The sequence below is a fragment of the Ambystoma mexicanum genome, chromosome 4p, assembly GCF_040938575.1.
Source record: "Ambystoma mexicanum isolate Mex_15411 chromosome 4p, UKY_AmexF1_1, whole genome shotgun sequence".
Classification (NCBI taxonomy): domain Eukaryota; kingdom Metazoa; phylum Chordata; class Amphibia; order Caudata; family Ambystomatidae; genus Ambystoma; species Ambystoma mexicanum.
In genome coordinates this window covers 720,646,877-721,223,592 of record NC_090927.1, presented here as the reverse complement: position 1 = coordinate 721,223,592, position 576,716 = coordinate 720,646,877, and positions in this window count along the sequence as shown.

The window sequence follows — 576,716 nt, the reverse complement described above, 5'->3', positions numbered from 1 at the left end:
CAGCTAATTCTTGATATTGCTGCAAAGAAAATAGCTGTGTTTCCTGTGTAAAATGAAAACACATTGATTTTTCAAGGATACATTTGACAGGAGCTGTCATTCAAATGAGACCTGGTTCCTCTGAGACACGAAGAATGGTCCTGGGCATCACAGGGCCTTTTTAATCACAGCGGTTCATGAGAAATAGATGGATGTAGCGCCAAACAGCACTTTTACAGGTTGAAAAGATGTCATTTTAAAGAGGCATTTTGGGTTTACAGCAAACTAATGCTGCCTCTTTCACTTCACTCCATGTAAGATGTTGCAGAGCACACTGGCAATTCCTGCAGTGAGTACTCTGTTTCACCCCACCTGAAATGTGTGTGGCAGGGTGGTGCATCCATTTTCTGGTTTTTACAAACGTGCAATTTCTAGATCTTGGCACGCACAGGAGTCAGCACCGCCATTTTGTGCTGTTCTTGCACCAATGCAGTAAAGTGATGTAGTGAAGCACATCTGAGTGGGTCAAAATATCCCACAACCCCAGCATGACCAGTATTGAAATTACTGTATGTCTCTACTGGTTCTGAAAGATTGCCTTTCTTTCTGTGAGGAGCTATGCTGAGTGGCCGAAAGCGCACCTGCTTTGTAGGAAGGATCCCCATCTGTCACGAGGCTCCTAGCTTGGATCTCGCCGTCACAGCATTGTCACCACAGCTTCCACGGGAACCTGCATTCTAATCGCACAACACCTCTATATTAACGCTGGATGTTTCTCAGTGACATCAGTTCACCAAAATGCCAGGGGTAGCGGAAGTGACACTGCACAACCCTTGACCCCCTGATGACATCACAGGAAGTTATGCAATTTGACCTTGCCCCCAAGTGACATCACAGGAAGTGATGGCAAACTATCTTCAGATTTTTCAGATGCGTCTAGCACTCCTGTTTCCAAGTGCTCTCATTTCAGCCAGAAATAAGAACGGAAGCACAGAGGGAGGCATGATTTGTCCACAATTACACATTTGGACAATATCATTTTCCAGATTCGACGTGGGGTCTATATGTAAAACAAACATAATTCAGTAGTTGTAATAGGGTAACCGAAATCTGTAACTCAGGCTACAGCTATTGTATGAAACATCTATAGATAAATAGACACAGAAGTACGTACTATCTGTGGCATTGTGTCAAAGCCAACAAAGCACTGACTTGTGGAGGTGTGTGCTGCTGCTTACCCAGGAGAAAAATGCTGCACGAGCAAGGTTGGAAAATGAAATCAATGACCAGGATTTAGTATCAACAAAATTCCCTGGTTATAAAAGTATCTATGAGTCAGCTACCACTACAATAGAAGAAGCCTATTAGACTGGTCTGCGTGCGCACAGGAGAGTGCTGGAGTATAATGCCTGGGAAAGTGTCTTTCAATATACACAAGTCCCCCCTATAGTTTATATTATCTAAGCATAATACTGGATGCCAGTGGATTTTTTTTTAAAGAACACCATTTAATGTAATATCATTGCTGCACACATAAATCCATGGCACCACACAGTTATTTTGAATTGAAAGTACCAACGAGTTGCTTCTCAACTGGGGACTCACCGTGGTACTTCAAGTCACGCACTGCACACTACCCCGTTGTCAGACCCAGTGGTGCCCAATGGTGTGGGGCCCCCCAAGCTCCTTAACAAAGCACCGGGCATACCACACCCCGGGCAGGTACGGACCACCACGTGTGTCAATGATGTTTATGCCTCTGCAGGTTCATGCACTACTACAAGTGAACGAAGTAAATATGTATTTCAATCAAAGCTTAAATGTTTCATGTAACATAGAAAGAAGGTTGTCGAGCCTGGTGATTGCAACCGAGCGCAGCGAAGGAGCCCATACTTATGAAAATGGGTTTGGGGGAGGAGGTCTGGGCATTCTTCTCCCTCCGCAGTGAAAATGTTTTGAATAATGGGTTAAAATGGTGCATTACACAGCACACTTTCTGGGAAAATGTGGTTAAAAGGCCAACAATTTGGGTAAAAGGCCAACAATCGGTTTTGTAGGGTGTAGGTTAAATCATGAAAATAAGTACAATAGATGCAAGTCACCAAAAGTGGACAGGCATTTCCCAATGGATTATCATGCTGACCCCCGCAATATACGCCAGTATAAAAAAATATTTTGTATGCTTGCTGTGCCCATACATTTCCATGCTGGCTCCACCAACATATGCTAGTATTCCCATGTAAGACCATACTCATGCTCGCGTTAAGATTTTTGTTATAGTATAATTACTAACACTGGGCACAAAACTGGATCATCCAATATATGTTAGTATTCCTATGTACAAACATACTCCTGTTGGTTTGGCCATTAAAAGTTACATGTCACAATATGAAAACCTGTCCAAACTGTTTCCTATGTAAGCCACTCTAGACCCATAAGAACACGTATCATGCTTGATTCATCATAGATGCTCAGTTATAAAAAGGTCGTGCTACAGTAAAAAATGTACAGACCGGTACACAAAAACTTCAGTTTAGCGAGGTAACAATACTTTTCATGCTTGCTTTTTAAAAGAGGTTCAATAATAAATGTCATGCCAAAGTAAGCAATGGCTAGACGACTGAACAAAAATGCCGGTCTAGCCAGGGAATGACACACATGAACTTGGCTCTCCCCAGTAAAACATGCAAAGTCAATAAAGGATGTGGCAAAAATGCTCCAATGATCCCCACTCTCTCAGGGCCTTACACACACATGCACACCCACCCTGAACATTCAAACATACCCATCACATCACATCACTTCTCATTCACCCACCAGTCACTCACACCTTCTCCTACATCCACTCATTACATTCTCTACACAGGCACACACCCACCCATCCAGTGCATTCAAAAACACACATTGCATCACTTTTCATTCACTCACCAGTCACTCACACATTTGCTTACATCCACTCATTGCATTCTCTGCACAGGCTCACACCCATCCACCCAGAACATTCAAAAACACACATCACATCACATCTCATTTGCCCACTAGCCATTCACACCTTCTATTACATCCACTCATTGCAATCTCTACACAGGCACACACACACCCAGAACATTCAAAAATACCATCACATCACATCACTTCTCATTCACCCACCAGTCACTCATCCCTTCTCTTACATCCACTCATTTTATTCTTTACACAGGCATACACACACCCACCCACCCACCCAGAACATTCAAAAACACATATCACATCACTTCTCATTCACCCACCAGTCACACACACCTTTTCTGACCTGCACTCAATGCATTCTGTACACAGGCACACACCTACCAACACAGAACATTCAAAAACACACCATCACATGAATACCCATTCAGCCATCAGTCACTCACCACACACCTTTATACACCCTTTCGTACCTCCACCCATTGCATTCTCTACACAGGCACATAAAAGAACCAACCAACCCACCCAGAACATTGAAAAACACACCATCACATTCACACTCATTCACCTACCAGTCACTAACTAAGACCTCTTACATCCACTTATTGCATTATCTACACAGGCACACACCCACCCACTAATTGCATTCTCTGCACAGGCAAACACCCATCCACCCGGAACATTTAAAAACAAACATCACATTTGCCCACAGTCACTCACACATTCTATTACATCCATTCATTGTATTCTCAACACTAGCACACCCACCCACCCAGAACATTCAAAAATACCCATCATATCACTTCTCATTCATCCACAGTCACTCAAACCTTCTCTTACATCCACTCATTACATTCTCTACACAGGCACACACACACCCAGACCATTAAAAAACACACATCACATCACTTCTCATTCACCCATCAGTCACTCACACCGTTGCTTCCATGCATTCATTGCATTCTCTACGCTGTTGCACATCCACACACCCAGAACATTCAAAAACACACCATCACATTTATACCCAGTCACTCACTCAGACCTCTTACATGCACTCACTGCATTCTCTACACAGGCAAAGAAAAAACAGAACATTAAAAAACACACATCACATCAATTCCCATTCACCCATCATTCACATACATACATCTGGCATGCACTTCACACCTGCAAAATACACATCATATTACCAAAAAAAGCTTTCTTACCCTTTTCTTGCAGCATTGGGCCGTCCTTTGGGCCCCCTCAGCTCCTCCGTGTTGCTCACAAACAGGAACCAGGATGCTGCAGGAACTTCCAGGGTCCTGTATGTGAGCTGCAAGGTAGCTAAGGGAGAAGGGGTCGGAGCTGAACATGGCATGTGACATGTGCCACATGTCATGGTCAGCTCCAACCCCTACTGTGTTCCTCGCCGGCCCAGCATTTACCCTGATGGTTGAGGACTGGGCTGGGACCCATCAAACCTGATGTGGCAGGGCCTCCCGCACCGTGGGGGCACCCGCCACACAAGGAGCTCCCGATTTGTTTTTGTGGAAAAAATCAGTTTTGTGTGTGCACATTTTTCTTCTTTTTTGTTTTAAAGTTGGGGTCGCTTTGGAGTCCCAAGGGGTTGCAACTGTGGCCCCACGGGTCACATTTGTGAACTTTGGAGACCCCCAAATGATGTCCTTGCTGTTTCTCTGTTTAACAATCGCATTTGCAGTAAATGGATCTGGTATCATTAATAATTAAGACTCCTCGCGACAGCAATGCCCTCATGACCTCAAAGGTTCATTCAGTTGCTCAGTCCATGTCCAAGACACTTTTTGAAGTTCCCCACTTGGAACGTGTGTTTTACAGAAGTTATTTAATTAGAATTAAAATTAAAAAGCAACCGCCTTTAATAAAGTATTACCTTAGCTTGAGATATGACCATTCTTTGGGCCCATTCCCCATTGGGCCCATTCGGGAATTCCTCATTCCCCATTGGGCCCAATGGGGAAAATGTGCGCTATTACCGCCGGCGGATTTCCCGCCGGCAGTAATCGCGCTGAAAATCGGCAATTTTGCTGCGGATTTCCCCCCAGCTCTGAGCTGGGGGGAAATTCGCCAAAGCCATGATCTGGCGGACCCTTAAATGCGGCGGTAATAGCGCTACCGCAGTATTTAAGGGTTACCGCCAAACTCGTGATGAGGCCCTTAGTCTTGAAAACTGTGAGAAAGAACTCATAGTTTGTACACATTTCACAGTGCCTGTGAGAGGCAGTCACTGATACCCCTGGCTATTTTCTTCATGGAGGTCCATAAGTTAATGTCAGATTAGCCGTCATCAATAAGAAGAGCTCCTTCTTTGGTCTGGCTAGATAGAGTTTGCCCTCTACTAGAGCTCTTCCAAGAACATATTAAGTGGTCTCTGAACTTTTTTATACCAAGTCCTCCTTGAGCAAAAGTTTGTCTGACGGCACAGCTGGGGGTGGGGAGTGAGGGTAGGAGAATAATTGATTTGAGGTTTGACCAGAGCTCCGCAGGTTCTGTTCATGGGAGGTAACAATAGCCCCCCACCCTAATGTACACCTCTCCATATGGGGAGGTCAAGTCAGGCTGGGTGACCAAAATGGAGTCAATATGTGTTTTTTTGCATTGTTGGGAACGTTAAACTGTGTTCCAAATAGTGTGACACAATCCAAATGAGGAGACTTTGAGAGGAATGCTCAGTGCTGGAAATTAATTTTTTCATTTTTATTTTTTGGACATTTATACGACACCTATACACAAGTGTTTCCAGGGGCCACAAGACAAGATCAGGTCGGGGGTAGATGGGAGTCAAGGTAGAACAACAAAGGTAGAACAACAAAACAGTTATATTGGCCTTGTGACAATTCGACCTGCAAGTTAATGAGGAGGTGGTAAGTGCAGGGGGGATAGGGATACGTTCAGGAGTAGGGAGGGGGTGGGCAAGTGATGGGGGGACCAAGGCAGCAAGTACCAGGAGAAAGAGGGGGAGAGAGGATGAGTGCAGTGGGCAGGAAGAAACGGGTTGGGCTAGTCCGGGAAATATAGCCTGAGGGCAAGTGCTGGTAAGGGATGCTGGAGGAACTGTTAGGGGGCGGTCTGGCCACTGTATGACTCTGAAGGGACCAGGCCCCAGTCGCAGTTACATGGGGAAACATTATCACGGGAGCGGGAGAGGGAAGGAAGAGGATAAAAGGAAGGTCTACAGAAGTTTCCAGAATTTACAAATATCCTGCTCAGGTCTGAGGGGGTCAGGGAGGCCATTCCAGATGAAAGAAACACCGGGGGAGAGGGATCTACCTCTCATTCTCTGCTTGGAGAAACGTTTGATCTGCAGAGTGTTGGAGCCAGAGGACCGAAGGACTCTGGCTGGTAGGTATTTAGGTTAGAGAAAGTTGGATGTAGAGAGGTGTTAGGCTCCATACAGCCTTGTGGATGATGCAAAGGGTCTTGAATTTGATCCTTGTGGTCACCGGGAATCAGTGGAGAGATGTTAGGGCTGGAGAGATGCGGTCCTTGGGCTTGAGGCCAAGGATAAGTCTCACAGTCCTATTTTGGATTAGTTGAAGGGCGCAAAGGGAGGAAAGAGGCAGATTGAGGAAGAGGCAGTTGCAGTAGTCCAGCCTAGAGAAAACTAGGGCTCTGGAGATGTTGAGCTTCTTTCTAGGAGAAGGTGGGGAAAGGTAGAATGTCCCTCAGGAGGTGGAGCTGAAAGTTGAACTTCTTGGCAAGTTCTGTGATGTGTGGAAAGAAAGAGAGAGATAGTAGTCAAAGATAATCCCAAGGTTTACTGCCTCATAGGTGGGTGAGGGGAGGGGACCCAAGGAGGCTGGCCAGAGAGTGGGTGGAAGCAAGGAGCAGACGCCCAAAGAGAAGGATCTCCATCTTATTAGCATTAAGGCAGAGATCACTGGCAGAGAACCATGCCTGAATAGCATTCAGGCAGTCATATATGAGGGAGGAGGTGGAGGAGGTAGAGGATGGCAGCTTGAAGGAGAGCTTTGTGCCATCTACATAATACAGGAATTGACGGAAGAAGGTGGATATCAAGTAGGCAAGAGGGGCCAGATGGATATTGAAGAGCCATGGGGGGGACGCCACAGGTAGAGAGTGAGTTGGAGGAGAGAAAAGGACCCATTTTCACCTGGGGTGTCCTGTTTGAAAGGAAGGAGGTCAGCCAGACCAGTGTCCTGTCTGTGATGCCAAGGGTATCATGGAGACGGTTTATGAGGATGGAATGGTTGACTGTGTCAAAGGCAGAAGAAAGATCAAGGAGGATCCAAACGGAGGGAGTGTTTGAGTCCAGATTAGAGAGTAGGTCTTCCCGGGTGTTAAGGAGAGTGGTTTACATGCCTCTGGATGCCCTGAAAATGGACTTGTGGTCATGGAGGCAGCCAGCCATATCGATGTAGAGGGTCAGATGGGGGTTGACCGTCTTCTCCATGAGTTTTCCAAAAGAGGGGTGATAGAAATACGGCTATAGTTAGCCAGGGATGAAGGGCCAGCAGACAGCTTTTTTAGGAGAGGGTTCATGAGTGGTTGCAGAGGTCAACCAAGGATGGGGCGAGAGAGGCAATGTTGTCCCTGATGGTTCTGGAGAAGCAGGGAAGAACTTTCTTAGAGGAGACTTTCATAGAGCAAACAACTCCAGAGATCTTGTCTGGTGCAATGAGAGAGAAGGAGGAGAGTATTAAAGGGAGAGGGGGACCACGGGAGGATAGGTAGGGGGTGGGGAGGGTGCAGATGACAGAGAGCACAGGGTGTCCAGAGTTTTGGAGGAGAAGTGAGCATCCAGTGCAGTGCAGAGAGCCTGGGAGGGTGGAGCAGAGGAGGAGACTGCAGTAGGATTAGCAAGTTCCTTGCAGATTTTAACAAGTTCAGCTGTGTTTTTGGTGGCTCCAGAGATGCAGGCTTGGACATGAGCCCTCTTCTTGTAGCAGATGGCGAGGCAACATAGCCTTTGGATTAGGCAGCAGGCCAGTTTGTCAGAGGATGAGCTAGATGCCTGCCACTTTCCGCTCTGAAGCTTTGCACTTGTGTTTCAAAGCTGCCAAGTCTGATTCATACCAAGAGTTGCATTTGGAGGCAGGCTCCATGAGGATCCTGATGACAGGGGCAAGGATGTCCAGGGTGTTAGAGGTAGAGAGATGGAGGTTAGCTAGAACAGATTTAGCAGGAGAGTCGAGTGAAGGAGGTGAAGGAGGGATGAAAGAAGAGGCAACTTTTGCAACTGGCACATGCTTCATCAGTTGAATGACGCAGAAGGAGACTGGCAGTGCTGATAGAGGCATCTTCAGGGGGCAGGGGAGGTCAAGGTTAGGAGAGAGATTAGAGTGATCAGACCAGGAGAGAGAGGGTAGTAAGAGGGTCAGAGAGTGGGATGTCTGTTGAGATGAGAGCATCCATGGTGTGTCCGGCAGAGTGGATTGGGCCAGAGGTGAGGATAGTGAGGGCAAGAGAGTCGTAGAGATCGCAAAAGAGTATAATAGCCACACCTGGAGAGTCAAGATGGATGTTAAAGTCCCTAAGGAAGACACGTTTTGGGAATTATTATAATTGGTTATTTATAATGCACTTAATACCCAGAGATTTCTAAGCCCGGACCCAGGGATCGAACCTGTGTTGCGGTGCATTGTCTTGCTTCCAAGGAAAGCTGCTTGCCCCTAAGCTATCCTCCCGAGACTAGAATGGAAGGAGGCAAGAAGAGAGGAGGACAGGTCTGCCCATTCTGAGAGGAAGAGGTTGGTCAGTCCGAGGGGCCTGGAAATGGTAGGGAGAGTAAGAGAGAAGGTAGGCGAGACAGATATCCTGCAGACTAGACTTTCAAAGGATGAATAGGTTTGAGTGGGGATAATGGAGGCAGGAACCCACTCAGGGAAGATCAGAGCCACTTTGCTACCAGGCCGGGAGGGCTAGTGATTGGAGTGGATCTTGTAGCCCTCAGGGGGGAGAGTGTCAAAAGCAGTGACGGAGCTGGCCTTGAACCACATCTCAGTGAGAGCAAGGACGTCAAGGTCTTCAAGAAGGTGACAGCTGTCAGAGGAGTGTTCGATAGCAGAGCGGGCATTGAGGGTAGCTAAGTGAAGCTGGTTGCCCCCTTTAAAAGATTTGAGAGGTGGGCACAGGGGTGGGGTGCCGCCACAGGGGGAGAGCAGGGATGAGGGTTGGAGGGTTGGCAGGAGAGGGGGGAAGTTGAAGAGAGATGGAAGATGCCCTTAAAGAAGGAGGAGGTTGGGCTGAGAACCATGGGCCATGATAGTGCAATTGTGATAGACATTAATAGTGAATTTGTTAGATGCAAAGTGAGTCAAAAGCACTTCCCATCTGGTGCCACCAGTAACGGGTGAGGAGGAGAAAGGGGTGAGGACAGAGACCATATGGGGAGTCCATAAGTCAGAAGAAGGAACAGCAAAGAAAATGTCAGTGATAGTCTGTCTGGAGGAAGCATTGATGTAGCTGTCTGCGATGTGTAGTCCAGGGTTGGAACTTAGGAATGCCTTTTTATGTTTCTTATGTTTCTTCCTTCCTGACTTTGTGAGAGAGGGAGGATAGGTGATGGAGAAGCAATTAGGATAGGAGAGACTGGGAGCACCATGGAGCAGAGACAAAAAGGGGAGTTAGAGGATAGCAGGGAGAGTGTTAGGAGCACTATGCAAAAATAGAATCTCAATTGGCGGCCAAGCACACAGAATGATCACACTAGAGATGCGTAGATTCCCAGATCATTGACACATTGTACTAAAAATCAGCACAAATTGGTGGATGCGCAGTTGGAAGCAGACCTAGATTGGAATTTTGCCAGAAAGCACCAAAAAGCAGTACACAAAATGGTGGATGCACAGTTGGAAGCACACCTCAGAATAAACATTTAGTTTTTCTTTTTTTTAAGCAGGCCTTTAAGAAAGCAATAGAGAGCATTCAGTTGGAGGCACAACACATTTCATATTTCATATGGTGCATAGGTTAGATATTATAGTTAGGAAGGTAGGGAAAGGAGCAGGATCCAACCAGAGCAGTCAGAGTGTCCAAGGGAATTGGGGACTCCCCTCCCGCTTTGCACACAGGATAGGGGGTAGTAGGTGAGGATGTGTGCGCAGATTGTCAGTGGCGTGGGCAAGACTGAGGGGCAGAGCTAGGTGTTGAATAATGTGGGTGCCCTGAATGTAGGATGCTGAATGCTTTGCATAAATACCATATTGCATTTTGAGAACATACGGATGAGAACTAATTTATCAAACATGTGATAGTAATTGAAATGTGCATTCCTTCTGAGCATGCAATGCACACTGGGTATGGTGCTCATTCATCTGTCAGAATAGTCACCATGACAGTAAAATGTGTTCCAAGCTAGAGACATATATACATCTTTGGAGCACTTCAGCACTTTGGGCTATCCAGGTGAGCAAAGTATCAATTTGTGAGGCAATAATGTACAACCACAAGGAGATCTGCGCAGTCACTTGCAGAGAGCATCCTCAATTTGGCGAGGGGTGTGGTCCTCGAGTGTACGTGGAATGGCGCTCCAACAAGACATTTTTGCCAGAGCACAGATCCATTTTCTTCTGCCCCAATTACTTCCCTGGGTATGTTCATGTGGTGAGAGGTTGGAAGCAGGAAGCTGGGTCAGGAGCATCAAACCACAGACCATTTTTTGGTAGGAAGAATGAAGGCAGCACAGATTCCCAAACTGACCACCTCAAAATGATGGGGCCCAAATATGGAGCATTCACAGTGCAGCATAACCAAAGCTCCACGCAACACTATCTTGTTTTTTTATGGCTTGGCTGTGTTGCTGTTAGTTTCCTTGTCTATCCCTCCTATCTTTAATCTCTCTACCGTGCCCTTTCTCTTTGTCTCTCTCAACGATTCCTCCATTTTCACTATCCATTCAATGTTTTTACATTCTGTTCTTCGCCCCCACACCTTACTCTCTGTGATCTGTTGTCTCTCCTCAGACTAAATCCTTTGTCATTCCTGTCTGTGATCTCTCAACTACCCTCTTGCATTGCCCACTACTTCCCATTCCAATCTTTCACTCTTATCCTGTGGTTTCTCTCAGGCCCTACCATCTTTCATCAGCTTCTGGTTTGTTTTCTCCTTCTTGTTTTGTCTCTCCTCTCTAAAACTCTCAATATCTCTGTCAGTCCTCCCTCAAGTAAAGTCTAGTCTCTTTCTCTAATGCCTGTTATGTCATTTTCGCTCCTAACTCCTTGTCTTCTTTCCCTCACTAACATCCTCTTTTCTAACTGTGTTTTTCTCCTTCACTCGCTATTGTCTTGCATTGTGCTGCTCTCCTTTTTTTCCTTTCTCTTTTTAAGTTCCATCTCTCTTGTTCTTTCTTCTCGCTCTCTCTCTCTCTCTCTCTCTCTCTTTTGCCTTTTCTGTACTCTGTTTGTTTGTACCTTTCCTATCAGTCCTATGCTGCTTCTTTTTCCATTCCCTTTTGGTTTCTCTTGTCTCTCCCTCTCTCTCTCTCTCTCTCTCTCTTTTCCCCCTAGTTGAGTGTATTTTCTTGCTCTCTCTACTGTTCCGGCACTTCCTCTCCCTTACATGGTCTCCTTTGCTCATTATCTCCAACCTCTCACCCCACCCGACCCTCTCTACCTTGATAAACCTAATCCCAACCCACTTTATCCTCACGTAACCTACCCCCACTCCCTCTACCCCCCTCCACTTTACCCCCACTCTCACTACCAAAACACACCCACCCTACCACCCCTCTCTGTACCACCCCCCACTCAAGCTACACCCACCCTACCCCACTCCAACCTACAACTCTCTCTACCTCCACCCACCCCACCCCCATTCCTTGTGTTGGGTGGGTTTTGTTTGGGCTATTTTGGGCTACTTTCAACAAGTCCTCCCAAGGCTGCTTTGTTCATGTTTTTTACCCCCAATCAACTACCCTCACCAACCCACTCCACCCACTTGCTCTACCCCTAACCACTCACCCTGTCCCAGCCCTCTCTACCCTCACCCACCGACCCAACCCCCACTTTCTATACCCCCACCGAGCTTACCCCACTATCTCTTCTTCCACCCACTCTATCTATCAACACCCATCCACGATACTCCCATTCTCTCTATCCCCACCCACCCTACCCCCACTATCTGTATCCCTACCCAGCCACCCTACTCTTATCCTCTGTACCCCCACCCACCTTACCCCAAACTCCCCTACCAACACCCACCCACACTACACCCCTCTATCTACCCTCTCTACTCTCTCTATCCCATCCACTCTATCAACGCTCTCTCCAATACTCTCACTCTTTCTAGCCCCACCCACCAACACTATTCCCACTCTCTCTTCCCCCACCCTCTCTACACCTAATCTTTTTATCCCCTGCCATACAACTCTCTCTACAAATCGCCAGCCACCCCACCCGAACTATCTACCCCTCTCCTCCTTCCTCTCACACCACTGTTCTTTCTCTTTCCCTCCCACTCACTCACTTTCTCACTCATACCTCCTCTTGCTCATTATCGATGGCACCCTCTCTCAAGAGGGTCATCCCTTTCTCTATTCCCCTTCTCATTTTCTTGCACACCTGCATCCCTTCTCACATCCTCCCTTGAAACTTTGTGCTCTCCGCTTTGCGCCCTGGTGCCTATGAATGCAAAACGAAATGAACAGAAGTAAACGGCAAAGCTATTAGCTTTGTCAGTGCTGGTTTCATTTTGTTTCTTCTGATGTGCTGATTTCACAGTGATGGACCTTCGAAGCACCTACCCGCTGTTCTCTATTTGCCACTCCTGGGTTCAGACAGAGGCAGCTGCCAGGCAGGAGGACTCAGAGGCAAGGCGGGTCCTGGACCCAGAGACACCTTATGATATATTAAGGCTATCTGTGTTTCCTTCCTGCCTTTATTCCGACTCTCACAAGCGCCATGAAACAAAATCCTGAACTGCACCTAGCACTACACACAATCAAGGCAGGAAAGTATCCTGAATGGCAGGTATGTGTGGTCATGGGGGAGAATTATGGAAAAGTCCAGTTGTTGCTTTTGGTGTTTTTTGGTAAACGTCGGGGCAGGTTGAGTCCCCTTGCACTGATTTAATCTTGGCAGTGGCGACGGTTTGTTTGACGTCACTGCAATTTTTCCTTTTTTTATTCGTTTATTACAAACTTTATGTTACATTTCCTTATCAAATCACTCTCTCATATCCTCATATGCAGAACAATCATAAAGAAGAAAACACAGAAGAAAAAGAAAAAAAAACATCTAGAACCTCACTCAGATGATAACACTGAACCGAAATTGGTTATATTATTGACAACTGTCACCCACAAGGACATATCATATCACGCAGTTTTCCTTCTGGGGCGTGAACTTCCACTGTGTGAGCGACATGACTGTGGATTTATTTGTGGGGGGGAGGGCGAGGGGGGGCTCGATTGACTTCCCAGAGCTGATTAAAACAAAGGGCTGTGTGTAAGACTTCTCTCTGCACAGATTTACATTGGGGATCAGGGGCTGGGCACACCTTACTCTGGATGGGAAGCCGCACTTCGCTTATTTATGTTTGATCTCACTCTGCGTTGATTTGCTTCATCTAACGGTCACGTTGTTTGGCCCTTTGAAACTTGTTTCGATTCACAAGCGTGGCATTTTATCTGCAGTCTTAGTGCACGTTCTTCAGAGGGGCGGATATGGTTCCTGCATCTACCCGAAATGCGCTTGAATTTTACTAGTTGCCAATTTCTGAATCTGAGGAGCTCATGCATGTGCCACCATTACAAACGTTCTGCCATTCAGAAATGCCATGGCGCAGTTTTGCAAGATGAATTATTGTATTTGCCAATGTGTATGTTTTGGAGTGACTAAGTTAATAAACCTGACAAATAAAGTGAGTCCCTCTAGTGAATAGTGTGATGTCGTGCATGCTGCAAGACACAATGGGCCTCATTACACGGACGGCGGTAAGGGTTAACGGTCACCGTTAATGGCAACGGTGACCGTTAACCCTTACCGCCGTACTACGAGGTCCCTTTGTGGGTTGGTGCTTTAACGCCTGCTTTTTGCAGGCGTTAAAAACCAACCCGCTAAGGGACCTCAGAGCTAATTACGGCACCGCAAAATTGCGGTGCCGTAATTAGCGCCTTCCCCATTCCCATAGAGCCCTATGGGGCAGAAATGGGAATGGGGAAGGGCAATGGCGGAAGGGGGATTTACCGCCCCACCAACCTTGGAATGGGGCGGTAAATCCCCTTTCCGCCAAGGCGGTGCCGGTATTTTACCGGCATGAGCCATGGCGCTAATAGCGCCTTGGCTCTCCGCCTTCCGTGTAATGAGGCCCAATGAACCCCCCTCTTTACATCCACACTTTTCGTTAAACATTGCACCCCCAGTAGTGCCCCTGTTTTGGATTCTTGCAGTTCATAATTTAGGTTTGGCGGAACCTCTGCAGCCCAGCGCCTGGTTTCTGCAGTCTCAGATTCCCCACACATCTCCATGTGTGTCTGCACTACTTCTCCCAGAGTCTGCAGCCAGTCAGCTGCTGGGCACGTTGCAGCTCAGGCCACTGTGCATGGTTCTGCTTATTCCATCTTCTCCAACTCTCACCTTTGCTCTCAGCCCTTACTTTTTCTATCATCCTTCCTCGGACACTCACTTTTTCTCTTTGTCTCTCGCACTATTTCCTCTTGCTCATCATTGGTACCCTCTATCAATGGCTTCCTCCGTTGCTCTGTTCCCTTTTCCATTCCGTAGCACACCTGCACCCCTTAACACATCCTCCTTTCAAACTTTGTACTCTCCTCCTTGCACCCTGGTGCCTATAAATGCCTATAAATGCAAAATGTAAAATGCAAAATGCAAAAAACAACAGTAAACACCAAAAGTATTGGCATTGCCAATGCTTGTTTAAACTTGGGATTCAGTCGCAGGTAAAATGGGGAAGGTAAGTGAAAGGACTGGGGGAGCTGCAAGCACCCAGATTGGCCACAGATGTTTTGACAGCCATCAGAATTATTGCCACGAGGCCTGTGATCCTAACTGGATGTCAGGAGCGCAAGGTTACAATGGGCCTCATTACGACCCTGGCGCTAATGGGTTAACGGCGCCATAAAAGGCTGCGGCGCCGTTAACCCATTAGCGCCTAATTACGAGGTCCCTTTGCGGGACCCGACCTTAACAGCTGGTTTTACCAGCCGTTAAAGTAGGGACCCGCAAAGGGACTTTGGTGCTAAGTACGGTGCCGCAATTTGCGGCACCGTACTTACCGCCTTCCCCATTCCCATTGACCCCTATAGGGCAAAAATGGGAATGGGGAAGGGCCATGGAGGAAGGGGGAATTACCACCCGCCAACCTTGTAATGGGGTGGTAATTCCCCCTTTCTCCATGGCGGAGTCGGTAACTTACCGGCATGGACCATGGTGCTAATAGCACCATGGTCTTCCGCCAGGGTCGTAATGAGGCCCAATGTTTGTTATATCATGCTATGCTATGCTATGTTATGTCAGGGTTTACCCAAAAAGACCACAAACAATAGTTTGAATGCGTGGTTTGGCCGAATTATGGCCATTCGAAAATTTGGAAAGACAGAAAAACACCCATTCGGTGTTGCGGGTTCTGGGGGTGTCCCCTGCACTCTTGATCACTATATTGCGAGCGGGTTGCAGGGGTGTCCCCAGCAGTCATACCCAAAAACAAAAAAAGTGAGGCGGGGGAGTCCCCGGCAGCTGTCCCAAACAAAATAAAATAAAAGGAAAGGTCCCTGCGGCACCTGTTCCCCATCATGGAAGCGAAAGAGAACGGCCGTTGCAGGGACCAGCAAATCAGAGGCAAGGTAAGTAGGGAGTTGGGGATGGGGGTTTGTTGGGGGTGTGAGCAGGGGTTTGGCCAAGTCAGAAATGTTCAGTGGAGGAAAGACCAAAGGTTATTTTATCCCTCGAACATTTCTAACTCAGTCTTTCAACCCCAAACCGTTATGTCATGTTATGCTATGTTAATATGCTTACATACTGTGCAGAAATCACCAACATAGTAGTTTCAGAGTGCCCAATTACTTGTGGCAACTGTTGATACTGTTCAGTTAAAGGTTTAATAGCCCTGCTTAAAAACATTGTACTGTCCAATTTTAAAGTGTGTGGGCCTTGTAAAAATGTTATTGCTGATCCATTAAAGTTACAGCAGCAATAATGAGACATGCTAGTACTATTCCAATTAAAGGACACTGATCTTGATGATTTGTGCTGGTATTGTGCCACTGAAAGATTGCCAAAAGCTCAATACTATTTGCCAGTTCCATCTCAAAATACTAGATAAATTTGGCACCACCCAGCTCCAAGCCCTTTAGAGTCTGTTAATATCCTCCATAACCGACAATCGGGTTTCCGACCATTTTACCACACCGAAACAACTCTGTTAGACCTCCAGTCCTTCATGTTAAAAATCATGGATGAGGGGAAAGTTGGGATGTTGATTTTGTTGGATCTCTCCACAGCTTTTGATTTGGTAGACCAGGACGTCTTTTGCTTTCCCTGAGTGATCCTGCCCAATGCTCTAAAGAGTCTGTTGACTGGTTCCACGCTTTCCTCTCAAACTGAGAGTCTAGAATAAAGTGGGAACCAGCTTTTTCTCCTTCAGCTCATAACAAATGCAGAGAGCCCCAAAGCACATCCATCTTGCCCGTGCTTTTCAATCTTTATATTGGATCGCTCTGTACTCGCCTAGACAATTTGGGCACATTTTTCACAACTGTGCAGACAACACCCAAGCGGTCAAACATTTACTGTCAAATCCAAAGATGGATATCAGAGATCTGGTTATGTCTGAAAGGCAGCAAAACTGAACTTCTGATATTTGGCTCCCAAAAGCCCCGGGACAAATTAAGCTCAGACTTACTCTCTTAACACGGATGCCCACGTAAAATACGCAAATCAAACCTGTAACTACTATCTACGTCTACTCAGGAATATCCACCCCTACATTACAGAAAAGAATTGCACCACCATTGCCCGAGCAACCATCCTGACCATACTTGATTACTGTAACTTACTATTAAGTGGAGTCTCAACTTCCAATCTCAAGAAGTGTCAGGTCATACAAAACAATGCTGTGCGTATTGTGAAAAATATCCCCAGAAGAATCCACATGTCAGACAAAGAAGAAACTCCACTGGCTACCTATACAGGAACGCATTCGTTTTAAAATAGGCATCTTGGTTCACCAGTGCATCTTTGGTAGAGCCCTTTAATACCTTAAACCATTGGTTCCCCTGTATCTCCCCACCAAAACCCTCAGATCCTCCAACTAAGGTCAAATACAGGGCCCAAGGGCCAAACACACAAAATGTCTAGGAAGATCGTTCCCCGCCAAAGCGGCCTCTTTTTGGAACACACTGTCACTCACACTCAGACTAGAACCTGATGTAAAATCATTCAGGAAATCACTGAAAACCTTTCTCTTCAAGTGAATGAAACTTATAACACAGTCAGCCACTTAGGGCCAACTGTTCTGTCTCTTTGCATTTTGTCCCATTGTGTTATTTTTTGCAAACCGATGCCTGCGGGCTGCCGGCGCGGTACAATAAGATAAATACAAACATTAAAGATACAAAGCAAAACAGCCAAATTGTGCCTTACTCTTAACACTTGGAACCATGCAACACCAATCCTGAAAGGCACACGCTGGCTTTGTGCTGAAAACAACGTGCATACCTTCTCAAACTTGCATCGCATTATGTTTCAGGCAGGTTCATCATAACATCTTCATCCATCCAAAGAAGGCAAGTTGATGCAGACTCCCACACTTGCCAAAGAAAAATGACTTGACCCTTAGGAGCCAGCCATAGCCTTGATGGCAAGTAAGCCAAACTCCTTGGTCCACTATATCAGCAAGCTAAATCCAACCAAGAACACCTTTCCCCTAAAGCCTGTACACCACCATCTAACAGCAGCCAATGGAAACAACTGCCTAAATGATTCATCAGATACCGAAGTTGCTCTGATGTCATTCATGGATACATCAATTTTGAGGCATGGTTTTTGTCTCATTTATTAAGTGAAAGAAATGATATATTTGTTAAGTAGGTGCATGATGGTGACGTGGGGTTAAAGTTCAAAAGAAAATCATTCTGTGTAGGAGCCACAAAAGGATGTGATTGTGACTGACATACATCTTGCAACCATTGTGTGTCCCTCACACATGTCAAAGGTCACACACTGGACCATGTCTCCACTTCCTCCCACTTCTCATGTGCTCAAACCTCCTCCACTTCGAGTGGACTGACCTTGCCGTAATCCTACTTTTTATATGACACACAAAGCTGTCCTACAAAGGCCAGGCTAAACCCTTCAAAAATTTGGCAGTTGGACATAGTTGGGGCAACCTTCACATCATTTCACAACACAGGGAAATCCTGGGCCCTTCCGATTGCATTTAACTACTTTGCCAAAAAATACACGGATCCCCAATCACCCTTAAAGTCTAGTCATGCAAAAGTCAAATTGTCTGCACCCTGGTAAACACACATACTCTCCACCAACACACATTCAATCAGATCCCAATCAATGACCACAGCCCAGGGGATCTCTCATCCCTCAAATTTCTGTGTACCCAACACCCAAAACAGACACATTATCCCTGAGGCTAAACTGGCTTTCTACATCTCTAATGAGCAAAGCCTTATTTGATGTAGTAAAGCACTGCACCAAGCCCACACCTTTTGCAACTAGTGCCAATTTCATAAGAGGAATGAAACAAAATCAAGACCTTTTTCATTGACAAAATTGATATGATCAGAGGCCTCATCTATGCCTCAAAACAGGCAGACCACTGCAATCCACCCCTCCTCCTCCGGGGACTGCCCTCGGGGACAGACTTAAAACACCTTCCTCATACATATCTCTCAGACACACTTGCTTCGCTTTAATCATATTGCTTGCACAGATTACTTCCTCCAGGACATAGGGCCTCATTCCGAGTACGGCGCTAACCAATGGCGCTATTACCGCCCCATTCCAAGGTTGGCGGGGCGGTAATTCCCCATTCACCAAGGCTCTTCCCCATTCCCAAATGAGCCCCCATAGGGCTCAATGGGAATGGGGAAGATGCAAATAACGGTGACCGTTCATTACTGTCACCGTTATTGGCTTGGAGGCCCCTTTGCGCCCTCGGCTTTAACACCTGCTCAAAGCAGGTGTTAAGGGCGAGGGCGCAAAGGGAACTCGGAGTATGGCGGTAAGGGATCACCGCCCCTGGTCTCGTTACCGGTGGCCGCTATCCCTTAACGCCATACTCGGAATGAGGCCCATACTCTTCAAGCAAATCACTGGCCAAATGCTTAATGTACACCTCAGTATTTAAAATGCCTCCCTCAGCATAAGTGCATTTCTAGACATGTAGAAGAAAGGTCACATATGACCCCTTCTAAAAAGAATTTGTTTTACCCAGAAGACCTACCAAATTACAGATCTATCACAAGACTCCTGTTCACCAGGAAAGTAGTTGTGACCCAACTGCTTGCCAGAATTGCCCAGCTTGGCCTCCTTCATGATTACCAGTCTAGCTTCTAGCCCAAATGCAGCATTAAGACTGCATCCATCTAAGTAGTGGATAACGCACTGCAAATCATAGAGCCATATGACTGGCACCTCCTAGTCTTTTTACATCCTTTGGCTTTCCTTTGACAATGGTGACAATGTTGACCACATCACACACCTCTCCTTCATTGAGGGCAGGATGGTGTTGGGATGGAAATTAGTATTCCCCACTCCCCTAAGTGCTTTCAGGTGAGGCGAATGCCCTATGAGGTATTGTAGTGTATAAGGGGGGAGAGAATCACACTATGAAACGCGCTGTGAAAGCAATATAGCACAAACAGCAGATGCATGGCATTAGGAGACACATAGAAAGAAATGCCATTTTGTAGTTATGGCAAAAATACAGACTTGCATGACTGTGCTGCACCAGCCGAGCTCCATGGAAAGATTTCACTAGGCCCAACATCATTAGGGCAGAATAAAGTACCCTGCAGTTCCCACGGAACTCCACTTCCCCCATGTCCCTTCACTGTAGCAAACATTTGGTATCTTTCAGAGGAATGCATTCTGCAAGAGCGTGAGACAACACCAGGCTCCCCGCAGCGTCCATTCGTCACCACCAAGCTGCCAGCAGGATTCTAACTCCCACCCAGCCAGCCTAAAGCAAACGCCACACCAATGACCTGACCCCCACATCCCTGAATTCCATGATGAGCAAGCAACTCCCCCCTGTTTTAGCACAAATCAAGTGTCCATAAAAGATCTAAGCATGCGCGGCTGTTTCACCTCCTAGCATAAAATACATCCTTTGTAACACAAGGTACAGGGAGGGATACATTAATGATCAAACCCAGGGTGGAGACCTTGAATGCGAGAAGTGCAGTATCAACGAAGCTCAGATTGTGAGGGTCAGTGCAACTGTATTTCATCCTCCCTTCCCCCTGGCACCAATTCCTGAGTCGCCCAGGTTCATGCCACAGTAATATAGTAAGTAGGATTAGAATGTTAGATTAGACGCAACATTGTATTTTATGAGAGTCCGACTGAACCACACCAAAACAGAATGTGTCACTATCAGTCCGCCACCAAACAACAACTTGTGTAGCAATAGCTGGACAACATGCACTTGGAAGAATTCAACCTTCAGCTGTCAAAATCAACCAAATCCTTGGGCTTCATTGTTGACAGTAGCCTTTCCTTACTAAAGCACACAGCCTAAAAGGTGCAATACAGGTGTCTACAGATCTCCAAACTCCACAAAATCAAACTCTTCATCCCCCTGCATAACGTTTGCACAGCAGCCCAAGCTCTCATGATATAACACATCAACAGAGGAACCACCATACTTACTGGGCTTTCAGCTGCACACCTTGCCCCCTTTAAGGCAGCATACGACACTATAGCCCACTTCATTCCATACTGCTGCAAATTCAACTGTATCTCTCCAACACTGCACGTGCTTCACTGCCTCTTCTTCCCAGCCAGGGTCATATTCAAAACTGCATGAATCCCCTAAAAATGCAACACCAACAAGCGTGGCAGCTAAACTCCACACCTCTGGAGGCTCTTGCACTTCATGTAACAAAACTATGAAAAGCTTTGAGTTTGAGCCAGCCCAGCAGTCCTTTCAAAAACACTAAAAATGTGTCTCTTTCAATAATACCTCAGGTAAATAAAAAATCCCTCCGACCCTCCTCTAATAGTACTGTGCTACTGTATAAAATTCAAGCACAATGCTGGCGCTCTCCTGTTGTGAAGTGTAACAATGCTCTCAAACTAAGTTAATGCTATTAGCAATAAAATAAAATAAAATAAACCTGGTGCATTATAATGAAATATCTGAAGGTGGAGCAGTCATGGTTAAATACAGCTATTGTTGCATTTTAAAGTACATAAAAATGTGCCACTTTCTCCCTTTCGGCGGGTACACCACATAGCTTATTGAAAAAAAAATCAGAACCACCCCCCATATTATTCCCTATTCTGCACACACTATTTATATCTTGCCCTATGACACTTCTAACCTATGCCTCTCTCCATTTATGTGCATCATAAAGCATGTCACTTCAACCCTATGTTCTCTCAGTCATGCTTGCAGCCTGCCACCTTCACCCAATGCCACCCTAACCCTATGACTCATTCACCTCAGGCTTCTTCCACTGTATGCCTCTCTCAATGTACATCTTTCTCACACACTAAGTTGCTCAAAACAATGTACTGCCCACCTCCTCGAAAGAGATAAGCTTAAGAGTAACAAATACGGTGGATAATAGTGGAAAGACAAAGAACATTGAGATATGTGAAAGAGAGTGACTAAAGGAAGTGAACTGGTGAGTTATGTTATGTTATGTTATGTTATGGTATGTTATTTGGCATTCATATAGCACTCTATATATCATTGGTATGACCTCAAAGTGCTGGTAGGTTGAATGGTCTCGGGAGCCGTAGTTCTGGTCAGTAGAGAGAAATAGTGTTGTAGGGTGCGTGGGTGCATCAGATACGTGTGCAGCTGATGTAATTGCTGGGTGATAGCTGCATCCTAGCGTTAGGTTTGGTGCTGGAGTTATCAGTTGGATGTGTGCAGTCTGGTGGGTGAAAACCTAGACAGGGTTCTGGCTGCGTTAGGCCTGAAGGATGCGTATGTGAGCAGCTAGGCCAGAATGTGCTCGGCTAGCTGCGTTTTATTAGGGTGATGAGGTGTTCATGGGGTAGTGATGGTATTTGTACGTGAACAGCTAGGCCGAATTAAGCAGGGGATAGCTGTGTTCTAGTTGAATGATGGTGTATAGTAGAGAGTAAGCGTAGTGATGTGATGTGATTGTTATCTTTAAAGAGCTGGAGACCAGGCACATGAACAGGAAGGCCATAGCGACATACGGACACATAGAGACAGTGGGCAGGGCTTACAGCGACAGGGGGGATACGGATATATAGCAACAGCATGGGGGACAGGAAGGCAGGATACACAGTGATACATGTGTTCACAGTTCTTGACTGAGTGCTCCATTAATTCCGTCCATTTCATCCACTCAGTCCTTTTCTTCCATTCCATCCAGTCTACCAACCTCACCCATTCCATCTATTGCATCGATTCCATCCACTCCATCCATTCCATCCACTCGGTTCATTCCATCCCTTTACACAATCTATCGATTCCATCATCCATTCCATCCACCCACTCCATCCATTCCCATCAATTTCTATCAGTTTCATCCATTCTATCCATTTTATCCATTCTATCCAACCCATCCGCACCATCCACTCCATCCACTCCATTCACCCCATCCACCCATCGAATTGCATCTATTCCATCTGCCCCATTCATTCTGTCTACTCCATCCATTCCATCTACTTCATCCACTCTATCTATTCCATCCACTCTACCAATATTATCCATTCTATCCATTATAACCATTACATCAAATCCATCCATTCCAACTATCTCATCCATTCCATCCATTCCGTCCATCCATCCACCTTATCCATTCTACCTATTTCATCCACTCTATCAATTTCATCCATTCCACCTATTCCATCCATTACATCTATTCCATCCATTTCATCCATTACTCCAATTCCATCCATATCATCCATTACACCAATTCCATCCATTTGAACCACTCCATCCATTTGATTCCATCAACTCCATCCATTTGATCTACTCCATCTCTTTCATACACTCTATCCACTCCATCCATTCCATCTGTTCATTCTGTCCACTTCAACCACTCTATCCACTCCATCCACTCCATCCACTCCACCCACTCCATGCACTCCATCCGTACTATGCACCCTATCCACTTCATTCATTCTGTGCACTCTATCCATCTCATCCATTCCACCCACTCCACACAGTTCATCCAATCCATCGATTCCATCTACTCCATCCACTTAATTTATTCCATCCATTCCATCCATGTCACCCATCCCATCCATTCCATGCATTCCATCCACTCTACTCCACCTATTCCATCCACTCCGCCCACTACATCCACCTCATACACTCTACCTATTCCATCCATCCATTCTATCCAGCATCCATTTCATCGATTCCATCCATCCACTCCATCCACTCCATCCACTCATTCACCTCCATCCATTTCATCTATCTATTCATCCACTTTTCAACTTGTCCACTTGTCCGACCCATCCATCCATCCCATCCACCCCATCTATTGGTTCTATTAGTTCCGTCTATTCTCTCTAGTTCATCCATTCTATCCACTCTATATACATACCCTCCATTCATTCCACTTGCATCTGTGCCGTACATTCAATCCCTCCGTTTCACATGCGTCTATCTGTTCCATTCATTCTTTCCTCTCCATCCACTCCATTTGTTCGCTCCATCTGTCACTCCATTTCACATGCATCCACACCATCCATTCCATCCACCCATTGTGTCAGTCCATTCCCTTCATCCATTCCATCTATCCATCCTAACCTGTGGTTAGTATCAGAGATCATTGAACACCTGGTAGAGAGTCTCATTGTGTATTTAGTCATTGGGTTATTGGGGGTTCAGACATATCTTTAAGGTTGTCGTTGGTGTTATGGAAAGAGCCATGTTTTTAGTAATTTGCGGAATGTCATATAGTTTTGGGTGTGTCGGATGTGAGGTGGAAGCGAGTTCCACAGAGTCGTAGCCAATACTGAGAAAGAGGATCCTCCGATCCAGACGGAGTTGGGATCACTAAAAGGAGGGCAGAGCTTGACCTTAGGATGCCGGGTAAGAGCTAAGGGGTGAGAAGGGTTAAATCGTAGCTCCCTTCCAATCTGTGATGTTCTCACCCAGAGCCATTCTCTCACCCTATGCATCTCTGACCACATGCCATTCTTATGTTTCTTCATTGTCTTGTTCATATATGTATTTAAGTTGGGTAATGGCATCATTTATATGCGATAAAGAACCTCTCTCTCTCTCTGTCTCTCTCTGTCTCTCTCTGTCTCTCTCTGTCTCTGTCTCTCTCTCTCTCTCTCTCTCTCTCTCTATCTATCTTTCTCTCTCTCCCTCTCTCTCTCTCTCATCATTTCTTTCCCATCTGGGTTTCTCTTTCAATGGCAAACACCCTCTCACCTCTTTTCAAATACCCACACATGACCCGCTTTCTCTCTCACCCCGTATACTCTGTACCACTCATTCTCTCAAGGTTTCAGGGAATTGTCTCTTTCCAGGGTCATACTGGGGCATACAATCGTCTCGGGTCCCAATGAAAAAGTGTCCTATATTTGCAAATGGCAAATCGTTTCTTTTGTAGCAGATTGTTTAAGTAGTACCGAAGAGGGTGTTTTTTGATAGAATGTGATGCAAATTGTGCATTTTAAAGTCATATTGTGAAGTAACTCATCAAAATGGTCCACATTGGCTGACAAAATGGACCACTTTGACCCAAAAAACTGGTCCACACTAGCATTTTGCATTTTGGTTGCGGGCATTGCCCTGTTGTCATATAGGCCAATCCAAGCCTGCCTCTTTCTCCTTCCTATTATCCTTTGGGGCTCTGGGGTGCGCGCTTTTCTTTCAGCTTTTGCCGTGGAATGTGCTGTAAGGAGCTTGCCGTCATCAGACTGGAGCAGAGGGTAGAGACAGAAATGCCCATTTGCCGGTCACACATTACTTCCTATTGAACATGAAGCTGGATCCTCCTTCTTATCCACGTGACTGCAAACAGGCAAATACCCAGCACGTTAACAGCAAACAAGATAAAGAATACAATTTAAAAAATGCCATGTACATGGCCCATAAAAATTGGTACATGGGAGGTATTGTCAGTGGCGTCAATGCCATGACAATACCTTCTTGCTGCACTGGGAAACCGATACACTTTCTGCTTTCTGTGTGGTGGAATATCATTGTGTGTGCTTTCGTGGACAATGGCTTAAACTACAACACCCCTTACCTTCCCTTGCTGTGCATGTTTTTCAAATAAAACAGAACACTGCTCCACGTTTCATATGGAGTTTAATGCTAGCAAAGGTGTCCAGTAGGAGCACATTCAAAACGTTGTTCATGCTGAAGACGGCATGTTTGCAATATATTAATGATGCTTTATAAATGGAATGCATATTTTGGATGAGTGGTGATGTGTAGTATTACAATGAATATTATGCACATCTGCAATAATTCAGATTACCAACACCTTGCTTTTTAAATAAAATGGTGCATATGTAATCACTTTGCTTAAATACCCTGTTACCTTTTCCATTCTTATAAGTATCTTTGTGAAAGTTCAGAATTCCGAATCATTGCCATGTCTTTAAAGTACATCATATTGGACTAATTGGACCAGAGAAGATATTTTAAAATGTAACATATTTTCTTTGTCTAAAATCTAATTTGGGGGACCACCACCCCAAAGAATACCTGTAATGATTCATGTTAGCCTTGACTGGAGGTTGTTTTCTTTGTTATGGTGTATTGTTGTCACACACTGCGGGCTGAGGCATGTCTTGGAACCTAAGCGTTTCCACTAGCAACACCGGACACTTCACCATTCATGAAACTGCATTCAGAGAATTAGTGCACCAACCGTTTTAACTGTACACGGGGAACATCGGGATGGACATCATTGGACCCCACAAAACCTCTAAACTGTGCAATAGATTTGTCTTAGTGATTGTTGACTATGCAACCAGGTATCCCGAGGCCTTCCCCATGAGAAATAGTACGACCCAGCACATATTAAAACATCTGCTACCATTTATTTCCTAGGTCGGTTCCCAAAAGAAATTCTAACAGATCAAGGAATTAATTTTATGAGTAAGCTAATGGGAGAATTTAAAGAGTTTCTTCATATCACTATGTTAAGAACCTCAGTTTATCATCAAAATGATGGATTGGTAGAACAATTTAATAAGACCCTGAGAACCATTCTAAGAAAACTAGTTGATGAAGGTGGGAAACATTGGGATCGCATGATTCCATGGGCCTTATTTGCTGTGAGAAAAACCCCTCAAGCTTCTACCGGATTTTCACCTTTTGAGCTATTTTATGGCAAAGATCCAAGGGATGTCTTGGACATGCTCAGGGAAACCTGGGAAGAGAGGGAGGAGGCCCCAATACCACTGTCTCAAACCACAAATAATCTACGAGAACACATGAACCTAGTCAGGTCTTTAGTTAATACCCAAAAAGAGAAAGCTCAATACCAACAGAAGCTTTCATATGATAAAACATTTATTTAGGAACGTTTTAAGTGGGTCAAAAAGGTCTGGTTCTCTTGCCATCTTTGGAGAATAAATTAATCTAGAAGTGGTACGGGCCTTATGAGGTATTGGAACAGGTGGGAACATGCAACTACAAAGTAGTCCAACGAGACAGATGTCAAAAGACTCATATCTACCACGTCAACCTTCTAAAGTTCTCCCACACTCCTATATTTTCTTGTTTGGCACCCCAGGAAATTGATAACATAGAACTAATACCTCAAAAACTCCCCAATGATAAGAAAGAAAGTTTGAACGATCTGGTGTACACATTTCCTGATGTATTTTGTGAGACACCAGGGACGGTACACAGAACTTACCACTATATCCCAATACCACCAGGGGAAAGTAGTACACTTAAAATCTTATAGAGTTGCAGAGGCAAGGAGAAAGATAATTATTGATGAAGTGGAACGTATGTTCAGGGTAATGTCATCAAGCCTTCTTCAAGTCCTTGGTCATCTCCCATTGTAATGCTGACCAAACCAGACCAAACCTGGAAATTTTGCATACATTTTTGGCAAGTTAACGCTATTTCACCCTTTGATGCATATCCCATGCCTTATATAGATGACCTGATAGATAAATTGGGGAATGGCGTTTTCTTGTCAGCATTAGAATTAACTAAGGGATACTGGCAGGTTCCCTTACATGACCCAGGCAAAGAAAAAACAGCCTTTTCAACACTAAAAGGACTTTTCCAATTCAAGGTCCAACCCTTTGATTTACATAGTGTATCAGCGACTTTCGAAAGACCAATGAATGGATTTTACAGCCCTATTCTGATTTCTGCGGGACATATATTGATGATATCATTATTTTTAGCGAAACATGCAAAGTCCATCTTTTTCATCTCTACACCATTATGCGAGCCCTACGAGAAGCCAGGCTGGCAGATAATTCTAGAAAATGTAAGCTGGCTCAATTAGCTGTAAAATATCTAGGCTTTTGTGTAGGAAATGGTAGTATACAGCCTCAGCAAGAGAAAGTAAAAGCTGTTATAAATGCACCAACACCCTAGATAAAGTTAGACCTTAAAGCATTTTTGGGTCTAATTGTATACTATCGTAGGTTTGTTCCTAATTTCTCAGAAAAACTTCCCGACTGACTGACAAGCTCAAAAATGCTGAACCAATAAAGATCGGTTGGACTGATGAGGATGAAGTCGGTTATAATAGTTTAAAACAAACCTTTTGTCAAAATCCCATATTGAAAGTGGCAGACTTCTCAAAAGAGTTTTTTATACTTCAGTCTGACACCTCTCTGACTGGACTGGGGGCTGTATTGTCCCAAATGCACAGTCGCTTAGACTATCCTATATTATTTGCCAGTCGCAGGTTATTTCCCATAGAGAAGAACTATTCGGTGTTAGAATTAAAAACATTAGCTATCAAATGGGCCATCCTTTACATCAAATATTACCTCTTGGGAAGAACATTTGTCCTAGTTACTGAACATTCTCCACTTGTCTGGGTAAGTCAGCAAAAGAAATCCAACCCATGTGTCATGCAATGGTTTTTGGACTGACAACTATACTGTGTCACAGTAGAACATCGGAAAGGTAAAGATCAGAGCAAGGTGTATTTCCTTTCACGGTTCCCTTGTGAAGCAGATTCGTCCACATTGCATAGGGAAAGTGTATGTCAAAAACCAGGGGGTGTTTCACAACCTATTCTTACGGGATCCCGTACTCAGGTGGCCAGGGAATGGCCATCACTTTTGGATCCCAACCCTGGGGGTGGACAAGTGAGGGAGGATCACCTGGGTAGGTGGTCCTCAGGGGTAGGGGAGAAGCACTTGATGATGAGACATGGTATCCCTTTTTTCTACCACCCATCTAACCCCTATCCCTGCTTATTTTATGGGAAACTGCAGCACCCATAATTCCTCCCCACTTTACATTGACAACACTATTGAGCCGTGGAAGATGAGGAATGAGGCCAGAAAGATTACCTTAACTGACTTGCAATAGCTTTGTCCCTGTAATGAGGCCAGGCAGAGTCAGGCACGTAATCCTAAACCTACACACCTGTCACTTGTTAACAGTCCCTGTCAGGATAAAAGGTGGTGCACACAGGCACACTCTGAGCGAGACGGGGTACAAGAATAAACAGCTCCTTCAGGGCTGATGCGAGACAGGCTATGAGAGTTGGATGGCCAAGAGTCTGATCAGCAGTTGTGAAGATGGAGAGAGAGCCATGTGAGAATTCCACACTTTCAGGAAGCCATAAGCATTCCAAGACTGAAACCGAGTGAGCGGAAGAAAGAAATCTTCTTGAAAGCGGCCCGCGACCATCCCAGGTGAACAACAGAGTTGGAGAGGGGCAGAGGAGGTGTTGGTAACAGCCTTGACTACTGTATGAAGAGCAATGATGAAAGAAGAACACTTAACACAACCAGTGAGTTATTGAACCTAACAAAAGCCTGGTTTGTGTTAAAAGCAAGAGTAACTGTAACCCTAAAGTTGAAGTTTGTGTGTGTGCCAATAAAATATGCAATGGAAAGTACAACTTCTGAATTGTAAAAGGAATTGATACAAAGTAACAGAGTGTTCCTGCGAAGCAAAATCACACATTAGAAAGTCTCTGTGAAAGTGTATTGCAACGGGAACCAAAGGCAAAAAAGTAACTGTGATATGAAAGAAAGATGAATAAGTGAAAAGCAAAGTATGTGAACTCAGAATATGCCAAGAGGGCAAAGTATATGAACTTTGAAAGAGGCCAAGAGGGCAAATGTAAAAGAATAAGAAACTACAAAGAGGCATTGGTGTTGCAAGATGAGGAAGAATGTTGATTGTAGAATTATTTAAAGAGAGGTTGAAGCGGTCATGCAGAGGTCTATGTAAAATCCTTGCAGTTTCAAAAGTCTTTTTTAGTGAAAAGACACCTAAGATAAAACGTGGGGAAGGGAACCCCACGAAGAGAAAAACAGGTTTGAGCCCGGCAGAGGGAAGCCTGTGCAGAACTATGAGAAATTGAGAAAGTGAACGTGAAAAGAGAAGCAGGCTCGAGCCCGGCAGAAGGAAGCCTGTGTTGAAATGTTTGAAAGTAAAGGTCAAAAGTAGAAATGTGTATTTATGACAAGGCAGACGAAGCCTAAGGAAGTGATTGAACTACTAGAAGCTTGAATCCCAAGCCAGAACTGTTGAATTGTACCAGTAAGCCAAAGTGTGCAAGACTGAGAGAACTGTGACATCCACCTATCCTTTTAAGAAACTCTCTAGACCCTGTGGTGCTGAACATGGGTAAGGGAGTTGTTACTTAAGCCATTCTGACATTTCTTTTTTAGACACTATTTTCCTTTTATATTCCCTTAACACATTTGCCATTTTGAGAAGGGGGGGCATGGTTAGATGTATTTTAGTATAGGCCTTTTTATTGTGATCAGACTGACTTGGACTTTTTTATTTTATTTGTATAATGGTCAAGACTACTCCCATTCTAGAATTAGGGCCAGTTCGTACTTCTCACAACCCATTTAAAATACCAAATAAAGGTTTTCGAAACTTGCATCCATTGTGTCTGTGTCTACTACTTGATACCATGCCTTTCTTACTGTATGCACCCTCATGCTCACAGAAATAAAGTAAAACAGGACAGCATTGATGAATAACTCTTTGGACAAATGCCATGACAGAACAAAAGCATGTCCTTGTTACTGTGATTCCGCCTCACACTCTTGCTAGTGCCCATGGTCTACTCAATCAGATAACCCAGCTGTCAGTACAAAATATTGCAAGTGCAGAAGTTTATGGGGCACAAGTTCTTCGAAGAATGAACAGCATCATGCTAACAACCCAAAATAACTGCAGCTACTTGAGAACTAGCAAGGCTGAATTCTAAATTACTCTAGATTCATAAACAATGCTGATACCCAAAGGACAGTAATGGATTTTGCATCAATTTCTGCAGATACTTTTATTAATGTTGCTACAGATGTCATGTTTATGTGTATTGTGAGAACTTGACAATGAGCATATTAAAGCATGGGTAAATGTCCCAGAAATATGGTATAAGATGTGCTGCACTTGTGATTATCTTGCAGAATGAATTGAAGTCTGAGCTTGTTTAGTGTGTTTTTCTGAATGTCTCTGTAACGCTTTTACTTGCATTCATTCAATTGTAAGGGACGTATTGCAAAAAGGTGATGGGCATGCATTGTCAAGTCTATGATGGAAACGCGCTCTGGAAGATTCTGAAGGAGAAGAACAAGAAGGAGAAGAAAAAGAAGAAGAAGAAGAAGAAGAAGAAGAAGAAGAAGAAGAAGAAGAAGAAGAAGAAGAAGACGAAGAAGAAGTTGCCCTACTTCCATCATCCAATACATTTCACCATCACTGTAATTCTGTGTCATTCTTTGAGTGTTTGTAGGGCTAGTGCTACAATAACACAACAACTAGCCATTGGAACCCAATGACATTAACATCAGAATCAGCAAAAACAATTGGTGATGGCAGGAAGCTTTAGACAAGGCTCCGACCCTGTTGGGCCTTCAGACCCAAGCTTCACCACACTGATGACACCTTTGTAGGCAAACAATGTTGGGGGTTCCTTGTGGCCTCATGCAGAAGGGATGTGATAAGCCGTTTGGGCTGGACTGCCCCTTTTACTGTGGACCCTAGCCTGATCAGTGGAAAGGGGAAAAGCATCCTATCATTTCAAGTTGTATCAGAAAAGCTGTATTGCTTCAGGGAGTGAGTTGTCATGTGGAGCAGGATGAACATTCATCAAACCTCTGTTCTGAGAGGTTGACGAGGAATGCCTCTGATGCTCTGTACATGCATGGCTGCAATGTGGAGAGGCCGATGCTTGAGGCACCTCTTGATAACCTTGACAAGCACCAAGAAATGGAGAGTGATAATAGGAACCAGGAACATTTTCTAAAGTCTGGCAATTGTTCTGAGAAGCCTGATACATCATCCAGTACATGACAGGGTGCTAATAAATCTGAAAGCTGAAAAAACCCTGAGAAGGATGTGGAAGTTTTAGAAATGCCTATAATGTGAGAGTGGCTCTAAAAAGCATGCCTGACACTTAGAACTTGGAAGGGGCATTCATCAATGTATAAAGAGCCCAAATACTGAGAGGCTTAATGACAAACCAGAAATGTGTGAACCTCAGTAGGACTGAACACTGTCAAAAACTCTAAAAACATTGAGGAACCAAACAGAGATGGCTAATATTTAAAATGAGTAAAGAGGTAGAAGATCAGACTTGGAGAGGCAACGTAATCTAGGCAGATTGAGGATTATAACTAATTATGTGTTTTTAAAAAGTAAATAACATTTTGAGAAAAAGTCACATGGTTCTTCTTTCAGGAATTTCACTTTGGCACAATGGCGTTCATTGCCACATTTGGTTAGTGACGATAGGCTCACAACTCTCTTTTTGCTTTGAGTAGTTGTAGTTTACTCCTGTCGATTTGGTATGACTTCTTGCTGTGTCACTGGTCACATTGAGGTATGTAACCTAATTTTGAGAGACGTTGGTTAATTTTTGTATCCCTTGACGTATTTTCAAGATGGTTCTGGTGAGCCCCCAAACGTTTTTTATCAGGTCTTTTCTTAATGCTGCTGGCTCAATGGCCACTTTGGCCATGCAGCATCATGTTAGCAGCAGTAGGTTTTCGAAACATTTACGTAATTATTTTGATCAATTTTAAATTAATTTGAATAACTAACAATTCCATTTGTATGCCCATATGTAAATATAAAATGCAAATGATTGATATTGAACATGATGATGTACTGTGTAAGCTCTCTCTTATGGACCCATCTACTGTGAAATACATTATCTATGAATCTTAACTAGATGGTCACATTTGAGTGCTAACCAGAAATGTTGACTCCACACCTCCTAGTACCTCAACAGGAGATTGGCATAAGAGGGTAGGCTATAGCTACCATTTCTGTTTCACTGGTTTGTTAGAAAATATACCCTCAGGAAAACAATCATTGGTCAAGGAACATGTGGTCGTGGAGGTGAACATTTCTGAATCAGCATGTATCCTAACTGATCTACCATGAAGAAAACACTTTAGTGCCATTCTATTATCTTACTGGGATTCACACTGAACAGCACTGTCATTAGGATGGGCACTAAGCAGCCGTGTAGTTCTGAATCAGATGTGGAGGGGGATCGATCAGAAAGAGGAGAAGAAACTGCAAAATATCTTTGCTGCTCTATTGATGCATGTACAATGGAAGAGGCATGAGATCTGCATGGTGGTCAAAGTCTATGGGCCTCATTACACGGATGGCGGTAGGGATTTACCGGTACCGGTAAAATACCGGTACCGGTAAATCCCTCCCGCCTTACTACGAGGTCCCTTAGCGGGTTGGTGCTTTAACGCCTGCTTTTTGCAGGCGTTAAAAACCAACCCGCTAAGGGACCTTGGTGCTAATTACGGCACCGCAAAATTGCGGTGCCGTAATTAGCGCCTTCCCCATTCCCATAGAGCCCTATGGGGCAGAAATGGGAATGGGGAAGGGCAATGGAGGAAAGGGGATTTACCGCCCCTCCAACCTTGGAATGGGGCGGTAAATCCCCTTTCCGCCAAGGCGGTGCCGGTATTTTACCGGCATGAGCCATGGCGCTAATAGCGCCATGGCTCACCGCCTTACGTGTAATGAGGCCCTATGTGCTATTTGTTTGGGGCATAGAGGCAGTTGTTTCCACAGGGCATCCTTGTGTGCCCATTGTGCTAGAATGTATTTACCCATGTGGGCGGGGGTTGGAAGGGAAGTTTTTCATACAGTTGTATTGTTTGACGTGTGATGGGAGGGATAGTTGGTATTCCATGTGCAGCAAATAAATTGGTATCCATGCAATGCATTAGTGCAGAGGTCTTCTGATGTTTGGAATACAAATCCCATGATCCTTCACTATTAACTATGCTGGCTCAGGCTAAGGGGAGTTGTAGTTCAACACATCTAGAGAGATAAAAGTTGCAGACCCCTGCATTGGGGGATACACAATTACAATTGTTAGTGTGGCATAAGCAAAGGGCCCAATAAATGGTTTGGAGCGTATGTCAGATGCTTTGGTGACAAATTGCTGGGATAGACTAGCTGGGAGTGATATACGGCTAGGTCTATAAGGTTTTCCTAAATGTCAAGTGATCCTCGATTGTGCAGATCCCCTTTAGGAAAGAGTCCCAAAGTTCCACCATAATATTACAGAAGGCAAATAGCTGGTATTTCTTTTGTATGTGTTGTTGCTGGATCATAGTGTTCTTCTTGGTTGGTAAGGGATAATATTTGCTGATATGAACTTAACAGCTCCATGACCCTAGAGGACTCTTTGGGTGATGCTCAGTGTTATGAAATTAATCCTTTTGTTGACCGATAGTCAGTTGAGTGTAGGGCTGTACCGAATAGACTATTTAGTATTCAGCCGAATACCAAATAGTTTGTCAACTATTCGGCCAAAGCCGAATATTAAGCCGAATGGTTGCTTTATTTAATAAATCATGTTCCAAACTTCAAAAAATACACTTATTGAAAACACAAATAAAACACCATTTTAAATCCATTCTATACTTTTATTTCTCTTCATTGTAATTAATGTAGCGTCTTTATTTAAAGTATAAAAGCCAGAAATAAAGCAGATTTTACCAAAATGAAGGGACAAAATGTACAAATGATTGTTGCATATTCAGTGCCAGTTAAAGTAGGAGGCTTCACAAATGCAAAAGGACTGCCTTTGTGAATCAGATGCATTGCATTCTCTATCCAGTTGCAAAGTCGATGTGGTCGAGTTTCGAAACTTCTTTGCAGCTCAAACAGAAATGTATAAAATGGTTCATGTCGGCTCATGCAAGACACAACTCAAGAGGAAATCTGAAATGCGTGAACTCCATCTCACAACTATTCACCCCACCCAAACAAATGCTGCTCACTTTTCACTTATCCTAGCCATCTCTTTCTCGCCAATACACAAACATATGCAACTTATAATTTCCTAATAAAATATCAGATAATGTTAAACTCGGGACTCAAGTCCTTAAAAAAAGAAAAGCGGGACTATGACATACGCAATGGGAAGTGACATAACAACAACTGAAAGTATCTATGCACATTTCTTTCAGTTTGTTTTTTCCAACTGAAAAAAGTGCACATTGCATTTCAACATTCGCCAAAAGAAAAGATGTTCCTGTATTGTTGCAGGCTAAGTATAAAAGATGAGCACCTTTTTTGTCTAAGAATCTGTAACAGAACATGCCCTAAAGAGCAGATTATAATATAAAATATTTTGCAGCTGTGTGATAGCAATTTGTCTGGTCTAATTCTATTCAGTTTTGGAAACTGAAGTCTATATTTGCCTTTCTGAGGTTGTGTTGCATTGTATTCAAATGAAATGAGAATGTAAAAGTATTCAGCAAGAGCCGAATAGCAAGAAACTATTCGGCTGAAGCCCAATAGCTTTTTTTCAGCCAGAATTCGGCCGAATACTTACTCGAAGCCGAAGTTCGATACACCCCTAGTTGAGTGATCTTAGAGGCTGAGAAGTCTTGCTCCTGTGTTCTAGGTGGATTGCAGTTTATTTGTGAGGCAGTCTGTCATGCAAACATGTATAATTTTCACATAATGGGGTTCTATACAGTACAAAGTATATGATGGGGAGTGTCCTGTGTCGGAAGGTTAGGAATGACATTGTGTAACGCTCACCTGATTCTCGCAGTGGCGCCGGTCTTGACTGGGCGACTACCGTATCTTCAAAGGTGATGTGTAGCACCCGGTTGGCTCTTTGGGCTGGACCTCTGTGCACTGTATGCCTGACGTGTAGAGTAAGATGTCTGCAGATAGAAAATATGGGGTTAATGAACTGGGGTTATTGGGGTGTCCCTATCTCTTTCCTCTTCTCCTCTCCTGTAGACCCCCAAAGGTTAACGCTCTCACCTTAGGTAAGTGAATGCCGAGCTCTCCATCTGCCTCGGGGCAGGGTGCTGTAACCAGTTTCTTCACTGGATAGGTAGCGCAGGCCTCTTGACTTCAGAGGACTGCTGTCCGTCGTTTACTGCACGAACGGTAAGTTTCGAGTCATTTAAATGTCTTTAAAGTCTTTAGTAATGATGTCTCTTGTTTTGCAGGGTTCCGGCGATGGCGGATGACGGGCTGAAGTGAGTTGAAGATGGAGCCCGTGTGATGAATAGAAGCGCCTGGAAGCACGTAAGTAAGCGCTTGTTGCCTGCTTCACTATGCGCTCTAACTGTCTTTTTATTTTGCAGGTACGAGTTCGGAGCGGCTGCAGGTTGCCGGAATACCCACTGGATTAGATGTGGAAAGGAGTAATGGCACGTGAGTATTAAAGTTCCCCAATGTCTTTAAACGCACCTTGTTTTGTCTTTCAGATGCGGGATGCAGCGCCGAAGGCCTCCGGAGCGTGCGAAGAGTTGGTAAACTTTTGTCTTTCAGATGCCGGAATGCTAACCTGTTCTTTCTTGTCTTTATAGGTGTTGCTGAAGACTGGATTCAGGATGGTAAGCCTTTGCCTTTCAGATGCCAGAATGCTAACCTGTTCTTTCTTGTCTTTATAGGTGTTGCTGAAGACTGGATTCAGGATGGTAAGCCTTTTTCCTTAGGCCCAGGATCAGATGCAGAAGACACGATGAGCGTTCTGCTGCAGAGGATGCAGAATAACGCAAAGCAAGATTCATCCACCGGGTGTGGTTTAAATAGCCTCCTGTAGTGCTTAGATGTCTCCTTCCACAGCCACGCCTAAGTAAGAAAAGAGTTCCTGGTAAGAAAAGAGTTCCTGCCTTCCAGAAGAGTTCCAGTGTTCTGAATCTAGGGAGTGGCTCCAGCCCCACCCAACAGGAAAAGTAGTTCCAAACAGAAGAGGATCAGAGGCTCAACTGGCAGGCAAGTAAGCAGCATGGTCTGCTGAAGGTAAGTCCACCCAAGCATTATGAGCCCGGCGCTTCCAGCGCTGGGACTGGGCATATTTATGAGCCTGGTGCCACTGGCGCCAGGACTGGGTCCAAAAGGTCCCAATTGGGACTGGTTGGCACTCGGAACCTGGGTTATGGATCTGCTTCCAAGGGAGTTGGGAAAACCCTGACCTTTTGGAAGCAGAGATCATGACACATTGTTTCTCTGATTGACAGTAAGTGGTGGACACCTTTATTAAACAATGTATTGATTTGTGGTTCCAACGTAAATCCATAATAATCTTAAAGCACTTGATCACCATTGCAGTTTCACGGAAGGCATATGGGAAGCATGGTACTATTGCTTTTGGTGATGAAAAATCCTGATTTCTGTCTTTTTCTGGAATGAGTTAAGATTGTTATTGGTCATCAAAGTGTTCACTTGAGTCCATGTCTATTGATGAGTTTCATGAGTGGAGCAATGTACATCATCGTACAGCGGTGATATACTTGATCTTTACAGCACACCACTGGTTATGCTGCAAAGGCTTGACATGAAATGGGGTCACCAGGTGGTTTCTGGTCTGTCTGTGAAGAAAGATCACATCCATTGCTGTACCTTTTTGCAAAGTCCAGTTTTTCCAGCCTTTCTTCCAGCATACTGAATGGTAGTACACAGAGAATGTACAAGGAAAGCAACCAGGACGTACTCCACTTGTCATAGAATGTCTTTTGGCCAGTTACATTATACAACAGGGAGTTCTCGACATCCAAGTAAGTCGCATACTAAAACATTTTTCCTGCTATAGCCATTCGTATATAAAGCATTTATTCAAAAGACACAGAATCCATAAAATGTATGAGCTATTTCTAATATACATTTCAAAGAAACATCATACACTCAGAGAACAAGACACAGCCCTAAAATCATTAGTACCTAAAGTACTAGTGCATACTACATCCCAATCAAATATCTAAGCACCTAACACACAACAGATCATCATTTCAATAACTATCAGAAAAAGTAGTCACAAAGATAAAGTGCATACATGTGCAAAAATACATAAAGCAGCAATTGCATGAAATAGTAACGTTAGCAATCCTATGACTATCTTATAATTCTCTGAAACAGAACAAATCAGTCATCCTCAGAGCCAACACTGGCCCATAGGACAATCAGCGTAGTCTTCTTTGCAGACGCATTCTTCAGTATCTAACACATTCCCGAGTCATGGGAACCATACGTTGACAAACAATCTCATGTGGCTGTGTCAAAATGAGACTTGGCCTTTTGATAATAGTCTTCATGGATGAATCAATCTAGGAAGCCCAGTGGAGTACGAATGTTTCAGATGATGGAAATGACCATCCAGAGCAACTATGATAAAGTTATCATTGAATTCCTTCCTTCCTTCATGCTAAATTAAAATACCTTCTGTCTTTGAAGCTTCTGCATATGTTTAACAGACCAATTGGTTTACAATGCATAGGACCTTCAAATAAATCAGAGGAGCGCAGTTGCTTACACTCCACTAACAAGTTATCATTTTCTACCGCCTGTACAAACATTCACAGGACCTGCCTCTGGGATGCACCTTTGGGCAGTTAAATGGGCCAGGAGGTGAACAAGTAAAGCAGAAAGTGGTTCCATCAGTGTTCCCATAGACAAGACATTGGATCTATACATAGAATTCACTGGGAGCTTATGGTCTTAGAAAGATGGAATTTTGGGATGTTTTGAGGGTGAAATACTGTGTCCCTTTCAGCACCAAATTTCTGTACTACACCAGATATCCAACACTCTTTTAAATTCCTCTGATATTGTAACTGTTACATCACTATATGATCTCATGTAAGAATTCATATCTTTCAACACTCTATAGACTGCATGCTCATTTTCACACACCACATCTTACAATGTTTCCTCTCTTTCCAGAATGTCTAATCAAAGTACTGCAATCACTCTGTAGGGATGTCTAAGCTGTTTTCTGTAATGGTTAATGTTAGGTCTCAGGTTCTGGGAATTGGATGCCATCATTTCACTTTCACATGTAACAATCTGCTGAAATAGCTGAATATTGTTATGATAGACAAATTCGATTTTAGTTTTGAACTGGATGTGGTGTAACACAGTGGACCAATGTATAGTCTTAGCATTGCATACAATGTTACCCCTTTAGTATTAATTCTTATTTGCAGTCCTATATGAACACTAGGGTAAAGATTTCATCAGGCACTTTTTTGTTCGACTAATATAGCTTAGATCCACACTATCTGAGTGGCATTGTGTGTTGTTGATATTTCACAAGCCATAGATTGCGACTGATTCTAAATACATCTGTTTTCACATCTATCAAGTCACAATGAGACATAGGAACAAAAGCCAAAGACACATTCAAAACGGCTGTCATATTTTCATTCATAATATGGTCTGATAATTTGATAATAGCGCCCTGGTGAGGATCAGGCAGTCTACTTTGCACAATGTTAGTTTGCATTATAACGTTTCATTTATTTTCACTTCCACGGTTTTGTGTATCTCCACGTCCTCCTAGCAACACGATGTTGTGAGCGAGTTCTTGTAAGTCTGGTATGGCTCCATTTGACTAGCTTACTGAAATAAAGTTTGCCTGCCGAAATATATGATTTTCTGTGTGAAATCCGGAGGGATCTCTGTGTGTTTGTTTTGTGGTCTACTTTTGATGCAATTGCATATATAGAAAACACCTTCAATTTAAGAATGTATTCCACTACTATATTGTTTTCATTGCTAAGCAAGTGCGGGGCACCCTGTTTTAGACCATATACGAGTACAGTCAATTTCCAACTGTACATTCAATATTTTGCCTCGGGCGCAATACAGCTTTACTCTGGTCCCACACTTGGAGAACTTGTGAAATTTCAGCGAAGTTATTTATATGGGCTTAAGTCACTCCGAAGTGGAGATTAGAGACATAGGATTTAATAATGAGTTTGAGGTGTGGGGTAAAAATGGCAGTAAAATGTCTGTAACGGAAATACCACAACTTTACCCCCGGTTTACGGCACCCCTCAATTCTGACTGTGAAGGCAAAGTGGAGGGAATGCCTCCAGCTCGTAGTTGGAGGTAAATCCTCCACTTTGGCTCAAAGGATTGCCAGATTTACCACCGTTGTATTGTTGCTTGCAGTAAATCCAACACAATCTCCATGGAGTCCAATGACTCCAAAAATATCCGACTAACACCGCTGTTACCGCACTTGTAATTCTGTAGTAAATTTGCGCAGCCAAGTGGCAGTAGCAGAAAATTAGTTTGGTGGTAATTCGTCTGCACTGTGATGTGGTCATTTTCCATTAATATGACATTTTAATAAATCAGGGAATATTGTGTTTTCTGTTCAGTTCATGGGCAGGGGCAAAGGTCGAAGCTAGAAATAGATCTTTTTTACTAAACATGTGTGGATTGCTCTTTGACAATGCGCCTGTTCAAGGACTCCCCTCTGAAAAGCAATTGCCACCAGAATACTATATGCTGTTTTCCATTATTTCACATTGGTTTGAAAAAATAAAGTATTCAGAGCAGCAAAGATAAGGAATATTTCTCATTCCATTATTTACCTTTTCCTGTACACGGCTTGTGTTAGACTGTGTTTAAGGACGGAGCGAGAAGGAAAAACGGTCGCACAGAAAACATTCCGGCTGCAGCTCACACAAAAGCGAAATGTAATGACGCACATGATGTTCAATATTGGACACGAGGATTACTTTTCCAGTGTTCCTTAATGCTCGCTTCTGTTCTTCCCTGCCGACACCTCTTATGTAAGAGCCGCGTTCTATTCAGCTGCTCCCGCACTCCCGCCGCCGCACACTGTTATCAGCGCTTTCATTGTGCGCTTGTTATCACATCTGAAATGCACCGCTTGGCTCTTCGCTCTTAAGATACCACATTGGTAAATGTCGGTATATTTCTGTGCCAAGGTCTGGTCAATAACATGACTAAGTGGACTGCCAGAGCATGATGTGCTTTGACACAGCCCATCTCTTTCGTCTCATTTGTCTTCCCAGGGTCTAGTGTGCACTTGCCATTAACACCTGCTAACCTAAAAACTAAAATGGCCTCCCCTGATCTAGCCTTTGCATTTTTCCTACCAAGCTGTAGCTTTCTAATTATTTTGTTATCCATTGGGATAATAGATATACATACACACACACACCCACACGCCCCCCCCCCCATATATCTCTGTCGACCTTTCCCAAAACTCTATTGCTGATAACCTTTGACGCGCTAGACAGACTTCAATGACATTTTCCACAAAAATGCCTGGTGCATGGTCCCTCCAAACCGGAGATTCTGAGAGAAATTCGTTGAAGAGTTGAAAGGTTATTAGTTTAACAAAATCAGGTATTTTGATCCTACTCCCATTCATTTTCCCATAGAGAAAATGTGCTTCCATTGGACGCCCGCAGCACAATAACTGCCGGATGTATTTGCACCAAATAAGAAAGACGTTGTGCAAAATGAGTTGCAGATGTGCCTTTGTTCGGTTTGGTCCAGCCATTTTCAAAACATTCGACGGAGAAAGGGGGACCCCCAATCTAGTTCTATTTTTATATCTCCTATGGCGCATTGCCGCATTTGAGGCTTTTTGCAGAAATGAAAACGTACCATCATATTTTTGCATTGATGCGAGACACTTTTGCAGAAAGTCTGCAGTAAAATCATGGTCATTTTGCGGTCAATTTACCAGAGGAGAAATGGAAGCTTTCCAAGGAACTCTTTTAAAAATATAATCTAAAACACCATGTTGGTAATTTTGCAAACATTTTTTATTGCAGGCAAGGAACCACAGCATTAATATTTAGCATGTTGCTGTATCACATGCCTGCAATTGCAAACTAAGTAAACCAGATAAATTGCATTGATGCTTCATTGTTAGGGTCCATAAAAAAACAAAAAAAAGGTGAAATTCCACCTGCAAATGATGCATTGCAGACAACATTTAAAATAGATTCCTACCGTTAAGGTAGTGCTGCGTACGTAGACCTTTCCTAGAATTATATTGCTAGTAACTTTTCACTCACTGGACGGATATGAAGTATTTAACAAAGAAAGTTGGTCCCGGGCCACCCTAAACTGCACATTTTGGGAAGCATGTGTCAGTCAAACAGGTTTATTTTGGAAACAAAAAATACCATAAAAACAAATACAATACACAATCATTACAAATGCCAATTAATAATACAGAGAATAAAATATAAATAGATACATTTACAATTGGAAAAATAATATGCAATAACAGAACATATAAAATTATGAAACATTTGATCATTCAGTAATCCATTGAGTTCATCACTGAAATCTAAAAACTTCTAAAAGAAATTATCCTATACTATCTGAAAATGAAACAATCATTTATTTTTATAGTAGCAAACGGATTTGCAAGGACCAGGAAACTAAAGGTGATTCTGCCATCCAAATAAAATACATAGCACGACAACATTCCCTCACATTAAAATGACACAACAAAGGAACACATGCATGTCTATGGATGGTATCATATGCTGAGCAGTACATAATGCAAAAGATACTCTGCCCCCATTAAATATTCCATCATTTACATATTTCAATCTAGGCGCATTCCAACTTGCGGTTGATGCCTTCAGTTTGTTGAACCGGCCTTCAGTTATGAGATAGCATTCATCAAGGTTTTTAGATAAACCTAGATCTTTTTTTAGATAAGTAGAATGAATAATGACGTGGGATCGTTTGACAGATTTTGCAAGTCCCATATGTTCTCTTTGTATATTCATGCCCTCCTGCAACCTCTTCCCATACACACTTGCATCACTACTGTTAATAAATGCTGGGTTTGGGAATAAGGACTCAGCATTTATCATAATGGACAGTTATTTTTTAATATTATTTAGCCAAGGAATAGCAGTAAAATCAGTTTCAGGCAGCAAAAGACAATTTACAATCTGTTGTGTTGAGATCATTTCACCACTAGACCAAATACAGAACCAAAGGTACATCATCTCAAGTGCAAACTCATCCTCCAAGAAAGGTAAGCCCAACTCTTAGTGAACTGCAAAGTTTGCAGGGGACATTGGTAACCCCAGCGGCTGCTTGTAGAACTTCATCTCAAATTACTGTGGCTGAGTTAACGGCTCAAAAACCCCAGAGAGCCATACCATATTTTGCCATGGTAATGAATTTAGTTGTATACATTTTTAACACCAGTTTGAGGTAAGAACATTTATAAATATTAGTAAAACGAAAAACTCCTCTAACCACCTGGGCCATAATATTAGTTTGCTTAATACAGTGACAGGTACCCAGGAGCGAGCGAGGAAGTACAATTCATGCCTAGATAACTGTACAAAAAATGAGCGGCAGGGTCCTGGCCGCCCCCTTTGGAGAATTTGCATGGCAAATCATAACTGCAGATTTGAGAACATTTATCTCCAAATCCAGTTTACTCACGAAATCTGTATCACAATCAGTAAGGGATTGGAGAGCATGCAGGTTTCTGGCAATGGAAATGGTATCATCTAAATATGCTACTCGCTTTACCGAAAGCCTGTTTACATACAGTGAAAAGAACAACAGGTCCATAGCACAGCCTTGCCTCGGTTGGGATAGTCGATAGTGGTTTCAATGGGAAAGAGGGGTTTGATTTGCGCGTGCCATGTTGGTGACTGGAGTAGAAGCCATGTTAGCAAGATGTTGCAATCTTGTATGTATCTAGTATAGTTAATGAGAATGGCATGAGTGTTACTAATAGTGTTATTTTGTGTATAGTTGATGCATTTTAGATTTCCACACAAGTACCAACATATTGACAAGTATGCGGATACAGTGTGAACACGATGTAGTTGTGTGACCTGCAATGGAGTGCCTAAAGATGGGAAGCGAGGAGATTTATATGTGCACGTGAGAGAAGAGATTCACGGATGGGGAAGCCACTGTGAAGCAATGTGGTAGCCTTGAACACAAGTGCACAGATGTATATACCTAGGGGTTTTCAGGGAAATGTGTTTGCAACAGTTGGGGTCGGGGTACATGGTGAATACATGGGAAGGTTGAATGTCACAGGTCCCTCATAGCTGGGATTTGTGTAGGCTGCAGAAAACTGGGTTGGCGAGATACATTTTGTGTGACCTGGAGAGTCAGAGAGCTTCAATAATATCAAATGGCCATTTGCAGCCAAGACGAAATGAACTGCTAGTGCTTCATAGATTTACGACTTGGTGCTAATGTGGATAAGAGATGTAATCTTCCTGAGAACATGAGAGTTTGTTATTCAGTGACCAGCGACACCTGGCCACATGGCAGGGTTGACTAGGGGCCAGGTAATAAACCTTGTGCAAGAGGTGCTTAAGGGTGGAAGTGGCTAATCGTTGATGGGTTTCAATTAGTTACTCAGGGAAATGGCTCTGGCCACATTAGCTGAAATGGTAGTTGTAATAGATTAGCATGAAATGAGAAATACCAGGTACTCCAGAAGGTCTGGGTGGATACAATGTTTATCACTGGTTCAAAGGAACCTTGTTTATTTCTCTCCCTCATCACATTGATGAAATGTTCGTGTAGAAGCCATGTGCATCACGCCAGTGGTTAAGAAGTCTCCGACCAAATGGAACTTGTCATAAATTAGGATTGTTGTAGGTGAACATGTCATTGTGTGATGATGTCATGACTGACTATGGAAAGACCCCAAAAAGGGGATGTACTGTAAATATGAGCTAATGCAAATGTGTGTTGAAGGGGATGGTGGTTAGGTGATTGTATCCAATGCGAGCGTGGGAACATAGGAGTATTAGATTCCTTGTACAGAGTTAGCCAATCATCTTTGGGGGATGACTTTGTAACAGAATGTGTGGGAGTGTGTTAAATGTTGCAACAATGCATATACAGTCTTACTTTTGTGTGGTTCAGGGAGAATCAGGTTAGTTCTGCCTCTAAGGAGTCATCTAGCCCTTCCTGGCCATTTGTATACAATGAACTTGCTTTACAGACAAACGTGCACTCAGTGTCATGGCTACTGGGCAAGGGCCCATTACTGCACTTCTTGCAGAGACCAAAGGACCCAGTCTTGGCACCTATGGCACCAAGCTTATTACAAAGTGTGTTTAGCACACAGAACACAGAAGGCACATGCAACAAGGCCGGGGGGGCCTATTAGTACCAGGCAAGGCACGTGCAGAAGACAGGAAGAGGCGCAAGGTGGGGCCACAAGGCGGGGGTCTAAGGGGAGTGGCTGGGGCCAGTCTATATAAGCCGGCCCCACCCACATACTGGCACTTCGCGTTAGTCTGCTAAGAGCAGTGTAATGCTTACCGCCATCCAGAAGACACTTACCTGGTTCAGAACGTGCATCTTCAGTCTCCGGATCCCTCCAGCATCTTACCTGGTCCAGCACGTGCATCTCTAGTCTTCGGAAACCTCCAGTACCTTACCTGGATGCAGCCACACCATCGCAGAAAGCACCGCCATCAGCTTTCCACTCTGCAGCCATTCTCAAAATTCTCATAAATGGCTGATTTCTCTTACCTAAAGAGCCCCCCAGCAGCCTTGCTGGATTTCTAGGATTGAGCCTTTTTTCCGACTCTTACATGTGTTCTGCTGTGTGTATTTTTACTGTTTGTGTGATCTTGGGCACTGGAGCCTCATCTACTCCATGTGCACCGACCGCTTATTGTGTGTGTTACATAGCACCTTCAGTGCAGTGACACAGGGTTGTCTTTGGGACTTCCCACTGACTCCATTTTTCTGGGGCTGACTCCTGTCCCCCAGAAACATGTAAAGTTGCCATTAACTTTATATAGTCACTTTAAACTGCAGACCCCATCTTACATGGAGTTTTGGAAAGGGTTAATTCTTATCACTTTTTGTCTGTGCTTCTTGGAGCCTTGTTTATTTTTATTTATTTGAATTTTTAAAATGCTCACACAGCCTGCGGGCATCGAGGCGCTGCTACAGGAATTGTTTGTTTTTTAGTTGCATAATTGTTTTTTTTTCTTAGTTGTGTATTTATAACGCACCTAAACACCCAGAGGTTTCTAAGCGCGGACCCGGGGATTGAACCTGTGTTGTTTCGTGTCGTCTTGCTTCCAAGGCAAACACGTTGCTGCTGAGCTATCCTCCCGGGACAATCGCTCCCTTAACATTAAGACTTGGCTGGTGGCAGTGGTAAATACCCTAACTTTCCTACCGTGATTATCTTATATAAACGTGGTATTGTTCCAGGCTATTATAGTAGCCTCGAACATAAACCCGCTTGACCAAATACATTTTATTTTGGTTCTGGCTGGGTTTATTCGCCATTTCATTTTGTTAAAGTCTTTCTCGTGTTGTTCTCTGCGCGCCTACCAGGGATGATTCCTTTGTTTGCTGTCTTTTCGCGGGGTTCTGCACAGAAGCTCTCCTTAAGGCGCCTGATACTCTAGAGGGGCAGGGTGTGAGGGAGAGATCTTCAGATCCATGCCATGGGTTGCCTTAGTAACCCAAGTTGCACTCTTGTCTGATTGGCTAAGGGGAATGGCCTTGCCAGGCCAGCCACCCTGCTGTGTGATTGACAGCCAGGCTGTATGAATGGGGGAAAACTGCATAAAAAGCAGGTCTCTGGGACTGGAAGAGCAGAGTCGCCACTGGAACGAAATAACCAATGAGGAACTGGAAGAAGAGGACCCCTACCATGACTGAACTGCCCGGTGAAGCCCTGCTGCAGGTCCGAATTTCCAATTCCGACGACAGAGAAGATCCTCCAGGAAACTTCTTCCCTTGAGCTGGTGGGACCAACCAGTTTGCCCAAACTACAAGCCAGGACCCCTCCTCTGGTCAAATACGCTGTGCAGAGCTACAGTGTGCCGGATAGCCAGGAAGTTGTACCCTGCTTGGGTTTTAAGGAACGCACCTTTTATTTGTTGATTTGCTCTGCTGCTGGTTTCTTCCCTGGGTAGCACAGGACCCTCCAGTCTTCCTACTTTGTGTTAGTCCGACAGTTGCTTCAGGAACCGTGAGCCTGTAGGAACCACCAGGAACGTCCGCCTCAGCTACAGCTCCCTCTCCGTTTTAAGGTACTGTGCAAATCCAGTTGTCCGTTTCGGTCAGCTGCGGGTCAAAGTGTTTGAAATCTTTCTCCAATCCGAGGGCTTGTCCTTCTCTTCGAACTAACATTTCTATCAACTAACCTTTTCCGGAATCTTTGCCACAAACTTTACCGCAAACTACCCTGAACTGTGTGATCTTGAGCAAAAGACTTTTGTCTCACTGACTTTGGCCCTAAGCCTTTTCTATCTGATCTCATCACTGTAGTTTCTCTTGTTCTATTGCCCTGATTACTTACCTGTTGGTTTTGCCTAGTTTCTAATAACTTTGTCTTTCCCTCCCTTTTAAATTGCTGGAGTGCCATTTTGCTCCCACTTCATTTTTTGAGCTTAACTTGTCTGGAATTTAAGGGAAGTGGTGTGGTGTATTCATGATTGTGATTTCTGTCTTGCTTAGAAAGGTGAACTGTTATACAACTGATAATTAAATAAATATATATTATTTTACTTAGAAATCTTGAGTCAGTGTTTGCCTGAACCATAGTAACTGCTGTCCTTTGTGTAACTCTTGTACTGCCCACTTACTCTTGAGATAAGTCTGGCTGCTCCGATCTGCTACCACTATAACTGTGTAGTACAGGTTTTTACCAAAGGTGAAATTATACTGTCACTTACAGTCTTAATTGTGTGTAGTGTTCCCAAAAGGTACTGCATATAATTCTGCCTAACAGTCCAGCACATGCATCTCCAGTCTTCGGAAACCTCCAGTACCTTACCTGGTTGCAGTCGCACCATTATAGGAAGCACCGCCATCAGCTTCCCACTCTGCAGTCGCCGCGCGCATCTTACCTGGATTCAGCCACGCCACTGCCCGAAGAAGCACCACTATCGCTTCCGACTCTGCAGCAGCCGCCTTCATCTTACCTGTCTTCTCGAATCCTCTGTGGGTGCCGCTCAACATCCTTACCTGTCCTGAAATCCCAGCAACACAGGCCCATCTTCGAGCGTAGCACCCACATGGATCTTCATCTCCGGCAGCCTGCAGGAGTTCGGAAACCGCTCACCAGCTAACACTGATCAGCTGCACCTGCAAAGGGAATAAGAAACACAAGGTGAGCAATCACATAGACTTTAACACGTTAAAGCACCGCCACTCACGAACTTGGCACAACTTCTAGAACTGTCCACATACCATCTGTAACTAACTAACTAAATATTTTTTTATATAGCGCAACTCTCACCCAAGGGTCTCAGGGCAATCACATGGACAAAAACAACAGAAACCAAGACATAAAAGCAGTTTAGGGGAATTGAAAAGTAATTCTTACTTCAAATGACAAGCAATGTCATAGGGAGAGGCAGGTAATATTTAAGGAAAGCGGACATTATTTGTTATTAGCCTTCAAACAGAAACGTTTTCAGCCATTTCCTAAACTGTTGCAGCATTGCACATTGTTTCAAATGGATTGGGACCATATTCCATTCTTGGGCCCCAGGCTGCAAAACGTGCTCCGCCTAGTTTTTTTGTAATCATGCGTGGTTGGGTTAGTAGCATCTGATTGTTGGAGCGTAAGATACGTTCAGATGTTACCATTTTTATTCTTGCTTTAATATATTCTGGAGCACTGCCAAGTAGACATTTAAAGACTATGACTAGCCCCTTAAAGGTCAACCGTTGCTCGATGGAGAGCCAGTGTAGTCTTTTTCGGTGTTCTTTAATGTGGGATTGACGATTCAATCCACAAACCGCATGGACTGCTCCATTTTGAATTGTTTGAAGACTCTTTATATTAGATCTGGTGGTGGCAATAAAGAGACTATTACAATAGTACAGTTTGGTATTTACAATCGCAGCTGCGATTGATGCCCTATTAGCTTCAGATAGATAAGGACGTATCTGCCAAGGGAGATGTGTAAGAAAGGCGCAAGATGATTTAAGATAAGCCACATGTTTTTGAAAAGTCAAATGGGCATCAAAAAACACTCCGAGGGTTTTAACGTATTCAGATACAACTATATTATTGTCATCTTTCTCAAAGGACTTATAGGAGTCATCTAGATTTTTTAGCCTGTGAGGTGTACTGATGATCAATAGCTCTGTTTTTTATAATTAAGAGCAAGAGAATTCAAGGCCATCCACTTTTGGATTGCCTCGTAAATTCTATGAATAGTTAGGAGATCATCTTTATAAACCCCATATAGTTTAAACCCCATATAGTTTAAACCCCTTTATAAACCCTATGACTATCTGGGTGTCATTGGCGTAGTTTGAAAATAGTATGCCCATGGATTTTAGCATGTCACAAAGACATTTAATATATATGTGGCCAACGGCATGATGAGGAGGACGTAGGTCTTTGTCGCTCCTGCTACTGCCGCAGAAAATCCTGGAAAACCGCCTGTCGCTAACATCTGCTGGGGGTAAAAATAACCCCTACAGGCTACGGAACTCATAGTGTCCACCTAGTCCGAGGAACGGGAGAAATCGGCCACCAGGAACGGAGCACTGTCAGGGCGAAATTCAGCGTGGGACTGTCTGGCCGACTACCAAGACGGCCGCCTGGGCGTAGCGACCCAGCGCTTGGCGCCTACTGGGTGGAGCGGCGCCATTTCAGCCATCGCTGGGCTCCCTCTGAGACCCGTGGGAGGAGACGTCTCTGCGACGGTGTGAATGAGTGGACCCGCCTCCTCCCCTATGGATCTGGTGCGACTGCCGCCTGACAAATGGGACTCTGTCGGAGGCGGATCGGGCTGAACTGGGGTTGAGCCGCTCTGGCCCCGCAAACCCCACGAGAAGATCTCGCCCACATGGAGGAAGCGGAGGGGCTGCTCCGAGGGTGGGTGCCCTTGACGATCCATGTGCCCCCCCCTTGTGACACAAACTGCCTGTGGCCGGTGGCCTACTAACCTCACTACTGCCAGGTGGGGCTCCCGAGAGGTGCTGGGGGCGAGCGTCAAGCAGAGACACAACGCAAGTGGCTTTCCCCTTCGGCCTCCGCTGACCCGGTTTGAAGTGACACCCGACGTGGAGGGACCAGAGCGCCACTGCTGTGCAAAAGGACTTGGAGATCAGCAGTGCCTCGGAGTATGCAAACAGCAGCGGAGACCCACTTCAACGCTCCTCCGTAGCCCCACTCTCGTGGGAGACCCGCTTTTGTTCCGTGAACCACCTAACCTGAGGCGCTACACACACCGGGCTTTTAGCCAATAATAACTGTACCACCTTCGCTAGTGGCCTGACAGTCCGCTAGTGGCCTGACAATCGGTGCCGGGGCAACGGCAAACACGGAAGTGTTTTAACAGAGGGAGGCAGCACAACCCTACAAAGTACAGCGCTCAGGTTGTGGGGTGGTGAATCACCGGGTGGGCCCCTGAGGTGCCGTGGGGAGGATGACAGAAAAGCCCAGGCTCCAGCGCGTTCACTGCTTCTTGGGCACAACACACTATATAACCTGCTGGCTCAGAACACTGAGATGCCCCCACAGACCACCAGGGCTTGAAGTGCAGTAGTGCAATCAATGGACCTTGCCCTCCGATTGCGCCACCTTTCTCCCTGCTGCAGCACATGTATACGCTGGAGCCGTAACCACACGAGCTGGGCCGGGTAGCTAACCGTGATCCAGGCCGAGTAATGCCCAAGTGCCCAGACACAGTGGACACACTCCATGGACAGCGCGCTGACTCACTGAGAAAACGTCTAGCGCCTCTACGATCGGAGGAGGCGAGAAGCAGGTCCAGCATGGCTGCAATGAGAGGTCAACCTCACTGGTCTCCTAATGCACGGCTGCGAGGCGGCTGGTCCACCTAACACGCACCGGGACCCCTGACGGGTGTATAGCCATAGGACCACGACTGCCGGGCCAAGTGGCGACCATGGGTAAAGAAAAGACGAGGAAGCCCACTATACAGAATAGGATTGAACAATATACGGTGCCCTCGTCACAGCAGGCGGATCTCTCACCGCAGCACTCCGGGGATACAGATGCCACGCAGACGCTTTCCCTCAAAGATGTCATGGCCGCCATTGCGGACTCCCGCTCATCCATGGAGCAGAAGATAGACCGTATTAGCCTAGATGTCTCCCTCCTCAGACATGACCTGCAGAAACTGTCAGCACGCACTGGGGAGGCAGAACAGCGTATCCCGATTGCGGAAGACGGCCTACACAATGTGCAACAACAACTCAGCAGAGTCACGCCCACACTCAAGACTCTGGAGGCTAGGATGGAGGAGGGCAAGGGAATGTCCAGGCGGTACAATGTCCGCATACTGGGCATCCCTGAAAAAGAGGATGGGCCCTGGATGGAGCTTTTTCTGGAACAACTAATAACAGTTCTGTTTGACCTGCAATCCTTCTCAAAATGTTTTTCTATCGAGAGGGCCCACCGTATGCCTGCAGGTGCTCCTCCACGCACTGTCATAGCGAGGTTCCTAAACTACCGGGATCGGGACGCACTCCTACAACTTGCAAGGGCACGGTTACCTTCAATGGGTCCAGAGTGGCCTTTTTTCCCGATGACATGAAGGAAGTACAGAAGGCGAGGCAATCCTTCGGGAAATTTAAGAAGCAACTGCAGACTCTGGGAGTCAAATATGGCCTACTCTTTCCGGCACAATTGAAAATCTATCATAAAGGCACAACAGTCCACTTTGACGATCCCAGTGAGGCGTGGCGATGGGCAGAGCACCACATTGAAGGGGACTGGTCCACACCCCGAGGCAGCAGGAATAGAAATCCTAGGCCACCACCGGACCAGCGTCACAGACCAGACCAACCACCGCTGGCGGATCCACCAATCAATGGAGGGGAAGACGAACTCCCGCCTTGACTTCTGTCAAGGGCTTAATCTCCTGGAGGACATACAACCACCTTATGGACAATACTGCAGTTGGCCTTGGAGGCCACCAGAGGCGACTCACATACCTATAATGCGGTAAGCAGAGGATTGCCACCCTCCCCTCTTGGGTGTTTAAAGGGGAGAAACAACCCCCCTAACTTTTGTTCAGCTGACGCTCTACCTTTTTTGATCGTCAGCAATGTTTGGGCGACAGGTACTTCGTGTTGGGGAGGAGTATAGGGTGGGAGTGGGAAGGGTTTATTGGGAAGATTTTGTTTGTCACCCCAGGATCAGCCTTCCCCGGTACTTATGAAGGGAGGGTATGGTTCCTGGCCAGTTGGGACCGCACCACGCACAAGCAGCACTTCAGCTGTCAATCTTTGTCTATCTTGCACCAGGCCAGCGTGCTCCACGCGCGCTGTCTGCCCGCCCCTCCGTCAATCCTGCTAGATGCCATCCTACCAATCTCAATCGTCCATGACCACGCGCCCCAAATCCCTTAGAGTCCTCACCTGGAATGTGAACGGGTTGGGCTCCACGATTAAAAGGCGCCTGGTTAAGCAACTACTCTCCAGACACTCCCCCGATGTGGCCCTGCTTACTGAAACGCACCTTGCCGGGACACAGTGCAAATTCTTTCTTCGAACTAACAATAGGACCGCGTGCCATGCAGGATACTCCATGGGGTCCAGAGGCACTCTCATCCTTATACACAAACGTCTCCCTTTTGCCTTGCAGGAACTAGAACAGGACCCTCGGGGACACTATGTGATGGCGCTGGGGACACTTTGGGGGGGGGGGAAACATATGGGTTAGTCTCAATCTACTCCCCACCTGGACTGGGGCAAGAACTTCTCGATGATCTGACCACCCTTATGGGCAAACGCCAGCTTGATAAGTGGTTCCTGGGTGGCGATTTTAACAATGTCATGTGTAGCACCCTGGACCGCTCCCACCTTAGACAACGTAACCCGCACCTTCCCACAAAGCTATCCAACTTTGTGTCTGCCCTGGGTCTCTGTGATGTATGGCGGGAACTGCACCTGGGGACCAGGGGCTAATCATTTCACTCCGGAGCACACACCTCCCTCTCCAGCTTGATTACCTATTCGTATCCCACACTGATCTCTTCAGAATACTCTCAGCGGATCTGCTCCCCCAGGGAATCTCGGACCACTCACCTCTGCTGGTGGAGTCACGATTGCAGGGAATAAACCCCCTAGAACGTGGTGGCTGAATACCTGGGCCTCCCGGAACTAGTTGGCCGCCTCACAGAGGTCTCGACTGAATACTTCTAGACTAACGACACTGGCGATAATGACCCGATAGTGTTATGGGAGGCCAATAAGACTGCGCTGCGGGGAGAGATAATCTCCTGGACGGCGAATAGGAGGAGGGAGAGGCTCTGGAAGATAACTGAGGCGGAAACAGAGGTAACTCACCGAGAGAATGAACACACCCTTATTCCTACCCCACAGACCCACACGTCCCTTAAACGAGCCACTGAATACCTCCGAAACCTTATGCTAGACAACGCCAATCAGGCCCATTGGGAAACAAAAGCTAGAGTATATGAGCTGGGGGATAAAGCAGGGAAGATGCTGGCATGGCTGAAGAAGAGAGTTGAGGGACAGCGCTGTGTTCGGGAGATCATTACCCCGCAGGGTGAGGTATGCCGGTCAGACGCTGAGATAGCGGATGACTTTGCCCAATTCTACGCAACATTATACCAAGCCCCAACTCTATCTCTGGACCTGACCCTACTAGACGGCGTGGTCATTCCCACTCTGTCGGCTCAACAAAGGGAGATGCTGGACTCAGAGCTCTCAGAGGCCGAAATAATAGAAGCCCTTGGACAACTGCAGCCGGGGAAAACCCCGGGCCAGAATGAATTCCTGGTTGAAACCTGGCAGAAACTAGGGGGTAGTAACACAGCACGTCCCCTGCATCATATTTTGTTGGCTACCCGGGAGAGGGGTTCCCTTCCAGATGATCTGTGTAAGGCAACTCTAGTGGTTATCCCCAAGCCTGATAAACCCCAGGAGCAATGTGCCTCCTATAGGCCGATTTCGCTGATTAACGGCGAAGCCAAGGTCCTGGCCAAACTCTTAACCAACCGGCTCCAACTGGTGGCGGACACGCTGATACACCCGGATCAGTGTGGTTTTATGCCCCACAAATTGACCCGAATGAATTTGCGTCGGCTCCACCTGGCGCTTGAACAGGCCCCTATCCTCGATGCCCCGCTCGCCCTGTTGGCAATAGACTTTGAAAAGGCATTTGATTCGATCCGGTGGTACAGCCTCTGGGAAATCATGACCCGCATGGGGTTTGGGTAGAGCTTTCTAGGCTGGGTAAAACTGTTATATACAAATATCCAAGCAGAAGTTAAGGTGAATGGGTGGACCTCCCGATCCTTTCCCCTAGGCAGAGGCACGCGACAAGGGTGCCCCCTTCCCCCCTCCTCTTCACACTTGCGATTGAACCGCTAGCACTGTGGCTTTGCCAGAGCGGGGCATGGACGGGATTGAGATAGCCCGAGGGGCACGAGGACCGTGTCTCTATGCTGATGACCTTTTACTATACCTGGGCAAACGAGCCCGCAATTGCCCCATAGTAACCCAGATGCTCGTCACCTACGGGGAATTTAGCGGATTAAGAATTAACTGGAGGAAGTCAGTACTTTTCCTGGTGAAGGGGGGAAAGCGAGTCGACTCCACGAGATGTCCATACCAGTTTGATAGACAGGGCTTTAAATACCTGGGGATCTGGATAACATCTGACTTAACCAAATATGCAACGCATAACCTCCAACCGATTGTAGACAGGTTCGCTAGGGACGTTCATCACTGGAAGCTTCTCCCTTTGACCCTCATGGAGCGTGCCACACTCTTCAAGATGATGTCACTTCCAAGATTTTTATATGTCCTGCAGAACTCCCCACTCATGATCTCCACCTCTGAATTCACCCGCATTGAAACCCTCCTTAGGGAACTCATATGGGGGGGAGGCCAGTCACGCATAGCATTACGCACTCTGCAGAGGTCGTTTTCGGAGGGAGGGATTGGTGTGCCCCGCCTCCAGACCTACTACTGGGCGTCAAAACTGGCGGTGGTCAATGATCTGCTTCATGGGGACTGGGCTCTACCTCACATCCGGGCTGACGTGGAACCCACGCAGGGCATAGACCAGTTGCAGATACTATACCAGTCGCCACAGAGACCTCCCATTCCAACAATCGAGGCCCACATCACTACCATCTGGAGACAGGCACACGCATTCATTGGGTGGGGTAATGAAACAACTGCAGCGCAACCTCTACGGCGAAATAGTAATCTTCAGGAAATTGGGAAACTTGAACCATGGCCGCGATGGGTGAGGGTGGGAATCCTGAAGGTTGAAGATGTCCTCAGAGACGGGAAAGTGACCTTGTTTGAGGACATGCAGTACAAATTCCAATTGCCCACAACTGAACGATATCACTTTATGCAGCTGACCCACGCCCTGCGGACCCATATACTTCTAGAAGGCACAATCCCTGACTATACACCAATAGAAGGCAATATGATCCCTGCACTTATCCCCAGTAAATGCACATCTATTCTCTACAACGCCATCACATCCTTCGCCACCCCCGAGTTATCGAGATTAAAGAACAGGTGGGAGGCAGATGTGGGTGAGATAGACCCAGAGGACTGGGTCCAGGTCCTAATGCATCCGCGAGAGGTGGCCATCTCCTCTAGGCTCAGACTGGTGCAACTCAAAATCCTCCATAGAGTATACTACCCCCGAACCGTTTTACACGGTTGGAAGAGGGCAACAAATCTGAACTGCCTCCGCTGTGGGGAAGAGGAAGGCACCTTCTATCATATTCTGTGGTCATGCCCCCGGATCCGCACCTACTGGAATGCCTGCTGCACGGAACTGTCCAGGGCACTCACCTGCCCTATTGAGCTTGATCTGAGAGTTTTAATTCTGGCCGTTCCTGACACATCTGACTCTAACAAATGGGAAAAACTGTTATTGAACACTGCAGCGGCCCTGATGAAGTGCAATATTGTGCAAAAGTGGGGAGTGCCCAACCCCCCGACGCTTGAACAATGGATACTTGACATGGACTAATGTGCCATGATGGAGCACCGGGTTTATAGCGCACGAGAATGCCCGGCCAAGGCATCCAAGATATGGGGGAAATGGGAAGAGACTGGACCCTGATAACCAGAGACTATGGGGATTACAACGGGAGTGAATGGTTGGGGGGAGGAGGGTGGAGTGGGTTATGGTGGCCTGTGTTAATCAAAACACTATATAAACTTGCGATTGAAGGTGCTGTCCTGGAGTGCCTCTAAATGTTTAGGTTTTCAATTTATTTTGTGGGTGCTTTGTTATCACCCCCTACTTTGGGGCTTACCTTGTTTATGTCATAAAACACAATAAAATGTTTTATCAAAAAAACAATAGTACTGACAGGCATGATCCTAGGGGATACCACATTCAACGGGGACATTCTTTGATTTCGAAGAGCCCTTGGTTACACAAGCACTTCTACGACCAAGAAATTATTGTAGCCATAATACAGCTTCAGGAGAGCAGTGACCTATGTTCAAAAGTCTATCTGCCAGGAGATTGTGATCAACTAAATCAAATGCAGAGGGTAAGTCCAGCAAGAACAAAAGGGCAGGTCTTTCTTCCTCTACAATTTCAATAATACTGGCCTTCAGATCTAGGAGAGCTGTTTCTGTTCCATGATTAATCCTGAAGCCAGACTGCTCATTTGCCAAGATCTTGTTAGTTTCAACAAATTTCTGGAACTGAGTGTATGCAATTTTATCCAGAATCTTGAGAACAAATGGAACGTTGGTAATGGGATGATAATTTTCCGGGAGTAAGGAATCCAAGTTGTCCTTCTTCAAAAGTGGAGTGATCCAGGCCTCTTTAATAACATTTGGAACCACTGCCTCTTCAAAAGAGCGATTTACAAGTTCCATAACCCATGGTATGAGGAAGGAAGCAAATTCTTTAAAAAGTGTCGAGGGAAATATATCCCCCTTACACGATGTTGGTTTGAGCCCTTCTATGATTGGCAAGACCTCCTGTTCAGACATCTTAGAAAAGGAGAAGGGTTCACTCCTGATCCTGTCCTCTCAAGATTGAAGTTGTGGTGTCTTCAACTAGGGATTGTGATATCATTTTTTCCTTTATGTTGGTTTGGTGGAGCTGCATTTTTTGCAGAAGCTATCCAATATATCTTGACACCAGTCATTGTTAAAATGTATTCTAGGTTCTATGGCAGGGCCTTTAAGTTCCTTTAGAACCAGAAAAAGTTCTTTAGATTTAATGGAAGCATTTTTATTCTTTCATTAAGAAATAGTTGTTTAGCTTCCATCGTAGAGTCCTTATATTCCTTAGCGGCTATTTTATAGGCTACTAAAGTAATAGGCAAGGGATGATTCCACCACTGGCGTTCACATTTTCTTTAGTTTTTCTTCGCAGAGATTAGCTTAAGTGAAAAATTATGTTTATATCCTTTATGTTTCTTTTTATTTCTGACCGGGCGAGAGGGAGCGAGAATGTCAAAAGCATTATTCATAGCATTTCTAAAAGCAGCAGTAAATTCATCCAGTGACAATTTACCACCCAATGGTGGTAAAAGAGGTTGGATAGTTGATTGAAAGGCATTAGCTGTAATATTTTTAATATTACGCCTTTCACTGGGAACATTTATTTCAGGGTGGGTCTTATCAAGTTCTAACGATATATCAAAATGTATCAGAGAATGATCTGACCATGGACAAGGTTCTACAATCTTTAGAGAGGAGTTAATATCCTTAGTAAGTACCCAGTCAAGCGTGTTGCCTGCTGTATGGGTTGGTTTATCCACTATTTGAGAGAAGCCTAGAGACGATAATGCTTGTAAAAGAGATTGTACCTCAGTATCTTGCTGTTTATTAGCCCAAAGGTTAAAATCACCTAACATAACGGTAGCCCTATTATTTTTACATGAACCTCCAATAAGTGCATTAACTGTTCCTCAAAGAGAGGTGTGTCACGTGGTGGCCTGTATATAATTATTATACTCAGTGAGTGTGTTGTGTCAATATGGAATTTCAATTGGATTGTTTCGCATAAATCCAGTTGAGGAGGTGTTGATACATAGAAATCCAGCGAAGTTTTAAAAATCATTGCAACTCCTCCACCCCGCCCTGATTTACGGTCAGAGTGTAGGCATTTGTAACCTTCGGGGGTAGCGAGTGCTATGGCATGTAGTGCTATGTCATGAAGCCAAGTCTCAGTTAATATAAGGAGATCAAAATTATTTTCCACAATACTATCATTAATCTCCACCGCATGCATTAACATAGAGCGTGTATTCAAAAGACCACATTTGATGGTAGTTTCAATGTTGGCTGATATAGATATATGTTGTATTGGTAAGCTCTTTTTTCCACAATTCGGTAATGGTTTACTAATATTAGCTTTAGAGGGTGCAGCATTTACATTATCTTTCTCCTGTACAGTAGTTAATGTGGGAGAGTTAGGTATAGCCTGAATTGCAGCCACGACTGGATCACAGTCGTCATCATCAGTGGGTCATCCGGAATAGACTTTTTCACCATTACGTGCTCCTGAGCCATCTACATCACTAAGGGGAAGAGAGAACAATACATGGTTACGAACAATAATCATTGGGGAAGAATTAACATAAAGAATACGGACAATAAACATAGTTATAAACACCTTCAAAATGGAAAGGTCGCAGCCGGCGTGGACCTCCTCGATCTGGAACAGTGACACAACTAGGTCCATCCACAGCGCCCCTGCTGAAGAAAGCAGGATGGAGAGCTCATCCTTACATAAAAACAGGTGAGCTTGCATGGGCAAACTCCTGCGTACTACATTTTGGCACAAAAGGGTCAAGGGGAACCGCAACACCATCACGCTATCCCACCATCACTCTATCCTGACTGCCTGTCATCTTCTCTCAGGAAAAGTTCCAGCATTCCGGGTCCACGAAAACACAGCAGTTGGGGGAGAGAAGCGATCCGAGGGAGTCAACTCCTGGGAGGGCTCCAATCGTGCCCAACACCCCCGCAGAGACCAGGTGAGCATAACATTCAGTTCTTGAGAAATGGGCCTATTTTGAGTAAGGAGATCCACCCCTACACCTCTCACCAGATTCAACTAGAAACCATGTTGTGCATTGAAGATTATTGCCACTGCGTGAGCATTCCCTGAACCTGATATGAATCAAGGTAAGTAGTTGAACCATATCCTTAGGACGATTGCCAAAAGGTATCTCTATTAACTTTGGTGAATGCTGTTTTAAGGTGTATAAATTCAAGAAACACCCTATCCCTCTTTAACCACATGGAATTAGCAATAACTAGATGTAGAGCCAAGACCCTCTCTAAAACCAAGGTGAAAATCAGATAAGATATTCTCTCTGGAAACCCAGGCTTGTAATTTGGCTAACATTACTGTGCCAAATATTTTGAACTGTGAGCCAAGGAGAGAAATGGGACTATAAGAAGTAGGTAGATCTCTGGGGCCCTTTTTCTAAATAGGAAATGTGATGGCAGACCACCAAGATTCTGGGAAACTGTTACACTCAAGGAAGGTGTTGAAGCAAATAGTTAGGAGAGGTTCCCAGAAAGCTTGCCGGTTTTCAAAAAGGTCCACAGGGATAGCGTCTGGCCCTGGATTCTTCCCCTTTGATTGAGTAATCAGTGCAGAAGGAACTGCAAAGTTACGCTGAGGTTAGAAGATTATACACATACAGAAGAAGGGGGAGCTTTACTGATCTGTAATGTTCTTGCCTTATGCAAGCCACTAAAATGGTTCCCCCAGCCAAATTTGTCAAAAGATTACAGAAATGATTTATTCATTTATTTGTATCGTTCAATTTATTTTCCCATAGGGAAAATGTGCATTGATTGAACACCCACACCCCTACTGGATAGATCTGTACTGAATAAAGAAGAACTTGGGTGCTAAATGCAGCAGATATTTCTTACAATGGTTTGGGGTAAATCCATCCAGTAGTTCTTCTCACAAGAAACATATACATATCTCCCATGGTGCTTTGCAATGGGGAGGCTGAGATAATTTTCAGAAATGAAAAACGAACATATTTGTTGTGTGCTCGATGCAAGAGATTTCTGTAGGAATATCGAAGGGAGCCAAAAATGATAGGTGCTCAAAATACTGTTTGGAGGAGTAAAAGGGATCCAATCACATCTGGCTAGAGGTGGGGAAGGGAAAAGGGACAAAATGTGAAGTAGGGAGCTGAGGGTGGACTGGGGAGCCAGTTACGGTAGAACATTTGAGGAATGCCAAGAGAATGTCACTAGATTACCGCAGTGAGACAACAAGACATGCTGCAATGGGAGTGGGTCATTGAGCGAAAAGGCAATTATGGGAAGTGGCAGTCCAAGAAAAGTGTAGGGGGCACGTGATGGACAGGGAAGACAATTTATTTGTTAGAATTCTTTCCATCATCACGGATTTGGCACACTGCTATGCTACTATCGAAATCAGCATAATCACAAATCGTACTGGGAAAACATATTTTACACCTGCAGGGTCACATCTAAAAGGCAAGGGCAATGATTCTCTAGGAACAATGGGTGCAACATGTACAGTGGACACAACCAAGGTGAATGGACACAGAGACAAGCGGCTAAGTGTTTAATACTTGGAGAGACATGGAAAGCAGATACTGCTGGAGGCCATGACCTGTGAACCCTGAGAACTCCAGCTAATGCATTCTGTGTTCTAACACAAATTTGGGACGAACTGGACAGTGGTCACTGTGAAAGACATCGCTAGTGGGCCACTGGAACTGGCAGCGTACCCTAAACTACTAGTTTCTTTTTAAGCTCCAGCCGGTAGCTATGGGACACACTGGTGCAATATGCACAGTGTAATGTATTGGTGCACATTGTACGAAGGGTATGGATAATGGGCTCAGAAAAAAAACCTTGAAATCCACTGGGTAAAATCTTAAGGTAAGCAACAGTTAAGGGGGACTGATTTATCGCAACACAATCTTTGATATTCAGGTATCCCTACAAAATATCCCCACCAAAAATATTGCTGTACATATGGCCGTTTGTCTCGCCATAGGCAATATTTTTGGGAGGGATAATTTGTGGGAGCGGCGGTGTCCCATGCACATTTTAAAATAATTCAGGGGTTGCGAGGGTGTCCCCCGCAGGGTCCTTCGGTCAATATTGCTGCAAAAATATGCCGATATTTTTGTATCGCTAAATTGTGCAGGGATATTAACACATGGAACCGATATTCAGTGGGTGTGGGAAGATATGACAACCTTAACCCAGGGTGCAGCAACAGGTGCACAAGGGACTGCACCCATAAGAGAGATGAAGATTATGGGTCTTGGCTGTGGGCCTGGTCAACTGACCATGGTCATATCTGTGGTCTTTTAGAGAATTTAGTGCAAAGGGCACACTGAGCATGGCTGAAGCCAGGGCCATTAGATCTGGTTAGTTGCTAGGCTTTTAGATATGGGCCACGGCCAACAGCCATGGACAATTTGGTTCTGCCTTTTTTGGTAAATCTTCAGTTTATGGATAGTTAAGATGATGCGTATCTCTGCAACACATTCCAGGATATTCAGCGATTGTGGAAAATGACGGCCATCTTAACTTGGTCCAAAAGAACGATTATATAAGAGAGATTGGAGGGGTGTTAGGCAGAATCCTGTGCAGTTCCCTTGGGGAACACTGCAAAAAGATTAAGACTACAGGAGTAAGCAGTAAACCAAATTGGTAGCAGTCTGCACCACCCAGATTTACCTGGTAGCTGTGGCTGAGCAGTCAGACTTTTCTCAAGAAGAGTAGGGCAGTATGCAGAGTATACACAATAGGACCAAAACACAGTAGAGCAAACAAACACTGACCAGAGCTTTGTATAAAAAGTATATAATTATTTATTTAAAACACACTTTATGGCATATACTAGCACTCTCAATCAAAAGCAAGTTAAAACACAGTCAGGTAAAGTATGCACACCTCCCTTAATAGTTATCAGACAAGTCAGGGTTAAAACACTACTATTTGTTAGAACAGATGTGAGCGCTTAACCAAGATGGCACTCTGATAATGTAGTTAAAGGGAGAGAAAAAGGCAGAGCATAAGAATAAAACAGTTCCCAACACTTTTAAGAGTTCAGAGCAAGGTGAGAAAGGCATGTTGTACTGTAGAGCCAAAGTTCATAGGCCAGGCCCACTTTAAATGGAGCAAAGAGAAATGTGCCCAGGATCACACGGTTTAAAGTGCACTGAAAGTCTTTGCAGAGTGTTCAAAAGAGGTTGGGGCGATTCAAAAGATATATTTAGAAGGCCTGGAGCCAACCCAGTTTAGAAGCCAAGGATTTAAGGGTCACCTTTAGCAATCTGTAGGGAGGCCAGGCAGGACACAGTACCTTAAAGAGAAAGGAAGCTCCAGCGGGGGCAGTTGTTCCTGGCAGTGGTTGAAGTTTGTGGTTCCGACCAGGGGAAGAGAAGATCTTGTCGAGGAGGGGACATGGAGTCGTTGCACTGTACAGGGATAAAACCAGCCGCAGAGTTCCCGATTAAAAGGTGCGGTCTTTTTATTCGCGGTCAAAAGTGGTGAGCTTGGTTATCCGGCCGCCGGGGTGCTTGGCACGGGTGATTCGACCAAGAGACATCTTTGGAAGGTGAAAAGGGCAAACTGGTTGATCCCACCAGCTGAGCGGAAGAAGACTCGTCCAGCAGAAGATCTTCTCTTGTCATCGGGAAAGTGGTGAGGTAGTTGCAGTAGAGCTTCACCGGTGGTGTCGTCGTTGCAGATGGCTCAGCTTCTTCCCTCTTCGGATTCTTAGGTCCTGTGGCGACTTCTGAAGTTCCAGTCCCAAAGGCCCTGCTTTTATGCAGAAAAACCCCCATTCATCAGCCTAGCTGTCAATCACACATGCTAAGTGGGGAGCCGGGCGGCTCACCACTGGGCCAATCAGAGTAGTGTGCGACTTGGGTTGCTAAGGCAATGCAGTCCAGGGTGCCAATTCCCCCCTCCACCCTTCCTGTGGAACCCAGACAGAGTGGCACCATTTGGAGGGTTTCTGTGGAGAAGCCAGCCAAAATAGTGGATCAAAGGGCTCGACCTTGGTCAGAGTTACAGAGATGGACACGAATGCCATTTTAGAATTGAGTTATGGCAAAAAGACCCAACCAGTGATTTACTATTAAATAAATAAACCGGTGGTATCTTTAACATTGCACAAAAAAGTGTTGCGTTTAAAATCAATGGGAAAATCCCATAGAGAATATTCCGGTGGAATATTTTGCGTGGTAACCACTGCCACCAGCCAGACACTCGACGAGGGGGGACGGGACAGTGCCCCCTCGAAAACAGACCCAGGGGCAATCGAATTACCCCTTACCAGTACTTCCACAATAGGATGGTTTGTACTGGTTCTGTTCACAATTTTGGACTAGTAAAGCCAATGGTGACTTTACATGCCCTGGGAGACAGTAGTCAGTCCCAGGGTATGGAGTCTATGTTTGGGGGTCACTGTGACACCTCTGTGGTACTGCACTGAGGGTGCTGTGTACCACACATACAGAAAAACAGATGATACCCTATGGAGTAAAAAGAAACCCCATAGCCCTTAAGCACATAACAAGTCAAAGACATACCTCAAATCATGTCTAAGAGTGGGAGTAAAAGAGTCTCACTCTTAGCAGGAGAAAAAAACAAACCCCAAAAATCCAGCAAAGCTGCTGTGGGACTCACTAGGTTTGGGAAAATAGCCTTATAAGAGAATTCTCCCTAACAAGGGGTGAGCATCAGAGAAAAAGTTAGAGACATGCATGAGTGCAGTCTTGGTGGAGTATTTACTACGGATCTAGAATTAATTGGACCTCCACAGTAATTATCCACAAGATACATTTTGATCCAGTCGAAGACCATGTGCTCAGGACCTTTGAATTTTGTAGAAGAAAGGAAAGTAGGCGATAGTTGGCTCAGTAGTTCGGGTCATCAACATTTCTTTAATAAGGGTAAGACTGTTGCAGAGGCGGGGAATAGTCCAGTTGAGAGAGAGAGGCTAAGGTGCTCATAGAGATAATAGCAGGTTATTGAGATTTAGTCTGACTATTTGGAGAACGAAAAAGGGACAACAGGAGTGCAAGATGGGTTGGCGTTGGTTGCTAATTCAATAGGATAGTTAGGGTAGGTTTAGGAGAGTAGAAGAGGAGCGAATGAGAGGAGAGCTGTGAAAGTGAGAGTCAGGAATGCTGATTTTCAAAATAAACGTAGCGAGAAAAGTCATTAGCAAAAAGGGAGGAGAGAATACATATTGACTTGGTAGGTGTGAGCAAATTTGAAAGGTAGAGGAATAGAGGAATGTTTGTGGGGGTGATTGCAAAGGGGGGGATTAGCTTTGTGAAGTAGTCCTGTGCATGGGTGAGGGCAGCAAGAGGGTCTCTGTATGTTAGGAGTGGGTAGGAGTCACTTGTTTGTTTTGAGGTTCTGAATTTCAGAAGTGATCCAGGTCTGAAGATGTGATGGGAGGGTGTGAATGTGCAAGCAGGATAGTGATGGTCAAATGAAGTAATGCATACACAGTAGAATTCAGAAAAGCATGGTCAATAAAAGAGACATAAATAGTGGAGAGAGAAAGGAGAAGGGTCCACACATCATCAAGGTAAGGGGCAAGAGAATTCTGCCTGAATTTCCTCTTGGTCATTGAAAAGGGGAGAGAAGGCCTAGATGATTGAGGGATTGAGATGTTAAAGTGAACAATGGAGTCATCTGAGGGGGATGGGTCAATGGAGAGGTCAGGGGAGGAGAGTGAATTAAAGAGAAAGGGCCTCATTACGAGTTTGGAGGCAGCCATGGAGCTATTAGCTCCATGGCTGCCTCCAAACTGGGCTCCTTTACCGGGTTCCTGCAATGGGGACTTACCGGGTGATTCCGACATAGCAGGACCCGGTAAGTCCTCCTTGCAGGAACCATTCCCCGTTCCCATTTGAGCCCCCATATGGCTCAATGGGAATGGTGATGGAGGTAACAATGGGCACATTATAAGTGTCCCATGTTACCTCCCTCTTTCCCTCACGGGACCCGGAAAAAACGTCTGGTTTTACCAGACGTCTGATCCGGGTCCCGCGAAAGGAACTTCGTAATACGCACCCCCGGAATGAAGGGGGCCATTCCGTACCAGCCCCCTTCATCCCAGGAGCGCAAGGGTCATAATGAGGCCCAAAGACAAGGTCAAGAGACTTCCCACCAGAGTGGGCATGCTGTTTGTAGAGGGAGTAGAGGGAATGATCAGATAGGAGAGAATTAAGTTAAAGGCAGACGGCTGCAAGAGGGCATTGGAAGTGGTAAAGCTCCACGGGATGACTACAGGGATTTCAGTACGAAGGTTCCCAAGGAGGAGGTTTAGATCCAGGAAGAAGAATTTAAGAGGATAAGGGGATCAGAACAGTGATGAGTTCAAAAGAGGAAGAGGTGATGTCAGACAGGAGGGCAGCATTGAAGTGGAAAGCTTATTGATTAGCAACCCCACACCACCACCCTTTCCAACAGGTCAAGGAGAGTAGAAAAAAGTAGCAGAGTCAGTGAGGAGAGCTACTAGAGCAGCAACGTCATGAGGGGTTATCTTTGTTTATGCAATAGTTCTAAGTTAAAGTATAGGGTGACAAGCGTGGAAGCCGTCAGCGATATAGGAAGACTTGCTGCAGATGGATTGTGCTTTCCAGAGGCCAAGAAAAAGGGATAGGAGCTGGGGTAGATGAGCAGGCTTTGTGTGTTAGAGAAATGGGAAAGACGAGGTTGGTGATCCTGGGAGAATAGGAGTGTCTTGTTTGAGAGTTGCAGGTGCAGGTGGGAATAAGAGAGTTAGGGTGGCTGGAGAGTGATGCAGAGGTGAGACCGAGTTGAGGTGGAAAGCTATGAGGGGGAAGGGAAGGCAGAGAGTGAGTAGAAGGAACCAAGCGAAGTCAAGATACATGATGGAGGGTCAATGAAATAACCAAGTGAAGACAATAAAGAAAGTGTGCAGCCCAAGATAGAAAGGGAGAGGGTGGATGGTGGGCTGAGAAGAAGCAGGTAGACATTCTGAGTTTGGCTAGAAAGAGGCTTTTGGATAACAGGCAGAAAACGGTCATGTTCCTTGGTCATATGAGGTGCTGAAGCTCTGTGGCACATGTATCGTCAATAGGTGGAAGGATCTCCATGTATGGAAGCAGAAGTCATGTATGGAAGCAGAGCAAGGACTCTGGCTGTATTGCCTTTCCAACCCTAAAAGGCCCAAACTAGGAGTTGACGTTTGTTGCTTTTGGCCCTTGGATGCAGGCACCCAGGGAAGACTAAATAAGGGAGACAGGGTATTACATGACCTGCTGGGAGCCAGTCACAGATTGTGCATATGATCCTCTTTGAATGATGTATCCAAGAGATCAAAATGAAAATTACCATTGTGTCTGTCACATGACCCTTTGCATTGCAATCACAGTGTCCCATGTGGCTTCCAGATTTGCAGGCAGCCTCCTGGTTGTTGTAATCTCAGGGAATTTCATTTTGCAGGCAGAAACCTCAGATGTATGCATGGGTCACAAGCTTTCCATGCTGCTCCGCCATATCAATTTTGGAGTCCGGGAGTATGCCATGCTAACACACACATAGAGTTTGTAGGCATGGAGTATGTCAAATCAGTCCTCGATGCATGTGAAATTTGAAAGCATGACAGTGCCTTAGAGCATTCTTTGGAAAACACAAATATTGTAGCTGTGGGATTATGCCAAAGCATTCTTAGGCAGATGCAAACTTTGTAGGCAGCAGAGTATGCAACAACTGTCTTAGGCAGACATGAATTGTGTAGGCAGAGGAGTATACGAGCACCGTTTTAGGGAGAAGTGAATATTGTAGGCCAAGGGGTCTGCTGAAGCAACCTTATTCACAGATGATGTTTTAGGCAGGTGAGTATATCAGAGATGTCTTAGGCACATGTGAAAAATATGTAGGCAGGAGAGTATGCCACAACAGACTAAGGCACATGTGAATGTTGTAGACTCTAAAGTACATCAAATCAGTTAAAGGCAGATATAACGTTTTTAGGCAGAGCAGTATGTCATAGCTATTTTTACACAGGTGAATTATCTAGGCAGGTTTAAAAAGTGAGTGGAAGAGTACGCCAGCACAGTTTTAAGCAGGTGTGCATTTTGAAGGCAGAGGGTGTTGCTTAAGCAGTCTTACACACAGATACATTGTACAGACAGGGGAGTCTGTCAAATCAGTCTTAAGCAATTGTGAATGGTGTAGATGGGATATAAGGTCATAAAAGCCTTAGCAGACCTGTAATTTATAGGTGAAGGAGTGCAGCACAGCTGTTAGACGGACATGAATTTTTTAGACAGAGGAGCATGCCACAGCAGCCGTTGACACAACTGAGCTTTGTAGGTGTAGGGGTACGACAAAGCATTATTAAGCAGCATATATTTTTTAGGCAGTGCTATACAGTGATTGAGCCTACGGCACACATGTATGTTATAGGCAGCGTGGTATGACAAAGCAATTTTAGGCACTGGGGAATTTTATCAGCAGAGCTGCATGTCTACATTTTCTCAGACACATGTGAATTAATAGGCCAGAGACTATGCCATAACAAACGTAGACACGTGAATGTTGTAGGCTGTGAAGTACATTAAATCAGTCTAAGGCAGACCTACATTTTGTAGGCAGAGAATTGCATCATGTACGTTTTGTCACATGTGAATTTTGGGTATATGAGATTAAGTTGAAGCAGTCTTCAACACTCATGATTGTTGTAGGTGGAGGGACATGCTGAAGTAGCCTTAGATACAGAGCAATGTTTTAGACAAGAGCATGTCAAATCAGTCTTTCACAAATGTGAATGGTGTAGGTGGGAGAGTACGTTAAAGCAGTCGTAGGCAGACCTGTAGTTTGTAGGTGGAGGAGTACAACACAGTTGTCCTAGCCAGACATGAATTTAGTAGGCAGAGGAGCATGCCACACACCCTTATTTATTTATTCATATTTTACACTGTTAATATATTGATTTTTAACTTATCCATTGTTAATATTTCTATAAGAATTTATGTTTTCCCTATTGGGTACACATGTTTCCCACTTCCTATGTTTAATGTAGTTACATGAGAAACATGGTTCTACATGGCCTCAAAGCTTATTTATTCATATTGTGCATTGTTATTATGTTGGTGTTTAACTTATCCTCAATTATTCGTGTTCAATAATCCCAAAAGTTGTGGCAGACAAACAAAAACAGAGAAGTATTAAAATATAAGCCTAGAATCACAAGTTAAATAAAATAATTATGTGATTATAGAGTATACTGTATAAAATATATTTTTGGTGAGTATACTGTGTTAATATTTCTGCTAAATAATTGTATTTCCTGTATTATGTTCCAAAGTGCTTTTTTTGCTTCTTTATTTGTGTAGTTGTTATCTATTTTTTATAATTGTAATTTCTACAAAATCACAAGAAAATAGGAAAGCAATTATTTCCTCATGTTATCAGATAATACGAAGTTCACCCTTCTAAAGGTATCAGGTAATAATGGCCCCATACATAATGTCGACGTGAAAAGCCATTGGCGACATAATATATATGGTGACATTATGTATGGGGCGGGGTTGTGGGCATGTCCCTTGCTCCCATTTAAAAAACAAAAAAAAAACGGGTTTGCAGGGGTGTCCCCCGCATGTTCAATGTAATAATGTCTCCACCAAAACCGGCAACTTTTTTGGCAGGGGACTTTTTGCAGGCACTTTACTACATTGAACCCTTCTAAATGTGTTAATAGCTTTTGCAGTTCCTACATCCAATTGTTCTTAAATGTAGTTGTATTTTTTGTTAGAGTCAATGCAAATTCTAAAAGTAAGCATCAATAAATATATTGATGTTATTAAATGTGCCGTCTATATTGCATACATTAACGTCTTACTTATTATATGTTTAAGTTCTTTTTCTACAGTTTATACATAATAGGTGTCTTAAAGTTACATCTCTCACCTATGTGTTGATATTTGTGTTGTCAAACATATACAAACATGTATTCCTCATACAAGCCTGTAGGCTGCTTGATAATGGCATTCCAGAGCAACGGGTGGAATCCTGTATTTATACACAAAGATCCCTAATAATTCATCAAAATAAAGAAAGGACTACGTGTGCTTTGTGTAGATCAAAAACATAGGGCCTTTCATGGGAATGCGGAATGGCTTTTTCAATGGGGACTTACTGGTCCCGCCAAGGTCGGACTGAACCAGTAAGTCCCCATTGAACGGGACCGGACACGGTCCCGTTATTGGTGGTAGTCATGGCGCTAAGAGCGCCATGACTACCACCAACCTTGGAATGAGGGCCATAGTGTTCGTGTGACTCTGTAAATAGCAGTTGGTTACGTTTTTGAAAGATGAAACATGTAATATGCTGTGAGTACTAAATCATCAGCATTTGTATACATCAAAAACAAACTATGTTTGTAAACTCATGCCATTGTTGTGCAAGCTCTAAAAGAGAATCCCTTTGATCTAATCAGCACAACAGAAAGGTGTTAATAACGGTCGGAGAAGGACCACGTTGATACAAATTATACATAAAAAAGCATCATATTGCAAGATATTTATGTAGGTTCATACTAAAATATGTTTTATAAATTGCCATTGTTATTTCTCTATTAATATCAAGTTCAACATGTAACACCATGTGACAACATAATAATTAAATGCGCAAAAGTTCTCAAGTTTTTATTTTTTAATTTGTAAAATTTTATTAAGTGCAGACCTAGCTCGAGAGTAGCAGAGCTCTGTATGGGTTGTGGGAAGTGAGTTCATGCCCCTACCGGCAAAGAATTGCCCCTATTACCGGCACCGTTACTAGCGGTGCTGGTGAAAGGGACAAGCCGCTTCCATGGAGACCTATTGGACTCCATGTATTGGAAACCTAATGCCGTTGACTTGATCTATGCAATCAGTGCTGTTTCGTGTGCAATATTGATTACATAAATACTTTTAATTCATGTCTCTGGTTCTATTTTCCACATACAACGTTCTATTGATCTCAAAGAGAATACTGCTTTCATTTCCTGTTTTAGGAGCTGTTTCTCAACACCACCTCTTCATTCTCAAACATTACATTTTTGATACCTGCAAACTTGAAATTCTAATATCATATTTTCCATGTTCAGCATACCAGTAGAATGACACGATTTTTGTAATCTTTTACAGTAACAAATCTTATGTGTTCAAAAGTCCTGCTTCTCTCGCATCTCTTGGTGCTTCCCATGTACAGTTGCTTACATTTGCAAAGTATTACCTGAATTATAAAAGTACTTTTGCTGATAATGATTTTTTTCATCTTCAATTTTTCCACAATAAACATGTTATTTCTATAACATTGTTCAATGACTGCTCCTGCATAATGGGTGAGGGGGAAACGACCCACGAGAACCCTTGCCCATTATGGAGGAGCCTATCCAGACAAGAGTAACTATTGCGCACTTCCTTACCTGCTTTCTGCAGCTGCAGGAGCACTCCGGTCTAGCTTAAACTGTCAAAGGGAAACATGATTTCCCTTTGACAGTTTAATTCCCCAGCACTTATGTTCAAGGAGCCATGCAAGGCCAAGGCATTTCGCTTCCCCAGCCTTGCAAGGCCATTGTGAATGCAGGCTGGGGAACAGCACCTTTGAATGGACGTGGGGGCTCTTGTGTGCCTTACATTCAAACCGTCTGGGGCAGCGTAAAGGCGGTACTCAGACTCCTGTGCGTGCATGCACAGGAATTAAAGATTGCACTTTGTGGTTCCTGCTTGCGTGCAGCGAGACCCCAGGGCTTCCTGGTTGCTTTAGATACATGTATTTTATGTATGTGTGTGTGTGTATGAAGCATGGGTGGGTGCTGTTTTCACATTTGAATGAGCACAAGTATGGTGCATTTGTTCATGGGTAATGTGGTATGAATGAGTGAGTGAGTGATGCATGAATGTGTGAGGTGGTGTGTGAATGATGCCGCTGGGCCAATGATTTTGATGGGATAGTTGGGTGGGGACGCCTGCAGATTCAAATATGCCCCATAACAAATGAGGCCATATTTATACCATTTTTTACTGGGTACTTTTGATAAAGTAAACATAATAAGTGTTGTTACCTGGATCGACTGCCATTTTTGTTCAGTCAGTCGAGCCATTTTTTACTGTGGCATACCATTTTTGTTACTGGACATCTTTGCTAAAGCTGGCATGATAAATGTTATTACCTGGATTGACCGACATTTTTCTGCAGCAAGTCTAGCCATTTTTTACTGTAGCATGACATTTTTTGTTGGACTTCTTTGATAAATTAAGTATCAAGTATTCGTATTTGGCATTTCGGTTCAGCCAGTCTGGCCATTTCTTACTGGGCTTCTCTGGGAAAGCAAACATGATAAGTGTTATTATCTCGCTAGGATGGCATTTTGGTGCGGCCAGTCCAGCTATTTTTTGGCATGGTATTTTTTAACTGAGCATCCATGAGAAAGCAATCATGATGTGTTATTACGTGGCTAGACTGGCAGTTTGGTGTAGCCCGCTTGGACATGTTTTCATATTGTGATATAGCATTTTTAATGGCAATGCCAACTGGAGTATATTCTTATGTGGAGGTACTACCATATATTGACAGAACCAGCGTGAGCATGTTTTCTTATAGTATCAGTACTGGCATTATGCGCACCGTAATCATAGGTATATTTTTATATGGGGCTACTGCATATGTAGGTACAGCCAGCATGGACTTGTATGGGCAAAGCAAGCATGAATATATTTCTATACTGGAATGTTTCACGGGCAAATGCATCATGAAAATGTGATTGGAAATGCAATATTTTTGTAAATGCATTCATCTGTCTTTGGGATGTGTAAAGTTATGTGCATTGTGTGGTGTTTTGAACTAAATATTTATGATAAAGGGTTCCTGACAAATGCTTAGATGTCATCACTTCTCCCAATGGGTAGCCCCTTCCCATGAGGCCAGGCAGGTGAGGCTGCTACCCGATAGTCCCCCTGGGGGTGGGACACAATGGGAGGATGTGGTGAGACATTCCTCTCTGGGGACAAGACGATAATCTAGGGAAAGACGGTACAACAACCCTCACCCATCAACAAACACACCTCCCTACTCTGTAGAACCCCTACCCTTTTCCCAACACTTTCAATGTGTCTCTGTAAATCTGAAGACTTAACAACTACTGCGACGAGGAAGAGTAGGGATGACCTAAGGGAGGACTATTACACAGGTACTGAGATGAGGAGGAGGTGAGGAATAAAAACAAGCACCAAAAGGAACTTAAATGAGCAGTCTAGTCATCAGTGTTCATTCACAACAAAAAGGAATGAAGGACTTATATTATTGTCAAGCCCTCCCAGAAGGAACCAGAAGTTCAGCTGTCCCAAGAGAAGCTGAGAGCAGCGTGACAAGATGGTGCGGGAACAGAAAGCGACTTTAGACCAGGATGCTGTCAGGAGGACAAAGGCATTGTTAGAAGGTCCAACGCTAAAGGACATAGCCAAAGGCAGGCGAAGCAGTGGAAAGACTAGTGACAAAGTAGAAAAGGCATGGTGAGAGGCAGACGCAAGAAAGGAACAGCCTCTGAAGCCACATAGCCACTGAAGATAGAGAACCAGACACAGAAGCGAACAAATCGAACAAGTAAAACTGAAACCCCAGAGCAGACTGGATCCCGCCAACAAAATCTGAAAGATACAGGGGTATATGGGTTGGCCGGTGGGAATGGAAGAGGGTCTTGGGACTCAGGAGGCAGTAACAGAATACCATATATAAGTAACAGAGGCAGGACAAAACCCTCTGAGTGAAGATGAGAAAGAGGGGACCACCAAGGGGAATGTTTCCCAAACTTGGATGATAACATATAACCCAATCTTAATGAGGGACTACAAGAAAGAGTTTTCACTTACCTTACTCATGGCTGTACTTGTCAGGCGAGGACACCAAGTCTGCCTGATGAGCCAAATAGAGAAATACGGATCTGGTACCCCACCAACAAAAATATAATAATACAAGCCATCTTTTCTGTGGCATTACTGGGCAGGAGAGTGAACTGGGTCTGCCAGATTCCAACAGTAAAGGCAGACTGGTCTGGGCCCATACCCACATGAAAAGAGTAATACATGTCATCTACCTTGTGGCAGTATTTGTTTATGTATTTATTATGCGCGTCTAAGGCATTTATACAGGAAGTAAATACTGTTTCAAAGCACCCACAGGGCAACAGGGAGAGGACAGGGGATGAGAAACAATTAAATACATACAAATATTAAATACAGTGGGGGGAGGACAAACCTACTATGCCTTGTGAGTGTTCAGAATGTACAACTGCCACTTGATAGGAGACTGAATCAAGTCTGCCCAAGCCTAGAGATAGGGAAGCCTGGGTCAGGGACTCTTAAAGTGAAAGAATTAAAGTGTTAAATTGTGAACGAAAGTCTGAGAAAGGCCAGCGGAAGGGAGACATTCACCCTGATGTTATGAACTGTGAAACAACCTCATAGAAAGGCCAGGGGAACTGAGATATTCCCCTAGTTTTGAGAACTGTAAGAGCAAAATCAAGGAATGCCGGGGAGAAGGGAGTCATTCTAACTGGTGGTTGAGTTTGAAGGAGGATCAAACCAGCAATCTAGCAGGAAGGGAGTCATTCCCCCTGGGGAAAAGAAATATTGAACTTTCTGATGCAAAGTATTAGAGGAACAGGAATCCCATTTTTGTTTGTGCAGTACTAAAACCAGGGGAAGGGAGTCATTCCCCCTGGTGAGTAACTTGCAATCAGAAATGTACTACCCAGCCCAGGAAAAGGGAGTCATTCTCCTGGACCAAGAACACTGATGCAACCTTCTAGATTAGTTGTAAGTGTAAGGGACATAATTAGAGTTTTGACACATGAAGGTGGTCTTTTTAGTTTTCAAGGACATCTTGACAGACCCATTAGAACTTTAGTTGAGTCGGGGAAACCCCTCTTAGAGATAGGGAAAGTTATGTTTTCTCTTTATTTTCTTGATTAATAAAAGCATATAACAATCACCAAGCCACCTATATGTCAGTCCCCTGCTTCTGCACCCTCATATATGTGTCAGAGGTGGGACTGGACCTAGTTGACTAAACATCACAAAATTGAGTGGTTAAGCCTCTAACCATCTATTGCCACTACAGAGTCTATAGGGTTTGACCTCTCCAGCAGTCGTGATATAAATATAGAACCTGGAGGGTGACAACTCATACCCACTAATCTTGTCTTGGCAGACCCCATGGTTACATACATCTGATTGGTCTCCAAGTTGGGGATCACTTGGAGGCATGGGCTAGATGTAATGGGCGGGGTGGTGGACCCAGACTATAGAGGAGATATTAAGATTTTACTCCAGAATAACATTAAACATGCTTATCATGTAAGAACTAAGGATAATATTACTCAGGTAATTCTAAAAAGTGCAAAATTCCCTATACTTCTAGTAGTACTGGTGATATATTCCTATCTTCTCTCTCTCTTCCTCACCACCTCATGCACCAACATCTTTTGTACCGCCCTTGGCCACCCCACCTCTCCCCTTCTTCTCTATTTTCTCTCCCCTGTCACACCTGAGCATGTCACTAGACAAGTCCGGTCTATGAAAGTCTCCTCCAAACAGGTGGACCCCTGTCTCTCCAAAACCAACACCTTCAAAGACAACACTGACTATCTTGCCCCAGCCTTGGTTGACCTCTGCAACCTCTCCTTCGCCCCTGGAGTTTTCCCCACTGTTCTTAAGAGCTCCCTTGTGTACCCTCTCCTCTACAAACCTTCTGCTGACCCCTCCATTCCAGCAAACTGTCACCCGATCTCTATCACTCCTTCCAGGGAAAACACCTGCAGAAGTTGACTATTTCTCCACTTACCCTCCACACTGAATCTGTTTGTTGCTTCCATGACTACCAAAGCATCAAGAGGCATGGAAACTGCTCTTCTGAACACCTATGAATATCTGCTCTCAAATCTTGATTCTAACTCTCACTCTGTCCTCATTATACTCAACCTGTCCTCTGCCTTCGACACAGTGAACCACAACACCCTGATCACAAATCTCTGTGACACCCGGGGCACAACTGATCAGGCCCTGGCGTGACTAACCTCCTTTCTCTCTGACCACCCATCCCATGTGGAATTGGCGTCCTTTCTCTCCCCTATCACTCTCTCTACATGCTGTGTCCCCCAAGGATCTAACCTATCCCTCTGGTTTTTTAATGGCTACATGGCCCCCTGGCCTGTATGATAGCCACCTTCACCGCCAATGTTCAGTGTTACACAGATGACACACAGCTCTCATTCAGGCTACCTGCGGCCTATTTCTCTTCCTTACTCATACCTGACTGTCTGTCTGCAATTCAGTCGTGATGTGCTGCAAACAACCTCTGCCTCAATGCAATGAAGACAGAGATTGTCCTCATCGGGAGCCGTGTCCCTCTTAACTTCTGGCTGGCATGCCTTGGCCCTGCACCTCCACCTACCAACAAGGCAAAAAATCTGGGGTCATCTTCGACTCCACTTTCTCCTTCTCGCCTCACATCAAGGACATCTCTAAAAAGTCCCACTACCAATTGCACATTCTCAGAAGTATTCTACCTTTTCTCATTTTCCCCCAGAGGGTCACCATCTCCAGAGCCCTGTCCTCTCTTGGCTGGATTACTACAACAGCCTCTTTTTCAACCTGCCCTCTTCTACCCTCCGTCCTCTTCAACTCATCCAGAACAGAAACACAATACGTTTCCTTGGCCTCAAGCCCAGGGACCGCCTCTCTCTGATGCTGAAATCCCTTCACTGGCTCCCCGTGGCTGAAAGGATTAAGTTCAAGAGCCTTTGCATTGTCCACAAGGCTTTCTGGGGCCAGGACCCACTCTTTCTGCAACACTCTCTTCCTAAATACTCTCCTTCCAGAGCACTCTGCTCATCTTCCTCCAACTCTATGTGGGTGAGCTGCTTCTCCAAGCAGAGACTTGGGTGGAGATCTATGTCCACTGTTGGTGCCTCCCTCTGGAACAGCCTCCCTGCCTCTCTCTGTCTTAAGCTGGATCTCCTTAAGTTCCAGAAACTCCTCAAGACTTCCTCTTCTCCTCCTTCTTCTCTCTCTCTGTCCTCTGTTAATCACCTTTTTCTGCTCTATCGCTCTCTCTCCTCTACTCTGCTCAGTTTCGCTGACTGGCTGCCTGGTGTACCTTCAGAGCCTTACAGGTCCCAAGCTTTCCTCACCCGTCTCCTGAACTGGCCCCGGGCCTTGCACTTGCCACAGCACAACTGCACTTCGGTCACAACCCTTGAGAGTGGTATCTCTCTCTATTGAACCCATGTTCTGACGTGACTGGGCGCACTTGATACTTATATCCCCCCATGCACTTCCTGTTATGTTCTCCTGCATGATCTGAATGTACCTTGCCTAGTAAGATAATTTGTCTTGTCTTACCTATGTCTTCCTCTCCCATGCAAGGCTGCACTTTGAAACACTTGTGTATAAGCTCATAATAAATAAACAATCAATCAATCAATCAATCAATCAGAGAGATGGTCCATTTGTTTCTTGAAACAGGTATTACTGTATAGAGGAGACACCACCAATGATGGAACCCCTTAATCACAAATGGTAGTATCCAGGAGCCACTGCAAGGTTGTGTTACACATCGCCCACCTCACATCTGGTCATTTGAGAACAGCAAAAACCCAGGGACAGTTAGTGAGCCAGTTCTATTGGCTAGGTATATATGCTGACAACAATGTGTTGACATGCTCTTGGTGTCAAAATACAGTTCCAAACAACCCTCCTCCAGCCCCTTTGCAACCTCTATTAATCATAGAAGTCCCCTTCTCCTGAAAAGGAATGAATATTTTAGGACCATTAACACCACCAAATTCAGTAACAAGTGTATCCTAGTTATACTAGACTATGCTACACGTTACGCTGAGGCCTTGCCTATGCAAAGTAACTCCTTGCAACACATTTTAAAACACATTATTCCTTTTTTATCATGTGTATGCTTCCCAAAGGAAATACTAAGAGACCAGCTAACAAGTGTCATGGGCAAAATTATGGCAGAGGTCAAATATATTCTTCAAATTAAAACTTTGCGGATTTTCATATACCATCCTAAAAAAGACTGCCTGGTTGAACGCTTTAATAAAACACTCAAAAGCGTTCTTAAAAAGTTAGTAGAAGCTGATGGAAAGATCTGGGATTTGATGGTACCTTGGGCCCTGTTTGCCACCAGGAAGGCTCCCCAAGCTTCCCCCGTTTTTCACCCTTCAAACTTCTTTATGGGTATGCGCCAAAAGATGTCTTAAACATGCTAAGGGAGACCAAGAATACCAGAAGGCCCAATATGAAAAAAGAACTGTCACTCAATCTTTTCTGTTTTACAGGTACTGCCTACCTCTAAACATGAAATGCTGTCTCGCTGGCACAGACATTATGAGGTATTGGAACAGACTGGCCCTTGTAACAATTGCATCTCCCAACCCGCTAGAAGGCTTAAGACTCAGATATACCATGTTAACCTCTTAAAGGAGTGAAAAGTGGACCCAGTAGAACCCTCCTCCCTGTTGATGGCCAGTCTCTTGTCAGAATAGACAGAGGGGTCTAATTTTGTGCCAGAAGACTTTCCACCATCTCAACAAGACATCTGTGATCTTTTTCATCCATTCACTGATATCTTCAGCTTTGAGCCTGGGAGAGTGAAGGGGGTTTACCATCATATATGCACTCCCCATCCAGAGAGTCATTAATCTCAAGTCCTATCAGATCCCTGAAGTAAAAAATAAATAGCCTTCCAGGGGGTGGAGAAAATGCTGAACGTGGATATTATTGAACTGTCACTAAGTCCCGGGTCCTCACCAATAGTCCTAGTGGCAAAACCCAATAAATCATGGAGGTTTTGCATAGGCCTTCAAAAATGGAATGTTGTGTTCCAGTTTGACAATTACCCAATGCCATGAATTGACGATCTTATTGATTTACTGGGCACGTACATCTACCTCTCCACGATTGTTCTTACAACGGCGATTGGCTGGTACCAATTAGCACAGAGGACAAGGAAGAAACAGCATTCTTCACCCCTTGGGGACAATTTCACTTTAAAGTCCTTCCATTTGGGCTCCATGGTGCTCCCTCTACTTTCCAGAGGTTAACTGACTAGATTGTGCGGCCCTATTCAAGTTTTTGCAGCATTTATCTGGATGATATTGTCATTTATAGCAAAACCTGGGTAGAACATACGTACCATCTCTATATAGTTACCAGAACATTGACATGATCTGGCCTAAATGCCAACCCCAAAAAATGCCAATTGGCCCAATCAGCAGTTAAGTACGTGGGTCCCTTTGTAGGAAACAGACTAGTTCAACCCCAGTTAGAAAAATTCTCAGCTGTTCAAGAAACACTAATTCTGAAGGCAAAAAGGGATTTTAGGGCCTTCTGACGACTTAACGGTTACTACAGGAGGTTCATTCCTAATTACTCCACCATCACCTTTTGTTTAATTGACAAGTTAAAGACAGCGGAACCTCAGACATCACGATTGCAAAAAGACGACCAAGCCTGTTCTGAAACCCCGAAGTCAATTCAAGAACACTGATGCAACCTTCTAATACAATTACAAGTGTAAGGGACAGAAGTAGAGTTTTGACACGACAGTGGACTGTTTAGTTTTCAAGGACATCCTGACAGACCCATTAGAACTTTAGTTGAGGCAAGGAAACCCCTCTTAGAGATAGGGAAAGTTACGTCTTCTTTTTATTTTGACTAATAAGTCTATAGCAAACACCATTCCACCTGTGAATCAGTCTCATCCTTCTGCACCCTTACAGTGCCTAATCCAGCATTTATCTGAACCATAAGTGTGTTTCTATCTCTTTTAGTAAGGCTATGTCTAATATTTTATTTTGGTGCACTCTTTTCAAAACCCTCCCTTTAAGGAAATAACATTCTTTTTTGTAGTGATCAATGTTGCTGCAATTATGTGTAGCACAAATTAATTACTCCAGTGATATATTTGTTATGGTGTTATGTTTATGACTGCTAGCAATGTAGAATTTGTAAATGTATTTCTATGAAAAGTAGTGATGTAAATGTTAGCATATTGAAAAAATATATTTAGGCCCAAAGAAATGTATTGCATTTATATATTTACCCAGTACAAAACTTTTGTGATGTCATCTTTGATGTCCTGGATGTTAGTCTTAGCAGTTCCCAGTGGTGGCATAAGTTATGGTTGCTTAGATTACAGTAACTGGTGAATTTCTAAGGTTTTTCAATTTTACTTGTAATCCTAACTTCCCTTTTTTCACTGAATTTCATAGGTTTTTATTGATGCAACTTAACCAAAACGTTCCATTAACAATGTTTTTTCTCTGAATTTCATCGGTTTTTATATGTGCAACTTAACCATAGCAACCCATTAGCAAAGTTGTTTCACTGAATTTCATAGGTTTTTATTAGTGTAGCTTAAACATTACATCCCTTTAAGAAGGTTTTTTCACTGAATTTCATAGGTTTTTACTAGTACACTTTAAATAACGTCTATATTATGCTAAAAATCATGTTATTATAAATGTTGATTATCACTGTGCTACTTGTACCTGTACCTTCCCCCAAAAATCACCCCAGTCAAATTAAAAAATCATACATTAAAGATGGTTTGATGAAACTTCTCTTCCTCTCTCACTCCCCCAATTAAGACTTTATAGAAATTCCACATCCTCCCATTTATGTTTCCCTTTCCGAGACCCGATCCCTTACATAAATAAATTCATTTTTTATACTATGAACATTTTGTATATTATTCTGCCATAAATATTTTTGCAAAAAATAAATAAATTGACAGTCTGCGGACTATAGAAATATTCAGAGTCTAGTCCCAGAATGGATGACATGTCTGAGGGTGTCCAGTGACAGGTGATGCACCTATAGGTCCGCAGACAGTAAATCCATTTGCGGAACCCCTGTGCATGTGCCTGGCGTCTCCCGCCAACGGGATCTGCGGACGCCATCACGTGACTGTACCTTGAGGCATGATGATGTGTCCATGATCGTAGTCTGTGCTTGCCAGACATGTAATAACTGCATTTTCGGCTGATATAGTACATTTCAAGTGAAAACTGTGCCATTCCCCACCTTCTAACAATATTCATAACACTTCTATCAACCTTCTACAACTTTTTATACTGTTTTTTGTTCATTGACATTTGCAAACGTGTGATGAGATCACGGACACCCCCAGACAGCATCCTTTGACCGCTCCTATTCAGCGTGATGACTTGTCCGCAAATTATTCTATGCTTTGAAAACATTTTGAAAGTGCATTTTTTGCCGATCTAGGAGGTTTCAAGTTGAAAGTTTATCCTTCCACAGCCCCTAGACTCATTTGGAGTCCTTCTCCAGCTGCAGCCCAGGAGAGAGCACCTATTTGAAAGCGTATTATCATTAAAACCGTACAAGGGGTACCATAGGCCTGGGCAGTCCATGTTAAATGCATTGAGTGTGGAATCATACTCAGTCATAGACAACGTGGGCAGTACTCTTTGGTACCACATCCATGCGCCACCACACCAGCTCAAACCACCTGTGTGTTCTGAGAAAGGCTGCTCCTTTCTCAGGGAGTAGTAGACTGTCTTCATCTACCTCATCTTCCTCAACTACTCATGCCACCACACAGGCTACTCCTGTGGAGCAGAAGATCCCACCAGCTGCCTCACAAGCAATAAAAGAGGCTGTTGATCCATATCTTTCCAAGACAACAGTATTCTGTATATAAGGCGACACACCACTCTGCAGGGGAGAAGTTTTGAAGTGCTTTCGAGGATGCGGTCGATGAGAATGCAACACACTGCACCCTATCTTAGATTTAAGGCACACCCAACATCTTCCCCTGTCCACCTGCCCCTCCGTATCTGTGGTTGGTGCCTCTTCCTTCATTTACCTCCCCCACCTTACTTTCTTGACTCTCTGGGAAAAAAGAAAAAAAGAAAAAGAAAGTACAAATTCAAAAAACACCAAAAAAAGTCAGGCACTTTTCACAGTTAAAAAAATAGAACTAAAAAAATATAATCTTATAGACTCCATCTGCTTTACATTTTTCAGTAAAGTAGTTAAACTCAATAAGACTCTCTGACATTTTCATTAGATTGTTTTACTATGCTAATTGAAATAATGGACAATTGTAAACTAGAAAAAAGAAAGGACAGAAACAATTTTTTGTCATAAATACTTTTCTCTAGCATACACTAACGACCATAATCCGAGGACCTTCGTGACTAGCCGTGGTCTCCACAGTGCCCTTTCTTTGCCAAGCATTGTTAACAGTCCTGGATGGCATGTGCACATAATCGCACAGGCCAGCCCTTCTACGCTTTTTACTTTTATGTTTGTAAGAAACCCTAATTGCCTGCTGCAACTGGCCACAACAACTGACACTTAAAAATGTTCTACAAATCTTTTGCATCTGCATTTCCCTTACTTATACACCATTTTTTACACATTGCTGCAATAAATGCACTGCATTTTCCATTTTTCCATCCATATAATGTCATACTGTCCAACTTTTCATCCTTACATCCCTGATAGTGCCACCATTGTCCACTTGCTCACACATATGTGTATACTGCCAAAGATCTAAATAAAACACTTCGCCTCACATATAAATTACTGTTCTTTTTCCAACCACTACTATAATACACCATGCACAGCTCCAACTACAAACTACCATTCCATTACTACTAGACCACAGTTTCCCTATACTTTAAAAACACTGCAGCACATTACAAATACAGAATTCACACTCTTTCTGCAATGTCATTACTCGTCCATACCCCTATCATTAACACACATTAGCACACATAAATACACAAACTTCCTCACCCCTTTTCAATTACACCCACACAACCCTCATATTTAAACACTAAATCACACCATTATAACAACCACTGTTTACCTCAAAACATCATAATGTTCCTACTTATTCCATCACACCACCACTCCCTTACTCACTAACACCAATATAGTTCAACACATTCTACTTTCAATACTTCATTACCCTTTCCCCATAACATAAATGTAGTTATTTTATGAATCACAGTTAATGTTGCTGCAATACTTGCTGTAAAATCCAATATGGTTAGAATACGCCAATGGCTATCTAACTACTTTAAGTATACAAACAAACATCTTATCACACTTACACTCACATAATATATCATATATTGTATGTAAATGCAGTAGAGATGCTTTAATCCACAATTGATTTTTTTACCCAATCAGCCAATAATGACTTCATATTAATACAACAGTGCACCACACACTCATTTTGTAAGAAACATAGCACATAGAATGTGCTGTTTATGAGGGTGAAAAAAGTAAATCTACATTTACAATTGTATGTACTTAATAGTTTGAAACTATCTTATTTAACAAACTGTACTGTTGTTTTCCCCAGTAAAAGAACCTGAGTTTCCAGCTTTATCACCATACACAACTAACTAATAATACCCAATATTATCCAATTGTTTGTGTTCACAAAGAAACAACTAGAAATTCCAGAAGCACTAGGCTCAATTGTACTACAATCAGAAATACCATATACACTTCAATTACATCATTACACCATATTATAAATGTTGTATACTCCCCCATAGTACCTATAATTACAATTTGCAAAAGCACGCTTGCTGGACTAATGCACCGCTCCTCGTGCAAGTTTGTTGAAAGTCTGTACAGTGGTTTGCACTGCAGGCATAAGCAAACCTTTTTTTTCCATTATGTCTATTAGGACTTCTACATTTTGGGAACTCCCCTATAACTTTTCCCCACCTGAACGAAACTGCACCAAACTTTGGAAAATCGTAGGTACACTGTATTTATTTCTCTAGTATTAACATTCATTAGATTTCTCATAAGCAACTATCACCATTTTTTTTATTTTGACAGAAATAGCAAAACACACTTGAGTGGCCAGAACAAAACATTCCCAAAGAAGAAATGAGTGATGATAACATCTCTAATGGTAAGCAATACATATTGCTCAGAGCGCATTGAAATAATAATGTCTTCTTTTCTTATAGTACATAGTTTACATGAAGAAACTACACCACATATTAATTATGGAGAATCCCAGCAACCAGAAAGACAATCCCATCCCCAACTGTACACAATGAAATCATGATCTTGTCTTCAAAATTGGGTGAACTTAGAAATCATTTTAAGAAACTCCTAAATTATATTAAAAAACATGTTATTGGGAAGGCTGATTATCACTGTCCTACTTGTACCTGTCCCCCTTCACTCCAACACTCACCCCAATTAAATTCACAAAATATAAATCAAAGATGGTTTAATGAAACATCTCTCCCTCCCTCCCTTGATGATGATTTTGTAGGAATTCCAAATTCTCCCATTTATGTTTCCTATTCCAATACCCCATCTCTTTCATAAATACATGTATTTGTTACACTATACATATTTTGTATTTTATTCTGTCATACATTTCTTTCTTTAAAAAAAATTAAAACTGCAATTAATAGTCTGCAGACCATACGACTGTTTGGGGGTCTATTTACACCATGAGATGTCCGTGGACATCACACTGTGTCCAGACATGTCTGGTCTCACATGATGCACTTTTAAACAGTGTGCAGACAGCGCGCCCATTTGTGGAGATCCATGCGCATGCACGCAGTGTCTCCCACTTTCCGGTGTCCACAGACACCTGCCGCCGCCATGGACTTACCCGGACGTCATCATGTGACCGCACCCATTCGGTGTGACGAAGTGCCTTTGGACAGTGTTCATCACCATGGACAGTTTCATTTTCAGCCAATCGTGGGTGTTTCAAGTTGAAAGATTACCCTTCCAGAGCTCCTAAACCCATTTTTTGTTGATTCTTTGTTGATCTTTCAACTTTTTGTAACTTTCCAAGGACTATTTTTGACTTGATAGTCTGCGGACGGTCATGCGGTCCACGAAAAGTTCCATCTGTCATGGCCATCCATCCTTCCCAGGGGGCACCACCACCAACACCACCAGGTGGAGGGTCTATACAAGGGAACAGTCATGGTGATACAGAGGAGGATGACAAGAGGAAGATAAGGCAGAGGAACTTTCTACCTCCAGCACCCGGAAAAAGTCATGGGTGTGGCAGTTATTTACCACCGTTGGGGGCGTACCAAAACCTTGTGCTGCCCAGATTAACTGTACTAATTGCAGGTTGCTACTCAGTCACGGAAAACCTGGGCACTACTCTTTTGGGATCACCTCCATGTGCCGCCACACTCGATCTAACCACCCGGGTGCTCTGAGAAAGGCTGTTCCTTTCTCAGGGAGACGTAGGCTGTCTCCTCTTCCTCAACTGCTCCTGCCACCACACAGAGTACTCCTGTGGGGGAGAGGATCACAATGGCTGCCTCGCAGCACATATAGGATGCTGTCGATCCTTACGTTTCAAGTATCACAGTCTTATGTATGTACTGCAACACACCACTCTGCAGGAGGTGCATTTTCAGAGTGCTTTTGAGGCTTCGGTCAAGGAGCATGAGAAACACTGCCCTCAACGTTAGATTTAAGGAACGCCCAACATCTTCCCCTGTCCACCTGCCCCTCCATTTCTGAGGTTGGTGCCCCCTTCCCTCCCCCATCTTATCTCCTTGCCTCTCCTACAAAAAAAATAAAACAAATATAAAATCCAGAAATACCAAAAGAAAATCTTTGTTTTTGGAGCCACCTTTCATAGTTGGAAAATAGAACAAAAAAATCACAGGACCTTTTGGAGCCTGCATAGTCTGTGAACACTATAATAGTCTGCTGACACCTGGAAAATTCCAGGAACAGGTGGGATTCATATCCACTTGTGCTTCATTCAAAAATGGAGGCTCTTACGAGAACCTTTTTTTTAATAATGTTAAGGGGGCTTTATATACTGAGCTAAGAAATGTTCTACTGAACTTAATCATTTTTTCCAACTTTCACAAAAATGACTTTCTTTTCTGTCTTTGCATTTTATTTACTACAATTACTCAAACTACTTCAGTAAATATTTCACATGCTCACAAAATCTATTTCAATGTATTTCAGAGAGTGAAAACAGCAATATGATTTCCAACATCAGTCAAATGCACTCCATCTCCTCAAAAAATATTCACAATATAAAACTTGATGTTTTCATTATGAAAAGATGTAATATCAACATCCTGACATATCCAAGAAAAAACAATCTTGAAACGCGAAAACAATTCCATTAACTTTGCAAATATGTCCGTCATGGCAAACTGTAAGGAAATGATGGTGACATAGCCCAAGCTGGTGCCTCCACACTGAACCACAGTGATGGCTGGATGCTTCAAAGTAACCATACTCTTGCAAAATGGGAGCAATTCTGCCCACTTCATTCCTCAGACTCCATACCAGGAAACTTCAAATTCTTCAAATCCAAGATTGACAGGTATTCCACACTGCTCACAGTACACCTTTAGCCAATGGATCCAACAATAGCCCACCATCCAGACACTCTGCTTCCTCAAAGCCACAGCCATCTTCACTGCAAACAACAAAGATAACTCTTGCTACCCTGTCTTATTGTACACCCCAACCAGGAAACCTGACTGGCTAATCCCCCGAAGTCCATGGACGTCCATAGCACAAGGCATTCCTTGTACCCTTTTTCCTTTAATCTTTGTCACCCTCCCTTATTGGCTGCTTTCTAACAGTCAAACATCCATCCACCAATCACATCCAAAACCTCTACATATAACCCTGTCATCTCAGTTCAACACTTCAGATGTACTCTTCAAATGACAGAGTACATATCTCCTATCACTCACAGATACCTGAATCAAAAACTACTGTGAAACTAAGATTTCTATTGGTAACATCTGCTTCTAACAAGACATAGTATAGGTATGCTTATATTTTTTTAAGTATATTTTTCAACACTTTTACAAATATGTATATGCAGGGTTGGTGCCACTTACCCTGTAATAAGCTTCTCAATAAGCATAGCCTATTTTTTAACCACTCAATCAAATGCCATGTATTACAGCATTCTGCTCCTGGACACATTAAGGGCAGTTTCTTACATGTACTTCCTCACACCAAGTGCCACTTAAAAATGTTCTACAAATCTTTTGCATCGGCTTTGCTTTTGTTTTAGAAAAAAGTTACACACAATGCTGCTGTAAATGCACATATGCATGTTTTAACTTTCAAAGTAATGCTCCTAAAAAGAAACATTTTTAAACACACAGTTTCTATTTTTCCTTCTATATGACTGTCATAGCTTCCAACCTTTCTCATTACATCCATTATAGTGTTATAGTGCCACCATTCTCCACCTGCTCACACATGTGTGTATACTGCCAAAGTATCTTTATACAACACTTCTCTATCACATATAAAGTACTGTTCTTTTCCAACAACTACTATAACACACCATAAATAAAATTATACAATTCCACCATATTACAAATAGTGTGTACTCCCCCTACAGTACCTATAATTACTATACACATAATACTATAATGTGTGTGTTCAGTGGCCAGATTCATTGGGGCATGGCCTATGTCCATAGCCCCAACAATCTGGCCACTGACCGCAAACACCACAATAGAATTCAAACATATAACACGTATATAAAATACAACTTCAAATAACAAGACTTGCCCAGAACCTCCCCACTCCCCTGACCTCTGCGGACAGTAAAAATGACCGCAGACTCGGCGGCACCTGCATAGCTTTGTTTCACTTATGAAAACAGCTCCATCCTTTCCAGGCCCTCTTTCGGCCACAAAATCACCCAAAATGCATTTTCTAGGATTTCCTCTCACTTGCTGTCCGCAAACTATGGCGATAGTCCACAGATCCAATATAGCAACCTTTTAAAGAATTATGATCCACCTCACAATTTTGAACATCCAATCAGCGTGCGTCTTTGGTCCAGAGGCCTCCGCAGACTCCGAATCAGGAAATGAGTCCTGATCAGACCCAGATATCACTAATTTCGTTTGACCTACTTATGGCATTTTTTTTTAAACTACTGTACAGATTTAAACTTCGCACAAGTTTGGTGAAATTTCGTACATCGGTTTGGGCTGTAGGCACGAGCAACATTTTTTTTTCATTGTGTCTATGAGGATTTCAAACATTTTGTGACCCCTCCTATAACTTTGCCCCCCCTGGATTAAACTGCACCGAACTTCGCAAAATCATTCTGAGGTCGTCATATACTTTATACTTTATTTGCATAGTTTGGAAAGGATTCGTTGACGACGCCAAAGTGATAAGCTGCCCAAAAAGTGCTCTTTATATGATTTGAGCAACTTAACCATAACTACCAGGCCACTACCACAGGCCCTGTGATATAAGTGGCTGTGTAGTTATGGTTAAGTTGCTGTTTCCATAGGAAGAGCACTTTTTGGACAGCTTATAACTCTGCTCCCCTTGAACGAATCCTCACCAAACTTTGCAAAACAAGTATACGGCCCACTCTGAATTTTGTTTGCGAAGTTTGGTGAGGTTTGTTCCAGGGGGGGCAAAGTTATAGGGGGGGTCACAAAACTTATTTTTTTCCCATAGACTGAATGGAAGAAAAACTTTGCGCACGCCTACAGCCCAAACCGCTGGACGGATTCTCACCAAATTTGCGGCAGGAGCAGGGGCTTGGTCCCGAAAGCGTCCTTTTGTAAATTTGGGGAAAATTCGTCTAGTAGTTTTCTTTAAAACGACCAAAAAGTAGGCGTCAAAAAATGTGTGATATCTATGTCCACTCCGCGGAGACACTTCCCTGTTCGCTCTATGGGCAGGACACTGATTGGCTAATGGCCTCGCGCCATGTCCGCAGACACGCAACGTGTCCGCCGATTGGCTGAAGTGAGGAGTGATGTGCGTCAGATTGGTCCAATGAGCCCGCCATCTTGGATCCGCCAACAGCGCAGCGGTGAACAGAAGTGAAATGAAGTTTTGGGGAGTGTTTTGGTGTGCAAGTGTGCTTGGGGAGGTTTAGGGAGGAAGAGATGGGTGAAATACTGTATTTGTTTAGGTGGCAGGTGCTACTGATGTATTAGCCGTGGCCGCGCTGTCCGGCATGTTCTTAATTACTGCAAATGAGGGGTGTCCTAAGGATAGTATTCCCGTCCGTGCTGTGCGCAGGCAAGTTGAAACTGTTCTAAGGACACTTGTGGTGTCAGCAGACTTTGAAATTGAGTATGTGTTGCAGTTAAAGTTTTTCAATGTATGGGTGTGATACTGAGTTATAAGCCACCATGGGTGTGATATGCTGTGGTGGTTGTGGCCAGGGCCTAGAGTCTTGGGTGCTTGGCCGCAGGCCGTAGGCTGTAGGCCATACTCCCAAGACCCTAGGCACTGGCCACAACCACCACAGCATATCACACCCATAGATCACACCAATAGCATCGAATATCTATTAGGTGGTTTTCAGCAGGGACTAGAGTCTTGGGTGCAAATTTGGTATATGCCGCAGTTAAAATGTTTGATTCTATGGGTGTGATAATGAGGTATAAGCCACCTAGTTGTGATATGCTGCGGTGGTTGTGGTCCCACTCTTAAATGTTTTGCAAAGTTTGGTGAGCATTCGTCCAGGCGGGGCAAAGGTATAGGGGGGTCCCAAAACTTCTTTTTTTCCCATAGACTGAATGGGGGAAAAACTTTGCGCACGCCTACAGCCCAAACCGCTGGATGGATTTTTACCAAATTTGCGACAGGAGCAGGGTATTGGTCCCGAAAGCGTGCCTTTGTAAATTTGGTGAAAATCCGTCCAGTAGTTTTCTTGAAAAAGACCAAAAAGTAGGTGCAAAAAAATTAGTGATATCTATGTCCGCTCCAAGGAGACATTTCCCTGTTTGCTCCGCGGGCAGGACACGGATTGGCTAATGGCCTCGTGTCATGTCCGCGGACAAGCAACGTGTCCGCCGATTGGCTGAAGTGAGGCGTGATGTGCGTCAGATTGTTCTGATGCGGCTGCCATCTTGGATCCGCCGACAGCGCGGTGGCGAACAGAGCTGAAATGCATTTTTGGGGAGTGTTTTGGTGTGCAAGAGTGCTTGGGGAGGTTTAGGGAGGAAGAGATGGGTGAAATACTGTAGTTGATTAGGTGGCAGGTGCTACTGATGTATTAGCCGTGGCCGCGCTGTCCAGCATGTTCTTAATTACTGAAAATGAGGGGTGTCCTAAGGATAGTATTCCCGTCCGTGCTGTGCGCAGGCAAGTTGAAACTGTTCTAAGGACACGCGTGGTGTCAGCGGAATTTAAAATTGAGTATATGTTGCAGTTAAAATTTTTCAATCTATGGGTGTGATATTGAGTTATAAACCACCATGGATGTGATATGCATGGCCATACACCCAAGACTCTAGGCCCTGGCCACAAACACCTCAGCATATCACACTCATAGATCACACCCATAGAATCAAATATCTATCAGGTGGTTGTGGGCAGGGCCTAGAGTCTTGCGTGCAAATTGCGTATATGCTGCAGTTAAAATGTTTGATTCTATGGGTGTGATAATGAGTTATAAGCCACCATGGTTGTGATATGCTGCAGTGGTTGTGGCCAGGGCCTAGAGTCTTGGGTGCATGGCCGCAGGCCGTAGGCTATATACCCATGACTCTAGGCCTTGGCCACAACCACCGCAGAATATCACACCCATAGATACACCCATAGAATCGAATATTTATCAGGTGGTTGTGGTTAGGGCCTAGAGTCTTGGGTGCATGGCCAAAGGCCATGCACCCAAGACCGAAGTTATAAGCACTGAAGTTATAAGGTACCATGGTTTTGTTATACTGCGGTGGTTGTGTCCAGGACCTAGAGTGTTGGGTGCATGGGTTTGATATAATGTGGTGGCTGTGGCCAGGATGTAGAGTCTTGGGTGCCTGGCTGTAGGCCGTAGGCCGTAGGCTATACAACCAAGACTCTAAGCCCTGGCCACAACCACTGCAGCATATCACAGCCATATATCAGTCCTATAGATTCGAATATCAATCAAATGTTTGAAATTGCTTGATTTTTTGAGATTCCATATATTTTTTACATGAATTTCATACCTGGAGAAAATATTGTTTTTCAATTTCTTTGATAAAAGAAAAGAGCATGTTAGTGTATGTATTCTATAAAGACTTATTAAATTGCATAATAGACATTTCAGCTTTTTTTTGGACCCTCATATTTGGTTCACAAACCAGTGTACTGTGCATTTTGCTCAGTTTCTGTGTTTGTTTTTGAAATCATTGGGTCTGTGGGTAAAAAAAATCCTTGTCGGATAAAAAAAACCTTTTTTTGTTATGCTACAGTCTATTTGTTTGTTTCCTTTCAGTGTTCACTTGTTGTTTCTGGTTAATGTTCTATCTTTTGGCTTGTTGCAGATTTCTGAAGCAGTTAGATACCTGTTGGCGTATTCTGTCTATTTTTTGTTACAATTTAGTGGTATTCATTTATCTGTTTGTTTGGTTGTTACAGAATCTTGGGCCAGTTAGAGACCTATTGGTGTATGCTAATTGTTTATAGTTTTTTTAATTAATTTTTTGTTAATGTTGAAGTACAGATTAGTTATTACATTTTGTTTTTATGAAGATTAAATACGTGTTTGTAAGATTTGCTTGTAATCTCTGCTTTAGAGTAATGGTACTATCATTACATTCGAACCATCCACATTTCTTTTTAATATATGCAGTGTAGTGACCAGCATTGGCTGTGGCTCCTGCGTGGTAGATTATACCTATTGTTGTGAAGGTTTTCTTACCAAGTGATACTTGACCGTGTGTGAATCCAGTCAGCTTGCAGTTGTTTTTGGTACCATCTGCATTGTAACGTAGAAGCATTAGTATTACGTAGTTACCATGTGTTTGCATTAGTAAGGTCGAGCGATTATCTGAATTGCAGGTAGTACGTAATCTGCCATGGTTTGCATTTTGTACAAGTTGCTGACATGGAATGGATTCACAATTAGGTATGGATACATACACAAAGCGCTAATTAGGGATTTGTTCCTGTGTCACATTGTTGCAGAGAGTGCATGTATCTTTCCACATGTATGAAATCTGGAAGATTTAATTTATAGGTATGTTTTTGTTTTCCAGTACTTGTAGTAAGTACATTAGAAATTCTTGTGGATCTTCTTGTGAGTTTATAGTGAATTTCACCATTTCAGCACAGTAGTCCAATTCTTGTATTATTCCGTGAACACTATACGTTTTTTCAGGATTGTTTGTTGCATTTCTATGGAGGACTAACATTTGCAAACACAATTAGTCTGTACTGTGTAAGTAAATGTTGTCAACAATTGGTGGCAATTGAAATAGAATATTCATTGCTACATTTACGTAGCAATTTACACCAGTTACATTTGAAAATTTGAATAGACCAGATAGTTCTGTGTCCAAGTCATTTTTTCGGAGTGTGTGTTGCTTCTTTGAAGAAGTACCTGAGTTACTTTGACTAATAGGTTATTCTTTGGTTGTGGTAATTGATAAAGTATTAGCTTGTTCTTCTCTCTTTGCAGGATTTGTAGTCAGATCCTGTTGCATTTCAGTTTAAATTAGTGTTCTTTTACAACGTTTTCCTTTTTGTGGAACAGGATATGATTTTAGGTGGGGGGGTGTATGGTGAACGTAGTATATTGTATTCTAAAATGCAAGGAATATCAGAGTTTACTTTACTTGCATCAAAGTTGATTAGAAATAGACCGTCAAGTGTACGTAAGCGTGATAGTGCTACATAGCTCATGCCTTCTTTAAAGACTGTGTTACCAATGTCTATCAATGCTTTGTCTAGGGTAAGACCTTGGGATTTATGAATGGTGACTGCATATGCAAGAGTTAGAGAAAGTTGTTCTCTGCGTATATACATGTCTTTGAAGAGAAGGAATCGAGCTGTTGAGCGCCCTATCCTTTTTACTTCTGAAAGTTTGTCGAAGAGAATATTGACACAATGAATGTTGTTGTCACGTGGGTATGTTTGAAAGCCAACAACTGTACCCAGTGCTCCATTAACTAGTCCTTGCTCCACGTCAAGGTTACGTTTAAGCATTACTCTACAGTTTAAGGATAATTTTAATATTTTCTCCAAACCAGCTGTGTTGGAGATAGAATTTTCTAAGGTTTTTAGTCTTGTTGGGACTTGTTGACACATGGGTAGTGTCATACCATGTACGTCCAGTTTGTCTGTGGAGCAAATTTCAATTACTGGTTGCATTTCTTTTTTCAACATTGTTTCATTGAATTTGGAACAGCTTGCAAGAGTTGGCATTAAGGCCATACAATTGACATTTTTGCGTGCTAATTGTTCCATTACATCAGTAGCACATGAGTTATCGCCATAAAGTGCATGGATGTGCTGGGTTTTTAATATTGCTTGTGCTTCTTGAGATAGTACACCAACTCTAATACTTTTTAAAAATGTTGGCGTAGATGAGGTCTGCAGATTGGCGCATGTTTTCTGTTAATTCTCTGCATTGGGAATGTTGCCAAAGGTTGACATTTCCTATGCTGCCAACAGTTTTACGGCAGAGTTTGTGTCCTAAGGTTTTAAAAATAGGTTCACCTTTCACTGACGTATTTGGTGTTGGTGCTCGGAGATATGTTTGTCCATGTAAAACTAGGTGTCAATCATTGTACCTTCCTCCTTTGCCAGTAGGAAATAGTACAGGAAAAGCACGTGCTTCTATACTTTTTTCCCATATGCTCATTGGTGAACCTTTGGTTTGTCGCATTTGGTACCTTTCTAGTGCATCATCTATGCTGTCATTAGAGTGCAATGGATGACTTGTATAATGGTCTAAAATATTGGATACTGCAGCAGGATCCATAAGTTCAAATTGACCAGTTTCTGGTGAGTCTTGGATTATTTCAGTTGTTTCCCTTAAGTTTACTTCAATATTTATTTCTTTGTAGTATTCATTATTGTCTTTTAGATATTGCAAGGCTTGTCTAACTTTATGTAAGTCCACAAGTTGTTGCAAAATTTGTTTGTCTTTTGTTGGTACACCATTTACTAAGACAATTAAAGATTGCTCTATTGGACGTTGCACTCCTAGAGTGTGCACATTTTCTGTCAGATCTAATGGTAAATAAACTACTTTGCCACGAATGCCTTTCACCAATTCAGAGGGAGGTAATTTTGCTGTTTTTGATTGAAGGCACATTATTGCTTGAAATGGGTGCACTGTTTGAATTATGATGCTCTCATACAAATTGAGTTGTTGCAGGGGTTTCGGTAGTGGAAATAATTCCAATTTATTTGTGATAGCACGTGAAGGAGTTTGGTTGTTGTCAAGTTTTGTAGTGCAGTAACTGCAAAAGTATTAAGGGGTCACTTATTTCGTATTTGTTCTCTGCTACAAGCAAGATAGAGAGCTAATTCAAACCATGTGTTACTTTTGTAAAAAGTTCTGCAGCAACACACACACGCACATGGTTTCGTACTTCAGCGGATGTACTTTTAAATTTTAGTATTTCTTTTTTGTATGTGTGTAGTAGAAGGTCGCCATGGGCAGAAATGTTGCTAGTCTGTTCCAAAGTTACTGCATTTTGTAAGTGGCTTTCACTTCCAAAATATTTTCTTCTTGTAGGTCTTTGGGTGTACCATGTAGAAGAGTGTTATTTAAATTGGCTAATTCTAAAGCCGTACTTTTAGCATACTACAGTTTATAGACTAGATTTCTTACAGTTGAATGATGTGTTGACATCATTTTGATATCATGGAAGGCAAATAGGTCCTGAAATGTCCTTGTAGTCCTGTGTATTTGCACACTGGACAGGTATCCATATTTTGCAGCACTTTCATTTTGATTTTGTCTTTACCTTTCACATACTGATTGAGGAACTGCCGTAAAAGTTTTGAAAGATTTGTTGGGAATGTTACACATTGACATGCACAGCCATTTGTATACTGGGCATTCTGGTTCAGTCGAATGGAGAGGTAATTCTGAGTTTTCTGGGGATATTTTTGTAAGCCGTGTTTCTTGTTCCATCATGGTATTATTAATTTTTTCATACCCTCGTCCACTGCTATGGATGGCAATTGTGTTTGTTTGGTTTTGTTTGTATGCTTCTTCATTAAAATATGGTTCTGTGGTCGTTGTGTGACTCCATTCACCTCCACAGATATTTAAGAAGTTATTTTTGTTGACATTGCGTTTATTGAGAAGTTTTTTTTGTAGTTTAGTACTTATTTTTGTTAGTGGTTTCATCCTGTTTAAAACTAAAATAAATAACTTCCTTTTGAGAAGAATTTCACTGTCTACGAGAGCTTCTAGGATTAATTTTCTACGGTAGGTTTTAAGATTTGTGCATGATTTCGCTCCTGTTTTATAATATTCTGTAGGACTCTGTGGTGGAACATTTTTGCTAAAATACTTTTTTTGGTATGGTTACTTGCCACTACATCAAGATTTATAGGAGCAGTGTTAGCAGTAGTCGTAGCTGAAATTGTGTTAATCACTTTCTGTTTGGTTTTACATTTTGATAGAGGAGGCAAAGTTTCTGTACTAGAAGCTTCTTTTGTTTTGCAAAATGACTGCATTAGCTGTTTTGTTTGAACGTTTTGTACAAACTCCCGTACAGATGGATGCTTATTTTGGACACTTTTATTTTCATTTGCTCTATTTCTGCATTGCTTTCTATGGACTTTCTTTTTGGTAGGCATTCTTTGGGGTCTGTTGAAAAAAAAAGAAGGTATGGGTTGGTCAGTTTTGCAATGTATGTGTGCTGTGTGCATGCGTGTTTCAGTTTGATGGGGAAGATATATCTGGTGGTGTGTGAATGTGCATTAGTGTGAGTTGGGAAGGCTATTCTTCTTCTATTTGTATGTTAAAACACTGCGGATCAGCTGAGAGTAGAAAGTGAGCTAGTGGTGAGGAGAAGCATTAATAGTAAACGTAATGGTGTAAAATGAAAACAGTTCTTTGTTTTGTAGTACTAACATTCTAAGGGTTGAGTATGTTATTTGTGTGCCATTCTGCCTGCTAATCTCTGTTTAATAAGTGGGGATTTGTGGGCAGAATGGTTCAGAATTCAATGTTTTTTTTGGTGCGCAAATTACATGAATGAACCATACAGTGTCTTTGAGGAACAGTAAGAATATAGAGGTAGTATTGTACTTACTTTTTTGTGGAATGAGCAGGTTTCTTCAGATATGTTGTTTGTAGTTTAGATGCTGCTGATTTTCAGGAGAGTGGTCTTCACTTCAATTGTAAAAGGAAGAAGTTATTAATTGTGTGTGTTTATAGCACTGATGTTAATGTACACATTGATTTTTATGTTTTTGTGGTAGTATTCTTGTTTGATATCTGAACATAATGTATGCATGCATTTGATTTCACTATGTGCAGCTTTTATATGTTGTTCACAGTATGTTAGTTCAACATGCTTTGCAAAATAGTAGAATTTTAAGTTCATGAAATTCACTTGTTTTTTTACAGCTGTGTTGTAGATAGGAGAGAGGTTTGGAAGTGATAGTTCATTATAGTAGATGGGAAAAATTTGAATAATTTCATATTAGGTTATGCTGGAGACCGTCAAAAATAGTGTTATTTTTCAATGAAAAATTGGGAGTCTCGCGCTTAAATCGGGAGCGTTGGCATGTATGTATTGGCTATGCAGATTTAGTGGCATTACTTTGTTTATATGGAATCATAAGTGTTGTACATGTACTATGTACTGAATAAAATATGCATACCTGTACTTTGTAATCATGCATGTGGATATGCATGGAGTTGTATGTGGAAATCTTCGAGACTTGTACTGTAGTTTTTGTAGTAGGTGCTATCCAATGATATGAGACATGTATTCAGAGTGATCAATAGTACATTTGAAGTGCGGAATTCTGATTATGGAGTTAGATATAGAGGTCTTGGATGTGATTGGTGGATGGTTGTTTGATTGCTTAGCTGTATCCAATGAGGGAATGGAACCGAGAGTGATGTGGAAAGGGTAGAAGGGCTGGCTAAGAGTTACGTGCTGCGCGGACATCGCGGCTGTCCGCGGGTAGGGCGTGCCACATACGGGGTTTTCCAGCAAATCCAGCATGGAAAGGGGACTGTATGGATCAGCCAATCAGATGTTGACATTGACAGATGTTGACATTGTTGATTGTGCAGAAAGAGAGTTTGTGTAGTGAAGATGGCAGAGGTGCAGAGGTGCAGAGGTGCAGAACGTCAGGGTGTTGGTGCTATATGTTTGTCCATGGTTTACAGCAGTATTCTCAATGCAGGCAAGTTGTAAGTAAGTTTGTAAAGACATGCGTAGGATGAACAGTCCGCATGTGGTAGTTTTTCACTATGGTGCTTTCCATTTGGCCTATGTGAGTTCCTCTACTTTGTTGGCAGATTTGGAACAGTTGGTTCAAGCAGTAATCAACATTTTTCCAAATGCGAAAATAATTTTTTCTAGATTACTGCCTAGAGCAATATGGGACACAGTTCTGTGTTTTGTCCTTAGCAAAACATTGATAGGTGTGCAATCAATCGCGGCATGCATGCTTTCATGCTAAGAGCTAGTATGTTTTTCTGTAACAACGAGAATATGTTTCGAGTAATGCTGCTTATTTTGAAGCAGATGGTTTCTTTATCTTTTTTGGCAAATGCTATGTTCTTTTGGAATGTAATGGTTGCTTTGGAACAGGTTATGTGAAGATTTTAGTTGTAAAATAAGAAGAAAAAACCCCCCAAAAATACAAAATAACAGGTGTCTTTCAGGTATCTGCAAAAAAACCAAAAAAACGGCTCTTTTCAGAGCCCACCTTAAAGGGGAAATGGGGAACACTATTTCAATGTAATTTTACCACGATCAGATCTTCTACATGTACACGAACATGGCGGTAGTCTGCGGACAGCGCGTATTACATACAGGCATTCTGGGGTGGAGAGAATGAGTGGAGCTAGGGATTGGTCAGTGAAGTTTAGTGGGTGTGTTGTGTAAGGAGAGATTTAGTGAGGACGTCTTTTTCCTGAGAGAAGAACCGATTGCTATGGCTGTGTGTTTTCGAAAACAGATTATCTGGATTTTGGGAGACTCATGGATACATTGGTTGGAGGTGCGTGCAGAACTTTGTGGTGTATCTGCAGATCTTGGATTCCCTCATGTGGAAGTGTATTGGCATGGAGTGCCTGGAATTGAAGTGGCTGGACTTGGTACCGCTGTGTGCTACTGTACAGACAGAGCGTCATCCTGACATAATTAAAATTAATTGTGGAGGGAACAGTTTAGGAAATGTGTCTGGAATTTCTTTGCAATTTGCAATGAAAGAAGGACTTGAGAAGGTCATGGACATGTTTCCAAATTCCCAAGTAATTGTTTCTCGTATTGCGCAATGACAAATGTGGCTGTGTTCTTCTTCATTTGGTCCACAAATGGAGAAAGCGAGGCGCAATATCAATAAGGCTGTTTGAGCCTGTCTAAGAGATGCTGGCATGTCCTCTTTTCACAATGAAAATATTATGTTTCTTAGCACATTCATTTTTTGCAGAGATGGAGAACATCTTACATGTGCTGGCAATCAGATTTTTCTTAGAAATGTACAAAATACATTGCGCCCTTTTTTGGGATTATAGTCATCTATTTTGCATTAGATGGGGATGATTCCAAGTTTTTCAAACACAGAAAACACCATCAAAAGGCTCTTTTCAGAGCCACCACTTACTCCCAGAGAAAAGTGCATTGGTTTTGCTAGGGGAGCATCTCAAAATTTTATCTGTCCTAAGAATGTCCGCAGACTTTTAAAAAATGCGCAAGGACCTGCACTGTTTATTTGATAGTTCCTTTTTTAAACTGAGAAAGGCTGCTCTGAAAAGAGCCTTTTTTGGGGGGGATTTTTGTTGTTTTATATTTTTTGGGCTTTTTTACACATGACACACTAGGAGAGGAGGGGAAAGGAGGGTAAGGAAGGGACACCAACCACAGGGATAAGAAAGGGTAGGTGGAGAGAGGAAGATGTAGGGTGGGCCTTTTTTAGGTAGGTAGCAGGTCTACTGATGGTCCGTGACGTAGTCTCGAAAGCACTTCGAAGACTCTCCTCCCTGCAGAGTACTGTGTCACAGTACATACACAATATTGTGACCCTTGAAAGGTAAGGGTCAGCAGCTTCGCGAATGGCCTGTGAAGCAGCTGAAGGGATGTGCTCTCCCACAGGAGTGTCTCTTGTGGTGAGAGGAGCGGAAACAGAGGATGCTGTGGAGGAACTCAACCTGCTACGTTCATCACAATGTACAACCTTGCGAATGTCCGCACCGTGGAACGAAGTTAGGTGTCGCTTCATGGATGTCGTACCAAAGCTGTATGCACCACGTCTCCCATGACTCAGCACTAATTTGCACTTGTTACAGGTGACCTTGTCCGCACGTGCTTTTGGTACGTTACCATAAACGGTAAACAACCGCCACACCCAAGACTCCCGGCAAGTGCTGGTAGTAGGGCATTCCTCCACCTCATTCTCTTTATCCTCTTCATCCTCGTTCTCTACATCCTCATGCGTGTTCCCCTCTGCAGGCCCTTTGGGAGGTGGTGGTGGTGGAGGGTTTGGGAGTGGTGCTGAGGCTGATGTAGCAATAGCAGCCATGGATGCCATTAGGGTTGATGAGGTAATCTCAGCTAGAGCACTAAAGGGAGCAAAAGTCAATCTGCAATAGCCAGAAGTAGAATGAAGATCAGCTCTGGGGTGTGGCTTTTTATAGGTGTCGAGGGGTGCACCTCGAGAACATATCGAACACTCAAAAGCGTTCAAAATGTTACAGAAAATATGTGGAAAGCCAGGGCCATTGTCTGGAACACGTGAAATGGTGATTTTTTACTGTAAAATAATTTGGATTGTCTGAATAAGTTCTTTTAAAATGTTACACATGCGCAGCGTGTGTGCAGTCACATGATGACGTCGGGAACAGGTCCGCGAAGGGAACGGGTGTCCGCAGGACAGCAAATGCGCAGGAGCTGTCATGCGCATGCGTGCAGGTGTTCTAAGGACAGTGTTCGGGTCCTGAAACTAATCAAAAGTGCAACACTAGTGAGACGGACAGTTACGGACAGGCGCGATGTTCGCAGGACTTATGGGTATGATGCGCATGTGAGTAGATGTTCTGCAGACTGCACGGCTAGGTATAGTGTGCTTAGGACACCTCCATTTTGTTTGACTATGGACATCCCGGACACGCGCCTGTCTCTACGGAAAATCCCATGTTGGTTGCGAACGGTACGGACAGGTATAGTGTCCTTAGGAAACCTCCATTTTGTTGATTTACAGACACCCCGGACAGCTGTTGTGTTCTAAGAACAGTTCCATCTTGGTTGAGAATGGTACGGAAATGTGTAGTGTCCTTAGGACATCCACATTTTGTTAATTACGGACAGGCCGGACAGGCGTGCTGTCCGCCGACATTTTAACTGCTTTTAAAAAAATAATAAGATACAAAGAATTTCATTCCAAGAAACATAACATTTTTTAATTTAAAAACATATACACAAATTATGAAAAAGAGGGGGAAGCAGAAACTGATACAAAAACAGGGGAATTAGGGGTTTGGAGAGGATGGATGGGAGGGGATGAAGGGATGGAAATCTCATCAAAACGTTTATTTTGTTGTTCACTGTTTGGGGATAGTTCACTGGGTCATGGAGAGGGGGCACAGGTACAGGTGGGGCAATGGTACTTAATTTATTCTTTGATGTGATCCTCTACTAACTGTTTCAAACTATTGACATTTTCCTTCAGCCTGTCTACTTTATGTTAAATGCGTTCACAAGTCTTTTCCATTGTGCCCTTTGGAGTCACATTTTCAATCTTTCTATGGTCTGTAAAAAATAAACATATATATTTTAAGTACACATTAGGTAATGAGTATCAATTTCTTTGTATAGACAAGTGTCTACCATTATTATCACTGTCTTCAGACATTTCCTCATGTGGAAAATTTTCTTCCAGCCACTCCAAAGTACTGCACATTTCTGTGTGAAAAACAAAAATATATTAATTATACTGTACCTCACCCAAAAAGTAGAGTAATATATACAAAAAATGAAGTTTACTTACTACTTTCTGGTAAATTGTATCCGTTGTGTTGTGTAGGTCTCCTGTTGCTTCTAGCTCAGCAGTTTCTGTGAGGTAATTATGTTGGAGGTATATCTTTTTTGTTATGGTATTATCCATTTTCTAACATATCGTATTTCAATGGCTGGCTGATGTGGTAAATACATAGGTTCCACTGCTTATTTATTAATATATATAATGTGTATATGTGCTGCGTTTTCAACTTGCATACTATTTCAGATTCCCCCTGCATGTTTGGCTAGTGTTGATGTCGTCCATGACCGTCCGCGGACATCAAAATCATTAGCGGGGTGTTCGGTATGTTCTAAGTTAATTGTACATGAAGTAAGAGGAACCCTAGTACACATCTATCAAATTTACACTATGAAAATGTATATTCAGTAAAATACTTTGTTAAAAGGACGTTATGGTTAAGTTGCACTACTAAAAACCTATGAAATTCAGTAAAACAACATTGTTAAATGGACGTTATGGTTAAGTTGTGCTACTAAAAACCTATGAAATTCAGTAAAAAAACTTTGTTAAAGGGACGTTATGGTTAAGTTGCGCTACTAAAAATCTATGAAATGCAGTAAAAAAAACTTTATTAAAGGGATGTTATGGTTCCAAGTAAAACTGAAAAACCCTTGAAATTCACCAGTTATGGTAAGCTAAGCAACCATAACTCGCGCCACCACCGTGCACTGCTAAGACTAACACCCAGGACATCAAAGATGACATCACAAATGGCATTGATGACATCACTGATGACATCACATGTGTATTTAGTCTTCATGCAGAGCCTCCACAAGGGATTGTCATTATAATATTGGCAGAAAAGTATCAGAGATCATTGAAGAACTATCATATGCCAAATAGTTCATTAAGCAACGCATTGCTAAAGAATTCCATTGCATTACTGAGTTTTTTTAGTACATGAACAAACTCATGAAGAAATGTAGGCATTGTCTGCAGCATGCGCTATTGAGGTGCAATCTTCGAAATCTTCCCATGTTGAATACTAAATTGATAACTGCTTGCATTACAGAATTTTGCATACTGTAAAACTTAAGTATCTACGAATGCTTCCCTTACTGCATAATTGTAGTATTACAAAAAAAACATAAAGAGACCACAATGCATACGAATAGAAGCATACACAGGGAACGTAAAGTAAGCAAAAAAAACTGCTGTATTACCAGAAAGTGTTCATAACCAACCTAATTAACTTCATGCACATAAAAGATTCTTGTGTTTCAAGATTTCTTCTTCTCCTATTTATATGTATCATATGATTTAAGTGTACCCTAAGGAATGTATTGTAAGAACATATGAAAAGGGTAAGGACTACAAATCTAGCACTTTTTATTTCTTTCATTCCTGACTGACAGTGAAGAAAGCCACCTAGATATGTCAGTGAACAAAAAAGAGGGAGCTAGACATGTGATGTCATCAGTGATGTCATCAATGACATTTGTGATGTAATCTTTGATGTCCTGGATGTTAGTCTTAGCAGTGCACAGTGGTGGCGCGAGTTATGGTTGCTTAGTTTACCATAACTGGCGAATTTCAGGGGGGTTTCGGTGTAACTTGGAACCATAATGTCCCTTTAATACATTTTTTTACTGAATTTCATAGGTTTTTAGTAGCGCAACTTGACCATAACATCCTTTTAACAATGTTTTTTTACTGAATATACATATTCATAGTGTGAATTTGATAGATGTTCATTGGGAATCCCTTACGTTATATATATGTAACATAGAACATACTGAACCTAATGATTTTGATGTTCGCGGACTGTGTGCATGTCCGCAAATGGACGCAGACAACATCAACAATACCCAAACACTCAGGGGTTATCTTAAATTGTTCTATCATGCCATATAAACACTGCACAAGTTCAAAAAGCAGCACCTAAACAGATTATATGTAATAATAAATAAGAAGTGAAACCTATATATAAAACACATCAACCATCCATTTAAATACCATATGTAGTAAAATTGAATATACCAAAACAAAAAAGATATGCCTCCAACATAATTACCTCACAGAAACTGCACAGCTAGGAGCTACAGTAGACCTACACAACAGTAAGAATACAACTTACCACAAACTAGTAAGTAAACTTCATTTTTCTTATATATTTCTAAACTTTTTGTCTTAGGTAAACTAAAATGAATATATTTGTGCTTTTTACACAGAAATGTGCAGTACTTTCGAATGGCTTGAGGAACATTTTCCACGTGAAGAAATGTCGGAAGACAGTGATACTAATGGTAGACACTTCTCTATATAAGCAAATAATCATTACTTTATGTGTACTGAACATATATATTTTTTTTAACAGACCATACAAAAATTGAAAATAATACACCAAAAGACACATTGGAAAATACTCTGCAGCGCATGGAACAAAAAATGGACATGTTCATGGAAAATTTCAATCTTTTGAAACATTTTGTGGAGGACCACATAAAAGAAAAAATTAAATACCATTGTCCCAAATGTACCTTTTCGCCCTCTCCATGTCCCAGTCAACTATCCCGAAACCCTCAACACCAAGAAAAACGTTTTGATGAGACTTCCATCCCTTCATCCCCTCCCATCCATGCTCTCCAAACCCCTAATTCCCCTGTATTTGTATCATTTTCTGCTTCCGCCTCTCTTTCATAAATTGTGTATCTGTATATAATAAAAAAATATTATGTGACTTTTAATTAAATCCTTTGTGTCTTATTTTTTTTTAAAAGCAGTTAAAGTGTCTGCGGACAGCGCACCTGTCCGGAATGTCTGTAATTAACAAAATAAAGACACTATACCAGTCTGTACCATTCGCAAGCAAAGATGGAACTGTCTTTAGAACACACTTGGTGTCCGGGATGTCCGTTAGTGAACAAAATGGAGGTATACTAAGGACACTATACCTGTCCGTACCGTCCGCAGCCAAGTTGAAACTGTCCTAAGAACACGTGCGGTGTCCGGGATGTCCATAGTCAAACAAAATGGAGGTGTTCTAAGGACACTATACCTGTCCGTACAGTCTGCAGAATATCTACGCACATGCGCACCACACCCGTAAATCCTGTGAACATCGCGCCTGTCCGTAACTGTCCGTCTCACTTGTGTCACACTTTTAATTTGTTTGAGGACCTGAACACTGTCCCTAGAACACCCGCGCGCATGCGCACAACTGTTCCCGTGCATTTGGTGTCCTGGTGTGGACGTGTTCCCGACATCATGTGACCGCACCCACGCTGAGCGTGTGTCCTAATTTGCGGACACTGTCCGGTTCCCCAACATTTTAACTTTTTCAGAAAATCCAAATTATTTTACAGTAAAAATTCACCATTGCACATGTTTGTATACAATGACCCTGGCTTTCCACATACTTTTCGGAATTTTTTTAACCTTTTTGGGTGTTCGATCTGTCTGCGAAGCATACCACTCCACCCCTATAAAAGGCCACACCCCAGAGCTGATCTTCATTGTACTTCTGGCTATTGCAGATTGACTTTTGCTGCCTTTGCTGCTCTTGCTGAGATTATCTCATCAACCCTGATGGCATCCATGGCTGCTGTTGCTACATCTACCTCAGCACCACCCCCAAACCCTCCACCACCACCACCTCCCCAAGGGCCTGCAGAGGGGAACAGGCGTGAGGATGTAGAGAACGAAGATGAAGAGGATGAGGTTGAGGAACTCTCTACTACCAGCATTCGCCGGGAGTCTTGGGTGTGGCGGTTGTTTACCATTCATGGTAACGTACCAAAACCATGTGCAAACAAGGTCACCTGCAAACAGTGCAAAATGGTGCTGAGTCATGGGAAACGTGGTTCATACACCTTTGGTACGACATCCATGAAGTGACACCTAACTTCGTTCCACAGTGGGGCCATTCACAAGGTTATACCTTGTGATCAACGTAGTAGGTTGAGTTCCTCTACCACATCCTGCGTTTCCGCTCCTCTCACAACAAAAGAGACACTAATGTGGGAGAGTACATCCCTCCAGCTGCCTCACAGGCCATTCAGAATGCTGTTGACCCTTACCTTTCAAGGGTCACAATATTGTATATGTACTTCAACGCAGTACTCTGCAGGGGGGAGAGTCTTTGAAGTGCTTTCGAGACTATGGTCACGGAGCACCAGAAGACCTGCTACCTACCTAAGTAAGGCCCACCCTACATCTTCCTCTCTCCACCTGCCCTTTCTTATCCCCGTGGTTGGTCTCCCTTCATTACCCTCCTTTACCCTCCTCTCCTAGTGTGTCGTGTGTAAAAAAAAACAAAAAAATATAAAAGAACAAAAATAAAAAAAAGGCTCTTTTCAGAGCCGCCTTTCACGGTTTAAAAATAGAAGTGGCAAATAAACAGTGCAGTGCCCTATGCATTTTTGGAAGTCTGCGGACAGTCCTAGGACATATAAAGTTTAAGGGGGTAATTCATAGAATTCGGCGCACAAGTGGTGCATGCGGCTGGCGCACATTGTGCGCGTGCGGCAGTCTGTGCCAGCCGCGTGCACCAAAACCCATTTCAGCGCACAGCGTATTCATGGATTTCAACATCCATAACCAGCCATGGCGCAGAGTGGCGCAGCGACCCTGCAGCAGCACCAGTTATGCCCCCAACCCCGCCTCGTGCTCCATGAACAGCGCACAAATCCAGTACATGGCGCAAAGGCCAATGGACCAGCATACAGCCCCCAACCACAAACACGCGTGTAAAACTTCCCGCACACGTCCCCAGAATACACGTACTACTCCTGCGGCAGCGAAAATGCATGTAAAACTCCCTGCGCACCCCTCTGAATACATGTACCCCGCTCGCGCCAGGTAAATAGCATAGAAACAGCACCCCCCCTGCGGCGTGGGCTGCCTGTGGGGCATGCCCAGGGTGGTTGTTGTCCCTGCGTGTATTTGGGGTGTGCGCAGGAAGAATCACACACGATAGGCCTTGTGCGAGTGGGGTACGTGTATACTGCGGGTGCGCGGGAAGTTTCACACGCAATAGGCCTTGGGTGAGTGGGGTACGTGTATCTTGGGGGTGCGCTGGAAGTTTTAAACGCGATAGTCCTTGTGCAAGCGGGGTACGTGTATTCTGAGGGGTGAGTGGGGAGTTTCACATGCGATAGGCCTTGTGCGATCAGGGTACGTGTATCTTGGGGGGGCGCGGGAAGTTTTACATGCTATAGGCCTTGTGCGAGTGGCGTGCGTGTATACTGGGGGTGCGCAGTAAGTTTTACATGCGATAGGCCCTGTGAGAGCGGGGTACTTGTATCTTGGGGGTGTGCTGGAAGTTTTACACGCAATAGGCCTTGTGCGAGCGGGGTACGTGTATTCTGAGGGGTGCGCGGGGAGTTTCACATGCGACAGGCCTTGTGCGAGCGGGGTACGTGTATTTCTGGGGTGCGTGGGGTGTTACACACGTGATAGGCCTTGTGCGAGCGGGGTATGTGTATTCTGGGGGTGCAGAGGAAGTCTTCCACGTGATAGGCCCTGTGCGAGCGGGGTACATGTATCCTGGGGGTGCGCGGGAAGTCTTACACACGACAGGCCTTGTGCGAGCGGGGTACGTGTATCCTGGGGTGCGCGGGAAGTTGTACACGCGATAGGCCTTGGGCAAGCGGGGTACATGTATACTGGGGGTGCGCAGGAATTTTCGCACATGATAGGCCTTGGGCGAGCGGGGTACGTGTATTTCAGGGGTGCGTGGGGTGTTGCAAACGCGATAGGCCTTGTGCGAGCGGGTACATGTATCTTGCGGGTGCGCTGGAAGTTTTACACATGATAGGCCTTGTGCGAGCGGGGTACGTGTATTCTGAGGGGTGCGCGGGGAGTTTCACACGCGATAGGCCTTGTGCGAGTGGGCTACGTGTATCTTGGGGGTGTGCGGGAAGTTTTACACGCGATGGGCCTTGTGCAAGCGTGGTACGTGTATATTGGGTGCGCGGGAAGTTTTACACGCGATTGGCCTTGTGCGAGCGGGGTACGTGTATTTCAGGGGTGCGCTGGGTGTTGCACACGCAATAGGCCATGTGCGAGCGGGGTACGTGTATTCTGAGGGGTGCGCGGGGAGTTTCACATGCGATAGGCCTTGTGCGAGTGGGGTATGTGTATTTCGGGGGTGCACAGGGTGTTGCACATGCAATAGGCCTTGTGCGAGTGGAGTACGTGTATTCGGGGGTGCGTGGGAAGTCTTACACGTGATAGGCCTTATGCGAGCAGGGTACGTGTATCCTGGGGATGCACAGGAAGTCTTACATGCGACAGGCCTTGTGTGAGTGGGGTACGTGCATCTTGGGGGTGCGTGGGAAGTTGTACACGTGATAGGCCTTGGGCGAGCGGGGTACGTGTATACTGAGGGGTGTGCAGGGAGTTCCACACGTGATTTCACTGGGCGAGCGGGGTACGTGTATTCCTGGGGTTCCCCAACGCGAATTGGCAGTGTGTGTCCTCCCAGGTGTGCCCTCTCCCCCCTCCCCAGGCCCTGCAGGCAGCCCACAGCACAGGGGACTACCCTGCACCACTGGCCATGCCCTGCAGGCAGCCCATCCACCCTGGCCATGCCCCCCAGCAAGCCCACATGTCACCATGCACAGGTGAGCACGGACACATGTCCCCCTGCACCCCCACCCACCCAGCAGTGACAGGCACCTGCCAGCAGGCCCTGATTCATGTCCCCCTGCACCACCACCCACCCAGCAGTGACAGGCACCTGCCAGCAGGCCCTGACTCATGTCCACCTGAACCCCCACCCACCCAGCAGTGACAGGCACCTGCCAGCAGGCCCCGACTCATGTCCCCCCAACACGTCACCACGATCCACAATCATGGGCCTTATGGCCACCCAAATCACACCCCACGCCACCCCAGTCCAAACACACAACCAAGTATTACATCCATCCCACATTGAAATCCCCATCACATGATACATTCCAAATGGCAAGTATGCACATCAACACATTTCCGTCACACACACACAATGGGTGCAAGTGATTGAGAAAACACACTTCGTGACATGCATGAAACCAAAGAGAGAATATCACACATAGAAGTATGAAATAAAAATGTATTAAACACAAAAGCAAGGGAATGAAATGAAACACACAATAATGGAAATAATAAAGATAAAGCTGCATGTCCAAAATAAAAATTTAAAATGTGTGAAAGCAGAATCCAAAACAATACAAAAGCACATGGGTCCAAAGTGTCTGTCTGTCAAAACAAATCCAAAGTGAAAAAATAAGACAAAACCATTTATCCATGGAAAAAAAAAGAAAAAAGAAGTGTAATCCAATGTTGAACTATATACAAAGTACAAACCCAGGGTCCATGAGCCCAACCATCGAAAGGAAACCTACAAAAAACCCTACCTAATGAACAACTATATACAAAAAGGTGGGGCATTGTCAAAGCGCCCCAAAAGAAATAAAAACAGAAAGGAAACCTAACACTAATTAACTATATATAATAGCGGCGGGCAAGTCCTATGGCTCACTCTGTGATGTCCCGGGCCAGGGCATCATCTAACTCCATGTCGATGTCCCAGAGGCGGGCCTCTCCCCTGTCCCTGAGGTCTCGCAGGGATGCAGTCATGGCCTGTTCCAACTCCCTGTGAGTTGCCTCCAGGTACTCAGCCCGCCTGAATGCCCTGCGCATGGAGAACTCAGCCCTGACCATAGTGAGCCGCTCCTCTTCCACCAGCTGCTGCTCCGCAGCTATCCGCTGGCCCAACCGCTGCCACACGGAAGACACTCCCATTCCAGGGTCCTCTTGCCCACCGGCCGATGCCTGCCCCTCTGATGTTGATGGCCCCGAGCCATCATCGCTCCCACCTTGAGTCTGCTGCTGCCGTCCATGTGCCCTGCTCGATGATGCCGGCACATCCTCCATCTGCTGGTCTCCAGTTGGTGGGGAGTCTACCCCTGCTGGACCTCCGACTCCCGACAGTAGCAGGGATGTGATCTCCACCAAGCTGGCTGCGTTGGTCGGGCCTGGTCCACAGGGGGCCCTGGTGGAATCTGGGCCGGAAGACAGCAGGGAGAATGACTGGCACATAGTCTGCACAGAGGAGGAGAGGGCCGCCAGAGTGGTCAACACATGTATGAACCCTCCAACCAGGGCCCCTCCCAACTGGGCCACGTTGCCATGCAGCTCTTTGTGATGGCGTGCGTGGTCCCCCCAGGAAGCACGTCATCATGAATGTCACACGTGCGCAACGCAATACCAATCAGGACGGACTCCATACGGTCACAGGTCTCCTCGTCCACAGGTAGTGGAGTGCCAGATGATGTGGGCCTCCCCCCTACATGCGGACGGGCCTGGCACGGGGCATCCCTGCTGGTGCATGGTGGTGCAGTCACATGGTCAGGGACAGTGACATGCACAGGCCCCTCTGCTGCCCCCTGCCCCTGGACTGCACCACTTGCACCAGTGGTACCACCCCCACCAGGCCCCATGTGCGGATCAGTAGTGGCCTCCTCCTCCTCTGTGTACACCACCAACCTGGATGGCTCTGCATCATCATCCGCCATCGCAAGCCCATGTGGGGGCTCACCCGCCCCTTCCGCTGCAGCCATAGTGGCAGATGCGGCACCAGTCCACTTGCTCCCGGATGATGGTAATTCCTGGGAGGGTGGCTGGGTCTTGCATTGCCGGCTGGTGGAGGCATCCCTGCCGCTTTGCTCCACAGCCCCGTCTCCGCCCTCTTCTTCACTCGACGCTGTGTAGATGGAGACATAGAACACAAGCATCAGGGTACTGTACAATAATCCCCTAGACAGAAAGCAATAGCACATGAGTGGCACTGCCAAACGTCAATTCCATCATGTCCCTCCACAACACATGGGTCAATGAAGGCAACACACATGCAGAAACAGGCACGGCACATGCAATCAACATTTGCATCCATGTCCAAGGGCCTCTATTAACATACAATGTTGTCTTTAAACTCGCATGCATCATGGGTCATACTGATCCCATGCACACACATCACCGGAGGCTCATGCATCTGGCCTCATTCACCACAGACACAGTGGATACAAGGATGACTAGACTGCATCAGTGAATCAACACATCATCACGGACATGTGTCATGCATCCATGGTGTTTCAAATTCACACACACGCTACTCAGACACACAGACATGTACACCATACATGTCCATGACAGCAGCACCCATCTCTCACACCCCATCCATGTCCAAGAACAGAGGCATGCATTCATGTGTGCATTCCGCATTCTGCTCCCCATGTTGCATTGTAACACATGCACCATCCATGTGGTTCACACATGACTGGTCTCACATGCAGCACCATGATGTCCCTGCACACACACATCCATACATGGCCTCACACACATCTCACACATACAGGCAAGTAGATGACTACCAGCACACTGATACATGCTATTTTTCACTCAGCAATGCATGGCCACTTACTGCTCACTCCAGAAGGGTCTGCCTCTGAAGGATCTGGACGTGGAGTGCTGGGCTTATGCGTTCCAGGACCCTCGTCTGGATGATAACTTCCTTATCGCTGAAGCTGGTAGCCCTCTGCCTCTCTGGCTGGGGGTCGCCAGTGGTCTCTGATGGTGTTTGTCCCAACATGGCGACCCCCCCAGGCAGGTATGGGTGGGCAACTGGGTCCGGGGGCTGGGCTGTGGAGCGATGGTATACCAGTCGGGAGTCTTTGGTTCCAGCAGGGGTGGACACAGCAACTGGACCCCTGCAGATGGCTGATGTGCAGGCATCAAATAGCAGGGCACGTGGGCAGCAGGCAGGCAGGCAGCAGCAGATGGCAGGTGGGAGCGTGCTCAGGGCTCTAGGGGGCAGGAAAATGGCCTTCTGGGCAGGAGCGTGGCCTTCCCTGTGTTGTCGCGTAGCCAGCTTGATACGGAGTGATTTGGCACGTGAAAAAACTGCACGTCAGCGTGTAATTCAAGGAAAGGCCCTTAGTGCCTAAGCGCCTCTGTGAAGTTACACGTGCGGGTGTTTCCCTCGTGACGGGTGCATAGTGATTCAGCACGTCCGCGTGTTAATGCGTGTAATCCGAGGAAAGGGCCTAAGCGAGTAAGTAACATGACGCGTGCAGGCGTTTCCTTCAGCACGGGTTAAAGGTGAGTGGGGCCAGCAGTTCGCTGTACGTGCCTTTCGTGGAGACCGACATGTGTGTTGCTACTTCGTGTTGTTTCGCGCACCATCACAACTTCACAGTGGATCAAGGATGTATCTCTCTTTTGGCAGGGGTATTGGCTACGTGTGTTTTCATCATCACGCTAGTCTGACGGTGAGTCGCTCATGCTTTTTTCCCCACTGCGGGTGCCCCTGTGTATCGCGTACCCATTTTCGAGGTCATAGTAGCATGCGTGTCCCACGTGTACATGTTTTTCGTGTCCGTGGGTGCCACCGCATACTGTGGAAGGTTTATTCCATACACTTGGGCTACCAGGGGTTTTACTGCAGTTTTGGGGTGCCTGAGCATTGCGTGACCCGTCACTTCGTCACTGGGGTCACATACAGCCTTGCAGGCGCAGGGGTGATTTTAACATCTTGTATCCCACCCCCTTCACCCCAATTGCCCAGGACAATTGTTGTGTACACCTCCCATTGGCACTACTACATTTGTGCCAGCACTACTCCATCTGTACCATGGCTGGGAGGCCACAAAAGGTGAGGGGCGCCTCAGCTGGGAGTACTCCTCGTGGTGGGTGTGGTCAGGGACGTGGCTGGGGTGACCAGGGAGTAGGGGGACTCCCGGGTGTCCAGGGTGGCTGCAGAGGGGGAAGAGGCAGGGGTGCGGCAGCTCGGGACAATGTTGTGCCACATGTTGGTGCAGTCATGCCACCACCCCCTGCGGCTCCGGGAGATGCAGTTCTTGCATCTGGCACTGGCGCCCATGTGACCCGGCAGTCCGTTTCATCGACTGCCACAGGCCCAAGAGTAGTGGTAGCTGCAGCTGCAGCTGTGGACACCACCACCCAGGCACATGGTCTGCCAGCGCTGGCTGCGTTCCACTTGAAGAGTCCATGGAAGATTTCCTGCAGGATAGGAGGCACACTGTAGGTGCACGCAGGGCTGCCCTGACCGAGGCACGTGTCTCTGGGGCAGTAATGTCATCTGCTGCCCCGACCAGCCGGGTTTTGGCAAGTGCATGGGCAGATGCAGCCAACAACACCTTGGTTGTGAGTCTACAAACCAGGACAGTCGCGGTCAATGATCCTGGCACAGCGGATGTTTCTGCACAGGGTCCATTCCAGGGCACCCAGCAGCCACTGACGTTAGTCAGGCCTTTGGTCATCCTTCCACCTGCCACTCCCTTGGTTCATTCCACTGGTGCCACTGGCCATACTAATCAGGGTGGCATTCACCAGCCAGGGTCCGCACCACCATCCAAGAGGAGGAAGGTTGCACCTGCAGCACAGGCTGGGACCCCAGACACAGCCACGGCCTCCTGCACATCAATGAAGAAGCCTTTCTGTGCGCAGGAACTGGACTCCCTTGTGGACTACATGTGGGACCACAGCCGTGAGCTGCTAGTGGGGCTGAATTGTCAAACTACGGCTGCCCATCGGAATACCCACTGGAAGCACATCGCGGATAATGTGAGTGCATTCGGACATGAGGTGCGCACAGCTGCCGAGTGCAAGAAGCGTTCGGATGACCTCAAACGCAGCGCTAAGGCGAAGCATACCTCTATTTACAGCATGGCTCTGGTGACTGGCAGTGGGCCACCACCTGTGGAGGATGACGTCACTCCGCACAAGTCACTTGTTGCGGAGTTCATACCGGCAGAATTGGTTGAAGGAGTGGGAGAGATGCAGGACTTTGATGCCCCGTCCAGTGAGTTTTGTTGTGTGTTTGTCGAGCCATGTGTGTTTTACTTGTGTGATGTCTTGTGCATGACTGCCACTACATATCATGTGTACATGGTTGTCATGTGCAAGTCATGCAATGCTTCACTGATGCGTGCATGCTATGCAGGATGGTGGACATGTAGAGCAGACGGGGACTGTCCTCATCACCACACTAGCACCCTACTCACATGCTAGTCAGCCGGATGCCCCTCCGGTCCATGTTCCAGTTCACTGGCCCTTCTGCATGTAGCCAGTGGTGTCTTTCCTCTCAGCACTGCGACTATGTCATTGCATGACTGACGTGCATGTGTCCTCTGCCTGCATGCGGGTACTCCACGTGGGCATGCCCCCTTGACCCTCCACCTCCCCTGCACCCCAATTTCAACATTGCACTGGTGTGCATAATTTTGGTGTACTGCAATGACCTGTTCAAGCCTCCTGTGTACATGCTAACCTCCACCAGCCAACCTGCCAGACAAATGCAGTGGGGTACATTCTCTGCTCTTCATGCAGGGTGTCTCACTTGGACTGTGCAGAATGCAGATGCTCCGCAGGGACATGAGAGCCCATGCATGCTCCATGTGCATTTCATGCATGCCCCTATGTGTCCTTGACTGGATTATCATTGTAGTACGTGTCCAGGATGACATACATTTCATGGCATTTCTTCAGCCATCCCATGCCCACTCTGGCTCAGTCCTGCATCACACACATGTTTAGGGTGTCACAGTCTGTGTGGGGCCCAGTCCTCCCCCTGTTTCAGGCCCACTGACTCTGTCCAACTGGTGTAGTGGCTTCTGCACACATGGGTGTACTACTGAGGTTTCATCATGTGTCCTGCTTACTGTCCCATCATAATCTGCTGTGTTGTCAGTTGACTCAGATGATGCAATTGATGCTAGTCAACACTGTCTGCAAATACACAGGTCTCTGGTCACCCTTTTACTACCATGCAAGGCATCCCTGCATTTTCACTCGGGGTGGGGGGTTTGCTTGTAGCCATGCAACCCATTGCATGCACATTGTACGTGATGCATGAACTTGCCCTTGCACTGCCTTCATGTTTTTTGATACACATCATGAAGTACTTGTTTATGTAGATAGTGGGTAACATAAACATGTTCCACACTGCATCAACCCACTTCTGAGCCGTGTAACACCGTTCTACATGCCTACTCACTGGTGCAATGTCAAAGTGACCTGTCATGCATGGCAGGTTCTCTTTTGTGTGTGACATGTCTGCTTCATGTGTTGGCTGTCTGTGCGATGTCGATGTGTGTGTGTTATGTGCTTCTAACATGTGTACTAATGTTTTTTTTTCTCCACTTTTCAGATGATGACGCAATGGAGCCAGAGGATGGTGTTGTCATGCCAGTCACAGGGCTGTTATCACAACAGCAACCCGGCACAACTGGGGGTCGTGGGGTGGTAGGCCACGAGAACCCACATGTGCTACAAACCATCTTGTCTTTGGCTGGCAATGTGTCCAGCCCAGATGACCACTCTGACGTCCATGTCGAGTTGGATGTGCATCAAGTCCATACGTCAGGGGCGAGTGATTCTGATGTGGATGCTCCTCTGTCCATGACACCTGCACTGAGGGGCCAGATAGTGGTGGGACCTCTGCCTGTGGTGGATCAGGACACAGGGTCACCCTCGACACCAGTTGCTGATGTGCCTGGGCCATCACGTCGACGGGGGCATGTAGTCGTGCAGCCGCGGGCGGTGCCAACACAACGAGGATGGCCGGTCCTTGGGTCCCGCAGGTGACAAGCCCAGCAATGCTGTGGCCGCGTGCCACCGAGGTATACTGAGTGGGAGCAAGACATGACTGCCAATTCAGAACGGCAGTGGGCTGCAATTGATAACATCGCTGTGACCATGGAACGCGTGGCCCAATCCATGCTCCCTCCTGCTAGGCAGGTGCTTCTCCAGTGGCAAGCGGCACAGTCCAAGGTCTGCTCACTCAGGCTGGCCATGGCGGCCTCAGACAGGGCATGCCAGGCTGAAATGGTGTCTTTGCGTCGAGCAATTGCTGCCCACGCAGAGGCACACATGGAGGCCATGAAGGTTGAGTATGCTTCCCTCGGATCCACTCTGGTGTGCTCATGATGATCCAGAGGGAGCGGTCAGAGGAGATGTTTGCACAGCTTGAGCGTATCATCTCGGCTGAGCTACATGCTTGCCAGGAGGTGCATCAGTTGTCCAGCCAGTCCTTGTAGGAAGAACTCCGTGTTACACGTGGTACCTTGCAAGAGGAAGCACTCGTATCACGGGAGGTTCTGCATGCAGACCTACGTGTCATTGCCGCACAGAAACAGGCTCACCTGTCTGGCAGACTTGCTGCCGATTAGGGGCAAGCTGCACCTAGGCGTGGTCAGGCTCCTGTGCCACGTCCTCCTTTTCAGGAAGAGGCAGACTCGGACGACGAGATACCTCCCACACAAGTCGTGGCGCGCAGGCGTTGAGCCCATGGAGGGTTTTTTTTTGCCTCAACATCATCGCATGTGGATGTTGAGGTGCACCCTGTAACTCCCCCCTCCTCAGTTCCTCCCCCCCGGGTCGTATGTGGCCATTTTTGATTTTTGATTTTAGTTTAGTTAGTTAACATTAACTATTTGATAGTTATTTTAATTAGTTTATGTTGGTTTTTCATTGTTAGTTTAATTAGTTAATATAGTTTAATATTGTTTGTCTATTGTGCATTCATGTGACGGTGTGGTGCTTTGTGGCTTTTGAAAGCATCCACTGTCTGTTCCAGCTGGGCCCTTCAAGCTTGTCTCGTGTATGTGTTTGCAGCGTGGGGTCTTGACTCGCATAGGCCACTCCTGCTTCCCTTATCCATGGGCTTGCTAGGATGGTTCAGTGTAACAAACATTTACACAAGGGCTTTGGACTTAGGTCATAACTGTGGCCTGGCTGCTGCTGTACTACTTGTGTTAACACCTGTAGTGGGGATTGGTAGTGTTTAATCCACCCCATGTCTGTAATCAATTTGGGTGAGTAGGTGATTGATGTCTCCATTAATTGATGTGGATTGTGATGTATGTTATTTTCTTGCCTGTATATGTGCTTGATGCACTTCATGCTGTAGACAGTAGCCTGCACCCTTGGCATGTTAAAGTCACACTGATGGTCGGAGGAGTTTGGATGTAGGTCTGTAACCTGGCCCAGTGAAAACCAGCATGAAGACACACACACAGGGAACTTTCCAGCATTATTAATATCTTTTATGCCCTTTCTGCAGGAAAATGAGCCTCCATACTACCTTTGACAGCAGACACAGGGACGAGTAATCCTGATAACTGGCCACGTTCGGTGGTGCAGACATGTGCATGTGTGCGCAAGCAGAAGCACAGGGCTTGTGCTCAGACGTCCGACAGAAGCAGACGTGTTTCCAGGAGCGCCAGGCAAGGGCCCACACCGCAGCCAACCTTCCACCAGGCCACTTGCACATGCATTCTAAGTAGCACCAGTGCTGGGGAGCTTTGCCAGGCATTGTTGGAGAAGCGCACAGTACAGCTGATGTGCGTTGAGGGCCAAATACCAAGTGGCTTTACAAGTTGTCAGGGGCACACACAGGGGCCATCAAACATATCCTCGAGTACCCCCTGCTCCATTGAAGCAGAGTTATTACGGCAGTAGCGTTCCTAGCCTTAAACTGATACAGCACCCAGGGACACCCAGCGAGGAACAGACTCGTGTGCAGTGCATATCATTTGCATGTGCTAATTGCCACGTGCACTAACTATTGAAAACCGCGGCTGCCAGAACACAACTTGTACTGAAGTTGCACCTCGCAATACGCGTGTAGCAGCTCTCTCGGGGACCATTGTATCATGTGTGATTCTTGACGCATTGGTCTTCCATTTCCCGCGCACCCACATGCGCCTGCCTTACTGCATCGACAGTGTATGAACCATGAGGGGGCCAAGCTAACATATGGGTACAAAGCAGCAGACAGGAGTGTTTGTTTGTGGAGAAGTCACTTACTTTGGGGCATGGATGGTGTTGTGTGTGTGTGTTGTTAACACACATTCAGATTAGTATCTCACGCTCTCTTTGCAGCATTGCACTGTTCCTGTCACCATACCTGAGAGTGTGCAGGCAGGAAGCCAGCACTCACCCCAGAGATAAGTCTCTCTTTGGCTTGCATTTGTTTCATTTGGTACAATGTGCATGATGAACATGTTTTCTCTGATAAAGTATGTGTTATTGTGAATAGTAGTTTTTTGTATTTTGACTACTTTCCCTTGCCAATCTGACTCCCCTCTCCTGCCTCTCTTTCTAGTTATCCTGCATACCAATGCCTGTCCAAACAACTTATCCCTGGCCCTCCTTCCCCGCCGGGGTCTCAGAGGCCTGTGTAAGTTTGATCTTGCAGGCGCCCAGACCACGGAGGGGGTGGTTGGTTCGTGCCACTCCTGCGCCTGGACACCGGAGCTGTGACACTACCCATCAGTTGTTGCATCGTCATTGTATTTTATGTACCGTAAATGGTACCCATCCTGTAGGACCATTGTTCAACTGTGCTACCTTGGTTGTTATATCATTGTGCTTGTACATGTGCTTTGACATTTCATGCTACTTCAAGTCATCTACTGGAGACTCTTCCAGGGTTTTTTGGTGACTACAGGCTTTTTCCCTGGTTTGGGGGTTTGGCTCCTTGGAGTTCTCTGCGATTTGGTATTTTTACCAGTCAAGGTGGCCTCTGAGGGGGCTGGACCCTATTTACACGCAAGCTGGAACATGGAGACCAAGGGGTAGGGTGATCCTGTAGCCAGGTAGACTTGAAGGAAGAAGGCTACATACCCCAGACACAGTTGTTCAGAAGGTCACGGTGATGTGTAAATGAGGGAGGGCCTTTTGTTGTTGGACAGTTGGCTTGGGCTACAGTGTTTTGGGCACTGTGACATTGTAATTGTGGGGTATTATGTACATGATGTGTTCTGCTGGTCAATGCCTGTTCCTGTGTTGTCTTTACTTTTCAGGTGTCAGGGGATTGGTGTGGTTTGACATGCTGGGGTGTTCACATGGGCAATGTTCACATGTGATGTGTACAGGACACTGAGGGTCACTTGATTTAACTTGCATATATTGAGTGCATGTCCCTAATGACACACACAGTTGCACAATGATCCCACACGTACAACCACCCTTCCATGGCCACAGGTGCACACAGATTGCCATCTCTGGCCCGCTATGTCCCTGCAGTGCGTGATCTATTACCATTTGGGTATCCTATACATGCGGCTTTTGGTTATTTATTTGATTTGTCCTTTTCATGCTATGCTCAAGATGTATCTGCAACATAATGGCTGCTCACTGTGTGGGTGCTGAGCAGTGTGTTGCAGGTGACACACAGAGCACACGGGTTCCGGAGTAGGGATTTTGCCATGCCCAATGTGCATGTGAACAGGCATTAAGTGTTGTGTTCATGTTACGACTGGTGGAAAGCATTTGTGTCTGACTTTGTATTTGTGGGAGGTTGTTGGTCAGTCATTTCATTTTATTCCATGTCAGGCATCATTGTCTCGGGCCAGTTTTCTTTTATGACATGTCACTTCGTATCTTATTGGTCATGTGTTGGGCTTTTGCTATTGCATGCCATGTCATGGTGTGGCAGACAAGGGTGATGTGGGTTGGGAGGGTTTGGGTGACATACCAGGGATTGTGATGGCCTGTTTTGTGCGGGGGGGTGTGATACACACCTTGCATGTGTTCCTTTTGGTCACACAGGATTGGTTATATTTAAGTAGCTAGGGATGCACACAATGTAGCACTTCCGTGGCAACATTCTCAGGGTGGTATGGTTGTGACAGTTGACTGTCTCTTTTTAATCATCGATTGTCACCTGGTATGTGCCAGGCCTGTGTGCACTCCGCAGGGGTGGGAGTTTAGGTGAAAAATGTGGCCACAAGCTGCATCCGGGCCGCCTCGCCACATGCCCTTTCCCCACCCATGGGCAGCGCCTGTGCCTGTGTTTGAAGATGTGGGGGCACCACCATGTCCACCGGTACTTCCCGCCGTCTTGAAACATTGTGCGGGACACATGCTGCCACAATGATCCTGCACACTACCGGGGGTGCATAAAGTAGCTGGCCGCCAGAGCGGTTAAGGGAGCGAAGCGTGACTATTGCGTGGTTACAATATGGGCAGCATTGTATCTTACCTGGGTGGTGTGGTGGGGTTCCAGATTGGCGTCATCATGTGGTTGCTCAGAGGGTAGGTACTGTCCCCTGGGGAGGTGATAATGGTTGTGATTATCGGGGTTTATGTATTTGTCTGTGTGTGACATGCATGCATGTGCGCAGGCATTTGTACTCACCTAGGAGCCATGAGTTGCCATGCTGCCCAGCTTCCAGGGCCCGGCTCAGGGTGGACATTCTGTATATGAAACTTTCATGGGTAGAGCCAGGGTAGTTTGCATAGACAGTGGTGATGATTCCCTTTGCATCGCATACGACCTGCACGTTGATGGAATGCCAGTGCTTGCGGTTTCAATAGATGTGCTCAGTGGCCCTAGGTGGACGTAGGGCACATGGGTGCAATCTATTGCACCGAGCACTTTGGGGAAGTGTGCCACCCTGTAAAAGTCCTCGACCACGGCTTGCCTTTCTGCAGGTGTACTGGGCATGTATATGTGCCTGCAGACTGAGTGGCGCGCAGTGATGATTACCAACACCTGGTGTAGGCAGCGTGACTGTGTGGCCTGTGACTATGACCACTATGGCAGTTGTCTGCTGAAATGATCCAGTGACCAAAAAATGCAGGACATTGAGCACCTTCTCCAAGGGGCTCAATGCTTGGGAGCACAGGGTGGGGGATATAAGGTCATCTTCCCACTCCCTGACCAGGTCTAGGATTATACGCGGCGGAAACCTATACCTGCCATAGACCTGGTCATCAGGCATCCCAAAAAGTCTAGTCCGGGGGAAAAAAATGCGGGCTCTGGCTATTCTCCTCCTCCTGCGGTGTCCCACAATCAGTGCTGCAACAAATGGGGCATTCATTGTAGCTGGATATACGTGTTTGTTGTTTTCGCGCACTTTTAAACTGTGCGCGGGGACGCTTCCGCCCGCCTTCGTGTGGCGGACGTGTTGACGCCTATGTGCGTCTTTGAGTTCTGTGTACTTCCCTGCAGTACTTCCCCAGTTACGCCTTCTTTTCCACGCGTTGTTCCCCATTCTGCATGTTACGCCCCGTGTCCCGCTCCCTTTTTGGTGTGTGCACCGACGTTGTGCATTTTCCCTGTGCACGTCACGCACAGCGTTTGGGATGTTGCAATGACGTGTGCGCCCATGTGCGCCTCGCACGGGTTTGGCACACATCCCGAGGGAAACACATGGAGGGACTCCAATGAATCGCACGCCAAGATTTTTGGCGCACGTTTGTTCCATGAATCGGCCCCTTAGTGTGTTAGTGTGCAAAACCAATGCACTTTTCTCTGAGAGGAAGTGGTGGCTCTGAAAAGAGCCTTTTGGTGGTGGTTTTGTGTGTTTGAAAAACTTGCAATCATTAACATCTACTGCAAAATAGATTACTCTAATTCCAAAAAAGGTTGCAATGCATTTTGTACATTTCTCAGAAAAATCTGATTGCCAGCATATGTAAGATGGTCTGCATCTCTGCGAAAAATGTATGTGCTACGGAACATAATATTTTCATTGTGAAAAGAGGACATGCCAACATCTCCCAGAAAGGCGCAAACAACCTTTTTGACATTGCACCTCCCTTTCTCCATTTGTGGACCAAATGAAGAAGAACGCAGCCACATTTGTCTTTGCGTAATACGAGAAAAAATTACTTGGGAATTTGGAAACATTTCCATGACCTTCCCAAGTCCTTCTTTCATTGCAAATTGCAAAGAAATTCCTGACTAATCCGTAGCTCTGCCTATTCCCATTTGCATGCCTCTCCACCCCATCTACTATAATCAACACTCACTTCCAAACCTGTCTGCTATCTACAACACAGCTTTAAAAAACCAAGTGAATTTCATACAGTTAAAATTCTACTCATTTGCAAAGCATGTTGAACTAACATATTGTAAATAAAATATAAAGGTTGCACATAGTCAAATGAAATGCATGCATACACTATGTTCAGATATCAAACAAGAATACTACTACAAAAACATAAAAATCAACATCTAAATTGACATCAATGCTATAAACACACAAAATTACTAACTTCTTTCTTTTACAATTGCAGTGAAGATCACTCTCCTGAAAAACAGCAGCATCTGAACTACAAACAACATATCCAACGAAACCTGCTCATTCCACAAAAAAGAGTAAGTACAATACTACCTTAATATTCTTACTGTTCCTCAAACACACTGTGTGGTTCATTCATGTAATTTGCGCCCCAAAAAAAACTGAGATTTTTGAACCATATTGCCCACAAATCCCCATTTAGTAAACAGGGATTAGCAGGCAGAATGGCACACAAATCCCTGTTTTTTTGGAACACAAATAACATACTCAACCCCTAGAATGTTAGTATTACAAAACAAATAACTGTTTTAATTTTATACCATTAGGTTTACTTTTAATGCTTCTCCTCACCACTAGCTCACTTTCTACTCTCATCTGAACCGCAGTGTAGTAACACACAAATAGAAGAATAGACTTTCCAACTAATTGTAGCTGCCCAAGGCACAATCACACACCACCACATACATCTTTCCCTTCATACTCAGACACTCATGCACACAGCACACACACATTGCAGAACGGCCCAACCCATACCTTCTTTTTTTTTCAACGGACCCCAAAGAATGCCTACCAAAAAGCAAGTCCATAGAAAGCAACGCAGAAATAGAGCAAATGAAAATAAAAGTGTCAAAATAAGCATCCATCGCTACCAGAGTTTGTACAAAAAGTTCAAACAAAACAGCTAATACAGTCATTTAGCGAAACAAAACAAGCTTCCAGTACAGAAACTTTGCCTCCTGTATCAAAATGTAAAACTAAACAGAAAATGATTATCAAGAATTCGGCTACCACTACTGCTAAAACTGCTCCTATAAATCTTGATATACTAGCAAGTAACCATACCAAAAAAAGTATTTTAGCAAAAATGTTCCGGCACAGAGTCCTTCAGAATTTTATAAAAACAGGAGACAAATCATGCACAACCCTTCAAACCTACTGTAGAAAATTAATCTTAGAAGCTTTGATAGACAGTGCAATCCTTCTCAAAAGAAGGTTATTCATTTTAGTGTTAAACAGAATGAAAGCACTAATAAAACTAACTACTAAATTACAAAAAAGACTTCTCAATAAACGGAATGTCAACAAAAATAACTTCTAAAATATCTGTGGAGTTGAAGAGAGTCACACCACGAGCACAGAACCATATTTTAATGAAGAAGCATACAAACAAAAGCAAACAAACACAATTGTCATACATAGCAGTGGACGAGGTTACGAAAAACGTAATAATACCATAATGGAAAGAAATACTGCTTACAAAAATATCCCCAGAAAACTCGGAATCACCTCTCCATTCGACTGAACCAGAACGTCCAGTATACAAATGCGATGCACACCAATGTGTAACATTCCCAAATCTTTCAAATCTTTACACCAGTTCCTCATTCAGTATGTGAAAGGCAAAGACAAAATCAAAATAAAACTGCTGCAAAATATGGATACCTGTCCAGTATGCAAATACACACGACTACAAGGACATTCATAAACCTGCATTTCAGGACCTATTTGCAAAAGCACCTTCCATCATATCAAAATGATATCAACACATCATTCAACTATAAGAAATCTAGTCTGTACTCTGTATTATGCTAAAAGTCCTGCTTTAGCACTAGCCAATTTAAATAACAATCTTCTACATGGTACAGCCAAAGACCTACTCGAAGAAATGGACCATATCCCCAAAAAATATTTTGGAAGTGAAAGCCACTTACAAAATACACTATCTTTACAACAGACTAGCAACAATTCTACACATGGCAACCGTCTACTACACACATACAAAAAAGAAATACTAACATTTAAAAGTACATCCGCTGAAGTACCAAACCATGTGTGTGTGTTGCCGCATAACTTTTTATAAAAGTAACACAAAAACTGTAGACCTAACATACAAAATAGAAGACAATGAAGATTCCAAATGGTTTGAATTAGCTCTCTACCTTATAGCAGAAAACAAATATGAAATAAATGACCCCTTAATACTTTGCAGTTACTGCACTACAAAACTTGACAACAACCAAACTCCTTCACGTGCTATAACAAATAACTTGGAATTATTCCAACTACCAAAACTCCTGCAACAACTCAATTTATATGAGAGCATCATAATTCAAGCAGTGCAACCATTTCCAGCAATAATACCGCTTCAATAGAAAAAAAACAAAATTACCTCCCTCTGAATTGATGAAAGGCATTTGTGGCAAAGTCGTTTATTTACCATTAGATCTGGAAGCAAATGTGCACACTCTGGGAGTGCAACGTCCAATAGGGCAATCTTTAATTGTCTTAATAAATGGTGTACCTACAAAAGACAAAATAATTTGGCAACAACTCGTAGACTTACTTAAAGTTAGACAAGCCTTGCAATATCTAAAAGACAATAATGAATACTACAAAGAAATAAATATTGAAGAAAACTTAAGGGAAACAACTGAAATAATTCAAGAGTCACCAGAAACTGCTCAATTTGAACTTCTAGATCCTGCTACAGTATCCAATATTTTAGACCATTATACAATTCATCCATTACACTCTAATGACACCATATATGAGGCACTAGAAACGTGCCAAATGCGAAAAACCAAAGGATCACCAATCAGCATATGAGAGAAAAGTATAGAAGCATGTGTTTTTCCTCTACACTTTCCTACTGGCAAAAGAGGAAGGTACGAAGATATACCCACTCAGATAATAGCATCAGAATACCGCTCGTTACGAATATATTCTGAAGATCCCAGTTGTAGACAAAATGTGGAATACATATTCCACCTACTCTTTGAAAGTAAACTAGCAACTCTATGTTACAGAATTGCAAACACATTAAAATCAGGAACCCACTTTCAAAATATGTCAGCTACGCAATTAATACAAAAAGTGAAAGAAAAAGATGAGGTTTTATAATCAAGCATTACAAATCTGTTAGCATACATGCGTGAGTACTGGTTCCGACATCACGGAGATGTACGTTGTATGATAAGAAACCTTGGCCCACCCACTTGCTTTGTCACATTAAGTTGTGCAGAATATGCATGGGAAGATTTACATGATTTCCTATGCATATCAAACAAAAACAAAACAAACATAGAAATACTAACACCTGGAGAACTTTGCTCTCTAGATCCTGTTAATGTTTCAAGATATTTCCATCATCGTTTCATTGCTATGCTACACTTTATTTGTAATAAAAATGTTCCTCCCCTCAGAGAAGTGCAACACTTCTTTAGGAGAAAAGAATACCAAGCCAGAGGAGCAACACATATCCACATGCTTTTATGGATTAAAGATGCTCCTAATTGTGGTCAAGACAGTGATGCCACTGTTTTACAGTTTATCGAAAAATATGTCACTTGTGAAATTCCATCAGAAGAAACAAATAGTGATCTTCGTGCAAAAATTGTACAATTTCAAAGACACAAATATTGTCGCAAATACAAAGGGAAATACTATACCAAATGCCGCTTTGGTTTCCCTATACCAGTTACAGAAACAGGTGAAGTGAACAACTTCATGTCTTCCGTTAGACATAGGCCCTCATTACGACCCTGGCGGAAAGTGACTGACCGGACCGCCACAGCGTAAATAGCGTTTCCGCCATTGCACGATGGAGCAAAGTGCGGCTCATTCCGACCCATCGGGCACGAGCACCACGCCATGGCGGAAGTGCAAAGTCCGCGATGGCGGAAATGACCCCAAAACGGCCCACACCGCCGGCGTACGGCGCCCTAGGTGCAATACCGCCACCCATCTCAGCGGACACCGCAGTGAGCGCCAACCGGAAAGTACGGTGACCGTAAATATACGGAAACGGAAGTAAAAGCATGGTCCCGGAACGGGAAACATCACGCCGTACACCTATAAAACCACTAAATCCACACAACCATTAAAAATACTACCCTGAGACACATCCCAACCCGTCATCCACCCTAGTGAAACCAAGAAAAATGGGAAAAGTAGCGAAGAAAGCATGCGACCGCAAGCGGCAGGTCCACTTCTCCCGTGAGGAACTCACCGTACTCACAGAGACCCTCCAGGAGAATGCAGCCGCCGTCTTCTCCACGCAAATGACCAGGACGGCACTTGCGAACAAGAAGGCCATATGGGCCCTGGTGGCACAGCGGGTAAGTGCGGTGGGGACCGCACCCCGCAACCCACAGCAATGCAGAAAGCGATGGGACGACCTGCGGATACGCGTCCGTAGCATACTGTCTGCCAACCGCAACATTGCCACAGCCACCGGGGGAGGATCGGAATCACCCATCAAGTTGACCCCCTGGGAAGAAATCTGTGCCTCCACCATAGGAATGGAGAGCATAGAGGGAGTCGGAGGGATGGAGAAAGGAGTGCAGACATCCGAAGAATCAGGTAGGTGGCCCAAATAAAACAATGCCAAAACCACAATGTCCAATCATGTGAAGTACCACGTGCCCACATAGTGCAACAGTAACACATGTCCAGGAGAACGTCCACATACATAGGCCTGATAGCACACTTCAAAACTCACATCAAATACATAAATAATTAAAAATCCTAAAAACACCCTCTACACGTGCAGCAGGCACACCCTAACTGCAGGCTGCCAAACAACTGCACCCTCACACCACACACAAATGAAACCACCTCCAAGGCCCCGACCCAAATCACCCTCAGGTACCACCCCAATGCATGTGATACATTGCCATTCCAATTCCCACAGACCCATCAATAGCGCTCGCCCTCCTTTACTCCACCACAGGGTCCGATCCAAACGACGAGCTCCAGGACACCCCTACCAACACACCTGCAAAGAGGGCCAAGACCAACGGCCAAAGACCCTCCACCTCAGCTGCACGCATCAAGACACGGCAGCAGCACAAATCAAGTGGCAGCACAGAGGAGGGAACTCCAACAGGCACCCCAGCAGCCAGCATGCCCACACCACCACCACCACAGGTCCCCCCAATGGATGCCACAGTAGGCACTGCTTCTGGTGGCAGCAGCACCATAGGTGACACTGCATTAATGGCAGCATGCTCCGACACAGAAAACGGGGATGTCGAAGTCAGATCCATCCATGACCTGTCCCAATCCCCCCGTCTGTTCCATCCCGTACACCATGAGGATACCACGCAGGGGCACCCACAAGACGACGACTGGCCATCCCCCACAAGCCCTGTGGCAGGGCAACATGAGGCGAACAGCCACTCTGTGACACCACCGCAAATGGCCATGGCCCAGCAGAGGCAAAAGTCCCTCGACCAGTTAATCGTGCAACAGCAGCAACTGGCCACGCTCCTCAAGGACCATGCCGATGAATGTGGGGGCACTAAGGCAGACATAGAAACATCAACTGAGACACTTAGGGCAGAAATGGAGAGAAGTACAGAGACACTAAGGGCACAAATGGAGAGTAGCACCGAGTGCCTGAGAGTCCAAATGGAGAGTAGCACCGAGAGCCTGAGAGTCCAAATGGAGAGAAGCACCGAGAGCCTGAGGGGGGAACTGCATGCGACGTCCAAAGACGTATGTGCCGAACTTGCCGCAGTGCCCCGTGTGCTCACTGAGCTCTCACAAACCCTTAGGGACATGCATGGACGTGAGCAGGCAGAGACATCATCCGTTGCAAGTTCCGTCCAGGGCAGCCCCCAACGTAGATCTTGGAGGAACCTGCGCTCCACAGGCAGGGGTGCCCCTGATACCCGCAGAGGGGGCTTGCAATAGCGACTGCCCACTGACAATGAGCATCTCTGGACACTGGTGTTCGGGGGGGAGGTAGGAGGGTGGAGGGGGGGTGTTGGGCTCACTTGGGTGGCGGGTCGATAGGGTGTTTAACATGATATCACATATGCCATAAACAATGCACGATCAACCAATGAGATGTGTGGACATTGATCTTTGTGTACGAGGCCATTATAGGCGTACAGTCCATATTGTGCATGTACCATACACACACAGTGCCACGAGTCCCGTGTCCATGTATCAGCCACCAGGCGTAAGTGCTAGAAGCATGCATCTATGAGATGCTGACGAATGTCACGGCCCTCCTGTGCCTCGCAGACTCCTTGAGGTGCTGCCACATCCCCACCCTCATCATGACCATCTTCATGTGCTTGCAGTTCTGCGTCAGGGGGCATGGGCACATTTCTACGTATGCACATGTTGTGTAGCATGACACATGCTATCACCATCTTCGCAACCTTCACATGGCGGTACAGGAGTGCCCCGCCAGACCTGCTGAGGCACCGGAAACGAGTCTTCAGTAGGCCGAATGCCTGTTCTATGACTACACGGGTACGTGAGTGGTCCTCCTCATGCTGGTCCCGTGGGTTCCGGACTGGTGTGAGGAGCCATCTCTTCAGTGGATATCCGGCATCACCTGTATGTGGACGATAAACGAATCATGTGGAATGCCATTGCTACGTACGCACCCCCCCCCCTTCCTGCCAGGTCATTGCCGCATCACATACCCCACATCATCATGCATGAAATGAGACTCACCGAGTAGCCAGGATCTGTTCCCTGCGTGTCGCTCCATGTAGCGTGGTATTGTAGAGTTCCTCAAGATCATAGAATCATGGGTTGATCCAGGGAATCGGGCACAACAATGTGTAATGATCCTGTTGGAGTCACACACCATTTGTACATTCAGAGAATGAAATTGTTTCCGGTTGCGGTACTGGGCCTCCATGGCATGTGGGACGACCAATTCCACATGGGTGCAGTCGATGGCACCAATGCAACCCGGTATGCCGGCAAGTGCATGGAATCCCACTTTTGTGTTCGTAATTTCCTGCTCCGAGCGTGGTAGAGAGATGTAGTCGTCTGCGTGCTGCAGGAGGGCATCGAGCACTTGCAATAGTGTCCGTGAGAACAGTGGCTGTGAAATGCCATGCAACTGTCCGACTGTGTGCTGGTAGGTGCCTGTGGCCAGGAAGTGGAGTACAGACACCACCTTCAGTAGGGGTGGGATGGCGGTTGGGCTATCTATCATGCTGACAAGGTCAGCCTGTGTCATGTCCACAATGGCGGTTATGGTGTCCCGGTCCAAACGGTAGAGGGTGTGGATCTGCTCATCAGTGAGGTTGAACGGATGTGCTCGGAGGCGTGGGATTGCGGGCTGCCTGCGTGGTGGTAGTGGCTGTGCTGGCGGCCCTTGCTGGCCCTGCCTTGCCCTCCTCCTCCTCCTGCGTCTCCTCCGTGCGGCCGGTTATAGTTGGTGTTCGTCTTCTTCTTGAAGTTGGAGTACCTGCAGTGCTATCAGGTCCCCCAGGGCCAACATAGCTAGTCCTGCCGGTAGCATTTCGGAGTGGTTGTGGGAGGAGACTGGGCATGCAATTTATGTGTTTTCAGGCTGTATGGCCTCCACCTGTGGTGATTCATTCCACCTGTGCAAGCTGCTCTCCCCTTTGGGCGAGCACGTCCCGCACACAACGCTGCAATTCGACGAATGGCATCTTGCTATTACAATCATGTATTTGTACCTGATGGCAGTGTAACATTGGTTGATATGTTCATTCGGCTATGGTCCCATTGTTTCACATACTATCTTTGCAGTCGCGAACAGACTTGTGAAGGGTCAGTGGAACGTAGTACTCGAGTAACGGTGGACCCTCATGCATCACTGCACCGAGGTTCAACGACGGGCGGGGCGTCCCATTTGTGAGTGAAGGCAGTTGCCATTTTCACACACAGCCGCACTAGATGGATTAATTTGTGATTTCAAGCGCCCACAGATGCCTTTTCGACGTGATGTTGCAAATGAGGAATTCGAAGGGCGGCGCTTTCGGTTTTCAGCTAGCGGCGAGGAGATGCCCACAGGTCTGACTGCAAATATAACGTTCTATTGTTCAATGTCCTTGGGACAGGGGCCATGGCGAGGATGCAATGATTGATATGAATAGTTTGGGATGCGCAATGGCGAAGTGGACGATGAGGCCGGACGTTCCCAAATACATGTTACTTCACAACACTGGAATTACGGGCTGGGGCACAGTGGATTTTGCAGGCTGCATAACGCACAGACTCAATGGAAATTTCACATCTTATGTGAGTATGGAAACAGGCGTTCTCATTACGGGATGAGGGAATGATGAATGGATGTATGGACAGATGAATTGATACAGAGTTTGCCATGTACAGGGCTTCTTGGAATCTGTCCGCCTCCCCTGCGCTATGTGATGCAGGGCTGCCATAGTGGGACCATCGTCTATCTGGCCTTGTTGAGCCCTCCCTGTCTCGACGCGCCTTCAGACACTTGTGTCTATGCACGTTACCAATCCCATCTGATGGATTCTGTTTTAACAGACGCAAGCACAGGTACACTCGTTTGTGATGGTGTTTTCACCTCGATATAGATAGTTATGATTCGCAAGTGGTTTTTGGGTGGTGATGATCCTTTTGAGTGGGCTAGCATGCATATGGCTGTGGATTTGGTGTGATCATTGAAGTGAGTAATACTAATGAAGTTCTGATGGCCATACTGTTCTTTTTCATTTCATTTGGTTGACAGGTATCTCCTCCCCTTTTGCCACTGCCATCTGTATGCCACTCCTGCAGATGGATTTTACTCCCGACACCTGCTGCTTCGTGTTAATCAGTGGAGCAGCATTACGATCTTATGGGACGATCGCCAATGGGCCACATGCCCTTACGCAGTACTAGTGGCTAGGAGCAACATTTCGGCCTTTCAGCTGGACTAGTGCCTCCCTATTGGGACGGCCCTGCGGTTCTAGGCGCTTCCATGTTGCCTTTTCGTACGAGAATGTAGCCCCTGTGTACCATGAAGGAACAGGGCGTCACACAAGAAGTAGCTGGTCATTTATTGCGGATGCAGCCCACAATGGTGAAATGTGTTTTGGAGTTCATGGCCTAATGGCTGTATGGGCTTGGTGAATTTGTTGTGCATTAAATTTCTATTCTGATATGGACCGTGTAGCGTTCTTCTTTGCAAGTGATGTGGCATATTCCTATTTGGGGAGCGATGTATTGTGAGGAGATCTGCATTGGGTTCCAGCTTCGGAGTATAGTTGCGTGGTACTGTGCTGGGCGCGTTTGCCTACGAAGCTCAGTGAGGTCAGGGATGAGGGCTGCCAATATGACTGTTTTAATGATGTCCTGCTCATGGGCGGGGGATTTGCTTTTGTGTAACAGATGCCGGTCAGCCAGGTGGATTGGTGGAATGATGTGATTTTCGGAATATTGCTGGTCACAGGTGCCTGTGTTTGCGTGCGTTTCTTGGTGGGGGACTGAGGTCATGTCCATTGGGATGGCTTCTGTATTCGTGCCATCTGTGCCCTGCAGCTCCCATTGGCCCCTCTTGAGATTCATTTGTTCGTTGGCAGGCATGGATGACTAGTACATTTCACTGGTTGCATTGTGTGACTTCATTGCACCTACGGGGAGTTGTGCAATGTGGCCAGGGAGCGGTGTACAGGCACTCAGTGGGGCCGTTTACGGTTGATTCGCGATGCCGTACTTCTCACCATGGCGGAATGGTACTTTCCGCCGTGCTTGATGGCGTTAGGTGCATGTCCGCTAGGGTCAGAATTCGCGTACCGTTGCGCCATGGTGGTAATTACGGTTTGGCATGGCGCGCGCGCGCGTACTTGGTGCAGTTAGCGTTGGCGTTCACTACGGTGTCGCTAATGGCATCGTACTTTGCGGTGACGCGTCATAGTCGCACCGAGCGCTATTCGAAGGCGGTATTGTATTTCCGCCATCGTTTTTCGATTTCCGCCAGGGTCGTAATGAGGCCCATAGTGTTAAAGGTAAATCACCTAAGAAAACATATATCATAAAAAGAACAGAAGAAGCAAAATATATCAATGAGTAGAATGCAATCATTGCCCTCTTATGGAATGCAAACATAGATGTGCAGTACATTGCAGACAATTCCACAGCAGTTGCACAATATGTTACAGCCTACTTAACAAAAGCAGAAAAACAGAGCTTCAAGACCTCTGGAATGACCTATCATCGGACAAAACACTATCTCAGAAATTGTACAGCTTAGGCATAAAAATGCTCTCTCATAGAGAATGTAGATCCTATGAAGCTGCAGATCATTTAACCGTACTGCTTTGTTTGTAAAATCTGAAAATATAGTATGGCTAAGTCTTGGTCCTGCTAAATCTAGAAAAAGAGTTCTCAAATCATACGGCAACATAGAAAGAATAGCCAAAAATGATCCCAACAGCCAAGACATTTTCATTTTTCAGGGGTGCGCGGGAAGTTTCACACGCGATTCCATCAGGGTACGTGTATTTCAGGGGTGCGCGGGAAGTTCCACACGCGATTCCATCAGGGTACGTGTATATCAGGGGTGCACAGGAAGTTTCACACGCGATTTCAGCTGGGTACGTGTATTCCAGGGGTGCGCGGGAAGTTCCACACGCGAATGTCCTGGGTACGTGTATTTTGGGGTGCGCGGGAAGTTTCACACGCGATTCCATCAGGGTACGTGTATTTCAGGGGTTCCGTGGAGTACTACACGTGAATTAGCCGTGTGGGTCCTCCCAGGTGTTCGCCTCCACGGCCCCTGCAGGCAGCCCACACCACGGGGGACTACCCTGCACCCCTGCTCATGTCCCGCAGGCAGCCCATCCACCATGGGCATGCCCCCCAGCCAAGCCACATGTCACCTTGCACTACTGATCAACAATGCATGTCTCCCAGCACCCCCACCCCCCAGCATTGCGAGGCACCTGCCAGCAGGCCCCCACTCCTGTCTCTGTGCACCCCCACCAGTCAGGGACACCCTCCACCAGGCCCCCACTCCTGTCTCCCTGCACCCCCACCCCCAACCAGTCAGGGGCACCCTCTACCAGGCCCCCACTCCTGTCTCCCAGCAACCCCCCCACCAGTCAGGAGCACCCTCCAACAGGCCCCCACACATGTCTCCCAGCACCCCACAGCCCAGCATTGTGAGGCACCTGCCAGCAGGCCCCCACTCCTGTCTCCCAGCACCCCCACCCCCCACCAGTCAGGGGCACCCTCCACCAGGCCCCCACCCCTGTCTCCCAGCACCCCCACCTCCCAGCAGTGCAGGGCACACTCCACCAGGCCCCCACTCCTGTCTCCCAGCACCCCCACCACCCAGCAGTCAGGGGCACCCTCCACCAGGCCCCCACTCCTTTCTCCCTGCACCCCCACCAGTCAGGGGCACCCTCCACCAGGCCCCCACTCCTGTCTCCCACCACCCCCATTCCCCAGCATTGCGAGACACCTGCCAGCAGGCCCCCACTCCTGTCTCCCAGCACCCCCACCCCCCAGCATTGCGAGGCACCTGCCAGCAGGCCCCCACTCCTGTCTCCCAGCACCCCCACCAGTCAGGGGCACCCTCCACCAGGCCCCCACTCCTGTCTCCCAGCACCCCCAAACCCCAGCAGTGCAGGGCACCCTCCACCACGCCCCCACTCCTGTCTCCCAGCACCCCCACCCGCCAGCAGTCAGGGGCACCCTCCACCAGGCCCCCACTCATGTCTCCCAGCACCCCCACCCCCCAGCAGTGCAGGGCACCCTCCACCAGGCCCCACTCATGTCCCCCTGCACCCCACCAGTCAGGGGCACCCTCCACCAGGCCCCCACTCCTGTCTCTCTGCACCCCCACCCCCCACCAGTCAGGGGCACCTCCACCAGGCCCCCACTCATGTCTCCCATCACCCCCACCCCCCAGCATCCAGGGGCACCCTCCACCAGGCCCCCACTCATGTCCAACCATGTCTCCCAGCACCCCCACCCCCCAGCACTGTGGGACACCCTCCACCAGGCCCCCACTCATGTCCAAATCATGTCTCCCAGCACCCCCAGCCCCCAGCAGTGCAGGGCACCCTCCACCAGGCCCCCACTCATGTCTCCCAGCACCCCCACCCCCCAGCATCCAGGTGCACCCTCCACCAGGCCCCCACTCATGTCTCCCATCACCCCCACCCCCCAGCATCCAGGGGCACCCTCCACCAGGCCCCCACTCATGTCTCCCAGCACCTCCACCCCCCCAGCACTGTGGGGCACCTGCCAGCAGGCCCCCACTCATGGCCAACTCATGTCCCCCAGCACCCCCACCCCCCAGCACTGTGGGGCACCCTCCACCAGGCCCCCACTCATGTCTCCCAGCACCCCCACCCCCCAGCACTGTGGGGCACCCTCCACCATGCCCCCACTCATGTCTCCCAGCACCCCCACCCCCCAGCACTGTGGTGCACCCTCCACCAGGCTCCCACTCATGTCCCCCTGCACCCCCACCCCCCAGCATCCAGGGGCACCCTCCACCAGGCCCCCACTCATGTCTCCCAGCACCCCCACCCCCCAGCATCCAGGGGCACCCTCCGCCAGGCCCCCACTCATGTCTCCCAGCACCCCCACCCCCCAGCAGTGCAGGGCACCCTCCACCAGGCCCCACTCATGTCCCCCTGCACCCCCACCCCCCAGCATCCAGGGGCACCCTCCACCAGGCCCCCACTCATGTCCCACTCATGTCCCCCTGCACCCCCACCCTCCACCAGGCCCCCACTCATGTCTCCCATCACCCCCACCCTCCAGCATCCAGGGGCACCCTCCACCAGGCCCCCACTCATGTCTCCTAGCACCCCCACCCCCCAGCACTGTGGGGCACCCTCCACCAGGCCCCCACTCATGTCTCCCAGCACCTCCACCCCCCAGCACTGTGAGGCACCCTCCACCAGGCCTCCACTCATGTCTCCCAGCACCTCCACCCCCCCAGCACTGTGGGGCACCTGCCAGCAGGCCCCCACTCATGTCCAACTCATGTCCCCCAGCACCCCCACCCCCCAGCACTGTGGGGCACCCTCCACCAGGCCCCCACTCATGTCTCCCAGCACCCCCACCCCCCAGCACTGTGGGGCACCCTCCACCATGCCCCCACTCATGTCTCCCAGCACCCCCACCCCCCAGCACTGTGGTGCACCCTCCACCAGGCTCCCACTCATGTCCCCCTGCACCCCCACCCCCCAGCAGCCAGGGGCACCCTCCACCAGGCCCCCACTCATGTCTCCCAGCACCCCCACCCCCCAGCATCCAGGGGCACCCTCCACCAGGCCCCCACTCATGTCTCCCAGCACCCCCACCCCCCAGCAGTGCAGGGCACCCTCCACCAGGCCCCACTCATGTCCCCCTGCACCCCCACCCCCCAGCATCCAGGGGCACCCTCCACCAGGCCCCCACTCATGTCCCACTCATGTCCCCCTGCACCCCCACCCTCCAGCATCCAGGGGCACCCTCCACCAGGCCCCCACTCATGTCTCCTAGCACCCCCACCCCCCAGCACTGTGGGGCACCCTCCACCAGGCCCCCACTCATGTCTCCCAGCACCTCCACCCCCCAGCACTGTGGGGCACATGCCAGCAGGCCCCCACTCATGTCCAACTCATGTCCCCCAGCACCCCCACCCCCCAGCACTGTGGGGCACCCTCCACCAGGCCCCCACTCATGTCTCCCAGCACCCCCACCTCCCAGCACTGTGGGGCACCCTCCACCAGGCCCCCACTCATGTCTCCCAGCACCACCACCCCCCAGCACTGTGGGGCACCTGCCAGCAGGCCCCCACTCATGTCCCACTCATGTCCCCCTGCACCCCCACCCCCCAGCATCCAGGGGCACCCTCCACCAGGCCCCCACTCATGTCTCCCAGCACCCGCACCCCCCAGGACTGTGGTGCACCCTCCACCAGGCTCCCACTCATGTCCCCCTGCACCCCACCCCCCAGCATCCAGGGGCACCCTCCACCAGGCCCCCACTCATGTCTCCCAGAACCCCCACCCCCCAGCACTGTGGTGCACCCTCCACCAGGCCCCCACACATGTCCCCCAGCCAACATGTCATCACAATCTAGATCCCTGGCCCTTATGGTCAGACTCCAAATGCCAAACACCCACCCGAGTATTGCATCCACCCACTTAGAAATGGCAATAACATGATAGAACCCCAATTGCAAGTTTGGAAATGAACACATGTCCCTCACATACACCCAATGGGTGTCAGTGAATGTCAAAACCCATATCATGATATGCATGAAACCAATGAGATGATACTACACATTGAAGTTTGAAGAAAAAATATGTATTAAAAGCCACATAAATAAAATCCAACAGTCAACTATATACAGATAAACAATCCAGGGTCCATGATCCCAACAGAAGAAATGAAACCTATCTAATAACACTACCTAATAAAAAAAAACTATATACAAAAATGTGGCCCATTGTCGAAAAGGTCTAAAAAAAATGCAAAACCAAAGGAAACCTAACACTAACTACAGAACTATTTACAAGAGCAGCGGGCTAGTCCGATGGCTCACTTCGGGATGTTCCAGGCCAGGGCATCATCGAACTCCTGCTCAATGTCCCGGAGGTGGTCCTCCTCCATGGCCCCAAGGGTCCGCAGGGCCATCGACATGTTCACCTCCAACTCCCTGCGGATTGCCTTGAGGCACTCGGCCCACCTCAGGGCTCTCCGCATGGAGTTCTCCGCCCTGACCATCGTGAGCCGTGCCTCTTCCGCCCGCTGCCGCTCCGCATCTATGGCGTGGCCCAACCGCTGCGACACGGAAGACACTTCCCGTCCTGGGTCCTCCTGCCCTCCGGCCGATGTCGAAGGCCCCGAGCCATCATGGTTCCCACCACGTTGCTGCTGCTGCTGTGCCTCTGCCCGTGCACTGCCTCCTGCTGCCTGCACATCCTCCGCTGGCTGGGGTGCAATCGTTGATGTGGCCACCCCTGCTGGACGTCCGACTCCCAACTGTGGCAGGGATGCCTCCTCCACCAGCCTGGCCGCACCGTCAGAGGCAGCTCCACAGGGCACCCAGGTGACTAATGGGTGGGAAGATGGCACGGAGGACGACTGGCACATAGGGGGTTCAGTTGAGGAGGAGGTCTGAGCAAGTCCCATCAAACGGAGGAATCCGGCCTGGGTGACCTGTCCCAGTAGGCTGATGCGGTCAACGAGCCATTCGAGATGACGTGCAGTCTCCTCATGAAAAGACTGCAGGTCACCTCGCATGGCCCGTTGACGCAACGCCACACCAGTCAGGACAGGCTCAACCCGGACCCGGATAGCCACGTCCGCAGGCAGAGGAAGGCCAGTTGTTGTGAGCTCATCCCCTGCCTGAAAACAGGTCTGGACGTAGGCATCCCTGCTGGTGCAAGATGATGCAGTGACAGGATCAGGGACAGGATTGCACACAGGAACCTCCGTGGCGGCCTGTGCTGCCTCCTGTCCCTGGTCCTGCGCTGCATCACTAGCACCAGTGGAATCCCCACCTCCAGACCCCGTCTCTGTTGCTTGCACGGCCTCCTCCTCCACCAAACCCCCCACCAACCTGGATGACTCCTTGCCATCTTCCCCCGTTGGGCCCTGTGGGGTCCCAGCTGCCCCTTCTGCTGCCGAGGAGTACAACTCCAACCTCCGCCTCTTGGACCTCCCCCCGACAGCTGTGGCCTGGGACGTGGCACCAGACTCCTCACTCCCCGACGAGATCACAACCTGGGAGGGGAGCTGGGCCTTGCGTCTCCGGCTGGCGGTGCGATCCCCGCCGCTGTGCTCCACAGCACCTTCTCCGCCCTCTTCATCAGTTGACGCTGCAGACAGGGAGAAATAAAACACAGGCATCAGGGCACTGTACAATGGACACATACACACATGACAGTTGTACATGAGTGGCATTGGCAAACCTCAGGCATGGCATCACAATCGCCAACACACATGTCATTTCAACTTGCACACATGAGCCATACCACAGCCATTTCGCAACTGCCAGCACCATCCATACACATACAACAGCATGAGCAGGCAAAGGTGAGCCAGACATCACATGCAACACAGGGAGTGCACTACACATGCACGCACACCACCACACTTGCATGCATGTGTACACCTCTGCCAACTGTCGCCGTGTTCAGATGGGCATCCATGTCACATCTGCCAATCAGGCTTCCACATCTCGCTGTCACATGCATCCATGTTGCATCACTGTTGCACCCTTGTCAAATACACACACATGCACATGTACCCAGTGCTGATACATGCAGCTGAAAACAACATACATGCGTGACATCACGAACATGCCTACTTACATACACATTCATCCAAACATGTGTGCCCACCCAACTGCATTTGGCATGCAAGCCTACACACACAAGCACCATCCATGTCTCACACATGACAGCCCTCGCATGTGTTAGCCTCACGGCCCTGTACACCCCCACCCATACTCGGCCCCATACAAACAGATGTGCAACCTGCACACTACTGGCACATCACCACACGCACAGCTTACAATCATGATGCATGTACACTTACCGCTCGACTCCAGACGGGTCTGCCTCTCAAGGACCTGGACATGGAGCGCTGGGGATATGCGTTCCAGGACCCTCATCTGATCTTCCGACAAGTGGCCCCGGCGCCCCTTAGCATCCGCTGCCTTCAAGAGGCGCCGGGCCTTGTTGAGGGTCCTGGACCTGAAGTCCTCCCAGCGCTTCTTGACATGTTGGAAGTCGCGGACTGCCACCCCCTCCGCGTTAATGGCAGTCACGATGTCCGTCCAGATCCGAGTCCGTCCTTCCTTGTCGGCGCGGGAACTTCCGAAGAGGGCATCATACTGCCCTAGGACTTGCTCCACCAGGACACCAACTTCGGTGGCAGTGAAGCTGGTGCCCCTCTGCCTCTCTGGCCGGGGGTTGTCAGTGGTGCCAGATGTTGCAGTGCCCGACATGACAACCCCAGAGGCAGGAGTGGGTGGGCAACTGGGTCCTGGGGCTGGGCTGTGGAGCGATGGAATCCCAGTCGGGAGTCTTCGGTTCCAGCAGGGGTGGTCACAGCAACAGCACCCCTGGCTGATGTGCAGGCAACAAATGGCAGGGCACGTGGGCAGCAGGCAGTCAGGCAGCAGCAGATGGCAGATGGGAGCGTGCTCGGGGCTCTGGGGGGCAGTAATTCAGCCTTCTGGGCAGGAGTGTGGTCTTCCGTGTGCTTACGCGTGGCCAGCTTAATACGGAGTGATTTGGCACGTGAAAATTCTGCACGTCAGCGTGTAATTCGAGGAAAGGCCCTTAGCGCGTAAGCGCGTCTGCACGCAAGCGCAATTTCATTGGACAGAAGGCCCTTCAAGCGCATGCGCCTCTGTGACGTGAAGCACGCAGGCATGCATGGGCGTTTCAGCGCGCGTGAAAAACTGCACGTCCGCGTGTAATCCGAGGAAAGGGCCCATGCGTGTAAGTGACGTGACGCGCACGGGCGTTTCCCTCAGCACGGGTTAAAGGTGAGCGGGGCCAGCAGTTCGCTGTACGTGCCTTTCGTGGAGACCGACGTGTGTTGCTGCTTCCTGTTGGTTTGCGCGCCATCACAACTTCACAGCTAGCAAGGACGTATCTCTTCTTTTGGCGGGGGTATTGGTTTCGCGTGTTTTTCTGCATCACGCTAGGCAGACGGTGAGTCACACACGCTATTTTTTGCCACTGTGGGTGCCCCTGTGTATCGCACCCATTTTCGATGTCATAGTAGCCTGCGTGTCCGACGCGTACGCTTTATTCGTGTTACTGGGTGCCACCGCGTACTGCGGGAGGTTGATTCCAAGCACGTAGGCTGCAGGGTTGCGTGCACGGTTTTACTGCAGTTTTGGGGTGACTGAGCGTTGCGTGACCCGTCACTACATCACCGGGGTCACATACAGCCTTGCAGGTGCAGGGGGGCTGTTAACATCTTGCTTCCCACCCCCTTTACCCCAATTGCCCAGGTCAATTGTGGTGTACACCTCCCATTGGCACTACTCCATCTGTGCCGGCACTACTACATCTGTGCCATGGTTGGGAGGACACCAAAGGTGAGGGGCGCCTCAGCTGGGCATACTCCTTGTGGCGGGCGTGGTCGGGGACGTGGCCGTGGTGACCAGGGAGTAGGGGGACTCCAGGGTGTCCAGGGCGGCCACAGAGGGGGAAGAGGCAGGGGTGCGCCACTTGAGCACAATGTTGTGCCATGTGTCGGTGCAGTCATGCCACCACCCCCTGTGGTTCCGGGGGATGCAGCTTCTGCATCTGGCACTGGCCCCTGTGTGACCCGGCAGTCCGTTCCATCGACTGCCACGGGCCCAAGGGTAGTGGTAGCTGCAGGTGCAGCTGTGGACACCGCCACCCAGGCTCAGGGTCTGCCAGCGCAGGCTGCGTTGGCACTTGAGGAGCCCTTGGTAGATTTCCAACAGGCCAGGAGGGAAACCATAGGGGCAGGCAGGGCTGCTCAGACCAAGCCACGTGTCCCTGGGGCAGTTATGTCATCTGCTGCCCCGAACAGCCGGGTGTTGGGAAGTGCAGGGGCAGATGCACCCAACAACACCCCGGTTGTGAGTCTGCCAACTAGGACCGTTGCGGTCAATGACCCTGCCACAGCTGATGTTGCTGCGCAGGGTCCATTAGAGGGCACCTAGATGCCACTGACACAAGTCAGGCCTTTGGTCGTCCCTCCACCTGCCACTCCCTTGGCTCAATCCACCGAACCCACTGGCCATACTGGTCAGGGCGGCATTAGCCAGCCAGGGTCTGCCCCACAGTCCAAGAGGAGGAAGGTTGCACCTGCATCACAGGCTGGGACCCCACACACAGCCTCGACCTCCTACACGTCGAGGAAGAAGCCTTTCTGCAAGCAGGAACTGGACTTCCTCGTGGGCTATGTGGGGGGCCAAAGCCGTGACATGCTAGTGGGTGCCAATAGTCAGACTACGGCTACCCAACGTGACACCCACTGGAAGCATGTTGCGGAACATGTCAGTTCATTCGGCCACGAGGTGCGCACGGCGCAAGAGTGCAAAAAGCGTTGGAATGACATCAAACGCAGCACTAAGGCTATGCGTGCCTCTAATTACAACTTGACTCTGGTGACTGGCGGTGGGCCTGCACCAGAGGAGGAAGAGCTCACTCCACATGAGGCACTCGTTGCAGAGTTCATACCACCTGAATTGGTCGAAGGAGTGGGAGAGATGCTGGACTTTGATGCCCAGTCCAGTGAGTGTTGATGCGTGTTTGTTGAGGACGTGTGTGTTTCACTTGTGGGATGTGTTGTGCATGATTGCCACTACATGTGACGTTTACATGGTTCTGATGTGTAAGTAATGCAATTCTTCCGTGATGCATGTCTGCTCTGCTGGATGGTGGACATGTGGAGCAGAAGGGGACTGTCCGTATCACCACTATTGCACCCTACTGACATGCTGGTTACAAGTATGCCCCTCCGGTCCATGTTCCAGCTCACTGGCCCTTCTGCATGTGGCGTGGGGTGACCTTCCTCTCAGCCCAGGCACAATGTCATTGCATGACTGACGTGCATGTCTCCTCTGCCTGCATGCGGGGACTCCATGTAGGCATGCTCCCTTGCCCCTCCTCTGCACCCCAGTTCCACCTTTGCACTGGTCTGCTTCAATCTTGCCAATGTGTACTTTCCTGTTCATGCGTCCTGTGTAGATGCTAACTTCCAGCGTACAATCTGCCAGACATATGCTGTGTGGTACAGCCTTAGTACTTGATGCAGGGCATCTCACTTGTACTGTGCATAGGTTAGATGTCCCGCAGGGACATGAGTGCCCATTCATGCTCCAGGTGCATTGCACGAATGCCCCTATGTGTCCTTGACTGGATGATCACTGTAATACAAGTCCTGGGTGACATACATTGCATGGCATCTCATCAGACTTCCCATGTCAACTGTGGGTCAGTACTGCGTTGCACACATGTTTAGGGTCTGACAATCTGTGTGGCTCACAGGCCTCAGCCTGTTCAATGGCCAATGACTCTGTCCAACTGTTGTTGTGTCTTCTTCACACGTGGGCGGTCTCCAGAGTTTTCATCATGTGTCCTGCTTACTGTCCCATCATCATTTGCAGTGTTGTCACTTGAATCACATTAAGCTGTTGATGCCAGTCAACACTGCCTGTCAATACACAGGTGTATGGTCAGCCTTTTGATACCATGCTAGGCATCCCTGCTTTTGTACTTGGGTGGAGGGGTGCTTGGCTTCTAGATATGGTACACATTGAATGCACAATGCACGTGATGCCTGAATTTGACCTTCCACTGCCTTCACATTTCCTGACACACACCATGGAGTCCTTGTACATGTAGGTAGTGAGTGGCGTACACATTTTCTGCACTGCATAGACCCACTTCCATGGAAACTGCCACCATGTTGTGCCATGTCTGATCACAGAAGCAATTCAAAGTTGACCCAGCATGCATGCCAGGCTATATGTTGTGTGTCACTTGTCTGCCTGATGCGTTTGTTGTCGGTGTGTGTGTGTGTTGTGTGCTTCTGACATGTGTAGTGACCTTTTTTCTCTCTATTTTTCAGTTGATGACGCAATGGAGGCGGAGGATGGTGTTGTCATGCCAGACACAGGGTTGTTACCACTACATCAACCCGGCACAAGTGGGGGTCGTGGGGCTGTAGGCCACGAAAACCCCCAAGTGCTACAGTCCATCTTGTCTCTGGCTGCCTATGAGTCCATCCTTGATGACGACTCTGACGTCCATGTTGAGTTGGATGAGCATCAAGTCCATGTGTCAGGGTTGAGTGATTCTGTGACACTCCTCTGTCCGCGACACCTGCACTGAGGGATCAGACAGTCTTGGTACCTCCGCCCGGGGTGGATCGGGACGCAGTGTCACCCTCCACACCAGTCACTGATGTGCCTGGGACATCACGTCAACGTGGGCATGTAGTCGTGCAGCCGCGGGCGGTGCCAACACAGCGAGGACCCCTGGTCCTTGGGTCCCGCAGGGGTCAAGCCCGGCAACGCTGTCGCCGCGCGCAACCGCAGTATAATGAGTTGTAGCAAGACATGACTGCCAATTCAGAATGGCAGGGGGCAGCAATGGAGAACATCACTGAGAGCATGGAGCGTGTGGCCCGATCTGTGCTCCCCCTGCTAGGCAGGTGCTTCTCCAGCAGCAGGCGGCACGGTCCACGGCCCGCTCGCTCAGGCTGGGCATGGCGGCCTCAGACAGGGCACGCCAGGCTGAAATGTCGTCTCTGCGTCAAGCAATTGCTGCTCACGCAGAGGCGCACATGGATGCCCTGAGGGAGGAGTATGCTTCCCTCAAATCCACTCTGGGTGTCCTTATGATGTCCCAGAGGCAGCGGGCAGAGGAGAGGTTTGCACAGCTTGAGCGTACCATCTCAGCAGAGCTACAGGCTTGCCGGGAGGTGCAGCGGTTGTCCAGCCAGGCCTTGCAGGAGGAACTCCGTGTTACATGTGCTACCTTGCAAGAGGAAGCACGTGTATCACGTGAGGTTCTGCATGCAGACCTACGTCACATAGCCACACAGAACCAGGATCACCCGTCCGGCAGACTTGCTGCCGATGAGGGGCAAGCTGCGACTAGGCCTGGCCAGGCTGCTGTGCCACGTCCTCCTTTCCAGGATGAGCCAGACTCGGACGACCATCTATCTCCCACATAGGTCGTGCTGTGCAGGAGTTGAGCCCTAGGAGGTTTTTTTTTTGGCTCAGCATCATCGCATGCGGGTGTTGAGCAGCACCCTGTACCTCCCCCCGCCTGGGTGCCTCCCCTCCCCCCCGGTTCGTATGGGGCCATTTTTGATTTTTCTTTTAGTTTAGTTAGTTAAGTTTCTGTTTGATAGTTAGTTTAATTAGGTAATGTAGGTTTTTCATAGTTAGTGTAATTAGTTAATATAGTTTAAAATTGCTTGTCTATTGTGCTTTCATGTGACGGTGCGGTGCTTTGTGGCTTTTGAAGGCATCCACTGTCTGTTCCAGCTGGGCCCTTCAGGCTTGTCTTGTGTATGTGTTTGCTGCTTGGGGTCCTTGACTCACATATGCCACTCCTGCCTCCCTTATCCATGGGCTCGCAAGGATGGTTTAGTGTGACAGCCTATTACACAAGGGCTTTGGACTGTCATATCTGTGGCATGTCTGGTGCTGTGTGACTTGTGTTGACACCCTTAGTGGGGATGATTGCGGTGTTATTGTCCACTGTTCAGCTTTTGCTAGATGGGGTGTTTCATGATTAATGTGTACATTCATTGCTATGCATTGTGTAGTATGTTTCTTATCTTTACTGTACACGTGCTTGTTGCAATTCATGCCGTAGATAGTGTGTTCCACACTTTGGATGTGAAAGACGGACTGATGGTGTGATTTCTTATGTAAGTCTCTGACATGGTCCAGTAATGAGATGCCTGAAGAGACACACACAGATGACTTTAAAGCATTAATCATGTGTTTCATGCCCTTTCTGCAGGGGGATGAGCCTCCAGAGCACCTTTGCCAGTAGACATGGCCCATTGGACATCTGAATTCTGGACACGTTTGTTGGTGCCCACATGCACATGTGTGCACAAGCAGAGGCACAAGGATTGTAGACCTACATCCTAGAACTGCTGACGTGTTCCAAGGAACTCCAGGCAAGGTGAGCAGCACAGGGGGGCCACAACACAGCAAAGCTTGCACCAGGCGAGTTGCACATGCAGGCTTAGTTACAGCACTGAGGGTTAGCTTGGACGAATATTGGTGTTGAAGCACACAATGCAGCTCAGATGTGTTGGTGGACTGATGGCTGTTGATTGTAAGGTTGTCTGGAACACCTGCGGGGGCGGTGGCACATACCCTCCGGTACACCAAGGTCCATTGAGGCACTTGTATCAACCATGTAGCCTTCCGAGACATGGAAAGGGGCAGCTCACAGGGACATACAGCAAGGGACATACTCGATTGCAGTGCATTTCATTTCCATGTACATTTTGATACATGCACTGCCTACTTTGTTTCGGTCATGGTGGAACACGACTTGTTCTGAAGTCATGCCTTGCTATATGGGTCTGTCTGCTTACCCAGGGAACATTGCATGTTGTGTGAATTGTGACACATTGGTGTTCCATTTGCCACGCACCCACCGGTGGCTGACTTACTGCATTGACTGTGTATGACCCATCACAGGGGTAATGTTACATATGGGTACGAAGCATCTACACCAGATTGTCTGTTTGTAGAGTAGTGTGTTGCTATGGGGCATGTTTGGTGGTGTGTTTTTGTGTTATGGGCACGGACAGATTATTAACTGTGGCACTCTTTGCAGCATTGCAGTGCTCCTGTAACCGGACCTGAGAGTGCGCAGGCAGGAGGCCAACACTCAAAACCAGAGCTAAGTGTCTTGTTGTTTTTCTTTCAAACTGCTCTGCATAGGCTTGATGGGGGGTGCACTAATGCATGGATGAATGTGTAATTCAATTTGGTATGTTTGTTTTCCCCTAATCACCCGGAGTCCTATCCAATTTTAAAACCTGTACCCTCTACCCGGTGTTCCTGCTTCCCGTACCTATCCAAGCAACGTTCCCTAACCCTCTTTCCCCGCTGGGGTTGCGGATGCCTGTGTAAGCCCCAAACCTGCAGGCGCCAAAACCCTAGTGGGGGTGGTTGGTTCATGCCACTCCTAAGCCTGGACTACAGAAGGCCATGACAATGATGTCCAAGTTTGTTCGGATTGTGTATGTGTTCATGCAGGTAGTACATTTTCGTGCATTCCCTACTTTCATGTGTCATTCCTCCTCCCCTCTCCTGCCACTCATTCCAGTTATCCAGTGTGCCAACACCTGTCCCGACTGCATATCCCTGACCCTCCTTCCCCACCAGGGTCTCAGAGGCCTGTGTGAGTTTGACCTTGCAGGCACCCGGGACACTGTGGGGGTGGTTGTTTCGTGCAACTCCTGCGCCTGTACACGGGACCTGTGACAGTACACATCCGTTCATGGTGCATCATTCTATGTTATGTACCACACATGGTTCACATCCTGTTGTGACATTGTTTTACTGTGCTACCTTGGTTGTTACATCATTGTGGTAGTACTTGGCCTTTGTGAGGTACTGCTACGTCAAGTCATCAACTGGAGGGTGTTCTGGTTCGTTTTTTTCTGGCTTGGATTTTGTGATTTTGCAAATGAGGGTGGACTCTGAGGGTGCAGGCACCTTTTTACACACAAGGTGGGAGATGGTGACGAAGGGGAAGGGTGATCCTGTGGCCAGGTGAAATTGAGGGTTGAAGGCTCCATGACCCAGGTGCAGTTGTTCAGTGGGTCATGGTAATTTGTGAGGGGGGCGTTTGTTGTTGATAGTTGCCTTGCCCTGCAGTGTGATGGGAACCCTGACACTGTAATTGTGGTATCCTATGTACATGTTGTGTTCTGCTGATCAATGCCTGTTCATGTGTTGTGTTTACCTTTCAGGTGTGAGGGTATAGTTGTGGTTTGACATGCTGGGGTGTACACATGGTGAATGTTCACATGTGATGTGTAGAGGACACTGATGGTCACTTGATTGCACATGCATATGTTGAGTGCATGTCCTTACTGACCCACACACTTGCACTATGATGCACTACATGTACAACCACCGTTGCATATCCACGTGTACACTGTGTTTGCCTTCTGGTGCCCACTGTGTCCCTGCAGCACATGTTCTGTGACCAATTATGGATCCTGTACATGCCTAATTTGCTTTTTGATGTGGTTTGTCGCTTAGATGTGATGCTCAGGATGTGCATCACACACAATGGCTGTTCACTGTGCTGTGCGCTGAGCAGTGTGTTACAGGAGTTGGACACAGCACACAGAAGCTGCAGTGTTAATTTTGCAATGCACAATGTGCATGTAGACAGGCATTCATTGTTATGTTACGTCTACAACTTTTGTAATGCATTTGGGAATTACTTATTTTGGGTGGGAGGTTGTTGGTCAGTCATTTCATCTGATTCCATGTCAGGCATCATTGTCTGATGCCACTGTACATTTTTGACATGGCAATGTGTACCTTATTGGTACTGTGTTGGTGTATGGGTATTGCTTGCCATGTCATGTTGTGGTTTGGGAGGGTTTGAGTGACATAACAGTGATGATCATGGCCTGTTTTGCAGGTGTGTGTGATTCACATCTTGCATGTCAGGGTCATCCGCTTCTCAAAGCAACTAGCTGGGGGTAGATCTCTCTCCGCAGCAGGGGCCTCCCTCTGGAACAGCCTTCCTGCCTCACTGGAACTTGAGGAGAACCATCTCCGGTTCCGGAAGCACCTCAAGACCTTCCTCTTTGCTTCTGCTTTCTCTCTCCCTTGCAAAATTCTTCACTGGAACTGCACTGGATCTGCAACTGGGCTACTCTCACCAACCTCGGTCCCTGGCCCAGCCACTCTCCACTTGCACTGCCTCCCTGGCAACCCATGCGCTGCGGGACTGTCTCTCTATCCCTACAGCCCCCCCTTCCCAGCACTTGTCTGCACTTACCTTTGCAGTTGCCACCAGCTGGCCTATTTATTTGTTTTTTAGTCTACTTACCCTGTACTGCACTCCCCCCCTCCCCTTCCCCTTGCACTTTTCCCTTCCCCCTACCCCTGCACTTGCGCAATCTAAATGACACCTGGCCTAGTAGTATCGTTGTCTGTCTTCCCTTGTTCCCCCCTCCCTGCCTCGTCGCACCTTGAAATACTTGTGTATAGGCATGTTACAAATGCCATATCATGTCATGTCATATGTGTGCCTTTTGGTCACACAGGATAGCTTGTGTTTAAGTAGCTAGGGATGCAGACAATGTGGCACTTCCATGGCAACTATCTCAGGGTGGTAGGGTTGTGACAGTTGACTGTCTCTTTGTCATCATCGATTGTCACCTGGTATGTGCCAGGCCTGTGTGCACTCCGCAGGGGTGGGAGTTTAGGTAAAAAATGTGGCCACAAGCTGGATCCGGGCTTCCTCGCCACGTGCCCTGTGCCCTCCCGTGGGCAGCGCCTGTGCCTGTGGTTGGGGATGTGGGGGCACCACCATGTCCACCGGTATGCCCTGCCGTGTTGCAACATTGTGCAGGACACATGCTGCCACAATGATACTGCACACTACTGGGGGTGCATAGAGTAGCTGCCCGCCAGAGCGGTCAAGGGAGCGGAAACGTGAGTTGAGCACTCCGAATGTGCGCTCCACTATGGCCCTGGTTGCAATATGGGCGGCGTTGTATCTTACCTGGGGTGGTGTGGTGGGGTTCCGGATTGGCGTCATCATGTGGTTGCTCAGAGGGTAGGCACTGTCCCCTGGGGAGGTGTAAATGGTTGTGATTATTGAGGTTTGTGTATTTGTGTGTGTGTGTGTGACATGCATGCATGTGCAAGGGCATTTGTACTCACCTAGGAGCCATGTGTCGCCATGCTGCCCAGCTTCCAGGGCCCGGCTCAGGGCAGACATTCTGTATATGAAACTGTCACGGGTGGAGCCAGGGTAGTTCGCATAGACAGAGGTGATGATTCCCTTTGCATCGCATACCACCTGTACATTGATGGAATGCCAGTGCTTGCGGTTTCGGTAGATGTGCTCAGTGGCCCTAGGTGGACGTAGGGCCACATGGGTGCTATCTATGGCACCGAGCGCTTTGGGGAAGTGTGCCACCCTGAAAAAATCCAGGACAACGGCCTGCCTTTCTGCGGGTGTTCTGGGCATGTATATGTGCCTGCAGACTGAGGGGCGCGCTGTCATGATGGCCAGTACCTGGTGTAGGCAGTGTGACTGCGTGGCCTGTGAGACCCCCCCCACTATGGCAGTAGTCTGCTGGAATGACCCAGTGGCCAAGAAATGCAGGACATTGAGCACCTTCTCCAAGGGGCTCAATGCTTGGGAGCAAAGGGTCTCCCTGACCAGGTCTAGGATGATATGGGGTGGAAACCTATACCTGCCGTAGACCTGGTCATCAGGCATCCCAAAAAGGCTTGTCCTTGGTGCGAAAATGCATGCCCTGGCTATTCTCCTCCTCCTGCGGTGTCCCACGATCAGTGCTGCGACAAATGGGGCATTCATCGTAGCTGTATATACGTGTTTGTTTTTTGCGCGCACTTTTATACTGTGCGCGGGGACGCTTCCACCTGCCTTTGTGTGGCGGACGCGTTGATGCCTGTTTGCTTCTTTTGCCGTGCGCGGGTTTCCCGTATTCGAATCCATGAATACGGGTTGTTCGCGTGTGTGTGGGCGTTCCGTGTAGTTCCCTGCAGTACTTCCCCAGTTACACCTTCTTTTTCACGCGTTATTCCCCATTCCGCGTGTTACGCCCACTGTTCCACCCACTTTGGTTGTGTGCGCCACACTATGTGCGCTTTTGCTGTGCGCGTAGTGCACGCCGTGTGTGCACGCGTGCGCCATGGCAGGATTTGGTGCACGGACAGCGGGAAACACGCGCAGCGTCTTCCTTGAATCGCACGCATGCATGTGCACTGGGTTTCTCACGCTTGTGCCACCTTGCGCCTGCTTGCTCTGGGATTTTCGGCGCACGTTTGCTCCATGAATCGACCCCAATGTGTCACTATGAAGAAGATGCAGAATACTTAACTATACTACAATCAAAACTGAACAAAGAGCAGCGTACCATTTTTCAAGAAGTAACATGGTGTACAACATTAAAATAAAGAATGTACCTTCCAAAATTACAAACCAATACTACTATACATCAGTGGTGAAGCTGGTTCAGGTAAAACATTCTTAATCAAAATCATCAGCAAGTTCCTTCAACAATTGACAAACAACAAATTGTCAGCTGTTGTAACTGCCCCCACAGGTTTAGCTGCCTACAACATAGGTGGAGTCACTTTACACAGATTACTACTCCTTCCAGTAGAACACCAAAACAAATTAGAATATTACAAACTTTCTACAGAAGCTGAAATGGAACTATGGAGAGTGTTAAAACAAATGAAAATGCTACTAATATATGAAGTGAGCATTTGTCTCCCACCTAATGTTCGCTTTGATTCACCTCGGATTCCAAGAAGTACTTAAAACAAACTACGAAGAGCTCTTTGGAAGAAAACACATTATTGTTTTCTGAGATCTTCAATTGACACCAGTGAAAAGTGAACCTATTTTTAAAACCTTAGGACACAAACTCTGCCGTAAAACTGTTGACATCATAGGAAATGTCATCCTTTGGCAACATTTCCAATACAGAGAATTAACAGAAAACATGTGCCAATCTGCAGACCTCACTTACGCCAACATTTTAAATTGCCATAACTCATGTGCTACTGGTGTTATGGAACAATTAGCACGCAAAAATGTCAATTGTATGTCCTTAATGCCAACTCTGTTTCAAATTCAATGAAACAATGTTAAAAAAAGAAATGCAACCAAAATTTGAAATTTGCTCCACAGACAAACTGGACGTACATGGTATGACACTACCCATGTGTCAATAAGCCACAACAAGATTAAATACCTTAGAAAATTCTATCTCCAAAACAGATGGTTTGGAGAAAATATTAAAATTATCCTTAAACTGTAGAGTAATGCTTAAACGTAACCTTGACGTGGAGCAAGGTCTAGTTAATGGAGCACTGGGTACAGTTGTTGGCTTTCAAACATACCCACGTGACAACAGCATTCAGTTTGTCAATATTCTCTTTGACAAACTTTCAGAAGTTAAAAGGATATGGTGCTCAACTGCTCGATTCCTTCTTTTCAAAGACATGTATGTATGTAGAGAACCATTTTCTCTAACTCTAGCATACACAGTCACCATTCACAAATCACAAGGTCTTACCCTAGACAAAGCATTGATAGATATTGGGAACACAGTCTTTAAAGAAGGCATGAGCTACGTAGCACTATCATGCTTACACACACTTGACAGTCTATTTCTAATCAACTTTGATGCAAGTAAAGTAAACGCTGATATTTCTTGCATTTTAGAATACAATACACCACGTTCACTATACACCCCCAATCTAAAAACATATCCTGTTCCACAAAAAGGAAAACGTTGTAAAAGAAAACTAATTCATACAGAAATGCAACAGGATCTCACTGCAAATCCTCCAAAGAGAGTAAAAGAAGCTAATACTTCATCAATTACCACAACCAAAGAAGAACCTATTACTCAAAGTAACTCAGGTACTTCTTCAAAGAAGCAACACACACTCAGAACAAATGACTTGGACACAGAACTATCTGGTCCATTCAAATTTTCAAATATAACTGGTGTAAGTTGCTACGCAAATGTAGCAATTAATATTCTATTTCAATTGCCACCAATTGTTGACAACATTTACTTACACAGTACAGACCAATTGTGTTTGCAAATGTTAGTTCTTCATAGAAACGCAACAAAAAATCCTGACAACACATTTAGTGTTCATGGAATAAGACAAGAATTGGACTATTGTGTTGGAATGGTGAAATACACTATAAACTCACAAGAAGATCCACAAGAATTTCTAATGTAATTACTACAAGAATTGGAAAACAAAAACATACCTATAAATGAAATCTTCCAGATTTCATACATGTGGAAAGATACATGCACTCTCTGCAACAATGTGGCACAGGAACAAATCCCTAATGAGCGCTTCGTGTATGTATCTATACCTAATTGTGAATCCGTTCCATTTCAGCAACTTGTACAAAATGCAAACCATGGTAGATTATGTACTACCTGCAATTCAGATAATCGCTCCACCTTACTAATACAAACACATAGTAAAAACGAAATACTAATGCTTCTACGTTACAATGCAGATGGTACCAAAAACAACTGCAAGCTGACTGGATTCACACATATGGTCAAGTATAACTTGGGAAGAAAACCTTCACAACAACAGGTATAATCTACCACGCAGGAGCCAATGCAGGTCACTACACTGCATATATAAAAAAGAAATGTGGATGGTTTGAATGTAATGATAGTATCATTACTCTAAAGCAGAGATTACAAGCAAATCTTACAAACGCTTATTTAATCTTTTTAAAACCAAAATTGAATAACTAATCTGTACTTAATCATTAACAAAACTTCAATTAAAAAACTATAAACTGTTAGAATACGCCAACAGGTATCTAACTGCCCCAAGATTCTATAACAACTAAACAGATAAATGAATACCACTAAATTATAACAAGAAATAAACAGTTAGAATGCGCCAACAGGTATCTAACTGCCCCACGATTTTGCAACAACCAAACATATAAATCAATACCACTACATTATAACAAAATATAGACAGTTAAAATATGCCAACAGGTATGTAACTGCTCCAAAAATCTGCAACAAGCCAACAGATACAACATTAGCCAGAAACAACAAGTGAACACTGAAAACAAACAAGCAAATAGACTGTGGCATAACAAAACAGTTTTTTTTTTAATCCAACATGGATTTTTTTCCCACAGACCCAATGATTTAAAAAACAAACACAGAAACTGATCAAATTGCACAGTACACTGGTTTGTAAACTAATAAATATGAGGGTCGAAAAAAAGCTGAAATGTCTATTTTGCAATGTAATAAGTCTTTATAAAAGACCTACACTAACATGATCTTTTCTTTTTTCACAGAAATTGAAAAAAGAATATGTGCCCCAGTTACCCAACTCATGAAAAAAATATATCCAATCTCAAAAAATCAAACAGTAAGTATATTCTAATAGAACAGATAAATACTGCTGCATAACAGAGCCATTGAAGCAAACATCTAACCATACACCACAAAACAAAATGTTTACTTCCATGGATATGTTATACTGCAGTGCTTGTTACCAAACTCTACAATCTTAATGACATGACGTAGCCAAAACTTCACATACAAACTGTACAAATCAAACAGAACACAAACTGTAGATTTTCAAATATTTCATAGATACTCGATTCTATGGGTGTGATCTATAGGTGTGATATGCTACAGCCTACGGCCTGTGGCCATGCACCCAAGACTCTAGGCCCTGGCCACAACCACCGCAGCATATCACACCCATGGTGGCTTATAACTTTGGTGCTTATAACTTCGGTCTTGGGGCATCGGCCATGCACCCAAGTCTCTAGGCCCTGGCCACAACCACCGTAGCATATCACACCCATAGATCACACCCAAAGAATCAAATATTTTAACTGTCTATATGGGCCCACCCATATCACACTTTTTACAAAGTTTTGTGAGGTTTCATCCAAGGAGAGTGAAGTTATAAGCCACCTATGGTGGCTTATAACTTCAGTGCATATAACTTCGGTCTTGGGGGCATGGCCTTCGGCCATGAACCCAAGACTCTAGGCCCTGGCCACAACCACCGCAGCATTTCACACCCATGGTGGCATATAACTTCGGTGCTTATAACCTCGATCTTGGGTGCATGGCCTTTGGTCATGCACTCAAGACTCTAGGCCCTGGCTACAACCACCGCAGCATATTACACCCATGCAATCAAAATTTTAACTGTGCCATAAGGCCAATTTTTATGTTCGCGGACACCGCGCGTGTCCTTAGAACAGTTTCAACTTCCCTCATTTTGACTAATTACGGACATCCCGGACATAGCGGACATGGCAAATACATCAGGGGCACCTGCCACCTAAACAAATACAGTATTTGACCCATCTCTTACTCCCCAAACACTCTTGCACACCAAAACACACCCCAAAACTGCATTTCGCCTCTGTTCGCCGCCGCGCTGTCGGTGGATCCAAGATGTCGGGCGCATCAGAACAATCTGACGCACTTCACGCTCTTCACCATCCAATCAGCGAACACCCCACATGTCCGCGGACATTTCTAGAGCCGATTAGCCAATCAGTGCCCTGTCTGCGGAGCGAACAGGGAAGTGTGTCCACGGAGCGGAAATAGATATCACTAATTTATTGTGACCTACTTTTTGATCGTTTAAAAAAAACTACTGGACGGATTTTCACCAAATTTACAAAGCCCGCTTTCGGGACCAAGCCGCTGCTCCTGCCGCAAATTTGGTGAACATCCGTCCAGCGGTTTGGGCTGTAGACGTGCGCAAAGTTTTTTCCCCATTCAGTCTATGGCAAAAAAAGACATTTTGGGACCCACCTTATAACTTTGCCCCCTCTGGACCAAACCTCACCAAACTTTGCAAAAATTCAGAATGGGCCAAATACATTTTTTGCAAAGTTTGGTGAGGATTCGTCCAGGGAGAGCGAAGTTATAAGCCACCCAAAAAGTGCTCTTCCTTTGGGATTAGCAACTTAACCATAACTATGCAGCCACTACCGTGGCTTTGTAATATATGTATATATACATACTTCCCTTTAACAAAGATTTTTCACTGAATTTCATAGGTTTTTAGTAGCGCAACTCAACCATAACGTCCCTTTAACAAAGTTTTTTTCACTGAATTTCATAGGTTTTTAGTAGCGCAACTTAACCATAGCGTCCCTTTAACAAAGTTTTTTCACTGAATTTCATAGGTTTTTAGTAGCAAAACTTAACAATAGTAACTTTGACTTTATGTACATGTAATATGGAACATACTGAACCACTTCTACTGAATGTGATGTCCGCAAACTTTTTTGATGTCCGCGGGCATGTTCGGACAACAGTACCACTACCTAAAAAGTCTGGGGGGGTATGTTTAATTGTTATATTACAACATGATAACATTTAAAAAATTCACAAAGTAGTACACATACATATTATATGTAGTAATACATAATAAATGTAACCCATATATGTACCACACTAACCATTCATTTAAATACAATGGCCCTCATTACGACCCTGGCGGAAATCGCGGTGCTAAATGCACCGCGGAGCACGTCGGAAAGCTGCCGATAGCGCCATGGAGGATGGCGGATTTTCCGCCCCATTCCGACCTTGGCGGGGCGGTAAATCCCCACCCCCCATTTTACCCTTCCCCATTCCCATTTTTGCCCCATAGGGTATAATGGGAGTGGGGAAGGCGTTAATTACGCCACCTCAAAATACGGTGGCGTAATTAACGACGAGGTCCCGTAGCGCCATGGATTTCTCCGCCCGGAAAAACCAGGCGGAAAACGCTCCATGGCGCTACGGAATCTCGTAGTAGGGTGGACGGGTCCGCCGCGAATAACGCTGGCGTAAACCCACTCCGCCAGGGTCGTAATGAGGCCCAATATGTTCTAAAATGGAATATACCAAGAGAAGATAAATTGGCTTCCAACATAATTACCTCACAGACACTCCACAACTAAGACCAAGACCAGACCTACAGAGTACTCAGAACATATCTTACCTGAAATAGTAAGTGTACTTCATTTTACTCATATATTTATAAACTTTCTGGATTAGATAAAAAAAAATATTATATATTTTTTTTTCTCACAGAAATGTCTAGTACTCTGGAATGGCTAGAGGAGCACTTCCCACATGACGAAATGTCAGAAGATAGTGAAGCTAATGGTACACACTTTACAATGTAAACCATTTAATTATTATTATTTTATATAATTTAACATATATATTTCTTTTTGTGCAGAGCATACCAAAATAGAAAATATCTCTGAAGAAACTGTTATGGAAAACACGCTTGACAGCATAAAAGAAAAAAATGATTTATTATTGACCAATTTTAATAATTTGAAAACTTTTGTTGAGGATCATTTTAAAACAAAAACCTCATACCACTGTCCCACATGTACTTGTCCCCCTCACCATATCCCAGTCAATTATCCCCAAACCCTCTCCATACCCCAAAACATTTTGATGAGACTTCCATCCCTTCTTCACCTGATACCAATCATGTTGAAACCCCTAATTCTCCTGTTTTTGTTTCTGTTTCTGCCTCACCTTCTCTGTCATAAATTATTAATATATGTTAAATAAAGTTACATTTTTATATTGTGTTGTAATTAGTTCCTGTTTTTTATTTTTTCAAAAACAATGTAGGTGGCCGCGGACAGCGCGGGTGTTCTGAAATGTTCGTAAATAATCCTGAAGAACACTATACCTGTCTGTGGTGTTCGCTAGCAAGTTGAAACTGTTCTAAGAACACATGCAGTGTCCTGAAATGTTCATAATTAAACGAATATGGAGGTGTCCTAAAGAACACTGTACCTGTCCATACTGTTCACTAGCAAGTTGAAACTGTTCTAAGAACACACGCAGTGTCCTGAAATGTTCGTAATTAAACGAAAATGGAGGTGTCCTGAAGAACACTATATCTGTCCGTACTGTTCGCTAGCAAGTTGAAACTGTTCTAGAACACACGCGATGTCCTGAAATGTTCATAAATAAACAAAAATTGAGGTGTCCTGAAGAACACTTTACCTGTCCATGGTCTTCGCTAGCAAGTTGAAACTGTTCTAAGAACACACGCGGTGTTCTAAAATGTTCGTAATTAAACGAAAATGGAGGTGTCCTAAAGAACACTATACGTGTCCGTACTGTTCGCTAGCAAGTTGAAACTGTTCTAAAAACCCAATTGGTGTCCTGAAATGTTCATAATTAAACAAAAATGGAGGTGTCCTAAAGAACACTATACCTGTCCGTACTGTTCGCTAGCAAGTTGAAACTATTCTAAGAACACGATTGATGTCCTGAAATGTTCGTAATCAAACGAAAATGGAAGTGTCCTAAAGAACACTATATCTGTCTGTAGTGTTCGCTAGCAAGTTTAAACGGTTCTAGAACACACGCGATGTCCAGAAATGTTCGTTTGATGTGTGACGCACTTTTAATTAATTCAGGACCCGAACAGTGTCTGTAGAACATCAGCGCGCATGCGCAAACCAATGTCTGTGCATTTGGTGCCCTGCGGACAGTAGCTTCCTTCGCGGACATGTTCGTGAAGGGATCATGTGACCGCACCAACGCTAATCGCGTGTTCTGAATGCGGACACTGTTCGTGTCCCCGAACAAATTAAAAGTACATTTTCGAGTAATCCACAATATTTTTCCTTAAAAACTCATCATGGCACAAGTCCCACATAGTAATCCTGAGTTTCTACATACCTTTTGAAACTTTTTGTTAACCCTTTTTTGTGTTCGATCTGTCCGCGGACAGCGCACATGTCTGCGAACTGCGTACAAGCACCCCTATAAAAGACCACGCCGTAGAGCTTATTCTCATTGTGTTTCTGGCTATTCTTCCGAGCACAGCTATTTCTCCTGCAACTTGCAGATTACACCATCGAGATGGCATCCCTGGCTGCAGTACTGTCCCCTGGTGCTGCACCTGCTTCAGCACCACCACCACCCCCTCCACCACCACCAACTTCCCAAGGGCCTGAAGAGGGGAACAGGAGTGAGGATGCAGAGGAGGAAGAAGAGGATGATGAGAATGAGGTAGAATAAATCCCTACTACCCGCACTAGGCATGAGTCTTGGGTGTGGCGGTTATTTAGCATTCATGGGAATGGTCCTAAGGCTCGTGCAAACCGTGTCACCTGCAATGAGTGCAAAAAGATACTCAGTCGCGGGAGGCACAGTTCGTACAGCTTTGGGACCACGACCATGAAGCGACACCTGAGGTCATTTCACTCTCGGGCTATTTGCAAGGTTGTACCTTGCGAAGAACGTAGTAGGTTGATTTCCTCTACTTCATCCTCTGTTTCTGATCCTGTCACCACAAGGACCACCTCTGTGGGACAGCGTCTTCCTCAAGCTGCCTCACAGGCCATGCAGAATTCTGATGACCCTTACCTTTCGAGGGTCACAGTTGTATGTATGTACTGTTACACAGTACTCTGCAGGGGGGAGTGACTTTGCAGTGCTTTTGAGACTATCGTCTCAGAGCATGAGAAGACCTGCACACTACCCAAATAAAACCCACTCTACATCTTCCTCTCTCAGCTCGCCCTTTCTTATCCCTGTGGTTGGGATCCCCCCTTTACCCTCCTTTCCCCTCCTCTCCTAGTGTGTCGTGTCTAAAAAACCAAAAAAAATACAAAATTATAAAAAATCAAAAGAAAATAAGGCTCTTTTCAGAGCCGCCTGTCACAGTTAAAAAATAGAAGTGAAAATAAATGAAGAGGGCCCTTTGTATTTTTGAGAAGTCCGTGGACAGTTCGCGGACATCAATACAATTGGGTTGATACCCTATCATAACCATTGCAATTTTCTTTGGTAAGATGTGGTGGCTCTTAAAAGAGCCTTTGGGAGGTGTTTGTATGTCAAAAATTAAAAATACTTAACACCTACTTCAAAATGGATGCTGTAAATCTAAAAAAAAGTCGTAATGCATGTTGTATATTTGTCAAAAAAATCTGATTGCCAGCATAAGTAAGATGGACTCCATCTCTGCGAAAAATGTATGTAATACGAAACATAATATTTTCATTTTGAAAAGAGGACATGCCAAAATCTCTTAGAAAGGCACAAACAGCCTTATTAACATTGTGCCTTGCTTGTTCCATTTGTGAACCAAATGAAGAAGAACGAAGCCACATTTGTCTCTGTGCAATCCGTGAAAATATTACTTGAGAATTAGGAAACATGTCCATGAGCTTCCCAAGTCCTTCCTTCATAGAAAATTGCAAACAAATTCCAGACACATGTCCTAAACTGTTCCCTCCACAATGAATTGCAATTATGTCTGGATGTTGCTCTGTCTCCAAAGTAGCACAAAGAAGTAGCAAGTCCAACAACTTCATTCCACGTACTCCATGCCAGTGTACTTCCACATGTGGAAATCCAATATCTACAGCTACTCCACAGCTTTCTGCATGCACCTTCAACCAATGTATCCATGAATCTCCCAAAATCCAAACAATCTGTTTTCTGAAACACACAGCCATAGCTATCTGTTGTTCTCTCAGCAAAAAGAGTATCTGAGAAACTCTCTCCTGGCATAGCACACCCACTAAACTTTCCTGACCAATCCCTTTCAGTGCTCATTCTCATGTGCATGACTTCTGAACCCAAAAATCCCCAGATGTAACACCCGATGTCCGCGAACTACCGCCATGTCTGCTGACATATCGTAACATGAACAGTCCTTCTACCATTTCCACTTCATTTGCTGTGCCATTCCCTCATTGGATGTAGCTAAGAAGTCACATGACCATCCACCAATCACATTCAAGACCTCTACATCTAACTGCATCATCATAGATCAGCACTGCAAATGTACTGTGAATCTCTCTGAGTACAAGTGTAATATCATTGGCAAGCACCATCTACAACAAATACTGTACACGTCTCCAAGATTTCTACTTGCAGCTTCATGCATATCCAAATGCATGAACACAAACTACAGGTATGCATATTTTCTGTACAATACATGAACACATTTTCAAATTGACTTAATATTTTTGTTTTATTTCTTTATTTATTCAATTACTTTAATTTAAGCATGGCATTGAGGCACTATTACCTGGAAGAGCTTACTTACAGAAATAGTGGTATTCAGTGGTACATTATGAATTTCACAAACATAGTAAAGATATTTTGTTTGCTAAAGTTAGTCATTACAATACAATTTGTTCATTAAGAACATATCATATGTATTGAACTTGTGCGACGTATCTTATGTAAATAAGATAGTTTTAATGGTTTTGAGGAAAGCGCTGAGGATTTCAATTAAAAAAATCAATGTCTAAATTAAAAACAGTGCTATATACAAACAAAATTACTAATTTATTTCTTTTACAATTACAGTGAAGACCATTCTTCTGAAAAGAAGCAACAGAATTTGAAGAACAAAGAAGAACTAAGAATTAACCTGTTCATTCTAGTAAGTAAAATGAACAGGTAAAGTAAGTAGAATATCACAATAATATTTGTAATATTACTGAAACACACTGTAAAGTTAATTCATGCTATTTCTGTGCCTAAAAATAGACATTGTGCACCATTCTGTCCAAAAATCCCCATGTCTTAAACAACGATTTACAGACAGAATGGCCCACAAATTCCTATTTTTGGACACACAAATTACCCAACTCAACCGCTACAATTTGGATATTATAGAACAAACAACTGTTTTAATTGTATACATTAGATTTACTATTTGTACTTCTCCATACCACTAGCTTACTTTTTTCTGTCATCTGAACCCCAGTTTAGTAGCATATAAATTCAAGAATACCCATACCTACTAGTTGTAGTTCCCAATGCACAATCACACACCATTACATACATCTTTATCATATTACTCAAACACTCATGCACACAGCACAAATACATTGCAGAACACCCCAACCCATACCTTCTTTATTTTTTTCAACAGACCCTAAAGAATGCATACCAAAAGTCAAGTACGTAGAAAGCAACGTAGAAGTAGAGCAAATGAAAATAAAAGTGTCCAACATAAGCATCCATATCTAGCGCAATTTGTAAAAGAAGTTGAAAACAAACAGCTAATACAGTCATTTAGTGAAACAAAAGAAGTGTCAAGTGGAAAAACTTTGCCTCCTCTATCAAAATGTAAAACAAACCAGAAAACAATTAACAAAAAATCAGCTATCACTACAGATAAAACTGTTTCTATAAATCTTGATAAAGTTCAAAGTAGTAAGCATACCAAGAAAAGTATTTTAGCCAAAATGTTCCGTCACAGAGTCCTTCAAAATCTTAAAAAAACAGGAGAGAAACCAGGTTCAACCCTTAAAACCTATCATAGGAAATTACCCTTAGAAGCATTGATAGATAGTGCAATTGTTCTCAAAAGAAAGTTATTTATTTTAGTGTTAAACAAAATGAAACCACTAACAAAACTAATAACTAAATTACAAAAAAGACTTCTCAATAAACGAAATGTCAACAGAAAGAACTTCTTAAGTATCTGCGGAGGTAAATGGAATCACACTACGAGCACAGAACCATACTTTAATGAAGAAGCGTACAAACAAAAGCAAACAAATACAATTGCCATACATAGCAGTGGTCGAGGTTATGAAAAAGTAAATAATACCATAATGGAAGAAGAAGTACTCCTTACAAAAATATGCACTGAAAACTTAGAATTACCCCTCCATTCAACTGAATCAGAACATCTAGTGTACAAATGGCCATGCACGTCAATGTGTAACATTCCCAAACAATTTTTCAAGTCTTTACGCCAATTCCTCAATCAATATGTAAAAAGCAAAGACAAAATCAAAATTAAACTACTGCAAAATATGGATACCTGTCCAATGCGCAAGTACACAGGACTACAAGGACATTCATTGGCCTGCATTACAGGACCTACTTGTAAAACCACCTTCTATGATATCAAGAGGATATCAACACATCATTCAACTATAAGAAATCTAGTTTATAAACTGTACTATGCTAAAAGTCCTGCTTTAGCACTAGTCAATTTAAATAAAATTCTTCTACATGGTACAGCAAAAGACCTACTTGAAGAAATTGACTATATCCAGAAAAAATATTTTGGAAGTGAAAGCCACTTACAGAATGAAATGGCTTTAAACCAAATTAGCAACAATTCTACACATGGCAACCTTTTACTAAACACATACAAAAAAGAAATACTAAAATTTAAAAGTACATCAGCTGAAGTACCAAACCATGTGTGTGTATGTTGCCGCAGAACTTTTTATAAAAGTAACACAAAAACTGTAGACCTATCATACAAAATAGAAGACAATGAAGATTCTAAATGGTGTGAATTAGCTCTCTACCTTGTAGCAGAAAACAAATACGAAATAACTGACCCCTTAATACTTTGCAGTTACTGCACTACAAAACTTGACAACAACCAAACTCCATCACGTGCTATCATAAATAATTTGGAATTATACCCACTACCAAAACCCCTACAACAACTTAATTTATATGAGAGCATCATAATTCAAACAGTGCACCCATTTCAAGCAATAATACGCCTTCAACCAAAAACAGCAAAATTACCTCCCTCTTAATTGGTAAAAGGCATTCATGGAAAAGTAGTTTATTTACCATTAGATTTAAAAGAAAATGTGCATACTCTAGGAGTGCAACGTCCAATGCAGCAATCTTTAAATATCTTAGTAAATGGAGTACCTACAAAAGACAAAAAAACATGGCAACAGCTTGTAGATTTACATAAAGTTAGACATGACTTGCAATATCTTAAAGAGAATAATGAATATTACAAAGAAATTAATATTGAAGAAAACTTGAAGGATACAACTGAAATAATTCAAGAAACACAAGAAGCTGGTCAATTTGAGCTCCTAAATCCTGCTACAATATCAAATACTTTAGACCATTATACAATTCATCCTTTGCACTCTAATGACACCATAGAAGATGCACTGGAAACGTACCAAATGCGTCAAACAAAAGGATCAGCAATCAGCATATGGGAAAAAAGTATAGAAGCACGTGCTTTTCCTCTACTCTTTCCTACTGGCAAAGGAGGAAGGTACGATGATAGACCTATTCAAATATCAGCTTCAGAATACCGCTCATTACGGATGTATTCTGAAGATCCCAGATTTAGACAAAATGTGGAATACATATTCCACCTACTCTTTGAAAGTGAACTACCAACTTTATGTTACGGAGTTGCACACATATTAAAATCAGGATCACACTTTCAAAATATGACAGCTACACAATTATTACAAAAAGTGCAACAAAAGGATGAGGTTTTACAATCAAATATTACAAATCTATTAGCAAATACGCGTGGTACTAAAGAGTACTGGTTTCGACGTCATGGAAATGTTCGTTGTATGATCAGAAACCTTGGCCCACCCACTTGGTTTGTTACATTAAGTTGTGCAGAATATGCATGGGAAGATTTACATGATTTCCTACTCATATCAAATAAAAACAAAACAAACATAGATATACTAACACCAGGAGAACCTTGTTCTTTGGATCCTGTTAATGTTTCAAGATATTTTCACCATCGCTTCATTGCTATGCTACATTTTATTTGTAATAACACTGTTCCTCCTCTTGGAGAAGTGCAACACTTCTTTTGGAGAAAAGAATACCAAGCCAGAGGAGCACCACATATCCACATGCTTTTATGGATTAAAGATGCTCCTAAATTTGGTCAAGACAGTGATGCCACTGTTTTACAGTTTATTGAAAAATATGTCACTTGTAAAATTCCATCAGAATCCACAAATAGTGATCTTCATGCACACATTTTACAATTTCAAAGACATAAATGTGGCAAATATTGTCGTCGCAAATACAAAAACAAAGGGAAATACTACACCAAATGCCGATTTGGTTTCCCTAGACCAGTTACAAATACAGGTCAAGTGAACAACTTCATGTCTTCAGTTAGACATAGTGTTAAAGGTAAGTCACCTAAAGATACATATTACATAAAAAGAAAAGAAGAAGAAAAATATATCAATGATTACAATGCAATCATTGCCCACTTATGGAATGCAAACATAGATGTGCAGTACATTGCAGACAATTCTACTGCAGTTGCACGATATGTCACAGCATACTTGACCAAAGCAGAAAAAACAGAGCTCCAAGACCTCTGGAATGACCAGTCAACAGATAAAACAGTGTCTCAGAAATTATACAGCTTGGGCATAAAATTGCTCTCCCATAGAGAATGTGGATCATATGAAGCAGCTGATCGTTTAACTGGTACTGCATTGTATGGTACATCTGAAAATATAGTATGGCTAACTCTTGGTCCAGTTAAATCTAGAAAAAGAGTTCTAAAATCCTACGAAGATATACGAAGATATAGAAACAATAGCTAAACGTGATCCCAACAGCCAAGACATTTTAAAAAACAATTTATTGGACACATACTACCCAAACAGAAGTAATACTTTGGAAACCATGTGTCTATACCACATAGCCGAAAACTACACATACAAAAATAATATAAAACCTGATGGAAAAAAAGCTAAATACAGAGTGACAAACTGTGAAGGCAGCTTAGTTAAACTCACTAAACCAAATTTAATTAATCACATCAAATTGTCATTGAAGACTCCTCATCATAAAGAAGTATATTACATGTCCCTGCTACAACTCTTTAAACCATGAAGAAAAGAAGAAGACATACTAGAAAACTATGACTCATATGAAGATGCTTTCACAGCAAATGAAAGCACTATAACTGATGTAAACTTTACACAATACAAAACAATGTTGCACAATGAACAGCAACACGAAGAAGAACTCCAGGCCCAACTAGATAAATACACTGCTGACAGTAGTCAACCTTCTGTAACAGAAAGCCAAGAACCACTGGGAGAACCACTAATAATAAATGAGGCAGAATTAGCTATGACAGAAGTAGAAAACACCATGTGTCAGCATGAAGATAAAGAAGACTTAACTATATACTACAATCAAAACTAAACAACGAACAACGTAGCATTTTTGAAGAAGTAACAAAACAAATTGCACATGGTGTACAACATGAAAATAAAGAATGTTCCTGCCATAATTATAAACCTATACTACTGTACGTGAGTGGTGAAGCTGGTTCTGGCAAAACATTCCTAATCAAAATCATCAGTAAGTTCCTTCAACAATTGACAAACAACAAACTGTCAGCTGTTGTCACTGCACCCACAGGTTTAGCTGCCTACAACAAAGGTGGTGTCACGTTACACCGATTACTACTATTGCCAGTAGAACACCAGAACAAATTAGACTATTAAAAACTTTCTGCAGAAGCTGCAATGGAACTACGCAGAGTATTGAAACAAATGAAAATGCTACTAATAGATGAAGTGAGCATGGTCTCCAACCTAATGTTGGCTTTGATTCATCTCAGATTACAAGAAGTACTCAAAACAAACTATGAAGAGCTCTTTGCAGGAAAACAAATTATTGTTTTCGGAGATCTTCAATTAACACCAGTAAAAGGTGAGCCTATTTTTAAAACATTAGGACACAAACTCTGCCGTGAAACTGTTGGCAGCATTGGAAATGTCAACCTTTGGCAACATTTACAATACAGAAAATTAACAGAAAACATGCAGCAATCTGCAGATCTCAATTATGCCAACATCTTAAAAAGTATCAGAGTTGGTATTCTTTCTAAAGAAGAAGAAGCAATATTGAAAACCTGGCATATTAATTCACTTTATGGCGATAATGCATGTGCTACAGATGTTATGGAACAATTAGCCCACAAAAATGTCAATTGTATGGCCTTAATGCCAACTCTTGCAAGCTGTTTCAAATTCAATGAAATAATGTTAAGTAAAGAAATGCAACCAATAATGGAAATTAGCGCCACAGACAAACTAGATGTACATGGTATGACACTACTTATGTGTGACCAAGGAAAACAAGACTAAATAGTTTAGAAAAATCAATCTCAAACACAGCAGGCTCAGAAAAGATATTAAAATTATCCTTAAATTGCAGAGTAATGCTTAAACGTAAACTTGACGTGGACTAAGGACTAGTTAATGGAGCACTGGGTACAGTTGTTGGCTTTCAAACATACCCACGTGACAACAAAATTCAGTTTGTCAATTTTCTCTTTGACAAACTTTCAGAAGTAAAAAGGATAGGACGCTCAGCAGCTCGATTCCTTCTCTTCAAAAGCATGTATGTACGCAGAGAACAATTTTCTCTAACTCTTGCATACGCAGTCACAATTCATAAATCACAAGGTCTTACCCTAGACAAAGCAATGATAGATATTGGTAACACAGTCTTTAAAGGCATGAGCTACGTAGCACTATCACGCTTATGTACACTTGATGGTCTATTTCTAATCAACTTTGATGCAAGTAAAGTAAACGCTGATATTCCTTGCATTTTAGAATACAATAGACTTCGCTCACTATACACCCCCCATCTAAACACATATTCTGATCCACAAAAAGTAAAACGTTATAAAAGAAAAATAAATAAAACAGAAATGTAACAGGATGTCACTGCAAATCCTCCAAAGAGAGTAAAAGAAAGTAATACTTCATCAAGTACCACAAGCAAAAAAGAATCAATTAGGGAAAGTAAACCAAGTACTTCTTCAAAGAAGGAAGACAAATTCCAAAAAAGCAGTCAGATACAGAACTACCTGGTCCATTTAAACTCTCAAATATAGTTGGTGTAAGTTGCTACGCAAATGTAGCAATGAATAATCTATTTCAATTACCACCAATTGTTGACAACATTTACTTACACAGTACAGACCCATTGTGTATGCAAATGTTAGTACTTCACAGAAATGCAGCAAACAATCCTGATAACACATATACAGCCCGATACATGGAATTAATGTGCGCTGAAAATTCCCGTGCAAGCGTGCGAAACCGTGCGAATCGCAGTGCAAGTGCGAAAATCGCAGCAAAACCTGCGCACATCGATTCATGGAAGTCCGTGTGCGAGTAAAATCTGGGATGTGCGCTGAAAATCTGCGTGGCGCACGCAGGTACAAATTACCTGCAAAGGGGTACGCGACAAACACGGACACCCGCTGTGTCAAAAATAGCGTGTGGGTGCATTTCGGGGGTGCACAGGAAGTTTCACAAGCGATTGGCCTTGGGCGAGTGGGGTGCGTGTAAATCTGGGGTTCGCGGGAAGTTTCACACGCGATAGGCCCTGTGCGAGTGGGGTGCGTGTATTACTGGGGTTCGCGTGAAGTTACAACGCGATTGGCCTGGGTACGTGTAAATCTGGGGTTTGCGGGAAGTCTCACAGCCAATAGGCCCTGTGCGAGTGGGGTGCGTGTATTCCTGGGGTTCGCGTGAAGTTACAACGCGATTGGCCTGGGTACGTGTAAATCTGGGGTTTGCGGGAGGTCTCACATGCGATAGGCCCTGTGCGAGTGGGGTGCGTGTATTCCTGGGGTTCGCGTGAAGTTTCAAACGCGATTGGCCTGGGTAAGTGTAAATCTGGAGTTCGCAGGAAGTTTCACACGCAATTGGCCTAGATCAAAGAAGGGTACGTGTATTTCTGGGGTGCGCAGGAAGTTTCACACGCGATTTCAGCAGGGTACATGTATTTCTGGGGTTTGCGGGAAGTTTCACAGGCGATTCCAGCAGGGTACGTGCATTTCTGGGGTTCGCGGGAAGTTTCACACACGATAGGCCCTGTGCGAGTGGGGTACGTGTATTTCGGGGGTGCGCGGGAAGTTTCACACGTGACAGGCCCTGTGCGAGTGGGGTACGTGTATATCTGGGGTGCAGGGGAGTCCTACACGTGAATTGGCAGTGTGGGTCCTCCCAGGTGTTCCCTCTACACCCTCCACGGCCCCTGCAGGCAGCCCACACCACAGGGGACTACCCTGCACCCCTGGTCATGTCCCGCAGGCAGCCCATCCACCATGGGCATGCCCCCCAGGCAAGCCACATGTCAGCTTGCACTACTGATCACCAACGCATGACCCCCTCCACCCCCACCCCCCAGCACTGAGGGGCACCTGCCAGCAGGCCCCCACTCATGTCCCCTTGCACCCCCACCCCCCAGCAGTGCAGAGCACCTGCCAGCAGGCCCCCACTCATGTCCCCTTGCACCCCCACCCCACAGCAGTCAGGGGCACCTGCCAGCAGGCCTCCACTCATGTCCCACTCATGTCCCCTTGCACCCCTACCCCCCAGCAGTGCAAGGCACCTGCCAGCAGGCCCCCACTCATGTCCCCTTGCACCCCCACCCCCCAGCACTGAGGGGCACCTGCCAGCAGGCGCCCACTCATGTCCCCTTGCACACCCACCCCCAGCACTGAGGGACACCTGCCAGCAGGCCCCCACGCATGTCCCCATGGAGCCCCACCCCCCAGCACTGAGGGGCACCTGCCAGCAGGCCCCCACTCATGTCTCCTTGCACACCCACCCCCCAGCACTGAGGGGCACCTGCCAGCATGCCCCCACTCATGTCCCACTCATGTCCCCTTGCACCCACACCCCCCAGCAGTCAGGGGCACCTGCCAGCAGCCCCCCACTCATGTCCCACTCATGTTCCCTTGCATCCCCACCCCCCAGAAGTGCAGGGCACCTGCCAGCAGGCCCCCACTCATGTCCCCCAGCACCCCCACCCCCCAGCAGTGTAGGGCACCTGCCAGCAGGCCCCCACTCATGTCCCCTTGCACCCCCAGCCCCAGCAGTGCAGGGCACCTGCCAGCAGGCCCCCAATCATGTCCTACTCATGTCCCCCACCACCCCCACCCCCCAGCAGTGCAGGGCACCTGCCAGCAGGCCCCCACTCATGTCCCCCAGCACCCCCACACCCCAGCAGTCAGGGGCACCTGCCAGCATGCCCCCACTCATGTCCCACTCATGTCCCCTTGCACCCCCACCCCCCAGCAGTGAAATGGCAATCTCATGACACAAACCAAAAGTCAACTATGTACATCAACACATGTCCGCCACACGAAGGCAGGCGGTAGCGTCCCTGCGCATTAAAAAAATGTGCACTAACAAAAAGCATGTATATACAGCTCTGATGAATGTCCCATACTGTGGCCCTCTAAGACAAATGACGTGCAAAGGGGTATGCGACAAACACGGACACCCGCTGTGTCAAAAATAGCGTGTATTTCGGTGGTGCGCGGGAAGTTTCACACGCGATTGGGCCTGGGCGAGCGGGGTACGTATATTTCAGGGGCTCGCGGGAAGTTTTACACGCGATTGGGCATGGGCGAGCGGGGTACATGTATTTCAGGGGCTCGCGGGAAGTTTTACACGCGATTGGGCCTGGGCAAGTGGGGTACGTGTATTACTGGGGTGAGCGGGGAAGTACAGGAGGCAAATGCGCGGAACGCCCACACACATGCGCCAAAAAAGACCCGCTAATCAGGAAACACGTACGCAAGCAGGAAGCAGGCGTACGTGGACCCGCGCAGCATAAAAGTGCGCGCAAACAACAAGCAAGCTCAGACGCCAGGATGAACATACCGTTCCTAGCAGCAGTGGTCGTGGGATACTGCAGGAGGAGGAGGAGGATAGTCAGGCCCAGAATTTTCACACCCAGAACCAGCCTTTTTGGGATGCCTGATGACCAGGTGTATGGGAGCTACAGGTTTCCACCTCACATTATACTCAACCTGGTCAGTGAGTGGGAGGATGACCTCACATCACCCACCCTCTGCTCCCAAGCACTCAGCCCCCTGGAGAAGGTCCTCAATGTACTGCACTTTTTGGCCACCGGATCATTTCAGCAGACAAGTGCCATAGTGGGGGGGTGTCACAGGCCACGCAGTCACGCTGCCTACACCAGGTCTTGGCCATCATGACTGCACTCCCATCAGTCCGCAGGCATATATACCTGCCCAGAACACCTGCAGAAAGGCAGGCTGCCGTCCAGGATTTCTATGGGGTGGCACAATTCCCCAAAGTCCTAGGTGCCATTGATTGCACCCATGTGGCTCTACGTCCCCCAGGGCATCAGAGCACATTTATAGAAACCGCAAGCACTGGCATTCCATCAGCGTGCAGGTAGTATGTGATGCCAAGGGAATCATCACCTCAGTATATGCCAACTATCCAGGGTCCACCCACGACAGTTTCATTTACAGAATGTCAACCCTAAACCGGGACCTAGAAGCTGGGCAGCATGGCGATACATGGCTGCTTGGTGAGTATAAATGCCACAGCACATGCATGCATGCCAGATACTGAGTAATGTCACAACCCTACTAATGATACCCATCACCACCTCCCCAGGGGACAGTGCCTACCCTCTGAGCACCCACATGAGGACGCCAATTCGGAACCCCACCACGCCACCCGAGGTAAGATACAACACAGCCCATATTGCAACCCGGGGCATAGTGGAGCGCACATTCAGAGTGCTCAAGTCACGCTTTCGCTCCATTGACCGTTCCGGCGGGCAGCTGTTATACGCTCCCCCAGTAGTGTGCAGGATCATAGTGGCAGCATGTGTCCTGCACAATGTTGCAACACGCCGGGGCCTGCCGGTGGACATGGTGGTGCCCCCACATCCCCAACCACATGCACGCCCGCAGCGCATGGGAGGGGAAAGGGCACGGGGTGAGGCAGCCCGAACGCAGCTGGTGGCTAATTACTTCACTTAGAATCATACCCCTGTGGAGTGCACACATCCCTGCACATACCAGCTGACAATCAATGATGGCATAAGGGACAGTCAACTGTCACAACCATACCAACCTGAGATTGGTCACCTGGAAGTGTCACAATGTGTGCATCCCTACCTAAAGAAACACCACCAATGCTGTGTCATCAAAAGACACATATGCTGCTAAATGCATTACCCCCTTGCAAAATACAACAGGAGAACAGTGTCATTTCACCCAACCCATCCCAAGCACCGCCACCCAACATACCATGGCATGTCATGCTATGTTAGAGCAAACAAAGCAATCCCGAAAACCTGACACAAGTGTCACAAAGTACAGTGTCCCTAATGGAAACTGGCAACACACAATATGCTCCCAGTAATGTTGAACTAACAACACACATGACCAAATACTTACCAACAATACAATGCAGCTACACAAGCTCAAACATAACTAAAACATGACAGTACTAAGTTAAAGTAGTCGTAGTCTTACAACCTGAATATGCCACCACATCGCCTCCTTCCAACTGCAGTCTTGCAGGCTTCAAAACTTGTCTTTATACTGCATACAACATGAACTCCATCTCCAAAGTAGACGGCCTTGTGAAGACATGAGGAATTAACCTGCAAATTTAGAGGGAGACATGGAAGCAGAAGCATACATAATTACAACATGCAGTGTACAATACAACAACAATATACACAAGGAATGTCTACACAGTATTGACTACAGACTGGCCACACAGCTCATGGGAGCCCAACATCACTGTGTACATCACTGTCACTTGGTCACACCCTTTGCAAGCCCATGGAAACGGGAAGCAGGAGGGGTGTGTGTCTCACGAACCCAAGCATCAAACCCAAACTCAGGACAAGCCTGCATGTGCCCAGCCGGAATACAGTGGATGCCCACGGGAGCCACACAAGGCAACACACTGTCAAGAAAAAATTAAAAAAAACAAAAATCTAAAATCAAAAAATCTAAAATCAAAAATCAAAAATGGCCATGTGGGGGCCAGGGGGGGGAGGCCACCCAGGAGGTCCGAGGACAGGGTGCGCAACAACAGCCGCCTGTGTGGATGTTGGGATAAAAAACACCTCCATGGGCTCATGGCCTGCACGGCTATGCCAATGTGGTAGAACTGCTGCTGTCGCTCTGAACACCCTCTGCTGCTGCCACAGGAGGTGGTGGTGCTATGGGAGGCAGCCCACGCAAAGCCCTGGTATGGTCCTCCATGGCAGCAAGCATGTGGGTGTGGAAGTTCTCGTTCTGGAGGATTATAGTGCGGAGATCCCCATGCAGCACCTGACGTGATGCCCGGATCTCCTCCCGAGTTGCCTGCATCTCAGCTGAGAGTGAACGTGTGAGCTGCTCCAGCTGCTGTTCTGTCCTCAAGTTAGTGGAATTCTCAAGGTCAACAAGAGTCTCCCTGAGGTGATGGAGTTCTACCCTCAAGGCTTCCCTGTGGCCCTGGGACTCTATTGATATCGATTGGCGTAGAGTCTCCAGTGCCGCCTGTCTGTCCGTGTTGGACGCCAACATGTCCTCCCTGTGTGATTGGCAAATGGAGTCTGTTGCCTGCTGTAGTTGCTCCATCTGCCTTTCAGGGGGGACAATGGAAGTGGCCACCCTCTCCATTGCTAGAGCCATCATCTCAACTGATGCTGCCTGTTGGGTTGCCATACCGTACATGGATTGTTCCCATGCGGTATTGCCTGTTGGCGTACGGCCACAACGTCGGTGGGCACCACACCTGTTTGGGGCAAGGCGATCTGCGCCTTGCTGTGCCGGCACTGCTGGAGGCTGCAGGACTGCATTCCCCCTCTGATCTGCTGGCCCAGGAACAGGATCAGATGTTGTGGAGTGTGACCCTCCACCCGTAACCGCCAAAGGCTGACTAACCAACACTGACATCCCCATAGAGGGTTCTACCCCTGGTGCAGGTGGGTTGGACAGGACAGAACCCCTTCCAGAAACACTTCCCTCGACACCACATAGGTCTCATCATCCGAATCAGCACCTGAATGGAGGTCTTGGGAGGTGCACCCAGAGACACCCCTTGACAGAATCGTCTGCAGCAAGAGTGGGTTCTCACCCACCACCACACCACGTCCCCCACTGGTGGCCGGTTGTGCATCAGGTTCCTCCTGGGTCTGCACCATCTCCTCAACCTCAACAGCATCAAATGCGTCATCCCCTGCAAAAACATGAAAGACAAAAAATGGAAACAGGCATTAGCACCATAGCACACAAATAGGCCTGACAAGCTACAGAACCAGTACATGATTTACACATGTCCCACATGACTATAACCCTCCCATGCATGCACTGTCACAGAGTTGGAAGGGGAGGCAAAGGTCAGACACTGATGACACCAAGATGGAAGAGCAACACATTTGCTGCATGCTGGGTAGCACTGCCATCACACATTGGCCTGTGAGTGGCATGTCCTATGCACATAAATGACAAATGCCATCACACAGATGGCATGTACCATAGCCATGGTACATTCCACAAGTACATCCATATGTCAGTGAATGAGTACTGTCACCCATCCATGTGAGATGGACATGAAGAGATGAAAAATGCCACATAGTGTGAAAAGATACGCCATGTGCCACACACTGCAACACATCCAGTGTACAAAAATACAGTGATTGCAGGGCCATGTACACATCAATGGTTGTGCACTTCAACATGACAGGAAACAACTAGCATGTTCCCCATTCAAACAGGTCCAAAAACATCATGTGATCAGGACAATACTCATTCAGCCTGAATGATCAAATCATTCTACTACCAAGGTGACACATGTGGGCCAATGTGGGGTTCTTCAATGACAGAAGCATGGTATATATGTCACAATAGGGCTGAGGAATGTGTTGCAAAAGTGGGAGAATTGAAACAATCAGCCTGAAAGAACACTGAAAAATACAAACAATGTTGTTGCATGATGCCACCTCAAGGGCAACTGCCGTAATGTTGCGCTAAATTACTACTGTGGGCAGAAGGGATAGTGTCACACCCAAATTCAAGGCCGCAGAATGTTTTGGATGAAGCACATGGGTGACCCATACTACTCAGTCACACACACCCTCAGCTGCCACTCAATCAGAACCCATCACCCAAACAACATACACATGCATTACACACACACGCATGGGCACTCACCGGACAATGTGTCATAATCGGGTAGTCCTCCCACACCTCGGATCTGTTCCTCTGTGATGAAGATCCCAGCAACAGACTCATGTTCAGTGAGTTCGTTGTCCTCTTGTGGAGACCCACCACCAGTCACCAGAGTAGCGGCATGACTTGAGGCCAGCTTGTTCTTTGCTCTGCGTTTCAGGTTTTTCCACCGCTTGTAGCAATCATCAGCTGAGCGCCTCACAAATCCAACGGCTCTTATGTGGTCAGCGATGGTCTGCCAGTGTGCCTTACGTTGACCAGGTGTGGTCTTGGACCCTGCAGTCACCACAATTTCGTGGCTATGTGCCAACACATAGCTCACAAGTGCATCAAGTTCCAAATCATTGAAACAAGGCTTCCTTGAGGTACCGGAGTGTGTAGCCGTGCCTGGGGTCTCAGCCTGTCATGCCAGTGCACCCTTCTTCCTCTTTTTAGAAGGTGGCTAATGCCGCTCTGGTCAGTAGGGGCAGAATCACCGGTGGACTGGGTTGTTGGAGTGTGCGAATGCACATTGACCATAGGACTTGGTGCAGGCATTGTCTGAAGTGTGATGTTGGCAGGGGGAACATCAGTATGATGGACCAGGACCGACACTGTCCTGGCTGGGAGAGTCAGAGCTGGGGAGGATGGAACTGCAGCTGCCCCTGCAGCCTCACCACCCTGCATACTTGGGGCAGCAGATGACATAGCAGCCCCAGATCCACGTGGCTTGGTGACAACTTGCACCGCCACACGTGTCTTAGACTTGCTGACCTGGAAGTCAGCTAGGGAGTCATCCTGTGCCAGGTCAGGTGCCACAATGGGCTGGTCCAACAAGGGCTGAGCTGGGATGGTCTCAGCCACGTTTCCCTCAACCATGGGGGAGCATGGGTGTCCCTGATTGGTCCTCCACACATGGGGGTATAGGGGCACCCTGTAAATCCCTGCCACGTCCCCTACCGCGCCCACCACGTCCACCTTTTGAAGGTCGGCCACCTTTGCCTCCCTTATCGCTTGGTCGCCTCCCAACCATGGCACTGATGTTGTTGTGCATATGGGAGGAGCAGTAAACTATTGTCCTGGGCAATTGGGGGTCAAAGGGGTAGGGTACTAGATGGAAATCGTACCCTAGTGCTCTAACAAGGCTGTCTGTGACCCCTGGGGGAAGATGACGGGTCACGCAACGCACAGGCAGCCCAAAAACAAAAATAAACGTGCACGCAACCCCTCGTAGACCACATGCGTGGAAAAATGAACCCGCAAAAACAAAAATAAACGTGCACGCAACCCCTCGTAGACCACATGCGTGGAAAAATGAACCCGCACTACGCTGTGGCAGCCAGAAACACAAAAATAAGCATACGCATGATACACGCAGCCTACAATGACCTCTGAAGGGGTATGCGACACACGGGGCAAGCACAGTTGCTAAGTACGTGCGGAACTCACCGTCTGCCTGGAAAAAGAACGTGAAAAATACTCACGTGTGCGCATTGGCAACACTCCCGCCAAAAGAAGAATTGTACGCTGTCTGAGGAGACAGGACAAAAGGAGAAGTGAACACTGTTTGAGGAAACAGGCCCAAAAAAAGTAGAAAAATGAAAGCTGTCAGAGGTAACAGGGAGTATGAACTTGAAACGCTGTGAAGTAATCGAGTGTGAACCGACAAGAAGTACAGAATCCACCCACTCGCTCTCCACAAAAAGCACGTACAAGGAAATGGCGTCCTACACGTACCTTTTAAACCGGCCCACACGTACACGTCACTTACGCGTGTACGCGCCCTTTCCTCCAATTACACGCGCTGATACTCAGACGTGCAGCTTTTCCACGTGTGCTCTGTCATCACGTGCTATGAGGGAAACACCCATGCGCGTCACGTCACAGATGCGCTTACGCGCTAAGGGACTTTGGTCCAATGAAATCGTGTATGTGCGCTGACGCGCTTACGTGCTAAGGGCCTTTCCTCAAATTACATGCTGACGTGCAAGATTTTCACGTGCCAAATCACTCCGTATCAAGCTGGCCACGCGTTCACACACAGAAGACCACGCTCCTGCCCAGAAGGCCGAATTACTGCCCCCCAGAGCGCCGAGCATGCTCCCACCTGCCATCTGCTGCTGCCTGATTGCCTGCTGCCCATGTGCCCTGCATTTGCTGCCTGCACGTCAGCCAGGAGTGCTGTTGCTGTGACCACCCCTGCTGGAACCGAAGACTACCGACTGGGATTCCATCGCTCCACAGCCCAGCCGCAGGACCCAGTTGCCCACCCACTCCTGCCTCTGGGGTTGCCATGTCCAGCACTACACCATCTGGCGGCACTGGCAACCCCCAGCCAGAGAGGCAGAGGGCCACCAGCTTCACTGCCACCGAAGTTGGTGTCCTGGTGGAGCAAGTCCTGGGGTAGTATGATGCCCTCTTCGGAAGGTCACGCACCGACAAGGAAGGATGGACCAGGATCTGGACAGACATCGTGACTGCCATCAACGCGGAGGGGGTGGCAGTCCGCAAATCCCATCATGTCAAGAAGCGCTGGGAGGACTTCAGGTCCAGGACCCTCAACAAGGCCCGGCGCCTCTTGAAGGCAGCGGATGCTAAGGGGCACCGGGGCCACCTGTCGGAAGAACAAATGAGGGTCCTGGAATGCGTATGCCCAGCGCTCCACGTCCAGGTCCTTGAGAGGCACACCCGTCTGGAGGCGAGCTGTAAGTGTACATGCATACTGATTGGAAGCTGTACGTGTGGTGGTGTGCCAGTAGTGTGCAGGTTGCACATGTGGTTTTGTAGGGCCATGTATGGATGTGTATGTACAGGGCCGTGAGGCTGACACATGCAAGTCCTTTCATGTGTGAGACACATGGATGGTGTATTTGTGGGTAAGCATGCAGGCCAAATGCAGATGTGTGTGCACACATGTTTGAATGACTGTGTATGTCAATTGTCAAGGTTGTGGTGTCACACATGGATGTTGGTTCCAGCTGCATGTATCTGCACTGTGTACATGTGCATGTATGTGTATCTGAGAAGTGTGCAACTGTCATGCAACATGGATGCATGTGAGACTGATATGTAGAAGACTGATTGCCAGATGTGACATGGATGCCGATCTCGTCACTGCGACACTTGGTGGAGGTGTACACATGCATATAAGTGTGGTGGCGTGTGTGCATGTCTAGTGCACTCCCTGTGTCTCATGTGATGTCTGGCTCACCTTTGCCTGCTCATGCTGTTGTATGTGTATGGATGGTGCTGGCTATTGCGATATGGCTGTGGAATAGCTCATGTGTGTGATTTGAAATGACATGTGTGTTGGGGATTGTGATGCCATGTCTGAAGTTTGACAATGACACTCGTGTGCAACTGTCATGCATGTATGAGTCCATTGTACAGTGCCCTGATGCCTGCGTCCTCTCTCTCCCTGTCTGCAGTGTCAACTGATGAAGAGGGCGGAGAGGGTGCTGTGGAGCACAGTGGCAGGGATCGCACTGCCAGCCAGAGACGCAAGGCCCGGCTCCCCTCCCAGGTTGTCATCTCGTCGGGGAGTGAGGAGTCCGGTACCGCGTCTCAGGTCACAGCTGCTGAGGGGAGGTCCAAGAGGCGGAGGTCAGAGTTGGACTCCTCGGCAGCAGAAGGGGCAGCTGAGACCCCACAGGGCCCGAAGGAGGAAGATGGCACAGAGTCATCCAGGTTGGTGGGGGGTTTGGTGGAGTAGGAGGCCGTGCAAGGGACAGAGACGGGGTCTGGAGGTGGGGATTCCACTGGAGCTAGTGGTGCAGTGCAGTGACAGGAGGCAGCACAGGCCGCCGCGGATGTGCCTGTGTGTAATCCTGTCCCCGATCCTGTGACTGCATCATCCTGCACCAGCAGGGATACCTATGTTCAGACCCGTTTTCAGGCAGGGGATGAGCTCACAACAACTGGCCTTCCTCTGCCTGCGGACGTGGCTATCCGGGACCGGGTTGAGCCTGTCCTGGGTGGCGTGGCGTTGCGTCAACGGGCCATGCGAGGCGAAATGCATTCTTTTCATGGGGAGACTGCATGTCGTCTCGATTGGCTCGTTGACCACGTCGACCTACTGGGACAGGTCACCAGGGCCGGATTCCTCCGTTTGCTGGGCCTTGTTCCAACCCCCTCCTCAACTGAACCCCCTATGTGCCAGTCGTACTCCGTACCATCTTCCCACCCATGTGTCACCTGGGTGCCCTGTGGAGCTGCCTCTGACCCTGTAGCCAGGCTGGTGGAGGACACATCCCTGCCACAGTCGGGAGTCGGACGTTGAGCAGGGGTGGCCACCTCAACAACTGCACCCCAGCCGGAGGAGGTTGTGCAGGCTGCAAGAGCCAGGGCACAGGCAGAGGCACAGCAGCAGCAGCAACAAGGTGGGAGCCATGATGGCTCAGGGCCTTTGTCATCGGAGGGGCAGGCATCGGCCAGAGGGCAGGAGGACCCAGGACAGGAAATGTCTTCCGTGTGGCAGCGGTTAGGCCATGCCATAGATGCGGAGCGGCAGCAGGCAGAAGAGGCACGGCTCACGATGCACAGGGTGGAGAACTCCATGCGGAGGGCCCTGAGGCAGGCCGAGTGCCTTGAGGCAATTCGCAGGGAGTTGGAGGAGAACATGTCGTCGTCCCTGCGAACCCTCGGGGCCATGGAAGAGGACTGCCTCTGGGACATTGAGCAGGAGTTCGATGATGCCCTGGCCCGGGACATCCAAAAGTGAGCCGTCGGACTAGCCCGCTGCCCTTGTAAATAGTTAGATAGTGTTAGGTTTCCTTTGTTTTTTACTTTATTTTGGTTGCGCTTGGACAATGCACCACATTTCTGTATATAGTTTTTCATTAGGTAGTATTTTTGATAGGTTTAATTTCTTCAGTTGGGATCATGGACCCTGGATTGTTCATCTGTATATAGTTCACTATTGGATTCATCTCTTTTTTTTGGATTTCCCCATGGAGCATGATTAATTTGGATTATGATTTCTTGTTTTTCATTATTTTACAGACATGCAGCTTTTCTTTTTTTATTCCCATTGTTGTTTGTTTGATTTTAATTCCATTCATGTTGCGTTTAATACATTTTTTTCTTCATACTTCGATGTGTGGTATTATCTTATTGGTTTCATGCATGTCATGATATGGGTTTTCACATTCACTTGCAACCATTGTGTGTGACGGACATGGGTTCATTTACATACTTGCCATTGGGGTTGTATCATGTAATTGCCTTTTCTATGTGGGTGGATGCAATACTTGGTTGGGACTTTGGGCTGGGGAGGCTGGCCATAAGGGCCATGATTGAGGATCGTCATGACCTGGGGGCAGGTGGACATGAGTGGGACATGAGTGTGGGCCTGCTGGCAGGTGCCACGCACTGCTGGGGGGTGGGGGTTCAAGGGGACATGAGTGGGACATGAGTGGGGGCCTGCTGGCAGGTGCCGCACACTGCTGGGGGATGGGGGTGCAAGGGGACATGACTGGGGGCCTGCTGGCAGGTGCTCCACACTGCTGGGGGGTGGGGGTGCAAGGGGACATGAGTGGGGGCCTGCTGGCAGGTGCCCCTGACTGCTGGGGGGTGGGGGTGCTGGGGGACATGTGTGGAACATGAGTGGGGGCCTGCTGGCAGGTGCCCCACATTGCTGGGGGGGTGCAAGGGGACATGAGTGGGACATGTGTGGGGGCCTGCTGGCAGGTGCCCCTGACTGCTGGGGGGTGGGGGTGCTGGGGGACATGTGTGGAACATGAGTGGGGGCCTGCTGGCAGGTGGCCCACACTGCTGGGGGGGTGGGGGTGCAAGGGGACATGAGTGGGACATGTGTGGGGCTGCTGGCAGGTGCCCCTGACTGCTGGGGGGTGGGGTGCTGGGGGACATGTGTGGGACATGAGTGAGGGCCTGGTGGCAGGTGCCCCACACTGCTGGGGGGTGGGGGTGCAAGGGGACATGAGTGGGACATGAGTGGGGGCCTGCTGGCAGGTGCCCTGCATTGCTGGGGGGTGGGGGTGCAAGGGGACATGGGTGGGATATGAGTGGGGGCTTGCTGGCAGGTGCTCCTGACTGCTGGGGGGTGGGGGTGCTGGGGGACATGTATGGGACATGAGTGGGGGCCTGCTGGCAGGTGCCCCACACTGCTGGGGGTTGGGGGTGCTGGGGGACATGTGTGGGGGCCTGCTGGCAAGTGCCCCTGACTGCTGGGGGTTGGGGGTGCTGGGGGACATGTATGGGACATGAGTGGGGGCCTGCTGGCAGGTGCCCCTGACTGCTGGGGGGTGGGGGTCCAGGGGGACATGTGTGGGACATGAGTGGGGGCCTGCTGGCAGGTGCCCTGCACTGCTGGGGGGTGGGGGTGCTGGGAGACATGAGTTGGTGATCATATTGCAACCTGACATGTGGCTTGGCTGGGGGGCATGCCCATGGTGGATGGGCTGCCTGCGGGACATGACCAGGGGTGCAGGGTTGTCCCCTGTGGTGTGGGCTGCCTGCAGGGGCCGTGGAGGGGGTAGAGAGGACACCTGGGAGGACCCACACTGCCAATTCACGTGTAGGTCTCCTCGCGCACCCCTGAAATACACGTACCCAGGCCAATCGCGTATGAAACTTCCCGCGTACCCCTGAAATACACGTACCCAGGCCAATCGCGTGTGAAACTTCCCGCACATCCCTGAAATACACGTACCCAGGCCAATCGCGTGTGAAACTTCCCGCATACCCCTGAAATACACGTACCCAGGCCAATCGCGTGTGAAACTTCCCGCGCACCCCTGAAATACACGTACCCAGGCCAATCGAGTGTTAAACTTCCCACGCACCCCTGAAATACACGTACCTAGGCCAATCACGTGTGAAACTTCCCGCGCACCCCTGAAATACACGTACCCAGGCCAATCGCATGTGAAACTTCCTGCGCACGCCTGAACTACGCGTACCCAGGCCAATCGCGTGTGAAACTTCCCGCGCACCCCTGAAATACTCGTACCCAGGCCATTCGCATGTGATACTTCCCGCGCACCCCTGAAATACACGTACCCAGGCCAATCGCATGTGAAAATTACCGCGCACCCCCGTAATACACGTACCCCACTCACACAGGCCCTTTTGCGTGTGAAACTTCCGGCGAACCCCGTAATACATGTACCCTGCTGAAATCGCGTGTGAAACTTCCCGTGAACCCCAGTAATACACGTACCCCACTCGCACAGGACCTTTCGCGTGTGAAACTTCACACGCACCCCAGTAATACACGTTCCCCGCTTGGCGTTTGCTGTTTGGCAGCCCTGTAAACTGGTCCAGGGTTAGCGCAGCCCTTTGCGCTGAATTGGGAATTTTGATGGCTTTTCGTTGCGCAAGGGCGTTCTTGGGGGCGTAACTGGCGCTGCTGCAGGGTCGCCGCACCACTCTGCGCCACGGCTGGTTTTGGAGGCTAAAATCCATGAATACGCTGTGCGCGGAAATCGATTTTAGCGCACGCGGCTGGCACAGACATTCGCACGCGCACACTGTGCGCAAGCCGCGTGCGCCACTTTTGTGCGAAATTCTATGAATTACCCTGATAGTGTTTATGGAATAAGACAACAATTTGACTACTGTGCTGGAATGGTGAAATTCACTATAAACTCACAGGAAGATCCACAAGAATTTCTAATGTACTTACTACAAGTACTGGAAACAAAAACATACCTATAAATGAAATCTTCCAGATTTCATACATGTGGAAACATACATGCACTCTCTGCAACAATGTGACAGAAGAACAAATCCCCAATCAATGAATGCTTTGTATATATATCAATACCTAATTGTGAATCCATTCCATTTCAGCAACTTGTACAAAATGCAAACCATGGTAGATTATGTTCTACCAGCAATTCAGATAATCGCTCCACGTTACTAATACAAACACATAGCAAATATGTAATACTAATGGTTCTACGTTACAATGCAGATGGTACCAAAAACAACTGCAAGCTGACTGATTCACACATGGTCAAATATCACTTGGTAAGAAAACCTTCACAACAATAGGTATAATCTACCACGCAGGAGCCACAACCAATTCAGGGCACTACACTGCATATATAAAAAAGAAATGTGGATGGTTTCAATGTAATGATAGTACCAGTACTCTAAAGCAGAGATTACCAGCAAATCTTACAAACGAGTATTTAATGTTCTTAAAACCAAACTTTGATAACTAAACTGTACTTAAACCCTAATAAACTTGTAGTAAAAAAATGTAAACTGTTAGAATATTCCAAAAGCTATCTAACTGCCCAAAGATTCTACAACAACTAATCAGATAAATGAATACCCACAAATTATAGCAAAAAAAAGACAGTTAGAATACGCCAATTGGTATCTAACTGTCCAAAAATTTAACAATATCCAAACAGACAAATCAATACCACTAAAGTATATAAAAAAAATAGACAGTTAGAATATGACAATTTGTATCTAACTGCTCCAAAATGTTATAATATCCAAACAAATAAATAATATGTTACTGCTCCAAAAAAATGCAACAAGCCTATGTATAAAACATTAGCCAGAAACAACAAGTGAACACTGAAAACAAACAAACTGTAGCATAACAGAAAAAGTTATTTTTTTTATCCAACATGGATTTTTTTTTCTCCCACAGACCCAATGATTTTAGCAACAAACACAGAAACTGAGCAAATTGCACAGTACTCTGGGTTGTAATCTACTAAAAATGTTGATTATACAATGTAATAGGTCATTGCAAAATACTAACATGCTATTTTCTTTTATCAAAGAAATGAACAAGAAATACCTGTACTCCAGTAACTAAACCAAACAGTAAATATATTATACACTCTATGCCCTCGCCACAACGATCGCAGCATATCACACCCATAGTATCTTATAACTTTGTTCCGTATAAATTTGTTTTTTTGACCCAAAGTTATAAGCAACTATAAGTGTGATATGCTTTGGTGGTTGTGGCCAGGGCATAGAGTGTTGGGTGCATGGCCAAATGGCCATGCACCCAACACTCTATGCCCTGGCCACAACCACTGCAGCATGTCACACCCATAGAGTGAAACATTTCAACTATGGCCTATGGAAACTTTTAATGTCCGCTGACATTATGAGTGTTCTTAGAACACTTTGAACTTGACAACGAACTATACGGACAGCGTCCTCAGAACACCCCCATTTTGTTTATTTACAAACATTTCAGGACACCGCGAGAGTTCTTAGAACATTTTCAACTTGACAACAAACAATACAGACAGAGTCTCCAGGACACCCCCTACGAACATTTCAGGACAACGCGAGAGTTCTTAGAACACTTCCAACTTGACAACGAACAATACAGACAGCGTACTCAGAACACCGCATTTTGTTTATTTACGAACATTTCAGGACACCGCGAGAGTTCTTAGAACATTTTCAACTTGACAACGAACAAGACGGACAGCGTCCTCAGAACACCCCCATTTTCTTTATTTGCGAAAATTTCAGGACACCGCGGGAGTTCTTAGAACACATTCAACTTGCCAGAGATCAATATGGACAGTGTCCTCAGAACACCCCCATTTTGTTTATTTACGAACATTTCAGGACACTGCAAGTGTTCTCAGAACACATTCAACTTGCCAGAGAACAATACGGACAGCATCCTCAGGACGGACAGCGTCATCAGAACACCCCCTACGAATATTTCAGGACACCACGAGTGTTCTTAGAACACATTCAACTTGCTATCGAACAATACAGACAGCGTCTTCAGAACACCCCCTACGAACATTTCAGGACACCGCAAGTGTTCTTAGAACACATTCAACTTGCCATCGAACAATACGGACAGCGTCTTCAGGACACCCCCTATGAATATTTCAGGACAACGCGAGAGTTCTTCGAACACTTTCAACTTCACAACGAACAATACGGACTGCATCCTCAGGACACCCCCATTTTGTTTATTTGTGAACATTTCAGGACACTGCGAGTGTTCTTAGAACACATACAACTTGCTATCGAACAATACGGACAGCGTCTTCAGAACCCCCCCTACGAACATTTCAGGACACCGCGAGTGTTCTTAGAACACATTCAACTTGCCAGAGAACAATACGCACAGCGTCCTCAGGACACCCCCTACGAACATTTCAGGACAACGCGAGAGTTCTTAGAACATTTTCAACTTGACAACGAACAATACGGACAGCGTCCACAGAACACTGCCATTTTGTTTATTTATGAACATTTAAGGACACCGCGAGAGTTCTTAGAACATTTTCAACTTGCTATCGAACAATACAGACAGCGTCTTCAGAACACCCCCTACGAACATTTCAGGACACCGCGAGAGTTCTTCGAACACTTTCAACTTCACAACGAACAATATGGACTGCGTCCTCAGGACACACCCATTTTGTTTATTTGCGAACATTTCAGGACACTGCGAGTGTTCTTAGAACACATTCAACTTGCCAGAGAACACTACGGACAGCGTCCTCAGAACACCCCATTTTGTTTATTTGCGAACATTTGAAGACACCGCAGGAGTTCTTAGAACACATTCAACTTGCCAGAGAACAATATGAACACCGTCCTTAGAACACCCCCATTTTGTTTATTTATGAACATTTCAGGACACCGCAAGTGTTCTCAGAACACATTCAACTTGCTATCGAACAATACGGACAGCGTCCTCAGGACGGACAGCGTCATCAGAACACCCCCTACGAATATTTCAGGACACCACGAGTGTTCTTAGAACACATTCAACTTGCTATCGAACAATACAGACAGCGTCTTCAGAACACCCCCTACGAACATTTCAGGACACCGCAAGTGTTCTTAGAACACATTCAACTTGCCATCGAACAATACGGACAGCGTCTTCAGGACACCCCCTATGAATATTTCAGGACAACGCGTGAGTTCTTCGAACACTTTCAACTTCACAACGAACAATACGGACCGCATCCTCAGGACACCCCCATTTTGTTTATTTGTGAACATTTCAGGACACTGCGAGTGTTCTTAGAACACATACAACTTGCTATCGAACAATACGGACAGCGTCTTCAGAACCCCCCCTACGAACATTTCAGGACACCGCGAGTGTTCTTAGACCACATTCAACTTGCCAGAGAACAATACGCACAGCGTCCTCAGGACACCCCCTACGAACATTTCAGGACAACGCGAGAGTTCTTAGAACATTTTCAACTTGACAACGAACAATACGGACAGCGTCCACAGAACACCGCCATTTTGTTTATTTATGAACATTTAAGGACACCGCGAGATTTCTTAGAACATTTTCAACTTGCTATCGAACAATACAGACAGCGTCTTCAGAACACCCCCTATGAACATTTCAGGACACCGCGAGAGTTCTTCGAACACTTTCAACTTCACAACGAACAATACGGACTGCGTCCTGAGGACACACCCATTTTGTTTATTTGCGAACATTTCAGGACACTGCGAGTGTTCTTAGAACACATTCAACTTGCCAGAGAACACTACGGACAGCGTCCTCAGAACACCCCATTTTGTTTATTTGCGAACATTTCAAGACACCGCAGGAGTTCTTAGAACACATTCAACTTGCCAGAGAACAATATGAACACCGTCCTTAGAACACCCCCATTTTGTTTATTTATGAACATTTCAGGACACGAGTGTTCTCAGAACACATTCAACTTGCTATCGAACAATACGGACAGCGTCCTCAGGACGGACAGCGTCATCAGAATACCCACTACGAATATTTCAGGACACCACGAGTGTTCTTAGAACACATACAACTTGCTATCGAACAATACGGACAGCATCTTCAGAACCCCCCCCTACGAACATTTCAGGACACCGCAAGTGTTCTTAGAACACATTCAACTTGCCAGAGAACAATACGAACAGCGTCCTCAGGACACCCCCTATGAACATTTCAGGACAACGCAAGAGTTCTTAGAACATTTTCAACTTGACAACGAACAATACGGACAGGGTCCTCAGAACACCCCCATTTTGTTTATTTACGAACATTTAAGGACACCGCAAGAGTTCTTAGAACATTTTCAACTTGACAACGAACAATACGGACAGCGTCTTTAGGACACCCCCTACGAACATTTCCGGATACCGCGAGTGTTCTTAGAACAGTTTCAGTTTGCTTCTGAACAAAACGGACACATATTGAGTCCTCAGAACACCCCCATTCAGTTTATTTAGAACATTTCAGAACACCTGTGATGTCCGCAGATAAATCGAACACAACAAGAACGTCTACCACATGAAAAAATATAACTTTCAATCTGTCTCATACTCTCCCACCCTCCCCAAACACTCCTACACACCAACACACTCTACTAAATACAAATTTTGAACCAAGTTTCACCGCGCTGTCTGCGAACATCCGCAAATCCAAGATGGTGGGCGCCACTGAAAATCTGACGCGCTTCACGCTCCACACCGTCCAATCAGCAAACACGTCGCATGTCCACGGACATGATGTAAGCCGATCGGCCAATCAGGACACTGTCCGCGGAGCGAACAGGGAAGTGTGTCCGCAGACCGAACATAGATATCACTAATTTTTTATGATCCACTTTTTGATCATTTTTTTAAAAAACTACTGGACGGATTTTCACCAAATCTGCAAAAGCATGCTTTTGGGACCAAGCCGCTGCTCCTGGTACAAATTTGGTGAAAATCCGTCCAGCAGTTTGGGCTGTAGGCGCAAGCAAAGATTTTTTCCCATTCAGTCTATGGGAAAAAAAGAAATTTTGGGACCCCCCTATAACTTTTTCCCCCCTGAACGAATCCTCACCAAACTTTGCTAAGCAATTCAGAGTGGACCATATACTTATTTTGCAAAGTTTGGTGAGGATTTGTCCAGGGGAAGTGAAGTTATAAGCCGCCCAAAAAGTGCTCTTCCTATGGAAACACCAACTTAACCATAACTACATGGCCATTACCGTGGCCATGTAATATATATTACATGGCCACGGTAATGGCCATGTAGTTATGGTTAAGTTGCTGTTTCCAACTTCAAAGGGGAAATGGGGCACACTATTTAAATTTACATTCACCACGCTCAGATTTTCAATGTGTCCGCGGACATGGCGGTAGTCCGCGGACATGAAAATCACTACGAGGGGGTTAGTATGTTCTATATTACATGTCAGGGATATTATGGTTAAGTTGTGTTACTAAAAACCTATGAAATGCAGTGAAAAAACGTTGTTAAAGGGACGTTATGGTTCCAAGTAAAACCGAAAAACCCTTGAAATTCGCCAGTTATGGTAACATAAGCAACCATAACTCGCGCCACCGTGCACTGCTAACACTAACACCCAGGACATCAAAGATGACATCACAAATGTCATTGATGACATAACTGATGACATCACATGGCTGGCTCTCCCTTTTTATCCTTTACTGACATATCGAAGCCACATAGTTTTCTACAGTAACAGTCAGGAAGTAAAAATTGAAAAGGTACTATATTTGTAGACTTGGGGTCCTGTCACATCATATATGAAACATGTACATAGCGGAAGATACAGGCTTGAAAGAGAGGAATCCTTTCTGTGCATGAAGATAATCATTATGGTTATCAGCACTTTGTCATAGTTTTATTTTTATTACTCTACCTTCCCTCTATATGCTCATATTTGTATACATTATACTCACTCTCCATAGAGTGAATGGGAAAAAAATTTTGCTCGCGTCTACAGCCCAAACCGCTGGACGGATTTCCACCAAATTTGGACCAGGAGCAGCGGCTTGGTCCCGAAAGCGTGCTTTTGCAAATTTGGTGAAAATTCGTCCAGTAGTTTTTTTTTTAAATGACCAAAAGGAAGGTAAAAAAAAATTAGTGATATCTGTGTTCGGTTTGCGGATACAGTTCCCTGTTCGCTCCGCGGAAAGTGTCCTGATTGGCCAATCGTCTTGCGTGATGTTCGCGGACATGCAAAGTGTTCGCTGATTGGACGGCGTGGAGCGTGAAGCGTGTCAGATTTTTCGGTAGCGCCCGCCATATTGGATTGGCGGACGTCCCCGGACAGCACGGTGAAACTTTGTTCAAAATGTGTATTTTGTAGAGTGTGTTGGTGTGTAGGAGTGTTTGGGCAGGGTGGGAGTGTGTGAGATAGGATGAAAGTTGTGTTTTTTATGTGTTAGACGTTCTTTTTGTGTTCGATTTGTTTGCGGACATCACGGGTGTTCTGAAATTTTCTAAATAAACTGACTAGGGGGTGTTCTAAGGAGTCAAAATGTGTCCGTTTTGTTCGCAAGCAAAGTGAAACTGTTCTAAGAACACTCGCGGTGTCCTGAAATGTTCGCAAATAAACAAAATGGGGGTGTTATGAAGACGCTTCTAAGAACACTCGCGGTGTCCGGGGAGTGTTCGTAGGGGGTGTCCTCAAGGACGTTGTCCGTATTGTTCTCTGTCAAGTTGAGTCTGTCCTAAGAACACTCGCGGTGTCCTGAAATGTTCGCAAATAAACAAAATGGGGGTGTTCTGAAGACGCTTCTAAGAACACTCGCGGTGTCCGGGGAGTGTTCGTAGGAGGTGTCCTGAGGACGCTGTCCGTATTGTTGTTTGTCAAGTTGAATGTGTCCTAAGAACACTCGCAGTGTCCTGAAATGTTCGCAAATAAACAAGATGGTGGTGTTCTGAAGACGCTTCTAAGAACACTCCCGGTGTCCGGGGAGTGTTCGTAGGGGGTGTCCTGAGGACGCTGTCCGTATTGTTCTTTGTCAAGTTGAATGTGTCCTAAGAACACTTGCGGTGTCCTGAAATGTTCGCAAATAAACAAGATGGGGGTGTTCTGAAGACGTTTTTGAGAACACTCCCGGTGTCCTGGAATGTTCGTAGGGGGTGTCCTGAGGACACTGTCCGTATTGTTCTCTGTCAAGTTGAATGTGCCCTAAGAACACTCGCGGTGTCCTGAATTGTTCTCAAATAAACAAGATGGGGATATTCTGAAGACGTTTTTGAGAACACTCCCGGTATCCTGGAATGTTCGTAGGGGGTGTCCTTAATACAGTGTCCGTATTGTTCGTTGTTAAGTTGAAAGTGTTCTAAGAACTATCGCGTTGTTCTGAAATGTTCGTAGGGGGTGTCCTGAAAACGGTGTCCGTATTGTTCGCTGGCAAGTTCAAAGTGTTCTAAGAACACTCACATTGTTCGCGGACATTAAAAGTTTCCCATAGATCATAGTTCAAATGTTTGACTCTATGGATGTGATATGCTGCGGTGGTTGTTGCCAGGGCATAGAGTCTGGCAACAACCACCGCAGCATATCACATTCATATTTGTTTATAACTTTGGGTGAAAAACAAATGTATAAGGAACAAAGGTATTAGATACTATGGATGTGATGTGCTGCTATGGTTGTCCTTATTATTGTATACTTACTGTTTGGTCTAGTAATGGGAGTCCATGTTTTTTTTCTTCATTTCTGTGATAAAAGAAAATAGCATGTTAGTATTAGTATTTTGTAATGACTTATTACATTGTATAAGCAATATACTTTTATTTTTTTTCGAACCTCATATTTAGTAGAGTACAAATCAGAGTACTGTGCAATTTGCTCAGTTTCTGTATTTGTTGCTACAATCATTGGGTCTGTGGGAGAAAAAAAAATCCATGTTGGATTTAAAAAAAACCCTTTTTCTGTTATGCTACAGTTTATTTGTTTGTTTGTTTTCAGTGTTTCTGGCTAATGCTTTATACTTTGCTTTGTTGTATTTCTTTTGGAACAGTAACAGATTCTTCATTTGTTTTGATATTATAAAATTTTGGAGCAGTTAGATACCAATTGGCGTATTCTAACTGTTTTTTTTTAATATATTGTAGTGGTTTTCATTTACCTATTTGGATATTGTTAAATTTTGGGACAGTTAGATACCAATTGGAGTATTCTAACTGTGTATTTTTTGGTCTAATTTAGTGGTATTCATTTATCTGATTAGTTGTTGTAGAATCTTTGAGCTGTTAGATAGCTTTTGGAGTATTCTAACAGTTTATATTATTTTAACACACATTTATAATTTTGGGACAGTTAGATACCAATTGGCGTATTCTAACTGTGTATTTTTTGGTCTAATTTAGTGGTATTCATTTATCTGATTAGTTGTTGTAGAATCTTTGAGCAGTTAGATAGCTTTTGGAGTATTCTAACAGTTTATATTTTTGTAACACAAATTTACTTAAAGGTTTAAATACAGTTTATTTATCAAATTTTGGTTTTAAGAACATCAAATAAGCGTTTGTAAGATTTGCTGGTAATCTCTGCTTTAGAGTAATGGTACTATCATTACATTCAAACCATCCACATTTCTTTTTTATGTATGCAGTGTAGTGCCCTAAATTGGTTGCGGCTCCTGCGTGGTCGATTATACCTATTGTTGTGAAGGTTTTCTTATCAAGTGATATTTGACCATGTGTGAATCCAGTCAGCTTGCAGTTGTTTTTGGTACCATCTGCATTGTAACGTAGAAGCATTAGTGTTACGTATTTACTATGTGTTTGTATTACTAACGTGGAGCGATTATCTGAATTGCAGGTAGATCATAATCTACCATGGTTTGCATTTTGTACAAGTTGCTGAAATGGAATGGATTCACAATTTGGTATTGATATATATGAAGCGTTCATTGGGGATTTCTTCTTGTGTCACATTGTTGCAGAGAGTGCATGTATGTTTCCACATGTATGAAATCTGAAAGATTTCATTTATAGGTATGTTTTTGTTTTCCAATACTTGTAGTAAGTACATTAGAAATTCTTGTGGATCTTCCTGTGAGTTTATAGTGAATTTCACCATTCCAGCACAGTAGTCCAATTGTCGTCTTATTCCAAAAACACTATATGTGTTGTCAGGATTGTTTGCTGTGAAGTACTAACATTTGCAAACACAATGGGTTTGTACTGTGTGAGTAAATGTTGTCAACAATTGGTGGTAATTGAAATAGAATATTCATTGCTACATTTGCATAGCAACTTACACCAACTATATTTGAGAATTTAAATGGTCCAGGTAGTTCTGTATCTAACTGCTTTTTTTGGAGTTTGTCTTCCTTCTTTAAAGAAGTACCTGGTTTACTTTCTCTAATTGATTCTTTTTTGTTTGTGGTACTTGATGGAGTATTAGTTTTTTTTACTCTCTTTGGAGGATTTCCAGTGACGTCCTGTTGCATTTCAGTTTGATTTAGTTTTCTTTTACAACGTTTTAGTTTTTGTGGAACAGAATATGTGTTTAGATGGGGAGTGTATAGTGAGCGAAGTCTATTATATTCTAAAATGCAAGGAATATCACTGTTTACTTTACTTGCATCAAAGTTGATTAGAAATAGACCGTCAAGTGTACGTAAGCGTGATAGTGCTACGTAGCTCATGCCTTCTTTAAAGACTGTGTTACCAATATCTATCATTGCTTTGTCTAGGGTAAGACCTTGTGATTTATGAATTGTGACTGCGTATGCAAGAGTTAAAGAAAATTGTTCTCTGCGTACATACATATCTTTGAAGAGAAGGAATCTAGCTGTTGAGCGTCCTATCCGTTTTACTTCTGAAAGTTTGTCAAAGAGTATATTGACAAACTGAATTTTGTTGTCACGTGGGTATGTTTGAAAGCCAACAACTGTACCCAGTGCTCCATTAACTAGTCCTTGGTCCACGTCAAGGTTACCTTTAAGCATTACTCTGCAATGTAAGGATAATTTTAACATCTTTTCTAAGCCTGCTGTGTTTGAGATTGATTTTTCTAAATTATTTAGTCTTGTTGTGGCTTGGTCACACATGGGTAGTGTCATACCATGTACATCTAGTTTGTCTGTGGCGCTAATTTCCATTATTGGTTGCATTTCTTTACTTAGCATGATTTCATTGAATTTGAAACAGCTTGCAAGAGTTGGCATTAAGGCCATACAATTGACATTTTTGTGGGCTAATTGTTCCATAACATCTGTAGCACATGCATTATCGCCATAAAGTGCATTAATGTGCCGGGGTTTTCAATGTTGCTTCTGCTTCTTTAGAAAGTATACCAACTCTCAAACTTTTTAAAATGTTGGCATAAGTGAGATCTGCAGATTGGCGCATGTTTTCTGTTAATTCTCTGTATTGGAAATGTTGCCAAAGGTTGACATTTCCAATGCTGCCAACAGTTTTACGGCAGAGTTTGTGCCCTAATGTTTTAAAAATAGGTTCACCTTTTACTGGTGTTAATTGAAGCAGATCTCCAAAAACAATAATGTGTTTTCCTGCAAAGAGCTCTTCATAGTCTGTTTTGAGTACTTCTTGTAATCTGAGGTGAATCAAAGCTAACATCAGGTTGGAGACCATGCTCACTTCATCTATTAGTAGCATTTTCATTTGTTTCAATACTCTGCGTAAATCCATTGCAGCTTCTGCAGAAAGTTTGTAATAGTCTAATTTGTTCTGGTGTTCTACTGGTAATAGTAGTAATCGGTGTAATGTAACACCAACTATGTTGTAGGCAGCTAAACCTGTGGGGGCAGTGACATCAGCTGACAGTTTGTTGTTTGTCAATTGTTGAAGGAACTTACTAATGATTTTGATTAGGAATGTTTTGCCAGAACCAGCTTCACCACTGACGTGCAGTAGTATAGGTTTATAATTATGGCAGGAACATTCTTTATTTTCATGTTTTACACCATGTGCAATTTGTTTTGTTACTTCTTGAAAAATGCTACTTTGCTCATCGTTTAGTTTTGATTGTAGTATAGTTAAGTCTTCCTTATCTTCATACTGACACATGGTGTTTTCTACTTCTATCATAGCTAATTCTGTCTCATTTGTTATTAGTGGTTCTCCCAGTGGTTCTTGGCTTCCTGTTACAGAAGGTTGACTACTGTCAGGAGTATCCTTATCTAGTTGAGCTTGGAGTTCTTCTTCATGTTGCTGTTTATTGTGCAACATTGTTTTGTACTGTGTAAAGTTTACATCAGTTATAGTGCTTTCATTTGCTTTGAAAGCATCCTCATATGAGTCATAGTTATCTAGTAATTGTTCTTCTTTTCTCCATGGTTTGAAGAGTTGTAGCAGGGACATGTAATATACTTCTTTATGTTGAGGAGTCTTCAATGACAATTTGATATGATTAATTAAATTTGGTTTAGTGAGTTTAACTAAGCTGCCTTCACAGTCTGTCACTCTATATTTACCTTTTTTTTCATCGGGTTTCATATTATTTTTGTATGTGTAGTTTTGGGCTATTTGGTATAGACATATGTTTTCCAAAGTATTACTTCTGTTTGGGTAGTATGTCTCCAATAAATTGTTTTTTAAAATGTCTTGGCTGTTGGGATCATGTTTGGCTATTGTTTCTATATCTTCATATGATTTTAGAACTCTTTTTCTAGATTTAGCTGGACCAAGACTTAGCCATACTATATTTTCAGATTTACCATACAATGAAGTACCAGTTAAACGATCAGCTGCTTCATAAGATCCACATTCTCTATGGGTGAGCATTTTTATGCCCAAGCTGTATAATTTCTGAGATACTGTTTTATCTGATGACAGGTCATTCCAGAGGTCTTGGAGCTCTGTCTTTTCTGCTTTAGTTAAGTATGCTGTGACATATCGTGCAACTGCAGTAGAATTGTCTGCAATGTACTGCACATCTATGTTTGCATTCCATAAGTGGGCAATGATTGCATTATAATCATTGATATATTTTTCTTCTTCTTTTCTTTTTATGTAATATGTATTTTTAGGTGACATTCCTTTAACAGTATGTCTAACTGAAGACATGAGGTTGTTTACTTGACCTGTATTTGTAACTGGTCTAGGGAAACCAAATTGGCATTTGGTGTAGTATTTGCCTTTGTTTTTGTATTTGCGACGACAATATTTTCCACATTTGTGTCTTTGAAATTGTAAAATTTGTGCACAAAGATCACTATTTGTGGCTTCTGATGGAATTTGACAAGTGACATATTTTTCAATAAACTGTAAAACAGTGGCATCACTGTCTTGACCAAATTTAGGAGCATCTTTAATCCATAAAAGCATGTGGATATGTGGTGCTCCTCTGGCTTGGTATTCTTTTCTCCAAAAGAAGTGTTGCACTTCTCCAAGGGGAGGAACAGTTTTATTACAAATAAAATGTAGCATAGCAATGAAGCGATGGTGAAAATATCTTGAAACATTAACAGGATCCAAAGAACAAAGTTCTCCAGGTGTTAGAATATCTATGTTTGTTTTGTTTTTATTTGATATGCGTAGGAAATCATGTAAATCTTCCCATGCATATTCTGCACAACTTAATGTAACAAACCAAGTGGGTGGGCCAAGGTTTCTGATCATACAACGTACATCTCCATGACGTTGAAACCAGTACTCTTTAGTACCACGCATATTTGCTAATAGATTTGTAATATTTGATTGTAAAATCTCATCCTTTTGTTGCACTTTCTCTAAGAATTGTGTAGCTGTCATATTTTGAAAGTGTGATCCTGATTTTAATATGTGTGCAACTCCGTAACATAAAGTTGCTAGTTCACTTTCAAAGAGTAGGTGGAATATGTTTTCCACATTTTGTCTAAATCTGGGATCTTCAGAATACATCCGTAATGAGCGGTATTCTGAAGCTGATATTTGAATAGGTCTATCATCATATCTTCCTCCTTTGCCAGTTGGAAAGAGTAGAGGAAAAGCACATGCTTCTATACTTTTTCCCCATATACTGATTGGCGATCCTTTTGTTTGACGCATTTGGTAAGTTTCCAGTACATCTTGTACGGTGTCATTACAGTGCAAAGGATGAATTGTATACTGGTCTAAAGTATTTGATATTGTAGCAGGATCTAGTAGCTCAAATTGACCAGCTTCTTGTGTTTCTTGAATTATTTCAGTTGTATCTTTCAAGTTTTCTTCAATATGAATTTCTTTGTAATATTCATTATTCTCTTTAAGATATTGGAAGGCTTGTCTAACTTTATATAAATCTACCAGCTGTTGCCATATTTTTTTTCTTTTGTAGGTACTCCATTTACTAATATAATTAAAGATTGGTGCATTGGACGTTGCACTTCTAGAGTATGCACATTTTCTTTTAGATTTAATGGTAAATAAACTACTTTTCCACGAATGCCTTTTACCAATTCAGAGGTAGGTAATTTTGCTGTTTTTGGTTGAAGGCGTATTATTGCTTGAAATGGGTGTACTGTTTGAATTATGATGCTCGCATATAAATTAAGTTGTTGTAGAGGTTTTGGTACTGGGTATAATTCCAAATTATTTGTGATAGAACGTGAAGGAGTTTGGTAGTTGTCAAGTTTTGTGGTGCAATAACTGCAAAGTATTAAGGGCTCAGTTATTTCATATTTGTTTTCTGCTAGAAGGTAGAGAGCTAATTCAAACCATTTAGAACCTTCATTGTCTTCTATTTTGTATGATAGGTCCACAGTTTTTGTGTTACTTTTATAAAAAATTCTACGGCAACATACACATACATGGTTTGGTACTTCAGCTGATGTACTTTTAAATGTTAGTATTTCTTTTTTGTATGTGTTTAGCAAAAGATTGCCATGTGTAGAATTGTTGCTTAATTGGTTTAAAGCTATTTCATTCTGTAAATGGCTTTCACTTCCAAAATATTTTTTCTGGATATAGTGAATTTCTTCAAGTAGGTCTTTTGCTGTACCATGTAGAAGGATGTTATTTAACTTTGCTAGTGCCAAAGCAGGACTTTTAGCATGGTACAGTTTATAGACTAGATTTCTTATAGTTGAATGATGTGTTGATATCCTTTTGATATAATGGAAAGTGGTTTTATAAGTAGGTCCTGTAATGCAGGCCAATGAATGTCCTTGTAGTCCTGTGTACTTGCGCACTGGACAGGTATCTATATTTTGCAGTAATTTAATTTTGTCTTTGCTTTTTACATATTTATTGAGGAATTGTGTAAAGATTTGAAACATTGTTTGGGAATGGTACACATTGACGTGCATGGCCATTTGTACACTAGACGTTCTGATTCAGTTGAATGGAGGGGTAATTCTAGGTTTTCAGGGCATATTTTTGTAAGGAGTACTTCTTGTTCCATTATGGTATTATTCACTTTTTCATAACCTCGACCACTGCTATTTATGGCAATTGTATTTGTTTGCTTTTGTTTGTACGCTTCTTCATTAAAATATGGTTCTGTGCTCGTAGTGTGATTCCATTCACCTCCGCAGATACTTAAGAAGTTCTTTCTGTTGACATTTCGCTTATTGAGAAGTCTTTTTTGTAATTTAGTTATTAGTTTTGTTAGTGGTTTCATTTTGTTTAACAGTAAAATAAATACATTTCTTTTGAGAAGAATTGCACTGTCCATCAATGCTTCTAAGATTAATTTCCTATGATAGGTTTTAAGCTTTCAACCTGATTTCTCACCTGTTTTTATAAGATTTTGAAGGACTTTGTGACGGTATATTTTGGCTAAAATACTTTTCTTGGTATGCTTACTTTGCACTATATTAAAATTTGAAGAAGTAGTTTTATCTGTACTGATAGCTGATTTTCTGTTAATTGTTTTTTGGTTTGTTTTTCATTTTGATAGAGGAAGTGAAGTTGTTGTACTTGAAACTTCTTGTGTTTCACTAAATTATTGTATTAGCTGTTTTGTTTCAACTTTTTTTACAAATTCTGCTAGAAATGGATGCTTATGTTGGACACCTTTATTTTCATTTGCTCTAATTTTGCGTTGCTTTCTACAGAGTTGTCTTTTGGTAGGCATTCTTTAGGGTCTGTTGAAAAAAATAAAGAAGATATGGGTTGGGGTGTTCTGGAATGTATGTGTGCTGTGTGCATGAGTGTTTGAGTAAGATGATAAAGATGTATGTAATGGTGTGTGATTGTGCATTGGGAACTAAAACTAGTAGGGGTAGGTATTCTTGAATTTATGTGTCACTAAACTGGGGTTCAGATGACAAAACTGACAAAAAAAAAGTAAGCTAGTGGTGTGGAAAAGTACAAATAGTAAATGTAATGTATACAATTAAAACAGTTGTTTGTTCTATAATATGAAAATTGTAGTGGTTCAGTTGGCTAATTTGTGTGTCCAAAAATAGAAATTTGTGGGCCATTCTGGTTGTAAATCGCTGTTTACGACATGGAAATTTTTGGACAAAATGGTACAAAATCTCTATTTTAAGAAACCAAAATAGCTGGTATTAATGGTATAGAATATTTGATTAATAATATAAATAATATGGTGATATTGTACTTACTTTTTTTTTTTTAAATTAACAGGTAACTTCTTAGTTTTTCTTTCTTCTTCGAATTCGGCTGCTTCTTTTCAGGAAACTGGTCTTCACTGCAACTGTGAAAGCTTCAAATTAGTAACTTTGTTTGTATATGGCACTGTTTTTAATTTAGATATTGATTTTTTAAATTGAAATCCTCAGTGCCTTCTGTAAAACTATTAAACTAATTTATTTACATAAGATACATTGCATCAGTCCAGTGTATATGATATGTTCTTAATGAACAAATTGTATTGAATGACTAACTGTAGCAAAAATAAAATATCTTTACCATGTCTTGTGAAATGTATAATATATTAGTGAATACCACTATTTCTGTAAGTAAACTGTTCTAGGTAATAGCGCCTCAATGTCATGTCTAATTTAAAGTAATTAAGTAAATAAATAAATGAAAACAAAAAAAATGAAATTGTATAAGTATTTTTATAAAGGTTTAAACATAGATTGTGTTTGCATGCAATTTTGTTTGAATATATGTAGTCTATATATTTCATTTAAAAAATGTTAGTTTAACATGATTTGAGTGTGTGTGTTTAAAGAAAGTAAAAAGTATAAAGGTGTATAAGTGGTAGTTGATTTTAGGAAATTGAAAAAAGTACAGTAAATTCATTTAACAGATTTTACAAGGTAAAAGTCTGTTTGAAAATGTGTTCATCTACCATAGCTCTCAAGTCACACGCTTTTGGCGGGTGTCACACGCCTTGTAAAGGGCAGACTCCCCCGCCAAGCCTCCTGCAGGCCCATTCATTCCAATGGGCGTCTCACCCGCTAAAAACAAAATCGGGTGATTTCACCCGCATGTAAAACAAAAATGGTTGAGAGCTATGTCATGTACTATACAGAAAATATGCATACCTGAAGTTTGTGTTTATGCATATGGATATGCGTGGAGCTGCAAGTAGAAATCTTGAAGATTTGTACAGTATTTGTGGTAGATGCTGCTTGCCAATGATATGACACTTGTACTCAGAGAGATTCAGAGTACATTTGCAGTGCTGATCTATGATGATGCAGTTAGATGTAGAGGTCTTGAATGTGATTGGTGAATGGTCATGTGATTTTTGAGGTACATCCAATGAGGAAATGGCAGAGAGAGTGTAGTGGAAATGGTAGAAGGGCTGTTCATGTTACGATATGTCCGCGGACATGGAGGTAGTTCCAGGACATCGGGAGTTACATCCGGGGATTTTTGGGTTCAGAAGTCATGCAAATGAGAATAAGCACTGAAAGGGATTGGTCAGGAAAGTTTGGTGGGTGTGTTGTGCCAGGAGAGATTTTTTGAGATACTCTTTTTGCTGAGAGAACAAAAGATAGCTATGGCTGTGTGTTTCAGAAAACAGATTGTTTGGATTTTAGGAGATTTGTGGATACATTGGTTGAAGGTGCATGCAGAAAGCTGTGGAGTAGCTGTAGATCTTGGATTCCCACATGTGGAAGTACACTGGCATGGAGTACGTGGAATGAAGTGGTTGGATTTGCTATCTCTCTGTGCTACTTTGGAGACAGAGCAACATCCAGACATAATTGTAATTCATTGTGGAGGGAACAGTTTAGGGCATGTGACTGGAATTTCTTTGCAATTTGCTATGAAAGAAGGACTGAGGAAGGTTATGGACATGTTTCCTAATTCGCAAGTGATATTTTCACGGATTGCGCAGAGACAAATGTGGCTTCGTTCTTCTTCATTTGGTCCACAAATGGAAAAAGCAAGGCGCAATGTAAATAAGGCTGTTTGTGGCTTTCTAAGAGATTTTAGCATGTCTTCTTTTCACAATGAAAATATTATGTTTTGTAGTACATACATTTTTCGCAGAGATGGAGTCCATCTTACTTATGCTGGCAATCAGATTTTTCTGAGAAATGTACAAAATGCATTGCAACCTTTTTTGGAATTACAACAACGATTTTGAAGTAGATGTTAAGCATTTACAATTTTTGACTTACAAACACCACCCAAAGGCTCTTTTCAGAGCCACCACTTCTTTCCAGAGAAAATTACAATGTTTGTGATGGAGTAGTAACCGAATTTTTTTAATGTTCGCGAACTGTTCGCGGACTTCTAAAAAATACAAAGAGCCCTGCTTCATTTATTTTCACTTCTATTTTTTAACTGGGAAAGGCGGCTCTGAAAAGAGCCTTATTTGTTTTTGATTTTTGTAATTTTGTATTTTTTTTGGTTTTTCAGACACGACACAGTAGGAGAGGAGGGTAAAGGAGGGTAAAGGGGGGGACACCAACCACAGGGATAAGAAAGGGCGAGCTGAGAGAGGAAGATGTAGAGTGGGTTTTATTTGGGTAGTGAGCAGGTCTTCTCGTGCTCTGAGACGATAGTCTCAAAAGCACTCCGAAGTCGCTCCCCCCTGCAGAGTACTGTGTCACAGTACATACATACAACTGTGACCCTCGAAAGGTAAGGCTCATCAGCATTCTGTATGGCCTGTGAGGCAGCTTGAGAAAGACGCTGTCCCACAGAGGTGGTCCTTGTGGTGACAGGATCAGAAACAGAGGATGAAGTAGAGGAAATCAACCTGCCACGTTCTTCGCAAGGTACAACCCTGCGAATAGCCCCAGAGTGAAATGACCTCAGGTGTCGCTTCATAGTAGTGGTCCCAAAGCTGTAGTTACCGTGCTTCCTGCGACTGAGTATCATTTTGCACTCATTGCAGGTAACATGGTTCGCACGAGCCTTAGGACCATTCCCATGAATGGTAAATAACCGCCACACCCAAGACTCACGCCTAGTGCGGGTAGTAGGGATTTCCTCTACCTCATTCTCACCATCCACTTCTTCCTCCTCCGCATCCTCACTCCTGTTCCCCTCTTCAGGCCCTTGGGGAGGTGGTGGTGGTGGAGGGGGTGGTGGTGGTGCTGAAGCAGGTGCAGCACCAAGTGGCAGTTCAGCAGCCAAGGATGCCATGTCGATGATGGTGTAGTCTGCAGGTGGCAGCAAAAATCACTGCGTTCTGAAGAATAGCCAGAAACACAATGGGAATAAGCTCTTGGGCGTGGTCTTTTATAGGGGTGCTTGTGCGCGGTGCGCGGACATGCGCACTGTGCGCGGACAGATCGAACACAAAAAAAGGATCGGAAAGTTTCAAAAGGTATATAGAAAGTCAAGATTGCTATGTGGGACTTGTGGCATGGTGAGATTTTATTGAAAAATATTATGGATTAACTGAAAATGTACTTTTAAATTGTTCGGGGACATGAACAGTGTCCGCATTTCAGGACACACGATGAGCGTGGGCGCGGTCATATGATCTGTTTGCGAACTAGTCTGCGAAGGAAGCGCCTGTCCGCAAGACACCAAGTGCACGGAGATTGGTTAGTGCATGCGCATTGATGTCCTACGGACACTGTTCGGGTTCTGAAGTAATTAAAAGTGCATCACACGTGAAACAAATATTTCAGGACACCGCGTGTGTTCTTAGAACAGTTTAAACTTGGTAGCGAACAGTAAGGACAGATATAGTGTTCTTCAGCGCACGTGTAATTTAGTTTATGTAGGAACATTTCAGGACACCAATTGTGTTCTTAGAACACTTTCAATTGGGTAGCGAACACTACGAACAGTTGTACTGTTGTTCAGGACACATCATTTTCGTGTATTTAGGAACATTTCAGGACAGCAATTGTGTTCTTAGGACAGTTTTAAGTTGATAGCGAACATTAAGGACAGAAATAGTGTTCTTTAGAACACTTTAATTTTTGTTTCTTTACGAACATTTCAGGACACCACGTGTGTTCTTAGAACAGTTTCAACTTGCTAGCGAACAGTACGAACAGGTGTGGTGTTCTTCAGGACACCTCCATTTTCGTTTATGTACGAACATTTCAGAACACTCGCACTGTCCGCGGACACTTTTATTGTTTTTTAAAAAAAACGGAAACTGTTCACAATACAATATAAAAATGAAACTTTATTTAACATATATTAATAATTTATGACAGAGAAGGTGAGGCAGAAACAGAAACAAAAACAGGAGAATTTGGGGTTTCAACATGATTGGTATTAGTTGAGGAAGGGATGGAAATCTCATCAAAACGTTTTGGATTATGGAGAGGGTTTGGGGATAATTGACTGGGATATGGTGAGGAGGGACAAGTACATGTGGGGCAATGGTATGACGTTTTTGTTTTAAAATGATCTTCAACAAAAGTTTTTAAATTATTAAAATTGGTCAACAGTAAATCAATTTTTTCTTTTATGTTGTCAAGCGTGTTTTCCATAACAGCTTCTTCAGAGGTAGTTTCTATTTTGTTATGCTCTGTATAAAAAAAATATATATATGTTAAATGTATACAAAATAATAATATTTAAATGGTTTATATTATAAAGTGTTTACCATTAGTTTCACTATCTTGTGACATTTCTTCATGTGGGAAATTGTCCTCTAGCCATTCCAGAGTACTACACATTTCTGTGAGAAAAAAAAAGAAAAGATAATATATTTTTTAATCTAATACAGAAAGTTTATAAATATATGAGTAACATGAAGTACACTTCCTATTTCTGGTAAGATAAGTCCTATGTATTCAGTGGGTCTGGTCTTGTTCTCAGCTCTGTTGTGTCTGTGAGGTAATTATGTTGGAAGCCAATTTATGTTCTTGTGGTATATTCCATTTCAGAACATATTGTATTTAAATGAATGGTTAGTGTGTTACATATATGGGTTACATTTCATATGTATTATTATATATAATGTGTTTGTGTGCTGCTTTTTGAATTTGGTAAATGTTCTTATATTATGATATAACAATCAAACATACCCCCCCAAAGTTTTTAGGTAGTGGTACTGTTCTCCGAACATGTCCGCGAACATTAAATAATTTCGCGGACATCAAGTTCATAAGAAGAGATCTAGTCAGTTCCATATGACATGTATATAAAGTCAAAGTCATTATTGTTAGGTTTTGCTACTAAAAACCTATGAAATTCCGTGAAAAAACTTTCTTAAAGGGACGTTATGGTTAAGTTGCGCTACTAAAAACCTATGAAATTCAGTGAAAAAAACTTTGTTAAAGGGACGTTATGGTTAAGTTGCGCTACTAAAAACCTATGAAATTCAGTGAAAAAAACTTTGTTAAAGGGACGTTATGGTTAAGTTGCGCTACTAAAAACCTATGAAATTCAGTGAAAAAAACTTTGTTAAAGGGACGTTATGGTTAAGTTGTGCTACTAAAAACCTATGAAATTCAGTGAAAAAACTTTGTTAAAGGGACGTTATGGTTCCAAGTAAAACCGAAAAACCCTTGAAATTCGCCAGTTATGGTAAGCTAAGCAACCATAACTCGCGCCACCACCATGCACTGCTAAGACTAACACCCAGTACATCAAAGATGACATCACAAATGTCATTGATGACATCACTGATGACATCACATGTCTGGCTCACTATTTTTTCTTTTGCTGATATATCTAGGCCACATGGTTTTCTTCAGTAACAGTCAGAAACTAAGAATTTTATTTTATTTGTAGACATATCCTTCTAGTAGGTTCTTACCGTAATTCCCTTAGAGTACAGTCACATCATATGAAACATATACATATGGGAAAACACAAGCTTGAAAGACAGCAATCCTTTTTGTGCATAAAGATAATCACTAGACTTATGAGCACTTTCTGATAGTTCTGTTTTTTTTTTATGGCTGTACTTTCCCTGTATACGGTCATATTTGTATACATTGTACTCACACTACTTTCCTTAGGGTCCAATCACATCAAGTGATACATATACATAGGGTAAATAGCAGCTTTGAAACAGAGCAATCATTTATTTGCATGAAACTAATCAGTTAACTTATGAATTGTTTCTGCTACTACTTGTGCTTTTTTGCTAACTTCACTTTCCCTGTATATACCCATATTGATATGTGTTCTTGTGTCTTTGTGTTTTGTCTATAGTAATGCAATTATGTAATACATGGGTTTTATTAGCTACCTATTACATATTTCACAGTACACAAAAATCTATTAAGAAAACAATTATCATTTCATTATTCAATATATTAACATTACGAATATCATACCTTCATCTTGTACGCTGCACACAATGTTATGTTTCTGTATGAGTAGCTTAGTATACTAGATAGAACCCCATAATAGGATGCTATTTATATCAATGCATCGTTCAATGCACTTATTAGGGTATATTTCATGCAATGATTCTTGACACTTTTTTCGCAACATAATAAGAATCCCTTCTACACATATTTCATGAGAAGTACATACACATGTGATGTCATCAGTGATGTCATCAATGACATTTGTGATGTCATCTTTGATGTCCTGGTGTTAGTCTTAGCAGTGCACGGTGGTGGCGCGAGTTATGGTTGCTTAGCTTACCATAACTGGCGAATTTCAAGGGTTTTTCGGTTTTACTTGGAACCATAACGTCCCTTTAACAAAGTTTTTTTCACTGAATATATATATATATATATATTATATTCACAAACAAAAAAACCTTGTTAAAAGGATGTTATGGTTAAGTTTGAAGTGTGAAATTCGCTGGAAAAACGTTGTTACAAGGAAGTGATGCTTACAGGTGAAACCAAGAAACCCATGTAATCCAAAAGTTATGGAAAGCTAAATAACCATAACTCGTGCCACCATTGTGCACTGCAAGGACTAACACCCATGACATCAAAGATGGCATCACAAATCTCATTCATGGCATCACTCATGACATCACATGTGTGGCGCCCTCTGTTTTGTTCTGTTTTGTTCACTACCCTAAGTAGGGCAGGTGCTTTTTTTTTAAGGTGCTTCCTTAGAAAGACTGTTTTTGCTGTTTTTCTAATGTGTGTTTTCAGCGGTAGCTCACATTCTTACAATACTTCAGTGCAGTGTGTAGATTGCAAAACAGCACTTCATTGCCACTGTACGACAAAGACATGCCATTTGGCATGAAAAGTTGTATGTACCTTGTACCTTGTAGCGCGAACCAATGTTCTCATTCTCACAGTGGAACATCCCAGCAGCAACACATGCTTCTGTTGATGAGACCCCTTCCAACCTCTGGCTGGCGACAGGTATCATTGGAATACTTCCACACTTTTCTCGGGGTATACATGAGAAAAGCACCTTTTCAGTACGAAAAAAGCGCTGCACTGCTTTCATCATAATCTTCAGTTGACGGAACACACAGGAACAAGGCATGTAACCCATAAGGAAGGCTCCAATGTGCACGATCACTACATGTACAGTTGATGAAGAGGCCACGCATCGACATTCTAGAAGCATTCTGCCGAAACAGCAGGATTCGACACTACTCCACAAAGCATCCACTCCCTCCAAACCGAAATTGCAAGGCATGTCTTCTTGGAGGGCATATACGCACAGATCTTCCACAAAGCCATCACCCAGCCGCAGTACAGAAAGTAATGGGGAAAGGGAATGCCTCCCTTTGCTGTGACGCACACCCAAAGCACCTGATTGGCAAAAGGCCATAGTCCCATTTCTATTGGCCAGCATACTCACAAACTCAGAATGTGGCATGTGCCTTTCTCCAAGTACCGCCAGGGCTGCGCCCCAGTAAAGCAGGAGGAGTCCTTCTTCCTATTTGCATGCTTTCTTCTGACACACACCCTGAGCAGCATATGATAGGACAATCGCTACAGCCCCATTTCCATAGGCTAGCATGGTGAGGAGCGTTGAATGTGGCATGTTCGGGTGCCCGGGTATGTTGAGGGCCGGTCCCCAGTGCAGCAGGAGTCCCTCTTCCTATTGCCACACATCCTAAGCAACTCATTGGACAAACCCCACAGTTCCATTTTCGTGGCCGCCACCTACAATATCCCTGCATGTGACATTCGTGCTGCGTGCAGTCATTGGGGAATAACTTGCAACCAGGGTAGGGGGAGTTCGTACTAAGGGGTGACTCTTAAAAGATTCTGGTTTTTTTTGTTGAGATCCTTCTACAAGAACACCTTTTTTGTCTGTTTTTAGTAGCTTTTGTGTTTTCTTCTATGCACAGTAGTTCAATAAAGTGTTCACTGCATCTTGTAGATGAGCAAACAAAACCGCATTGCCAATGGATGCCATTTTCTTGGAAAAACTCAGCATTTCCACAAGTAATAAGGTCATTGTTTTAAAAAAAGATTCCACGTACGGACAAAAAAGTCTACATGCTTCTGTTGATGAGACACCTTCCTTCGTCTGGCTCAGAACAACATCCATGAGCAGTAGGCCATATTCTTCACTGTATTATAGATGAGAAAAGCACCCTGGCGGTGGAAAAAAGTGTCCTCACGACATCCAGCAACCTCCTCAGTCTACGGAAGAAATATAAGCAAGGCAGGTACCCATATGCATGCCACTGTAATGAATTATGATAACATCTACTACTGGAAACGTGGCAAGGGCTTTGCAAAGTGCATGCACATCGACGGAATGGCACTCCGTTCCACAATGCGTCCACTCCTTCCAAACCAAAATTGCTGTCAAAGTTTCTTTGCAGGGCATAGTTGTGCAAATCTATTACAAAGGGATCACCTACAGTCAACACAATACATTTCACCATGTCAGCCACCCTCAGTACGCAGAGTATAATGTGCAACTGTTTCATCTCCCCTTCCTGTTAACCACACCCACACTACCTGATTGGCTAATCCCCACACTGCCATGGCAATTGGGCAAGTTGGTGTCAAGGGCAGAATGTGGCACGTGTGCCTCCCAAAGTAGCGCACCAGCCACACCCCTGGAACAGTCCTTCTTCCCTTTCCACTATTTTCTCTGAAGCTGTACTTCATTAGATTACTGGTAAATAGGCACACTCGCATCCACCAATTGCATTAACGCCTTCATCATTGAAGACTTCACTGCTGTACAACACTTGAAATGTACCGTTACACATTTACAATACAAATGTTGTGCCATTCCAAAGCAGGTGCACTATCCAATTCAATGAAAGTGTGCACAATTTCTCCATCCGCATACATCCATATAGCCACCCATGATGTGGCATGTGCCATCCTGAAAGCACCAAGTAATCCACAACCTTTTCATGATAGTAAAGGTGGGGGAGTTGGGTGGTAAACAATATAAAACTGTGCAGGGGATACACTCTTCCAGCGTATATGTATAAAGTGTATTTCTTTTTGTGTGCATGCAAGAAATTTTCTTTCGTATTTTCCCTTTGTATGCGTTTCTGTTTGCCTGTCCTCACATTTTTACAACATTCTGGTCATTGCTTCTTGCACAGTGTGAAAGATAACAGCATTGCCAATGGCACTCAAATAAATTCCATTTCTACGGAACCACTGCATATTTTGCGAACTCATGATCTCATCGTGGGTGGAGAACATGCCATCAGTCTGCATAAACTGACGAATAATTCTGTTTATAACACACCTTCGAACTGCTGTCTGGGGACAAATTACACCGGCATGGACCCACACTGCTCTTGGTGTTATGCAGAAGAAAACCACCTTGGCAGTAGGAAAAATACACATCACTGCGGTCAGCAACCTCATCAGTAGACGGATTCATTGTCCACACAACATGTAACCCAAATGTGCACTTCCACGCACCATGACATAGTCCATGTTCATAACAGACGCCACATATCTGCAAAGGCGAACCATCCTACCGAAACTGCAGCCACTCTGACAGGGCCAGAAAGCGTCCACTCCTTCCAACCTGAAATTACCAGCAACGCCTCTTTGCACGCAACACCTGTGCAGATGGCGCACAAAGTTATCACCGACGATAAGCACTGTGTGTCTCTCCATGTCTACTACCCTCACGACACAGTATTGTGATGAAATGGTACCGGCCCTTCCTATAAACCACGCCCTAAACTCCTAATTGTCTATTTCCCACAATTCCATTTCCATTTCCACCCTGCTCATAATGGGAGGTTGTGCATGTGCGCTTTCTCATCTAAAGTGAGGGCCACGGCCCAGTGAAGCTCTAACAATATTTTTTCCCTTTGCACTGTCACATTTTGCTGCATTCACCAAATTGGGTGCTGTCACATTTCAAAACAAGCATGCACCAATCACATACAAAACCTCTGCATTGCACACTGTCATTTCTATACACCGCTCCTTATTTATCATTAAACACTCTTAGTACACGTTTCGTTTGATTGCAAAGCCCCTCCACCTGATATGTCTGCTACAGAAGGCCCTATTGCAGCATCCACAAGCATCCTACCATGCCCCCAGCACACCTTCAGCTATGCACACAACATTGCAACCCTTTCTACACCCACCACAACACTACACATCCAAGCAAACGAACATGTGGGCACCTAACATTATGCACAAACGTTACATACGTAGCAGCAATTCTACCCATCTCCCCAAACCATAAAACACCCATTCATGAAAATATGTCATACTTAGCAGAAGCCACAAACATAGCGCAGCCTGCACCACCCCTACACACTACCATTCACACGCTATTGTGTCACTGCCAACCTATGTACACCACCTTCATAACATTGGGTCTACTTCAGTAAATGTGCACACAGTAGAGTATACAACCACATATAAGCTGCCCTACAACCATACCCACTTCCATACTCACATTATGTACGCACTGCACCCTGTGGCCACACTACCCAACTTCTCACTGCACCATCTCCTGCTGCACACCAAATACTGTAGCATGTTCCAACTATCACCATAGAATGCACAATAATGGCTTTGCAACTCTCATGTGCTGTTGAAGCATGTCGACAATGTGCACCACACGCATTCTCCAAAGATCACCAACCTGTCCCTCGTGCACTTGCAAATCTGCATTGCTCCCTTGGGTCTGCCCCTTGCACACATTCTCCCCACTGTAATTCAACAACACATCTCAGCATATCACCAACTACCACTATGCACATGTGCACCACTGGCACCAACACTCCTAACCACCCTCAACACCGCAATGGACATGCACATCATTACATACAACTGCTACCACAATGTATAAACACTACACTGTCTCTGGCACCCCCACGTCCTTTCCTTCACATACCATTGTCTTACACACTTCCACTCATAAAGGATTGTTTCACCGGCAATGTAAACACAACATGTTTACAATCTTGCCCATACTGCAAGCATTGTGCAGACAGCACACTATTCAAGGACATATAAACCGCCTTTCAACCATACCCTATAACATACTGACAGTATACAAGCATCTCACCCAGTGCCCGCACAGCGTGACTTTTCACTGCAGCATCTCCAACCACAGGGCACCGCCATGGAGCTAGGCAGTAACAAATTGCAACAGTCATCATAATGTACAAGCAAGACACTCTCTCCTGCATCCCTGTGCACTTTCAATCACATACTATGGGCATACCCACTACCATTCACAAATGATTGCGTCACTGCCAACCCACAGTCTGTTTGCAACAGTAGCCTATAATGCTCCACACCCATTCCTTACATGTCACCACCCTCTAACTCATGCACATTAAAAAATGCATTACTGCTGTGCGTGTTTTGAAGGCCTAGGATCTTGAATGCATGACCTACAGCCTAGGGCTTTCGGCCATGCATCCAATAGTATAGGCCTTGAACACACTCACGGCAATGTAATGCTACCATGCATGTCTCCATGTCAGCAACTACGACAATCCACATAGACACCACTGCCACCAACACTCCCACCCAACCTGTACACGGCCATGACGCTACGCAGCGACAAATGGCAACAGTTAACATAATGGCCACGTGGGCAGCTAGCATTTTGCACAAACGTGCCACATGTAGGTAGCAGCACTTCACCCCAACTCCCCCATACCATAAAACACCAAATCACAAATGCAGTTCCCACAAACCAGAATGCACAAACATACCACAGCCTCCACCCCCTCTACCCAGAGCCATTCACAAAGTATTGTGTCAGTAACCACAACATGTTCACAACATTCCGCCTACTTCAACAATTCTGCACACAGCATAGGCCTTGTACACACCTACAGCAATGTAAAGCCACCATGCATTTCACCATTTTACCAATAACGACCATCGACATACACACCAGCAGTCCTACCCAACCTGTGCACCACCATGTATCTATGCTGCAACAAATTGCAACAGTTAACACAATGTGGAAAGAAAACACTCTCTTCTACACCCCTGTACACTTTCATTCACATACTGTAGGCCTACCCACTCCCATTCACAAAGTACTCTGTCACTGCCAACCTATCCACATTCAGTTTGGAGCACAAATGCTACTGCAACCAATCTGCACACACTGCACTATGCAAGCACCACCCTGTACTGGTTGCAGACTGAAACATGCCTTCTTGCGGTGTATATGAAGCAGCCCAACGCTCATCAGTGCATGCCCTACAGCCTACAGGCTACAGGCTTCGGCCATGCACCCAATTTGCAGCACTAATGCTACTGCAACCAATCTGCACACACTGCACTATGCAAGCACCACCCTGTACTGGTTGCAGACTCAAATATGCCTTTGTGCAGTGTATATGTAGCAGCCGAACATTCCTCAGTGCATGCCCTACAGTCTACAGGCTACGGGCTTCGGTCATGCACCCAATAGTGTAATCCTGCCACAGACCCACTGCACCTTCATTCACATATGCATGCCTCCATGTGACCAACTACCGCATACCATCCACAGCTCCCCACCACCCGCACTCCCACCCAACATATGTCATGTGCAATTCACTCCCCATCTGCAAATGACCTGCCACCGCTCACCATGAAAAGGGTTCACCGGAAACAGGTTGTGGTAGAAGCTAAGGGACCATTGTGACAGCTGTCTCCAATCACCACAGAAAATACTAGCCTACATATGTCACATATAAACTACTTCTCACTCCCCCAGCCATTCTCTCCTTTATTGTCACCAACACAAAGTGTACGGTACATTTTCCAGACCCTTCTGCCGCCGCACTGTCCTCCAATACACCTTGGCGGCTTTCCCAAAAGTCATTGATGCACATGCACACGCACACTTCCCTCCAGCCAACCACTGGCCGCGTCCAACTTCTCCAACACCATATTACACAGCCACACTAGTGGCTGTGTAGTTATGGTTAAGTTGCTAATCCCATATTAACAGCACTTTTTGGGCAGCTTATAACTTCACTCCCCCTGGACGAATCCTGACCAGACTTTGCAAAACAAGTGTATGTCCCACTCTGAATTTTATTGCAAATTTTAGTGAGGTTTGGTTCAGGGGGGGCAAAGTTATAGGGGGGGTCCCAAAATGTCTTTTTTTCCCATAGACATAATGGGAAAAAACTTTGTGCACGGTTAAAGCTCAAACCGCTGGACGGATGTCCATCAAATTTGCAGCGGGAGCAGCGGCTTAGTCCCGAAAGCGTGCTATTGTTAATTTGGTGTAAATCCATCCAGTAGTTTTTCTTTTAAATGGCGAAAACATAAGGCAAAAACATTTGTGATATCTATATGACAGACTTCCCTGTTCGCGCCGCCGACAGGACACTGATTGGTTGATCGGGTTGTGTCATGTCCGCGGACACGCAATGTTTTCACCGATTGGCTGGAGTGAGGCGTGGCACATTTTTTCAATGTGCCCCCCATCTTGGATCCTCTGACAGCGCGGCAGCGAACAGAGAGAAATTGCAATTTTGGGGAGTGTGTTGGTGTGCTGGAGTGCTTGGGGAGGGTTGAGGAGTAAGAGATGGGTCAAATATTGTATTTGTTTAGGTGGCAGGTGCCGTTGATGTGTTCGCCATGCCTGCAGTCGTAGCAGCTGTCCGCGGACATAATGAATGCACTGCTAGGTATTTTATTTTAGTATGATGTTGGTTTTGGGTTGTTAGTACAGCATTGATTATAATTAATATCACCTATAAGCAGCCCACATACCACAGTCAAAATGTTTGGTATTATAGGTGTGTTATGCTGTGGTGGTTGTGGCAAGGGCCTAGAGTCTTGGGTGCATGGCTGAAGGCCGTTGGCCGTAGGCCATACACCCAAGACTCTAGGGCTTGGCCACAACCACCACAATATAACACACCCATAGAATCAAACACCCATCACATATCCACAACCCAAAAGTTTGTGTACTGTTTCATTTGTAGAGTTTGTGTGTGAAGTTTTGGCTAGGTTATGCAGTTAAGATTGTAGAGTTTGTAACAGTGTTTCTGAGTTGATTTATTGGATACTTACTGGTTGAGTTATTTGTGGTTGTACAAAGTTTTTTCATGACATGGGTAACTGGACCAGACATACTTTTTCGATCTCTGTGATAAATGAAAAGATCATATGTTAGAGCAGGTAGTTCATAATGAGTTATTGCATTGCATTATAGACATTTCTGTATTTTTTTTTACCCTCATATTTACAAGTACTACAGTTCAAACCAGTGTACTGTGCAATTTTCTCAGTTTCTGTGTTTGTTTTCTGAATCATTGGGACTGTGGGGAAAAGAAAATCATGCTGGAAAACCTTCTATGGTGTGGTATAATACATTTCTTTCATTGTTTTACTGTCTATTTCTTGTTTCTTGCTAATCTTCTATCTTTGGGTTGTTGTACATTTCTGGGGCAATTAGATACCTGTTGGCATATTCTAATTGTTTATTTTTACTTTTATGCTATTCATCTATCTGTTGGGTTGTTGCTGATTTTTTGGGGCAGTTAGAAACCTGTTGGCATATTCTAACTGTAATATTCCTTGTTTGATTTCAGTGGTATTTATTTATCTGTTTGCTTGTTGCAAAATCTTGGGGCAGTTAGATACATGTTGGGGTACTCTAACTGTGCACAGTTTTGAAGTTGAAGTTTTGCTTATGTTCATACACAGATTACGTATTAAATTTTGGTTTTAAGAATATTAAGTAAGAGTTTACAAGATTTACTGGCAATCTCGGCTTTAAAGTAATGGTACTATCATTACATTCGAACCATCCGCAATTCTTTTTCATATATGCAGTGTAGTGACGTGCATTGGTTGTGGCTCCTGCGTGGTAGATTATACCTATTGTTATGAAGGTTTCCTTACAAAGTGATACTTGACCATGTGTGAATCCAGTCATTTTACAGTTGTTTTTGGTACCATCTGCATTGTAAAGTAAAAGCATTACTATTACATATTTACTATGTGTCTGTATTTGTAAGATGGAGTGATTATCTGAATTGCAAGTAGTACATAATCTGCCATGGCTTGCATTTTGTACAAGTTGCTGAAATGGAATGGGTTCACAGTTAGGTATGGATACATACGCAAAGCGTTCATTAGGGATTTCTTCCTGTGCCACATGGTTGCAGAGAGTGCATGTATGTTTCCACATGTATGAAATCTGAAATATTTCATTTATAGATATGTTTTTGTTTTCCAGTACTTGTCGTAAGTACATTAGAAATTCGTGTGGATTTTCTTGTGAGTTTATAGTGAATTTGACAATTCCAGCACGGTAGTCAAATTCTTATCTTACTCCATGAACACTGTAAGTCTTGTCAGGATTGGTGGTTGCATTTCTATAAAGGATTAACATTTGCAAACACAGTTGGTCTGTTCTGTGTAAGCAAATGTTCTCAATAATATGAGGCAATTGGAATAGAATATTTATTGCTACATTTGCGTAGCAATTTAAAGCAGTTACATTTGAAAATTTGAATGGACCTGATAGTTCTGTGTGGAAGTCATTTGTTTGGAGTTTGTGTTGCTTCTTTGAAGAAGTAGTTGAGGTACTTTGACCACTAGATTCTTGTTTGATTGTGGTTCCTGAAAAAGTATTAGTTTCTGTTTTTTCTTTGGAGGAATTGTAGTGATATCCTGTGTCATTTCAGTTTGAAGTAGTTTTCTTTTACAACGTTTTGCTTGTTGTGGAACAGGACAGGTTTTCAGATGGGGGGTGTGGAGTGAATGCAGCCTATTGTTTTCTAGAATGCAAGGAATATCAGCATTTACTTTACTTACATCAAAGTTGATTAGAAATAGCACATCAAGTGTACATAAGTGTGATAGTGCTACATAGCTCATGCCTTCTTTAAAGACTGTACTACCAATATCTATTAATGCTTTATCTAGAGTAGGACCTTGTGATTTGTGAATGGTCACTGCATATGCTAGAGTTAGTGAAAATTGTTCTCTGCGTACATACATGTCTTTGAAAAGAAGGAAGTGGGCTGTTGAGCGTCCTATCCTTTTAACTTTTGATAGTTTGCCAAAGAGAATATTAACAAATTGAATGTTGTTGTCACGTGGGTGTGGTTGAAAGCCAACAACTGTAACAAGTGCTCCATTAACTAATCCTTGCTCCACGTCAAGGTTACGTTTAAGCATTACTCTACAGTTTAAAGGTCATTTTAATATTTTCTCCAAACCAGCTGTGTTGGAGATAGAGTTTTCTAGGGTATTTAGTCTTGTTGTGGCTTGTTGATACATGGGTAGTCACATACCATGTATGCCTAGTTTATCTGTGGAGCAAATTTCAATTATTGGTTGCATTTCTTTTTTCAACATTGTTTCAATGAATTTGGAATAGCTTGAAAGAGTTGGCATCAAGGACATACCATTGACATTTTTGTGTGCTAATTGTTGCATGACATCAGTAGCACATGAGTTATAGCCATAAAGTGTATGGATGTGCCTGGTTTTTAATATTGATTGTGCTTCTTGAGATAGTACTCCAACTCTAATACTTTTTAAAATGTTGGCGTATGTGAGGTCTCCAGATTGGCGCATGTTTTCAGTTAATTCTCTGTATTGGAAATGTTGCCAAAGGTTTACATTTCCTATGCTGCCAAGTGTTTTACGGCACAGTTTTTGCCCTAAGGTAAGATAACAGCGGCCAGAGCCCGGACTCTGCACTGCTTTTAGGACACCTGGCCCTATTCCTAGACTATAACCGGAGGTTCCCGGCCATAACCTACCTACCCCGGAACACTGAGAGAGTCCTGGAATGTACAGTAACAAATTGAGCAGAAGAAGAAGCATAGGGGGAACGGGCAGGGGGGTGGGAAAGGTTGGGGGCTGACTGCCATGGGCTGATTTTGTTTGTAATATTTTCACTCTGCTCTGTTGCAAAAATAAACGCAGTTTAAAAGAAATAGTTCAGCTTTCACTGGTGTCAATTGAAGAAGATCTCCAAAAACAATAATGTGTTTTCCTCCAAAGAGCTGGTCATAGTCGGTTTTGAGGCCCTCTTGTAATCTGAGGTGAATCAAAGCCAACATTAGGTTGGAGACCATGCTCACCTCATCTATTAGCAGCATTTTCATTTGTTTGAAAACTCTGCGTAGTTCCATTGCAGCTTCTGTGGACAGTTTGTAATAGTCTATTTTGTTTTGGTGTTCTACTGGAAGGATTAGTAATCAGTGTAAAGTGACACCGCCTATGTTGTAGGCTGCAAAACCTGTGGGGGCAGTTACAACAGCTGACAGTTTGTTGTTTGTCAATTGTTGAAGGAACGTGCTGATGATTTTGATTAAGAATGTTGCCTGAACCAGCTTCACCACTCACGTATAGCAGTATAGGTTTGTAGTTTTGGCAGGTATAGTTTTTATTTTCATGTTCCACACCATGTTCAGTTTGTTTTGTTATTTCTTGGAAAATGCTATGCTGTTCATTGTTCAGTTGTGATTTCAGTACAGCAAAGTCTTCTGTAGCTTGTTCATACTGATACATGTTGTTTTCTACTTCTGCTGTCCAAGTGGTTCTTGGCTTCCTGTTACAGAAGGTTGACTACTGTCGGGAGTGTCCACTTGTAGTTGGGCCTAGAGTTCTTCTTCATGTTGCTGTTCATTGTGCAACATTGTTTGGTACTGTGTAAAGTTTACGTCTGTTATAGTGCTTTCATTTGCTTTTAAAGCGTCTTCATAGAAGTCATATGTATCCAGTAACTCTTCTTCTTTTCTCCATGGTTTAAAAAGTTGTAGCAGGGACATGTAATTCAGTTCTTTATGTTGAGGAGTTTTTAATGACAATTTGATATCATTAATTAAGCTACGTTTGGTATGTTTCACTAAGCTGCCTTCACAATTTACCACTCTGTATCCAGGGACGTCATTTGGGGGTCGCCAGAGGTCACAACTGCGACCTCTGAGGTCTCCCTTGCGACCTCTGTGGTCTCCCTTGCGACCTCTGTTAAAAAAAAAAGAAATAAAAAAAAAATTTCATTTTTTTTTTTTTTTTTTTTTTTCGCTTTTTGTAATGCAAGGTCCTGGAGTGGCTGGCTCTCATGTTCAGGCCCTTTAAAAAAATAATAATAAGACAAACAAGAACAGGAGTGCCACAAGTCTAACACTTTCAGCACTGACCCTAAATAAGAAAGAATAGGAAACCAAATAATGTGTCTTTCTGGAATTCTGTACAATAATTGCTAAACTCATTAAAGGTTTATTTCAGGCATACTTCAGGGGGTGAGTCACTGATTTAGTCTGTTCTTAAACGCCTCAACTCAGCCTTTAATCCTTCTGAGGTCGATAAATGAGTACCAAGATAGGTTGGGTGATATTGGGTGTATATTTTTTCTATATAAAGCGCTTAAGTGTAAATGCTATATAGTAACACATCATTATCATTTGGTCATGGACGTCTGCTTGCATTCATAGTAATTTGGTAATATGGGCCTATACACACTGACCTTAACGCTACATATGGCAATCCATTCTTGCATGAAATGTACATCACATTATAGTGATATCGTAACCATATTTTTCGTACTGTACAATGCTGTGATGTCACTTCCTGTTTTGGCAACGGGTGAAAGGTTCGTGTTCCATCGCTTCCCGCGATATCACTTCGGGGTGGGGTCAAATGATATCAGTTCCTGTGATGTCATCAGGGGTCAAGGGTCGTGTGATGTCACTTCCGCTACCCCTGGCATTTTGGTGAAATGACGTCCCTGTCTGTATCTACCTTTCTTTTCATCTGGTTTAACATTATTACTGTACGTGAAGTTTTGGGCTACTTGGTAGAGACATATGGTTTCCAAAGTGGTATTCCTGTTTGGGTAGTATGTGTCTAGTAAATTGTTTTTAGGTGTCGGGATCATATTTGGCTATTGTTTCTATGTCCTCATATGATTTGAGAATTTTTTTTTCTAGATTTAGCAGGACCAAGACTTAACTATACTATATTGTCAGAATTTCCATACAAGGCAGTACCGGTTAAGTGGTCTGCAGATTCATAACAGCCACATTCTCTATGAGAGAGCATTTTTGTGCATAAGCTGTAAAATGTATGTGATGGTGTTTTGTCAGATAATATGTCATCCTAGAGGTCTTTAAGCTCTGTTTTCCCTGCTTTGGTTAAGTAGGCTGTGACATATCGTGCAACTGCAGTGGCATTGTCTGCAATGTACTGCACATTTGTGTTTGAATTCCATAGGAGGGCAAAGATTGCATTGTAATCATTGAAGTATTTTGATATTTCTGTTCTTTTTATGTAATATGTGTTCTTAGGTGAGTTACCTTTGACATTATGTCTGACTGAAGATTTGAAGTTGTTTACTTGACTTGTTGTTGAAACTGGTCTAGGGAAACTAAAGCGACATTTGGTGTAGTATTTCCCTTTTTTTTATATTTGCATCGACAATACTTCCCACATTTGTGTCTTTGAAATTGTAAAATTTGTGCATGAAGGTCACTATGTGTTGCTTGTGAAGGGATTTCATAAGTGACACATTTTTGGATGAACTGCAAAACAGTGGCATCACTGTCCTGACCAAATTTAGGAGCATCTTTAATCCATAATAGCATGTGGATTTGTGGTGCTCCTCTGGCTTGGTATTCTTTTCTCCAAAAGAAGTGTTGAACTTCTCCGATGGGAGGAACAGTCTTATCACAAATAAAGTGTAGCATAGCAATGACGCGATGATGGAAATTTGATATATTTACAGGATCTAGAGAGCAGAGTTCTCCTGTTTTTTTATTTCTATGTTTGTTTTATTTTCGTTTGCTATGCGTAGGAAATCGTATAAATCTTCCCATGCATATTCTGCACAACTTAATGTTATAAACCAAGTGGGTGGGCCAAGGTTTCTTATCATACAGTGTACATCTCCTTGACGTTTGAACCAGTATACTTTTGTACCACGCATGTTTGCTAAAAGATTTGTGATACTTGACTGGAAAACCTCATCCTTTTCTTGCACTTTTTGTAATAATTGCGTAGCTGACATATTTTGAAAATGGGTACCTGATTTTAATGTGTGTGCAACTCCGTAGCATAGAGTTGCTAGTTCACTTTCAAAGAGAAGGTGGAATATGTATGCCACGTTTTGTCTGAATCTGGGGTCTATCATCGTACCTTCGTCCTTTTCCAGTAGGAAAGAGTAGCGGAAAGGCCCGTGCTTCTATTTTTTTTCCCATATGCTGATTGGAGATCCTTTGGCTTGTCGCATTTGGTAAGTTTCAATTGCATCATCTATAGTGTCTTTAGAGTGTAAAGGATGAATTGTATAATGGTCTAAAATATTGGATTCTGTAGTAGGATTTAGAAGTTCAAATTGACCAGTTTCTGGTGACTCTTGTATTATTTCTATGGTTTCTCTCAGGTTTTCTTTAACAGTAATTTTTTTGTAGTATTCATTGTTGTTTTTTTAGATATTGCAGGGCTTGTCTAACTTTATGTAAGTCCACGAGTTGTAAATCCACGAGTTGTTGCCAAATTCTTTTGTCTTTTGTAGGTACGCCATTTACTAAGACAATTAAAGATTGATCTATTGGCCGTTGCACTCCTAGAGTGTGTACATTTTCTGTGAGATCTACTGGTAAATAAACTAATTAGCCACGAATGCCTTTGACTAATTCTGAGGGAGGTAATTTTTCTGTTTTTAGTTGGAGGCATATTATTGCTTGAAATGGGTGCACTGTTTGAATTATGATGCTCTCATATACATTTAGTTGTTGCAGGGGTTTTGGCACTGGGAATAATTCCAAGTTATTTTTAATGGCATGTGAAGGCGTTTGGTTGTTGTCAAGTTTTGAAGTGCAGTAATTGCAAAGTATTAAGCGGTCAGTAATGCCGTATTTGTTTTTTGCAATAAAGTAGAGCGTTAACTGGAACCATTTCAAATCTTCATTGTCTTCTATTTTGTACGTTAAGTCTATAGTTTTTGTGGTACTTTTATAAGAAGTCCTGCGGCAACACTCACACACATGGTTTGGTACTTCAGTGGAGGTACTTTTACACTTTAGTATTTCTTTTTTGTATGTGTTTAATAGAAGGTTGCTATTTGTACAGTAGTTGCTAGTTTGGTGTACTGATATTTCATTTTGTAAGTGGTTTTCAATTCCAAAATATTTTCTCCAGATATAGTCTATTTATTTGAGTAGTTGTTTGGCTGTACCATGTAGAAGATTGTTATTTAAGTTGGCTATTGCTAAAGTAGGACCTTTTGCATAGTAGAGTTTTTGGACTAGATTTCTTATAGTTGAATGATGTGTTGATATCATTTTGATATGATGGAAGGTGCTTTGCAAATAGGTCCTGAAATGCAGGCTAATGAATGTCCTTGTAGTCCTGTGTATTTGCGCACTGGACAGGCATCCATATTTTGTAGTAGTTTAATTTTGAATTTGTCTTTGCTTTATACATACTGATTGAGGAACTAGTATAAAGATTTGAAAGATTTTTTGGCAAATTTACACATTGATGTGCACGGACATTTGTAGACTGGACGTTTTGTTTCAGGAGATTGGGGAGGTGATACTGAGTTTTCTGGGGATATTTTTGTGACTTGTTCCATAATGGTGTTATTAAGTTTTCCATACCCTTGTCCACTGCTATGTATGACAATTGGGTTTGTTTGCTTTTGTTTATATCCCTCTTCATTAAAATATGGTTCTGTGGTCGTGGTGTGACTCCATTCACCTCCACAGATGTTGAAGAAGCTATTTTTGGTGGTAATCCGTTTATTGAGAAGTCTTTTTGTAGTTTAGTAGTTAGTTTTGTTAGTGGTTTCATCCTGTTTAAAACTAAAATAAATAACTTCCTTTTGAGAAGTATTGCACTGTCTACAAGAGCTTGTAGGATTAATTTTCTATGGCAGGTTTTAAGGGTTGTGCATGATTTCTGTCGTGTTTTTAAAAGGTTCGAAGGACTCTGTGGCGGAACATTTTTTGTAAAATATTTTTTTTTGGTATGCTTACTTGTCACTACATTGAGATTTATAGGTCCAGTGTTAGCAGTAGTGGTAGCTGAAGTCTTGTTAATCACTTTCCGTTTCGTTTTACATTTTGATTGAGGAGGAAATGTTTCTGTACTGGAAGCTTGTTTTGTTCCGCATAATGACTGTATTAGCTGTTTTGTTTGAACTTTTTGTACAAAATCTGGTAGAGATGGATGCTTATTTTGGACACTTTTATTTTGATTTCCTCTACTTCTGCGTTGCTTTCTACAGAGTTGCTTTTTGGTAGGCATTCTTTGGGGTCTGTTGGAGAAAAAATAGAAAGTGTGGGTTGGGCTGTTGTACAGTGTATGCGTGCTTTGTGCATGAGTGTCTGAGTATGATGGTAAGTATGATTGTGGAGGTGTATGATTGTGCAATGGGCATGTACATCAAGTTGGGAGGCTATTCTTGTATTTGTGTGTTACTATACTGGGCTTCAGATGACAATATAAAGTATGTAGCTGGCAAGGGGAAGCACTAATACTACATCTAATGGTAAAGGGTTAATATATTTGTTTCTTCTACAACACTAACATGCTAGTATGTTTGAGTAACAGTTAGAGCATTATGTTAGTTTTGTACTTACTTTTTTGTATGGAAAGAGTAGGTTTCTTCTAAGTCCTTGTTCGTACTTCAGGCGCTGCTGCTTTTCAGGAGAGTGGTGTTCACTGAAATTGTAAAAGAAAGAAGTTAGTGCATATGTGTGTTTATAGCAGTTTTGTTAATGTAGACAATGTTTTGCACTATTCTTTGCCTATGTGCATCCTGTATATTTTATTTAGAATCTATTATTTGAATATGTTTTTCCGAGCATAAAGTGGGAGTGTATTTTGAGGATTAGCCAATCAGATGTTGCTTTGTATTGAGAGAGGCTGTGTGTAGTGAAGATGGCAGAGGTGCAGAAAGTCTGGGTGTTGGTGTTTGAAGATCTGTTTGTGAATGGGTTGGAGCAGTATGCAAAATCTAGAAATATGGCTAACAATTTTGACACAAAAGGAGTGGATGTGATGTGGAGCACTATGCCTGATTTGAATTTGCAGGCAATTCTAGTAGTTTGTCAGGATGTGGCTAGGTTTTTATTGTATGATAGAATAATGGAAGATACCCTCTAAGTTTTTGGATAGTGCTAATGGTGACCACGTGTGCCTGCGGACATGCGCACGGTACGCGGACATCAAAATAACTAGTGCGGCAGGGGTTTAGTATTTTCTGTGTTATATAAATGTAAGGTAAGGGAGTCTTAGTAAACATTTGTCACATTTCCATTATCTATATTTATATTCAGTGAATACAACTTTGTTAAAGGGACGTTATGGTTAAGTTGTGCTACTAAAAACCTATGAAATTCAGTGAAAAGACTTTGTTAACGGGATGTTATGGTTAAGTTGCAATACTAAAAACCTATGAAGATCAGTTAAAAAACGTTGTTAACGGGATGTTATGGTTAAGTTGCGATACTAAAAACCTATGAAAATCGGTAAAAAAACCTTTGTTGATGGGACGTTATGGTTTCAGGTAAAACCGAAAAACACCAGAAATTCGCCAGTTATGATAAGCTAAGCAACTATAACTCGTGCAACCACCGTTCACTGCTAAGACTAACACCCAGGACATCAAAGATGACATCACAAATGTCATTGATGACATCACTGATGACATCACATGTGCATTTAGTTTTCATGCACAGCCTCCACACAGGATTGTCATTGTAATGTTGGAAAAAAAAGTAGACATATTTGGAAGAACTATCATTCAGCAAATACGTTATTAAGCACTGGACTGCAATAAAAACTATTGCATTATTGAGTTCTTTCCAGTACATGAACGCACTCATGTACCCACCTAAGCATTCTCTGCAGCATGCTCCATAGAGGTGCAATATTCAAAACCTTCCATGTTTGATACTAAAATGATGAATGCGTTCATTTGAGAGTTTTGGATAGTGTGAAACATGTAATAAGTACCTAACAATGCCTCCCTCACTGCATAATTGTTATACTACACACAAACCATAACGAGATTCCAATGTATACAAATATGAGTATGTGCAGGGAAAGTAAAGTAAGCAAAAAACCAGCACTATTACCAGACAGTGTTCATAACCTCACTAATTAACTTCATGCACGGAAATGATTGCTGTGTTTCAGACTTTGTTCTTCTCCTTTGTATATATATCATATGATGTGCCTGAAACCTAAGGAAAGCAGTGTAACAACATATGAGAAAGGTAAAATAATCAAACATAGTACCTTTTGCATGCTTAGTTGCTGGCTGTTAGTGAAGAAAACCACCTTCCCTCCATATGTCAGTGCACACAAAAAGAGGAAACCAGAACTGTGATGTCATCAGTGATGTCATCAATGACATTTGTGATGTCATCTTTGTTGTCCTGTGTGTTAGTCTTAGCAGTGCACAGTGGTGGCGCGAGTTATGGTTGCTTAGCTTACCATAACTGGTGAATTTCTGGGGGTTTTCGGTTTTACTTGGAACCATAACGTCCCTTGAACAAAGTTTTTTTTTACTGATTTTCATAGGTTTTTAGTAGTGGAACTTAACCATAACGTCCCTTTAACTAAGTTTTTTTCACTGAATATATATATATACATATATATATCTATGAATCTACCTCACAATTTAATTTCAAACTTTTTAGCATGTAAAATGTAGGTTTCCTCAACGCAGACCATAGTAAGATTTGCAACTGAGAAGGCATATTTTGAGTCCATAGCAATTCCTAATTACTATTTATATACTGTGCCATTACATAGAAAATAATTAGTATCTAAAATGAGATGTATGACGTCCTTTATCAGCATTAATTCCTAAAAGTAACTTGCTAACTTTTTTAGATAGAAGTGTTCGATTGCGTTGATTCCAATAGTGTGACAGATTTATCTATATAAAGAAATCACATCTAAGGTAACCAATATATAATTTGTTCCCACTTTTATTCAATTCAAGATGTTGATGATGTGCATACTATTTCAAATATATGATGATACATTTTGTCAATGAGGGTTCAAATGCCCATCTATAAATACTGAGCTGGCTTCTGTGCATGTTCCTTTAACATTAAGAATAGGTAAAACTGGTGGTAGACTGTTGTATTCTTCATGTACCTTATGAGAAAAGTAGGTTGTTCTTATAGTTGGGTCATCAATTTTTTGATAAGCATGTCTTTCACAAACCAATGTTCTACCCTCTCTCTAATGCGCATTTGTATAATTATCAATATGTCTTTATTTAACATATTGCAAACAGCCAGGACTGGGTAGATGTTCTTCTCCCATTTATTTCCACATAGTACCGTCTGTGAAATAGAACACTATTTACTTCTTCATCTTTCATGATACGATTTTCATCTTCTGTTAAATTTCCAAGTGCAATCCGTTCAGCTCTTTTTTATTGCCATTTCTCTCATATCTAGATGATTTCATTTGAAACCATTTTGAAATGCCATTATATTATATTCCGGAACATATGGTACACATTTTTAATTTTCTTTTTATTTCAATATGTTCTGTTGTTCCTTGAGTGATGGTTTGTAATTCTTCTAAAATCTTCTCTGTGTCTGTGACAAACTGGATTCTGCCTTGCAGGAGTACAAGGATGAGCAGGGATAAAATGGCTCGCTCAACCCTCACACTTCTACAAACCAAAACACGATGCAATCATAATAGTAAAATAGGGACATTTAAGAGATATACCTCCTTCTCAGCATTTTGAACCTCCCTGAATCACCCAGCTTATCAAGCGTTGAAGGGCTGCCCATGTCAGTTGGCTGAGGGTGCGATAACCTCTAGTTGACCCGACATATGACTAACTACAAGAAAGCTCAGCCAGATATTAGCCTGGTTGCCGTTTCTAGTCAATATACTTGGCCATCCAAATTTGACACTTTATAAATACTCCACATTGCAAGAGTTGTATTCAGCCCATTCCTTAGTATGTCAACTAATTCCCTTTTCTGTCTTCCTTCAAGTAGCTCTTCTTTCCGCTGTTCCAACTGGGTTTCAGCCTCCTTTGTGCAGTTTGGAAAATGAGCATTAATATGAAAGGCAGAAAGGGGAGAGTAAATAATACGATAGCTACTGTTGCATTCAACACTAAATAGCTATATCCATTTCTATCCACTTTCGACACAGTATTATGCTAAGGTTTCTGTTTCTGTTATATACCTGTGTATATTTCATAAACTCCTCTAAATCCATCTCTGGAGACTGTAAATAATGAATCATAACACAAATTACATTATCTAAATCATCCGAAAACTGACAAAGTGCATCTGTTGAAATAAAGCATACCTTTATCATCTGGGTACCATTCCTAGATTCTAGGATAGTCATTAAATAACATTCTAAGTTTATAGTCTATTCCCTAATTTTCCCTAAAATGATGCTAAGGTCCTCTAACTCACATTACTTAGGCACCAAGACACTGCTGCTTGCTAAGATCACTGTTTTTGTCATTCTCTCTCTGTTGTTCTCTCTCTGCGCCCTGATGCCTGTGGGCTCTGGTGCAATATAATCCAATAAACAAACATAAACAACCCCACCACTCGGTGCATTGCTAAGGGAGGGTTAACAGTGTCTGATATCAAGCGGACATTGCCACAAATTTCCTGCCGTGCTGTTACCACTGTAATTCCGGGCCATTGTTTGTACTTACAGATGAGTTCGAAAATCATATTGTTTCTCTTCCTGTAAATGTGATATGTGGGAATGCTCAGGATATTTAATGTCTGCTTTATATTTAGTAGTAAGTACATCACTGGTAGGCAAAACTCTATCTTTGAGATGGTGTTGTGGTGTTCCAGTAGGTTCTTCCATTTTGGCAGTCAAATCTTTGAGGTTATCCTCATCCCTCATCCAATTTGGAAAAACATCACCTTGATAAGGAATGACCCCAATTGGACATTCGGTAGACCATGGTATAATACCTAACCATAGGTCCACCCCACACTCCCAGCCACTAATGACATTACAGGTCCCACCCAGCCATTGTACAACATAGGGCCTCATCACGAGTTGGGTGGTAGCCCTTAAATACGATGGTAACAGGGGCACCACTGCACTTAAGGGTCAGTCCAATCATGAGTATGGCGTGTTTACTCCCAGCTCAGAGCTGGGGGTAAACACGCTGGAAAAATGCTGATTTTTGGCGCAATTACAATGCAGTAATACTGCCAGTGGTAATTACCGCCAGAAATTCCCCATTGGGTGGGAATAACATTTACCACCCAACCCGTGATCCAGCAATAATACTGCCGGATGGGTGGGTGGTAAAACAAATAAAGTTGGGCGGTATCCCATGAGGGATACCGCCCAACTACTGATGAGGCCCATAGTATTTGTATACCAAGGGAATGCCCTTACATCAGTAGATGTTACTATGTTAGTCAGATTACACATAGCTAATATTGGGCCTCATTACGACCCTGGCGTTAAGGGTTTAACGACGCCGTAAAAGGTGTCGGCGCCGTTAAACCCTTAACGCCTGATTACGAGGTCCCTTTGCGGGACCCATCCTTAATGGCTGGTTTTTCCAGCCGTTAAAGTAGGGACCCGCAAAGGGACTTTGGTGCTAATAACGGTACCGCAATTTGCGGTACCGTTATTAGCGCCTTCCCCATTCCCATTGAGCCCTATGGGGCAAAAATGGGAATGGGGAAGGGCCATGGCGGCATGGGGAATTACCACCCCACCAACATCAGAATGGGGTGGTAATTCCCTTTCCGCCATGGCGGACACTGGCATGGACCATGGTGCTAATAGCACCATGGTCCTCCGCCTGGGTCGTAATGAGGCCCATTGTCTGTATGATATTATCAGGTTCTGCTAAAACGGTTCCATGTAATAATGTCGCCACAAAAATCTCGCCATGCAAAAATATCGCCGAAAAATGGCCGTTTTTTGTGGCGACATTATTGCATGGAACATGCGGGGGACACCCCCGCAACCCCCAAACTTATTTTTTTTTCTTTTTTGCCCCTGTCCCCATATATATGGTCACCCAAATAATATTGCCACGACATTTTCGCGGCGATATTATTTACAGCGACCATATATATGGGGATAATATTACCTGATACCGCTAGAACTATGTTAGTACTTGTCAGTGGAAACAAACATGCCTTAGTAATCATAAAAACTACACTGCATGAGCTACCACCCTTTTTCAGTGGCTGGCATGCTCCCACTTTGGGTGTCCCTGAACCTTCACTGCTCAGTTGGAAGTTAGAAGAACCAGGTATGTCACTTTCCACCTAGGGCCTAGAGCTGTTTTCCTTTGATGAAGCTTTATGAAGACACCTTCACCAGGTTGTCGTGAATGACCTGCTATGGCTGGTTCTCATGGTGGAGCTGCTTGGACCTTATTATGAATGAGACTGACAGAAGATATTAAGGGATTCACATACTCTAGTAATCAGTCGTTTGACAGCTGCAAAATATCAGGTACAGTTTTCACAGGTGAAGATTCAGGTTATCACATATGTTGTCCATAGATGTTTTCATAAGAGCCTAGCCTCGTTTTCATATTTGGGGTTCTTCTCATTTTGAATAGTACCAATGGAAGGGCCTTTGGTGACTTTAATCCTGTCTCGTGGCATAGCTTGGCTAGTTTATTCTTTAAAACTCAATTTCATCTCTATACTGCCCTTGCTGTTTGAGGGTGCTTGGGACAGTGTAAACTATGTTGAATTTTTATTGTTGATAATAGTGCCTGATGATTTTATTAAGAAAATGAGTGCCCTGTTCGGTGTTAATGCATACAGGCATCCCAAATCTAGGTACAAATTCTCATGTTAGAATTTTCCCTACCGTTACCGCATGCACTTTTCCATAAGGGTAGGATTCTACCCAACCAGAAAACACATCCATCACAACGAGCAGTTACTGCCACTGATTTTGCTGCAGTAAATGCAGAATATACATCTGTAGTCCCACAAATTTCCATGTAATGTGCCTCGTGTCTGATCAGAGCAATTTTCCCTACATTATTTTGCAAACAAATAGCACATATCAGGTAATTTTCTTAAGCCATAGTTGTAAAATCAGGTGCAGATCATGAACAGTTCATCAGCATTACCATCCGAACTTGTCCCACATTTTCCTGACCATAGTACACTCTAACAAGTAGTCACACTAATATTTTAGAAAGGCACTAACCGACCTTGCTCCTCCCTCCGCAAAAAATCCTCATATAACCGGGAGCCCTTTTTTAATCCATTTATCCTTCTCACTTGATGGGGAATTGTCCTGCTTCTAAGCCAGGTCCTTCGTTGTTCTATGTGTAACTGGTTCAGGTGCGGTTTTGACAGGGAGAATCAACTTTATCTCCTGACATGGCTGCCAATTTGGCAATTTTATTGATGAAATCATTGCCACAATTAATTGAGACATTCAAAGACTGATGTGCTGCACATTTTACGATCGCTGTCCACTCAGACAGCATTATAGCATCTAATAGGGCTGAAGTTAGCTGGAGAAGCTTTCCACTATATATTACCTTCCGTGGGCATATACTGCATACCCCACAACCACCTTCCCACTTTGGTACCTAAATCAAGATCCATCCACAAAATATTCTAAATCTAGGTGTGGTAATGTTACATCAGAAAGATCTACTCTGTGCATAACCAGACAGTCAGTGAAAGACACAGTCATGAAGGAAGAGGCATGCAACTCTCTCCCTTATGGTGTAGGCAGCAAGGGGACTGGGTTCGAAACAGAGCCCCTGGTTAGGGCGATGTTTGGTGAATTTAGCAGAAGTAATTCATATTTACTGGCCCTAGCGATCGACACATGTTGGGGTTTAATTTTCAATAGGAATTATACTACTGCATGTGGGATGGCCACTTCTAAGTTGATCCTAATATAATGTTTTCACTCTGTGCTTTGGCTAATGCAGCAGCAGCCATTGATCATATACAGGACTGCATTCCAGCTGCAACGATCCAATTAATTACTGTAATAAGCCACCGTCTTATGATGGATCCAATGTTTTTGGGTAAGTACTGCTCGTGCAATTCCGTTCCTTTCATGACAATATGAAGTGAATCCCTATTTCATAGTCGGGCAAGCCGAGGGATGGGGCTGCATCCAGACGTGACTTAATTTTAGTGAAATCATCCTCTGGCTCTGGTGTCCACTGCAAGGGATCTATAGTAGTGAAGCGAGCATAGCTTGCAGCGGTTTAACTATTTCTTAAGATCCATCGCCAGCAATAACCGACTGCACAAAATAACACTTTCATTTGTGAAACTGTCTGAGGCTTAGGGATTTTGTAAAAAGTCTCCTTTTGGAGGAGGATATATGCAGATATACATCCATAATGGACTGTAATGACACACAATTGAAGCTTTCTCTTAGAAAAGTTGTCCCCCATTTCTGCTACTGCTGTTAAAAGCACTTTAGTGTCTTCTTTACAGTCCTCATAGAATGGTTACGTTATGTTATGTTAAGGAAATGTATAGCACACATATACACCAAAGGTATATTGGCGTGAGGACAGCGAGAGCAGGGGAGAGTGAAATCAGAAGAGTCTTGTGTTTTGTCTGCCTTTCACCCCTGTATCCAATATAAAGAGTGCTGCATCTTCCTATCTTTCATATTCTGTATTTTTCCTACAAGGTTTGGTTTTGTTGCATGTTCTAGTTATTATTTTTACAAACAGTGTGTTTAATTACAATATATATATATATATATATATATATATATATATATATATATATGTATATATATATATATATATATATATATATATATATATATATATATATATAATCAAAACTTGTTTGGTCATTCCTTCATTTTGGACTGTTGTACTTTGCTGTTTGGGTCGCTACTGTTTCACCTTCACACCCCTCTTGTGAGTATAGCCTTCCCTTTTCCCAAGTTACCACAAAAGGCAAAGGAGCTATATCTTTTAATTGTGCCTGCTTCATCTTTATGATTGGGTTCACTTCTGTTTTGATAAGTGTGCGGCCTAAGTAGGCCGTTTAGCCTTTACTTATCCTTGTACACTTGCGGGGCAGAAGTCAATTTGTCACAGGCCATGAATAACAAATGTTTCTAATACTCGTGGACCATGAATTGGCAATATATTTTGAGACTGCAAAGACAACATCAATTAGATTTATTTTTGTACCTTGATCTTCTGTCGCTCTCAAGGTCCGGATCCCTTTTATTAATCAAGCACAGCTTCAAATTTGGGCTTTGAAGATAATCTTTCATCATGCAGATATAAAAAACATTCTGCATGGTTTCAACTCTTTTGGGGCAGAAACGGGAACAGTTGGAATTGGATTTGTTCCATCGTGTTTGGATTAAAACTGAATTGAAAAAGTCTTCCGGTAAGGCATAATTCATTGAGATCAAATACATATCCATTGCATAGTCATGCTTGATGGTCAGATAAGCTTGACCAGTTCAGAGACACTTGACAATCATTGTGCCAAAAAAAACTTCCACATTTGCATCAATTATTGTATACGTTTTTTACATCCAGTGGATATTCAAGAGTTTAAACACAAATTCTGAAGGTTCACTATTCTCAAGGACTCTCAAACATACCTGAACCAAGGATGTGAGCCCGCATTGTGACATCCCAACACATCTGTGAGGGCTTCTCTATACTTGGTCAACCATTGCCTGACAACTAGCGCAGCCAATAAACTAAAGGCTTCCAAGCAATTTCATCTCCAAAAGAAGTAATACCAGTCTCCAAATCCGATTAACCATTATGCATGTTCATTGGAAGAAAGAGCAACATTTTAAGAAATGCATTTTCAATAGCATTTAGGTAAGGAGCATCACAACATGCCCATAATTCTGCCCCATACAGAGCAGCGGCAGAAGCCTGAGCTCTATAAAATTTCAATTGCAGAATGTTATTGGCAAGAGATTTTAAAAAACCTATGATCACATTACTCTCCCTAGTAAAAATAAGATAAGATTTTTCAATTTGGTGTCTCTACTTTCCAGCTCCACCTAATTCCTAAATAATTGAAGACCTTGTCAATCTCTGAGTTTCTTCGACTTACAAATATATTCGCAATTGGGATCAAACATTTTCCCCGCAGCGCATGCATTTTGTTTGATGACAATAAAGCTTCAAGCTGTTTCCAATGCAATAACTGGCAAAATGCTCTTTGAGTTTCATAAAACAACTTGGAATATTTGATATAAGAACCCAACATCAGCAAACATTAATAAACAAATCTTTTTGCCCTCATTGCAGCAGCATCTGAAATCACAAACAGTAACTCACCAGTTACCCCATCTGAAAATTAATTAAACAGGGTTGGGGCCAGAATACATACTTGTCTTACTCCCATACCAACAAGAAAAAGTTGGGTGCATTCACGGAAAGTTCCTCATCCCACCGAAGTAATGCTATTATGATATAATTATAATTCTGTTATAGCAACCATAAGTGATAAAAGGTATGGGGCCTCATTCCGAGTATAGCGGTAAGGGATAGCGGCCACCGGTAACGAGACCGGTGGCGGTAATCCCTTACCGCCATACTCCGAGTTCCCTTTGCGCCCTCGCCCTTAACGCCTGCTTTGAGCAGGTGTTAAAGTCGAGGGCGCAAAGGGGCCTCCAAGCCAATAACGGTGACCGTAATGAACGGTCACCGTTATTTGCATCTTCCCCATTCCCATTGAGCCCTATGGGGGCTCATTTGGGAATGGGGAAGAGCCTTGGTGAATGGGGAATTACCGCCCCGCCAACCTTGGAATGGAGCGGTGATTCCGCCATCCACCAAGGCGCTGCCGGTCCGGGTACGGCGTCAACCAAGGCGTTAACAGCGCCATTGGTTAGCGCCGTACTCGGAAAGAGGCCCATGGTCTTTTTAATCAATACTTTCCATAACTATGACCTCGAAATCCTATCAAATGCTGACTTGAGGCCAATACACATCAAATACAATGAGCCACTCTTAAGTTAAATATATTTGATTATTAATAAAAGAAGCTTGAAAACTTCATCAATTGTGTTCCTTAGTGAAAACATCTTGAAGATGGCTTATAACAATAGATCTCTGGAGCCAGGCCTCTCATCTAGTTAGGTGAACTTTCTCCTAAATCTTACTACCTGCATCTAACAATGATATAGGGCAAATGTTTCCAGGGTTATCGCGACCACTATTTATATAGATCAAAACACTCCCAGCAATTTTCCAGGGGACTGGGATCTTTCTTAATTTGTTTATAGCATCAAAAAAATATGATATGGTGATTTCCAACAGCACATCTTTGTGCTTATTTGCTTATCTGTGCCCTAATGCACATGAGGTTCCGCCATTCCAAGATGGCGGAACTCTAGGCACCACTGCTTTCTGGGACACTCCTGCATACTGATTGGCCGTCCATCAGCGTATCCCTGCGGCCATACCACCGGTAGGCACTAGCCAGCGTCCGCACTTAGGCAGAGAACGAAGGCTCCTGTCTTGAGCCTGTCACAAGCCAAACAGAGCCCGGGGCCAGACACTATGCCTGACTCTTACCAGACTGGGAACTATCCCTCGCTATCCTATCACCCAGCCAGCGACCTGGTAAGACTGCAAGATTCCAGCAACCCGATTAATTAGCGCCAACATACCTGTCACTGTACTTACTACCACCAGCTTGCTTACCACCCTTTCTGCACTGACTCCCATGCATACTGTGCTTACCAACCACTTACAAGCATCACACTGTGCACCTAATGCTACGTTACTGTGTAATCATTGCTAATATATGACATATACTAAATATATGAAAGTCTATTGTTTACAGACGCTATACTGCAAACATCCTGTCCATACCTATGCCCATGCTGCCGCCTTTGATGCATGCCCACTCTGCCTATCCCGAACCCAGCATTCACAGCCCACTATGCCTATTCTGAATGCTGCCCACTGTGCCTATTCTGAGTTTAGACTTGCTGCCCACTGTGCCTATCTTGAGTTTAGCCGTGCAGCCCACAGTGCCTAGTTTGAATGCTGCTCAGTGTGTCTATCCTAAATTTTGACTTGCTGTCCACTGTGCCTATCTTGAATGCTGCCCACTGTGCCTATCTTGAGTTTAGCCTTCCTGCCCAATGTGCCTATTTTGAGTTTCACCTTGCAGCACACCGTGCCTAATTTTAATGCTACCCACTGTGACTATTCTGAGTTTAGACTTGCTGCCCACTGTGCCTATCTTGAGTTTAGCCTTGCTGCCCACTGTGCCTATCTTGAGTTTAGCCTTGCAGCAGACTGTGCCTATTTTGAATGCTGACCAGTGTGCCTATTCTGAGTTTAGACTTGCTGCCCACTGTGCCCATCTTGAGTGTAGACTTGCTGCCCACTGTGCCTATTATGTTCTAGTCTAGCTCAGTACATTCATATGCCACCATTCAAAGGTTACTTAAATTTAGAATACGCTACCTCTTACAAAATTCCACATCATGAGTATCACAGCCCATAGCCTGCCAATCTACATATGTCTCCTGTTCATCACCCACCAGACAGTTGGCACAGTAGCCCTCCCAAATGTTCATCAGAGTTCTAAATAATTCTACCATGACATCCCTAGCCACCCTTACCATCATGGACCACCCAGATCTAATTCCTGCAAGCAGGCCTCAAAGTAATCCATGTAGTCTACTCCTAAGAAACTCAAGACTCCGAGCAAGACTCACGAGACTCCAAGAGCCCCGGACCAGAACCTTACCTCCCACCAACAAAAGATTGAATAACCAGAGGGGAATTATCACTCACCTCAATAGCCTGAGGCTTTTAATTACCCCTACCAAAACAGAACCAACCTATTCTATTGCAATGGCCCCTCACCTCAAAGGAGGACTAATAAATGCCAGATCCCTGACTGCACATGCCACGAATATTTGCAATTTGATATCACTCGACAATCTGGACTTTCTTGCTATCACAGAGTCTTGGCTGCACGACGCAGCAGGACCCCTACTCTCCCTAGCAATCCCGGATGGTTACACCATACTGAGACAGGACAGAATTAATATGCGTGGCAGGGGTATTGCTATTATCACAAAGACTAGCCTAGGCATAAGAACGACACCCACAATAGTTTCCGAATCATGCAAAACACTCACCATCAAACTTCCCCTAGTTAGCTCCCAGAAACTGACCATCCACCTCATCTATAGACCTCCTGGACCTCTAGGGACATTCGAGGCGGATACTACTATACAATAACCTCAAAACTTCCTCACAACTACTTCTCCTAGGGGACTTCAACCTGGGTTTCAACAACCCGCTAGACAAAAATGCCATCACCATTACCAACACCCTTTCTGATCTGGGTATAATGCAAAAAACTCTCAAACCCACCCATATCAAAGGGAGAATCCTCGATTGGCTAGCAGATAACAACTGCACTGCCAACATTAAATCCATCATCCCACAACCCTGGACAGACCACTTCTTCTTGTCCTTTGAATTATCCACCTCAAGACCACTCTCGCCAGTACCCACCATGTCCCTGCCATGTCCAACAAGAAACAAAAAGAGTATCACCAAGGATAAAGTGATCCCAGTGATCCTATCCACTCTTAACCGACTAGCAGATCATTCAGACCCTGAAACACTTGTTAACAAATACACCAAAATCATGTTAACACCCTTGATAAGATTGCCCCTCTAAAACTTAGACCGAGTAAACCCAAATCCCATTTAAATAAGTGGTTCACCCTCAAATTAAAGGACCTTCGCTTTCTTAAGAGAGCTTGTGAAACAGCATGGAAACTAATCTCCTCCAATTATAAAAAGGAAATCCACCTGGCCAAGAAAAACTCATTCAATAAGCCTATATCCAATGCTAATTCGAGTATGAGGGAACTGTTCCCCATCCTCAAAGAACTAGAATCACCTATACCCATTCCGGACACATGTTCCAAAGATAAATAATGGTGCTCTGATATTCAACAAGCACTATCAAACAAAATATCCATGCTCCAAAAGAAAATAGCTGTGAAAAAAGCCTCTCTCACTCAACCTTCCCAGACCAACAATCTGAACACAGACCCTGCTTTAAAGGAACAGGACCTAGCTGCATGATTCATGTTCTCTAAAACCTCTATCCTTGAGATGGAGAATATTCTCTCCCTCAAGCCATCAAACTGCCAGGGCGATCCATGCCCTGCCCAGCTTATAAAAGACGCTGCCAGGGATCTCTCCCCATTTATTGCGAAACTTGTCAACGACTCATTCACGTCCTGCACTGTGCCAACCAATCTGAAACAATCGTGGGTACTACCTCTGCTCAAAAAACAAACCTTAGACCCACTTATACCTACAAACTACCCTCCAATCATGACAGTACCGTTCTTGCTTAGAATCCTGAACAAGATTGTTTATAACCAAATCCCAAAATTTCTGGAACAACATAAGCTCTTAGGAGAACGTTAATCGGGATACCGACCCCAACACGGGATAAAGGAAAATGGCTCTTCTCTTGTTGCTGGATCTCTTGGCTGCATTTGACCTTGTAGAAGACAGGGTCCTTTGCAGCCACCTAGACTCAGCCGCACACTTTTCTAAGGAGGCCATATCCTGGATCGCGTCTTTTCTCAGCAACAGAACCATGAGGGCGTTCTCCCCATCGGCAGCAGCTGACCCGATTCCCATCTTGTGCTGAGTTCCTCAGTGCTCCTGTGTCTCCCCTACCTTTTACAACATTTTTACTGAGCCCCTTTTTGATGATCTGGACCTTCTTGGTATCACCTACACTAACTATGCAGATGATACCCAGATTCTCCTCCCACTTTCTGGGGATTACAACAAGAATTTGGCCTTGGTAATGCCTGAATGATGATAAAACAGAGCTCATCATCCTAGGAAGTCATTCTAACCTTAAAAAGCTAAGGCAAAATTACACCTTAATTAAGCTTAGCCAGGCAGACATCAGACGCGTGTCCTGCTTTGCTTCTGTGCTCATTCATTACAACGGCAGCCTGCCGCTCGCATCATTCATAATATTTCAGATCAGTGACCTCACTGTGGGCGTCACTGCTACCCAGGCAACTCCACACTATGCAGCATTTCAGAGATAGGGCACAAGTCTTCACCTGCTCACCACCCGCAACTGCGGCCAGCAACTAACACGATTGAACTCATTCAGGGATTTCCCATTTATTGATTTCTCCGATATACTCTGTGTTCTTGTGCCTTGAAAACGACCTGCGTGTCGAAACACGTGTCGGCTGTTTCTGCAACAATTAAAGCATCAATTTTATAATTAGTGCTCCTTATTCATATGGTGTTTAGCGCATCTCCACCTCAACTCCCTTCTTGTACAAAATTACACCTAGTTTGAGATTGATGGGAATATCATCAAAGTATCCAAGGAGGTGAAAACACTTGGCTATTATTTCAACTCCACCCTCTCCTTCGACAAACAGGTGAAATCCATGGCATCTGCCAAAGCTTACACTTGTAAGCTCATCAGAGCAGGCAAACACTTTCTTTCAGATAACAATTGCATTATCTTAGCTAGAGCTATGATTCTATCAAGGCTGGACTATTGTAATGCCCTCTACATTGGTTCCAATAAATCTATCATCCATGGAATTCAAATCCTACAAAATAATGCCTTGCGAGCAGCTCTTGGTGTGTCCAAAAGATCGCACATATCCAAGATCAGGCGCCAAAACAACTGGCTGTCGCCCAAAACAAAATCCATTTAAAAGTGACTTGCCTTGTTCACAAAGCTCTGACCAATGCTGCACCAAGCTACCTCACAAACAAATTCCTCAAAAGAAGCTCCACCCGACCAGCAAGAACCTCTAATGCCAATAGCCTCATCATACCAGGATTCAGGCTAACTAAGGCTGGGGGAGATAGCTTCCATGTCCGAGCCGCCCAATTATGGAATTCACTGCCTCACCCTCTACGCGAGGAGCAGCCCTTTTTGAAATTCAGATCCAACTACATCAACATGCTGAAGTCTGGCAATGACTAGCCCACCAGCTCCTATTGAACTCCTGAGACCTCCTAGTGTAGATATGCTATAGACCCGCCTACCGGCACATGTGTACACTTTCTTTTTTCCCCCTCCAGCGACTCAACGTCCTGCTAGTGCCTGTATATATGCTGTCCTCCTTGTAAATCTGTTTATACTTTGCCTACATGTTATCTGTATTTGTCTATCTTTGGCCTGTATATATTTTGCTCTGCGTGTAATCTGTAACCTTGTAACCTTGTAATTTAAACCTTGCATATTCTGTACTGCTGCGCCAGACTACCTTCGGGTTTGGTGCGCATTATAAGCGAATAAAACAAACAAACAAACAAACAATTGGTTAATCTTTAAAGTTATTCCTCGGGTTCCAACAAGGGCCTGCAGCCTTTTCCTGTGAATGACTCTTAATAGTGCCATAGACCTCTGAGAGTGTACATTCTAAAACATCTTGATCAATTTGCTTTCTAACAGTACTCAACTATACCTCTGCATTTGTATGAAAACCTTTTCTGTCCTCTTTATGTTACATGTAAAAGTAGTTGTACAGTGTATTTCCAGATAATGCTATTTCAATAAGGTTTCCCTTACGTCTTACTTAGTTTACACATTTAAAACAAGCTTTAGGTTTCTTGAATTTAGAAGCCTCTATAAAAGTGTCTATTAATCTTTGGTGGTCTTTTGTTGTTTGATGATAACCGTATAATCCTTTCTAAGGTTTTTCACAACATCATGTTCACCATAATCGCTCCATTTTAAGTCTTTACCAATTCTCGTTTCCCCTACTGTCACTGTCAAACTTATTGCCCTCACTTTTGTATGGCTGAGACTGTTTTCGGTGGTTTTGTCAGTATGGGGCTAAACATTGCAGTACACCCCAAAAAGGAATTCCATATGACCAAAGAGTCCACCTGATGTGTGTCCATCACAAGTGCAAGATAGCCAATACACCTCAATACATTTTCTTTGGTATTGTTGTGTTTACAGTTTACAAAAAAAGATACACAACAAAGTACACATAACAAAATATAAAAACAATTCATCACATTTCATATTATAAAAATTAGAAGGAAGGAAAAAATAAATCAAAGAACATATAGTTACAACACAAAAAAAACAACTTCAATTTACAAAATAATACCCTTCCAAAGCTAAATTTGTCTTATTCAACTCAGAAATAAGAAATATTAAGAAAAGGATTCAAAGATAAAACCAAGGAAATAGCAGAACCCCACATACAATGACACCAAAACAAATTTCTAGATACCTCTGAACAATCAAATGTGTAGTCCTTGAAAAACCTGAGACGTTCAGCACCCAAAAATCGACACTCTACTACCAAGTGTTTCAGAGTCTCACGGGTATTACTTGCCCTAAAAAACCTACATTCCTTGTCCATTACACTTGGCCCCTCCTGCATATTCATGTTGTGCCAGCTTTTAATTTTCTCAAAAACAGGTAGTTGGTTTAACCTGGAACGCATGATTTTCATGCGTATGATAGGAAAAGGAAACTTTTGAATATAAAGCGGAAGACATTCCTTAGTATGTATAAACCTGGAATACTCTACAAATCCTGTATAAGAGTCAATGCGGTCTACCGTCTCAGCCCAATCGGACTTGAACGAGATCTTTTTGACATGTCCTGGTCCGAGGATCAAGTCCTCTTCAGATGAACAAATATGGACCAACACAGAGCACATCCGTTCATTAAACTCTCTTAAAGACGATACTGATCCTGCTAACATGACAGCCTTAAGACTCTCATAGACAGAGTTTTTTGGCAGAGCAATCATTCTTCTAAATAGCGACAGCTGTCTCCACACATACCTAGACTTTAAAGACACCAGACACAACTCGTGTCTAATGATGGTGTTTGGAATGGCCATGGAAAGACCAAGTACGTTCTTCCATAAACTCCCTGAATAGTATTCAAAAGATCACCCATATTCTGAGAGCAGAGGTCAAATCCGTAGAGGATAATAGCCTCAAATTTGGCCAAATACTATCGTCTCAGGGGAATAAGCGAAAATGTACATACTTTCTGCTTTAGAAATTTCATATCAGCAGTAAGTTTCTTGGCTTTATCATACAGAATAGATTTCCAATTTTCAATGCTGACCCTGTTAGCCAAATAATATCCCAAATAAACTACTGTCTTGACCTGCTCCACAGTGTCCATTCCCATAGGGAACACGTTGTTTGCCACTGCATATTCATAGAAAAGCTGAATCCTAACCCTGAGTCCTCGCGGAGTTCTATCAAACAATATGAAGTCGTCTGCATAGGCCATCCACTCCAGCCCCACACACCCCTATCTTGCCGGTACAATGGAGGTGCCCTGCCACAGTCCCTCAGCATCGCACATATAGAGATTGAAGAGTGTAGGGGCCAGAGTGCATCCTTGCTTGACCTCTGTAAAGGTGGGTATCTCAGAAGAGAGAACACCATCTTCAGATAAGCGTACACAGATGGATGTTTTAGACTGCAATGCAGCAATCAGCTGGACCATCTTACGGGGAATGCCCAGAGTAATCATTTTGCACCAGAGCCTGGATCTAATCATCCCATAGAAGGTACTAGACATGTCCAGTGATGCCAAATGCACATCACCAACATGAGAGTGGTGGACACAATGTCTAAGAAGGGAAAAAATAGCCGCATTTAAAGAAATACCAAGCTCAACATGAAACTCCACCTGAAACCTACTTAAAAGGTTAGGTTCCCTGATAACAAGGTTGAGGTCCCTTAATAACAGAATTGAAAAAACCTTACTAGTAGCATCCGTTTGTGCTATAGGTCAGTAGTTGGACAAATCCAATTTATCGCCCCTTTTAAAAATGGGTACAATAATGGATTTAGACCAAGAAACAGGCAATGTGTGAGACAGAAAAAAGTGGTTGAACATAGGTTTTAACAGTTCAACCCCAATTCCAGGGTCCTCTTTAAGAACAAAGGGGGGAATCCCGTCGGTGTCAGGGGCCCTAGATGGCTTCAATTGGGCAATCGCCCATGCAATATCCTCCTTGTTCCAATTACAGATACCCTTCTCAGGTAAATCCAAATCAGAATGATGAAATGCTCCAAAGGCAGAATCAATGGGGCAATCCGTACCCCCTTTAACGTTCCCCAAAAACCTGTTAAGCGTTGACCAGACATGGCCGTCTTTACCCTTACACAAAAGCTCCAACATATTTTGATGGCAGAGAGAATAAGCATCCATCTTAAGAGATTTTGCATAGTACTTGTGCCTCAAAATAATCGAATGTTTGAGTTTTCCAAAATCAAATGGTTTAAGACCATCCTTCCTCAAAGCAGCAAGCTCCTTTCTTTTGCGTGCCTTAGAAGATAAAATCCTATCATCTGTTGGAGCACATTTCTTATGAGAATTTACATAGCCAATAGAGCTATGTATTGGCCATAGAAAACACCACCAGACCTTTGAAACAACACAGAAAGGAGTTGATTGAATTTAAGTACAATTTTCTTATTCCACTTAACTTTCATGCCCCTGTTATTACATTCCAAACCTGCCAGATCCGGCCTAATACAAGGGACAGACATAGGAATAGTCAGGGTAAACGAGATGGGTAGATGGTCCCCCAAGGCAAGGTCAAAATGACTAAGATAACCACACTGTTTCCAAATGCCATCTGAGACATAGAAGTAATCAATACGAGAGGTCAAAGCTCCTCTATGCCAAGTATTTTAAGTGGCAATAGAAGAGGGCGAGTGATCCAGTAAAGACAAGTCCCACTCTTTAAGAAAGAGATCCCACCCAACACCTCAATACATTATTTGGACAATTCCCTCAAGATTATAATCCCCCACCTTAATGTTTTTCTATTGTTTGCAAAACATAAGGCCTGCCTGTTAGCAGCAACGTTACCCACGCTACCCACCTCACTAGTACCTTACTTGTTTTACTTGGAATTGTATACTATAGACATAGCTCCATGATCGCTTTCACTTCATAGGGCTATTTGCATTTTATGAACATGCTTCCAGTCCGGCAAACTACTTAGGATATAGTCAATATGGCTAGCTTTGGGTCCATTACAGTATGTGGGAATAGGTGATAAAAACCACTATTTGTACTGTTACATGTCTGAACAAGTAACTTGAAAAAAAAGTGTTCCACCTGGAGTGCATATTCGTAATGCCCTTTGAGTTTTGGGGATGTTAAAGTAGGAATATCCCAAATGATGTACTCCTTGTCAATAAGATAAAAAATATCTTTCTGAACCTAATTCATGTGGCCCCTATAATTTTGCGCAGTAAAGTTCAAACTCAACTGCTTGTCCAGATGCCAGAGATTGGTTACTAGTTGGTTATGGAAAAAACTAGCGAGCTTGCCCCAGACCGGTATATTGCGACAGAAGAAGATTTTAGATGTTTAAGTGCAGACCGTCTGAGACAAGAGAATATGGACTGTCAAGTAGTGGACATCATTGTTTTCAATATATGGCTAAGTCTTGTTATTATGTGTTTTGTATAATTTTGTTGGTCTGTTTGTGAAAAGTCCATATGTTCGGCTACAACAGAAATAAATAAAAAAAAACACAAATTCAAATAATAAAACTGTTAAATCAAAAATGGAAGATAATTTTCTCCAGCCCTCATAAATATGGGGAATACAGTGCAGAAGCAGGAAAGTTATTTAGGGACTTTGCCCGGCACAATTGAAAAACAGATTGTGGATTGTGTTACTCATAAAGGGGAGTTAGAAGGCTCTGACCTACCTGTGAGCAAAGGGATCGATTAGCCACCATTAAGTCCATCTTTGCTTAACACCCCACCTATTTTCACTGAAGTAGTTGCCTCAACAAATGAAAACACGCGACTTAGCTGAGTGGTGACAAGCCTGCCCAGGAAAATACTTTGGGGGAATGGAAGGATGAAAGGACTCGGGCCGACTTTCACTTGATTTTTGCAAACATTGTGCAAGTGAGGAGGTGAAGGGGCAAACCGGCTTCTTAAGCAATATATGATATTATATGGTGAAATTTGATGAAGCCTGGTTAATTGGAGGGGGTAAAGTAGCCATAATGTATAAGGGTGCTGCAGGAGTACAAGAAATCCTGAGTGTACCAACTCCTAACAACTGTGCTGGAGTGCAGCCCTTAGGCACACAAAACAAGAGGGCTTGTAAAATAACAGACGTTAAATTAAGGACTGATGGCTTTTTAACAAAGAGGGGGAGGATATATACAAATAAGAAAATAGGGAAGCATAAAGGAATGAAGTCCCCGAGGAAGTTCCTTTGTATGATTAGTTTATCAGAGAGGGAATAGCATCTAACTCTATGTAAGGAAACAGCGTGGAAAATCAAGAACAAGGGCAGCAACGGTCAGCTGAGTATAAGATGCACTAGGAAGGCAGCGAGTGGCAGTCTGGCATCACAGGATAATATGTCTATACTGACTGTAGGTGATTTAACAAATTATATGCTTGCAAAGGCAAAGGTTCAGGTAAAATTGTTAATGATGACAGAGTGGTAATCATCACAAGGATCTTTATGGTTGTTGGAGCGGTTTTCAGCCAAAAGACATGATTATGCTAGTGGCACAGAAGACGGACTTCCTTCCTAAGAAGGTTGATAATAAGGATGTGGAATGACAAAAGATTGAACCAGTGGTAGCTCAGGGCCCACTGGAAGAGAAGACATTGAATATGGTAGAGAAATCCCAGAAACAGAGTGTTCATGATAATATAAGGAAGGGGCATGGGCAACGGGGTGAACAAGGTGCTACCCGGCTGCTTCTGGAATATCTGCTTGAATAGGAGAGCCTGGATTTTTTTAATTGGTCTAGTGTGTTGGCCCTTTTTATGAAATACCCAGTCTCAGGTTGATAACATTTAAAGATATAGGCTTGGTGGAATGTATTGACTCCAATAGGGAGGACTGTGTTGTGCCCTCATGCCGTCAAGGATCGTTTATGATGTTTTGGTAAAAGAGGTAAACTGCCTTCGCCAACTGGGATACCATTTGACACTGCTCCCTCATAAGAAAGAAGAAAGAAAAGTGGGACAAACTAATATGAAGAGAATGAAGGAGTCTGCAGGGGTAGGCTATGGAGGGGGAGTAAGTGAACCGACACTTTACGAAAAGGATAGGGGTCATGTGCTGGTTTGTGAAACACATATTGCTAATATGAACAAATGGAGATGGTTAGCTATAACACTAAAGGAATCCATCTCACAGTCAAAAGAAATTAAGAAATAACTTTAGCATTAGGAAAAGGGTTACATGTGTTTCTTGGAAAGTGCAGGGCTTGAAGGAGCTTATTAGCAATCTGGAATTACGCACATTCCTGAAATCACATATCCTTTTCCTATTGCAGAACGTTTGGTAGTTGTCATGTTGAGTTTTAGATGGATATCAGATAGTTTTACAACTGGCAACAAAGGGAAGTCGGGGACGACCCTCAGGGGTGTAATTGTGACTGTTAAAAATAGTTCTGGGTTTATAATTATAAACCAGATGTATGTAGGCAAAGGTGTATTGACATTTATCTTGAAAAATGACATAAATAATTGGGTAGGTTTCTTGCTGAATGTTTCTATCTTCAGCAGCTAGATTGCGACCTTGGAGAAATTTCAGGGAAATTGTCTAGTTGTTTGATGAATGGTATACAACCTATCCAGGAGGGCAGATTATTGTTGCAGAGATTTAATCTCCTATTATGGAGGAGGATAAGGGAATTAGGATGTGTAGGGAAGGCATGGTATCACAAGTATGACACTGACACAATGGGTACAATTTGCAAAACCTTTCTTGAAATTGTTGGGGTTGGAGAAACTCCTACTTTGCCCTATAACTAAGATGGGAGTAGTCTCGACCATCAAATAATAAATAATGCAGTACTAGTGGAGTCTGTCAAATCAAAATGGCCCATGCTAACAAAACCTAATGCCTGCTCTATCTCTTGAACAAAAAGGGTAAAAAGGATAAATGTATACAAAAGGAAAAATCAGTGTTCAAATCAATAAATATGGTTGAACCAGCTTTCCACTCCCCTGTAGGCAGGATGACACACTCTGGCTCCGTTTCCAACACAGAAATCCATAAAAAAAACCTGGATCTATGCTCTCCTCGCCTTCCATGTTAAATTCTCTTTTCCTGTCTTCCAAAATAATGTTTCAACCAAAAGGTTCACAAAGGTCCCACTCTGTCAGGCTCAAACCTCTTATGACAAAGTTCAACACAAAAAGTTCAACACATACTTGCGGGCTCCCTTTGCTAAGCTTATTATACTTTGGTCTCCCTCTGTTGGGCTCAGACCACTTTCGGAGGTTGAAGACTTTCAAATGTGCGTGGCTTTCTTTACAGACCACAGCAGGACCACCTTTACAGTTTGACTTTGACTCTCCTCTTCTCTAGGAGTTAAACTTTTTTATTTCACTTTTGCTGTTCATTCACTTTATCACGTTAAACAATGTACCTTTCGCAGAGACATTCGAGTGTGCTATTTCTTTTTGCCGGACCATTCCGTTACTCAGTATCGCTGATTTTGCAGCTTTCTTTTACTTCAAAGTTAATTCACAGGTTTGCCTTTTCTCACGTCTCATCCACATGCATCCAGCGTTCACTTGCGATATAATGTTGCTATTTCAAACTTTAACACACACCAGTCTCTCAAGTCTCTTGCCAACGCACTGGCTGTGGGCGTCTCTTTCTTGTTTTTGCGATATCCAATTCACTAGCCAAGGTTAGTACCACAGCCTTGGCCTCAAGTCCCCAACTCTGCTGTTCACCGGGGAGTGTCGCTGGCATCCTTGAAACACAATTGTTAGGGAGAATTCTACAGAATGGCTAATTTCCCTTACCTACTGAGTCCCTCAGCAGCTTTGCTGGATTTCTAAGATTTTTTATTTCACCTGGTAAGAGTGTGAGCCTTTTTTCCCACTCATAAATGTGTTTTGCTGTGTGTTTATCATTTTTGTGTTCATAGACTGTGGAGCCTCACCTACTCCATAGGCATCATCTTTTTACTGTGTGTCACACAGCACAGGTTTGTCTTTTTAAGACTTCCCACTTTAAACTCCATGTTCAGGGACTGACTATTGTCTCCCAGAACATGTAAAGTTGCCATTGACTTTATTAGTATTTTTTAATTCACAGACCCAGTACAAACTATATTCCATAGAGTATAGGAAAGGGTCAATAGTTATCCCTTTTTGTCTGTCTCACATTATCTTGTTCCCCTTTCTTTAAGATTTGGCTGGTGGCAGTGGTATCTACCATATGTTTCCTATCACGGTCTATGAAAATAGCCTTGGTACTGTTTTAGGCGATGTTACTAGCCTTGAACTTTAATCCGCTGGACCCCATTTACTTTTATTTGGTTCCGGCTGGGTTTATTCACAATTTCTTTTTGTAAAGGTCTTTCTCGTGTTTTACTCTGTGCGCCAAATCAGGTTTGGTTCCTCTGCTCTCTGTCCTTTGGCGGGCTTCTGCACAGAAGCCCTCCTTAGGCACCTGAGAGTCTCGGTAGACAGGATGTGAGGGAGGGGTTTTAGGACCCCTGCACAGGGTCTCCTGGGAGACCCAAGTCACAGTCTTGTTTTGATTGGCTAGGTGACTGTCCTGCCAGGACAGCCACCCTGCTGCGTGATTGACAGCCAGGCTTTTATGAATGGGGGAAAACTGCATAAAAAGCAGGTCTCTGGGACTTGAAAGGCAGAGTCGCCACTGTATCGAGAGAACCAAAGAGAAGCTGAAGGAAGAGGACTTTTGCAACTACTGAAGCTTCCGGTGAAGCCCTGCTGTGGGTCGGAATCTTCTACACTTCGACGACAGAGAGATCTGCAAGGAATCTTCTTCCCTTGAGCTGGTGGGACCAACCACAACCAGTTTGCCAACCACCAAGCAAGGCCTCCCTCCCCTGGTTGAATTTGCTGTGCATCGCTGCAGTGAACTGGATAGCCAGGAGGACCGGACCCTGTTTAGGTTTTAAGGACCACCCATTTTATTCGTTGCTTTGCTCTGCTGCTGGTTTCTTTCCTGGGCAGTGCAGGATCCTCCAGTCTTCTTCCTTCGTGTCAGTCCGACAGTTGCTTCAGGAACCATGAGCCTACAGGATCTGCCAGGTACTTCTGCCTCAGCTACAGCATTCTTCTTCTTCTAAGGTACTGTTCAAACCGAGTTGTTCGTTCTGTCCAACTGCAGTGAAAGTGTTTAAAATCGTTCACCAATCTGAGGGCTTGCCCTTCTCAACTCTTTTAAATAACTTTTCCTTCGACCAACTTCTTTTCGAACTCTTGGCAAAGACTTAACCGCAAACTACTCTGAACTGTGTGATCCTCTGCAAAGACTTTGAACCATTAACATTGGCCCAGGCCTATTGATTTGAATCCTCATTGTAGTAAGCCTTTTCTAGATTGCCCTGCCTACTTACTTGTTGGTGATGTTTGATTTTGCATAACCTTGTCTTTCCCTCCCTTTTTAAATTGCTGGAGTGCCATTTTGCTCACACTTTGAGCTTAACTTGTCCGGAATTGATTGGTTGTTGTGTAGTATATTAAGATTGTGATTTTTTTGCTGCTTTACTTAGTGAACTGTTTGACAAATGAATGTGTAAATAAATGTATATTCTTTTACTCAGAAATATTGAGTCAGTGTTTGTCTGAACCATAGCGATTGCTGTCCTTTGTGTAACTTCTGATACTGCTCACTTTACTCTTGAGATAAGTCTGGCTGCTCAGCCATCGCTACCACTTTACTGTGTAGTACAGGCTTGTACCAAAGGTGAATTTGTACTGTCACTTTTAGTCTTAATTGTGTGTGGTGTTACCAAAGGGTACTGCAGATGATTCTGCCTAACAACAATACAGTCTTCACTTGTGGGATCTGGCCTTCTCCATGTATTTTCCACAGCCTGTTGGAGTAAATGACCTCTGTTAGGGAACTCTTGGGGTTTTTGACCCGCTGGTCTCGCCCCTTGGTTGGTCACTCTGCTCCAGTAGGTTTGCCTTCATCCCAGAAGTTCTGCTTGTGGTTGTGTTCCGCCTTGCTTAGCGTGTGTCTTTGGGTTCTACCTTTTGAGGAGAGGTAATTGGTATCAGATGTATGCACTTAGAGTCAAGTGCCTTATTTTGCCTGACCCGATTAGCGGGACATGTCCAGTATGATGTGTGAAAGTTAATTTTATTTACTTTCAGTCACCCTCTTCTTCTGCCCAGTGTTTGTGTAAAAAGCGGGTGGGGGGAGTTGGGACCTCAGTGAATCCTAAAAAATAGGATGGGTTGGATAAACAAAATAGGGTAGAATACTGTGTCTCACCATCAGCTGCTTCAGCCCACTCCCCGAAGACCCCTCACCCAGGTGATCCTCCCGCACTGGAACACCCTCAGGGTCTGGATCCAAAGGTGATGGCTGGGCCCTGGCCACCTGAGAGAGATCCCCGGGGAGTATCGGGTGAGACACACTCTGGTTTCTCACATACCCTTCCCCTATGTGATGTAGCCACATCTGTTTCACAAGGAAATCAGGAAAGGAAAGCAATGCTCCCCTGTTCTTTAGCTTTTTGGTGTTCCACAGTGAAAAAGTAGAGTTGCAGTTGTAAGAACATTGCATGACTCAAGGGTTAGAGTCCTTTCATTGACTTATCCATATTAAAGTTGAGTGGTCGGTCACAAGTGTAAATTTCTTTCCTAGAAGCTACTACCTTAGATGGACGATTGCCCATTTGATGGCAAGGGCCTCTAATTCCAACATAGAATAGTTCTTCTCATGTGGGAAGGGTTTAGACTAGTGAATAGGATGGGGTGTTCTAATCAATCATATATTTGTTATAGAACTGCTCTTAGTCCTGTGAGAGAGGCATCAATTTGTAACACAAATACTTTTGAAACGTCTCCTACTTTTAGGATTTGGTTCTGACGCAAGGTTTGTTTTAGGTTGTTGTAACCTGCATCGTCCTCATCAGTACAATTAATCTTCTGGGGTTCAGCATGCCTTAGTTTTTCTGTTATCTGGCTGTTCTAGCTGAAAAATCTGGGATAAATCTACGGTAATAATCAATCTATCCTAGGAATGCCCTAAGGTCTCTCTTGGACTTGGCCGTGGGGGGATCTATGACGGCTTTCACCTTTCCTTACTTGGGCTGTACACTTCCATTCCCTACAAAGAAGCTTAGGTATCTCACAGCCGATTGAGCCAGCCTGCATTTGGATGGATTGACAGCTAAGCCGCCTTCTCTGAGGGTTCTCATAATAGTAGAAAGATGAAAAAGGTGGTCTTCCAAAGTTTTACTATAAATGACTTTGTCGTCACTATAGGCAACACAGAAATTGGAGTAGGGCTGTAATATCTGGTCCATAAGTCTTTGGAAAGTGTCTAGGGCCCCATGCAGGCCATAAGGGAGGACTTTGAACTGGAATAGTCCCAGGTGTGTCCAGAAAGCTTTATTTTCCTCATCAGGTGCATGTACTGGGACCTGCCAATATCTGTTGGTTAAATCTAGACTTAATAGGAATGTAGCGTTTCCAGGTTTATCTATTATTAACTCATTGATGCATGGCATAGGATAGGCATTGAAGGCAGCGATGGTGTTGACCTGTCTGAAGTCTATGCAAACCCCCCAAGAATGATTGGGTTTAGTTACCAACACAACAGGGGAGGACCACAGACTTGAAGAGGGCTTGATAATGTTTACCTTCAGTATTTTTTTCACTTCCCCAACCACTATTTGTTTTTGTGCTTCTGGGAGTCTATATGGTTTCAAATGGACCACTTTTCCCTTTGGAGTTCTGATATAATGATAAGTACCATGTGCTCCCCCTAGTTTCTCACAGAATACATTGTGGCATGGCATAAGGTAATTCAAATCTTCTTTTTTCTGTCTAGATAGTTCTTGGGGATTAAGCTCAGAGTTGGCTATCTCCTTCAGTACCAAACAAGACAATTTTGAGGAGGTGGCAGCGGAAGGATTTTCTTTCCACTCCTTTAGGAGATTTACACGGTAAAGGTGGGTCATTTGCTTTCTATCAGATTGAGCTATTTTATAGATACAGGTTGCTGTTTGCACTAGCACCTCATGTGGTCCATACCACTTTGAGACACGTTTATTTTCAGAGGTAGGTAAGAGGACTAATACCTTCTGACCTACTGAAAAAGATCTCAAATTCACCTTTTTGTCATATGTGGACTTCTGTTGGGCTTGGGCTTTCTCCATGTGAGTGTGGACTAGATTCCGGATGAGTTTCCTGAACTTTTTCAATCAGGTAGCTGTTAGTGAGAGGGGAATAGGTGCATCTTCTCTCTCTTCCAAGGTCTCCTAGACAAGCTTTGGCACTCTACCAAAATGTAGTTCAAAAGGAGAGAATCCGGTGGATGCCTGAGGGGTCTTTCTTACTACAAATAGGGACTATGGGATCATGTGATCCCAGTCTTTCCCATCTTCATCTATTTTCTCAAAATAATTTTAAGGGTTTTGTTAAATCTCTCTACAAATCAGTCCATGATAAATTGAGGTTCTTCAGGGATAATGTGTAGTAATCCTTGACTTTACCCATAAGTTTACTCATGAAATTGGATCCCTAATTCATTAGAATTTCCTTGGGGAAACCAATCCTAGAAAATAATGGTAGTATGTTTTTTAAAATGTGCTTGGTTGTGTTGTTCAACATAGTTAAAGCCTCTGGGTACTGGGTATCATAAACACGATTATGAGAACATATTTACTACCCAGTCTAGAGGTTTCCAATGGTCCAATGATATCCATCCCAATTCGGGAAAAAGGGACTTCTATTATCAGTAAGGGGTTTAGATGGGCAGGTAATCGAATATGTGTGTTGGTTTTCTGGCATATTTCACATATTTCACATGTCTCAAGAAAGTTCTTTATATCAACATGGATACCTGGCCAGTAGAATTTCCCACTGATGTGAGCTTGTGTTTTAGATTTTCCTAAATGTCCCCCTGTCAAATGAGAATGTGCAATCTCTAGCGCAATCTTGAAATGTGTTTGGGTATCACTAACTGAGTTTTTCCTAGGCCTTCTTTGGAGGTTTCCTATCTATATAGTAAGGCCTGTTTCAGGAAGAAAAAGGGGCTGCACTTTTCTTGTCCTTCGCCCTCAAGAATCCCTTATAAGAAAGCCTCTGCGGGTACTGGATCATTTCGCTGGGCGAAGGCTAGATCGGGAAGTATGGTAGGTTCCTCTTCCCTCTTTGTCTCAGTGATAGGTGTTTCATTGGTCTCTCCAAAGCCTAAGCTACCTATCTCAGTTTCCTCTGGTTCCCTCTGGTAAAACTGGGAAATAGAGCCTTCTCAAGAATTCCCTGCGCAATTGTGTCCCCACAGTGTATTTCAAATGGAGTTTTGCCATGGTTCTTTAGGAGAACCGTTATGTCCTCCTGAAAGTCTGGATCTATGATGCCTGTTAGGACATCTAGACCAAACTTCCCGGCCAGGCTAGATTATGGGGCCAATCTTATATAACAAGGTACAGGGGGTATTGGGACAAAGTCTGTGGGAATCATCCCTCTTTTCCCAGGAGGGATAGTGGCTTCTCTGCTGCTACAAATATCAAAGCCTATGGATTCTTGTGTGGCAGTAGAGGGGTTTGAGGCTCTGTGACTATGTTTCTGAAATTTTAGGGTCACCCAATGTGTCTCAATTGAGTCACATCACACCTCTGACACCATATGTAGGGGAGGCATGGTATCACAAGTATGACACTGACACAGTGGGTACAATGTGTAAAAGCTTTATTGAAATTGTTGTGGTTGGAGAAACTCCTACTTTGTCGTATAACTAAGATGGGAGTAGTCTCGACCATCAAATAATAAATAATGCAGTCCTAGTGGAGTCCGTCAAATCAAAATGGCCTATGCTAATAAAACCTAATGCCTGCCCTTTCTCTTGTACAAACAGTGTAAAAGGGAGAAATGTATGCAAAAGGTAAAATAAGTGATCAAATGTATAAATGTGGTTGAACCAGCTCTCCTCTCCACATTAGGCCTCACAGAGTAAGGCAGACCCTGTAGGCAGGATGACACACTGGCTCAGTTCCCAACACAATAAAACATTAAAAAATGTGGATCGATGCCTGTCTGCCCTTACATGTTAAAGTCTCTTTTCCTGACTTCTAAAATAATGTTTCAACCAACAAGTTCACAAAGGTCCCCCTCTGTCGGGCTTAGACCTTTCACCATACAGTTCACGTAGGTCCACCTCTGTCGGGCTCATACCTCTCATGACAAAGTTCAACACAAATAGGCCAATTCATGGAATAAATGTGCTCCGTAATTTGTGGCGGAAGCTGGCGCAAACGTGAAAAAGCTAGCGCACACCTGCGATACATGGAAGGACCTGTGCATGTTTTTCCCGGGATGTGCGCCAAATCCGCGCACATGTCACTGTGACATCCCGAACGCTTTGCATAATGCGCACAGCGAAAGGACACACCGTGTAGCGCACTCACTAAAAAGGGGGCGGAACACGCGGAATGGGGAACAACACGTGAAAATGAGGGCGTAACTGGGGAGGAACTTCTGGGAAATACACAGAACGCCCACACGCACAGGAACAACACGCATTCATGGAATCAAATAGGGTAAACCCACGCACGCCAAAAGACACGCACAGGCGTAAACACATCCACCACATGAAGGCAGGCGGTAGCGCCCCCGCGTAGTTTAAAAGTGCACGCAAACAACAAACACTTATATACATCTACGATGAATGTCCCATTTCTCGTAGCACTGATCGTGGGACACCACCGGAGGAGGAGAATAGCCAGGCCCTGCATTTTATTGCCCAGGACCAACCTTTTTGGGATGCCTGATGACCAGGTCTATGGCAGGTATAGGTTTCCACCTCGTATCATCCTAGAGCTGGTCACAGAGTGGGAGGATGAGCTCACATCACATCACCCACCTTGTGCTCCCAAGCATTGAGCCCCTTGGAAAAGGTGCTCAATGTCCTGCATTTTTTGGCCACTGGGTCATTTCAGTGGATAACTGCCATAGTTGGGGGTGTCTCACAGCCCACGCAGTCACGCTGCCTACACCGGGTGTTGGCAATCATGACTGTGTGCCCCTCAGTCCGCAGGCACATATACATGCCCAGACAGAACACCTGCAGAAAGGCAGGCCGTGGTCCAGGACTTTTACAGGGTGGCACACTTCCCCAAAGTGCTTGGTGCCATAGATTGCACCCGTGTGGCCCTACATCCACCTAGGGCCACTGAGAACATCTACAGCAACCGCAAGCACTGGCATTTCATCAACGTACAGGTTGTATGCGATGCCCATGGAATCATCACCTCTGTCTATGCAAACTCTCCTGGGACGACCTTCATATACAGAATGTCCACCCTGAGCGGGGACCTGGAACCTGGGAAGCATGGCAACACATGGCTCATTGGTGAGTACAAATGTCTGTGCACATGCATGCATGTCACACACAGACAAATACCCAAACCTAACTAATGACAACCATCCTCACCTCCCCAGGGGACAGTGCCTACCCTCTGAGCAACCACATGATGACGCCAATACGGAACCCCACGACACCACCCCAGGTAAGATACAACGCTGCCCATATTACAACCAGGGGCATAGTGAAGCGCACATTCAGAGTGCTCAAGCCCCCCTTCCGCTCCCTTGACCGCTCTGGCGGGCAGCTACTACATGTACCCCCAGTAGTGTGCAGGATCATTGTGGCAGCATGTGTCCTGCACAAGGTTGCAACAAGGAGGGGCATACTGGTGGACATGGTTGTGACCCCACATCCCCAACCACAGGCACAGGCGCTGCTCATGGGAGAGGAAGGGGCACGTGGCGAGGCAGCCCGGACCCAGCTTGTGGCAACATTTTTCACCTAAAATCCCACCCCTGTGGAGTGCACACAGGCCTGGCACATACCAGGTGACAATTGATTATGACAGAGAGACAGTCAACTGTCACAACCATACCACCCTGAGAATGTTGCCACGGAAGTGCACATTGTGTGAATCCCTAGCTACTTAAACATAACCATTCCTGTGTGACCAAAAGGAACACATGCAAGGTGCATATCACACCACCCCCCTGCAAAACAGGCCATGAAATTCACTGGTATGTTACCCAAACCCTCCCAACCCACATCACCCTTGTCAGCCACACCATGACATGGCATGCAACAGCAAAAGAGCAAACCAAAAGCACAATACATGAGCAATTAGATATGAAGTGACACGTGATAAATGGAAAGAGGCCTGACACAATCACACCTGACATGGAATCAGATGAAATGACTGACCAACAACCTCCCACACATACAAAGTCATACACAAATGCATGCCACCAGCGGTACCATCAAAAAAGACAGAATGCCTGTTGGCATGCACATTGGCCAATCCAATTATGCTAATCCCAAACCCGTGTGCTGTGTGTGTCTCCTGCAACACACCGCTCAGCACACAGCACAGTGAGCAGCCATTGTGTTGGGGATACACCTTGAGCATCATATAAAAAGGCCAAGAAACAAAAATAACCCAGTGATGCATGTACATGATCCCCAAATGGTAAGTGAACATGTGCTGCAGAGACACAGCATGTCAGAGAAGGCAATCTGTGTGCACGTGTGGGCAAGGAAGGGTGGCTATATGTGTGGTGGAGCATTGTGTAAGTGTGTGTGTCACTAGGGAGATGCACTCAATACATGCATGTGAAATGAAGTGACCATCAGTGTCCTGTACACATCACATGTGAACATTGCCCATGTGGACACCCCAGTATGTCAAACCAAAACAATCCCCTGACACCTGAAAAGTAAACCCAACACAGGAACAGCCATTGACCAGCAGAACACATCATGTACATCGTACCCCACAATGACAATGTCAGAGAGTGCCCAATCACTGTAGCCCAAGTGTACTGTTCGACAACAAAAGGCCCTCCCTCATTTACTCATCACCATTACCTTCAGAAGAACTGTGTCTGGGGTCCGTTGGCTTCTTCCTTCTAGTCTACCTGGCTTCAGGATCCCCTTTCCCCTTGGTTTCCTTGTTCTTCCTTTTGTGTAAATAGGGTCCAGCCCCCTCAGAGGCCACCTGGACTGTTAAAAATATCAAATCGCAGAGAACTCCAAGGAGACAAAACCTCAAACCAGGGCAAAAGCCTCTAGGCACCAAAAAACCCTGGATGAGTTTCAAGTAGATGACTTGAAGTCGCAGAACAAGGCCAAGCACATGTCCAAGCAGAATGATAGAATAACTACCAAGGTATCACATTAGAACAATGGTTCAACAGGATGGGTAGCAATTTGAGTACACAATAATCAATGAGGATGCCTCAACTGGTGGGTAGTGTCACAGTTCTGGTCTCCAGGATCAGGAGTGGCACGAACCAATCAACCCCTCCGATGTCTGGGTGCCTGCAAGGTAAAACTCACACAGGCCTCCGAGACCACATTGGGGAAAGAGGGTTAGGGATTTGTTGGTTGGATAGGCATCAGTATTTAGGATAACCAGAAAGAGGATCAGGAGAGGGGAGGTGTATGGGCAAGGGAAAGTAGGGAAAATCCAAAATACAACAATTGCCAATTACACATACTAAATTAGATACACCATGTTCCTCATGCACATTGTAGAAACTGGCTCAAAGGCGAGCCAAAGAGAGACTTATCTCTGGGGTGAGTGCTGGCCTCCTGCCTGCGCACTCTCAGATCCGGTAACAGGAGCAGTTCAATTCTGCAAAGAGAGCGTGAGTTACTATTCCGTGGGTGTTGCCTCACACACACATAACACCATTCATGCCTCAAACTCAGTGACTCCTCTCCAAACAAGCACTCTTGTCTGCTGCTTCATTCCTATTTTTCTGCTTTCCCCTATGATGGTTTATACACTGTTCATGCGGTAAGGTAGCTGCACGTGGTTCTGCGGTAAACAGAAGACCATGGGCCTCATTACGACCCCGGCGCCATGGTGAATGGCGGAATTACCGCCCCATTCCAAGGTTGGCGGGGCGGTAATTCCCCATTCACCATGGGCCCTTCCCCATTCCCATTTTTGCCCCATAGGGCTCAATGGGAATGGGGAAGACGCTAAGTACGGTGCCGCAAATTGAGTCGTGTCTGGGGTCCCAACCTCTTGTGCAGGAGCACCCTTCCTTCTCTTGGGCAGTGATCCGGACCCTGACTGGAAAATGCCGCCCTGATCAGTAGGGGCAGTGGCGCTGGTGGATTGAACCAAGGGAGTGGCAGTTGGAACTAGGACAGAAGCCCTGACTTGCGTCAGTGGCTGCTGGGTGCTCTTGACTGGACCCAGCGCAGCAACAGCCGCTGTGCCAAGGTCATTGACCGAGACTGTCCTGGCTGGTAGACTCACAGCCGGGTTCGTGTCAGCTGCATCTGCCCAATACCCGGCTGCCTGGGGCAGCAGATGACAACACTGCCCCAGGGACATGTGCCTCGGTCAGAGCAGCCCTGCATGCACTTACCACATGCCTCCTGACCACCTGAAAATCATCCTGGGACTCTTCAGGTGCCAACGCAGCATGCAGTGTCCGTTCTGTTTGTTAGGAAAGATTTGATCCATAGTAGGGCAGTGTCTGTTATTCCAGGTCCTTCTAATCTTGTTATGAGGGTGTCATGGTCGACTGTGTCAAATGCTGCCGATAGGTCTAGGAGTATCAAGGCAGTGCTGTTGTCCGAGTCTGCGTTGAATTTTAGATCGTCCCATATTGAGAGTAGAGCTGATTCCGTTCCTCTCAGTGGTCTGAAGCCAACTTGTACCTGGTCTAGTAGGCCATGCTCTTCTATAAACTCTTGTGTTGTTTTGTATATGTATGTTTCGAGCAGCTTGGCTGTATACGATATGGTGGAGATGGATCTGTAGTTGGAAAGGTCCTCTATGTTTCCCGCTGTATCTTTGAGTAGTGGCCTGATGTATACAGTTTTGAAGGCTTGTGATGGAATGGTTGAGGGCGTTCCTATGATATTCCATGGGTGTTCCTTGTTTAAGAATCGATTTGTATATGTCTGGTGTGCAGGGGTCTTCGGGGGACCCTGAGTTATTGCTTTCATTCACCAGTTTGATTAATGTCTCCACTGATATTTCTGGAAAGCTTCATAGTTTGTTTGGGTGCTCCTCCCCGGTGTAGGTTGGGGTTGTGGTCAGATCAGACGGTCTGCTTTGTATGGTTTGCTGGATGTTGGTGATTTTGTTTTTGAAGTGGTCTGCAAGGTCGTCACAGAGTTTCGTGGACGGAGTTGGTGTGCTGTTACATCCCGGAGGGTTTTTGATTTCCTTTATGATTTTGAAGAGTTGTTTTTGGGTGTTTGGTGCTTCGAAGATTCGTTTGTTGTAGTGTTTCCTCTTAGCTTTTTGTATTTCCTTTTTGTAGGCCCGGTTCTTCAATCAAGTTCTAGTCTTCGTTTTTTTCTTTTCATGGTGCTAAGTAGTGGGGGGAACCATTTTGCCATTGACCGTTTATTAGAAGAAGCGAAGGGTTTTTCTTTGGCGATGTTCTCTATAGTAGTTATAATCCAGGAATGCAGCAGGGTTACCTTTTTGTCCAGGTCATCATCTTCCATGAGTGGTGGGTCTAGTTTGTTTAGCTCAAGGAGTTTGTTCGGGTTGGAGTTTTTGATGGTTCTCCGATTTCTTTTCATGGTTTTCGTTGTTTTGTCCGGTGGACTGTTTGTTAGCATGGTCATTTTGATTACAAAGGGGATGATGAGGTGGTCGCTCCAGGGTATTTGGATTGGGGGTGCCGTGGTGAGGAGTAGTTTGTCTGCGAAGATTGCGTCAAGTGTATGCCCTGCCGAGTGGGTTGCTCCTTTGGCTAGTTGGCTGGTTAGCGATTTTTGTATGGTTGTGCTTTCTCCTTCAAACCAGATGTTGAAGTCTCCTAGGACTATCAGGTGATTGTGTTTGATGGCTAGGAGGGTGATTGCTTCTGTGAAGAAGTCTACGAAGGTTGCATCGTAGGTTGGTGGTCTATATATTAATACGAATTTCAAGTTTGTTTTGGGTGTTACTGCTAGACGTATGATTAGGGATTCGCATTTATCGATGATTAGTGGGTCTTCCAGTTTGATATCCAGGTGTTCCTTGTGAATGATTGCCAGCCCAGCCCCTCTTTTGGTTTTTCTGTTTGATTGGACGCATTTGAAGTATTCAGTCAAGTAGTTGTTGAGGGTGATCTTGTAATTATCATCTAGCCAAGTTTCTGTTACAAATAAGATGCCGATCCCTCTGTCGCAGAGCAGATCGTATATCTCGGTGGCATGTTTGGACATTGACCTTGCATTGATGAGATTGTAGTGTATCTTTTTGGTGTGGTTTTGTTTGTTGGTTGTTCCTTGTTTTGGTTTGTGGTTGTTTGGTTGAGGTGTATCTTTGCTGACGTTGAGTGGGGGTGGATGAGGATCAGCGAAGGCTGCATCTTCATTGTAGGAGGGCATATGACGATCAGCGGAAGCTGCATCTTCATTGGAGTGGTCTGCTAGATTGAAAGCTTGGCTGTTCAGTGGTGTTGCTTCTCTGTTTGTGCTGGTTAGGTGAATGTCCGTGAAGGCTTCTTCTTCATTGCATTGGTCAGTTAGATTCATGTTTGGGTTGTTGGTTATGAGATCTTCGTGGTTGTTATGTCCAGTATGGCCCGGGTGTCCTTTTGTTCTTGTGATGTATGGGGTGATGGGGTCGGACTCTAGCCACATTCTGCTTGGGTGTTCCCATCTTTTTCCTGGTTGTCCCTGGATGTTCTTTGTGTGTCTTCATGTCTCTGTGTCGTTGGGGTATCCTGGTTCTGGGTTTGTTGCGAGGTATGGTGTGAGATATAAGGAATTTTCCCTTTGGAAATTTGTTCTGGTAGTTTTGGTTTTTGGCGTTGTGTTTCCTCTATTTGAGGTTGTTGCTTCAGTGGTATGTTGAATTTGTGTGCCTGTGTCTAGTGTGGCCTTGTCTTGTGCCCTTTTCTCGGCGTCCCTTTCTGGTCCAGGGTATTTTGGTTCTCAGTGCGGAGGTGCCGGTTAAGTAGTTGGCTTCTGTGTCTTATGATGGGAGTGCTGGTATTTCTTCTTGTGTTGGTAGGATTGGGTGCTTTTGTGCCGTCTATTCTTCCGGTGGGTCGGTTTGTGTATCCTCCGAGCGCTGTCCGGTGGGGTTTTGGCGCTGGGCGTACTGTTGTCAGGGTTGTAGGTCAAAGTACAGTGCTGTCTATGTAGGTCTCTCGGAAAGGGTGAGGGCGGTAGAACTATTCTATCACGGTCTGGTCCTCACTCGGAGTATGTTAAGGTGGTTAAGCTAGGTTTGTGCTTGAGACTAATTCTGACTATGTTCTGGAGTCTCATATGGTAGGAGGGGCCCTAACGAATATTGTAATCCTTATGAACCAAAAATTTGGGAGTAGAGTCTTTGCTAAATTTGGGAGACCTGTATAGTGGGAAAGAGGCCCCCTAATGCAATCCGAATACCACACAATACAGTCTGGGGACAGAACCCCTGCCAAATGTGGGAGACCTGTATAGTGGGATAAAGGCCTATCAAAGAAATCTGAATGTCATACAATACAATTTTGGAATAGAACCCCTGATAATTTTGGGGGACCTGTATAGTGGGAGAGAGGCCTATCAATTAAATCTGAATATCATACAATACAACTATCAAAGTGATCTGAATGTCATACAATGCAATTTTGGAATAGAAACCCTAATACAACTTGGGGACAGAACCCCGGATGAATTTAGGGGACCTGTATAGTGGGAGAGAGGCCTAACAATGCAATCTGAATATCACACAATGCAATTTTGGGGACAGAACCCCTGAAAAATTCGGGAGACCTGCACAATCGGAGAGAAGCCCATCAATGCAGTCCGAACATCGTAGAATGCAATTTGGGAGTAGAACCCCTGATACATTTTGGAGACTTGTATAGTGGGAGAGAGGCCTATTAATGCAATCTGAATATCATACAATACATCTTGGGGACAGAACCCCTGATCAATTCGGGGGACCTGTATAGTGTGGGAGAAACCTATCAGTGCAATCTGAATATCATACCATACAATTTGGTACAGGAACAGCGACCCTGCTAAATTTTGGAGGCCTGTATATTGGGAGAGAGGTCTATCAATGCAATAACATTTCTTAAAACATTTTTGGAATTCCGAACATGGATTATTTTTTTTTCTTCTTGTGTGCTTTTGTTTTATTCATTTAGTTTATGATTTAATACATTTTTTTTTTCTCTACTTTACTGGTCTTCTCTCATTCGTTTTGTGCATGTAACAATGTGGGTTTTCTTAGTCATGTATCGCCATTGTGTGGGTCTGAGGGACATGTATTCAGGGGCATGCTGGTTATTTGTTTTCTATCATGACATGGGGAATTCAATGTGGAGTGGATGGAATGCTTGGTTGGGTGTTTGGACTGGGGTGGCGTGGGGTGGGATTTGGGTGGCCATAAGGGCCATGGCTCTGAATTGTGATGACGTGTTGGGTGGGGGGACATGAGTCGGGGCCTGCTGGCAGGTGCCCATCACTGGGGGTGGGGTGGGGGACATGAGTCCGGGCCTGCGGCAGGTGCCCATCACTGGGGGTGGGGTGGGGGGACATGAGTCCGGGCCTGCTGGCAGGTGCCCATCACTGAGGGTGGGGGACATGATTTGGAGCCTGCTGGTAGGTGCCCATCACTGGGGGTGGGGTAGGGGACATGTGTCAGGGCTCCCCAGTGCATGGTGACTTGTGGCCTGCCTGCGGCGCAGGCAGTCCATCACCCAAGACCATGCCCCACAGGCAGCCGATCACCCCTGGGCATGCCCCGCAGGCAGCCCATCCACCCTCCTCATGCCCCACAGGCAGGCCATCAACCAGACCATGCCCCGCAGGCATCCCATCACCCCTGGGCATGCCCCGCATGAAGCCCATCACCCCAGATCATGCCCTGCAGGCAGGCCATCACCCCAGACCATGCCGCACAGGCAATCCATCACCCCTGGGCATGCCCCGCAGGCAGCCCTCACCCCAGACCATGCCCCGCAGGCAGCCCATCACCCCTGGGCATGCCTCGTAGGCAGCCCATCCACCCTCCCCATGCCCCGCAGGGAGGCCATCACCCTAGGCCATGTACCGCAGGCAGCCCATCACCCCTGGGCATGCCCAGCAGGCAGCCCATCACCCCTGGGAATGCCCCGCAGGCAGGCCATCACCCCAGACCATGCCCCGCAGGCAGGTCATCACCCCTGGGCATGCCCCGTATGCAGCCCATCACCATGGGCATGCCCCGCAGGCAGGCCATCACCCCTGGGCATGCCCCAAAGACAGCCCATCACGCCTGGGCATGCCCTGCAGGCAGCCCATCACCCCTGGGCATGCCCCGCAGGCAGCCCATCCACCCTCCCCATGCCCCGCAGGCAGGCCATCACCTCAGACCATGGCCCGCAGGCAGCCCATTACCCCTGGGCATGCCCAGCAGGCAGCCCATCCACCTTCCCCTTGCCCTGCAGGCAGGCCATCACCCCAGACCATGCCCTGCAGGCAGGCCATCACCCAGACCTTGCCCCACAGGCAGGCCATCAACCCCGACCATGCCACACAGGCAGGTCAACACCCTAGACCATGCCCCACAGTCAGCCCATCATCCCTGCGCATGCCCTGCAGGCAGCCCATCACCCCTGGGCATGCCCTGCAGGGAGACCATAACCCAGACAATGCCCCGCAGGCAGCCCATCACCCCTGGGCATGCCTCGCAGGCAGCCCATCCACCCTCCCATGGCTTGCAGGCAGCCCATCACCCCAGTCCATGCCACACAGGCAGCCCACCCCACAGGGGGGAATTTTCCACATGATTTCACTGACGCAAGCAGGGTACGCGTATTCCGAGGGGTGCGTGGGGAGTTTTCTCTGTGATTTTGCTGGCACGTGAGGGCTGTGTGGTGTTTTTAACGCGTTTTCATGTTTGAGGCGCTGTATGCTGGTCCACTGGCCTTTGCGCCATGTAGGGGATTTGTGCAAGGTTTTTGGCGCACGGGGTGGGGTTGGGGGTGTAACTGGTGCTGCTGCAGGGTCACTGCGCCACTCTGCGCCATGGCTGGTTATGGATGTAAGTATCCATAAATACCCTTTGTGTGTAAATGGGTTTTAGCGCACGCGACTGGTGCACACTGGCACACGCTCCCTCTCTGCGCCAGCCGTGTGCGCTACTTCTGCGCTAAATTCTATTAATTACCGCCAAAATGTCAAGAGGGCCACCTGCTCCAAGTGTATTATACTTTGGTCTCCATCTGTCGGACTCAGACCACTTTCGGAGGTCGAAGACTTTCAAATCTGGATGGCTTTCTTTATAGACCATCGCAGGACCACTTCAAATCAAGGATTACAGTTTGACTTTCACTCTCCGATTCTCTAGGAGTTAAACTCCTTTATTTCAGTTTTGGTGTTCATTCGCTTTATCGCTTCAAACAATGTACCTTTCACAGAGACTTTCAAATGGGCTACTTCCGTTTGCCAGACCACTCTGTTACTTAGTATTGCTGATTCTGTAGCTGTCTTTTACTTCAAAGTTTATTCACAGGTCTACCTATCCTCGCGTCTCGTCCGCATGCGTGTAACCTTCACTTGCAAATTAATGTTGCTAATTCAAACTTTAACACACAAAGGTCTCTCAGGTTGCTTGCCAACTCACTGGCTGTGTGCGTCTCTTTCTTGGTTTTGTGATATCCAATTTACAAGTCAAGGTTAGTACCACATGCTTCACCTCGCCTACCCAACTTGCCGTTCACCCTGGAGGGTCGCTGGGGTCTTTGAAACACAATGCAGTTTTCAATTGTGGGATCTGGCCTTCTCCACATGTTTTCCGCAGCCTGTCGGTGGCAACGACCTCTGGTAGCAGACTCATGGGGTTTTCCACCCACTGCTCTCACCCCTTGGTCTGTCGCTCTGCTCCACTAGGTTTGCCTTCATCCCAGAAGTTCTGCTCGTACTCGTGTTCCGCTTTGCTCAGAGTGTGTCTTTGGGCTCTGCCTTTTATTTGTGTAGGGAGAACTAATTGGTATCAGATGTATGCCATGACGTGGCCATCTGAGAGCAAGATCTCCGGGGATTAGTGGGTGAGACACCCTCTCGTTTCTTACAGACGACATAGCGTAATGTCCATAAAATTAAGCAAGCTTGTATGTGGAGGTAGGTAATGGAGAATTGGGGCCTATTTTTGCTTAGTGACCAAATAAATGGGGATTACGATTGCCATCCGACTTGGCATAGGGGTTCTTCCTCTGCCCTATTAGACAGTAAGTTTGTGACTAAGATGCTTTTAGAGATATGCTTTGATTTCCATATTAATGTAATTAGTCTTAGCGATCATAGTCCCTGATTCATGGATTATTTGCGTCCAAAAAAACTGGATTTGTGCGCCATTCTGCCCGCAAATCCCTGTTTAATAAATGGGGATTTGCGGGCCGAATGGCGCACAAATCCTGTTTTTTTCGGTGCAAATAATCCATGAATCAGGGCCATCATCTGCTTGTTGCATCCTTTTTTTTATTTATTGGTTTACGGTTTATTATAAACCTTTACAAAAAAAGAAAACAATTTTACAACATATTACCATAAAACATACCTCTGAAAAACAGTTTCAGTATAACCTACAACATATCATATATCTACTAAAATACCTATCTAAATTTTCTTTCAATCCACAACATGGTTAACAAAGGATCAATCATAATCAGTTCAACTGTAGAATCCCTTTCATGGAGCGGTGAACATTTTAGCACAACTCACAAATGGTTTTCAAAAAGGTCACAACTCGTATAATCAAAATAGGTGTGTATTCATGCATCATTTTATACCAAATCTTCTCAAGATCTACACAAGCAGTTATGGGAATATATTCAGCAAAGTAATTTGATCTTTGACTTAACAACACAGGGCAAATTAACAGAATATGATGTAAAGACTCTTCCACACCCTCCAATTTACAGAATCTACACCATTTCATATCCGCAGGTTTGTTCCTGATATTGAGAATTTGGTTGGTGTGCATAAAATTCAACTTAAATCTCATTCAACGCATTTCTCACGGTCCTAGATGGATATTTAAACTAATATTTTTCCATTTCGGGGAAGAATTTCCAGAATGAATAAGTCTGATTGTACAACTTTGACTCTGCTACTTTGGTAAGTGTCATTGACCAATCATTCCCTCGTATAATGCGTTTAAACTTATTGTTTTTTTTAACAGCGTACACTTGGCAACATCCAGATCTTCCAGGGTTTTCACAACCTCTATATTTAATTTATTCATAAAAGGGCAAAATAGGTCCCTGCACGCAAACACATACATGTTTTTATCACCAGCCAACATACATTTTCACAATAAAAGAAGTCTCTTTCTGGCTACCAGAGAGCCTAAAGACTGGAGACCTAGTTCATAACGTAGTACCTCCATTGGCACACATTTAGGCAAAAAGAACAGGATGCCCCTCCATAGAATACCCTCAAGAACGTTTGAGTATTCCATAAAATCTACCTCAAAGAATTGTAACCCATAAATTAACCTCGGTACTACTTTCTTAGTGTAAAATTCCTTAAGCGTTTTAATGGAAATTTACCAAATTTTCGCTCTATCTGTCTCATCTGCCTCAAGGCCACTTCCGTTTTTGCCTTCAATAGGTTTTTGATTAATGGAGCTGAATCAGAACCCTAAAAACAGTATCCCAAGTATTTAAATACTTTTTGGGCATTAATCAATTTCTCTTCACACAACCAAGTATATGAATCCTGCCGCTTATTAAGTTTGCCCATACGAACAATTATTGTTTTATAAGCATTTATCTTTAAGTGGAGATGTGATGTACATTTTTCAAACTCTCTAATAAGGCGTTGCAGTCCAACTTTGGTGTTATCCAACAGAAGGAAATCATCCGCATATTCAATCCAATGTATGGGTACATTACCCAATTTAGGGGATATCAAACCATTATTATCGAATGCAGCTTCTGCTTCACTAACATACAAATTGAAGATTCTAGGTGCCAACATGCAGCCTTGTCGGAGACCATTCTTAGTTTCGATCTCAGATGACAGCCTACCCTCAGAATCTAATCTGATCACCAACTGCGTATCCGTGTAAAGTGCAATCATGATTTCCAAAAGATGTGTTGGCATTCCCAAAGATGTTAATTTGTTCCACAGAATGGACCTATCGACCAAGTCCAAGGCCATACTGAGGTCCATCGATGCCACAAAAGTCGGACTTGCTCCCTTTACTATGGCTTTACTTTGTATAGATTTGAGAATGAGACCTCCGCAGTCAGTGCCACACTTTTTTTTTATCCCTATTTGTTCATTGTTCAGAATGTGGTTGTTTAAGATCCAGTTTTGAATGTCAACCAATACCATACCAGGCAAAAATCTTAGATTCTGAGTCTGCAATGGCTATTGGTCTATAACTAGAGGGAAACAAACGCAAACCCTTTTTAAAAATAGGAAGGACAATTGAGGCCCTCCATGATTGTGGAATAGTTTTTGATAGTAAAACATCACTGAACAGAATACATAGAATCCTAGCCCAATACAAAGGATTAGACTTCAAGACTTTATTGGTGAGATTATTCGGACCTGGCGCTCCTGAACTCTTAGATTTAATTATTAGATCTTTATCAACCTCAACCGAACATTTGATAGACCAATCAGAATCGATCACATCAGACTGCAAATAGGTCTGATCTCCTTCCCCATAAATACTCGAAAAGTGTCCTAGCCAGACCTCTTCCGGGATTGGATTGATCAATACCTCCTGTGTACATTCTAAACTATTAATGAGTTGCCAAAAGTTAGATGAAGTTGTTCCTCTCAGGGCCATCAACATTTTTTCCCCATCCAATTGGTTTGTTCTATTACGGTGATTAATGAACCAATTCTTCATGATTGTTTGATTTTTTTGATTTTACCAATTGTTTTCAGATCAAAGCAGCCTAATTTGTGGATTCTCCGCAATTCTTTGTGCAAACACACTTTTTGTTCATGGACCTCATGATCCGAACAGTGTTTATGTGATTTGTGAGAGCCTCTTCTGGTTGGCGACTGATATTCTAACATTTGAATTTGCCTATTAATACTCTACTCAAAATTTGTCACTGAAAACCTATCCATACGCTCATTCAACGGTGCCCCATCATACTCACGTATCATGGTTGTGGTGAACCTTTCTGTTTTCTTAAAAGACCACTTAATTCTGTTCTCTTTGGGGTTTATCTTGAGACCCTCCTTATACACATTGCTTTTCTCTAACTGAGACTTGCTTTCGATCTCCAAGATTATCATGCAATGATCTCTCTCTGAAACCTCTTTTACCTCGGGTTTCGCAAGACAGTTACTCAATTTTACCGACAGAAAAATATAGTCAATTATAGACGAGCAACCCCTTGCCCTCCAAGTAAAATGATCCGTATGTATAAGTTCCAGACCCCATAAATCTCCGAAATATAACCAAAGGGCGCCTCTTAAACTTGCATTGTGCCCATTGAGATAGAGCTAACCCTATTGGAATACAAATCATCCCCAACCACCCTATCCACCGAACAGTCGGCATTTAGGTCACCAGCAATTATTATTTGGCCCCCTACGTTGTCATTAAACCAAGAGTCAATTTCAGTTCCAAGACCAGTCAACTCGTTTTCAAGCTGTAAATCAGTGAGCACGTTTGCATTCCAATAAACATTCACAATAAGCAAATGGAAAACGTCAACCCCCACTCCCACATTAAAGGTAGTTAATACGAATGACTGCATGTTATTCCAACTCCCAGTTTTGTCAATAGATGGCTTGTCTTTAAAGGCCATATTAAGACCTCCCTTCGGGCGGCCCCTCAGACCCTTCACTGCACTGATTTCCTCTACTGCAAAACCCTCCCAACCCAGCTTTATAGTTGCCCAAGTTTCTTGAAGAAGTATAAAGTCAAACACTAACAATTCATCCATAAGCTTCGCATTGTTCAAAAGATGATAACAACCTCTTGAATTCCAGCTGAGCAATTTCAGATTGTGCTAGAGTGGTTTTCCCAGCTGTTTGAAAGTGTTAATTGAATCACGTAATGATAGAGCCAACCATCTCCAGTCCTCTTTATCCGACCCCTCATCTATTCTAGAGCTTACTCGCTCTACCCTTTCCTCATAAACAGGCCCACTGGAACTATAACGCCCACCACTTTTAGCCTCAAGGTATAATGGCTGTGATTTAAAAGGGAAGAGTTCAAAGCCCCTTCTTTGAAGTGTTTCAGCCTCTTTCATGAGCAGTCATCTAACCAGGGAGGAAGGTATCACTAACCTTACAAAATCCAATCTATGCATATGGATAAAATCGATCAATTGTATGTCAGCCGAGGATATTAAACTCAGCTCCGGAATCGATGCAAAGAGGACTAGATTATAGGGCCTATTCAGTGATTGGTTCACATTTCCACTGAACAGTGAGCATAGAATCAAACCTGGCTGATCATGGTAATCTGGAGTTCTCCACTCATATATCCAACTTCCCAATGTGGTTTCCCTCATTTCCCCTCCTTTCTCATTCTCTAAAAACTGGATGTCAGGTTTTGAATCATTCACAACATCTCCTTTTTGTTCATCTCCTTTTTGTTCGACTTTATCCTTTTTTGTACTTTCAATTCTTTCTTTTTCTTTTAAGTGTTGATTTTCCAGCAAGATACCCTGAACAACCTTTAACAGATCTTCAATTTTATTGTAGGTCTCTATGGGAGCAGGGTTTGTTTTCTGAGTAGATGCCTTGATTCTAAGCTCTGATGGTCCCTTTAGTTGTGTACTGTTTTTAGAATATATTACAGTAGTATTGTTAGTAAAAGGAGTGGTGTTACATATGCCTTTGTCCTTATGGCATAAATCTTTATTAACGGTTTGGGATTTACCGCAAGTAGGACGCAAACTGACTTCCTGAAATAGATCACTATAGTCCAATGACTCGTCCACACCGTCTCCGCTGGCGTTGATGACAGTGTTAGTCACACCAACTTCCAGTACGTTGTGTGTTGTATTCACTGAATTTTTTAATATGTCAAAAATATTGTTTAAAAATTGTTTGACTATTCAATTTTTTCAATATGGGGACTTTTTTCATTTTCATAGCATCATACATCCCATCCGCCCCTTCATGGTATTCACTCTGAGTAGGTTGTTCAACAGAGTGTTTATCATGAAGGGTATTCGTAAAGTCCACTCTCTCTTCTACTGGTCTAGATGAAACAGCTCCATGAGCTTTCAAATCCATTTGTTCATTTTCTATCAGATGTTTGAAATCTACATCCCTCAAGACATTTCTAGATGTTTTATGTTTCAGTTCATTTTTTTTGTTTTATTATTCTTCTTTCCACCTGTTTTCTGGCTGCTTTACTATTCAATTTGCCAGAGAAGTCATTGTGAACCTGGCCCTCCCCTCCTTTCGTCTCTCCAATTAGGGTGTGGTTACCCATATTAACCACTGCTTCCTCTGGACCTTTAGGAACTGTAATCAAATCCTTGATTACGGGTTTCATTGGCTGACCTGGGTGCTGGACTTTATCTTTATCGGGTTCTCGCACCACTGTCCAAGGCTTATCGTTTAACCCTGACCATAGACCCAGAATGGTCTCCTGCATTGATGGAAAGGATCTATCAGCCAATTGGTTGGTTAATTCATCTACATTCTTGGCAATCTTAATGAAAACATCTGTTTGCTTTCGTAATTCCGACAACATTGCTCTATTGAAATTGCCCACCATGGTTGTTAAATCTCTGTTCTTTAAGAAATCATCCCCCTTCCCGAATTGCAAATCATATGCTGGCTCTTCCAGTGTGTAATCAGAAATTAAAATTAACGGTGTATCAACGGACTGATCTTCCAAACCATTATTTTTGGGCAATAGACAATCCTCTTTAGGGAAATCATAAATCAAATCTTCCCCAAAAAGGGGTTGGGATAAGTCAATTTCTTTATCAGAGTTTTTCAGTTCCACCGAGCAGTCCTGTGCGCACTGCAGCAGTTCCTCCTTCTCAGCGCATGGTAAAGGAAGAGGAAGAGCCACTGCCCATGCCAGGCTTGCTCTACGTGTACTCACGGCATGGAAGAAATCTGCCCCTGGTTCCTTTCTAATTGACAGCATCTTATTTCTCTTCATGACCATTAAAGTCGTCATATTGTCCGTAACTTAAGAGAAAATTCAGCGGAACAGCAAGCTACCTCGTTGTGCAAATATAAAATCACTGTAACACACAATATAAACAAATCACCAGCTAAATGAATCCAATGGACCCTCCACCCCGAAACACCCGAACAGCCAAACAGCCGTCTCGCTTGGTGTCCTCACTTCGGGTGCGGGGCCGAGTGAAATGGCTGAGTGAACGTAAGGGGGCAGGGCAACAGTAGCACCGTAGCGTAATACGTGCAATCTGTAACAAAAGAACAAAGGCACTGTCACGTTGCATTTAGAAACCCAGATTGTTCATTATTTAAACACTTGCTGCTAGCGGCAAGATACAAGCTGCTAGCTGCTAGCCACCAAGAAGTATACCTCTGATAACATAAAGTCCTTGCCGGTTTTGCCTCCTTACATTATACAGCACTTCGTCATGCGCATACAGGTCTTTCCAGGGCCGAAAGATGAAAGTCCAAATCAAAAGATCTAGGAGCAGGATGAACAAAAAGACGAGAGCTCCTTGTCAGCACCTCTACCCCAGCCAAACAGCTGTCACACTTGGTGTCCTCACTTTGGGTGCGCGCCTGAAAAGGTCGTCACATTATGTGACTACAGTGCTTCATCTTGGGGGCGTCATGCACCTGTGTGGTCTCTGGGTGCTTGTGTGAGCAGAGAGTAGGTCAAACGCACAACGATTGTAGGAACAGAAAGTGAGTTACTGTTTCGTCTTTTACCCCGCAAAGCAGACATTCTCTTTTCTCCTTGACTTCCCCACAATTTTGTCAATGACGCCAATGACAATATTCCTAGCCTGATTCAAACGTACATTGCTCTTTCAAACGGGGCTTTGATTAGATCTAAGTAGCATTCAAATCCTGTCCCTGTTTTGTGCAGTAAGTAATATGGGCCCAGTTTTATCCTATCCTATTTGCTGTTTCTACGAGATGCCAGTAAGAGCGAGATTCTCCTCATCGGCACACCTGCTCCATCCTTTCCTGACACTCTCTGGCTGGCCTCTCTTGGCCCTCTTTCTGCTCCCACCTGTGAGGCTAAAAACTCTGGGGTCATCTTGGACTCCACACGCTCCTTCTTTCCTCACATCTCTAACATCTCTAAGAAGTCACACTACCAGCTGCACCTCCTTGGAGGTATTCTTCCTTTCCTCTTCTTCCCCCAGAAGCTCACTGTCTACAGAGCTCTGGTTCTCTCTAGGCTGGACTATTTCAACAGCCTCTTTCTAAATCTGCGTGCTTATACTCTCAGCCCTCTGCAACTCCAAAACAGGACTGCCAGACTTGTCCTTGGCCTCAAGCCCGGGGATTGTATCTCTCCAGGACTGAAATCTCTGAACTGGTTTCCAGTGGATGGTAGGATTAAGTTCAAAACCGTCTGCATTGTACACAGGGCCTTCTGCGGCCTGCGGCCTCAATACCTTCAACTCTCTCTTTAAAAATATCTACCTTCTCAAGCTCTTCTCTCATCCACCTCCAACTCCCTCAGGGTCAGTCGCTTTTTCAAGCAACACGTTGGTGGTAAATCTCTTTTTTTTGTGTGGGGCCTCCCTCTGGAACAGCCTCCCTGCCTCCCTGAAACTTGAGGAGAAACATCTCAGTTCAGGAAGCACCTCAAAACCTTCCTCTTTGCTTCTGCTTTCTCTCTTCTCCCCTGCGAAACTCCTGGCTGAAACTTAAACTGTGCTGGTCACCTGGCTTCACTCTGATCTTGGGACCAAGTCCCACCCCTTAGCCCCAGTAACATACCTGCACTGCCTCCCTGACAATCCCAACACTTGGGGACAGTTTTTCTGTATCCCTAACACTCCCCTACCAACACTTGACACCTGACGTCTGCACTTACACATGCACCTGCCACCAGCTGGCCACACATTTTACTTATTGCTTTAATTTATTCTATTTATTATTACTGTTGATCCCATGTACTGCACTTCCCCATCCCCATCCCTCTGCACTTTTCCCTTTCCCCTGCACTTGCATGATCTCAATGTCACCTGACCTAGTAAAATCACTGTCTTTGTCTTCCCTCTGTTCCCCCTACCCTGCGTCGTCACGCCTTGAAACACTTGTGTATAGGTGCGTTATAAATGCCATATCATATCATATCTATTGACCTTTCATCAGCAGCTTTGATTATTCTGAAGCAAGGTAAGTGATTCACACTCAGGGAGGGCTCCCATGCTTCGCTCTCACCTAGATCCGTGAGAGTATCCTTTACATGTGTCGACCACCCAAGGCTTTTCCCTCCTTCTGAAGACAAAAGATGACCCAAGGCCCCTCTTTTTTCTCTAGGCCATCTGTATGCCACAATCTCACCCAATACAATACAGGTTTCAATATGATAGATTCACCCACTGGCAGAACATTCAGTTCTAAGCACACAAGTGCTGATGTAGCATTCTGAGGGCGCAATAATAGATGTTTAAAAAATGTACATTCCAGAGTATACAATGCCCTCATGCCCCGCATCCCCAGAATTCTGCCCCATATATTGAGGCTGGCAGGGCCGCTACCATAATTGTTAAAAAAGGAGTTCATAGCTCCATTATGTTTGCATAGGTTTATGCTGGACTTTTCTATCTGCGCTGGCCACTCTCTGTTTTCCTGGAACCAGACTCCTAAATAATCAAAGAAGCCTACTTGTTTCAGTGTTCCATTTATTTCCAGTGGTGGGGACCAATGTTTAGTGTGTTTTGGTCTGAAAACCATTACCTTTGTCTTCCCTATATTTACCTCCATTTGGAGTTCATCGCATTTTTCTCTTTAAGACGTTTAGAGTGGTTATCAGGCCTGGTGGCGAATTCAACAAAATCACTGCATCATCGGCATAGAAAAGGGTTGGATATTTTTCTGTTCCCATTTTGGGGCAGTCCAGACAGCCCTCCAATGATGCATCTATTACCTCTTGTATATACACACAAAGCAATAGCAGGGCAAGTACACATCCCTGCCTTATGCCTTTCTCTACATCAAAGGGGGGAGTTAAATAACCTCTGAGTCCGAACTGTGGTTCTCAGAGTTAATGTCATCAGATGTGCGGGAGCTTTCTTTAAGTGCAAAATTTGCCATAGGGTTTTGCTGAAAACACTGTCAAAAGCAGTACTTAAATCCAGACATACTGCATATCATTTTACCGTTAGTAACACTCTGTACTTCTGGATAAAAAGGAACAGACTAAAACACTGACCTGCAGTCCCCTTATTCTTCTGAAAACCTGCCTGTAAAATTGGTGATTATTTTGTTTGTGTCTGCCTATTCCCGAATATTTTCCCTGCGTTGTCCAAAAGGGAGATTGGACGGTAGTTGGCCGGCAAGTCTCTTCCTCCTTTCTTGTATGTGGGTACTATTAATGCTTGTTGCCAGGAGGGAGGAAGGAGGGCACCTTTCCTAGCCTGATGATGGCATTACAAATTGTGCACAAAACAGGCACCCAGATCCTAATTTCATCCAAATACAAGTCAACTGGGACAAAATCTGGTCCAGCTGCCTTACCCCTTCTTTGGGATTTTAGTGTCCTCGCAATGTCCTTTGCACTGACAGTAAAGTCTACCATCCCATGAGCTGCTAACTCTTCATATTGACTGACAGTGGTACACTCCTGTGCCTTGTACTGAGATCGCCATGCCTCTGAAGTAATACAGCAGTTAAGATCCTCACCGCCCCTCAGACCCTCCCCAGTGATTAGCTTCCAAAACAAAACATTTCATGTCCTCGCTGGCTCTATGGGACTCATTTGATTGATTCGTGACATATTCTTTGTTTTTCTGGGCAACTATGTTTTTATAATCCGCTCTGTTGATTCATAGTGGTAGACGTGTAAGGGAAGTTGTTTAGGCAATGGTATTCATCCATGTGTAGCACTTGGCTGTTCCCTACTGTTATTGCAATATAATACACTGAAATGCTTTCTAACTGAACATATTCCAGGGTGAAGTGTGGCTAGTCGGTAAAACAATTCCCCCAACGAGTAATTAAGGTGAGTGCTGTCTCTTGGGGGGGGGGTCTGACACGGATTTCTTTATCATGCTAAAAGTGCTCCTTAAATATGGGGTGCAATGGGATGAAGTAGAGTGAAATGATGCATCTCGGGAGGATAGATGAGGGGCGCCGTACTGGCCTTGGAAGCAAGACGTCACCGAACACCACCGGTGCGATCCCCAGGTCTGCAGCTTAGAAACCTCTCGGTATTAAGTACGTTATAAATGACCTATCATTTCATATCTTTGTGTAGCCATAACTCCGATTTTAAGGCTGACCATCAGCTTCCTTTTGAGAGATGTATAAACTGTAATTATTTGAAGTGTCGTGACTGATGTGACTTTTAGTTTAAAGTTCTATTTTCTCTGATTGTGTACTGGAGATGGGCTTATATTTAAAAAAAAGAAACACAGGATCTATCCTTATGCGGAAATGAGTATGGATGACAGGGTGGGCGCATGTATGCAAGTGGTCCACTGGAATAGCAATTTGGTGAGGATCTTTAAGCTTCCTTTGTGTGTCCCAACTAAAACGATGTTTAAGTATCTTACCAGCCGTCCAGTGTTCTACCTGAGTAGAATATGCACGCATCATCCCGGCTCCAGAACTGTCAAAGGTTCTTTCTAGAAGTGGCAGTTATGTGAGGGAGGGAACGATGCACAGGTGCTTTCTATTTGCAATCAAACAGTCTGAATAAAAGTACGTTTCTTTGGCGATTGTAAGGACGTACAATATTGCAAGATTAGCAGTGAACAAAAATAACGTTTGTGCATAGTCGATATGACTAATAATTATAATATGTATCTCCATGTGTCATGAAAATATTTGAACGAACATTCCTCCTTTAAAGTTCATTATTACACCTTTCATGTATTAACGTGGTAATTTTTTTAACATATCCTCACGTGGAAATCCTCAGAATCTACAGTTGAGGAACATGCTGTGAAAAGCAAACGAGCAAGAGAAAGGAATAACTGGACCGCTGAGGCGGGACTGCAGGGAGGATATACAGAGTATGAGCAGAAAATTGCATATAATTGTGCTTATATTTCCTGCAAGGTAATTGCGTTTCCTGGCCAACTACAACGATAATTCAGGCATGAAAAATTAAATGAACGATTACTGAATACCACTTACATATGAGAGCACAGAGAATTGTAATAAATGTCCTGTGCAAACACACTTCCCTTTTAATGCGTTTTACCTTTAGCATGCCTTGGGGCAATGTAGTTAAAAAGCATTCATGCCGTTTTGGTCTGAGAGAAAATATCACATGATTTCTTGCAGCTGACCTCGCGTAGGCAGAAATGAAATGGTCGGAACTGTAAACAAAGCCTTTTGAGAATTCTTCACTTTGAGGTTCAGGTCTAAGAATACCTTCGTTTTGACTGGTTTCAGAGCCAGTGCAGAGCTATGTCGCCTGTGATTTTCTTTTGGAATCAAAGCCCTTTAAATGTGCATCCCACTGTGAGTATCAAGAGCAGGTGATGTTTTGAACTGTTACTTTGTAGCAAAATGTGACGCATTAATAATGAATAACGCCATGGTCAGCGAGATATATCTATATGACTAACACATAAATAGCTGCTTAAGGATCATATATATCAATGAGATTCTTCAACCTGTTGTTTCAGAATCATTAGTTGGAGTTCTCCATTTCATACCAGGGTTTGTAAACAAGTAAAACACATGAATACAATAGTTGATGTATAACCCTTTCATTATGAGGGTAATTCATGGAATAAATGTGCGCCGGAATTTGTGGCGCAAGCTGGTGCAAGCGTGAAAAAGCTAGCGCACGCGTGCGAATCACATGCGTGCGATTCATGGAAGGCCCTGCGTGTGTTTTCCCCAGAATGTGTGCCAAATCCGCGCTTACTTTACACGTCACTGCGACTTTCCAAATGCGTGCGCGACAGGAACCGGGAAAGCGCACAATTTCTAGTGCACACACCTAAAAAGGCACCGGACGATGCATCATAATCCATCCTCTCTCCAACTCCATGGATTTGTTCTTCCGAGATGAACTCTGCAGCGTTCTCCTCACTCTGAGTGAGTTCAACCTCCTCTGGTGCTGGCCCACCACCAGTCACCAGAGACATGGAATAATTGGAGGCACGCTTTTGTTTTGCACTGCGTCGGAGGTCATTCCAACGCTTGTAGCAGTCCTGAGCCGTGCGCACCTGGAACCCCATGGATGTCAAACCATCCTCAACATGCTGCCAGTGAACCCAACGCTGGTGATGCGTTGTATGGCACTGTGGGCCCACAAGCATATCGCGTTGGTGTGCCGATGCGTAGTCCACAAGGAAGTCCAGTTCCTGCTTGCCGAAAGGCTTCTTCTTCGACGTGCCGGAGGCCGGAGCCGTGTCTGGGGTCTCAGCCTCTTGCGCAGGAGCATGCATACTCCTTTTGGGCAGTGGTACTGACCCTGATTGGCCAATGTGGCCCTGATCAGTGGGGGCAGTGGTGCTGGTGGACTGGACCAAGGGAGTGGGTGTTGGAATGAGGACGGAAGTTTTAGCTTGGGTCTGACTCACTGCTGGGGTGGTGTTGGCTGCATATGCCCATGCAGTTACCACCACCCGGCTGTTTGGGGCAGCAGATGTCATAACTGCCCCAGATACATGTGCCCCAGTCACAGCTACACTGGACACACATGATCCGCACCTCCGGACAAGATGGAAATCGTCCTGGGAGTCCTCATCATGCAACGCAACATGCACTGCCCGACCCCGAGCCCGGGTGGTGGTCCCCACATCTGCACCTGTAGCTACCACCACCGGTGGGCCCGTGATGTAAGTTGCTGTTGGGTCATATTGGTGCCAGGTTGTGATGCAACAGCTGCATTGCCAGGAGCCACAGGGGGTGGTGGAGTGTCTACACCAGCACGTGGCTGGGCATCCTGCCCCAGTGGGGCATCCCTGCCTCTTCCCCCTCTGTAGCCACCCTGGCCACCTTGGACTCCCTGTCCCCCCTGTTCTCCGCGCCCACATGCCTAACTACGCCCAGCCCTGGGAAGATGCCCAACTTTGCCATCCTTAGCCTTTGGTGGCCTCCCAACCATGGCAAAGATGGTAAATAGCCGATGGGAGGTGCACTCAACAATTGTCCTGGGCAATTGGGTTGAAGGGGGCAGGGTACTGGATGGAATAGGTACACCTGTGCTCCTGCAAGGCTGTCTGTGACCCCTGGGGAAAAATGACGGGTCATGCAATGCTCATGCCCTACCAAAAATGTTAAAAAAAAATTTGCAAAAAAATTGAAAAAAAACCTTATTAAAAAACCGTACAATTTCAAAAGAAAAACGTGCACAAGACCCCAGCAACCCATGTGCATGGATTTTACCTCCAGCAGTATGGTGTGGCACCCAGGGACACAAAAAACACGTATGCGTTGAACACGCGGGCTACTATGACCTCAAAAACAGTACGCAATGCACAGTGGGAACCACAGTGGGAAAAATAACGTATGCGACTCACTGCCTGCCTTGCATGGAAAAGAAAATGAAAAACACATGCGCTTGTCCGCCTAGGCAACACCCCACCAAAAGAAGAGGTACGAACTTCAAACGCTGTGAAGTGATTGCGTGTGAATCCAGAAGAGAAAACAGACGCGTCGGTCTGCACGAAGAGCACATACAGTGGACTGCTTCCCCGCTGGACCTATAACCCGTGCTGAAGTGAACGCCCACATGCGTAACATCACTGGCGCGCTTACGCGCTAAAACCCTTTCCTCAAATTACATGCATTCACACGCGGACGTGCTGTTTTTGCACGTGCGGATTCACTATGCACCTGTACGAGTGAAATGCCCACGTGCATCATGTCACTTACACGCTTACGCGCTAAGGCCCTTTCCGCGAATTACACGCTGATGTGCTGTTTTTTCACATGGCAATTCACTCTGCATCAAGCTGGCCACGCGACAACACACGGAAGACCACGCTCCTGCCCAGAAGGCCATTCTCACCATTGCGTACTGATAAGGAAGGACAGAAGAGGATCTGGACAGACATAGTGGGTGCCATCAATGCGGAGGGGGTGGCACCCCGCGACATCAAGCACGTCCAGAAGTGCTGGGAGGACTACAAGTCCAGGACCCTCAAGAAGGCCCGGCACCTCTTCGACACAGCGGATGCAGTTGGGTGCCAGGGCCACATTAGCACCCAGCATTGAGGGTCCTGGAGTGCATTTGCCCAGTGCTTCACCACCAGATCCTCAGGATACAGGCCCGCCTGGAGACGAGCGGTAAGTGCCCATGCATTCCCATTTAAAACAGTGCATGTTGCAGTGTGGTGGTAGTTAGCTACTTGGCTGTATGTGTGACATGGGTCATGTATGGATGTGTGTGTGCAGGGACATGATGGTGCTGCATGTGAGTCCAGTCAGGCGTGACCCACATGGATGGTATATGTGTTACAATGCATCATGCGGAGCAGCATGCAGAATGCACACATGTATGCATGCCTGTGTCTGTACTTGGACATGTTTGGGGTGCGAAAGATGGGTGCTGCTGTCATGGACATTCATGGTGTACATGTCTGTGTGTCTGAGTAGTGTGTGAGTGACTGGTAAATGCCATGGATACATGACACATGTCCATGATGATGTGTTGATTCGCTGATACAGCCTAGTCATCCTTGTATCCACTGTGTCTGGGGGTATACAGGGCCAGATGCATGACCCTCCGGTAATGTGTGTACATGTGATCAGCGTGTCCCATGATGCATGTGAGTTTCTGCCCACCATTGGATGTTTCTACGGTGCCTTGGACATGGATGTAAATGTTTGTTGCATGTTCCATGCCTGTTCCTGCATGTGTGTTGCCTGCACTGACCCATGTTTTGTGGAGGGACATGATGGAAGTGACGTTTGTCAGTGCCACTCATGTGTTATTGCTTTGTGTCTAGGGGACTATTGTACAGTACCCTGATGCTTGTATTCAATGTCTCCCTTTACACAGCGGCGAGTGAAGAAGAGGGCGGAGACGGCACTGTGGAGGAAAGCGGCAGGGATGCCTCCACGGGCCAGCCCGCAAGGCCCAGTCACCCTCCCAGTTAATTATATCATCAGGGAGTGAGGGAAATGGTGCCGCGTCTGCCACTACGGCTGCAGCGGAAGGGGCCGGTGAGCCCCCACAGGGGCTGGCGATGGCAGAAGACGGTGCAGAGCAGTCCAGGTTGGTGGTGTGTTGAGAGGAGGAGGAGGCCGCTTCAGAGATGCAGATGGGGCCTGTTGTGGGTGGTTCCACTGGTGCAAGTGGTGCAGTCCACGGGCAGGGGCAGGAGGCAGCACAGGTCACCGCCGAGGGGCCTGTGCATGTCACTGTCCCTGACACTGTGACTGCATCACCATGCACCAGCAGGGATGCCCCGTCCCAGGCCCGTCCGCAGGTAGGGGGAGGTCCACGTCATCTGGCACTCTTCTACCTGCGGACGTGAGGACCCGTGACAGGATTGAGCCTGTCCTGATTGGTGTCGCGTTGTGCACACGTGTCATTCGTGATGACGTGCATGCTTCCTGGAGAGACCACGTACGTCATCAGAAACAGGTGTGCCAACGTGGCCCAGCTGGGAGGGCTCGTGGTCGGGGGTTTCCACCATGTGTCACTCTGTCTTGCGGCCCTCTCCTCCTTTGTGCACACTATACGTCAGTCATTCTCTGTGCCGTCTTCCAGCCCAGATGCCACCAGGGCCCCCTGTGGACCTACCCCAACCAACGCAGCCAGGCTGGTGGAGATCCCATCCCTGCCACAGTCAGGAGTCGGAGCTCCAGCACAGTTGGTCACCCCAGCAACTGGACGCCTGGCAACGGACAATGTGCAAGCACATTCAAGCAGGGCACCTGCACAGCAGCCCCGGGTATTGCGATCTACCCAGAGGCAGTTGTGGTGGTGGCGGCAGGCAGCAGTAAGGCGGCAGCAGGTTCGGCGTAGGAGGCATGACCCTCGGGGCCCTCTACATCATTGGGGCAGGCATCGTCCGGCAGGCAGGAGGACCTGGATTGGGAGTGTCTTCCGTGTGGCAGTGGTTGGGCCAGCGAATAGATGCATAGCGGCGGCAGGCGGAGAGGGCACAGCTCACAATGGTCAGGGTGGAGAACTCCATGCACCGGGCTATAAGGCGGGGTGAGTGCCTCGAGGCAACTCGCAGGGAGTTGGAGGAGTCCATGGCTGCATCCCTGCGAGAACTCGAGGCCAGTGAACAGGCCCACCTCCGGAACATCGTATGAAGTTGAATGATGCCCTGGCCAGGGACATCAATAAGTGAGCCGTCGGACTAGCCCACCTTCTTTGTATATAGTTATTTGGAGTCCACAGACTTTGCTCCACTTTTTGTATATAGTTGTATTTTAGATAGGGTTTTAGGTAGGTTTCCTTTTATTTTGGGATAATGGACCCTTCAGACTTTTGTTTACAATTTTTCCGGACATGTACATACTTTCTTTTTTAGATGTTCACATGGATTAATGTTTTTTTATGCTTTTCAATTTATGATTTTTTTCTATGGACTTTGGGTATGGACCACTTATATTTTTTCATGTTTTGGATTTGTTTTTGTTCCTTGGATTTGACTTTCTTTATCTTATTGCATTAATTATTTCTTCATTTGCAAGTGTGGTTTTCATTTTATCATTTGTTTTACTTTTTAATACATTTGATAATTCAACATTATTGGTGTGGTGTACTATGATTTATTTTGTGCATGTCTCCTTGAGCATTGGCTTAGTAATGTGTTGCCACTGTGTGGCTCTGTAGGACATTTGTTGATGGGCATGCTGCTTCTTTTCAGACTATCATGGAATGGGTAATTTACTAGGGAGTGGGTGCAGTCGATCGTTGGGTGTTTGTACTCGGGAGTGGGGTGGTGGTATTTGGGTTGGCATTAGGGCCATGGATATGTATAGTTATGATGTGGTGTTTGGAATGACATGAGTCGGGCCAGCTGGCAGGTGCCCGTCAATGGGGGTAGAGTGGGGGGGGCATGAATCGGGGCCTGCTGGCAGGTGCCCGTCAATGGGGGAGGGGCATGAGTCGGGGCTCCCAAGTGCATGGTGCCTTGTGGCCTGCCTGCAGGGAATGGGGAGGGTGGATGGGCTGCCTGTGGGGCATGGTCAGGGTGAATGGGCTGCCTGTGGGGCATGGGGAGGAGTGATGGGCTGCCTGCGGATCATGGTCAGGGTGGATGGGCTGCCTGCGGGGCATGGTCAGGGTGGGTGGGCTGCCTGCAGGGTATGAGGAGGGGTAATGGGCTGTCTGTGGGACATGGTCAGGGGTGATGGGCTGCCTGCGGGGCATTGGGAGAGGTGTAGGGTGGACTCCTGTGGCGTGGTCTGGCTGCAGGGGGTGCATCTGGCTCCTCAACACACTGCTGCGTGTATATGGTGGTACTTGAGTGAGAATTACATGCGATTCCGCTTGCGCGAGCGGGGTACGCGTGTTCCGAGGGGTGCACAGGGAGTTTTACACGCGGTTGTCCTGGCGTGAGCAGGGTACGCATATTCTGAGTGGTGCGCGGGGAGTTTTACATGCGATTTCGCTGGTGCAAGCGGGGTACGCGTAATCCGAGGAGTGCGCAGGGAGTTTTATGCGTGATTTCGCTGGCACAAGCAGGGTACGCGTATTCCGGGGAGTGTGCGGGGAGTTATACACGCAATTTCGCTGGCGTGATCGGGGTGCACATATTCTGAGAGGTGAGCAGGGAGATTTACACGCGATTGTCCTGGCGCGAGCGGGGTACGTGTATTCCGAGGGGTGCACAGAGTGTTTTGCACGTGATTTCGCTGGCGCGAGTGTGGTACGCGTAATCTGAGGGGTGTGCAGGGAGTTTTACATGTGATTTTGCAGGCGCAAGCGGGGTACGCATTTTCCGAGGGGTGCGTGGGGAGTTTTAAATGCTATTTCGCTGGTGCGAGTGGGGTATGCGTATTCCGAGGGGTGCGCAGGGAGTTTTACACGCAATTGTCCTGGCGCGAGCGGGGTATGTGTATTGCGTGGGGAGTTTTACATGCGATTTCACTGGCGCGAGCGGGGTACGTGTACTCCGAGGGTGCGTGGGCAGGTTTACATGTAATTTCGCTGGCGCGAGCGGGGTACGCATATTCCGAGTGGTGCGCAGGGAGTTTTACACGTGATTGGGTTGTCGCGTGAGGGCTGAGTGGCATTTTTTGCGCGTTTTCATGGCTGGGGGCTGTATGCTGGTCCACTGGCATTTGCGCCATGTAGGGCATTTGTGCAATGTTTATGGCACATGGGGCGGGGTTGGGGGCATAACTGGCACTGCTGCAGGGTCGCTGCGCCACGCTGCACCACTGCTGGTTATGGATGTTTAAATACATGAATATGCGGTGCGTCAAAATGGGTTTTGGCGCACACAGCTGTCGCACGCTCCCTCTCTGCGCCAGCCGCATGCGCTACTTCTGCGTGGGAATCTATGAATTACCCCCTATGTGTTTTCACAGATAGGCAGAAACACATGTTCGGAAGAAATTCATCAGAACCCCATATGTATAAGATTTTCTGCCGGCACACACAGTACATATATACACAGTACTACTGGTGCTTCTATAAATGGCTTTTTAAATTATGAGACTTGATTATATGTTTTCACGGATTGGGATGCATCCAGTCACTTAATCTCAACTACCACAACCTGATAGGAACATGGGTCCCCCTGTTTGTGCCTCTAAGGTTTCTAGATGCATTTGAGCACCCTTTTTGATGATGTTTACTTACTCATTTTCATGTTTGCTCCTAAGGCAACTCAGACTTTCCTAAATGTGCCCCACAGGAAGTTCTAAACCTTTTCAGGAGGGATTTGTGCCTTCTTGACGGAATGACGGGATTCCCCTGGGTCTTGGGGCTAGTCTTGTATGAAAAAAATATGTAATGACTTAATTCTATGGAATATATCAAAAGATTATGGGCCTGATTCATGGAATTATTAGCACAGTGTAAAGTCACTTTGAACTGCCAACAAACAGCCTAATTCACAGAGTGGTGCAAAGGGTATTTTTGCAGTGCAAAGTCACTTTTGCACTGCGAAATACAGTTTGCACTGCTCTGTAAATCAGGGTGTTTGTATGCAGTGCAAAGCCACTTAGCACCAGCGACTTTGCACCACGCTAAATGTTCCTCTGATTCTTTTACATATATATGTCCCCGATCTAATATTCCCCACCATGACAATCCCACCATATAACATGGGACAGGAAACAGACCTTCTTTAATCTGAAAATGTGGTTTTATTTTAAATAATAAATCAATAGATTAAAGGTGATCCCCTAACATTCAGTGCCAGGGAGGTCAGACACACAATTGGCAGCTTGTCTATAGAAAGGAAGCACAACTTGCCTGCTATATCTCAGTAATGCAAACATGCACAATACAAACAAACATCCATATGTACGAAAGCAAATTTGGTAACAATTCTAGATAAAATAATATAATCCTGTTCAATATAGGCATACACGTTGTCCATGCCGGCTTGAAATAGATTAATACATTTTTAGAATAAAGTATTGTAACTAAATTTGCTTAGTGTTGGCATCAGGAAAAATAATGGGTTCACATATGATTTTCTTGTTCTAGTGCTGAATGAACTCTCTAATGTTGGACACAATTGGTACTATCTTAGACATCGATATAATAATGTATGGTATGATTAACCTGGCTGTGGTTTTTTAAGGGCTTTGGGTTGATACTTTAAAGGGTCACACAAGCATGACATTATAAAATATAAAATAAAATGATCTGCAAGTTAACTTCACTTGTAATTATGAGTCCACTTAAGCCCTTACCTTAAGTGCTACCTTAAGTGCTAAGGAAGTCTATGTTCATCCTGAATTTCCATAAGGAATCGTGTTAGGCTCCACCTACTCCCGCAATTACTTGGTTAAGCTAGATTCCTTGTATTTCTGTATAATATTATTTGGAAAAATTATGTTGTTATTTAAAGTGACATTATGTATCTCCTTTCTTTTCCACTTTTAGGGATAGAAATAGTCTAGTAGCAGTATTTCCTTTTTTTTTAACTATGGTCTTCAGAGCTCAAGAAGTCTATCAATCCATGACAGGATGTAAGTCACGTTATACGCCATGCTCACCAACTCAGACATAATTTGTTCCTGTGAAAATCCAGGCAATTAATTAATAATTAGTTACTGTCAGAGACTAACTGCCCAACATAACTATACATTATTGGCCACTATATTTTCAATATGCTTCTGCAAAGTTTGAATCACAGGCCCATCCATAGCTTGTAAGCAGTGCTCCCCCAAAATATGTTCAATTGCTCTATGGGATTGAACTAAATCCTAGGACTGAATGGTAATGCATCTAACACAATGAGGTTATTCTACTCACGTTTGGCTTCACTTTCAAAAGCCCAGGTCAGGGGTGCACATAGGCAGCAACAGGCAACTATGTCAGGTATGCTTTATTTTGTGATTGTCCCCCTGCTCACAAATCTCTTTCAGGCAATCTGGTTCTGTCTTGGCTTTCCACATTCAGCACCCTCTGGAAAAGGCCTTTTTAAGGAGGATGGGCATTAGCTACATTCCACGTGAAACCCCAAACAGTCCTCCATTGGAAAGGCTCTCTTCCTCTTTTACTCTCCAGAAATCTATTCCAACCTCCTAAATGTGTAATCCTAGAAACAACTACACCCTTGTATTATCATTTGACACAGCATTTTCAGATTGGATAGTACATGCTATCGGTTTCCTTCATATACACCCGCAAGAATACTCCTTTTTCTTTGATTGTCCTAATACATTTTTCCATGTAGCAAGGAAATGCATTTGTCTGTGGGTTAGCCTTCCCCATAGGAATTCAGATCAAATTGGATTGAATGTTGTCTTTTGCTTATAATGGCTCTTATGGATGCTGTGCCATTGCTGAGACCTATATGTTCAGAATCACAATACAATTCTGATTTCAGGGACATCCTTCTGGCTTATGTAGCTGCAGGCATGACATTGCTATTAAAATATGTGAATGCATTAACGATTCAAACATATGAATATATATATATATATTTAAATGCATATCATCAGGGTCACTTTCTTGAATTAATATCAAATTTAGATTCTTGAATGGAGCAGTGGTTTCAAAGGTTAGAGCTGATCATATATTGTATTATCTTGTGATTTTAAATGGCCTTAGTTTCCAGTAGTGTAGATTACATGTTTTTTGAAGTTTTGAAATTAACAAAAATATGTGCTTAAAAGATATACTGGGAATATAGGCTTCATATTACAAGGTGTTTTTCACAAGGCAGATAACTATTGGATGATTGCAACTACTGGCTGCCAATGCATCCTGAACTCTAATCAAGATGTCCTCATAAAATATGTAGTTCCATTGATTTGAGATGAACCCAATATCTGGCTCCAGTTTACCTCTATTTTCTTGGGCTTTCATAAAAACACCTTTTGTTCTAAGTGCACACATCTATGTCCATTAATTTATGTTAATGGGTTTGCCAATGATTAATGGAGATGTCTGGTTTACAGAAAGCTGACCTACACACTTCTTGTTTTAACAGCTGGGTCCTAAAGAGATAACAGGTTTAACAAGAGTCCACTAAGTCGACAATTAAAAAATTACATTTAAACCAAAAAACAACATTCTTTGTGTAACTCTAACTGCCAATGCTATAAAAATAAAGCGCCTCATCACAAACCTGGCGGTATGCTGGTGGTAAATCTGCCGGGATACTGCTAACGCAAATACCACTACCGTCACGCAATCCTGAGTTGTGGTAATGCCTCCCAATTTTGGAACAATCCATAGAACTCTATGTTGCAGTAATGGCGCTATTACTGCCGGCTATATTAGGGTTGTGGTAATGGCACTGCAAATGGGTGAAAAGTGGAGAGTTTTACTTCCAGCAATAAACTGGAGGTAAACCTTCTACTTTCCACCCAAACTCGGGGTTGGGCAGAGCGGCAATGCAGCGCTAATGATGTTACCACTGCATTTTTTGCACTCTGCCCAACCCCTGAGGAGGCCCAAATTAATTTAAAATGTAACTTATTAAATCAAACATACTACACTTTTTTAAACAATTATACATTCAGGAGGCTTAAGACTATGAATGGGAGTTAAACCAGCCAATCAAAGGTATATAGGCATATGCATCTACATAAGGTTTGAGATTTTATGAAAGGCCCAGTTGATGCTTCGTTTGTAGGGATTGTGTGGCTGTAGAGATATGAATGGAAGGCAAGGCTTAGTTTTGGGCAGTTTGATGGTTTTGGGCAATTTTTGGTGTGATTGAGGAGAGTTCGTTGGAGTTTTGACGGTGTTTTCTATGTGTTTGAGGTCTTTTGATCCCTGTTTGAACTCTTTTTGTCTGTTATGTGATTTCTGTTCTTTCTGGTGTTTTTGTTCGGTGTGTTATCCCCTTTTGCCTGTGTGTTTTTACCTCATTCCCTTTTATTACAAACATGTGATATTTCACTTTCACCTGCTCAGTTTGTGTCTCCCAAAAATTCACCTTTGCTGTTTGTTGAAAACTTTGTGTGAACCCAAGAACTCTTTTTGCTTCTAATTAGTCTCCTCTTCTTTTGTTCATGTGTTTTCTGAATCCTTTTCCATTGTGCTTTAATACATTGTGTTTCTCTTTGCCACTTGTCTTGTTCTGTTTTAGTCCTTTTCTCTAGAGGGAGCTATGAAGTGGAGATTAGGAGCAGCACTACTCCTGAACCACTTTGCTTGAGATTGAGGTAGTCAACCAGGAGAGACAGACGAAGTGTGAATATGGGAAGGTGCAGACATTTCTCAAAGACAGGGTTCTAATAGTAGAAGAAGGCAGGCAGAGCCTGATGATGGGCAGGTGGATAAGGCTGGCCCTTTGGAGGGTACCAGGTAGGGTCATTGAGGCCTTGAGCGGGGCTTTGTGGTTTTAGGAGTTCGCTAGGAGCATTCTGAGGACAATATGGCTACGACTCAGAGGGAGGTTGTGGTTGTTATAGGTATGGTCAGGAGTCCCCAGTAGGTGGACCTTTATAGGATATTGGAGTTTCCTGGGAGGTAGTGGCACCCCTAAAGGATCAAATAGAGGCCAACACAGGGGATATGGGATGATGGGAAGAGCAGGAGGTCGTTGACTGCAGGCAAAAGAAGAGGATCATGCAGAGGAGCAGAAGCTGGTTCTAGCATATATCTCAGGAGGAGGAAACTGAGGCCATCTCACCATTCTGTGTCCTTCAGAGTATTAAAAAGGTCTAGGAAGAGTGGAGTACATTTAAAGGCAGAAGCCCCCCTCACCTGAACAGCAGCATTTAAACACTGCCACCAAAAACGGCCTCGTTTTGCTTTTATTTCATCTGAATTACACACATATCCTATAACCATCCCACCATAAAGTGTGGCTAAAGCTTGACCAGGGGGTGTGAGCTCCTTGTTGCACCCCATTCAAAAGAACCTTCACCACTTCAAAGAGACAAGCTGAGCCCAGAAAGACAGATCGCTGTGGGGGGAGGAAGTGGCTCTCCCCCAGGGGGAACAAGACACTCCCAAGTTTCATTAAAAGACTGATTTCATTTTAGGCATTTTCACAGCAATCAGAATAAGAATTAATTTCATTTTATGCTATTTTTTCATGTAATTTCCAGGCGGTTTTAAAGAGACTAATTGCATTTCCCTAGGACTTTGTGGACTGAAATGGTCAGTTAAGACTAGTTTCTGACCGATCTGAACAGGTGACAAATATGACAGTTGATGAAAAGATGGAAGATGGAATTAGGAACATGCTGAATCATATGCAGAGTCATAACTGTTACACATTTTATGAAAACGACAAAAAAATTTCAAAGCCCATGCTACCTCGTACGGAGTTGGCGATCGGCTTACCAAATTCCCTATGAGCAACTGAAACCGCATAGCTATTTCATATGGCCGGGGCTAGTATAAGTATGAAGTTATGAGACATAACTGGTGTTTGCCAAAAAGTGGACATGAGAAAAACTAATTGTAATAAATGCAAAAAGGCAGATGGTGCTCTCTTCTCTTCCATTTTAATACATTTTTATTTTTTATTAGTGTTTCTGCAAAGATACATCTTTAGAACAATGCAGAAGTTTATACAGGCACATAATATGACAAGGTGAACTATATAATAGAACTATATACAAAACCTTCATATCATTTTAGAAGAATTCATAAACTGCAACGAATAATGACGAGAATATTGAGGTAAAGCATTCTGCAGAGGAGGTATTGTTAAATAGCTTAAACAAACAAGGGGAGACAGACAGGAGACTAATAAGACTCATACAGGAACACAGAAGGAAGGACAAGAGATGGGTAAAACAAGGAATTACAACATAGAAAGCTTACAGAAATACAATAATGATGGTATCAAGCATAATCTACAGATGAGTCCAACAGTCACTAAAACTGATATTGAAAAACTGTAAAATGTACATACAAAAGTTCAGGTTCCAAGCGAAGAGGCGTTAAAACAGTCAAAATAGCAAATAAAGAAAGTCCATTTGGCATTGTATTTGGGAATAGAATTTTGATAATTAGCAATACATAGTTCCAATCTTTGTATATGACAAATGTTATACCACCAGCCTCTGACAGTAAGGCAACGTGAGTTTTTCCAGTTGGCTGTTATGAGTTTTAGAGCGATGACGATGAATAAATCATAAAGTTTGGCTGTGGTATGCAAAACTCTGGAATTGATTTCCAGACTACCCAAAAAGATATTTAAGAAAGATAGTGGAACATCAATCTTGAAAAGGAATCTGAGGTATTTCCATATGTCCTGCCAAAATCTTAAAATAAAAGGACAGTCAAATAACATGTGTTTGTATGAGGCAGGGGTAAACCCACATGTCCAACACATATCATTAGCATCTTTCTTAGATTTTGATAGTTTTACGCGTGTAATAAATGCTCTGTGAATGAACAATAACACATTTTGAGTAAAATTGGCTGATACAGAAATACATTTGATTTTAGAGACTACAAGGGACCATGTGCAATCATGAAGAGTGCAACCAAAGTCATTTTCCCATGATAGATGGACCGGCCACACCACAGACATTGAGGAGGAGAGGATACTATATAATTTGGAAGCCTTTACATCGGATATCACAGTCAACTGCAACAGTCGATAGGCATCAGGTGAAAGGATAATATTTGAGAAGTGCTGGAGTGCATCAAGACACAAATTGACTAGTTTATTAAAAAAATTTAAATCAGAATAGGAAACAGAAAACAGGTATTGCAATTGTTGGAAGGAAAGAATAGAAATGCCATTTATGATTTGTTGAATGAATCTGATGCCTTTTTTCAACCAGGAGCTTCGACATAGCGCTCTATTGTTGATTACAATGTTTTTATTGTTCCAAAGAAATGGGGAGAGGCTCTTATTAGAAGATTTATTGTGAGGAAAAAGAAATAGCTTCAAGGCTGATATGGAGGCTTTAATGGGATAAAACATAGCTGTAGAGGAGAAGTTTGAGAGATATATGCGGTCTGCTATTATATAGGGATGAACCAGATGTTTCTCCAATATACACCAAGAGGGGACATCTGATACATTGGGCGATGCATACCAACAGCGGGATTGTTTGAGGAGGAAAGCAGAGTGATATAATTTGAAATCAGGAAACCTAACCCCACCCTTGTCAAAGGAGGCCTTTAACTTTGCAACGGCGATTCTTTTACATTTAACATTACCCCATAGATAATTAAGTAAAACAGAATAAATAGGCTTAAAAAAGGAAAGAGGCAGGGGGACCGAAAGGAGCTGCAAATACTATAAGACAATTGGGGATCATCATTTTGATCGTGTCTAGATGACCCCACCATGAGAGATAAAAGGGAGACCATCTGGATGTTAGATCTTTAAGTTTATCCAACAGTATTTGTGCATTTAGTTTAATAGTGTGATGAATCGTAGAGACAAAACGAATACCAAAATATTTGATAGAGTCACTACACCATTTAAAACCAAAGGCAGCAATATCGTGTTTGAGACAATAGGAGTTAAGGGGTAAAATCTCAGATTTATCTCTGTTTAGTTTATATCCCGAAGCCTGGCCGAATTGATAGAGTGTGTTAAGCAAGTTAGGGAGATGAAGTTTGGGATTTTTGATAAGGATGAAGATGCCATCTCCATATGCTGCAATTTTGATATGTGATACACCTCCCATAATTCCAGGTATTTTTTTTTTTTTATCTAATAAGTTTTAATAAGGGCACCAGTGAAAGAATGTATAGAATTGGGCAAAGAGGACAACCCTGTCGGGTACCTATGAGTAAGGGGAAGAAGGATGAAGATTGGTTATAAATACTAATTGCAGATTTGGGGCAGGAATAAAGAAGTTTGACAAGGGAGATGAATTTTTTGCCACAACCGTGCCACTGGAGGGATTTAAACATATAGTCCCAATTCACCTGATAGAACGCATCAAGTGCAATAGTCTTTTGAAGCTAAGTGAATGGCATCTAGTAATAGTCTAGCATTAGAGGAGATGTTGCGTCCTTTCACATAGCCAACTTGATCTGATTTAATCATAGCAGGGTGGGATGATTCAATTCTATTTGCAACAAGTTTTGTGAAGATCTTGCTCTCGACATTAATGAGAGATATCGGCTGGTAGTTACTGGGAAGTGTGGCATCTTTATCAGGTTTAGGGAATGATAGGAGTGTGATTTCATTGTCTAAGTGAGAAAGGTCAATTTGAGGGTAGGACTTTATAGAGAAATGAATCAATATTCTCAAGAAGCCTAAGGTTATCAGGGGTATATAAATGTTCATAAATATTTTTAAAACAATTGAAGATTTTATCTGGATGATTATGAGAGGTGCCAGATTAATCTTTACAGTGTGAAATGTATTGCCTTTCTTTTTTTTTTCCAGATATGAGGCAAGTGTCTTAAAAGCTTTATTAGATGTTTGGTACATTTTTGTTTTATATTTTAGTATAGAACCTGCAGCCAGGTCTGTAAGCTCATTGTTAATTTGAAAACATAGGGCCATAACCATACCAAGATTATTAGTGTTGGAATTTTGGTAATAATGTTTCTCAGCCAATTTAAGTTGAGAATAAAGATCATCGAGGTGTTTTTTATGCATCTTTTTTTTCCCCCGAGTAAGCCATAATGTGGCCTCTAAGTGCAGCTTTACACGCATCCCAGTTGTTCACTATAGAAGTATCACTATCATGATTGTCAGCATAGAATTGTTGTAAAAATGATTGAACAGATTGAATAAACTGTGGATCTTGTAATAGGAAATTATTACATTTCCAACAGGAAGATGTTTTGTTCATATCATCAAGATTAAAGGAAGTGCATACAGGGGCATGATCAGAGATGATAATGTTGGAAATCATAGAATCAACAATGGTACCAGTAAGTGTTTTTGAGGAAAAAATATAGTCCAGGTGGGAGAGTGTATTGTGAGGAGATGAGTGAAATGTATATTCAAGTTGAGGGGGTGGGAGAGCCCCCAGGGACCAATTAAGCCAGTTTCAGCCAGGCAGCCTACAAAGGACTTGTGAGATTTAGATACAGCATACCATGGAGATAGGAAAGATAGACACATTACAACAAAGCATGATGTAGAGAAGGATCCAAGTACCCCAACCAAAAGCTCTGCCCCCATGATGCCTATATGTTGGGAGCCAGAAATTGCAACACGTGCAGTACCACTGAGGATGCCTATACCGCAGAGAATCCTGGAAACAAGGCAACCATTGAGAAAACCCTATATGAATTCACAAAGAGGTAATGGCCTTTTGGACAAAGTCCCAGAAGAAGTGTGAACATGAGTGAAAGAGAAAACTGGTGACATCATGCAAAGCAGAGCTGACGCACCCTGAAAAGATGCACAAGGTAAAAGAACATAAACCTGGTTGGCAATTCAATAGTTACATGAACGTGAGAAAGAAACAAACTTCTGTTTGAGGTGGAATGGAAAAACACTGAAGGCGTCAAGGGTTCATCATTTGATAGAATTAAATGCAGAAGAGAGCTCAGAAACTTGTCTCCAGTCACATGGTCAGATCAAAATAGACATTGGGTCGAGCTACACCAAAACCAAGAATATACTCCCTTTTATCCCCAGGCACAGAAGCTTCTGCAAGGCCAAGTTCAAAAGCGTTAATTAACTGGCAGACTGCAAGAGTGATGATAGATGTTGGGCTAATTGGGAGGGGAGGCATGATCACGGCAATCCTCCCTGCACCTGGAGTGGTAGCCTGTGTGCTTCTATCGTGTGGAATATTCCAGAAGGGTCAAGGATGCCAAACCAATGATAGAGGACCAGGTATCAAAGAGCCCTATAGCTTGTGTAACCAATAAAGTGTCGAGTATTAGAGTGACACCGAAGAGGACTTGCACTTGGGATGGGCTAGTTGCCCACCTGACAATAGAAACCCAATCACTTCCCCCATCAGTATGGAACGTATACCTAGATGTTCCCTGTAAACCTATCACATCCCCAAGTAGGTTTTTGTAGTTAGCCACGTAGTGCGACCTCACTGATGAAGAGTTTTTACTATAAGAGATGTGTTTTTTATAAAATGCACTGAGAGAAATCGAGTGAACGTCCGTTGATGTTCGTAGATAATTGCAAATAAAACAGACCAAGTTTTGCTAACTTCCTGATTCAGTTTGATTTTTGATTTTTGAGTAAATTCTGCTTCCCCATCTATCTCTAAGTATTGCTATCTCGTCTTAAAAGGCCGTAGCTTCATCGGTTCAATTAATTGATTGTGGCACAATAAAATCAAGGGCCACTTCATGTGCTATGGTCAAAATCTTCTACTCTGTACACACGCTTTAAGGAACAAGGATTTTATCAGGTGACCGAGGAAACAGAGATGGAATGTCTTGTGATGATCGTAACAGAGACAACGGCAGAAAAATATGTGCTATAACTGCAACTTACAGAAAGCAAAATAGATGGGGCCTCATTACGAGTTGCCTGGTAAAACCGGGTTAATTACCGGCATGCCGGAATCAGCGGGTCCGTGCTCGTATGAACCCGCTAATAGCGGGTGATTACGAGTGCGCAAGCACGCGCGTTACCCCATGCCGGCAGTGGAAAAACCGTCATGCCGGTAACGGGCCACCAACCCCCCTATACCGGCATTGTGGGTACCACCCATTCCGTAACCGCTTCATAACAACCACTAAACACCGGCACGGTAATACCGGCACGGTATTACCGTGGTCGCAAAAAGGACCCAGAAATTACGTCATTGCGTCGGAACGGGAAATGAGCCGGTGGCCATCTTTAAAAATACAATCCATTGCCATCCTCCATAACCACCACTACACTCGTGTTGTTGTGTGCCACAACTGAAGCAGGATGTCGAAGGCCACCAGTAAATCCTCCCAAAGGACGAGGAAGCAGCGTTTTTCTGATGCTGAACTGACTATGCTTGCTAACACCCTCGAACAGCATGCAGACACAATCAGGAGCACAGACCTCAAGCATGTGGCACAAACCAGCAAAAACAGTTCTGGCAGGAGGTCGCTCAGAGGGTGTCGGAGTGGGGAGCACCCCAAGGAGTGTACGTGACTGCCGGAAGCGCTGGGATGACCTCCACTTCCGGGTCAGGAAGATCCTTGCGGATAACAGGAGGGCCGCAATGGCGACAGGCGGTGGCCCACACTCCCCTGTGAACTCACTGCATGGGAGGAGACTGCAAGTGCATTCATTGGCCCGGAATCCATAGAGGGAATAGGAGACCAGGAGTTCGGCGCTGCAACTACCACAGAGGAAGGTGAGTGAACCATCACATCCATGTATACCAAAACATGATGTGGCACAAGTGATGTGGAAGTTAGACTAGGCAAGGCAATGCAAGTTCCAAGGCTACATCAACACATCCATAGAATAATGAGTGTCACACCCTGCACCACATGCATGCTGAGTTAAAATCCCAATCCCAACAGAGGTGCAACATGACCCAACCATGCTCATGGGACCCACCACACACACATCAAACCAATGCTATGCCACCAGCCATGCATTGATTGCCAACATGTCCCCTCAGTACACCAAATGCCACACACCAGAAATGAAATTATGCCTGAATGTATGAACATATTACACCGTAATACATCATAGCTGCCATTTGACAACATCACTGATGACCTGCATCTCTTCTATCTCCCAGGCACCGATGAGGAAGGTGGAACACAGGACAGGGGTGCGAGTACATCCAGTGCACGCAAAGGGACCAGGGCCACCGCCAACCACCCGTCCAAGAAAATGCCTGCAGCAACACCCAGTGTGCCACACAAGGCCTCAACCCTGCAGGGGGCACCTGCAGCGACAGAACCGCAGCAGGCACCCACAACAGTGGGAGCCGTTCCGCCAGCCACCACGGACGTTGTGTCCACAGAGGTGGATGATGAGGCTGGAATCATGTCTGGAATACCCACCCCAAGCCCCATTGCCAGCCCCCACCCACCTGCGGAGTCTGAGAGCCTGGAGGATCTGTGTCTCCATGACTCAGACCTTGGAGAATCAGACATTGGGATCTTCCAGGAGGACAGTGCCCAGGACGAGGAGTCCACGCAGGTGCCTTCCACCACCCTGCCAGCCACCACCCTGCCAGCCACCACCCTGCCAGCCATCAGTACACCTGCGGCTTATACCTCCTTCGAGGCTCGCCTGGCAAGGGTAGAGGCCCGCCAAGAGTCAATGCTGCAAATCATGCTTCGACAGGTAGACGCTGGGAATGAGGCCATGAGTGCCATAGCCACGGCCATTGCAGCCAATACAGCTGCCGTGGAGGCATCTACGTGTGCATTCAGGGAGTGCATGGGGTCACTGACACAGGCCCTTCTTGCCAACATCCCGCAAATGCCGCGTCAACACCTCGGCCCAGCCATGGGACTGACAATAGACACCTCCACTACAACAATCCCTTCCACCTCGGTGCAATCGAGCCCTGTGCGGTTAATGCGCAGGAGCGCACGTCGCTGGGCCATGGCACCCCCAGACCCAAAAGTCTCGAGGAAATAACTGTATGGGCAATGACAATGTGAAGAACTACATTGGTGAAGGGAACACTGTTTGTTTCACACGTGGGGACATTTGGGATCTGTGGGGTGGGTGAGGGAGTTTGATGGGGTATTTTCTGGGGTTTGTGAGGTGGGTGAGGGAGTTTGTTGGGGTATTTTCTGTGGTTTGTGGGGTGGGTGAGGGAGTTTGTTGGGGGGTCTGGGAGGGGGGAGTGGGCACATTTTTGCAGTTTTGAATAATACACAAGTTGTGCAAAGAAAAATCCATGGCTGGACATTGTTATTTTTCGTGTGCATCCATTTAATGTGTTACGGTGTTCAGTGCCCAACTCCCAACATCCCCTGTGGGCATGTTCATATTGACCCAGTGTCTGACTGACACAAGTCTTTCATAGTCCCTGTGTCTCAGAAGTATACTTGAATTCATGCTTGCCGTACGGCAGGGCCATCCCGTGCATCACGTACTGGCAGTGGGGCTACTTCACCTCCGTCTCCGTCCTCATCATCTTCACCCGGCCCACCGGACGCACATGTCGTGCAGCATGACACAGGCCATGGTGATCTTTGCCACCTTCTCAGGCCTATATAGGAGTGCCCCACCAGACCTGCTGGGGCAGTGGAACCGCCACTTCGACAGGCCAAAGGTCTGCTCAATGTCAACACGGGTACGGGTGTGCACACGATTGTAGTCCTCCTCATGGCCATTCTGCGGGTTAGGCACAGGGGTGTGTAGCCACGGCCTCACAGGATATCCTCCATCACCAGCAAACAGATTCAAATAGGTGTGTGTCACTCTGAACTCCTGTAATTCAGGGAGCACAGTCATGCCGCCAGCTATTTGGTGTGGCCATGCACATGTCCCTTTTAGCAATCTCTAGGTGCAATCTGTACTGTCATGAGGTATGGTAGTCTGGTTGGCATTCAATAGATGATGCAGGGTGTAATCATGCATGCTGAGGCAGATATGCTGTGGTAGTGCAACAATGTTTTGACTCCAATTCATGCTGTTCATTATTTACTTTGCATGGTCACACTGCCCACATAGCCACACTAGCCGTCCTGTTCATTCATGCATTGCTTGCCATCACCATGGTGGCCGGGTTGTGCCTCTTGTTCTCATTGATATGCATTATTTGTGATCTGTGGCCCAGTGAAGTGTCATGTAACGTTTGACTGGTTCAGGTCAGGAGTGTTTGGCTCTGCATGCATTCTCCAATCACCGGCTATTCTGACCCAGGTGCAGCATTGCCCCCCCCTCATGCATCCCCACACATCAGTACCCCAAAGCAATGCCATGGGACGGTTGTGCAACTCACCAAGCAGCCAGGCACGTGGTCCGGCATGTCGCTCCATTTGATGGGGTACCGTGGATTTACCAATTAACATGGCATCATGTGTTGATCCAGGAAATCGGCCGCAGCAATGGGTGATGATCTTCCTGGAGTCACATACCATTTGCACATTGATGGAGTGGTGTTCTTTGCGATTGCGGTACACGGCCTCTATGGCATGGGGGACTATCAATTCCACATGGGTGCAGTCAATGGCACCGACACAATTGGGCATGCCTGCCAGTGCCTGGGAGCCTACTTTGGTTTCGGCTATCTCCTGGGCAGTCCGTGGTAGGGATATGTGGGTTCTTGCATGCTTCTGGAGTGCATCCAGCACTTGGTTCAGCATGCGTGAAAATAGTGGTTGTGAAATGCCATGCAGCTGGCCCACTGTGTGTTGGTAGGTGCCTGTGGCCAGGAAGTGTGGCACAGACACCACCTTTAGTAGTGGGGGGATGGCAGTGCATATTTGTATGTGGCTGGCAATGTCGTTCTGTATCATGTGCACTATGGTGGTGATGGTGTCACGGTCCAACCGGTACAGGGTGTGGATCTGCTCAGGGGTAGGATTGAATGGGCTGGGTCTGGTGCTGGCTGCCTACGAGGCTCTGGTGGCTGTGCTGGTGGTGATGGATGGGCCTGTCTCAACCTCCTTCTCCTCCTGTGTCTCCTCTGTGCTGCCTGTTCTTGCTGCTGTTGTTGTTGTTGCAGTTGTTGCTGTAGTTGTATCAGTATAGGCAGGTCCTCCTGCGCCATGTTTGCAAATGCTAGTGGTGGCATTTTGGTGTAGGAAGGGGTGTGGTGTTTAGTTGTGCTCCTTTTGTACTGGGCAACTCTGAATTTCCTACACCGGGGCGGGGGGTTGTGGTGTGTGGGTGTGCTCAGTTCATACTGGCACAGCCTCCTTTGACTCCACCTGTGGGGATTGTATGCACCTGTGGCAGCTGCCTTGTATCTTGCTTCTGTTTGCGGGTGTTCTGGGATGCCTGTATGGCCGGCATCGTGCAGGCCGTGATTACCGGCTTTGCGATGCCGGTATTTGCATGTATGCGTGGGTTGGAATTACCCCCTATTACCGGCATGCCGGTATTTGCTCCCTGAAGGTGCACGTGTACGCGCCTATGCCGCTATTAGCGGCACTGTTGTTTGGTATGCCGCTAATACCGGGTTTGCAGGTCGGAATGCTACGGAACGGTAAATGATGCCAGTATTTACATACCGGCATCATTTTTCCCTTACCGGCATACCTCGTAATGAGGCCCATAGTCTGAAATGGATTCTTATTCTACTCTAAATGCGTTTTGGAAGCTTTTGTGTGAATTTGAGGTGTTTAAGAACAGACTAATCAATGACTCGCCCCCTGAAGTGAGCATGAAATAAACCTTGAATGAGTCTAGCAATTATTGTATAGAATTCCATAAAGACACATTATTTACTATTCTTTCAAATTTAGGGTTACTGCTCAAAGTGTTACACTTGTGGAATCCCTTGTTTTTTTTTAAGAAGCTTGAACAAGGAAGCCAGCCACTCCAGAGACAAAGAGCCACATGGTGCTGACCACAGCCCAGGAGCTTACATTTTTTTTAAAAAAAGGGTTTCGTTTAAGGGCAGCAAGGGAGACTACAGGGGTAGAAAAGGAGACCTAATGGGTCACAGGTGCGACCCCTGGCGGCCCCAAATCTCATCCCTGTTTTGATGTATGTTGAATGAATAAGTATTGTGTCTAGTAAGGAATGTGTCCTAAATGAGTTACATGGAAACACAACCTTCCTATCGCTAATTGACTAACATTCACAAATTCTCATAAACATGTAGTTAATGCATACCAAAAGTGTCACCTTATTGCACATCTACATTACAGCACTAATGCACGTGCTGGCCTTTACTTTTCACCTTTTAGCAACCCTCACAAACAAAACGTTGAGTAAACGTATGAAAGCACAGAACATTTTGCTATGACAATCCATAACATCAGCATGAATAGGCAAGATCACTACTCTATTCCCTAAGGGATCCCACTGACTCTTACCCAAGCCACAGACTCCTATAGAAGTCTAGACAACATGTTTGTAAAAAAGAGAATTGGTGCCCAGCTCATCCATCCCCACAGGGAAGGTGATGTTACTTTGTTCCTTTCTTTAACTTCTTTTGCACACTGTGATAGAATTAAGTCTACCAGCAAGCTGCTGTTTTCATTTACTTAACTACCGATACACATCTTGGTTAGGGTATGCCAAAGACCACAGTGGATGAGAGGACTATCCACGACAAATCCTGACGAACACTGGGTAAAGTGGACTGGGCCAATGATTAAAAATGTCGGTCTAACTGTGTACCAGGAAAGAATACCTCAAAAGAATAATTCTGATCCAAAATCGTATTTCCTAACAATTACTTTGTGACATTATTAACCCATTCACTAACCAAAACATAATATATTGCCATGCATGTATATATACATATATTGGATTTATAAAGTGTAAACCAAGCTGAGAAGCAATAGAGAGCTGTCAAAAGGAAACACACACGGGGGTTACAAGTAGGATGAAGGAGTAGAAGAGGAGCTGGAATCTGTAAAGTGTTCAGGGGGAGCAGGCGATAGGGACAGCTTCAGAGAGGAAGAAAGAGTTGAATGGAGCAATCAGTGAGTGGGGAGATGTTCTTTGAAGAGTAGGGTCTTCTGGTCCTTCCAGATGTGTGGACTGGATGGGCCAATTATATCTGCTAATCCTATGTTTGCTTTATTTCATGAACACAGTTTGAAGCATGACTGACATTTTTTCATATGAACGGGATATGGATATTTTCACCAGGTGTAAACTATGTTCTGTAACATTTTGAATAAACTTTAACTTCCACAGAATTGTTGTTTATAATGAAAGAAACGTTTGCGCGTGTGCGTGCACACACACTCACATGCACTTAAAGTATATTATAGTGACTATACCAATTCTGCTGTATGTCCTGTAAAAAGTGTATGTAGCTCAAATTTGGCAAAGACAGATCTGGGTTCATGAACCTAATGTGGTTGCACGATTAAAAATCTTAGGTCTGGCACCAGCATCCACCAATCACAGCCCTAGAGTCTGATTTGAATTTGGATCTGCAAACCGTTCGTAGACCTAATAGAAGTGCATCTCTGTTTGTGTGTCCCACATTTGAAAAGTGCAGGGTAGATATTTTACCAAACAGAGTGAATATCATGAGTGATTCAAGATGCTAATTTATTGTACAGGTTTGGAGACCATCTGTCCACATGTTTATTTTCTATGCTTTTGCAAACATTACGAATGGGCATTTTAATGGAAATGCATGTTTGTGGGCCCATACTGTAGCTTTGCACTCCATCAATGGAATTTCATAAAGGATTCCAAAGGCATTCGCCGTAGGTTGCATAATCCCTTTGAAAGGTTTCATGCCGTTTCCTCTCTGGGTGCGAAAGTTATTAGCTTTCTAAAGATGTCCTATGTAGTCAAATCTAACCTTAACTTTAGAGGCGTTATCACCACATCTGTAATACAGCTCAACATGCGCATGATTGTTACCTAGTGCACTTCTTAACTAAATGTGAAACTGAAAAATAACCAGACAAATTATAACCATTTTAAACAACATTTCTACACCCAAAGAGATAGTTCTGTTGGTGCATAAATGAAGGTCAAAAACCACATCTGCCTTTCCCTCCCTTGAATCTGGCTTTATGAACAATTGGCAGATGCTGATTTCCTGATTGAAGATTTTTAGAGGGAACATTAGAACTTATTGTATCTCCTGTAACATTAGGTGTGTCATGGAATGCATTTTAATGTTAGGCAAAGCAGTTTGTACATAGTCCTCTGTCCAAATGGAATTCAGGGATGAGGTCATCTAAATGAGGACAAAGAAAGTGTGTTTGTTAGTTGCAATATTCTCCAGCCTGCCTGTCTGTCTCGGACTGTCTGGTGTCTGTGAAGTTTGTAACCTGGGATCCCAGCATACAGTGGCCCTCATTACGACCCTGGCGGAAAGGGGTTTACGCCGGCGTAAACCATGGCGCCCCTTTCCGCCTGAGTACGAGTTCCCTTAGCGCCATGGTGATTTTAACGCCTGCTTTTAGCAGGCGTTAAAATCCATGGCGCTAAGGGACCTTGTTGTTAATTACGCCACCGTAATTTACGGTGGCGTAATTAACGCCTTCCCCACTCCCATTATACCCTATGGGGCAAAAATGGGAATGGGGAAGGGTAAATGGGGATTGGGGACTTACCGCCCCGCCAAGGTCGGAATGGGGCGGTAAGTCCGCCAACCACCATGGCGGAGTTGGCAGCTTAGCGCCATGGACCATGGTGCAAATTGCACCATGGTTCTCCGCCAAGGTCGTAATGAGGGCCAGTGCCTTGCCATACTTCTTTGGAATAGATGGAGTGTCAGAGTCAGTGTAATTTAAAAAATGCCCCCGATGACAGCTGCCATGTGGGGAATATTTCAAGATTTGTACCCACGACCACTCCTAAGTTCTTCACTTCTTCACGTTAACAAATGCTGTGACACTGGCAACTTCACTTTTGTGAGACACCTTACACGTAAACCCATATACCCCATCTAATTCCTTACTTTGTCCAAAAACTGAGATGGCATAGACAGGTCTTGTCCATTCACAGCATGTTGCAGGCCCCACTTCGCAAAGATATTCAATAGCAGATTAAGGTAAATATTAAAGAGCAATGGAAACAAAGGTGACCCTGAAGTACTCAATGGTAGATCTGCGTTGGTGTAGGTACCTATTGTAGCCAAAAAACGAGGGTCTTGACGAAGGCTCAGGCCTGTTACCGGTCCTCTATGCCCCCCTGAGCTGGGGTGATTGCTATTTGCATCCTGGGGTTCGTCAGGGGTGCAAATAGGTTTTTTTTTTAAGGGAGATGGTCTTGCGTGTATTGTGTGAGCACAATCTCCTGCAAAAAAAAAAAAAACATAAATTGCTCACTGCCATGGGAAAAAGGACTTAGTCCCACTTCTATTTATCTGGTGGCTGCTGGTGGGAGGAGCACCATGACTGGAGCACAAAGTTCCGGTACGGCAGGTAAGTGGGAGGAAAGCAAGGAGGGTGGGGAAAGGGTGCGGGATCTCTTCGGTGTGGGTAGGAGGGTGGAGACGTGACGAGGCAGCAGTGAGCCTCCCCACAATCAAGATGGCGCTGCACAGGGAAGTGCCTTAGTGGCTGGAAAATGCGGGCAGTCCACTGGGGGCCTCATTACGACTTTGGAGGCAGCCATGCTCCAAAGGGCATGGCTGCCTCCAAAACCGTGTCCGGGTTCCCTGAATGGGGAATTACCGGGCCATTCAGAGTTTGGAGGGCCCGGTAATTCCTCCCACAGGGAACCCAGGCCCGGACCTTCCCCATTCCCATTTGAGCCCCCATAGGGCTCAATGGGAATGGGCGCGGGAGCTAACAAGGGGCCGATTACGACGGCCCATTGTTAGCTCCCTGGTCCCTTCGCGGGACCCGGTAAGGATGTCTGGTAAAACCAGACGTCGAGATCGGGTCCCGCGGGGGAACCTCGTAATATTACGGAATGGGTTTAACGGGTCCGCCACCATTAGCAGCACCCGTAAATCCATTCCGCAATTCTTATGATGAGGCCCTGGGTGTTCTCACCTGAATTTTTAGCTGCCTGATTGGCTGATCTCTCTTCCCACGTTTCCAATTACCTGTTTTCTCAAATGATCTTAAATAATTTCATAAAGTCGAGGAACACCTCAAAGCAGGAGGTGAAACATATGTCACAGAAAACAGCCTCAACAACAGGGTTGTGTGATTACTGACAATTCTAACATAATCAGAAATGTGATGTTGTCCCACACACCCAAAAGGACTGTTTCAGTTCAATGGGTCAGGCGAAAACCCAACTTTAAACAGTTGAGAATGCCCTGACTGAGCTGCCGGCACCGTTAACCCCCTACCACCTCATTATGCGGTCTGCTCGCGGGACCCGCTAAGGACGACTGGTTTTACCAGGCGTCCTTAGCGGGTCCCACAAGCAGACCAGGATGCTAACAACGGGCCGATCATAAACGGTCCCGTGTTAGCATCCTCCCCATTCCCATTGAACCCTATGGGGACTCAAATGGGGATGTACCAGGTCCGGGTTCCTTGAATGGGGAAATACCAGGCCCTCCAAGGTCGGAATGGGCCAGAATATCCCCATTCAAGGAATCGCGACCCGGTACCCGGTATGGGGGTAGCCATGCTGCAAAAAGCGGCATGGTTACCTCCTTGGTTGTAATGAGGCCTAATGTAAAATGGGAGTAATGATGCGTTACCTCCATGGAATGCGACCCACCCCACTTTCCAAGACAAGTTAACAAGTCTAACCACACGTGCATTTATACTTTTACCATGCTCTGTAGCTGCAATAGTTTTGAGGAGATCATCTTTTGTTGGTCATTTGGTTTTCATAAGGATTCAATTTTATTTGTTCCACTGTAATGGCTATTTACATCCACTACTACTTTGTTGTCAGATTTCTGCTGCTGTTCAGGTGTAAAGTGCACCACAGTACCCAATACCTTTGCGATAAATGTGTGTTACATTCTACACAGCCTTCATGAGAAAGTTCATGTATTCCTTCAATACAGCACGGGCCCAGAAAAGAGTGAATAGTATTATTATTTGAAGGATATTTGCAGGTCTTCTATCTGCCTTCTTAGAATGATTATAAAAAAAGGGTTTTTTTTGCACCGAAAACATAGTTTATCAATTGCCATCAGAGGATGCTCTGAATTGGTTATACCAACATAGAGATCAGGTAAATGTATCTTTAGCATAAGGGTAATATGGAATTTTGGGAGATTTATATTTGAATGGAGACCCTCTGGCATATCATACTTTGCAAGTAGCATGCAAGATCCATTGTCTTTTCTGGACTATTAGCTGATTAGAGCCTTTGTGACTTGACAATAAAACAAGAATATTGCCAGAAAAACAGAATGAGGTTTGTTCCCTTAACTTCCAACCATGTTAGGGGCAGATTGGGAGACTGGAACAATATAATTTAAGTGGTAGAAAATGTTTGATTAAACAAATATCAAGAGAGTGTCTTCATTATAGGATGAAGAGTTAGTAATCAAAGACATAGGAAGACCGCCCATGATGTAAACCATCTTCTGTGTATCCAGGAATGACCTTTTTGTGAATGGTGTATGGATTTAAACTTTAATCCACACCTGAAGTGAAATCTACGGTTAAGTTGATTTGGAAGCTACCAATAGTTTAAATATGAATCACTATGATTGTGAACTGGGTTTGCACTCAGCACCACAGTCTCTACTTAAACTAAGGGTCTGCATCCATACCTTCTTGAACCTGGGGACAGACACTTAGCACAGAAAAAGAGGTCAACTAAAATAACAATCTCAAGAAGGCCCTGCCTCACTTATCCATCTTTGCAAAGACCAGTCTGACAACAATGAACTTCTTCTGAGAGTAGTTTGTTATCTTCGTGAATGTGTGATTCCAGCTCAGTCACAAACCCTTGAGACTCACTGCCCTGATATCCTGGCCAATATTCCTTACTGTATCATGACCCAAGAGGCTAATGACTCAGTCAACTAGGAAGAACAACAGAGAGTTCCATTTGCAATGTCTGCAAATAGTGTACACCCTGCAGGGTGCATGCATTCTTCAGCTTCTGTGGCATGTGGGATGCATTCTTCATTGCTGATTGGATAAGAGAGAGTTTGCAGACCACTACTTAAGGCCATTAGGACTGATGAATTGACTTGAACTTCTTTTCCAGTAGCTCCTGGCTACCGCAATGACAAAACCTATCCAGACTCTTGAACTCTAACAGAAAAACAAAAACGACAGGATAGACCTTTAACATTCAGACCATTCTCTGGAATATCTCTTCACATCAGCATCTAGCGTTAACAATTTCTCGAGACAAATCTGATACTACAGTTAAAATTGCACCAAAGACATGTTCAGAGACAACAGAAGAAACCAACCACAAGATCTCCAATTGCAGCACCGGTCCCTTCTTCCAAAGGGGACAACCTCTCATTGGTAGTATGTGGAAACCTTCAGTAAAGTAAAGGTGCTACTTTTGGACTTTTGGAGGGGAACATGAACCACAACATAAAGAAAACCTTGCATGACATCTGGACTTAAAGAAATCAGGAAGAATAATAGAAGGCTTTTGGTTACAATTGAACATTGATGAATAGAGGGTCTTTACTGAGCTGCAAAGCTAAACAGAACTTAGTTTTGACAAAAAACCTTCCTATTTTCATCTGCATAGGACAACAATAAAACCTGTTTTCCCTTAATCAGTGATGAAATAGAGATTACTAAAAAAAAAAATAGTTTTAAGTTCTACAAGTTCCTGACCTCTTCCTGTACATTTATCTTCCATACTTATCTACAATGAAAATAGTATTTGCTTTTGATATCTCACAACAGACAATCCGTCTACTCTATGTAATATCAGTTACACTGTTTTCTGACACCCAACATCAAATGTTAAGAGTTGTGATTTTGCTGCTAGACTACTGCTACTCTAGATCCGTAGAGAACCTGTAGGGAAACCAAAGTTTGCTTAGATTATTGAAACATCTCTATGGGCACTAAACAGAGTGTCCGAAGAGAATCCTTCCAAACTTTCAGTTTCAAAGTAAATGCAATTTAGTCCCTGCCATTGGCTTGTGTGAAAAATGCATGGGACCTCTTGTCTTTCTGTCTCCCAGTAGCTGATATGCTTCTATGAACCAGGATGTGGCTGCCCATTGTTCCTCTATATTTCTTTTATTTTCCTGTTTGCATCATTTTATTATAATTAACATTTTAGTTATTGTTAAACTGCTTTCTTTCAATAGCCTCTGAAGGAAGTACCATACACACATCATAGTCTTTCAAAGCATGTTTCATGGTTTTGGCTCAAGAATCTGAATGCCGGTCATACCCTTTTTCAAGAAATATGGTTCTCTGCTTCATCAGGTATTTAAGGTTACTATTGGATTTGCAAGTTTCCCAAATCTAATTTCCAAACACTCGCCCCTGTGGTATTACCGCGGAATTACAAGTGGTAGTATGGTGGTTTAAATCCACATGTTTGGAGTCCATAGGACTCAATGGGAATGTTGGTGATTTACCAGTAGTGGTAATACCATGGAGTAAATTGGACAATTTTTCAAGGGAATATGCCGAGCAATGCTGGTCACTACTTCTCACATCTGCTGAATTTTAAGGGTATTGTTATACCATAGTTTTGTTATGTGCCACTGGCCATGCCCTTTCACTGTGCCCAATTTCCAGCTCCACCTCACTGTAGTTTTTCAAATATTTGTTTTACTTTATTCTCTTTTATTAGTTTTACATTTTTTAAATACTTTTTCTCCATAACTGCAGCTATTATACAAATGTACTACAGATACCTGTGGATATCTGTGGGTATCCGATAACCACAGTTATCGGGAAAAACTGTGGTTGTTTTTTTACATGCTCTCCCAGTCACTGACCAGGAGCCCCACAGTTATCGGGAAAAACTGTGATTGTTTTTTTACATGCTCTCCCAGTCACCGACCAGGAGCCCTTCTCCTCCTGGCATGCTCCCCCCATTCCCCTAATCTCATGTTTCCCTCCCTAGCCCTCTCCCATTGCTCCCCAACCCTCGTGTTCTGTGTGATGCACTTTCATTCCCCATCTCATTTTCATTTTGTAGCCGCAGTTATTTTGACAAATAACCACAGATACAGGAAAACATTTGTGCTCTTAACTTGGTACCTACCCCCCTTCAACTCCACAATTTCACATGGTGTCCTCTTCCCCTCCACCACTCCCTCCACTTCTAGCCTAATGACATTGCATCGTTTATCCTCCTCCACATAGAATTTTTCTGTTTTTTTGTTTTCAGGTGCCACAGGTATAACAACGGTTATCTCACGCCTCGAACAAAAAAGATTGCAGATTTTTCATTTCTGAAAAGTCTCTCTGCTGAAAAGCATAATGGGAGGTATCACTATAATTTCGGCAGATGGGGGCACCCCCTTCTCGGTCAAATATTTTAAAAAACTCCTGGGCGCAATAGCACCAGCCCTCTTCCCCCCGGAAATAGAGTCAATCCTTCGTGCCCAAGTTGATTGGTGCCTGATCCAATTTATTTATTTTATTTTATTTATTGTGCAATTGTAAGGCGCTTATACAACAAGCAAATTGTGTTTCGAAGCGCCCACAGTGCAAAAGGGAGGGGACATGGGAATGATGAACAAATGCAACAATGAAAGATAGAGGCGGACCTACTAGGCCTTGTGAGCATTCAGAATGTGTAAATGCAGATAGAGAGAGAATGGATGAGGGAGTGGGGGTAAGCGATAGGTGAATCAAGAGGGAAGTGCTAGGGAGTATGCAGCTGTAAGTGCCTAGCTGGAGTGGTCAGCCACCAATAAATAAGTGCAGGTCTGCAGTTACAAAGTCCAGTGAGTGCCAAGGCAAAGTGCTGGGAAGGGTGGAGGCTGTAGGCAACTAGGTGTGAAAGCCCAGGGCCTGGGAGGACACATAAGGGCTCTGGTCACCACTCTCATCAGCTGTGGGATTTAACAGAGAAGGTGAAAATGAAAGTCGGGAGGAGCTTCCTGAAATAGATCTGGCTCAAGACGAAAAAGAAGGGGTAGGCTAGTCCATAGGGAGCCTGCTGAGGAAAGAGATCGGCCACCACCTCGCTGTTCAGCGATACGTTTAACACGCAGAGAGTTGGTTCTGGGGGAACATAAAGATCTGTAGGGAGAGTATTTAGTGAGAGCAAGTTGTAGATACTGTTGTCCCTGGCACCAGAAAACCGTGTGGATGAAGCAGAGGGATTTGAATTTGATCCTCCTTGCAGCAACCGGGAGCCATTGGAGAGTTTTTAGGGCTGTAGAGATGCGGTCCCTGGGCTTAAAGCCTGGGATAAGGCTTGCAGCCATATTCTGGATTAGCTGGATGGGTCATAGAGAAGAAAAGGGTACACTAAGGAAAATGCTATTGCAGTAGTCTAGCTTAGAGAGATTCAGACCTCTAGAGACATTGAGCTTCTGGGTGAAAGTGAGGAAAGGAAGAATTCCTTTGAGGCGGTGGAGTTGAATTGCATCCAGCAATTTAGGCTGGGCACTCAAGCACACATTTTACTTTTTCCTCTATGGGAAAAATAAAGGGACTAGGCCAAAATAGTTTTTTTTTTGTTTTCTGGAGAGATGGAGGGTGGTCGAGGGGCGGTCCAGGGGGGCGCACATACAATAATGTCTATAATATTGTCTGCAAAATGTGAGGCAAATCCATCGATGAGTCAAAAGTTATTAGGAATTCTTTTTTTTGGGTTTCCTATGCAATTATTCATCTGACCAGAAGCAAGAGATGTATCAAAAACAAATCAAACATTTTCAACAGGTGAAGTAAGATGCTATGAGAAGTGTTGAGCAAACAAGTGAGCTGGATGTTATTCAAGCTAATTGTGATGTCATTTCGGATGGATTTCATTAGCTAGAGGTTCCACATGCTCCTTGTTGAAACCAGAAGTGGCATTTTTATCAATGTGCTGCTTCTGAGACAATGTTAGAGTAATGCATACCAAACCCTTCCAAGCATTTACTGAGGCAGAGAAGACAAGTATGTAAATTGAGGAACATATCGCAAACTGAAGGAAATTCCATCCTGAGAGCAACTTAGTTTGTCTATATCTTGGAAAGGGAACACAAGAGCAGATGTTTTTGATAAGAGACAGGGATATCACTTCCTCTAAAATGAGGGAAGTTGAGCCCCTAGATTTTCGCTTACAATCAGATTATCTCATTCTAAAAGCTATCTGTGAAATTGATAGAAAAAATACAATTAATCTTTTTGAATAATGTGATGTGTATTAATATTTTCAAATTAATCAACAGAAATAAAACAGATTGTTGTTATTCAAGGCAGTTAGCTGAACTTCAGAATCATCCGCACATATTCTGAACCTGCTCCTCCAAAATAAGATTCCACCTCAATTACAGGAAGAAATGGGCATGAGCCAGCGCGTGAATGGGAAGACAATCATACTCCATAGCAATAAGTTATGTCGAGGACTTCCTGACTGATCGTAAGTAAGATGACATTAGGGATAGAGATATGTCGAAAGAGGGTTAGACTTAGCAAGTGGAGGTTACTTTACCTTACCTTATGCCAGGTCAATCAAAAACACTTACCTAGCCAAAGTGAATCTGGAACGGTTGGGGAAGCCAATTCTGAACACTAAATAAATAAACAGGCATGGAGGTTCACGTTTAACTTACAAACATGATGCCCGGAAAGATGCCTAAACAAGAATAGGTATTGAATCGACCAGTGACTCCTAGAAAGGGCAACAGCCCAGAGATGATAAGATAGATGGATAGACAGACAGACAGACAGACAGACAGATAGATAGATAGATAGATAGATAGATAGATAGATAGATAGATAGATCAAGAAATAACCAACATGAGAAACATTATGAGACATAGGATAGTTTACATTCTCCAGACAGAATAAACAAATGCAAGTCGCGCCTAGAAACACTTGTGTACAGGCGTGTTATAAATGCCATATCAGTCAATGATCTTTAAATATTGAAAATGTAGTTGATCCAGTTTTTACTATGTAATCTCTGCAGGTATTTATTACCCTCTTCAATAAATATGTTCCATTAATCAACAAGTGAATAATTATAAGAAATTATCAACCTTGTCAAATTTGTGATTCACAACAGCATACGGAATACAAAGATTGAGCTTTGATAGTGAGAAATCAAATTATTTGTTGATTTATAAGAACATAACCTTTCTTCATGGAGACAATGGGGAAGGTTTCAAGAACGGCCTCATGGTAATCATGCATAATGGTGTTCGTATGACATCATCAAGTGCAGAGTCATGTAACACACACTGTGCAGTGACATCATCATATTCATGCCAGACGATAGGAGAATTATGGGTCTAGAAGAATATGTCTCTATTCCCCCCCCAGACAAGCGGCACATCACCTCAGCCTAGGGAGAGCAACCTATAGAGGGCATGTGTAGCTTGTTCTGCGGTGTAGTGCTAGGGTTCTGAATCTCAACTGATGTAGAAGAAACATCTGCAGCTGTACTGAGTCTTTCCACCTATCCTCAAATACTTTAAGACACATGGTTTACCTGGAAATGAATAGATAGAATTGTTAGCGTTGAGAAAAAAAATATATTTCTAGCCCTGGTAGATAGGTGGCACACCATGGTGACCTTGGGATAGGAACCATTATTAGGGAGAACATTGTTTTTGAGCAAAAGTATTTGTGACTTATGCACTGTGATACATCAAAAGGATTCTGCCTTCTCTTTGTGGTGCTAAGATTACTTTAAGGAATGTCAAGGAAAACCTCATGAAAGCTTAATATGTGATTGACTCTGCCTTACTGGCCTGAGTTCTTTGATTGGCAGCCATGGACCCTTGCTATTATTAAATAAATACCTAAGTAGACCTCATGGAAGCAAACTCAGGAGGATAACATTCCATGCATCCATAATGCATAACTGACTCTCCCATAGCCCTATCAGCTTTTCAGAGGCAATGTCTGTGAGGAATTCCATATATTGTAATATTTGAAGCCTCAACCATGCACAATGTGGCAACCTCTGAATGATGAAAAGCAGACCAAGGGATGCAATGCATGGAACTTACTCTGCTGGCCTGGCATGCAATCCTACAATTCCCCACTGCAACTTTACTAATGTAATCATCTTCAGAAGGATGAAAAGATGAGTTCTTCCTACACGGATTCAAACATGGGACCTGCAGGCATCCTGCATATGCATTCATGTACCAATATATCAAACTATAAAGTTTAATGTGCATTCCTACTTGGATAGCATTCACAAATGCAAATGACTCTATTTCCCCTTGGTATCCCCCTAACCAGCCTCATCTGACACGTCCCTTTGGCATAATCTAACCACACCTATCCCTCCCTTTCTGTGGCATTTTAAGTTACCTTGTGTATGTTGTTTTCCCAAAAATCAGCCTAAACCTGCCCACACGTCTCCCAAACTTTCCTGAAGATGTATGGCTTTTAAAAGAGATTCCAGAAGATGCACGCTAGAATATACATACCCTGGAACCTGCAAACCTACCCAAATCTCACTAGCAGATTTGCTGTGAGCCTCAACATCTCTTTTGAGACAGATCGCCTGTGCTTATTGGGGCATGCATATGTATCTCTGCCAGAGTCAGTTTTAGATGGGGGCACACAGTGGGCACATTAAGCTGGGAATCTCCCTTTTTCATGAGATTTGAAGCAACTATTTGATGCACCAAGAAGCGGGTGCATGTCATGCCCCCAACTCATTGGCCCTCATTACGACCCTGGCGGAAAGTAACTGACCCGACCGCTATAGCGTAAATAGCGTTTCCGCCATTGCACGATGGAGTAAAGTGCGGCTAATTCTGACCCATCGGGCACGAGCATTACGCCATGGCGGAAGTGCAAAGTCCGCGATGGCGGAAATGTCCCCAAAGCGCCCCTCACCACCGTCGTACGGCGCCCTAGGTGCAATTCCGCCACCCATCATAGCGGTCACCGTAATGAGCGCTAATCGCAAAATACGGTGACCGTAAATATACGGAAACGGAAGTAAAAACATGGGGCCGGAACGGGAAACAGCACGCTGTACACCTATAAAAACAGAATCCCAACACAACCATTAAAAATCAGACCCTGAGACACATCCCAACCCGTCAGCCACCCTAGTTAAAACAATCAAAATGGGAAAAGTTGCTAAAAAAGCGTGCGACCGCAAGCGGCAGGTCCACTTCTCCCATGAGGAACTCACCGTGCTCACAGAGACCCTCCAGGAGAATGCTGGCGTCGTCTTCTCGACGCAAATGACCAGGACGGCACTTGCGAACAAGAAGGCCATATGGGCCCTGGTGGCACAGCGGGTAAGTGCGGTGGGGACCGCACCCCGCAACCCACAGCAATGCAGAAAGCGATGGGACGACATGCGGATACGCGTACGGAGCATACTATCAGCCAACCGTAACATTGCCACAGCTACCGGGGGAGGATCGGAATCACCCATCAAGTTGACCCCCTGGGAAGAAATCTGTGCCTCCACCATTGGAATGGAGAGTATAGAGGGAGTCGGAGGGATGGAGAAAGGAGTGCAGACATCCGAAGAATCAGGTAGGTGGGCCAAATAAAACAATGCTAAATCCACAATGTCCAATCATGTGAAGTACCATGTGTCCACATAGTGCAACAGAAACACATGTCCAGGGGAACGTCCACATACATTGGCCTGATAGCGCACTTTAAAACTCACATTAAATACATAAATAATAAAAAATCCTAAAAACACCCTCTACACGTGCAGCATGCACACCCTAACTGCAGGCTGCAAAACAACTGCATCCTCAATCCACACAGAAATGAAACCACCTCCAAGGCCCTGACCCAAATCACCCTCAGGTACCACCCCAATGCATGTGATACATTGCCATTCCAATTTCCACAGACCCATGAATGACGCTCGCCCTCCTTTACTCCACCACAGGGTCCGAGTCAAACGACGCGCTGCAGGACACCCCTACCAGCACACCTGCAAAGAGGGCCAAGACCAACGGCCAAAGACCCTCCACCTCAGCTGCACGGATCAAGACACGGCAGCAGCACAAATCAAGTGGCAGCACACAGGAGGGGACTTCAACAGGCACCCCAGCAGCCAGCATGCCCACACCAGCAGCACCACAGGTCCCCCCAATGGATGCCACAGAAGGCACTGCTTCTGATGGCAGCAGCACCATAGGTGAAACTGCATTAATGCCAGCATGCTCCGACACAGACAACGGTGCTGTCGATGTAGGACCCATCCATGACCTGTCACAATCCCCCTGTTCGTTTCATCCCGTACACCATGAGGATACCACGCAGGGGCACCCACAAGACGACGACTGGCCATCCCCCACAAGCCCTGTGGCAAGGCAACATGAGTTGATCAGCCCCTCTGTGACACCACCGCAAATGGCCATGGCCCAGCAGAGGCAACAGTCCCTCGACCAGGTGATCGTGCAACAGCAGCAACTGGCCACGCTCCTCAAGGAGCATGCTGATGAATGTGGGGCTTCTAAGGCAGCCATAGAAACATCTACTGAGACACTTAGGGCACAAATGGAGCGAAGTACAGAGACACTTAGGGCACAAATGGAGCGAAGTACAGAGACACTAAGGGTACAAATGGAGAGAAGCACCGAGAGCCTGAGGGGGGAACTGCATGCAACGTCCAAAGACGTATGTGGTGAACTTGCCGCTGTGCGCCGTGTGCTCACTGAGCTCTCACAAACCCTTAGGGACATGCATGGACGTGAGCAGGCAGAGACATCATCCGTTGCAAGTTCCGTCCAGGGCAGCCCCCAACGTAGATCTGGGAGGAACCTGCGCTCCACAGGCAGGGGTGCCCCTGATACCCGGAGAGGGGGCTTGCAATAGCGTCTGCCCACTGACAATGAGCATCTTTGGACACTGGTGTTCGGGGGGGAGGTAGGAGGGTGGAGGGTGGGTGTTGGGCTTACTTGGGTGGCGGGTCGATGGGGTGTGTAACATAATTTCACATATGCTATAAACATTACATAATCATCCAATGAGATGTGTGGACATTGTTCCTTGTGTATGAGTCCTTTATAGGCGTACAGTCCACATTGTGCATGTTCCCGACACACACAGTGCCACAAGTCCCGTGTCCATGCATCAGCCACCAGGCGTGAGTGCTAGAAGCATGAATCTATGATATTCTGACGAATTTCACGGGCCTCCTGTGCCTCGCGGACTCCTTGAGGTGCTGCCACATCCCCAGCCTCATCATGACCATCTTCAGGTGCTTGCAGTTCTGCGTCAGGGGGCATGGGCACATTTCTACGTATGCACATGTTGTGTAGCATGACACATGCCATGACTATCTTTGCAACCTTCTCATGGTGGTACAGGAGTGCCCCGCCAGACCTGCTGAGGCAGCGGAAACGAGCCTTCAGTAGGCCGAATGCCTGTTCTATGACTACACGGGTACGTGAGTGGGCATGGTTGTAGTCCTCCTCATGATGGTCCTGTGGGTTCCGGAGTGGTGTAAGGAGCCATCTCTTCAGTGGATACCCGGCATCACCTGTATGTGGACAATAAAGGATGTTTGTGGGATGACATTGCTACGTACGCATCCCCCCCCCTTCCTGCCAGGTCATTGCCGCATCACATACCCCACATTATCATGCATGGATTGAGACTCACCGAGTAGCCAGGATCTGTTCCCTGCGTGTCGCTCCATGTAGCGTGGTATTGTAGAATTCCTCAAGACCATAGAATCATGGGTTGATCCAGGAAATCGGGCACTACAATGTGTAAAGATCCTGTTGGAGTCACACACCATTTGTACATTAAGAGAATGATATTGTTTCCGGTTGCGGTACTGGACCTCCATGGCATGTGGGACAACCAATTCCACATGGGTGCAGTCGATGGCACCAATGCAACCCGGTATGCCGGCAAGTGCATGGAATCCCACTTTTGTGTTTGTAATTTCCAGCTCCGAGCGTGGTAATGAGATGTAGTCGTCTGCGTGCTTCAGGAGGGCATCGAGCACTTGCAATAGTGTCGGTGAGAACAGTGGCTGTGAAATGCCATGCAACTGTCCGACTGTGTGCTGGTAGGTGCCTGTGGCCAGGAAGTGGAGTACAGACACCACCTTCAGTAGGGGTGGGATGGCGGTTGGGCTATCTATCATGCTGACAAGGTCAGCGTGTGTCATGTCCACAATGGAGATTATGGTGTCCCGGTCCAAACGGTACAGGGTGTGGATCTGCTCAGCAGTGAGGTTGAACGGATGAGCTCGGAGGCGTGGGATTGCGGGCTGCCTGCGTGGTGGTAGTGGCTGTGCTGGTGGGCCTTGCTGGCCCTGCCTTGCCCTCCTCCTCCTCCTGCGTCTCCTCTGTGCGGCCGGTTGTTGTAGTAGTTGGTGTTCGTCTTCTTCTTGGAGTTGGAGTACTTGCAGTGCTATCAGGTCCCCCAGGCCCAACATCGCTAGTCCTGCCGGTAGCATTTTGGAGTGGGTGTGGTTGTGGGAGGGGGTTGGGTGTGCAATTTATGTGTTTTCAGGCTGTATAGCCTCCACCTGTGGTGATTCATTCCACCTGTGCCAGCTGCAATCCCCTTTGGACGAGCACGTCCCGCACACAACGCTGCAATGTGAGGCATGGCATCTTGCTATAACAATCATGTATTTAATCCCGATGGCAGTGTAATATTGGTTTATATGTTCATTCTGCTATGGTCCCATTGTTTCACATACAATCTTTGCAGTCGCGAACAAACTTGTGAAGGGTCAGTGGAATGTAGTACTCGATTAACGGTGGACCCTCATGCAGCACTGTACCGAGGTTCACCGACGGGCGGGGCGTCCCATTTGTGAGTGAAGCCAGTTGCCATTTTCACACACTGCCGCACTACATGGATGAATTTGTGATTTCGAGCGGTCACAGATGCCTTTTCGACGTGATGTTGCAAATGAGGAATTCGAAGGACAGCGCTTTCGGTTTTCAGCTAGCGGCGAGGAGACGCCCACAGGTCTGACTGCAAATATAACGTTCTATTGTTTAATGTCCTTGGGACAGGGGCCATGGCGAGAATGCAATGATTGATATGAATAGTATGGGATGCGCAATAGCGTAGTGGACGATAAGGCAGGACGTTCCCAAATACATATTACTTCACAACACTATTATTCCGGCCTGGAGCACAGTGGATTTTGCAGACTGCATTACGCACAGACTCAATGGAAATTTCAAATGTTATGTGAGTAAATAATCAGGCGTTTTTATACCGGGATGAGGGAATGATGTATGGATGCATGGACAGATGATTTAATTGAGAGTTTGCCATGTACATGGATTTTTGGAATCTATCCCCTTCCCCTGCGCTATATGATGCAGAGCTGCCATAGTGGGACCATCGTCTATCTGCCCTTGTTGAACCCTCCCAGTCTCGACGCGCCTTCCAACACTTGTGTCTATGCACGTTACTAATCCCATCTCATGGATTCTGTTTTAACAGACGCATGCACACAAACACTCGTTTGTAATAGTGTTTTCACCTCGATTTATATTGTTATGATTGGCAAGTGATTTATGGGTGGAAATAATCCTTTTGAGTGGGCTAGCATGCATATGGCTGTAGATTTAGTGTGATCATTGAAGTGAGTAATACTAATGCAGTTCTGATGCCCATACTATTCTTTTTCATTTCATTTGGGTGACAGGTATCTTCTCCCCTTTTGCCGCTGCCATCTGTATGCCACTCCTGCAGATGGCTTTTACTCCCGACACCTGCTGCTTCGAGTTAATCAGTGGAGCACCATTACGATCTTATGGGACGATTGCCAATGGGCCACATGCCCTTACGCAGTACTAGTGGCTAGGAGCAACATATCTACCTTTCAGCTGGACTTGTGCCTACCTAATGGGACGGCCCTGCGGTTCTAGGCGCTTCCATTTTGCCTTTTTGAACGTAATGTAGCCCCTGTGTACCATGAAGGAACAGGGCGTCACACAAGGAGTAGCTGGTCATTTATTGCGGATGCAGCCCACAGTAATGTAGATATTTTGGGGTTTATGACCTAATAGCTGTATGGGCTTGGTGAATTTGATGTGCATTAAAATTTTATTCTGATGTTGACCGTGTGGCGTTATTCTTTGCAAGTAATGTAGCATATTCCTATTTGTGGAGCGATGTATTGTGAGTAGATCTGCATTGGGTTCCGGCTTCTGAGTATAGTTGCGTGGTACTGTACTGGCCGCGTTTGCCTACGAAGCCCACTAAGGTCAGGGATAGGGGCTGCCATTATGACTGTTTTAATGATGTCATGCTTAGGGGCGGGGGATTAGCTTTTGTGTAACAGATGCCGGTCAGCCAGGTGGATTGGTGGAATGACGTGATTATCAGGAAATGGCTGGTCACAGGTGCCTGTGTTTGCGTGCGTTTCTTGGAGGGAGACTGAGGTCATGTCCATTGGAATAGCTTCTGTATTCGTGCCATCTGTGCCCTGCAGCTCCCATTGGCCCCTCTTGAGATGAGCCTGGCTGCTCAGTCACTCTGCCAACTTGTGTGGTACATGCTTATGCTGATGGTTGGTTTGTTTACTGGCATGTGTACAGGGCTGGTGCAGGATACTGCTTTGAATGTTGCCTTACACTGGTGTCAGGCGATGGGGGCCTGTTGTTGTTTTGTCTCATCTTTCAGTTCATTTTGCTGTACTTGAACCTTCGCATGCCTGTGCTGCATCAGTACGGCAATGGTGACATGCCAAATATGGATGGCCACTCACAAGGCACTTGGAGCCCCTACATTCATTTGTTCGTTGGCATGCGTGGGTGACTTGTGCATTTCACTGGTTGCATTGTGTAACTTCATTGCACCTACGAGGAGTTGTGCAATGTGGCCAGGGAGTGGTGTACAGGCACTCAGTAGGGCCATTTACGGTTGGTTCACGATGCCGTAATTCTCACCATGGCGGAATGGTACTTTCCACCATGCTTGATGGCGTTAAGTGAATGTCCGCTGGGGTCAGAATTCGCGTACCGTTGCGCCATGGTGGTAATTACGGTTTTGCATGGCGCGCGTGCGCGTACTTGGTGCAGTTAGCGTTGGCGTTCACTACGGTGTCGCTAATGGCATCGTACTTTACGGTGACGGGTCATAGTCGCACTGAGCGGTATTCGATGGCGGTATTACATTTCCGCCATCGTTTTTCGATTTCCGCCAGGGTCGTAATGAGGGCCATTGAGTTTTAAGCAGATAACTGGCAAATGCCTGGGAGAGGCATCAGTCAGTCAACAGTGCCTTTAGTGGGGCATAGAATGAGTACCTGTGCTGAGGTGTGACCTATAAAAACAAGATCTTGCTTCAGTGTTTGAGAGGGAATTAAATCAGTTCAGTTCTGATTTAATTTTGTTTGCAGTTGTCCATTCCTTTACTTTTTGAAGAACGCCCATTTGCTCTATTTTTATGGTATTTTGAATAAACGGCTAAGATATTCCACTTGTCATCTACAAAGTCAAAAAGAAATCGATAACAGGGGTGATGTGTTCTTAAGAAGCAGTAAAATATTAGGTGCCTCATTTCAAGACCCAACTGCTTACTATGTTGGGTTATTTTAATTGCCATTTATACATTGTACATCTGCCTCGTGTGATAAACACATCACCCCCAATAAACCAGGATGAGTTGCATCTACAACGCCAAATATCTTGACATTGTGGGGAGCAGCAGTTGGTGGCAGCAGCAGTGATCAGTGATCTGTAAACCCAGTGTGGAAGAGGCATGCTAGAACATATTTTAACACTGGTACTAGTTTATTTGCAAATAAAGCACTGGTGCTAATAAACACCTGTTGCTTCACCTGCCTCATAGAGAAATCATCAGACAGGCATCCAGGCAGCTGCTTCGGCTACATGTACCCTGATGCACTGAGTTTAAAACATTGCATCGCCAACAAGGCCTCCATATCATCAGTCACACTTTCATCACTAAATGATTAATTAAATGCTTGAGCATTAAGATCCTACTATGTTTTCCCATATACAAAAACATAAGAATGGGTGGTTGATCTGTTTTGATACTAGCACCCAGGCATCCAGTTTGGCCATTAATTTAAGCACCATCCTTCCCCTAATTGGGCATAACTATGGGATTTACAAATATGTCTTATTTAGCAACTAAACCCATAGTATATTTGAGTTGAATGTAAATTAAAGATCCCTAAGGGGCAGGCCACATGTATATGAAAAGGAAGGGGAAGCACAGTGCATTGTGGCAGAGCGGAGTTGGAGGCATATGGTAGAGGACAGAGCATGGCAAAGCAGACATGAAGAAATGTGAGAGGTGGCGAGGCAGAGAAGAAGACTACTGAGGAGGAGGGAATCAGATCATAGACACAGATAAAAGAGGAGGTGGTGGAAAAACAGATGAGCAGTTGAAGTGAGGAGAGGAGAACATCAGTAAAGGTGGAAGGGATTGAGGCAAATGAGTCAAGAAGGAGAAGTAAACAGGAGGATGGGATAATGTCAGTAAATGAGTGGGGTCTAGGTGGAGAAGTCAAGAAGGAGAAGTAAGAAGCTGTTGAAGAGAGTACCAGTTAACCAGAGAAGAGTAGAGGTGAACAATTGAAGAATTGGAGAAGAATTGAAACATCATGACAACATCTACTAAAGACAAGCAAGCAACTTAACAGCCATGAAAAAAGTGCAGGGCATTTAAACATCGATTTGATTGTCAGCAAGTTTTATTTTCCCACCAGAGAAGGAACGACTTGGCAAACTGGCCTACAGAGAAGTTATGAAGGTTTTGCATTCTTTGGATTTCCCACAATATGACTGCTGTACCAACGAGTGTTTAAGTTGCCCCTTGGACAACACAATCCTTAAAATACATATATAGGCATACTGTCATCTAGTTCTCCCTCGGCATGTGACAGGAGTAGAGTTTAAGGGGACAATATCATGTATTGTTACCCAGGAGGCTCACTACTTTGCACCTGAATAATGTTTGAAATTGATATTTTTCCAGGCAATGTGCATTTGTGTAAATGGGAAGACAGAAAAGACAAGAATCTATTCGAAATTACTCCACCAGTTCAAAGGAGTTAGACATGAAAAATAAGCCAGCGTTAGATCTTGAATCAGGAAACATTAACAGAAGTAATTCTGCAGTGTTTGAATTAACTAGTCATCAATTTCACTCTACTCCCAATAACATGATTGAGTCCCCTTTGGCTGTTAGGTTTATAGAACACTGTAGAGTGGATGCTTAGAGAAGTCCATGCTACATGGAAAATCAACATATTCAATCTAATATGATACTCCAGAGGGTTAGTATCAAGCCAAGTAAAAGTACGCCACCCCAGTGAACATTTTTATCAAACAACTTCCAGATCTACGGTTTCAGTAATCCTCCTCCAAATACAGATTTGTTGATCAGTATTTTGAGGGACAGAATCTCAAGCCTGGTGAATGACAAAATATTCAAACTCAACAGGAATATGTTTCTGATTCAACTCAGAGAGGCAGTTTCTAAAACACACACGTTACTCCTCTATTTCAGGTACACAGGCCTCTCTGAGGCCAGAATGAAACAGAAACTATTTGGGATATTAAAGTCATACATCCACTATGTGGCATCACTCTGAGCCTGACTCTTTCTAGTATATGTCCAGGCAGCAGCAAAAACACTGCAGAGAGGAGGATTGATATTCATGTTTTGAGAGCATGGATCAGTTTTTTGGTAGCTTATGAAAATATGGCTGTCCCAGTACATGTGTGTCGAGATCATTACTGGAATATATAGCTGGAATTAAGGACTAATCATCTAGAAATACTCGTAGAAAAACGAGTACAAAGAAACAAAAACAGAGATATTAAAAAACAAAAAAGTTATAACCAAATGTTATTTCATAATAGACAATTAACCATAATTTAAATATCAAGGACATACAAAATCTAATCAAAACGTTGTATTTAATCTAGAGATCATACAAATGATTGAGCGTGATACAAGGGGTCTCTAAATGCCCCAAACTACACAAGTCCTAAAGATGGCCCCTGCAGTGACATAATTACCATGTGTCACAAGAACAGTAGGAGGGCTCATGAGTGTAGGTTGAAATTGAGAAGTGACAATATAGCATATAGTGGACTATTTGGTTTTTTTAGTTTATTTTTTACATAACACAGGTAGTGATTGCATTTGGGAATGTTTGCTTTTACCAGCATTGACGCACACAACATTGCATTGCTTGCATGCATGTTACTGCATAGAGAAAGTGAAGCACACCATAGTTCATGAAGGGCACTTCCCCACATCTGAGCACAACCCACAGAACATTGCATGACACTACATTTTTCAATCCACGCTCGTGTGACATGAGTGCAGAAAATAACTGGTGATGGCACTACATTCCCAAATATATCATACTTCATAGAGAACACACAGCACATTGAGGGGGTAATTCATAGAATTTAGCGCACAAGTGGAGCACGCGGCTGGCGCACAGTGTGCGCATGCGAATGTCTGCGCCAGCCGCGTGCTCTAAAATCGATTTCCGCGCACAGCCTATTCATGGATTTTCGCCTCCAAAACCAGCCGTGGCGCAGAGTGGCACAGCAACCCTGGAGCAGCGCCAGTTACGCCCCCAAGAACACCCCTAGCGCAGGGAAAAGCCATCAAAATCCCCAATCCAGCGCAAAGGGCTGCGCTAACCCTGGACCAGTTTACAGGGCTGCCAAACAGCAAACGCCAAGCGGGGAACGTGTATTACTGGGGTTGGCGTGAAGTTTCACACGCGAAAGGGCCTGTGCGAGTGGGGTACGTGTATAACTGGTGTTCGCGGGAAGTTTCACACGTGAAAGGGCCTGTGCGAGTGGGGTAGTGTATAACTGGGGTTCGCGGGAAGTTTCACATGCGATTTCAGCAGGGTACCTGTATTACGGGGGTTCGCGGGAAGTTTCACACACGAAAGGGCCTGTGCGAGTGGGGTACGTGTATAACTGGGGTTCGCGGGAAGTTTCACAGGCGATTTCAGCAGGGAATGTGTATTACAGGGGTTTGCATGAAGTTTCACACGCGAAAGGGCCTGTGCGAGTGGGGTACGTGTATAACTGGTGTTCGCAGGAAGTTTCCACACGAAAGGGCCTCTGTGAGTGGGGTACGTGTATAGCTGGGGTTCGTGGGAAATTTCACACGCGATTTCAGCAGGGTACGTGTATTATGGGGGTTCGCGGGAGATTTCACACGCGAAAGGGCCTGTGCGAGTGGGGTACGTGTATAACTGGTGTTCGCATGAAGTGTCACATGCGAAAGGGCCTGTGCGAGTGTGGTACGTGTATAACTGGGGTTCGCGGGAAGTTTCACACGCGATTTCAGCAGGGAATGTGTATTAAGGGGGTTTGCATGAAGTTTCACACGCGAAAGGGCCTGTGCGAGTGGGGTACGTGTATAACTGGTGTTCGCGGGAAGTTTCTACGCGAAAGGGCCTGTGCGAGTGGGGTACGTGTATAACTGGGGTTCGCGGGAAGTTTCACACGTGATTTCAGCAGGGTACCTGTATTACGGGGGTTCACGGGAAGTTTCACACACGAAAGGGCCTGTACGAGTGGTATACGTGTATAGCTGGGGTTCGCGGGAAATTTCACACGCGATTTCAGCAGGGTACGTGTATTATGGGGGTTCGCAGAAGATTTTACACGCGAAAGGGCCTGTGCGAGTGGGGTACGTGTATAACTGGTGTTCGCAGGAAGTCTCACACGCGAAAGGCCCTGTGCGAGTGGGGTACATGTATAACTGGGGTTCGCGGGAAGTTTCACACGCGATTTCAGCAGGGTACGTGTATTATGGGGGTTCACGGGAAGTTTCACACGCGAAAAGGCCTGTGCGAGTGTGGTACGTGTATAAATGGGGTTCGCGGGAAGTTTCACACGCGATTTCAGCAGGTTACTTGTATTACGGGGGTTCGCGGGAACTTTCACATGCAAAAGGGCCTGTGCGAGTGGGGAACGTGTGTAACTGGGGTTCGTGGGAAGTTTCACACGCGATTTCAGCAGGGTACGTGCATTACGGGTGTTCGTGGGAAGTTTCACATGCGATTTTGCATCAGAGCAGGGTACGTGAATTTCAGGGGTGCGCGGTGAGTCCTACACGTGAATTGGCAGTGTGGGTCCTCCCAGGTGTTCCCTCTACACCCCCCACGGCACCTGCAGGCAGCCCACACCACAGGGGACTACCCCCCTCCCCTGGTCAGGTCCCGCAGGCAGCCCATCCATCATGGGCATGCCCCCCAGCCAAGCCACATGTCAGCTTTCACCCCCACCCCCCAGCAGTCAGGGGCACCTGCCAGCAGGCCCCCACACATGTCCCCCTGCACTCCCACCCCCCAGCAGTCAGCGGCACCTGCCAGCAGGCCCTCACTCATGCCGCCTGGCACCCCCACCCCCCAGCAGTCAGGGGCACCTGCCAGCAGGCCCCCACATATGTCCCCCTGCACCCCCACCCCAACGGCAGTCAGGGGCACCTGCGAGCAGGCCCCACTCATGTCCCACACATGTCCCCCTGCACTCCCACCCCCCAGCAGTCAGGGGCACCTGCCAGCAGGCCCCCACACATGTCCCCCTGCACCCCCACCCCCCAGCAGTCAGGTGCACCTGCCAGCAGGCCCCCACACAGGCCCCCATGTACCCCCACCCCCAGCAGTACAGGGCACCTGCCAGCAGGCCCCCACACATGTCTCCCTGCACCCCCACCCCCCAGCAGTGCAGGGCACCTGCCAGCAGGCCCCCACTCATGTCCCACTCATGACCCCCTGCACCCCCACCCCCCAGCAGTGCAAGGCACCTGCCAGCAGGCCCCCACTCATGTCCCACTCATGACCCCCTGCACCCCTACCCCCCAGCAGTGCAGGGCACCTGCCAGCAGGCCCCCACACATGTCCCACTCATGACCCCCTGCACCCCCACCCCCAGCAATCAGGGGCACCTACCAGCAGGCCCCCACTCATGACCCCTTGCACCCCCACCCCCAGCAGTCAGGGGCACCTGCCAGCAGGCCCCCACACATGCCCCCCTGCACCCCCATCCCCCAGCAGTCGGGGGCACCTGCCAGCAGGCCCCCACTCATGACCCCCTGCACCCCCAAACCCCAGCAGTCAGGTGCACCTGCCAGCAGGCCCCCACACATGCCCCCCTGCACCCCCACCCCCCAGCAGTGCAGGGCACCTGCCAGCAGGCCCCCACATATGTCCCCCTGCACCCCAACCCCCCAGCAGTCAGGGGCACCTGCCAGCAGGCCCCCACTCATGTCCCCCCCGACAGGTCATCACACTCCAGACCCATGCCCCTCATGGCCACCCAAATCACACCCCACATTGAATTCCCAAAGTCATGATAGAAAATACATCACCGGCATGGCCATGAATCAATGTCCCTCAGACCCACACAATGGTGACACATGACTGTGAAAAGATCAACATTGTGACATGCACAAAACAAATGAGATAAAACCACATCAGTAAAGTATATAATAAATGTGTATTCAATAATTAACCAAATGAATAAAAAAAAAATCACACAATAATGGAAATAATGAAGAAAAAGCTGCATGTCCAAAATATTCAAAAAAAATGTGTGAAAGCAGAATCCAAATCAATCCAAAAGCAAATGGGTCCAAAGAGTCTGTCCGTCCAACCAAATCCAAAGTGTAAAAATAAGACACATCCATTGATCCATGGTAAAAAAGAAAATTAAATGAAGTGAAATCCAGTGTAAAACTATATACAAAGTAAAAATCCAGGGTCCATGAGCCCAACCATTGAAAGGAAACCTACAAAAACCCTACCTAAAGAACAACTATATACAAAAAGGTGGTGCATTGTCCAAGGGCCCCAAATGAAATGAAAACCAAAAGGAAACCTAACACTAATTAACTATATACAATGGCAGCGGGCTAGTCCGACGGCTCACTTCCTGATTTCCCGGGCCAGGGCATCATCGAACTCCTGCTCGATGTCCCGGAGGCGGTCCTCTTCTAAGGCCCGAGGGTTCGCAGGGACGATGACATCCGGACCTCCGGGTCCCTGCGAATTGCCTCAAGGCACTCGGACCGCCTCAAAGCCCTTTGCATGGAGTTCTCCGCCCTGACCATCGTGAGCCGTGCCTCTTCCGCCCGCTGCCGCTCCGCATCTATAGCATGGCCTAACCGCTGCCACACGGAAGACATTTCCAATCCTGGGTCCTCCTGCCCTCCGGCCGATGCCTGCCCCTCCGATGTCGAAGGCCCCGAGCCATCATGGCTCCCACCTTGTTGCTGCTGCTGCTGTGCCTGTGCCCGTGCCCTGGCTCCTGCTGCCTGCACATCCTCCTCTGGCTGGGGTGCAGTTGTTGAGGTGGCCACCCCTGCTGGACGTCCGACTCCCGACTGTGGCAGGGATGTGTCCTCCACCAGCCTGGCCGCACAGTCAGAGGCAGCTCCACATGGCACCCAGGTGATACATGGGTGGGAAGATGGCACGGTGGACGACTGGCGCATAGGGGGTTCAGGTGAGGAGGGGGTCGAAGCAAGGTTCAGCAAACAGAGGAATCCGGCCTGGGTGACCTGTCCCAGTAGGCTGACATGGTCAACGAGCCATTCGAGATGACGTGCAGTCTCCCCATGAAATGACTGCAGGTCACCTCGCATGTCCCGTTGACACAATGCCACCCCACCCAGGACAGGCTCAACCCGGTCCCGGATAGCCACGTCTGCCGGGAGAGGAAGGCCAGTTGTTGTAAGCTGATCCCCTCCCTGAAAACGGGTCTGGACGTAGGCATCCCTGCTGGTGCGGGATGATGCAGTCACAGGATCGGGGACAGGATTACACACAGGCACCTCCGCGGCGGCCTGTGCTGCCCCCTGTCCCTGCTCCTGCACTGCACCACTGGCACCAGTGGAATCCCCACCTCTAGGCCCCATCTCTGTCACTTGGCCGACCTCCTCCTCCATCAAACCCCCCACCAACCTGGATGACTGCGTGCCATCTTTCTTCGTCGGACCCTGTGGGGTCTCAGCTGCCCCTTCTGCTGCCGAGGAGTCCAACTCTGACCTCCGCTTTGGACCTACCCTCGGCAGCTGCGGCCTGGGACGCGGCACCAGACTCCTCACTCCCTGACGAGATCACAACCTGGGAGGGAAGCCGGGCCTTTCGTCTCCGGCTGGTGGTGTGATCCCTGTCGCTGTGCTCCACAGAACCCTCTCCGCCCTCTTCATCAGTTGACGCTGCAGACAGGGAGAGATTGGAGACAGGCATCAGGACACTGTACAATGGACTGATACACACATGCCACTTGCACATGAGTGGTAGTGTCAAACTTCAGACATGGCATCACAATCCCCAACACACATGGCATGTCAACTGTTAGGCGGAAACCTGTGCAGTTCCCTCTGGGACCACTGCAAAAGATTTAGGACTACAGGTGTTTGGCAGTAAACCCACTTGGTAGCAGTCTATACCACACAGATTCACTTGGTAGCTGTGGCTGGGCAGTTAGACTTCCCTCAAGAAGAGTTAGGCAGTATGTGGAGTATACAAGATAGGGCAATTTACACAGTAGAACAGGCAAACACGGAACAGAGCTCGGGTGTAAAGATATATAGGTATTTATTGATAACAACACATCTATGAAAAACACTCTGGCACTAATATGGCAAACAACTTCAATCACAATTACTATAAGTAAATCAATCCCTCTAACAATAGTTCGACAAGTCTAGGTTCAACGGCACCACTTATTTGCAGACAGAGGTGAATGCTTTAACCTAGATGGCACTCTAGTATTTGTTAGGACGGGAGAGAAAAGGCAGGGTATGAAATCAACTCGGTACCAACACTTTTACGAACAAATGCAAGGCAAGTAAGGCAGGGTCTACTGTAGATCGCAAAGTTCAGAGGCCAGGCCCACTCGGAGAGAGGCAAGGCGATATGTCCCAAAAAGTATCACAGTGGAAATGCACTTCAAGTCTTTGTCGCAAATTGTTATCGAAAGATTGGACCAGTTCAGAACAGAAAGTTAAGAAAGCTTGGAGGCGACCCAATGGAGAGGCGAGGATTAAGACACCTCATGCTAACCATCAAAAAGGGAAGCCAGGCGGACACAGTACCTTGTATGTGGAGAGACAGCTCCGGCGGGGGCAGTTGTTCCTGGTGGTGGATGCAAGTTGGGGCTTTGCCAAGAGAAGAGATGCTCTCATCGTCGAAGGAAAGTTGAAGATCGTTGCACCACCAGGGAAGAGACCAGCCGCGGAGTGCGCCGTCTCAAGGCACCACCTTTTGGTCGCGGTACGGGTTAGTGGCTATCCGGTTGCTGGGGTGCTCAGCACAGGCAATTCGACCACTACACCCTGGAAGCGAAGAAAAAACAAAGGGGACTGGTTGTGCCCACCAGTCAGGGGAAGAAGACTCTCCGGCGGGGAGATCTCCTCTGTCGTCGGGAAGTGGTGAGACGGTTCAGCAGGGAACCACCAGAGGTGTCGTCGTTGCAGGTCGGCTCAGCTTTACCCTCGTTGGATTCTTAGGTCGTGTGGCGACTTCTGAAGATCCAGTCCCAAAAGCCCTGCTTTTATGCAGAAAACCCCCATTCATTCAGCCTAGCTGTCAATCAAAACACGCTAAGTGGTGAGCGGGGTGGCTCAACACTTGGGCCAATCACACCAGAGTGCGACTTCAGTTGGCAAGGCAACTCAGTCCAGGATGCCTAAACCCGCTCCCACACCCACTGTGGTTCCCAGACAGAATGGCACCACTTTGGAGGGGCTCTGTGCAGAAGCCCGCCAAAAGTGGAACAAAGGGCTCAACCTTTGGTTTAGGAGTCACAGAGACGAACACAGACGCCATTTTAAAAACCGAGTTCTGGCAGAAAATACCAACCGATAGATTTATTTAAGATAAATAAACCGGTGGTATGTTAGAGATTAACGAGAAAAAGTATTAACCTCCAACAATGGGAAGAATTCCATAGAGTTATATTCGGGGTCGAATATAACAAGTAGTTTCCATTGCCACCGGCCAAAACTTGACGAGGGGGGACGGGACAGTGCCCCCTCGAATAACAGACCCAGGGGTAATCGAATTACCCCTACTAGTACGTCCACAATAGGATGGTTTGTACTAGTTCTGTTAGTAAATTTAGGTCTAGTAAAGCCAATGGTGACTTTACATGCCCTGGGAGACAGTAGTCAGTCCCAGGGTCTGGAGTCTATGTTGGGGATCCTCTAGGACGCCCCAGTGTTACGGCACGGTGGGTGCGGTGTAACACACATAGAAAAACATATGAGACCCTATGGAGTAAAAGACCCCATAGCCCATAGAACACATTGACATTCAAAGGAATTAACCACATTCATGTCCAAGATTGGGAGAAAGAGAGTCTTACTCTTGGCAGGATGGAAAAAACAAACTCCAGGAATCCAGCAAAGCTGCTGGAGGACTCACTAGGTTAGGAAATTCAGCATAAACAGGGAATTCTCCCTAACTCTCGCCCCCCCCAGACTAAGGGACAGGAGGATTTAATCCACTCCTGGATGAATCTCATACCTCTAGTCGATGACATACATCCTAGAGAGACCATCAGCATTTTGGTGGTGACACCCTGACCTGTGCTCAATGGTGAAATCAAACCCTTGCAGGCAGATCGACCATCTCGGTAGTTTTGGGTTTTCCCCTTTCATTTGCATTACCCATCTCAAGGGTTGGTGGTCAGTCTGAATGACAAAAGTAGAACCATACAAGTATGGCCTAAACTTCTTCAGAGCCCACACGATAGCAAAGCATTCTCTTTCGATTGTTGCCCACCTTGTTTCAGGATCCTTCAGCTTGCGCCTGATGAAGCAAACGGGGTGCTCCCTACCTTTCCCATCCAGTTGACTGAGTACGGTACCTATTCCTACATTAGAAGCATCTGTCTGCACAATGAAAGTTTGGTGGTAATCAGGAGCTCTGAGTACTGGGGCTTGGCAAAGAGTCTTTTTCAGGTTTTCAAAAGCCTGATTGCACTCCTCGTTCCATCTAACCTTTTTAGGAAATTTGGGAGAGTAGATGACATTCAGAGCAGAAGCTATGGTCCCATAGTTCTCAATGAAATTCCTGTAATACCCAGTGAGGCCTAGGAAGGCTCTCACTTGGGTCTGAGTAGTAGGTGTTGTCCAATTTTGCACAGCTTCAATCTTACTGAGCAAAGGCCTTATTTCTCCACCTCCTACCTCATGTCCAAGATAGACTACCTTACTCTGTCCAATTTGGCATTTACTCGCCTTTATGGTCAGATTGGCTCGTCCAAGAGCCTGCAAAACATCTCTCAGGTGGGTTACACGTTCTTCCCAGGAATTGCTGAACACTGCTATGTCATCCAAGTATGCCATGCAGAAGTCCTCCATCCCATTCAGAACCTGCTTTACCATCCGTTGAAATGTAGCAGGTGCATTTTTCAATCCGAAAGGCATTACCTTAAACTGGTATAAGCCAACGGGGGTAGCAAATGCAGTTTTCTCCTTGGCATGGTCTGTCAGGGCTATTTGCCAATAGCCTGACGTCAAGTCAAATGTGCTGAGGAACTTGGCGGCGCCAAGTTTGTCCACCAACTCATCTGTTCTTGGCAAAGGGTGGGCATCAGTCTTGGTGACTGCATTAAGAGCTCTATAATCCACACAGAATCTAAGTTCTTTAGATCCGGCCTTTGGTACTAACACTACTGGGCTAGACCATGGACTAATAAAGGGCTCTATTACCCCGAGATGAAGCATCTTGCTGACCTCACCTTTGATGTGGGTTCGTACGTTTTCTGACATTCGGTATCCTCTGCTTTTGACTGGCAGACAGTCACCAGTGAGTATGTCATGCTGGCCCCAAGGGGTCAAGCCTGGTGAAAGCGAGAACAGAGAGGCAAACTGATTCAACATAGATTTGCACTCTTCTTATTGCTCGGATGTCAGATTTGAAGAGAGATTTACTCCTTCAATTTTTTCATCTAAAGGTAAGCCTCTGAGGAGATCCGGAAGAGCTTCACTCTCTTCTTCTTCTTCTGATGATGCTAGAAGCAACACTCCTACATCAGGTCTTGAGACATACGCTTTGAGTCGGTTGGTGTGGAAGACTGTCGGAGCCTCCTTGGGATTGCCCAAGTCCACCAGATAGTTGACCTCTCCGAGTTTACCCACAACTCTGAAGGGTCCCATCCATTTGTCTTGCAAGGCCCTCTGCCTTGTTGGGATCATAACGAGAACGAGCTTGTCTTGAGCGAACTCAACCATGTTAGCCTTTTGATCATGCCAGTGCTTGACCAATGCTTGTCCAGCTTTCAAGTTATCGCTTGCTTCTGTCATCATGTGCGACATTCTCCTCCGGAGACCTATCACATAGTCAGTCACTCTGACTGGCTTGGGGGAAGGAGCACTCTCCAACCCCTCCTTAATCAGGGCCAATGGACCTCTGACGGGATGACCATAGAGAAGCTCAAAGGGAGAATAACCTACTCCCTCCTGAGGGACTTTTCTATAAGCAAAGAGAAGGTATGGCAGTAGAAGGTCCCACTTTCGTTTAAGGGGTTCTTCTAAAGCACCTATTATGCTCTTCATGGTTCGGTTGAACCGTTCTACCAACCCATTGGTTTGGGGGTGGTAGGCTGTTGAGAACTTGTAAGTAACTCCACAGGTTTTCCACATGGCTTTCATGTAGTGGGACATAAAGTTTGACCCCCTGTCAGAGATTACTTACTTAGGAAACCAGACCCTGGTAAAAATACCAAGGAGGGCCTTAGCCACAGCCGGAGCTATAACAGTCCTCATAGGAATTGCCTCAGGATACCTAGTAGCATGGTCTACTACAACAAGTATAAACCTGTTGCCTGAGGAGGTTGGAGGATCAAGGGGACCAACAATGTCAATCCCTTCTCTCTCAAATGGGACTCCCACAAATGGGAGAGGCACTAAAGGTGCCACATTCTTGGAGCCAACCTTACCAGAGGTCTGGCAGGTGTGGCAGCTCCTGCAGTGTTTTTCTACTTCTGCCCCCATCTTTGGCCAATAACAGTAGAGAGAGAGCCTTTCCTTGGTCTTCTTGAAACTCAAGTGACCAGCCAAAGGAATCTCGTGGGCTAACTGCAAGAACTGTGGTCTGTTCTCTTGGGGTACTACAAGTCGTTTGTAGTCTCCAGGTGCAGACTCGGTGGTTCACTGTAGAAGAGGCCATCTTCCCAGTGCAGCCTGTATTTCCCAGGCTCTTGCCCTTCAGCCTGAGCTTCTGCCTGGTGGCGAAGACCTTCCAGAGTTGGACATTCTCTCTGTCCCTTACTGAAGTCTGCCCTGCTGGGTCCACCTTCTGCCAGTAAAGATTGCAGCTCAGGATGGTCAACAGGATCCAGATCTCCAATGAGTTCCTGGCCTTCCATTAGCTCTTCTTCAGAGTCTAACTCTACCACACAGGGTTGTACCTCCCTCACAGCCTCAGCTGGAGGGGGAGTTACGGGTGTAACTTTGGACAACCGCGGGGAAGTCCTTGTTGGCTGCACTGAAATGCTGGCTGCTGGTTTCGGTATAGAAGTCCTAGGTTTCCCTTTTGCTTCTGATTTCTTTGAGACAGCAGCTGACAATTCCAGTGGAGCAGGAGTGATATCTTTCTTCATCATCTCCTGGAGAGTTCCTCGCATGGTTCTCTCCCTTGCAGGTCTGGTTAGCTCCTATAACCGTTTACTAGGAGGTCTGGGGGTATGCGACACAACTCCGAGAGTTTTCAAGTCGTTACCCAACAGAACGCGTCCTGGCACCTCACTCTGTATGCTGACAGGTATCTTCACAGTCATGTCGTTACACTGGATGAGAACTGGTAATTGGGGAAGCATCTGCACAGGCCCTCCAGCTAACTTGGTGAGGCGTTTGGGTGCCTTAGCAACATCCTCAGCCTGAAAAAACGATGTATCCACCACAGTTATGCTGGCCCCAGTGTCCCTAATGGCAGGAGTCTCCTGACCATTCACCTGGACACTGTCCTTATAATACTCTTTAGTATTATCGGGGATAGAATTATAGATGTCTAAATTATGTTGTTCCCACAACCCCAGAGATACTAAAGAAACACTGGCTGAGACTCCAATGGATTTATCGGCCAGCAGTAGAAAGTTTCCACTTGCCATTTGGATTTCCTCCTCTGGAGCGAAGGCTAAGGAGACAAGCTGGACCCCTGAAGGTTTACCCTTACATCTGGGATCTCCTTTCACGTGGTCAGTCGAGCCACAAACAAAGCATTTCCCGAATGCTTTCTGGAATGGTGGCTTGTTCTGGCCGCCTTCCGGTTTGGCACCAGAAGGCACACTATTCTGCTGCGATTTTCCTTGTGGCTTACCCTTCTGGTTTTGTTTGGGGCCCTCTTTGGAATTTGAGTTATTCAAATTCTCTTTTGAGTCTTTTTTTAGGCTGTTTTCCCTCATCCTTTTTCTGAGTTGCCCCAGAATCCTTATGAGTAGCCCTGTTGGCAACCCACAAGTCAGCAGCCTTAGCTAGCCTCCTGGAATCCAACTCCTTCGAATCAGCCAAGTGCTGTCTGAGCTCCGGAGAACAGGCATCATAAATAGACTCCAACATAAAAAGATTCTTCATACCCTCATAAGTGTTCACTTTGTAACCCTTAATCCATCCCTCTAAGTTTTTCAACCCTTCACTCACCCAGGTAGCCCAAGGGGTACCATCATGCTTTTTGAGGGTTCTAAACCTCTTAAGATACTGGGAAGGGGTCTTCCCGAATCTAGCTATTAAAGCTAGTTTCACACTTTCGTAATCCTTCTTATCCACCTCCCTCAACTCCATTACCACATCAGTCGCAACAGGGGGAAGCCTAGAGAACAACCAGGGAAGTAACACATTCCCTGTGATGTCCTGGAGCCCATGATTATATTCAAACAGTTTTAACCAATCCAACACATCCAATCTCGGTTCATACATACCCACTAATTCCTTCGGCATCCGGGGTCTTTTGGGACTGGAGCTTCTAGAGGAACCAGAGGAGAGAGAAGCATTTTCCACAGACAACTTTTTCATCTCTAGCTCGTGATTAAGTTCTATTTCTCTGAGTCTTAACTCAGCTTGCTTCTGCTCAGCCTGGGCATTCATCCGTCTGAACTCTAGTTCTTGGTTTCTTTCAGATTGGGCTAAAAAACGCTTGTATTCTAACTCGAGCTTCATTTTTTCTAGTTCAAAATAAGCAGGGTTACTTGTGGGACCTGGTATGGGCCCCGTAGGTACAGTAGGTAAGGCAGACAGAGGCTCAGAGTGGCTAACTTTATTAGGTTCACTTTCCTCTTCTGACTCATTATCAAGACTTTGACTCAGATCAATACAATTACTGTTATCTACATCTGCTGGAGAAGTTGGTTCCTCTGAACCGGTACCCAGACTTTGGATTTCCAGCAATCTCGCTATCAGTTCTACTTTCTTGCCTCTTACAGAAAGATTCTCTTGTCTACAGAAAGCTCTCAAACTCTCAGTATTTTCACCTGACAAGGACTCTTGACTGTAAACTTCCATAGTAGACATGTTTTTGAAAGTTGCTTTCTAGTGCTAAGCTCTGTGGTTAGTTATCCTAAAGTGTTGAAAAGCACTCTAAACTGTATACTCGATACAAATCCCACCGCTGTACACCAGTGTTAGGCGGAAACCTGTGCAGTTCCCTCTGGGACCACTGCAAAAGATTTAGGACTACAGGTGTTTGGCAGTAAACCCACTTGGCAGCAGTCTGTACCACACAGATTCACTTGGTAGCTGTGGCTGAGCAATCAGACTTCCCTCAAGAAGAGTTAGGCAGTATGTGGAGTATACAAGATAGGGCAATTTACACAGTAGAACAAGCAAACACGGAACAGAGCTTGGGTGTAAAGATATATAGGTATTTACTGATAACAACACATCTATGAAAAACACTCTGGCACTAATACGGCAAACAACTTCAATCACAATTACTATAGGTAAATCAATCCCCCTAACAATAGTTCGACAAGTCTAGGTTCAACGGCACCACTTATTTGCAGACAGAGGTGAATGCTTTAACCTAAATGGCACTCTAGTATTTGTTAGGACGGGAGAGAAAAGGCAGGGTATGAAATCAACTCGGTACCAACACTTTTACGAACAAATGCAAGGCAAGGAAGGCAGGGTCTACTGTAAATCGCAAAGTTCAGAGGCCAGGCCCACTCGGAGAGAGGCAAGGCGATATGTCCCAAAAAGTATCACAGTGGAAATGCACTTCAAGTCTTTGTCGCAAATTTTTATCGAAAGATTGGACCAGTTCAGAACAGAAAGTTAAGAAAGCTTGGAGGCGACCCAATGGAGAGGTGAGGATTAAGACACCTCACGCTAACTGTCAAAAAGGGAAGCCAGGCGGACACGGTACCTTGTATGTGGAGAGACAGCTCCGGCGGGGGCAGTTGTTCCTGGTGGTGGATGCAAGTCGGGGCTTTGCCAAGAGAAGAGATGCTCTCGTCATCGAAGGAAAGGTGAAGATCGTTGCACCACCAGGGAAGAGACCAGCCGCGGAGTGCTCCGTCACAAAACACCACCTTTTGGTCGCGGTACGGGTTAGTGGCTATCCGGTTGCCGGGGTGCTCAGCACGGGCAATTCAACCACTACGCCCTGGAAGCGAAGAAAAAGCAAAGGGGACTGGTTGTGCCCACCAGTCAGGGGAAGAAGACTCTCCGGCGGGGAGATCTCCTCTGTCGTCGGGAAGTGGTGAGACGGTTCAGCAGGGCTCCACCGGAGGTGTTGTCGTTGCATGTCGGCTCAGCTTTACCCTCATCAGATTCTTAGGTCCTGTGGCGACTTCTGAAGATCCAGTCCCAAAAGCCCTGCTTTTATGCAGAAAACCCCCATTCATTCAGCCTAGCTGTCAATCAAAACACGCTAAGTGGTGAGCAGGGTGGCTCACCACTTGGGCCAATCACACCAGAGTGCGACTTCAGTTGGCAAGGCAACTCAGTCCAGGGTGCCTAAACCCCCTCCCACACCCACTGTGGTTCCCAGACAGAATGGCACCACTTTGGAGGGGCTCTGTGCAGAAGCCCGCCAAAAGTTGAACAAAGGGCTCAACCTTTGGTTTAGGAGTCAAAGAGACGAACACAGACGCCATTTTAAAAACCGAGTTCTGGCAGAAAATACCAACCGATAGATTTATTTAAGATAAATAAACTGGTGGTATTTTAGAGATTAACGAGAAAAAGTATTAATCTCCAACAATGGGAAGAACCTCATAGAGTTATATTCGGCGTCGAATATAACAAGTAGTTTCCACTGCCACCGGCCAAAACTCGACGAGGGGGGATGGGACAGTGCCCCCTTGAATAACAGACCCAGGGGTAATCGAATTCCCCCTACTAGTACATCTACAATAGGATGGTTTGTACTAGTTCTGTTAGTAAATTTAGGTCTAGTAAAGCCAATGGTGACTTTACATGCCCTGGGAGACAGTAGTCAGTTCCAGGGTATGGAGTCTATGGTGGGGATCCTCTAGGACGCCGCAGTGTTATGGCACGGAGGGTGCGGTGTAACACACATAGAAAAACATATGAGACCCTATGGAGTAAAAGACCCCATAGCCCATAGAACACATTCACATTCAAAGGAATTAACCACATTCATGTCCAAGATTGGGAGAAAGAGAGTCTCACTCTTGGCAGGATGGAAAAAACAAACTACAGGAATCCAGCAAAGCTGCTGGGGGACTAACTAGGTTAGGAAATTCAGCCTAAACAGAGAATTCTCCCTAACATCAACTCACACACATGAGCAATTCCACAGCCATATGGCAACAGCCAGCACCATCCATACACATACAACAGCATGAGCAGCCAAAGGTGAGCCAGACATCACATGAAACACAGGGAGTGTACTAGACATGCACACACGCCACCACACTTACATTCATGTGTACACCTCCACAAACTGTCGCAGTGATGAGATCGGCATCCATGCCACATCTGGCAATCAGTCTTCTACATATCAGTGTCCCAAGCATCCATGTTGCATCACTGTTGCACCCTTGTGAAATACACACACATGCACATGTACACGGTGCACACACATGCAGCTGGAACCGACGTCCATGTGTGACACCACAATCATGCCAACTTACATACACAGTCATTCAAACATGTGTGCTCACACATCTGCATTTGGCATGCAAGCTCACACACACATGTCTCATCCATGTGTCTCACACATGAGAGGACTCGCATGTGTTAGTCTCTCAGCCCTGTGCATACACATCCATACATGGCCCTACAAAACCACATGTTCAACCTGCACACTACCGGCACACCACCACATGCACAACTTACAATCAGTATGCATGTACAGTTACCGCTCGACTCCAGACGGGTCTGCTTCTCAAGGACCTGGACGTGGAGCGCTGGGGATATGCGTTCCAGGACCCTCATTTGATGTTCCGACAGGTGGCCCCGGCGCCCCTTAGCATCCGCTGCCTTCAAGAGGCGCCGGGCCTTGTTGAGGGTCCTGGACCTGAAGTCCTCCCAGCGCTTCTTGACATGTTGGAATTTGCGGACTGCCACCCCCTCCGCGTTGATGGCAGTCACGATGTCTGTCCAGATCCTGGTCCGTCCTTTCTTGTTGGCGCGCAAACTTCCAAAGAGGGCATCATACTGCCCAGGACTTGCTCCACCAAGACACCAACTTCAGTGGCAGTGAAGCTGGTGGCCCTCTGACTCTCTGGCTGGGGGTTGCCAGTGGTCTCAGATGGTGGTGTGCCCGACATGGCAACCCCAGAGGCAGGTGTGGGTGGGCAACTGAGTCCTGGGGCTGGGCTGTGGAGCGATGGTATCCCAGTCGGGAGTCTTCAGTTCGAGCAGGGGTGGTCACAGCAACTGCACCCCTGGCTGATGTGCAGGCAGCAAATAGCAGGGCACGTGGGCAGCAGGCAGGCAGCAGCAGATGGCAGGTGGGAGCGTGCTCGGGGCTCTTGGGGGCAGGAAAATGGCCTTCAGGGCAGGAGCATGGTCTTCCGTGTGTTTTCGCGTGGCCAGCTTGATACGGAGTGATTTGGCACGTGAAAAAATTGCACGTCAGCATGTAATTCGAGGAAAGGCCCTTAGCGCGTGAGCACGTCAGCGCACGCACGCGATTCCATTGGACCAAAGGCCCTTAGCGCATAAGCTTGTCTATGACGTATCGCGCACGGGCGTTGCCCTGGCAGGTCTTGAAGATCCCATGTGGATTTCCATTGCTCTGTACGTGCTTTTCGTGGGGTGCGGTGCGTGTGTTTTCCAGGCGTTGGGGTTCACACACTATTACTTCACAGCGGGTGGGTGTTGGCTACGCGTTCTTCTACACGCAAAGCAGACAGTGAGTGGTAGCCCACTCGCCCAGGCCCAATTGCGTGTAAAAATTCCAGCGCACCCCTGAAATACATGTACCCTGCTGAAATCGCATGTAAAACTTCCCGTGCACCCCATAATACACATACCCCGCTCGCACAGGGCCCTTTCGCATGTGAGACTTCCCGCAAACCCCATAATACACGTACCCTGCTGAAATGGCGTGTGAGACTTCCCGCGCACACCAGGAATGTTGCCTCTGTGCGAGCGGGGTACGTGTATTTCAGTGGTGCGCGGGAGGTTTTACACGCCTTTTCAGCAGGGTACGTGTATTTCAGGGGTGCGCGGGAAGTTTTACATGCCATTTCAGCAGGGTACGTGTATTTAAGGGGTGCGTGGGAAGTTTTACATGCCATTTCAGCAGGGTACGTGTATTTCAGGGGTACGCAGGAAGTTTTACATGTGATTTCAGCAGCGTACGTGTATTTCAGGGGTGCGCGGGAAGTTTTACACGCCATTTCAGCAGGGTACGTGTATTTCAGGGGTGCGCGGGAAGTTTTACATGCCATTTCAGCAGGGTACGTGTATTTCAGGGGTGCGTGGGAAGTTTTACACGCCATTTCAGCAGGGTACATGTATTTCAGGGGTACACTGGAAGTTTTACACGTGATTTCAGGAGGGTACGTGTATTTCAGGGGTGGCGGGAAGTTTTACACGCAATTTCAGCAGGGTACGTGTATTTCGGGGGTGCAGGGGAGTCTTACACGTGATTTGGTAGTGTGGGTTCTCCCAGGTGTTCCCTCTACACCCTCCACGGACCCTGCAGGGAGCCCACACCACAGGGGACTACCCAGCACCCCTGGTCATGTCCCGCAGGCAGCCCATCCACCATGGGCATGCCCCCCAGCCAAGGCACATGTCACCTTGCACTACTGATCAACAGCGCATGACCCCCTGCACCCCCACCCCCCAGCAGTGCAGGGCACCTGCCAGCAGGCCCCCACTCATGTCCCACTCATGACCCCCTGCACCCCCACCCCCCAGCAGTGCAGGGCACCTGCAAGCAGGCCCCCACTCATGTCCCACTCATGACCCCCTGCACCCCCACCCCCCAGCAGTGCAGGGCACCTGCCAGCAGGCCCCCACTCATGTCCACCTGCATCCCCGCCCCCCAGCAGTGCAGGGCACCTGCAAGCAGGCCCCCACACATGTCCCCCTGCACCTCCAGCCCCCAGCAGTGCAGGGCACCTGCCAGCAGGCCCCCACTCATGTCCCACTCATGTCCCCCAGCACCCCCACCCCCCATCATTGACAGGCACCTGCCAGTAGGCCCTGGCACATGTCCCCCAGCCAACACGTCATCACAATCCAGATCCCTGGCTCTTATGGCCACACAAATCCCACCCCACAGCACCCCAGTCCAAACACCCAACCAAGCTTTACATCCTCTCCAAATTGAAATCCCCATTACATGATAGATCACAAATAAGCAGTATGTGCATGAGTACAAGTCTGTCCGACCCATACAATGGCAACACATGACTGAGAAAACCCACATTGTGACATGCATGAAACCAATGAGAGAAGACCACACATTGAAGTAAGAAACAAAAATGTATTCAAGTCAAAATGAAGGGAATGAAATAAAAACACACAATAATGGCAATAATAATGAAAATGCAGCATGTCCCAAAAAATGATAAATAAAAAAAATGAGAATCCAAATTAATCCAAATGAAAATGTGTCCAAAGTCACCGTCCAACAAAACAAATCCAAAGGGAAAGAAAAGCGTAATATCCATTGCTCCATGGTGAAGAAAAATAAAGATGAAGGAGAAAAATCCACTGTAAAACCATGTACAAATGGCAAATCCATTGTCCATGAGCCCAACGACATAAATTAAACCTACAATGAAACCTACCTATTTACTAACTATATACAAAAATGTGGGGCATAGTCCATGCGCCCCAAATGAAACAAAAAAGAAATGAAACTTAACACTAATGAACTATATTCAATGGCGGCGGGCAAGTCCAACGGCTCACTTGTTGATGTCATGGGCCAGGGCATCATCGAACTCCTGTTCAAATTCTTGGAGGCGGGCCTGTTCTGTGGCCCCGAGGTCTCGCAGGGATAACGCCATGTCCACCTCCAACTCCCTACGAATTCCCTCGAGGCACTCAGCCCGCCTCAGCTCCCTGCGCATGGAGTTCTCCGCCCTGACCATCGTCAGCCATGCCTCCTCTGCCTGCCGCCTCTCCGCACCTAACTCCTGGCCCCACCGCTGCCACACGGAAGACACTCCCATTCCAGGGTCCTCCTGCCCTCCGGCCGATGCCTGCCCCTCTGATGTAGATTGCCCCGAGCCATGATGCCTCCCACGTTGAGCCTGCCGCTGCCTCCGAGGCAACTGCCTCTGCCAGCACAACGGCATCCAGGTTGATGGAATCCACCAACGCCGTCGTGCACGTGCCCTTCTCGATGAGGCCGGCGCATCCTCCATCTGCTGGGGTCCAGTTGCTGTGGTGTCCACCCCTGCTGGACCTCCGACTCCCGACTGTGGCAGGGATGGGATCCACACCGAGTGTCACCCGCAGGTGTTCCGACTGGCGGCTTCTTCTGCGCTTCGTTTTGGGACGTAGGTACCGGAGGTACTAGTCCCTCCTTTGTGTCCGTTACTTTTTCCTCCTTGTAGCGCGGGGCCGCTGGGAGTATATCTTCTCTCCCGGCCCAGCGGTCCCTGCGTTGCAACTATCTTTTTGAAGCTCTCGCTCTTCCGGGTTTCTTCACTCCTGCCTCACTCTGTCCAGGCTTCTGTCACTCGCGCCCTCCAGCGAGTGTTCCTCTTACCTTCTCTCTCCTCCAGTTTTTCTCTGCTGCCGCCGCAACTCAGCGCTTACTGTTTCTCTTCTTTTGCGGCCCCGTCCTCGCGGATAGGCGCCGCCCCTTTCCCTACGCTTTTTCTTTTCTCTCTCCACTACTTGTCTGACGCTTTTCTCCATTGCCTACCTCTCCTCCAGTCCTCGCCACGCTTGTTGCATTGGCTGGTGGGCGTTCTGTGTAGCCCTGTCCTCCGGCTCCCCACTGCAGGACACCCCTGTTCCGCTGCAGTGTTGCCTTGAGTTACTCATATGGATCCAGTCAATTACCTACCTCCTACTCATCTGAAAGTCTACTTTCCGCTGGAACTACGCCTTCCGTGCTACAGACCAGAGGAGTCCAAGGGTTTTTCCCCATTTGGGGTTTTTCCCCTATTTCGGCTTGGTTCCGGAAGGGAGGTCCTCGGACAGCTGTTCTCCTCAGCGGTCATGGTGGCCTCCCTCCGTGACAAGCAAGCTCATCGGAAAAAGGAGAAGGATTATCTACTTTGACGGCGTCTGCAGGGCCCCGACAGCAATTCCGGCAGTTCAGGTGAGGAGAGCTCGACAGAAGGGGGAGAAAAGGGAAACCAGGCACTTAAACTGTCACATATTGCAACGCCAAAGATAGACACGATGTCAGCCGAAGGGCAAGTGCAAGAGCTTTGGAAGGCAATTCAAGCTATGTCTCAGGAACTTCAGGGAGTCAAAGCTGAGAACGCCCTCCTTAGACAAATGGTATCCGCCAGGGAACCCCCTCCTCCAGAACTACCGCCTACAACACTATCCTCGGGAAAGTTTGATGGTGCCCCCAAGAAAGTGAAGGAATTCCTAGAGGCGTGTACTGTCTACTTTACTTTCCGACCCCGCACTTTCTCTACAGACCAAGCTAAGGTCGGCTTCCTAATCTCGAACATGACGGGCAACGTTCTGACTTAGGCCACTCCCCTAGTCACAAGCAACAATGCCATTCTCCAAGATTACGCAGCATTCCAAAATTCTCTGAGACAGACTTTCGAACGCCCAGAGTTGTCATTTACTGCTTCTGAAGAGTTGTTGGATGTAAAGCAAGGTTCTTTGGACGTCCTGTCATATATCTCTGCTTTCAAGACAGTAGCTTCTGGCGCAGGCTGGCCAGAACCGGCACAATATGCCATTTTCAGGAGGTGTCTAAAAGAGGAGATTAAGGATGAGTTAGCCAGATCTACTTGCTCACCTACTTTCTCGGACCTGCTAACTGCTGCACTACATATCGAGTATCGTCTACAGGAAAGGAAGACGGAAAGACGCAAACAACGAGGCTCAGGATTCTCCCGGATTCTCGGGCATATTCTCCCCCTAGTCGCTCTCCCGCTGCCGCTTCAGAGGATCCGATGCAGATTGGCTCCACAAGAGCACCTCTGACTGCTGCCGAAAGACGGCGAAGAAGAGAAAAGGGACTTTGCGCTTACTGTAGGTCGGATCAATACCTTCTAAAAGACTGCACAGAACTGCCTAACAAGAGGCAGGGAAACGAGCACCCTCGGCATCAATAGGGACTAGTGTCCGGGGGTTTCCAGTTCTGTCTACTTGTCCCTATGTTTCTCTAACAGTTTCTTCTTCTGACTCCAAGGAAGATTCCAGACTCATGGTAGTTTCAGCTATCATCATGATAGAAGGCCAGAAGGTGGAGACTCTCACATTATTGGACTGCGGAGCAGCAGGAAACTTCATTGATACCCTGTGGGCCGATAAAGTCGGTCTACGCAGGGTACCCCGGAAGGAAGGTCAGAAGATAGAAGGAGTTGACGGCTCTCCACTATCATCCGGACTCTTCACCCATACCACTGAAGAGCTATCCTTAACAGTTTTTCAGCACTCGGAAGAGATAAGGTTCGACATCATCCGGGCTGCACATTTTCCAATACTTTTGGGAATCACATGGCTTCGCAGACACAATCCCCAAATCGATTGGACAAATAACCAGCTGAGTTTCTGTTCTGCACACTGCACCGAACACTGTCTTCAACAGAAGAGTCAGAAGGGCCTTCAATCTATTACGGCTCACACCTCCAACTGTGTGGGGGGTTTTGCACTACCCAATTTTTGCTTGAAATATTCCGAAGTATTCCAAGAAAGCCTTCACTCCAAACTGCCACCCCATCGGCCCGAGGACTGTACCATAGATTTGGTACCCAATGCACTAGTTCCATTTGGCAGAATGTTCTCTCTAACACTTACGAAGAAGCTTGTGTTACGAAACTATTTGGACACGAATATGAAGAATGGGCTGATTCAGCCTTCGAAATCCCCTGCAGGGGCTCCCTTATTTTTCATCAAGAAAAGGGATTCTACTGATCTTAGACCCTGCATAGACTACAGAGGTCTAAATAAGGTGACTAGCCGAGATCGTTATCCCATGCCAAATCGATCTCCGATATCATCAAGGCTGTACAAGGAGCCAGAATTTTTACCAAACTCGACCTCAGAAACGCATACCATCTGCTCAGAATCTCCAAGGGTGACGAATGGAAGACGGCATTCCGCACCCCATTCGGCCTGTACGAGTATAAGGTGATGCCATTTGGACTGGTTAACGCTCCTGCAGCGTTTCAAAGATTTATGGACAGAATGTTTTCTGACATGCTTTCCACTTCTGTCATCATCTATTTGGATGATATCCTGGTCTACTCCTCAAACTCACAGGAACACATTGTTCATGTCACTCAAGTTCTTGAACGTCTACAAAAGAACGAGCTATTGGTTAAAGCCGAGAAGTGCAAATTTGCGGTACCTTCTGTGCAGTATCTGGGCTTCAAGTTATCAGAAGAAGGGATAGACATGGATCAGAGGAAGGTTCAGGCCATTCTCGAATGGCCCGCCCCCACTTCTGTCCGAGAGGTGCAGAGGTTCCTGGGGCTATCCAACTATTACTGAAGGTTCATCCCCAACTTCTCGGAAGTGGTGTACCCCATCACTCGCCTACTTAAGAAGGAGGCCTCTCCGTTCCGCTGGTCAACCGAGACCGAGAACAGTTTCAAGTTGCTCAAACATCTCTTCTGCTCAGCTCCGATTCTCCGACACCTGGACCAAACTCAGCCTTTCATCCTGGAGACCGACGCCTCTGCAATCGCTATCGGAGCGGTACTACTTCAGGCTGTCGGTGGCGTGGAACATCCGGTAGCTTACTTATCCAAGACACTCTCACCTAGTCAATTGAATTATTCTGTCCTAGAAAAAGAGCTGTTGGCAATGAAATTGGCTTGCGATGAATGGTGCCATCTGCTCATGGGGGCCCAACATCCCTTCCTTATGAGGACCGACCACAAAAACCTGAAAGCCCTCCAGGAAATGGAGTGTTCTAATTCCAGGCAAGCACGTTGGGCCTATCTTTTCTCGCAATATGATTACCAGATTTCTTACATTCCTGGGTCACTAAACCGTCTGGCAGATGCCCTATCCCACAAGGAAAGGGCTTCGTTATCCGCTGAACCTATGTTTCATCGCAATCGGATATTGGCCCTTGTTAGTTCTTTCCTACAAGAGGTTAAAACCGCTGTGGTTCAGGAACTTCCCCAATTACCGTTACACTCCGACTCTCCTTACCAGGAGAAGGACGGCTGGCTGTTGTTCAAGAAACGACTGTATGTTCCGGAAGGCCCGCTGCGGAAGAAGATTCTGGATTGGTGTCACACTTCTCGCCTTGCAGGTCACCGCGGAGGAATCAACACCCTGGAGCTCATCCCGAGGAATTTTCCCTGGCCCACCGTGAGAAGAGATACCCTGTACTTTGTGAAGACCTGCCCTATTTGTGCCCGGTCTAAATATCCTACAGGGAAACCGTTGGGGTTACTTACCCAAGTTGAGATGCCTACTCGCCTCTGGGGGTTGGTTTCTACGGATTTCATTGTAGACCTACCGGAATCCGAATCCTGTACCTGCATCATGGTCACTGTAGATGCGTTCTCCAGGATGGCACATTTCTCTCCTCTTTCTGGTGTTCCTACAGCCACCAGGATGGCTGAGGTGTTTGCACGAGACATCTTCAGACTTCACGGTTTACCTGACAAAATCATCTCTGATCGGGGAAGTCAGTACACCTCGAGATTCTGAACAACCCTGTGTACCCGATTGGGGATTGAGAGAGCACTCTCTTTGGGATTCCATCCCCAATCCAACGGGATGACGGAACACCTGAACGCTACTCTCGAACTATATCTGAGATGTTACGTCACTCAACATTAGGACAATTGGGTTTCTCAACTCCCTACTGCAGAATTCTCGTATAACAATACCAGACACGCTGCCATTGGTCTCTCGCCATTCTTTTGTACTTATGGGGTCCACCCTAAGTCCATTCTTCCGGAGGTTCCCAATTTCACCAACTCCCCAGCGGCAGAAGAGGTATTGGATCAGATCAAGGATGCCCATGCCACGGCATTGCGGAGTTCAGAGAACAGCAGGAGACGATCGAAGATCGGAGCAGATAAACACCACAAAGAATGTCTAGATTGGAAGCCAGGCGACAAGGTGTGGTTGTCCACCCGGTTTTTACCCAGATGGACAAGGCCCTCTAAACTCTCCCCTCGCTTTCTGGGTCCTTTTCCCATTCTTCTCAAGATCAATCCTGTGGCTTACCGTCTTCGGCTGCCTCCTTCTCTGAATCGCATTCACCCTGTATTTCATTCATCTCTCCTTAAACCTTTCTATTCCGATTCTCATCACCGACCAGTGCCCAGACTCACTCCCTCACAGACACCCAATCAAGTAGAATTTGAGGTCTCCAACATTAGATACTCTAGGTTCTACCGAGGGAGGTTGGAATACCTTTTGTCCTGGAAGGGTTATCCGGAGTCGGAGGACTCTTGGGAACCTGCTTCTCAGGTGCATGCTCCTCGCTTGCTTGCTAGATTCCACCGCCTGCACGCAGGGAAGCCTGGGGTGGTGCGGACTGGAAGGGGGCATACTGTCACCCGCAGGCGTTCCTACTGGCGGCTTCTTCCGCACTTCGTTTTGGGACGAAGGTACAGGAGGTACTAGTCCCTCCTTTGTGTCCGTTACTTTTTCCTCCTTGTAGCGCGGGGCCGCTGGGAGTATATCTTCTCTCCCGGCCCAGCGGTCCCTGCGTTGCAACTATCTTTTGGAAGCTCTCGCTCTTCTGGGTTTCTTCGCTCCTGCCTCGCTCTGTCCAGGCTTCTGTCACTCGCGCCCTCCAGCGACTGTTCCTCTTACCTTCTCTCTCCTCCAGTTTTTCTCTGCTGCCGCCGCAACTCGGCGCTTACTGTTTCTCTTCTTTTGAGGCCCCGTCCTCGCGGATAGGCGCCGCCCCTTTCCCTACACTTTTTCTTTTCTCTCCCTGCTACTTGTCTGGTGCTTTTCTCCATTGCCTACCTCTCCTCCGGTCCTTGCCCCGCTTGTTGCATTGGCTGGTGGGCGTTCTGTGGAGCCCTGTCCTCCGGCTCCCCACTGCAGGACTCCCCTGTTCCGCTGCAGTGTTGCCTTGAGTTACTCATACGGATCCCGTCTATTACCTACCTCCTACTCATCTGAAAGTCTACTTTCCGCTGGAACTATGCCTTCCGTGCTACAGACCAGAGGAGTCCAAGGGTTTTTCCCCATTTGGGGTTTTTCCCCTATTTCGGCTTGGTTCCGGAAGGGAGGTCCTCGGACAGCTGTTCTCCTCAGTGGTCACGGTGGCCTCCCTCCGTGACAAGCAAGCTCATCGGAAAAAGGAGAAGGATTATCTACTTTGACGGCGTCTGCAGGGCCCTGACAGCAATTCCGGCAGTTCAGGTGAGGAGAGCTCGACAGAAGGGGAGAAAAGGGAAACCAGGCACTTAAACTGTCATACCGAGCTGGCTGCGTTGGTCAGGGCAGGTCCACAGGGGGCCCTGGTGGCATATGGGCCGGAAGACAGCATGGAGAACGACTGGCGCATAGTCTCCACAGAGGAGAAGAGGGCTGCCAGAGTGGCCGACACATGTACAAAACCCCTGACCATGGACACTCCCAACTGGGCCACGTTGGCATGCTGCTCTTCGTGATGACGTGCATGCTCCCCCCGGGAAGCAAGCACGTCATCACGAATGGCACGCGTGCGGAACGCGACACCATTCAGGACCTTCTCCATATGACCAGGGGTCCCCTCGTCCGCAGGTAGAGGAGTGTCAGATGACATGGACATCCCCCCTACCTGCGGACGGGCCTGGGATGGGGCATCCCTGCTGGTGCTTGGTGGTGCAGTCACAGGCTCAGGGACAGTGACATGTACAGGCCACTCCGCGGTGACCTGTGCTGCCTCCTGCCCCTGCCCCTGGATTGCACCACTTGCACCAGTGGTACCACCCCCACCAGGCCCCATGTGCGACTCAGTAGCGGCCTCCTCCTCCTCTGTGGAAACCACCAACCTGGATGGCTCCACACCGTCTTCCGCCATTGCAAGCCCCTGTGGGGGCTCACCCATCCCTTCCGCTGCAGCTGTAGTGGCAGACGCAGCACCAGTCCCCTCACTCCCGGACGATGGTAAATTCTGGGAGGGTGACTGGGCCTTGCGTCGCCGGTCGGTGGTGGCATCCCCGCCGCTTTGCTCCACAGCGCCGTCTCCGCCCTCTTCATCACTTGCCGCTGTGTAGAGGGAGAAATAGAACACAAGCATCAGGGTACTGTACAATGGTCCCCTAGACAGGAAGCAATAGCAGATGAGTGGCACTGTCAAAGATCACTTCCATCATGTCCCTCCACAACACATGGGTCAGTGCAGGCAAAACACATGCAGTAACAGGCATGGTGCATGCTATGAACATTAGCATACATGTCCAAGGGACTCTTGAAACATACAATGCTGGTTTGAAACTCACATGCATCATGGGTCATGCCATTCACATTCACACACTGCAGTTTCATCCATCTGGCCTCGCACACCCCAGACACAGTGGATACAAGGATGAGTAGGCTGCATCATAAATCTGAACATTGTCACAGACATGTGTCATGCATCCATGGCATTTACAAGTCACAGACACGCAAGTCAGACACACAGACATGGACAACATACATGTCCATGACCGCAGCACCCATCTCTCACACCCCATCCATGTCAGATAACAGAGACAGGCATGCATTAATGTGTGCATTCCGCATGCTGCTCCGCATGTTGCATTGTAACACATGCACCTACCATGTGGTTCCCACATTACTGGTCTCACGTGCATGACCATGATGTCCCTGCATACACATACGTACATGGCCTATGTCAGACATACAGGCAAGTATCAGACAACCAGCACCCTGCAACATGCCCTGTTTTACACAGCAATGCTTAGCCACTTACCGCTCAACTCCGGACGGATCTGCCTCTGAAGGATCTGGGTGTGGAGCACTGGGGCTTCGCGTTCCGGGAACCTCATCTGGATGGTACTCATGCTGCCCCGGCCCCTCTCCACCAGGCACCGGGCCTTTACGAGGGTCCAGGACCTCAAATCCTCCCAGCACTTCTTGACTTGCTTGATGATGCGGTTTGCCACCCCCTCCGCGTTGATGGCAACCACAAAGTCATCCCAGATCCTATCCCGTCCTTCCTTGTTGGCGCGTGATGTTCCGAAGAGGGCATCATAATGCCCCAGGACATGCTCCACCAGGACACCAACTTCCTTCTGACTGAAGCTGGTGGCCCTCTGCCCCTCTGGCTGGGGGTCGCCAGTGGTCTCAGATGGTGTTTGCCCCGACATGGCGACCCCCGAGGCAGGCGTGGGTGGGCAACTGGGTCCTGGGGCTGGGCTGTGGAGCAATGGTATCCCAGTCGGGAGCCTTCTGTTCCAGCCGGGGTGGACACAGCAACTGGACCCCTGCAGATGGCTGATGTGCAGGCACCAAATAGCAGGGCACGTGGGCAGCAGGCAGGCAGCAGCAGATGGCAGGTGGGAGTGTGCTCGGGGCTCTGTGGGGCAGGAAAATGGCCTTCAGGGCAGGAGCGTGGTCTTCCGTGGGTTTTCGCGTGGCCAGCTTGATATGGAGTGATTTGGCACGTGAAAAAATTGCATGTCAGCGTGTAATTCGAGGAAATGCCCTTAGCGCGTGAGCGCGTCAACGATTTCATTGGACCAAAGGCCCTTTGCGTGTAAGCGCTTCTGTGACGTGATGCGCGTGGGCGTGGGCATAGTGGATTAGCGCGTGCGCGAAAAAAATGCACGTCCCCCTGTGAATGCGCGTAATCCGAGGAAAGGGCCTACGTGCGTAAGTGACATGACACGCGCGGGCGTTTCCCTCAGCATGGGTTAAAGAGCGGGGCCAGCAGTTCACTGTACGTGCCTTTCGTGGAGACCGATGTGTGTTCCTGCTTCGTGTTGTTTCGCACCCCATCACAAATTCCCAGCTGTCAAGGACGTATCTCTTCTTTTGGCAGGGGTATTGGCTACACATGTTTTTCTGCAACGCACTAGTCAGAAGGTGAGTCGCGCATGCTATTTTTCCCACTGCGGGTGCCTCTGTGTATCGCACCGTTTTTGATGTCATAGTAGCCTGCGTGTCCCACACGTACGTGTTTTTCGTGTTACTGGGTGCCACCGCGTACTGTGGGAGGTTGATTCCACGCACGTAGGCTGCAGGGTTGCGGGCACGGTTTTCCAGCAGTTTTGGGGTGCCTGACCGTTGCGTGACCCGTCACTACATCACTGGGGGCACATACTGCCTTGCAGGTGCAGGGGGGCTGTTAACATCTTGCTTCCCACCCCCTTCACCCCAATTGCCCAGTTCAATTGTGGTGTACACCTCCCATTGGCACTACTCCATCTGTGCCGGCACTAATACATCTGTGCCATGGTTGGGAGGATATCAAAGGTGAGCGGCGCCTCAGCTGGGCGTCCTCCTTGTGGCGGGCGTGGTCAGGGACGTGGCCGGGGTGACCACGGAGTAGGGGGACTCCAGGGTGTCCAGGGCAGCCGCAGAGGGGGAAGAGGCAGGGGTGCGCCACTTGAGCACGATGTCGTGCCATGTGTCGGTGCAGTCATGCCGCCACCCCCTGTGGTTCCGGGAGATGCAGCTTATGCATCTGGCACTGGCGCCCGTGTGACCCGGCAGTCCATTCCATCGACTGCCATGGGCCCAAGGGAAGTGGTAGCTGCAGGTGCAGCTGTGGACACCGCCACCCAGGCTCAGGGTCTGCCAGCGCAGCCTGCGTTGGCACTTGAGGAGCCCTTGGAAGATTTCCAACAGGCCAGAGGGAAACCGTAGGGGCACGCAGGGCTGCCCTGACCAAGACACGTGTCCCTGGGGCAGTTATGTCATCTGCTGCCCCAAACAGCTGGGTGTTGGCATGTGCAGGGGCAGATGCACCCAACAACACCCCGGTTGTGAGTCTGCCAACCAGGACAGTTGCGGTCAATGACCCTGCCACAGCGGATGTTGCTGTGCAGGGTCCATTAGAGGGCACCCAGCTGCCACTGACAGAAGTCAGGCCTTCGGTCGTCCCTCCACCTGCCACTCCCTTGGCTCAATCCACCGAACCCACTGGCCATACTGGTCAGGGCGGTATTAGCCAGCCAGGGTCTGAGCCACAATCCAAGAGGAGGAAGATTGCACCTGCAGCACAGGCTGGGACCTCACACACAGCCACAACCTCCTGCACGTCGAGGAAGAAGCCTTTCTGCAACCAGGAACTGGACTTCCTCTTGGGCTACGTGCGGGGCCACAGCCGTGACAAGCTAGTGGGTGCTAATAGTCAGACTACGGCAGCCCAACGTGATACCCACTGGACGCATGTTGCGGAAAATGTGAGTGCATTCGGCCATGAGTGCAAAAAGCGTTGGAATGACATCAAACGCAGCGCTAAGGCTAAGCGTGCCTCAAATTACAACTTGATCCTGGTGACTGGCGGTGGGCCTGCACCAGAGGAGGAAGTCCTCACTCCGCATGAGTCACTCGTTGCAGAGTTCATACCATCTGAATCGGTCGAAGGAGTGGGAGAGATGCCGGACTTTGATGCCCAGTCCAGTGAGTGTTGATGCGTGTTTGTGGAGGACGTGTGTGTTTTACTTGTGGGATGTGTTGTGCATGATTGCCACTACATGTGACGTGTACATGTTTCGGATGTGCAAGTAATGCAATGCTTCCGTGATGCATGTCTGCTCTGCTGGATGCTGGACATGTGGAGCAGACGGGGACTGTCGTCATCAACACTATTGCACCCTACTCACATGCTGGTTACCAGTATGCCCCTCCGGTCCATGTCCCAGCTCACTGGCCCTTCTGCATGTAGCGTGGGGTGACCTTCCTATCAGCCCAGGCACGATGTCATAGCATGACTGACGTGGATGTGTCCTCTGCCTGCATGCGGGTACTCCATGTAGGCATGCTCCCTTGCCCCTCCACCCCCCCGCTCTGCACCCCAATTCCAACTTTGCACTGTCTGCTTCAATATTGCCATTGGGTACTTCCCTGTTAATGCGTCCTGTGTACATGCTAACTTCCCGCAACCAATCTGCCAGACATATGCTGTGTGGTACAGCCTTAGTACTTGATGCAGGGTATCTGACTTGTACTGTGCGGAGGTCAGATGCCCCGCAGGGACATGAGTGCCCATTCATGCTCCATGTGCATTGCACGCATCCCCCTATGTGTCCTTGACTGGATGATCACTGTAATACAAGTCCTGGGTGACATACATTGCATGGCATTTCATCAGCCTTCCCATGTCTACTGTGGCTCAGTACTGCGTTGCACACATGTTTAGGGTCTGACAATCTGGGTGGGTCACAGGCCTCTGCCTGTTTAATGGCCAATGACTCTGTCCAACTGGTGTAGTGTCTTCTTCACACGTGGGTGGCCTCCAGAAGTTTCATCATGTGTCCTGCTTACTGTCCCATCATCATTTGCAGTGTTGTCACTTGACTCACATGAGGCCGTTGATACTGGTCAACACTGCCTGTCAATGCACAGGTCTATGGTTAGCCTTTTGATAACATGCTAGGCATCCATGCTTTTGCACTTGGGTGGAGGGGTGCTTTGCTTGTAGATATGCTACCTATTGAATGCACATTGCACGTGATGCCTGAAGTTGACCTTGCACTGCCTTCACATTTTCTGAAACACACCATGAAGTTCTTGTACATGTAGGTAGTGAGTAACATACACATTGGCTGCACTGCATAGACCCACTTCAATGCAAACTGCCACCTTTCAACAGGTCTGTTCACAGAAGCAATTCCAAGTTGACCCAGCATGCATGCCAGGTTCTATTTTGTTTGTCACATGTCTGCCTGATGTTGTCGGTGTGTGTGTGTGTTGTGTGCTTCTGACATGTGTAGTGACCTTTTTTCTCTCTATTTTTCAGATGATGACGCAATGGAGCCGGAGGATGGTGTTGTCATGCCAGGCACAGGGTTGGTATCACTACATCAACCCGGCACAAGAGGGGGTCGTGGGGTGGCAGGCCACGAAAACCCCCAAGTGCTACAGGCCATCTTGTCTCTGGCTGCCCATGAGTCCAGCCCTGATGACGACTCTGACGTCCATGTCGAGTTGGATGAGCATCAGGTCCATGTGTCAGGGGTGAGTGATTCTGATGTGGACACTCCTCTGTCCGCAACACCTGCACTGAGGGGTCAGACAGTCTTGGAACCTCCGCCTGTGGTGGATCGGGCGCAGGGTCACCCTCCACACCAGTCACTGATGTGCCTGTAGTCGTGCAGCCGCGGGCGGTGCCAACACGACGAGGACACCCGGTCCTTGGACCCGCAGGGATCAAGCCCAGCAACGCGGTCGCCGCGCGCAACCGATTTATACTGAGTGGGAGCAAGACATGACTGCCAATTCAGAACGGCAGGGGACAGCAATGGAGAACATCGCTGAGAGCATGGAGCGTGGCCCGATCCGTGCTCCCCCCTGCTGGGCAGGTGCTTCTCCAGCAGCAGGCGGCACAGTACAAGGCCCGCTCGCTCAGGCTGGGCATGGCGGCCTCAGACAGGGCACGCCAGGCTGAAATGTCGTCTCTGCGTCAAGCAATTGCTGCTCACGCAGAGGCACACATGCAGGCCCTGAGGGAGGAGTATGCTTCCCTCAAATCCGCTCTGGGTGTCCTTCTGATGTCCCAGGGGGAGCGATCAGAGGAGAGGTTTGCACAGCTTGAGCGTACCATCTCGGCTGAGCTACAGGCTTGCCGGGAGGTGCAGCGGTTGTCCAGCCAGGCCTTGCAGGAGGAACTCTGTGTTACACGTGCTACCTTGCAAGAGGAAGCACGTTTATCACGGCGGTTCTGCATGCAGACCTACAAGTCATCGCCACACAGAACCAGGCTCACCCGTCCGGCAGACTTGCTGCCGATGAGGGGCAAGCTGCAGCTAGGCGTGCCCAGGCTGCTGCGCCACATCCTCCTTTCCAGGATGAGCCAGACTCGGACGACCATCTATCTCCCACATAGGTCGTGCTGTGCAGGCGTTGAGCTCATGGAGGTTTTTTTTTTGGCTTAGCATCATCGCATGTGGGTATTGAGCAGCACCCTGTACCTCCTCCCTCCTGGGTGCCCCCCCCCCGGGTCGTATGTGGCCATTTTCGATTTTTCTTTTAGTTTAGTTAGTTAAGTTTCTGTTTGATAGTTAGTTTAATTAGGTAAAGTAGGTTTTTCGTAGTTAGTGTAATTAGTTAATATAGTTTTAAATTGATTGTCTATTGTGCTTTCATGTGACAGTGTGGTGCTTTGTGGCTTTTGAAAGCATCCACTGTCTGTTCCAGCTGGGCCCTTCAGGCTTGTCTTGTGTATGTGTTTGCTGCTTGGGGTCCTTGACTCACATATGCCACTCCTGCTTCCCTTATCCATGGGCTCGCAAGGATGGTTCGGTGTAATAGCCTATTACACAAGGGCTTTGGACTGTCATATCTGTGGCATGTCTGCTGCTGTGGAACTTGTGTTAACACCCCTAGTGGGGATGATTGGGGTTTTATTGACCACTGTTCTGCTTTTGCTAGATGGGGTGTTTCATGATTCATGTGTACATTAATTGGTATGCATTGTGTAGTATGTTTCTTATCTTTACTGTACATCTGCTTGTTGCAATTCATGCCGTAGATAGTGTGTTCCACACTTTGGCTATGAAAGACGGACTGTGGTGTGATTTCTGATGTACGTCTCTGACATGGTCCAGTGATGTGATGCCTGAAGAGACACACACAGATGAATCTAATGCATTAATCATGTGTTTCATGCCCTTTCTGCAGGGGGATGAGCCTCCAGACCACCTTTGCCAGCAGACATGGGCCATTGGACGTCTGGAATCTGGACACGTTTGGTGGTGCCCACATGCACATGTGTGCGCAAGCAAAGGCACAGGGATTGCAATCATACATCTGAAAACTGCTGACGTGTTTCAAGGGACTCCAGGCAAGGTGAGCGAGCAGCACAGGGGGGCCACAACACAGCAAACCTTCCACCAGGCCAGTTGCACATGCATGCTTAGTAGCAGCAATGAGGGTGAGCTTGGACGAATATTGGTGTTGAAAAGCACAATACAGCTCAGATGTGTTGGTGGACTCATGGCTAGTTGATTGTAAGGTTGTCTGGGGCACCTGCAGGGACAGTGGCACATTCCCTCTGGTCCACCATGGTCCATTGAGGCACTTGTATCACCCATGTAGCTTTCCGAGACATGGAAAGAAGCAGCTCACAGGGACAGACAGCCAGGGACGGACTCGGGTGCAGTGCATTTCATTTCAATGTAGAATTTGAAACATGCAGTGCCTACTTTATTTGGGTCATGGTGGAACACGACTTGTTCGGAAGTCATACCTTGCTATATGCTTCTGTCTGCTTACCCAGGGAACATTGCATGTTGTGTGATTCGTGACACATTGGTGTTCCATTTGCCACGCACCCACCGGCGCCTGACTTACTGCATTGACTGTTTATGAACCATCACAGGGGTAATTTTACCTATGGGTACGACGCATCCACACCAGATTGTCTGTTTGTAGAGTAGTTTGTTACTTTGGGGCATATTTGATGATGTGTTTGTGTGTTATGGGCACGCACAGATTTTTAACTGTGGCTCTCTTTGCAGCATTGAATTTCTCCTGTTACCGGACGTGAGAGTGCGCAGGCAGGAGGCCAGCACTCACCCCAGAGATAAGTTTCTCTTTGACTTCCATTTCAGTGAATTGCTGCTATGTGCATGATGAAGAAGTTTGGTATGATTATATATGTGTTAATGTGAGTACTACATTCTTGGCCATTTCCTACTTTCCCGTGTCAATCCTACTCCCCTCTCCTGCCCCTCATTCCGGTTATCCAGTATGCCAACGCCTGTCCCGACTGCATATACCTGACCCTCCTTCCCCACCAGGGTCTCAGAGACCTGTGTGAGTTTGACCTTGCAGCCGCACAGACCACGGTGGGGGTGGTTGGTTCATGCCACTCCTGCGCCTGTACACGGGAGCAGTGAAAGTACACATCCGTTTGTGGTGCATCATTCTATGTTATGTACCACACATGGTACACATCCTCTTGTGACATTGTTTTACTGTGCTACCTTGGTTGTTACGTCATTGTGGTAGTACTTGGCCTTTGTGAGGTACTGCTACTTCAAGTCATCTACTGGAGGCTGTTCTGGTTAGTTTTTCTGCCTGCAGGCTTTTTGCTTGGCTTCTGTGTTGTCCTGCTTTGAGTTCTCTTGGATGTAGTGTTTTTGCAAATCAAGGTGGACTCTGAGGGTGCAATCAACTGTTTACACACAAGGTGGGAGATGGTGACAAAGGGGAAGGGTGATCCTGTGGCCAGGTGAAATTCAAGGATGAAGGCTCCATAACCCCAGTGCAGTTGTTCAGTGGGTCATGGTGATTTGTGAGGGAGGGGTGGTGCTTGGTTGGTGATTGTTGCCTTGCCCTGCAGTGTGATGAGCACCCTGACATTGTAATTGTGGTATCCTATGTACATGATGTGTTCTGCTGATCAATGCCTGTTCATGTGTTGTGTTTACCTTTCAGGTGTGAGGGGATAGTTGTGGTTTGTCATGCTGGGGTGTACACATGTTGAATGTTCACATGTGATGTGTAGAGGACACTGATGGTCACTTCATTGCACATGCATATGTTGAGTGCATGTCCCTACTGACCCACACACTCGCACTATAATGCACTACATGTACAACCACCCTTCCATGTCCGCGTGTACACTCTGTTTTCCTTCTGGTGCCCATTGTGTCCCTGCAGCACATGTCCTATGACCAATTGTGGATCCTGTACATGCCTAATTTGCTTTTTGATGTGGTTTGTCGCTTAGATGTGATGCTTAGGGTGTGCATCACACGCAGTGGCTGTTAACTGTGCTGTGCACTGAGCAGTGTGTTGCAGGATGTGGACACGGCACACAGAAACTGCAGTGTTGATTTTGCAATGCACAATGTGCATGTAGACAGGCATTCATTGTTATGTTACAACTTCGACTTTTGGAATGCATTTGGGTATGACTTATTTTGGGTGGGAGGTTGTTGGTCAGTCATTTCATCTGATTCCATGTCAGGCATCATTGTCTGATGCCAATTTACATTTTTCACATGGCAATGTGTACCTTATTGGTACTGTGTTGGTGTATGGCTGTTGCTTGCCAAGTCATGTTGTGCTTTGGGAGGGTTTGGGTGACATACCAGTGATAGTCATGGCCTGTTTTGCAGGTGTGTGTGATTCACACCTTGCATGTGTGCCTTTTGGGCACACAGGATTGCTTGTGTTTAAGTAGCTAGGGATGCACACAATGTGGCACTTCCATGGCAACAATCTCAGGGTGGTAAGGTTGTGACAGTTGACTGTCTCTTTGTCATCATCGATTGTCACCTGGTATGTGCCAGACCTGTGTGCACTCCGCAGGGGTGGGAGTTTAGGTGAACAATGTGTCCACAAGCTGGGTCCGGGCATCCTCGCCACGTGCACTATCCCCACCCATGGGCAGCGCCTGTGCCTGTGGTTGGGGATGTGGGGGCACCACCATGTCCACCGGTACGCCCTGCCCTGTTGCAACATTGTGCAGGACACATGCTGCCACAATGATCCTGCACACTACTGGGGGTGCATAGGGTAGCTGCCCACCAGAGCGGACAAGGGAGCGGAAGCGTGACTTGAGCACTCCGAATGTGCGCTCCACTATGGCCCTGGTTGCAATATGGGCCGCGTTGTATCTTACCTGGGGTGGTGTGGTGGGATTCCGGATTGGCGTCATCATGTGGTTGCTCAGAGGGTAGGCACTGTCCCCTGGAGAGGTGATAATGGTTGTGATTATTGGGGTTTGTGTATTTGTGTGTGTGTGTGTGTGTGTGTGTGAGACATGCTGGGCAAGGGCATTTGTACTCACCTAGGAGCCATGTGTCGCCATGCTGCCCAGCTTCCAGGGCCCGGCTCAGGGCGGACATTCTGTATATGAAACTGTCATGGGTGGAGCCAGGGTAGTTTGCATAGACAGAGGTGATGATTCCCTTTGCATCGCATACCACCTGTACATTGATGGAATGCCAGTGCTTACGATTTCGGTAGATGTGCTCAGTGGCCCTAGGTGGACGTAGGACCACATGGGTGCAATCTATGCAACCAAATACTTTGGGGAAGTGTGCCACCCTGTAAAAGTCCAGGACAACGGCCTGCCTTTCTGCGGGAGTTATGGGCATGTATATGTGCCTGCGGACTGAGAGGCATGCTGTCATGATTGCCAAGACCTGGTGTAGGCAGCATGACTGCGTGGCCTGTGAGACCCCCCCCCACTATGGCAGTAGTCCGCTGAAATGACCCAGTGGCCAAATAATGCAGGACATTGAGCACGTTCTCCAAGGGGCACAATGCTTCGGAGCAAAGGGTGGGGGATCTAAGGTCATCTTCCCACTCCCTGACCAGGTCTAGGATGATACGGGGTGGAAACCTTTACCTGCCGTAGACCTGGTCGTCAGGCATTCCAAAAAGGCTTATCCGTGGTGAAAAAATGCGTGCCCTGGCTATTCTCCTCCTCCTGCGGTGTGCCACGATCAGTGCTGCGACAAATGGGGCATTCATCGTAGCTGTATATACGTGTTTGTTGTTTGCACGCACTTTTATACTGTGCGCGAGGACGCTTCCGCCTGCCTTCGTGTGGCGGATGCATTCACGCCTGTGTGAGTCTTTTGCCGCGCGCGGGTTTCCCGTATTCGTATCCATGAATACGGGTTGTTCCCGTGCGTTTGGGCGTTCCGTGTAGTTCTCTGCAGTACTTCCCCAGTTACGCCTTCTTTTTCACACGTTATTCCCCATTCCGCTTGTTACGCCCACTGTTCCGCCTACTTTTGTTGTGTGCGCTGCGCTACGTGCGCTTTTGCTGTGCGCGTAGCGCACGCCATTTGATGACGTGTGTGCCCGTGTGTGACATGCACCGATTTGGCGCACAACCAGTGGGAAACAAACGCAGCGCCTTCCTTGAGTCACACGCGTGCGCGTGCACTTGCTTTCGCACGCTTGCGCCACCTTGCGCCTGCTTGCGCTGGGATTTTCGATGCACGTTTGTTCCATGAATCGGCCCCTGAGAGTCCCAGCTGCCCACAGCCCAGCATATGACAACACATGTTTCCGAGTCAGTTGACAACTAGACAGAAGCTGCACTGCATATCCATATGCATAAGCACAGCTAACCATGTTTTTATTTGTCGCACATAATGAGCATTTTTGATAGGTTTAGAACACATGGTGTGAACACATAAGTGAATACATAGGTTTAAGACCCTCTGCATTGTCCACAAAGCTTTCTGGGGCCTGGGTCCTCAATACCTCCAACTCTCTTTTCGTAAATACCTTCCTACTCGAGCTCTTTGCTCCTTCACCTCCAACTCCCTCAGGGTCAGTCACTTCTTCAAGCAACGAGTTGGTGGTAGATCTCTTTCTTCGGCTTGGGCCTCCCTCTGCAACAGCCTCCCTGCCTCTCTGAAACTTGAAACCCTCTCCAGTTCCAGAAGAACCTCAAGACCTTTCTGTTTGCTTCTGCCTTCTCTCTTCCTCTCCCCTGATGATTTCCTGTCTGATACTGCAGTAGTCACCTAGCTAGCCTCTGTTTTCAGGCCCAGGTCCCTGCCCGCCCAGTTGCACACCTGCACTGCCTCTCAGCAACCCTTGCACTTGGGTCTGTATCTGTAACCCTACAGTCCGCCTACCTGCACTTTTGGACACCTGCTGTCTGCACTTTCTCTTGCACCTGCCACCTGCTGGCCGCACTTCTTGTTATTGTTTTGATCCCATGTACAGCACTGCCCCCTCCCCTTTGCCCGGGAACTTTTCCCCTCCCCCTGTCCCCTGCACTTGCGCAATCTCAATGTCACTTGGCCTAGTAAGATCGTTGTCTCTGTCTTCCCTCTGTTCCCCCTTCCTTGCTTCGTCATACCTTGAAACACTTGTGTATAGGCACATTACAAATGCCATATCATATCGTATCACATGACATGGGGCCTCATTACACGGTAGGTGGAGAACCATGGCGCTATTAGCGCCATGGTGCATGCCGGTAAAATACCGGCACCGCCTTGGTGGAAAGGGGAATTACCGCCCCATTCCAAGGTTGGTGGGGCGGTAATTCCCCCTTTCACCATTGCCCTTCCCCATTCCCATTTTTGCCCCATAGGGAATAATGGGAATGGGGAGGGCGCTAATTACGGTACCGCAAATTGCGGTACCGTAATTAGCTCCCTGGGTCCCTTTGCGGGTTGGTTTTTAACGCCTGCAAAAAGCAGACGTTAAATACCCCAACCCGCAAAGGGACCTCGTAGTAAGGCGGTAAGGATTTACCTGTACCGGTAAAATACCGGTACCGGTAAACCATTACCGCCTACCGTGTAATCAGGCCCATGGTATTATTATGTCCTGTGGCTGTAGGGATGTTATGTGCGATGGGAAAACACTCTGCCATTTTATTAATAGGCCTCAGGTAGAGGTACTAAGCTGCTACTATAGTGCATTAGGCCATAGTTGTTAGCTGGAAGCACTTGACTGAATTTTGTCTTGACCTGCAAACAGACTGAGAGCCCAATTTTAGGTGGGAAGTAGTGTGAAAAAATGGCCAGCTCTTTATTGCAAAGGAAGCATTTCTCATGGCCTGAATGCCTGGCCCCAGGCAGCAAGTACTGCCTCATCAGACTGGGAAAGAATACATAATGTTTGTGAAGGGTTTAGCAAGCATTATCAGGCAGTGACAAAAAGAAATAAGCTGAATAATATGGAGAAATTAGCTGAAATGATGGTCCAGGAGTGGTGATGATCAGTGGACCAGTCATGTTTTGTCTAGAACGTCATTCATTACAGGAAGGGCACTAGAAGGCAGTGCACCAGGGATGGCCACATGTAAGAACATAGGGAGCTGCATAGTGAAGAGGAGCAGATGGTGAGAAAGGGGAATGAATAGAGGACCATATATTGTGGGCCATCTTGTTTCATTGCCTATTGGTCCATCTCAGTGGGACGTTGCAGGTCAATTGTCTGAGGAGGTATGATCCAATGGAAATGAAGCCCTTATCAAACTGTTTTCCGAGAGGGGATTGGTGCAATTTATGGGCTGACTATGTGGAATGGGGGGTGATCTCTTTGTGATGAAATGGGAACAACCAGTAGTTTTCTAACAATGTATAGAGATTTTTGGGTGGCTGGTGAGGACCAGACAATCAACATGTTAGAATTACATTTTTGTAACACTTTTTTAAAGATATGTTAATGTCCTGATTGTGGCTATAAAATGTTGGGACCCCAATGGGTGGGTCGAACTTGGCTTGTCTTGTTGCTATTCCCAGCCTTGATGTATGAATAAAGTTTGTGTTTTTCCTCCACATAGTGCACTCCTTTTGAGTATTAATGGATGGTTTTTTCCCCTTGCTTTTTTGGGCCTGAGTTGGGAGCACCTTAACTCTACAAGGTAATGACCGTTGGCCTGTAAATAACAAAACATGTCTCTGCAAAGGCCCTATGATTACCCAAGTCAAAACTAGTAGAATGAAAACACGAGCTCTACAAAAAAAATACTCAGGTAACATGAGAGACGGGAGCATGAAATTCATACAGACTATTTTACTGACAACTCTAAAATCTATAAGAATAAACTATTCTTCAGGAGAGAGATGATCTGATTAATGAAAACAGCGTTCAGAATAAAACATAAGACTTCTTTGCCATCAGACCATGCATGAGGCAAATGTACAGATTACTAATTCTTTGCTGTACAGAACTCTAACTGAGAAGGTGGATGTACGTTTACTGTCCTTGAATGACAGACAACAAGATGTTTTAAAGTAGGTAGGTCTTAAACAAAATTAGTGTCCATCAACAGATTAATACAATACAGTTTTCATTGGGCTGAAATGCATAGAACATCAAACCAAGTGCAGGAATTGCTTATTCCAAACCTGATAACAAATCAAAGGCATGTCACATGATTGTGGTAATTAAGAATTCCTTTAAAGCTGAAGAGAAAAACAAGTAAAATATAATAACCCAGTCATGTTTCATTTTCGTTAAAGGGACAATGCTGATATTACTGTCTAATTAGAGCTCATTTCTGATTCACTGCATGTTTGATTCAATGCACAATCAAACATGTAGAAACCTGTGATTTGAATTAACAAGGATAATATTAGCCTTCTAATGCAAAGTTCTATAATGTAACCCCACTCTAAGCAATATGCTCTGCTTTCTTTGCGAACTTTAAGAACCAGGGAATTCCATTATCCCCTCGTGGTCAGGCAGGGAGAGTATAAACTAAAATCTGTGATAGATACCTGGATCATGCTAAAATAACGTTCCTCTAGTCAATACAATTGATGAGAAACAAAGTAGCACAGCACCAAATATACTTTTACCATTTGGCTAGTGTGAGACAGGCATGGTATCAAGAGAGACGCAGACCAAAAGAAACAGTTTTAAAACCTTTATTATCAAACCTTGTGGGGTTGGTGTAAGGCCTACCTGGGCCTACTTTAAGAGGATTGTTCTCTCAACTCATGCTTCCAAGAGTCGTTGATGTCTGTAAGCCCAAAATCAAAGATTGATTGTGTCTAAACCAATGTTTACCTGCACTCTTAAACCAAATGTGATAGGGGATTTTCTTAAAGGAAACATGGTGACTCAAAAATAAAAATGCAAAGCACAGCTGGTTTCAGGTAGTCTTACCAACAGGTGTAGTTATGCCAGTTGAAAATAGTTAAACTCAAAAGGGTGCCCTTGGAACCTTCCACATAAGTCAATAGATTTCACAATGTCTCTGGTTCTCTTGGGATTCCCTTCCCCAAGCTTCGATCCTTCCAGTTCCAAATAAAAAGACACAGTTCCTGCTAGGCCTCTCAGGGTTCCCTTCCACCAGTCTAAACTTCTCTTCACAAAATTCATCAGTGTCTTTAGTGGTTCTCCCAGGGTTCCCTTCCCCAAGACTAAATCCCTCTTCACGAAGTTCATCAAACTTCCTCTTGTCAGGATGTACTTTTCAATGTACAGTTCTTTCATGGGGGTAGTATTAGAGACTTTCGAGAATGCTGGGCTCTTTTCTCCACCTAGGCGTGACCGCCCTGATCTGCCAACCACTCTCCTTCTTTTCTGTGCTTGTCTTCCTCTTAGCTCCTCCTTACAGATGCCTCGTGTGCCCCCTTTTACTTCATCTGTATTTCTTTTACACTCTTCCTGTTTTATTGTGCACACCTGCAACTTCTTCTTGGTTTGCTTTCTTTTGGTTGCACCTCTTGCACTCTTCTCACTTTGTTGTGCACCCTTGCACCTTTCCCTTTTTGCTTTTGGGTCGCTTGCACCTCTTTATTGATTTTTGGTTGCTCGGACCCTTTCTTGCTTTTGGGTCGCTTGCACCCTTTCCTTGCTTTCGGGTCATTTGCACCCTTTACATGCTTCCAGGTCGCTTGCACACTTTCCTTGCTTTCTAGTCGCTTGCACCGCTTCCTTGCTTCTGGGTCGCTTCCACTCTTTCCTTTTCCTTATTCTCTTTAAAGTTCACTTTCCTCTTATCTCTCTTTGTTTCCATGCCACTAGGGCATCTTTCTTCATGCTTTCTCTCTTGCTTTCTGCTTCTTTACTTTCTCTATTACTTTCTGCTTTCTTCACCTTTGTGCCACTTGTAAATCTTGTCTGTTTCCACCCCTGCTCCAGCCACCTGCAAGCACCGATTTTCTCTCTTCACTTTCATGAAACTCACAATGTAGCACGGCATTGGCGAGCAGTCTCCTCGGGATACACTGGGTCAAGGTCAGGGTCTCACCACCTGCCCCTCAGATATCCTTGAGACTGGCACACATCCAAAGGGAACGAGCATCTCTCTAGACTCGGCCAGCAGGTCGCAGTCTGCCTCACTCTGGCTCTCTGGAGACACGGCTCCCTGGCCACCCTGCAGCCCCTCAAACACACCGGGCCAGCCTCTCGGCACGCCACTATGCTCCGGACTCCCCAGGCTTCCCCTACTGCAGCTCCCTGCTCATTGGCTCTCCTGGTTGTTAAGGATTTCAATCAGGCGACACACACACCTTGGTCTCGGCTTAGTATGTAGAGCCTAACTGAGGTGTTTTTCTCCTTATTTATGTGGATTCAATTTTGGGATGATACGCCGATCATATCACACATCCTTTTTAAATGCCCTGGGTCACAATGGACCATGAACCAGGCTGGTTGGTCAATTGCAATATTTATACATGTATTTAAAATTCAAAATAAATTACACACTTTTTAATATGGGGCAGCAATCACCAATGGGGTGATAGTTACAATGCGAATGTGAGCAATGCACTGGGTTTGACTTTTTAGTGGAGCATATACACAGCACAACAGAATAGGAGCACTTTTGGATTTACGACAGATAGCACCTCAACCTATACAAATAATAATTTCTGAGTGGATATAAGAAGCAGCAGGTACTCAGGAATAAGAAACTGAAAACGGAATCTAAATCTGACCTTCCCTCTCAAATAAGAGAGAAAAACTGATTTTAAACCCCTTGCAATGTTGTGAAATGACACTCGGAAATGGATAAATCAATAATGAATGTGTGTTAAAAACCTTGAAGCAAATACAATTCCTTGCTAAAGCAACACTGCAAAGATACTTACAATAACGAAGAAAGGTTTACAAAAAGCATACAGTTCAGAAATGAGTGGAAATTTTAAAACAGCTTGCAGCCAGATAACATGCTTAAAATTTACACTTCTGCAATTCCCGCCTAAACTTACCCAAACGGTTTTTAATAAAAACAGGGGGAATGCACTACTCATTTACACATAGAAACAACATAGGAATTGAAAGTAAGACCCTAGCTGGACAATTAAAAGGTTCTACACGGTAGGCCTTACTTTGTATTCCTATGTTGTTTCTATGAGTAATCATCGTTGCTCCCGATTGCCTCTTCCTCTTCCCAGTTTTTATTGGAAATGGGGAGTGGGAGATGAGGTGTGATTGGAAATACCCCAATAAGGCTGAGGGAGAGTGAGTTGGTGTATAATAGGGAAAGGGGGAATACCATGTCTTGCCCAAAGGTGTTCTCCTCCCAATGCCCCATGACCCTCCACTCAGGTGATCGTCCCTCGCTTGTCCATCCCCAGGGACATCGGTGGGAGAACATCATCAGGTTTCTCACACTAGATAAGAAGTAGTTTCCGTTTTTGCCAGTACAGATAAAGACATTTTAATTGGAAAATCTACATTGAGGCACTTAATAGTAATTGGGCACCAAAATTACATTAATTTTCTCTAGGGAAGTAATTGCTTGAGGTGTCCATCTCCCCATCTGGATGGCATGTCCAATGTGCTTTCATCATTGAAAGATAGGCTGACTCTCTGTTTAAAGGTGGAAACTAATTGCTCAATCAAGGTGAATGCCATGCTCACTCAAAATGCAGTTGAATCTTTATAATGTTCAGAGCCTTGACAACACATTCATCCTGATATGGAAAAGCATACAAGATACCTGTCAGCATCACAGCAAACCAAAATGCCCACCTCAGCATGAATTAGATTTGTCATATTGAGGTGACTGAACACACAATTATATTTGTATCATGAAATCAGGAGACAGAAATAGATAAGCAAAAAGTTGAGAAAAGTAATGACATGATGGCTGTCATTTTAAAAATAAACAGGTGATGCCTGGCAGTTGATCATTTTAACTGAAATAAAATACTGAACCAAACAGAGCAGTCAAGGTTGCAATTGCCTTATCAAGTGAACAGAAATATATGATTTAGAAATATAAAAAAATATGATGACATGTTTACCATTCTTCTAAATGAGTTAGATGAACAAAATTTTACGATTGGACGGAATAGGTTGAACCCTGTTAAAGAGTAGCATGGACAGAAAACACATTATTCAAAAGTGTGCATTGTGAAAAACATACAACATCCCACGCCAGTGGCTTTGTCTTGACTGAGGCCAATTGACTCCTAGCAATGCTGATCCCCACAGCAGTTGGTCAGAGTGGATATGGGGGTAGGCCATTGGATGGGTGGGTCTAATGCTGGCAGTCTGTTGGAAAATGGTTGTGGAAAAATGTCAGTACAAATTAAAACCTTTCATATCTAATTCTATAAATATGCTGATGATTTGTAATATTGTTTAATGCTTATGGTTTGCCATCTTCTCTTCTGAAATTACTCCCAGCAACTTGAAAATGGATGAATAAAAACCTCTTCAACTGAATCCATCAAAATCAGCGATCCTTATTGTCAGATCCTGTTTTGTAGGTGGGTTCTCTGTGGCAAACAGACCTAGGCAACTGCCTTTATCTGCACCCTAAAGGTAAGAACTTAGAGGTCATTAGCGACTCTGGGCTTTAGATGATACCCGAGGTCACGATGCTCATGCACATCTGATTCTGGCACTTAAGAACCCTTACATCAATTCTAACTTCATTAGACCTTTCATAGACCAGCACTAGAGAATCTCAGCTATACTGGCACTGGTGAAGTTTAGACTTGGCTATACCAGGGAACGAAGAGGAAGTGGAAGTGTGTTTCAGTGGTTAGGTGCCAGAAGAGTGAAAGACCGGAAATGAGATTGAGTGCCGGGAGGGTGATGGCCAGATAACAGAAATTGAGCTTGTGATGAAGAGGACAAAAAGGAGAGTAAATCAAACAAGAAAAGTAGGACAGAGTTATGGCATTGAGGCATTTAACATATAAACTGAGAATGTTAAACAATGAGCAAGATTTACAGAACAGCGAGTGAAGCAATAGCTGTGCAAAGGAGACTGAAGTGCGAGAAATAGAACGATAAGAAGACAAATAATAAAATTTTAGCTAGAATGAGAAGGCCCATGGAGAACCACATGTGCACATAGTCACTGCCTGAGAAGACCTGCATACTGAGAACCCCATCTGCATTTAGAAGATGGAAAAGGGCAAGACACTGTTGTCAATGCCTTCCATTTTATTATCACCATTTGCGTTTACTAGGTGTCAGAGAAGGCCAAAGCACTCACAGAGCTATGTGTATTTACCAGGCACAGATAAAGGCCAACGTTCTAAGAAACCCAAATTCATTTAGTAGGTAGAGAAGAAAGTCAAAGCACTGAGAAATCAACAGACATATAATGGTCAAGGGGAAGGCTAAGGCACTGAGGACCCCTTGTGCATTTAGTAGGTATAGGAGAAGGCCAAAGCACTGAGTAACCTAGATGCATTTACAAGGCCGTGAGGCATAAATAACTGAGAACCCCGTGTGCATTTAATAGGTGTAGGCATTGGCCAAAGCACTGAAAACCTCATGTGCATTTACTTGGCATAGGGGAAAGTCAAGGACTGAGAACTCTAATTGTATTTACATGTCAAAGGAGCTGGAAATCTCATGTGCTTTACTGTGCAGCGTAGAAGGCCACAGCACTGAGAATACCACAGCATTTAGTTGCCAAAGAAGGCCAATGTACCAAGAATCTCATTGGCATTTGCTGCAAAAAGATGAAGTACAAAGTAATGCAAACCCCAAGTGCACTTTGTTGTTTAGAGGATGGCGAAAGCACTGAGAACCCCATGTGTATTTAAGACAGAAAAGGTCAAAACACTGACACCCTCCCCTGTACTTACTTTGCAGCGGAGACAACCAAAACACTAAGAACCCCCATGCCTTTAGTAGGTGCAGGAGGGAAGCAAAGCACTGTGAAGTCCACATGCAATGGGTCACCGATGAAGGGCAAGTACTGAAAACCCCAAGACTATTTACTAGTATGAGGAGAATGCTGAAGCACTGGGAAACCCACCTGCATTTATTGGGTGTATAACAAAGCCAAAGCAGTGATGAGCACAAGTGCATAAAGCAGGTATAGGGGAAGGCCACAACACTGAGAAACTCACATGCATTTACTAGGCCAAAGTGAAGGCCAAAACACAGAGACATTATTTCGTTATAACTTATAAATGCAATTGGGATCCTCAGTGCTTTAGCCTTCCATGTGCCTATTAAATGTTCATGGTGTTTTCAATGCCTTGGACTTCTCCTACGCCCAATAAATGCAAGTGGTGTTGTCAATGCTTTTGCCTTCTCCTACACCTACTAAATGCATGGGTGTTCCTCAGTGCATTTGTGTTCTCCTCCATCTAGAAAATTCATAATGGGTTCTTTGTACATGGCCATCTTCTCTGCCTAGTAAATGCATGTGGGGTTGTCAGTCTTTGCTAAAGGGACAGGTGGAAGGGCAGCCTCCCACCCTTTGTCTGAAGGAAAAGGATTCAATTGCACCACTATCCCACGCTATTTCACCAGAGTCTTGCTGATTTACAGATTTTCATAAACCCGTTGGAACACTATATATATATATATATATATATATATATATATATATATATATATATATATATATATATATATATATATATATATATATATATATATATATATATATTACACAGCCACGCTAGTGGCCGTGTAGTTATGGTTAAATTGCTGTTTCCATAGGAAGAGCACTTTTTGGGCGGCCTATACCTCCGCTCCCCTTGGACGAATCCTCACCAAACTTTGCAAAAAAAGTATGTGGGGCACTCGGAATTTTTTTAATAAAGTTTGCTGAGGATTCGTCTAGGGGGGGAAAGGTGTAGGGGGGGTCCCAAAACATCTTTTTTCCCCATAGACTGAATGGGGGAAAAACTTTGCGCACGGCTACAGGCCAAACCGCTGGACGGATTTGCACCAAATTTGAGGCAGTGGCAGGGACTTGGGCAAGAAAGCGTGCTTTTGCAAATTTTGTGACAATCCATCCAGTAGTTCCCTTAAAAACGATCAAAAAGTATGTCTTTAAAAATTTTTGATATCTATGTCCGCTCCATGGTCACACTTCCCTGTTCGCTCCGTGGAGAAGTTGCAATGGGCTATTCCGTGGCGTGCTGGCCGCGACCATGTTGCGCTTTCACCGATTGGTTGTGGCACAGCGTGAAGTGCGTCGTAATCTTTCCATACGTCCGCCATGTTTACTTCGTTTTCTGTTGAATGCAAACATCAGCGCTAACATACCTAAACGAAGATGGCACCAATGCACTTATAACACTTATGGAACACTGTTTCGAAAGGTGAGTGTTAATGAGACGTGGTAGTAGGAAGTCAAACATTGAAGTATTCTTGTTAGCAGTGTCATACGCTACAGTGGGACTTGCTACTCATTGTACGAAGTGAACTTAGTGCGTCCATTTCGCAATCCATAGACAACATTACTGCGGTCAGACTGGCGGGAATCTGAGGCAACCACCTGCTCCATTTCATACACACAGCCCTTCTGCACGTGTACGCCAGTAGCGGTTCTCATAAATAGAAGCTGATATGTTGTTGCAAAATGAAAATGTATTTGCATTTGGAGTGAAGGCCACTGCATTTTCTGTTTTCAACACAAGCTCAGTACGGCCGCATATTTGTCGACACCCATAAGGGTCCCTTGTTTTTTAACCTTGAGGTACAGGGAAAGAGTAGAAAGAATGTAGGGAGTAACAGTTTGACAAACATATCGTTTGATAAGGTTATGCTTAGTTCCCAAACAGACTTCTACATACACTAGTGTCTGACTACAGCAAACTCAATGGAGGCTCTCCACATCAAATAAGTGTATTTTTGCTGCCTATTTTCTGAATTGACGTTATGTTTTAGTTTGTAAAAAAACAGAAATATTTTCCCTAATGTTTTACAAGTTTTATGTGTCGTTGCAATTTTTTTCCTATTATGGACATTGCACATTGTCACCGTTTGTAGGGTGCTACTACATTTCCCCAAATTAAAATACTATTTAATAAGAAAGGTATGTGTTAGAATTTTTTTTTGCGCACAGGTTGTGCAGTGATAAACGTTTTATTTCCTCTTGCACCGCGCAGCTACTTCCAAACGAAAATTGTATTATTAATAACGACGTTCCAGCTTTCTGTGCCGTCCGATTTATTTTTCCAATTATGGACATTGTACATTGTCGCCGTCCCTAGGGTCCCACTACATTTCCTCCTATTGAATTATTTTTTTACTGAAAATGTTATTTAGTACATCTGTGGTTTATCCAAAGGTTGCATATTCATACATCTTTTAATTCCCATTTCCTCCTCAGATACTTTCTTCCCTATTGTGATTGTCACGGATTATAGATGCCAAGTGACGGGTTCTTTAACCGTCAAATGGAACTGTTAATAACCGGCTGTCTGAGCATCATAATTCACTGGGATGATCGTGTTGGCCCTCTGTGTCCCAACGCTGCTGTCGCTATAAGAAGTAACATTCCATCCTTTCTGGGGCTGTAGATCACAGCGGTTGATGTCGTCTTGGACATCAATGGGGGAGGAAAACGACTATTGTGGCAGCAACGCTTACTTTGTGTGTGTGGAAAAAAACAATGTGACCTTTAACATTGTCATTGTTGACCAAAGAGACCAACTTAATACTTCTATGGAAAAGTGAATAGTGCCATCTTTTCGCACAGTTTATTGTGAAACAAAACTACTTTACTACTTGCATAGGGCAATGATTTTGCTCACTTTATTGTGAAATAAAAGTACTGGACACATTTTTAAATGTTAGTGTTTTCTTGACAAATGTACTCTCTGTTTGCACAATGTGGCATGTCACTTACAAAATTATGTTTCGAAAGGTGAGTGGTAATGGTGTTGCATCCAGTATTTCTAATGTCATTGCACTTCGCATCACAGAGTTTGTTTGGCATTTTATGTCAACGTAAGTACACTGCTCATTTGCTGTTTTTACGCACATTTTTACAGAAATAAATTAGTACATGTACAACGCATGTATGTAAACGTCATTGACAACGACTGAAAAGCTTCGTGTTGTGCATGTGATAGTCTTTTCATATTTAACGGTACAGCTTCCGTGTCTGAGGGGTAGCCTCTATGTATGGGTAATGCCCACAATGTCGGGGATATGGCTACTGGCCTTTACTGCAAGGGAGAAAACATTGCATTGAGGTTGCCATGTCCACCAGGGACTGCTTTTCTGCTAAACGTCTTGCTCATAACCACACATTTATCAAGGAACACAAATGTGGTGCTGCCATAACGCTAACACAGTTTCTTTTTTGCTTTCTGCAGCCTGCAATGGAAAGTGAAGAAGGCTTTTTATCCAATACCCGTCTTCCCTTTATATGGTGGCCATCTTGAAAAATGATTTTTTTTCTTCAGCCGAGAACGCTGGAGGCGTTCCGGTTGAAGACAAAAAATCATCTTTCTTGGTACCACGATTTAGTGCTGTAAAATCTCAATTGCCAATGGCATTCATCCCCCACTCTTTGGGGAGGAATGGGGGTGAATGATCCAGAAACGCTGGTATGCACTCTTGCTTATATTGTGCTGCACAATTGCATTGTGGAGTTCTGTTGCGGAAATGTTGTTGTTAGAAGTTCTTAAGACAATACCCAATGTACTTTCGCACTATCAACCAGTTACACATGTCATTGTGAAGTGTGTATGACTGTTCGAACATGCCCCCATGCTATACGTCAGCATATGATAATGTGGAATTCTTCAAAAGGTGGGCAGTTACTTCAAATGTTCCTTTACAGTCCTATGCTTACGTGTAACTATTAGAACCCTGATAAATGTAGTCGAAATTTTTTGTTAAAGTAATGTTATGATGCATTTATACTACTAAAAACCTATGGCCTTCAGTTAAAAAAAGTTTGTTATAGGGACGTTATGGTTATGTTGCCCTCCCAAAAACCTGTAAAATTCACTACAAAAAAAAACTTTGTTGAGGGGACGTTATGGTTAAGTTGCCCTTCGAAAAACCTGTGCACTTCACAACAAAAAAATTCGCCCTCCCCATTGTGGTTCAAATGAAAAACGAAAAACCTCTGAAATTAGCCAGTTATGGCAGACTGAGCCCCCTTACTTGCCATCGCCACTGTGCACTGCTAACAGTAACACCCAGAACATGAAAGCTGTCCTCTGAAATGTCCCTGTTGACATCACTGATGACATCACATGTTTAGCCTATTTGTTTTCTTTGCCTGCCATATATATATATATATATATATATGTACATTCAGTAAAAAACCTTTGGGATGTTATACTTCATACTGAAACCAAAAAACACTGGACATTCCCCCATTATGGTAAGCTAGGCAACCATAACTGCCCGCACCACTGTGCACTGCTAACACTAACACCAAGGACAAGAAAGATGACATCACAAATGTCATTGATGACATCACTGATGACATCACATGTGTAGCCCCTTTGTTTTTGTTCACTGTCATATCTAGGCCAGGTAGGCCTATTTACTGACAGTCAGAAAGTTACCTTTCAAAAGGTATTACATGTATAGATATTGCTATTCTCACATGTTCTTACACTACTTTCCTAGAATTTAATCGCATCTTATGATGTACATATATAGGGGAAGAAGCAGGCCTGAAGCACAGCAATAATGTTTGTACATGGCTACAATCATGTACATTATACACAGTTGTTAATGATACTGCCTCTTGTATGCTTACTTTACACTCCATATATAAGCCCCATATTTGTATGCATTGCAGTCTATTTATGTTGTGTGTGTATTACTACAAATATGTATTGAGTGATGCATTATTAACAACTGAGTACATGGTTCATAGACCAGAAAAGTCTGGTACAGAAGCATTTATCATTATATAGTACAACTTTGGAAAGTAGAAATATAGCACCTGTGTGGTGTATGCTGCAGCCAATTCCTACGTTTCTGTATGAGTAGGTTCCTTTACTAGAAAGAACACTGCAATGGAATTTTCTTTAGAACACTACATTGCATGCTGAAGTATGATGTTTATTACACATGTCCCGATAATCCCTGATACATTTTTACCAAACTTACATTCTCAACCCCTTGTCTGAAAATTAAATGCACATGTGATGTCATCAGTGATGTCACCAATGACATTTGTGATGTCATCTTTCTTGTCCTTGGTGTTAGTGTTAGCAGTGCACAGTGGTGTGGGCATTCATGGTTGCCTAGCTCACCATAATGGGGGAATGTCCAGTGTTTTTTGGTTTCACTGTGAAGTATAACATCCCTCTAACAAAGTTTTTTTACTGAATGTGCATTTATATATATGGCAGGCAACCAAAACAAATAGGCTAAACATGTGATGTCGTCAGTGATGTCATCAGGGACATTTCAGAGGACAGCTTTCATGTTCTGGATGTTACTGTTAGCAGTGCACAGTGGCGATGGCAAGTAAGGGGGCTCAGTCTGCCGTAACTGCCGAATTTCAGGGGTTTTTCGTTTTTAATTTCAACCACAATGGGGAGGGTGAACTTAGTGAAGTGCACAAGTTTTTCATAGGGCAACTACGTCCCCTCAACAAAGTTTTTTTTGTAGTGTATACACATATATATATATATATATATATATATATATGCTTGCAGATCTCACTGTAGACAGATAACGTATTTCCCCATAAGTGTACTAGCGTACCATTGTTTAGATATGAAAAACTCTATTCAATGACAGCTTTGTAATGCTAACAATATAGCTACTTTCTTGTTCCTTTGTAGAAAACATTGGATTAGGAGAGCACTACACTACCAAGCATCTCAGCTCTTGTTGTGGAAGCAGTGGGAATGGACCTGGACAGCCATGATAGTAAGAAAGTCCATCTCAACATTGACATGTGGCCCATTCCTTAACGCATAGATTTCATGGCCATCACCAGATAGTGGCTTGTCTTACCCCATACCTCTCATCCGCAAGCCAGCTGCATCTAAATGCCATTCACCAGCACGTCACTTTGTATATGTAAGGATTTCATACTAAGTCCCATGGGGGAGTTGATCTCTGGTAGAAAGTAAAGGTTATTGACATTGGATCGCTCCTCGTGGTTTACAACTGGGCATTGCAGAAGTTGACAATAGATCTAGTATTGCAGCTGCCCTGGGCACCTCCTCTTTACCTTGCCTCATACACTTCTTCTAGACTTACTTCTACATTCACTTTGTCAAACATGTATTTCTTCATGTATTTATTTCTTCAGGCATTTACTTCTTCATGCATTTACTTCTTTTTACATTTACCTTGTCTTGATCATCACATTGTCATAGTGGAAATTGATAGTGTAAGGTTAGCTGTAAGGTTAGGGTTTGTATGAAGGGGGGCTAGAGAGAAATGTATGGGTGTGAAAAGAAGGGTGGTTTGGAGGAGACTCCTTCTGTAATGACAAAGTGAATGTTAGTTAGTTGCATGGACATTGTAAAGAAACACCCAAGGTGTAAGGTGAGTTTAATGTGTTATATAATTCACCCAAACAGCGCGAGAACGTGATAACATTTGTTTTCAGTGGAATTCTATTCTGGTATTTATTCAAAAGAAAATACTGTGCTTCACATCCTTCTGCATCCCAGAGAGGAAAACTAAATCATCAAAACTAAAACATTTCCCCAGAGGAAACTGAAAGCGAAATGCCCTGCTGCAAAATGCAAAAAAAGATGATTGTTTTCGTAATAGGTATTGGAATATCACAAATCAAATGTGCATAAAACGTGCTGTGGAGAGCTGATGAGGCACTTTGTCAAAGCATTATGAAACATTGACGCAGCAAATCTTTTGTGGGCGTATTTGTATGTTGTTCTTTTCTTACATTATGTTTAAAATTAATGAAAGCAATTTCAGTAGTATGCAATACACAGCAAATCGATTAGTGTCTAGTATTCCTGAGGATTTGCGCTTATCTTAAATATATTCGTTTTCCTTAGAAAGATGGTGACATTTAAATTGCCAGAGGAACAGTTGACACAATTGCGAATCAGTTGTTTTGAACCACCTAGAAACAACAGCGTAGATTTGACAAAATGTGGGTTCAGTTTGGCTCCAAATGTTAACTTGACTGCATTTCGTGAGTAAAATGTTTGCATTAGAATTAAACACCCTTCAACAACCATAATAAAACAGTTGTTAGGTTGCATAGACAATTTCCTTCCCTACAAAATATTTGAATGGCGGTAATGTGGAGGGGATTAGAAAACAGCTATTTTTGACAGGTTAGTCCAATTGCAGAGGCAGGCCTTGATGCTGAGTGGGCGTAAAAGACTTGAACAAAAAACTTCACCTGATTGGACTGATTGTCCCTAACAAGAGTGATGTCGGTATGGAGTTGTGTGCAGCCTTAAACTGCTGTCCTTCGTTGACAAAGCTATGCATTTAATAGCACCAACCTGCAAAAAACAGAATTGTCTGCAGCTAAAGCCTTGCATTTGGGCTAATTCACATAGCCGCAATGCTTTGCTAATGTGGCTCTGAACTGGAGGTTGACTTCCAGTGAGGGTTACAGGGTGGCATATCTTGGCTAGAACAATTCTGGTGTACGTTTTTTTGAAGCCTTTTTATACTTTGCTGGTGTTTGCTCCACATGTCCTAGTGCTTCAATCAAAATTTTCTTAAGCTATACTGCATGGATGATGCCTAATTCAAGTGAAACTGGTATGCAGTTGCTTGGAGCCATTTGTATTTTCTGACCTGGGTTGTTGAAGTTATGTAAATAGCACTGCCCTGCAAGACGAGGGCTATGGTGATGACTACTGGGTGGCACTGTAGCACCGGAGGCACTATATGGCAGCAACAGCAGGGAGTGGAAACATTGAGCAGTAAACGGAGAAGGCATATCAAAGAGTGGAGGTAGGAAGGTGGCGTGTGAGACCGAAGGTATAGAAGAGCTGCGGGCGGAGCACATCTTGGGACCCAGAGTAGGAGAGGGTCAGGCGAGATTGTGCATGAAAGTAGAGCGAATGCACCGGTTAGAAGAAGGCACCATCTTTGACTCCCTTAGAACACTAAGCAGGGCTAGGAGAGGGACAGTTAGAAGAGCCCTAGGGACTCAGGCAGCCAGCGCTTTAGGAATACCATCAATAGACAATGTTAGAGAAAGACACATAGGTGTCCCCTGTCAAAATATATGAGCATCTCTGTTACAACCATTCTACCTGTAAAGTCTTCAATAAAGACCCTAAGACGGACAGACCTGTGTCAGCGTGGTTATTTGTGACGCTCACCCTGTCACAATAGATATAGATAGATAGATAGATAGATAGATAGATAGATAGATAGATAGATAGATAGATAGATAGATAGATAATAGATAGAAAATAGATATATAGATATAAAAGAACCCACCATTTAAGCCAAGCCAAACATTCCACAGCACCACACATAGGGCCTCATCACGAGTCTGGCGGTAACCCTTAAATGCGTCGGTAGTGCTATTACCGCTGCATTTAAGGGTCCGCCAGACCATGGCTTTGGCGGATTTCCCCCAGCTCTGAGCTGGGGGGAAATCCGTGGCAAAATTGCATATTTTTGTCGCAATTACCGCCGGTGGGAAATCCGCCAGTGGTAATAGCGCAAATTTTCCCCATTGGGCCCAATGGGAAATGAGGAATTCCCGAATTGGCCCAATGGGGAATGGGCAATAACCCTTCCGGCAAACCTGTGATCCGGCGCTAATAGCGCTGGGGTGTTTGGTGGTAGGGCTATTAGCGCCGGTGCTAATAGCGCCGGCGTTACCGCCCAACTCGTGATGGCACAAAGGGCCTCATCACGACTTTGGAGGTAACCCTTAAATCCGGCGGTTACGTTATTACCGCCGGATTTAAGGGTCTGCCAAATCAGGACTTCGGCAGATTTCGCCCCAGCTCTTGCCTGGGGGGAAATCCGCCAAAAATTCATGCTATTACCGCCGGCGGGAAATCCGCCGGCAGTAAGAGCGTGAATTTTCCCCATTGAGCCCAATGGGGAATGGGGCATTCCTGAATGGGCTCAATGGGGAATGAGGAATTACATTACCGCCGAACTCGTGATCCGGCGCTATTAGCGCCGGGGAGTTTGGCGGTAGGGCTAATACCACTGGTGGTAATACTGCCGGCGTTACCGCCAAAGTCGTGATCAGGCCCATAGTGTGGCTTAAAACATCTCTTGTGGAATTTTCACACGTACCACTAAGGCTTAAGATTGTTGTAAGATACACAACACAATATTGTGCTGGATAACATCACCTGGTTCCTGGTTGTAATTATTGTTTTGCATACACTTTCAGATTTTTATTTCATATGATGTAACAAAAGTTCTACAAAAAAGAAAATCCTTATTGAGAGTGTCAAACAAGCATACTTCAGAAATATTTGGGTGACATTTTAAAATGATATATTTAGGATTCAATTGAAGTGTTTTAAGAGAAGGCATACTATTGGGTAGCTAAATGTAGCTTTGTATTGGCTTTGAGGAGCAAATCTACCCAAAGGTTTCCCATTACCCAACAATAACGCATAGGAATGCATTTGCAGGAGGTAATTGTTCCTCCAATGAGTTACCACTAATAAAGAACCTTCCATTAACTGTTCCACTGATCACTACTTTACTGAACATCCTCCTGAGAGTTCAGGGGGTCCAGTGTCTGGTAGCCTGCCTTTCACAGACATCTTCTTATCAGAACTCTTCACTCACACTTAGCAATCCCACTCTCGTTGCCCTTTAAATGGATTGCTTGGAACCCCCTATCTATCAAGAGTGCAAGGTGAGGAGGTAATACAAATGGCAAGAAGGGGACACATAGAACCAGGATATAATGAAATGCAGAGGCAGGTTCCAATATCTCGAAGCGCAGCGTGCCCGACTTCTACATAGGAGCAGGTAAGGGCCTCATTATGGATTTGCTGATAAATCAACATCAAATCCACTGATATACCAAAAATAACATTTACAGTTACTGCCACTTTGTCCCGTGGCATTACCTCATGATGACGAGTGGTAGTATGGTGGTATACACCCTCATTTTTCCAGTCCATATGTCTCTCTGACGACCTTTGCCAGATGTAACATTAGTAATAATATCGCATGGTAAATCCACTCATTTTTGGAAGTAAAGTGGGGTTTAGCTCCAGCTTTTCGCTGTTGGTGAACCCCTGCTTTACCTCCAATCTTGGAATTCGGCGGTGAAGTACAAGTTGTGTTAGTTCCTTTGCTGCCCAGAAAAGTGGTGGTAATGGAAATATCACCACTTTTTCCCTGCATTGCCAAACTCATAATGTGTCCCACAGAGTGCTTAAGGTGTCTCATATTAGACTGGAGAAATCTAGCCAAACCTGGGTTTCTTGTTTGCATGTTGGTGCTTGCAGAATTACTTCCCAATTAGAACTCCTAGACTACATATGCAAAGCTAGATGTGCATACCCCGCCTGACATGTGATAGCTACAAAACACATGTAGTATCTGTGCAAAACACACTGTAATATGTTAATGCTTATCAATACAGAAGCCTGCAATATCCGATGGAAGTAAGGATTTTACTGTTTGACATTGTGAGGGGCTTCCTAACAGCATTCAGACAATAAATGGCTGCGCACATTTGACACAATGCAGGGTGATTTTGTTTATTGTGTCTTAATAATTGAGTTTGACATTGATTTTTCAATGATTACAGTACAATGTGGAGTAATGTGAATGTGATTGTACCTGTGGTTATGTCTGCGAAGGGGCAATGCCTTGGTATACGGATTTGAAGTGCAGTATGTCACCACTGGGCGCTCCATAAAAAAATATTCTCCTTGAATGTAGTTGCCAAAAGGTCATTAAAATTGCTAATGTTTAAGCTTTCAAAACACATATTCCCCATTACAGTGGCTCTACATAAAATGATTTCAAACTAAAGTGTTTGAAATGCATCTATTGCCATTTAACATATGGTTTTCTATTTAAAATGCCCAGTTCCTTCTGCAAATAAATAAACATGGAATTTACAAGCATGCAATGCCGTTTTACGTGTATTGTGCAAAGTTTCTGTCCTAAAGGTCTTCAATGGTGAGCACAAAATACACGATTCATTTCTTATCTGCCAGGCCCAAATCTAAATTAACATGTGGTTGTTCTGCAATGGGTTAAACCATTAGGATGAGTAATGGGCTGCTGCCAACAAAAATATCTCTCAATATCTGGAAGTATTAGATCCCCAATTGGCCAACGGCTACATTGGTAATTCTCATTTTACTCTAGCATGGTTGTTACCTGTTGGGGGAGAGGTGGTCTTTCCTGCCCCTCTCACCATTCCTGCATGATCGGATCATGCCTATGCTAGAGGGCGGCGACGTCCCCCTTCCCACTTATGCGTGATCTTCACTATTACCCTCTAATTACTAACACAAGGCAATCACATAACCAAGCTTTGTCGAGATCCAGAGACTCCATTTTGTGACACACCAGACGCCATCTTTTACTAGGCTCGAAAATGATCTCTAAAAGCCTGTCTCTCCCTCTGCCCAGCGCCTCACACCACCAGCCCGGGCCCCCACCCCACTGCCTCCTGCCAGCTTTGTGCAAACCCTGTTCTCACAGAAGTTCAGACCTTCATCGTTGCACCCTTTAGTGCCGTCCCAGAACAGATGAGCTCACTGCGCCGTGTGAGACCAGAACAGGCCCCTGCCTGAGTGCCCATTCATCTCCACTAACCTGCCCATGCCCCTTTTGACCCCCACCCTGCCAAGCGCAGTTCACCAGGCCCATGCCCCCCTGCTCTTTGATAAAGATAAACATCTGACCTCTCATGTTGATCAAACAAGGACACCCACTAGAACCCAGACCGCAGACACTCATATATTCTTCCTAAACCGAACACTTGTCTATACATATCATGAGGCATCAGGTAGATATAAAACCCCCAAGATGGGCACCAGGGACGGGGAATTTAGGTTTATGGGTACCAGGGTGCAGAGTGTAGAATGCATACCTATAACTTGTCATTGAACTCTGAGAAGCACCCTCATTCCTGCCAGACTGTTATGATTTTCATTTGCCTCATGCTCTCAGATCCTGTTATTGTAGATTAGCTAGACAGGGAATGCATCAATTTTTCCAACACAGCCGTCACCCCACAGAGATGAGCCTAGCTTACCCACGTGCTATGGGAGTGACATCCAGGCAACAGCCGATCCTTTGTGGTCATCGCCTAATCATCTATAATGTACTAATGACTCAACCCAATTGTATTGTAGAATTTTGTACTTGTAATGTGGTGTCATTAATGACGTTTTTCCCACTTATAATGAGCTGCCCTTGTAATGTTTGGCAGAGCGCTCTCTGAGCACCAAGTTCTCTGTGTGCACAATTTATCTTGCATAAACCTTTGTTCCACTTGCAATCTATCTCCTGGTCTTATTCCCTACTGGGGTGTGTCCATTATTCTCAGTTTTGGATATTGTGTCGTGGAATGGGCGCCTTCCTTTTGTGACCGTCCGACCTTATATACCTCGACATCCCCTGTACCGCGGCGAGATCGAGGGCTTCCACGGAAGGGCCGACCCCCACCTACAGCTGACCAGTCTCAAACAAAATTGCATACACAGCGAGGACGTTTTTGTGGCTCCCGCCTTTGCGAATACCCAACTGCTCGCCAGAGCTGGGCAGGGACAAGACGGGGAGGCCCCCACTTGTGGATAGACCACCAATGGAAGCTCTTGGAATACAATGGGCATGTGAGTATTGATTGCAAGGGTAAATAAAAGGTGGGGAAGGGAAAGGCATGGAACAGATTGATGAAGGGGAACATGCAAGGATTGGGTTGAGAGTGACTGAATAAAGTGTGTGTTGGAAACAAAGTGCTTTTTCTTTTTCCATGGCCATGAGGTTTTCATAAAAAAGAGCATGGTGAGAAAATAAGAGGAGATACAGGACAGGAACCTAGCTCTGAAAGGGGGTGGAAGGCAGCGCCGCAAAGCACTGTCCCGACCAGTGCTGGAAATAAGTGAGGAAAAGGAATAGAAGTAGGAGCCTTGTATATTTAGTAGGCTCAGGAAATAGTAGTTATTATTATCTTTACTATCTTATAACTTTTGTGGAGGTAAGACCTGGAGGGGCAGAGGTGGTATTAGTGTTGAGTGTGAGAGAAGGGAACCCAAGGTTGAATAAAAAAGGGTATTAGGGACATACAGGTTTATTCTAGAGTATTTTATGTTCTTTGTCTGGTTTTGTATATATGTTCGTTGGTTTGTCCTGTGAAAATGTCCAATGATCAATGTTTCATGTATTTGATGTGAAAATGTATAACTAATGTTTTAAAGTAAAGAATTGAAAACTGTGATTGGTACGTTAGAGGTTGAAGTGTGACGGTAAAGAGGAAAGAGGGCAGAAAAAAGAAGGCCTTTGGCAAATATGGGTCTAGACACGCCACATTTGCATATTTGTAAACACCTCCCCTTGTACAGTGACCGAATAAAGAAATATCATGGGCAGTGGGGCTAAAGGGGGATGGGTCATCTCATGCCTGGTCAGAAGAAGGGTCTTTTGAGAAAGGGATGTTGGACCATGTAGCAACTTACTTAATGGCAAAGAGTAAAGGGAAACAACTCCAAAATAGACGAGAGGTGCTACATTTGTGGAGGATGTTCGAGGAAACACCCCCTACAAATAAACCAGAAATGGAAATAGAGCCCACAGTTGTGTCAAACGAGGAAGAAGAAGGTAAGGGGAAAGAAAGAGAGGAACCAGAAAAAATCTACCCATTATTTAAAAGGCCTGCAGAAGGTACCCATTACTTGCACGCAGACCCAATGTATGGCCCTGGGGCAAGTGCGTCTGTAACACCCGTCACCGCAGCACGGCCCACATCTGATCCATCCAACATGAATCCTGCCCCCGCAGGGCCCACTACTCGAGATCTAGAAATATTGTTAACATCCACCCTGGCAGAACTGGCCCCATTAAGAACACTGTGTGAAACAACGCTGCCCTTATCCGGGGGTGGGCAACCACCATCACAACCCTTCGCCTTACCAGAAGATGAATGGAAATCCAGTGATTTCCTTTTTAGAATAGGCAGTGCCCCAATTAAAGCAGAGCAGGATCAACGAGAAGGAGAGGTGGAAAGTGTGGGTGTATGATACAGTAGCCTCAGAAAGGGATGAGGAATGTTGGAGTGACTTTGATGAGGCCGATGAAGAGGCAGTTGGAGGCGTGTAGCAAATACAATGGGCTACTCCACAAGTAATGGCAACAGAAGAAGGATGGGAGGGAAGGCTCCCAAACAGGTTAAGGAGAATGGCATTGGCAAATAAGAAAGGAGTAAATTTGAGTAAGGGGATGGTGAGATCAAAACTACAGATGCGAATATTGGTTCAGGGAATAACAGTGCGTGGTGCGCTGGTCCTATTGTTAAGGATTTGTACTGGTCTGATAGCTGCAATTATCAGCACGTGCGGTCTCCCTAAACCGGTACACTCATAATAAAACATAGCCTGGGTAGTGCTGTCTTGCGCCGAGACCAAAACAGTAAATCAAAACCAAGTAAAATCAAAAAATAATGTTTGTGTCCAGTGAATCCTTTTAATTGACACAGCCGACATGTGTTTCGACCTACAGGTCATTTTGAAGGCTGTTGTAATTCATTCCAAGTAAACATAAATTATCAAAGTTCCACAAATTTTCTTTTGTGTATAACAAATACAGAACCAAAATTAAAAAGTGAAAATTAAATATGTTATGATTTACATACCAAATTAAATCCAAGGCAGTGGCGTTAATGGAAAACAGAAGGAGTAAAATAAGATGAGCCATATAGGCAAATAATAACCACTTAATTCTACAATTCAGGCCATTGACGTTAAAGGAAAACAGAAGGAGTAATATCAGATGAGCAATATAGACAAATCATAACAACTTGATTCAACAACACTTGTAGTAAGTGTCTGATATGTGTGAAGTCATGCATTGCCAAGTCCATGCCAATCACCAAAACAAGTGACCAATTACCAAGAAAACCGAGAAATATCCCAACTGGGCCAAGTGTGTGACCAAACAAAGCCAGAGTGTTCATAGTTAATAAATGAATGGTGAAGGTAATAATAATATGTTGATGGCTACATGTATAGTCAATTTTGAGAGTCGGTAATCAGGGACTTACCCAATCTGGTAGTCACTGTAAGAATATTGAGAGAAGTAATGAACAATATACAGTATCTGTAGTGGGATTTAATTTAGTGAATGTGAGAATATATAAAAGCACTGAAAATACTCACAAGCTAGATGCTTGATGAAAAAATGTGTTCGTTTTCATGAATGTCGCTCCAATCGATGGGTCCAAATCCCTGAAATGATAAATCCCAAATGGAAATGAGTTGGATGACATGAAACGCTTAAAATGGATTAGGTGAATAGGATTATATAGGAAATTGTAACACTCACCTGATTCCCACGGAGGCGCCGACCTGTTCTGGACTGCTATGACCTCTTCTAAGGTGATGCGCAGGTCTCGGAAGACGGACTGGACCGGACCCCAAACCTCGCCTGTCTGGCCCGTAGAAGAATCCTTCTGTAGATGGAAAAGGGGATTAACTGTCTGCTGGATAATGTGTCGGATTCCCCCCCTTCCCCCTCTCACACTCCTCGAACCCCCTCCGCGATTCCCCGTAGAGTCTCACCTTAGAGTCTGAAAGGACGAGCTCTCCATCCTGCTTCCGATGCAGGGGCGCATTGATTTCCAGTTACTTCACTGGATCTCGGGTTTGGTGAGTATTCAACTCTGCTTGACTTTTCTGATATGAGGCCGTAAGTATTCAGTTGCAAAAGTTCAAGCCTTAATTGTCCGTTGTCCTTTTCTCTATTTCAGATGCAGGATGAAGAATCCGCGTAGAGGAATGGATTCGCCGAAGGTAAACTCTGGTGAGTCTTTTTGATGGATGGTTCCCTTAGTGATCTTGCTTTCACCCACTAATGCGTGTGTCTTTTTCCCCTTAGGGGCCGGGGTACGGAAGTGCCAAAGAAGCGGCGCCGACCCGAGGTGAGGAAAGATTGTCCCAACAATATTCAGGTAAGTCTTAAGGTGGAAGAATCAGGCCTTCCTCAATCTGTTCCTTCGCTCACCTTTGTTTTGTCTCTTTTTCTCCTTAGGCGCTGAAAGGCGACGGATGGTGCCAATGGTCGCTGAAGAGCCCGAGGGCGCCTCGTGAAGGTGAGTGGAACGCGGCGCTGCAGCAAGCGATGCGATGCGCTTCTAAAAATAATGTCTTTTCTCAGGATCGTCGGAGTGATGGTTCCGGACTCCGGATGGAAGTAGGTAAAGTTCAATTATTCACCTTTCTCTCCTTTCTTTCCTTTTCAGGTGTTCCAGGTTGCAGGCGGGCGTGGCTGGAGCCAGGATGCAGGAGCAGACACGGTGAGCGTCCAGCTGCTAGATGCAGAACAACGCGAAGCGTGAGCTGCTGTCTGGGCGTGGTTTAAATAGCCCCCAAAGTAGTTCCAGGTAAGTATTCTTCCTCAGCCACGCCCGAGTGGTAAAATAGTCCCATAGGTAAAATAGTCCCTTTCAGACCTCAAGGAGGTCTGGATCCGGCAGCATGGTCTGAATCAGGTAAGTCCATCCAAGCACTCCCATAATGAGTCTGGCACCTATGGTGCCAGGACTGATGCCTTCTATGAGCCTGGCGCCAAAGGCGCCAGGACAATGTCCAAAGAGCCCCTAAAAGGGGTTGCTGGGTCCCTCCCTGGGGACATGATGTCTGCTTTCGAGGACGCTGGGCCTGAACTGGCTTCCCGGGAGTAGGCATCATGACAGCACTCTCCCCCAAGGCCCCTCCCAAGATTGTTCCCTCCGGGGGTTTTGGTTTGTTTGGGAAGATCCGGTGAAATTTCTTAATTAATCGAGGTGCATGTACATGGTCACTGGGTTCCCACGACCTCTCCTGAGGCCCGTATCCCTTCCAATCGATTAGATAGAAAAGTTTTGACCTTAACATCTTTGAATCTAAAATGTTCTTCACCTCGAATTCAGGTTCTCCATCTATTTGAATGGGTTCTGGAGGATTGATTAGTCTGGTTCCAGGTTGCACTGGTTTCAAAAGTGACACATGAAAAACAGGGTGAATTTGCATGTTAGCTGGTAAATCAAGTTTAACGGCCGCTGGATTGATTATGGCCTTAATGGAGTAAGGCCCCAGATATTTTGGATGAAAAGTTCGAGGTCCCTTGAGCGATAAGTGCCTGATAGCCAGCCATACTTGGTCCCCAATCTGGTACTGAGGTGCTTCACTCCGATGCAGGTCAGCATTCTTCTTGTAATTTCTCTTGGGTTGTTGTAAATGTGTAGTTGCTTCTTTGAAGGCTTGGGTAATTGTAGAATGCAGATGGTCCACTGGGGGCATTCCGAGGCCTTGAGGCGAGTCGAGGTCTGAGGTTTGAGGGTGATGCCCATATAAAGTATAAAAAGGACTTTGCCCAGTTCCAGAGTGTACCGAATTATTATATGCATATTCGGCTATCCAAAGAATGTCTTTCCAGTTACTTTCAGATTGCTGCAACATACACCGTAAATATTGCTCAAGGGTCTGATTCGTCCTCTCTGTTTGACCATCGGTCTGAGGGTGGTGACTAGTCGATAATCTTACATCGATTTGTGCCAATTGACAACATCTATGCCAAAAGTGGGAAATGAATTGGCTTCCCCGGTCTGAGATTAGTACAGACGGGAATCCATGTAAACAAACAATATTTTCAAGGAATTCTTTGGCTAGAAATTAAGCTGAAGGTAAACGTTTCAATGGAATGAAGTGGGCCATTTTGGAAAATAAATCCACAATAACAAGAATAGTGTTATATCCTGAACAAGGAGGTAAGTCCGTAATAAAATCCAATGACAGGGTGTGCCAAGGTGCTGGCGGAAAGTCTAAAGGTTGAAGGAGACGGGCTGGTCTTTTCTTTTGGCCTTTATTTTGGGCGCAAACACCACAGGACATCACAAATGATTTAACATCTTTTCGCCAAGAAGGCCACCAGAATTGTCGTTTCCCCTTTTCTTCCGTCTTGGCAATACCGGGGTGCCCCTCTATTAGTGTATCATGATAACGAGAAATAACGAGCTCTTGTAATTCCTTGTGTGGCAGAAATAAGCGCCCTTGGAAATAAGGTAAATCATTATTTATAGTAAAGTCAGATCCCTTTTGTACCCAATCCTGTAAGTCTGTAGGGTCCAGGAGTTGTTTGACTCTAGCTTGAATGTCTTCAAGCGCTTGTAAAGAAGTCATGCCCAAAATTCTCTGTTCAGAAATTATCGGTACAGGTTCTGAGTTAGTATCAGTTTCTCCCATTCCTATTCGGGATAGAGCGTCCGCTTTGCCATTCTTACAGCCAGGACGGTAGGTGATTACAAAATCGAATTCCGCAAAAAACAAAGCCCAACGGAGCTGTCGAGATGACTGAGCCTTAGCGGTCTTTAAATACTGTAAGTTCCGGTGGTCGGTGATCACCGTGATGGTATGTCTAGCGCCAAGAAGATAATGCCGCCAGGCTTTAAAGGCGGATTTAATGGCTAACAGTTCTTTGTCAATGATTGCGTAGTTAACCTCGGGTGCCGAGAATTTTCTGGACCAAAATGCAACGGGATGCAGTTGGTTAGTTTCGGGATCTCTTTGAGACAGGACAGCTCCCATGGCTAGGCTGGATGCGTCAGTCTCGACGACATAAGGGAGATCTGGGCGCGGGTGCTTCAATACAGGTGCAGAGGTAAATTTAGCTTTTAGTTCCTGAAAGGCCTGCTCGGCTTCTTCAGACCATTCGAAACGTTTATTTTTCCTTAAGAGCGCAGTGATGGGTTGAACCACACGAGAAAATTCCGGGATAAACCTGCGATAAAAATTGGCAAAGCCAAGCATGCTTTGAACACCTTTCACGGAGCTAGGCGATGGCCATTTGAGGATAGCATCCACTTTTCGTGAGTCCATGCGGACTCCTTTAGGTGTCAGGATGAAACCAAGAAACTCGACTTCTGTGGCATGGAAAACACATTTTTCAAGGTTAGCAAATAGTTTGTGTTGGCGCAATTTCTCGAGAACTGCCCTGACATGTTTTCTATGATCAGATTCCGAAGAGGAGTACACAAGAATGTCATCGATATATACGACAACACAAATGTCGATGAGTTCCCGAAAGACATCGTTCATGAAGTATTGGAAGGCAGCCGGTGCATTGCACAATCCGAAAGGCATCACCTGGTACTCGAATAGCCCATATTTGGTGCGGAAGGCAGTTTTCCATTCATCGCCTTCCTTTATTCGCACCAGATGGTAAGCCCCCCGGAGATCTAACTTGGTGTATTTGCAGGCATCCTTCACCTGGTCAAGGAGTTCAGGGATCAGAGGCAAAGGGTATCGGTTTTTAACAGTTATCTGGTTCAATGCGCGGTAGTCAATACAAGTTCTCAGGTCGCCTTCTTTTTTAGGCACGAAGAATAAAGCCGAGGATGCAGGAGACTTAGACGGGCGAATAAAACCATTGGCTAGGTACTGATCTAGATATTGTCGTAAATGAAGATTCTCGGGTTCGGTAAGGGCATAGATCCTGCTGCAAGGGGGTTGTGCACCGGGCAATAGATCGATCTGGCAATCGTACGACCTGTGAGGCGGTAGAGTGTTGGCCTGTTCCTTTTGGAAGACGTCTTGAAATTCTTGGTATTCTGGCGGTATTTGCAAAATGACAGGGGTTACTGTAGCTAGGCCAATATTTGGATTTCTTGGATAACAGGTTTGTGCACAATCTGGAAAGGTTATCCTCTTTGCTCGCCAGTCAATTCGAGGATTATGTGTTTCCAACCAAGGGATTCCTAGAATTACTTGAAATTGCAGAGCCTTGATTACATCAAACACAATTGCCTCCCGATGTCCGTCTTGACCCAACAATGTCACTTCAGTAGTGGAGTGTGTTACCGGCCCAGAGGCGATTTCAGTTCCATCCACTGTGGTGATGACATCCTTACTGGTTTTAGGGCAAAGAGGGAGATTGATCCTGGAAGCCAATTCACGATCCACATAGTTTCCTATAGCCCCACTATCGATGTATGCCTTAATGGCATGTAACCGCCCAGGCTGCTTCGGATTTACGAGGACCATTTGCATGATGAAATGCGAGGTCAGAGATTTAGTTTTTAAGCTCGGCAAGCGGACCCCTACGATTGTCGGGCGTGGTCGTTTCCCATCTCAGATTCCATCAGGTTCTTATCAGCGACTCCTACCGCCTTCTTAGACGGTTTTATAGGGCAATCTCGTAAAAAGTGTCCAGAAGCCCCACAATAAAGGCATAATTGCATTTGCCGTCTTCGTTCACGCTCTTTTTGAGTTAAAGGTCCTTTAACCCCTCCAATTTGCATAGGTTCAGTAACATCGGCACCCTTGGGGTTAACATGGGTTTTGACCAAAACCCGGGTCTCAAACTTGGACCAGTCTGCCTTTCTGTTTTGAAGCCTGTGATCTAATTGGACCACCAAGTCTATATATTCAGAGCAGTCTTGGGGTGGATTTATGACCTGGGCCAGGACATCCTTAAGTTCTCCACGTAGACCTCGATGGAATAACGTGATTCTTTTATCCTCCGGCCATCCAGTCTCCACAATTAACCTATTGAAGGTCGCGATATAGGCTAAGAGGTCCAGATTACCCTGTCGTAGGGATAGAAGCTCGTTGTCCAGGGCCTGTCCCTGTGAATGCCGCGCAAAAAGTCTTTCCATGCTTGTCTGGAAGGCTTGAAAGTTCTGAAGAATTGGGTCATCTTGAGTAACCAGTGGAACTGACCAATCCGCAGCACAGCCGCTGAGATATGATAGTACAAAGGCGACCTTGGTTTGGTCGTTAGGGAAGGCCCCAGGTCTGCAGAGGAAGTGCAATCGGCATTGATTCATGAATATGGCGAACCTTTTGGGGTCCCCGGCAAAACGTTCCGGTGGAGCCAGTGGCATATTTCCAGGTAGATTAATTTGTACAGGGTTATTTGAAACCACAGGGGCGGAATTACTCCCAGAACCTGGTAAAGGAGTTTGACCAGCCTGACCTTGTAATAGCTGTCTGGCAAGATCATCAGTTTGTTCTTTAGATACAATTAACTCTCTCCTGAGGGCATTCGTCTCCTGGCGAGCGGAATGAACTTCAGCCCGTAATTCCCCCAATGGCTGGGCCAGCTGGTCTGTCTCGGAAGTCTCCATAGCGCCCGGGTGGGAAATTGCGATGCGCTTCTAAAAATAATGTCTTTTCTCAGGATCGTCGGAGTGATGGTTCCGGACTCTGGATGGAGGTAGGTAAAGTTCAATTATTCACCTTTCTCTCCTTTCCTTCCTTTTCCGGTGTTCCAGGTTGCAGGCGGGCGTGGCTGGAGCCAGGATGCAGGAGCAGACACGGTGAGCGTCCAGCTGCTAGATGCAGAACAACGCAAAGCGTGAGCTGCTGTCTGGGCGTGGTTTAAATAGCCCCCAAAGTAGTTCCAGGTAAGTATTCTTCCTCAGCCACGCCCGAGTGGTAAAATAGTCCCGTAGGTAAAATAGTCCCTTTCAGACCTCAAGGAGGTCTGGATCTGGCAGCATGGTCTGCATCAGGTAAATCCATCCAAGCACTCCCATAATGAGCCTGGCGCCTATGGTGCCAGGACTGATGCCTTCTATGAGCCTGGCACCAAAGGCGCCAGGACAATGTCCAAAGAGCCCCTATAAGGGGTTGCTGGGTCCCTCCCTGGGGACATGATGTCTGCTTTCGGGGACGCTGGGCCTGAACTGGCTTCCCAGGAGTAGGCATCATGACAGAAATTCAGAGTGCTGCTATGGAGTACGGCAATGTCATACTAAGGCATAGTATATTAGTCACCATCTTGTGTCTGTGAAGCATATCATTACAGAATGTAGGTTCACTTACCTTCTGAAATAGATTGTGCGGGTGAAATCCACTTCGATTTTTAGTAGTTCGCGTGCGATCCGCTTTCGAGTTTATGTTGACTCGGAATGAATGGGAATTGCTGTGTAGCGTACCGCAGCGTCATCGTGCACGTGATTGTCACGTGATCGGCGTATGCGGTTGCTAATGCGCATGCGCTCGATGAATAACGTTAGTTATATATGAAGTTATTAGAATTATGCTAAACCATAGATCGTGTTTGCAGGTAAAAAGATGTGTTAAATGGCTAATGCGCAGATAAATATAATTTAGCCTTAAAACAAAAAATGTGCTATTTTTCAATGCACGAGTCGAAAAATATATATATAACACACATCAATAAAGGTTATTATCGTAATGTTGCTGATGAAAAATTCTAGAATAAAAGGATGGATTCCGTTGGATGAAAATATAACAAACTGTTATATATATTGAAAAAATGTGTTTGGGACACAGATTGATTTTATATGATAAGTATGGCGCCATGGAACCAGGAATAGCCTCTCAACACATTTATTTACTTCATAAATACCAATAAATGTTCAATTTTCAATTTATAAAAACTTTTATTTGCATAATATATTCATATAAAATACTAGAACATTTCCACAGACAAATATCTACAAGTTCCACTCATACTCAATCACTCCTACCATTCATTCAATTTTTTCTTTTTCGTATCAAATTTTTTGACATATAAATATAAATGGCCTCATATATGGACGGCCTCCGACCCTAACTCCAGATTACACAAAAGTCCTCCATTCGGTTATCTGATGATTCAGTCTGTGTGTTTCTAATTACACCGACATTAGTCTACACGTGTTTTGGTTGTCTTTTTTCGGGACATCAACATTCATCAGCCCTTTGTTCATAAAACCTTCTTCAGGACAAAATTAGGGGAGTTTCCTTATTCCCATACGTATCGAGTAGGGTGAGTATCACCACCGAAAATACAATATATATAATATCAAAAACACGCTAAAAATCAATTAAACTCAGTTGCATACATTTTCTGTAAGACATAGGCTATTCCCGCTGATTTGAACCACAATTAATGTGAAGGTATGATTCTTAATAGTAATCATCATGACAATGTTCAGGGGTGACACGCTTGTTTAGCCCCCCATTTCCATTGTTAATTGGATAAATCCTGTCTACATCTCGGTATAGTAACCACCCTTATCTGGCCCCGACAAAGATGCAAACAAACATGTTGGAACACTACTTATGGAGCATTGTACTTACTCAACTAGATTGTGTATTCCCTTTCTGTATCATTAAAGAATCTTCAAATCTTTCCTCAGGAGGGATTCTTCGCAACTCAGTCAAGAGGGACCTATTAATTATCAATGGTCCCTGGAAAGAAGGAAAAGAGCACTTAAAACAAGAGTTTGTCAGAGTCTCTTTTATACATGTATGTAAGCCAAAACGATACTTACAACGGCTATGATCTCGTAGTTAGCCAATTCTAAACGCGTCTTGATTCGCCAATGTGCACAACGTACACCAATTCTTAATGAATAGCCGATCTCTTATTGTAGTTGTTATATCATTTAGACATGGTCTGTGGGCCAAAAATGGGTGAAAAATGACTTAGAGCGTTCGTGTTCTTTTACATCGAACAGGTCGTAATTAGAGCTGTTCCCTACATCTCATGGTGGCCTTTTTAGTATACGCCCCTACATGTACCCGAGCATTACACATGATCTAGTAAATCCAGTATAAGCTAGATTCTACTACGTACTCGCCCACCATTCGGTTCTCTCTCTTGTTTGCAGGCGGCCGTCCCCACTCACTTGCTTACCTTGCTTCCTCTTTGCTGGTCCCAACTACATGCCGTCTCGCTTTCCGACTCTGTTTTCTAGATCTACTCATTAAGAAGTCACATCAGCAGTTGGTCACTACCCTCTTTCGGAAAACAACTGATAAAAATACACTACTCCACTACTCCAGCTTTCACCCGATGGGACTATGCCAGAATTAACCATATGGTCAGTTTTTAGAAACTGTACCAATAAGGATGAATACAAAAAACATGCAGAGGATCTAAAAAGAAGGCTATTGGAAAGAGGCTATCCACGCAAGTTGGTGATGAACAATCTGAAAAGGGCTCTGAATAGAAACAGAGAAGACTGCTTGGTACCTAAAGACAAAAAGAAACAAGACAGATTAGTGTGTGTGACGACTTTTAATCCAGTAAGCAATTAAATCAAAAAGATTGTAAACCGAAATTGGGATCTTATTAAACAAGCAGGAAGACTTTCGAAGAAACCCATGTTTGCGTTAAAAAAGAACCTAAAACTGAGACAACATCTAGTGCATACTTACAGAGGGAATGTAGGGGCATATACTAAAAAGGCCACCATGAGATGTAGGGAACAGCTCTAATTACGACCTGTTCGATGTAAAAGAACACGAACACTCTAAGTCATTTTTCACCCATTTTTGGCCCACAGACCGTGTCTAAATGATGTAACAACTACAATAAGAGATCGGCTATTCATTAAGAATTTGTGTACGTTGTGCACATTGGCGAATCAAGACGCGTTTAGAATTGGCTAACTACGAGATCATAGCCGTTGTAAGTATCGTTTTGGCTTACATATATGTATAAAAGAGACTCTGACAAACTCTTGTTTTAAGTGTTCTTTTCCTTCTTTCCTGGGACCATTGATAATTAATATGTCCCTCTTGACTGAGTTGCGAAGAATCCCTCCTGAGGAAAGATTTGAAGATTCTGTAATGATACAGAAAGGGAATACACAATCTAGTTGAGTAAGTACAATGCTCCATAAGTAGCGTTCCAACATGTTTGTTTGCATCTTTGTCGGGGCCAGATAAGGGTGGTTACTATACCGAGATGTAGACAGGATTTATCCAATTAACAATGGAAATGGGGGGCTAAACAAGCGTGTCACCCCTGAACATTGTCATGATGATTACTAGTAAGAATCATACCTTCACATTAATTGTGGTTCAAATCAGCAGGAATAGCCTATGTCTTACAGAAAATGTATGCAACTGAGTTTAATGGATTTTTAGCGTGTTTTTGATATTATATATATTGTATTTTAGGTGGTGATACTCAACCTATTCGATGCGTATGGGAATAAGGAAACTCCCCTAATTTTGTCCTGAAGAAGGTTGTATGAACAAAGGGCTGATGAATGTTGATGTCCCGAAAAAGACAACCGAAAAACGTGTAGACTATTGTCGGTGTAATTAGAAACACACAGACTGAACCATCAGATAACCGAATGGAGGACTTTTGTGTAATCTGGAGTTAGGGTCAGAGGCCGTCCATATATGAGGCCATTTATATTAATTTGTCAAAAAATTTGATACGAAAAAGAAAAAATTGAATGAATGGTAGGAGTGATTGAGTATGAATGGAACTTGTAGATATTTGTCTGTGGAAATGTTCTAGTATTTTATATGAATATGATATGCAAATCAAAGTTTTTATAAATTGAAAATTGAACATTTATTGGTATTTATGAAGTAAATAAATGTGTTGAGAGGCTATTCCTGGTTCCATGCGTCCAATTGTTCTGTTGACTATTATATAACGCCTGAAGGACCTGGGACTGTAATCAGGCATCCCTTTGTTTTATAATAGGGTGTTTCACCTGCCTGATGTAGCAGGTTTTGGTCCAAATCTGCCTACCAAGTTTGACGATCAGGGGGCATCTGGGGATTGTCGTAGAGGGTTCCAAAGAGTTTCCCTGGGGAATATTCTGGAGGGAGATTGTCGCAATAGGCCCAGCTCGGCTGATGGATCGTCCAAGAGCCACTTCGTCACGTGGCAAAGCTGTGACACAAGATAATACAACTGGAGGTCTGGGAGTTGTATTCCCTCTTCCTTGTATGGGAGGGATAGGGTAGCCAAAGTCAATTTATGCCTGGTAGGTCCCCATAGGAAGTCCTTGATAAGTGCCTCTAATTTCTTAAAGAAGGGCGGTCTGACGTAGTGGCATATGTTGATGAAGGAATACAGAAATTGGGGGAGGACTATCATCTTAACGATTGCTGCTCTGCCTACCATTGCAAGTGGGAGTCTAGACCAAAATTTAATGGATCTGCAAATGCTGGTTATTGCTACTTCCGTGTTGTGCTCGTGTGTGAGCATCGCGGTGTGACTCACATTAATTCCTAGGTACCGAAACGTGTCGAGTTGCCACTTTATCCCAATGTCCGGGAGATCAGTTTCTTCTAGGCCTCTCAGGCTAGCCAAGGGAAAGGCAGAGGATTTCAGTCTACTGAAGTTGATCCCAGAGTATTTTGCATAGTTGTCCAGTACATCCAATGTGATTGGTGCATTGACCTGGGGATCTTTCAAGTATAAAAGGACATCGTCCGCGTATAGGGATATTATGTTATGTTTGTTGCCCACTTTGATGCCAGCGTCAAAGAACTGTTTCCTAAAATATATGGCAATCGGCTCCAGGCCCAATATGTATAGCATGGGCGACAGTGGGCACCCTTGCCTGGTGCCCCTTTGTATTTTCCAGGATTCAGACACTGTTCTGCCGGTTTTTACTCTTGCCACAGGAGAATTATAGAGTACTGTGATCCATCTGACAAAGCCCTCGCCAATCACGAACCCTCTCAGCACCTCGACGAGCCACTCCCAGAAGATAGAATCAAAGGCCTTGATGGCATCGAGTGATAGTACTGCTAGGTCTTCTTCATTCTCATAGGTTTCGGCCCTAATGTGTTGAAGCCTTCTCAGGTTGGCTGTGGTATTGCGTCCTGGAACAAAACCATTCTGGTCTTCGTGAATTAGGGACCCTACCACCCTAGCGAGTCTGCTGGCCAGTATAGTGGTGAGAATCTTGCTGTCATAATTTAACATGGCCAGAGGACGATAAGAGTCACAGTCAGTGGGTGGTTTGTTTGGTTTGAGCATGGGAATAATTATTGTCTCTTTCATAGTGTTAGGTAAGACCCTGTTTTTGTAGGCCTCTAGGTAGACCTCGTGGAGGATTGGGGTGAGGGTGGATTCGTATGTTTTGTAAAATTCAGGCGGGAGGCCGTCACTTCCGGGAGCCTTACAGGTGGCCAGCGATCTGATTGCTCCTGTCACGTCTTCTGCTGTGATTTCCATCTCCAGTGCCTCTCTGTTCGCTGGATATTTTGGGGAGGCCTATCTCATCCAATGTTTCTTTAATTTCATCTCTGTCTATTTGTGTGTCATGGGAGTACAATCTGGTGTAGAATTTGGCAAACGCTTCATTAATTCCTAGTTGTGTCTTGTGACGTATCCCGTTTTCGTCCAGTATCTCCGTTGGGAGGTGCCTGGGGCGTTCATGCTTACACAGCCAGGCCAGCAGTCTGCCGGGTTTGTCAGACTCCTTGTGAGACCTGGTAGTGTATGTTGCAAAGTCAAACTTCTCTAATCTGTCCCAGGAAGATTGGCATTTCTCGTGGGCTTCCTTCAACTTCATTTCGACCTCTGGAGTAATGCTTGAGGTGGATTCTAGATGTGAGATCTCTTCTTCTTGTGCTTCGAGTTCAGTCCTCAATTGCCTGTGAGTGCCTCCAGCTTTTGATATTATTTCTCCTCTAGCCACCACCTTCATGGCTTCCCACAATGTGCTCCAGGTAGATACTGAGCCTTTATTAATGTCAATGTATTCTTCTAGTTTTTCAACGAGGTCCTCTCTGAACTCAGGGTCGGCGAGGGCCGCAGTAGGCATCCTCCACATGGGGATTGGTGGTCTAGGCCCCGTTAATTGCCATTGCATGATCAGTGGGGAGTGGTCTGAGATTGATCTTCCTAAATATGCAGTGTTTTCTGCCAATGTTATTTGTTCTCTGTCGATGAACAGATAATCGATTCTCGTGTGGATCTTGTGCAGGGCTGAATAATAGGAATAGATCTTTTCAACAGGATGCTCTTCCCTCCAAATATCCACCAAGTCGAGTTGTTGCAGAGTTTCTGTCAGAGCGCATGTTGTGGGGTTACTTGGATGGGGGGTGGTGCTGACCTGTCCATAGAGCCATCAATGACACAGTTGAAGTCCCCCCCCCATATAAAGGTCCTATTTTGGTGGTGTGCCATCCGTGAGCATATTGCTCTAAGGTGTGATGGTATTCCATGTTGCGGGAAGTACGAATTGACTAAGCAAATTGGAGTCTGCTCAATAGTGCCCCACATTATTACATACATTCCTTCTTTATCAGACTCGAATCCTTGCAATTGGAAGGGCACATTCGGGTTCACCCATGTGAACATCCCACTTGAGTATTTAGAGTAGGGGGATCCTCTCCCGGTGCCAGCCCATCGATCTGTTAATTTGGAGTTGTTGTCTTCCATAAGATGCGTCTCTTGCAACATCGCAATCGAGACCTTTTTCCTGCAGAGATAGGAATGTATTCGGTTTCGCCTCAGGTATGAGCTCATCCCTCTCACATTCCACGTCATCACTTTGAGTTGTGACGCCATCGGATCAATATTTTGAGCCCGGCTGGCAGCTCCTCCTCTGGAGTCTGTAGTAATGCCAATCTGAGGTTATGAGACTGTTGACGGGAGTAATCGGGTTCTTTGCCCCCCGAGTTGTAGCATGCACCCATCCTGTGCTTCTTCAGCGGTAGTGGTATGAAAACTGTATAACTAACAAAACTGTTAACAAAACTCGAACTGGTGCGCCCAGCGACTACATCTTCATTGTGGTGCTCGGGCGCTCTCGAGCTGTCTACACCCATCCGGGTATCGGGCGCGAGCTGGGTCGGGCAGGTGGCTGGCCCGACCCAGATTGTCTGCGGGGGATAGGACTGGTGTCTGGCGGAGAGGCCGAACGAGGGCCGTTTCTATGTAGCTAACTGTTAGTTGGATTACCTTCTGAGGTCCGGTTGCTTGTGCTTGTTGTTGCCATTTATGGCAGCGTGTGTCATATGCCGACGGTCTGAGAGCCTCAATCTTCCATCTGGGGAGCATCTTTACCATCTGCAAGGTTGTTATCTTCCAGCCACATGTTGGCAGCCGTTGGGTTTTCTAGGAATATGGCACGCCCGTTGAAGATGACTTTCAAGCGCGATGGGTAGAGCAGCCTGTATTTCAGGTTTAGTTGTCGAAGTCTTGCTTTTACTGGAACGAAAGAGTTCCTCTCCCTCTGCACTTTCTGAGCGTAATCAGGGTAAATGGTTATTTTAGAGTCGCCACGTTCGATGGGGCCTTCTTCCCTGGAGTGCCGTAAGATAATTTCCCTATCCTGAAAGTTTAGAATTTTAGCAATTATTGGTCGTGGAAATGAGCCAGGTGGGGGCCGCTTCTGGAGGGACCTGTGGGCCCTTTTGACGCGAATCCCTGCAACAGTTTTCTGGCCCCAATCTCCTGTTGTAGCAAGGATTCTACGTAGGCTGTAGTGTTTGGGCCTTCGTTTCCTTCTGGTACTCCTAGGATCCTAATGTTGCCCTGTCTAGCCCGACCTTCGGCCTCCTCGGACCTCTCCTCTAGGTTAGCCACTTTCTTCTCTAGGTCTGCAACCTTGGACTTCAAGGCTGATGTGGACCCAGCCGTTTCTTCTATTGAAGTCTCTGTGTTTGTCACCCTCTCGGTTAATTTTTCGGGCGTCCTGACGCATGAGTTGAATGTCCATTTTAAATTTGTTGATCTTAGAGTCTATGTGTGTCCTCAATGAAGCAATAGCCTCCAATATTTGTGAGTGGTTATCTGTGGTTTCCCCCTCTCTCGTGTGGGTAATCTCTGGGGTACAAGAGCTAGCCTGTGTAGGGGTTTTTGACTTGGCGGATACAAATGAGTCCATGGTGGCTGCTTTCACTTTGTTCCTGGCTGCCATATTGAAGTCTCAGTGATGCTGCCTCTGGGACACTTTAGATGAGTTACCGGTGGGGGTATCAGCCGTCACCCCGTGTATAGAGTAATGAGTGATGTTCCCAAAGTGTCAAAAGTCAATGAATCCGAATCTGCAGGGGGGTAGGGGTGCTGCCGCTATATCTGTGATGTCGCCGTCGCTGCCCTTACTTCTGAGCGTCCGACTCGCCGGGGCAGGGAGATATGGGGGCGCCGTAGTCACGCTCTTGCTGCTGGTTCCCGCTGTCCTGCGCCCGGGGCGACGCTGGGGAGGAACTTTCGGTGGTCGTGTGCGCCCTCAGCGGGCCGTCCTCAGCGACGGCTGAGCCCGCGTAGTGTACCATGGGAGCGGTGTACAGGTGCCGCTGTGGCGGGCCTCGTCCAGCGGTAAGAAGCAGGGTGAGGGCTCTCCCTTCCGATGTTCTGCATGCGATCGTGCTCCGTCATGTTGTCTCTGCACAATCTGGCCACCTTAATCCCTGGATGCCGTTTGATGGCGGCTTCTTTCTCGGAGTTTCCACTAAGTGGCGCGGGGTGCCATCTTGGATGCGTATGGAAGAGGGGGAGGGAGTATGATTTGAGGACAATTTCGCCGACCAGAGGGTCCGATTTTCCGGCTGGTCAAGCAGATTGTGTCGGGGTCAGCTTCTCCCACCTCTGCATCAGCTTTTCGTGGTCGTAGGCACTTCTTATGCCGGCAAAAAGGATCGAGCAACAGAGTCTCAGCTGGAGCTCGGCTATTCAGCCTCTGTACGCCATCGGCTCCAGGCCACGCCGCTTTAACCTTCTGATAGGCTTTGGAGATTACCTTGTCACTGTATACTCTCTCAGCAAATCTTTTTGACAAAAGATTACATTCTTGCCTAAACGTCACTTCAGTAGAACAGTTGTGACATGCCCTAAAGTATTCTCCTACTGGTATGTTGGTAATAACAGGTTTTTTTATGGCAACTCTCTGCATTGAGTGTGGAGTTCACTTCTGTCGGTTTTCTAAATTTTTTTGTCTCAATTTTGCCGTTCTCTATATAAATAGTTAGGTCGAGAAAATTAATTGAGGTAGTACTGTATTCTGCTGTTAACTTTATCCCAAAATTGTTCACATTCAAATATTCAATAAAATTCAATAAATCTCGGTCAGTTCCTTTCCATATCATCAAGATATCATCAATAATCTTTTCCATAATATCAAATTATCTTTAAACTTGTCTTTACAGTACACATGCTTCTTTTCAAAGTAACTCATGAATAAGTTGGCCAGTGAAGCTGCAAATTTCGCCCCCTTTGCAACACCTTTCACCTGGGAATAATAAGTGTTAGTGAATAAGAAAACATTGTTGTTTAGAGTAAACCTCAAAAACTCCTTCAACATATCAATCTGTAGTGCACAAAATGCAGACAAATCTTGAAAAAAAAAGTCAATAGTGTGTAGAGCTAGTTCATGACTAATAGAGCTGTATAAGGCAGTGACATCCATCGTGACCAAAAGAAAATCATCATACCTTACTGTATCCATCAATATTTGTAGAACGTGTGTGCTATCCTTGATAAAGGTGGACATAAACAAGACATGTTCCTTGAGAATATTGTCTATATACTGTGAGAGGCCCTCAGTCACCCAGCCTATGCCACTCATTATAGGCCAGACATTGATAACCTATCGTAGTCCTTATGTATTTTAGGTAAAAAGTACATTGTAGGCATTATGGGATGTGATATCTTAAGGAATGTGCTCTCATCATCAGTTAAAGCTCCCTTTTTATGCCAGCAATCAACCAACTGATGTAATTCTTTAGTGATTGTTTTAGATGGATTAGTGGGCAAGGAGAGATAACAGCCTAGAGTGTTCAATTGCTTATTACCAATTTCTATGTAGTCATTAAAGTTCAATAACACAATATTGCCTCCTTTATCAGCTTCGCGTATTAAAGTAGAATTGTCCTGTCTTAGAGATCTCAAAATTTCACGTTCGTTTTGTGTGAAATTATCATAATGATAATTAGTATGTTTGCACTTTGCACAATCCAAATAATGATGTATGTCACGAGTGACTGCTCGCTGAAAAGTGTCAATGATATTGTCATTCGCCAGAGAAGGTGTGAATTTAGATGTAGGCTTTAATTCAGGAATGGGTAAAGAAAGAGTCTGTATATCCAGATCTCGTCTTGTTTCACTAATGAGTTGATCTTTTTCGGAGGACAGAGACAAAAGCATGTTGATATTCTCAATATCTTTAATCGTGTGCGTGCTTGGTGGCTCTAATATTTTGCACGGATTAAACTGTGTAATCTGTGTAGCAAAGAATTTTTTCAACTTTTATTTACGGATGAATTTGAAAAGATCTATTTAGAAGTTCACAAAATAAGTCCCAATCGTTGGTGCAAATGATAAACCTTTATTTAACACTTTTGCCTCTAGCGGTGTGAGAATTTTGTCAGATAGATTGACAACCAAACATATTGAATCTGAGTCCCCAATTGTTTCCTCGAACTTGCTCTTGTTAGTATGCCTGTTCATGATCTGCTTGGGCTTCGATTTCCTCCCAACTTAAGAAATCAACTTTGCCCGTCATTGGTACCAAATCCCATTCCAAAATGTACTGACTGGATGAAGCCCTTGAAGGGCTTCACAAAATGTGGTACGTGTAGTATGTGGCGTTACGCACTTCCAGATTGTTCTGAATTCCATAATGACTTAGGCATAAAAGTTTGCATTGAGGAGTTCATTAATTGCTGCAGTAAATTTTGGGATTTATGCAATTGTGTGTGTATGCCGCAAAATGTATGTGGGAAGCACAATTAGAGAATTACGTGTTAGAATAAGGGAGCACATATCCTCACTGAATAGAGTAGATCATAACCTGCCACTCACTAATCATTGGCAGAGTCACCATCAACTGGATCAGGTTAAATATATCAGGTTCATTGGATTAAAAAAGGTTAGTTTGGGCAAAAATGGAGGTGACCTGCAACTCAAGTTAAGACACATGGAATCTAAATATATCTGCAAGATGCAATGTGTCTTTATTGGGCTCAACACTGATCATGAAATGGGAAACCTGTTGTAAGTGATATGCACACAAGCTTTTTCTCCATACTGCATTCAAATCAAATCGTAAACATTATTTTATTTTACTTATTGTGTATGTCATTACTGTATCTTACAATGTTAGCTATCAATGTGATATTACAGCTTATTGACAGAGGACGCATATGTAATTAGGAAACAATAATTATGTGCTAATCAGTACCAATAATAGTGCATTGCCAGATCCATGGGATCCCACAACAAGCATATCACATCCATAAAATGCTGTTTTTCTAGAGAAATGATGATAGAATTTACTCGGGTATTACACCCAGACTTATGGCGCCATACTTATCATATAAAATCAATCTTTGTCCCAAACACATTTTTTCGATATATATAACAGTTTGTTATATTTTCATCCAACGTAATTCATCCTTTTATTCTAGAATTTTTCATCAGCTACATTACGCCAATAACCTTTATTGATGTGTGTTATATATATATTTTTCGACTTGTGCATTGAAAAATAGCAACATTTTTGTTTTAAGGCTAAATTATATTTATCTGCGCATTAGCCATTTAACACATCTTTTTACCTGCAAACACGATCTATGGTTTAGCATAATTCCAATAACTTCATATATAACTAAGGTTATTCATCGAGCGGATGCGCATTAGCAACCACATATGCCGATCACATGACAATCACGTGCGCGATGACGCCGCGGTACGATACATGGCAATTCCCATTCATTCCGAGTCAACATAAACTCGAAAGCGGATCGCATGCGAACTACTAAAAATCGAAGGGGATTTCACCCATACAATCTATTTCAGAGGGTAAGTGAATCTGCATTCTGTAATGATATGCTTCACAGACACAAGATAGTGCCTAATATACTATGCCTTAGTACGACATTGCCGTACGCCATAGCAGCACTCTGAATTTCCTACATAATCCTATTCACCTAATCCACTTTAAGTGTTTCATGTCATCCAACTCATTTCCATTTGGGATTTATTATTTCAGGTATTTGGACCCATTGATTGTAGCGACATTCATGAAAACTAACACATTTTTTCATCAAGCATATAGCTTGTGAGTATTTTCAGTGCTTTTATATATTCTCACATTCACTAAATTAAATCCCACTATAGATACTGTATATTGTTCATTACTTCTCTCAATATTCTTACCGTGACTACCAGATTGGGTAAATCCCTGATTACCTATTCTCAAAATTGACTATACATGTAGGCATCAACATACTCTTATTACCTTCACCATTCATTTATTAACTATGAACACTCTGGCTTTGTTTGGTCACAGACTTGGCACAGTTGGGATATTTCTTGGTTTTCTTGGTAATTGGTCACTTGTTTTGGTGATTGGCATTGACTTGGCAATGCATGACTTCACATATATCAGGTACTTACTACAAGTGTTGTTGAATCAAGTTGTTATGATTTGTCTATATTGCTCATCTGATATTACTCTTCTGTTTTCCTTTAACGTCACTGCCCTGAATTGTAGAATTAAGTGGTCATTAATTGCCTATATGGCTCATCTGATTTTACTCCTGTTTTCCATTAACGCCACTGCCTTGGATTTCATTTGGTATGTAAATCATTATATATTTCATTTTTGCTTTTTAATTTTGGTTCTGTATTTGTTATACACCAAATAAATGTGTGAAACTTTGATTATTTATGTTTACTTAGAATGAATTACAACAGCCTTGAAAATGACCCGTAGGTCAAAACACATGTCGGCTGTGTCAATTAAACAGATTCACTGGACACAAATATTATTTGTTGATTGTACTTGCTTTTGATTTACTGTTTTGGTCTCAGCACAAGACAGCACTACCCATGCTATGTAAAACTACAGATGCCCCTCATCCACAAGGGAGTGGGGTGACCTTGGGCACTGATGGACATTGGCAATCTCCTCAAAGAACTTCCACCGCTTTCAGGTGGTGCGGGAACATGGATACATGCATTTGAAAAGAATATAGGGGGAATGCCATTAGGAATTGGAGACATCAAAAATCTTTTAATATCTGCAGTGGGAGACCAAGCAGACAGGTTTTCCAGGAGTGACCATGGGAAATGACATGCATAATGTGGCATCCTTCAACAATGTAAGGGCACTAGTATTGGATGTACTGCGGAGGACCTTCCCCGATACCCCAGATTTACTCTCTGTAATGCAATGCACTATGGGGGATGAAGAAGATGCTGCACAGTTCATTCTTCTGGTGGAGGAGCTGTGGCAGGCAGAGACGGGCACAGCTTAGGACCAATCCACCTGCCTGTTCCATTTCATCATTAAGAGAGGCCTCCCAGAGGAGGTACAAAAGGCCCTTGATAAAATAGCTGTAATAAAATAGCTGTGATAGAAGCCAATGGGTGGCCAGAGATACAAAGCATCACAGTACACCACTGCAGGATTATCAAAGAAAGGTAAAAAGAAATAGGTCAGAGGAGATTAGCGGATGAAGCAAAGCTTGTGCAGAGTAAATTAGTGAAGGTCATGTTGGTAACTGTAGCAAAGCCCTCAGAACAACTGGGAGAACAATGGGAAGGGCCAGTCGCGCTCCAGGTGAGGATGGCAGCTACATGGGTAGACAATGGCCAGGAGCAATGGAGTGGAGAGGAACGGTACATGGGCCCCCAATGGCAGGGAATACTGTCAAGAGGAAAAGGTGGGTATCGAGAGCAGCGAGGAGGAGGGGAAGGATATGGAAAATTACCAGAATACCCAGCGGTACAACAGTGAACAGCAGTATGGGCACCCACACCCAGGTAGCCCATATGGACTCCCTTCTGGCCCCTATGAACCAGACGGGCAACCCCACAGTAGGCCCATACCAGGGTACAATGCACAAAGAAACCCCCACACTGTGTGCAGACATGCCCTATACATCAAAATCAAATGACAAACACACATTTGCCACTGAAACTAATGTTGCACCAATGCTTTATCGAGGCACTTGTATGCTGAGTGAAAAGGTTTTCTCCTGCCCAGCAACAAATATTCACCCAGATTAGGACAGCCCATAGAGAGCACTTGTGTGTCCAGTCCTATCCACTACCTTACGTCCAGACGAGGAACCACTGGTTGGGGCAGAGATAGGAAAAAAACAGTTCATCTTTATGGTAGACTCGGGGGCAGAGAAATCATGTTTAGGTGAAGGTGATTTCCTGTTATCTGACAAAAATCTCGAGACGCAAGGATTCTCTGGGGCTGTGGTAACGGTTCCTTACACAGAAGATTTAGATGTTAAAATTGGAGGAAGAATAGTGCGCACAACCGTGCACTATCATGAGAATTCACCTGTAAACTTACTAGGATGATATTTACTTAGCAAGCTTAACATTACCATCACGTTTACTGATAGGGGAATAGTGTGCTCCACCCCAGGTATGTGTTGCATATGAGCAATGCTACTAATACAAATGATAGCAAACAAAACAGCCATCCGAGGGATACCAACCAATGCAGACATGATCATTTACGGCATACAAGTACTAGCGAGACTGGTGCCAGAGATAACACATAAGGAATGGAGAGTGCCCTCTGATTTTGTTTTCCGCCAAGTGGCTACCCCCGAGATATTGCCTGGTACCGTTCTGTCTCTCGATTTGCAAGGGGTACAAGATTGAGCCAAACGTATTGTGGCGATTGGTCTGAACATGCATGGATGTGAGTGGCGGACAGTATTATGTATTGACCCAAATATACCACTGCGAGAATTGACGGATGAAGAGCCTGACATTGACACTGACAGGGAAATAATAATGGAAATAAAGATGCCTTGTGACATAATGATACAAAACAGATGAGTAACAAACCCCCTCATGGCCATTGTCAGTCCACCGCCATATTTCTGCAATAAGGACTTACAGCTAGTGCCACCAAATTTGTGGACCACAAACCCCCATGATGTAGGATTATTGAAACAAGTGACCCCGCTAAGAATAAAACTCAAGCCCGGGGCAGTATTACCCCTAGTGAGACAGTACCTCTTGTCCAGGGAAGCAGAGGAGGGGATAAAAGATGCAATATGTGCACTACTACAACAGGGCATCTTTGTCCCCTCCAACTCCTCATGCAATACAGCTATTTATCTGATTAAAAAATTGAAAAGGGGGTTGTGGTGTATGGTGCAAGACCTCCGCCCACTTAACAACATTGTCCAAAAAGGGTTCCCTCTTCTCCCAAACCCAGCTTGTGCAGCATCCCGAAACAGGCCACGCACTTTACCATAGTGGACCTGAAAAATGCCCTTTTCTCAATACCTGACAGCCTTTACCCTAGGGGGAAAAAGTTGCGAGCATTGTCAATTGCCCCAGGGGTACTACGAAAACCCAAGTATTTTTAGCAGAATATTGCACGAACACCTCAGCAATATTGATGTTTAAAAGACCATCATTCAATAAGTTGATGATCTCCTGATATGCAGTGAGGGGGAAGAAATATGCAGGAAAGACTCTGTTACCCTCCGTCACAGTATTAGCTCACAAAGGGTACAAAGTAGATAAAACCAAGCTTCAATATTGCCTGGCAGAAGTGTTGTATCTGCGTCAATTGATTTTGAAAGATTTGGTAAAAGAATAATTCCTGACAGAGCAGCAACACTGTGAGCAGCCAGGCCCCACAAAGTAAAAGACATGTAGAAGTTCCTCTGCTTATATAACTATTGCAGGGCATGGATATTGGATTACGCCACCTACATCCAACCCTTATTGCAAGGACTAAAAGAAGCTGATAAAGAGAACAGAGCAATAATATGTACACCTGAAATGCATACTTCTTTCACAACACTGCCTTCAAAATTGAAAATAGCTCCACGATTGTGATGGGATGCTCCACCACATTGTTTATGGAACACTCCTTGTTTGCCATACTTGAACAATCCAAATCCACCCTCATAACACAGAGAGGCACAGCCTATGAGATCATTATCTCAAGCCCAAACATCCATGTGATACGTTGCAAGACGGTAAATCCATTTACATTTCTCACTGAGCCATGCACAGTAGAAGATATTCAAATGCATGATTGTGCCACTTATGAGGGGAAGGGGACAAAATTCCCAAAGAAAATGAAAATGCATTGAGTGAGGGTGAGGTGTATTTTGTAGATGGGTCAACATCCCTTCGCCCAGAGACTGGTGAAAAACACATTGGAGCAGTAGTAGTAATATTGGAGCAAGGAGAATATGAAATACTGATAGAGAAACATTCACCAATGCATTATTCCGCACAAGTAGCAGAAATAGTAGCACTAATAGAAGCCCTCCATGCAGCAAAGTGGTGTGCAGTGGTAATATATTCTGATTTGGCATAGATAACCCCCACGGTAAACACTATCTAGATGGAGACAAAGGGGTTCAGAAAGCTGATGGGACCCCAGTACAACATGTTGAATTATTAAATGATCTGATTAAAGCACTTGCAGAACCATCAGTGGTAGCACTAGTAAAATGCCAAGCCCGTACAAATAATGGTGATGAAATCTCAATGGGAAATGTGGTGGCAGATGCCGCTGCAAAGCAAACAGCCTACTTCCAAAATAATCAAGTAACAGAGTGTGTGCTAAAAGGTAGAGAAGAAGAACATAACGAGGAAGGATATAATTCACTGCCAATTGCACAAATATATGAGATCTAAAAGAGAGCACCACCTGTAGAACAAGTGCTATAGACAAGACGGGATGCACACAGTCACCCACATATCTTCTAAGGAGACAGGATACGACAGGGCAAGTAGTAATGCCTGTAGAACTCTTGCAAGTAGCATTTCTTTTTTAAATTAAAATCTGTTTTAGTGCAAATGCACCTTTACAAATTAATACATTAAATACATCTCTTTGACAATCAGACAAAACACTAGACAAGAAAGGAGAAAGCATTAATTCACTAATAAAAACATACACATTCTCATAACTTACACTTAAAGTAAAAACTTCATCATTTGCAATATTGCATGGTTATAAAATGTTGTTAGTACTTCCTAATCAATGTTTTATTTATGTTTAAAACTTTACGTTTCATTGAGTTCAAGCTCAGCTTCTATACACTCTACTAGACACACTGTTGCAAGGAGAATTATATTGTTAGATCCCCATATACATTTCAGCCATATGCAGTTTCTAGCAAAGGACGTATGGGCTTGTGCAAATTCTTTCACCATTTTAACACAAATTTCTTCAAAATATGAACAAAAGAGCAATAAATGTTTCATTGTTTCCTGTACTTCCTTACAACATCTACAAGTATAATTTCCTGAAGAATCTTCATACTTGCTCCAATGTTTAGTCCGCATTTTGGTGTGCAAGAGATCCAACCTAAACCGCATGTATGTATTTCTGGATTTTTTACATGGACATAGAAGCAGGTTAGGCAAGCGAGGAATTTGGCTGTGACTGAAACTTGCATATTCTGCAAAGGATCTATATACATGAATACGATCAATCCTTTCAGCCCAATCATTTACAAAATGTTTTTTTTTCATCTTATTCATATGTAAATTGAGATCACTAGGTTGCATGTTGATTTTCTCTAACAAGGTATTCATTCGACCCTTGAAATGTGCCACAGAGACTGGATTGTTATTAAGAAGCACCTTAGTAAAATCTCCGTAGATCACATTTTTAGGAGGAAAAAGCATTTTTGAGTAATTTGTGAGGAGGTGTCAATTATAGCGCGCCGATAAAGAATTCAGCTCAAGCTCATGTCTTAAAATTACATTTGGTAGATATGAGGGCAAACCCAAGGTAGACTTCCATAAATTGCCCTGTAAGCGATCAAAAAGAGGTCCAAGATCACATAGACTTAGCTCTACACCATAAAGGAGAATTGTTTCAATTTTTTTGCCATAAAATTCAAATAGAGGTATTAATGAAAATCAACAGATTCTATGTAGAATTAATTTCATTTGCCCTATTAGGGGCAACAATTTTTTCCATTAGAATGTCCTTCACTCGTTTAAGGGAAACATTATTTGCAAGACTAAACCCTAAATAGGACAGATTTTGTACAATGTTTATTTGCATAGAGTCAATCGACCAGCTGAAGTGGCAAACTTTTTTACGGTTTGAAAACATAATGATGTTTGATTTTTGCAGATTAACCGTGAGATTATTTGCCTTGCAGTACATTAGAAAACTGTTAAGCTTGTTTTGGAGACCTGATTGTGTGCTATCAAATAATAGTACATCATCAGCATAAGCTAACCATGATATTTTGCAGGGTTTTGCGGGGTTTTGGGTTTTGCGGGGTTCCCAAGCGAATTGCAAAGTATGTATCTATATTCCCGATTTGGTCAAGGTCAGCCATGTATAGATTGAACAATATGGCTGCAAAGTTGCAACCTTGTTTTAACCCGGTCCAATTGGGAATTGCTTCAGTTAAAGTACCATCATGGTTCATCCGTACATTAAAGTGTGTCTTGTAATGTAGTATTGATATTAGTGTAACCAGGTATGAGGGAAAATTTGCATTTAGCATTTTCTGCCACAGAATCCCTCCAAGGTCGGAATGGCCCAGTAATTCCTCATTCAAGGAACCCGGACCCGGTACCTGGTCAGGGGGTAGCCATGCCCCTAATAGTGGCATGGCTGCCTTCTAACTCGTAATGACCCCCGTTGTATCCCCATGGGCAAAAATCCGGAATTTTGTGACATTCTGGCAGTTTTTCGGTAGATATAAAGATTGACGGTAGAGCATATTTGCTCAAGAAAAAGGACGTCCACGATAGTCCATCAATCGCGGACTCTAGATCCAAATTCGAAGCCTTGTCTGTGGTTCTAATACATTTCCATATAACTCTAGTTTTGCATTTGCATAACAGAGCAACTAACTCTTGGTTAGATTTTAGAGATACTTGCAAGCGCTAGATTGCACTCTTGTGTTTCAACAAAATTAGTTTTTTTGTATGCAAATATAATTTCACATTGGCGGCTAGCGTGGACTTCCTTATTCTTCGAAGCTCATGGTTCTTTCTTTGCTTAAGCTGTGTAATCGCCTTGGAAAGATGAGATTCCTGATTTTTATATAATTCATTCTCTCTCTCTAAGGAGGCTATTGCAAGATGATGCGTACCAATCATCTTCGTATTCCATTGTAGAATGCTTTCAGCATCATCCAAAGACTCTGCTGGAGGCTTCCAAAGATTACGGTTGACAAGAAAAGAGAGTTTTCTACATGTAGACTCTTTCCAATTAATAGAAAGCAATGGTATGTCAATCTGAATATCGACAAGATTAGGGTCACATATTAGATGTTTGAATTCGCCAAGCAAAGAAGTGGCTATGATTAAATGATCCCCAATGCTGGACTAAGAGTAATAGTTTGTGACAGCATACCAGATATGGTCTTGGACGCTACTACATAATTGATCCATGATGAGTACATCCCTCTTTTCCATGTAAAGCTAGCATGTTTAGGATCTGGATGCACTACATCTATGGCCCACACTTTTAGGAATTGTAACCATACTTTTCCATTTTGTCTCACTACCCTGGAATGAGAGGACCATTGGGCCTTAACACTGTTAAATGACATAGAATTTAAAGAGGCATTAAAATTACCCCCAATGATGATTTCAGCATGTGGGGTGTTTTCACATGCTTCTAAGAGTATGTCATTAATTGATTCACACACCTGCATCAGAAAAGATTTGTATTATGAAGTATATCAAGTTTTATATCAATAATGAGATATAAATCTGATTCGTAGATTTGAGTAATGGAAAAATGTAGGTTGTTGTTGATAAGAATTCCATGGCCTCCTGCAGGTCTTCCTACCTCTCTGAGAGATGCGTGATGAACAAAGGATGTGAACCCATCAAAATACACTTCTGACTGACACATGGTTTCTTGAATAAAAAGAATGTATACATTCAAATCAGAGCAGATATTCAACATCCATTTTTTCAGATTGTTGTATCTGCAACAGTTCCACGAAACAACCTGCAGATCATTCAATTATGATGGTGCCTGGGTTGGGATTAGGGCTACCACTGCTTTTAATAAAGGTTTTAACCATGTAAGTCCATTCAATACTACGGTCAGTGAGGCTAACTGTGTCATCATATGTTTTGTCGTGTCTTCATTTGAAGCTGCTTGCTGTGCTACCACCTCAGATGGTACATTAATTGGTGGCTGAAATTCGAGAAATGACATAGCATCTTCTTTCGAAGGAAAGGCTTGCATTTCAGGGCAAAGCATAATTAAGTCTGTTTTATATTCCCAGAGAAGTTTTGCAATGTTTGGGGATTGCACTTTAGCTAACATGTGGTTATTATTATGGTTTGGGAAGCGGATCCATTCAATATCATTAGTGACCAAACTACCCAGAGGCGGTAATTTAAACAGAGCATTCATTATGAATGATCGATTAATATGTACCGTTCCATTATTATTTGAATTGCTTTCCCAACCAATTGTGGTTTTCAACTTCTGGGAAATGTTACTAAAGGAAACAAGATTTGCATCAGTTATAACCAACGGCAATGAAGATTCTTCCCCTCCAGGAATCTTTCCTGATTTATCATCAATCAAGGGAACAGCTCCTGATATCTGCAACCTACTGAGTTGAATGTTACCTGTCATTAGGTCTGTCGGACAGCTTGTTAGCTCTCTTGAGTGTTGTACATCAGATACCGACGGGAGCCCTGTAACTGATGTACGAAGCGCCTTAGAAGTCATCTCCAAGGTATGAACACTCACAGAGGTGCTCAAGTTTACAGATATTTTCGCAGTCTGAATTTCAGAACATATCTGTGCAGATGTAGTAGCACTGAGAAGCACTTCATTAGATAACACATTTTTGGTCTTATCCTCATAGCTCGGTTTTGTTGTAGAGCAAAAGACCTGAGCATTCTTCCCTTCAGTATGGATCGCAGCTTTAAGTGGCTTATCTGTTTTCTTATTTAATATACCGGGGAAGTAAGTGATCATATTTGCTTGGGTCAGAGTGCCGGTAGTTATGCTTGTCGTATCCAAAAAGGATGTTTTGTCGTCACGCGACTGGTATTCACTGGCACAATAGAAGAGCTTTTGTTGAATTTTTTTTCAGACAGAATATTCCACTGTTCTTCCGTCGTGGGAGTAATCTGCAACACTATTTTACTTTCTTCATTCAGCTGACTAAGGTTGAGGGAATGTTCTTCAGCTACCATCCCCTTCACCTCTATTTATTTTGCTTTTTGTTTGTTATTCGTTGTTGTTATGGGAGCTGTGTTTTTGTTGATGAGAGGTTTCTCTGCACGAGCCTCACCACCCATCGCTTATGCCTTCTTTTTGTTGCTTTTTGGTGATTTTCTTTGCTTGTCTGGACAGATGGTAAAAACCCTATGCAGGCAATGTATTGTCTCCAACCTCCTCTCTTATCTCTACTACAGCCCTTTCTTCTTCTATGATGTCTACAATTGCAGAGGGACTATCTGGGGAATCCTCATGTAGAACTGCAACCTGAACCGCTTGATGTTGTACATCTACAGGGTTTTGGATTGAATTTGCTTTAAACAGAATCTGTTCTATTTGCAACAAATGGTCATGTTGCAGTTTTGCAACTTCAAGTAAGTTAATGGGTTCACTTGAAGAGCCTTTTCTGCCTAGATTTTCCGATGTTTTTAAAGTTTGTGCAAAGGAACGGGCCTTCCATTTAATAATAACGGGTCATCTAGTGTTTGTGTGACATTATTCATTGTTGCCATATTGGTAGAATGCTTCCGGAGCCTCCTGTGAGAGAAGAAATCCTTCAAGTTTATAAGCTTTTCTGTGGTAACTGATATACTATTTTTCAGCTCTTTTAGGAGCAAGTGAGTAAATGCATGACCCCGATCGAGGAGATTTAGAATTCTTGTAAGTACCGGAAAGTCTTGCATCTCTTTTTCCAAAAGGTCAGCTATATCTCTTTCAGGCGATATAGATGCCTCTGGAAAATTAGACAGATTAAATCCTGGGCCGGAGGCATTCATTTGGCTTTTCAGGAAATGGTAAGGCAGAGGCTTTCCTTCATTCTCATACTCTGCAGTAGGAGAGCTTGATGACATGCACGATAATTTGGGCATGAATTGGTCCTCCCTTTGTTATGTAAGTGACTTCAATGCAGCACTCCAACTAAGTCAATGCCTAGTCTGGGATGCCCAATGGAAGCTCTTATTTATATATTTTTATGTCAAAGTTCTTTAAATTTGGATGATGAACCTTTATATAACGCCCCTCTCTTTAAATCCCCCTGAACTCACTGAGCAAAGAAGTAGGTTTGTTTTGCAAATTAAAAGGATTAACAATATATATATATCACGCTTTTATGAACAAAATAATATCTGAATAGCACACTTATGAAAATGGATGGTAATCAACAAGGGGTAATATTACAAAATCAACAATCTTTTAATAACTTAGGAGTATAAATATGGAGGATACAGTAGCAGAGAATATTTTATGTGATTCCAGGAAATGCAATAATGGGAAAGAATGCAACACAGAAATAGACTCGATATGATTTCAATCAAAAGATAATATGGTCACTTTTTCCCCTGTGAGATGGAAATGAGGGCACACAGGTTTCAGGAATACAATCAAGAAGGCAGTTCAATTCCAGTTCCCCCAGCAAGCTTAGAGAAACAGGTATGATTTTAAAACAGGCAAAAATACTTTTGCATGTGATTGCAGTGAAAGTGAAAAAATTGCAATTCACGGCAATTTTTCCCCGTGCGTAAATCGCGATTACGGAAAAACTACAATGAATTGGAATGTCGCATTTGGACGCCTGTGTGTGGCCGCCTTTTCTTCAGAAGCCACCGTCTGCAGTGTTGCCAGATGCTGTTGAAAGGTGATTCTTGTGAAGGCGCCATCTGTGGGCAAAGGGGAAGTTAGTACAAATGTGACAAAGCACGGAATGAGGGAAACAAGCCCCGCCCACCAACCCGGAAATGTTGACAAATAGGCACTGCCGCGCACACCAACCCGCGCGCACCGAGAAGTGCCCGGAAGTGCCTGTTTCGCCTGGGTAGAGCCTGCTGTGCCAGCCGTACTTGTGATCACTGTGTTTCTGTAGACTTTCATGTGGACTTTCATGGACTGATTTGAGCTTTTTCTGTTGTTAAGGGTGAGGCATTTAATACCTGAATACCTGAATGTGCACATATACTTCTCAAGTATACATTAAGTTTCCTAAATAGTTATATATATCTCTTTTAGAAACAAGCCCAGCCCACCAACCCGGAAACGTTGACAAATAGGCAATGCCGCGCGCACCGAGAAGTGCCCGGAAGTGCCTGTTTCGCCTGTTTGTCCTGGGGGTCCGGGGCTCAGGGCCACGAAATGTCACGAAATGATGTTTGTGTAATTATGAGCATCGAGTGAGAGAGGTGAGAGAGGTTGTAATTTGTCTTCGTCATAGAGGTAGAACGAGAGGTATCACGATTGAAATAGCATTTTGTATCTCGAGCTCTGTTAAAGGGCTTGTTCACTTCGCCGCATAGTAGCAGGCGGCGAAAAAGTCCTGTGTCCTCTCTGGTGAATATGTTGCTAAAGTAGCACAACGATGTGCACTTTGATAGTGATTTCCGACAGTAAGGGCTGTGTTACATGTCCATTATACGTCCATTAAATCCAGCTTCTGTACAAAGAAGTAAGCAAACTCAATTGGGCTAAAAGAGAATGGCGGGAAGGTAAAAATTGTACAAAAAATTAAAACAACAAAATAACTGCCCCAGGGAGAGGGTGTTTCTGTACGGGGAGTATGGTGGGAACCCTAAGGAGTGGCACAATACCAACGCAGTGTGGGGCCCATAAAAAAGATTGGAGAAGCAAAACACAAGAGGCAAATTGACGAGGCAAAACACAATCACTGCAAGTGGGTCTTTTGTATTTACACAGACAATAAATCCCTTAGTGATAAGTCCCCTCCCTACTAAAATGAATGATGAAGATACTCGGGATGTTCTGGGGGTGGTTGAGATGGACAAATGGGAACTAAGTGGTATAGACTTTCCGCCGCTAACAAATGTAGTTAGTGATAGGATAATGGCACAAATGGAATCATTCAAGAAGACAGATCTTCTTGAACAGACAGCGCAGAACATTTTTTAAGCATGCAAGAAATACCGGTAAGACCTTCTGTACTAAATATGGATGATTCCCTGCCCTCCACACCTCAGCCGGACACGTCCCTCCTGGCCCCAGCAGTAAGTGCGGAGTTAGACAGAAAGGTCAGGCACTCTACTGGCCCTTCCACCCCTGCGAGGGCTAGGGGAGGTGGACTTGAAAATGTACATCTACACAAATCCACTATTGGAATAATGGAGGAGTATGAGATTCCAAAAAAACATGACCACTATGAGAACAAAATGGGTGAAACAATGGCCATTTTTGGAGGTGGGGAAATGGGCGATGGCAAGTCAACTCCAACCAAATGTTCTAGCCCGACCAACTCTGTTCCCCCTAGGAGTCAAGAGACTGAGGAACTGATGTATACCCAGCCCAGCAAGGAACTAGAAGGGGGTGAAATCATGCCAGAAACTGAGTCTTTTCCGGTCCTAACCAGGATACTCAACCTCCTGGATAAGGGACACGAATGGACTCATGGCGAGATACAGGAGTTAAGATACATGATGGTAGAGTGTACAGAAAAAATGAGTAGGCTGGAAGGATTTGTACATGCCTTAAATATGAGCAAAAAAGAAACGTCTATAGACCCCCCTAAGAGTAATAAGATAATGCTTAATAAAGGCACCCAAACAGAAAAAGAACCTTGCGAGAATGAATGTAACGGGAAAATAATTTGGGAAGATGCAAATGAATTGAAAAGAATGATACTAATTAACCAAGATAAAATTAAAACTGTGGAGCAACAAGGCGAGAGGCTGCGGGGGAGACAGAAATTAATACAGCAATGACCACAGAAAGTAGGAAAAACACTGGATAGTCCATCAGCATTACTGAAGGTGATGGAGGATGAGGATGCCCAAATACAAGTACAAAATCAGGAAAACGGAGGTGATCAGAATCAGGAAGAAGATATACCATATGTGTATGTCGTTTCACGCAGAGAAAAGAAAATGAGAGCAAGGGCCCTGAAGAGAAGAGCCAAGAGTGAGAAGGGGAGTTCTGCAATGGAGTCTAAAAAATTGAAAAATCAACCTTCTCCTAAAATGAAAAATACCTCTTCTAACATTAAAGATATATGTAGCCTATCAGTAGAGGGAGGCCAACTAGACTTCACCAAGTTAAATGAAGAAAGCAAAATAGCTTTGGAGGTGAAGGAAATACGGGATAAACAAGATTCATTCAGGAAGAATGAAATGGACACTATTGTGGGTACCCAATCGGAGAATAACAGTAAGGAATATGGAGAAGCCACGAATACCCTATCAGAAGCTATGAATCATAAAGGGAAAATAAGCAAAGCTAATTCTAAAAATAAAGGGTCCAAGGCACATAAAAAAAATGATAATAAAAAAATACAAAAGAAACAGAACGGAAGTAAAGTCGAAATTATTAAGGAGGAAAGGCGTATTCAGCAATTTTTTGGTGTAAAAAATAAGCAAAAGCCTATAGCAGACAGAGTCCCCGATAAGGTGGAAAAAGAAGAAGAAGCCAAAATACCTTGTAAGGCAGTAGATAGCCAAAAAGATCTTATTAGCTCTAAACAGTCTGAGGAGACGAAATCAGTGCGAGAGCAGAGTAGTGAGGATACAAATAGTAGTGAGCTGCAAATGACACCTAGTGAAGGTATTAAAAAATTGGTACAAGAGTCTCTTATCAAAATTCTGCAGAACCCCTCTACGTTGGGATCTACTCCACCATCTGGACCATTGTCATTTTCTCATAAAGGTTTTGAGAGCCAACAGCAGAGATTTACTCCACCATCTGGACCATTGTCATCTGCTCATAAAGGCTTTGAGAGACAACAGCAGAGATTTGTCTCGCAAGGAGTTGTGGAAGAAAAGAAAAACCAGGAGGAGCAGGGACACAGGGCCCAAATGAATGAAGCTGGTCCTGATACACGAGAGATCGTACAGAAACAAAGGACGGTTCCGATAAACACACAGGAAGGTGAGAGGGACCGGGGAGTGGAATGTAAGGACGGGGGGCCAATAGTAAATAAATCTAGAAACGAGCCTAAGGATTTTGAAGACCGGATTAGGGAGATAGCCGAAATGTGGAATATAAAGCAGGGCCATGAACAAGGCAGGGAGTAAAATTGTGGTAAGGAAGGGAAAAGGGACAATGAGAGAAGGAAGAATAGGGAGGGGGAAACTAGTAGAAACTCAAGGATAGAGGAGCAAGAGCAAACTCTATATAGTGCTTGGCCAGAAGATCAAAGAGAATGGAGAGAGCCGAAATGTGTTCATGCTCACAATAGGAGGTCCCTCCTCATTACACAGAGGGCAGATACTCTCCCTGTTCAATAAGATACCCCGGCTCTCCCTAATTGCATCAAGTGATATTAAGCTCATTGATTACATACACCCCACCCGATACGATTGTGTTAGGGTTGTGTCCTACTCAAGAGCCACATATGAACTGGCACTTACGGAAGGAGTGGCACTTCAACAATTTGGGTACGACATAGTAGATTTCAGTCAGGGCTCCGGGAAAAATCAGGGAATAGAGATGGGAGGATATCCCAGTGAGACGCAAGGGAGAAAAAATCGAGAAGGAGAAAGAAGCTCGACAGTAGAGACTCATTTAAATGAGATGGCTGAGTTAAGGCGGCTTGCATTGACTCTGCAAGAATCAATCTCCAAAATTCAAGGCATGAAAGATTCGACCTAGAGTACGGCAAAACTCAGCTTCCTATCATGGAATTCTAGGGGATAACGAGCCTTGCTATACTCTTATGATACATGCTCGGTGCACTCTACCTTTTCTGTCCTATGCATACAAGAATACCCCGATAGTATTAGATGGTTTCACTGTATTTCAGGAACTAGCAGAGAAAAAGCTAAAGGGGAGACCTTCGGGGGGTCTCTTAATTGCTTTGAAGAACAATATTGATTTTAAAACCTTAACATTTTTTAATATAAGTAAAGGATGTATAGCCATCCTCGTTAAAATATGTTGCAGGAAGCAACCCTCACTCTTCTTAATTTTAGATATATACTGGCAACCTGAAGGTGATCTAAAAGCATTTATCGATGCCATAGACAATGTAATAAAAGAATGTCAGGATATGAATGAGGAATTACACATAATCATGTGTGGGGATTATAATTCTGAAATATGCTTGGAAGAAGGCAGAAATGAGTACACGTCTGGTCCTAAAATTGGTGAAACATTTGACTCGCGGAAATGTCAACAGGGGACATATGGACCGTCTTCTTGGGAGGTTGGGGCCTGCAAGGAGCAAATGATTTAATGGAAGATTCAAAGGACAACAAAAACATTGTCTAATGGTAAATGGGCATCCACTATAGATTATATCTTTGTTAGTACCATCATTTTTAATCTTGCCCAGGATTTTGCTTTGATTGGCACAAAGGAGAGTGATCATAAAATGTTAATAATGACATTGTGGGTAGACACGTATCAGGGGGGCGATAAATACTATAACATAAGAGTGGAAACGAATACCAATTTGAACAGAATCTCCTGGCATAAAACGAAAATCGAGAAAGTAAACGTACTATTCCAGGCAGATTTTGAAAATAATGTGTATGCATGCCCAAAAAAAAAAATGTACTGTCACGACTCCTTTGGATATTACATTGAATCTGTAATCAGAGATAAAGTGGGAATCAAATATAAGGTAAAAGGTACGGGAGGGCACAAGCATGCATACTCTGTAGAAATGAGAACACTTAAGCAGGAAAGAAATCGTGAAGCCTCTGGTTTTCATAGGCATTGCGCAAGCCCTCCTACAATGGAGGAAGACCAGGAACTTCACGAAATAAAAAATAAATGGAAATCGAAACTAAGGTGTATGTGTGCAAAGCTCCTTCAGGGAGATGCAGAGGCTATGCTAAGAGCGTTGTACGATGTAAATACCCGTAGATTCTGGGCACTGGTTAACAATGGAGGGCAAGCTCAAACAAAAGTTCTGACAACTTGTGTTAATGCGGAGAAGTGGGAAGGACACTTTAGTAGCCTGTATCCTCCACCAACTGTGGTATGAGTCCCGTTACCAGAGACTGAAGATGCCACATGGAATATTCCCTTTTGTGTTAAAGATATTGGGCCTCATTACAACCCAGGCGTTAAGGGGTTAACAGCACCGTAAAAGGTGTCGGCGCCGTTAAACCCTTAATGCCTGATTACGAGGTCCCTTTGCCGGTTGCACTTTAACGCCTGCTTTTAGCAGGTGTTAAAAAACCAACCCGCAAAGGGACCTTGGAGCTAATTACGGCACTGTAATTTACGGTGCCGTAATTAGCGCCTTCCCCATTCCCATTGAGCCCTATGGGCCAAAAATGGGAATGGGGAAGGGGCCATGGTGAATGGGGAATTACCGCCCCGCCAACCTTGGAATGGGGCAGTAATTCTGCCATTCACCATGGCGGACGCCGGCATGGACGTAATGAGGGTCATTGAATACGCTGGGGTCGTAATGAGGCCCATTGAATACATCATTGTGAAAAGATCTCCATCCAGGGCCCCTGGGCCAAATTTGCTCTGCAACAGGGTTATGAAAGAGAAAGCTAACTTATGGGCCAAAATGCTATTTTTCTTTTTTAAAGACATCATAAAGAAACATCTAATTCCAAATAGTTGAAGAATGTCTTACGTAGTCCCAATTTATAAGAAAGGGGCCAGGGCTTTACCAACTAGCTATAGGCCAATAGCCCTTTTGGATGTTGACTCCAAAATATTTGCAAGCCTAGTTTTAGAGCGTATTCGGAACTGGATGGATCTGTGTAATATTCTGTCGCCCTTTCAGTTTGGCTTTAGAAGGAATGTAGGCACTGATGCAGGAGGTCTTTTAATAAATATTATGCAAAGAGCAGCATGGACCCCTGGAAATCTTCCTATCTATTTGGCATCAATTGATTTAACATCTGCTTTCGATTTAATCGATAGATCAATATTGTGGAGAAAATTAACACACCTTGGGATGTGCCTGATTCTCTATTGTCAATTGTATACAACATGCACCAGGACTCTAGAATCAAGATCAGACTTAGTATGGAAGGAAATTTGTCCCAAGAAATAAGGGTTAAAAATGGACTTAGGCAGTGCTGCATAAATGCTCCAACTTTATTCAATTTATACTTCTCCGATATAGGAGAGAGTATTAAAAAATTGGTTGTAAATTCACCTAAAGTGGAGGGAACTAAGATCCAGTGGACTGCCTATGCAGATGATGCAACTCTCTACAATAACACTCCCATAGGCCTCCAATGACTCTTAACTGCTTTTAAAGAATACATTATCAAAAATGCACAAAAAATGTATTACTCAAAAACGACGATTGTTTGTTTGTCAAATAAGAAAAAACAAAAAATTAACACTCTATTTCTAAATCATGAAAAATTACCGACAAGGAACGTAATAAGCTATCTAGGCTATCCAGTTTTTGGAAACAAGAACAAGGCAAACTTTAGGGCTCTATTGGAATCGAAAATCACTCCTGTGGTTTCTCAACTATGTAAAGTTGATGGAAAATACGGTAAATTCTCTTTATTGCCCTGTATTTGCCTGTATAAAAACAGAATAGTGCCTCAACTGTGCCATGGACTAGAACTGGCACCGTTATGGTGCCGGATGGAAGTAACTGCATATGAATCCAAAATCGTAAAAACGATGGTACGTTGCTTGCCAAAATGCGTGCTTTTGGTGGCATTAAGAAATGAGCTTGCTTGCATTCGATTAGAAGCACCATAGAATGGCGCAGAATGGCCCTATTCAGAAACCTGTTAATTAGCAAAGATACTACTCTATATGATATAATGGGCAGAGGCATTAGGAGTAGCGCTCCTACATCAAAGTACCTCAGGGACATGTTGGAAGAAGCAAATGAAATTCTGGACAAACTAGGGATACATAGAGATACACTTATTACGAACCCAATGAAAATTAAAAAAAACTCTTGCTTCATTCCAATTGGAATTCAACTGTCCAAAGGTTAAGATGACTCATTTATATAACCATATGGTCTCGGAATACAAAAAAATGGGGGAGCTTGCACCATATCTATCAAAATTTCCCGATAAAACCTGGAGACATGAGTATATGAGATTTTGCTTCAATGTGCTAGGTACGGGACAAATAGTAGATATTAGAAGTGGTCAGAGTAATGGATATTCCTTTTGTAGATTTTGTAAACAAAAGGAAAATCTGGAGACCTTGGAGCATCTACTGACCAAATGTAACGGACTTAGGAACAAACGTATTAGTCACTTTAGCATGTATGTACCAAATACAGAATGTGTTGATTTACATCTTTTGTGGCTTGATATGTTACACGGTAAAAGAATCAAACTACAGATTGCCGTAGTCAGGTTCTTAAAGAACTATTGTTGACTTTAAATAAAGGGTAAATGGCATATTCTACAGGGCAAGCGATCAAGCAGTTAGTGCAACTTTTTAAGAAATGGAAAGTATCAGGATATGTTATAAGGGACATCCAGAATTTGGGTAAATGAATTTTATCTTTTTTTCTTTTAACTGTACAGTGTTGCAAAAACTGAATTGTAGGAGGTAAATATGAATTTCGTATGGAATGAATTTTGTAAAACTTGTATTAATTATGCTGTTTTTAAACCACAAAGAAATATTTTGTAAAAGTTACTATGTAACTATAAACAAATAAAAAAAAATTAAAAAAAGGAATGTCGTTTTGGGTTTGGGAAAGCTCAGGATCTTAGCTTTAAAATGACAGTTAAATTTTGCTTCTGGGACGTGTGGTTCAAAAGTTACAGAGGTTTTTGTGAAGGTAGGTTTTTCAGAAATAAAGTCAAGATTTCAGAAATAACAGATGCGCTTTACAGATTTGAGTTCAACATGATGGACACAAGATTCTATAATGCAGTTCTGAACAGGTTGAAATGGATGGAAGATGATTACTTTAAACTAAGAGCTTGGTTAAGGACAGTTCTAGACTAGATATTCACTCCTAGGCTTTGGAATGGAATGGGCCTCGTCACAGATCTGGTAAAGGGTTTGGACTTCACTCTCACCACCGGACCGTGTCAGGCACTAGGTTCTGCTCACAGCATGGCCTCTAGTCTGGGTCTGACGGGTTCTGGATACAGCGCTGCTTTCTGGGTCTGGATCTGGGTTTTAGCACAGGGTTCTTAGCAAGAAGCAAACAGCACAGCCCGGCTGTTGAAGTTGAGAACCAGGTTGCTAGATTCTGAGGCCTGTTGAAAAGAGTTCAGCTTTTGGTTTAGGCCTCTCTGCTTCAAGGTTCTAGAGTTTGGGTTCTAGAGTTTGGTTCTATCTGTAGTCTGGATCTATCTGGAGTCTGGAGTCTTCCGGCAGAGTGCTTTCCAAGAAATTGGTTAAAGAGTGGAAAGAGTGTGTCCTCTCTGGGTCTCAGCAGTCCCTATTTATGTGTTTCCAAAGGGGGTGGGTAGGCTGATTCTGCAATGCCCAACACTCTAAGGATTTGATAGGTTAGAAAATTCCCTGTCCCCTGACTGGAGAAAGGATCAGCGTGTTATAATGAGTCAGAGTGATGCTGTGTTTATGGCTTAGCAGAAATCCCTCCGCTCTGCTTTTACATAGAAAATCAATTTTCCTCAAAAAACATATTTCCCAGATACACAAGTTGTTCATAATACATATACACATCACAGATTAATTAAGGCATGTCTCTGTTCAAGTCCCATGTACCTACGAGCTTGGATTCAGAAATGACAACATTTCGCTCTTTTTGTGGGTTTCCCAATATTGGTTCTGCACAAAATTTGCTGCATGCATGTATATCCTCTCTGAGCATATTACTGTAATTTCTTGTGTTCATAGCAAAAACACTGTAGCTGCAATATTAATAATTCTGGGGTTTGGTCTCAGAACATCACACAGCATCCAGCTTAGTCTTAAATTGTGAGTGAATTTTTCATTTTAACCGTCTCAAAGTTATACATTTTTTTCAGCTTGGTACACTTTGTTATAAGCAATTTTATAAAACATATATTTGCTTTCAATTCAATTCACATCTCAGTCTGGTCCACCCCTAGAGCTGGGCTGCGTCAGATGGTCACATGGCCTGTTTCCTGCCAGGAGTTGTTGACCAGTCACACCCAAATCAGCATATTCCTATTCATCCCAAAGAATCCATTGTCTTGACTGAGAGCAAAATGCCAGGGTGCCTTGGGTAGTTCCTGTTCACACCAGTCTGTCAATCTCTTGGCCAAGGGCTGGGGAAAGCTTCTTTTGTCCAGGGGGAAGTTGTGGAATATGCTTGATCACAGTGTGGGAAACTTTTTAACTCTGCAACCAATGTCTACAATTTGTCTTTTCTTACACTATAACCCACATGTTTAATACATACATTAAACAATTGCTTCCTTCAAGCCTTTTCAGAATATAGTTTCAAATTGTCTCCACCCCTTAGGCTTCTGATAGCAAGTATTTCTTTGGCATAGTTTGGGTTCAGTTGTTCAACTTTACAAAGAATGGTTTTAAAACGCAGGCTTCTTGGTAGAGGCAAGTAATGGTACTACACCCATTTTTGACAGCTGTCTTTCCATCAGTATCTTTAAAAGGGGATTTTGCTCTGATAGCATAGGATTCTTGCTGATATTGTATTGATGTGGATTCTTGAAGTAGAGTAATGTGGAACACCCAACAAAGAGGTTGGATCTCTTAGGTGCTTTGTGAGCCATGATTTTAGCACATTTTGACAATCAAGAAAACGGATTCCCAAACAGCTCTGTGTTTCTTTTGGCAATCAGCATTGCTATTTGCAAGTGGTTTCAGGCTACTTTGTGGGTTGCCCAATGGTGGTTTTTGGCAGTAGTCTCCTGTGCTCACTAAGATAGAAAAAAGTGGATGGCGGCCTGTTTTTCAGGTTTTCACTGCACATTTTCTGGTGATTTTGAGCGAGCAGCATGCTTTCCAGTGGCCATTCTGATGTTTCTGCTGCCAGCAATGCACAGTGATGTTGCAGGGCTTGGATAAGTGGGTTGATATATCCCACAAGCCCCCCTCTTGCGATGGCCATTGATCTTTCATCGATGGAACTTCGCAAGACTGTGATGTCAGCCTTATCTCTCCGGATTCCACAAATGGCACAGTTCATCGTCTTTTCCTCCATCATGGGTGGATCGCTTGGTTCTCCTTGCCAGTACTGATGGGAGTATTGAGCGATACCCCGGTCCCCTCAGATCTTTGCTCCCGGTCCCTGGGTCATCCTCCTTGGTCAGTCTCCATGGTTTCTCTCTCCTAGGATGACAAAGCAATAAGGCCAAAACATATTCGTAGACATTTCCCCACCACTATTAATGTAGTGAGGCGGACATATACATTTTATAAATCAGGAGACATTTGCATTATTGCATTTTATAGACTATGGGCCTCATTCCGAGTATGGCGGTAAGGGATACTGGTCACCGTTAACGAGACCGGTGCCGGTAATCCCTTACCGCCACATTCTGAGTTCCCTTTGCGCCCTCGTCCTTAACACCTGCTTTTAGCAGGCGTTAGGGACGAGGGCGCAAAGGGGCTTTTTAGCCAATAACGGTGACCGTAAAGTATGGTCACCCTTATTTGCAATTTCCCCATTCCCATTGAGTCCTATGGGGGCTCATTTGGGAATGGGGAAGAGCCCTGGGGAATGGTAAATTACCGCCCTGGTCAACTCGGAATAGGGCGGTAATTTCCCATTCCACCAGGGCGGTGCCGGTACGGGTCCGGTGACGACCAAGGCGCTACTACCGGCATTGGTTAGCGCCGGACTCGGAATGAGGCCCTATGTGTGGAATGGTTTTAGAGTTGGAAATTTATTGATCTGGAGCGGTCCCTTCTGGGGTTCTAGAAGACTCCTCCAGTTTGCAGAGTGTGCCTGGGATGTCAACACTTTAGCTGATTAATATGGACCCACTTATCTTCCCCCTCTGCCAAACTGCCTTTGGGGGTGCGGATATTGTAGGCGACTGGTGAGATCTTGTCTACAATTTCAAAAGGTCCCTTCCAGGTAGGCAGAACTTTTCGCTGTTTGGCCTGGTTCCTTTGGAAATTGTATAGATAGACCCAGTCTCCTACATTGTATTCTTTCCTGGTAGAATTCAAGTCATAGTGGGTCTTCATGCTGGAGGCTGATCTTTCTAGATTTCGCTGAGCATAGGCAAAAGCATGTTGAAGGTGTTTTCTTAAATTTTCTTTGTGAGCCATGATTTTAGCACATTTTTGACAATCAAGAAAACTGATTCCCAAATAGGTCTGTGTTTCTTTTGGCAATAAGCATTGCTATTTCCAAGTGGTTTCAGGCTACTTTGTGGGTACTCCAATGGTGGTTTTTGGCAGTGGTTTCAGGTGCTCACTAAGATAGGCAAAAGTGGATGGCGGCCTGTTTTTCAGATTTTCACTGCGCATTTTCTGGTGATTCTGAGCGAGCAGCATGCTTTCCAGTGGCCATTCTGATGTTTCTGCTGCCAGCAATGCACAGCGATGTTGCAGGGCTTGGATGAGTGGGTTGATATATCCCACAGTGAGGAAGTTTACCTTATTCTTGCATGCTCAATTGTATGGGGCTTGTGATAATGAACATGTTCACGGAAGTTACCGAAGGTCGAAACTGAAGTAGAAGAACCAAAGGATAGACATATACGTTTATCTAGGTCTGCCATCACCACTGGAGCAAGCATGGAAATATCAGCTAGCGGGATTAACTTATCTTCCTGTACTTCTGCTTCCACAAGATGTTCTGTTTTTGGTATGTCTTTCGCAGTAAAGGGGTCATGAGTGATATCTGCATTTGCCACTTTCAGAGAGCATAATAATTTCAAATTTGGTATACCAGAACCAGGATTTGCTTTAACGGGGGCATCTGCTGATGTATTCCCCTCTTTTGTCTGCAATGACATAGAAAGACATTTTTTCACTTAAAGATGGCGCAGGGCTGAGAATTTTTTAATTTTTTAATTTTTATTTGGACTGGTACTTGGACGCTCTTTCACTAAGATTTATTTTATTTTCTTCCCGTTTCTAAGAGACTTCTCCATTGGAATACTAAGGCTCTACTTGCCGCTTATGGTGTCCAAAATAAATCTCTTGACTTCTCACCGAATCGACCCAACCAATAGAGTACACTGTTGAGGTACTTCTCAGATTGATAGATGCGGGAGATAAGAGCCTTGATGGTATTGCATTAATTTATACAAAGAATAAGTACACACCTCTTGGCCCTTGCCTCCGTGCCGAACAACCAAACAGCTATTTGAGATGCTACTTCGGATGTGCGCGCGTGATGCGCGCACTCCTTAGATTAAATAGCTGATGACACGCTGAAGGGGGTGGGCTGGAGGCCGCACAAAGAGGCGGGGTTGTTGGAAAAAAAGAAACAGCATTACGGACATTGTTAAATGCTGGCAAATACCCAACGTCAGAAAGAAACCCCACAGTTCCTTAGAGAACACTCACAGTTCCAACAAAGAAAGCCCACAGTTCTAACTAAGAAGCTCACGATATAACACAAAGTCTATGATGCACTTGGACACTTCTTCAATTTAGCTTGGTCCGTGTTACGCAGTACCAAAGTTTTCCTCTTACCGATGGCACGCTTTGAAAACAGTCTGTATGAAGTCCTTAGAAGGCAGAATCAGGAGGCAATCCAGCCAGACCGGGCAGCCAAACAGCTACTTGAGATGCTACTTCGGATGCGCGCAAGTAGCATTCTAACAACTACACTTCTCCACCCACACCTCAAAACAACACATAGCCACAGACATACAGGAAGATTGGCTTCAAGAATATCTCACTAAAATGTCAATTGAATCCATTACATGTCAAACATTTAATTCAGGAATGACTCTCAAAACCTTTCGGTGAACATTGCCCCGCCCCATTGGACCTTTTCGTGAACTGCACATTGGTTATGCAGGCATGGGAGAGAGGTGCAATGGAGCAAGATACTATATAGTGGAGGTCTGTCCCTTCTTGCACTGGGTGGAAGCAGGGTCCTGTGCCCACCCAAACGCGAAGTGTGCAGCAACATTTCTGGTGAGGGAAGTGTTCCACGTTGGGGGATATACAATGTCATATACTCAAACAACGGAACACATTTTGTAAATTTCCTATTTAAAGAAGTAACCACCTTACAGGTAATACAACATAAAATGTTTTTGATTTATCACCCACAAGCGAATGGAATGTTTGAGAAAATAAACAGCCTGTTCAAAAGAAAACTGTCTAAACTATGTCTTAGCCTCAAAAAGAACTGGGTTTATTGCTTGCCATTGGCCCTATTCAAGCTATGCACACAGCCAAGCAAGGACCACCACTTGTCCCCTCACGAAATTGTAACTGGCAGACATATGCAAACACCATAAGGAGAATGTCAGATACACACAGAAAAGCAAAAGTATTAGGAAAATAATTTTACGAATACCTGACTCAATTGACAATGGCAGTAAGAAGCATTGCAAAACAAATAGTGCCACCATTTCTAAGAGAAAATGAAACAGACACATCCACTGCCTCAGCAGATAGCCCATTAAAACCTCTAAAGCCTGGGGAACTGGGGTGCCTTCACAGCTTCGTGAGAAGGTGGAACTCCCCAAGATTTCATGGCCCTTATGAAGTAGTATATTGCACTCCTTCAGCAGTGAAAGTAAAGGGCCTGAAATACTGGGTAAACCTTTCAGATGTCAGGAAAGCCTATCACAGCATAACACAGGAAACGACACAAGAAAATGAACGTGAGGCAGCTGTGCCTTAAAGGCACAGCAAGCCAAAGTATAATACAGGCCATTTAAAAGTACAAAAGTAATACAGCAATGAAGAGAAATATGTATATAAATGAATGATGAATACATTTATATAAATATATTGCAATTGAAAAGATTGTCTCTCTATATACTTTCCTTGCATGCTCTTACATCTATCCTCTTACTACTCTCATTTCTTATTTAAACTAAAAGTGTGTTTTAAAACCTTATATCCCCCATCTGTAGGTACTACAATGGCGGAAACAAGCACAACCGCTACAACTAGAACTCACTCAGATAGCAGTGGGAATACCATAAGCACCACTAGGGCATATTCATATGAGTGCAGCCTTTATTAACGGCCATTGTGTTCTCTTTAGTATTGTTGTGTTTAGGAATGTACTGGAGTATTACTTTTATTTTTGGTGACATAAAAGAAGGGGCGGTGGAGGCAAACTAATACAAGAAGGGAAAACATTAATATGGGATAGTGTAAAACTAATATGGTACCATAATACCTCCTTAAACCTTACTACATTACACACCACAACATGGGCTACTTGTAATGAATGACAGTGAAAAAGTAATTTATGTACATGATGATTGTTTATCTACTCCAGTAATATATACAGTACCACCAAGTGACTCACAGACAACCAAATACCCTACCTCAAATGTCAAAAATGTGTATACTCTGTCTCCTACTGACACATCAGAACCGATCCCAAGCCCACAATACTGGCAGCTTAATAATGGTACCAATGTAAAATTGGATGTGGGCCTCTTTCAGATTTGCTGCTTACATGCTTTCAGTGCACACGAAACTCTGAGTGTTGATGGTCAACGGCACAAATTAATACCCAGGCGGCAGCGGCAAATAAAGCAATACAAATACGATGCATATCACGGGCTGGGGTTGGATAAGGTAGCACATCTTCGTCATCCGGTCCAGTCTAACAAGTGGTACTTTGACATGAGCGCCACAGGGAGACAGGCCATCAACAGTAGCTGTTATGTGTGTTCGCATCATGGATGCCTAAGGTTTTAGTGCCACAAGAATCCCCCCTAGTGCAAGCCTAGTGTCTTGTTCATCTCACGCTATGTAGGATAAGGAGCACTTTCCAGGCACACACAGTGAACTACAAGTACAACTACTCCCTGATGAGAAGATATGCAAGAAGAAACCTGAAGGTGCAACATGCTTCAAAGAGCCATTCTCTGCAATAAAAGGGACAATGTGCACTTGAAAACAAATGGCAAGATCAACAGTAATGTGCAAGGCAGAAGCGCTACATGGCCTATCGGACAAAAGACTCCAATGGATGGAGGGCATGTGCGCCTGCATCTGCTCTCAACACATCACAAAGCAGACGTGGTTCACAGCTCTCAAAAAACCAATCAAGGTCTAGCATGAAGAAGTATATGAACTGTGCTTCCAGGTGGAAGGAAGAGTATCCATGGGTTCAAATACACGCTGCAACAGAACTCTCGTAATACCTGACATGCGAAAAGAAACTGCAGCTTTGATGGTACATTATTGGGTGTGTGGCAAACAGGCATAATTGCACCTCCCGTAATCATGGAGGGGCCACTGTGCTCTGGCAATGCTGCACTCTGCACTTGTTACACTCACCTGGCTCCCACAGAGGCGTCGATTTGAACTGGACAGCTGCGGTCTCCACCAATGTGACGCATAGGGTCGAGATGACGGACTGGACTGGCCCACCTAGCTTCGTTTGCTTGGCCCGTAGGAATATTCTTCTGCAAATGGAGAAAGGGGATTAACCACCTGTGGAGTTGAGCGTAAATCCCTCCACCCCCGCTGTTCTCCCCACAGATCACCGTTGATGTCCCCTCTTATAGTCTCACCTGATGGTTTGAAAAGATGAGCTCTCCATCTGCATTGAGCGCAGGGGAGCATTGATAACCAGTTGTTTTACTGGCTCGAAGGAATTGGTGAGTTCCAGAACAATATTGACTCCGAAAAGTATGTAGATCGTAAGAGTTCACATGTCTGACTTTCACTCTTGTCCGATTCCTTGCAGTTTGCAGCTTGACCCCAGCGAAGAGTTCCTCGTGGTAGCTGACGAAGTTCAGGTAAGGATTTGGCTTATCCTACACAGTTCAATTAAATAAGGCCAGAATGTAACCTGTGGCTTGCTCCCTTATTCAGGTGTGGAGAGAAAATATGAAGTTCGGGGAATAATGCCTCCGGCGGTAAAATTGGGTAAGTCTATTGTGGTGAGAAGAGTTCTCCTTATTTGTCCCTTTGTCTCACCTTGTTGTCCTTTTGTTCCCCTTAGGGGCTGGGGTATGGCGAGGATGCAATGGAGACTGCGCCGATCCGTGAAGAGGAATAGTACCCCCGGCGGTAATCAGGTAAGTCTATGGGGGTAGTTACTATTGCCTCTGTTTCTTCCCTTGGCTCACCTTTGCTGTTCTTGTGTTCCCCTTAGGTGCCAGAGTGCGGCGGGAATGTGCAGAAGGATGCGGTGGATCGTGAGGATGCTGCGAAGGCCGGTGAGTTCAGCGCGGCGCTGCAGCAGGCGAGGCAGCGCGCGTAAAATGCTTCTTTCTTCCTGCTCGAAGGCGCTGTGGATCCGGAATTCAGGTAAGGATCGAAGGTTTTGCTCTTATTCTAACCTCTTCTCCTTCTGTTCCTCCCTTTTTCTAGGAGCTGCAGACCCGAGGCGGGCGTGGCAGAAGACTGGATGCAGGATTGCAGAAACGGTGAGCATTACACTGTTGGATGCAGAATAACGCGAAGCGTGTGCTGCTCTTCGGGCGTGGTTTAAATAGCCTCCAAAGTAGTCCCAGGTAAGTATTCCTCCCCAGCCCCACCCGTGTAAAAAATAGTCCCAAGGTAAAATAGTCACTTCCAAGCCTCATTTGGCTTGGAGCTCTGCAGCATGGTCTGCATCAGGTAAGCTTGCAGCATGGTCTGCATTAGGTAAGTTCTACTCTATGAGCCTGGCGCATATGGCGCCAGGACTGACTCTCCATATGAGCCTGGCACCATAGGTGACAGGACCGCACCCAAACAGCCCCTAGCAGGGATTTTTGGGCTTGCTCAAAATAACTTGATGCCTGCTTCTGGGGTTCCTGGACCTGGTCTGGTGCCCCGGGGGTAGGCATCATGACAGCACTACTGGTGATTCCGAATAAGCACTTAAGGGGAAAGAAGGGGGCCCAATCCACGGAAACTGGCAGCCAAACCTGCAAGTGAAGACCCCTCGATCTATGATGTGTTATCAGAAGACAAGCTGCAAGATCAAGTGTCACACAGAAAGAGAGCATCCACCTACCTCTCTAAAGACTCTTCAGACCTCTTGGCACAGATCCCTGATCAATACAAGCTTTTCATTTCAGCAGAGTCATTGTTTGCATCATTGATCCCCAGCATGCAAGCACGAGTAAATGCCAAGTGGCTCCAGATTATCTGTTGGGAGCTAATCCTACTGGCCAATGACACTGAGGAAGGGTTCAATGTCATCAAGGTAGAACTAAGAGCACTGAGATTAATGACGATGCAAAACCGCTACATTTTGGACCTTCTCACAGCAAAAATCAGGAGGGCATGTTGCACACTCTTGCATGTCATATCAGCAGTGCATGAACTCGAAGTATGGATGAGTAAGGAAGGTGGTGTTCAATCCAGTGACTGGTTCAGGCTCGAAACTGCACTGAAGTAACAAGCACCCATTATCGTCTTCGTCCTGCTGATCTTCTGTGTGTGCCAGTTGGGAGTACGATGATGTGCAAAGGTGATTCCTAATAGTGCAATGATGATGATGACTGAGGGCAATTCAAATAGAAATGGGAAAATGCCTCACGATACTAGGGAAGCCCAAGTACAAATCGGTGAAAGTGATGAACCCAATTATCGCATGGTGGCCATCTACAAAACAGGGGATATTGTGGATAATTTATGGCACACAACCATCAAACAACCACAAGATCTAGAAAGGAGGTATGTGTTGACCTAGCAGGGGGTGGGGGTGCATTTACATCACATGTACTCCTGAAGAATATGCACAGCATGGGAAATGTTTATGAAGTGTGTGCCGTGCATGGATGTCAATGAATGGTACTCTCGCCTGGGATGATAAAGGGCAGAAGAATGTAGACGTACTGGAGGAGGGTGTTAAGACGGATTTCCAAACTCTGTCCTGACGGCGCAGAAGTTCAGAAGGCCAACCTAATTACTTGGAACAGGGTAACCTCTGGGCAAGCCAGACCAATCAGGGTAGCGATCGCGGCGGTCAAGACTAGGTCTCAAGAGGGGTGAGGGTGACGGAAAGCCTGCAATGAGCACACAAAGCAAGGACACTTATAAACTACTCCAAACAGGTGTTATATTAAAAATATATACACATTTATTCCAAGGCCTTTAAAACAATGACCGTAGCGAGAAATCACAATACAACTATAGTAAACCAACAATTCTAAAGCGTTAGATGCACGAAATGTGTAGTCCACCTAGAACGGGAGGAAAACAGGCAGTGCAAAATAATGATTAGACCCAGTCCGCCTTCAGAGGCACCTAACTAAAAGGAAGTCCAAGCCCTACGAAAAGCGGAGCCTTGTGCTCAAAAGTACCTGCACACGCTACTGCCAACGGGCAAAAAGGGGAGTCTCTTTGAGGGAATCAGGCATTTCAGTTCGGTGCACAAATGAAGAAGAACAGAGTTCCGTGACTCAAGCGCAGCCTCCACTGTGGGCAGAAGCAGAGCGCGAGTACGGAAAGATGTGCTGTTTGACACAGCGGGGAAAAGCTTTGGGCTCCTGCAGGAGGGCGACCAGTTCCTAGCTATGCTACTCACCGGTGCCCGATGCAAGCAGACCCAGGCTTCTCCGCGTCAGTTTCAGTGCTGGCAGGTTCAGGGGAGCAGGGGGCGTCTCGTCGTCGTGTAGATTCTGCAGCAGCAGAGTTGAGTTAAAGATGTCCCAAACGAAGTGAACCCACACAGTTTGTTACCACAGCAGGGCAACTGAGCAGCCGTGTGTATCTCAGTCAAATGTACACTACTCACTTCAGACCTGAGAATGCCAAGTGTACGAATCTTGTGAGAGTGACAAGGACTCGAAATACAACACAACCTGGTGGCGGTTACAGAGCAAGACTCCTGGGTAGGCTGGTCAGTCTGCTGGATGGCCCAGAGACACTTCCGAAGGCTTACGTGCAGGAGATGGTGAAGATGCCGAGAATAGCTGTCCCCGCTATTCCAAGGGTCGAAGTACCAGTACAGGCCTTCTGGTTCGATCAGAGGTAGAAAGGGTTTCACAAGGCGACAGCAGTGCAGAGGAGCAGTCCTTCAGCGGGTCACCAGTGATTCCTCGGTTCAGCCTCGTGGTTGCAGGATACTTGGCTCCTGTATTCCTTTGTTCGTGAGAACTCAGGAGATCGACATGGGGAAGGGGAAGGGAGCAAGACGGTCAGCGGACAGGACAAAGGAGCCTCGTGGTCTGGCCATTTTGGGAGCCAGGCCACCATTTTGGGCTAAGCGTGACAAACGCGCTTAAAACGCCAAAAGGAGCTCAAAACACAAGAAATGATTGCTGCCACCATTCCCGTCCGTGATTCCATTGCACCGATCAGTTACAATCCAAAAAGAGTATCTAGGGCCTGTAGAAGGCTAGAGACCCAAGAGAGCAGTAACTTAGCTTACAGTGCCCTCTTGTGTCATGTTGCACGAAAGCCGCAACATGATAAAGAAACTACGGAAAACAGCGTTTCCCGGTACTGACTGTCTTAAGGGCATGTCAGTTTCCCTGTAAGAATGGAGCGAAAGCCCAGAGGAGTGCGGCAGAAGGCTGCACTTCTCTGGCAAAGTCTAGATCATGGTGAAAACAACAGCAAAAAGTTTAGGGGTTGCCACATGCCCTTCCCAGACTATGGACAGGGGGAACTAATCCACCCCTGGATGAGTCTCTTGTTCAGGTCGGTTAAACATTCTGGACAACCCATCAGCATTGCTATGTTGGACACCTGGCCTATGCTCAATAGTATAGTCAAAGCCTTGTAGATTATGGACCACCTAAGCAACTTTGGATTCTCTCCCTTCATGTTCATTAGCCACTTTAAGGGCTTATGGTCAGTTTGCACAGTGAAGTGGGTCCCATAGAGGTAGGGCCTCAGCTTCCGTAGGGCCCACACAACAGAGAAACATTCTTTCTCCACTGTGGACCATCTGAGCTCTCTGTCCTTAAGCTGGCGACTAATAAAACCAATATGGTGTTCCTTACCCTTCTCATCTACTTGCGATAGTACAGCTCCTATCCCAGTGTCAGAGGCGTCCGTCTGCACAATAAAAGGTCTTTGATAATCAGGGCCCTGAGGACAGGGGCCTGGCACAAGGAGTCTTTTAAGCCATTGAAGGCCTTCTCACACTCGTCGGTCCAAGTTACCTTCTTGGGTTTCTTCAGAGTGGTGAGGGCAGTCAGAGGGGCAGCTACGGTGCCATAGTCTGCCACGAAGTTGTGGTAATACCCTGTGAATCCTAAGAAGGCTCTCACTTGGGTCTGTGTAGTGGGGGTAGGCCAGTCTTGTACTGCTTGTACTTTACTGGGAAGAGGCTGTATCCTCCCTCCACCTACTTCATGTCCAAGGTAAACCACTGAGCCTTGTCCAATCTGGCATTTACTAGCCTTTATGGTCAAGTGTGCTTTCTGAAGAGCCTGGAGCACAATCCCGAGGTGTTTCACATGGTCTTCCCAGGTGGCACTGAAAACTGCTATATCGTCCAGATATGCAAGACAGAATTCGTCCAACCCATTCAAAACATGATTCACAAGCCTCTGGAAAGTGGCAGGTGCATTTTTCAACCCGAACGGCATTACCCTGAATTGGTAAAGGCCGTCTGGAGTAGAAAACGCTGTCTTCTCCTTGGCATGTTCTGCTAAAGCTATTTGCCAATAGACAGCAGTGAGGTCAAACGTGCTGAGGTACTTGGAGGCACCCAAAGTATCCACCAGCTCATCTGTTCGAGGCAAGGGGTGTGCATCTGTCTTGTTGACAGCATTCAGAGCCCTGTAATCCACGCAGAATCTCAAGTCAGAAGTGCCTACCTTTCGAACCAAAACCACAGGGCTGGACCAAGGACTACTAGAGGGTTCAATCACCCCAAGGTCTAACATCTTGTTGACCTCGGTCTTAATATAAGACCGTACTTTGTCTGACATCCTGTATCCCCTACTTTTGGTAGGTACACTGTCTCCTGTGTCTATGTTATGTTTGCACCAAGGTGTCAAACCAGGCGACTGTGAAAACAGATGGAAAACTGCCTAAGCAAACTTTTCACCTCAGCCTGCTGATCAGAAGTCAGGTGAGGGGCCACTCGGACACCCTCAAAGGAGCTATCTGAAGGACCGCTTTGGAACAGGTTGGGGAGAGGTTAAGACTCCTCTTCCTCAACATCTGAAGCCAGTAGCAGTGCTGCGATTTCGACTCTTGGGACGAAAGCCTTCAGCCTATTTACGTGAAACACTTTTGGAGCCTGTCCAGGCCTTCCAAGGTCCACTAAATAGTTAACCTCACCCAGGGGCTCCACCACTGTGTAAGGGCCTGACCATTTGTCCTGTAAAGCTCGAGGCCTTATTGGAATCATGATCAGGACTTGCTGACCAGGTGTAAAGTTGATGAGGGAAGCTTTCTGGTCGTACCAATGTTTCACCAGCGCTTGTCCTGCCTTCAATTTATCACTAGCCAAGCCCATCAGAAGTACCATCCGTTTTCTGAGCCCCAGCGCATAATCTACTACGTTGGTAGTAACAGGGGGAGTGGGCATCTCCCATCCCTCTTTGACTATGGCTAAGGGTCCCCGTACAGGATGACCGAACAGAAGTTCGAAGGGGCTGAAGCCAACACCCTCCTGTGGTACCTCTCGGTAGGCAAACAGTAAGCATGGTAAAAGAAGATCCCATTTTCTTCTCTGAGGTTCTTCCAGAGCCCCAATCATGCTCTTTAACGTTCTGTTGAAACGTTACACCCGACCATTGGTCTGGGGGTGGTATGCAGAAGAGAACTTGTAGGTGACCCCACATTCTTTCCACATAGCCTGCATATACTTCGACATAAAGTTGCTGCCACGATCCGACACAACTTCTTTAGGGAAGCCAACCCTAGTAAATATGCCAAGTAACGCTTTTGCAACTGACTTGGCAGTTACAGTTTTCAATGGGATGGCCTCAGGATATCTGGTTGCATGGTCGACCAGCACCAGGATAAACCTATTGCCTGAGGATGTTTGCGGGTCAAGGGGACCAACGATGTCGATCCCTACCCTTTCGAATGGTATTCCCACAACTGGGAGTGGTACAAATGGAGCTTGGATTGTCGAGCCAACCTTACCAGATAACTGGCAGGAGGCACAACTCCTGCAGTGACTTTCTACTTGCACCCCCATCTTGGGCCAGTAGAAGTGCATGGATAACCTTTGCTTAGTCCTCTTAATACCAAGGTGACCAGCAAGGGGCACTTCATGCGCCAACTGCAGGAGGAAGGGTCTTACAGCAAGGGGAACCACCAACCTCCTATGGTCTCCTTCTGTAGACTCTGTGGGCTCACTATACAGGAGTCCACCTTCCCAATAAATCCGATGCGTCCCAGGAGGTTCACTCTCAAGCTTGGAGCAGGCCTGTCTCCTTAGGCCTTCCAGAGATGGGCACTCACGTTGGCCTTTACTGAATTCGTCCCTATCAGGACCACCTTCTACTAACAAGTCTTTTAGTTCAGGATGGTCGTTGGGGTCAAATACTTCAGGCATCGCCACCTCCTCGTCAGGCCCGGGCGATTGACCAACTTCCTCCACCGCAATGGTAGGCGAGCTCGGGGGAATATTCTCTTTCCCTCGTCTTGACTTGATTACTCCTTTCGCCTTGGGTTTCCCCTTTGGCTGGGGTGGCGTATTGGTCTTGGCCAATGCTGCCCATGCTTGAGACCGTGTGTAGGGTCTTTCGGCAGTGTCTCCTATGAGCCCTAAAACTCTGAGATCATTACCTAACAAGACCTTTCCTGGGACGTTTCTCTGAATGCTCACTGGAATCCTGACTGCTGTACCATTTAAAGTAAGATTTACAGGTATTACTGGGAACATGCGGAGTGGGCCGTCAGCCAACTTAGTGGGCATCAGAGTAGCTCTGGCAACTTCCTCTGAGTCTACCAAGGTAGAATCCACTACAGTTCGACTGCCCCCACTATCCCTAAGAGCTGGAGTATCTACTCCATTGATCAGCACACTGTCTTTAAAGTAGTGCTTGGTATTATCTGGAATCCTAGCATAAGCCTCTGCAACTTTAGGCTCCCAGGAACCCAGGGAAACTAAAACTACCTCAGCTTCTATCCCGCTGGGGAATGAGTCTGAGGAGAAGGATGCTCGTGTAATCTCTTCTTCCTCGTAGGAGGAGAAGGCCAGATTAGCGGAGTGGACCCCCAAAGGTTTAACCTTACACCGGGGATCCCCCTTCACGTGGTCAGTTGCTCCACAAGCAAAACAAGATCCATTGGGTCTGCTTACATAGGGAGGCTTATTGTAACCAGAGTTCTGTTTCGGAGGCTGACCTCCACTACCCTGTGAGTTCTCTTGTGTCTTAGCCTTATTTTTCTTTTTGTGGCCCTTTTGAGAAGAAGATTTATCAGATTCTCCACCCTCCTTATCTTTGGACTTTTTCCCTTCCTCCTGCTTACCAGGATGAGTTTTGTCCTTATGGGACACTCGATGTGACACCCATAAGTCTGCTGCAATGGCCAGCTTCTTAGGATCTATCTCCTTCGAATCGGCCAAATGCTGCTTAAGCTCCGGGGAAGAAGATGCAAAAATGTGTTCCAGCATGACAAGATTTATCATGCCTTCAAAGGTAGAAACCTTATAACCTTCGACCCAGCCAGTCAAGTTTTTTAAGGATTCTGTTACATAAGATACCCAAGTACCACCTTCTTTTTTCTTGTACTCTCTGAATCGTTTTAAATATTGGGCAGGAGTCTTTCCAAACTTTAAAATGAGAGTTTGCTTTAACATTGCGAAATCAGCTCGCTCAGCCTTCGACATTTCCATAATGGCACTACAGCCAGAATGGGGCAGTCTGCTGAGTAACCAGGCAATCTTATCAGCATTGTCAACTTCTTGAACTTCACATGCATACTCAAACGTATTCAGCCAGTCCATAATGTCATTCCTTTCCTCATACACACTGAGCAGATCTTTCGGAAACCGTGGATGAGAGGAGGCCCCAGACCCATGTCCAGGACCCTTGGATCCATTTGCAACCTGAAGCTTGGTCAGATCCAACTGGTGATCCCTGTCTTTCTGTTTTTCTGCCTGTTCAATTTGTAGTTTGGCTATGCTGAACTCAAGCTCCTTCTGCCTAAACCGCAGTTCTTGCTTCTTGAATTCAAGCATAGCCTCCCCATCGACACTGGCAGCGGAAACATTAGACATCTCATCCTCCCTGTCCTCGTGGTCACGGTGGATCAGTGCAGCGGCAGAACCGTCGGTTCTACCAGTGAGAGCAGCCCCACCTCCTTCCACACTGTCCTCAGAAGTTATAGCGTCAAGCTGCGCTTCTTGCCACGCTACGATTCTTTGGATCATATCCAATTTGGTGCCTTGAGAGGAAACAGCTCTCTCCGCACACATCTTTTTCAATGTTTCGGATTTGGAAGCATTTAAAGTTAACATGGTATTTGTTTCCATACTGTTAGATAGGACTATGGCCTTTTTAAAGTTACACTATAACAATTCACTACGTGTCCTGGTAGGAATAACTTGAAATGCCTTAGTTCATGCGCAACACTGGATACCTTCAGTCGTATCCCACCTCTGTACACCAATTTGTTAAGACGATTTCTGAACTCAGTCCTGACGGCACAGAAATTCAGAAGGCCAACCTAATTACTTGGAACAGGGTAACCTCTGGACAAGCCAGACCAATCAGGGTAGCGATCGCGGCGGTCAAGACTAGGGCGGTCATTACAACCTTGGTGCTAAGTGCACCAACTTTACCACCATGGTGTAAACTATGTTTACACCATGGTGGATGGCGGATTTACCGCCCCATTCCAAGGTGAGTGGGGCGGTAAATCCCCATTTCCCATTTTCCCTTCCCCATTCCCATTTTTGCCCCATAGGGCATAATGGGAGTGGGGACGGCGCTAATTACGCCGCCGTAATGTACGGCGGCGTAATTAGCACCATGGCGGGTTAGCGCCATGGACTTTAACGCCTGCCAAAAGCAGGCGTTAAAGTGGGAATCCGGCGTTAAGGGTTAACGCCGTCGTTAACCCTTAACGCCAGGGTTGTAATGACCTCCTAGGTCTCAAGAGGGGTGAGGGTGACTGAAAGCCTGCAATGAGCACACAAAGCAAGGACACTTACAAACTACTCCAAACAGGTGTTATATTAAAAATATATACACATTTATTCCAAGGCCTTTAAAACAATGACCGTTGCGAGAAATCACAATACAACTCTAGTAAACCAACACATACCAAACCAATACAATATATATACAAATACAAACAAGTCTAAAGCGTTAGATGCACAAAATGTGTAGTCCACCTAGAAGGGGAGGAAAACAGGCAGTGCAAAATAATGATTAGATCCAGTCCGCCTTCAGAGGCACCTAACTAAAAGGAAGTCCAAGCCCTACGAAGAGTGGAGCCTTGTGCTCAAAAGTACCTGCACACGCTGGTGCTAACGGGCAAAAAGGGGAGTCTCTTTGAGGGAATCAGGCAGTTCAGTTCGGTGCACAAATGAAGAAGAACAGAGTTCCGTGACTCAAGCGCTGCCTCCACTGTGGGCAGAAGCAGAGCGCGAGTACGGAAAGGTGTGCTGTTTGACACAGCGGGGAAAAGCTATGGGCTCCTGCAGGAGGGCGACCAGTTCCTAGCTATGCTACTCACCGGTCCCCGATGCAAGCAGACCCAGGCTTCTCCGCGTCAGTTTCAGTGCTGGCAGGTTCAGGGGATCAGGGGACGTCTCGTCGTCGTGTAGATTCTGCAGCAGCAGAGTTGAGTTAAAGATGTCCCAAACGAAGTGAACCCGCACAGTTTGTTACCACAGCAGGGCAACGGAGCGGCCGTGTGTATCTCAGTCAAATGTACACTACTCACTTCAGACCTGGGAATGCCAAGTGTACGAATCGTGTGAGAGTGACAAGGACTCGAAATACAACACAACCTGGCGGCGGTTACAGAGCAAGACTCCTGGGTAGGCTGGTCAGTCTGCTGGATGGCCCAGAGACACTTCCGAAGGCTTACGTGCAGGAGATGGTGAAGATGCCGAGAATAGCTGTCCCCGCTATTCCAAGGGTCGAAGTACCAGTACAGGCCTTCTGGTTCGATCGGAGGTAGAAAGGGTTTCACAAGGCGACAGCAGTGCAGAGGAGCAGTCCTTCAGCGGGTCACCAGCGATTCCTTGGTTCAGCCTCGTGGTTGCAGGATACTTGGCTCCTGTATTCCTTTGTTCGTGAGAACTCAGGAGATCGACATGGTAGTGGCGTTTCCAGCCCCCTCTTATCCACGGTTCCCTTCGCGCCAAAACGGAGGGGACCCAATGGGAGATCCGCTCATCAACACACACACCATACGTGGACCTATCACGGACCTAGGTGGTCCCAGGCATTCACACCACCCTAGACTCTCTGGCACCCAGGATGTGTATTGGGACCAGACATCCCAGCCCACATCCTGGAGGCACACACAAGGCCTGTAGAAGCCCGTGAAAGCATCTGTGTTTCGCGGGAAAGTACATGCCCAAATAAGGAAGGCACCGGGTTGGCTCGACCTGGGGAAGGTGAAGGGAGCAAGACGGTCAGCGGACAGGACAAAGGAGCCTCGTGGTCTGGCCATTTTGGGAGCCAGGCCACCATTTTGGGCTAAGTGCGAGAAACGCGCTTAAAACGCCAAAAGGAGCTCAAAACACAAGAAACGATCGCTGCCACCATTCCCGTCCGTGATTCACTTGCACCTATCAGTTACAATCCAAAAAGTGTATCTAGGGCCTGTAGAAGGCTAGAGACCCAAGAGAGCAGTAACTTAGCTTACAGTGCCCTCTTGTGTCATGTTGCACGAAAGCCGCAACATGATAAAGAAATTACGGAAAACAGCGTTTCCCGGTACTGACTGTCTTAAGGGCATGTCAGTTTCCCCGTAAGGATGGAGCGAAAGCCCAGAGGAGTGCGGCAGAAGGCTGCACTTCTCTGGCAAAGTCTAGATCATGGTGAAAACAACAGCAAAAAGTTTAGGGGTTGCCACATGGAAGGAAAATTACCCGCAATTAAGAAATCTTTCCTAACAGAGGGTATTTGTTACTTTAGGAGTAACGAAAGGGGGGAATGTTGGGGGAGAGGTGGTCTTTCCCACCCCTCTCACCATTGCCGCATGATTGGATCCAGCCTATGCTGGTGGGGGGAGACGTCCCCTTTTCACTTACACGTGATCTGCACTATTACCCTCGAATTACTAACACAAGGCAATCACATAACCAAGCTTTGTTGAGATCCAGAAACTCCATTTTGTGACACACCAGACACCTTCTTTTAATAGGCCTGAAAATGATCTCTAAAAGCCTGTCTCTCCATCTGCCCAGCGTCTCACACTTACAGCCTGGGCCCCCACCCCACTGCCTCCTGTCAGCTTCGTGCAAACCCTGTTCTCACAGAAGTTCAGCCATTCATTGTTGCAAACTTTAGTGTCGTCCCAGAACAGATGAGCTCACTGCGCCATGTGAGACTAGAATAGACCCTTGCCTGAGTGCCCATTCATCTCCACTAACATGCCCATGCCCCTTTTGACCCCCACCCTGCCAAGCTGAAGTTCACCAGGCCCATGCCCCCCTGCAATTTGATATAGATATACATCTGACCTCCCATGTTGACCAAACAAGGACTCCCACTAGAGCCCTGACACCATACACTCATATATTCTTCCTAAACCTAACACTTGTCTATTCGTATCATGAGGCATCAGGTAGCTCAAAACCACCAAGATGGGGACCACAGTCGGAGACTTTAGGTTTATGGGTACCGGGGGTGCAGAGGGTGTAATGCGTAGCTATAACTTGTCAGTGAACTCTGAGAAGCACCCTCATTCCTGCCAGACTTTTATGATTGTCATTTGTCTCGTGCCCTCAGATCCTGTCAATGTAGATTAGCTAGACAGGGAATCTATCCTTTTTGCTAACACAACCTTCACACCACAGAGATGAGCCCAGTTGACGCACATGCTATGTAGTGACACCCAAGCAGCAGCCTATCTTTCGTGCTCATTGCCTAAACATCTATAATGTACTAATGACTCAACCCAATTGTATTGTAGAATAGTGTACTTCAAATGTGGCATCATCAATGACGTTTTTTCCAACTTATAATGTGCTGCCCTTGTAATGTTCGGCAGAGTGTTCTACGGGCAGCAGAGTTCTCTGCGTGCACAATTTATCTTATATAAACCTTTGTTCCACTTGCATTCTATCTCCTGGTCTCATTCCCTACTGGGTTGTATCCATTATTCAGAGTTTTGGATATTGTGTTGGGGAATGGGTGCCTTTATACCCCAGACCACTAAGCAGAGAGTGCTGTGTAAGATATGAAAAATGTTTCTTGTCAGCTGCAGGGCAGTATTGAACAAATAATGTAAGAATGTAGGCAATAGAATCATTTTAATGAGGAAGATGCCACCCATTGTGAGCAACTGATTTGCAATTCACCTTTTTACCTGCACTACTATTGATTACATATCCAATCCATATTTTCCTTTGGTTAAGATTTCAAAGTCTCTACTAGTCCCCATTATTCAATGGCACCCTAAGCACACCTGAAATCGAACAACTCTACAGTTATGGCTCTGGTTCAGACTAAAGGATGACAAGGACTGAACATTATCCAAACCTACACAATCTCCTCTAAAAGGGTGCTAAATTTGTTTCAGCATTCTAAATTTATAATAGTGAATAGACTATGTAAAAATGAAGATCCATTTACATCAACAAAAGTGTATATCTTTATCAATGTGCAACTGTCTTATTGCATGCTAGTAATCGTCTCAGATTCTCATGCAGATCACCGACTTCATACGCCTGTTTTCTCAGAGACACTAAAACAGTTGCCTTTGTCTAAGTTTCTCTTCGTGTGCCCAGCTTTCATCAGAGGATGCAGTCCACCGGTGTTAACAGCAATCTACAAAAGCCGGCTCTTTACCCAATGCCTTTTCCTTAAAAGTCTTTCATCATTGGTGTCTTCTCGGCTGCCATGACACCATCAGTGTTCCTTCTGATATTAATGACCAAGTCCACATGAAATTTATATCACATATTGTGGAATTGTTGTGATGGAGACTAGTAAATATGAAGAAGCATGTCTACGGTTATTGGCAGATACATTATCATATAGGAAACTCGACCAAGACCCCACAACAAGATTACAAGAGGAGATCACTAGTTCGATGAACCATGTAAGAAATGAAGAATGGCTTAGTGCAGAAGAGGGTCGCTTCCTCGTGAAAATACATCCTAAACAGCTGCCTTCTATATATTGCCTAAGGTGCACAACAATAAAAGTAATCCACCTAGTAGGCCCATTGTATCGGCAATAGACTCACTCCTGGAGCCACGCTCCATATACACAGATTTTGTCGAGTCCCTATACACATCGATTCCACAAATGGAATGTCTAAATGTTTTAGCGGGCTGTCTGGACCAGCGTGCGATACCACATATCCCACCCACTCAATTAATTCTAGAATGTGCAAGACTTGCAATGACAGAAAACATTTTTCTCTTAAAAAAAAACAACTGTTTAAACAACTATTGGGAGTCAGTGTGGTGGCCACATTTGCCCCTGACGTGGCCAACCTGTATTTGGAAAATATTGAAGAGTTGTTCATTCTCGCCCACAACAATGCTCTTAACCAAAAGATGGAATTGGTGGACCATTTAATTTTGTGGAAATGATACATCGATGATGTGTTCATGATTTGGAGAGGAACTGTCACATCACTGATGATATTCTTCGAATGGGTGAACAAATGTGATCCCAACATTAAATGTACAATGAAGTGGAGTATGGAGTAAGTACATTTCTTGAACCTAAAAATCCGCAAAACCAATGATGAACTGCAAACAACATTATATATTTTATTTTTATTTATTTTAATTCTTGTAATGCGCCAACATGCCCGTAGGCCTCAGGGCGCACATAAAACTGGACGAACAAACAGACACACATGGCAAAGAAAGAAGAAGGGTCAAAGAGTTACTCCAAATTGAAGAAGTGGGTTTTTATGGCACGTTTGAATACAGTGTAGTCCTGAATCTGCCGCATCTGGGCTGGAAGTTTGTTCCATAGAAGGGGACCTTGAGCACCAAATTTGGCTGTCCTGTATTTTGGGTGCTTGAGAATAGTGGCAGAGGATGAACGAAGGTTCCTCGTGTTGGGTTTAATGCTAACACGGGCTGACAAGTAAGTAGGGCTACAGAGGCTGAGGCATTTGTGGGTCGTGGTCAGTATCTTGTGCGTTATCCGATGTTTAACGGGAAGCCAGTGAAGTTTTTTCCTGAAAGTGGAGATGTGTGTACGACGAGACTGATTGAAAATATTACGCACAGCATTATTCTGAGCCACTTGTAATGATTGGATGTTGGAGGCTGTGGTGCCCGCTAGAAGGCTGTTACAATAATCCAATCTTGAATTGATCAATGCAGTGGACAGAAGGGCACAGGTTTCTTCCGAAATGAATGGTCGAATATAGCCTATTCTTTTATTTATGAGACCGCAGCTAGATTTAATGCTGGAGACATGGGACTTCATAGAGAGTTCTTCGTCAAGAACGACGCCCAGGGTCTTGACTTTCTTTTGGACAAGAATGGTATTGTTGGCAATATGGAAACTAGCATATTTGGAGTCGAGTTTCGCCCGAGTGTTTTTGGATGCCACGATGAGGAGTTCAGTTATTTTGTCGTTCAGGGCAAGAGAATTGCAGGCTATCCAGTCTTGTATGGCTTTGTATATTTTATTGATGGTTACTGTATCGCTGCTATAGGAGCCACTCAGCTGTATGACCACCTGAGTATCATCAGTGTAGTTAGTGTATTGCACTCCTAATTGGTTTAAGAGGTCAAGAAGGGGGCGGATATAGAGATTGAAAAGCAGAGGCGATAGACAGGAGCCCTGAGGAACTCTGCATGTCTGAGATATTGGAGAAGATTGATTATCGCCAACACAGACCCTTACCATTTTGGGACCCAGAAAGGAAGCAATCCATCTGGATGCAATTACAGAGCAGTTGGCGACCTCTCCAAGCCTTGACACCAGTAAGCTGTGATCAACTAGGTCAAAGGCTGCGGAGAGGTCTAATAACATGAGCAGAGCAGCTTGATTATTTTCAGCTATGCTAGCTAAGGTGGATTTAAGATCTAGCATTGCTGTCTCGGTCCCGTGACGAGCCCTGTAGCCCGATTGACGGGTACCCAAGATGTTATATTTTTCGACATGAGCTTGTAACTGTAGGTAGACAAGTTTGTCAATTATCTTGAGAACATATGGTACATTGGTGATGGGCCTGTAATTGTCATTGTTCGCTGGGTCAAGATTTTCCTTTTTCAATAAGGGAGTAATCCACGCTGATTTTAACAGTTCCGGTACCAGGCCCTCATCAAAAGAGAGATTGGCCAGTTTGGTAATCCATGGGACTAGAGTTTCTAAGGACTCCTTAAGAGTACTTGTGGGGCAGTCGTCAGCAGGACAAGATGTGTCTTTAAGGTCCTTTATGATTTTGAGTACTTCATCTTCGGTGTAATGTGTGAAAGAGAATTGAGGGATATTGTTTTTGCAAATATCTGGTAGAACGGTATCTGTGGGGGTTTGCGGGGATGTTACATTGCCAAGGGCTTTATTTATTTTTTCTTTGTGAGAGTCAATCTTGAGTAAAAAGTCATCGTGTATGCTCTGACAACATTTATTGTCCTTAATGATATTATTAGTGGTTGGGGGCTGATTTTGGAACTCCGCTAAGATTTTAAAAAGCTCCCCAGTGTTGGATTGAGCATTCACTATCCTTGCGTTATAATGTGTGGCCTTAGCTTCTGTGATAAGTTTTTTGTAATTGAGGATGGATTTTTTTTAGTTGGTTAGAGTGTTGTTGTTGGTATCCTTCCTCCAAGCTCTTTCTAGGGCTCTTTTTTCTTGTTTGGCAACAAGAATTTCATTAGTGAACCAGGTGTTATTTGTGGTTTCGGTCTTTATTGTCTTTGTTTTCAGTGGGGCAAGGTTGTTAACTGTTTCTTTAATGTTGGTAGACAGATGATTGATAAGTTTCGAGGAGTCAACAAAGTTGTCAAGGGGTTGAAGTTTAGAAGACAGCAGTGTGGCAACATTTGGAGCTGTTAGATTTTTAAGGTTGCGAGACATTTTCTGAATGCGTGGGTTGACATTAAGTTTAGGAGGAGAAGAGGGTAGTGAAATCTTGGCTTGAATGAGAAAGTGGTCAGACCAAATACATGGTGTGGCCGAGATGTCAGAGATATTGGCATTTTGGGACAGGAGCCAGTCTAAGGTATGACCCTTACTTTGCGTGGGGGATTTCATCCACTGGGTAAGGCCAAAGGAGGTGATAGTATCCATCACATTGGTGCCTGCTTTATCCTGTTGGTCGTTGGCCCAATAGTTAAAATCACCCATGATGATAACTGGGCCTTTAGTGGTACAAATCTGAGCCAGTAGATCACTGAGCTGTTCTTCAAATAGAGGCATGACTTTGGGTGGACGATAAATCGTAAGTGTGTTTAAGGTGGTATGTGGAGAGGTTTTTAGGTTTACCCATAAACTCTCACAGCCTTCTGGAGAGGTATGAGGAATTTCATAGCATTCAAGATTAGATTTACACAACAAGGCCACTCTGCCACCTTTACCCAGCAGACAATCTGCTATAAAGAGAGTGTAGTCGTTGGGCGTGGAAAGTGTGACTTGGGTGGGAAGGTCAGGGTTGAGCCAGGTTTCGGTTATGCCGAAAAAGTCAGGCTTAAATTCATTAGTTAGGTCGGAGATTTCCACACCACGCTTGTATAGCGAGCGTGTGTTGAGAAGGGAAAAAGATAGTACCAACAAGGGTGCGATCTTGGACTTCATGTTATTTTGGCGTGGTATTTTCTTCAAGCACATGGTGAACCTAATGTAGGATACATAAGCAACTTACTTAACGGGAAAGCCGTCTGGTAGCCAGAGTAATCGAGGCCCTGCTGAGAGCCGAGATTTCCCGTGAGCCGGCGAGCTGTGGCGTGACCGGTGAAGACCGGCGCGACCCAGAAGCGCCGGCGCTGAAGCGCCTCAACAATAAAGAAATACCCAAGGGGTCTTGGGAAATGTAATCCAAGAAAACTACTTTCCCTTTCTTACAGTCAAACACAGTCAAACACGAGAGTGCTTATCTCTCTGCCACTCGCACAAGTCCTTCCTTCTGCTGTTCTGTTTGTCGTCCTCCAACTCAGACCTCACCTGAAAAACCCACACAACTGAAAACCCACTGATAGAAATTCTTTGCTTCACTTCTCTAGTTTCCATCCGGTAGGCCTAAAACAAAACGTACCTTATGGCCAATTTTTAAGAATACAGAGGAATTGCTCATAAAAATTGGACTCCGAATCACATGCTACTCAGCTGAAAGACAGGCTCATTGAGAGAGGCTATCCTAAAAAACTGGTGAGAGACAATTACAAAAGAAGTGCCAATACGCCCAGAGAGGTGTGTTTGATGCCGCAAGAAGTCAGTGAACAACAGATTAATCTGTGTGACTACTTTCAATCCGATTAGTAAAAACATCAAAAAAATCATAAACAAAAATTGTCATCTGGTAAAACATCCTGGCAGTTTATCTCAAAAACCTGTGTTTGCATTGAAGTGTAATAGTACCCTCAGACAAACATTGCTCCACACCTATAGAGAATAACCTGACAGTATTGAATCAGTGGGGTTTGCCTCCTGTGATTGGCCATTACAAATATGGCAATTGTGCAGCATGTCTGTACACTAAATCTAGACACCAGTTCCATCGCGGATCCATAAAATGGCAACTAAGGTATCACACAAATTTCCTTACTTAAAATGTGATCTATGTCATTGTATGCCCATGCAATTTGATTTATGTGGGCAAAAGCACTAGACAAGTTTGACCGAGGATCTCTTAACATAGATCATATATGAGGAACAGGGTAGCAGACAAACCCTTAGTGGACCACCATGTCAAATGTGGGAACACAGATAAAGATCTTAAGTGGTTTATACTACAGGTACACCACAGGCCCAATAGTTAATTTGGAAGTTTCATGAGGGCAAAACAAATTCCCCTTTTGGGACTAGTGTCTTGGGCCTTTGACTAATTAAAGACAATTGAGAACATTTTAGTTGCTACTCTGTGCTTCCCATTTATTATGCACAATGGCCCTCATTACGAGTTTGGCGGTAGCCGTGCCCTTATTTAAGGGAATGACTACCGCCAAACTTGCTACCATCAACGGCACCCACGAATGGGCCATTACCAGCCCATTACGATATTATAGGGCAGAATGGGGTGGGCAGCATGGATGCACCGGCACCGTTTATAATGGTGCCTGTGCAATCACAAGTTCTGCTCGCGGGTGCCGATCTGCACGCCTGGTCTGACCAGGCATGCAGAGCAGCACCAGCAAGCAGAACTCGTAATGTGGCGGTATGGTTACAACAGCGCCGGTAGCACTACTGGTGCTCTTGTTGCCTTACCGCCACATACGTAATGAGGCCCAATGTCACTTCTGAACCATCTAGGTGCTAGAAAAGTAATGTGCACACCACTTTGTCTCCTGAGCCAAAACGCCTGGATTTTGTGAGGGTGAGGATGTTTTTGTTTCTATAACCTCACAAAAGTTTGGACATGGATACTGTCATCATTGCCAATATAAGAATGCCTTTTTGGTGACAATTTCCAAACAGACCAAATCACTTTTTTTAAGCGACACAATGTGAACTTTTTTTCTATTATCATTTTGTGTATTGTTTCAAACACGTGTTTACATTTCAAAAGTTGCAATTTCCTCTCAAGATTGTTTTCCAATCCATGCAGAAGCTTTAATCCTTCCTATTGTGCAGTCAATACCTGAGAGTTAGCGCTCTGTAGAAACAGCTGTTTACTGTCAAGCCAGGCGCTGTACCTCCCAGAACCCACACAATTTCAATTACTTTAGATTTTTGTATTGCACATCTTGCCAGATTCATCCTGCTTCAAATCTATGTGATGTTAGCCTTTGATATGACAACACTTAAAACACAACTAATCAAACGCTAGCACAGAGGTATGGACCAATAGACACATCTGTTCCTATGGAGCATGCCTCTGCTATGTGCAGAAACTCCACCCACGAAATAACCTAAAATTGCTACATGGAAAGGGGTATTACAATAGAAAAGTGAATTGTGCTCTAATGCAACCACTACTAGATGTTATTGAACATGGGGTAACTATCTGGCATTCTTCAATAAGGTACAATTATCTCTAAAATATTGCCCCTAAACTGCCAAAATGGATTGAATTACAATTACAAGCATGTCACTCTTCAATTCTATTGGACACGGTGTGATAAAATGATTTCTGCTCTGCGTGGGTAGTAGGATGAGCAGTGGCTACAGCATCTGTTTAGCCCCCACACTTCCACAAACGAACAGTGATCCTGGTCATAAAGGTAAAACAGGCACAGCCAAGACATATACCTCCTTTGACTTCTGTGGCAACGCGAGTAAAGGGAAGGCTATTCTCTCAGAAGGAATGTGAATGATATCCAGTGGGATCCCCAACAGCACAACAGTCCAAAATAAAAGGAATGTCCAATCAAGGTCCAATCAAATATGTATACTTTAATTAAACACTCTTAAGTATGACTAATGATAAAAACACTATCAAAACCCACCCCAGTAAGGGAAAGATAGAGAAATGCAAAATATAAAGGAAAAAACAGTCAAGGAATTCGAATAAGCTATGTTCTTAGTGGAAGAAAGGTGGCAGTTGGACTTTCCCAGTATCGGAAAGATGGACTGGGGGACAGAGTCAGTTCAAAGTATCTTAGTCCAAGGTTCGCAGGGTTGACAGCATCAAGCCTGGCTTTGAGCTACACTGCAATGGAGGTCAAACAAGGTTCGGTTGTAGAGAGTCATGCTGGGTTATTTGTCGAGCTGGCATCTAGTTGGATCGAAGCGGGAGCTCAGTGTGGCTGAGTGTGACATTTGGGTTGTGCTCTTTGGATTGGTCACCAGGGTTGGTTTGATGGTTGAGTTGGTTTGAGATGTTGGTAACTGCTGGTATAGGTCAGCAAGGGTAATCTGCCAACCAGATACCCCTTCGAGCAAACTCCATTACAACAGCATAGTGTACACCTGTGACCTACTGCATCAATATCCTGATCAGCAGTGCCTGCTCCCAGGTGGCACGAAGCAGTTTCAGAGATCACTGGTACACCCTTGACAGCTGCAGAGACAGCCATGTCACGTCAGCATAGGGGCTGCATTTGGAATATGCACCTCTAGTATCAAACTACATAATTATAAGAAATCAAGAAATCATCATCCTAGTGAGAGTTTAATCATTAAGCATAAGCCATACTTCAGTTTGGGGTATGGTGGCTGGTATTTCATATACTTATGAATTATTATCAGCTCACTGGTGTGTCAACACTGTCAGCCAAGCCATCAATCGATGGGCTTTCTCCCCAATCTTGCTTTCTTTGCTGCAATTACCAGTACTGTAGCCAGTTGTGTCTTTATCTCTTTTGATGCTTTGTGAAGTTGGGTAACACATATCTACAGTAAGACACACAATGTTATCATTGATATAAATAAAAAACCCAGGGCTTCTATATCCTTTGCAATCATTCACAAGCTCCCCAGACAAAAAGGTTGATACTCACGCATTTACGGGTATGGCTCAACATTTTGGTGAAAGTCACAAAACAGGTATTTGGTTTGTTTGATTTGTGAAGTGAGATCCAAATATGTAGGTTTTCAGCTTGCATACATCCAAAAATACTGCAAATGCCTATATTTGATTGTGACCCAGGTGCGTTCTCTCTTGGTCAAGCAACCACCCCAGTTCAGTTGTGCCAACACTGCACCAATTTCAAATTCACATTTGTCCATCTGGATGATGAATTCCTGTCCATAATCCGGTATCTTTAGAACGGAGGCATTGCAGAGGCCATCCTTCAAGCTCTGAAAGGAAGTCTGACAGCCAGGGCCCAAGTGACCTTTTTTCCACAACTTTTGAGAAGTGACATCATTAAGGGGAAGGGCAAGTGCCCATACCACTTGGCATGTAGTAACCCAGGAGGCCCAGGAAGGCTCTAACATGAGTCTAGGCAGTTGGGATATCCCAGTGCATCACTGCCGGAAGAGGGGATATGGGATAGATGGCCCACCCGAGAGTGACTAAACCTGTAAAAGGTGGGGTCCGGACTAATGCCTCCGTCAACTTGGCTAGAACTCTAGACAAAAAACTTCCTGTGGGAGACACATATAACTTCCATGACTCTGACCATTCAACTCTCATGTTCGATTGTACTCAATCCGCCAAACTTTCAATAATCAACAAATTAATGTCTGTATTCTAAATTTCAATGTACAAAAATAAATATTTTATTATATAAAAAAGAAATAAAAATACAAATAAACCAATGACAGTTTTGTGTCCACTGATGATGCACTAATCCTTACAAGCAATGTGTGATGGGGTTATTAGAAGTGACTCAATATACTTGGAAATAAAGGTGTGTTGTGAACAAACCTGACCCAAAATCCACTTTTCTCTTTCACATACGTAAGTCTGGACCTAGAGCCTACATTCCTTTCATCTGGTCATATGCAATATTCAAAGTACTTTTAGATATTTCCCTTTGTCAAATGGCAAACGGCAAACACATGCAATATAGCTGGTAAGCTATAGTGTGCTCCGTCTCAGATCTGCATGAATAAACTTTGTGTGCTGTGGAAAACAGAACAATGTCGACACATGTGTGTTTCGGCCTTGATTGTGGGTAGGTTTTGACTTGTCCCTAAGCTTATCTAGGCCTTCATCAGGACAAACAAAACACTAAAGTCCCCTTGGTGAATCTGTGATGTCTTGCATAAATGTACTCTTTACTTCTTGAGATGTCGCTCTTGGGACTCTTGGTAAATGTACCTCTCACATGCAATAAATGCTGTTCTGGATATGATACTTTTATTTAAATTATCAGTGCTGAATTCTTACAGAAATGTCTCTGGGAGTTCTAACAGTGGAACTGGGTAAACTCCGCCTTTGGTTTGTGCATGCTGCTTCTATCAGCGTTCGCTTTGAATCTTCAAAGCAAACGCTGATACGGAAAGACGTGCCGACACAAAGCAGCAGCGTCTGAGCTTTACATTTTCTGAGGTCAGACAGACAATTGACAGATGCAATTCTTTCACCAAAGGAAGGAGCTCATGTAATGCTCTTGGCAAGAAGCAGCATGCAGCACGTAACTGAATACAGCAACATCATATAAGTAGGTGGCAATGAAGTCCTGTAGCTCAGACAGTATTGGTTTCACCATCCTCTGAAAGTAGCAGGGACATTTTTAACCCAATTAAATGTCCAGTGAACTGTTAGTGCCCTTCTGGAGGGGAACATTATTGTCCTCTCTTTTTCTTGATCAGTTAGGACAACTTGCCTGCAGTGAAGTCAAAGTGCTCATGAACCTGGCTGTGCTTCATTTGTTAATGAACTCATATGTCCTGCATATGGGGCGAGCATCTTGCTTGGTGACAACATTGAGTCCTCTGTAAACCACACAATAGCAGACTTCAGTTTTCCAGCTACTGGACTTTTTTCTGCACTTATCAGACATACCCAGTCTGCTGCCTTAAACACAGCACTTTCTGGCTGCACTACCACTGTTTATTGCCTCTATTATCTATTAATTTTTATTTTATTATTATTTGTATGCTCTTCTCTGCTCCGCACTGTCCACTCTCCCCCTTCCATGCACTTTTCCCCTTACTCTTTCCCATGCACTTGCGCGTTCTCAATGTCACTGGGTATAGTAAGATCGTTTTTGTTCTCCTCTGTTCCCCTCCCTTGCCTTGTCGCGCTCTGAAACACTTCTGTACGAGCGCACTATAAATACATTATCATATCATTATCATATCATGGACCAGTACCCGTGGGATAGTTCAAAATCTCCAATGTCAAACATCTTGGAGACTGCTTCCTCTATGGAAATCCAGCCAATCCTACTCTTCACCATGTTACTGTCCCCAGGGTTGATGTTATGAATGCCCCTATCAATCTGTCCTTAGGTCAGCAAGAACAGACCCACAAACTAGTCCAATAGCAGCTCAGTAAGGGCTGGGTAGTTCTTTACTCCCTCTGGAGAACTGTCAGTGGACTCAGTGTGTAACAAGTCTGGGAAGGGAACTATCACCTCCTCAGTCTCATATTCAGTGTCCAGATCCATCAATAAGTCATCCGGGATGCAATGTGATTTCATCTGGTTTATGTGGTAGACCCAATGTGTCTCCCCTCAGAGAATTAGTATCAATGAGGAAGTTATCCTTATTGATTTTCTCCCGAACACATATGGCCCAGTTTACTTGTCAGCAGGGTGTGGGCTTGACTTGTTCCAGATCCTGATCATTTGGCCTGGTGTGTACTCAGTAATAGATGTCTTCTTGTCAAGCTAGTGTATCATTAGCTCCTGACTGACATTCAGGTTTTTGGTAATCTTTTTTCCTGTACATGGTCATTCTTTATCTAAGGCCAAGTACATAGCCCACTATGTCATAGGATGGAGTTTGGGGATTTCCCTCTCATCCTTACCACACAGACTTAGGGGACCCCTACACAGATGGCCAAACAGGAGCTCAAATGGATGGAAACATTCACCACTCTGTGGCCCTTCCCGGTAGGTGAACAGACAGTTTCACAGGAGAAACTCTCACCTTCTCCTCAGCGGCTCTTCCAAGTCACCTCTAAGGTCCTATAGGGTTTTGCTGAACCACTGCACAACCCTACGGGGTTGTGGGAGAAAAGCCATTGAGAGCTCATAAATTACTCCACAGTCATCCTACATGGCCTTCATGTATGATCCCCTGTCAGAAATTACTTCTTTAGCAAATCCCACACAAGGTAATATCCCTAAAGGTACCGCCTTTGAATACTGCATGGCGGGCGATGGCATTACCAACATTTACAGGTTCCCTGAGGAGGACTCAGGATCCAATGTCCATGCCAATTCTCTCCAAATGCCTCCCAACTATTAGTGGTGGCATCAAGGGGGACTTTGTGACTCTGCCAGACTTACCAATGCTTGGCAATCATGGCAAAGCAGACAAGCACTTTTATTTTTACTCACATCCTGGGCCAGTAAGAATTGGCAGGCAGCTGTCTTGGTCAGTTCTGGGTGACCTTCCAAAGAAATGGTGGGAACCAAGTCCAGTAGGAACATACCGTAGCAGTAGGCTACATGCAACATCCAGTTAGCTCCTGCCTCAAACTTTCTGAGCTCGCTGGGACCATTTTCCCTGTACAACAAGAACAACTGAGGGTCTTCAATCTGAACCTGCTTCTCTGCCTGTACATGCAGAGCTGCCAGAGTGGGGCAGTTGTGCTGTGCTTGGCAAAGGTCAGCCTGACTGAGACCTTAGCTGAGGACATGTCACTCAGTTCTGGAAGTCTGAAACCTTAGTGCCCTTAATCTTAGGTTTAGGGCATACACCAGTAGGAAACCCTGGCATCACTGAGATTGTTGCCACCACACTGTGGGTGTCTCACTGGCTACTATGCCTTTCTGGCAGGTACAGCACCTCTGTGTAGTCTGAATCTGGACTAGGCAGGTCCAGCTGTGCCATTATCTTGCCAACTCCAGTTCAACTATGATGCCCACTTGGACTATCATTTCTGCCTCCATGGGAAATACCACTAACTACAGCTGGCTTGGTTCTGACTTGCAGGCAGGATATCCATTTCTGTGTCTCTTCTCTCCACATGCCAGGTAGCCTTGTGGGGCTGAGAATGTGGGTGCTGCAGGGCTAAGGGTGCCTTCACTCTTCGTTTAGGTGGGAGCGGATGATACAGGTGGCTATCATTTACCCTTGCATTTCTGGGGATCCTTCTTAGCATGAGGATATGGACCTTTGTCTTTACCTTATTTTGCTTTGCTTTTATCATGTGCCTTGTCATCCTGTTTAAATTTAGAGGCATGAGCCTTCTTTTGGACATGAATGTGCAAATACCTGTCATCCGCCTTTGCAAGCTCCCTAAGGTATGTGATGCTCTTGTCCACTATGCTTGTGTGGATGATTTTTGTTTAAATGCATCTCAAAATTTCACATCTATTTTATATATATATATATATATATATATATATATATATATATATATATATATATATCAGTGAAAAAACTTTGTTAAAGGGACGTTATGGTTAAGTTGCGCTACTAAAAACCTATGAAATTCAGTGAAAAAAACTTTGTTAAAGGGACGTTATGGTTAAGTTGCGCTACTAAAAACCTATGAAATTTAGTGAAAAAACTTTGTTAAAGGGACGTTATGGTGCCAAGTAAAACCGAAAAACCCTTGAAATTCGCCAGTTATGGTAAGCTAAGCAACCATAACTCGCGCCACCACCGTGCACTGCTAAGACTAACACCCAGGACATCAAAGATGACATCACAAATGTCATTGATGACATCACTGATGACATCACATGTGTATGTACTTCTCATGAAATATGTGTAGAAGGGATTCTTATTATTTTGCGAAACAAGTGTCAAGAATCATTGCAAGAAATATACCCTAATAAGTTCATTGAACGATGCATTGATATAAATAGCATCCTATTATGGGGTTCTATCTAGTATACTAAGCTACTCATACAGAAACATACCATTGTGTGCAGCGTACAAGATGAAGGTATGATATTCGTAATGTTAATATGTTGAATAATGAAATGATAATTGTTTTCTTAATAGATTTTTGTGTACTGTGAAATATGTAATAAGTAGCTTATAAAACCCATGTATTACATAATTGCATTACTATAGACAAAACACAAAGACACAAGAACACATACCAATATGGGTATATACAGGGAAAGTGAAGTTAGCAAAAAAGCACAAGTAGTAGCAGAAACAATTCATAACTTAACTGATTAGTTTCATGCAAATAAATGATTGCTCTGTTTCAAAGCTGCTATTTACCCTATGTATATGTATCACTTGATGTGATTGGACCCTAAGGAAAGTAGTGTGAGTACAATGTATACAAATATGACCATATATAGGGAAAGTACAGCCATTAAAAAAAAAACAGAACTATCAGAAAGTGCTCATAAGTCTAGTGATTATCTTTATGCACAAAAAGGATTGCTGTCTTTCAAGCTTGTGTTTTCCCATATGTATATGTTTCATATGATGTGACTGTACTCTAAGGGAATTACTGTAAGAACCTACTAGAAGGATATGTCTACAAATAAAATAAAATTCTTAGTTTCTGACTGTTACTGAAGAAAACCATGTGGCCTAGATATGTCAGCAAAAGAAAAATTAGTGAGCCAGACATGTGATGTCATCAGTGATGTCATCAATGACATTTGTGATGTCATCTTTGATGTCCTGGGTGTTAGTCTTAGCAGTGCACGGTGGTGGCGCGAGTTATGGTTGCTTAGCTTACCATAACTGGCGAATTTCAAGGGTTTTTCGGTTTTACTTGGAACCATAACGTCCCTTTAACAAAGTTTTTTCACTGAATTTCATAGGTTTTTAGTAGTGCAACTTAACCATAACGTCCCTTTAACAAAGTTTTTTCACTGAATTTCATAGTTTTTTAGTAGCAAAACTTAACAATAATGACTTTGACTTTATATACATGTCATATGGAACTGACTAGATCTCTTCTTATGAACGTGATGTCCGCGAACTTATTTAATGTTCGCGGACATGTTCGGAGAACAGTACCACTACCAAAAAACTGTGGGGGGGGTGGTGGGGTATGTTTGATTGTTATATCATAATATAGCAACATTTAACAAATTCAAAAAGCAGCACACAAACACATTATATTTAGTAATACATAAGAAATGTAACCCATATATGTAACACACTAACCATTCATTTAAATACAATGGGCCTCATTACGACCCAGGCGGTAATCGTCCGTCATTACCGCCATGGCGTAATGAGCGTTTACGCCGTGGGCCGATGGCGTAAAGAGCGCCACATTACGACCCATCGCGCACGAGCATTACGCCATGGCGGTAATGCAATTAACGCCATGGCGGAAAAGGCCCCTACCGGCATCGTAAAGCGAGCAAGGTGCACTTCCGCCACCGTAAGTAGCGGCCACCGTAAGTAGCGTCCACCGTAAGTAGCGGCCACCGCAATTTGCGGCGGCCGTAAAAAGCAGAACCGGAAATAGCGTCATCGCGCCGGAACGGGAAACAGCCCGTCGGCCATCTTCAAAAACACAATCCATTGCCATCCTACCGAACAACACCAGACCCAACCCTGACACCTGTCCCAACCTATCACCCACCCATCCAAGTACCCGAAAATGCCAAAAGCTGTGAAAAAGGCATGTGACCGCCAGCGCCAGGAGAGATTCAGCCGGGAGGAACTCTGCATGCTTACGGAGACCCTGCAAGACAACGCAGGTGTCGTTTTCTCCCCGGAAATGACCAGGACAGCCATAGGGAAGAAGAAGGCCATCTGGGCCCTGGTAGCTCAGCGGGTTAGTGCCGTGGGAACAACACCCCGCAATGTGAGACAGTGCCGCAAGCGGTGGGACGATCTCCGGCTCAGAGTCAGGAGCATACTATCGGCAAACAGAAACCTGGCCACGGCAACCGGGGGAGGATCGGAGTCCCCTATCAAATTGCAGCCATGGGAGGAAATCTGTGCCTCCACCATCGGAATGGAGAGCATAGAAGGAGTAGGAGGAATGGAGAGAGGAGCCCCGACATCAGGCGATGCAGGTAGGTGGCTCAAATCAAGCCATGCAAAATTCACCAAAGTCCATTCATGTGAAGTACAATGTTGCCCCATAGTGTAAATGCAACACATCAGCAGGAGACTGCCCACAGATACATCCGATCTCCACCCTGTACACATGCAGTATGCACACCCTAACTGCAGGCACCCACATACCTCCATGCTACTTCCACACAAAAGGGAGACAACCTGTTTTCCCCTGCCTCAAATGTGCCGCATGTACTAACTGATAAGATGTCAGTCGTCACAACGCCAGCCCAATGTCCACAGACCCATCAATAACACTTTCCCTCCTTTGCTCCACCACAGGCTCAAATTCCGACCTTGAGGATGAGGACACCACTGCCTCCACACCCACCAAGACGGCCAGGACAACTGTGCCAACACCACAACCCTCCACCTCTGCCGTCCCGAGGAAAACCCCACAGCAGCCAAAATCCATGCCAGGAAAACAGGACAGGGCACTGACAGCCACCCCAGCAGGCAGCACAGAAGCAGCAGCAGCAGCAGACATTACCCAAATCGTGCCCACAGAAGGGACAGGCTCTGCTGCAAGCAGCACTTTTGGGGAAACTGCTGCCATCGCAGCCTCCTCCGATAGCGAAGCAGGGATCATTGAGGAGTTTGATGTCGGAAGCCCCACTGCCCACCCTCATTCCCCCTACCTGTCCCTAAGCAGCCCGCATGCGGGTGCTACACAGGGGCAGTCAGAGGATGACGATTGGCCAGGCTCTCCATCCCCGCTGCAGGAGGTGAGCAGCCCAATGGGAATACCACTGCCATTAGCTATGGGCCAGAAAGAACAACTAAGCCTGGAGGAGATCGTCACCCGGCAGCAGCAACTATCCTCGCTCCTCAATGAGCATGTTGCAGAATGTGGGGGGTCAACGGCAGCAATGGAGAAATGTGCGGATACAGTGAAGGCTGCTATAGAGTCCTCCACAAAGGACATCTGCGCAGAACTCGCCGCTGTGCGGCACGTCATCACTGAACTTGTGCAGACAATTCGGGACATGCGTCCAAATGAGCAGGCAGGAACCTCCTCGGCTGCCAGCTCGACACCAAGCAGCCCCATCCGCCGATCGGGGAGGAACCTGCGCAGCACAGGCAGGGGTGCCCCGGGGGCCAGGGGAGGGGGCTGCCAATAGTGGCCAGACAGTGGAGAAATCCTACATCAGACACTGCTGCACAGACTTACTCACACCTTTGTAGGGATTCCAGGGGGGAGGGGGGAGTGGGTGTGTTGGGGAGTTCAGGGGGGAGGGGGGAGTGGGCGTGTTGGGGAGTTCAGGGGGGAGGGGGGAGTGGGCGTGTTGGGGAGTTCAGGGGGGAGGGGGAGTGGGTGTGTTCAACAAAATCACTTTCACAATACACTTTTCATATTTGCACAAATCAGATGTGTGGACATTGCTCATTGCGTATGTGTGATTTATTGGTAAACAGTCCCCAGTGTCCATATAACAGACGCACACAGTGCCACAATCGTCATCTCCAGGTGACACCCCCCATTCGCGTGTGCTAGAATAATTGGTTGATCAGAGTACTACGCATTTCACGCCCCTCCTGTGCATCGCCGCCTCCATGAGGTGCTGCCGAATCCCCTCCTTCATCATCCTCATCGACAGGTGGTTGCAGTTCAGGATCAGGGGGCAGGGGCACATTGCGTCTGACGCACATATTGTGTAGCATGACACATGCCATGACGATCTTTGCCATCTTCTCATGGCGGTACAGGAGTGCCCCACCAGACCTGCTGAGGCAGCGAAACCGTGCCTTCAATAGGCCAAAAGCCTGCTCAATCACCACACGGGTACGTGTATGTGCACGGTTGGAGTCCTCCTCGTGCTGGTTCTGTGGGTTCCGGACTGGTGTAAGGAGCCACCTCTTCAGGGGATAGCCTGCATCACCTGTATGTGGGCGAGAATGTATGTGTCAGTCATGACGTCTATTCCAAAACATGACGTGCCACCATGGCTTGCATCCAACTGTTACTTCGGACCTCTTTTGAATGCACTAATTGATTCACACTATGCGACCAGTATATGCTCATGGCTCCTATGGAATGTGGTGCAGGCCATCAACCAATGTATGCAGGGGGGTCAAGTGCCTTGTGAGTGTCCATCCACTGTGTTCGTTCATGCCGTTTGTTTTGGTGGCCTGGCACGTGTCCTGTGAGGTCAACGCTCACATCATTGCAACATTGCTGTCAGCATCATCATGACCCCAGTGAGCAATACTGATGTTGATAGGGACATTTTGTTTGCCTTGCTGTCTGTGTGATGGTGTGTTGATTTTTCTGTCCGTCATGTGCCTCATTCGTGCGCAGTTATGGGGACAGGCCTTTCAGTGGATGGTGTCTGGTGACGTGCATGTAGGTGCATTTCGTTGAGGTCAATGTGGTGTGAATTGGTACAATGCACTTGCAGATGGTTGTGTCAATGTTGGGGCACACCTTCATTCACGTGGTGGGGCTGCATACATCGGGCATTAGGTTTAGTGGTGTCAGCTGAGGTTTGTGCTGCTTTAGGGTATGATCTGGCTCCGTTGTCTCTGCTACTCACAGCCAGGTGGGGTATTCAGTAGGGGTGGGATGGCGGTTGGTGTTTCTATCATGCTGTTTGTGTATCATGTATACGATGGTGTTGATGGTGTCCCGGTCCAAACGGTACAGGGTGTGGATCTGCTCAGCGGTGAGGCTGAATGGACTGGCTCTGATGCGTGGGATTGTGGGCTGACTGCGTGGTGCCACTGGCTGTGCTGGTGGGGCTTGCTGGCCCTGCCTTGCCCTCCTTCTCCTCCTGCGTCTCCTCTGTGCAGCCTATTGTTGTTGTTGTTGTAGTTGAAGTTGTAGCACTTGCATTGCTATCAGGTCCTCCAGCCCCAACATTGCTAGTCCTATTGGAATCATTGTGGAGTGTGACTGGGTCTGGGAAGGGGTTGGGTGTGCTCTTTTTGTACTTCCTGACTCTGTATTGCCTCCACCTGTGCTGATTCTGTGCGCCTGTGGCAGCTGGATTCACTGCACAAGGCCCTTTACGGTTGGTTCACGATGGCGTAATTAGCACCATGGCGGTAAGGTACTTAACGGGCTGGGTGATGGCGTTAGGTGCATGTCCGCTTGGGTCGGCATTCGCGTACCTTTACGCCTTGGCGCTAAGTACGGTGTGGGAGGTCGCGTGCGCGCGCCATTGGCGCAGTTAGCGGCAGCGTTAACTACGATGCCGCTAATGGCATCGTAGTTAACAGTCACGGGTCATGATCGGACCTAGCGGAAAACGATGGCGGTAACCATTTACCGCCATCGTTTTTCACTTAGCGCCAGGGTCGTAATGAGGGCCAATATGTTCTGAAATGGAATATACCACAAGAAGATAAATTGGTTTCCAACATAATTACCCCACAGACACAACAGAACTGAGAACAAGACCAGACCAACTGAATACATAGGACTTATCTTACCAGAAATAGCAAGTGTACTTCATTTTACTCATATATTTATAAACTTTCTGTATTAGATTAAAAAATATATGATCTTTTTTTTTTTTCTCACAGAAATATCTAGTGCTCTGGAATGGCTAGAGGACAATTTCCCACATGAAGAAATGTCACAAGATAGTGAAACTAATGGTAAACACTTTATAATATAAACCATTTAAATATTATTATTTTGTATACATTTAACATATATATATTTTTTTTGTACAGAGCATAACAAAATAGAAACTACCTCTGAAGAAGCTGTTATGGAAAACACGCTTGACAACATAAAAGAAAAAATTGATTTACTGTTGACCAATTTTAATAATTTGAAAACTTTTGTTGAAGATCATTTTAAAACAAAAACGTCATACCATTGCCCCACATGTACTTGTCCCTCCTCACCATATCCCAGTCAATTATCCCCAAACCCTCTCCATAATCCAAAACGTTTTGATGAGATTTCCATCCCTTCCTCACCTAATACCAATCATGTTGAAACCCCAAATTCTCCTGTTTTTGTTTCTGTTTCTGCCTCACCTTCTCTGTCATAAATTATTAATATATGTTAAATAAAGTTTAATTTTTATTATTAAGTCCGCGGACAGTGCGAGTGTTCTGAAATGTTCTGAAGAACACCACACCTGTTCGTACTGTTCGCTAGCAAGTTGAAACTGTTCTAAGAACGCACGTTGTGTCCTGAAATGTTCGTAAAGAAACAAAAATTAAAGTGTTCTAAAGAACACTATATCTGTCCGTAATGTTCGCTATGAACTTAAAACTATTCTAAGAACACAATTGCTGTCCTGAAATGTTCGTAAATAAACAAAAATGATGTGTCCTGAACAACAGTACAACTGTTCGTAGTGTTCGCTAGCAACATGAAACTGTACTAAGAACACACACGGTGTCCTTAATTGTTCGTAAACAAACAAAAATTAAAGTGTCCTAAAGAACACTATACCTGTCCGGTACTGTTCACTAGCAAGTTTAAACTGTTCTAAGAACGCTTTTGGTGTCCTGAAATGTTCGTACGTAAACGAAAATGGAGGTGTCCTGAAGAACACTATACCTGTGCGTAGTGTTTGCTAGCCAATTGAAACTGTTCTAAGAACACAATAGGTGTCCTGAAATGTTCGTACATAAACTAAATTACACGTGTCCTGAAGAACACTATATCTGTCCTTACTGTTCGCTACCAAGTTTAAACTGTTCTAAGAACACACGCGGTGTCCTGAAATGTTCGTTTCACGTGTGACGCACTTTTAATTACTTCAGAACCCGAACAGTGTCCGTAGGACATCAATGCGCATGCGCTAACCAATCTCCGTGCACTTGGTGTCCTGCGGACAGGTGCTTCCTTCGCAGACTAGTTCGCAAACAGATCATATGACCGCGCCCACGCTCATCGTGTGTCCTGAAATGCGGACACTGTTCGTGTCCCCGAACAATTTAAAAGTACATTTTCAGTTAATCCATAATATTTTTCAATAAAATCTCACCATGCCACAAGTCCCACATAGCAATCTTGAGTTTCTACATACCTTTTGAAACTTTCCGATCCTTTTTTTGTGTTTGATCTGTCCGCGCACAGTGCGCATGTCCGCGGACCGCGCACAAGCACCCCTATAAAAGACCACGCCCAAGAGCTTATTCCCATTGTGTTTCTGGCTATTCTTCAGAACACAGTGATTTTTGCTGCCACCTGCATGAGTCTTGGGTGTGGCGGTTATTTACCATTCATGGGAATGGTCCTAAGGCTCGTGCGAACCATGTTACCTGCAATGAGTGCAAAATGATACTCAGTCGCGGGAAGCATGGTAACTACAGCTTTGGGACCACTACTATGGTGCGACACCTGAGGTCATTTCACTCTGGGGCTATTCGCAGGGTTGTACCTTGCGAAGAACGTAGCAGGTTGATTTCCTCTACTTCATCCTCTGTTTCTGATCCTGTCACCACAAGCACCACCTCTGTGGAACAGCGTCTTTCTCAAGCTGCCTCACAGGCCATACAGAATGCTGATGACCCTTACCTTTCGAGGGTCACAGTTGTATGTATGTACTGTGACACAGTACTCTGCAGGGGGGAGCGACTTCGGAGTGCTTTTGAGACTATCGTCTCAGAGCACGAGAAGACCTGCTCACTACCCAAATAAAACCCACTCTACATCTTCCTCTCTCAGCTCGCCCTTTCTTATCCCTGTGGTTGGTGTCCCCCCCTTTACCCTCCTTTACCCTCCTCTCCTAGTGTGTCGTGTCTGAAAAACCAAAAAAAATACAAAATTACAAAAATCAAAAAAAAATAAGGCTCTTTTCAGAGCCGCCTTTCCCAGTTAAATAATAGAAGTGAAAATAAATGAAGCAGGGCTCTTTGTATTTTTTAGAAGTCCGCGGACAGTTCGCGAACATTAAAAAAATTGGGTTGCTACTCCATCACAAACATTGTAATTTTCTCTGGAAAGAAGTGGTGGCTCTGAAAAGAGCCTTTGGGTGGTGTTTGTAAGTCAAACATTGTAAATGCTTAACATCTACTTCAAAATCGTTGTTGTATTTCCAAAAAAGGTCGCAATGCATTTTGTACATTTCTCAGAAAAATCTGATTGCCAGCATAAGTAAGATGGACTCCATCTCTGCGAAAAATGTATGTACTACAAAACATAATATTTTCATTGTGAAAAGAAGACATGCCAAAATCTCTTAGAAAGCCACAAACAGCCTTATTAACATTGTGCCTTGCTTTTTCCATTTGTGGACCAAATGAAGAAGAACGAAGCCACATTTGTCTCTGCGCAATCCGTGAAAATATCACTTGAGAATTAGGAAACATGTCCATAGCCTTCCTCAGTCCTTCTTTCATAGCAAATTGCAAAAAAACTCCAGTCACATGTCCTAAACTGTTCCCTCCACAATGAATTACAATTATGTCTGGATGCTGCTCTGTCTCCAAAGTAGCACAGAGAGGTAGCAAGTCCAACCACTTCATTCCACGTACTCCATGCCAGTGTACTTCCACATGTGGGAATCCAAGATCTACAGCTACTCCACAGCTTTCTACATGCACCTTCATCCAATGTATCAACGAATCTCCTAAAATCCAAACAATCTGTTTTCTGAAACACACAGCCATAGCTATCTTTTGTTCTCTCAGCAAAAAGAGTATCTGAGAAAATCTCTCCTGGCACAACACACCCACCAAACTTTCCTGACCAATCCCTTTCAGTGCTTATTCTCATTTGCATGACTTCTGAACCCAAAAATCCCCGGATGTAACTCCCGATGTCCGCGAACTACCGCCATGTCCGCGGACATATCGTAACATGAACAGCCCTTCTACCATTTCCACTACACTCTCTCTGCCATTCCCTCATTGGATGTACCTCAAAAATCACATGACCATGCACCAATCACATTCAAGACCTCTACATCTAACTGCATCATCATAGATCAGCACTGCAAATGTACTCTGAATCTCTCTGAGTACAAGTGTCATATCATTGGCAAGCAGCATCTACCAGAAATACTGTACAAGTCTTCAAGATTTCTACTTGCAGCTCCATGCATATCCATATGCATGAACACAAACTTCAGGTATGCATATTTTCTGTATAGTAGATGACATAGCTCTCAACCATTTTTGTTTTACAGGCGGGGGAAATCACCCGATTTTGTTTTTGGCGGGTGAGACGCCCATTGGAATGAATGGGCGTGCAGGAGGCTTGGCGGGTGAGTCTGCCCTTTACAAGGCGTGTGACACCCGCCAAAAGCGTGTGAGTTGAGAGCTATGGTAGATGAACACATTTTCAACCTTTTTTACCTTGTAAAATCTGTAAAATGAATTTACTGTACTTTTTTCAATTTCCTAAAATCAACTATCACTTATAAACCTTTATACTTTTTACTTTCTTTATACACACACACTCAAATCATGTTAAACTAACATTTTTTAAATGAAATATATAGACTACATATTTTCAAACAAAATTGCATGCAAACACAATCTATGTTTAAACCTTTATAAAAATACTTATACAATTTCATATTTTTTGTTTTTATTTATTCATTTACTTAATTACTTTAAATTAGACATGACATTGAGGGGCTATTACCTAGAACAGTTTACTTACAGAAATAGTGGTATTCACTAATATATTATAAATTTCACAAGACATAGTAAAGATATTTTTTTTTGCTACAGTTAGTCATTCAATACAATTTGTTTATTAAGAACATATCATATGTACTGAACTGATGCAATGTATCTTATGTAAATAAATTAGTTTAATGGTTTTACAGAAGGCACTGAGGATTTCAATTAAAAAAATCAATATCTAAATTAAAAACAGTGCTATATACAAACAAAGTTACTAATTTGAAGCTTTTACAATTGCAGTGAAGACCAGTTTCCTGAAAAGAATCAGCCGAATTCGAAGAAGAAAGAAAAACTAAGAAGTTACCTGTTAATTTTTTAAAAAAGTAACTAAAATATCACCTTAATATTTGTATTATTAATCAAATATACTATAACATTAATACGAGCTATTTTGGTTTCTTAAGATTTTGTACCATTTTGTCCAAAAATTTCCATGTCTTAAACAGCGATTTACAGCCAGAATGGCCCACACATTTCTATTTTTGGACACACAAATTAGCCAACTGAACCACTACAATTTTCATATTATAGAACAAACAACTGTTTTAATTGTATACATTAGATTTACTATTTGTACTTTTCCACACCACTAGCTTACTTTTTTTTTGTCATCTGAACCCCAGTTTAGTAACACATAAATTCAAGAATACCTATCCCTACTAGTTTTAGTTCCCAATGCACAATCACACACCATTACATACATCTTTATCATCTTACTCAAACACTCATGCACACAGCACACATACATTCCAGAACACCCCAACCCATATCTTCTTTATTTTTTTCAACAGACCCTAAAGAATGCCTACCAAAAGACAACTCCGTAGAAAGCAACGCAAAAGTAGAGCAAATGAAAATAAAGTTGTCCAACATAAGCATCCATCTCTAGCAGAATTTGTAAAAAAAGTTGAAACAAAACAGCTAATACAATCATTTAGTGAAACACAAGAAGTTTCAAGTACAACAACTTTGCTTCCTCTATCAAAATGTAAAACAAACCAAAAACAATTAACAGAAAATCAGCTATCAGTACAGATAAAACTACTTCTTCAAATGTTAATATAGTGCAAAGTAAGCATACCAAGAAAAGTATTTTAGCCAAAATATACCGTCACAAAGTCCTTCAAAATCTTATGAAAACAGGAGAGAAATCAGGTTCAAAGCTTAAAACCTATCGTAGGAAATTAATCTTAGAAGCATTGATGGACAGTGCAATTCTTCTCAAAAGAAATTTATTTATTTTACTGTTAAACAAAATGAAACCACTAACAAAACTAATAACTAAATTACAAAAAAGACTTCTCAATAAGCAAAATGTCAACAGAAAGAACTTCTTAAGTATCTGCGAAGGTGAATGGAATCACACTACGAGCACAGAACCATATTTTAATGAAGAAGCGTACAAACAAAAGCAAACAAATACAATTGCCATAAATAGCAGTGGTCGAGGTTATGAAAAAGTGAATAATACCATAATGGAACAAGAAGTACTCCTTACAAAAATATGCCCTGAAAACTTAGAATTACCCCTCCATTCAACTGAATCAGAACGTCTAGTGTACAAATGGCCATGCACGTCAATGTGTAACATTCCCAAACAATGTTTCAAATCTTTACACCAATTCCTCAATAAATATGTAAAAAGCAAAGACAAAATCAAAATTAAATTACTGCAAAATATAGATACCTGTCCAGTGCGCAAGTACACAGGACTACAAGGACATTCATTGGCCTGCATTACAGGACCTACTTGTAAAACCACTTTCCATGATATCAAAAGGTTATCAACACATCATTCAACTATAAGAAATCTAGTCTATAAACTGTACTATGCTAAAAGTCCTGCTTTAGCACTAGCAACGTTAAGTAACATCCTTCTACATGGTACAGCAAAAGACCTACTTGAAGAAATTCACTATATCCAGAAAAAATATTTTGGAAGTGAAAGCCATTTACAGAATGAAATAGCTTTAAACCAATTAAGCAACAATTCTACACATGGCAACCTTTTGCTAAACACATACAAAAAATAAATATAAAATTTAAAAGTACATCAGCTGAAGTACCAAACCATGTATGTGTATGTTGCCGTAGAATTTTTTATAAAACTAACACAAAAACTGTGGACCTATCATACAAAATAGAAGACAATGAAGATTCTAAATGGTTTGAATTAGCTCTCTACCTTCTAGCAGAAAACAAATATGAAATAACTGAGCCCTTAATACTTTGCAGTTATTGCACTACAAAACTTGACAACAACCAAACTCCTTCACGTTCTATCACAAATAATTTGGAATTATACCCAGTACCAAAACCTCTACAACAACTTCATTTATATGAGAGCATCATAATTCAAACAGTACACCCATTTCAAGCAATAATACGCCTTCAACCAAAAACAGCAAAATTACCTCCCTCTGAATTGGTAAAAGGCATTCGTGGAAAAGTAGTTTATTTACCATTAAATCTAAAAGAAAATGTGCATACTCTAGGAGTGCAACGTTCAATGCAGCAATCTTTAATTATATTAGTAAATGGAGTACCTACAAAAGACAAAAAAATATGGCAACAGCTGGTAGATTTATATAAAGTTAGACAAGCCTTCCAATATCTTAAAGCGAATAATGAATATTACAAAGAAATTAATATTGAAGAAAACTTGAAAAATACAACTGAAATAATTCAAGAAACACAAGAAGCTGGTCAATTTGAGCTACTAGATCCTGCTACAATATCAAATACTTTAGACCATTATACAATTCATTCTTTGCACTGTAATGACACCGTACAAGATGTACTAGAAACTTACCAAATGCGTCAAACAAAAGGATCGCCAATCAGTATATGGGAAAAAAGTATAGAAGCACGTGCTTTTCCTCTACTCTTTCCTACTGGCAAAGGAGGAAGGTATGATGATAGACCTATTCAAATATCAGCTTCAGAATACCGCTCATTACGGATGTATTCTGAAGATCCCAGATTTAGACAAAATGCGGAATACATATTCCACCTACTCTTTGAAAGTGAACTAGCAACTTTATGTTACGGAGTTGCACACATATTAAAATCAGGATCACACTTTCAAAATATGACAGCTACACAATTATTAGAGAAAATGCAGCAAAAGGATGAGGTTTTACATTCAAATATTACAAATCCATTAGCAAATATGAGTGGTACTAAAGAGTACTGGTTTCGACGTCATGGAGATGTACGTTGTATGATCAGAAACCTTGGCCCACCCACTTGGTTTGTTACATTAAGTTGTGCAGAATATGCATGGGAAGATTTACATGATTTCCTACGCATATCAAATAAAAACAAAACAAACATAGATATTCTAACACCTGGAGAACTTTGTTCTTTGGATCCTGTTAATGTTTCAAGATATTTTCACCATTGCTTCATTGCTATGCTACATTTTATTTGTAATAAAACTGTTCCTCCCCTTGGAGAAGTGCAACACTTCTTTTGGAGAAAAGAATACCAAGCCAGAGGAGCACCACATATCCACATGCTTTTATGGATTGAAGATGCTCCTAAATTTGGTCAAGACAGTGATGCCACTGTTTTACAGTTTATTGAAAAATATGTCACTTGTGAAATTCCATCAGAAGCCACAAATAGTGATCTTTGTGCACGAATTTTACAATTTCAAAGGCACAAATGTGGAAGATATTGTCGTCGCAAATACAAAAACAAAGGCAAATACTACACCAAATGCTGATTTGGTTTCCCTAGACTAGTTACAAATACAGGTCAAGTAAACAACCTCATGTCTTCAGTTAGACATAGTGTTAAAGGTAAGTCACCTAAAAATACATATTACATAAAAAGAAAAGAAGAAGAAAAATATATCAATGATTATAATGCAATCATTGCCCACTTATGGAATGCAAACATAGATGTGCAGTACATTGCAGACAATTCTACTGCAGTTGCACGATATGTCACAGCATACTTAACTAAAGCAGAAAAGACAGAGCTCCAAGACCTCTGGAATGACCTGTCATCAGATAAAACAGTATCTCAGAAATTATACAGCTTGGGCATAAAAATGCTCACCCATAGAGAATGTGGATCTTATGAAGCAGCTGATCGTTTAACTGGTACTTCATTGTATGGTAAATCTGAAAATATAGTATGGCTAAGTCTTGGTCCAGCTAAATCTAGAAAAAGAGTTCTAAAATCATATGAAGATATAGAAACAATAGCCAAACATGATCCCAACAGCCAAGACATTTTAAAAAACAATTTATTTGACACATACTACCCAAACAGAAGTAATACTTTGGAAAACATGTGTCTATACCAAATAGCCCAAAACTACACATACAAAAATAATATGAAACCTGATGAAAAAAAAGGTAAATATAGAGTGACAGACTGTGAAGGCAGCTTAGTTAAACTCACTAAACCAAATTTAATTAATCATATCAAATTGTCATTGAAGACTCCTCAACATAAAGAAGTATATTACATGTCCCTGCTACAACTCTTCAAACCATGGAGAAAAGAAGAACAATTACTAGATAACTATGACTCATATGAGGATGCTTTCAAAGCAAATGAAAGCACTATAACTGATGTAAACTTTACACAGTACAAAACAATGTTGCACAATGAACAGCAACATGAAGAAGAACTCCAAGCCCAACTAGATAAGGATACTCCTGACAGTAGTCAACCTTCTGTAACAGGAAGCCAAGAACCACTGGGAGAACCACTAATAACAAATGAGGCAGAATTAGCTATGATAGAAGTAGAAAACACCATGTGTCAGTATGAAGATAAGGAAGACTTAACTATACTACAATCAAAACTAAACAATGAGCAAAGTAGCATTTTTAAAGAAGTAACAAAACAAATTGCACATGGTGTAAAACATGAAAATAAAGAATGTTCCTGCCATAATTATAAATCTATACTACTGTACGTCAGTAGTGAAGCTGGTTCTGGCAAAACATTCCTAATCAAAATCATTAGTAAGTTCCTTCAACAATTGAGAAACAACAAACTGTCAGCTGTTGTCACTGCCCCCACAGGTCTAGCTGCCTACAACATAGGTGGTGTTACATTACACCGATTACTACTATTACCAGTAGAACACCAGAACAAATTAGACTATTACAAACTTTCTGCAGAAGCTGCAATGGAATTACGCAGAGTATTGAAACAAATGAAAATGCTACTAATAGATGAAGTGAGCATGGTCTCCAACCTGATGTTAGCTTTGATTCACCTCAGATTACAAGAAGTACTCAAAACAGACTATGAAGAGCTCTTTGCAGGAAAACACTTTATTGTTTTTGGAGATCTGCTTCAATTAACACCAGTAAAAGGTGAACCTATTTTTAAAACATTAGGGCACAAACTCTGCCGTAAAACTGTTGGCAGCATTGGAAATGTCAACCTTTGGCAACATTTCCAATACAGAGAATTAACAGAAAACATGCGCCAATCTGCAGATCTCACTTATGCCAACATTTTAAAAAGTTTGAGAGTTGGTATACTTTCTAAAGAAGCAGAAGCAAAATTGAAAACCCGGCACATTAATGCACTTTATGGTGATAATGCATGTGCTACAGATGTTATGGAACAATTAGCCCACAAAAATGTCAATTGTATGGCCTTAATGCCAACTCTTGCAAGCTGTCTCAAATTCAATGAAATAATGTTAAGTAAAGAAATGCAACCAATAATGGAAATTAGCGCCACAGACAAACTAGATGTACATGGTATGACACTACCCATGTGTGACCAAGCCACAACAAGACTAAATAATTTAGAAAAATCAATCTCAAACACAGCAGGCTTAGAAAAGATGTTAAAATTATCCTTAAATTGCAGAGTAATGCTTAAACGTAACCTTGACGTGGACCAAGGACTAGTTAATGGAGCACTGGGTACAGTTGTTGGCTTTCAAACATACCCACGTGACAACAAAATTCAGTTTGTCAATATACTCTTTGACAAACTTTCAGAAGTAAAACGGATAGGACGCTCAACAGCTAGATTCCTTCTCTTCAAAGATATGTATGTACGCAGAGAACAATTTTCTCTAACTCTTGCATACGCAGTCACGATTCATAAATTACAAGGTCTTACCCTAGACAAAGCAATGATAGATATTGGTAACACAGTCTTTAAAGAAGGCATGAGCTACGTAGCACTATCACGCTTACGTACACTTGACGGTCTATTTCTAATCAACTTTGATGCAAGTAAAGTAAACGCTGATATTCCTTGCATTTTAGAATATAATAGACTTCGCTCACTATACACTCCCCATCTAAACACATATTCTGTTCCACAAAAACTAAAACGTTGTAAAAGAAAACTAAATCAAACAGAAATGCAACAGGACGTCACTGCAAATCCTCCAAAGAGAGTAAAAGAAACTAATACTTCATCAAGTACCACAAACAAAAAAGAATCAATTAGAGAAAGGAAACCAGGTACTTCTTTAAAGAAGGAAGACAAACTCCAAAAAAAGCAGATAGATACAGAACTACCTAGACCATTTAAATTCTCAAATATAGTTGGTGTAAGTTGCTATGCAAATGTAGCAATAAATATTCTATTTCAATTACCACCAGTTGTTGACAACATTTACTTACACAGTACAGACCCATTGTGTTTGCAAATGTTAGTACTTCACAGAAATGCAGCAAACAATCCTGACAACACATATAGTGTTTTTGGAATAAGACGACAATTGGACTACTGTGCTGGAATGGTGAAATTCACTATAAACTCACAGGAAGATCCACAAGAATTTCTAATGTACTTACTACAAGTACTGGAAAACAAAAACATACCTATAAATGAAATCTTTCAGATTTCATACATGTGGAAACATACATGCACTCTCTGCAACAATGTGACACAAGAAGAAATCCCCAATGAACGCTTCATATATATATCAATACCAAATTGTGAATCCATTCCATTTCAGCAACTTGTACAAAATGCAAACCATGGTAGATTATCCTCTACCTGCAATTCAGATAATCGCTCCACATTAGTAATACAAACACATAGTAAATACGTAATACTAATGCTTCTACGTTACAATGCAGATGGTACCAAAAACAACTGCAAGCTGACTGGATTCACACATAGTCAAATATCACTTGGTAAGAAAACCTTCACAACAATAGGTATAATCTACCACGCAGGAGCCACAACCAATTCAGGGCACTACACTGCATATATAAAAAAGAAATGTGGATGGTTTGAATGTAATGATAGTACCATTACTCTAAAGCAGAGATTACCAGCAAATCTTACAAACGCTTATTTGATGTTCTTAAAACCAAAATTTGATAAATAAACTGTATTTAAACCTTTAAATAAATTTGTGTTAAAAAAATATAAACTGTTAGAATACTCCAAAAGCTATCTAACTGCTCAAAGATTCTACAACAACTAATCAGATAAATGAATACCACTAAATTAGACCAAAAAATGCACAGTTAGAATCCGCCAATTGGTATCTAACTGTCCCAAAATTATAAATTTGTGTTAAAATAATATAGACTGTTAGAATACTCCAAAAGCTATCTAACAGCTCAAAGATTCTACAACAACTAATCAGATAAATGAATACTACTAAATTAGGCCAAAAAATACACAGCTAGAATACGCCAATTGGTATCTAACTGTCCCAAAATTTAACAATATCCAAATAGATAAATCAAAACCACTAAAATATACTAAAAAAATAGACAGTTAGAATACGCCAATTGGTATCTAACTGCTCCAAAATTTTATAATATCAAAACAAATGAAGAATCTGTTACTGCTCCAAAAAAAATACAACAAAGCAAAGTATAAAGCATTAGCCAGAAACAAAAAGTGAACATTGAAAAAAAAAAAACAAATAAACTGTAGCATAACAGAAAAAGGGTTTTTTTTTAATCCAACATGGATTTTTTTTTTCTCCCACAGACCCAATGATTTTAGCAACAAATACAGAAACTGAGCAAATTGCACAGTACTCTGATTTGTACTCTACTAAATATGAGGGTCGAAAAAAAATAAAAGTATATTGCTTATACAATGTAATAAGTCATTACAAAATACTAATACTAACATGCTATTTTCTTTTATCACAGAAATGAAGAAGAAAAACATGAACTCCCATTACTAGTCCAAACAGTAAGTATACAATAATAAGGACAACCATAGCAGCATATCACATCCATAGTATCTAATACCTTTGTTCCTTATACATTTGTTTTTCACCCAAAGTTATAAGCAAATATGAATGTGATATGCTCCGGTGGTTGTTGCCAGGGCATAGAGTCTTGGGTGCATGGCCAAATGCGGACAGGGAAGTGTGTCCGCGAACCGAACACAGATATCACTAATTTTTTTTTACCTACTTTTTGGTCATTTTAAAAAAAACTACTGGATGGTTTTTCACCAAATTTGCAAAAGCACGCTTTTGGGACCAAGCCGCTGCTCCTGGTCCAAATTTGGTGGAAATCCGTCCAGCGGTTTGGGCTGTAGGCGCGAGCAAAATTTTTTTCCCATTCAGTTTTGGGACCCCCCCTATAACTTTTCCCCGCCTGGACGAATCCTCACCAAAAATTCTGAGTGACCCAAACACTTTTTTTGCAAAGTTTGGTGATGATCCGTCCAGGGAGAGCGAAGTTATAAGCCACCCAAAAAGTGCTCTTCCTATGGAAACAGCAACTTAACCATAACTACATGGCCACTACTGTGGCCATGTAATATATCCTCAAATGTGTCAGTTTTATCAAGGTTCCTTTTCTTAAAACCAAGAAGTCCAGGGATACCGCCTTTGTATCTATTGCGCCTCAGACCTGGAATTCTCTCACTCCCTCGCTAAGAGTCACTAAATTGACTGAAGTCTTTAAGAAAGGGTTGAAAACTGCCCTTTTCTCCTAACTTGTGATCTCGCCTTATACGATCTGACCCTTTTGGGACTCTGTTGTCTGGATATTTTGTTTTCCTATCTATGTTGTGTATTGTAAGTTAATGGCTGTTTATGTTTCAGTGCCCTTAAGCCTTTGGGTACCTGGCTGCGCTATACAAATTCAATAACATAACATAACAACTTTGTTACATGTGACCCCTCCACTCAGATACTTCATGTACTGATGTGAAAATGCATCAAAGTTTTGATTCCCCGTTTTGGTGCGCTCTCTAAAGGTCCTGAGATATTGTTCTGGGGTTTTTCAAAACTTCTTGAGGATAACAGCTTTAATTTTGGTATAATATGGACCTCTCCTCAGCAGTCAACTGAATAATCACATCAGAACTAGCCGTTGTTAGACAGCTAATAAGTGCTGCACCCCCCAACTCCTCTGCCACTTCCACTTCCTGGAGGCAGAAAGCTAGCACCATTGTTTTGAATCATTCAGAAATATACTGCCCAAGGTTGGACAAGTTCCTTGGGGATGTGGGGCATAGGCTTTAATTGGTAGCCACCACTGCATACACTTCATTCCCCACTAGCAATATGTTTGCAGGCCACTTTCTGGTCTGCCAGCTCCATTATATGTAGCATTACAAAGTGCCTTTGTTTCTTTTCCTATAACACCAACTCCAAGCAAATCGGTCTCTCAGTCTTTTCTGCTGAGATGGACCACCTTGGGGATGTGTAAATGCTCAGGCCCTAAGAGAGGCATGAGACCTAACAGAACCCTGGGACCTACGAGAACCCTGGGATCTGTAAGGGTATACTCTTCCCACCCTCCTGGAGTTGTGTTGAGAACAACTTTCCTCACTGCTGTCCTCTGACACTTTTACACTCCCAAGAGAAAGGGTACTTGAGCTGGGAGCACTAGATCACTGCTGGTCCCCTGGGACTGCCTCACCTCACAGTCCCCTCTCTTGACATAGCCCACACAGTAGGTCTGCTTTCAATGTTGCTGAAGCACTAATGTCCTACTCCATGGCAGCAAAAATGTCTCACAGTATATTTTAACCACTACTACCACCAATGTGAACAAATTATCTCTCCTCTGCAGAAATAAATGGATGAGTAGTGGCTAAAAACCACCTACTCAGACCCCACACTGCTACAAACGAACAGTGATCCCTATCATAAAGTAAAAACAGGCACAGCCAAGAAATATACCTTCTTTTTCTTTTTGTTGTAATGTGGGCATAGGCTATATCCTCAGAAGGGGTGTGAAAGTGATCCAGTAGCAACACAAACAGCAAAGTACATCAGTCCCAAATAAAACTAATGTTCAATCAAGGTTCAATACACATTTATATGTATATTTTAATTAAACACACAAATGTAAAAATAACTATGAACACACTATAAAGACCTACCCCCGTGAAGGAAACACATAGAAATGCAAAATCTGATGGTGCAGCACACTGGGTGTTCAGCAGGGAGATTAAACAGGCAGAAATTAATAGGGAATTCATAAAACATATGTTCTTAGTGGGGAATGAAGCCAATGGGACTTACCCAGTCTCTAGGGCCCCAAAAGGTAGACCAGGGGGACAGGGTCAGTTTGAAGTATCTTAATCCAATCTTTGGTGGTTTGACAGTATCATACCAGGCTTTGAGTTGTACCGCGAAACAGGTTGAACAATGTGCTTGGATAATGAGTCGTGCTGGGTCAAGTGGCAAGCTTGTGTTTAGTTCGATTGAAGTGGGAACTAATTCTGGTTGAGTGCAGTATCCCAGTCATGCTGTTGAGATGGCTCACCAGTGTTGGTTCAGTGGTCTAGTTGTTTTGAGATGTTTGTAACCACTGGATCAGGTCGCTGAGTGACATGAGGCTCCAGGGGTTAGAGTCATGGTCCATCAGTTCAATGCAATGACCTTGGTGATCCGATGCAAGGTTTGAAGAGGCAGAAGTGAGAATGTGTCCACTGTGATAAGCCATTTGTTCAAACTGAGCAAGTTACGTGCTCTGCTTTGCAAAATGCAGCAGTAAGTCATTTTCATGGTTCCAAGCATTCAAAGTTGAAGTGCCAAATGGAGCTCTGGCAGGTCCCCCTGGTACATGTGTGGTGAATACTGTTTGTAAAGATTGTCTCAGCACCATCTCCATGGGCCCTGGCACTCCTGGATGAGTAGAGGTACTCTGAAGCACAGCATGACACTCTGGTTTCCAAAAGACATCAAGCTTTATTTTCTTCCAGGCAGGACACATTATACAGCTTCCATGACATCTCTGGGACTCAGCTATAATTCTGAACATTTCCTGTCTTATATACCATCTAGTTTGGCTCAGCTCCCTATTTGTGATGCAGAACATTCTCATAGGTTCAGGCACGCCAAGACAAGCCCCTTCCCCTCCTAGGGTAGGTTGACTAAACTGTCACTTCACAAAGCTTGAATGTCACACTTATGCATGCAACTGATTAAGATTGTGTGAAATGTATCTGACCTTTAAAATGGGAACTCTACTGACGTCAATCCTGAGATAGTTTTACCAACAGCATCATGGTTTCCTGTTCTTGAAGCCCAAATATGGGCATCAGCTGTGACCTCTCTGTTAATAATAACAGCTGTATGCAACACTCACTATCTTCCCTTGAATGATTCCTCACTCCCCCTGCTCGTCACTGTCAGGAATAGAGAAAGGAAGCCCAGACACCATGTCCATGACTATTGAACTCTAACTGAACTACCATGAGGTCATTCTTTCATCATTTCAGCAAAGTTTTTACAGAAATCCACTTATTTGTATGCCCAGTATTATCTCAGAGTTCATCTGACTTTCTCCCACACCCAAAACAGCGGAGTACTTATGAAATGCCTGACCAACCCAATTTTAACTTAAAACATGGTACCTACTCAGATTCAAATCTAGTTTTTTTGGTAACTTATGATAAGCAAGTACTACTTAACATACTTTCTATCACACAGGACATTCTGACCTCATAAAATAGATCATCCTTTAAAGCTATTCTCTGCAAAGCACTATAATTCTAATTTCTGCAACATTTTAAGTCATTAATCAACCCAATACGTTATGAACATTCGGTTTGAGGTGGAGGGGGTCTATCTCAACTACATTCAGTTTGAGGGGGGGGCTATAACCAACTTCTGTACAGTTTGAATGCGGTCTAACTGGTTTTATGTGGTAGAACAGGAATCCTGATTGATCCTGGCTGATCTAGCCCTAAGGATGTCATCCAGATGCTCTGAGGCTCAATTGACAGGGTGAATTCTTTCATATTCTGCTCCCCTAACATCTGCCAACCTAGGGAGGTTTAATGCAACGTGGCAGGTCCTGATCCTCAGCAAGAGTCACCCCAATGTCCCCTGGCAGTGGGTAGGGGGAGGAGGTTTTCCTTGCCTTGGAACACTCCATCTCAATGGCTGAGGGCTTGAACAGATCAACATAACCACAAACGTTTCAAATGAATTCTCCTTAAGTGCTGGATGGTCCAAATGTTAATCAAAGAAGCAGTCATATGTTCATATATTTGGGGGTGGGTATTTGGCACACACCTGAACAGATGCATGGGGGCAACACAATGCTAGCGATACAAGTACTTAGGAACGCTATGAAGTTCTGGGCTAGACTACCACTGTCGGTCATGGGCAGGGTGGTTGTGGTTAAAATGATAGTTCTCCCAAGGTTCCTGTATTTTTTTTCATAATGTCCATTATTACACACCAACCTCCTTCTTTTGCCTGCTGGGGAAACTATTGAGAGAACCAGTGTGGGGCACTGCCAGACATAGATTGTCACTGATCACACTCACGCTGTCATATAAAGCTTCGAGAGATATTTCCTAGCTGTGCAACTTAGTTTTGTGGCCAAGTGGCTGGCTGATGAGGCTACTGCAGAAACAAAAATACTCAAGCAGCTACTTGCACCAGCTCGCCTAAATAAGGTGCTCTGGATACCAATGAAATGTCTTGGGGCAATACCAATGAATCTGCAGCTAGGCAGGAAGATTTGGAGCAGAGCCTCGAAACTAATGGGGCAAGACCACCTTTATTCAGCTGATACCCCAATAGCAGCAGATGTATGTGCAACTAGAGCAGATCCAGGCAATGGGAAAGACACGGCATCTATACCTGGGGAGATGTGTACGAGGAAGGTTCCTTAGGGAATTTGATTCCATGGGGAAGAGGGAGGGACTATGCAGCGGTCAGTTTGTTTGGTACCAGAGGATCAGGAGTGTAGCGAGGAACATCTGGAAGAGCTGGCCAGAGGAGCTGGAAGTGGTGCCTATGATAACGTTGCTGGAAAACCTGGGGAATGGGTGGAGACCGGTGTCTAGAATCTACGGCCAACTTGAACATAGACCAAACACTAGGAGTGGTGCACTGAAGCAGGGGTGGGAAGTGGACCTGGGTGTCAACATAACGCAGAAAGAGTGTGAGAGGATATTGGAATACCCCCGGGAAGTGTCCAGAAATGCTATGTTTAGATTGATCCAGTTCAATGTCCTCTACAAAACATACATGACACCTAGCAGAATAGCGAAATTCTGCGGTGCCACGGACCCACTGTGCTCCTGGTGTAAGTTGGAAGGGGCAGACATGATGCACATGTTCTGTCACAAGATAGAACAAGCGTGTAGAAGGGCTGGGATGACGAGATATGAGTGGACGCCGAAGGAATGTTTGTTAGGTGCTTATCCGAGAGTTAGCAAATTCAGTCACCTCATCCAACTCATTGACAAGGTGTGTGTGCTGGCTAAGAGGGCCATTGCAATGGCGTGGAAAAAACCCAAGGGACCGCAGTACGCCAGATGGTATGGTGAACTAGAGCACTGGACAGGGCTGAAACCAGAGTGTGGGGTGAAGGTGTGTGAGGGCAGGTGGGGAGGCGAGCCCTGGGTACAAGTCCTGGAAGACATTGGTGTGGCACATGCTCCACCAGACTGATGATAAACCCCCATGAGAGGGATAGGCCTGAGCAAGATATGGCAAGCGTAAAGGTGACACAGCCTGCCACAATGAGGAACATTGAACTGATGCCCTCAGGCCCCTGCAGCCCTTGATACAAACTGTGTATTGATCCCTCTAAAACACAGAGGGGCTACCCTCACGAATTTGACTGAAAACTGAAGACCACTTGTTGTTATTACACTGTTTTGGTTGTTTGTTACTGTATATTATAAATGCTAAAAAAACATTTTAAAATAAATAAAGGGCCAAAATGATTTAAAAAAAGCAAGCCTGCTTTAAGGGATCCTTTCGAAATGTGGTCAATGCCTTCTTGCATCATACCCAAAGTGATTTGTGATAAAGGATGTGGTGGAGACACGAAGGAAGGAGAAGTACAGCAAGAATCAAGATGGTGGAATCTTTCCCTAACTGTGCTGATCTCCCTCTGTCTACAGTAAGCCCCCTTCTCAGACTGAGAGCATCATAGGCCCTTTGATATGCAACACCCCAGTGTGAAGCTTGTCCTTGTGTGTAGGGTGTGACCTTTGATTCCTATTTCCCAGGTAAGCTCCTGCTGATGATCTGTCTTGCTAGAGAGAAATGTTACCCAACCTAACAAAGGAGAAAAATAGTGGCATCCTCCACTGGCTATGGTCCTTGTGGGTGCAGTCGAGACTGTCAGATTTGGGATACTTTTCACAGCCTCTCAATGGCTGGCCTGGCTCACAGTATTGATACATGTTTGATACAGAGTCAAGTGTTAACCTACCCTGAGCTGCTGAAGAGCATGCACTGCAGATCAGCATACTGATGCAGCAGGGAGCAGGTGTAGTGTACACTATCCTTTTGTCATGTCTAGCTGGTAGACCGCCCTTTCTGAGATACAGTTGCCTACCTCATTTTAATTTGAAGACAAATAATAAAACGTCAGAGCTTCCACACCCTTGCCAGTTGGCAATCCTTCACACAATTGGAGTAATACAAGATTCCCAAGAAGCTTTCAACAGGACATTTAAAACATTATGATGTGTTGTTCCGAGTATCATTCAGGGAGTTCAAACTTTGGGCAGCCATCCACTTGGGCCCTTCACAACCATTAGATGCGCTAGCACTTGGAACTGCATCACACCTTCTTTTATTGAAGAAGGAAAAACGGACTTTGGAAAGAAAATGGATCACAGATAAATCGGCAGATAGTAAAGCGAGATGGAAAAGGAAGGATATGGAATATAAAGACAAAATCAAGTCAGCTAAGGCTAACTTCTTCAACGCGGAAATAGAGCTTGCTGACAATAATACAAGCAAACTCTTCAACATCTTGAAGAGCATTGAAAAACCTGCATCTCTTACCCCCCCATTCACGCCATCTGAGGAGGACTGTAATACGGTGCTTAATGCATTTCAAGCCAAAACGGAAAAGGTGAGACAAAACATTATCAAGGCCAGAACTTCTTCTAAACAGGAGACCTGCCCCATAGAAGTGAAGGTATCCCAGAATTCGATCCCATCTCAGAGGCAGATATGTTAGAGGTGCTGAATAGCATGAAACCTACCACTTGCGCAGAAAATATCTTGCCTCCTGGTATCATTCTCCAACACAAAGATATTTTTGCTCCCATCCTCTGGAGAATAGTGAATGCTTCGTTTCAAGAGGGCATGGTGCCTAAAGATCTGAAGAAAGTCACTATCACCCCACTTGTTAAAAAAGCGGGCCTAGATCCTAAAGATCCCGCAAACCTTCATCCCATAACCAACTCGATCTTTGTTCTCAAACTGTTAGATAAGGTAGCAACACAGCAACTCCAATACTTTGTAGAGAACCAGGAGATTCTGCACCAGCAACAATCTGGCTTCAGAGCATTCCACAGCACTGAAACAGCCATGCTGGATTTGCAGAATCAGATGCTGACTTTGTTGGATGAAAACAAGTTGGGGATGTTGATGCTCCTAGACCTTAGTGCCGCATTTGATTTGGTGGATCACCACCTTCTCATCAAGGCGCTTAGAGAGAATGTTGGTTGCTCGGAGGGAGCCATTGACTGGCTCCTGTCCTTTCTTTACAACTGCCAAGCGAGAGTTCACTGGGGTAGCAGTTTCTCCGACCCATGTGACATCCTATTCGGAGTGCCTCAAGGGGCCAGCTTATCACCAATGCTGTTTAACATACATATGCGCACATTGTGTAGCCTACTGGTGAAAGCCGGAGTGTCGTTTACAAATTACGCAGACGACACCCAACTCATATTGGAGTTGGGGGGTAGGAATCATGCCACGGACAGTGAAGTGATCACTAGGGTTTATAAGATAATAGACGACTGGATGCAGGCAAACTGGATGTGCCTGAACGACTCAAAAACCGAACTGATGCTGTTTGGCTCCATTCGTCAGCTGGAAAAACTGGGGGCAGAGTACAACTCATTCCAAATTAAGAATGCCACTATTCAGGTGGTCCCCAAGGTGAAGACTCTGGGTATGATGGTCAACTCTGTGGTCGACTCTCATGCCCAGACCAGTTTCCTCCAAAAAAACACAGCGTACTATCTCAGGCTTATGAAAGCCATCAAGCCACTGCTTAATGAGGGAAATAGGGCAACGATAGCCAGAGCCATTATCCTCTCACGGCTCGACTACGGGAATGCCCTGCTGTTGGGGGCCTCATCCAAGGATCTATCCAGCTGTCAGGTGATCCAGAACAACGCGGTTAGGTTAGTGAAAAATCTGAAGAGGAAAGACCATGTTTCTGAAGAGAGGCTTTCTCGGCACTGGCTTAGAGTAGAGGAACGCATAAAGTTCAAGGCTCTCTGCCTGGTACACAAGTGCCTTTTTGGCACAGCACCTGCCTACTTGAAAACGAGTGTAGTGCCCTACAATCCAAGTAGAAATCTACGCTCGGGGGGAAAATGCCTCTTGATCGTGCCCAAGTTCAAGTTAAAAACCGGGCTGGTCAGATCTTTTCTTGTGCTGGCTCCTAAATTGTGGAACAGCGTCCCCAAATCCCTGAGGTCGGAAGTTAATCACTCCGCCTCTAGGAAGCTGCTGAAGACACACCTCTTTAGATGAGAATTCGGGTGATGGCTATTTTTCAGGGGCACTCATAAGGCAGCAGCTATTCGTATTTGTCGTCCGTCACGCAGTATGAGTGTTGTATGTACAAGCGCCCTGATGCCTGTGGGCTACCGGCGCTATACAAAAATTAAATACATACATACATACACCTTTATGCACCCCCAAAAAATTGAGGATGTTGACTGCGGTATCAGTATCAGTGTCCCAGGGCACAAGGTTATTGACAGGATTCTCCATCAGTCAATAAAGTGTTTCAAATGTGTAGACATAAGCTTGGGTGTTCTGAGTGTTATTAAAATGATGATATTGTGTCTGTCATGCTACCCTGTATAGTCAGTGTGTTGTAAGTGTTGTTGAGATTTAACATAAAATGTGTAATTGTAGAGTTTACATTCTTCACCAGGTGGAAACATGGCGCTATAGACAACTTCGGGTGCTTTTTTATGGCAACGATGTTTCACTGTTATTGCCACTGGGTGAAGAAATTTACTTTGGACTTGAGAGTCTACATTTGGGCTTGAGTCTCATTGGTATTTGTATTTTGTATTGTATTGTAACTTCTTATCCAAAACGCTGTAAATCAATACAAAAGTAGAACGCTACAACAATATCTGAAATGATGGGGATGGATAACAAATGCGGTGGATAGAGAGAGTTAAGAGAAAGCATGAGAGGTCAAAAGCTGTGCTTTAAGGCGGGAACAGAAGATATGGAGTGAGTATTGGAGGCACAGATATCAGTTCACACAATTATGGAGCAAGGAGCGAAAAAGAGCAAAAACGAGCGGGGAACCGGCAAGTTTAAGAGTATAAAGAAGATGAAGAGACTGGGAGCAGGGAGTACGTGGGAGAAAGTAGAATGAGACAAGGGAAGCAAGATAAAAAGAAGCAAGGCCATGGTAGCACTTTAGGACTATAAAAAGGAATTGGAAAAGAAAACAAGAGTCGTCATAGGGGAGAAGAGAAATGGAAAAATGCGATATGGAGAAGGAGAATCAAGGGGTGGAGGAGAAGAAAAGACATAGAGCCGAGTGGGATAAAGAACCACGGGTAAGATGAGAAGAAAGGAGTCGGATAAGAAGCCTAGAGCAGTAGTCAAGCCGAGAAAGGATAGCATAGGTGATGAGGAGTTTGGCTGCATGAAAGAAAAAGTAACAGCAAATTTTACAAATAATGAACAAAAGTAATTTGCAGGTGCAGGTACTTACGGAAATGTGCGAGGAAAATGATAGTGAAGGATCAAAAGCAGTATAGGAAAATGGGAGATGTGTAGGAGCTAAGAGGATGCCAGGAGAAATGGGCGGAAAGTAAAGAATCTCGGTTTTTGATGGGCTAAGGTAAAGAAGTGGGACTGCATCCAGTTCTGGACAGCATAGAGACATGATAACAATGAGATACAATTCAATGATAGAAATGAGAGGAATAGTACAGATAGAGAAGAGTAGTGGGTCCATGACCAAGCCTTGGTGGACAACGTATAAAAGTTGAGATGTGCCATTTGAGCCTTGTACAATGTTAGTGGGTCACAAATATGTTCCTAGAATAGGTCTATCTGTACCTTTCCCCATGGCTATGCTGCAAAACGTATTGGGTGTGAGCAGGGTCAATGTGGAAATTATGCTGCAACTTCAGGATGTGCTTCCTTCTCTCCCTTGAGTGCTCATCCAAAAGGTGCAGGTTTTCACTCCTCTCTTCCCTTGAAGTGCAATTCAACATTCTGTGAATTCTCCCATCTCCCATGTGGAAGTGTAGCATGTGTGTATGCTTCTCGATACTGTAGAAGAGCATCTACGATTGTGCATGTGGCTCTCACCCTGTGGGAGTGCAGCCAAACACTATGATTATGTATCCCTCTCTGCATTTGGATTGCAGCAGAGCAGTTTCTTTGCTTGGGAGTGCAATACAAATCTTTGTGTTCACCCATCTCCCCCAAATGCTGTCCTGTGCATACCTCTTCTCTTAGGTAGTGTAGATTAAAGGTATGGATGTACGCCCCCCCCCCATGTGGGAGCTCAGCTGCAAGTTGGACATGTGTGCTCCTCTCCCTCTGAGAGTACAGATAATGATACTGCTTGTTTGCTTCTCTTCCCAGTGACTTTCTTCTATAAATTGCACATATGTGACGCTTTCCGATTTGAAGATGAAGACAAATATTTTGGGTCTGTGCTCCTCTGCACTGTGGGAGTGCTGCTTAACATTTAGTGTGGGCACTCCTCACACGAGTGGCAGTACAGATAAAAGGTTAAGGTATAAGCCTCTCCCTGCTGTGGGAGTGCAGTTAAACTACTCTGGGTATTCCCCTATTCCCTATGGGACTTTGTCTACAATTCTTTAGTGTTAATCCATCTCCATATGGGTGTGCAGCACTGATCCTGACCCTGGGGTTGGTGTTAGCTGGATGATCACCTGGAAGGAGAAGGGCCAAAGGGGAACAGGAGTAATATGTGGGATGAGACACAGTATTTATTATTCTCAAGGAAGGGAATATTTGTGATGCCACAATATGTAATGGCTTGCTGTCAAAGAAACATTTTATTTTCTCAAATTGACTGTCAGAATGGGGGTGAAGACAATTATAACCTGTAATGTATTAGAACTAATAAAAATCATTTAAATGATTCTGACAATAATATAAATAAAAGGCCCTATGAGTCACAGAGAATTAAGGAAGGAGTCTTTACGGTTTATCAATTCAATCCTTAAGAAACCTCATTCTTCTGTAAAACCAAATGATTCATGGAATCCTTATGATACTCCTGTGGGGATTATGTATAAGAAGAGTAATGACATTGGTAGGTATAAATGCATGGGAAAATGCTGAATCTGAGCTTGTGGGCTTCAAGTTCCATAATTCCAAAATACTGGGACAAAGAAGATGACTGTTGAGACCCAGAACTGCAAGTTGCAGTCAATTAGGAAAAATGGCCTATACTTGAGGGAGACTGAGATGTATTAAGAGACCCCCGGGTGCAGGCCTTAAAGAAGAAGGTGAAGCAGAGCAGTAGTAGTAGCTGGGGTAATTTTTCTACCTCTATGTGGCAACAGAAGCCGTGAGCTGAGACACTGGGACCACAGATGTATGTGAAGTAAGTGCCGGTCCTGAGAGGGTCTCCTGGACACGAGTTTTCAGCTGCAGAGGTCACTCAGCGGAAGGTGCACCATTTTGTAGCTCTTCCCACTGTCAGCCCAGCACCAGGAGGAGGCATACTCCATGCCGATGTGGGAGCCAGGAGAGCTTTGATATTGACAGAAGCGAGTGGTTGCTGGACCGCGTAGAGAAACCAGAGAAGAAGACCTGGAGGCAGCGAGGCGAATAGACGCACGCGCCAGACCCAGCAAGTTCATTGTTACATTGTGACCCTGGAGCGCTCCATAACAGCCCGCTGGCCAACACCAGGAATCTAAACTGTAACATTGTGAACTGTAACAAAGTAATGACAAAAAGAAGGAAACCCTGTAGAATACTGAAATAATGTGAAGCAAGTTAATTAATTTGTTATAAAACAAGCTGATTTAAAGAGACACAGATGGCAGAATAAGAACTTGATACACATATACCAGGGACGTGTGATTGTGTCACTGTGGGGCATAATAAGAGCCAACAAGAAGAAAGGGTAATATTCCTAGAAATAGAAACAATCATCATTGCCAAAGCCAAAAGAGAATTATAGGCAGGCAATAAAGAAATAACCTGAATTGCCCGAGCGAGAAGAAGGCAGATAAGAATCTCAGTGTTGTTAGAAATGACTTCCCATATGGAAAAGAGGTTTTAAGAGAAAATGGTTTAAACCCACATTGCTAAAGCCAAAGAAGGGTGGAAGTGAAACAAGATCCATATCAGCAGTTGGGTTATGCTAAAGGGGAAAATCAAGAGTGGCAAGAAGGCTGCTCTTCTGAAGGAAGAGGTTCAGAGGGAGTGGAACATAGCTTTCAGAAAGTGTGGCAACTATGCAGGTGTAACAAACAGCATCAGTGTGGTTCTTGTTTCCCTTGAAGAGTGTCTTAATGTGGAACAAAAGACATGGCTAACCTCTTTGATTTTGACCTTTACCACAGAAGTAATAGTTTATTTTGGCCTGGCAGGAGAGTACACCAGGTCATAGAATGTTGTAGTAGTTGGATCTGTTCTGACAGGAGAGTACACCAGCACAGATAACTTTGTTTTAATAGGCCTAGCAGGTCAGTGGGGTAGGGTGAAGTAATTTAAATCCTGTGGTGTGGTTAGAAATATTGAAGAAGAAATTGAAGAACCACTTCACTTGTGGATTAATGTAGAATCATCCTCACAAATGAATATTATTGAAGCAAGTTTTGCATGAACTGCTGCAGAGGTATTTAATATTGTCAAATAAGTGGTCTTGTGGACAGCTAGTCAGAAAATTACAAGGGAAGAGTATCAACGCTCTCCCCCGAACCACAGAAGCCGAATGGAATCGACCCTCCCACCATGGTTGGCACACACACCTTACTTTGTAAAACACAGGTAATCATGTGGCAGCCAATGGGGGGAAGAGGGATTAGGGAGAGGTGTGGATAGGGTGGGGAGATTAGAGAAACCGCAAAGAGGTATAGGGAAAACTTATTTGAGATAGATACAGGGAAGCACAGAGTAAGCCTTACACATGCAAACATTAAACATGACATACTCCTACCATCCTATACCGGCCTACCTACTGAACTCTGATACTAATTTACCATACCTTGTTGTCATAGCCATATACCTGCCACCTATTGACTACACCTAGTCAGACAATGTACAACATATCACATGAAACATAGTGAGCATAGCAGCATGATGACATTTCGCAAGCTGAATGAAATAAACAGGGAAGTCTTCCCAATGAAACGACAAACACGTGGTCCTGGGGGCAAGCATGAGCAAACAAGACCTGAACATAGATTCACTTTCCAAAATGAGCCAGAATGCATAGAGATTTCTGGTGAGGAGTTAACACGTGTTTTCCAACCACAGGTGTACAAAACGTAACTAAATATTCCCTGCTCCTTATAACCAAAGACATGTGAATTATTCATACTCCATTCATATAGTTCTGGTCTCAATTCACGGCCACAACTGAAACGTTTCCACTATTGGGGATACATGGTGTACCAAACACCTAATTCGGCTTTTCGAAACATAACGTAGGAACATAATCGAACAAACGTGACTTTCAAGCACGGCGTATGAAATACACTGTTCTCTGCCGTCGGAACGCCAACAGCAACAATCATTGAATATGCAGTAATATACAATCACTTAGCTTTTGGTCTGCAAGCCCAGTGAGACTACCCGTACTGGAAGAAGTTGCGTGTTGTGATGGGCAGCAGCTAGTCACCGCTGCATTGCCCGAGTCCTCCTTCCCTTCTGCCCAGTCCTTCAGCGTGCGATGGTTGTGTGCTTGGAAATCCTCCTCTCCCTCCCTGAAAGCACCTGTGCCGAGTGAATAAACTGCACCTGGCTTGTGCAATTACCTGTTAATAAGCTGGCTGTAATCAAAGTCAGCTGGTAACACGCGCAAACATGCTGAACCACACCCTTGTCCCTGGTACTTCTGGGAAATGGAGTTCAAAGCTGTTTTAGGCCCAGGAAGCCTTTCTTTACTGCAACCCACATTTACCCGGCATACTGCAAGGCCCCTCATCTGCCCATGCGCCTGTTCCTGACAGTACCTCCTCTCCTAGGGCCCTTCCGAGGACCTGGTTTCTCCGGATGTCGCAAATGAAATTGTCTCACCAACCTAGATTCCCATGAACAATCCTCAGGACCATAACCAGACCATTGGAAAAGATACCATAACTGTTGGTGTCTTCTCTTGGAGTCCATGATTCATTTTACTTCGTGAGAATAGCGGGTGGTCATTACGTGGTAATCCCTAGAGCTGCAGGTTTAAGCAAAGACACATGGAATACTGGATGAATCAGTAAAGTCTTTGGCAAACGTAATTTCATAGCCATAGAAGACACACACTTTATTATCTCATATGACCCAATAAATTGGGGTGCAAACTTACGGGGCCCCACCAAAGAAAGATTCCGGGTAGACAACCATACCCTATCCCCTACTTGATACTCAGGGGCCTCCTGTCATTTCTTGTCAGCTTGTTTCTTATACGTAATCTTAGCTTGCTCCAAATTTGAGTGTGCCTTCTGTATGATTTCGAGAAGCATCTGCTTACGCTCCTGTAGAACAGGAATCTGTTCCACCTCCGGCAGTCTTTCCGGTATCATATTCAGCTCATGGCCATGTAAGCATTTCGTTGGGTGCCATGCCCCGGGAAGCATGTTCCGTGTTATTGTAGGTAAATTCAGCTAGCCATAATACCTTCACCCAAGACCCCATACTATCTCTTAAATAACATCTCATATATTGCTCGAGAGTCTGGTTAACTCTTTCCGTCTGACCATCCGTTTGAGGGTGATAACTGGTGAAGAGAGCACAGTTGATTCCCAACATCGAACAGAAAGCACGCCAAAACCTTGAAGTAAATTGGGGTCCTCTGTCTGAAACAATACTTCTATGGAGGCCATGCAAACTCACAATGTGTTGTAAAAACAATTCTGCCAAGTGGCCAGTCCCAGGAATCCCAATACATGGAATAAAATGAGCTTGTTTGGACAAGTACTCCACCACCACCCAAATTGTGTCATACTGATTATCTGGTGGAAGATCCGTAATGAAGATATGAGCCCATGACCTCTCTGGTGTCGGTAAAGGTTGTAACAAGCCCATCTTTTTAACATGGTCTGCCTTATTACGCACACAATTTTCACATTTCAAAATGTAAGCATCTGCATCCTTTTTCAACTCGGGTCACCAAAAGTACTTCTCCAACATACCCTGTGTCTTCCTTTTACCAGAATGTCCCGCTAACAGAGACTTGTGGCACCAATGCAAAGCCTTGTTTTGTAACTCCTTAGTAGCTAAAAATAACCACCCTGCACGATAGGGCAACCATTCCCAAACAGTTCTTGATGATGACTATTCCCCCACCTCTGTAAGTCCTTTCAACTCAGCCCTTTTCGCAATTGTCCTAATAAATCCTCAGTTACGGCACCAATTACCTTCTCTGGAGGAATAATCACTTTTACTTCCGTCACCATATTGTCTAAATTGTACTGCCTCGTTAAAGCATCTGCCTTTCCATTTTTCGTTCCTGGCTGAAACGTAACCAAAAAGTCAAATTCATTGAAATACTGGGACCATCGGAGTTGCCTAGGGCTAAGTGTTTGAGCTGTCTTGAAATATTTGAGATTTTTGTGATCAGTTACCACCATCACTTGATGCCTAGCCCCCAACAAATAATGCCTCCACTGTAGAAAGGCAGACTGAATGTCCAACAACTCCTTATCAGTGATAGAGTAATTCTGTTCACAAGTAGAAAGCCTCTGGGAGTAAAAGGCCACTGGATGCTATATTCCTTCCTCATCTTTCTGTGATAATATGGGCCCTAACGCCACATTAGTGGGGTCAGTTTCTACCTGAAAAGGCTTATCGAATCTGTATGTTTCAACACTGGTTCCTTTGTAAAAGCTCCTTTCAACTCTTGGAAAGCCCTTTCTGCTTCCTCACTCCACATAAAACTAGCTCCTTTCCTAAGTAGCTGAGTGATGGTTGTCACTATTTTGGAAATATTACTGACAAACCTCTGATAGAAATTGGCAAACCCTAAAAAGGATTGTACATCCTTTACACACTGAGGGGAAGGCCAATCCGTAACTACCTTCACTTTCTTCTTGTCCATAACAATACCAGCCAGTGTTAGAATAAAACCCAAAATTCTATTTGGTTAGTGTGAAATGCACACTTCTCTAATTTCACACACAATTGATAATCGTGCAGGCGCTATAGTACCACCCTTAAATGTTCTACATGTTATTCCGTTGAAGTGGAATAAATCAAAATTTCATGTATGTATACAATGACGAAGATATCAATGAACTCCCTCAGTACCTCCTGCATGAAAATCTGGAATGCCGCTGGAGCATTGTATAACCCAAAAGGCATGACAAGATACTCAAAAAGACCGAACTTAGTTCTGAACGCGGTCTTCCACTCATCTTCCTCTTTCACTTTTATCAAATGATAGGCTCCTCTCAAATCCAACTTCGTGTATATCTTTGCTGACCTCACCTGATATAATAAAACTGAAATCGAGGGTAAAGGAAATCTATTTGTTACCGTCACGTTGTTTAATGCACAGTAGTCAATGCATGTTCTTAATGTTCCTTCTTTCTTTGGTATGAAAAATAATGGTGAGGAAACAGGGGAGGTAGAGTGCCTAATGAATCCCTTTTCCCACATTTCATCCAGATATTCTCTTAGGTGTTCATTTTCAGTTTCCATGAGAGCATAAATTCGACTACAGGGCAATTTAGCCCCCAGTTCCAGCTCAATTGCTCAATCATAAGGTCGATGAGGAAGTAATTTCTCCACTCCACCCTTATCAAACACTTTCACAAACTCCATGTCATGATGGGGAATTCCTGTCTCCACTGCCCCTACCTCCTGAGATACCTGAACCCTGTCTGCTAAAAAGGCAGCGGCCTCCATCTCTGGCATCATATGTGGCCAACACCCTTGGCCCTCAAAACACACCTCCTGATTCTCCCAATCAATCCTCGAATTATGTTGCACCAACCAGGGCATTCCCAAAATAATGCCAAACTGAGGAGCTGCTATAAAATCAAAAGTAATATCCTGCTCATGGCCTGACTCGCATACCATTCGTAAAGTTTGAGCTTGTTCCCATATAGGTCATGAAGTTAGAGGAGACCCATCTACTGACTGTACAGATTCTACCCGCTGTTTGTTCTGAAGTGTCAAACCCAACTGCTCTGCCAGTGTAATGTCCACGAAATTTCCCGTGACCTCTGAATCCACCATGGCCAGTACCAACTGCTTGGTTACTGCAAAAAACATGACTACTGATTCATGGAATTATTTGCGCTGAAAAACAGGGATTTGTGCGTCATTCTGCCCGCAAATCCCTGTTTAACAAATGGGGATTTGCGGGCAGAATGGCACACAAATCCCAGTATTTGGCATAAATAATTCCATGAATCAGCCCCAAAGTCACCAACATGTACAAATGAGAGGTCTTGCCCCCAACTGTATTTGCCACCCAACTGGGAAACCTTGATTCCAACAGGCCCGTCACCTGAGTTCCCTCTAAGGCCGGCCCACTACTTTTCCTGCCTCCTTTTTGTTCCGATCCCCTGCAGCGCCCTTCTGAGGCCTGTTAGGACAGGTACGGATAAAGTGTCCTGCTTGCCCACAGTAAAGGCACAGGTTATTGGCCTTACATTGCTCCTTCTCTGCGGCTGACAATGGTCCTCTTACACTTCCAATCTGCATAGGTTCTACTTCACCCGTTCTTCCACCCCTACTATTTTCCAACCTGGCAAATGGTACCACCTCAGGTCTTTTCTTGTCCCCTTTATGCACGTTCATGCGGTGATCTAATCATAATGGCAAATCTATTATGGTGATACAATTAACCGGCTTTGGCTCTACTTGGGCTATCGCGTCCTTCAATTCCTTTTGAAGCCCCAGGTAAAATAATACTGTTTGTTTTGACTCAGGCCAGTCAGTTTCAAACACCAACAGATTTACAGGGTAATTCATAGAATTTCGCAGAAAAGTGTCGCAAGCGGCTGGCGCAGAGTGTCCGCGTGCGATTGTCTGCGCCAGGCACGTGCGCTAAAAACGATTTCCGCGCACAGCGTATTCATGGATTTCAGGCTCCCAAACCAGCCGTGGCGCAGAGTATCGCAGCGACCCTGCAGCAGCACCAGTAACGCCCCCAAGAACGCCCTCGCGCAAGGAAAAGCCATCAAAATCGCTAAATCATCGCAAAGGGCTGCGCTAACCCTGGACCAGTTTACAGGGCTGCCAAACAAGGAACGCAAAGCGGGTAACGTGCATATCAGGGGTACGCGTGAAGTTATACACGCGATTAGCCAGGCTGCCAGGGTACGTGTATTTCAGGGGTGCGCGGGAAGTTCAACACACGATAGTCCAGGGAACGTGTATTACAGGGGTACGCGGGAAGTTCAACACGCGATTGTCCAGGGAACGTGTATTACAGGGGTACGCGGGAAGTTCAACACGCGATTGTCCAGGGAACGTGTATTACAGGGGTACGCGGGAAGTTCAACACGCGATTGTCCAGGGAACGTGTATTACAGGGGTACGCGGGAAGTCTTACATGCGATTAGCCAGGGCACGATTAATACAGGGGTACGCGTGAAGTTATACACGCGATTAGCCAGGGTACGTGTATTACAGGGGTACGTGGGAATTATCACACGCGATTTGGCTGGGTACGTGTATAACAGGGGTACACGGGAAGTTCTACACGCGAATCGGCTGGGTACGTGTATTACAGGGGTGCGCGGGAATGATCACACGCGATTTGGCTTGGTACGTGTATTACATGGGTGCGTGGTAATGATCAGACGCGATTTGGCTTGGTACGTGTATTACAGGGGTGCGTGGGAAGTTCTACACGCGATTGGCCAGGGTACGTGTATTACAGGGGTACGTGGGAATTATCACACGCGATGTGGCTGGGTACGTGTATTACAGGGGTACACGGGAAGTTCTACACGCGATTCGGCTGGGTACGTGTATTACAGGGGTGCGCGGGAATTCTCACATGCGATTTGGCCAGGTACGTGTATTACAGGGGTGTGCGGGAATTATCACACGCAATTAGGCTAGGTGGGTCCTCACAGGTGTTCCCTGTACACCCTCCACGGCCCCAGCAGGCAGCCCACAAAACAGGGGACTACCCTGCACACCTGCTCATGTCCCCCTGTACCCCCAGCCCCCAGCAGTGCAGGGTCACCCTCCACCAGGCCCCCACTCATGTCTCCCACCACCCCCACCCCCCAGCAGTGCAGGGTCACCCTCCACCAGGCCCCCACTCATGTCTCCCACCACCCTCACCCCCCAGCAGTGCAGGGTCACCCTCCACCAGGCCCCCACTCATGTCCCCCTGCACCCCCACCCCCCTGCCACCATGGGCAGCCCCCACCAGGCCCCCACTCATGTCTCCCACCACCCCCACCCCCCAGCAGTGCAGGGTCACCCTCCACCAGGCCCCCACTCATGTCTCCCACCACCCCCACCCCCCAGCAGTTCAGGGTCAACCTCCACCAGGCCCCAACTCATGTCTCCCACCACCCCCACCCCCCAGCAGTGCAGGGGCACCCTCCACCAGGCCCCCACTCATGTCTCCCACCACCCCCACCCCCCAGCAGTGCAGGGTCACCCTCCACCAGGCCCCCACTCATGTCCCCCTGCACCCCCACCCCCCAGCAGTGCAGGGTTACCCTCCACCAGGCCCCTACTCATGTCTCCCACCACCCCCACCCCCCAGCAGTGCAGGGTCACCCTCCACCAGGCCCCCACTCATGTCCCCCTGCACCCCCACCCCCCAGCAGTGCAGGGTCACCCTCCACCAGGCCCCCACTCATGTCTCCCACCACCCCCACCCCCCAGCAGTGCAGGGTCAACCACCACCAGGCCCCCACTCATGTCCCCCTGCACCCCCACCCCCCAGCAGTGCAGGGTCACCCTCCACCAGGCCCCCACTCATGTCTCCCACCACCCCCACCCCCCAGCAGTGCAGGGTCAACCTCCACCAGGCCCCCACTCATGTCCCCCTGCACCCCCACCCCCCAGCAGTGCAGGGTCACCCTCCACCAGGCCCCCACTCATGTCTCCCACCACCCCCACCCCCCTGCCACCATGGGCAGCCCCCACCAGGCCCCCACTCATGTCTCCCACCACCCCCACCCCCCAGCAGTGCAGGGTCACCCTCCACCAGGCCCCCACTCGTCTCCCACCACCCCCACCCCCCTGCCACCATGGGCAGCCCCCACCAGGCCCCCACTCATGTCTCCCACCACCCCCACCCCCCAGCAGTGCAGGGTCACCCTCCACCAGGCCCCCACTCATGTCTCCCACCACCCCCACCCCCCAGCAGTGCAGGGTCACCCTCCACGAGGCCCCCACTCATGTCCCCCTGCACCCCCACCCCCCAGCAGTGCAGGGTCACCCTCCACCAGGCCCCCACTCATGTCTCCCACCACCCCCACCCCCCAGCAGTGCAGGGTCAACCACCACCAGGCCCCCACTCATGTCCCCCTGCACCCCCACCCCCCAGCAGTGCAGGGTCACCCTCCACCAGGCCCCCACTCATGTCTCCCACCACCCCCACCCCCCAGCAGTGCAGGGTCACCCTCGACCAGGCCCCCACTCATGTCTCCCACCACCCCCACCCCCCAGCAGTGCAGGGTCACCCTCCACCAGGCCCCCACTCATGTCCCCCTGCACCCCCACCCCCCTGCCACCATGGGCAGCCCCCACAAGGCCCCCACTCATGTCTCCCACCACCCCCACCCCCCAGCAGTGCAGGGTCACCCTCCACCAGGCCCCCACTCATGTCTCCCACCACCCCCACCCCCCAGCAGTGCAGGGTCAACCTCCACCAGGCCCCCACTCATGTCTCCCACCACCCCCACCCCCCAGCAGTGCAGGGGCACCCTCCACCAGGCCCCCACTCATGTCTCCCACCACCCCCACCCCCCAGCAGTGCAGGGTCACCCTCCACCAGGCCCCCACTCATGTCCCCCTGCACCCCCACCCCCCAGCAGTGCAGGGTCACCCTCCACCAGGCCCCCACTCATGTCTCCCACGACCCCCACCCCCCAGCAGTGCAGGGTCACCCTCCACCAGGCCCCCACTCATGTCCCCCTGCACCCCCACCCCCCAGCAGTGCAGGGTCACCCTCCACCAGGCCCCCACTCATGTCTCCCACCACCCCCACCCCCCAGCAGTGCAGGGTCAACCACCACCAGGCCCCCACTCATGTCCCCCTGCACCCCCACCCCCAGCAGTGCAGGGTCACCCTCCACCAGGCCCCCACTCATGTCTCCCACCACCCCCACCCCCCAGCAGTGCAGGGTCAACCTCCAACAGGCCCCCACTCATGTCCCCCTGCACCCCCACCCCACAGCAGTGCAGGGTCATCCTCCACCAGGCCCCCACTCATGTCTCCCACCACCCCCACCCCCCTGCTACCATGGGCAGCCCCCACCAGGCCCCCGCTCATGTCTCCCACCACCCCCACCCCCCAGCAGTGCAGGGTCACCCTCCACCAGGCCCCCACTCGTCTCCCACCACCCCCACCCCCCTGCCACCATGGGCAGCCCCCACCAGGCCCCCACTCATGTCTCCCACCACGCCCACCCCCCAGCAGTGCAGGGTCACCCTCCACCAGGCCCCCACTCATGTCTCCCACCACCCCCACCCCCCAGCAGTGCAGGGTCACCCTCCACCAGGCCCCCACTCATGTCTCCCACCACCCCCACCCCCCAGCAGTGCAGGGGCACCCTCCACCAGGCCCCCACTCATGTCTCCCACCACCCCCACCCCCCAGCAGTGCAGGGTCACCCTCCACCAGGCCCCCACTCATGTCCCCCTGCACCCCCACCCCCAGCAGTGCAGGGTCACCCTCCACCAGGCCCCTACTCATGTCTCCCACCACCCCCACCCCCCAGCAGTGCAGGGTCACCCTCCACCAGGCCCCCACTCATGTCCCCCTGCACCCCCACCCCCCAGCAGTGCAGGGTCACCCTCCACCAGGCCCCCACTCATGTCTCCCACCACCCCCACCCCCCAGCAGTGCAGGGTCAACCACCACCAGGCCCCCACTCATGTCCCCCTGCACCCCCACCCCCCAGCAGTGCAGGGTCACCCTCCACCAGGCCCCCACTCATGTCTCCCACCACCCCCACCCCCCAGCAGTGCAGGGTCAACCTCCACCAGGCCCCCACTCATGTCCCCCTGCACCCCCACCCCCCAGCAGTGCAGGGTCACCCTCCACCAGGCCCCCACTCATGTCTCCCACCACCCCCACCCCCCTGCCACCATGGGCAGCCCCCACCAGGCCCCCACTCATGTCTCCCACCACCCCCACCCCCCAGCAGTGCAGGGTCACCCTCCACCAGGCCCCCACTCGTCTCCCACCACCCCCACCCCCCTGCCACCATGGGCAGCCCCCACCAGGCCCCCACTCATGTCTCCCACCACCCCCACCCCCCAGCAGTGCAGGGTCACCCTCCACCAGGCCCCCACTCATGTCTCCCACCACCCCCACCCCCCAGCACTGCAGGGTCACCCTCCACCAGGCCCCCACTCATGTCTCCCACCACCCCCACCCCCCAGCAGTGCAGGGGCACCCTCCACCAGGCCCCCACTCATGTCTCCCACCACCCCCACCCCCCAGCAGTGCAGGGTCACCCTCCACCAGGCCCCCACTCATGTCTCCCACCACCCCCACCCCCCTGCCACCATGTGCAGCCCCCACCAGGTCCTCACAATCCCCAATCATGTGCGTAATGGTCAGCCTCCACAGCCAAAAAGCCCTACCAAGTAACCCATTCACCCACATGGAAATGAAAACACATGTTACACCCCCAATGTTCATGAAGCAAATGAACCCATGTCCGTCACACACAGATTTTCAAATTGAATGGGAAAACACACAACATGACATGCATGAAACCAATGAGATGAAACCACACAGTGAACAATGGAAAAAAAAATGTATTGGACAAAAATACGAATGGTAAAGAAAGAAAAATAACTACAATGTAAATGTGAAAAAATAAGCTGCATGTCCGCATAAAAACACAAAAGTAGAAAATCAAATCCATAAAATTTTGTCCAAAGTGAAATGTAAAAACTCTCCATGCAACAAAGAACTATGTACAAAAATAACAAGGGTCCATCATCACAACTGAACTAAGGAAACCTCCTAAAAAACTTACCTAAATATCAACTATATACAAAAAGTGGAGCAGTGTCCGTCGACTCCAAATCATAAGAAAAAACAAAGGAAACCTAAAACTAAAGAACTATATACAAAGGCGGCGGGCAAGTCCAGCGGCTCACTCCGTGGTGTTCCGGGCCAGGTCATCATCGAACTCCTGTTCGATGTCCCGGAGGCGGTCCAGTTCCATGGCCCGAGGGTCCGCAGGGACGACGCCGTGTCCTCCTCCAACCCCCTGCGGATTGCCTCGAGGCACTCGGCCCGCCTCAGGGCCCTCCGCATGGAGTTCTCCGCCCTGACCATTGTGAGCCGCGCCTCTTCCGCCCGCCGCCGCTCCGCACCTATGGCGTGGCCCAACCGCTGCCACACGGAAGACACTCTCTGTCCTGGGTCCTCCTGCCCTCCGGCCGATGCCTGCCCCTCCGATGTCGAAGGCCCCGAGCCTTCATGGCTCCCACCATGTTGCTGCTGCTGCTCTGCCTCTGCCCGTGCACTGCCTCCTGCTGCCTGCACATCCTCCGCCGGCTGGGGTGCAGTTGTTGATGTGGCCACCCCTGCTGGACGTCCGACTCCCGACTGTGGCAGGGATGCCTCCTCCACCAGCCTGGCCGCACTGTCAGAGGCAGCTCCACAGGGCACCCAGGTGACTGATGGGTGGGAAGATGGCACAGAGGACGACTGGCGCATAGGGGGTCCAGTTGAGGAGGGGGTCGGAACAAGCCCCATCAGACGGAGGAATCCGGTCTGGGTGACCTGTCCCAGCAGGCTGACGTGGTCAACGAGCCATTCGAGATGACGTGCAGTCTCTCCATGAAAAGACTGCAGGTCACCTCGCATGGCCCGTTGACGCAACGCCACACCAGCCAGGACAGGCTCAACCCGGACCTGGATAGCCACGTCCACAGGCAGAGGAAGGCCAGTTGACGTCAGCTCATCCCCTGCCTGGAAACGGGTCTGGACGTAGGCATCCCTGCTGGTGCAAGATGATGGTCCTGGACTGCACCACTAGCACCAGTGGGATCCCCACCTCCAGACCCCGTCTCTGGTGCTTGCACGGCCTCCTCCTCCACCAGACCCCCCACCAACCTGGATGACTCCGTGCCATCTTCCCCTGTTGGGCCCTGTGGGGTCCCAGCTGCCCCTTCTGCTGCCGAGGAGTCCAACTCCAACCTCCGCCTCTTGGACCTCCCCCCGGCAGCTGCGGCCTGGGACGCGGCACCGGACTCCTCACTCCCCGACGAGATGACAACACGGGAGGGGAGCCGGGCCTTGCGTCTCTGGCTGGCGGTCGGATCCCCGCCGCTGTGCTCCACAGCACCTTCTCCGCCCTCTTCATCAGTTGACGCTGCAGACAGGGAGAAACAAAACACAGGCATCAGGGCACTGTACAATGGACACATACACACATGACAGTTGCACATGAGTGGCATTGGCAAACCTCAGACATGTCATCACAATCCCCAACACACATGTCATTGCAACTCGCACACATGAGCCATACCACAGCCATATCGCAACTGCCACCACCATCCATACACATACAACAGCATGAGCAGCCAAAGGTGACCCAGACATCACATGCAACACAGGAAGTGCACCACACATGTACACACACCACCACACTTGCATGCATGTGTACACCTCTGCCAAGTGTCGCACTGTTCAGACGGGCATCCATGTCACATCTGCCAATCAGGCTTACACATACCGCAGTCACATGCATCCATGTTGCATCACTGTTGCACCCTTGTCAAATACACACACATGCACATGTACACAGTGCTCATACATGCAGCCCAATACAACATACATGCGTGACATCACGGACATGTCTACTTACATACACATACATACAAACATGTGTGCACGCACAACTGCATTTGCCATGCAAGCCTACACACACAAGCACCATCCATGTCTCACACATTACAGCCCTCGCATGTGTCAGCCCCACGGCCATGTACACCCCCACCCATACTCGACCCCATACAAACAGATGTGCAACCTGCACAATACCGAATAATCACCACACGCACTGCTCACAATCAGGATGCATGTACACTCACCGCTCGACTCCAGACGGGTCTGCTTCTCCAGGACCTGGACGTGGAGCGCTGGGGATATGCGTTCCAGGACCCCCATCTGTTCTTCCGACAAGTGGCCCCGGTGCCCCTTGGCATCCGCTGCCTTCAAGAGGCGCCGGGCCTTGTTCAGGGTCCTGGACCTGAAGTCCTCCCAGCGCTTCCTGACATGTTGTAAGTCCCGGACTACCACCCCCTCCGCGTTGATGGCAGTCACGATGTCAGTCCAGATCCGAGTCCGTCCTTCCTTGTCGGCGCGGGAACTTCCGAAGAGGGCATCATACTGCCCCAGGACTTGCTCCACCAGGACACCAACTTCGGTGGCACTGAAGCTGGTGCCCCTCTGCCTCTCTGGCCGGGGGTTGTCAGTGGTCACAGATGGTGTTTGCCCCGACATGACAACCCCAGAGGCAGGAGTGGGTGGGCAACTGGGTCCTGGGGCTGGGCTGTGGAGCGATGGAATTCCAGTCGGGAGTCTTCGGTACCAGCAGGGGTGGTCACAGCAACAGCACCCCTGGCTGATGTGCAGGCAGCAAATGGCAGTGCACGTGGGCAGCAGGCAGTCAGGCAGCAGCAGATGGTAGGTGGGAGCGTGCTCGGGGCTCTGGGGGGCAGTAGTTCGGCCTTCTGGGCAGGAGCGTGGTCTTCCGTGTGCTTACGCGTGGCCAGCTTGGTACGGAGTGATTTGGCACGTGAAAATCCTGCACGTCAGCGTGAAAATCGAGGAAAGGCCCTTAGCGCGTAAGCGCGTCAGCACGCATACGCGATTCTATTGGACCAAAGGCCCTCAGCGCGTAAGCGCGTCTGTGACGTGACCCGCACGGGTGTTTCCCACACAGCACGTGATGACAGAGCACACGTGGAAAGACTGCACGTCAGAGTCTCATCGCGTGTGATTGGAGGAAATGGCCCTACACGCAGAAGTGACAAAGCGTGTAATTGGTGGAAATGGCCCTACACGCAGAAGTGACAAAGCGTGTAATTGGAGGAAATGTCCCTACACGCAGAAGTGACAAAGCGTGTAATTGGAGGAAATGTCCCTACACGCAGAAGTGACAAAGCGTGTAATTGGTGGAAATGGCCCTAGCGCGTACACGCCGCGTAAGTGACGCTGGACGTGTGGGCCTGTATAAAAGGTACGCGTAGAACACCACTTCCTTGTACGTGCTTTTCGTGGAGAGCGAGTGGGTGAATTCTGTACTTCTTGTCGTTTCACACGCGATTTACTTCACGGCGTTTCAAGTTCGTATTCCCTGTTACCTCTGACAGCTTTTTCTCTTCTTTCGCTTTTACTGGTTTACCTGGGCCTGTTCCCTCAAACAGTGTTCCCTTCTACTGTTGTCCTGTCTCCTCAGACAGCGTACAAATCTTCTTTTGGCGGGGGTGTTGCCAACCAAACGTGCTCCTTTTACACGCTCGTTTACCAGGCAGACGGTGAGTCACGCACGTATCTAACATCTGTGCTTGCCCCGTGTGTAGCCTACCCCTTCAGAGGTCATTCTAGGCTGCGTGTGACACGCATACGTTCATTCTTGTGTTTCTGGGTGCCACAGCGTAGTGCAGGTTTTTCTTTCTGCACACGTGGTCTAGGAGGGGTTGCGTGCACGTCATCTTCCTTTTTTGGGCCTCCTGTGCGTTGCGTGACCCGTCATCTTTCCCCAGGGGTTACATTCAGCCTTGCTAGAGCACTAGGGTACAATTACCATCTGGTACCCAACCCCTTTGACCCCCAATTGCCCAGGACAATAGTCTACATCCACTCCCATACGCACATTAACATCAGTGCCATGGCTGGGAGGCGAGGATTCCGTAAGGGTGGCAAAGGTGGAAGAGCCACAAGTGGTGGCCGTGGTGGATCCAGTAGGGGACGTGGTCGTAACTTGCAGGGTGAGCCTGTCCCCCCATGTGTGGAGGACCAGTCACGGGCACCCATAATCCCCCCCTCCCCCCCTCCCATTGAGGCTGATGTGGCTGACACCATCCATGCTCAGCCCTTGTTGGACCAGCCCATTGTGGCACCAGACCTGGCTGACTCCATGGCTGACTTCCAGGTCAGCAGGGCTACGACACGTGCGCTGGTGCACGTTGATGCCATCATGCCACGTGGATCTGGGGCAGCAAGGTCATCTGCTGCACCAAGGAGGCAGGGCGGAGAGGCTGCAGGGGCAGCTGCGGCTCCATCCACCCCAGCCCTCACACACCCAGCCAGGACAGTGTCGGTCCTAGTCCATGCTGCTGACATTCCCCCTGACACCATCACACTAGAGCCAATGCCTGCACCAACTCCCATGCTGAGTGTGCAATCCCACACTCCTGATACAGAGTCCACCAGGGCTCCTGCCCCTAGTGTCCAGAGCGGCGCAGGACACTCAGGATCACCACCACCTTCCAAGCGGAAGAGGAAGAGTGCTCGTCCGGCACAGGCTGATGCCCCAGACACGGCTACACAGTCCGGCCCGTCCAGGAAGCCCAGCTTCACGGATGACGAACTGAATGCACTTGTCGAGTATGTGTCCGGACATGACAACGAGATGGTCATTGTTGCAGGATCCAAGACCACACCTGCACAACGCCAGGCACACTGGCAGACCGTTGCGGACATCGTAAGTGCCCTTGGAATTGTGAGGCGCACAGCCAATGATTGCTATAAGCGCTGGAATGACCTAAAGCGCAGGGCAAAGAGTAAGCTGGCCTCAAGTCATGCCGCAACTCTAGTGACTGGAGGTGGGTCTCCAGTAGTAGACATGGAACTCACTCCACATGAGTCAGTCGCTGGGACCTACGTCACGGAGGAACAGATCCAAGGCGTGGGAGATCTGGCTGATTACGAGGCATTGTCCGGTGAGTGCACATGCATGTGTGTGTCATCCATGTGCATGGTGTGTGTGTGAGGGCTTCTGTTTGTGTGCCAGGTGAGAGTGTGTGCGCCTGAGTCGTATGGGTCAGCCATGTGCTTCATGCAATACTTCCTGCGCAGCTGCATTTGGCCATAGCAGTATCCCTTCTGCCAACAGTAGACATCTAGCCCAACTGCACGCCAGTTGCCCTTGAAGTGTCACCTTGCCACAACATATTTGCTTATTTTTCACTGTTCATTCAGTCAGTTTGTTTGCATTCCACCACTTTCACTAGGCATGTCGCTGTCCACTAGTCACATGTCTGACATGGGTATGGTAAAGTGGAGTGACTTTGTTACCTGGATATCAGTTGTACACACATGTCCCTGTGCAATTGGACCATTTCAGACTGGCAGCTCCAGGTGAAAAATCTGACCTGTTAGAATTAGAAAAGCAATTACATGCGGGAACTGGACTGAATGAATAGGTGCTGCCCTCCTCTCCATCTTCACTCAATAGCAATGGTACATTCCATCTGTGTGATGGCATGTGTGTTTCACCTGGCAATCACAGGCCAATGTGTGATGCCACTGCCAGGCAGCATGCAGAAAATGTGTTCATCTTCCATCTTGGTGTCATCAGTGTGTGCCATTTGCCTGCACTTCATACGCAGTGAGGGTGCATGCATGGGAGGGTTTTAGTCATGTGGGACATGTGTCAATCAAGTACTGGTTCTCTTGCTTCTCAGCCCTCATTGTGTGCCATGGTGCTAATGCCTGTTTCCATTTGTTTGTTTTCATGTCTTTGCAGGGGAAGACGCACCTGATACTGCTGGGGTTGTGGAGATGGTGCAGACCCAGGAGGGGTCCGAGGGCCGACCAACCACCAGTGAGGGACATGGTGTGGTGGTGGGGGAGAACCCACAAGTGCTGCAGGTCGTGCTCTCAAGGGGTGTCTCTGGCTGCACCTCCCCCGAGCTGTACTCAGGTGTTGATTCGGATGAGACCTACGTGCCGTCGCAGGTGAGTGTTCCAGGGAGGGATTCTGTTCTGTCTCACCCACCTGCACCAGGGTCAGAACCCTCCATGGGGATGTCAGTGTTGGCAGCTACGCCTTCGGTGGTTACGGATGCAGGGTCACACTCCGCGACATCTGATCCTGTACCTGGGCCAGCAGATCAGAGGGGGAATGCAGTCCTGCAGCCTCAGGCAGTGCCGGCACAGCAAGGCGCAGTTCGCCTTGCCCCAGACAGGTGTGGTGCCCGCCGACGTGGTGGCCGTACGCCACCCGGCAATACCGCATGGGAGCAATCCATTTACGGTATGGCAACCCAACAGGCTGCATCATCCGAGATGATGGCTCAGGCCATGGATAGGGTGGCCACTTCCATTGTCCCCCCAGAAAGGCTGATGGAGCGACTAGAGCAGGCAACCGACTCCATCTGCCAGTCACACAGGGAGGACATGTTGGGGTCCAACAGGGACAGGCGGGCGGCACTGGCGACTCTGCAGGAGGCCATCTCCATTGAGTCCCAGGGCCACAGGGAAGCCCTGAGGCAGGAGCTCCTTCACCTCAGGACGACTCTTGTTGAGCTTGAGGCTTCAACACACCAAAGGACAGAACAGCAGCTGGAGCGTCTCACCCGTACGCTCTCAGCTGAGATGCAGGCAACGAGGGCGGAGGTCCGGGCATCCCGTGAGTTGTTGCATGGGGACCTCCGCACACTCATCCTCCAGAACCAGACCTACCACACCCGCATGCTTGCAGCCATGGAGGAGCAGACTAGGGCCTTGCGTGGGCTGCCTCCCATAGTGCAACCACCTCCGGATGCAGCTGCACAGGGTGATAATAGCGACAGCAGTGATACTCTCACAATAGGGTAGCCGTGTGGGCCATGAGCCCATGGAGGTGTTTTATCTTCCCAGGATCCACGCAGGTGGGTTCTGGTGTGCATCCTGTCCTCGGACCTCCTGGGTGGCCTCCCCAACCCCCCCGGGCCCATCAATGGCCATTTTTGATTGTTTCTTATTTTTATTTTTATTTTGATTTCTTTTATTCCCAATTTTTTTGGGGCGATCTGTTGGCTTCCGTGGTTCCTGTGGGCATACGCTGCATTGTGGCTGGGCACATGCAGGCTTGTAATGTATTTGGTTCAGATGCTTGGGTTTGAGTCACACACACCCCTCCTGCTTCCCGTTTCCATGGGCTTGCAAAGGGTGTGCCCAAGTGACAGTGAATTACACAGTGACGTTGGACTCCCATGAGCTGTGTGGCCAGTCTGTAGTAAATACTGTGTATACATTCCTAGTGCATATTGCTGTTGTGTTGTACACTGCATGTTGCATTGATGTGTAACTCTTCTTCTGTGTCTACCTCCCAATTTGCAGGTCCCTTCCTCATGTCCACACAAGGACCTCTAGTCTGGAGATGGGGTCCATGTTGGCAGCAGTGCACCTACAACTCTACATGGCGACAACACTGCACAGTTGGTAGTGGTGGGAGTGCAGGCATTTCCAGGTGGTGAGACTACTAATATGTAACATTTGTGATGTCATCTTAATGGTAGTACGTGCTCAAGTATGTTGTTGGTCCGGCATTGCTGTGAGCATTTCAGGTGTTGCAGGTTTCTAATAGTGCCACTGTACATAGTGAGACTGATGTCATGTTGTGGGGATTACTTTGTTTACCTGCAATTAGCATGACATGGCACGGTGTGTCGTGTGGCGGTGCTGGGGTTGGGTTGGCTGACATGGCACTGTCCTCTTGTTGCATTTTGCAAGTGGGTATTCATTTTAGCTGCTTCAATGTGTAACTTCACAAAACTGCATTGGTGGTGTCTGTGTGGGTAGGGATGCACACATTGTGACACTTCCAGGTGAACAATCTCAGGCTGACATGGTATTCCCGGTTCATTCTCCAGACATTCAGGATCAGTGTCAGGTTGAGTCATCATTGATTGTCAGATGGAATGTGCCAGGGCAGTGTGCACTCCACAGGGGTGTGATTTCTATGTGAAGTAATTAGCCACTAGCTGTGTACGGGCTGCCTCCCCCCGTGCCCTTTCCCCTCCCATGCGCAGCGGCTGTGCATGTGGTTGGGGATGTGGGGCCACCACCATGTCCACGGCCAGGCCCCGGCGTGTTGCAACGTTGTGCAGGACACATGCTGCCACTATGATCCTGCACACTACTGGGGGAGCGTATAACAGCTGCCCGCCAGAACGGTCAAGGGAGCGAAAGCGTGACTTTAGCACTCCGAATGTGCGCTCCACTATGCCCCTGGTTGTAATGTGGGCTGTGTTATATCTTACCTGGGGTGGCGTGGTGGGGTTCCGAATTGGCGTCATCATGTGTGGGCTGAGAGGGTAGGCACTGTCCCCTGTGGAGGTGGTGATTGGTATCATTGGTGGGGTTGTGACCTTGCTCAGTATCCAACATGCATGCATGTGCAGTGGCATACATACTCACCAAGCAGCCATGTATCGCCATGCCGCCCAGCTTCTAGGTCCCGGCTTAGGGTGGACATTCGGTAAATGAAGCTGTCGTGGGTGGAGCCGGGATAGTTGGCATATACTGAGGTGATGATTCCCTTGGCATTACATGCTACCTGCACATTGATGGAATGCCAGTGCTTGCGGTTCCTATAGATGTGCTCAGATGCCCTGGGGGGACGTAGAGCCACATGGGGGCAGTCGATGGCACCTAGCACTTTGGGGAATCGTGCCACAGCGTAAAAATCCAGGGCGGCAGCATGCCTTTCTGCAGGTGTTCTGGGCAGGTATATGTGCCTGCGGACTGATGGGCGTGCAGTGATGATGTTCAAGACCTGGTGTAGGCAGCGTGACTGGGTGGCCTGTGACACCCCACCCACTATGGCACTTGTCCGCTGAAATGATCCAGTGGCTAAGAAGTGCAGTACATTGAGGACCTTCTCCAGGGGGCTGAGTGCTTGGGAGCACAGGGTGGGTGATGTGAGGTCATCCTCCCACTCACTCACCAGGTCCAGTATAATGTGTGGTGGAAACCTGTACCTCCCATACACCTGGTCATCAGGCATCCCGAAAAGGCTGGTTCTGGGTGTGAATATTCTGGCCCTGACTATCCTCCTCCTCCTCCTTTGGTAGCCCACTGCCACTGCTGCTAGGAACGGTATGTTCATCCTGGCGTCTGAGCTTGTTATTGTTAAAGTCCGCAAATTTATGCTTTGCGCGTGTTCTAGGCGAGCGTGTGACCCGCGCACCCCTGGAATCCAGTTCCCAGTCCAATAGTGTGTGGAAATTCACACGCACCACGGGATACAGGTTCGCTGACGTACTTGCGTGTGTAAGTGCCCGCGCACCCATTAAATACACGTACATAGGCCAATCGCATGTACGCACACTTTTGTCCAATTACACGCGATGACACTCTGACGTGCAGTATTTCCACGTGTGCCCCGTCATCACGTGCTGAGTGGGGAACACCCGTGCGGGTCACGTCACAGACGCGCTTACGCGCTGATGGACTCTGGTCCAATAGAATCGCGTATGCGTGCTGACGCGCTTACGCGCTTAGGGCCTTTCCTCGGATTTCACGCTGACGTGCAGGATTTTCACGTGCCAAATCACTCCGTATCAAGCTGGCCACGCGAAAACACACGGAAGACCACGCTCCTGCCCAGAAGGCCGAGTTACTGCCCCCCAGTGCCCCGAGCAGCCTCCCACGTGCCATCTGCTGCTGCCTGCCTGCCTGCTGCCACCGTGCCCTGCCATTTGGTGCCTGCACATCAGCCATCTGCAGGGGTCCAGTTGCTGTGTCCACCCCTGATGGAACTGAAGACTCCCGACTGGGATTACATCGCTCCACAGCCCAGCCCCAGGACCCAGTTGCCCACCCACACCTGCCTCTGGGGTTGCCATGTCGGGCACTTCCACATCTGGCACCAGTGGCAACCCCAGGCCACAGGGGCAGAGGGGCACCAGCTTCACTGTCACCGAAGTTGGTGTCCTGGTGGAGCATGTCCTGGGGCAGTATGATGCCCTCTTTGGATCGTCCCGTGCCAGCAAGGAAGGACGGCAGAGGATCTGGGCCGACTGTGTGGTTGCCATCAACGCGGAGGGGGTGGCAACCCACGACGTCCTGAAGATCAAGAAGCGCTGGGAGGACTTGAGGTCCAGGACCCTTGTGAAGGCCCGGCGCCTCGTGGAGGGGGGCCGGGGCCGCATGAGTTCCATCCAGATGAGGGTCCTGGAACGCGTACGCCCAGAGCTCCACGCCCAGATCCTTGAGAGGGAGGCCCGTCTGGAGTTGAGCGGTAAGTGTCCAAGCATTACTGTGTGAGACAGGGCATGTGGCGGTGTGCTGGTTCTATGATACTTGCCTGTATGTGTGCCATAGGCCATGTATGCATGTATGTGTGCAGGGACATCATGGTAATGCATGTGCGACCAGTGATGTGTGATCCACATGGTTGTTGCATGTGTTGAAATGCCGCATGGGGAGCCCTATGCAGATTTTGAACATGAGAGCATGCCAGTCTCTGTACCTGGACATGGGTGGGGGTGAGGGATGGGTGCTGATGCCAGGTACATATATGGTAGCCATGTCTGTGTGCCTGACCTGCGTGTCTGTGACTTGTGCATGCCATGGATGCATGACACATGTGTGTGACAATGCACAGATTCAGTGAAGCAGGCAAATTACCCTTGTATCCGCTGTGTTTGGTGTGTTTGGGGCCAGATGGATGTGACTGAGGTGAAGTGTGTGCATGTGATAGGCATGAGCCATGATGCATGTGAGTTACATATCATTGAATGTTTCAAGAATCCATTGGACATGCATGGAAATGTCCATGGCATGCACCATGCCTGTTACTGTGTGTGTTTTGCCTGGACTGACCCATGTATTGTGGAGGGACATGATGGAAGTGTACTTTGACAGTGGTGCTCATCTGCTATTGCTTCCTGTCTAGGGGACCATTGTACAGTGCCCTGATGCTTGTGTTCTTTGTCTCCCTCTATGCAGCGGCTAGTGAAGAAGAGGGCGGAGACGGCGCTGTGGAGCAAGGCGGCGGGGATGCCCCCACGGCTGCAGCGGAAGGGGTGGGTGAGCCTCCACAGGGGCCTGCTACGGTGGGAGACGGTGAGGAGCCATCCAGGTTGGTGGTTTGCACAGAGGAGGAGGAGGCCGCCACTGGGGCACACATGGGGCCTGGTGGGGGCATCCCTGCTGGTGCAAGTGGTGCAGTCCAGGGCCAGGGGCAGGAGGCAGCACAGGTCACCGTGGAGGGGCCTGTGCATGTCGCTGTCCCTGACCCTGTGAGTGCACCACCATGCACCAGCAGGGATGCCCCGTCCCAGGCCTGTCCGCAGGTAGAGGGGATGTCCATGTCACCTGACTCCCCTCCACCTGCGGACGTGGGAACCCCTGGCCGTGCGGAGAAGGTCCTGATTGGGGTCGCGATGCGCACGGCTGTGATTCGTGATGCCGTGCGTGCTTCCCGGGAGGAGCACGCACGTCATCACGAAGTGCACCGTGCCGACGTGGCCCAATTGGGATCGGCCATGTTCGGGGGTTTCCTGCATGTGTTGGCCAATGTGGCGGCCCTCTCCTCCTCTGTGCAGGCTATCCGCCAGTCGTTCTCCTTGCCGTCTTCCAGCCCAGATGCCACCAGGGCCCCCTGTGGACCTGCCTCGACCAATGCAGCCAGCTCGGTGGGGATCCCACCCCTGCCACAGTTGGGAGTCGGAGGTCCAGCAGGGGTGGACAACACAGCAACTGGACCCCAGCAGATGGAAGATGTGACAGCATCATCAGGCAGGGCACGTGCACGACGGCGTCGGTGGTTTCCATCAGCCTGGATGCCGTCGTGCTGGCAGAGGCAGTGGCGTCGGAGGCAGCAGCGGGCTCGACGTGGGAGGCATCATGGCTCGGGGCCATCAAGATCAGAGGGGCAGGCATCGGCCGGAGGGCAGGGCAACCCTGGGATGGTGGTGTCTTCCGTGTGGGAGCAGTTGGTCCAGCGGATAGGTGCGGAGCGGCAGCGGGCGGAAGAGGAGCGGCTCGCCATGGTCAGGGCGGAGTTCTCCATGCGTCGGGCGTTGAGGCGGGCTGAGTGCCTCGAGGAAGCTCGCAGGGAGTTTGAGCTGAACATGGGGTTATCCCTGCGAGACCTCGGGGCCAGGACAGAGTCCCGCCTCCAGGACATCGACATGGAGTTCGATTATGCCCTGGCCAGCAACATCAACAAGTGAGCCGCAGGACTTGCCCGCTGCCTTTGTATATAGTTATATAGTTAGTTAGTGTTAGGTTTCCTTTATTTGTTTTTGTTATTTTGGACCGCTCGGACAATGGCCACTTTTTTGTATATATTTTTTTCATTAGGTAGTAGTAGGTTTCCTTTATGGTGTTGGGCTCATGGACCCTGGTACATTCCTGTATTTAGTTTTTTTTTTTTAAGGGAAATTTTCTTTTTTTCATTATTGTGTTCACCATGTGGAAATGGTTTTTCATTCTTTTGCTTCTACTTGATATTGCTTTTGTCAACATTTGTTTTTTTATTCCTTTTTCGTTTTTTGATTTTTACTTTTGTTCTCCAACATGGACCATTTATTTTGTTATCCACATAGTTGTATGTTTGATTTGTTTACTTATTTTTAATCTTTAATACATTTTTTATTTTTACTTCCACTTGTCTTATTTTGTCTTTGGTTTCATACATGTCATGATATGGGTTTTGACATTCACTTGCAGCCATTGTGTATGTGTGTGTGACGGACATGTGTTCATTTACATACTTGCCATTGGGGTTGTGTCATGTAATTGCATTCACTATGTGGGTGGATGCATTCCTTGCCTGGGTGTTTGTGCTGGGTATGCTGCCCATTACTGCCATGATTGTGTATCGTCAGGACCTGGGGGCAGGGGGACATGGGTGGGGGCCTGGTGGAGGGTGACCCTGCACTGCTGGGGTGTGGGGGTGGTGGGTGACATGAGTGGGGGCCTGGTGGAGGCTGCCCCTGCACTGCTGGGGTGTGGGGGTGGTGGGAGACATGAGTGGGGGCCTGGTGGAGGGTGCCCCTGGTGGCTGGGGTGTGGGGGTGGTGGGAGACATGAGTTGGACATGGGTGGGGGCCTGCTGGCAGGTGCCCCACAGTGCTGGGGGGTGGGGGTGGTGGGTGACATGAGTGGGGGCCTGGTGGAGGCTGCCCCTGCACTGCTGGGGTGTGGGGGTGGTGGGAGACATGAGTGGGGGCCTGGTGGAGGGTGACCCTGCACTGCTGGGGTGTGGGGGTGGTGGGAGACATGAGTGGGGGCCTGGTGGAGGGTGCCCCTGGTGGCTGGGGTGTGGGGGTGGTGGGAGACATGAGTTGGACATGGGTGGGGGCCTGCTGGCAGGTGCCCCACAGTGCTGGGGTGTGGGGGTGGTGGGTGACATGAGTGGGGGCCTGGTGGAGGCTGCCCCTGCACTGCTGGGGTGTGGGGGTGGTGGGAGACATGAGTGGGGGCCTGGTGGAGGGTGCCCCTGGTGGCTGGGGTGTGGGGGTGGTGGGAGATATGAGTTGGACATGGGTGGGGGCCTGCTGGCAGGTGCCCCACAGTGCTGGGGTGTGGGGGTGGTGGGTGACATGAGTGGGGGCCTGGTGGAGGCTGCCCCTGCACTGCTGGGGTGTGGGGGTGGTGGGAGACATGAGTGGGGGCCTGGTGGACGGTGCCCCTGCACTGCTGGGGTGTGGGGGTGGTGGGAGACATGAGTGGGGGCCTGGTGGAGGGTGCCCCTGCACTGCTGGGGTGTGGGGGTGGTGGGAGACATGAGTGGGGGCCTGGTGGAGGGTGCCCCTGGCGGCTGGGGTGTGGGGGTGGTGGGAGACATGAGTGGGGGCCTGGTGGAGGGTGCCCCTGGTGGCTGGGGTGTGGGGGTGGTGGGAGACATGAGTGGGGGCCTGGTGGAGGGTGCCCCTGGTGGCTGGGGGGTGGGGGTGGTGGGTGACATGAGTGGGGGCCTGGTGGAGGCTGCCCCTGCACTGCTGGGGTGTGGGGGTGGTGGGAGACATGAGTGGGGGCCTGGTGGAGGCTGCCCCTGCACTGCTGGGGTGTGGGGGTGGTGGGAGACATGAGTGGGGGCCTGGTGGAGGGTGCCCCTGGTGGCTGGGGTGTGGGGGTGGTGGGAGACATGAGTTGGACATGGGTGGGGCCTGCTGGCAGGTGCCCCACAGTGCTGGGGTGTGGGGGTGGTGGGTGACATGAGTGGGGGCCTGGTGGAGGCTGCCCCTGCACTGCTGGGGTGTGGGGGTGGTGGGAGACATGAGTGGGGGCCTGGTGGACGGTGCCCCTGCACTGCTGGGGTGTGGGGGTGGTGGGAGACATGAGTGGGGGCCTGGTGGAGGGTGCCCCTGGTGGCTGGGGTGTGGGGGTGGTGGGAGACATGAGTGGGGGCCTGGTGGAGGGTGACCCTGCACTGCTGGGGTGTGGGGGTGGTGGGAGACATGAGTGGGGGCCTGGTGGAGGGTGCCCCTGGTGGCTGGGTGGTGGGGGTGGTGGGTGACATGAGTGGGGGCCTGGTGGAGGGTGCCCCTGGTGGCTGGGGTGTGGGGGTGGTGGGAGACATGAGTTGGACATGGGTGGGGGCCTGCTGGCAGGTGCCCCACAGTGCTGGGGGGTGGGGGTGCAAGGGGACATGAGTTGGTGTTCATTAGTTCAAGGAGACATGTGCCTTTGCTGGGGGGCATGCCATGTTGGGTGGGCTGCCTGCGGGACATGACCAGGGATGCAGGGTAGTCCCCTGTGGTGTGGGCTGCCTGCAGGGGCCGTGGAGGGTGTACAGGGTACACCTGGGAGGACCCACACTGTCAAATCACATGTGGAACTTCCCGCGCACCCCTGAAATACACGCGCCCAGGCTATTCGCGTGTGGAACTTCCCGCGCACCCCTGAAATACACGCGCCCAGGCTATTCGTGTGTGGAACTTCCCGCGCACCCCTGAAATACACGCACCCAGGCTATTCACGTGTGGAACTCCCCGCGCACCCCTGAAATACACGCGCACCCAGGCTATTCGCGTGTGGAACTTCCCGCGCACCCCTGAAATACACGCGCCCAGGCTATTCGCGTGTGGAACTTCCCGCGCACCCCTGAAATACACGCACCCAGGCTATTCGCGTGTGGAACTCCCCGCGCACCCCTGAAATACACGCGCACCCAGGCTATTCGCGTGTGGAACTTCCCGCGCACCCCTGTAATACACGCGCCCAGGCTATTCGCGTGTGGAACTTCCCGCGCACCCCTGAAATACACGCGCCCAGGCTATTCGCGTGTGGAACTTCCCGCGCACCCCTGAAATACACACGCCCAGGCTATTCGCGTGTGGAACTTCCCGCGCACCCCTGAAATACACGCACCCAGGCTATTCGCGTGTGGAACTCCCCGCGCACCGCTGAAATACACGCGCACCCAGGCTATTCGCGTGTGGAACTTCCCGCGCACCCCTGAAATACACGCGCCCAGGCTATTCGCGTGTGGAACTTCCCGCGCACCCCTGAAATACACGCACCCAGGCTATTCGCGTGTGGAACTCCCCGCGCACCCCTGAAATACACGCGCACCCAGGCTATTCACGTGTGGAACTTCCCGCGCACCCCTGTAATACACGCGCCCAGGCTATTCGCGTGTGGAACTTCCCGCGCACCCCTCAAATACACGCGCCCAGGCTATTCGCGTGTGGAACTTCCCGCGCACCCCTCAAATACATGCGCCCAGGCTATTCGCGTGTGGAACTTCCCGCGCACCCCTGGAATACACGTAGCCCGCTCCCCCAGGCCCGATCGCGTGAGGAACTTCCCGCGAACCCCTGTAATACACGTAGCCCGCTCCCCCAGGCCCGATCGCGTGAGGAACTTCACGCGAACCCCTGTAATACACGTAGCCCGCTCCCCCAGGCCCGATCGCGTGTGAAACTTCACGCGAACCCCTGAAATACACGTAGCACGCTCCCCCAGGCCCGATCGCGTGAGGGACTTCACGCGAACCCCTATAATACACGTAGCCCGCTCCCCCAGACCCGATCGCGTGTGAAACTTCACGCGAACCCCTGAAATACACGTAGCACGCTCACCCAGGCCCGATCGCGTGAGAAACTTCACGCGAACCCCTGAAATACACGTAGCCCGCTCCCCCAGGCCCGATCGCGTGAATAACTTCACGCGAACCCCTGTGATGCACGTACCCTGCTGAAATCGCGTATTAGACTCCCCGCGCACCCCGGTATACACGCACACGTATTTTTTGTCAGCGGGTTTCCGTGTTTGTGGGTACCCCTTTGCACGTCATTTTTCCTGGAGGGCCACAGTATGGGACATTCATCGTGGCAGTATATAGGTGCTATTTGTTGGCGCACCTTTTGGCGCACATTTCTTACAGCCGCAGAGACGCTACCGCCTGCTTTCTTGTGGCGGTCGTGTTTGTGCCTGTGCGCTGGTTTGAGCGTGCGCTTTTTTCCCCTATTCTATTCCATGAATACGTGTTGTAGGCGAGCGTGTGGGCGTTCCGCGCACTTGTGCCCTGTACTTCCCCCGTGACGCCCACGTTTTGGCAAGTTGTTCCCCATTCCGAGTGTTACGCCCGTGTTCCGCCTACTTTTGTTGCGTGCGCCGCGCTATGTGCGAATTTCGCTGTGGCCTGTGCGATTTTCGCTGTGACCTGGCGCACGCTGTTAGATGGCCTGTGCGCCAACGTGCGCCGCGCACTTTTTTATCGCACTTACTGCGATTTTCCAATTGCACTGCGATTTTCGCTATTCCACTGCGATTCGCACGTTTTTGCCCACTTGCGCCGCGCTAATTATTCCATGAATCGGCCTCTTAATTGTGTAACATATTGTAACGCTCACCTGACTCCCACAGAGGCGCTGGCCTGGTTCGCGCTGCTGTGACCTCTTCTAAGGTGATGCGCAGGGTTCGGAAGACGGACTGGACCGGGCCCCCAAATCTGGCTTGTCTGGCTCGCAGAAGTATCCTTCTGTAGGCGAAAATAGGGGATTAACTGTCTGCGGGGTAATGCAATCGGCCTCCCACTTTCCCCCCTCACCCTCCTCGAAACCCTTCTGTGATTCCTCGTAGCGTCTCACCTTAGGGTCTGGAAGGACGAGCTCTCCATCCTGCTTCTGATGCAGGGGCGCGTTGGTATCCAGTTACTTCACTGGATTTTCGGATTGGTGAGAACCAAACTTGCTTGGCTTCCAGGTAGTTTTTTTGATAAGAGGTTCCCCTTGTGTCCATGCATTAATGTACTAATGCTAGTGTCTTTTTCCCCATAGGGGCCGGGGTACGGAATGCCGGGGAACAGGCACCGACCCGAGATGAGAGGTGAAATCCTTGTAGAAATCAGGTAAGTCTTTAATGAGCGTTTTTTGGTAATGTCTTTTCATTCGCTCATTAACGCTGATGTCTCTTTTTCCCCTTAGGGGCCGGGGTCCGGAAATGCCAGGATGGGGCGCGAACCCGAAATGAAGAGGGAATGAATCAACAGGTAAGTCTTAACATGGAGATTTAGCTTTCCTTATTCCCTTCTCTCTCTCACCTTTTGTTCTGGTCTTTTTCTCCCTAGGCGCTGGGGCGTGACTGCGAATCCGGATGATCGCTGCTGAACATGGAGGTGCCCTGTAAAGGTGAGTGGAATGCGGCGCTGCAGCGATCGACGCGATGAGCTTTTAAATAAAAGTCTTCCTTTTCAGGATTGTCGGCGAGATGTCTCCGGGATGCGGATTTAGCAGGTAAGGACTTTTCCTTCTTCTGTTCTCTTCTTCTCTTCCTTTGCAGGTGATCCAGGATGCTGGCAGGCGTGGCAGAAGTCAGGATGCAGGAGCAGACACGGTGAGCATCCAGCTGCTAGATGCAGAACAACGTGAAGCACGTGTGGCTGTTCGGGTGGGGTTTAAATAGCCTTGGAAGAAGTTCCAGGTATGTATCCTTCCTCCAATCAGGTATGTATACTTCCCCGACCACGCCCGGATGGTAAATTAGTCCCACAGGTAAAGTAGTTCCTTTCAGGCCTCAAGGAGGTCGGGATCCTGCAGCATGGTCTGCATCAGGTAAGTGCACCCAAGCACTCCCATAATGAGCCTGGCGCCTATGGCGCCAGGACTCATGTCTTTTATGAGCCTGGCGCCATAGGCGCCAGGACACTGTCCAAAGGGCCCCTATATGGGGTTGCTGGGTCCTTCCTTGGGGACTGGATGTCCGCTTTCGGGGACGCAGGGCTTGAACCGATCCCCGGGAGCGGGCATCATGACACATACGTTACCAGGTCATGTGGCCCCTGGCGGAGTGCCAACAGCTCCTTGTCATGAGCCAGCAACACCTTCCTCATGTCGAACAACCTTCCAAACTCTGCTAAAAACCCTTCCCAATTATATAACAGAGGGTCATCTTTTTGAACCAATGGCATCGCCCAGACCGCTGCATCCCCTGTCAGGTAAGATATTACAATGGCTGTTCTGGCCTGGATAGTCTCAAACACTGTCGCTCACACAAAAAATGTAACCAACATTGGGTCAGGAACATCATGTACTTTCTTGGATCTCCGAAAACCTTTCTGGAGCTGCCAATGGTACACTACTTGGGGGTTGAACAATCACTGTGGAACCCCTATTAGCCATTGCTCCTATCGCAGTACATGCACTAGTTCCTTCCAGTGGGGTCCCTTGCAGCACCAGACCCTGTACTTGCGCTTTCAATGTTGAAGATTCTTGACTTGCATGCGCTAACTCCAACTGAATATCCTGGAGAGCCTTTAACACATCCGCTAAATGTGGAGGAGTCGCCTCCATTTGGCATGAGTGGTCAAAATTATCCCTTCATGGTGGCGGATTATTATGTCAGAAACTTACAAGGGAAGAGTATCGACACTCTCCCCCGAACTACAGAAGCCGAATGAAATCGACCCTCCCACTGTGGTTGGCACAGGCACATGACTTTGCAAAACACAGGTAACCACGTGGCAGCCAATGAGAGGAAGAGGGATTATTTATTAGGGAGAGGTTGTGGATAGTGTGGGGAGATTAGGGAAACCGGAAAGAGGTATAGGGAAAACCTATTTGGGATAGGTACAGGGAATCACAGGGTAAACCTTACATATGCAAACATTAAACATGGCATACTCCTACCATCCTATACCTGCTAACGTACTGAACTCTGATACTCATTTACCAGACCCTGTGGTCATAGTCATATACCTGCCACCTATTGACTACACCAGGTCAGAAAATGCAAAACATATCACATGAAACACACTGAGCATAGCAGCATGATGACATTCAGCAAGCTGAAAGAATCAGAAGTCTTCCCAATGAAATGGCAAACACATGACCCTGGGGGCAAGCATAAGCAAACAGGACATGAACATAGATTCACTTTCCAACATGAGCTAGAATGCATTGAGTTTGCTGGTGAGGCGTTAAAACGTGTTTTCCAACCCACGTGTCCAAAACGTAACTAAATAAAATATTCCCAGCTCCTCATTACCAAAGACCTGTGAATCACTCGTACTCCATTCATATAGTTCTGATCTGAATTCAGGTACACAACTGAAACGTTTCCACTCTTGGGGATACATGGTGTACCAAACACCTAATTCGGCTTTTCAAAACATAACGTAGGAACATAATCGAACAAATGTGACTTTCAAGCACGTCATATGAAATAAACAGTTATCTGCCGTCGAAACGCCAACAGCCACAATCATTGCATATGCAGTAATATACAATCACTTAGCTTTTGGTCCGTGAGCCCTGTGAGACTACCCGGATTGGAAGAAGTTGCACGTTGTAACTGACATCAGCTAGTCACCGCCGCATGGCCTGGAGTCCTCCTTCCCTTCTGCCCAGTCCTTCGGGGTGCAATGGTTGCATGCTGGGAAATCTTCCTCTCCCTCCCTGAAAGCGCCCGTGCCAAGTGCCGAGTGTATAATCTGCACGTGGCCCGTGCAGTTACCCATTAATAAGCTGGCTGTAATCAAAGTCAGCTGGTGACACGTGCAAATATGCTGAACTACACTCTTGTCCCGGGTGCTGCTGGGAAAAGGACTTCAAAGCTGTTTTAGGCCCAGATAGCCTTTCTTTACTGCAACCCACATTTATCTGGCATACTGCAAGACACCTCGTCTGCTCCAGGCCCTGTTCCTGACACTGATGCAGGAACATCCTGACAAAGATCTTTTTGTTGAAAAACAAGGAAGTGAATAAATATCCTGTGCTGAAATAGGTTGTTTTGAGATCTTTGTCACAGATAAAAAGAGCAAATTGGAACTTTGTGTTGTCAATTTGGAACCAAAGGAAATGAAGTAGAACTTTGTTGGGACACTGGATTTCCTTAACCTTTTTAGAACTGATAGAGAAAATCCAGCTTAAATCTGGGAAAGGGGAATTCACCCAGATTAGAAGGAGAAACAGTTGTTATGTTATTAATTTAACGGTTATTCTTTGTTGCTATTGAACTGCCATATATTGTCCTGTTATGCTTGTGTATATTTAAGTGTGAGAGACAGAATCATTTTAGAGTGTTACATTCAGTTTATTTTATGTAGGGAAATCCTCATCAGGGTAGGGATAGTGAGGCGTTTATCCAACCTTTTGAGCTAATAAAATGGCATCTTTTGAAAACCTTCACAAAGTTGTCTGCCTCACATTTCTGCCCCCTTACAGCATGCAGCTATAAATGTTGTGTGTTCACCGCTATATTTGTTGGAGTGAGGCATACTACCTTATGGGAGTATGTCTAAAGGTTGGACTTGCACACCCGACTTCACCTTCAGCATTATCTAAAATATATATGGGTGTGTACCACTTCAAGAAAATCAAGTTGTTATTTTTAGCAACACTAAATGTCTGAATTACAAGGTGTTTACCAAACAATGCTCACTCTTTCTTTGAAATTCAGTTTATTGCCCGGGATCCTTGGTCCTTTGTACAGTCCTTAAAACCGTCCTGATCCATTCTTCTTCTCCTGCCAAGGCAGGTTAAGAGTTTTTAAAACCCTTCTTTTGCTCATTCCAACAGATTCTTGATTCCCAAATCATCTTCTGAAGTAAAGACACAAGCTTTGATTGGGTTGCTTTAAACAACTTCTGGTAACGGTGAACATGTTCTCTAATAAACAGATATGGCCATAAAATGGGGGTCTGACCAGCCTTGCATGGTAATGCTTCTCCAATCTCGTTAACTTCCCTTATTTGGTGTTGGCCCATATATTTTTACTCACTTTTCTGCACCTTCTGAGCCTGATCCGCTTTGATGTTTCACTACATGCTTGTTCCTCTGGCCACTTTGGGGCCAATTAGTTCAGATCAGAGTCTTTAACATGCCCACTGCCCTTGGCCAGACAACCCCTCTCTTACAATCCTGTTTTGCCTATCTGTCCCCTCGTCTCTATGTTCTTCAAGCTCATCTGCTATCTTCCTACCAGCTCCTCTAGATCATCTCCCACCTCCACCTGAGCTTCTCCTCCCATCATCTAATCTCATGTTCTAAAGGTGTAATGTATACCTTTTATACTCATGTACCCATTGATTACAATATATTTGACATTGAAACAACCATGGTGTAATTTTATTAGGTAGCGTTTCAACCATTCCTGAACTGGTGCCACACTGACCTTATCATGATTTGCGTTTCAACATAGCACATAGTAGACTGTGCTGCCTCCTTCATTTCTTTGGCCAGGATAAGAGGATCCATTAAAGGACAGAGAACAGAAGAGAAGAATCATTGCAGAGAGATGTAAAATGTTTTACCTGCAATTTTTAACCCATGGTTTTAGATTGCTTTTAGGTTGTTTTAGGTTGTTCTTAGTTAACTGGAAAGCCATAGATTTTGCCAATTGGAAGCCTGTATGATGCTCTGTACTACTGCTTTAACTTGCACTCATTCCAGATAAACTTCTCTCGCAAAATCCTTGCAGTGGGTACCTCACTATTCTCTGCTGGAAAACCTACCACAGCATGAGATGGGGACTTAGACCAACACTGAAGTAAATGTGTAGCTCTGGCATGCAGGGTATTATGAACATCATGTCTAGGAAAGGTGTGTGGCATTGAGAGTCCTTCACCAGTTTAAAGTCTTTTTCTTTACTCTCGAACCATTGGAGGGAATGTAGGAAGGAAAGAAGGAGGGAAGGAAGGAAGGGAGAGAGGGACAGTGAGAGGGAAGGAGAGATGGGATTAAAGTTAGGAAGGTAAAGGGGTGGAGGAAAAGAGAAAGAAAGAAAGAAAGAAAGAAAGAAAGAAAGAAAGAAAGAAAGAAAGAAAGAAAGAAAGAAAGAAAGAAAGAAAGAAAGAAAGAAAGAAAGAAAGGAAGGAAGGAAGGAAGGAAGGAAGGAATAGAGCAAGGGAAGGAAAGGTGGGATTTAAGTTAGGAAGGTAAAGGGATGGAGGAAAAAGAAAAAAGAAAGAAAGGAAGTAAGGAAGGAAAGAGGGAAGGAAGGATTGATTACTAAAGGACAGTGGCAGCATACTTGGGAATCTAAAGAAAACAACCATCTAGGGCCACAGCACCAAACATGTGAGCTGTGAAGAACTAGGTTCCATTTACTTTCTGGCAAAAAGAGAGCAAGCTTGATGTAATGAACTGTGTTTTCTCCATTTATGGTGTTTTTTTTCAATTGTTCCGCATTCGAGTTTCACGAGCTACGTTGGAAGTTCTGCGGGGCTCGTGAAACTCGAATACGGCATTCAAGCAGTTGACGGTTTAGCAGCTGGTCGATGGTGTGCCCGCTTTGTTAATAAAGAACCTATATCAAACTTACCTGCTTATTGTCAATCTTTACATTGGCGTTGAGGAGACCAGGCGGGCCTGCCGCATCTTGGTTCCTGCTATCAGAGCCGCGGAGTCAGTGGCTGTGGGGAAAAGGAAAGAAGTTTCACGAAGGAGGGGCCACTCCACCTCTCCCCGAGGCGTCGCAGTGGCCGGCTGCAACTTCTGATGCAGGAAGGTCCTGCATCTGGATCGTGTTAAACTTTACGAGCGGCGTTAAGAGGAGCTGTTGTACTGTGTATCTGTTCACAGCCTGTGAACACATTAGCCGCTCCACCCTTCCCCTGGGCGTTGCAGCAGCCAACAAAATCAGGGTAAGAGAACTGCCTGTTATTTCCCTGACTTTAGTGGGCTGGTCCAGTCACGTCACAGCCTGCTGCTCGGCACTACCGTATGAACCTATGTAGAGGGGCACTCCAATTTTCAAACAAGGAACTAGTATCTTCATTCTGGAGCATTTAGCCTCTCCAGGACTGCACCAATGTTGAGGCAAGGAAGGCTAAATGTGTAGAGAACATTTAGAGAAGGGTAGTAGATTTAAAATAGAGAGCACAACAAAAGAGACGCCAAAAGCAGACACAAACAGTTTGCATCTTTACAGCATCAACCTGTTTTATTGCAAGTTAAACCTAAGGATTCAAAGGTTAAACATATGTTTGTTCAACAGGCAATAATGGCAGCTGCTAGTATGTCTCCTCTCCCACCTATTCTATCAGAACCTGGTACACCACTCATCAGATGTGAAAGATGGAAGAAATTGTTTGACACTTACTTGATTGCTATTGGGGGAGATAAATTTGCTCCAGCCAGGAAGGAGGCAATATTATTGCACAATTTGGGGACTGAAGGACGTACTGTCTTTGATGGCTTTTCAGAACCTACAGAGATAGGACAAGGGGACGAAAATCAGTTTTCAGTGGTGATCAGGAAATTGCAGTTGCACTTTGAGCCAAGGAAAAATGTCACTTTCGAGAGACATATGTTATTTTCAAGAGGCCAAGAGTTTCAAGAACCAGTTGAAACATTCATAGCTGCAGTACGAACCCTGAGTCATTCCTGTGAGTTTGGACCTTTGGCAGATTCGCTCATTCGTGATCAACTTGTACGATGCACAAACCACAGTAGAGTACAAGAAATGCTGCTATCAAAGGACATATCCCTGGAACAAGCAGTAGAAGTGGCGAGGGGAATGGAAGAAACGTCCAAGTATATGGGAAGCATGAATCCAGAAAAACAAGTCAATGCAAATTGCCTTAAGTGCAAAAAGAAGGGGCATTATGCCAGAGTTTGCAGGGAAAATTCTTCAATAGACAATATAGAGACAAATGTAAGATGTCCAGAACAAGAAGAGAATGTGGTAGAGATTCAACAAGTTGAACATGTTCTGGAAATTGGAGACGTGTCAAGTGGAGAGTAAGGGCCTATTGACGTCTTTATGGTAAATGGCAGAGTTGTCACCATGAAAGTGGACAGTTGTTCCTCGCAGACAATAATGTCTAGGCAGACATTCGAGAACTGTGTGAATGGCAAGATGGAGCATCTGGAGCAACCTAATATTGAACCCTATGCATACGGCAACGTCAAGATAGATATACTAGGAAAGTGCCCCGCCACTATCAAGTTTAAGGGAAGGAGTTGCGAAGCTGAAATATTCGTTACCAGAGAAGGGTCATCACTGTTAGGATAGAGCGAGCAGAAGAAGCTGGGGGTACGAATACAGGATAATGCTGAGTTCCCGGTCACGATTGCGGAATGAGAGATTAGTGGGAAAAGGAGTTCACAAGCGTGCTTACAGAGGATCTAGGGAGGTTGAAAGCTATGAGCATGAAATCAAGTTAAAGAAGGGTGCTGTCCCAAAAATACATAAAGTCAGACTTGTTCCATAGAATCTTAAAGACAAAGTGAAAGCAGAGGTTGAAGCTTTACTCCAGAGAGGAATCATAGAAAGGGTAGAAGGATCAGAGTGGTTGTCGCCAGTTGTCGTAGTTACTAAATCCAGTGGGGACATAAGACTATGCAAGGATTTAAGAGATCTCAATAAGAACATATTGGTAGACCGTCATCCACTGCCCATAATCAGTGGAAAACTGACTACTTTGAGCAAGTGAATATCTTTTCAGTAATTGACTAGTCGCAAGCATACCATCAGGTTTCACTTTCAGAAGGATGTCAACATCTGATTGCCTTCATCACCACTGAAGGGACATTCAGATACTGCAGGATGCCATTCGGTTTAGTATCGGCGGCTGCGGTCTTTCAGAGAGTGATGGAAATGGTGATGGATGGTGTTCCGAATGTGATCTTCTTCCAAGATGATATCTTGGTATTTTCTGAGTCTAGTGAGGAACATGACAAGCTATTGAGAGTTGTACTGTCAAGGTTGGGTGAGGCTGGACTGACTGTAAGGAGGAACAAATGTAAATTGCCTTTGGACAGTGTTGAGTACCTAGGTCATGTTGTGTCAAGCCTAAATTGAGTCTCGTGGATACTATTGAGAGAGCACCATGTCCTTCTGATAAGGTCATTCGTTGGGCTGGCAGAGTATTACCATAAGTTTGTGAAGGATTTTGCTAGTATTTTCCCTCCTTTAAGGGCTTTATTAAGAAAAGGGGTGAAGTTTCAGTGGTCCACGCAATGTGAAGAAGCATTTGATAAGATTAAACAAGGAATTGAACAAGCTCCCTCCTTTGGGAAATTTGATGCCAATGACCGAACTGTACTAGTGGTTGATGCCAGCATGCTGGGGTTAGGAGCCACGTTAATACAGTATGATGCTAATAAGGTGGAGAGAGTCATAGCATTTGCCTCCAGGACCCTCAAAGGAGCTGAAGAAAATTATTCAGTTATAGAGCGAGAAGTGTTGGCTATGTCCTGGGCTGTCAAATCATTTTAAATACTTTCTGTGGGGAAGAAGGTTCATTGTGCGGTCAGACCACAAACCCTTAGTACAGTTGTTTGATAGTGGTAGATGGGCTGTGGGATCTCCAAGGATAAGCAAGTGGGGTCTTGGTCTTCAGTTGTACTACTTTGATGTTAGCTATTTGCTGGGTAAAAAGAACTTGGTGGCAGATTGTCTGTCAAGTTTGCCCATGGAACAGAGTCGACCAGCACAAGCTCAGGATTGTGAAGAGTGTGTTGTTGCCGAGCTAGTAAGTGGGGACCGTAAGGAATGGGAACAGGCAGAGCTTGTAGATCCAAACCTTAAACGTATTAAGCAGTGGACTGTGGATGGGTGGCCTGACAAGGAGGTTCTTGAAAAGAGGTTTGAGATCTGGTGGGAAATCAGAGATGAGTTGAGTATGGTGGGAAACAGGTTGAGAAGGGGGAGCTGCATTGTTCCACCAGAAGGAGTGAGGAGAAGTTTATTGGAGTTGGCACATCAAGGTCATCTTGATGAGGGAGCTACCAAGAGGAGAGTAAGACATAGTTACTGGTGGCCCAGGATGGATAGGATGGCGAAGAATTTGTAAAACGTTGTAATGCATGTCAATTGAGTGATACAAATAAGATTGTGTGAGAAGTACCTTGACTCCTAATTCAGTGCCAGTTCAACTGTGGCAGAAACTAGCTGTGGATATTTTGGGACCTGTGGCAGGTTTAGGAGATGAATTCAAATACAATTTTGTTCTTGTTGATTTTCATTCCAAATGGGTGGAGTGGGAAGCATCCAGGAAAGTGGCAGCTACGGATTTGGTTTCTTTCTTAGAAAGAGTTTTCCTCAGGGAGGTTTGTCCTTCCGAATTAGTTTCTGACAATGTTGAGCAATTTGTTTTCCAGTTTAGGAGGAAGTTCTTAGAGGGATATGGCATTAAGCACATTAGAACAGCACTTTATCATACAAGGGCAAATGGATTGGTTGAGAGGATCAACAGGTATATCAAGGGGGGTATTCAGATTGCAATGAGTACGGGTCAGTCCTGGAGAGATGTATTAAACCACATGATGTGGAGTTATCTAACCACTCCTCATTCTACTACTAAAGTGTCTCCCTTTGTGTCACTCAAGGTTAGGGAGCCAGGAACTAAGTTTTGTCCTGGTTGTTTAGGATTGGCAAGAGCAGTTGTAGTGGATAGAAACGCTATTATGAGATTTATAGAACAGGGACAGATAATCAATAACGAGTCATTTGATAGGAGAGAGTGTGTGAAGATTAGAGAATGGAAAGTTGGAGACTGGCTGTTAGTGAAGAACCCCAGGTCTTCACAGAAGTGTGTGGATAGTAGATTTATTGGACCAAAGAGGATTGCTGCGGTGCATGGAAGCGTTGTCATCTTGGAAGGAGGTGAAGTGCGGTCTCAGGGCAGGTTGGCAAGAGCTGAAACTGTGAGGGGTGAAGATTGTGAGGAAGCTCAGGGTGTGAGTGATAAGCAAATAACCTGTAAAGAAGGGGAAAGTGATACCACAAGTACATGTTCTAGAGTGACTAACAGAAAATGCTGCAAAGAGACTTGCACGTAAACCAAGTTGGTTGAAGGATTTTGTTCAGTGAAAACTTCATTTATGTAATTCATTTAGTTCTTGTTATTTGCAAATGTTACATTTTATTATCTTTATGTTGTTGGGGTTTAGCTTTCTGATCTGGGGGAGGGAGATATGTAATCTTGTTCCGTTTACGAGTTTCACGAGCTACGTTGGAGGTTCTGCGGGGCTTGTGAAACTCAAACACGGCATTCAGGCAGTTGACGGTTTAGCAGCTGGTCGATGGTGGGCCCGCTTTGTTCATAAAGAACCTAAATCAAACTTACCTGCATATTGCCAATGTTTACACTTCACAGTTAGCAAGGGCCAGATTAGGCATGGGGTGCTGTGAACTAGTTTGATGATGGTGTGGATGCTGCAACCAATGGTTAAATGACATACTACACTGACACTAAGCTGTCATCTGTGCTATCAAAGTAAGAGTGTAAACAGAAAAGTACTTTCTTGCTTTGCAGCACTCATAACTTGTGTGCTGGTTGTGAGGGTAGAAGGTGTTTTTAAAGAGGATACTTGTACCTCTATCTGCCTCTTCTCATAGTCATTCCTGGTGATGGGACCACAATTAGCATTAGTGGTGATATTAAGGGTAGTGCTTTTATGAGGTGATTAGGAAAGTGTTCAAAGTCTCTTTTAATACTATCCACATTGCCACAGTTGCAGGCAAACTCCACAGCACTTGGAGTGGAAAATACAGGGATGTGCATGGTAGTAAGACATTGAGGTGCTCTAAAATAGACAAACACATGCAGAGTGATGAAGCTCCATGCTCTCATGCAGATCCCCTTTTGCAGCCAACTCACTGGATGGATCTTTGTTTCACACAAGAATAGCCCTCAACAGAACTTAGATCCATATTGAATTCAGTTTTATGATGGAAGGAACAAGCAACCTTCAACTTGTCCATCACCCTGATCATAGGGTAGATGAGCTCTGAGCTGGATGAAGTGAAATATCAGACACAGTAAAGCCAGTGATAACATCCAGTGGAATCACTAGCCAATACAATAGTATGTGAATGCTCAGCGTGATGGCTGTGATGGCCAACATTCTAGACTTCATGCAGCTGCAATATTTGCACTGACAGTCGTTGAAGCAGTACATCATTAACATTTCTGTGCCCCCCCCCACCTCCTACCATGGTTGGCTGAAGAGAACATGTTAATTGTGTATCTGTGTGTATCTAGATGATATTCATGCCACTTATTTTCATAGGAAGCCCAGTTTTGGAAATAGTGGCTATACCTTCAGCCTTAGCGGCAGCGTCCTGTCTGTAACAGTGAATGTACTATGTAAAGAGTTTGATTATGAATCTTGAAATGCATCACTCAGTGTTTTTTCTTCAGATTGTATGATTATATATTAATGCACTAGTTGAACAGTGATAGAATGTGGTTGATTGTACGATGCTTTATATTTTTGTATTAAGGATTAATTGAAATAAAACAATATATTTTGTTTTCAAGTCACTATCAGTAGTCTGAAATAAATAAAGAAAAATAGGGTCGAAGAAAAAATAACAGAATAAATTTTGGAATTTTGTCATTTTTATGACCTCTTTCCTTTGATGTGCTTATGTTAATGATATCCCAGATAGCAGGTTTGAAACATTATCCACACCACAATTATTTCTGGGTTAGCAATTTTGTAGTGATATTAACTGATTAGTAACATGATAACATGTGTGGAATATGCTGTTTTAGAATATTACAATTGTTTAATGTAAACGTCTCCAAGATTACATCACATCAAATGCTAAGGAAACTGGTTGTAGATCACTCCTATAAGACTGCCCTCTTCAGAAATATATCCAATGAGTTATAATGGGCTGGTTTTAGTGTGATGACACTTTTGGAACACTGTCCAATCACATACATCGACCAATTAGATTAGAGAAATTATACACACCACAAAAGGGAGGTGTTTATGCTCTATAAATGTTCAAACACATAGATTCTGGGGACACTCACTCGCTCACTCACTGATGGGTGGAAGGAGTGAAAGGAGAATTGCTAACAGGAACGGTAATGGAATAGATTGCTTTTTGTTGGGACCCATTTTTGGATTATTAGCAATTAAGTGCAAGAGAGGCCTATCTGAAGTTAAAGTCCTCGGCCTTCTTCAGTGGGAAAGAAAGCAGATAGGCCCAAATACAGAAAGAAGACAACCAGACTCTGGAGGGGAGCTGACACCATCTTGCTGACTTATGCCCACCTGTTCCTGAGGGGTGGAATGAAACCAGTCCTTAAGAAGGTGCCCATCTCCTGTGAGAGAACCAAAAATGCATGTTTATATGCATAATGAAAAGGGTAAATAGTTATGAGGGGACTAATACTCCACAGAGGTATAGATTACATCCCTGCCATTTTTACTTGTGAAAGTACTGAGGGGTTGAGGGTATATACATTGGCTGTCTATTTTGAAAAATAAGTACATATTTCAGAAATATATGGGCTACTGGAATTATAGATTTGACTAAGTAGATGCAAATGGCATATATACAGGAAGATCCCATGACTCCTTTTCTGTGTAATGCACACATACAGAAGAAGGATTTTGGGAGTCAAATGAATATCACAATATGTGCATAACTATATAAATACAGTTATTGAAGTCCTTTCCTGGTTCTATCACCAAGCAGAGTTCTGTTACTAGTCTTTAATCATTCAAGAAAAATAGGAAATTGTGAGTTTTCGTCACCCACTTTATTGCCTTTAAGAAGCACATTGAAAATGGGAACTGTGCACTTTTCCACATGAATGCAATAGAAACTCAACTGAAGGAAGTTTAGAAAATATAGGCTTTCATTGTGTAGATTATTTACATGAAGGAATACATTTCCATTGAATTATGTTTCTCCATTGACTAAGGGGTTGGGGGGGATAGCTCTGTTTAATAAATGGGAAGTAGCGAGATTTAGATAGGCTGGGATGTTCTGATTGAATTTGTTTTTTAGCAAGTGAAAGCATTATCCTGGACCCTCATGCATTTTTCAATCCATGGTGCATGTGTACTCAGGGTAGATACAACATGTGTCTGTCTTAAAGTCCACTTTCGTATAAAGGTAGCATAGAACAGTGATGCAATAATTCCATAGATCATTCTTCGTTGAAGTGAGTATTGATTTTGTAATTTCATAGATGCATCTTGTTTATTTCTAAATTGATTTACTGATTACTATTTCACTAATAAGTAGACCTTCTATGCAAGCCTGCTTATTCCTTGTCCTAAAAGGGCTGGTGGGCTGCTGGGAATCAACATTATTTCATTGGGGATCCAGGTTCATGAAAATAACTTTGTTAATTAAATGAATATTGTGCATGCCTGTTTTGGGGAAGGTGGAAAATATCCCCCACACTAGATGCCACGTGATTAAAACAACCTACTACCCACAGTATATCTGCCTGTAAATGGAACACTGTATATAATTCTGTTCTGTTCATGTCCTGGTAAAGACCTGTCCAAAATACTTCTTTTAGACAACGCCATGCCAACACTAACTACCTATAATAGCACAATTAAAGGCACCATTGTCCAGCCTTGTTGTAAACTGTCTAGGGTTTCTGAGAAGATGGAGAAGCATGGGGTATGTTCAACCTGCAGAAGAATTACTGTTTGGCAAGCTTACAGTATCCTGATTACAATGAAAATGTGGTTGAATACAGTATAAGCTAATTATTTCCGCCTGGACCAAAGTAGTTTCTAAGACTAGACAATAAAGTATTAAAACATCATACAAATTGGGACATTACCTGGGAGTCTATGCATTTTAGCTATCGTAATGACAATTAGACATATTCTCTGTGGTATACAATGTTTAGGAGCTGAGCACTTCTGCTCATTACCATAAAGGGAGGGCATGACAGTCGTTGAGAGGGAAATGATTTAACAAGCAGTGTGCAGGACCACGTAAATAAAGACATAACCAAGAGAGACTCCGGCTTCTGCTTTCTCACTTGCTGTCACCTCCCATGCTTCAGATTGGTGACAAGGTGGCACTTCATTCAGGTGGTACCAGCCCTGTCACAAGCAGTGAATCAGGCAGAGGCCTGTTATTACACTGCCAAAAAAAGGTAGGAGGTGCAGCACCAAAGGGGAGAAAAGGAAGGAAAGACTTTTGGCTCATCAAAGAAGGAATAGGGTATTCAGCCTTGACTACACACTCGTAAGATCATCCATGCATGTGCATGAAGACAGAGAGAGCTGCAGTCAAATTGAGGTAAACTTCCCAGAAAGACAAGCAGGGGCGCATCCAATGTGCATTAAACTCTTCAGGCAGACATTGAGGGGTGCCGCCAATGCAAGGTAAATGCTCCAGGGAGATTAGGAGGAGTTGTAGTCAAGACTAAGCAATCTTTCCAGGGAGAGAAAAAAAGCAGCAACTGTCATAAAGTGAATCTATTAAGCAGAGAAAACAACTGACATGCAAGGGTGTCCTTTGGCAGAACAGAATAAAAAAGGGAAAAATTCAACAGATTTGTACAGGAAAAAAAGACATCCTATAGGATATGGGAAAAATCACGGTATGTCCACTGGAATTGTTCCTGACAGCTCCTGGAGAACCACCTATAATATGCAGAGACTGTAGGGTGTTCTAGGAGATCTACATAAAGTTATTAGATTTTTATGGATTTACCACATCCAAAAATAAGTTGCTGTTGTTGCATGGTTAGTGGAACAACATATTATTGAGCAATAGAAAAGGGAGTGTGGCTGTACCCTGTTGTGGTGGCTGGTAAACCAAATGGAAAGTAAAGTATGCGTGTGAATTTAAACGATATCAATATAGACATTGGGGTGGATAGAATCCTACTGCCAGTTATATCGCATATGCATAAGTGTATAAAAACACAGACATATTTACAACAATAGATCTTTCAGCAGCTTACCACCAGGTACCACAGGTAAAGCATGTATGGACTTGATGTATTTTGTAGCACCATTTGGATGCTTCCAATTTTGTAGGATGCCTTTTGTTCTGGTTATGGCTTCTGCACTGTTTCAAAGAATGATGACACATATGTTGCAAGGGTTACCTGGCATACTAGAGTATCAAGATGATATTTTTGTTATGTTTCAATTTGTCAATACAGTTAGCATAGTTAGATTACTCAGAATTATTTTGTTTGACATTTGTGTCTTAGGTTTCCTGCTTTTTCTCTGTTCACGGTTTGTTCCATTACCTGTTGTGTGCAGATCCATTTGGTGAGAAAGGGGGATGGTGTTTTATGGAATGATCATGAGCAGAGCAGAACACTTGCTTGTGACCAATCAGGAAGCGAATGAAAGGGGAGCGCATAATGTAAGAGAAAAGAGAGTGGTTGAGAGACAAGGACAGGGCTGCACAAATAACTGAGACAGACCCCTGCATCTGAGTCCTCACTTGCTGCCACCTCCCATGCTTCATTGTCATTGGTCATGCTTCACTTATATTGGACTTCCTCAAGTTGCCAGTCAACATCTATGGCCCATGGCAGTTGGATAGCAAAGCACCTAAACTAATCTCTTATATTCGGGAGTAACTATGACATTTATCATCTGATTACAAATAGTTATTACTTAATACATATGTTTATCTCCTTAAATGTGTTTATTCTGATTGACATGCAACATGCTGGATTCACACCTTAGTTGGCTCTGCATGCCAAATGACCCAGGTTAATTATTGACAGCAGTCGATCCTTGTGGCAACAAAGCAAAGAAAAGCTGAAATCCCCTGTAATCAACCAGCAATTTGTGGGTAGATACAACACTTCATCCCACCTTAGGATTTCAAAACCATGTTCTAGGCACTGGCAATCTCACACTTCGAGGGAGGCACCCCCATCTTCACTGGTGTCTAGGCCACACTACCCACCCCCCTCTTTAAGGTCATTCAATCTTCCGAAGCATGCTTATACGATGAAGTAAAAAATCTGACCACATATCCCCATCCTAAGAGAATGACACTATCTAGCTTTCCCTTCCAGGATACTCTTTAAAACCTCCAACATCACATCCAAGGCAACTATTGCCTAAACAGGTGGGGCCTAGGAGCAGACCATTGTGAGGCTTACTAAACTGTCACACAAAAAGAAATCAAGGGAACAATCCTTTTCTTTCTACACCCTATTCTAATAGAACACCATCCAGTCACAATCAGGTCTTGTTCAACACACCCACAGTGCAGGGAGGAACTGAAGACCTTGCACTTTAGGGAATAACTATGGGTCACATAAGACCTGCTACTCCAAATAAATACCACCCTTGTATTATTGGATATCCAAGCTAGTATAACATCACCATCCAGTGACCTTTGTTAGCACCACATTACTGGTACAGGTCTGCATTGCTTATTAGCTAATTCTTCCTATATAAACCGAAACACAAATGCAACATTCTCAGAGTTTGGGACATATATTATTTCATTCCTTTTACATAGATTGTTGTTAACTGAATAATAGTGCTACCTGTTATCTCCTAGTTTGACGATGTTAGTGTTGTCACTTATCAGGCATGTGCACAGTGTATTCATCCTTCTACATTTGCATTTATGGACTCTCTACACCATTGTCTACCACACAGAAGAGTTTCCTTTATGCTCTCTATGCCAATATGTGATGATGCATGCCTTGTTGTGCTTATCTGCACACAACCAGGTGAGCAGTAGTGATAGGTAGCAAATTATGTGACTGCCATATCAACATGGTAACATGGCTATTTGACAGGTGCAGGTTAAGACCTTGAAGCGATGACCTCTGCACTCTAAAATAAAATGCAGGCAGGTCGATAGGTAATATGCATACATAGGTAATATACATGTTAATGATTGTGACCCCTCTACCTTTAATGCATATGGTGCTTATTATCCAGGAGTGACAAGCAAGCACATTGTGTTGGTCGATGTGTATAGCCACCGCTGCAGAGTATGGGAATTAGCAAAAGCATGGCTGTGGTGAAGAGGTATCCACTTGTGTGCAAGCATTGGTGATCAACTTGTACATAGGATAGATACATTACTCATTTGACCATGCCAGTGGGGCCCTGGGATCTGCATGCATCCATCTGTGAGTTGAATGTGGGAATGTAGCATAGCCTATGTAAAAATACAAAGGTACTGCTATCTGCAAGCTTCGTGAGTCCTGGCATACATTTAACAAGTGTATGTGCATGCCACATTGCATGTGCAACACACTGGCTGTTGGTTTTAGTGCTAATACTATCACCCACACAACCTGTTAGTTGTCTTAATGATATCTGCCACATGTGCATGTTAAGGATTCATTGCACCTCATGTCAGATTAAACATTTAGGTATGAATGCACCATGAAGGTCATGGTGAAAGAGAAAGGAAGATCACATTATTTAAAAGTCCATCTATAAAGGATGCTCACAAGTATGCACCAAACGGATTTGACTTTCAAACTGTAAAAGAAGCATTTTGCATTGACAACACTTTTAGAAAGTTTGCATTTCTAGAAAAACCAATAACTTAAACTTAATAACTTTGTGTAATGGATAAGAAATATGGTTGATTTTCATGCATGCCAGCCAGCCATTAAGATGTACAACCAAATGATAGTCCATAGGTTGATATATGGGGCTGAGGCCCGTGAAGAAGGTCTGGCTTGGGTTAAATTCGAGTCTTTTATTTGGAAACGTGTTCTGGCAATGCATTTGCTGCAGTACGCCATATTTTGGGGCTTGTATCTTTGGAGGTTAAAGTTATTTGGCGTAGAATGCTGCTACTGCGTAGCATATTATTTGCCCCCGTGTTTTCTCTCTTTGACCAATTGTAGAATGATTGAGGAAAATATTCAATGGAGGTGACTGTGGAGTATCAAATGCATGGATGAGTAACTCTCTGGCTATTCTGGACCAAAAACTCTTTATTGGTAGAGGACTTGGAAATTACTCCTGCGAAGATCAACAGGAAGTTATACAAACCGGATTGGATTTGTTATCACGAACAGCTGGTCCCTTATAAAATCTCCGACCTTTTTAGAATGGATATTAAACCTTATAATGCACTATACAATGTTATGATAAAACACCCCTCTAAAAAAGCAAGAGACTTTTTTTAAGGGTAAAGTTAAACCTATTCACAATTAAAGATGCTATTTGTGCACGTATTAAAGCTCCTGTGTGTGAGCGCTTATGTCAATGTTGTATGTTTTCAAAGGAAACTTTAAAACATATACTCATTGAATACTCTCTATTATGTAACCTTCAAAAAGCCTCTTTTGATTTGTATTTTAAAAAGCGCCCTTTGGTCACATGGGCTTAGGTGGTCACTGCTGGTGGAGGCGAGTTACCATCTGGTCATCTCAGTTATGAATTTTGTAGGTATTATGTCACTTTATTCAGAAAGTGTATTTTAAGTTTTACATGAGTGTTTTTGTTTTGGGGGGGAATTGTTTGTATGTGAGTATTTTAATGTTTTGATTTTTCTTTCATATAATAATCATGTTTCTATTGTTTATGTGTATATAAAGATTTAATGTTGAAACTAAATCACACAATAAAATAAAATAAAAACTGCTAAATATCAACTCTTACTGCCATAGTGAACTGCCCAACTACTACTTTTAGGAAGCATAGTCCGTTTGAACACGTTTTACAAGTGTGCAGAGTAATCTGCTCATGATGGAATGATCATGAGCAGAGCAGAAAACTTGCTTGTGACCAATCAGGGAGCAAATGTAAGGGGAGCGCATAATGGGAGAGAACGGAGCGTGGTTGAGAGACAAGGACAGGGCTGCACAAATAACTGAGACAGACTCCTGCATCTGAGTCCTCACTTGCTGCCACCTTCCATGCTTCATTGTCATTGGTCATGCTTCACTTATATTGGATTTCCTCAAGTTGCCAGTCAACATCTATGGCCCATGGCAGTTGGATAGCAAAGCACCTAAACTAATCTCTTATATTCGGGAGTAACTATGACATTTATCATCTGATTACAAATAGTTATTACTTAATACATATGTTTATCTCCTTAAATGTGTTTTTTCTGATTGACATGCAACATGCTGGATTCACACCTTAGTTGGCTCTGCATGCCAAATGACCCAGGTTAATTATTGACAGCAGTCGATCCTTGTGGCAACAAAGCAAAAAAAAGCTGAAATCCCCTGTAATCAACCAGCAATTTGTGGGTAGATACAACACTTCATCCCACCTTAGGATTTCAAAACCATGTTCTTAGCACTGGCAATCTCACACTTCGAGGGAGGCACCCCCATCTTCACTGGTGTCTAGGCCACACTACCCCCCCTCTTTAAGGTCATTCAATCTTGTGATGCATGCTTATACGATGAATTAAAAAATCTGACCACATATCCCCATCCTAAGAGAATGACACTATCTAGCTTTCCCTTCCAGGATACTCTTTAAAACTTCCAACATCACACCCAAGGCAACTATTGCCTAAACAGGTGGGGCCTAGGAGCAGACCATTGTGAGGCTTACTAAACTGTCACACAAAAAGAAATCAAGGAAACAATCCTTTTCTTTCTACACCCCATTCTAATAGAACGCCATCCAGTCACAATCAGGTCTTGTTCAACACACCCGCAGTGCAGGGAGGAACTGAAGACCTTGCACTTTAGGGAATAACTATGGGTCACATAAGACCTCCTACCCCAAATAAATACCACCCTTGTATTATTGGATATCCAAGCTAGTATAACATCACCATCCAGTGACCTTTGTTAGCACCACATTACTGGTACAGGTCTGCATTGCTTATTAGCTAATTCTTCCTATATAAACCGAAACACAAATGCAACATTCTCAGAGTTTGGGACATATATTATTTCTTTCCTTTTACATAGATTGTTGTACATAGATTGTTGTTAACTGAATAATAGTGGTACCTGTTATCTCCTAGTTTGACGATGTTAGTGTTGTCACTTATCAGGCATGTGCACAGTGTATTCATCCTTCTACATTTGCATTTATGGACCCTCTACACCATTGTCTGCCACACAGAAGAGTTTCCTGAATGCTCTCTATGCCACTATGTGATGATGCATGCATTGTTGTGCTTATCTGCAGACAACCAGGTGAGCAGTAATGATAGGTAGCAAATTATGTGACTGCCATATCAACATGGTAACATGGCTATTTGACAGGTGCAGGTTAAGACCTTGAAGCGATGACCTCTGCACTCTAAAATAAAATGCAGGCAGGTCGATAGGTAATATGCATACATAGGTAATATACATGTTAATGATTGTGACCCCTCTACCTTTAATGCATATGGTGCTCATTATCCTGGAGTGACAAGCAAGCATATTGTGTTGGTCGATGTGTATAGCCACCGCTGCAGAGTATGGGAATTAGGAAAAGCATGGCTGTGGTGAAGAGGTATCCACTTGTGTGCAAGCATTGGTGATCAACTTGTACATAGGATAGATACACTACTCATTTGACCTTGCCAGTGGGGCCCTGGGATCTGCATTAATCCATCTGTAAGTTGAATGTGGGAATGTAGCATAGCCTATGTAGAAATACAAAGGTACTGCTATCTGCAGGCTTCGTGAGTCCTGGCATACATTTAACAAGTGTATACACCACTTCCAAACCAGCCCCGGACACCCCCAATAAATTACTATCCACCTTTAAAGGAGCGCTTATCAATGCCCGCTCCTTAGGGGCGCATGCTATAGAAGTTCACGACCTCATTATGGAATCACAGCTTGACATACTAGTAGTCACAGAGTCCTGGCTCCATCAAGCATCCGGCCCACTACTAACTCTGGCAATCCCATCTGACTTCACCATATTTAGAACAGATAGGACCCACTCACAAGGAGGCGGTGTTGCTATAATAGTCAAGACTAAATTACAGCTTAGATCTTGTCCCATCGAAAGTATTGAAGGGTATGAAACATTACTCGTAAAATTTCCCATAAATGCTAAAACTACGATTAATTTAATAGTAATTTATAGAGCACCTAGCCCCAACAACCACCCAGAGACTGAAATTCCGTTGCTATTAGCTCCACTAATAAAACCTAGCTCAAAATACATCATCCTGGGTGTCCTTAACCTAGGTTTCAATGACAGCCAAGATGCCAAAGCAGAATCTCTTCACTCCGCCCTGAAGGACATGGGCTTCAGCCAACTAGTTAATGCACCCACACATATCAAAGGTAGGACTCTCGACTGGATCCTCTCCCTCAATACCCCATAACCATTGAGGCCATCTCCCCTCTTACTTGGACCGATCACCATAACATTGTATTTACAATCAATCCCTCCGAACCCACACAAAAGAAACCTAAAACCATGATTACCTATGAAACTAGAAACGCCCGCAAACTCACGCCAGAAAACCTTACGCCTCCTCTTTCAAAAATCCTAGATTCTACCTCGATCACTAGTGACAACCCCTGTCTCCTAGCAGACATATATCACAACTGCCTCACTGCAACCATTAATGCTATAGCACCGCTCACCACCAAGGCAAAACGCTCAGACAAGCGATCTAGCTTCTGGTTTAATGATGATCTTATCGCCCTCAGAAGAACCAAACGCGCATGTGAACATGCCTACAGAAAGCATCCTACTGCAGAGGCAGAAAAAGCCTACCAAGAAATAAACAAAACCTACAAAACAGCTACTATTACCTACAAATCTAATGCGTATAATAATAGGATCAGCAATGCGACCTCAGATACCAAGGAACTATTTGCCATTTTAAAAGAATTGGAAAACCCTACCCCAGCCATAAACCCAACCACCCCCAGCAAGGAATGGTGCACCACTATTCAAGACGCACTAACAGCCAAAATTGAACTACTCCAAATAAAAATCACATCCAAAAAACAATCACTAGCCAACAAACCTGCCCTCCTTAATCTAAATCGACCACATCAGGAATTCACCAGCTCCCCATTCCATTTCACACCAGTATCCCAAAATGTAGTGTTTGACACCATCGCCAAACTTAAAGCCTCCAACTGCAAAGGAGATTCTGTCCCCGCATCAGTAGTCAAATCCTGCGCCCACACCCTCACCCCCATTATCACCAACTTCGTGAACGTCCTTCAATACTAACCTAGTACCAGCTAGTATCAAAGAAGCCTGGGTCACCCCTCTCCTGAAAAAACCTACCCTAGACCCTACTGTGCCCACTAATTACAGGCCAATAACAACTGTCCCATTTCTCCTCAAAATATTGGATAAATTAGCATACAACCAAGTCCAGACTCACCTTGAACAAAACCACCTTCTTGGCACAATGCAATCAGGCTTCCGCCCCAACCATAGCACAGAAACGGCACTCCTTGACTTAAAAATCCAGATGGATACCATCAGAGACTCAGGAAAACTCTGCATCCTCCTCCTACTCGATCTCTCCGCAGCGTTTGATTTAGTAGACCATAATAAACTGTGCGCCACACTAGCGAAAGACTTCAACTTCTCCACCGAAGCTACTACCTGGATCAAATCTTTTCTTGCTGACCGCACCTCCAGGGTCGCCATAGGTAAAGAAGCCGCCAACCCCATCATAGTACCCATTGGTGTCCCCCAAGGTTCCTGTCTCGCACCAACATTATACAATGCATACACTAAACTCCTCTTCTCAGCGCTAGACGACATGGGTGTCATCTACACCAACTTTGCAGATAACACCCAGATCCTCATCCCTTTATCGGGAGACTACACTCAAGACACCGACACTATCAACAAAATATATGCCATAATCCAAAATTGGATGGCACTAAATAGCCTCTGTCTCAATGATGAGAAGACTGAGGTTCTCATTGTGGGCTCCCAATCCAAAATAGAAGCATTACATGCTGATTACTCATCCATCAACATCGATGGCACAAACATATCAGTACTCAAACAAGTAAAAACACTAGGTGTCTACCTAGATGCCAACCTCACCATGACCAAGCACATTAACGCCCTCTCTTCCTCTACCTCCTACACCGCTAAACTTATTGCTCTCAGTCGCCAATTCTTGACACCCACCAACTGTATCACGCTGGCAAGAGCTTTAATCTTATCCAGGCTCGACTACTGCAACGTACTCTACCTAGGTACCTCAAAAGCCAATCTAAACAAACTACAGCTTATCCAAAATAAAGCCCTTCGGGCGGCCCTTGGATTAAGGAAGTCAGATCACATCTCAAATATTAGAAGAAACCATCACTGGCTCCCCATCAAAGCCAGGGTCACATTCAAAGCCCTGTGCGTCACATTCAAATGCATCCACTCTTGTGTCCCCATCTACCTCAACCACGCCATCACCAAAAAAGTATCAAAGAGGCCCCTCAGATCTAACAGCCAACTACTCCTAGCCATCCCCCGCTACAAGACCACTAAGGCAGGAGGCAGTAGTTTCCAATACCTCGCACCCACATATTGGAACACTCTTCCCCTCCCCATCAAAAATGAGCAAACGTTCTCAGGCTTCAAGAAACCCCTGAAAACGTGGTTATTTAACCAAGACTAAAATCCCCTTCTATGTTTCAGGAAATATCACTGTACTGTAGCCCTGCATTAAATGTCTTCCTGTACGATTATTTTGTATTCACATGCACTGCGCCCGATTGGCAATTTTTTAAGAAATGTTTTTAACCAAGCTGTCTGTAACATCGCCGTGGTACCCAAGGGTTTGGGCGAGTAATAAATGCAATAAAATAAAAAAAAAAAAAAAAAAAATATGTGCATGCCACATTGCATGTGCAACACACTGGCTTTTGGTTTTAGTGCTAATACTATCACCCACACAACCTGTTAGTTGTCTAAATGATATCTGCCACAAGTGCATGTTAAGGATTCATTGCACCTCATGTCAGATTAAACATTTAGGTATGAATGCACCATGAAGGTCATGGTGAAAGAGAAAGGAAGATCACATTATTTAAAAGTCCATCTATAAAGGATGCTCACAAGTATGCACCAAACGGATTTGACTTTCAAACTGTAAAAGAAGCATTGTGCATTGACAACACTTTTAGAAAGTTTGCATTTCTAGAAAAACCAATAACTTAAACTTAATAACTTTGGGTAATGGATAAAAAATATGGTTGATTTTCATGCATGCCAGCCAGCCATTAAGATGTACAACCAAATGATAGTCCCTAGGTTGATTTATGGGGCTGAGGCCTGTGAAGAAGGTCTGGCTTGGGTTAAGTTTGAGTCTTTCATTTGGAAACGTGTTCTGGCAATCCATTCGCTGCAGTACGCCATATTTTGGGGCTTGTATCTTTGGAGGTTAAAGTTATTTGGCGTAGAATGCTGCTACTGCGTAGCATATTATTTGCCCCAGTGTTTTCTCTCTTTGACCAATTGAAGAATGATTGAGGAAAATATTCAATGGAGGTGACTGTGGAGTATCAAATGCATGGATGAGTAACTCTCTGGCTATTCTGGACCAAAAACTCTTTATTGGTAGACGACTTGGAAATTACTCCTGCGAAGATCAAGAGGAAGTTATACAAACCGGATTGGATTTGTTATCACGAACAGCTGGTCCCTTATAAAATCTCCGACCATTTTAGAATGGATATTAAACCTTATAATGCACTATACGATGTTATGATAAAACACCCCTCTAAAAAAGCAAGAGACTTTTTTTAAGGGTAAAGTTAAACCTATTCACAATTAAAGATGCTATTTGTGCACGTATTAAAGCTCCTGTGTGTGAGCGCTTATGTCAATTTTGTATGTTGTCAAAGGAAACTTTAAAGCATGTACTCATTGAATACTCTCTATTATGTAACCTTCAAAAAGCCTCTTTTGATTTGTATTTTAAAAAGCGCCCTTTGGCCACATGGGCTTAGGTGGTCACTGCTGGTGGAGGCGAGTTACCATCTGGTCATCTCAGTTATGAATTTTGTAGGTATTATGTCACTTTATTTAGAAAGTGTATTTTAAGTTTTACATGAGTGTTTTTGTTTTGGGGGGAATTGTTTGTATGTGAGTATTTTAATGTTTTGATTTTTCTTTAATTTAATAATTATGTTTCTATTGTTTATGTGTATATAAAGATTTAATGTTGAAACTAAATCACACAATAAAATAAAATAAAAACTGCTAAATATCAACTCTTACTGCCATAGTGAACTGCCCAACTACTACATTTAGGAAGCATAGTCTGTTTGAACACTTTTTACAAGTGTGCAGAGTAATCTGCTCATTATGGAATGATCATGAGCAGAGCAGAAAACTTGCTTGTGACCAATCAGGGAGCGAATGTAAGGGGAGCGCATAATGGGAGAGAACGGAGCGTGGTTGAGAGACAAGGACAGGGCTGCACAAATAACTGAGACAGACTCCTGCATCTGAGTCCTCACTTGCTGCCACCTTCCATGCTTCATTGTCATTGGTCATGCTTCACTTATATTGGATTTCCTCAAGTTGCCAGTCAACATCTATGGCCCATGGCAGTTGGATAGCAAAGCACCTAAACTAATCTCTTATATTCGGGAGTAACTATGACATTTATCATCTGATTACAAATAGTTATTACTTAATACATATGTTTATCTCCTTAAATGTGTTTATTCTGATTGACATGCAATATGCTGGATTCACACCTTAGTTGGCTCTGCATGCCAAATGACCCAGGTTAATTATTGACAGCAGTCGATCCTTGTGGCAACAAAGCAAAAAAAAGCTGAAATCCCCTGTAATCAACCAGCAATTTGTGGGTAGATACAACACTTCATCCCACCTTAGGATTTCAAAACCATGTTCTTAGCACTGGCAATTTCACACTTCGAGGGAGGCACCCCCATCTTCACTGGTGTCTAGACCACACTACCCCCCCTCTTTAAGGTCATTCAATCTTGTGATGCATGCTTATACGATGAAGTAAAAAATCTGACCACATATCCCCATCCTAAGAGAATGACACTATCTAGCTTTCCCTTCCAGGATACTCTTTAAAACTTCCAACATCACATTCAAGGCAACTATTGCCTAAACAGGTGGGGCCTAGGAGCAGACCATTGTGAGGCTTACTAAACTGTCACACAAAAAGAAATCAAGGAAACAATCCTTTTCTTTCTACACCCCATTCTAATAGAACGCCATCCAGTCACAATCAGGTCTTGTTCAACACACCCGCAGTGCAGGGAGGAACTGAAGACCTTGCACTTTAGGGAATAACTATGGGTCACATAAGACCTGCTACCCAAAATAAATACCACCCTTGTATTATTGGATATCCAAGCTAGTATAACATCACCATCCAGTGACCTTTGTTAGCACCACATTACTGGTACAGGTCTGCATTGCTTATTAGCTAGTTCTTCCTATATAAACCGAAACACAAATGCAACATTCTCAGAGTTTTGGACATATATTATTTCTTTCCTTTTACATAGATTGTTGTTAACTGAATAATAGTGGTACCTGTTATCTCCTAGTTTGACGATGTTAGTGTTGTCACTTATCAGGCATGTGCACAGTGTATTCATCCTTCTACATTTGCATTTATGGACCCTCTACACCATTGTCTGCCACACAGAAGAGTTTCCTGAATGCTCTCTATGCCACTATGTGATGATGCATGCCTTGTTGTGCTTATCTGCACACAACCAGGTGAGCAGTAATGATAGGTAGCAAATTATGTGACTGCCATATCAACATGGTAACATGGCTATTTGACAGGTGCAGGTTAAGACCTTGGAGCGATGACCTCTGCACTCTAAAATAAAATGCAGGCAGGTCGATAGGTAATATGCATACATAGGTAATATACATGTTAATGATTGTGACCCCTCTACCTTTAATGCATATGGTGCTTATTATCCAGGAGTGACAAGCAAGCACATTGTGTTGGTCGATGTGTATAGCCACCGCTGCAGAGTATGGGAATTAGCAAAAGCATGGCTGTGGTGAAGAGGTATCCACTTGTGTGCAAGCATTGGTGATCAACTTGTACATAGGATAGATACATTACTCATTTGACCATGCCAGTGGGGCCCTGGGATCTGCATGAATCCATCTGTGAGTTGAATGTGGGAATGTAGCATAGCCTATGTAGAAATACAAAGGTACTGCTATCTGCAAGCTTCGTGAGTCCTGGCATACATTTAACAAGTGTATGTGCATGCCACATTGCATGTGCAACACACTGGCTGTTGGTGTTAGTGCTAATACTATCACCCACACAACCTGTTAGTTGTCTAAATGATATCTGCCACATGTGCATGTTAAGGATTCATTTCACCTCATGTCAGATTACACATTTAGGTATGAATGCACCATGAAGGTCATGGTGAAAGAGAAAGGAAGATCACATTATTTAAAAGTCCATCTATAAAGGATGCTCACAAGTATGCACCAAACGGATTTGACTTTCAAACTGTAAAAGAAGCATTGTGCATTGACAACACTTTTAAAAAATTTGCATTTCTAGAAAAAACAATAACTTAAACTTAATAACTTTGGGTAATGGATAAGAAATACGGTTGATTTTCATGCATGCCAGCCAGCCATTAAGATGTACAACCAAGTGATAGTCCCTAGGTTGATTTATGGGGCTGAGGCCCGTGAAGAAGGTCTGGCTTGGGTTAAATTCGAGTCTTTTATGTGGAAACGTGTTCTGGCAATCCATTCGCTGCAGTACGCCATATTTTGGGGCTTGTATCTTTGGAGATTAAAGTTATTTGGCGTAGAATTCTGCTACTGCGTAGCATATTATTTGCCCCAGTGTTTTCTCGCTTTGAACAATTGAAGAATGATTGAGGAAAATAGTCAATGGAGGTGACTGTGGAGTATCAAATGCATGGGTGAGTAACTCTCTGGCTATTCTGGACCAAAAACTCTTTATTGGTAGAGGACTTGGAAATTACTCCTGTGAAGATCAAGAGCAAGTTATACAAACCGGATTGGATTTGTTATCACGAACAGCTGGTCCCTTATAAAATCTCCGACCATTTTAGAATGGATATTAAACCTTATAATGCACTATACAATGTTATGATAAAACACCCCTCTAAAAGAGCAAGAAACTTTTTTTAAGGGTAAAGTTAAACCTATTCACAATTAAAGATGCTATTTGTGCACGTATTAAAGCTCCTGTGTGTGAGCGCTTATGTCAATTTTGTATGTTGTCAAAGGAAACTTTAAAACAAATACTCATTGAATACTCTCTATTATGTAACCTTCAAAAAGCCTCTTTTGATTTGTATTTTAAAAAGCGCCCTTTGGTCACATGGGCTTAGGTGGTCACTGCTGGTGGAGCCGAGTTACCATCTGGTCATCTCAGTTATGAATTTTGTAGGTATTATGTCACTTTATTCAGAAAGTGTATTTTAAGTTTTATATGAGTGTTTTTGTTTTGGGGGGAATTGTTTGTATGTGAGTATTTTAATGTTTTGATTTTTCTTTCATTTAATAATTATGTTTATATTGTTTATGTGTATATAAAGATTTAATGTTGAAACTAAATCACACAATAAAATAAAATAAAAACTGCTAAATATCAACTCTTACTGCCATAGTGAACTGCCCAACTACTACATTTAGGAAGCATAGTCCGTTTGAACACTTTTTACAAGTGTGCAGAGTAATCTAGGACCACAGATATACTCAAGAAGAGGCATCTGTGCCTTTTCTCCTATGCCAAGGACCACTATGATTGAAAGGATTAACACATGTCTAATATGGGGCTAAGCAAGTGCACTGATAGTCAGGAGCTTCTGTGACCTGGTGTTATGCTACCAACATTTACCCAGAAGTTGCCCAATTCTTCTACATCCTGGAGGGTGTACGTTCCAGCTTTTAAAGCTTTCGTCATGCTTCACCAACCTTCTGCAACCGTTGACTATTACACGGGATACTGGGACTGGGAGCAACACTTGTCAAGAAATGTGTTGATGCCTAAACCTTGTCAAAAAATCAGAAAAAAAAAAACATTCTACATGGGTCATGCATGCCTCAAAGGGAACTTCCTGGAGAACACACCCAACAGTTGAGTTTTTTTTATGAAAGATCAGTGCGACAATTTCAATTGCTATTAATTTTGAACAGGCATCAGAGTTACCACCTGAACCAACACTGAAGATTTTACTGTGGGTTCACCAGAAGTAACACTGGGCCTTTTGGCTGAATAGGCTGACAATTGAATTGTATCACTTAGGAAACATTGAACAACGGAGTGCTGCATTTGTTAAGCAATTAGGAGCAGTAGAGACTGAACAACAAAGAAGATGTGACTTCAGTTCTTAAACCGGAGCAATTGGAGAGCTTCTCTAAAGGGAGTGTTACTATGATCAAACACTATTTAACCAGCAGACATTGGAGTTAAACAGATAAACTCTTGTTAGCTGTTGACTTACACCTTCCTGACCTTTAACTAAACCTTGTGTGTGAGATATCTGTTTTTCTACTCAACCTTGAATCTTTGTTGTTTGGTAATCCCTGTTTAATTCAAAATCAACTAGAGACTGCTCCAACATACCTGTTAAAGTTCTAATGTCAATTTATTTAGGTGCTTCTTCAAATGTACTATATTGTCCATTGGAGATAAAACAGTCTATATTCTATATGTATAGTATTAACAGCCAGAGCTCATGGCTGCAGGCACTGGCTGTTAATGCTGTTTGTTCCTGCTCTTGGATTTCATCCTCTGAGGGGGGTTGAGTTGTGTAGGCACTCCTTATTGTTGTAACTTACTAGAAGTGGAGTGGAGTGGAAAGAGGTTAAACATGTTTGATGCACGTCAGCACACACAGATGTGTGCGCTGGTCGTTACTGCTGTTGTGTGGCGGACCTAATGGACGCTGACATGGGTTTGGAACCTTTTTGGCTTTGGAACTCTTCTTCAACCTACCAGAAATCTTTGTGACAAAATCCACCTCACTCACTGGATGTAGTCAGAGGACTTGCTTTAGAAGTCAGGCTGCTAGGGTAGCTCATAAGGTATGCTTTATGAAGCAAAGTTAATGCACCCATTTACACTCCCTCACTTTTCCCTTGCAAACCCTAGTTGCCATTAGCCAGCACTGCCTCTATCTGCCCGGAAACTTCTTTTAGCATAGCTCCTCCATGCAGCTTGAACGGCACGACATGCATCACACTCTCTTTCCCTAATAAAGTTGACATAGTTGACAACATGGATGTCTCTGGTGTAACCCCATCAGTTAATATTAACACGTACATTAACCATGAGGCCATGGCCCAGTCAGCATTAACATCTCTGAATCATCTTTCCTCAAAACATATGGACCCTTGTCCGTGTAAAATGGAGATTGATCTCCAACAGTTGAATATGCGTGTTTATCAATTACTACTCAGAGCGTGAAATCATATTCAGGTAAGTAGTCCTGAACTGTCTTTCTCTCTTTTCTGCCCTCTGTGCAGAATCTTACTGACCTTAGGTTGGGTGACTTTTTTGCACCTTCGCTTTCGTTTCTTGGCTCATGATACTTTTGCATCTGCCAGTTCGTCTGATGCACTGGGTGTTCTTTTCTGTTAGATCTTTGCACTTCTCTAGTGACCACACTGGATGATGGGTCTAATAACTCATTGGGACTGCCCTGCGGTCACCATCTCTGGCTTGGATAACCTAGCTTCACTGATTTAAATAATTTGTAGCGCTACTAGAAACTATGATACCTGGATACCCTTCAAAATATCAATTTGTTGCCATATTTCCTCTAGGGGCTGAACAGAGAAATCCTTTACCTGATGAAGGTGGTACACCCTTTCAATTCAACCGAAACACCCATTGTGCCAAACTCCCGCTTAGGTACCATCTTGTACTACTAGAACAATAGCGGCTGGCCCACCACGCTTCAGCTAACTCAGGCAAACGTACGGCGTAGGCTGTTCTGCATCAGCCTCAAACTGATACCTTCTAATCAGGATTCTATGAAATGATTTATTGATTTTCACAAAAAGTTGAAATGTATATTTCCTTTGTTAAATTGCACATGATGATCGCTCAATTATACATTACATATGCATTAGCTAGGGACAGCCAGTCAATTTAGCTGTACTTTTTGTTTTGGAATAACCCTAAATGTTTACAAACAGATAGATCCATCTTGGGATTAATATTGTTTCAAATCACATTGGATGTGTTCTTCCTTTTCATATAAATTTTTCCTGTTGTTCCTTCAAAATCGGTTTATGGACTCATCCCTCAAAAATAAGCTTATGGACTTAGGTTTCAATTTTTCCTGTTGAATTTGTTTTGTACTAATTGTTTGTGCTTTCTTACAACAATAATTTCTCTGTTGTTGGTTCCCAACAGTGTTTAGTTGTTGGAATATCAGCAAGCTGCTCTATTTATTCAGTTTCTGATAATTTAGTTGATTTATCAGCATTACATTAAGCCGGCATGCTTATTTTATGAGTTTCAGATATTTTCTTCTTTTCTTAATATTTAATCTATTCTGTTTCTTCTTTTCTTCAATTTTTGCATAATTGTGACTCTTAATGCTAATAGGGTCAATTTGACAACACAGACACAGGTACCATAAATCTGTAAAACATGTGATTAAATCACTATTTAAGGTAACATGCAAATAGTGTAAGTTGTATTTACAAGTTAAATATTTTTACACACAGGAACACCTTTTTTGTGTAGGGTTATCAATTGGAGCAGTAATGTTCCTTACCGGGCTCTTTATCTGATGTGCCAGCCCTCTTCGTGGACCAACATTCCCAAAACTCATCACTAAACAACGATCATACAAAACCTCATTTACCCTTGTGTACTGCCCTGAATCCATGTATCTATCTTTTCAGATGTGTTTCAAGTCTATCTCAGCACTAAACTTTGTCCTGAAATCATTCATAAAATTGTATGACAACATTATTGCTAACATGAAAGATGGCAAATTGAATCTAATCAAATTAACTTTAAGGGTGTGTTTTCAAGAGGGCTTCATGTTGGTCAACAAATCAAGGATGGCACTCACACGTTTTCCCCATCCTACCACATAGAATATTCCAAAACACTGCCCCCCCTTCTGATAAAAATACTATTGCACAACACAAAAGACAACAGACTAACACCAGAGCCATTTACCTGACATGTTCCAATACACGGGTCAGGCAAAGTCAGGCAATTGATCAGAATCACACACACCTGATTGCTCTTTCCCTGCCCCACAGGTATAAAAGGTCGAGCATGAGAGCACAGGACGATTGAGGAAGACCGCACGATGTGAGATCTAACTCAGCACAGCAGTTCAAAAGGAGGAGAAAGACGCGAGTCGAGCGGATACCAAGGGGAGAAGTGACCTTGCCCTTATTGGCAGAGACCCATGAAGCCTCAAGAGAAGGAACCGTAGGGCCACAGACAATAGCCAGCGTGTGTTGCAGCAGATGTCAATGGTACCCGGGCTCCTTCTCCGCTGACAGCCAAGCCGGGGAGAGACGTAGGGCCCAATGGTACAAACCTTGACTCTTGAAGACAAGAAAGCAAAGCAGTTCATCACAGCCGGTGAGTTGAGATGAGAGCCGATAAAGAAACCAAACTGTGTTGAAGGAAAGTAGCAAGAGTCTAATTGAACTTTGAATAAACAAAGAATGTATTGCTTATTGGAAAAGGGGAAAGCCAGCATGACAGAATCAAACACCACATGGGTTGTCACCTGAGAAACGCTAGGTGATTACTCTGCTATTAAACTACAGTGACCAGAAGGCCTTAGGAAAAGGCAGAAGGGGGTCAAAGTAATCATACGGGGATCATGTAAAATCCCCCTTACAGTCAAAATTCTTTGACCGACAGATGATTGGGGACCCCAGGGAAACAAATCCTGCATGGTATGAAAAGTACATGAACAGTACATTTTAAAAGTTGCCAATAGTGAACCTGGCAGAGGGAAGGCAACAAAAAGATGCAAAGCCTAAAAGAACTGTTTAAGGTAGGCAAGAGTGAACCAGGCGTAGGGATGCTAACAAGAGTAGATGAAATCTGAAGTCTGATGAACATTGTGTTGCAGGAGTGAACCCGGTGAAGGGATGTCCACAGTGAACTGGTTTGCAACAATTGAAAAGCGTGAACCCGAAGGAGGGAGACTGGCAATTGAAAAGGGGTCCAAAGCCGAAAGAGGGAGATCCAGGGGTGGAAAGGCACCACCCAATGTTCGTTGAGAAAGGAACTGTTTAATTGAGTTGTCGAGTAAGACTGTGAGGGGTTTGCGCCCAGAAGAGGGGGACTCAGGGGTGAAGCCGTCACCCAAAGCCATTCACAAAACAGAACTTTTTGTTTGTTTGTCTGTTGAAAATATCATGCCCTCGAAGGCAAGAGACGTTTTATTTTAAAAAGAGACTTTAACCATCTAAGAACTTGATAGCTGGAGCAGAACTGTCGGCTCGTGCTGGGAAAGCTCGAGTGTGTGCTGTGCTCAGGAGACCCACCTTGTCCCGTCCTGAAAACGTGAGGAAGGGAAATCCCTGGCAAACACATCCTGACTTATTATTTTTGAACACTTCTTTCATTTGAATATTATCCAAAATGTATGTGAAAGCACTTTTGCATGTGTGTGTTTGTATGAGGATGTGTGTTGAATGATTGAATTGTTTAGTGTAGAAATGAGATTTGTCACCTACACTGTTTTAAATGTAATTTTACCTGCAACCTAATTGTGATTTTCACTGATGATTCATACATGATTGTCATTTATAATTTTGGTATCAAGCTAAATAAATATTTTTGATACTGATGTTTGGGGATTCAGCCATCTGAGATCCTGGGTGAGTTGAACCCACTAAAGAAGCAAAATGCCAGCTTGGATCGGTGATGGACAATACACATTACTGAACACAATATACCGAAAGGTTTCTTCCATCATAAAGGCCTAAAATATAGAGACCGGGCGCAATGTTCAACAAATAAAAAAGAAACGTATGCAGGTGACTTATTTGTGCATGTAAAATATTGAACAGGAAAATAGAGGGCATGGAAAGAATCACAGCAAGATGGCTCATTGACCATAAAGCTTGGCTGCTGGCTCTGCGGCAGAACTTCTTATTGACAACAATGATTGACAGGAATGTGAGAGCATGTGATGTACAAATATTATTCACAGTGCAGCTCCCACTCAAGTGATCGCAATGGGGTAATTATCTTTGCTAATGCAGCCTCCATTATCATTACAGGAAAAAAGTTTACAGTGGCTGCATACAACATTGCTTATAAGCGGTAACACTTACCTGCACAAAAGATGAAAGATCAGAAGAAGCAACAAAGGGACACTAACCACATCAACAGCTTGGAAGTTGGGCTCTGGATCCATAAAATGATGGGATAATCTGCTTGATCTGACACAAATGCCAAACCACTATCATCAACTGTATCCAGTGATAAAGTTGTCTGGGAAAAAGTCACAGTGGGTGACATTTCCCCAAATTTGCAATCCCCGAAAATCAAGCACTTTGCCCAAAGATTCTAGGACTGGAGTTAGAATAGTAATTCATACATATCCTAGAATATGTGGGGAAGGCATTTAGGGGTGCAGGGAAAACAAACACCTACCTGGTGCCTTTTTCCCACAGACATTTTCACATAGAATCCTATCAACCATGGAGATAACAAGAGGACTGATTGAACCAATACGGCTGTCACTACAATCTAGTGCAGAGGTATTATTAGATGAATCAGAACTAATAGCAAGCATCTGCACTAATTATTTGTATGTGGTAAAATATGAAAGGGTTATTTTCCTTTGATCTGGTTTGGTCCACTCTGGTTAGTTCACTAGTATACATATGCAGAAAAGAACTATCTCATCTGTGCAGGAGCAATCAGGCCCACACATCAATTGCTGGAAGAGATAAACAGAGGTGATTTATTCATTGGCTTGCAAGTCAAGAAAACATAGCAACCTGCATCTGGCTGGGATGCTCGGATTTCACTTGACACAACATCCAGACACGTTACCTTTATATATTATTGGTCACCTGAACATGGAATATTCAAGACCTCTATTACTGGGCATTTGGCACTTTTATCCCGCATCCCACCAAACACTAACACATTGATTCAATGCCTGTCTCCTTCCTCAATGTCCATAGATGCAAGTGACTTGCAATGTCATACTTCCTGTCAAGTGTGCCCTGGAGAGAGGTCAGTGCTTCTGCTCTCAACACCTCAGCCATGGGACATAATTCCCCCACCCCCATGACATCTTCTGCTGGCTAACACCAGCTTATTGTTTTGTTCAGTTCATGCAGGATTGTTCCATTGGGATCAGGCCTGTGGCCTTGCTCCAGTAACCTGAGAGGTGATGGAGCCTGCAGTCCTCATCCTTTGTGTATATGCATACTTCGGTACTTGGTAAAACCAGCACTGCATTCAGCCAATACGGTGAGAGGTGGGCTAACAAAAGTCTGCTAGAAAAAGACAACTAAGGGCATATGGGTGACAGGATATCACAAGGGCACGAGGGATAGTGCCACAATTTGTATATGTTTTCCCCTAACCGTCCTGCAAAGGAAACCCCCTTCGTCGTCTCTGCTTATAGATGTATTTATTTACTAAGCCAGTAAGGTCCTACACCTGCAACATCTACCCTATTAATGGGGCACACACAAGCAATGTAGATTTGGGGGAGAAAATGCTTCTAAATAGTAGTATAGCCTGGAAATATTGACATTGGGATTTCTATAGCTAATATTCTTTTCACAGCTTCTGGTGAATTCATCATTATAAGTGACAAGGCATTAGAAACCCACGTACAGTTCTGCCAGACTTTGCATATCCATATCCATCGCATTCTGGCCTCATGCTGGTTCCTGTTATTAAATATGACAATAGCACCCTCTTAGAAAGTAACTTTATGACACCTTGCTCTTTAGCTGGCGGCACTGCCTCTAGTCCTGCATGTTCCTTTTCCACCAGCCTTCGTCCGTTTCTTTCACCAGTGGTGGCTCTAGTCTCTATGATGAATTACATCAATTCCACGATGTCAGACTCCGTCACTGAGCTCATGAAGTTGTGCAGATTACTAAAGATGCAGGTACGAAGGATAACAACTGTAGAAAGTCCCATTCTATAAATGAAACAAACAGAGTAGAAGGCCTTGAATAAATGCAGAACGTAATCCAGAAACTTATAACAGCCTACATTGATTTAGGAGACGGGAGCTGGCGCGGTGTACCAAAAAATAAAGTAGGATCAGATATGGTGCAATTAATGGAATCATCACTAGCATCTTTTAAATCGTGTCAAGGCACTTGCACCAATATGCAATCTGATTAGGCATGCTGCAGCATGCTCTTATGCATGCAGCTGTTCTGGAACTTGGGGAAGTGAGGAGAGGATTGACTTTAGGGAGGAGCGCAAGCTGGCACCATGCTATGTTGCCCTTCTTGGCAATGTGTGTTTTGACTGAGAGGTCACAGTCGAAGGTCAGGCAAACAGATTCTGCAAAGGGTGAGATTTGAAGAGTGGGTGGGTGCAGACTGTTATGGATGAAGTGGGACAAAGGGACCCATTTAATTTCAAGCCAGGGAGGGAATCCTAGTAAGAAACAGAACAATGAATCAGAGCACTTAATTCCCAATTAACCACAGTCTCAAAGGTGATGGACATCTTCTGAATTGATGGCTGTGAGGACGGTGTTAGAGTGTGTGAGCAGGGACTTTGTACAGGAGGAAATGAGTGCAGCAGCAGTGATGGCCAGACCAAGGGGTCAGGTTGGAGGAGCAGAACCAGAGAGAAGGTGGCGACTGTATTCAGGGAACTTCATCAAAAGTGAATTGCATCCAGCAGACTGAGAGATAAACAAAACAAAGTTTTATTGAGGGTATTTAATCATTGATCAGATTAAATGAAACTTCCCAATTACTTTGTCTCACTACTTTACTAGCCAGTGGAGGGATAAATGAGAAAATACAATTTAAGAAAGACTGTCTTTGTTTTTAATCTAAAGATGATCATAGCAATAAGGAAACGCTCTGGCAATGTGTCCCTCTGATTTCAACACAGTCTTTGGATTAAACAAATTCTCTGGACGTTCCTGTTATTTTTCAGTCCAAAACTGGGCTATCCCATACCTGTCAAATCTATCAAGCACTCATCGTCTCAGGGGTCTAAATGTCTCCACAAGTGTTTCTTGGCTCCACTTTATTTTGACTCAGGTACTTTGTTTCCTGTCTTTGACTCTTGATAAGACTTCTTCACCTGGGTCTCAAGGTCCTGTGTGCATCACACGATAGACGTGATAAAGAAAGCAGCTTTGGATGGATACCACTAGGCTGAGAAACCGAGCTTCCACCAGGAGGTTTATCAGCTGAGCCTTCTAACCAACTGGATGAGGACAAAATCATATGGAGAGAGACTGCTAGACTTACACCCTTAGGCTGGACAGATAAAATGATATGGAGCTGGGTCGACTTCTCTTCCTCCCTGATTCATATTGCTGCCAATAGTCCCAAACCCCCTTTTCTGATTTGTCAGATTGATCTATAACCCAGGAAATCTCTTCTGTACTCCCTGCCTTTACATCTCGACTTCCCAACTCCATCCCCTTCTCAATTTGTCTCCACATGCTGGTACCTCCAACCCCCTTTACTCAATAGTTTCAGGCTGATATAAGGATGTAACAATGCCCCTGTCTACTGCCCATGCCTGACCATTCACTTCAGTTGTGGTTTGCAATTGTACTAAAAATCTCATTAGTTGAATTGCTCTGGTTCACTGTCTCTCTGCCATTCCCATCGTCCCACTTGTGGACCTGTGGATACTCCATAGGCTGCCTTCCAGAATCTAGATTTGCCAGCTGGCTGGCGCGAGATTTCTGTTCCAGATATCTGCAGCTCAGCCCTGCATATAGCAGTTCTTTATTGTAAAATTAAATGAGCGTTTCCTGGTGCACAGTCACCCACGTCTGCTGTAGCAATGCAGAGAGCATACTGTTTAATATGCATCAGGTGGTTCTCTAGTTTTAGCATTCTTGGTGACACATTGTTTTCATTTTTTTTTTAAATACTAAACTCTCTCTTCTTGTCGTCTCTGATATTGCACACTGTATGTTGCACACTTTTCTGCCATCGTTTCTAATGGAGGTGGGGATCCAAGGGGAACTACAGTACGGTGATAGGGCAACCGGTTTTAAGATGAATGGATGGGCAAACTTATGTTCTAGGTCCTTTAGACTGAATTCGAGGCATTTCATCTGCAAGTCCCTGCAACACGAAAGGGTCTGGTTCAATGGGCCATGGGATACTCCATAGCCAATCCCAGGTCCCGCATTGTGTTGCTTGCAGTGACATCTTGCCTGCATGGCCACCCGAAACTCCCCCCCCCCCTACGAGTCCAGGCTAGTGTCATAGGGCTGATGAATACCAGAGCATTACGTTGAAACAGTATGTTTTTTTCAAATATCTTTAATAGCATCTTCACTTTTGTGGTCTCTTTCTAGCATCCCCTTTCTTATCCAATACACAATGACTTCTGGGATAGCCGAAAGGTGTGTGCGGCCCCTGCACACCATGCCTATCTAAATAAACCAAGTGGCACAGCGAGTAGAGCGCTCGCTTTGACACCTGTGCAGAACCTACTGACGCAGGTTCGAATCACGGCAGGACCAAACTCAGCCTTTCATCCTCCCGAGATCGATAAATGAGCACCACACACCGTGGGTAATAATAAGCAGCGCTCAGATACCTGAGGGTTTGTAGCGCTATATAAATGCCAAATTATTATTATTATTAATGTTTGCTGACCTGGTGCCATTGTGCGGGTCAGTGGCCCATCCTGATGCCTCGCGCTTTTCACCACATTACAGTGTAAAGCACATTCAATTATCATTGTTTCTGCGTAAGAACGACAGCTTAAACTGTTCAACCTTAGTCTATTACAATTGACGTACTTAAAAAGCACTCCCACAACTCCACTGTAGCAGTTAGTGACTAAAGTATAGTTAATGGTGCAACATGACAATATTGAGATTTTGAATTATCCTGCTCCAGGTAAATGGAGCTTCAGAACACTTTCTAAGTGTACTGCAACGTCAAGAGCGTATCATGTTTTAAAGATGTTTACTACATTACTGACAGTAAAATAAGTGCTCTGGATTGGCACCTGAGATTTCACGTATCAGGGAAATGCAGACATGCGTCTCGCGTGTGAGCCCTCATCGATGACTGTCCGTCTCTGATTGACCTTGGCGTACACCATTTTTCCACTTCGTCCAGTCATCTCGTGTTCTAAGTTTCTGCATTCACAGAATCCTGACACCTCACTAAAACTGGTTGTCCTCTCTTCGCTGTCACTGCGTGTGAAAAGTGCTTTTACTGAAGACTCACGCGGCTCTCCATCACACCTCCTTGCTTTCAAACCTCTAAAAAAGCCAAGTCTGGATTGATGCTATTAGCACTTTCTGTCTCGCCTCCCCATCACTCTGCCTGTCAAGGGAATAAGAACACACGCTGCCAAAATCTTAACGAGTGTTTTCAAGCACAACAGATGCTGATCTCCAACATTACACTGGTTGATTAGAGGTGGCATTGTTTTCTGTCAAATGCATCGCGCGCTCCAGCAATTTAACACTGCAAAGTTGGAAGGTATAACACGTGGAGCATTTAACACAAATTCTGTTCCAAACAATAAATAGACATTTGCAACTCATGACCTTAAAATGACAGATGTACTATATTTTATGGAAGATATTATTAAAATCATATTCTTTGTCTTTTCAGACAGGTTCATACAGGAGGAAACTTCAAATGAATTTGCTTGGAATAGTGTTTACTGAATTGCAGGTTTATATATAGAGGAATATATTATAGTAGAGCGGTCACCGCACTATAGTTAAGTTGATTATGAAGTTCCATATCAAACCCGAAAATTGAATAATTAGTAACGTTTGACTTGCATGACGGATTTGGCTGATAGTTTGCAAACGAAATGTCAGGCACCAGAGAACCCCCTTTATCCCCCGTCTGCCCTTGGACAGGACATTTTTGGAAGGATCTGTTTGAAAATGAAAAAGTTATTAAAGGGATAGTCCAGTAAAAAAAAATATTTTAAAAATAGATAGGCAACATTAAAAAAATAATACTAGCACTTTTTTTTTTAAAACTTCCTATGTAAAATTTTGAGCTATTCAAGCTCAAAATTCGCAAAAGCAAGCACATGGGCGCATCCATTTTGTGAAATGGCTGGCTTTTGCGGCACTAATGAAGGAAAAGCCAGCCAGCTGTAGTAAACAAAAGCTACCGCTGGGTGGCTTTTCCTTCATTGGTGCTGTACGCGGAGGATGGGGACCGGAGACCAGAGCAGGAAAGCTGCAGCTGAATCTCGGTAAGTGCTATTTATTTAAAAAAAAAATAAGCACTAGCTGTGTTTTTTTTCTAAGTTTTCCGGGCTGGAGGAGCCCGGAAAACTTAGAAATAAAACCGCAGCTTTACAAACGTTGTATTTATGTTTGCGGTCGCTTTTGAAGTGACCGCAAACATAAATACAACATTGTGTTTATAAACGCTGCAGTTTTTCTTTCCAAGTTTCTCAGGCTACTCCGGCTCGGAGGAGCCTGAGAAACTCGGAAAGAAAAAACGCAGCGTTTTCAAACACAACCGCGTTGTGTTTCTGCCTGCTGTGGCTATCACTTTGGGTCTCCGGTGCTCCTATCACTTTGGGTCTCCGGTGCTCCCCCAGGGGAGCACCGGAGACCCAAAGTGAAAGCCAAGGCAGGGAGAAACACAACATGGTTGTGTTTCTGCCTAAATCTGCTTTCCCATTTGCGGCTCTCGGGCTCCCCACGGGGGGTCCGAGAGCCCCAAATGGGAAGGGAGATTTAGGCAGAAACACTGCAGCATTTAGCATTTCCCATTTGGGGCTCTCGGGCCCCCCGTGGGGAGCCCGAAAGACCCAAATGGGAAATCAGCTGTAGGCAGAAACATTGCGGCAGGTAAACACAACCGTGTTGTGTTTCTGCCTGCCTTGGCTTTCACTTTGGGACATGTATAGTGGCCACAGCCACCTACTGGGTCAAATGGCACATATTGAGGGAACATGAACAGGGGAAACGGCTGAAGGCCTTGGCCACTGGCCACTGCCAAAGACCATGGCAAACTGTCTGTAAAAAACAGTAGTAGAATAAAACCCTTGAAAATCACTGAAAAAACTGGCAGTTAAGTTGCACAGATTTAACACAACAAACCCTTTAAAATTTAGCAGATTTGTGAATTCATAAACAGCTTAACTCGGCGTGTTCTTGTTGCAAATCCCATAAGCACATTCATACTGGTTTTACCAGGCATCCTTAGCGGGCCCCGCAAGCAGCCCTGGATGCTAACAATGGGCCCGTCATTAATGGATCCATTGTTAGCATCATCCCCATTCCCATTGAGCCCTATCTGGGCTCACATGGGAATGGGGATTTAATGGGGTCGGCTTCCCTGAATGGGGAAAAACCGGGCCCTCCAAGGTCGGAATGGCCCGGTAATTCCCCATTCAGGGAAACCGTACCCGGTACCCGGAATGGAGGCAGCCATGCCGCAAAAAGCAGCATGGTTACCTCCTTCCTTGTAATGAGGTCCATTGTACCACAAACACAGCACTTCTTTCATTAAAATCAGCAACACTAAAGTAACCTACACATGCACCTTTTTCTTACACCCTTTTCTGCACTGTTCTTTCTAATCCTCCAAACACCACTACTCATACTCCAATTGTTCTAACAACATACTTTAGTACACCATCCAAAACAAAACTGTATTAACTCTCTTTCCCAACAACTCCTCCCACCTTCATAAATAACAACCTCTCTAACTAAAATAACTTGACCATTGCCATATATACCTACTAACTTTCTTTTAAAATTACAGGAAAGAAGAACATTCCTGAAGACAGCTACTGTAAAAAGCACCCTCGTCACATCCTACAAAGTAACTACATTTAATATAGTATTCATCTCTCTATTTTTGTAACAATGTAGTGTTACTATATATTAGCCTGGAGTATTCTTTTTAAATCAACAACATTTATTTCATGCTTACTCATTATATTGTAACATGCACACTCTTAATATTCCCATCTGAACAACACTGGTATAACATCCACTGTTTTCCTCAAAACATCAGCATGTCCCTACTTATTCATTTGCATGACCACTCTCTTAGTTATTAACCCAAACCCATAACACCTGTACACGCTCTTACTCTTAGAACCTTCCCAACCACAACTATCATCCCACTACACAATCACACAGCATGCTATTCATCTCTACATTCACACCCACACACCCATGCACAATACATCCATATACATTACACAACTTTCAAACCCAAACTTTCTTTTTTCCAACAGACACAACACAATGCCTACTAAAAAGCAACTATGTAGAAAAGAAAGAAAACATAGAGCTGATTAAAATAAAAGCAAGCCATATACTCATGCACCTCTAAAACAATGTATAGAAAGCATTGAAACAAAAGAGCTAGTAACCTCACTCAAGAAAACATAACCAGCCACAACTGAAAAAGGTGAAACCCCTCTTTCAAAAACTAAAAACGCTATATGTAGCAGTGTTATCATAACCACTATAAAGCTATCCAAAAAAATCATGTTACAAACATTTTTCCACTTTAGAGTTCTTCACAATCTAATAACAAAAGCTGAAAAGTCATGATCTACCTTTAAAAGCGACAACAGGACACTAATCCTTGAAGCTCTAATTGACAGCACATTTCAATAGAAAATTGTTTATATTGATTTTAATCAGAATGAAACCACTAACTAAATTAATTAATACATCACAAAAAGCCTCTAAACATGCACAATGTCAATATAGATAACTTTTCTTTCTCTGTGAAGGTGAATGGATTCACACAAGCAGCAGAGAACCATATTTCAATGAAGAGGCTTAAAAAGAAGAACACAAACAACAATTCCCATAAGCAGTGATGGCCGAGGGCATGAAATGGTGGGAGACCATTATGGCAAAAGGAACCCTTAGAGAAAAAACGTCTGCAACAAACTTTCAACCAAATGTTCCTTTTGCCCAAACAAACAGTCCAGTGTACAAATGGACATGCAGCTCAATGTGTAATGTGAGGCAACAATCCTTCAAATGTTTATGACAATTGCTCAATTGCTATGTCAAACTAAAAGACAAAAGTGGAATGAAAACTTTACAAACCAAGGACTCAGGTCCAGTGTGCAGCCACACTGGTCTGTGAGGACATTTATTAGCCTGCATTTTGGGAACAGCTTGCAAAAGCACCCCCAATCACATCAAAATGTTAGCAACATACCAATCAGCTATACAAAATCTTGTGCATATACTATACTATGCAAAAAGTCCTGCTCTACAACTGAAAAATGTAAATAACATTCCCCTACATGAAACAACCAAATAACTCCTTCAAAAAATAGAGCCCATCCGAAGTAAGTACTTTGGAACTGAAGTTGACTTTTTTTATTTATTGTGTTTTAGTCAAAGAACTCGACTTTTCACAAAATTGCAAACTTTAGAAAAACAATATGTGTTAAATTACATATGTCATAACTGTATACAACAAGAGAAGAAAGAAAAAAGAAACATGGATTTAGACAATTCAGTAACTTCAGAAACAATTAGTGAAAACCTCACACACACACCAACCTCCTACCAAACACATACAAAAATAAATAGCTAAGTTTCAAAACACATCTGCTTAAATACCAGATCAAGTATGTGTCTGTTGTCGCAGAACTTTTGATAAAAAGAGCACAAAACAGTAGATATGGCCTACAAAATATAGGAAAATGAAGAATCCCAATGGCTCCAATTAGCTTTATATCTAACAGCAGAAAATAAATACAAAATAACTGACCCCTTAAATATTTGCACATACTGGAACACAATCATTGACAATAACCAAATGCTATCACGTGCTATCACTAATAATTTACACATAATCCCACTTTCAAAAGCTCTCCAACCGCTTAATTTGTATGAGAGCATTATAATCCCAACAGTACACCCATTTCAAGCTATAATACAAATTCAGCAGAAAACAGCCAAATTACCTCTATCTGAGTTACTAAAAAGCATCTGTGGCAAAGAAGTATATTTGCCATTACATCTTTATTTTTAACATACCGTTTTATTAACAGTTGTCAACATTGGCACATTCAAACCTGAGTTTTCAACCCCCTCCCTTGACATCATCACCCCCTTGATCCAGGTGGCATCATTGTGCAGGCCAGCTGCCTTCAGCAGTTGGTTTGCTGGTATTGAGTGTCTCTTACGCATCTCTCCTTGTGTTGGATTGATGGCATGTCTAACTCATATTTTCCCTTCCCCTGGCTGATCGATTATTCGTAGAATACCCATGCTCCTAGGGCACCACGTTCCACAATCCCCTTCTCTCAGATATCTTAGTAGGCAAACCCAGTCCGTGCAGAAACTTTCGTCGTCCCCTTGGATAGAGTAGGTAGGCCACTCCAAAGCGACAAAGTTCCAGATCTTTGCAATATATTTGTGGTCCTGTGGGGGCTCACTGGACTTCCATTTTCATGCTAGTACTAAAGCCCCCGCAATCATCATTATCACATAAAGCCTGCGGCACGGTTTTTAGTTAACTGCCTCCAGTATGCCGTCGAGGCCTATCATAGCAAGGCCCCAGTTCCTCTTCATCTTTACACCTAGGACCTGCTCAATCCCTTCCAGTATGCCCCCCCACTATCGCTCTATTTTGGGGCATTCCCACCAGATGTGGCTCCATGTTCCCTCTCCACCACATTCCCTCCAGCACGGCTGAGAAGGCCCAGATTCTGCGTATCCTGGTTGGTGTCAGGTGTCACTGAAGTATCTATTTTTGCCATATCTCTTGAATTTGGAGATATCTCATTAACTTGGGGATGTGTTCCCATAATTTTGCCCACTCAATTTCCTCTACTGTGTACCCAGTGGAGGTCTCCCATCTTTTTATGTATGGTCTCGGCGGGGGGTCTTCACCAAGTTTTATGTGTTTGTATATGGATGCTCCCGCTCGTCTGTCCCAAGGTTCTCTGCTCAGGTACTTTTCGAATGGGGTTAAATGGCGGGTCCCTGCTCTTTTCATGGAAGGGTGGAGCAGCCAATGCCTCAGTTGGATGTAGCTGTATGTTTCCTTTTCCCCCAAGGTAAAATCTGATTTACATTTGTCGAACTGTTTGACCTGGTCACCATCGAACATATCTCTAACCTTGAGGCATCCCCCCCTGTTGCCAGGCCTCAAATGTGGGCATTTTGAGTCCTGGGGTAAATTGCGGATTATCGAACAGCAGGGTGTACAGTGATGGAAATGTGGTTATGTGCGCCCTGCTGACTGCATCTTCCCATGCTTCTCCCAGGGCTGATGTGATAGCACTACTGTACATTTGCAGAGGTCTGTCCACCTTGGTTTCTTGCAGAGGCATCTGGAAAGGGCCAGTGGCATGCAGATCGGAAGGGCCGTAAAGTAATAGAGTGGTTGTGGGAGCACCACCATTTTTAAAACGTTTATGCGTCCCATCCATGTTATCGATAGGAGGCCCCAGTATACCATTTTGGATTTAAGCTTCTCCAGGAGGGGTGCATAGTTTTCTTGGTAAAGACTTCCCAGTGATTTGGTCAGTTTTATTCCCAGGTACGTAATGGAGTTTTTTTTACCCATCTATACGGGGAGGACTTTTTGAGGTCATGCCCCGCAGCGCTTCAGAGGGTGAGGCAGAGAATTTTAGATTTGGTTGGGTTCCTTTTCAGTCCGGCCACCGCCTGAATTGATTAAGTTCTCTTTCTATAGTGCCTTGGGAAGTCTCTGGTTGGGACACCGTAAAAAGTATATCATATGCGAATGCTGCGATTTTGTGTGTAACCCCCCCGGAATGAAATCCCCACTATCTCCTCATTTGCGAGCACAGCTACTAGGAAGGGTTACAGATGTAGTGCGTACAGCATGGGGGATAATGGGCACCCCTGCTTAGTACCTCGGCTAAATGCCACAGGTTCGGATATTTGTCCGTTAATGGAGAGACAGAGCTGCGGGCGCCTATAGTTGGCACTCAACTGGCCCAGGAACTTGGTTCTGAAACCTATCTTATTCATGGTTGCAAAGAGAAATCCCCACTCTACCTGATCAAAAGCTTTCTCTGCGTCCACAGCCATTAGGAGAGCAGGGATTCCTCTCTTGTGGGACTTTTCAATTAGTTGGACAATTCTTCTAACATTGTCTCCAGTCTGCCAGCCCCTAATGAAGCCTGATTGGTCGGTCCAAATTAGTTTGGGAAGGATCTGGTCTATTCTGGTTGCCAGGATTTTTGTATGGATCTTTGCATTGACATTTATTAGGGCAAAGGGGCAGTAGGAACCACAGTCAGTTGAGTCCTTGCCTTTTTTGGGGATGAGGATAACTTTCGCCTCTTTCATAGACTTCGTAATAGTCCTGTCCTTGCCAATTTGGTTGAACAGGTCTGTGAGTTTGGGAATGAGTATTTCTTTATGTGTTTTGTAAAACTCATGGATGAAGCCATCTGGCCTCGGGGACTTATTGATAGGTAGGGTCTTAACTGCTGCCCGGACCTCGTCTCTGGAAATATCCTCTTCCAGATAGTCCTTCTCTTCCCTGGGTATCCTCGCTAACTCTACCTTATCTATGTAGGATTCCTGGATTATCTGTGATGGGTTGTCTGATCTGTACAGGTTGGAATAGAAGTGGACAAACTCCCTTTCTATATCTTTATTGTTGGCGCTAGTCTTCCCGCCGTTGACCATTATTTTCAAGAAAGTTTTTTCTGTTTCTTCCCTTCTCAGCATCCTGGCCAGCAAGCGATCTGACTTGTTCGCTTTGATATAATATTTTTGTCTATGGTGTAGTAGATTGCGTTCCGCTACCCTTGTTTGTAATAGGTCTAGCTGACCTCGTGTGGCCCTGTATTCCCTTTTAATCACTGAAGCCTACGCTGTTCCCATCTTGGCCATTATCTCCTTTAGTTTATCTTCTAACAAGGCTTCCTCCTGCCTCATTTCCCTTTCTCTTCTGGCTTTGATCTCTACAATTCTCCCTCTAATCGTTGCTTTGAACGCATCCCATCTGACCTGCGGTGCTGTGTCCCCGACCTTATTTGTCTCAAAGAAAGCTTCTATGTCTACTTCCCGGACTAGCGTTTCATCTTTAAAGGGGGGGGTCGGGCAGTGCCACCTCCACAGGCCGGGTGGCGACCGGTTCCTTTTTAGAGTAAGGGTCATTAGGGCTTGGTCTGAAATTGATATGGTGCCAAGACCGATGTCTATCGCTTTTCCAAGAAATGATCTTGAAACCCGGGTGTAGTCAATTCTCGACTGTGACTGAGGTGCGTGCGAGTAGAATGTGAAACCCTCCTTTTCCCCCTCTATTTCCCTCCACGCGTCCACCAGTGCCAGATTACGTATCTTGCCCCTTAGGTCCTGTGTAGGTCATCCCTGTATCCCTGCGGAATTATTGCTCCTGTCCTTATTAAGATCCCAGGCCATGTTAAAATCCCCAGCTATAATGATGGGTGCTTTCGCAAACTTTTCGAGGGAGGTGAGGACTTTTGGGATGAAAGCGGCTTATCCGACATTGGACGCGAATAATGTCGCTACAGTGTATTTCTCTCCCCTCCCCTCCAAAGCTACCGCCAAGTATCTCCATTGATTGTCTGATTCTGATCCCGTCACGTTCAGATCCAGACCGTTTTACAGTGCCAGGAGGACCCCACCTTTCTTATTGGGCTGCGTAGCTTGGAGGGTTCTTGTGTACCCCAGAGCTTTATTCTCTGCCTATTCTGCATTTGGATATGTGTTTCTTGGAATGTTACTACATCTGGTTGTTCCCTTCTAATGAACCTCTCAATCTTTTAACTTTTGGTTGGTGCATTTAGCCGGTTCACATTTAGGGATACAATCTTCAGTTTGTCAGTGCTAGCCATTCTTTCTTTCATGGAGCTGTCCCGTTTATCTGAGTACCAGTTGTTAGGGAGAATTTTCACCCAAGTGCTAAATTCCCTCTACTTTAGAGCCCTCCAGCTCTTTTGCTATATTTTGGGACTTTGAACATTTCATTTTCAATGTGTTTTACTTTTGTGTTCTTTAGTTATGGAGTTTTAAAACAACTCCATAGGCATCAGCTTTTTCTTGTGTATCACACAGCACCTTTAGTGCAGTGGCACAGGGGTGTCTTTCAAATGCCCCAAGGTTTAAATACCTTCTCTGGGACTGACTACTGTCTCCCAGAGCATGTAAAGTTAAATTCACTTTACTTGTTGTAAAGGATTTCAATCAGGCGACACACACCTTGGTCCCGGCCTAGTATGCAGCACGCAATTTAAATGCTTATGTTTTTATGTTTGATTCAATATTGAGATGGTTCACCACTCATATCACACCCCCTTTTCAAATACCACAGGTCACTATGGACCATGAACCAGGCTGGTTGATAAAATGTAATATTTATTTATTTATTTATTTATTTTTAAATTCTAAAGAAATCAGACAATGGCCCTCATTACGACCTTGGCGGAGGACCATGGTGCTATTAGCACCATGGTCCATGCCGCTAAGGTCAGCATTCCGCCATGGTGGATGGCGGAATTACCGCCACATTCCAAGGTGAGTGGGGCGGTAATTCCCCATTCACCAATGGCCCCTTCCCCATTCCCATTTTTGCCCCATAGGGCATAATGGGAATGGGGAAAGGCGCTAATTACGGCACCGTAAATTACGGTGCCGTAATTAGCACCAAGGTCCCTTTGCGGCATGGGTTTTAACGGCTGCAAAAAGCAGGCGTTAAAATCACCATCCCGCAAAGGGACCTTGGAATCAGGCGTTAAGGGTCGGCGCCTTTTACGGCGCCGTAAACCCCTTAACGCCTGGGTCCTAATGAGGGCCAATGTTTAACATGGGGCAGCAATCAGCAATGGGTGATAATAGCAATAGGAATGTAAGAAATGCACTTAGTTTCTATTCTATTGACACATCTACAAAACACCAGGGAATAGGAGCACTTTTTGATTTTAGGAAAGATAGCATTCAAGAATTTCCCCCTGCAATGTTCCCTCAACCAACAAATAATCAATTATGAGTGGATAAACAGAAGCAACAGGTAATCAGGAATAACACATGGAAAACAGAATTGAAATCCGACATTGTCTTCCCAAACAAAAGAGAAAAACGGATTTTAAACCCTGGCAATGCTAAAAATGACACTCAGAAATGGATGAATGAATTAATGAATGTGTGTAAAAACCTTGAAATACATATTATTCCTCACTACAGCAACAATGTACAAGTACTAACAATCACAGGCAATGGATAACCAAGAGCATACAGTCGGAATTGAGTGGCAGGTTTAAAACAGATTGCAGCAAATAAAATGTTGGAAATTTAGCAAACTTTGCAATTTCCGCCTGAAATCACCCATACGGTTTTTAATAAAAACGGGTGAAATACACTGATTTCGCTGGTAAATTGAGAAGTTATGCAAGATCTAAGAAGGTGCACTTTGAGAAAATGAAGGCGTGAAAACGGAAAAGAAATCAGTTTTATAAAGAACAATTTTACTCTACACTAGAGCATTCAGGCTAGACTATCAAAGAGGGACACAGTAAGCTCCCGTGTTGAGTCGCGAATTCAACCCTAGCTCCCCAGCGCCCACCCTGGCGGAAGCAGTCCGATCACTCGAAATAGGATAAATAGCTTAGGATTTACAAGACAAATTACTAAAGAGATGGCGCTAGCACTTGAAATCAATGGTAGGGTGGCAAGAATGATTGTGACAGTTTGGACAAGTTATCAGGGTAAGGATAGGATGACTTAGAGAGTGGGACGAGAACCAAGACAAGGCAAAGCAAGGTATACTATGGTTTTCTATGGTTCCTATTGATACTCACAGTCCACTTTTGAGCTTTTGGATTTTGGACAGTCAGAGTTCTGGTCACCACACGGATCTGGTCTAACAAAGGACAGCCAGACAAAGTCAGCAGGACAGGATCAGCTGGGCAGGGACTGGTTACCGGGTACCACTTCTGGACTGGCAATTCTGGTCCCTGGATGATATAGGTCATCAGGGTAGCAGGAAGGCAGCAGAATGCAGTGAGTGGCAGCAAGCCAAACTGCATCAGGATGCCAAAGGTACCACAGTTTTCCCCTTGTTAATGGGAAATTTAGTGGTTTTCAAAATTTAGGGCCTTGCTGGAGCAGGATCAGCAATGCTTGGGTTTTGCAGTGGACCCTGGGTTAGGATCAGCAATGCTTGGCATTGTAGTTGGGGTCTGGATCTGGAAGATGACGGGTACAGGAACGCAGCGCAGGAAATCAGGAAGAATGTGTGTCCTAGAGTCCTGTCAGGCACCCTAATGTATAATGCATAGTGACATCATCCAAGTATATGACTGGGGCAGACTTCACTAAACACACCCCTAACAAAGGGATTGGACAAGGGTGCTAGTCTCTGCCTCACTCTCAGCTGGTTGGATTTCCAGGGGAATGATGTCGGATTTATGAGGTGAGGTTTACAATGTCCAAAAACGCCCACTTTTACTTTACTTAAAATCCAATTTAGCCAAAAACATACATTTATACACTTGCAATCTCTTGACAAATTATACACACAGGTTACATCGTCCCCAGCCTAATATCATCGCTACTGATCATCTCCTACCTGAACTCTCTATGTATGAACACAATTTATCTATCCTGCACTAGCATCCCAGCTCATAAATATTCCAGCATGTTAGAACGTCTACCTGTAATCATGTCTCCATACTGCGTAGTACAAAACACTTTCCCCTGCACTGGAGGTGCATTTATAAAATTTTATAATGGAATGTCCAAAATTTGCTGCCAGCGCCACCACCCCATTCCATGCCCATCCCCCTACCTTCCCAAAACCTCCCCGTTCCCCAACCCTCATGCACAGGAGACACTTAACTCTCACAATACCTCTAATAACCCAGAGACACCCACCACTACCACACAAATACCCTCAAAGCTTACTCCAAATGTAGTAATGACTAAAGCTGAAACACCTATCCAGGGTGACACTAGAAAACTGAGACTCAGATGACTAACCAAATCTCTCCATCTAAATACTAAACCACCACGGCCAAACACCCTATAATCAAACCCTCCAGCCTATCTATAGTCCACCAAACCACACCCGAAGCACCTACCAGAATCACCAAAATCTCACCTATCCCTACTCAAAGAGAAGCACCACTAATAATACCAAGTCTTAAAACTGCACTCATCAATGCACGCTCACTAGGAGGCCATGACATTGAAATCCACAATTTTATCACTGAGCAACAATTAGATATCCTAATCATAACTGAAACATGGTTACACCCAGCCTCTGTCCGATGCTATACCTTGCCATTCATCCAGGATACATCCTCAGGTCCAACAGAGCTATGTCCCAAGGCGGCAGAGTCACCATAATAGCTAAATCTACCTTACAAATCAGGGCCTGTCCCGTAGAAGAACTACAGGGTTATGAACTCCTCCTAAAAAAAGTTAACCTCTAACACTAAAACTACAACTAACATTCTAGTACTATACGGATCACCTAATAGGAATACACACCCTGACCTTGATATCCCACTACTACTCACTCCCCTCATCAAACCCAACACCAAGTGCATCATACTCAGTGACATAAACCTAGTCTACAACGACCCGCAAGATCACCAAGCAGCAGCATTTCACGCGGCCTTGAAAGACATGAACTTTACTCAACTAGTAAACGCCCCCACCCATAACAAGGGCAGAACGCTTGATTGGATCCTCACCCTCAACTCACAAGTGACCATCGATTCCATCCTACCTCTTGACTGGACTGACCACTATACCATTAACTTTTCCATTAAATACAGGCTACAGACCCTGCCATAAGCAAAAAATATGATACCTATGAAACTAGAAATATTAGGAAACTCACAGCAGAAAACCTCACCCCTGCGCTAAAAGAAGCCTTGGCTACCACCACTCTAATGAGTGAGAACCCCAAATACCTGGCAGATTGCTATCAAAAATGTCTCTCAACCACTATTGATTCACTAGCTCCTACCACAACCAAAATGCGTCGCGCGGATAAACGAACCAGCTAATGGTTCAATGATGAACTCGTAACACTGAGACGCAAAAAAAATCACTAGAACATATTCACAAAAAACCAACACACCAGACTCAGCCAACACATTTAATGAAGTCAACAAAATATATAAAGCAGCCTTAATCTCCCACAAATCGGATGCCCTCAACCTGCGTATTAGCAATGCTTCGTCCAACTCTAAGGTTCTGTTCACCATACTTAGAAAACTAGAAAACCCAGTCCAAAACCCACCTTCTGTCAACACCAGCAGAAACTGGTGCACTACTATTCAGAATGCACTAGCCTCCAAAATACTACTCTTACAAAAGAAAATCATCACCAAAAAACTACTCCTAGCTAACAAAGACACTCCCACCAGTGTAGAGGACTCATCTCAGAACAATGCCAGCACGCCATTCCACTTTACCCCAGTCACACAAGAAGCTGTGTTGAACACCATTACCAAACTAAAAGCATCAATGTGCAAAGAAGATTAATTCCAAGCCGATCTAGTAAACTTTGCGCACTCACTCTGACATCCATAATCACCCATTTTGTCAGTGCCTCATTCAAGAAAAAAAAATCGGTCCCAGCCAGCATCAAAAAAGCCTGGGTAACCCCCCTCCTGAAAAAGCCAACTCTAAAATCTATCAAACAAAACATTCACACAGTCATGAGTTAAGATCCTCGCCTATCAGTATAGCACAATTTCCTCAAAGCTTAGTTAATGACTTCTCCAAAATTGCTTCAAGAAATTTTACAAGTGCATAGATAATTTTTCAGTTTTTGCCTTCATACAATGATTCCCAACAGTGCTCCAGCATCCAGCTTATGCCTTTCGTGCATTATTTTGTAAAGATGTATCATTCTTAGGTCTCTCAAGTTGGGGCAAAACAGGGTTAAGTGTTCCAAGGATTCACTTGTAGCCTTGCAATATATACATGTATCACTTTCCACATTGTTTTTACCCACAATGAAGTACCAAGGAATTTCATATCATCATTATCCAGACTGCAGAATGGATGGTCATTCAAAAAGGTAGTTTCTTGCTTCAGTTGTGCTAGGGTCTCAGGAAAGTAAGGTTAGCAGTAAAACTAAGTAAAACTACTAGTTATCTGAATGTGAGAGCAAATCACACTGCCATCAACTTTGATAACAAAGAAATATTGAAGTGCATGGTCCAAGTGTTCTAATTCCTCACTTAGCTCTCTCTTCTGTCTCTTAAGGTGTGATGCTTCCTTATCATTTCACCAGTTAGCATGGATGAAGCTCAGTGAGCTTATGATGAAGAAACAGGCAGTTGTTTCAAAGCAAGACACAGTTCCAGAAATATTGATCTGGAACAAAGATGCATTACAGAGAAAATTGTCTGACCTTGACTGGAAGAATGTTATTGAACAAAACATATTTTCTGCCTGCCGGCCACTTGGGCCTTAGAACCCTTATATAAACCTGGCATTGTGATTTTTGTTCAACCCAGCTGAGGAGGGTGAGAGTGGGCAACCAATTGGGGGAAATATGGCATGGGTTTATATATCCATAAGTTCACTTTCTTCTTGATTCATTCTGGTTCACTGGAGTCCTGCCTTATAAATAACTGTTTTGACCAACCCTGAGCAACTGATCATTAAGAAAGAGATAGGTATAATTTTGGTTGTAAGCCAACTTTAATTGTGTTGGATGACTTCAATACTTGGTTTAAGCCTTTAGCGAGTCTTTAGGCCTCAGAGGAAGATCTGTCCAGTGGAATACTGAAGCTGTATGTTTTGGCCCCTCTTAGATGCCACTGTATTATTTTCTTCATATAAAATAATAGGTTGACATTTTTAACAGAAGGTTTGTAAACAATTTCCCAGGTCAACCAGCTTAAGAGAGCGGAGAGTTAGCCATTTGCATTTATATCAAGAGTAATCATGACCCTGTAGCACTCAAAACAAAGTTCAGTTTGGATGATGAATTTACCTTGGATTTGATATTTATGTTATGCTAGTGTGTTTGTCTTGGCCATCGAACGAAAGGATGTTTTTTGACAATGGGCGTAGGAGGGCCAAATGCTTTGTTGAAAGCTCATAAAGGTCTCAAGTATGAGATTGAAACTCTTGTTCATAGCTTATGTTCTGAAAATAAACAGCTGTTGCAGGCTAAACAAATCTGCCAAGTAAATTGCTTTGAAATAATTCCTGTTGGTAAAACAACAGGACATGCAAAAATAGGACAGGAATGGTAGAGCAAATAGCTCCAATGATAAGTTATCTGGCATGGGTATATGGCAAAGTCATTGTACAGAGGATGGATCAATGGGCGTTGGAGAATGTTGCACTTGCAGGCTGATTTCTGAAAGGAGGTTGGGATAGCAGAAGAGACCTTTCAACTATTTTTACTTAACCAGAAGTAGATGGTTTTATAAAAGGAAGCACTTTATTGTTCAACTTATAGCCTGTTTTTGATGTTGTCCAGAGCCCATAGCTATTGGATACATTGATTGCACTGAATGTCCCTAAAAATAACTTTAAACTGAGAAATATGGAGCCAGAATGAAGAAAGGACATGACCTTTTACAATGATCAACTATTTAGCGTCAACATTATCACTTTTACCGGCTGATGGCCCCGTCCTTAAGAGTGAGATTATTGGAATCTGGCTGCATTTGAATGACACTGCTCTCCTTTCTAGGATCCCTGTGGGCCTACACAACCAGCTCAGCAAGCTTACTCCATAGTGTGCAGACATATGCCTTATTATCTATGCAGATAAAATTCAGTCCACGGCTTGCCATATGTCAAATGATCTGAAACTGAATTTGCTCATTTAAAAAATTGGGATTGTCAAGAACTTTGATAACGTTGGGGTCTGCTTTACTTATAATGGGTTCTAGACACCTCAGTTCCATAAGAGTGAATTGAGTATGAGTAGGCAAGCTGGGTTCACACTGACTCTTTTTTATGAGGTTGGCAGCAATTCTGTCAGCATTATCATCAAAATTGTTTACCGTTACTGCCACTCAGGCCTGCAGATTACAGTTGGATTACAAATGGTGGCATGGCAGTGTTAATCCCCATGTTTAGAATCTAATGAACTCCATGGGGATTTTGTTGGATTTACTATGAACACTAAAGATGATGATTTTAGAGATAAAGTTGAGGATTTTCCTCAAGCTGCTTACTGGTGCTAAATTCTCAAATTCACCTCAAAGGGTTAGAATTTGAAAGTGCAGTAAAATAGGTGGTAATTACATTATAACAAAAAAGCATAGCAGATTTACCCCCAGAGGTGTACTGCACTGCTGACATTGTATTGCGCCTCAAAGCTTTTTTAAAAATTATGGGATGTGGTATCTAACCCACCGTCAATGTATGCAGTGCACAGGAGCAGTCTGTATATGCCTAATATATTCTGCTTGGGCTTGGTGCTCTACGTAGACAAAGTTAAAAAATTCTATATTGAATACCTCTCCCTCACAGTTTGTCTGGGAATCCTTTCTTGAACTAGCCATATGGCTAAGTGGTCATTGGTGTTTTCAGATAGATGTATCTATTGCCTTTCAGGGAAGACAAAAGGAATTTCTTATTTTTGTGGCTACTTTACGAAATCTTAAGGGGGTGTTGTCTTAAACATGTATTGAGGACTAAGGTGACTAGAATGCTGGAAGGGAATGTTGGCCTTCTGAAAATGTACCATCTATTGAGAAGGCATTTATGGTTATAAGCAATTTAAAAAGGGCCTGGCCAGGCCGTCACATTGTTTTTATCTATGGTTCTGTAATATCCATAGTTTTATATCACAATTACCTTTAGCTGTGCCGTTCCTTACTGTTGGACTTTCTTCACCTTGAACTAGGTAGCCTAATGGTGATAGAGAATCCTAGCTGCTAATGGGGATAGATCCCCATGTATCTTTTGATCGATTTGCAGGATGGGTTGCTTCCGTTTTATACTATAATGCCTTTTCTCTTTCAACTGCTCATGGGCTCTTTTAATTTGTATATGTACGGGATCTATAACGTGGGAATCAAGCAGGGAAGCAATGTAGTGCTACAAATAGGGGACAAACACAGGGGCTTACACATGTGTTATCATTGTTGATTTAATTGATGAATAGATGAACTATGGTCACATTTCTTTATGCTGGTATGTGTATTGTCATACATAGACTAACCTTTGGGAAATGGTGGATGAATGTGAGGATGTATAGGGATCCAGCTAATGAGGAACAATTTTGTCATTCACTTCACAAATCTCTTGCCTTCATCATCATCATCATTATTGAAGTTTTTTTTTCAGAAAAGCATTCTATATAAACAGAAAATAAATATACAAAAACAATCAGTTGAAAAAAAGAAAAGGGAAAAGCTGCATGTGCATTCAATGCACCTAGATCGAGCTCCAGTTCTAGAAACAAAGTTCCCTGTGCTCACTACTGCCTAATATTTCAACATGGATGACATCATGTTCACATGAGTCCAAATTCTATTTCCATTTAAATCAACTAGAGTGCTTTTTTACTATTTTTATTGCACACTTATTAACTGCATCTTAGTTGTTCAATCAAATACCAAGTATGAATCATATTGTTGAAACCATTTCATTATACATACCATGTTAAGTTATAATCATTTTAATGGAGTTCATATAGTTATTTTGTTCGAATCACATTTTATTCATTAGAATCCATCAAATTCATGCATTGTATTGACATAAAAGGTCTATTTTTTAAAAAAAAAAACAATAACAGAAATCATCAGCTTCACATATCATAGTAATAGAACATCCTAATGTCCATTCATTAACAATACAATTAAAATAGAGGTTTCAATGTTCTAAGCCTACATAAACATAGACAGGGTAATTCATAGAAATTCGCACAAAAGTGGCGCACACGGCTGGCGCACAGCATGCCCGTGCGAATGTCTGCGCCAGCCGCGTGCACTAAAATCGATTTCCGCGCACAGCGTATTCATGGATTTTCGCATCCAAAACCAGCCGTGGCGCAGCGTGGCGCAGCGACCCTGCAGCAGCGCCAGTTATGCCCCCAAGAACGCCCTCGCGCAAGGAAAAGCTTTCAAAATCCCCAAATAATCGCAAAGGGCTGCGCTAACCCTGAACCAGTTCACAGGGCTGGCAAACAGCAAACGCCAAGCGGGGAACTTGTATTTCAGTGGTTCGCGGGAAGTTCCACACGCGATTGTCCTGTGTACGTGTGCATCAGGGGTGCGTGGGAAGTAACACACGCAAAAGCAGCAGGGTACGTGTATGTCAGGGGTGCGCGGGAAGTATCACACGCAAAAGCAGCAGGGTATGTGTATTTCAGGGGTGCGCGGGAAGTATAACACGCAAAAGCAGCAGGGTACGTGTATCTCAGGGGTGCGCAGGAAGTATCACACACGATTCCATCAGGGTACGTGTATTCCAGGGGTGCGCGGGAAGTATCACACGCAAAAACAGCAGGGTACGTGTATTTCAGGGGTGCGCGGGAAGTATCACACGCAAAAGCAGCAGGGTATGTGTATCTCAGGGGTGCGCGGGAAGTATCACACGCGATTCCATCACGGTGCGTGTATTCCAGGGGTGCGCGGGAAGTATCACACGCAAAAACAGCAGGGTACGTGTATTCCAGGGGTGCACAGGAAGTATGACACGCAAAAGCAGCAGGGTACGTGTATTTCAGGGGTGCGCGGGAAGTATCACACGCCAAATCAGCAGGGTACGTGTATTTCAGGGGTGCGCGGGAAGTATCACACGTGATTCCATCAGGGTACGTGTATTACAGGGGTGCGCGGGGAGCACCACACGTGAATTGCACGTGTGGGTCCTCCCAGCTGTTCCCTCTACACCCTCCACGGCCCCTGCAGGTGGCCCACACCACAGGGGCCTACCGGGCACATGTCCTGCAGGCACCCCATCCACCATGGCCATGCCCCCCAGCCAACCCACATGTCACCTTGCACTACTGCCCACCAACGCATGTCCCCCTGCACCCCCAGCCACCAGGGGCAGCCTCCACCAGGCCCCCACCCATGTCTCCCATCACCCCCACCCCCCAGCCACCAGGGGCAGCCTCCACCAGGCCCCCACACATGTCTCCCATCACCCTCACCCCGCAGCCAACAGGGGCAGCCTCCACCAGGCCCCCACTCATGTCCAACTCATGTCTCCCTGCACCCCCACCCCCCAGCCACCAGGGGCAGCCTCCACCAGGCCCCCACCCATGTCTCCCATCACCACCACCCCCCAGCCACCAGCGGCAGCCTCCATCAGGCCCCCACTCATGTCTCCCATCACCCCCACCCCCCAGCAGTGCATGGGCAGCCTCCACCAGGCCCCCACTCATGTCTCCCACCACCCCCACCCCCCAGCCACCAGGGGCAGCCTCCACCAGGCCCCTCCCATGTCTACCACCACCCCCACCCCCCAGCAGTGCAGGGGGGGCAGCCTCCACCAGGCCCCCACTCATGTCTCCCATCACCCCCACCCCCCAGCAGTGCAGGGGCAGCCTCCACCAGGCCCCCACTCATGTCTCCCTGCACCCCCACCCCCCAGCCACCAGGGGCAGCCTCCACCAGGCCCCCACCCATGTCTACCACCACCGCCACCCCCCAGCAGTGCAGGGGCAGCCTCCACCAGGCCCCCACTCATGTCTCCCACCACCCCCTCCCCCCAGCCACCAGAGGCAGCCTCCACCAGGCCCCCACTCATGTCCCCTATCACCCCCACCCCCCAGCCACCAGGGGCAGCCTCCACCAGGCCCCTACTCATGTCCCCTATCACCCCCACCCCCCAGCCACAAGGGGCAGCCTCCACCAGGCCCCCACTGATGTCCCCTATCACCTCCACCCACCAGCAGTGCAGGGTCAGCCTCCACCAGGCCCCCACTCATGTCTCCCACCACCCCCACCCCCCAGCAGTGCAGGGGCAGCCTCCACCAGGCCCCCACTCATGTCTCCCACCACCCCCACCCCCCAGCAGTGCAGGAGCAGCCTCCACCCGGCCCCACTCATGTCTCCCACCACCCCCACCCCCCAGCAGTGCAGGGGCAGCCTCCACCAGGCCCCCACTCATGTCTCCCACCACCCCCACCCCCGCAGTGCAGGCAGGGGCAGCCCCCACTCATGTCCCCCAGCCAACATGTCACCAGAATGTAGATCCCTGGCCCTTATGGTCAGCCTCCAAATGTCAAACACCCCCCCCCCCCGAGTATTGCATCCACCCACTTAGAAATGGCAAAAACATGATAGAATCCCAATTGCAAGTTTGGAAATGAACACATGTCCCTCACATACACCCAATGGGTGTCAGTGAATGTCAAAACCCATATCATGATATGCATGAAAACAATGAGATGATACTACACATTGAACTTTGAAGAAAAAATATGTATTAAAAGCAACATAAGTTGAATAAAAAATAAACAAACAATAATAGAAATTTAAAAAAAAAGAAACCAGCAGGTCCGTGAAATATTGCAAAACCACAAATCATAATGCATAGGAAAGGTGTCCAAAGTCACAGTCCACAAAAGTAAATCCAATGGAAAATTAAAATCGAAAACCATTGCTCCATGGCGAAATCATAATAAAAATTGAAAATCCAAAAGTCAACTATGTACAGATAAATAATCCAGGGTCCATGATCCCAGCCGAAGAAATGAAACCTATCTAATAACACTACCTAAAATAAATAACTATATACAAAAATGTGGCCCATTGTCCAAAAGGTCCAAAAAAAATGCTAAACCAAAGGAAACCTAACACTAACTATAGAACTATTTACAAGGGCAGCGGGCTAGTCCGACGGCTCACTTCAGGATGTTCCGGGCCAGGGCATCATCAAACTCCTGCTCAATGTCCCGGAGGCGCTCCTCCTCCATGGCCTCCATGGCCCCGAGGGTCCGCAGGGCCGTCCACATGTTCCCCCCAAACTCCCTCTGCATGGAGTTCTCCGCCCTGACCATTGTGAGCCGTGCCTCTTCTGCCCGCTGCTGCTCCGCATCTATGGCGACATCACATGTAACACAGGGAGTGCACTACACATGCACGCACACCACCACACTTGCATGCATGTGTACAACTCAGCCAACTGTCGCAGTGTTCCTATGGGCATCCATGTCACATCTGCCAATCAGGCTTCCACATCCCGCTGTCACATGCATCCATGTTGCATCACTGTTGCACCCTTGTCAAATAAACACACATGCACATGTACACAGTGCTGATACATCCAGCTGAAAACAACATTCATGCGTGACATCACGAACATGCCCACTTACATACACATTCATCCAAACATGTGTGCCCACACAACTGCATTTGGCATGCAAGCCTACACACACAAGCACCACCCATGTCTCACACATGACAGCCCTCGCATGTGTTAGCCTCACGGTCCTGTACACCCCACCCATACTCGGCCCCATACAAACAGATGTGCAACCGGCACACTACTGGCACATCACCACACGCACAGCTTACAATCATGATGCATGTACACTTACCGTTCGACTCCAGACGGGTCTGCCTCTCAAGGACCTGGACGTGGAGCGCTGGGGATATGCGTTCCAGGACCCTCATCTGATCTTCCGACAAGTGGCCCCGGCGCCCCTTAGCATCCGCTGCCTTCAAGAGGCGCCGGGCCTTGTTCAGGGTCCTGGACCTGAAGTCCTCCCAGCGCTTCTTGACATGTTGGAAGTCGCAGACTGCCACCCCCTCCGCGTTGATGGCAATCACGATGTCCGTCCAGATCCGAGTCCGTCCTTCCTTGTCGGCGCGCACACTTCCGTAGAGGGCATCATACTGCCCCAGGACTTGCTCCACCAGGACACCAACTTCCCTGGCACTGAAGCTGGTGCCCCTCTGCCTCTCTGGCCGGGGGTTGTCAGTGGTGCCAGATGTTGCAGTGTCCAACATGACAACCCCACAGGCAGGAGTGGGTGGGCAACTGGGTCCTGGGGCTGGGCTGTGGAGCGATGGAATCCCAGTCGGGAGTCTTCGGTTCCAGCAGGGGTGGTCACAGCAACAGCAGCCCTGGCTGATGTGAGGGCAGCAAATGGCAGGGCACGTGGGCATCAGGCAGTCAGGCAGCAGCAGATGGCAGGTGGGAGCGTGCTCGGGGCTCTGGGGGGCAGTAATTCGGCCTTCTGGGCAGGAGCGTGGTCTTCCGTGTGCTTACGCATGGCCAGCTTGATACGGAGTGATTTGGCACGTGAAAATTCTGCACGTCTGCGTGTAAATCGAGGAAAGGCCCTTGGCGCGTATGCACGTCAGCACGCATATGCGATTTCATTTGACCAAAGGCCCTTAGCGCGTAAGCGCATCTGTGACGTGACGCACGCAGGTGTTTCCCTCATTACACGTGATGACAGAGCACACGTCTGGAGTCGAACGGTAAGTGTACATGCATCATGATTGTAAGCTGTGCGTGTGGTGATGTGCCAGTAGTGTGCCGGTTGCACATATGTTTGTATGGGGACGAGTATGGGTGGGGGTGTACAGGGCCATGCGGCTAACACATGTGAGGGCTGTCATGTGTGAGACATGGATGGTGCTTGTGTGTGTAGGCTTGCATGCCAAATGCAGTTGCGTGGGCACACATGTTTGGATGAATGTGTATGTAAGTAGGCATGGTCGTGATGTCACGCATGTATGTTGTTTTCAGCTGAATGTATCAGCACTGTGTACATGTGCATGTGTGTGTATTTGACAAGGGTGCAACAGTGATGCAACATGTATGCATGTGACAGCGGGATGTGGAAGCCTGATTGGCAGATGTGACATGGATGCCCATCGGAACACTACGACAGTTGGCTGAGGTGTACACATGCATAAGTGTGGTGGTGTGCGTGCATGTGTAGTGCACTCCCTGTGTTACATGTGATGTCTGGCTCAACTTTGCCTGCTCATTTTGTTGTTTGTGTATGGATGTGTTGGCAGTTGCGATGTGGCTGTGGTATGGCTCATGTGTGCATGTAGAAATGACATGTGTGTTGCCGATTGTGATGCCATGTCTGAGGTTTGCCAATGCCACTCATGTGCAACTGTCATGTGTGTATGTGTCCATTGTACAGTGTCCTGATGCCTGTGTTTCATTTCTCCCTGTCTGCAGCGTCAACTGATGAAGAGGGCGGAGAAGGTGCTGTGGAGCACAGCGGCGGGGATCGCACCGCCAGCCGGAGACGCAAGGCCCGGCTCCCCTCCCAGGTTGTGATCTCGTCGGGTGTTAGGGAGAATTCTCTGTTTAGGCTGAATTTCCTAACCTAGTGAGTCCCCCAGCAGCTTTGCTGGATTTCTGGAGTTTGTTTTTTTCCATCCTGCCAAGAGTGAGACTCTTTTCTCCCACTCTTGGACATGTATGTGTGTAATTCCTTTGAAATGTCAATGTGTTCGATGGGCTATGGGGTCTTTTACTCCATAGGGTCTCATATGTTTTTCTATGTGTGTTACACCGCACCCTACGTGTCGTAACACGGGGGCGCCCTAGCGGGTCCCCCACCATACACTCCATACCCGGGGACTGACTACTGTCTCCCCGGGCAGGTAAAGTCACCATTGGCTTTACTAGACCTAAATTTACTAACAGAACTAGTACCAACCATCTTATTTTGGACGTACTAGTAGGGGTAATTCGATTACTCCTGGATCTGTTACTCGAGGGGGCACTGTCCCGTCCCCCCTCGTCGAGTTTTGGCTGGTGGCAGTGGAAACTACTTGTTATAACCCTATGGGATTCGTCCCATTGTTGGAGATTGATACTTTTTCTCATTTATCTCTGACGTACTACCGATCTACTTATCTTAAATAAGTTTATCAAGTGGTATTTTCTGCCAGAACTCGGTTTTAAAATGGCGTCTGTGTTCGTCTCTGTGACTCCTAAACCAAAGGTTGAGCCCTTAGTTCCACTTTTGGCGGGCCTCTGTACAGAGACCCTCCAAGGTGGTGCCATTCTGTCTGGGTTACCTCAGGGGTGTGGGAGAGGGTTTAGGCACCCTGGACCGAGTTGCCTTGCCAACTCAGGTCGCACTCTGGAGTGATTGGCCCAGGTGGTGAGCCTTCCCGCTCACCACTTAGCATGTGTTGATTGACAGCTAGGCTGAATGAATGGGGGTCTTCTGCATAAAAGCAGGGCTTTTGGGATTGGATCTTCAGAAGTTGCCACAGGACCTAAGAATCCGACGAGGGTAACGCTGAGCCGACCTGCAATGACGACACCTCCGGTGGAGCCCTGCTGAGCCGACTCACCACTTCCCGACGACAGAACAGATCTCCCTGCAGGAGAGTCTCTTCCCCTGACTGGTGGGAACAACCAGTCCCCTTTGCTTTTTATTCGCCTCAGGACGCAGTGGTCGAATTGCCTGTGCAGAGCACCTCGGCAACCGGATAGCCACTACCCCTGTACCACGACCAAAAGGTGGTGCCTTGTGACGGAGCACTCCGTGGCTGGACTCTTCCCTGGTGGTGCACCGGACTTCACTTTCCTTCGACAACGAGATCATCTCTACTCTTGGCCAAGACCCGACGTGCATCCACCACCAGCAACAACTGCCCCCGCCGGAGCTGCCCTCCACAACAAGGTACCGTGTCCGCCTGGCTTCCCTTTCGTTCGGTTCGAGTGAGGTGTCTTAATCCTCTCCGTTCCGCTGGGTCACCTCCAAGCTTTGCTCATTCTTTGTTCTGAACTGGTTCAACCTGCCGATAACAATTTGCTATAAAGACTTGAATGCATCTCCACTAGAGACTTTTTGGGACATCGCGCCTTGCCTCTCTCCGAGTGGGCCTGGCCTCTGAACGTTACGATCTATTGTGATTCTTGCCTTCCTGCCTTGCATTTTATCCGCATAGGATTGAACTGTGTTGATTTCATAACCTGCCTATCTGTTTCTCTCCCGTCCTAACTAATATTCGAGTGTCATCTAGGTTGAGGTATACACCTCTGTCTGAAAATAAGTGGTACCAGTAGAACCTAGAGTTGTCGATATTTTGCTAGGGGGATTGATCGTTTTCTACTTCATAGATTAATTGTGTTTGATTTGTTTGCCGTGATTTGCTTTAGTGTTTTCCATAGATGTTGTGTTATAAATAAATACCTTACTATCGTTACACTAAGCCTCGTTGCGTGTTTGCTTGTCTTACTGTGAAGAATTGCCCTATGTTGTATACTCCACATACTGACCAACTTTTCTTGAGAGAAGTCTGACTGCTCAGCCACAGCTACCAAGTGAATCTGTGTGGTACAGACTGGTACCAAGTGGGTTCACCGCCAACGCCTGTAGTCCTAAATCTTTTGCAGTGGTCCCAGAGGGAACTGCACAGGTTTCCGCCTAACACTGGTGTACAGCGGTGGGATTGGTATCGAGTATACAGTTTAGAGTGCTTTTCGACGCTGTAGGATAACTAACCACAAAGCTTAGCACTAAAAAGCAACTTTCACAAACATGTCTACGATGGAAACTTACAGTCAAGAATCCTTGTCAGGTGAAAATACTGAGAGTTTGAGAGCTCTCTGTAGGCAAGAGAATCTTTCTGTAAGAGGCAAGAAGTTAGAACTAATAGAGAGATTGCTGGCGAACCAAAGTCTGGGTACTGGTTCAGAGGAACCACTCTCCCCAGCGAATGTAGACGACAGTAATGGTGTTGATCTGAATCGTAATTCTGATAATAGCGATGAAGAGGCTGACGAGGACGGAGAGGCTAACGAAACTGTCTCCCCCGCTCCTCTACCTGCCTTACCAGCTGTGCCTACGGGGCCCATACCAGGTCCCACAAGTAACCCTGCTTATTTTGAACTTGAAAAAATGAAGCTCGAATTAGAATATAAACGGTTCTTGGCTCAATCTGAACGAAACCAAGAGCTCGAGTTCAGACGGATGAATGCCCAGGCTGAGCAGAAGCAAGCTGAGTTAAGACTCAGAGAAATATAACTTAATCACGAGTTAGAAATGAAAAAGTTGTCTATGGAAAATGCTTCTCTCTCCTCTGGTTCCTCTAGGAGCTCCAGTCCCAAAAGACCCCGGATGCCTAAGGAATTAGTGGGTATGTATGAACCGAGATTGGATGTGTTGGATTGGTTGAAACTGTTTGAATACAATCATGGGCTCCAGGACATCACCGGGAATGCGTTGCTTCCCTGGTTGTTCTCTAGGCTCCCTCCTGTTACGACTGATGTGGTAATGGAGTTGGGGGAGGCGGATAAGACGGATTACGAAAGTGTGAAACTAGCTTTGATAGCTAGATTCGGGAAGACCCCTTCCCAGTATCTTAAGAGGTTTAGAACCCTCAAAAAGCATGATGGTACCCCTTGGGCTACCTGGGTAAGTGAAGGGTTGAAAAACTTAGAGGGATGGATTAAGGGTTACAAAGTGAACACTTATGAGGGTATGAGAAATCATTTTATGTTGGAGTCTATTTATGATGCCTGTTCTCCTGAGCTCAGACAGCACTTGGCTGATTCGAAGGAATTGGATTCCAGGGCACTAGCTAAGGCTGCTGACTTGTGGGTTGCCAACAGGGCTACTCATAAGGATTCTGGGACTACTCAGAAAAAGGATGAGGGAAAACAGCCTAAAAAAACACTCAAAAGAGAATTCGAATAACTCACATTCCAAAGAGGGCCCCAAACAAAACCAGAAGGGTAAGCCACCGGGAAAACCACAGCAGAATAGTGTGTCTTCTGGTGCCAAACCGGAAGGAGGTCAGAACAAGCCGCCATTCCAGAAAGCATTCGGTAAATGCTTTGTTTGTGGCTCGACTGACCACGTGAAAGGAGATCCCAGATGTAAGGGTAAACCTTCAGTGGTCCAGCTTGTCTCCTTAGCCTTCGCTCCAGAGGAGGAAGTCCAAATGGCAAGTGGAAACTTTCTACTGCTAGCTGACGAACCCATTGGAGTCTCAGCCAGCGTTTCTTTAGTATCTCTGGGGTTGTGGGAACAACAGAATTTAGATGTCTATAATTCTATCCCCGATAATACTAAAGAGTATTATAAGGACAGTGTCCAGGTGAATGGTCAGGAGTTTCCTGCCATTAGGGACACTGGGGCCAGCATAACTGTGGTGGATAAATCGTTTTTTCAGGCTGAGGATGTTGCTAAGGCACCCAAACGCCTCACCAAGTTAGCTGGAGGGCCTGTGCAGATGCTTCCCCAATTACCAGTTCTCATCCAGTGTAACGACATGACTGTGAAGATACCTGTCAGCATACAGAGTGAGGTACCAGGACGCGTACTGTTGGGTAACGATTTGAAAACTCTCAGAGTTGTATCGCATACTCCCAGACCTCCTAGTAAACGGTTACAGGAGCTAACCAGACCTGCCAGAGAGAGGACCATGCGCGGTACTCTCGGGGAGATGATGAAGAAAGAAATCACTCCTGCTCCACTGGAATTGTCGGCCGCTGTCTCCAAGAAATCAGAAGCGAAGGGGAAACCTAAGACTTCTATCCCGAAACCAGCAGCCAGCATTCCAGTGCAGCCGACACGGACTTCCCCGCGGTTGTCCAACGTCACACCCATAACTCCACCTCCAGCCGAGGCTGAGAGGGAGGTACAACCCTGCGTGGTAGACTTAGACTCTGAGGAAGAGCTAATGGAAGGCCAGGAACTCATTGGAGATCTGGATCCTGTTGACCATCCTGAGCTGCAGTCTTTACTGGCAGAAGGTGGACCCAGCAGGGCAGACTTCAGTAAGGGACAGAGAGAATGTCCAACTCTGGAAGGTCTTCGCCATCAGGCAGAAGCTCCGGCTGAAGGGCAAGAGCCTGGGAAATACAGGTTGCACTGGGAAGATGGCCTCTTCTACAGTGAACCGACCAAGTCTGCACCTGGAGACTACAAACGCCTTGTAGTACCCCAAGAGAACAGACCACAGTTCTTGCAGTTAGCCCACGAGATTCCTTTGGCTGGTCACTTGAGTTTCAAGAAGACTAAGGAAAGGCTCTCGCTCTACTTCTATTGGCCAAAGATGGGGGCCGAAGTAGAAAAACACTGCAGGAGCTGCCACACCTGCCAGATCTCTGGTAAGGTTGGATCCAAGAACGTGGCACCGTTAGTGCCTCTCCCGGTTGTGGGAGTCCCATTTGAGAAAGTAAGGATTGACATCATTGGTCCCCTTGATCCTCCAACCTCCTCAGGCAACAGGTTTATACTTGTTGTAGTAGACCATGCTACTAGGTATCCTGAGGCAATTCCTATGAGGACTGTTACAGCTCCGGCTGTGGCTAAGGCCCGCCTTGGTATTTTTACCAGGGTCGGGTTTCCTAAGGAAGTAATCTCTGACAGGGGGTCAAACTTTATGTCCCACTACATGAAAGCCATGTGGAAAACCTGCAGAGTAACTTACAAGTTCTCAACGGCTTACCACCCACAAACCAATGGGTTGGTAGAACGGTTCAACCGAACCATGAAGAGCATGATAGGTGCTCTAGAGGAACGAGTGTTAGGGAGAATTCTCTGTTTAGGCTGAATTTCCTAACCTAGTGAGTCCCCCAGCAGCTTTGCTGGATGTCTGGAGTTTGTTTTTTCCATCCTGCCAAGAGTGAGACTCTTTTCTCCCACTCTTGGACATGTATGTGTGTAATTCCTTTGAAATGTCAATGTGTTCGATGGGCTATGGGGTCTTTTACTCCATAGGGTCTCATATGTTTTTCTATGTGTGTTACACCGCACCCTACGTGTCGTATCAAGGGGGCGCCCTAGCGGGTCCCCCACCATAGACTCCATACCCGGGGACTGACTACTGTCTCCCCGGGCATGTAAAGTCACCATTGGCTTTACTAGACCTAAATTTACTAACAGAACTAGTACCAACCATCTTATTGTGGACGTACTAGTAGGAGTAATTCGATTACTCCTGGATCTGTTACTCGAGGGGGCACTGTCCCGTCCCCCCTCGTCGGGTTTTGGCTGGTGGCAGTGGAAACTACTTGTTATGTTCGATCCCGAACATAACCCTATGGTATTCGTCCCATTGTTGGAGATTGATACTTTTTCTCATTTATCTCTGACGTACCACCGATCTACTTATCTTAAATAAGTTTATCGAGTGGTATTTTCTGCCAGAACTCGGTTTTAAAATGGCGTCTGTGTTCATCTCTGTGACTCCTAAAGCAAAGGTTGAGCCCTTTGTTCCACTTTTGGCGGGCCTCTGTACAGAGACCCTCCAAAGTGGTGCCATTCTGTCTGGGTTACCTCAGGGGTGTGGGAGGGGGTTTAGGCACCCTGGACCGAGTTGCCTTGCCAACTCAGGTCGCACTCTGGAGTGATTGGCCCAGGTGGTGAGCCTTCCCGCTCACCACTTAGCATGTGTTGATTGACAGCTAGGCTGAATGAATGGGGGTCTTCTGCATAAAAGCAGGGCTTTTGGGATTGGATCTTCAGAAGTCGCCACAGAACCTAAGAATCCGACAAGGGTAACGCTGAGCCGACCTGCAACGACGACACCTCCGGTGGAGCCCTGCTGAGCCGACTCACCACTTCCCGACGACAGAAGAGATCTCCCTGCCGGAGAGTCTCTTCCCCTGACTGGTGGAACAACCAGTCCCCTTTGCTTTTTATTCGCCTCAGGACGCAGTGGTCGAATTGCCCGTGCAGAGAACCTCAGCAACCGGATAGCCAATACCCCTGTACCGCGACCAAAAGGTGGTGCCTTGTGACGGAGCACTCCGCGGCTGGTCTCTTCCCTGGTGGTGCACCGGACTTCACTTTCCTTCGACAACGAGATCATCTCTACTCTTGGCCAAGACCCGACGTGCATCCACCACCAGGAACAACTGCCCCCGCCGGAGCTGCCCTCCACAACAAGGTACCGTGTCCGCCTGGCTTCCCTTTCGTTCGGTTCAAGTGAGGTGTCTTAATCCTCTCCGTTCCGCTGGGTCGCCTCCAAGCTTTGCTCATTCTTTGTTCTGAACTGGTTCAACCTGCCGATAACAATTTGCTATAAAGACTTGAATGCATCTCCACTAGAGACTTTTTGGGACATCGCGCCTTGCCTCTCTCCGAGTGGGCCTGGCCTCTGAACGTTACGATCTATTGTGATTCTTGCCTTCCTGCCTTGCATTTTATCCGCATAGGATTGAACTGTGTTGATTTCATAACCTGCCTATCTTTTTCTCTCCCGTCCTAACTAATATTTGAGTGTCATCTAGGTTGAGGTATACACCTCTGTCTGAAAATAAGTGGTACCGGTAGAACCTAGAGTTGTCGATATTTTGCTAGGGGGATTGATCGTTTTCTACTTCATAGATTAATTGTGTTTGATTTGTTTGCCGTGATTTGCTTTAGTGTTTTCCATAGATGTTGTGTTATAAATAAATACTTTACTATCTTTACACTAAGCCTCGTTGTGTGTTTGCTTGTCTTACTGTGAAGAATTGCCCTATGTTGTATACTCCACATACTGACCAACTTTTCTTGAGAGAAGTCTGACTGCTCAGCCACAGCTACCAAGTGAATCTGTGTGGTACAGACTGCTACCAAGTGGGTTCTCTGCCAACGCCTGTAGTCCTAAATCTTTTGCAGTGGTCCCAGAGGGAACTGCACAGGTTTCCGCCTAACATTGGGGAGTGAGGAGTCCGGTGCCGCGTCCAAGGCCGCAGCTGCCGGGGGGAGGTCCAAGAGGCGGAGGACGGAGTTGGACTCCTCGGCAGCAGAAGGGGCAGCTGAGACCCCACAGGGCCCAACGGGGGAAGATGGCACGGAGTCATCCAGGTTGGTGGGGGGTTTGGTGGAGGAGGAGGCCGTGCAAGCAACAGAGACGGGGTCTGGAGGTGGGGATTCCACTGGTGCTAGTGGTGCAGTGCAGGACCAGGGACAGGAGGCAGCACAGGTCGCCGCGGAGGTGCCTGTGTGCAATCCAGTCCCTGATCCTGTCACTGCATCATCTTGCACCAGCCGGGTTGCCTACTTCCAGACCCGTTTTCAGGCAGGGGATGAGCTCACGACAACTGGCCTTCCTCTGCCTGCGGACGTGGCTATCCGGGTCCGGGTTGAGCCTGTCCTGACTGGTGTGGCGTTGCGTCAACGGGCCATGTGAGGTGACCTGCAGTCTTTTCATGAGGAGACTGCACGTCATCTCGAATGGCTCGTTGACCGCGTCGGCCTACTGGGACAGGTCACCCAGGCCGGATTCCTCCGTTTGATGGGGCTTGCTACGACCCCCTCCTCAACTGAACCCCCTATGCGCCAGTCGTCCTCCGTGCCATCTTCCCACCCATCAGTCACCTGGGTGCCCTGTGGAGCTGCCTCTGACGGTGCGGCCAGGCTGGTGGAGGAGGCATTCCTGCCACAGTCGGGAGTCGGACGTCCAGCAGGGGTGGCCACATCAACAACTGCACCCCAGCCAGCGGAGGATGTGCAGGCAGCAGGAGGCAGTGCACGGGCAGAGGCGCAGCAGCAGCAGCAACATGGTGGGAGCCATGATGGCTCGGGGCCTTCGACATCGGAGGGGCAGGCATCGGCCGGAGGGCAGGAGGACCCAGGACGGGAAGTGTCTTCTGTGTGGCAGCGGTTGGGCCACGCCATAGATGCAGAGCAGCAGCGGGCGGAAGAGGCACGGCTCACGATGGTCAGGGCGGAGAACTCCATGCGGTGGGCCCTGAGGCGTGCCGAGTGCCTCGAGGCAATCCGCAGGGAGTTTGGGGGGAACATGTGGACGGCCCTGCGGACCCTCTGGGCCATGGAGGAGGAGCTCCTCCGGGACATTGAGCAGGAGTTCGATGATGCCCTTGCCCGGAACATCCCGAAGTGATCCGTCGGACTAGCCCGCTGCCCTTGTAAATAGTTCTGTAGTTAGTGTTAGGTTTCCTTTGGTTTAGCATTTTTTTTGGACCTTTTGGACAATGGCCCACATTTTTGTATATAGTTTATTTTTTTAGGTAGTGTTATTAGATAGGTTTCATTTATTCGGTTGGGATCATGGACCCTTGATTGTTTATCTGTACATAGTTGACTTTTGGATTTTAATTTTTTTTATGATTTCCCCATGGAGCAATGGTTTTCGATTTTAATTTTCCATTGGATTAACTTTTGTGGACTGTGACTTTGAACACCTTTCGTTTGCATTATGATTTGTGGTTTTGCATTTTTTCACGTACCTGCTGGTTTTTTTAAAAAAAATGTCCATTATTGTTATTTATTTTTGATTCAATTTATTTTGTGTTTAATACATATTTTTTCTTCAAACTTCAATGTGTAGTATCATCTCATTGGTTTCATGCATATAATGATATGGGTTTTGACATTCACTGACACCCATTGGGTGTATGTGAGGGACATGTGTTCATTTCCAAACTTGCAATTGGGGTTCTATCATGTTTTTGCCATTTCTAAGTGGGTGGATGCAATACTCGGGTGGGTGTTTGGCATTTTGAGGCTGACCATAAGGGCCAGGGATCCAGATTGTGGGGGCCTGGTGGAGGCTGCCCCTGGTGGCTGGGGGGTGGGGGTGCAGAGAGACATGAGTGGGGGCCTGGTGGAGGCTGCCCCTGCACTGCTGGGGGGTGGGGGTGCAGGGGGACATGATTGGGGGCCTGGTGGAGGCTGCCCCTGCACTGCTGGGGGGTGGGGTGGTGGTAGACATGAGTGGGGGCCTGGTGGAGGCTGCCCCTGGTGGCTGGGGGTTGGGGGTGCAGGGAGACATGAGTGGGGGCCTGGTGGAGGCTAACCCTGGTGGCTGGGGGTGGGGGTGGTGGTAGACATGAGTTGGGGCCTGGTGGAGACTGCCCCTGGTGGCTGGGGGCTGGGGGTGGTGGTAGACATGAGTGGGGGCCTGGTGGAGGCTGCCCCTGCACTGCTGGGGGGTGGGGGTGGTGGTAGACATGAGTGGGGGCCTGGTGGAGGTTGCCCCTGGTAGCTGGGTAGTGGGGGTGCAGGGAGACATGATTGGGGGCCTGGTGGAGGCTGCCCCTGCACTGCTGGGGAGTGGGGGTACAGGGGGACATGAGTGGGGGCCTGGTGGAGGCTGCCCCTGCACTGCTGGGGGGTGGGGGTGGTGGTAGACATGAGTGGGGGCCTGGTGGAGGCTGCCCCTGCACTGCTGGGGGGTGGGGGTGGTGGTAGACATGAGTGGGGGCCTGGTGGAGGCTGCCCCTGGTGGCTGGGGGGTGGGGGTGCAGGGAGACATGAGTGGGGGCCTGGTGGAGGCTGCCCCTGCACTGCTGGGGGGTGGGGGTGCAGGGAGACATGAGTGGGGGCCTGGTGGAGGCTGCCCCTGCACTGCTGGGGGGTGGGGTGCAGGAGGACATGAGTGGTGGCCTGGTGGAGGCTGCCCCTGGATGCTGGGGGGTGGGGGTGCTGGGAGACATGTGTTGGTGATCGGTAGTGCAAGATGACATGTGGGTTGGCTGGGGGGCATGGCCATGGTGGATGGGTTGCCTGTGGGACATGAGCAGGGGTGCAGGGTAGTCCCCTGTGATGTGGGTTGCCTGCAGGGGCCGTGGAGGGTGTAGAGGGAACACCTGGGAAGACCCACATGGCCAAATCACGTGTAGCATTCCCCGGCACCACCTAAATACACGTACCCTGCTGATATCGCGTGTGAATCTTCCCGCGCACCTTGGAATACACGTACCCAGGCCAATCGCGTGTGGAACTTCCCGCGCATCCCGAAGTACACGTACCCAGGCCAATCGCGTGTGGAACTTCCCGCGCACCCTGAAGTACATGTACCCAGGCCAATCGCGTGTGGATCTTCCCGCGCACCCCGAAACACACGTACCCGGCCCAATTGCGTGTGGAACTTCCCGCGCACCCCGAAACACACGTACCCAGGCTAATCGCGCGTGGGACTTCCCGTGCACCCCGAAGTACACATACCCAGGCCAATCGCGTGTGGAACTTCCCGCGCACCCCGAAACACACGTACCCGGGCCAATCTCGTGTGGAACTTCCCGCGCACCCCGTAGTACACGTACCCAGGCTAATCGCGTGTGGGACTTCCCGCGCACCCCGAGGTACACATACCCAGGCCAATCGCGTGTGGAACTTCCCGCGCATCCCGAAGTACATGTACCCAGGACAATCGCGTGTGGAACTTCCCGCACACCCCGAAGTACACGTACCCAGGCCAATTGCGTGTGGAACTTCCCGCGCACCCCGAAACACACGTACCCAGGCTAATCGCGTGTGGGACTTCCCGCGCACCCCGAAGTACACGTACCCAGGCCAATCGCGTGTAGAACTTCCCACGCATCCCGAAGTACACGTACCCAGGCCAATTGTGTGTGGATCGTCCCGCGCACCCCGAAGTACACGTACCCAGGCCAATCGCGTGTGGAACTTCCCGCGCACCCCGAAACACACGTACCCAGGCTAATCGCGTGTGGAACTTCCCGCGCACCCCGTAGTACACATACCCAGGCTAATCGCGTGTGGGACTTCCCGCGCACCCCGAAGTACACGTACCCAGGCCAATCACATGTGGAACTTCCCGCGCACCCCGAAGTACACGTACCCAGGCCAATCGCGTGTGGAACTTCCCGCGCACCCCGAAGTACACGTACCCAGGGCAATCACGTGTGGGACTTCATGCGCACCCAGGTACACACGCACACGCTATT